The sequence below is a fragment of the Bombus bifarius genome, unplaced genomic scaffold, assembly GCF_011952205.1.
Source record: "Bombus bifarius isolate JDL3187 unplaced genomic scaffold, Bbif_JDL3187 scf7180000008225, whole genome shotgun sequence".
NCBI lineage: Eukaryota > Metazoa > Arthropoda > Insecta > Hymenoptera > Apidae > Bombus > Bombus bifarius.
In genome coordinates, this window is record NW_022884523.1 from 1 (window position 1) to 532,617 (window position 532,617).

A 532,617-nucleotide genomic window follows, 5' to 3' on the forward strand; every position below is an offset into this window, starting at 1 on the left:
GAATTTTGACTCATATTTTAAATTCTAACCGAAATGAAATAAACGAACGTGACTTGATATTGTCACGATTAATTCATTGCCTAAGGTCAAGCATATTCATGTCATACAGATATATTCGTGTAGATATTTGCCATTTGCAAATATTCATATGGAATATTAACTTGCATATTTATAAATAACACGAATATATTCTCAAGTGTATGTATTTAAACCAATTATTATAATCGCGCTGTGCAAGAAGACCTATCCTAAACTAATAAATTTAAAAAAGAATGTTACTACTCACGGGTATAAGAAATACCCGCGGTCACTATGCTCGCAACAAAATTCTACGTAATACAACCGGTCACCCGTGCCGATTCGGACCTTTCATCCTACGACATGATTGAGTGACCGGAGGAACAAAAATGCATGCGACTCACCGTTCGATGCGGAGAAACAGAGGACGTACCATGGATGCTGCGCCACTCCAGCGAATATTATCAGGGAGAGTAACATCAGGCAGGAACCGTGTAAAGTCCAGTGGTGGAAATGGCGGTTGGGGGGGGGGGGTTGAGGAAGAAGCGAAACGTCGTTTCGACAATTTTCTTCTTTTTCCTATCGAACGTTTATTTAGAAAATACTGCTATTTTTTTACGCATAAAAATTATTATTAAGAAATTGGAACAAGTTTGAAAAATATTATTTAGTCGAAAATTGTGAGATACTTTTCGATAGCAAACAAATGCTCATGAATAACGTGAATGCAATGCAATCGTTTGCAAGAATTATATTGTTCGCAATTAGAATATATACTGAGAATTTTCGTTATTAAAATACGAAATATACATTCCAATAATACACTGCAGTCGCGTGTTTTAAATAATGGAAAATATTTGCAAGAATACAAAAGTTCGCCACTAAATATATTTAAAGAATACTGTGGAAACGCGCGCGAAACCTTGTTTCGAGGTATTTGAATCTACCTGTTACTAATTTGCAAGTTTATGACGTTATAACTCAATTTGAAACAATAAGATAATTCGTTAAAAATTGGTTTGAAATAAGAGAATGATTTCATACATCGGGATCTTTCAGAAGAATCAATGGACTCACGCGACGCACTCCTGTGCACAAAATAACCGCAAGATTCAGTGGAAAAAAAGAATAGATTTTTATATCTCGTTCCAAGTCAGATAAGTATCATTGTACAGAATGAGCTCAGAATGGATTCGACATAGCCAAGACCTATCCCACGGTGTCCCATGGTGTCCTACGGTGTCCCACGGTGTCCTACGGTGTCCAACGTTGTCCCACGGCGTCCAACGTTGCGGTCCAGTGTAGATAATCCAAAATTCTTTTCGCGGCATTTGGTGACCCACACTGGACCGACGATGTCCCACGTTGCAGTCCAGTGTAGATCATCCAAAATTCTTTTCGCGGCATTTGGTGGCCCACACTGGACCGACGATGTCCCACGTTGCAGTCCAGTGTAGATCATCCAAAATTCTTTTCGCTGCATTTGGTGACCCACACTGGACCGACGATGTCCCACGTTGCAGTCCAGTGTAGATCATCCAAAATTCTTTTCGCGGCATTTGGTGACCCACACTGGACCGACGATGTCCCACGGTGCAGTCCAGTCTAGATCATCCAAAATTCTTTTGGCGGCATTTGGAGACCCAAACTGGACCGACGGTATCCCACGGTGTCCCACGGTGCAGTCCAGTCTAGATCATCCAAAATTCTTTTGGCGGCATTTGGAGACCCAAACTGGACCGACGGTATCCCACGGTGTCCCACGGTGCAGTCCAGTCTAGATCATCCAAAATTCTTTTGGCGGCATTTGGAGACCCAAACTGGACCGACGGTATCCCACGGTGTCCCACGTTGCAGTCCAGTGTAGATCATCCAAAATTCTTTTCGCGGCATTTGGTGACCCACACTGGACCGACGATGTCCCACGTTGCAGTCCAGTGTAGATCATCCAAAATTCTTTTCGCGGCATTTGGTGACCCACACTGGACCGACGACGTCCCACGGTGTCCAACGATGTCCCACGGTGCAGTCCAGTCTAGATCATCCAAAATTCTCTTAGAGGCTTTTGGTGATCCAAACTGGACTGTTGCGTAGTTCTTGGCTTGGCATCGTTTTCCAAAAATTAATCACTTGATTAATCTTTGAAAAAGGATGCCAATTACCAGGTCTCACCACGAGGAGGTGACTACGCACGAGACCCGCCCATGAGTTATTCAACATTATGCATCGGTCTCGACATTCAACCTATTGGCAAGAATGTCGAGTTCTGACTCTACTTCATGGGCCTGCGTAAAGAGATAGTTATTTCGTAGTCTAACCGCGAAATACCTATCTCCAACGCAGCGCTTACATGAATCTTCCCAAGCGTAAAACAACGCAATATCTATCTCCCACACAACGCAAAATTCATCTCCCATACAACGATTACATCGATCAGTACAAACATCGTACAATAATCCGCAACCCTATCCGCACATTCCGTATCAAAGACACATTTGTCTAACTTGGAACGAAAGAAAAAAAGTGGGGCTACTACGGAAAAGGAGCCCCAATAATCAGACGATGAAAGAAAAACCGCGGGGTGCCCGGAACGAACGAAATCACGATCTCTCGAAAGAACTAACAAACCTACATAACGTACCCCCGTGCACCTGATAACCCTAAGGTTCAGCGGAAAGCCCAAGCATTGACCTTCGCCCGATTCCTGTCACGTCGTCTGGATCTTATCACGGTCGATGGCACCAACCGATGATACTAGCGATCTAGCAAATAGGCCTGCGATTTAACACACTCCAACTGAGCAAGTGAGGGCCCGGGGAGGGACCGCTGAACAGGATTACAAAGGCAAGGCCCCAACTGAACAGTGGGGTCCACTCCCGCGGGTTCGCCACTTGAACAGAATTACGGAGGACGTGAAAAGCAGGTCTCTGCCCGAGTACCGAAGTACCAATCGGACAGTATTGCGGATCGCAGGCATCACCAGTGCGATGACAACTCCCGTGATTCGAGGCAAACGACGAGCAGTCGTCGAGTAGTCATCAAGACAGAGGTGTGCTTGGGGCGACTTACGAATCGAAAGAGTTAGCCAGTGCGCGTTGACCCGCACGTACCCGGAATACGCGCGAGCGAGTACATCACGCTACGGTTTGAAAGAACTGAGCGACCGTGAACCGATAAATCGTAGGAACAATTTTTCCAATGTGGTAAGCGAGGGCATCACGAGAGACGAGATTTTTATTTTTCGTTCCAAGATAGATAAGTATCTTTGTACAGAATGAGCTTACAATGCACATAACATAGGTATCTATCTTATGATTAATTAAGGCTAAAACGCTCGCATCCCACGGTATCCCGCGATATCCCACGATGTCCCACGATGTCCCACGGCGCCCCCGCGGGGGGATATTAGTCCGGTCTAGATCACCAAAACTATTTTGGATAATCAAGACCAGACTATATTCAAGTAGTTTTTAGCTTGATATCGTTTCTCAAATAATACTAATATTCTCAAATAATACTAATATTCAAAATAGTACTTGGTGCATTATTATTTGGGAAACGATACCAATTACCGGGACTCACCACGAGGAGGTAACTACGCTCGGGTCCCATTTACATAAACAGTTTTTAAGCATTGGAAGCAGAGATGCAAAATTATTTTATAATAAAGCGACATTGTAGCAGCGACATTGTTTTGCCCGGAGTTTATTTGTTCTTACATTACTTGTAATCTAACGGTCTCGATACTCCGAGGCAAAAAAACAACATGATTTGAAATGTCCTCTGACTGATGTCCAGCTACAGATAAGATGCGGTTGCCTTCGGTTAAATTGTACTCGCTTCCTTGATTCTATGTATATGGTGTGTTGTTTCCTTGGTTTTGAGCAGACATGGAAAATTACATCTTAAAATTACACTCTGTGTTACCACTGGTTTTATACGAAATAGTGAAATGAGAAATTAAATACTGTATTTAAAATTAAAAAATAATGCTATATAGAAATAAAATAGCACTTCGAAGACTTGATAGATTCTGTTAATAAAATAAAACAAAATAAATCATTAATGCACTCACTACGAATTGATGGTATTGATTTAAATCAATGAATGTAGAGTTACTTCCGATTAACGGTACAACTGTTATAAATTAAGAACATCATTACTTTGAATTAATGGGAGAATGTGGTTATAAATTATTGGTATAACTGTTAAGAATTAATGGAGTAATTGTTTTAGATTAATGGCTTAAATGTTACAAATTAATGGCTCAGATGATATAAATTATTAGTTTAAATGTTATAAATTAATAGCTTAAATTTTATAAATTAATGGCTTAAATGTTATAAATTAATAGTTTAAATGTTAGAAATTAATGGTGTAATTGTATAAAATAATAGCACAAATGTTAAAAATTAATGGTTTAAATGTTATAAATTAATGGCTTAAATGTATAAAATAACAGTTCAAATATTGTAAATTAGTGGCTTAAATGTTGTAAATTGATAGCTTAAATGCTATAAATTAATAGCTTAAATGTATAAAATAACAGTACAAATGTTGTAAATTAATGGTTTAGATGTTGTAAATTAATAGCTTAAATGTTATAAATTAATAGCATAAATGTTATAAATTAATAGTTTAGACGTTATAAATTAATTCCTTAAATGTTATAAATTAATAGTTTAAATGTTATAAATTAATGGCTTAAATGTTATAAATTAGTAGCTTAAGTGTTGTAAATTAATGGTTTAGACGTTATAAATTACTAGTTGCAATGTTGTTATTTGATATTTTTTTTTATTTACCTTATATTTAAATTCTTCTTCGATGTTCACTCTCCGGAATTTCAGGCACAAAAGAGCTCGCGCGCGACTTCCGTGTTCCTTATATACCTTGACAAGGTGTCGAGATGTCAATCAAACGGCAACAATTTTTTGACATAGCAGGAGACGGTTTTTCCATTATAATAAAGTCAAATTGAACGATTTCTTAATTTTTATCGTAAATTGGTGACTTCAACGATTTAATACGATATCCATTTTTATCATTTTAATAGTTTCTGCAAACTAAGACTAAATTCACACTTCTTTAATACTAGTTTTCGACTATCAATTAGTTTGGACAGAATTCTCTTAGAGACTTTTGGTGATCCAAACTGGACTGTTGCGTAGTTCTTGGCTTGGTATCGTTTTCCAGAGATTAATCAACTGATTAATTTTTGGAAAACGATGCCAATTACCAGGTCTCACCACAAGGAGGTAACTACGCTCGGGCCCCATTTATGTGAAGAGTTTTTAAGCATCGGAAGCAGGAGATGTAAAATTATTTTACAGCAAAGAAGTAGCGTGTATTGAATTTTATTAATCATTAGTTGCCGAATTGTTATGATTTGTTAATTGTTAAGTGTGAGTTGTGATTCCAATTTATAGTAATTCTGATGATTATATAATATTGTTATAAATTAAAATCATAATTGTTAAAAATTAATCGAGTAATAGTTTTAGGTTAATAATAAAATGCTATAAATAAATATCGCAATTACTATAAATTATTAGCTCAATTGTTACAAATTAATAATTTAATTGTGAAGAATTAATATATCAAATGTTGTTAACTAATAGTTTAAATCTTGTAGAGTAACAGTTTAAATATTATAAAGCAATAGTTTAAATATTATAAATTAAAAGCTTAAATGTTATAAAATAATAGTTTAAATGTTGTAGATTGTTGGTTTAAATGTTATAAATTAATGACTTAAATGTTATAAAGTAATAGTTTAAATGTTGTTGAGTAATGGTTTAAATGTCATAAATTAATGGCTTAAATGTTATGTTCTTGTTTCGCAATGATAACTTATTATTAATATTTATGAAGCAGAAAATTTTCAAAATCGAACGCAAAGGGTGCTTCATTATATCTGCAATATCAATTAACCTACCATTTAAAGAAAAAAAAGAAGAAATTCTGAAAATACCCGAAATTTGATACGCAACGCTAATAAATATAAATCTATGCACTCATATTTAAAAAATACGTAATGCCAATAGCAAGAGATCACAGTGCAACCATTTAGGAGGTTGCCGACAAACGATCACAATTGTACAGCTCTTGTAGCTGTATTGTGCGATCAAGGAACAATGTCCCACAAATGCAGTCGGAGGTTTGGGCGTTTTATAAACGCAACTCTATTTAATAAAACGCGATCATTCATTATCGCAACGCTAAAGGGAAAAATTAGTAGAAATTGCGATGGAATAATATCGCAACGCTAACTCTTAAAATGAATTTAATGAAAATTAATATTTACTATATGAAAAAGCTACTTCAAATATTCTGATATTGCAAATTGCAATACTATGAAATTAATTGAAAACTAACATATTTATAATTTAATTTTAAACAATAGAAAACAGGATATATTCTGATACATACAATTTTCTAGGAAGTTCTAAAAATTCATAATAAAAATTGCAAAAGACAATCGCGATAACGTAATTCGCAACTCTAAAGCAAACGCGATTATTTTATCGCAACTCTAGTTCAAACCGTAAATAATCTCTCTCGACACTAATAAGAAAAATCGCACTCCTGTGTACAAAATAACCGCAAGATTCAGTGGAAAAAAAGAATAGATTTTTATATTTTGTTCCAAGTCAGATACGTATCATTGTACAGAATGGGCTCAGAATGGATTTGAAAGTCAAGACATATCCAGCGATGTCCAACGGTGTCCAACGTTGTCCAACGATGTCCCACGTTGTAATCCAGTCTAGATCATCCAAAATTCTTTTCGCGGCTTTTGGTAACCCAAACTGAACTGGTGCGTAGTTCTTAGCTTGGTTACCAGATCTCACCACGAGGAGGTAACTACGCAGGAGACCCGCTCATGAGTTATTTATGGTTAACACACCTTCGCGACTTACCTCTGTACACGAGATGATCTCAAGATCCAGCGGAAAGCCCAAGGATTGACCGTAACTCGAATATCTGTTTGGCCGTTCGAAACTTTCACAAGGCAAAGCCCCAACGGAACGAGTGGGGTCCACCCCTACAGGGTCACTCGAACCGAATTACAGCTTAAATGTTGTATATTAATGGTTTAAATGTTATATTTAAATTCGTAATTAAGTTGCTAATAAGTAAACAAAGGTTTTTTGTCCATTTGCACGTTACGAAGGTTCAAACGAAAATGAGCTCACGCGCGAGTGGGATGTTCCTTATATGCATGACGATTAACCGTTGACAAGGTTACGAATGATTGGTCGAAAGGTGACAATGCAAAATATTCTGATGTCATGAAAATTGATTTTTCCATTATAACACAATCAAATTTAATTACTTCGAAATTTTTATTGTAAATTGACCCCTCCAACAATTTATTACAATAATCAGTTTTATAATTTTTATATTTTTTACCAGCTAAAACTAAAATTACACTTAAGGTACTATTTTTTCATTTAGAACTGTGTCAATCTATATTAAATGCCAGTTTATGAAAAGAATAATTTTATTATAATAACAAAACGTGAAAGTGACCAGTGGGCAAGAATGATCATTCATCCCAAAGGGAAAAGAATTTATACGATAGTTTATATTGCATAATAATTGCAAACTTTTCCGGATACTTTCACAAGATTTTAAATTATTATATTTTACAACAATTTATAAATATTCTTAACTTAATTCTAAGCATATACCATCATTCATTAGTTAATTATTAAATATATAAATTTAATATGATTTCACATCTACAACTGTATTTTACTTTTTACAACTACAGTATAATATAAGCACATATCCTCGTTTTCCAAAAAGGTATCTATCAGATTCTGTGTAGCGTGTTTTTTTGTGTCTATCTGATACTGATTTCATTCCTGTAATATCAAATTTTTCGAATTATGCAGCATCTAAAGACCTAAGACTTCATTATTATATAAATGCTACAGTAAATACATCGACGTATCAATACTTTTTCTAGCCACTGTCCATAATCTTATCGTGCAATCTTAACAATCTAGTTGAAATCATTGAAACGAACTTTTCTTAAAATTCATCTATGAATTAAAAAGACACAGTGGTAAATCTACGAAATTTCAAGAAAAGCTTACTTGCATCTATAATATTTTAATTATCACTAACGTTCGTTGACTGTTTTGCAGGATGATCGGTGCAATGCCTGCGGTGGCAGTTCGCCACGAACGTAAACGACAGGAAAAAAGATTAAAACGTCCTAGTCAGCTTTATCTAGGGGGCCAATGGATGCCACCGCCTCAAGGCTCACCGCCTACCCCCAGTCCTCATGGCCACAACAACCACCTGGAACCTTTACCCGAGTTGTATCTCTGTGGCAAGGTAATTTTTTTTGCTTAACGTACAAACATACAAACATATGTACGTACGTACATTACCGTGATGGATATCGTCGCGCTAACGTGACTATTTATTGATCTCAACTGACCATACGCTACGCATCATGGGTACGCTTTATTACAACACGAACGTTCGATTTCTGTGTTCTTGAATTATTCCGCTGTGTAGAATTTATGTGTGCCTGTGTGCCATTTATAGATTTGCATATCTTCTTATAACACATACTTCAACGACTTGGCAAAACACTCGAATCACTGAAACTCAAGAATCAAAGTGATCGATTCTATTTTCTGAAATTTTTATGTTGAAAGAAATTGTTTAGAAATCAAGATGATCGACTCTGTAATATTTACGACCAATCAAATATTTCTGAATATATTTAAAGAAATGGAATCTAAAGAGAAATTTGTATGATTCATAAAATGTTATAAAACGAATTTTTCTCTAGATATTACACGCGTATATTTTTATGCTTATAAATTTTCCATAAATGCCTGCAAATCGATAATTGGTATTTATTTTTTCGAAAATAAAAATACATTTAATCTCGATAGAACTGAACAGTTTACTCTCTACGTGGATTAAGTAATGTTCTAAATAGATTTTGTGGTTTAGAAGAGTTCTATGTTTTGTTAGAACTTAACTTTGTTAGAAATTAAGCATCGAACAGCGAAAATCGTTTTGAGATTAATATTATAGTATGCATTGACAATATAAGTATGATTAAGAGATTAATTAAAAGAGTCCTTGATAGAGATTATATATAGATTTTGATAGACTTACCAGATGCACGACGTCAGTTACATAATACAGTGGATTGAAAGCTCAAGAAACAACAGAGTTACTACTATCCATTAAAATCTTGCACAAAATTTACCGATTACGTTATACACCTAAATATTTACGACTAAAATATTGATATAATAAAACGTTGTAATAGAAAAAATAACATATAATAATATAAAAAAAAATATAAAAATATAATGTTTTAATATGTCCTTGAAATAATAATTATTGAAATTTTTGAAAATATTTAAAATTATTAAAGGATGTTGTTTTAATAGAATTAATTAAATGATTAGAAATAGAAGAATATTTTACACTTGTTGTCACGAAACGTTGCATACTTCACTCATCCGTTTAATTTTCCAATTTTTACATTAGTTTAACAATTCCTCATGCTTCTCTATATAAATTCATATTCGCATAGTCAAATACAAATGACCACAACTAAAATATTTAAAAAACACGAAACAAATATAAGAATTAAAATGTAAAATCATGATTGTGTTAGCAAAATGCATAATTAATTCGAAAATGTACACAGAGCTTACGACACACTTATTGCAAATGTACATTTAGTAAAACAATAATATGCAATATGATTAATGAATGGTCTTAGACATTGTTATAACGAATAATTGATTGCTCAAATACTTTGGTATTGGCCACGAATCGTACGTTTGCAGTAAACAATCGTAAAAAAGAAACAACTGCTACATGCATTTTCAGACTCGTTTCTGCTAACATAGTTCTCAAATAGTTTGTACTATACGTTATATGTACGTAACATGTTCATAAACAATTTCTATATACGTTCAAATACTTTCGCAAGCCACTGTACAAGGGGTAATGTATTTTAAAAACTGAATATATGTTATAACGTGTTTTGTATATTAATATATATGCGTAAGAAGTTTCTGTAAGTGTTCAAATGCTTTCGTGATCCGCTGTATGAGCCGTAACATATCTTAAAATATAACAGAAATTTCGTATAGAGCATTTTAATTGTGAAAAGCAACGCAGATCATCAGAATTATCCTATAACAGAGAATCATTCGAGAGAAACACTTGCAAGATGATGAATAATTTATACCTTGCGCGTGGAATCACCACCAGATCATTCCTATGACAGTTAGACGTGGCAAATGATTTAACAAGGACATTGTCGTTTACAGATATCGGGACTACACGCGGTGGTGGCGTGCCTGTTGTTAGGCGCAGTGGTGCTAGTCGTTGGTCTAGTCCAACTTGCCCCGGGTGCGACGACCACCGACCATAGACTCGCTTTACTCATAGCGGGCAGCATTCTGCTTCTCCTAGGTGAGCCATTTTTTCTCAGCCCATGAAAGCGTATCAAAGAAACTGAATTTCTGCCAGAACGATCCGGTGTGCTCGTGACGAATGTTCACCAGAGAATAATATAAGAGAATAATGGGTCAAGGAAATACATTCATCTCAACTGCAAGGCATATGTAAAGAGAAGAATAAATTCCCAAGCATGTTGTAACTTCAGCTGTAATCTTGTATAGTTAAAATGATTTTATGGAATTTAAGTATATTCCAGCGAAATTAATTACATCTGAAATTGGCGTTTTTTTTTCAAGCCTTCTGGAAGCGAAATTTTTTAGGCTGTGGAAACAAAGAATTTATTATTAATAATAGAAACACACTTTTTCTGATATTTTTATAAAGGAGATGCAAGTTCACTAATTGACCCAAGACTCATTAACATCAATTATATTTGTCGGTTAGTTGGTTAATAACGATTTACTACGGTGATACACCGAGCGTGAAAGAAACAAGTATAATAATACGGAGAATTTCAAATTTGTGTAATTTTCGTTTATTTTTAGTATAGGTACACGTAAAGGAATAATATGTTTTAGAGAAGAATTTTGGAAAACGAAATAAATTATTTTTATATAGTAGCGCTAACGGAAAGCAAAGCAAAATTATACACAAATCCCTGGTTTCATAGATCTAATACGTTAATTTCAAGTATTAACTGCTGTTATATGTGTATTTTATAACGATTTAATTTCATTGTACAAACAGACGTATAGTATTTTCAAAATAAAATATCATATTGGAAAATATAATTCCATTGAGTAATTAGGCCACATTTTTCCGCAGTTGAATACTCTCAAATAGGATCTATTATCTATCATGTAAGTTGATTTCAAGTAATTAGGCTACATATCTGTGGTAGAATGATGACGTTTTCAACACATAACATTTCGACTCATTATACTGCATAGTCAATTTCATCAAGTAATACATTAATAACGAGCGTAGGGATAATATTTTCAACAGAATATTTAATTATATATTTAATTATGTATTCTCAACAGGATATATAATTCCATTGACTAATTGGATTATATCTACAGTTAAAATGCGACATTTTCAAAAGAACATATCACGGTAACATGATTTCATCAAATAATTCGAATGTACATGTTTTTTAACAAAAATGTAATATTTGTAACAAAATATTGATTTAAGATTTTACCATTCACTTATTACGAATTTATTATACAATACTACAGTTTGTAATTAAAATATTAATGAATATTCGTAAGATGGTAAATCAAGGAAATATGTTTCGTGTTATTTCTTTATTTGAATATCTTTCATATTGGACACATCTAATTGAAAAATGATAATTTAATAAAATGAAATGAAAAGGAAATGATACGAAGAAAAACAATTTTTAATGCATTCTCCTTTTAAATTTTGCAAATTCGTACCTTGCATCTCGTCGTGCAGCTCGTTCTATTGCAGCTCTGAATTCTGTAACTTTTGAACTTTAGAACCACCAAGTTTATGCTTGGAAACTTGCGAACTGAATAGACTCAATCATACTAAATACTAACACGCCTTTGCAAAATTTCAAGCGTTTGTTAACCAGTATTTATGTTCGTTGCAAATGCTTAAATAACGATTCAAACTTGTATAATATACTAGACAGTTACAGTTACAGTATACCAAACACTGTTCTCAAATCTCACATAGGAAAATAAGGAACGAATGAAGTTATTTAAAATATCGTGATATTTTGTCTTTTTCATTTTATTGTTTCTGAGGTGAATAAGTCGTGATAGGTGCCGAAGAATCATTCGAGTATGGTTAACAATATATTTATTAACAAGCAGCTGTTTGCGTTTCGCGGTTATAAGTTAGACTTCTAGGCGATGCGTTACGATAGTGATTCAAATTCGGATGATGATTGCTCAACTATCGACTTTCGGCTAACAACTATGGACTATCGACTGCTGACTGAAGACTATCTACTGACAACTCGAGACTCGGCTGTCGGCTGCAGAGGAAAACTATGATGGGGCGTGTCTAAGGATACGAGATCATCGAATTCGTCGGAGAAAATCTTCGTTAGGAAAGTGAGGGAAATAGACGTTGCTGTTAATTGGTTGATCTCTAGATCGGCGGTTGAAGAAAGATGCTAACCGCTCTCGAGAGAAAGTTGCTAACGTTATAACGTTAATATTGCTAAGTTGAAGTATCGTAGCTGAGAAAAAACATATTTCTCGTATTTTTCCATAATAGGAAATCCTAAGGTTTATACCAGGTCCTTAAGCTAGATATAAAATGTGCTATAGAAATATTTCGACGTCTGGCAATCATCTTGTCCGAAGGATAGGGTCTTCGTGTAGCGGTCCACGGGACAGAAACCGTTAGAAAGTTTACTGCCGAGTGCCGCTACATTTCTTCTAACCATTTCATATCAATAGATATAGTATACTGATTAATAGAAGAATAAAAATGAGATATTCTAAAATTATGTCCCTCTATTTAACGCTCGTACTTGAAACAGATCCAACTTTTATTAAAAGTTCTATTAATATTTTGCTTTCAGAAAAAGTTTCCAACGATATTAAACGTTTATCATGATCGTCTTCTGAGATTATATTATTAAATCTCCTACACAAAAATGTAGGAAAAGCGAAATGCTTCTGATAAAATATTCACGTTCTTTTATTTATTGAAATTTTAATAAAATATTCCGAATGCTTCGTTACTGAAATAATGGAATTCGCATATAAACTCGTTTTATTTATTCTATAGTTAGTAATGAGATATTATACAAGACAATGCCGAGGTAATAAGAAGCAGTTTGGAAAGAACTTTCTCTTCTTCAGAGATTTTATGACAAAATCATATTACTGTGAGCTATTCATTCAGAGTAATCAAGTTAATGTCGTTTAACATTGTGGTGGGAATAGAAGTGATAGCTGTTCTTTGACTTAGCTAAAAGGAATACCTTCAAGGATGCAAATATCCTCCGTATAAAACGTTAAATACATTTATCGTCACGAATTTATACAATCTTGCAACGGAAATGTTTAACGAAGTTCTTTAAACAAAAAATTAATTTTATTATAAGTACGCTGAAAATGTTTACAAACACATCTGAGATTTAAATATGCTTGCATATATATAAAAATTGCGTGAGTTTTACGGACGAAATAGAATAATTTCATTAAAATTTCCTCAAAAAGTATAATTCGCAACAAAACAACAAATAACAAAAAAGGAATAAAAATTAGCTGAATTTTCTCTGAATAAGGTCCAAAATTGTCTTGTATCCTTTTGCACTTTTATTCGCTCGAAAAATTTTTACAAAATTAATTCGTGAACATTTTCAACAGCTTATTAAAAGTACTTACCGTATTTAGGTCGATTCAAACTTCTTTCAACAAACATTTTCAGTTTTCCATAGGATTGATCATCCTTTTCCCAACTGTTTTTAACGAGCTATTAGAAATCCATGTACGTATAAGTGAATAGGAAATTCTGGTAGAAGAAAGTCACTTTGAAAGAAATTTAAATGAAACATTGAGAGCGAAAGTGGACTATGCCACGTTTTTTCTGAATTGTGAGTTTATTAATTTGTTCCAAGAAAAGTAGGAAAATTTATTTTTTCCAAATCAAACCCAAATAATATAGCGAAATTAATTGTTGCGCTGAATATCTTGTACTTGTCTATCTATTTTTTAACATTTTTAAAAAGTATTTATAAAAGTAAAATTAAAATAGAAAAATTTTTTAAAGTAAAAGAATTAAAAGGAGAAATTAAAATGTCGAATATTATTACGAAAAAGAAGTATATAATTACATAACGAACATTATTCGATATTCTTGTACTCGAATATTTCTTGTCACATACGTTTAAGTGCAGATCGATTGAATGCAATAGCAAGAATCTCCATAACATTTGCATGAACGATAAAGTTGACCGATGAAATTCACATGCATCAATATTATCAACACGAGGCCATACTCGTAAACTTAGCAACAGATAAAGCGGTTGCTTCGGAATTAAATTGTCAAAGTACGCTGCATAGAGTATTAATTACACAGTATAAACGCGAGATATATTGACGTGTAGTCCAAAATTTATAGTACAAATTTTGATCGAATTTTCGTTACACTAAACTAATTACATTCCAGCCTATGAAAATTACCGCAACGTAAACCAGTAAAGCTCATTTTCATCGTCAAAGTTCCGTTAAATTAGCAAATCTAAATTTTATGTATATTATTGAAAATATATATATCAGATCAACATGTATAATCAAATAACGCATTTTAAAAATGAAATGGTTTATATTTGAAAATTTTGTTGGAAAGATTTATAGATTGTTATAGATATTTGAAATATAGAATATATACTTATGTATATAAAGATATAAGAAGAGTAATTTAAATTTATAATTTAAATTTAACTTATACATTATTTTCTCGAGTCACTTAAATACCAAAGAAGTTTCTTTACGTGTGTCGAGAACGAAAATGCGGCGGGAGATCATGCCGTCGTCGTTCGCCGCACTACGGACGGCCGGTCCCGTTTTCCCGATTTCCATGTACACGCTGAGGTGCAATTTCTCGCGCGTTCGCCATACGTCGCATGATAAAAGCATAAGCCGCCTTGCCGTGACGAGCTTCGGGATCGCGAACGGCGGCGGTATTTCGCGCAGGAGCATGGTCGCCGGCGATCCCCGATGGTCAACGCGTTTATTTGCGCCTGTATCTGCATCATCTGTTCCCTGAGCGCGTTGATGGCGGCAACCGTGGCATCGTTTACTCCGCCGCCGTATGTCGTTGGCTTACCTACTGCCGTGGTTCGGTCTATGCTGACCGCAACAACCTGTCCTAGTTCCGGGCGTATTTCATGGATGCTGTCGGCGATCGTGGTCAGAGTTTCGGGCCTCTTATCCTGGACGGAGGCTAGGACGCGCTGCACGTGCACCGGGAGTCAGCTTTCCCAGGGAGTCCGGATGAGTTCGTCCGATGTTGCAGGGGTGGCGAGGCTTCTCAGATCCCAGTAAAATTGAGAAGGCGTTCTGTCGCCTAGTTGTTCGCTTTCTATTATTTTACGTAGGCGTCGGGCGTCTGACTCGCCCAGCCTCTTAATGAGTTCCTTTTTGAGGAACTCGTACTGCCCACTCTCCGGTGGATTGGCTAAGATGTCGCGGATGAGTCGCACATACGGTTTATCGATGTTCGCGATGACGGCATTATATTTGGCCACCTCACTCGTAATCCGGGCGTGTTTGAACCGTGCCTCTAACACATTAAACCACAGCTCTACATCATCCGCCCAGAACGATGGTATGGGGAGATGAGCGTTTACAGCGTCCACGTTAAAGAGCTCGTTTTTGTCGGTACTCGTCATCTCGAAAGCTCTAATACTCGCGGAGTTCGAAATCTTATCGGCACTCTCCCGGTTATCTCTATCACTTTGATCACGTCGGAGTCACCAATTTGTAGGAGGTCAAATGATGAGATTAATGAGATGACTAATAGGTGAAATCATTAATGTATTTAAAATTGTCAGTACAATGTCCTAGTCGCGAAACGGTGTGTGTAACGTCGTTTGGTCGCAGGTTATAATAATCCGTTTGCGATCGCGTCTGTTTATTTATAGTAGTCGGGGTCAAGTCGGAAGATTCAAATTTGTCTTTGTTTTACGGTTACATGTAGCGGCGACGTTGTTTTGCTCGGAGTTTGTTTATTCTTACATTATATGTAACCTAACGAACTTCATACTCCGAAGCAAAACAATAACATGATTTCGAACGAATTCTAACTCTTGTGCCGCTACACGTGTATTATACGTGCAACGTATTCACAATGGACGATCTCAGTATTTATCAGGCGCTCAGTAACTTGTATTCTTTCGTATAAATATAAAATGTATTGAAATAACAAATAAAATCTCTGATTAACAAATACAACTTTTAAATGAAATCTCTATGAAATGAACAAATAAAATAGTTAAATTGATACTTTATCACCGTTATTTATGTAACGAGTATGTCATATTCTAATTCTTTCGAATTTTGTAATTTTTTGAATTAAATATTCATCGTTCACATTGTAAATTCAGTAATACTTGTCCCTAAGAAGCTATTTATATTAATAATAACATAAGATATGGAGTAAAACAGAAACTAGGAATATTATTTAGTATCAACTTTTATGATTAAAATCACGAGCAGCAGAAAATATGAGAAATAAATATCCACCATATAAAATAATTATATCACTATTATCACCATTACATCAATATCATTCGTACTTATTAAAGTTTAACGCTACAACTATCAGAGTAGTCGAACTGACCAATCCATAATTTTTTATAAAGATCGTATATATATATCGCGGTAGATTTTTAGAAATTGTTAATGATTATTCGTAAAGTAAATAGATAAAGACTTATCAGCTTATTTGTGTTTTCTTCATACTCCTGCTATTTTAATGTCCGTAATTCGTTGTAAAATGTTACAATTTAGTATAGAATTAGTCTAGTTCTAGTCCGATACTTTTAGTGCTGATATTTCTAACAAAAAATAATGATAAAACTTATTAATCTTTTTAACAAATCCTAAAGATTCCTTTAAAGATTTGTTTATGAAAATTGTATAGTGTAATTACCAAATTACGAATCGATCAACGTTCATCAAGAAGAGTTTCGTTCTGGTTGATATTTGTAACGATTCCCCTTTTAAATTCCAAAATTAAACACCTACATTTCTCGAAGATCGTAGTGAGTTACAAGCGAGTAGCTAATTTACAATTAGTTTAATAATCCTCAACGTTAAACGGTGAAACGATCCTATAAAATACCATCATATCGAAAACTCGATAATATCCAGGTATTATCCTCGCGTTATGTATAGCTTTCCTTTAACTGCATTTTGAGTCGCTTGTTACAAAGTTTACATTTTAATCGCCAGTAGTTCCAACGTTAAACAGTCAAATTACCTCGTAAAATATCATCGTAATAAATGTCCAACGATCATCTTTTGGATCCTAATGACCATTATGTACCCTTCCGTATTCCTCTCGTTCTTAATCCATTTCGTACAAGTTTCACATTTTAGTGATCAAAAAAAAAAAAAAAAAAAAAAAAATAGGAAAATACTAGTGTTAAATGGTAAAACGATCGCGTAAAGTATGGTAATGACTAACAAAACTCAATGTTTTTAGGTATCATACTAGCCGGTGTTAGATGCTACGTGTTGCACTGTGTGCCATTACCAAGCGAGTCGCCCGTAGCAACTCCACTTCCGCCTCCAGCTAACGATCAAGCTGGACTTCCACGAGGTACGCTGGACCTGCTGGTGGGCCATCAGAATCAACCAGAAACTGACGCGTTGATGCACACCGATCACCATCATGAACACCATTCCCATCATCATCACCACGGAAACCATAAGAAGAAGCGTAGCTCCCAAGGCTCTCACTCCGACGAAGCCTAATGATCGACGTCAGAGAAACCGGCTAATTAATTGGATCCGGTTAGTCGATGATGAAAGTACATCCGCTGATAGAGAGAAACTCCTCAGGCGTTCCAGACTTAAATTAGAAAGAGAAAGGAGAAAAGAATGGCGAAGATAAGGAGAGGGAGAATGAGGAGAGAAATTGGAAAACGTATAAATCGAAGCTTTTGAAAGGAAAGTAAAACGGAGAATAACCGTTGAAGACAGTCTATACATCGTGTACATTATACTCGATTCTTTTATCTTTTGTAACTTTCTATATATATATAATTATATATATATAATTATATAATATAAATATATATATATATTATCGACATATAATGCGTAACGTGTACTCAGCTTGAATCGTCGCTGAAGAAAGTGCACTTTTCTATCCTGTATGCTGGGTGTTCGAGCTTTATCCGATCCACGATATCACTTCATTGGCCGTTGATATTTTACCTTTACGTAAACGAAATACAAACTGTTTGGAATGTTATGCTGTGTTTCGTAGCGAACCATTCTTTCGGTTACTTCTGAATGCAAACTGCGAAACGTTGAAGAATTCCACGTAGAGATAAGGGAATAGGGCGGAGTAACTTTGTTATCGCACTTTCTCTGGTCAAAGTCAGTCGACACAAATCCTTGAGATATTGCGAACAAGTCTTTGTCTTTTTACGTGTACTTGAAGCCAGGAACATTTTGCTTAAAATTGCTATTTTGTTCATTCGAGCTCGAAATCGAAGAAAGAAGAACACTATGAATATCGATGTAAGATTCTTCTATATTACTTTATGGTTTACGTACGTTTCAGGAGGTTCTATTTGACTCTGTTGCGACAATCAAGTTGTTTCTTATCTTTTTTTCAATCTGTTTCTTATTAGTTAGTTATTACTTATTAAATTTATGGAAGATAAGAATCGTTGTACGTTAAAACGTTCTCGTTTCAATTTTGCGCTAAAACGCGTTCTAAAATTCTACGAGTCTCTTTATTTATTGAAACGAGATTGACATACAGAAATTCGAAAATCGTAGAGCAACTAAAATTTTATGGAGATATTTCTCTAAGTTGTTGTTATTACACAGTGGAAGATGCTTAACATCGTCTAAGTGGATTTAACGTGAACGTAAGTGGATTTGGAACCTTCTTCAGGTTTCTGACAAGTAACCAACAGTTATGGTTCTTCTACGACGGCAGGAATAAATTGAAATACAGAGCGAACAGAAGGAAAGAAATTGCCAAACCGAACACCCTGCATTCAATCAAAAACAGTTCGTTATTACTATGAAAGACTAATTCCTTCTTCTCGAAAACCAAAGAAAGCTCTGTACAAAAAAAGAAAAAAAATAATAACAAACGTGTATACATAGAATAGATGCATTATATATATATTAATATATATTTCTCATGCGACTAAATCGGAACGTTCTACGCACGAGCATAATGAGACAGAGGATAACAACTATGAATTATTGAAGACGCGCAAAGAAGAAGGAGAATCTCGAGAAATATTGGAATATCGTTAAAAGAGGAAGGACATTTCGTTCAAAGAAGAAAGAGGAAACGGGTAAAATTTGAATGAAAGAAATCTAATGAATTTAAGAAATCATCCGAGTAATGCTCTTAAATCTGATAGGAAGTATTAGGAAAAGTTGTTAAGTATAATTTTTACGTGCCAATCTAAAAGTGACAACTTCTATGTAGATGATTCAGTTGCATTTGTAGCAGCACGAAATGATTGTATCGTACCGTCTCGAGTATTCTCTTTTTGTAACGCTATGTTCCTCGGTAGCTTGGCATATGTGTTAATTATTATACATAACGCGCGCATGTGTGTGTGTGCAAATGAAAATTCTAGGATAAGTATCGATATTAAAAGGTGTTTTAGAAATCTAAAAGAATTGGCCTAGCGTCGGTAGTTTTACGGATATTTAGATATTTTACTGGCAGACATTTTTTGGATTTTAAAGATCATCGCCTTGAATTTTCATTGAATTTCAATTGTTTAAGGTATTTATATTATTTGACAAACATATCTAGTCTGTTGGATCTGTGCGTAATGTACTAAATGGCCCATAATATCTTGCACGAGTTATTAATATCATACACTTGAATATTTTAAAGTCAATATTTTAAAGTCTTGATAAATTATTATTGCACCCTAGGGAAAGCTAATAATTTACGGCGAAATATCAGTCGTTATCGAACAAATGAAATTCATTCGTATGATACAAGTAAAATTTGCCTGTTAAGAAGTCTATTCCAGACTTATTACTATGTTAGATATTTGTTGTTTTAAACCAAGAAAATTTTTGTATGATATTTTACACAGTTGTGATATATGGACCATTCTGTATATGGCAGAACTAGGGCACCTGTTTATTAGGAAATGCTATTATTCTACCACACCATAATTCATCTGACACTTATGGCGCATTTTATAGGGAAAGAAGTAAAGGAAGTGAAATTTAAAAGGGATTCTGGCCAAAAAGAATTCTGTTTGAGCTTATCTCGGTAATCATTCAACATTTTCTACTTTCCGATGTTGAATAATTTTGATACCACGAAGTCGAAGGAACTTCAGGGAAGAATTTATTATACAAATTAAATTATTAAAAGTAAAAGCTGTACACACGAAGTACGTAAGAGCTTCGAATAAAAATTTGAACACGTCTTTTCTTCTCAAAATATGATACGCTTGATTATTTTAAGAAATTATTGAAAAATGTACAAAACATACATTTCTAGAACCTTAGATTTCTTCATGCTTACTTATTAATTTACAAACTAACTGCTTGTAAATAAACTTGATTATTTTCTAATAACAATTTTCTTCTAAAAAATACAAAGATATTCGTTTCTAACAAATGAAGTTCCTTCGAACGCACACGGTCATTCGTGGTATCATTCACGATTTCAACTATGAGAATACAGTTTAAAGTTCACGATATGATTCTACCTCTGTCTTGAATTTCGTCTTTCGTGAGAAACTCCTGTCTCGACCAATCGAGTATGTGGTAGGTAGGCCTATTAAAACATACTGTGGTCGTTCCGTGAACAACAAAAATTTAAAGAATAAAGTGGTACTTAGAATGTTCGTAGCACGTTGGTATTTCATAGAAACTGTTAGATTGATTTTTATATGTATATCGTTACCTTTATCGATAAATTTCTGTCACGACCAATTAGACGTTTACAATAACTATTCTACATTCAGAGAAATTCGATCGTATGATTTCTATATTTCGATACACGACAGAAGTATAATTACGTGATATAAGGTAACGTGTATTGATACGATAATTGAGCGATTGAACATTTGATTTCCTCGGTGAACTTCACCTCAAAAGAACTTTTTTCATTGTTTCGCACCTTAAACAGGTGTTCGGATAATGTGTCAGGAATAGACTGCGGATGTTTATGCATTTATGGAAAATTTAAAGTGCACAAGTATACAAAAAATATATATATATATCTACTATCCGAAGATCTAATGTTTGAACGGTTACATTATCTGAATTGGTCAAAAAGTTTTTGACTATTTCAAACAATATAAAAATTTCTCTTCAGTTTTGGTACAGGCGGTGAAGGAATGATAAAATTTGTAGAACGTTGAATTTACAAGATTTTGATCTTAAAGAAGAAGAAGTTATTAAATCTTAAAGAAGTTATCTCGAAGAAGTTATTAAACAGAAAACGGGTACGGTGAGATTATCGCTATAATTGTATAATACAGTAATTTCAGTTTAACCAGACACAATGTCGGCTCTAACTGATAAAAATGTTGTCAGTGACGTTTCTAAACGAAGGTGTTAAAAGTATTTATATATTTATGACATTAAGACAAAGACTTACTGTTACATAATTTGAAGTAGAAACAGAATTCAATACAACTTTGTTGAACGTGTTAAAAACTTTATAGATACGATTTAGAAAGCAGACAAGACACGGTATTCGTAGATAAATAAAAGATATCACATTTGTTGTGAATTAATAGTACAAGTGTGACAAACTTTACAATGCGAGAAAAGATGTTTCTAAATATTAAAACATATTAGTATACATACTCATAAGAGAAACGAATGACAACAATCTTTAAACGAGTACTTGTTTACGCAAAAATTCGATTCTATCTCGTTTTTGGAAACATACGCTTGTACGACTTTCCCATTAAGTCCTTCGTTTGTGTTCATAAAATTTACATGAACATATAAATTTTCATAAATATCCACAGTTTAATCGTGAAACATAATCGAATAAAACTGGAAATCGCGTGCCTGTTCATAAACGAAAAGTGGCAACACATTGGTAAAAGAAGAAAAATAGAGCTAGAAATTGCAACCTTTTTAGACACTACGTGTACGTTAACGATTCATCCGCGTCATTCTCGAAGAGCCTTGTACGTGAACTGGCGTTGCGTACCGATTCGAGAACAAAAGAGGGATATAAAAAGGAAGGAACGACACGGGGATGAAGAAACGATGACAAAAATTACGGAACGTCGCTATGAGCTATTTACAACACCTTGTCGATAAATGTAACTCAGCACCTGCACCCGACTTCGATGTTATTTTTTCGAGGGAAAATTTTCTGTGCGGGAGAGGAAATCGTAGCGAGTAATTTTTCCGATGATCTTACGACGCAACGTAAAACATGCGATCTAGATGTGTCTTTCGAGTAACAAATATTTAAATTATCTATTTACACTGCAATATTTATACTTAAAAACCGTTATAAATTCTTCTGTGCCCGTGTGTCGAGAAGACTTTTTCGTAGGAATTCACTTTTTACGAATATTCTATGCGAAGAAAAAATGGATAGAAGCGAATCACCACGATCTTTTAAAGTCGACTTTTACGCAGAAGCTTCAACTTTTTAGAATTCTGTTGATTATAGCGTTGTATTTTAAACAGCTATCTAGATTTACACCTATGAAGCACGATGAAAACTGCGAACAGATATAAATAACGTTGACTATAACGATTTTTATTGTCATCTCCGTTTATAATTCTGTACATTGATTTCAAGTGCAGCGCAATGTACTCCACTTGATACAACCCTCTATTGTATATATTTACAGTGTTTAACTTGTCACGAAGCGGTATGCTTTATTTCAAATGGAGAGATATTTTATCAAATTTTAATTACCCCATCCAAGACGATGTAAAAATTGGAAAAAAAAAGAACGTTAAGAAATTGTTCCTCTAGATATTACAATATCGTACTATATCTAATTTTTCGCATACTCTCGTAGACAGCCAGTTTACTTGTTAATTGATGACACAGTCTTATATAATAAAATCTCTTCTCGAGGCACGGGCGTGCACGTTCGACTACCGTTCGGGTCCACTTAAAGTTATTACAAAAACGTTACACCGATATATGTATATGAGAACAGTTGTAAGTTATTTTACAAAGCGTTGGGCACTAGGTGAACGAGGAAGAAATTCCACAAGTATAATCTCCAAGTTTCAGTTCTCACTCACCTAGTGCTAGTGATATATAATAATATAATATAATATAAAATATAACATAATATAACATAACATAACATAACATAATATAATATAATATAATATAACGTAATATAACACAAAATAATATAATATATTACAACATAATGCATATGCATAAAGAAAACAAAAAAGTATATATACATACTCTTAATATAATAATAGCGGTACACGCACGAATCATCTCTGAACTAACTAAGGTATCTGTACGTAACTGTAAGCCGCTAAGCTTAAGTACAGCGACATACGAGCATGTATAACAAGCTCGACAACCTTCCGTTTAATGCGATCTGTGTAAATAGTTTCGTAAACTAATTTAAGCTCGCTGATAGACACACTGTACAACTGGGATTTTTCTATGCGCGCGCGCTATCTTTCAACTTTTTTACTGTGTTTTGCGCTCTTTTTAAGGTTTGATAATGCTCTGTCGAATCGTCGTTCGCGAATCGAGAGGCGAAGATATCGTTAAAACGCGTCTTTTTCACATTGTTTGTCGACGATTCTTCCAGTGAATCATCGTGTATGGGGTATTTCGCTTAATTTCTACACTTAAGATGATTCCAATTGCTATTAACGACGGCGTGAGAAAATAATCATAACGATAGTTGGTTCTATACGAAGAAGATTGTACAAGGATACATTATATATATTATATAATATACAGGAATACATTTTCGCCTTCGTTAATTTGATCGAATAAGAGAATATATTTTGGCGAAGGAAATACTGAGTTTAATTAGAAAATGAAATTATATGATTTTGCGAATGGATCAAGCGATCAAGCGATTAATTTTACAAGCTGAAAGTACAAGAAAGTAACAATGTTAGAAGTATTTGTCTTTTGAGAAATTGAACGTTACCACGTGCTCGAAGAATGAAACTAATAAATTTACAAAAGTCCAGCCGATATATTTTTACTTCTCGCATATAGAATAAAGAAAGGAAGTAGCAACTGAAGCAGAAATGATCCTTGCAAAATTACAATCATAAAATAAAATAAAAAAAGTATGTTTTTTGCATCGTCAGTAACAAACGAATTAACGCGTTCAATGCGACGCACAAAAGCGAATTGGGTCCCTGATGGTGGAAATCGATTTTTCTGTAACACGTGTCCATCTATCCAGACGTCTTCATCCGCAAGGTGATGGGAAGTTCCGACGACACGCACGTTCATGTCTTCCGCATTGAATGTGTTAGATGAAATACCCTATATACGAGTCCATTGCATTTGAATCGATCCTCGATCCCTACGATCGATCATGTACGAATTACGCTTACTTGCAGTTCGTTGCTTTCCTGCGCTGATTCTTGAATTTCGCCAATTAGTTACACAAACAAAGGGCAATTTTGATATTTTTAGTCGACAGTTGCGACAATTGCTGTCACTACGCCAAACTATTTTATAATCGTGAACATTGAACATTTTTAAGGTTTCTAAACGATATTACGCTTACGATTGATTGATTGCTTTGCTGTGATGCTTTGCGGAAGCTTGTTTGTTCCTCACACAGAATGTTTCATCGCTAGAAGGTTTCTGCCTTCTACGAAGCGTTTCTATTTTTTATTATGTATGTTATTATTGTGCGTCCAAGATTAATTAATCGATCGTTTTTGAATACGCTAGATGTTAGACGAGAATTCTGTGCTTTTAATTTTACGTTCTTTGTACATAAATCGCGATCTTGAAAATTGAGATATTTCCCACGACCGAAGTGTGCTTTGTTTTTTGACCATTTTGATTCACTGATTCTTCGGTTATTCGTTTGTTCTAACATTGGTTCTGAATTTTAAATCTCCTTTAAAGCATTTCTAATACTACTTACATACTGTACGTATTACCGCAGGGAACAAAAGAAATCCTTTGAACAACTTTTTCAGCATTTTTATTCAGTTACAACACAGAAACAATACAGTTAAACATGCGTATTATTGAATTATATCGTAATCAGAATACGTTATTTTAAAAAATCGTATATCGATGTTGCAGATAAGCCAAAAGACGATGCTATAGAAATATCAATTAAAAGCACAGAATTTTTGTTACGTGTAAGAGTTGACACTTCATAAGAGAAAATAATATAGAAGAAAAATGATTATGTGCAATTAAAGGATTTGCGTCTTGTTATCTATACAGCCTTGCGTGGTTAATTGATTTTGGACAAAGAATGTCGTCGATTTTTAACCCTTAACGACAGATGCTCGTATTTTTGCTATTATCACAAACTTGTTTTCTCGCAGATTAATGATTTTATTTTTAAAATCACCATGTTTTAAAAGCTTTGAATAATTGCATATATATATATATTTATTTATAAAAATCTTTTACAACTAAAGTATATAAATACTTGCAAGTATTTAAATAAATACAGCTTCTAAAATTCTCCACCAACTTGTGATAATGAAATAGACACTCAAATTCTCCTCGAGCATACGTTTGTAATTTAAGGGTTAATCGTCTGCCGTATCTTACTAACAAAGATTAATATCGTTATGCTCTGCGAATTCATTCATTTCGAATCTTTGCTATATTAAGTGATATCTAACACCACGATACTTATACAGAAGCTATTATAATATTTCGTTACTGTTACGTAACATTTTCATCCTTCGTGTTTTCGTTTTAGTTATATTAATAGCGCCGTTGGTCCGAGCTAGACCGAGCTAGAAGCTAAGAAGCTACGTTTAATTTACAGGTTATCGTAATCTCTAGGAATAACTGCGTTAACGTTCTTTCAGATAGTACGAAAAAAAGAATAAGAAAAAAACAAAAAAAAAGATGGATTTAGCGTAACACATTGCGACAAATATAACGAAGCCTACATACGGAATATCTTGGACACTGTTGAGCAACTTCCAACAGACTATAATTAAGCAAACGTGAAAGCAATAAGAATATCGTGTCGTAACATTTCTAACTGTGACTATCATCGGCTATCTTGATTTTTTAGTTTTCGAAACGTTAAATACAGTGAAACCCTCGTATTATAAAACTGTACATAGCAACGAGCACAATATATGCACATACGATTGAAATTAATTTATTAATCAGTCGCAGTCGTGCATAAAATAATCGATAACGAGACAAATCAAGCGAAATATATAAATAATAATTATACGAGCCTCTCACAAGCCAGACTAACGAAACAATTCTACTTTTTCACAATTTCATAATTTTATTACATACGTATACGATTAATATTCAATTGTCAAGAGATAAATAGATTTCAGTCATGTTCTTGAAAGTATAAATTTGCATAAAATGTAACAATCCTAATGATAACGATGAAACCAATGCGACGTAACGCTGTTAATAATGTATTGTTAAAATAATCATCTGCTTTGGATGATCCTCAAATACTATTCGGTGTTTCGCAATGGGTTTCTCTAATATTACGAATCCTTGATGATGGAATTTAGGAATTTTCTACCTAATATCATGAGATCTTGGTGAAACGCGAATACGGGAATTTTACTGTATTTGCGTGCAGAAGAAGAAATGCTGTTTCTTTCATAACGAATCGTCCAAGATACTCCAAGATCTTTATCATTGTACTCTAGTTGCCCTAAAAAGTCGACGACGGTAGGAAATCGGGAGTAAAACACGTTCGCCATGCAAAACGTTCAGAAAACTCCATTTCTCGTGAGATTATGTGATCTTCTAGCTTGTAAAAAAAAGTCTGTTATATTTTATGTATATACACATTCGCCTCGGGTCTCTGTCGGGTGATCATTCTCCGTGTCTTTTAAGAAAATGCGATGGGCAAAATGGCACACTCAACGAACTCGTGAGAGGTCTGGCTACGATTGCACGCGAATTTTGTTTAACTTCGTTCATTAAAACGGGACTTCAATAATGAAAAAGTACGAGTCCCCTCGAAGATCGATGATTAAACGAATCACGACCAATTGCAAGTTGAAAATCTTTCAGCTGAGAGAGTGTGAGAGAGAGAAAGAGAATGAGAGAAAGAGATAGATAAACGACGAGAGGTGAACTTTTCAAATTTACCTGAGATACACACATATACATATATCTATATATGTATGTATAATTTATTATCGCTAGGAAATATCCAAACGCTTTAATTAATCTGTAATAACGATTCATGACTGCTGTTGCATAATATAATAGTAATACGAATAATGATGAATTACCGGCTAAAAGCGATATTTATATCTTTTATTATATTTATTTTCCTACGCAGTCAGACAATTTTGATTATTCGTTCAAAAAGTTTACCATTATAACGTATTGAAATTATTCGTCGACATACGCCCCGGTTTTAATTACCATTGCTCGAATTAATCACGATAGTCTTTCTATGTGTATATATTTCATCTATATTCAATATACATTTTGCAAAGTAGAAGCTTTTTAATGATTACAAAAAATCTAAAAATACAGAACTCTCTATATAACGGAACTGTTCCATGTCGAATGACAAGTTCTTGTTCGCATATTAATTTTGAACGGTTAATTTTATCACGTAATGGTAATAATAAAAACACAAACTCATCTTTGCTCCCATCAATTATGATCTTGTAATTAAATTACATCCTGACGAAAGCAAACAAGTGTTCAGGATACTTCTTAGCGATGTTAACATATGCATATGTGTAATGCATATACATTAATATGCACATATATGAATATGTTAATATATATGCAACAATATATATATAAATATGTGTGTATATATACATATATATATATACAAGAATAATATATATATATACGCTACTTCTTCGGTATAATATTTATTGTACGTTTACACACAAAGCCATACGCACGTATCGCATGAAAGTTAGGTTCGTGCAGGTTAAGATTATCGTGGAACCTTCTTATCGCACATTCGGCTCGATAATTACCTGGTAACATAACGGGACTTCGCATGCATGAACGACATGATCATTTTTCTTGTCGCATCCGAGCTCGTCGTAACTTCGTGCGTGAAGTTTCGTGACAGTACTCAGAAGCCGCTAGGGCCTTTGATTCCTTTCCGATTGTACGATCATGCACGAAATAACGTGAACATAACGAGGCTGTAACGATGTTACGATAGCTATCGACTATAATTTCAAAATCTCTGGATAAGATTATTTCAAAGATGGTACATCGACGATTGACTTTTTAAACAATTTTTCACACTTCCCTGGAATCGATGTTTCTCGTTTCTTGTTTTCTAAGTAGAAGCAAAAAGTAAAGTTTTCCCAACTAAAATGAGAACTAATTGAATTACTTGATACTTTATTAACAACAAAGAGAATATTTTATTAATATAACGAAGGTAATTCGAAATTGTCACAAATCAAGAAGATGCTACAAGCATCGATTTCGGAAAACTTTTTAACTTTTCTTCGTCTTTGTGCTTTTACTTGATTCTGTAAAGAAGACGAAGAAATAAGAAAGAGGAGAACGATAGTTCGTATTATCGAATAGTTTAGACGAACAATGACTGTTTACATACAAATACGAGGAATTGAGAAAATTTTATAAATAAAGCGAAAAGATTAACTCACAGCGACAATATTAATATTGAAAGAGATTTTTCCACAGAGGTCTAGACTTCAGGTTGATCTAAAAATATTCCAATATCGTTCACGTTATTTCGCGCGATCCTTAGTTCGAAAGCAAGTGTCAGAGGGAACTGTTTATTTCAAAGATGCGGGCGTTGATAAATCAAAAGGACTGTACGGTTTTATGCAGATCATTACAGATTGTCATTCATTCGATAGTTTCGTTGAAAGCTCTAGCCAGGGAGACGAGCGTTTGTCTCCTAAGGTACGTGATAATGATTTTTGGAAAGACTGAATTATTTCTTAACTTTATGAGAACGTGAACACGGAATTACGACGAAACTTGAGGTTTGCACGGAAATGTGTCGCAATTATTACGCATGGAGGGCCTCAAGTACTGTAACCTTGTATGTGATTCTACAGTAAAGAAAAAAAATCGTAAATAACAGAAAAAAAAGAACTCTACTGCTATTGTAACTTTCAGAGTTTAATAAAACGTTTTCACTAACAGAGAGGAAATTCCAATTACGACAACCTATCTGTGAAATAAAATACGCTGAAAAATTATCCTTTCGCAGTTATACCATTTCCACAAATCGACTTTTCCACCAATTACATTTTTACCGATAATAGGTCATTTTAATTTCAAGGGAAAATCTTCCCCGTACTTTTGCTATTACATTCGTTGTTTCAATTAAAAGTATCTCTCAATTTCAGCTTATTACGATGTACCTACGGTGAAACTTTATTAAGAGATACTTGGCAACAGGTAAAAATAAATTAAAATCAGATCGATACAAATAAAAAATAATAATACTGAAAACGAATTTTATGTTTATAATAATAATTATCTACATTTATCGTTTTACTAAACCAAATTGATCGTGAACGATTGTTGCCAATATATACACTGAATCGTTTAATTTGCAAGTGTGCGGGTACACGTGTGCCGGGATTGAAACGGGTCGAAAGAAGTTCTCGGCGGGATCGGGCTGATCTCGGTATACCCATATCACTGAGGCTTTTGAAAGTTTTGGGATCCCGAAACTTGGTTCGGGTGTTGGCAATATAAACAGAACGAACGAGCGATCTAATTTCATATCAGCTCGACAAAAGTCAAACGAGATTGACCAGAGACACGAGAGCCATATTAAAAGAATATAAGAAGACACACGAATAAATATCATATCTATCTCAAGTAAACTCTTAAAATTTTAACTGAAAATAAATATTGTCGTAGGTTTTCGATGGAATGTAAAGGTTTCGTATTAAACCCATGCAACGTTCGAACTATCGTTTATATTTTTAGTTTGAGTGAAATTAAGCAACGAGAGAAATAAATCGTTGGAAAAGTTCAAATTCGTTTTCAGGGATGAGAAAATAAGGGAAACGATACGATTAAAACCGCGTTGTTCTTCTAATCAGGAAAAGCACGGATTCTTGTTCATACCTGGTTGCATGTGCATAGCCGTCCGAACTCTGTCCGCCAACGCATTTCCATGTCTGTGTCAGCGAACAAGACAGAAAATCTATAGACCTGCAATGCAAATTACAGTAATAAAATCTTCTGGAAGCGAATTGGAAGGACACAGCCAACAAAACGCGAATACCGTCGAGTTAAATATTAAATGGTCGCAATTACACGAGATACTAATGACGGAGTGAAACTTTTGTATTTTAAAAATACAAAAATGAGAAGTTCCAAATCATAGATAATTTAGTTTTAATGGGATGTCTCTGTTGATAACTGTAGAGTACCAAAAAATGTAAGTTACGGTCCTCGGTTAATTCTCAGTTACAGTTACGATTGAATTCCATTTACGTGAACTTCGTCGTAGGGCAACATACAACAAAGTTATATAATTGGAGTTTGCCAGTTCCCCTCGTTATCTATCATTTTTCCTTCACATAATAGAAGCTCGCGTTTAGATAAGTGAATCAGCAAAAGTTGAGTTAATCGGGCATTAAATCGATATTTCGTTCGAATAAGTGAGAGTCTTGCTGTATATTCAACCTGTTACTAATGTTGAAGCTAATCAAAAATTAATGCCGTAGGTATCGATAGTAATTTCTCTTGTCTGTATTTGAATGAATTTTTTAAAATGTATCTTCTTGATATGTAAGAGATATACATGTTTTTATTCGTTATAATCATTTATAGTAGTAGGGAGTAATGAAATAAATAATTCTTTTCTGCTTAGAATGTGTAAGAAATATTTTTTAAATAAACAAAATTAAACAACACGTATTTCTTATATTAATATCGCAAAATTCTATTGAAACTAAGGTACAAACTAAAAAGAAGATATCTGTTTAAAGGCAGGAGTATACTTTTGTATAAAAAGACAGTAACCTTTGATCCCACTAGACGCATAGTGTCAGCAAAAGCAATAATGCGATTGAAACAGCGCTACTATTTTCTTTCTTCTATTTCCTTGGCAAGACTAGTTCACAAAAATAAAACCACATAAAAGTTATCTTCTTTCAAACGAATACGATACCTTCGTCTCGGTGAGCCGGAAATTGAAACGTTACTGAAGACCAAAGAAAATGAGATACGATTTATTGTGAGGTACTGTGCTAACAGTAACAGTCATTATCTATGATTCTCGTATTTCAAAACATCATACACATTGACATCGTTAAAATTGAACAAACAGACAGGTCACGATCATAAAATCTGAGATTTTTATTCTTGCGATCGACTTTCGCCAAATTCTTCGACTATTTTAAATAATAACGTATTTTTTAAATAATTCTAGTAAACAAAAGTTGAGCACGCAACACGACAAAATTTATATTACGAAAAGTGATCTATACCTTGACGTGTCGTCGAATAAAAATTAATTTCATAAAAGCAGCTTCTGTTACGAGATCCAAAACTTGATGATTTAATCAAATATAATTCTTCTACGATATAACTACGAATAGATTTATAAGAATTTTACAATATATTGATTATTTTGTTTAAAAAGATCGAGATGTATTCAACAGGAATTTAAGAGAAATTCCTGTACTCCTTTCTCGTCGTCAAAGAAGATAAATACGGACAAATATTTTTCTTATGAATTCTTTTATCCAACCTTACCACGCGTATCGCTGCAAATGACGTTGAGAGTTAAAAATAAATTTTTTGACGCAAAGATGTGATTTAACGCGACCAACGATCTAATCATGTGAGTTACATTACAAGTTCTCGTATTTCAAAATATCATCATATTGACAGCACAGAAATTGAAGAAGCAAGTGTGTTGCGGTCATAAAATCTGCAATTTTTATTTTAATTATATTTTTCCACAAGACTTAGAAGGGTCGAAACAAATTGGAAAGGTCAAAATTAATATCTGACGCCATAATGCGATATAACATGATCAACTAGTAAATCGTGCGATTTACAGTACGAATTGCATCCGCATTACATAATCTACGACACCCACGGGCAAGTAACACCCACTATATGAACACCGATATTATAGTTTGGATGTCGTGAGATCAGTCAGAGTTATAATACTTATGACATCCGATACATGGGAGTTAACGTCGACAACTTTGATCGAAAATAGATCAGGCGAGTTAATATTAACTTTACAATTTCCGTATTGTCAGATAAAATTTAATTTATACTCGGCTGATTAATCAGGCAGGAATATCTCCAGGATTGTATCTGCTGGGAACGTAGGTTTCAATGTACATTTGAATTGACACAAGATGGATGGGACGAGTAGGTTGATTTTATTTTTTCTTCTGTCTTTATTTTTCTATCTTTATTTTTTCAGTGGTCATCCCCCTGATACACACATGCATATTGCAACAGTGAAGATTCCACCTACGTAATATTACATAGGATTATATGAGTTTAATTTTTTGCCATAGCAATAAAAATACTCTGTTTTCTGGGAAATGAGTTTCGATATAATTTTATGCGAATATCTATAAGGCACGAAATAACGGGATAAAAAATAAATATATACTTACACGTTTTCAAAAATTTGTTCGAGCTTTTAATTAAAAAATGAATTTGTTGATGAAAAATGAATTAAAAAATGGATTTGTTTAATTTGTTTGGAAAAGTAACATATATCGTATTGAAAAAGTGTTTGATTGATAGAAAATAGAAAAGCAGAAATTATATAAAATATCATCAAGTACTTTTATTCAAATTAGATTTTTATTATCTTATTATTCAATAAAGTATGTTCCGGTTATATATATACCTTAACAGCTACTTGCTAAACTTTCTCAGTGTTAATATTGTTGCTTACTCTTATAAATGCAATGCTATGCAGTTAAAGTTCGAAGAACGATTTACATGTAATTATAACTCCGGTAAAACTTTGACATTATTCACTTTTTTACTACATTATCAGTGCATTAAATACGTTGCTCTAGCACGATGTATATTTACGTTGAAAATATTTTATATCAAAATTAGATTTGTTAATTTCTTTCTACATCAAACTCGTATTTTCCTTAACGACAGTATTTCAATAATTGAATCTCTATTATTACATTATAAAATTTCTTGTTTGTCACGGTATCCAACACCACAATCTACAGATGTCATCTTCATTCAGTTTAAGCAATTAAACGCTACCTAATTTACTATTTCGAGTCAATTGTACTTTAATGTAACTTCATTGTAAAATTTCCATATTACTATTAATCTATAAATAAATATAAATCTATTAGTCTACAAGAAATATTTGTTAAAAGAATATGCTTACTTGAATGCAATATCAAGATTCATACTTCACTTCACTTTGCATATAAAATACGTCGTATTTTATTCATTATGCAAGGAAATGAGACATTTGTATAATGGAAACGAATCTCGAATGACGCTCAAAATTAGGTTTTAGACTTCAAATACAGTTGCTACGAAAAACATCTGTACGTACCATTATTTTTCAATGAAGCGTGTTTTTATCAAATTCCACGTTGCGTTTTCACAGTATCAAATCTTTCTAACTGTGTAAAATTTATATTTTTAACTATAATTATAATTAAATTTATATTTTAAATTTATATTTTCTAACCGTGTAATATTTATAATAAATACAATACTTTTCCTGCAAGTACTTTTTCTAGCTACTGTATATTTTGAAATTACTTTCCTCTGAGAAAAGAAGAAATGTGACTTGCCGTATTGCAATTTCAATCGCAATTTTTCTGCAGAAACGTGTACTCCGAAAACGATTTTACTACATCAGAAAAAATGACGCCACGATACCAGCAATGTCTTGAATAACCGTTTCGAAGAAACGGTTCTACTAGAATTCACCTCTGACGCAAGGAACAATCAATTCCCTGAATGAGAGGCATTCGAACTGATCCTCCATATTATCGATCCAATCCTAATTAGTTTGTACTCGGAAAATTTCTTCGTACCGCCACGTTTTCTATGAATATTCCATGCACAATCCAAACATCCTATAATTTGTGAACGTCTTGTACAAATAGACGGAAAAGTTGGTTTAGGTTTGGAGAAACGTCTACGTCGGATTGAAGTTTCACGACTGAACGTAAAGAAACACAATAGATCGTCACTGGAGGTTTTAACGAATGATACATTTATTGGTTGTTTTGAAGCGCGTCACTGTAGATTGCGATTCGATGATAAAAATAGGTCGTGAGCGAAGATAAATGTACGCGAAAGTTTCGAAGTTTTTTTTTATTTGATTATACGGTACAGTTGATGGAATGATTATGGTGATTACCTTAAAATATAGATTATCTGATTCTTTTGATACGTTCATTGTGTACGACGCACAATCGAGTCGACACGTACCTTCAGATTATGTATAACACTGTATAACGCATGGTATCGAACAGGATGATGATATTTGAGTTAAAAATCCCGAAATTGTGAAGAAGTATTTCATAACAATTCATATTAAACACATATATAAAGGCAGGTATTGTATGAAAACTTTTTGTTAGCGCATGCCACATTGTAGTACAGACAACATGCACTGCATTGTAGTACAAACAGCGTACACGGCATTGTACGAAAAGAAAGTTGGATCCGCGAACGTGATAAATGATATGTAAAATAATAATGCAACAATAGATTCTAAACCTAAAATATATGGAAATTTCTTTTTAGAATAATTTTCGAAATAATATTAGTTTCACATTATCTAGTGGTTTAAGTTGAATTGTAACAATTAAATTTTTATAGTAGAGTACCCTTTTTATCAATTATAAGGCTATTAGTGACATTGTGAGAAAATATACCAACTGCAGAACATTAGTATCGTACTAATTCGACGAGTAATTTGGTTTCTTTGACAAACCTTAATTCGTGGATTTTATTGATTTCTAAATCATCATAGAGGGTAATTGTCATTTACTATTCACTCATTGTTCCATTCAATCCATTAGAAATCGCAAAATAATGTTGCCTTACGATCAATATTTTTGGAAATATGGCAAACCTATTTGGATTAAGAGTAGAATTTAATATTAATTTGTTAAAGGTAAGTTGTCAATTTGTAGTTCTCGTTTTAATAGAGTATGCCTATTGTCACATTTATATTGTGTTTAAGTTTCGTGTAATTTAGTCAAGTATAATTCCTTTATAATACTATAATTTCCAGTATTAGAAAACGTTCACTTAGTTTCTTAATTATTAATTTATTAATTCACTTGCAATTAGAAATGTTTCATTCTTATTACCAGGAGAGTTAGATTTAATTTTAATTCTACTTAATTTTACTTATACTTTTAATTTAACATTGAATGTTTTTTTATATAAAAATTTCTGAATTCTCTCATTTTAATAGTGCTCTCGTTTTCATCCCTTGATATAATATTTTCGCGACACTGTTATAGTTATACTACACAACACTATTGTTTTGTACATTGATACCATTAAATAAAAATATAATACCATTATATTTCTTCTGAATGGTTATTTAAAGTGAGAACGTCTGACTTATCATATGCTTTATCACTGTATCTGGTGTACTCGCATCCAACGTACGATAATGAAATCTTTACCAAGTTCAATCTAATCATTTGATTATTTCCTTGCGATACAAATATTGTAGCATACAAATTTTATAATATTAACAATTATAAGAAAAGATCAAATTAACAGTTGGAAAGTAAAGTGACCGATGAAATGAGGGAAATCTAATTTGTGGAAACTATCTGTCGTACGATTGACAAATCAAATATCGGTATTATCGGACTAATGATGTTCGTTGGATGAAACCTTATTATTGGTTATTTTACAAGGTTAATTACGAAATTAATTATTGCCGTTTAACGCATCGCGTTAAGCTCCAATGAAGAGACTGCCAACCTTGTAGAGAAGGTCTTATCGATATTTTATCGATAGCGCAACACCTCTACGCTGAACGCTCTAAAAATAATCACTCTGAATACTACGGACTGTAAAATCTGCGTCTTGTGTTAGACGCGCATGGAAAGTGTCCGTTGGATGTTTCCATTTACAAATTCTAAACAAAAGTTTTACATCCTAATTAAGTGGAAGCAAAGATAATTTTTCTCTTCGTTGTTAATCATTGCTTGATATACACGTGCATCGAGAATTAACTATGAAGCATAAAATTACATTTTATATATATTACATATAATAAAGTTGACATACATATATTATACATATATTAAAATTGATCGTAACGAACCTTTAAAATTAAAAGATATAGAGTTCGTTTGGAATAAAGTTCTTAATTTTTGACTAATATTAACCAATTTTATTATATGGTTTGTTAAATTAACAAGCCGAGTATAAAGTAGGTAGATGAAAACGTGAAAAACTGAAAGACTTTTCTTATAACTGGATATAAGATGGGAAATATGTCTAAATGGATTTTAATATTTCATAAAATTAAAATAATAAGTCTATATTTCTATAGAAACGTAAATATTTTTCGTGCAAATTTTTGTAGTATTCACGTTCTTTAATCAAGATTTATACGAATAAAGTTATGTAATATTTAGGAAGGTGTAACTTGTTATTTCTCAATGTCAGTTTTTGGTCTGGTTCTAATTAATGGAATTTGAAATATGTTGTTGCATATTACACAATACTTTCGTATTATTTCAATTTCTTCTGAATTTTTCTCTATTCGTCATTGTTGTATTTCCTTTATTTAAACTTTCATATGATTTTCAACATATTTTGCTAATTGTTCAACAACTATTTTGTTATGTGAAATTTATTTAGCGAACTTAGTCACTTGATGGTGAATAATACAGCTATAACTTAAAACTGAATAGATTTTAAAATTACCAAACAATCACTGAACGATTACATTAAATCATTTTAATATTTGAATGAAAAATAGAAGGAATTGCAATGTAAAAATTATTGATAACGCTAACAAGTATCGATAATTATTGTGTAAGGCAAATAACAACATAGAGTATTAAAGACGAGGACGCATTTCTAGATACTTGAAAACATCATTAAGTGGTTCGCCTCCCGTTGCAAAAATGTCATCGGTAGAGAAGAAAGGTTAAAGGTATGTTAACGAGGAAAGCCGCGCAGTGCATAAATTGTAATACAACAGGTTAAAAATATTAAAGCTAGTTAAAGTAGGTATTTCCATTTGTTTCCACTTCCTCGTTAACTGTTTTATATTATATATGAATTGTTTCACAATATTTTACATAAAGATTATAGCCTTTTGTATTATAATGCTACAATTGTCTCCACATCCTATACTTTATACTTTAAACTTTATAATTTACATCATTTTACTTTACTTCGTGTTTTATTTTGCTAACGCCATTTATTAAAGTCGATGTTCATTTCAAGTAATAAAAAAATAGCACGTGTGACAATTTTTCAAACGCGATAGACACCTGTATGTTGTACATATTTCAAAAAAACTATAAAAATATTTCATTATAGTTTATGTAAAATTCTTTATCCTACAGTCAGATTAAAGAACGAGACAGTAATATTTGTTAATTCTTACATTTTATTTTGTTTCCAATATTAATAATCGTTCTAAACTATAAATTAACGAGCATATTATTTAGCATAAATTAATAAACATATTATTTATTATATATAATATATAATTTAGCATATCCGATTAATTTCTAGTCATCAATTAAATTTTATAGTCGATTAGAATTTTCAAGGTATTCTAAAAACAAAAGCGATATTTCACTTAGGAAAGTTAAAATCTCCTGTTTTTTGTAACCTTCTTTTAATTTTTATATTGTAACTGTCATACGTTGGTTTTACAGTTGTGAAATAGGAATAAGCTAGTCTTGTAGTGTTTTACTTTTTTCGGTGAATATAATCTATTCTTTTAGGGGACGAATCAATACAATATCAAATATCTTATAATTCGTTCCTTATCACGTTAACGTATAAAAATTTATATAATGCAACATATAAAAATTGAAAATTTTTCCTCGATTTTATAGTTATAAGCAGTGTTGCTTCGTAACAGAATATATTATTCTATACAGAAATATTCAAACATATAAGAAGAAAGATAGTATATTTATACAGTCAAAAGATCTATATTTATACATTAATTTTTAAATTGCAAAGAATTTAGAAATAATTTAAGAAATAATTATCCTTTCACGAGACTTCTTGCATTTCTAATATCAAATACAAAAAAACACATATTTCTAACTTTCTGTGCCAAATAAATATTGCTAATCGCTTTACGTATGATAAGATTTAAAATGTGAAATTTATAGTAGATACTTCTATTTGAAAGCTAATTAAAGTACTAAAGATTTACCTCTGAAACTTCCGAAACAATTAAAATTATTCGAATTCTGTGTCCTCGTAATTACCAAATAGGCATAGCACAAGACTAACGTTGATTTTTATTAACACCAAAACGTGACTACGTACATTTGTTCATTTTTATTGCGCCACTTTGCTCATAGTCTTCTGCATATAATATATTTAAGTACAGACTAGAAATCAGTACTTAGTTCCAGCGTTAACTAAGTAATCTACACCGACGCTATATCCTGTAAAAATAATACCTCAAACATTCCCTGATACCTGAAAAGCCCGATTTAAACTCCCAACAGCCAAACTAAAACACTCAAATCGCAGTGCGTACTTACTTGTTGCACCGCGGATTTGCGAAACGCATCAGCAGATAATAACGAGCATCAACGAGATTCCTTCAGGTGACGTGTAATAAACAGCGGGCAAACAGAGAGGAGCGAACAAAACCGAAGAGAATAGCAGAACCGAGCGAAGATCAAACAAACGCGAACAGACAAGTCATAAGGCAAACGGAAAGAATAGCATCCTGTCGTTCGAAATCTCGTTTCGAAAGTTCGGTGCACGCGCACGCACCATGCACCAGGATATAAGTACACGTTGGCAGCGTATCGGTCGGTAATCAACGTGAAAGGTTAAAGGTGCGTTTAGGGTAAGTGTGAATGCACGGGAGCCCACGTGAGCCAGCGCAGGTGTGATCGTACCTTTAGTGCGAGTGGGTGGCCCGGAGGGGTGTCTTATCGACCAGGATACGAAGCTCCGGAGGCTCAGTATTCGCGGGACCACCACCCCGTCGAAGCGTTCTCTCGCCAACCGGGATATATACACACATACACAGTGCTCTTCACGGTGCTCCTCGCGGTGCAGCTCCACTACGTTCGATTTCTCCGTCTGTCGGGCTCCAATGTACCGTGCGTCGTGAGAAAGAGCCTTCTCACCTGTGACCGGCGTTTTCCTCGCGAAACGACGCGCCGTTTCTTCACAGAAGCTCGTCGAACGCAAAATCATCAGAGTAAGTCTTACAGCCGATAGATATTTGTTTTCCTTTATTACTTGTTCGAGGGTAGGACTCGTGGAAAAATAAGTAAATTTCCGAAGATCCGATAGAAAATGGAATCGGGGACGAAGGTGACGCGTTGGTGATAGACAGTATACATACAGAGGCGGCTGGCGTTCTCGTCTGATAAATTTCGCGACATTTTCTTGCAGATCAAAAGATAGATCGTTGTTACTACGGATGTAGTTGTTGATGGTAGTTCACGTTGGTTGATAGTCTGGCTCGTTCGCTAATTGTCTTGTTGTGATCATTGGCGTAGGTGTAAATAGGTACGAAGCGTTTCCGTGCTTTGTTCGTCTTTGTGGAACGTGTTCGCTCACGCGGAAAGATAATAGGCGATTCGAATGTGGATTCCAGATAGTCTGTCACTTTTGCCGCCCATTTTCGCTACACTCGAATGACCCAGTTGACGATCGAGTACTCGTCGTGGATACATGAGATATTGCCCGACGACCTGCGGTGACCCATTTATCGATTCTCGAGATTTTAATGAACCATTTCCACGATTGTTTTCATCGCTTTCATGCATGTATGAGTACATCTTCAACGATGTTTCCATCAAAGCGTCTTTTGTTGCCATTATTACCAACTATATAGCTAGCTATTCATCGAAGCTTAATTTAACGAAATTAATAAAAATGCAGCTGATTTCAAATATGCCTTAGAAACGATCTATCGCGCAATCCTATTTGTCCTCATTTCGTTCATCAAAGTAGAAGTCCTAGAAATCACGTTCCATCGCCAAAGAGGTCTCGTTATTAGATTTTTCTCGGTTCTCGGTGTCCGGGGCCAAAGTTCGACGAAAGAGGTGCGCATTAAAATCACTCTACAAATACATACATCAAAGCAAGGAGTACACTGACCTCGATTACCGAATCTATCGAGGCAGCTTACAGTTATACGACGCTGGAACCGAGCCAGAGCCAAAGTTGCAACTGCATTTCGTGCGACTGGCAGCCGTGAGTCAACGTACGAGGAATCCCTCTCGCCGGGGACGTATCCGTAAATCAATGTTGTTCGACGCTCACGAGGATCCCGGCCTTTCACACGGTCGATAATTAGGTCTCGGTGAGATTCAAGTCGGATATTCGACTCCGTTTCCCGCTGGTCCCTCGCTAGACGAAGGCAAGTTATGCACGAGGCGCAGGGAAACCGAAGCAGCTTCGAGCTTTAAGGTAATCGCGTTTCCCCGTCGCACCAAGGACCAATGATCGAAGAGAAAATAGTTTCAAGGAGCGATAGGGAGAAGAGGAGAGGATTTATACGATGGAATATTTATGCTTCGACGCTTCGAACGCTGTACGAACGATACAAGAAGAAATGAAACTTGGGAAAATTCTATCGAGATTAGTTAAGAAAACACGAGAGCGATTAATCGTGAAATACAAAGGGAATATTATCAGTGAATTAATTCAGAATTCATAAAAGTATGGTAAGATTGTTAGTTGGTTCCATGATCGATGGGAAAGGAGAAAAAGCTAGAAGAATTTTATTAAAACCGATTCGTACTCTACTAAGCTGTTGTTTATTAAAAGTTCTATTCATAAAGTTGAGGAAATACGTAAGCGATTAATTACGAGTTACGAAAGAAATATGATTAGCGAGTTAGTTTAGAATTTGTAGAGATGTGACAAGATGTTTGATCTTACGATGAATGGGAAAGAAATGAAAACTAAGAAAGTTCTATTAAATCTGGTTTAAAAAATATGTAAGTGGTTAATGATAAAATGTGAAAGCATCGTGATCGACGAAAAAGAAATGAAAATTAGGAAAATTCTATTAAAATTGGTTTGAAAAACATGTATACGAGTAATAGTGAAATATACAAAGGAAATAACGTTGGTGGATTTGGAATTTTGAAATTTATGTTAACAGAAATTATTAAGGGATTATTCACGTGATTAATCGAGGTAGGTGGAGAAAAGGATCAAATGTCGGGGTAAATGTCGTTGAAATCAGTTTAGGGCCACTACTGGCGAGTCTGTTGGCGGTGACCGACGTGGAACGCTTATTTTCACGCAATGCACGGAACACCCCTGTAGATTGGTACCTTCCGCGAAAGGGTGAACCACCTTGATGTCGTGCCACCTTCGATAAAACTGACTTGCATGCACCATGCGAAGGCGCGTATTTGCATAAATACTTCCCAAGCTATTTTCTTTTATCGTTAGGACTACACCTATGGTCCGATCAATTAAACGTTCTGGGGGAAAAAATTGGCCGGTCGTCGGTTAATTTTCTCTGATGTAATCTCCGATGAATTCTCATCGTATTGTACTTGTCATATTTTTCTCGTGCGATCTTCGGATGATTTATGCCTAGATTTATCGTCGAATGAAAATCGACCAGTTCTATAAAAACTTTTATCGAAATACAATTCCTCCGCGATATAAATACAAATGTATTTACCGGAATCGTGTAATACGATAAATAGTTTATTAAAAAGATTCAAATATATTGAACAGAGATTAAGGTTGCTATTCTTTCACTTTCTTGGAGAAAGACGAACACGAACAAGGGTAGTTTTTTATTATTAATTCTTCGAGTAAAAGATCGTTACAATGAACGGTCCTACCGTACCAATCTCAGCGAATGAAAGCGAAACGATTCTATGTGCTTGATAGATTGACGTGTTGTTCGTATAATACTGTGACAAGGATTGACTTTAAAACGATCAGTATGAATAAAAAATGTGCAGGTACAACAAGTAGGTAATTGTTCAATGATAGTAAATTATTATAAGAATTTTATAGCTATTTAATAAGATGTGACAAAGACTAATCGTATATTTTCTATGAAACCGAATTCAATCGCGTGGCGTGGACGCACAAGGATCGTTTATCGCGGTCAACAATCTGTTTACTAATTTTTGCTCGAAACTCTCTGGCGTGTCCCGTTAATCCAATTTTGCGAATCGATAATTTTATCATGCATGAAATAGATTATCGATCGTTCCCCAATTGTTTACGTCCTACGGCCAGGAACTGGAAATCCTGTGAAAGTATATCAAATATGAAACGTTCCACTGCCAATATGAATCGTTCATCCGTTTACCAACAAACGATATTAATAGAATCCCACGAACCCTGCAGAATTCTCACAAATATTCATTCCTCCATCCTCCATCTCGCACTGTTCGTGAAATATCATTTAATATTTATCTAAAGGTGAAATTTTATACGGACGAAATGTCATTCTTCCCTCTCAACGCGAATCGTTCATCCGTTTACCAATAAAATCAATTCCACGAACTGTTCAGAATTTTAACAGAATTCCATTTCTCTGCACCTTCCCCTTCGCACATCGTAAAATACCATTTACCCTTTTGACAGCCTAATAAAGCAATAAGTTCGAAACGGATAATCTAGAAAATAGTTATCTGTTTTTCCTTAACATTTCCTGCATTTTCTGATATAAAATACAAGAAATATTGTGAAATTTTTGTAACGAATAACTTTAATGATTAATAATCGCATTCTTGAATTCTTTGCGTCTCAATTTCGCTTTCGTTTCAATGAAAAAGAAGAGCTTTCAATGCCTTAAGAAAATTTCTAGCATAAAATTGAAACGGAGTCCTTGAACATAAAGAATTTTCTAAGAGTAGAAACATATACGATTCAATTGAAAATGTCCCAAAGAACATAGAAAAATTGAGATGCGAAATTCATAATATTATACTTTGGTTATATTCTCGCCTATATTTCTGAATGCTCAATGATCAGAGTAAAAATTTTAAATCGAGGAATATTTATCTTTCTTGGTATAAAGTCTTCGTTCATTTACCAATGGAATGCTGTTATAATAGATTCCCACATTTACATTTTTCTTCATGCGTCATGAAATATTATTTAATATCCATTTAGAGATAATTTGGAAGCAATAACAAATCACTCCCTCTCAACGCAAGTCGTTCATCCAATTACTAACAAAATCATATTAACGAGATCTCCCGAAAAATCCAAATTTCATCTCTTTCCTCGCACATTGTCTGCAAAACATTATTTACTATCCATCTAGAGCCCAAATTTTAGACCAACGTAAAATCATCGATACGTAAACTTGTTTATTCATTTACCAATAAAACATTCCCGTTTCTCCATCTTCCACTTGTTATAATACTAAAATGTCGGAAATATTCAAATATTTTTTGTCTCAATAATTACGCTTTTGAAATTTCCATAAAACTTCCTTGCCTCGGTTATTATTAAAAGACTAACATCTTTGCATCGCAACAAATTGTTTTCATTATCATTATCTCGTATCAATCTCCGTGCTCGTCGCATTTCTCTCCTCTGATCTTCGATTGTTTCATTTAACAGAGAAATGTTCAAATAGATAAGAAGGTATCCATGTAAAGCGTTAATATCCATTTTCCAAGCGTTAATATCCATTTAAAGCGTTAGTATCCATTTAGAACGAAACTTTTAGCCAAGCAAGAAACTATGTGTACACGTGTTTGAAGAGATAGAAAGATATGTATTTACGGTGTTAATATCCATTAAGAAGCAAAATTTTGGCCGAAATGATCGTAGCTTGGTCAGCTCGTTGCTACCAAACGAACCGAAAAAAGTGGAACGAATCAGAGCGAGGAACGCGGAGGAACCAGACGAGTCCACTGTGCGCTCGCATAACGCGCGCATATTAATCCTACGTGTTTCCACGTTTCATTCCTTTTCTCCTTTTTTCTTTCTTCTTTTTTTTTCCTACGGCTCCTTTTACACAACCGACGAAAAGAAGAGAGACAGAACATGCCCGCGAGCTTTTGGCAAAGATCCAAGACAGACTCGAACAGTGGAGTACTGGTTGCACATTCGGTGTGTCTATAGCCGTTCCACTCTGGTCGGTGCACATGCAGCTGCAGCCATGACACCAGGAATCAGGCCACTGTCCTACTTTACGCCTTTCCGAGCAATAAAGGTTACCCCTTCGTTCTTCGTGCACGTAACCAACCCGTTGCGAAACTTGTACGATTCCTTGGCTGGAAATGCAAGACGCCGGACAGGCGCGCCGCGCCGTTTCGACCCATTCGCTTCGAGGAGAATCGAACCGCGCGAGTTTAGAAACGGGGACCTGGGCCTGGTTGACAATCCGGCCGGCCTTGCGATTTCGTTTACAGCCGCGCTTGTGAAAAGCCGCGACCATTGACGAGGTCCTCTTGAACGGGGCAGCCTTGAAAGTTCTGCGCCGACGAAAGTTCTCCGCACCGCGAATCTAGGTTCTATCGAATCGCCAGGTCTCTTACAGTTTCTTCCGTAGCCTCCTTTTTAATTGTTATATATCGTCGAACGAGAAATATCGGTGCTGCGGTGTTGAGAAGGTATGCTTGGTCGTTCTGTATTGGAAATGTATCGTGCCATGATACGTTTTTCTTTCCTTTTTTCTTCATTTTGAATAATATCATTATTTTCTTATTTTATTTATTTATCTTCTTGGAATTTTTATACAGAGTGTTGGGTTTGATATGGGTTTAAAATTGTAAAGGCTTACGGTGGCCATTGAGAGAAATAGAAAATGACTAACTGCAGTAAACGTTTTTTGGTAAGATGTGACTTAGTAATTTAATTACGATTCTTGGTAACATAGCAAATGCAAGATAGAAAGATATGCAAATACGTTAAGTAGAGAAATCTAGAGAAGCGTGTCATAACAAATAGTTGTGTCGAGGTGAAAGACTTTATCCTTTCTTTGGTCTGATTTCTTTTCGTTTGAATATGAAACTCGTATTTGTAATTCATTTTTCTAATTCGACTATGTATCGTGGATGAATAGAGTAAACTTATTAGTCTGTAATAACTAAAATTCTGTTTGCTTGTGAAGAAAAAAGAATTATATTTCAATCTAAAATTTAGAAAATAATTATTTTCATAAATAGATAATATTTGGTATTGTTATAATAGTATATTGAAAGAAAAATATAGTAATAGAGAAATAAAGTTAAATTAAGTAAAAATATCGACATACGAAAGTGCATCTTTTAAGTTACATGGCGTTATAAACAATGAATTATTCTTAATATGAAATATATCAAATTATGTTTTGCACGAAAAGTTACATCGACTAAACATTCTTTTATTTAGTCTGTTAAGTAGCCCTTTAAACCTTTAAAATCTCAGACCTCTTTTTAACACTCTTATGTTGAAGCACGGCTTGCAATCACGGATATTGTGTTTCTTTATGCAGAAGTTTTCAGCATGGCAATAGAAAGTTTCGATGGAGTAGTTAGATAATTTCGTGCTAAGTTTTTATTTATCGTGAATATGATTTCTAATATAATAAATGCAATTATTAAACTTTCAGCTGAATGTACATGTTTCATGGAGAAACCAGTGAATTTCATGAACGAAATACGACATTGTTGTTAGAAATTTTTATTAGATGCTCTAGACTAGATAATTTTGTCTCATTTGCAGTATTAAACAGTCTTATTCTTGGGAAATAATCTTTTCTTTTGCACTGTACTTAAATAAAAAATAAATTATTCTCAATTTTCATTCTTATTAGAAAATCATTCGAAGAAGCAGGTTTCTATCGAAACAGCTTTAACAATAAAACTGCAACACGCGTAAATAATTTCAATCTATAAAACTTAACGAATCGTAAAAAGTTGTACATACGCCTTCTCTATAAAAAATTTCGTTTTTATTAAATACTACGAAAAGCTTGCTTTTAAAAGCTTCGAGTAAATTCCTTACTTCATAACTTATAAACCCAAAGAAAGAGAAAGTAAAACGTTGATTATGTAGGTTATTCGGTAACAACAGCTGAAGCTTTCTTTACGTTCTAATTCAAACGAAGCCAGAACAATGAGAACAAATTCAATAATTGGAAATCCACGAGCATGGCGGCAACAGCTTTTCATCGAAACGTATGAGTAAACAGAACGGGAATTGTTGAACTACTCGGTTCTGTGATTTGTTTCTATCTGTCCAAGCCCTGGATGAAATTCGTGCACGTTGAATAACCGGGCTGTGCAACGCATGGTAACACAACACGTGCAGATTGGATCGCGTGTCGTTCATCTCCCGTCCTTCGTGAACGTAACCGTGGACACGCGAAATTGTGTTTATCATTAGCACGCGCAGAATTATTCTTTTATAAGATTAACGATGAAATACTGCGGGTCGTTCCCGCCAGCCGGCCTATCGCGAACATAAACTAACTCCATTTTCGAAAATTTGTTATCATTGCCTAGGAATGCACAATTTTCTAAGTTTTTTGTTCAGACAAAAGCGTAAATATTTGTGAGAATGGGATACTTAGTAATTGCAGTGGAGTTTATTGTGTTCTTGTTAAACATAGGTATCGTTCGTTATCAAAAACAAGGAAATTGTACGACGTATGATTTAGACAATTTCGAAAGATGGTACGATAGGTATGTATTGATTTACGTCTTTTGTAGTTTAGATTGTAGAAACATTGTCTACGTGGTTTCATTTGTGGGATACGTTTTTATATTGTAACAGATACTATCGTACTATTTTGCAATGTCAAAATTGTAGAGTATCGAACGAATATTGTACGTTCGCTGTTTTAAATTATCATAAAATAAAGTTATGCTTCTATAAGATCAAAGTATATATACTTCTTGTTAGATCATTTGGTCTTTCTTTCTAAGCAAAGCAATTCCGAACCACCAAAAGATTTCCTAAAAATTTAATAATATTAAATAATAAAATAAAATTAAATTAAAGCTCTAATAAAAAGTACCACGAACCATATAATGTGCGAAACAATTTTCTGGGAAGAATCGTGTATGTTGCCCTTTTCTTCCAGACCGTTATTTGCTCTTAGTCTTCAAATATAGAACATTATAAACTATTCACCATACGAAAAGATTCTCGAAATATTAGAAGAGAACAAAATATATTGTCAAATCACTGCAACTTTTAATCGAATTATTAATCCTTCGAGCTATTCGATCTTAATTCTAGATCAAAAAGTGCGAAAACTCGTTTATTAACTCGTTAAACTCGTAAAATGATTCCATAGAAATAAAAAGAGGAATTAAAAAAGATATCGTTAAATGGCTGTAACTTCGAAATTGTCCCCAGATCAAATAACCGAGTACGAACCGAGTTATATATTTCCACTTTCAGACTATTCTATTTTAATTTTTCACTCAAACCTACCAAAATCCTCTTATCGTACAAAAAAACCGATTTTCTAGAACTCAAAAAAAAATATATATATATATGTATGTGTGTTTTCTTATATATCTTACAAAAATGAAGAATTGCAGTGAAACAAATCTCTTTAAGGATGACCTTAAAAATAGAGGTTCCAAGCATACTGACATCGATTCAGACACAAAAATGGATCGGTTAAATCATCGGTGTAGATGGCAAGTCGGTGTTTACAAGTCGAAACGTTCTCTTGAGCGTGCTAATTTCAACGCAACCGGTCGATTCCAAAAGGAAATCAAGGAGGACGCCAAAAACGGGACTGCAATAGTTTTCTAGCCGTGCAGCTGCACCCGGTGCAAGCTCTGCTGTTCGATAACCGAGGTGCAACGGCCGTCGGCCCCAAGAACGTATCTAGGCCACCGGCACCAGCATTTCCACCACCACCACCGGCACCACCATCAATATCATTGCTACTGCTACAACCATCGCGAACCATCGTATATTAATACTACAACATTGTTGTTGTTGCTGTTCATTACATATACACGAGACGCTATTGAATTAAGGAATCGCGTTTCCCTGGATGATCAAGAGAAGCGAATTGAACACGAAGAAAAAGATAATCAAGAGGCTCGCTGAGAGAAGAGGTACAAGTGCATTTTTACAAGAGTAAGATAAGTATAAGGAAGGATATATAAGATTCATGCTTATCTCGAGAATTTTGCTATAAATTTTTCGAGTCTTCTTCGTGAGTCTTGTATACATAGGAATGAGATTTTTTGTACATCTGAAAACAAACGTATACTTTTTATTAAAGTCTGGTTAAATCAGAGATTTTTCCATTCGTATCACTTGTTTTCCGAACTCTCGGTTATCGTGTTCATATGTCGTTATGTTGCATTATGATCTCGACGATTTAATATTATTAGTAGATCGTTCATTGACTATCACGTGAAAGAGTACAGAACAAAAATTACGTGGTTTTATGCTGAGACTAAAATATCAAAATTTCAAAGGTTGCTTTGATATTTTTGTTTAATGGAACATGCTGTATTTCCTTGCGAGAAGTAAGGGGACATTTTTAAATCGAGATTTCGGAAATCATTGAACATTATTGAGGACGAAATTACGAGAATCTTTTCTACGTAAATGCCACGTAATTTCCTTAAAATTTCGAAAACAATTAAACCTATTCGTATTGTCTTAAAATTAATAGATTAATTACGAATTGCTTTTGGAACTCTCTGGTGTTTTTGGCACATGACGTGGCAAATGCATGGCGTTGAAAACATTGTCTGAGAACGAAGAAAGGATATTTTAAAGACTTTAAAACAAAAGAATTGGTATTTGTACCGATAAGAAATATTTCTCATTTAAGGCAAACGTAGATTTCCTCTGCGATATGAGAGAATTGAAAAAGATATCGTGGATGTCAAAATATTGAATATTTTGATTAAATGTAAAAAGATTTAAGTAGCAATTATCATATGGCGCATTGTAAATACGGCTACTACTATCCCTACCAGGGACTTGACTATGTTACCGCCGTTAATCGATGTGAAAGGTCACTACTATTTTTTATCAAACGTATGCACTTTGATAAATATTACGGGGCCAAAGTTACGGATGTTTTACAAAAATAATGTTGCATGAACTATATGAACCTATTTCAAATTTGTCAAATAAAACAACGTTCTCTAAAATTACGTCGTACCAATTTTGCTTTTAATTATATCCTAACATTAAAAATGAATATCGTTGCAATATGTAACTTTACATTAAAAAAGTTATATCCCATAATATCTAACTCAAAATATTTGCATCAATCTTTCAAAAAACATTCTATAGAAATCATGAAACGTTTCAATCTTGAAAATGATCACCAAGCAATGTCCTTTACCTCTTGGAATAAAGTTTTATATTATACCGACAAACGTTGGTTACAAAACGATACTTAAATCTTCTAAATTGAACAAAAAGAAAAATAAATAAATAAATAGAAACTATCCCAAAAGTAATACAACTTCGGCTTGCCCAAAAAGAGCAGTGCACTTCATCCAACGCCATAAAACCAAGTCACCGTGTTACAAAATCCAGTGAAACTCGAACAAATCCAATTTCCCTGCGTCAATCAGCAGCAAATGCATGATAAAAAGAAACTAAGCTTCGACTTGCACAGGAAGATTTCGAAAGGTGTGCCAAGGACGCGATCATTAGTTTTGCTGGAGACACAGGCTTCAAGACACCACCGCCTTGTCATTGATCGTGGCGGAAAGACACAGAAAAAAGGAGTTACAAGAGCAAGAAGAATACAAAGTCTGAGAAGATCTTGAGTTTCCGTGATACATAGAGTGGATGGACAAGAGATTGCCACATGTTGAGCGAACAATAGGCTCGTCGCTGTACCGTGGAAATACAACACGGTCGGCTCCTTTGTCGTGTAAACGTGCTAGAAAAAGGGATGTTCGCGGCGATCGGGGAATTAAAGCCAAGGACAGGCTGCAACCTATCTTTGAGATCGAACAACGAAAAGGGGAGGGTCGCGTTATTGCCGTTTTATCGACAAGCCATGGCGGACTCTCGGAGGCTTCCCTTGTTTTCCCGGATTCAGCCACATCATATACGACAGCTGGTAGTGCTGCTAGATATTGTGTGTTCGAGCAACGTAGAATAAGGCCGGGGAAAGTTTCTGCGAGGACACCGGCTCGGGACGATAACTCGAGGGACGAGACACTGCTACGAAGTCGATACGCAATTTCACGCCACGTACACTTGATCCTTTTTTCACGTATCGAGTGTTGCGAAAGTATATTTGGCATGTTTGCTCTGTTAACCACAGGATGGAGGATATGTTAACTCGTTACTTGGAATTCCAATTTGTTTCGTTTCTATCGGAAATGGTTCATATTATATTTATACTTGAAAGAATTGAAATCGATCTATCCTTATTAACTTATAATTTTATAATTATGGAATCTCTAGTTAAGGGGTGATTAACGAGATTTTTCTGTTTTGACCTTGCTTTAGTTCCAAGCCAAAAAGAGATTCGTTATGTTTTTGTGGATATTTTTCGTATAGAATTAGAATGAGAAATTACACGTATAAAAGATTAAGATTGCCAGGATATCCTCGTTTATTTAAGGGAAGGCTATCTTAATTCTATCCTACTACAGCATTTTTTTAATACATTGATCGTTGAGGTTGGTTGTTTTCTATAGAAAAGTATTAAATGCTTTATACCAGAAACTTAGTCTAGTCAACTTTGTACATACTGTCATATGTGTAAGCTACATATAGTTACATTTCCATAAAAGTATACAAATTTAAATAGAAGCTTATAATCTCAACGATATAATAAAACCACACTGCAGTTAAAAACTTCAGCACTTTAACAACTACCGTATATTTGTTTGTATATAAAACATCGGTATAGTATATTCGAATTAAGATATTTTTAACAAAAAAAGATATTTTTATGAAAATGCTTTAAACAACTGAACTGTCTTTGCGCGTATTTATATTCTGTCATATGTTTTTTACTAGATAAACATAGTACAGTAATATGTAGTAATACGTTATGCGTGTGGGTTTTGTGTTTGTGACTTTTAAAGGCTAAAGTTGAAGACTTCATTTACTGATTCATCTTGATGCATATCTTGCGATTTATAGTTATAAGATCAGTTCAAAATTTACAACTTTCATTATAAGACCCATATTATAAGAGTTCTCTTTTCTTTTTTATTATAAAATGACAGTTACAAGTTTTATACGTTACGGTGAAATGTAAGTGACAATAAGTTTACAACATATTTTTCCTTCTTTTGTGTATAAAGATGTTTCTTTTTAGAATAATGATTTAATAGAAAATTTTAGAATGGTTTAGATCAAACGCAATTAACTCAATGTATGAGTAATACTTATCTATATACGAAACATTACTTTTGAAACGCAACTTTTTAAAAACTCTGATCTTTATGCCAAGAATACTTAAACGCGAAAATTCTTTAAAATTTGCTATACTTTTATATGTATAACTTCTTCTTGTTAGTAAAACGATATATCTTCATATCCTACTTCTCAACTTTCAATGACTTCAAAGTAAACGATCTACTCACTCCTGCATTTATTATTCAAATTACATACAAAATAAATACGTACAAAAAAAAATATATCTGGAAAATGATTCGAAGCAAAGAGCTGAAATTATGTACAACGGTTTAAATTTAAATTTTAATGAGAATATACAAGTTTAAAATTTGAGTATACTTAACTAAATCATAGCATGAAGAAAGAAATCATGCATACATTTTTCTTTGTATCTTACTATGGCATACTTCGCTCTGCATAGTTTGAAGTAATGCCAGTATAAACCATGTAGTAAACTATTTTGGACAAACTTAAGCAAATTATAGTTATATAGTATGCGATCAATTAGTAGTCATAATACTAAAATATTATCAAAACGCATAAATTAATAGTAAGTAATTAAAATGAATGTGTATCTTGTTCTCGAAAATAAAAACTTAAAAAATACACCAATAATATACTAAAATTAAATATGCGATTCGTTGATTAAATATTATTGCTAGAATTAGTCATGATAATCTCTTTATGAGTTCAAAAGAATCTTCTCTATCTGAGTCATAGCTTAAAAATCAGAAAAGATGATACTAAATTATTTTTCAAATAAAATTATGCCATAACGTTTACCACTTTAGCATTCACATAAGTCAATATTATTATTACGCGTCTTCTAAAACTAGATTTTATCCTGTCATATTATAAATGTGGGTCTTTATGCACTTATGGAAAATTTAAAGGTGCAAAAATGTGCAGAATACATATAATATACAATAATACATGAAATTTCCAAAGTAGAGTATTCGTTATAATCTTCAACAGATAAAACGAATCTCTCCAGTTGCGATCATAGAAATGTAAATTTGCATAAAAATCCTCAGTCATCATAATATTTTACAAAATCTCCTCATTCGTCATTTACTAACTAAATTACGTTCCATGTATACGAAAACAAGTGTACAAATACTTAAATATCGACAGACAGATTTGATTAAAATAGCAAAGAAAGCTGCCGCTACAAAGTGATGTTCGATAAAGTTTATTTTCAAATTATCAAACAGTTAGTTCAGAGTTTTCGCCGCGCCCACCTTTCCCATCGACAGAAATTTAAATTGCAAAATTGTTCATTATTAATTGATTGCTTCTGCTTGGTACGATCTGCATTTGTATTTTCTTTTTTACCGCGTCAGCGTATTGTTTTTAAAAGAAGAATCGATATCCGGTTTATCGGATTTTTAATTAAATATCCAGATATTACAGGAATAATGAATATTTTATTTATGGTGTCCTTTCAAAGATGATCACGGCGTTGCCAGTACCCTCGGTGAAGGTCTTTCACAAAACTTACTATCAGGAAAAAGGATCCAGGATAGGGAACAGTCAACCTGGAAGTCCTTTGGCCGAGAATGAAGCAGTGCTAGCGCTAGTTGACAAAGAACCTCCGGAATATTACTTTTGCGGCAAGGTAAGAACCATTATATCGATAAACCATAAGTATTAGATATTTTTTTTAATAAAAACAAACGTGTTCACGTAGTATCGTAGCTTAGAATACCATGCTTTTAGATACAGTGGCTACTAAAAGTATTTGTATTGTATTTGTAAATCATAAACAAAAAATATGACAAGCAATTTTTAAATTCAATAATCAGTTTCATGTTACGAAAATTGTCCTTTTATTTGCTTTTGATATCACGTATATATTTTTGCAACCTATTGGACATTTCAATAATAATTCGTTACGTGATTGTTCGCAGAATTTCACAGATCAACTATTTTTAAGAAAGTTATATTTATAAAACGAACAAATTGATCGAATTCACAAAATTAACAAAAACGAACTTGAGTTCTTCTCGTGTGCTTTTCATTTGTCATAGCGTTTACGTGTTATTTAGGTATGTACAAGTATTTGTACATTAAATTTCGCACTGTTTAATAGTATTTTCATATGACCACAAAAATTTGATACTATGAAAATGAAATTGTATAGGAGAACTGGTAAGAAAACACTTTATCGAAGATTAAGACTATGCGCAAATACTTTTGTAGCCATTGTACTTTTGGAAATCTTTTTCCAGAGAAATTATAAAATTTTGTTGTATCGATCCTTTGCATGTATATTTATTAGTGCTTGAAGAACATTTATCACTTTGTCACTTTCTTCGGGTAAGAATAATCTAAATTACATGAGTTACCATTGCCATTATGTAGAACTCCTTTGGGAAAAAGTGTTCTCTCGGCTGACACGATTTCGGTCATTCTACTTACCTGAAAAGGGAAAATAAAAAACTCTTGATCACTGACAGCTAAAAATTAGACGAAGAAAGTTAATAATGTTCTGAAGTGACATTTATCAAGCGTCTAAACATAATTCATAATCTCCACAATTGCAAAAGGTTAATTTAGTACCTGCTGCATTTAATTGACAAAGATCGATTACTTTTAATCTTTTAAACGTACGAATCGTCAGAATTTTCTTCAGAAAAATGACTAATGGGCGAAAACTAACGCAAAGCTACTGTCAGTGATTATCTGAAAACAAAAGGTACTTGCTACTCGAAACAGTTCGACGCAAAGTTTAAGGAGATAATTTTACACGTGATTAGCGAAAAACTAAAAAGTCAGTGACTTTTTGAAAACAAGAGATATTTACGAAGTTATTGCATATAAAACTTAGTACATAAAGAGGAAAAGGTAATTTTTGTGACAGTTCGCTAAAAGAAGGCGGAAACAAAGTCTCTGAAAACAAAAGATATCGATCACGTTAGTTAAATATAGAAATTAGAAAGTTTCATAGTTAAAACTCAATCGATGGACAACCGCAAATGGTGTTTGCTACGTAGTAAAGATCACAAGCAAAATTTCGAAGAACATCGTACCAACCGATAAATCAACAGACCTCAATTACAATCTTAATTAACTCGAAGAAGTCTTATCTTAGTACATATGTATGTACATAGTTCTTCGTATAAATACAATCATTGTCTTCTTCCTTTGCTTTGCTCTTGGCTATTTTCAAGTGTAAATACAATTTACGTACGTGAAATTGATATCGATGAAAGACGCGATGAATTTCCACAAAATGCCTCGCACGCATCGCTTGTTCCAATTCAGGTTATTTATAATTTTTTAATCGATTTACGACGAACTACGGTACGGTTTCGAATTACGACGAATTTTAAACGAACTACGTAGCGTTCTTGGTATTGATGAAAACACGCATATACATAAGTAGTACGTAGTGACTCACGAAGGTAATTGAACACTTCCACAAACCTTTTATAAATATACTTGTTATGTATATTATGGAAAACATTTCAAGATTCCATTAATATTGTAACGAGATACGTCTATTATAATTACTAATTTCACGTGCATTTCGTAGAAGTCACAAAACCATTTACGCAGTTAATTATCCATTATTAATAAACCAGTCCATGATATATTTTAACGCACCCATTGTTATCGCTAGTTATATTTGAAGACAATAGGAAAAGAACGTAATTCTTCGTTAATTTTCTGATTTTAATGTTATTTGCTAGCTATTGTATAAAAGAATGTATTTTAAAATGAGACTATCAAAATGCGGATAATTAAGTGTACAATGAACATTTTTGTGAACGAGATGTACGTTTCCAATAAATATCTTGTAATTTTTATATACATTTGCGGACTGTTTTCGAATTCTATCGATGCAATGATTAATTATATCTCATTAAAAGTGTTGGAATATAATTTTCCAAACGTTGCGTATAACGCAAACAACGTATTCATAAAAATCTTCTATGATAATTATTCGCGTAATTTTTATAAAAAAAAAAAAAAACAGTGAAATTTCTAAAATTCGTAGAAAAATGAAGGATGCGGTCAAAGGTCGTTTCTGATCAAATATAAGATTACGAAGATAGACAAAGCACAAAATTAATGAGTTCTGAGATCGCGGAGGCGTTGTACACGATTTTCCTCGGAACGTTTAAAATATTATTGTTAATTAACTTAAATTATTCGCTTCTCTGTCAAACTTGATTTTCTAACTCTCGCATTCTACCACTGTCGGCAAAAACTTTTCAATCTAGTCAAGTGCTCTTACGATGGCCGAACGTGTTCAAGAAACGATCTCTAATACTCCTACTGTTGCTGACGCAACGTTTTATCTCCCTATCCAAATGTTCTGTACTTTTTCAACGTCGTCGCTCTGAGATGTTACGTACTGACGTAATATCATTTCCTCTTTTACTTTTTTGAGAAAAGTTAAGTGCCTTATGTATATAGATATATTAGCGGTAAAAGCAAATGAACGTGCTTCGGTTTATTTTAAATGAATAAATACGTCAAACGAAGATTATACACGAGTAGTATGACTTTTATCAACGAATAACATGTTGCGAAAAATATATGTATACACACGGTCTATCCCAAAAATAACGGAACTTCTTAAAAATAAGAAAGCAGAGAAATCCTTTCGACGAAAATCTTTTATTTTATTCAACTACTACCGAGACGTTGCGCGTCTTTTCGTGGTATCGCTTTGAGTATCGTAACGGCTCCTCTTCGTTGTTATTTGAAGCCGTGAGAAGAAAAAGTAGTTGCATCGCTGCATCTGATGAACAAAATGGGTGGTATGATATCTTAATTTGCTTGTTTTCAAGAAAAGCAATTACAGCCGCATTATCACGTAACAGAAGCAGATTTTTCGACGCGTCAGCGAACTCTACCCTGACGTTGATTGCTATAACTCTTTAGCTAATTCTTCAGCTAATTCTGTTATAACTCTAAGCTTTAAATGACATTAATCGCCATAAAAATTTAACTTGATGATAATAAAGGATGTATTTCTACGTGACAAAAGTTTCATTATTGTTGTCGCCATTGGTTTTTTCTAATCCTAAGAAATTCGATTATTTTTAGGCAGACCGTGTGTAATACATGAGAATCGAATGATTCGTGTAATTTAACACGTGGGTGTTTCTGTTAAACGTTTTGATTCTCAAATGTTGTGTTCGTATATTTCATCGAACGAATAGTACAAATATACTTTTTGGAAATTACTTCATAATTCACAGTTTAAGCAAGGGAAGTTGTAAAATAAAATTAAGTGAACTAATCCAAATTATGGGAGTCGCTTATTATCCGAAGATACCGTTTCAATGTTAATATGAATAAATAATTCGATCTGAAAATCATTGCTAACAAGTAGCACACCGGGACATTAATATATTCTCAATTATTAATTCAATAATAGCTGTACAAAATATTTGCAAAATTAAATAATTGTAATATTTAAAAAGTTTTTAAAGTTTCTTCCATATGTATAATCAAAATTTTACTATATAATATAGCATAAACCTTTGTCAAGAAGATTCCATTATATTTTTCCTGCAACAAATATCGATCATATTGATAATTAAGATGAGTGCAAGCATTTCTATAACTCTCATCCTCTCCGCAAATGATTATTTCAAATATATAAATGCAACCGCAATGATAAAAGCAGTTCTAAAACTTTTAATTAGAAGCAATCAGTCGCACAATCTGATTAAAAGTAAATGTAACGAAACATCGCACATCATTTCCAAATAATTTACATTAATTTAAAATTCTTCATTTAAATTCAGTTGCGGCGCACGAAACTGAACAACTTCGGAATAATTTCATAGCTGCGAAACGCGGTGTACTCTACGTTCGGAAAAAACCGATGTCAGGGAAAATTGTGCCGTATTCTTTATCAGATTCCATCGTCGCTCTTTATAAATAGAATTTCCGGGGCAAGTCCGGTTAAAAACGCGGCGGACGTGATCCTCGTGTAAACGCGTGAACCGAGCGGCGGCACGCGTACGAGAAGAAAATCCTCCGACACGGAGAAAAGAAAGAAGAAAGGAGGCTACGAGCTTCGCTTATGAATTTCAAATGATTTCTACTTGAGATTTCAAAGGCAAATTACCTGTGAATGCGAAACTTTCGGCCGTTCAGAGGAATCCACGTATTCGGTGGGATTAACATTTTTTATTGCTTGTGAGAATCTGGGTCGAGAGAGGAATCGTCAATAAAAATTGAGAAATGCAAGAATGCGAGACGCGTAGTAGAATTTTTCCTGTATTTAGAAATAAATCTAGTACAGTGTGAAATTAAGACAAACTGCCTGCAAACACGAAACGTCAGGATGTGAAATTAGCGTTTTTGGTGTTAAGCTTGAGGAACTTGAACTTTTGATAATTCGAGATATATTAAGGAAAGACGAAATGAAAAGGATAAACGATTAATTTGTTTGATATGTAGATTATTTAATATATGGGATAAGTATTAACGAAGAAAAATATCTTTTTAACAAATTGAGTAAATTATCATATAAAATTAGAATAATTACTAGTTGGGATATTTATTTAATTAATGAAAAAAAATAGAAATTTTTCTATAGTGTTCTACGATAGACAGAATCGGTTAGTTTACGCAGACAGAGGGTATACATCAAATTCATACAGATATTTTTTCGAGTACCTCTTTACATTGCTTCTCTTTAGAACATTCCAAATGCATTTCAACTGCATTCATTTAACTCGACGCATTTAGCGAATGTATTTAAAAAATATTACTTGAATCCAAAGATCCAAGCAATTTAAACTTCAAATACAGAGATTCCAATTAGTATCAAATTATGTACGTATTATATTGCACGATATATATCATTTCTTGCATACATTTTGTTGTGCAACGTGTTTAATTGCATTGTATAAGGAAGTTGGAATTTAATATGTCAATTAGAGAACTACGATTCACTGACATATGCTTGGAAAATAGTGAGAAAGTGTTACCTTCGACTTTGAAGCCTGAAACATTCGACACCTATTACTCAATAATGATAAAAACAACGATCGATATTACTTGTAGAAAGAAAGCAAGAAGAATCTAACATAATATAATATACGCTCACAACATCCGCTATTTTCTACCAGACTCCGAAAGGTGAAGGTTGAAATAAGGAGTTAGTGCAAACGCAATCTATGGATTAGCCATGTATATAGATGAAATTTTTATTTCAGCCTTATGACCCTTATTTTATTCTCAAATTTCCTCTCTAATACAGGCTTATTTAAATTGGGTAATAATAACGTGCATACGTAAGAGAAAATATCGTTTAACTTTTGCCTCTGTTTTCTCCTTCTTCTTGTTCGTATCTTATTGAATTTATTAGGTTGTCGGAAAAGTGTCTTTCTTTCGCAAACGTGTTTTTTACGACAGTGCACCTTCATACAAACGTGAAACCAAATCTGTGAAATGTCGCGGAGTTTATCTCAACAGAACAAAATGAATCGTACGTAATTCGGCAAAATAATATAAAATAAAAAACGTTGTGCGTCTATTATTTCCTCATAAAACGAAAGAAACTTTTCGGACAACCTGATAGTTTCGTGTAAATTCTACGATAATTATTCATTGATTTAAACAATCGGAAATTTTATGATTCGTAACACTTGACATTTCGCTAACTTTGATCTATTTTGGAATTTATATTGTGAAAGTTTTCTTCCTACAATTTTTTAACGTTTACATTTAAATGGCGCAAAATTTTATTTGTCAAACAAATATCGTCGTATCTGTAAAACACAGAAAAAGCTCGCCAACTTTTTTCTGAACCGCGATACAAGCACGCTGTCAAAATACAATTCCGATTAAAAAATTTTTATAGATCGTACCCGTGCAAATCTTCCAAACACCTGCAGGGTTCGTAGGACGACCACGTTTAGAGAGAGCTCTCTGAATCCCTTAAATTAGGCTTTAATTGCGAGTAATCTCATTTTATAAAATATCGATCAACAAATTCTCTGGCTGTTTCCTCAGGAACACCGTTTTCCCTATATTTCACGGGATAGCTGAAACTTCGTCCTACAAACGCGAGTTCTTTCCATCTGAATTTCATTATGAAACTTTACGGGACGCAGAACAAAGAGAAAAAGTAGCTCCGTGGAAATGTAGAATCTCCGTGAAAATTCTCATTCAGTCAAACGGTGTTGATTTTCTAGCAACAGCCAGAGGACGATAATTCGATTAGGGAACGACGAAAGTCTCTGGTCGACGGGGGGATGCGAACGGCTGCAAATTAATCACGATTTTTCCTTTGCATAATTTTTCCATGGAAAAATGGAAGCGCCACGTTTCTCCGTTGTAGCATAGCGAATTACCAGGACAGAAATTGAATATTTCCTGGACGCGGCGCGGCGTGCGGAAAATGACGTCATTGAAAACTCGTGGGCGTTCTGTTGAAGCGGCCCGTAACTACGCGATAAAGCACATAGAGTCCTGTTTGGAATTTATTTTCCCGCCTCTCACCGCGCACCTCCTCCGCAGGTAATTTTTATGAACATCCTTCCCCGATAATCGACGCTAAATTTAGCTGTTCTTTTTTTACATCTAAACGACCATCTTCTTCTTCGTCGTCGTCGTCGTTAATACAACTTTCGGGATAATAATAGGGCGATGAGATATGGAGTTGTTATCGTCGACACGATGCTTTACGATGTGGATCCTATGACGTGTAGACACAGTGTTTGTTATTTTCGTTATTCTGGACGAAGGAATTTGTTGTTGTTGTGAAATGATTAATGGACTTTTACGATAATAATTATACGTTTCCTGTCTTGAGATTCTTTTTCGCGTACATCGTGTGAATGGAGTGAAGCGAAAGTGAGAATATTAAGTTTAGATGATTGGAAGGTTGGAAAGAAACTTAATTTCGAACTGCTACGAATTATAACATTCTAAAACATTGCAAATGTGATTTTGTCGTAATTTTGTTTGAATCCCTCAGACTAATAGATAATACTCCTATATAGATTGTTATAATTTTTCTGACATTGGAATATACAATTTCGTGATGAATGCAACTGTATACATTTTCTACTTGAAAGATTATGATTAGTCTATTCATTTCTCCGAGTTTGAATGTATCATAGGCTATATTATTTTATTACTATGATTACTATTAGTAGGAAACGTCTCAACGGGGGACTCTTAACTTTTATTTCAGGCATAAGCTGCTTTCCTGTTGGGAAAACATTGAGAAAAATATGAAAGAAACGTTTTTAATATACGTTATTTCCTGTTTCAATTTTCCAAACAAATCCAACATCAAAAGCAAGATCAGCTGTAGTAGGATCAAAGGCGAAGTTTCAGTTAAGATCGAATATAAATGTATACGAGCTGTGAATTTATTAAATTTGATTTCAAAAATTATTTTTTGAGAGAAAAGACCAGGACTGCGTTGACGAAGGAAAATAAAATCAGTTAGATTTTCATGAATAACGAATAAGTTGAGAATAAATGAAATTAACAGATTTTTATTTGAAAAAATGATAGATTTGAATAAATAGTTGAATTTTATCCACCATATGAGGAAAATTATACAGTTTTTGGTGTTTCGCTGGTTAACGTCGCATGACGGTAACCTAAGTTGAAATCTGCTAGTTAGCAAAATGATGCAATTTGAGAAATTCATTAAAACCTTCAAGGTTCAGCCTTGAAACTCGATATTATCTATGGATAGTGAGAGGGGAAATGCGAAGCTCGAATTTTCACTATTTCAATGCTAGAAATTGCTTCCCTTGGATGTTCGTCCGCCTTGAAAATTTGAAAGTAATCTCAGAAATCCTTGAATATGAAACGAAAACGCCTTAAACGAACCATCTAAATTTTCTGCGAATTTATTAACGAACTTTCCAATAATTACAACTGTTGTAAATCATCATTGAAATGTTTTCAGGTAATATTTACAAATTTCATACGGATATTTTGAGAGCAGAATGATTAGCATATAATTAAAAAGAAAAGAAAACCCGGAAAGCATTTCCTTTTCGTTGCCCCTATAATCTATAAAAAATATATATAAAATATATAAAAAAGTGCTCAAAGCTCTTTCGTTTATCTCTTATTTCAAACCATCTTTTTTTTCATCGCTCAAACATAGCGTAAATGCGCTCGCATGCTTAATAGATTATTCTATGCCATTTTAACGCTTTTCTCTGTTTGTTACGATTTTCATAAAGAGAATGCTAAAAATTAATACGATACTATAGCTATCCGTTTAATTATTCCATCACAATTTAATTAATAATAGGTTTTTTTAAACATGACGTCGCGCGTCCAAGTTCTGGTGTTTCTTCTTCGTTTAACTTCTCAGTTGCAGGATATTTCAAGAATTCTATTTCTAATTAAGTCGATCCACTCCTGCGCAGCGTACTGGGAACAATGTTTGCTTTCGCGTAACTCTACATATAAAGGAAAATTCCTCACAAAGAGGAACCTTCAAAGTTAAAGCTCGCATTTAGCAAAGTAACTTGCTAACGGCAGCTGACACAACATTAAATAAACTATCTTTTAAACAATGAAACATTGTAGGAAAAGAACGAGCAACAAAGAACAAAAGAACAAGTACGCTTTCAAAGAACCGTACGAAATGTGGAAAAAATTCTTTTATAAATGGAAGGTATAGATTTTTATTCTTTGAAAAATTTTGAAGATTACGTCTAAACTTGAAATTTAAAATCGATGACATTTTGCTTAGATCACGATGAAAACAGATATCAAAGCAGCACTGAAAGTGAAAATAAATCGAAGAAATTACAGAACGTCTAGACGGAGAAAAATTATTATTTCGCAAGATAACAGTATCGTAATATAATTAAGGAAAAGAATTTAGTGTTCGAAGTAACTAGAATTCTAAAAATATTGAAAATGGTTACTTGATTTTCATTAAACTAAAAGAATTATGATAATATGTATAGAACATAAATTTTTATAAACAATACAAATTTTATTAAAGAACGTACAGATCCAATTTCTACGACGATGTTCCACTTTATTAATTTAATTATTTTGATTCATTTCATTCCAATTACATCATTTCAATCAATTTAAATTCCATCAAATATTAACTCGTATAATTATTCTATTATTCGTATTAATTTCTCAATCTCTATATGTATCAGTTATTTATTTAATTATTTATTAATTACTATCAATCTCACCTTTAAAAAGAAAGATTCTTGTTTCACAGTGTCATTTTTTTAATATACTCATACTACTCGTAGAATAATCTGATAAACTACGTAAAGTATAAACTATGAAGCTGATTATTGATTCAGACTTTTTCAATGTTTTCGAAGGTCAATTCTTTACACGTGGTAGTTGGATCATTGCTGTTGGGCGCAGTGGTATTGGTGGTCGGTCTGGTGCAACTTGCACCTGGTGCAGAAGCTGCACAAAACTCCACCGCCCTTATCGTCGTTGGATGCAGTTTGCTGGTGATTGGCGTGTTCCTCGCGCCCCTCAGAGCTTTGTGCATCAAGAAACAAAAGGCTGGTCAGAAGGATGGAACACATCAAAGAAGTGTTACCAGCATAGACATGCTTTTGGCTCAACACAGGTGAGTCCGGACGCAGTGCGGATTATGTTTTGCGACTGAAATAATACAAACGACGACACGAGCATCATAGACGACTTGTTTAATCGCTCGTGAAATTTTTATTGTTTCGTTGATTGAGAGAAAACATCGATACAATTTTCCTCTGTTACTTAATTTATGAATAAATGTGGGAAAATTTGAATATTTCATTCAATAAAATTTGATGTATATGTAAAATTAAAATTTATAAAATTTAATGTAAATATTTGATTCATTTGGTATATTTTAACATTGTTGTCGCGTCAAACGTAATGTAATCGGTTTGAAATCGTAAAGAGATAGTTCTTTTTTTTTTAAATTAGGGAAATCTTGCAATAAATCAAAGAAAATTATTAATATTAGATCTGTCGAAAAATTCTATTGTTTCTTATGTTCCTATTTGCTTACTCGTTTTAAAACTTATTCGCTAACTTGTGATACGATGACTATCATTGTATGAGATCGTATTCCATCTTTCTAGTGACTTCATTCGCATAAGAATCTTTTATTTTTTTTATTCAAATTACGTCATGTTCATTCTTTAAATATTTTTTATCCAGAAGATACTGTAACGATCGAAGCAAATGAGAATCAAAAAGGATCAGATCAAGTCATTCTTTTCAAAACCGATTTAGAAATTTTCTATCGCGACACACACGCGATAACATTACCTTCTGGTATTCGTACAAAGTAGTATCATTATCTAATAGCGTATTTATCGTTAAACTTTTAGTAACAAATTGATAATTGCCATCTGTATTCATCGTCTCTGTGCCTGAGATGAAAATAATAGAAATCAGATGTAAACGACGAAACTTTCCCGCAGAGTTACTAACTTTCGAAGCCAATTCCAGTTTCGAAATTAACCCTTGATATTCGAATAAGGATTAAATGACAAAGTTTGAAATTTATGAGAAACGAATAGAAAAGACTTTATAATAAGTGAATAAAACGCAGTAGTAACATTGCTGAATATTTTTTTACAAACAGAGACTTCACAGTGCTGACGCCTGATGAATTGGAAGATCTCGTCGGCCGACCAACCTCCGCCCTGGAGAATAAAATCCGCAAACAGGGACACAATACCTAGGTATTGTCGGCCTCGAAGAAGGCCCATTCATCGTCACCATCGTGCTCGAACACGCCATCGTCATCGACGTCGCCAGGAACTAGCTCATCCATTCTCTACACGCATCGTTACGACTCTCGAGAACATAGTCTGGTTTAAGCAAGAATAAAAAAGAAAAAGCAGAAAAATCGAAAAAGGCGAGAAAAAAGGAAACTGGCGTACGGTCAGCTTGACTTTTTAGATAAAATCAATTTTCGACTAGTGTGCACGTACCAAGAGCTGTTTCTTTCTACGAAGGTTGCACGTCTTGCCTTTAGCTTGGTGCAAGCGGTATCCCTAAGGCGATCGAGCGAAACATCATGAATATCATGAACGATTACGTTGCTTTCGTTTGATAAGCACATGCGATAGAATCGCCTACAAACACATAGTACATTCTTTACGATTGATTGACCGTTGTTGTTGCTTCGTGGACTCGGGTCCAATTGTTCCGAACACGAATAAAAGATCATGCAGCAGAAACTCGACATGTGAATCGAAGAAAAGTCGACGACACCGGCAAGGAAGATATTAACCGAAGACGCTGAAATCTTGACTACGAAAGGGGCATAACGTGATGACGATGAAGGTGATCAATTGGGCTAACGATCCCTTCTAACCGTGAACATTTTCTTCGTAAATCGATTGGACGAATCGGAGTATTTAAAAGGAGAAGTTGTAGAACGAGTGGCATTCAATTCGCATAAAATGATGCAAAAGATAAAGCAAAAAGGGACCTAATTACCGGCTGCCTTCCTTTCATCGTCGTCCAAAACTCTCTCGGTTCACTGTAGGATCTTATTTCCTTAAGCACGTGCGGACTTTACTATCGTTTCAAAGCAGCAGCACACTTGTTTCGAACGATCCTGTGTACGAATGTTTTGACTAGAGTAATCGTGTAATGTATTTCAAGTATAGTTAATCCCGTGATCGTTCGTTGGCTCGCAAAAGCGTCGAGAATTGCGAAAACAGACCCGATGCACGCGAATTACGTTTCAGCTGAGTCTTTGCACCACTTGTCGTTTGATAAGGGTAAGAGTAGAGTTTCAACATGACGAAATCGACTCGTACGCGCGAATCTCAAGAGGATCTGCCTTTTGGTTATACTCGTTGAAGACTATACCAATGACGAAACTAGTCTTCCCTCGAACGAACACAGCAGAATACATTCGTCGTCGAGGAGTCTAGCTTATTTGTTCGTGTAGAAATCTTCGAAGAATCTTCGACAAAGGAATGATCGGAGAAGATTTGTGTAGATGGCTGATCGAATTGTCACCAGGAACATCCAAAGGCTGCTTCACGGCTAACGATCACTGAAAGTTTTCGATTGTTCGGAACATCGTTTACCACAAGAGACCAAAAAAGCAATTTCGTTCGAGACTTCATTGTGTTCAAATCGCCAAGATACAAGTCTGACTCTCAAGTACGTTAACCGTTTAAACGTTATTAGAGAAAAAAACATTTAAATAAAAATATAGATCGATCGGTCGACGTGCCGCGGACAAAAAAATAAAGAAATCATGTATCGTAAAGTTTTTTGTATAAAAATTTAGATTAATTATAGCACTTGATTACTTCATTGCAACTGATCACTTCACGAAATGAAAGGATGGGACGAAGAGAAAGGGACAACAAGAGGGTAAAAGAAGATCGAGACGCGAAGGAAAAGAGCAGTAAATAAGTTTCATGCATTTGATGACGCGTGATGTTTAGAATTTAGCGATTTGGAAACGATCAAGCGAGCCAAGTAAGTAGCTTGGAGCGGCCTTGTTACAGTCAACAGACACCCTGCAGATACTCGGAAAATATTTTTAGTCGGGACCTGGTGCCCGTCCACTTGCCAGTAATACGTTTAAGTGAATAAACTTTCACACTATAAGTATCTATCACCGCATGATGTATTTGCACATATCTTCGACTATTAAGTAGTAGCTGTAAAAAGATTTGGAAGAATTTGGGTAAACGGAGAGGAATATGTATTTGTATGCACGAAACAGCGTGACGAGAGTCGATATCTCGAAAAAAGAACTTCTTAACTAATGAAAACGTCATATCTAATTAAGCGATTAATTCTCGAAACAAGGATTAACTTGCGAACGAACTAGAAATTATTTCATTCAACCATTATGTAGATAATAACGATATCATACCTAGAATTAATTTGCATAGTTTCTTTAAACATCCATCTGCTCCTCTAAGGCCACACAAAACTAAATAGCCGTACATATGTATACCGCGTAAACGGAGAACGACAGTTACTTTCGGATATCGAGTTCCTGCTAAATTATCGCTACAATATCTTGTCAATACTGTTTGCGTTCGATGAGATACGTTTCGAACAAGAAAAACGATAATTAAGGCGAGAAAACGAGTAACGAGAACGAAAATGAAAAGATCTACGGTCTCGTAAATATTTGAATAGTTTAAAATAACGAAAAAAGAAAATGATTACTGAGCCGACCTCGCTCGAGATACTTTGCGAACGTTCTAATAATCTAGTGAATTTTACGAGCGGCGATATATTTCATAAAATATTTTTATGGTCGACAAATACCATGAGAGAGTTTAAGGAACAAAACGAGAGCAAAGGTTTGCGATATACATACATATACATACGTATTACGTATACACGTGTCTTTTAAATTAGTAATTCATTTCGCGGACATTTGTGTACAGATAATTATGTACTGTACTTAAATCATATCAGGATTGTTAGGTGTTTCATTCGGACACCGTTTCGTTGATTCTCACCGCGCACGTTTCTATGATTTCGAGCATCGTTCTCCAGCGAAATTCTCCTCGCGGTTCACCAAGAACGGTTTCACGAGTGTTTTCAAGAGTTTTCATCGCGCAACAATATGAATGTCGTATCATAATAATCGTGGCATGATAGAAACGAATGTAACGCGGTTCATCTGCTTGACACCCGTTATACGAGATCGTGGAACACGGTAATATATTATTCCGTTCCATGAAATAACTATAGAGAAATTCGTGGTTTTCATCGATCGTCGAAAGACGATTCGAAGGAAATTCGATCATAAATTGAACGTGTCGTAGCCGAACAATGAGGCCGCGAATGCTGAAACATACCGGAAAACGAATATTAATAAATTATGTGCTTCATATTACGAAACATAAATCGATGTTTAGGCTTAGTCCATAGGCGTTAAGGCTGCTCGTTCGTTTGTTAAAGAAATGGTGGAGTGAACGAGACTCTCGAAGAGCGATTAAAAATATTGTCGAATTTAGGGATAATTACTCGAGAAAAAAACGATCGTATCGATCCCAGAAAGGCTGTTAGAATCATATTACATTTTCTATTTCATGCGTATAATTATAAATGATAATTCACATTCGAGGATTCGATTCTCTATACACGCCCAGACTATCGTAGACGATCGTTTCCTAATAAATAACTAAGAAATATTAGATTCATAAAATTTTTACAAATTTTAGTGCGATTTAATATTAGAATACGCATTACGAATAATAATCTTCCGATGTCGATCAATTCAATGGAATAATACTATTACGATACAAAATTAAGAAGTTATACATAATAATTTCAGATAGATAATACCAAAAAGTACTTTATATATACATATATGTAAAAAAGATCATACATTAGCGTTAAATTTTAGAAACCTTTACTGGACAAACAGATTTCTGTTTAAATCCTGTTTTTTTACACACCCTCTATATAGGTATGCATTTGTATAAATATCCGCAGTCTAATTATAACAGTTCTAAACAGCTTAAAATCCAATGTATTCAATAAATTTCAATTATAAAAGTAATCTATATGTGGCGGTCATGAGATTCATAATGGCGTAAATCAAGATTTCGGAAATCTACATTTAATATGCAAGCATCTCTTAAAAGTATCGTTTCTTTAGTTTCCGAATTAACGAAGTTATAACTTTCATCTCTCTTGCAATACAATTTCACCACTTGAAGAATTATAAATTTGTTATTATATAATAGTAAAACAGTGGATTGACTTACACCATTATGATTCGCGTTCAGCTCTCCGTACGATTCAAACGAATAAATATCATATCCATAGTATATGGTCTCCTTTAACAATAATTGTTTAATATTTTATTCGTGTAATGCCGATCGATAACTACCATTTTCTGGGCGTACAGAATGAATCCAGGCACACGAACATTGCGAAAAATCTATCGTTCGAAATTTTTACCGATTTTCTCATTGATGGCTAACGATAACGATGCGTACGGTGTTGTGAATTCCTGCGACAAGAAAGAAAGACAAACTCACGCTTAACAGCGTTAATGAACGTTTAAATAGCGTTACGTCATCTTTCATTGAGAATGGAAGTGAATGGAACAGCTTAATTAATCAGCATTTGTTTACGTGAAAATGTCATTAAATTATTACAGTCGATCTCGTTCTCAATCGTGTCGCTAATAATCGTGAACATAATGACGTAAGATTAAACGATAACACTACGTAACTAACGTAAGTTACTATAAGTAAGAAAACATAGAACGTGGATAGACGAGGTAGCATTCATTTCGAGTAATTCTCGAGCAACAAATTCGCGCCTGCAAATCTTTTCCTTTCGTTCACGGACAATGGTCGTGGTTTCGGAACCATATCTTTTTTGGTCCTCGATTAAGGAAACGAACGCTGAACAAGTTACGTCAATGCTCTGTCACAACACCTTAACAAAAGATTCAACAGCAACGTCCTCATTAATGTCAAATTTCGCAATTTAATAGAGAGTTAAGGGAAATTAATGCGTGTGTGATAACGAACCATTTAATTATGTAAGATATCGATTTTGTCTTATGATTTATACGATCGGCGTTCTGTCTTATTAATTAAGGATCAACAAAGGGTAGAGCGTACGTTTCTTCTTTTTTGCAACGAGCAATGAATTTCGAAGGAAACATATCTATCAAACAAGCGATACGTAGATAACTATTTTTTCATTGCCATTAGTATATACAGCAGAATGAAGTAAAAAAAGAGTAAGAGAAAAAAGAAAAAAGAAAAAAAAGGGGAAAGAGCGATTGAAACGACGCTAGATACGCCGCTACTGAACATTCGTTTATTATCGAACGACATCCCATTTTCGCTGAGATTTCCTTCTACAGTGAGAGACGTTTGCCTTAATTTGTAAAATGTCCGCTTCCTTTACATATATAAACATAAATCTTAGGAGGAGTTAGCAAAAACGAATAGTTTCGATGATGGATAAATATGAATACGTTTCTAGGCGAGCAAGCAGTTATTTTCGAACGTGAAGTAATTTGTAATAGATGAAAGGGGAAAAGGGCGATGGAAATATTTTTGGGAGAAACAAAGATTTGGATTCTCCTTTGTTCTTGGCGAATTCATTTCGTTTCGCGTATAGAACGCGACAGAACAGTAAGGATATTGTCATTGCTAAAGTTATAGTTTCTTATCATTTCGAAATGCAAAGTTAGTTTCCTCCTTATCTGACGCTTCATTAATCAGTATGATCAATGTCTCAAGACATTGTATTTCTCCCTAAAATATTGCTCCCATGGTAGTACTTAATGTGAAACGAATCTGGGTAAGGTGCAACAAGGAAAATATCATTCATATATTAATTAGAAATATTATTAAAATTGAAAATAAAACCAAAGATAGTTATCCTGATTTTGCAATAATTTAAACGTAAATACATCGTACATTTAAAATTGATTTTTTTTTTTCATTTCATAATTGACTAAACCACGTTTCTCAATAATTTTTAACTGCTTCAATTTATCATAAATTCATCGAAATTACAAATCTCACTCAAGATAATAAGAATTATAAAATTATGTATATGATTTATACGGTGGGAGTCTATCATACTTTATTTGCACAGAACAATTATAATTAATAAAGGAGAACAGATTTCTTGTTGCATATTGGTATCCAGTTTAATATTAAGTCATTCAACGCACACACTTAGCTGTAAGAATTTTTATAATGGTGCTCTATGAGATCGTCTCTGCCGTCGAATGCTGATATCATCACACGATTTGTCTCTTTTAAATATCAAAACTTTTCTTTTTGTCGCTTATTAAAGCTAGATGAACGAATCGAAAATATATTGCGTGTATTTACATCTTTGGCTTATTCCACAGAACACCACGGTACACGCTGAGTACTTTTTATTGTAAATATTAGGATACGTAAAGGAAGGATACAAAAAGGTGATAAAAAAAACAGGGGTAGGATGAGTTCAACGCGCAATGATAATTTTTTTGTTAGTCGTAGAGGACGTTCGACGACCGTAAAAAGATGATTATTATTGTTACTATCCTTATTATATATAAGTAGCCGTGTTTAATGACCAATTGGGATGTCATGACAAAATTGTTAGGACGAATTTTAATTGAAGTTACTAAAGGTGGACAGTTTTTAATCCGTGTCTGATAAAAAAAAAGAGAAGTTGCTACCGAGAATGATTTAAAAAAATTTCATACAAATGTTTACGATTGTCTTCTGTATTTCTAATTCCCACTCGATATTTCACACATATTTTAGTTGAAGTTAAAATTGATTCGACAATATTGTATTCTGATTTTATGGATTACGAGACTCTGTTAAAGTTATTTAATCGCGCATTCATATAATCCGTGGCCGATTTTTTAGCCACGGAATTCACTATCAGATACGAATTAACGAGGCGCTATATGTTAAACAGGAATTTAAGAAAAACGGCTTAATGCAAAGAAAATTTTGTAACGACACGAAATACACTATCGTATTGCCGATTAGTACACGTAATCGAGAAAGTTTTATCGATAAGCTTAAAACTAGAAATATCACAATAACGTTTACGGAATAATGATAAAACGTTCACGATGGCGTAACTTTTCATCGTTATGTCCGTGATAAGTTCATTCAGCGTTGTCTCCATAATTCAACATTGCTATATATCATTTTGCAATCACAAATTTCAAAGCACATGGTAAAAAGAATTCCAAAGTTACGTCAATTTTTCGTTACTATTAATGAGTTGCTCCTCCATTTAAATAATATAGTTGAACACTAATGATTAATAAAAATGGCTCTCAAGAACCAACTGGGATAAAGCAAACTTTTCGTATGAAAAGTTTAGTCTGTTTTATCACTGCCAGAGAGTATTTGAAAAATAACGTAGACTTCCTAAAGAAAAAGTATGATTAAGAATATAAACATAGATCGATCAGTTTCATCACTTTCGAATAAAGGAATCTTGATCGAGTTGATATACTAGTTTGTTTAATGTATGCATGATTGTAACGAGGTTCTGATTTCTTTTAAAGAAAATAAAAGAAAAAATGAATTTTTATTGCACAAATTATTCTGGCATAGTATATTAATAAAAAAAGCAGGAATAAGAGGAAGAAAGTAAAATTAACCAGATATCGATGTTCCCTTTCGCCATCGTAAACGTATTAAAACTTCTACTAATGGCTATTACACATTACAAATATTTTATCTGGAATATTATTACCTTGTCGCTTGAAAGTTGTGTTAATCTGTATATTTTGTAAGCAAAGATTATCGATAGCAATTAATAAAGATACTATTACGACAGAAAATATGGTTCTAATTGTCATAAAATGAAGAAACATTTAAAAATACATAATATGTTTAAAATTTAAACGAATAGTGGTCATTACTTAATTGTACGAAACATTGTCTATTGGAAACAGAAGAATTTATTATATATATATAAAACATTTCTTAATTAACTGTAGAAATATAATTAATAATAAATTTTACTGAAGATCAATCCCAATTAACGAACCCGTAAATAGTAAAAATATTAATAAATAACAAATTTTTGTTATTTACTATATCGTTTTTGGTAGTATAAATAGCATATAATTTACAGATTACATACAAAACGTAAAACAAAAGATATACTTTTCTAAATAGGCTTTATTTTCATGATTCTTAAATAAGTTTTTAATATAAAATATTCTTCATATACGTAAAAATTTATATGTAGTATATTATATATACTCGAATAAATATACTATTAAGAAAAATAGTAAGTTAATTACTAATTTATATTTTGACTTTAAAATACCCAAGTATTATCGATAATTCCCAATTATAATTTGTACTGTAATTATAAGCACTACAGAAATTTGAGATCGGAAATATGTAAATGAAAACTTACTTTATTTTTGCTCAATTAGTTTAGATTTCTAAATGCACTTATATACACACATATTTCAACGATGAATAATAAAAACATTTATGAACTTCACTCTTGTCATGTACGATTAAAATTATAAAATTGGGGAAAATACTGCCAAAATTTTTGAAAAATTACAAAATGAAAGCTGTACATGTGAATTTCGTGCAAATGTAATTCATGGAAACCAAGCTTTAAACTTGTGGCGCCTTCACGGTCGAATACACAGCACCTCCGATAGCATCGCAGAACCCAAGGGAAACGATTTAATGGCTACCGTTGTAATTGCAAATGGCTGACATAATGAAAGAGGATGGGTCTTGATTTCGCATGCTCAAAACTAACAGTTCTAAAAATGCCGTGTAATATTCACACGTGCTAATTTGAATAGTGTTTCTTGTTGAAATTATTGTCATAATTATACATGAATTAAACGTAAGTGGGATAAGTGTAACAAAGTACGCGGGAAAAAAATGACTCGTGGCCGGAGACACGCGCCCTCAGTTAAACTCATCCGGTAACCGTTTCGAGGCACGTAAGCGCGTGGAATTTCGAATTAATCGATAGCATTGTGATTCTACGTGGTCGTGGTCAGCAAATATCGTTTATAATGTAAAATGTGTTACAACACCGTTGATAAAAAATATTTGTATAAGATATAACGTATATAATCATCAGGAGAAGGTAAACAATGAATCTGTTGGCGCGGTATCTATTGCACACCGCGTGCTTTTAGTGTACTTTGTTAAAGGTTCGGTGTGATGTCGTGTAATTACATGAAACATTTCACGTAATTTCGCCTATTCTTTTATCGTATCGAGAAATTCATATATATCGTTGCTTCAATCCATCGTAAATAGTGCTTTCATAAATGAATTAATAGTGAAATTAACCCTTTTGACTCGGTATCTATGAAGCAGTGTATTTGTGGTAGATACATATCTTAAGTGAGAAAGAAGGAAATGTTTGATTGTTGTGTCGTAGAAAATTTTATTTGCTTTTAAAACGTTTCTCCAAGTGATCTATCTAATAATTATATTATTTTATTATGTGTTATAAAAAAATCTTGATTCTTTCTGCGTTTGATTACAAAATTTTGTAAATTATTTATTTTTTCCATAATATTCATTATCTGAATACCATATTGACTAGAAAAAATGTAAAAAATCTGAGTTTTTTAAATGTATTTATTAATGTTAAAGTTAATATGTAAATATGCATTCACTGGTATAATTTGCGTATTATATGCTATAAGATATTGCTTCTCGTTCATGTAAGAAGTATACGTTCTCAAACATTGCATGCATATTGCAAAAAATAATATTAAATATTAATATTATTTTTATCTTTTGATATCTTTAATTTTAATAATAGAATAGGTATATTATTTAATATAGTTATTTTATTCTTACATATTCTTTTGTATATAGGGAATCAAATAACAAAAACTTTTAATATAAAGTAAAATAAAGTGAAAATGCCTGCTGTAAGCATTTGTGACCCAGTTGCGGCCACTCTTCGTCGTACATTGGAAACTAATCAGTCCAAAACATCAGATGACTTAACAGCAAATTTAGTTACCAATGCATCAAGAATTCTTCAGTCAGAAATTCAATATAAAGAAGTTGATGATTATCAAACAACAATTCTAGATCAACTTAAAGCAAAATACATTGTATTAAGTTTACCAAATTCTGAAAACTCAGATGATAAAATGAAGGATGGTGCAAATTATATAAAGAAAAATGAAAAAGTATCGAAAGGACTCAGCTTGCCAGAGCCAACAGTTACTTTATATTCTCCAAAGAAAGTTAGCCTAGGGTGGAAGGGTACATTTCCTGTTGGGGCTGGCATGTATAATGTTGGAAATACATGCTATTTAAATAGTACTCTTCAAGCTCTGTTTCATGTACCAGCACTTGTAAATTGGTTATTGTCAGACTCTCATCATACATCAAAGTGTGAACAAAATGGTAGGTTATTAAAATTTATAATTTACTTTACCATATTCTACACATTTTTAAGATATGAAATTATAATCCCACAGTTTTGTATCGTATTGTGATAATAGGTTAATTTTAGATGGAGGTGGAGAATGCCTTACATGTGCAGTGGCTAAGACTTTACAATCTAGTCACCAAAAATCAGGATGTGCTATCAAGCCATTCTACATATATAACAAACTAAAACGTAAGTATTAAATAATTATAAAATAAGTATTATAAAATGTTAATTAATTATTATTAAATCTTATATGTTTGTTATATACATATATATATCTTATTTTTTCTATTAGTTATTTGTCGAACCATGGTGCCAGGGCAACAAGAAGATGCTCATGAGTTTTTACGTTATTTATTAGAAGGCATGGAAAAAGCCTACTTAGCAAGACACAAAGCTAGTAAACTAGACAGCTATTCTAAAGAAACAACACCTATCAACCAAATTTTTGGTGGTTACATTCGTACTGAAGTAAAGTGTCTACAATGTCGACATGTTTCCACTACTTTCCAACACTTTCAAGTATATATAATATACAGCTTTTCTAATAATCATGCTATTGATTAAGTATACAATAAACTAAATATGTTTTCAATTTTCTGCAGGACTTATTAGTTGATATACGTAAAGCAAGCACTTTGGATGAAGCATTAAGTAGCTATTTTAGCCGTGAACAACTAGATAACAATGATTACAAATGTGAAGCTTGCAAAAGAAGAGTTCCTGCTACGAAACAATTTAGCTTAGAACGACCCCCTAAAGTGCTTTGTGTGCAATTAAAAAGATTCAGCGTTCTAGGAGGAAAAATATCTAAACATATAGGTTTCAAGCAAACTATAGATATGGGCCCTTATCTTTGGAAAGAACCAGGGGAGCCTACGCAGTCACTTACATATAAGCTTATGTCGATAGTTACACATATGGGTCCATCAGTTAATTGCGGGCATTATACTGCAGTTGCGAAAGTCTCAACAGGCCAATATTATTCCTTTGATGATTCTTGTGTATGTATTAACGATATGTCTTTATTTGTAAAATATCGAACTATCTTGTTAATACCAAAAATTCGTTTGTATATAGGTTCGTCCACTTAGTTTGAGTAATGTATTCAGTACAAATGCTTACATAATGATCTTTGAGATGGAACAACAAACGCAATCTCAGGTTCAAGCTCAACAAACTGTCAAATTAAATGGTACAATAACTGTGAACAACACATTATCTTCATCAGGAAGCCCTATGAATAAAACTATAACTCCCAAGGCATCAACATCTGGATTACACTCATTAAATGGATTAATCAATGGCACATCGATTAGTAAAGATAACACAGATAATACAAAAACAAATTTACAGATATCAACAAATAAAAATGCGGGACTTCAATTTAATACCCAAAAAAACGCAAATTTTATCGGGCCACAGTTACCACAAAAATTACAAGATAAGTCTCAACCAAGATTAATTATGCATATTAAAAATGGAAAAATTTTGAATGGAAATAGCTTAGTTCCTTATGATGGATCTAGTGAAGAAGAAGATGTTAGTTCTAATGGAACATTAAAAAACCGCACAAATTTAAACACACTTACAAAAACAAACACTTCTGCTAATACTACTAATGGTACACAGAAATGTTCCCTAACAAAAAATGGTTCTCCTAAAATAAATCTTAATGTTTCAAAGACAAATGGTAGTAGTGTATCTCAGAATCAAAGTAATGTAATTCATTGTACAAAAACACAAAATGGTTCTAGCTGTAGTACCATTACAAGTACAATAAAGTATCAAAATGGTAAATCAGAAACAAATGGTAAGACAGAAAATAGTAATAATAATAGCAAAAGTAAGTGGCATCAATCTGTTAGAAAAACAGGACAGGACGATAAAGTAATTACAAAAGCTTCAAGCAGTAGTATGAAAGGTTGGCAAGTTTCAAAGGATACATCTTTTTCTGCTACATCAACTGCAACACCAAACGGATGGTCCGTGACTGATAAGTAGGTTATATTTTATTTTTGATATAATGTTATTTAAAAAGCAATATAAATTAAGCATTATAATTCTAGCAAATTTAATTCAACGATGTTTAATATACGTATTTAAACATTTTTTCATAGAGAAGATATCCATAAAATTAGTCAAAATAATGGCACGCCAAGTGCTGCGGCTTTAAGAGATTTCAATGGAACAAATCGTTCCGATACGGTTTCCCATTTATTAAAGATGTCTCATCGTGGTTATGGCAGTTCTTCGGGTCAGTACAACAAAAGAATTCTATTGAAGAACCAATTGAATCCAGCTGCTTTCCCTTCAAAATCCTCATCAACCTATTGTGCGCCCATGCGTCCTAAGTCCAAAAATTCTACATAAAGCAATATAATAAACATACAAGGAGCGAAAATTCTTATTCGCTCAAATGTTTTGAAACCAAAAATCCCGCCAATAACTTTAATAAAAATAATAATAAAATAATAATAGTAATAAAAAGAATACTAGAAAAAAAAAGAATCTTTTCAGTGATAAATTGTGGATATTATAAAACATTATGAGCAATATATAAAACATTATATTGTTAATCCCTAAATTAAAAATATTTGTTTTGTTACACCTCTGCTAAGTCGGTAATAATAAAAAGTATATTTTGTGATTTATTAAAAAAATTATGTTAAGTGTTAAAGTAACACTATTAAATGACAAAAATATTAAAAACTGTGTACAAATATTTTTATTCTAAAAATTTACTGATAAAATAATGTCATTTTCTTATCAAACGAAATAGTGAGTACTAAAGTATATGCTTGTTTGTTTACAGTTGCAAATTGGAATGGTAACAGAACACATTTAGATAGAGAAGTTGATAATGATAGAAGGGAAATACGTAAGCGACATTTTAATGCAGATGATGAAGAAATAGATCGTGGTCGAGTCAAGAAAGTAAAAGATCATCGAACGTATGAAGAAAGAAGTAACTCGGGGTATAATCCTTTCCAGGAATATCAAAATGGCAAAACGTGGAACCGATCTCTTAGTGGTTATTATCGGAGACATTACTATAATACTTCCAATAATGGACGACCACGGCATGGCAGAAATTATAGGCCTCCGCATTACAGATATCATAATCATTCTCGTGCACATTGGCAACGAGAATAAAATAAAAAAGATAAGTTGTTGAGAAAGAATTTCGGAAGCAATCCAACGTCGAAAGACTTCGTTAGGTTTCAATTACGAAAGCAAATTATAATTTTTCAATACGTTAAAATTAAAATAAAGATGTGACAGTGTTGATTTAGATAATTAATGTTGGACATAATAAATATTCAACATTCATTATAATGAATCGCTAAACTGCATCGTAACAACCATGCATGTTCCTGACAGAGTCTTCATGTACTCTATTGTTGTTTGTAGCTCACGTACGTATGTGGACATTGTACTACATAGTACACGGGGGATGAGTATCAATAGCTCTGCCAATCTTGTGTTCAGTATGAACGGAGTAAAATTTGTTATAAAATTGTACTATACTATATGTGCGTTATTAATTTAGAGTGCGTATTAAAGAAATATATGTATGGATGCAATGGTTAAGAGTTTAAACGGTATATCGCTAAGTGTTTAAAATTTTCTTGTTAACTTTTTTATACTTTAGTTATGGTCATAAAATGATGTTCTTATTTAATTTGAAGTAACTTTCATATTACATAACAATGTAAAAATCTTTAATAAGTATTTTATACTAATCTTATGTTACTTACATTGATACCATTGTTGAATTAAAATTATAAACACAATATTCGACATATATATATATATACTCGGTGTTTAATTGTTTATAGAACTTGATAAGTGTCCATACATTTTCAGACAAAAAAAGAATACATGTTAATTAACAGAAAATAAAGTTATGTGTAAAAATAAGTTAGTTTTAACGAGACGAAGATAAACTTAAGTTAAAAAAAATATTTTGAAAATTTTATGTCAATAACATCTTTCATTTATGATATAATAATCCGTCCTTTGTTTTAATTAACAAAGATACTCCTCCCTCATCGAGCTGTAACAAAAGCATTCAATTAAGCAGTCAATCTTGCTCGATCAAGAAATGTGGTCTTTGTCGTCGCTTACTGAAGAGAAATATATTCATAATAATTACAATGATTAATCAGTAAGTGAATGATTTCTCTTAACATGGTGAATGTGCATACTTGTGAATACATGTGACTTCAATTCTCTTTTTTTTAAACATAATATATATATATATATTATATACAGGTAATTCCAGAGTGTTTGTGGAACTTGTGAATAATCGAGTGAAGAGTGTTTAATGGTAATGGATTAATAGTATCAAGTTATTGAAATATTAGTTTAAAAAGGAAAGAAATTGTAAATTACATATATAAGTGTAGAATTTTAATATTATGGATTTTTCATAGAGCATTAAAAATTGCAAAGCCATAGATAATTTGTTAAGCCAAGGATAAAAAAAAAGCTGGCTTTTTCGCCTGCTCGTTATATATAATACCTCGTTATATTATTCTACAAATTAAATATTAGCCAAAAAAAAGAGATAAGCAACCATACGTTAAGATCTGATGATTGTTACAGATTTTATGGTACTCGATATTTTTCAGAAGATATATGACTTGGACGTACATGCTGGACCTGTATCTTTATCCAAGATATTAGTCGCAATTGAATAATCACATTAGCTTGATATTGCGGTGAATACAATATAATTACCGTAATATAGCCTTAAATTAAGCATCATGTTATTACATGCTCTAAAATATAATAACAATGGTTTCTGCATTGTATAAATTCATGTATCGTTTGAAGAATGAGATTTGAAGTTCTATAAAATCGGTACATCTGATACTGTAAACGTATGTGATATTGCTCTGTACAGAGGTGAACAACAACAAACACCAGATTTAATTTATGTATTAAGTATCACAAATAAAACGGAAATTGTCGTTTGTACAACATTCAAACTATCGATACAAACAGAGTGAGATGGACGTTAAATCCATAGAAACCAATTCATTTATACTATAAAGAAAAGAAAAAGACTATCGCGTTTTCGAGCGAAGATAATATAATCTGTAGACGCATGTAATGTATTTTTATTTTCATCTTGTATTCTTATAATTTGTTAAAAAGTAATTCTTCATATATATTTCTTCATTTACTCCGTCATCTTGAAATGGAGTGTCTGATGAAAAAGGAAGAGCCTTCGTCTAACGAACTCATAAAAACACTCGAAAAAAATGTGAGTAAGCAATTTGACCCTTTCATGCTTGAAATATATTCATATTAATTATTGCCATTAGATTTATTTAAATTAGTTTTTAAATTACCAATATAAAGGATTTTAAAAATTTCACGCGTATTATATACTGATTTCGAAGATGCATTTTTTTATTGTTTAGCATGAAAGAGTTAAATAATAAAAAAAATTAACAATGATTAGTGAATATTGGAAAAAAAAAGTGCATTAAAGTGAGAAAGTGCATTACTGTTTACTTGAAAAACTGATTTTAAAAAATGTAAATAAAGATGAGCAACACAACATAGCACTGTCAACATTTATTTAGGTAGCGATCTTAAAAATAGAAAATCACTATAATTCAAAGATCAGTTACGAATTGGATGTTAAACTTATGTACTTCCATAACGTATCACGTAGTCTCGCGGATAAACTTGAATCTTTATGGAAATTAGCTGAAGCACATCAACCAACGGAAAATGAAATAAAACAATTTGCTGATCAAATTGCAGGTATATGGACTTCTATAAATCGTCAGGTAATATTTATTTTACTATTAAAAAAACTTTTTTTCATACTCAAAACTATGTTTTTTCACTTTTTATATTTGTTTAATTTTAATCTCACTCTGTCATTGTGAAATAAAGTATTTTGTTGGAGAAATATAGGAATTCTAAAATAATTTAACTATATGTATAGATTTATGAAAAATATTCTAAAATACGAATGGGTAGTGGAACATTGCATGGAGTACCATTATCAATAATTCTTAATAAAATAAAAAAAGAAATTATTCTATTCAAAGTATCATTACAACGTCATGAGTCTATTTATGATCAAGAATATATATTAAAAGGATACAAGCTAATTACCAAAAGTGAAAAATTTATAAGCAGCTTACAAAAATGTGATAGCAAGGTAAAACTTGCTTAATATTTTACTAGTATAAATATTAATATTTAATATAAATTATTTTTTCAAATTACAGTTGCAACAACTCTTATGCATATCAAATATTATGCCACGTCTTATAAAATTACAATCTGCGATTGATAAATATGTTACCACTATTGAATTACTACCTACAAGGAGTTTTCCTGCATATGACTTAAGTGCCTTTTCATTAGTTGCAAAATTATTGACTGGTGAACTACTTGGTTATGAATCAATTAATCCTAGTTATGTTCTAATGGAAAATATGCCTAAAAAGCCTGTTTTTATTATCAAAAACGTTAAACGCAAATCAATTCATCCATATTATCCAACATAAAATATATTTATAATCTGTACAGTCTTAGATATGAAATATCTAAAATGTTTTCAAACTGAAAATTGTATCTAGGATAATGTACATAAATATTAATAGTAAATAATGACTTTATATAATTAATTAATTATTATCTTTATTTACTTAATGACTGATATTTGGCAACGTGCTGCACATTGGGCAAATGGAATTTACATCGATAAAAGTATACAAGTCCTTATCAATACTATACACAATATAGCTATATTAATTTACAATATACAAAGATACAATATTCGAATCCTGCTAAGCAGAAAGATATCTTAAATACCACAGTTCCAGAAATAGTGAAAAATATGGATGGCGTATTTTTATATATGTAAAAGGAAGCCTTGATAAAAACAATTATAATTTAATTTTGCATATAAAATATGATAACAGAACAATCTAATTGTTCATGGAATGAAAAATAAGAGATCCAATGTAATATATAATACATGTATAACACGCAGCAGTCATTTCTACTAACAGACTGTTACACACCAGGGGTAAGTGTGATATTAAATTGTGATATTCAAAGACTAGATTAAAAAATACCCTCAAGATCCGGTAAGGAAGTAGGTGGTGCAAGTCTTAGAGAAAGATCTTTATTACGCATAAATTCTGGTGGTAGAATTTGTTTATGTTCCTACAAAACAACAAATTTAAATTTTACTATAAAAATATCAACAATATCTTAATAATATACATGTATGATATATTTATTTAGAAACGAAATCAATATATTACTTACATGGAATGATTTAGTAGTATGTGTGATATTAGTAACAATAGGTGCCCATCCCTTAGACTTTAAACATTTATAACAAGATTTAGGTTCTCCTAAACATTCTGAATGAAAACCATGCCCACAACTGAAAACTATTATATATTCCGTACATTGTGATAACAAATGTCTACATATTGAGCAGATTACTGATACGCTTGCACAAGCTCTTCCTGCATCCCTAAAAAACATAAAAATGTTAGTATTAAATAACTATTACGTTAGTATTAAAAAATTACATATATGGACCTATACATACCTAAGCGACTTTTTCAGTGCCTTGTGAAGCTCCAAACTGACCAAACGTGCAGTAGTTTCAACTAAAGTTTGTTCATATCGGGAATGTGTAAGTACTCCAGATAATAATTTTCTTATGTCACCTATTGTTCCACTTGTCGCCAATGGATGTTTCAATATTTGCTCTAATACAGTTGATAATGCTGTTGTTCCACTAAGAAATTCTAGTGCAATTCTTAATAATTTTCCGCTTAATTTTTCAACTGTAATTTCGTTAGATAATTAGAAAGTATTATTTACGATTTGCCATTATGTCAAAATATACCATACCTTCTTTGTTAGTACTATTTGAATGTGTTTGAAGTATAGTTTCCACAAGTGGCATCCAATCTAAATTTCCTGCAGATCGCCTGCATATTCCTGCTAGTTGTATTGCACTGTGAATTGATGCATTTTCTGATACTTTGTTCTGACAATACTAAAAGTAAATATTGTTAAAATAGAAAGTAATAATTAATATTATTACATTATTTTCATACAATGTACCAATTCTAAATTATTTTGAAATTCTTTCAAAAGAATATCAAATGCATCCTGATAATTTCCCAATTTTTCTAACATTACTGCTTCAGCATCTTTGTGATTCGCTTTCTGAACTATTTGCAATGCTTCATTTAGTCTACAACCATGAAATCCTTGAATATGCTCAACAACCTAAATTTTAAAAAATAACTAAAGTTAATAATATATTTCAGTATCTATCTATAGTACAAAATTTTACTAACATGGTCTGGTTGTAATTTACACATTAATTCCAAATATTTTTCTAACATTTCAGTCGTAAGCTCTAATGTGATATCTTCTTCTTTGTATTGTACTATCTGATATAAAGCTTCTAGTAAAGTATATTGTAAGGTTGGAGTATTTTCTAGTATTTGTAAAATTTCAGAAACGTTGTTTTGCAAATGTGTTGCTATCAACATAGCAAATTGATTTGCATTAATTCCCACCAGAGCTACGGCATTTGCCATTATGACTAATTGCAACGAATTTGGAGAAAGATGTTTTAACCAGAGCCAAATATCATGATGTCTAGATGGATGCAGTATCATACATTTACAAACTGCAATCCAATTTTCTCTGGCGCTATACAGCAACTCCGCAACACGCATACTGTAACATTATATACTGCGATACAAGTTACTATGTATGATGCTATTAATATTAATAATGCTATATAATTTCTTGAAATGTAATATTGACAATCAAAATTAAATAATAGTATACATGTGTAAAGTTTTATATTTATATACATATACTTACAAATTGGCTCTTTCTGCTAAATTAAGTAAAGTATTATCCGATATATTACGCAATTTTTTTGAACGCAATAATCCCAGTATTGCACTTTCTTTATCAGTCTTAAGCTCGTTTGATGATCCCATACTTGAGTCAGTACATAATATTTCTATCATTTTATTTAACATACTAGGTTCTAAATTAACAGTATTTTCTGCAACTTCATTAGCTATAAATATAAGAACTAAATTTCTCTGTTCGTCAGTAATATAATCAGGATTCCTTGGACTTAAAGGTGTGCTAGGCATAACGATATTTAATAATATATCTATGAGTCTTTGCCGTTGTCTGAGACCCATCTCAGACGTAAATTCCGGCTCTTGGAAGGCAATTGCTATCACGTCGAGGAATCCTTTTGCGTCAAACTGTAGCAAAGTTCTTAGATACGGATATTGTCTTTCTGTATCATTAGCCAAACTCGAATGCTGTGAAAGCAATGCTCTTAATACATCTGTTTTTGCTCTTTGGGACATACCCTCGGGAAGTTCATCTCTGGGAAAACCACGACCGGCAAGACAGCAACTAGCATAGACCAAAAGTGCATTGCCAAGTTGTATACTATCTCGAGTTAACGAATCCTTTGAATTCGTTAACATATTTTGTAATATTGGTACTAATTGATGAATTGAAGCAGTAAAGTCACCTAATGCCGTCGTTTGAAGGTGTATTAAAGCTTCCCAGAGACCTCGTTGCCGACAAAGTGTTGTTACCTATAATATTTTTAGATACAAGTAAGTACTTTTAGATTGAATTTTCATAGATTACCTGTTTTTAATCAAATAAAAACATTAAAAAGATATAAATATGTTTACTTACTTGATGGATATCTAAACAATCAACATCTAATAACACTATAATTGCTTGAAGCGAATCTACTTTTTCTTCTTGATCGTAAAGGGTAACTAGCTGTTGAGCTATTAACGGTGGTAGTCGCGGTCGTAAGCTCCCATCCAATAAAGGATTTTCGAGGGCATGTAAATAACTCGCTTTTAATCCTTCGGACTCCGAAACTAAGTCCCATAATTTTCCAAATAATAAATCTGTATTTTCTAGTTGTATACAATAATCTACACAAGTTGTGACTATTTCAAATTCTGCATTTTCGTCTGCAAGACAGTGATTCAATTCTTCCATATATTGAATCAAAACTTGACATACTTTATCGCGAGCTATTTGTTTACGACGTTGTTTCGAACCACGTAGACCAACAACTGCTTTCCCTTTATCTTGATAAAAAGAAAGTCCTAAAGCTAATGCTTCTGGATATCTTCTCTGAAATGACAAAATATGTAATAAAGTAAAAAATTATATAATTCCAATATATGTACGAACCTGCATCGTTAAATGTCGCAATCGTTCAGTCCATGTCCGTATACAGACTACATGTAAACTTTTGGTACCCAATAGTAAAAGTTGAGTACCAAATGTTACAACAGTATTATAACATGCTCTTTCACCAGCCAATGCCATTGCCTGTAGTTTTATAAAACAAAACAATGTGATTATCAACCTAAATTTGATAGATTATTGATCTAAAATTGATAATTAAATAGTACAATGATTTGATTAATACCTTTGAAACATTTCCACCAGTGGACAGACCTTTGAAATGGCTAGATGAATATGAAATACCAACGCGACTCATATCTAAAGTTTCCAAGTTATCCTGTGCTCTTACATCTAATAAATGTAATCTTTCTTGTGTATCCAATACTGCTAATGATCTCGGATTTAACCATCGTAAGTTACTTATTGTATATGGAAGAGTCATTCTTCTTAAGGGAGATAATTTTACTCTTGAACCAGCTTCAGTACATACCTAATAAAAAAATTTTATCAATATATATTTATTAGCAATATAGTTGTTTAATAAATAGAATTATGTTATATAAACTGTATACTTGATAAAAATGAACCACATCATCTCTTGCAAGAGCCAGAACAGGATCAATTACACGAGAAGCATCTGCTGCTTGTATGACAACAAGCTGCCAAGATAGTTGTGGTGGTGCTATAGGTGCACCAGATAAAGGATGAGTTAACACAACACGCATTCGTGGTCTTATGCAAACTACTATTACCTACAAAATTCAAGTAATATAAGATTACATGTATACTACAAATATCAAAATCTTTTTTAGCAATAGATAAAAACCTTTGATAATGTTGCCATTGCCACTAAGGTATAATTTTTCAGGGCATGTGATGGCAGATGATTCAATAACAATGGTTCTAATGTACACACTTCACCTCTAGATCCACTAAATAAACACCTGCTATCACAGCCTCTTACACCCATAACCCTTGTAAAATTTAATTCAAAAACGGATCCACCACTATCACTACATAATGCTACCTTTGGTGAATCTGTGAACTATACAGAAATACATTGTTTTTTATTAATGAAAATTTCACACAATTATATGTCAAGTTATATGTCACAGTTATATGTGAAATGATATGAGATAATCTCACTTTAACATGTAACACAGCTGTATCAAGAGGATGTACATCAGTAAGTGTCCTTAATACTTTTCCATTAGAACTATCTATCATTAATATATGTCCTCTAGCAAATCCAGCTAATATCCTGCTTCCATCATGATTGAAACATAATGCAGATACAGATCCTTGGTGCCTTGCTTCCTGATCACACCATCTTAATGTCTGTGAAGAATCAAAACCTAATACCAGACCATGACTAGTTCCAACTACTAACATATTCCCTCCAGCAGCAACTGCACTTGCTAACCCAGCATTAACCTTCTCCTATACAGAAAAAGAAGAACAATTAAAGACAATATATTATAAACTCAACGTAATTACAGGCTTTTGGTAAAGAAAATATTTTCCCTCACACTAGCTGATATAATTTGTGACGATATCCCTTTTAATATAACATGTCTCAAAATAGCACCAGAGGACGTTGGTTGTGAAGCTTTGTTTGATTTATTTAAAGAGTTTAAGGATAAATGGCTCCCAACACTTGTTGTTTCACTACTCCCTAGCTTTTCACCTGATGTTAAACCAAAGTCATCATCTGTTCCAGATAATGATGTACAATCAGGTTCTGTCAATATACTTTCTAAGGAGGGTAATTCTTCCACAGCTGGTATAGCATACTCTGTGTTATCCAACTAAAATTATAAAATATATATAACTCCAATAGATTTGGCAATAAAATATGATAATTTAGATAATAATATAATTAAATTTAATAGAGTAAAGTGAGAACGTAAGTAAAGGTAAAATAATAAGAAGGAAGTATATAATAGATTTCAATATCAACAAAGTAAAATGAAATAAAATAATTGCAATTTCTACATGTTATACTAAGTTTATAAACATACTAAAACAGTAATAGAATAAGAGAGTTATGAGAACATAACCTGAAAATTAGAAATTTTATACTGTACTTAAACATTTCTACAGCGAATATAATTAATTACCTCTTCGATATCTAAATTAATAACCTCTGTTGCGAGGTATTCTTGAGACCCAGCATCCGACCCCAACCCATTTTCAGCCATTTTTTATCCCACCTGTCATTCCACAGCTGATACACGTAAATATAGCGGCCACTCATTAAGCTATAGGACATATACAATGATAGAATCTGCAGTATATATGTACATATGCATGTGCAATTTATGGTATTTTTTATATTCATATATTGATATTTTTTTTTTACATATATATACGTACATATACATTAATCGCTGACTTAATTAATTATCTTTATAGAAAATTTTATAATTTAGTTTTAAATTTATACATGAAGAAACATTAAAAGTCTTTTGATTTACAGAGTATTTAAATTTAAACATTTTAATTTTTAATCTTTAATCTTTTGAGAAAATATAAAAGAAGTAAACACATATTTAATTCGTAGGGCTTAATTTGATCAGTTTATGAAGCAGAATAACACTTCATATGTATTTTCGTTTATTTATTTACAAGAAAGTACGTAAATTTTTACGAATCTACGGATCATAAAATAGTGGAACCGGTTTCTTTTTTAAGAAAACATAAAATAGGAAACGAATCAAATATAACGTTTATTCATAAATCGTTTATTTTTATGTGTTCTGGAGTATAGTTTTTGGGTGTAACAACTTATCTTATTTGTATGATATAATAGTAAAGTAATAAAACCGCTATCACTATCACAGGTGTCATATTAAACTAAAGATAAGAATGTAGATTCACATGTTACATCTGGACTTAGTTATAAAACCGTATAATTATTAACTTACATTTTCTTAAACATGTAGCGCTTAATATTTTTTTATTTAACTACAATAACAATTATGGACATTTCGTTAATTATCTTTTATATTTTACTATATTATGTTCTAATAAAAATCTCGTTTAATAAAAATCTATTACGCAGCTTGGAAATTATTTCGTTTTTACGAGAATTTTATCTCATTAATTCATCAGTAGAACAATCTTGAAGTTCGTATAATGTCTTTTACAGAGTTAGTAGTTATTTTATTATTATTCTCAAAATTAATCTGTAATTATCAAATATGTAATCGTATGAAATCCGATTATGGTGTCACCATGCGGCTATAGTATAATCTCTAACATTGATATCACTGGTATAACTCTAATCCGTGATATCTATGACATACGTAGTAGGTTTTTGATACATGACGTCTGGGCATCTGTATGTCATACCTGATCATAGTTGCACATTGTATCTGCATTGCGAATATATATATATACATATGCGTGTGTATATACCAAGAAAAGGGTGAAAAATTACCATTACAGTGCACGAAATAAAAGTTCAGAAGTAATTAGAAGCATTGATCGAAAGTTGACACGTTAACAACGGAATAATATCACTTTGTGCGTTGTATTGGGTAATACCATTTTTTTACCCATCTCCTATCAATAGATTTAACTAAAAGTTTTACGCGTGATTATAAAGTGCCCATCCGTGGGCCGAGAAAATTGTAAAAATTGCGTATATTTCGCGAGAAGATATGCCAGATAGTGGTGCTGTTTATCAACCTACAACAGTAGGTTACACATATGATAGCGGAGGTGACGGTGCTGTAGGTGGTAGCAGTTTAAGAAGTGGTTTCTGGAGAGTTATATCAAGACATAAACTCAGCTCTAGGAAATGGTTCGAATGGGTATTACTCTCGGTTGCTTTATCTTTTTTCATTGCTGGTTTAACGATGATGCTGGTCAGTTTTGTATCCGATGACACATCACAAGAAAATAAAATAGAGATCATAAGAAAGGTACTTATAACCTTCTTACACTATGATGTTTCGTATTTATGAGTATTTTAATCTCTGATAGATGATAGCAGCATGACATATATTTAAATGAAATCATGATCTGTCTTTGTATTCAAAATATGTAAATGCATGATGTATACATAGTACATAGCCTTACTTTAATTAACAAGTGTCTTGTTACTTTGGTATTTAAAAGCTGACAGTAATTTTTATTTTATTCCAAAAAATTTCTATTGGTTTACATTCTAGGAAAATAATTTTTTTGCATTGGTTTCCATTATTAAAGAATATTTTATAATAATAGTAATAATAAATAAATATTCATTATAAAATTGACTTTTAATACTTCATATCTGCTCATTATTTTTATTATCTTCTTTATTATACATATATATTATAGATATATATTATACATATATATATATTTGATATAGTAATATACAGGGTAAACCACAATTTCAAGCACCAACCAAGCTCAGATTTCACTGAAGATAGAGAAAAATTATAGAGAGAACTCACTTTTGTTTTAGAATGCAATGCAGTGGGAAAGTGCAATTGCACTTCTTTCTCAAATTGAAGTCTATAATTTTTTATTAACCAGTTAATATTCTTTTCATTAATATTTATTTTTTAATACTCTACGAGAAAATGTCAAGGTACTTGGGTCAAAATATGCTTAGTTTAATAGATATCCCAAATTTAATCTTGTGAAACTTTGATTATGAGAAACAAGGAAACATACAGGGCAGAATGCTTGCGTTTATGTTTTCCTTATCTTTCTTAAACTAAATTTGATGAAATTAAAATTAAAGTATCTTCTAAACTAAGGATATTTTCAAATATCTTAATACCTTTATAGAGAATTGAATGATTATAAAAAATTATAGAATTCCATTTAGAAAAAGAATGTAATTGCAGTTTTCTAGTGCAACGTTGCATATTGAAAGGAAACAAATACCTGTGAACATAGATTTTATACATTCAATATTTCTCTCCACGATTTTTCTCTATCTTCAACAATATCAGAGCTACAGCCAGCCCCAGTTGAATGGTCAACTCTGTATAAGGCTAAATAAGAAGGACACTAAATACTATCATTATTGCTTATGCATTTTCATGCAAAATATATTTATAAAAATGTATAAAATCGACTTTTTCATGCTTCTAAAGTAAATTATTTTATCAATTATTTATGTGTTTTTGTTGCCTAATGTATGAAACTAAATTCAAAAATAATTATACATAAAGGTAAACGAGAATCCAACTACATCTGCAACAAGCGTTGAAGAACATATTGAAGATGCTGCAAAAAGTTCCATAGCATTAGGTGCTAGCATGATGTTAGTAGGGCTTCTATTGGGTTTCGGTTGGGCTTGGCTGCGTTTCTTCCATCGTGGTAAATCTCCAAGAGGTGGAATGGTTGGAAGTAGTGGTCAGGTAGGCACAATTTGTTTGGTAGATTTATATTTTATGTTTGGTTTTATTTACCGGAAGCCATCCATGTGTGTTTTGGCTCGTACGTTTCTTTATCTTATATACGCGTTGCTATGAGGAAAGATGTTGGGCGGTTTGAATCCATCAACTGACTTGCTGGTGGGTTCCACTTCGCAGTACGGGCCTGTACTAACGGAGTTGCCGAGTCAACTGAAGCTGAAGCAGACAAGTTCGCATGATACTCCAGCAATACCACTTTCTGATCAGGAAGAAGAAACGCGTACCTTAATGCAGGATTCTACAATTCCTTCGGTTGTCTCCACTGGTCCTAATACCATTGCTAATCAGATTCCCGGTTGAGTACAAAGGTTAAATGCGTCGATGTGTAGTAAGAACACACGATGCGAACATTCTTTTAATTTTATGTGAACTAACCTTAATCACAATTTTTGTCATTTTTGTGAATTATGTGGTTTATTTACACAGGCGAATTATTCTTTCTTTATCTTTTCTAGTAGTAATTTTATTTGATGACGATACATATAAATTTATTTGAACACTTTTGCCTGACTTTAAAATGTAAGAAATTTTATTTCCGTAAATTATCAGCACAAGTCATAGCGTAACATATCATTTACCATATTTTTCTTAAATTTTACCTTTTAGTTTGTATCTATGCATTCCTCCACTCCGTCCATTATCATTGGTAATATGTTAGATAAGCATTGAATCCAGATATTACATATAGTAAATTTTAGAAGAATTTATTTACAATGCAATATAAGCTATTTAAAAAAATATATTATTTTGATTATTATTTAAATACATAGCATGTTTAATAGTAATACTAATATCGGTTGTCTTGATATAATAGTAATTTATATTAGCACATTATTGGTCTGAATTGGCCAGTTATGAATGCATGTATAAACAAACAATATTTTGTATTATTCTGCCCAGTTTAATATGATGGCAGCATTAAGTGTGACTGACAATATTTGTAACAAACTATTTGCTCACCTTATATGTATGTATATGGGAAAAAATGAGCTCTAACACAAGGTGGTATTAGGAAAATAAAGGTATGTGTATATATTAGGATAAAGTACATAAAGTATAATACAAAGTAATCCCATCTTTTCAAAATAAATTGGTATGGTTGTGATATGGAGCAGTGAAGGGAAATACACTGCACAATTTTTGTTATATTACTTTATCGTTTTTATACTTATGTTATTTATAGTTAATACTTCTAATTACATACAATTTAATTAGTATATATATATAATATAATATATATATAATATAATATATATATATATACTAATATACATATAAATACTTTTTACAATATAAGTATTTTAACACTCTGATGAAATTTTGGACTCTGTTTTACTGACTTTTCGTATATCTATTGAGACTGGGTAATATTATGTATATATAAGATAATCTGTGGTTAAGCCATTCTGACTATCAGCTACAAATTTTAAATGATTATTGAAATTTCTAAATAATAATCTTTATTTATATATATAATTTTACTTAAATTTGAAATTGCATTTACAAAACAAAAGAACAATTTCCATTGTATAAAATAATATCATTAAATTTTTGTCTATCACGCATTTTTTATATATAAGTTTCATTTTTTCCTTTTTTTTTTAATTGATCTATTTTATTCGTTATAATGTAATATAATTCGTTAAAATAACACTTCACAAATATGAATATTTAAAACAAAGAAATTAAATAAGTATCTGTCTGGATTCAATGCTACCATAGAATGAATATGCATTAACAATAATATTATTTCAATGATTTATGTGAAATCCGTACTATATTAGTTAATGATTTATTCATTCATTTATGTAAGTATTTTTATTAAATAAGAAAAATAAATAATTAAAAAATGACATATAGTCTTATTAAATCTTTATTATTCCACTTTTTCTTCGCGTGTACGGATTTTTGAAAATATAACAATAGACTTCAATTTACAATATATTATATTTATTTTATTATATAAATACAACATATTTGATTTAATATAATCATTTAATATATATATTTAATTAGTAGCTATTAGTAGTATCTGGTAGTATGTATTTATATACGCATTTGATGAGTATAAATAGATCATCAATTTTTATATTGCTACGCATGCGCAGAAATTTAAATTATTAGTTCAAATCACGGAAGAAGCGCGGAAGGTTATGTTATCTTTGAATTATATTGCTGTTTGCCGACATGACATTCTTTTGTTTATCTCAAGTAGAGCTCTAACATATACTTCATCGCGTCGTAACCTTTATAAAATGAGTAAAAAGTTAAAGCTTGATGTCCTTACAAAGCCAAGGTCCTTACGATCTGAAAATAAAGGTGACAGTAAAAATATATCTACAACATCGGGCTATTTTGATGATAAAGATGCTTCACCAAAAAAAATTGTGAAGAAGAAGCATACACCAGTTAAGATAAAACATGAAGAAATGAAAGATGCAGCTAACTCGAAAAATAGTGAAATTAAAATTGAAGATTTACAACAAAATGAAACCGTGAAAAAAGACCGTGCACCAGTAAAAATAAAGTATGAAGAAATGAAAGATGTAACCGACTCGAAAAATACCGAAATTAAAGTTCAAGATTTACAAAATAAAACCGTGAAAAAAAAGCGTACACCGGTAAAGATAGAATATGAAGAAATGAAAAATGCAACTGAGTCAAAACCCAATGAAGTTAAAGTTGAAGATTTACAAAATGGAACTGTGAAAAATGAGACCGTAGAAGATAAATGGATGCCATTAAATTGGGAAACTATTTTAGAAAATGTTAAGGAAATGCGAAAACATAAAACAGCACCTGTAGATGAGATGGGTTGTCACAAATGCATAGATCCAAACGCTACTGCCAAAGTTGCTAGGTATCAATCATTAATAGCATTGATGCTCAGCAGTCAAACTAAGGATCAAGTTACTCATGCTGCCATGCAAAGATTGATTACTTATGGTTGTACTCCAGAATTAATATCAGGTACTCCTGATGGTACTCTTGGAAAACTTATATATCCAGTTGGATTTTGGAAGGTATAATTTATATCTTAGTAATTACTTGAACTTAATATTGTGGTTTGTTAATACTTAATTATTATGTAAGTAAGATATATTAAAATAGTATAAAATCATAAAAAAGATTTTATTAGATGTTAAAGAAGTAAAGAATTACTTAAATAGTATGTCAGACCAAAAGAAATTTTACTTTTCAGAGAAAAGTACAGTATATTAAGAAAACTTCAAAAATTTTAATTGAGAAATACAATGGTGATATTCCTAGGACTCTGAAAGAGTTATGTCAATTACCAGGTGTAGGACCAAAAATGGCACATATATGTATGCAAATAGCATGGGGTGAAGTTTCCGGTATTGGAGTGGACACACATGTACATCGTATTTGTAATAGATTAGGATGGGTAAAGAAATCAACTAAAACACCAGAAGATACTCGAATTGCAGTGGAAGAATGGCTTCCCAAAGATCTCTGGAGCGAGGTAAACTATTTACTTGTTGGATTTGGACAAGAAATTTGTTTACCACGATTTCCTAAATGTGATGAATGCCTAAATAAAGATATATGTCCATCTAGCACAAAAAGCAGTATGAAAAAAAAGACATAGTATTGTAAAAATGTTTATTATAAATTATATTTATTTACAATATCTAAAAAAGAACTTTGTGAGATGATTTAATGATTTAACTTTTTTTTTAATTTCCCACTACGTTTCTTAGCTTTTTCAACTCTTTTACGTTTCCTCATACTCTCTTTCTTATTCTTTTGACGTTCCATTTTCTGCTTTTGTTGGAATGCTTTACTCTTCTTCACTTGTTTCAATGCAGCTCTTTTTACTGCTTTCTTTAAATCTTTTCTATTGTCAATTTGCTTCTCTTTTACATTTTCTTTCAAACTTTTAGTTTGTTTCTTTTCATTTAAAGGCATCCCTACAATTTCTTCATCATTTTCAGAATCTTTATCACTCTCTTCTGTCTCATTACTTTCCACTTCATCAGTGCCTTTATTTTCACCAATTAATGCATTCTTCTCTGCTAGATCTGCAACATTTAATTCCAAAATACTGACAGTATGTCCTTCTGTTTCATATTCTTCTTGGGATAGTAGTTGTTGAATTTCAGGAACATCACGGCTTGATAATAGCTTTTTATAACGTTCTCGTGCCTGTAAAAGCAATACTTTATTATTGCATCACAATAAAATTCATATGAATACTTTCCTCATGTTTAATTCTTTTTCGTTCTTCTTTTAATTGTTGTTGCAATTCGTCTTTAGCTTTCTGTTGCCTTTGTAATTTCCTTTTACGAAACCCCTTCAGAAATTCTCTGCATTTGAAAGTATAAAATGTACATATAACTTATAATCTATATAATCCACAATTGATATTAATATAAGTACCGTCTCTTGTTCTCATCAAATACAAGAGTAATCTTGCGTTTCTTTGGCTGATTCCGCGTTCTATTCACATTGAGCAATTTCGGTTGCATTTTTATGTGTGGCGCCATGTGCACGTGTGAATATATATTAGTTCTAGGTTATATCGGTAAGAATTATATTTTACAGTTCTTTAGATTGTCTACATAACAAAAAATAATGTAAAATAATAATTGAACTAATATAAAAACAAGGCTATTTAAAATTTTGTTATTCAACATTTTATTAATTTAAGAAAATAATCAGATGAGCATTCGCAGATGACAGAATTTTGCAAAATACATTTCATAATTTACATAGGAGATACTACAAAATTAAAGACTAAATATGTATAAAATAGAAGTTCTTAAAGCTTACTGTATACGTCAATACTGCTCACTTAATACATAGAAATTTTGTTAGAGATATTGTTAAAATTTTGAAGACACATATATTACAAGTATAAGGTGTACTACAATATACTACTTAAGAAATTACTTCTAAAATAGTTATAATTCATGGAAGATTATGTATACTTTATTTCAGGAATATTTTCTTAATAAAGATTAAAAAGGATCGTTTATTTTTAAGTAAAGAAAAATGTATTGCACAAAATGAAAGTTAGTATCTTTTATTTGAAGTTTTTTTACACTTATTAATAGTTTTTAACATAATTATTCTATAAGATTACCGTTTCTTTTTATTTATTTAACACATTACTAAAATACAGTCTAGTAGTCTCGGTAGTCTGTTACAATACATATCAGTGTCTCTTTATAAAGCCACTTATGGTGGCAGCGATGGTTAGCTAACACAGTAAACTCCCTGGTCAGTAAACGCGACGTTACTGGTATTTAGGTTATAATTTAATTATATTAACACATTTTGTATTATTGAAATAACGTTTATAGATAGTACATCCTAAAGCATCTAATTATCTTAAAATACTCAAAATATTATCATTTAACGTGTTTTGGTTGTATCTTCCACAATTGTGTTAATTACATACGAATAATACTCGAGCAAACATAGCATGGAAGTGACTTTATGAAACCATCCTATAAAATATCTAATTGCGCATGCGTAAAAAGTCCTTTACATGAAAAGAATCCCCCAATCTAGTAGAACGTAACAGCATCGGAGAGAACAGAGGTGGAAGAAAGCATTGGTTATTTACGGCGAGAATGTATCTGGTGTAAATGATTGGTTCCTTTCACGAGGAGATCCGTCGGTAGGCGGGTAGTCATAGGGCGGGGGCTCTATTGATTTAAATTTGGTTTGCCGGTGCGCGTGTCAATAGTCAACACAGTGCCGCGAAGAGCGCGCACTCAAGCATCTACTCTTTACTGATCGTGTTCTGCGGACTAAAAGGTTAGGCCCTTCGCGGTGCGGTCAATAAAAGATATGTCGTCTAATACGAAAAACGATACGAACGAGGATGCGGAGAGTTTAAATGGACCCATCCGTTTCCAGAGTGTTGTGCCAAAAGAAAGGTCAGTTTTGTACCGGCAATTTCTGGTTCATATCAATTCGTAAAAACTTCGGTGCGGACACCAGGGACAATATCGCGATGAAGTATTGTACGAGAGCGTGGATACTGCTAAATTACTTGCAGCCACGCCTCGAACCCAGCACTAGCTGACTCATCGGCAGATGTTGCGAATCTAAAGCACCCCTAGTACTATTCGAGCGTGAAAGAGAAAAGAAATCGATCGATTTTTTTTCCATCCTGTGACAATTGTGACCTCTTTTGTGAATATCACGACCTGTTTGTGTGACAAACAACGAAAACATCGGAATGATTAATTTCTTTTATCATTTTTGATATTACTTAGTATTTTTGATGATGAAAATTTCGATTCATTTACCGGGTAGGAACTTACTATATGAGAGGCTAATACTGTTTCTGTTCCTACCGATTGGTTGCTTGACCAGTCACGTGGTGTGAGAAACGCGCGCGTCAAAGATGTACGAATCTCTATTCGATTTCTCTTTTATCTTTTTCCAAGACAAAATTCCAAATGGTGACAGTATCTGTCAAATAACCGTATCTTCTTGAATTTTTAAAGGCAAAAAGTTCTCAAGTGGAATGGTTGGGGATACAAAGACTCGGAATTTCGTATGAACCAAAAATATATCATCGAATTCACTGGTGATAGGTAAGTTTTATCAATATTTCAATCTTCATCTTTTATTAATATTTTAGAAAATAATAATGGTTACTATAAATATTTATATATCTAAAAGATGATTAAACTTTATACATAAATTGTTTTACTTGTTTTGTGAATAGATAAATAAAAAAAATTATTTACATATATTTTAATGTTTCAATATGTTTATTTGTTACATATTATATATAATATTTTTAATAATATTTTTTATCAGTATAACAAATAAAATGTTAGTTGCCTACATGTATGAAACTAGATTATTTCGACTCTTTAAATTCGAAAAAAGTAATCACTTAATTTTTGTTTTAATTTTGTTTGTTTCCTACAATCTTTTATCAAAAGCTTTAACGATAATCTATAGACTAATAAGAATTCTATAATGTTCATATTATACGTAGAAAAATATCAATGATATATTAAAGGGAAATGGTGTTATCATTTTTTGAAGATACAGATAATGTTATAGAAACGAAACGTCTATTAATTTTCATATTAATTTACATCATTGTATAGATACTTATTATTATCTTTTTTAAACATAATTTAATTTTAATTTGTTTACAAGAAACACACGTATAATTATGCTGTTAGATAACTATATTATTCCATAATTGAATAAGTGAAAAGTTGATTATGTTTTGAGAGTAGAATGACAAATAATTTAAGTTTATCATATAAGCGGATTAAGATATATGAAATTCAGTAATACTTGTTATTACGATACTAAATTTCTATATAGATCTAAATGAACCACTTTAATTTACTTAAGCACACATTTGGTTTTTTGTATTTAATTTTTGCTTAATTAATATTCTAACAAATATCCGTTGCAAACAATTTCAAAAACGGGTCGAATTTATCCCATAAAATCAATATATATCAACATTAATTTTATCGTACAATTGAGTTTTTTTATTTCCTATTGTATTCAACGGTTTTAACAGATTCGTATCATCAATTCGCTTAAATGCAAAACTATTATTTATTCGATATTCATTATGTTATTTATGTTAAAAGGAAGAAGCAAATAGTTAATCTGTGTAATATTTATCTTTCTACGTTTAATCTATAATCTGTAATGTTTAATCTATAGTAAGAAATCGAGTATTTTGAGAAGATCAAACACTTTACTTTAACTTATAGAAAAGATCCACAACCTGAATATTTAAAAAATTATGAAATTTTTTATTAATTTTTTTACCATCCAAATTGACTCTAAGAGTGTAAAATAACCGCTGAAAATTCAGCTATTTTTCGATTTTGTGTTATAACTCGCAAATTATAAAAGATAGAAAAATAGTTTTCAAACAGAAGTTGTTTCTTTTGATGAGGACTATCGTCTAGTAAAAGATTTATCAGTTATTTATATAATTAGAAAGAATTTATAAACAAAAAATTAATAATTTTTCTAAAAATTTCTGTTTTAGCGTAAAATCTTAATCGATAGTTTAAATAATTACGAAACAGCATAAAAGACAAATACTTTTTTTTAAATACAAATACAAGCTTTGTTGTATTGCACAATTACAAAAGTAAGGTAACTTATATTATATACTTCAGTCTCTTATTACACAATAAGTAAATATACCAGATGAAAATAAAAGAAAAGAATAGAACTGTAGGTATAACATATCTTCGTAAGAACTTGCCATTAGTAACATGATTATCAAACTTCTTTTTTATTCTTTCTCGTAGCAAATAATATAGATGTTTAATAAGCAATTAAAGAAGTAAGTATATAAGTAAGTAAGTTATTTATTGCACTATTTGTACATTTTCATATTTTCGGATGTAATATATAGTGACTAATAATACTCCAAGAGCCTGCAAAATATGTAGGAAGAAAACCATGATATTATTCACATAATCAAGCTGTCCTCGTTGTTTAGTTTCTCTTCCCTCCTCCTTTCCTGTCTCCTTACTCCCTCTTCTTATACATTTTCCTTTCGTATATTCTGCTGTATGCTCATGCTTTGACATTTAGTTTTCCCTTCAGCTTCTTCTCTACCTCCTCTGGTTTCCTCTCCACTTGCCTGTCCAGTTATTCTAACAATTCCTCATCCACTTTTACGTGTGTAAATAGACACTTAAAGAATAAATAAATAATTTCGAAAATGTAAATGTCATGTGAATTGTATTATGAATTATTCTTCATGATAATGAAATTCTGCAAAAGAATGTTTAAGACAATCTTGTTGTGGGAAAGCGAAATCTACTGGATTTTCAGCATTATTTGATTTCCTTTCTATCAATATAATATATTCACTTTTATACCACGAGTAAGCAAGTATGTACATACATCGTAATACTTTGATGATGAAAATAGAGATAAAATAAGAAACTGTAATTTAATGATATCAATCATCACAATTAAATAATACTACAAGATCGGAAAATATTCATATAAAGTTCTTCATTATGCGGAACTATATATATCAGTTACATTATTGCTGTATTCGACATTGTGAATATTTCAGTATGCTGATTACAACGTGATACTATTTTGTAATGTAGATTAACATTGTCCAGATCACGATGTCAACTTCCGAGATTCTGCATTTGGTAGATATACGTCCGTTAACTGTTCATTGAACAGTTTTTTTTCAAGACTGTTGTACACGTGAAACAAACTTACCATTCTGTTCTTTTAGGACAATATAAAGCGGTTAAATAAATTTCCCAGAAGTTGATATTATGGGGAGTATAGTATAACTGTGTGTTGTAGCTGATATAGACTTTATAACCGTTTTTGATCCTTGCCTAGATAGAGTACAGCCATAATGTAATTTTATCTAATCCGCTTTCATCACCATTGATTACTGTACAGCACGTATTTTCCGATATTTCTAATATGAGATTTTATATTATTAATAAAAGACGAAGCAATTTCATTTAACTGCGTGGTATCAGTGCCATATAATCGGGTAATAAATTTGTTTACTTTTTTTGACACTATTTTATATTATTAATTTTAAGTTTTCTTAAAATTGAAAATCCAGTTTGAAAAATTTTAGTTTTTAAATTTCTCGAACTTATTTCTTCAATAGCTTCTAGTGCCCATCTTCAAAAGCTCAAATCACGAATAATTTGTTATAAACATATTCGGAAATTTGTAACAATTTTTCCCGCCGTGTTCTCCGTCTGTTTACCGTCTCTTTCCATCTAATAATCTAAACAAGGTAATTATGCACAGATACAAAACGGATAGATTTAACAATTATATACTTACAAATACTATACAATTATATACTTATACAATTGTTAAAGAGATGAAACTTTTCAAAATTTATGCCTGGGAGTGTCTAGGGAAAGTCGCGTCCTCTTTCCACTTTTCCAAAATGCAACAACAATAATTTTGTATTCTAAAGTCACAATATCTTCTTGTTCTGGTATACACTCATCTTAGACCTCTATCGCTTCTGAAAGTTCTTTGCGTGCACCTCGTTATATATTATCCAAAAATTCTACAGAATGTGGTTTAAGCGGTTCCACAAATTAATACAATAAGCGTATCTTTTATTATATCTTGTAAGTCGATTTCTCTTCTCATTATAATATCTCATTATATTGTTATTATTCACAATTTTGAACGTAATCATAAGTAAACGAATTGTATTTGCAGGATTTATGTGAACCATTTTTATACGATCGTTACAGAGATATAGTTTAGATATACTTACTTATTGTTGACATCTATAGTACTGTAATATGGCACACTACAAAGAAAGCAGCATTTTTTTTATTGCTAATCTGTCTTCACTAGACAAATGCTAACCTTGAACGCTGTACTGAAATGAAAGTAACAAAGAGTGGAATCATTTATTACTTATTACTTTACTTACTGTTTATTACTATTTTACTTGTAGTGCTCATTTAAGCATACGTTGCTAACGCCAGTAATTCTTGGAAATGGGACTTTGACATGAGGTTTGAGCATGCCGAATGAGATAAAGTGTTAAACGAAACTTGACACCGATCCTTATCGATTATTTCGAGCAAATATCGATTGACGCTCGAGTTCTCGTTTGCACGTGCCCAATATCAGCATCTCTCTCATATCCATCCCTTCTCCTTTCTTTAGTTGAATTTGCAAATGTCAGTTCCTCAGATAAGCGTCCATATCTAGTCTTGACTGCGAACACTAAAATGGACATTGCACGTTAACTTATTATTTATTACTTTGTCATTAGATACGTTAGTCCGTATATTTTTCTTTGTTTCGCATAACTGAATTCATACCTGCGTTATATGATGCATCAGGTGCATAAATGTGCACCGAAAATTTTTTATTGCACGTCAGCATATCATAGTATGTGTACAATGAAATTGAGAAGTTCTTCGATTATCGAAGAACACAATTCAACAATGCAACAAAGATTGTATTTATACTAAAAAAAGTAACTAAATGTTTTTTATGTTTTTTCATAATTATTTAAATCATTGATTAAGATTTTACGCCAAAGAATGAGTTTTTTGAATAAGAATAAATAATATATTGAATAATATATATTGTGTATATATATATATATTGTATATTGTAATAATATATATAATATAAATAATATATATTGAATAAGAATAAATCTTTGGTAATTATGTGTTTAGGAAGCTACCGGCATTTTGCATTTCGACATATTTTTTATATATTGTCGAGGCATGATTCTGAACAACTTTTTCTACACACTTAATCGCCTTTCGACCATAGTTTCCGAGATAATTTCAAAAAAGTTGTCGGTAGCTCATAATAAATTCTGCTTATAATTGTGCGGCCATGATAGCGTATGCATTAGCATTGGTTGTCGGTCGTCTCACTGTGACTACGGTATTAAATAACACCTAACTCACTTATATAAACTGTAAACATTGGCGAATACGTTGCCACGGGTATACAATTATATCCGACAAGTTTTTTGCAGATATTTCGAAAATAGCCTGAGCAGCAGTGGTACATGCAAAAAAAAATGATTCAAAACTTTGATTTTTATAATATATTAAAAAATCACCGAAATCCAAGATAATTGCAGCTTTCTAAATAATTACCAAATCTTTTACCAAACGATAGCCTTCGTTGGAAAAAATAAACAATTTTTATCTAAAAGCTGTTATAGTTTAACTCGTATAGTTTGCGAATTATAACATAAAATCGGAAAATAGCTGAATTTTCAGGAGTCGATTTTACCTCCTTAGAGCGAATTTGGGCAAGAGAAGAAAATTGCTCAATACATGGCTACATATCTCCGAATTTTCATAATTTTTCGAATTTCTGGGTTAGAAATGTTCCCTTGTTAATCGTAGTTAATTGCTAAACTACTACTACTAACTACTGCTATTACTATATGCTATATTGTCTAATTACTAATAATCAACGATGAACGATACAATAAGCTTCTGAACTTAAAAAATGCAACAAGCTTGTTTAAAATCGTAAAAGCAGGATGGTAAATAGTACAAAATAGGTTTATTGAAAAATTATTTGATACAATTCCATGAAGAGTTCTTATAACGAAGGCGCTATATTATGCGTTTTTTATTATTTATTTTTAACAGCTGCTTACTGTTTACCAATACGAATTACGATATATTCTGTTGTATATCGATTCTTATATCGCTTTTAAATTATTTTTTGACTTTATATCGGTTTCGAAATAATTCTAGAACTGATTGTCTCGTACCACTTTTATAATAATTTAAATCTAATATCACATTAAAATATTAAAAACATTCAGTTACGCTTTTCAGTCTTTTATTATTCACTTTTATTCTATAGCTGCTTACTAATAACAAATTATGATATACCTAAATTTTACACTTGAAAATTACAGTTTACAAAAAATCGTGTTTTACAAGTTTTGTGCAATATTTTAAGAGAAAATGTGGTTTGTGTCAATTCTTTGATTTATCACTGTATATATTATTTGGTGTTAAATTGTAAACTGAAGAAGACGAATTAGCTCATCACCCAGAGTCTTAATCTTTTTAATATAATAATTTTTTTATTTATAGGCACTAATATTCTATTTTTTAATCACTTGTTTCATTCGTGTCGTAAATATATTATGTAATATTTATATTTGCACGAATTAAAGCCGATCCATCTGAAATTGATTTATCCTTATTAATGAGGACAATTTCATGGTCATAAAATTTCTGAATAAAGAATGATGCGGTTAACAATTTAAATATATCGTATTGTAAATATATGTATTATTGGACAATAAATGTTATTTTCGAAACTTGTATATTCCATGTAATCGTCGCAAGTTCGCGCAACTAAGAAACTGTTTCTTAGTTGGTCTTATTTACTTTGTTGGTCTTGAAGAACGCAGTTATACTTACCGTTTTCTACCCAGCAAATTGCTTCTAATAAGCGTAAACAAACGTATGTGATACAAGCGAGCAAAAATATAAATATAAAAATACATATTCTTTTTGTGTGTTTACTGATTTTTGTTTAAAACGTTTCACTAATTTTCATTTATTATTGAAAGTTAAGTGAATTTTAGTAAAAATTGATTATCATTGAACAACATATATATAAACATTTCATAATGAAATATTATAAAATATAACTGAAACCCTATTCTTTGTGATATTTCATTAAAAGAAAAAAGGAAACATTGTTTAAATGGGTTATGACCATCAGTAACGACGTTTAACTTCTGGGAAATATATGTAGTATCGTCGTATGTCTTATCCTCACACTCGGCTCACAACGTCTTATGTGCTTGAGGTGTAAATATTGCCCGTGATAGTTGTAACGTTTTTCTGCTGTTTTTCTTCCACGTTTGATGCGTAGAAAAAAATCCGGTCGCCGGAATTCGAACCCGGGTCCCGAACGTTCGAAACCTAAGGCGCTAACACGCCGTCGTCCGACACGAGTGGTGGTATTTGCTATCGAGTGCCGCCTCATGCCTTCTTGTCCACGATACTACACATATGATTCAATACGTATGCAATCGTCATGATAAGATACGCTGATTAAACAAATCTAAATGTAATTACTTATAGTATAATACAATACGAGACATTTCACTTTAATCTACTAACTTGCAAGTCATAACATTATATCATTATAATTATAACAGTTAAATAAAATTAATCATGATAAAACACATCCTTATAATAGTTAAGTGAAACCAAAATAAAATAGATATGTAGAAATATCTTATAATGTAATTTCTTAAAATTGAATGAATTATATAGGGTTTAATTTCATCCATCATCATACATCCTACATCATTTCGTGTTTTACATATACACAATTTAAATTCAAAACTTGAAAATGGAATTAATTACTTTTAGGATTTCAATATGACTATTAAATCAAATTTTTAATTAATTTTGATTAATATAAATTTTATTGCTAATATTTAGTATTTAACAAATAACTATTTTATATATTTTATTTAATGCCTTTGCCTATTAATTTAATTAAGAAGTTCACTGACACAAAAATCAAATTTTCATAATTAAATAATCTTATAAGTAATCCAAAATATTATATTTTTCTCCCAAAAAATTAACTTGTCTATACTTCTTGTTGGCCCATTTTTTAAGTATTGTTATTACTCTACAAATAAATATTGAATTAATTTAATATCAATATATTTTATTCTTTTTTGTAATGTTTTATTACCCATGCTAATAAATGAAATATTTTTGCAGATATCCGATTGGAAACCAGCAACTTCCGTATTTCACGCAATGGGTAAAAGACACATTTGGTATAGATCCAACCCAAAGGAATGTATCTCAATCGATACCGACAAATCTACCAGAACCGATCATTTCTTCGAAAGTGTTGGAAGCGATTCAAGAATTAAATATCGAATATTCCTTGAAGGGTATCGATCGCTTGGTTAGAGCACATGGACATACACTTCGGGAAATTTATCTCCTCAAACATGGATCGTTCGATCGAATACCGGACATAGTTCTCTGGCCAAGTGAGTAATTTCAAATTGTTATATTATATTTTTAGTGATCTAAAATATCCTATTAACGTGTTTAATTATCGTACCAGTGACACAATTCATTTACTTTCACCTGATAGTAATATGTATTAGTATACACTGTATGATGTAGTTCTTGATCTAAAAAACATGATCTATATAATAACTGCCTATTAGAAACTATCTATGTACTTACCATGTACATTTTGTGTATTACATTGCAGTTCATATCATATTCCTTGTGGCAATATATACAAACATCAACTCATTTTTATCTTTTCAGGTTCATTTGTTTTTCTCTTTTTATTTGTCAATTTCTTTTAGCTATTATTACGAAATGTAAAACCATTACTACTACGGTAATTCAATAAATTAATGTAGTTACTTTCAAAATCAGTGAGCAGTAAGATCAAAACACTTGTAAACAAAATAAATTTCATAATTTGCACAGCATGTCAATACAATGAAAAATAATTATCAACTGCTTGTTAGAAGTAAATATAGATATACATACGTGCACATTTATCTTAGTTCATATTCTTTTTAAATTCAAATGTTTCACTAAGTAGTTCATTTAAATGGAAATTTAATACATATTTACATTCGTTTGCTATTTGAGGTGAGATTTATTGTTTAAAGTTTCTTTCATTTATTTAAAGCATTTATTTAATAAACTAAAAGTTAGCTTCAACTAAACGTAATTACCTAAGTATAGTGTATGAAGTGAGTTGAATATCGAGTAGACAGACTACAAACTTCTCAACCTTGACTTAGTTATATGTAGATGTGTAGTCTATAATTTCCTGAATACGTTTCTATGTTATACCATGAATTGCGCGAATAAGTGATATTAAACGAATACCTTATATACATATAAATGTGAAACGACACAATGAATATTTGCTTCATCTTTTCATTTCGAATATCTTTTCAATTGTTATATACGTCAAAATTACTCTTTTACAAGATAGTGTAAGGAATTAGGAATTAGTATAATTAGAATTAGTATAGGAGACATAGTCAACGAAGAAGGAAAAGATAGGGTTGTAGACTGGGCGACGAAATCGGAAAAGAAGAAAAAGGGGAGTGCGAAGCGAAAAAGGGTATTTAGTTAAGTAGGTAAATTAGGCAATTAGATAAAGATTTATGCAATATGTAAAAGATAATAGACATATAGAATAGTTAATAGTTAGAGATAGATAGATGATAGACAGTAGATATATGATATATAAATGTAATAGAAAATTAAGGATTGAATGAATGAATGGATGTGTGTGTAAATTGTAGCTGAATCAATGAAAATGCAAGGCAATAGGGAAAATAATTGTGTACCGAGTTCCTTTCTCGGCCGGAAGGCTAAAAATAAACTATACTACTATAAAAATCGCAAAATTTTTGTGCTATCATTTTTATTTACTCTTCATTTCCATTTCCTTTGCTACTTAAAAAATAACCTATCGTTTAATGTCACTTTAATGTTTTCTACATATATCAGTGTTCGTATTATATTATGTCCTATGTATTATGTCCTGAAATGGATTGATATTTAACCTTTTGAATGCTTTGAGTGAGAATAGTACTTGCCTACAAGTGAATATATTCCCAGAGTATGACTAATTTAGCTCCTCTATACGGCGCAGCGGATAGACATACCTACATATACATATTTATTCATGACCCATTACGTAATAATCATATCATCATGCACTTATTAGTGTTATTGAACAGATTCGGAGAACAAAACATAAATGTTTTATTATTGCTTATTTTTTTAAATTCATAAATGTTTTATTATTGCATATTTCTTAAATTCATAAATGTTTTATTCTCGTCTATTCCTTTAAATTCATAAACCTGTTTTATTATTGTTTATTTGCCTAATTTTGTTTTATTGCCTATTATTGAGTAGAGCCGAACAAGGTTAAAAATCAAAATTTAAGTTTTCTCAAATTTTTCTTAGATTGCAAAATATGTCAAAAAGTTGACATAATTATTGGGCAAATCCTAACAAATCAGAAGCTAAAATGCTTTGTCTTATAACAATGACATCTATGTCTATGCATTTCCAGAGTGCCACGAGGACGTCGTAAAAATAATTAAATTGTGTGCTCGATATGGATCAGTCTGTATTCCATTCGGCGGTGGAACGAGCGTAAGCGGTGCTGCCTCGTGTCCGACGAACGAACGGCGAACGATAATATTGTTGGACACTTCGCAAATGAATAGAATACTGTGGATAGACAGGGAGAACCTAGTTGCTTGTTGCGAGGCTGGTATTATCGGCCAAGACCTCGAAAAGCAACTCCGACTGCAAGGTCTGACTTCTGGTCACGAACCCGATTCTTACGAATTTTCTAGGTACACCATATTATATTAAAACAAAAAGTCCGTTTTATTCGTTCGCAACAAATATTTGTTTAGGATATTAACTGTTTGAATACAAACACGTGTAATTTTACGACGTTTTACGCAATATTAGTATATCTATAATAAGAATCGTCATAGCTAGCAAGTTATAAAGTTCTTTTTTTGAAATTGTCTATTGCCTATTTGCGAAAGAAGGTATATGGAAGAAAATGGACATAGAAACGTTTTAATTAGCGTACTTTTCATAGAATGCCTTATTGCGAACTGCTATGCTGAATTTGACTTTCTTTTTCTTCTTCTTCCTGTTTTGTTTAATTGTAAATGTAATTTCTTTTATTTAAGATATAGATTAAAGTTTATAATACAGTAAACTATAAAATGCAAATCTTCCTAAGTAATATTAAATGGCAATTATCTTTTATATTCAATTGGACTATTCTCAACTTCTTTGAATTAAAATTAATTTTCACTGGAGTGATTTAATCACTTGGAGAAGATCATGATCATACTAAATGTCGTGAAAATTGCAGGTGCTTGTATTTTAGTATAATTAAAAGTGTACTTATATTCTTTGCATGAGTAAAGCTACACAATATTTTAGTTTCATTTAAAGAATTAAAAGTTACTTCATAAAATAAAAAGCACAAAGAGCCTATCACTTACGTTTCATCTCACATTTCTATGAACAATCTTTCGTGCAAACATCGTATGCACAGGTATACGATAAGAAAAGTATGTCAAATAGTTATTTACATCAAGTACAAGACTACTAGCCGCATGATCGATTTTATTTCTTGAAAGAACAGTTTAGGTGGATGGGTTGCAACGAGGGCGAGTGGCATGAAAAAAAATCGATATGGGAACATCGAAGACCTAGTTGTACGAGTGAGAATGGTTACCGGTAGAACGGATGATCCAGAAATAACACTCGAAAGAGGTATATTGGTACCAAGAGCTTCTTGTGGTCCTGACTTTGACCATATGATCCTTGGTAGCGAAGGAACATTGGGCGTCGTTACAGAAGTGGTGATCAAAGTTAGACCATTGCCAAAAGTAGTCAAATACGGTAGCATAGTTTTCCCAAATTTTCAAGCCGGTGTATTAGCGTTGCGTGAGGTAAAATTTTATTAATTTAATAGCGATATATATAAATTTAAATACTATTACTTACTAGAGAATATCTGTTATATATTGCAGTTTTATTATTATTCCTTTTTGGATAGTTCAAATTAAAAAAGGAATGATACAACTGCAGCTTTATTTAAATTTTCTTGTTCTTGAATTCCTTTTTAATGCTTGACAAACTTTCTTGGTTATTAAGATATTTGATTAAAATTAACATTGAATATATTGCAGTTGTTTCTTATAAAAAAAACTGTACCATTTTTATGAGCAGGTAGCTAAGGAACGATGTCAGCCGACTAGTATACGATTGATGGACAATGAACAGTTCCAGTTCGGTCAGATGTTGCGACCAGAATCTAGTTGGAGTGGTTTAATTTTGCAAGGATTAAAACAAGTTTACATTACTAGGATAAAACGTTTCAAAAAGGATCAAATATGTGTCGCTACCTTATTGTTCGAAGGTAGCTCAATTGCCGAGGTGGCAGCACAGGAACAAAAGATTTACAACATCGCGATGCAACACAATGGTATTGAAGCAGGAGAAACGAATGGTGAACGAGGTTACCTTTTAACATTCGTTATAGCTTATATCCGAGATCTGGGTCTCGAGTACTACGTTTTAGCTGAATCATTTGAGACGTCCGTCTCCTGGAATCGTGCGTTACCGTTGTGTAGGAATGTGAAATCTCGTGTGATCAGAGAGTGTTATTCACGTGGTGTCGAACAATACTTTATCTCTTGTCGTGTTACACAGACTTACGACGCCGGTTGTTGTGTGTACTTTTACATGGCATTTAATTACAAGAATCTTCCGAACCCGATAGAAACATATGAGACTATCGAGCACGTTGCACGCGAAGAAATTCTTGCAAACGGTGGTTCTCTGTCTCATCATCACGGTATAGGAAAATTACGTTCTTGTTTTTACGCGGATGCAGTAGGAGAAGTGGGAGTGTCCCTTTATAGAGCAGCCAAAGCACACTTGGATCCCCATAATATATTTGCGGCCGGGAACTTGGATCCGAAATGTGTATCGAAACTATGAGGTGAACATGAAATTGTGATAATTGTAACTTATCACATTGGAAATCATTTTAAACAGAAAGAAGAAGAGAAAAAGACAATTAGCATTGCCATTTTTATCAATTGATATGTTGTGGTGGTATACAGAAACGATGATAAAGGAAGAGACTAGTATAATATAAATAAACACATCACAATGTTGTTTGGTACAAATACGGAATTGTAATTGTATCAACATTTTTATAAGTTATTATAAATAAACAAGACTCACTTATTCATAGTACTTAATCAATATAATCCGTAACTTATCTAAGTTTTTTCTTCCTTATCTTTTCTTTTTTATAAGTAATTCGTATATTCCATTATAGATCCATTGATTATTTGTCATTCTCAGTCCATAAAATTAAGATTACTGTTTTTCTATCAGGTCCGATTCACGTATGTTTCACAAAGTGATCATCTTAAACACATGTAACTGTTAAATAAATGTACTCAGTGATACTGATGTGTAAAACCATAAGCTCACTTTAAAGTAGATAGAAATGACTGCATGTCATATTCATCGTCATACTGTTGTTGTTCCCATAGTTCAGGGAGAATTTCTAAAATGGAACGGCTAATGCCTGGAACCTCACTAATTTTAGAAGTGGCATCATCCTGTATTTCTGATTTTTTCTCTTTGCCACTGTCCAATGAAAACAAGTCAAGTAGCTATAAAAAATTGTTACAAATAAAATCTATTATAAATTGAAATTTCTTTCATAATTAATTATAGCATATTTCAAGAATTGTTTTGTATTATATGCGTGTGTATTTACATCTATTTAAAGCTTTATTGTAGAATTAAAATGAGGAATATGAAGTAACATAAAAAAAGTTAAAACACGAAAAAGATAAAAGTATCAGGATTATATGTAATATATTTTTGTAAAAAAATAAATTTATTTATTAGTTTATTACAAAACTTTTATTGTTGAAATAGCTATAACTATGCAAGTTAATAAATTTAGATTTATATATTTTACCTGATCAGTTGCCATTGTTTCCAGAGATGCATTTTCCGTTGAAATTACGGTATTTGCTGTGAGAAGTTTGAATTTCTGCAGTCCCATGATCTTTTCCTCTACCGTCGATCTTGTGATTAACCTGTATACGTTCACTACTTTCTTTTGACCAATACGATGTGCTCGATCCATCGCTTGAAGATCTTTCATAGGATTCCAGTCATGTTCCACGAATATAACAGTGTCAGCACCAGTTAGATTCAATCCAAGGCCACCGACTTGAGTCGTTAACAGAAGCACGTCTATCGACGGGTCTGCGTTAAAACGTGTTACTATGGAATGCCTTTGCGTGGTTTGTACACTTCCATCGAGACGAAGATATGTAACAGTAGGTAAATGGGCACAAAGAAGATCTTTTTCCACAATATCTAGCATTGCTTTCAATTGACAAAAAATTAAAGCTCGATGTTGGCTCACTAACTGTTGCTCCTGCGGTGGTTGATTATCTGATGTATCAGTAGTTACAGAATTGCGGTTTTGTTGTCGTTGTGGCTGTCCTATGCCACAATCTAATAATAATTGTTTTAATGCAGGTAACTTGGCTGCATATTCTATCTCAGATAATGTGCTCTTTCGTTGCTTCAATGTATTACACACCTAGAAATAAAATAATTGTCAATTTAAAGTTACAAGTAAAATATCTTAACGGATGTCATGTTGATACTAACAGTTGCGTATAACGGATGTCGTTGATTTAATACTAATTTGGGATGATTACAAACATTACGAAGATATCGTAATGCTTCAAAGACACTACAACCATTATTTCCAGTTGAAGTGCACGACGCAGCGGATAATAAAGTGGCAGAACGTCGAGTATGGAAATCTTCGTATAGCGTACGTTGTAATGACGATAAGTCGCAATAATAGTCTTGTGTAATTTTTGGTGGTAAATCTTTGAGGACATCTTCTTTATTTCGTCTAAGTAAGAATGGCAAAACCTGCACAATGCAAAATTACAAAAAGTTGTAGATAATTTAACAAATATATTCAATTATTAGTAAGATTAAAAAATAAGATACAATGCACATGAAAAAGAAAATTACTTGTCTATGAAGTGCTTCCATTGCTAAAGCTCCCGCCTCTTGTTCTTTTGGGCCAGCTTTTGGTTCCCTACAGGCTAGTATAGGACGTGAGTACTTTGCCGCAAATTGTTTCTCAGTACCCAGGAAACCTGGCATTAAAAAGTCAAACAAGGACCATAATTCAAGTACATCGTTTTGTATTGGTGTTCCCGAAAGTATAAGTCTGTGATTCGCATGCAATCGTTTAGTTGCCTTAGCACTTTTTGTCTTTCCATTTTTAATAATGTGACCTTCGTCGAGCACACAGTAGTTCCATTGACAAGTTTCGAAATAATCGATATCCTTACGGATTATTTCATAACTTGCAACGATGAGTTTGTGATAAGTAACCATTGGACGTAATTTTTCACGCTCAGGTGGGGTGCCAACATATTGTAACACTGAGAGATCTTTGGTTTTGAAGAACTTTTCTGCCTCATACACCCAATGACCAGTTAGAGTTGGTGGACACACCACCAAGCTTGGTGGAGCACAAGGATTACGATGATGATCTAAAGCTAGTATACAAAGAGTTTGTAAAGTTTTTCCAAGGCCCATGTCATCGCATAAAACACCATGAAGTCGATAACGATTCAAGAAATTTAACCAATTTAAGCCTTGTTGTTGATAGGAACGTAACTCTGCAGATACTGGAATCGGTAATACGGTATCTGGGATACTGCGTGGATTCAAAAGTTGTTCTAAGAACCGCCACTCTTGTGTTTTCTTTTCTCTAAAATATTTCAAAGATTTATGATGTATATGTTAAATTAACATTTGTTAGTAAAATTTAGACTTACATTAAATCTGGTGGATCCGTAATCGCACCAGGATCAAGGGGCAAAAGTTGCACGAGTGTTGCGAACGTAGCACTACAAGCTAATCTTACAGCCTGATTTTGATCACTCATACGCCCAAGCAATGGAACCATAAAGAGCACAGCATATGGAACGATATTAACACCTAAACTTTCGACAAGACACGCTAACGCTTCGGCTGCGCCTTGTTTTACTGAATCTACTTCGCTTGGTGCTGTTACAGTTCCTGAGTATATTTTCTCTCCACCAGTTGATTCTAGAAGTGGTATTACATGGTTTGTAATCTGTATTATTATCTGGAATACAATTTTTTGAGATTAAGATTTAATCGTCAAACTGAAATCGAATATTATATTAATTTAAAGCATTACCTTCTCTGTATCTAATGTACCTAATACAGCTATACATCTGGATGCCATGTGTCTGACAGCTTTGTAAGGATGAGCCAATAATTCACATAAGAATGAAAGGCATTCTAGGACAGGAGGTAGTAAGGCTTTATGAAGACTGGGAGCCATAACTTCTAAAACTTGTAAACCAAAAATTAACTGATTTACTTCTTCTTGAATATTTTCACGATTAGTGATTTTGTCTTTTTCTCGTAATACGTTTGGTAATATTAGTTCCCAAAGATGCGGCAAACGTGTAGGTAATTGTGCACCAAATAGAGTAGCTACAAAAAACAATGAATATTCTAAATTTATATAACGCGTTTATATCGTATTAGAATGTTGTATTGCAAACCTATAGCGGTAAGTGCTAAAGTAGCTCCGCGACGACGTGTTCTATCAGCTTTAGCTTCAGGTTCTTCATAAGCAAGTAGTTCTTCTAAAGGAATTTCAGTTGTTGGTGGCCGGCCAGGCCCTCTGCTTCCACTAAGTCCGCTGTTGGTTCCCCGATTATAAGCTATTCTTTCAGCATGTTTCTGTCTATTGCTTAAAGTAAGAATTCCGTCAAATAGATCTGCGTTTGTACTACAATTTACACGAGGTGTAAATTCAGTATCCGAGCATAGGAATGTACATAAATTGGTCGATATCTATGATATAAAGTTAAATTAAATTATTCAAAGAGAATACAATATCCGTTTATGTTAACGATATTATTTTCCATGCAAACCTTTGCATTAGGAGTAGGTTTTCTATCTACACAGAGATCAACTAAATACGACAAATGCTTTGCAGCCAGTTTTTGTAGTTCTTCATTTTCTTCACGTTTAATAGCTTCCATTAATGGTTTTATCAATGGATTAAGAGGTTGTGGGGATGGAGGAAGACAATGTAACATTGTTGCAGCACCAGCGAGTGCTGCCGTTGACATAACATTATATGAAAGTTGCTGTGCTGCTATATCGGCAGCACCTAGTTGCACTGCACTCCGCCTTTCTTCTAAACTTTCAATCAACTTTGGCTTTAATTTAATCGGATTAGAGCTGTTGCTAAAACTTCCACTAGGTCCTCCATAGTTTGTCGTATTACCCATGGCACAAAGTTTTGAAATTGGTTTCCCAGCAAGGATTGCAATTTGGTCGAGCGTCATCACTCCCGATGGTTCTACCTTGATAAGAACAGGCAGGTTATAATGTTTGAGAGTGGCAACGTAACCGCGACTGTCGTGTAACAGACGAGTAAAAGATGTGGCGATCTCATCGTAGTATACGTACTCGTTCAAACACTCCAATAGTCTCTTCCTTTTGAGAACAAATATATTATTATTGTATTGTATTAAATATAAGTAAGATAGGAAGATTTCATTTGATACCTTAAAATATCTGGTATTGTAGGTGGTTTCATGTTATTTACAGTCGCCCAATGAGACATCGTCAAACCTACAATGGTGCGTTGTAATGCTGAACGCGAATTCAGATGTGCTAGTAATACTTTAGCATAACAAAGTGAAGGACTAAGTATATCTGGTGTGTAAGTAACACCTGGTGCTGGTTGTACTACGTAATGCGATAACAATCCCAACATTCGTGCAGCTCTACAACGAGCATGAATTAAGTTTGATTTCCTTATGTTTGGAGCTACAGTTTCGATTCCACCAATATAAACTTTTAATTCGGATATGGATTTTACATTTCCACCAACAGTATTATTTCCTCCGTTATTACTAGCATCTGATTGTCCGTCGCAAGTACCAGAAACTTGATTATTCTTAGCTCCTTTATTAGGAGTGGTTATCATGAGTAAGTTCGGATTAAATGGCACGTGTTCCGGTTGCATTGCAAGGCAAAGCCATGTGCTGACAAGAGGACACGCTGCATGCAATAAAAGTTCGAGATCGCTTTGTACGACTAGATTTTCCCAAACACGTTCAGCTACATCTTGTATGGCAATTACGTGCTCTATTAACGCTCGTTGAAAAACATGACGGAGGGCCTCTTGCAATACAAGTCCACCTCCTTCGCCCCATCGTTCTTTTTTATTCTCATTATGAGCACCATCATCTTCAGTTAATGTTTGTAATGTTTGTAAGGTGGCTTTACGTACACTGGAACTAGAATGACTAAGAAATGGCCATAATCGTGGTAAGACCTAAAACAACGTCATATTAATATTAAGGTTAAATAACAAAAAGTAACGCTTCTATTAATATAGATCTTACCTGCGATAATGGCTGAGGAGTAATATAAGAGCGCGCCCAAGGTAATGAAAGTATAGCAGCAAGTAATTTCATAAAACTATTACATGCTGCTGCTAGATCATCTTGTTCACGTAAAAGTTCCCAAAGACGAATTACAATTGCTTCTAGTTCTGATGATTTTAACAAACGTGGTAGAGCAGATGCTACTGGTATAAGCGCACTTGCTGCTGCAGCACCTACATCATCGACTGGATCGGAAAGACCTTGCATAGTAGCTGGAAATACTCTCGGTAGTATGTCGTCTAACAGATCATCTCGTATAGCAAGCAAATATTTGAGTGCAAGTAGCGCACCATGTCTTGCTTCCCATTCATCATTCTCCAACAGTTTTAGCATGACTGAAAGTATTCCTGTAATTCCCCTATTTTTATTTTCATCATCTTTTTGATTTGGCACTAGTAATAAAAGAGAACCTAGTGCTTGAGCACATGTTTCTCGTACGGGCGCAACGACTTGATCAGAAACAAAATCTCCAAATCTATCTAATCCTAAAACACATAGTAGTCGTAGGGCGGCATCAATAAGCCACTGATAATGACTTTCTGCCATTTTCTCTGCAGTTTGATTCTTCGATTTACCTGCACCTATAATAAATTTCAATTAATATTGTATTTTATTACTTTTTAAATGCAACTTACAATCATTTTTCATACCTTTCCCATGAAGTTTTACGAGTTCACGTAAAGCAGTCGCTGCTCCGTGCCTTACTTCCCATTTTTGACTAAATAGATCTTGACAGAGACTTTCTGCAAATGATTCTAGAGGCCAATTTATTACAGAATCTGGCCAGCAGCCAGTGCTGTCTGGTACTCCATTGACTGATTCAGTCTGTGAATTATTATTAACGCCAATCTCTAACGAAATCAGTTCCTCTAATTTTATTCTTTTATTTAGTGGTTCCCCTTCATTATTGATGGGAGATTGAGCATTTGAATTGTGATAATCTTCGTTGTTACGATGGTCATCAGGTTCTCGTGAACGTTGTTTTGAAACCGACTGTCGTGCCTATCAAATAAATAATACTATATAAGAATATCTTATTACATTAAGCATATTAGTAATCAATTATGTATTACCTTACGTCTAGCTCTATTCATTTCGCGTCTACTAAGACCACTAGGTTGTTTTAGCGTTTCACTCACAGATACATTAGTTTGTATATTTGACGTAGGTGGTAATACTTCTGGTGTAAGATCTTCGTTGGTAAACAATTCTGATGTATCAACTCCCATTAATTGTGGATGAAGGCCCAATTTAGCAGCAATTTTTTCCTTTTGATTAGGAAGTAGCATTTGCTCCCCATCAGTAGCTGTTAAATCATATTCATTGCCTTCTGATCCAGTAAGATATGAACTACGTGCTAAAATCTTTTCCATATCAAAGTTTTCCAAGTTTAATTTATTGTTTGGTTTTTTTGTTTCTTCATCTTCTACGAATAAAAAATTTAATGTTAATAACAAAATTTAGTATATAAAAAATTAAAATTAGCTACCTGTACATGTTTCTTTCTTAATGGGTTGTGGATCCCAAGTAGGAACTTGAGCAAGTATAGCTTGTACAGCTTGTGCAGCACAAACTCTGGTATCCCATTGTGAAGACTTTAAAAGGATAGAAACTCTTGCCAATAAATGATGTAAATCATGAGGATGTAATCTCTGTGCTTCTCCTAATTGTTGTGCTGCAGCTCTTTTAGTTACTGCATTTGTCCCTGTTTCCAATAGTATGAATAGCCTGTCTAGCCTAATAGAACCCATACATTATGATGTATGCAATCATGTTATTAAATCAACTATAGATAGATACAATCATCTATTAATATATGTATTCACGTGCATTTATTATTTTCAATTTTTCTTTATTATTATATAAAGTAGCAATATGATAAATATACACGTTATAAAATTTTATTGAGATAATAGATATAAAATTTGAAAATATTAATTACATGAAGATTTACTATTTATTAAATATAGTTATTATAAATTATATTTTTATGTATAAAATATATGTAAAGTTTAATAATAATATATTACTAATGGTACATTAATGTTTGTTATTATATCATAGTATCATAAACTAGTCCATTTTTGCATAATTGTAAGTAGATTAGTGTAAATATTAATATTATTCCATACATCTCATTTTAACAACACAATTATAATTGACAGTGCTTTACCTTGATGTCATGTTTACAAACTATGTTGATCAATAAACAGCTGTGAATGCCTAAAATCAAAATAAGAGTGTACACATGTATATACAGTATCACAAACACTTGAAGAATGAACTATCATTAAAAAATGATTATATATTTGGAATAATATTTACAGTAAATAAATGAAAACATTTAATAAACATACATATCAGAAACATAGACAAAATGATCATGAAATGTATATTTATTATTGGATATTACAACAGTTCAACAGGAAATATACTGAATGCTCCAACTATACAAAATAAAATGGAGTACAGGGAATAATAAAACAAACAGCATATTATTTATCATTTATTTGATAAAGTAAAAGAAAATGATTCAAATAGGGAAAATCGATTGTCAACTTGAAGAACGAAAGTTTGTGCAGTTAGATTGATGAAGTGAAGATGGATAGATGACATCTGCGAGTATGCGTTTTTTAATCGGTATAGAAGTTCAGGGATTTAAATAATGCAAAATTTGAGGAAAACTGTACAAGTTTTAATTAAGGAAATGAAACGGAACATAATATTTTTCAAGATATTGTAAAGAAACACAATATGGACATATAAATAAATAGCGATGAACGAACGCTTAAACATACCTGATTTCAAAATATAATTTATTTTACTGCTACGCTTCAGCTAATCCGCATAGCCGTTTTCCACTGTATTGATTCCCCGAAAATCACATTACGCTCTATATTTCGAAAAAGATGATAGATAGACAGACTACTTGTCAAATTTTTCGGAGAGAAACGCATGTTCAAGCATCAAATTTATACTGACAGCCATATTGCAAGGGAACCTGAGTTTTGTCCCCCAATTTTGCTCTCATTGGTTGATTATACGGATCTTATAAATCGATGGACCAATCAACGTTTCCCTCGTGCAATGATCATGTTAAATTGCACACGTTTTATGCGTAGGATGAAATTATGCCGCGTACACATAATTTACTAGATGCATTAATTCTTCCTAATTCTTTCAAAATTATTTCATAATTCACACTTTAAGAACATTAAGTATATACATATTGCTTGTTGCTACTCATTTAATTATGTTTTTAATTAGTATGCAATCAAATCATTTGCATAATTCAATTTTTTAAAAATTTACTTTATATTCTCTTACGCATCGCAAAATTCTATATTTAGAACACATATATATTTTATTTATGAATATGATATTTTATTAACACATTATGATTCATTCAATGTTATATTCTTAAATATACAGGGTGTTTAAAATTTTCATGACGAAAGTTTGTTAGTATACATAATCTATAGATCTAAATAAGGAGAAAATATTATATAAACATTGGCGTTTAAGATCTTACAAAAAAATTGTAACAAAAAATGAAATATGAAGGAAACAGCAAACAGTTTGTGGTTATTGCGATATAATGTAGGAAGAAATCAGCAATATTTATTTTGCATATTTCATTTTTTTTCTTTTGTATTTCGTTTTCTTGTCATAACTTTTTTTATAAGATCTCAAAAGATTTATGTTTATATAACATTCTTTTCTTATTTAGTTTTATAGAATATGTATACTGACAAAGTTTTGCCATTAAAATCTGGATCACCCTGTATAATATGCAATTTTTCAAGCAAAGTATGTATGTTAGCACGAAATGCATTTGAGCATGAATCTGTTTATTTTGAAATACAACTAAAAAATCCTTTAATTAAACGCATGTAAAAACCTCCTATTATGTACCAACTATATATACACCAAATATTATATACTAAATTATTGAAATTCACGCCATGATTAAATTTTTTAGTGTTGTATACAACCGCAAAATATTGTTTCATATTTCGCGCCATTAAGATGACCTCGTGACTTTATTTAAATCTTTCCGAATTTTGACACGCTGTAATTTTAAATGTGACGTTTTATTAGTATCGAGTATAATTTGGACTGAAATAAGAAGACATCGCATAACAATTTCAGGTACATATTTATTATTTTTCATATTTTGGTAATGGTTCTTATATATAAGCTACGATTCGACTTAATATATTTTTCTCAAAATGTTGAAAATTTGTTCATAAAAAATCATCTTGTAAAATTTTAAAATTTATTTTATAAACGTAATGACAGATTATATTAAAAATAATAAATTTTTTATTTCGATTTTTTATTAATCAACTTGTAAATCTTATTTCAAAATTTATACAATATATTAAGATAACCTTTAATCATAAAAAACTATAACACTCAGCATATCTTTCCTAGTAGAATAATTTGTATTGTAATTAATACATAAAAGTTTTTAAAAATATTTGGCATTAAAACATGTTAATTTTTAAATAATGAAATGTGAATGATATTGGCAGTAATCTTAACCAGTAAACAAAGGTACTGTTATAAACAAATATTTATAAGAAAAATTCTGTTCTAGGATATTATATACATTACACATATCAAATGTTTAAGCCGCATTTATTTCATATTATAGATTTTACAGATTATTGATATTACTTTTGTTAACTAATACAATTTAATTGTACTCTATTTTAACTCAAGATGATTTTAATAATATTTTAATGATATTTATAATTTCTATGTGCCCCTGAAAATGAAGACATACATTATGACATTGTTTCTTCATTATTTTATAACTGTAAATTATGCAAATTTATTATATATAAACTTACTGATACGCAAGTAATTTGTAACATAGCCAAATATTGCTCCAGCAATAGCAAGCTGGAAAATTGGAGCCATAGTTGCTTTCCTAGGATGTATATACTTTAACTGCCATCGCCAGTGAGCTGTAAGTTATGACAATTAAATTATAATACTTCAAAGAAACTAAATGCAAATTATTATAAAGCAAAAAAATAATTGCAAAGGAATCAATTTTTGCTTTATATCAAGATATATTGAACTTTAAATATAAAAAATATTATTTCCATTTATTTAAAACTAATTTATTAAGTAATATTAACGTATATATCAATAATAAGCTAATTGTAACAAAAGTATTATATAATTTTTGAGCCATGGTAAGGCCACTTTTTTTGATAAAATATCTACCTCGTGAAATTAACGATGCAAATGGTTTGAATCCTTTCTCGCGTCGGCTAAACCATTCTGGCAAGTCACGAAGTTTTACTTCGCCAAATGGCGTATCAGCTGTAAAGGCGGATAATATTTTATTAAATCATTTGTAAATTAAATGAATGGCGAAAGATGGTAGACTTACGTTTTCCGTAATATCGAGAAGGATCATATGGACCGTGTTTGGCTGGATCATATCCTGCAGGATAATTACCCCATGTATCAAATTTAATCAATTTGGCAAATTGATTCGCCAATTGTTCCAGTGTACCCATTATGAAACAACTAACTTATTGAAAATGAATTTTTAGTTACTACGTTTCGATGAATACCTATAAGGTACTATATAAAGGTTATATCTAGTGCGAGATGTACAATCATGTAGAGACAAAATCCCTAGATATATGAATTAAATATGGGTATAGGAATATAGGCACCGAGCACAAACCTCTATTTTTAGAGTGAAGTTACCTCCCGGATGCGGGGACACAATCACGTGGTACTTTGGGGTCGCATTGGCTATTGGCTATTGGTTTGAATATAAACGCGCGAGATTTTAAGAAATTCAAAATTTACATCTCAAGTTAGTTTATTTACAGTCATGAGTTATAATTCAAAATCTCTAAGTATGAAAATTTTTATTGCTACTGTTTGGTATTTAGTGTTGCAATTATGTAATGAATTTAGTAAGTTCTACAATATTATTTTGGAAACTATTATTGTTAACTGCAATATTTATAATAATTTGCTATCTTTGTCATCTATCAAATACTCATTGGTATGATGGATAATAACGATAACATAATGAATACAAAACTAGTTATTAATCTCATTCAATTTGGAGAGAGAAGATCCATATAGTTCGGTGGTTCAGACTTGAAATTAAAGATGTGCATTTATTTTATTCAATACATAGAATTTAATGTAAACTGATTTTAAAAATTCGATTTACTTTACAAAATCTTTTATTTTGTAATGTACATTTATATTTACATTATCAATGCTTGATCATTAAAGATTTTAATTTAATGAGTAGGTATTAAATACACATATTTTAAGGTAATAATTATTTACTTCCAAAACTAAGGTGAGCAATAATTCTTCCACTAAAACAAATAATATGCAAATAACAGTATTATATGTAAAAATAACAGTATTCTTATACCTATCTTCAAGTTCTATCTAAGCGTATCGAATGTTTAATTTAAAGTACATAAGTAAGGCTACAATTACGTGTAAGGTAGTTGGTATTTGTGCTCGTTGTTGATAATATTATTTCTTTTCCTATTCTTATTACTATCACTAGCCTCTAGTGGTCGCTTATTTTATTATATTCTCCGAGTACAAAGATTATTTGTTAATTTTCGTTTCTCTGGATTCGTAGAAAGTTAGATATTTCCCGATTGTTCATTTCGATTCTCGCATATTTTATATTTTACATGGAGCTACGCTCATTTTTTTTTAGCTCTCCGAATGAATGTAAATCAATTTCCAGGCTGAGGTGACAATGAAGCTTAACGAACGACTACAAACGTCAGCCGTTTAGGGGTTTCTGTTTAATCAGTAAATGCGTGTCGAACATTCTATTAGCTTTTATTTAGCTAAAAGTTTCTTTCATTTTGTAAGGAAGTAGTAGATGTACAACATTTTTTGTTTCTATTGGAACAAAATGGATCATACATAATTCAATAAAATAATATAAAATAAAAAATGTCGTGCATATATCGTTTCCTTATAAAATGAAAGAAACTTTTCGGGAAACTTAATACTTATACCGTTATTCGAACGACAACGAGATTTAACTTCGTTCCATTAACTTCATAGTCATTCTAAAATCGTTAGTACCTTCATGCTTCAAAAGTTAATGTATTTGTTTAAAATCGCTTGTGTAAAATTTGGTTTATTTGAAATATTATTACGTATAAGAAGAATAAATAAACTCTACAATAAATATATGTTCATTGGTTGGTACCTTTAAGTACGTGTAGACATTCGAATAAATTTCATTAATCCTTCAAGAAGTATATTAAATCGAAAGGTTAAATTATGAAAATGTAGGGGTTGATAAATTCTAAAAATAGATTGAATCTATTCATTTTCAGATATCATACTCCCCGTAGTTCAACATGTTCAGCGAATTTCTTAAAAAATTGCAATAGTGTTAATTAAACCATTTTATCAAAACTTAAAAGTTTCAACGTTTCAAAATTTCTCTCGTTTTATTTACAAATTTTTCAAGAAATTCATCGAAAGTATCTTTCTCATGTTTATACCTTCGATCGCTAATATCTTCTTGTGTAATAAAATTCTTATAAATTTCAACAATTCGCTCTTCTAACAACAGCCTTTGATAATTCGATCGAATACGTTTGAAAATATACCTATATGTTCATGAACGAGGATCCTTTGCATTCTCGTGATTTTTCCGAACTAAAACGTTTCTATACGGAAGCAGCAACTTCTTGTTCCATTTCGTGCAGCATATTGTACAGTCGTGTCTTCAAATTATCCGAAACTGCAGCACGTGGTAAATGTTCAATGTCATTGGCAGGATTCGCGCATTGTCGTAAAAGAACTGCCAGTGTACTGGTGGTGTGCTCCGACATGAGTAATCCAGGAATTATGATAGTCCCCGAGAGAGTCCAACCGAGAAATATTTTCTCGCAGATGATCTGAAAAATGTCATGGTCGTTAGTTTTAATTTGCTTCCATAAAGTGCATTTTGATACATACTTTCATCGATACTCATTTTGATACTCTTTCATCGAACAATTTTTAAAATTAAGCTTCATAAGTTCTACAATTCATGTACATTCGTGTTCGATCTCAACTAAAACTTTAACCAATGTGTTATGTATTGGCTTGGCAACTAAGTGATTGCGGATTTTGTGAATACCACTTAATGACAAAATTCGCAATCACTTAGTTGCCAAGCCAATACATAGTAGTACGACTCGATTCAAAGGTCAATGCATATATTTATTATATTTTCAACGTTATGATAGTAGAATATTTGTCTAATGTGTATTCTCTACTTTGTGAGTAATCTGTGAGAATTTTTGAATAATCAAGAATCAACTTTTTTTGTCGAGTCAGCTTTGTTTCGTCGAGGTTGATTTAAGAAAAATTAAGATTCAAATTTTGATATTATCGACAATGATTGTCACGTTATGTTTCTATACATATGTACATAAAGAGTATTTTTAGTATATACTTTATGTTATACGAAAGTGTTATACATATATGTTTCATGGCACTAGTAGATATTGTGTAAAATTTTATTGAGGAACTAACTGTATCTAGAGATAAAGTTACTCAAAAATAGAGAATCTTCCAATTAGCGTGAATAGCACGTAGGAAACCTTATACATCATACATACTATCCAGCATATAATCTTCTCGATATACATATATAATCTTGTCTTTCTACCCTATTTTTAGTCAATGTCTAATCATATTTCATAAAATACGCTATTATCAAATAACAAAAGTACAGCGACGTTCAAAAGTCTGCAACTGGACAGACGTTTAATATTTTCCCTAAAATCTAAAGGTATCTCAACCGAAATTTATTTATTACTTACCTTTATTTAAGTGACGTATTAATTATTATTGTTTTAATTTTCGCTTATGGAAGGGAAACTAGAAAATTTATTCGGCTTAAAATTTGTCAAAATCGTGTACTTTAAGTTGCAATTGCGTACCACTTCGTATGCAAATTTCGAAAAAAGTATTAAACATTTGATTTAATCAATGGTTGACTTGGTTTCAGACTTTTGGAAAGCCTTAAACTATAGAAAAATTATGTTTTAACAGAAACGATCCGGTTCATCTATGGAACATCAAAAAATATGTTTGCTTACGGAGGGTTAATCTCTGGCAATGTTTTGCCGAAAAATTTAGAACAAACAATTTAGAAAACAATTGCTCCTTTACGGTTGAAATATCTTAGGCTGTCCTTAGGCTATCAATATTATCTATATTGTCGATATTTCAAGGTTCATAACTAAAAAGATCAATATATATTGTCGATACACTGTCAATATCTATCGATAAACCGTATTTTCGTTGTGAACTTTGAAATATTGACGATATTTTTGATCGTTTGACGACAGCCTTGCATCTGTAGCCTCTTTTAGGATGAAAAATACTTTCAATTTCTTATAGGAAATAAATATTAATATTAGTTTTATGAGTTGATCCTGCTACGATCTCCAAACATTTTATCAAAGATCAATGTTGCATTTAATTTGGATTTGCAATCAATTTTAACTGGGTAAAGATTTCCAATGTTTCAATATCTTAAATAGAAAAATACGAGGCAACTAACGTATGAAATGTATAACACCATATTTGACATGGTTTGCTGTAGTCTCTTTCGAACTATACCGTAAAAGGATTAGCCTAACTCGATCTCGTCATTTATCGAATTAATCTTATTATCTCTGGTAATTACTTGTAAATTGTTGTTGGCGACCGGTGACTCGCATCGTTTGTTCTTCGAGCAGAAGGACCTGCAGTCGAAGTAGTCGCAGTCGTCGTGTTTCTCGCAGTTCTTCCCGTCCGCGGTGATACGGCTGATAATCGTTTTAGGAAACACCGCGTCCAGGTCGAGGAACTTGAGCTTCTGTCCACCGAGAGGCAAACCGAAATGGTTTATCTTCACATCGCACAGATGGATCGGCTCAGGAAAGTTGGTGTCGAGTTCTTCGAGCAGGTCCAGGATCATCACGGCCAGCTTCAATCTTTTCGCCCATTCCGGTTTCGAATCGGACAGAGCAAGGATTGTCGTGGGTGTTTCTATGGGTCGTACGTATTCGACCGCGTAGAAGGTTCCGCATGTGCCAATCAGCTGTGGAAAAATGTCCCTGTCCTCGTACAGTATGCTCATCAGGTACTCGTTCTCCTGTAACAGCGGCCAGAGATTTTCCATCTCGAGCTGTCGCCTTCTGGGCTCGGTCTCGACACGATGCGTACGAAGTCGTGCAAGTCTCTCTAATTGATGCTGCGACAGCGTCACGTTCAGCTTGCTAACGACCAGATCTTTGATCATGGTGTTGAAGTCCGTCTCAGACGGGAAATGCTTTATGCCAGTCGCGTCCGTCCAGAATAACGTCTCGTACTGCTCCATCGGTGTCTTCGTTCTGAAATCAGAGCCCTTGTGTCAAATGACTTGGTTTTTGAACGAATATTTACGGTTGCATCGATCGCTACAACATTACAGTTTCTTCAAATTGCCTAGACTCTAAACAGTAATTTTTCAACTCCAAAGTAGACTTCTTTTTTTATTGCTTTTTAGAGAATAGAATACGTCTCTATCGGTTTCAACAAAATTTATAATTTACTTTTTACTTGATGTTTCACGAATTCTCTAAGTTTCTACAGTCTTACGAAATTGTAAATGATCGTTCCGTCGAATACCGTATTTCGAGAATACCGTAAAATCAGAGAATTCCTTGATCCTAGATGTAAGCATCGAATTTTTCTCTGTGACATATATACTTGCAAAGAAAGGGAATAAACCTTGAGGCTTTGAACACAAGTCGGGTCGTCTCCCAGTGGGCCGAGAAAACCGCTTCTTTGCCAGCGTGAAGAGTTTCGCATGCGAGCGAGTGAATCCCTCTTTCCGAGCATAGCGGGTCGCAGAGAATTCCTATTGCAGTTCCTTTTTTGTGCGTGCTGCACTGAAATGAAAATTATGATCAGGTACCGTAAGAATAACGTTCACATCGTAAAAATTCCCTTCAAGGGATACGATTAAATTATCCTCAATTTTTTTTTTACTCTTCTGAAATTCTGAAACATTTTTACAGTATGATCTTGTTACCAATTTGGTGTTCTCCTTCTCATATTTTTCTTTATTTTTCATTGATTTACAGTATTTTTACGAGCATCCTTTCGGCTGAAGGGTTACGTAAAACGTCAAACTGGGACAGGGAACTCTTAAAGCAGTTTTATGACACGGGGCGAAATTTCTCGTTAACCAGACTCGGCCACTTTCCAACATCCTTTAAGATACTAATTTATTTCTTTTAACAATGTATGGTTTATTTCAAGGGTGGCCTCAATAATATGTAAAATGTCTCCTTTAAATTGTACTTCTTCTTTAAGATATTTCAATATTTAGAAATTTCTATTTAAATATATTTTAACATATTGCCTCGCTACCTGCCATATGCAACATAGTTGTATTTTCATGCAACTGAATAATCCGATGAAAAATAATCTACTTCAAAAAGACACGTTCGTGTAATTGAGCTTAACAAATTAAATTTCCACTGATTATTTTAAGAAGACGATGCCAGGTTAAAATTGACCAGGTGAATATTCCAATATTTTTGCTGTTCTCTGTTCTTATTATTCTTACATTTTGATAATAGAAATTTCTAATTAGCCGGAAGTCGAAATTTACAGATTATTTCTTACAATTGTCCACCGAAAGTTACGTATAAATTCAAAATTATCGTTTCCTTCAAAGAATTGATCTGTCATACGATCGAGACCGGTAACTTTCACGAAATAAACATCAAACGCATTTTTCTCCCGTTGCTTCCGATTTTACTTCGAAATAAAATTTCCGTACAAATACCAAGGAACTAAAGAAGAGAATCTATTGCCTTGGAATTCCCGTTTATCTGAAGGAACATGTGAAATCGTAGTCACGTATCGTCTCGTCTGTCCCTCAATGAAATCGAACGACTTTCATTCAAGATATTTCCACGTTCGTCGCAACGTGACACCGATATTTGAATCGATCAAGTCGATCGGCGTGTAAAAGTCACGGTTTAAGGGATATCCCGTTGGCGAAAAGCGCCTCGGTTAGCTTTAAGTATCGTATAAGTTTCTTTTCTTACATTCAACGCGGATTCATGTAAAACGGATTCCTTCGTATCTGTATAATCTACACGTACAGGACGTGTTACGTTCTTCGTTATGTATTTTGCTTTAGAACCCATTTTAGAATGAAGTAAGGTTATTGTAAAAGCACGTTGCACACAGGGGGTTTCTTGAAACAGAATGAAGGAATATCGCGAGACTTTGGCCGAGTAATGGGTTAGTTTTCTCTTTGAGTCACGTATACGTGATATGTATACAGGGTGAGACATTGCAATTGTGCATTTAAAAGGATTTCTTTGTCTCTGGAAGTGTAAGAGGACGTAGTCAGGAGGATTCGTCTCATTTAACTGAGCGAAGAATATTAAGATGTAATTCCTGTATTACAAATATCTTGACACGAGGCTCAACATTTTGAAGCACGTAACAGTAATGTTACATTAAACGGATTATTTTCTATTAAAATTGTGTAAATTCTTACATCAAAGGATAGAATGATAAATCTTTCATTCTATGTTTCAAAAGCGATATCTACGTGTCTTTTTAACTATTATCGAGAACGAGGACATGGGAAGTAAAAGAAGACAACTGTATTGCGTATTATACACAAAGGTTTTTAAAATATCACTTTTGGAATATAAAGGGAAACATCTACTTTGTCGGGAAGCTTTGTATAGCGCTGAATATGAAATATTTCGAAATGGCAAGGCGTTACATTTTAGTACATTTAGTACTACATATAGTAGTTTTATCAAACATATTAAAATTGTTCGAATTGTTATATCTCTAAAATTATCTTGTATTCGTTTATACGTAATACATTTATTCTTCTATGTTCCTATAATATTCCATTTCTGTAAAGAAATGCGACATGATTTAAATATCAGTTGTCTCCTAAGAAGAATTAAAATCAGTAATATCCTTGAGCTTTGTAAAGTTAAGTTTATCTTGCAAAAAAAAAAAATTATCGACGAAACTTTCTTTATGAGCAACAAAGATTTTCATCTTGTGTAATTATCCAATAAAGTCTTGTTTACAGAAAATTTACCTTTTTAGTTACGTTTGAGTATACGATTTAGATAAATTACAATTAGATTGTAGGGGTAATAATTTTGAGCCATGTTAAGATCCTTACGGTTTTGATAGGAAGCATGTTTTGATTTATCATCCTGATAACCGAGCCTTTCTACGTTTAAACATCCTGTAGATGTATGTGCAACACAAAAAGGCACGATAAATTGTCCATTCACAAACAAAGTTTCAAGGTATTTGCAATATAGCTCTACACAAACGAAGGTTACTACAGGAACTCGTTTATGCGCGACAGCATGACCAATCTTTATATTACCGAATATTTGTTTTATCATACGATGATCAATTACACGTGTACTCGCGAATATTGACATCGCGTATTCATTAAAGATTTCATTACACTGATTTAATTGAACGTCCTGTACCTCTATCTTGTAATCCATTAAACATATTTGACAGCATCATCATTTAACCAGTTGTAGATTGATTCACCTGCGGTATTTTATGTTGTTTTTAAGAATAATACATATATACAAGATGCATATAAAAATTTCATTTTTGATGACCATTAATAACTAATATCTTATACTATAATAAAATAATAATAATATTATTATTATCGATCTATCGGAATCTATTGGAATTCATCAAAGGAAAAGAAAAAATTATATAAAAATCACGATTACGATGATAGTAAATATTTTTTAATCGATCGTAGGAGATAGTGTGTTTAATGTAAAATTACTATTACACCGATCAAAATGTTAAACCTTGTCACTTTGGAATATTTCATATAGGAATGAAATTTGATAAACTCGATTATTTTCCTAGTGCTATTATCACTGGTGTTTTATAAACGCTATAAAAAGACCGAAATTTGTCAAGACCTTCTTCTTCACAGTACATCTGTCCCCTTTCACGATGTCCCTGTATTTATGTATGTACTTTTTGCCTGCTACTCCAAGTTCACATGGAAAGAAACGCTAATCTTTATTGTCGGCCCAGAACCACAAGTACGAGAAACGCGCAACCAGAAGGAGGTTCTCGTTCACCGCGAGAGCTAAAACAAATTACAGTGCCACCACGAAGTGCTGATAAAACAAATAAAATAAGTAGAAATGAATCTTCAACGTGCAATAGCGCTGTCAACAATGAGAAATGTGTTAACAATACATTTCCCGCTGATCACGTACAAATGTATATTTAACTGCTGATCACATAAAAAGATACCGAATACTTTTTCGGTCGTAGAAAGTTTCTTCGATGAATAATTTCAAATTACGTATTATAACATAATCGTTAAATTTTTTACGTTAATACTTTTTCCGAGGCTCTGTATATTGCCATGATATCAGCCATAATTTATTATTACAGTACATCTATTGGCTATTGAAAAACTGCAACAAGTTTTACTTTGTTTAATATCGTATAGTATAAGGTGAATGAAAGAATAACTTACAACGAAACGATTAAAAAATAAAAACAGTGTAAAATATTTAATTTGTACGGTACACGAGAAGAACACGAGTCCTATTTTTGTTACTTTCTTGATTTCGAGCAACTTGTTGGATTCTCAACTATAGGTAACAAATCCAGGAAATTTCTCAAACAATCAAGTAAAGAATCATTTTCGAGATGTTTATCAGACACCAATTATTGTATCCTAAAATTGCTTATCACATCTTTTGCATTTATTCATTTGCATTAAATATCAGCAGGTGATCCAATATCGTGTAACATCATTTAACGTAATTGGCAAGCAAGTGAAAATATGCACAAACATGTACTTGCACGTGAAGTCCGTCAAACAGGATGAGGAAGAATATTTTAAATGTTTTAATCGCAAAAATAAGAATTTCGTGGGTGGACGGACGATTCATGTGGTCGAATTTTTACGTTCGATCCGTAGATGTTGGGGCATCGTTCGGAATGAGAGCAATAAAAGTGAATTATTCTCTTGCTGCGTGGGCGATACTTGCGTTACATACAGGCACGCTTGTATTCGCACACGTATAGCTAGTTTCACGTGCGTATAACCGGTACAACACACGTTTGGGTCTGTGCATACTGTAGACTATGCACAACGATATTTTTAGTCGTCGTGACCGCCATGATGAGAGAATTTCTCGAGTAGAGGCGGATCCCATAACATGCGTGTCACGCGCCTTTATGCACCGTAACGTCCATGTAACGTTTCGGATGAACTTTTTCGAAAGCCATCATCCTATCTGGGCCAAGTTTATACCAGCCGAGGTCCCATGTTTTTTCGCGCATATTCCTATGCATCCTGAGATAGAAAAACGGAGGAATGTTAGGATTATCTGGTTCCGGGGGTAATACAATTTCTGCGAATCACGAGCAATTTCACTGGCGTTTCATGGAATTCTGTTGACTTGCAAAGGTTTTGAATACAGGTGGCAAGTATCAGGAAGCGATTCTTCCGGGATTTGGTAAAATTCCTTTCACCTGTAGACGGGAAACACCCTTCATAAATACGTAGAAATTACGTCCTCGAATTCCAATTTCTCGAATTTTTATTTTCGTTAGAAAAGGTCGTTAATGTTTCACTTGACAAACGATTACATAATCTGGTAGAAAAACTATGAGATAAGTATTTTGGATCCTTTTCAGCCTCGTTGAAAGACTAGAACAGTAACAAAATCAGGTTCTGATAAACGATTCGATTTATCTATGGTAATTTGGCCAAATACAATTAATGGGGAAAAGGATATACTAAACAATATAAATATTAGTAAAATAGTTTCAGGAACAAAGGTCTTTGCATACTTCATGTTATGATATATTATGAGCAATGCAGCAATATTTTACAATTATCAAGGTTAAGGAATGAGTTTTATCTACATATGAAATAAATGGTTTAAAATTCATAAGCATGATATATCGTTCATATAGCGTCGGAATATCAAGATTACGGAATAAATTCGGTATAAGTAGTTCGTGCTGAATGTTTTGAAAGATGTTGAACGATCTATGAGTCACTATCAAGTTTAGGTATACATATAACGTTGTAGTATATCAGTGTTGTAAAATAAATATCGCCGATCGAACATAATATCTCGGCGCTTAAATTATTCAATAACGTACGATCAGCATTCATGATTTTATTTCTTATATTTGTACAATACTACGAGCGGAAAACCATTAAACGAGAGATAATTTAACACGAGGATCATCCGGAGACATTTTTTCGCGACCTCGCGTGCGTTGGATAATGCATTACGTAAACGTTTTCGTTCTTAATATTCCAGCATGATGATAGTGTGGCTTGAATGTAATGAGTAGTGACACTAAGCTGGCATTCGATGCTTTACCACATCGATGCAACCACTCTCTCGGCAAATTTAATTTATAGCCACGTTCAATTAATGTTTTTTCTACCGCCGGAGAATATTAATCCACTTATAATCAGCGTTTTATATGGTCATAGAAAGCTGTGAACGATCGCAACAAGTGCACGAGTCATCCTGAATTATAAATTTACATATACAGCGACTCACGAAAGTATTTGAACGCTTATAGAAAGCTTTGACGTATATGTACATATGTACGAAACTTTTCTCATTTTCATTAGCAGTGTGTTGAATAGACCGTGAACTTCTTTGCAATCTTTAAAAATATAACTGAATAAATGAAATCGAAACAGCGATTTGTTTATTAAATGTTATAATAAATATACTACTCTGGATATTTTATATACAGGGTGGTTGGTAACTGGTGGTACAAGCGGAAAGGGGGTGATTCTACGTGAAAAAAGAAGTCGAAAATGTAGAATAAAAATTTTTTTTTTAATTTTTCCATCGAGACAACGATCTACAGTGAGATCCGTTATAACGAGACGTGATAAAGTGCACGCGTACCGAGCGAAAATTCAAAGTCGATTTTCTCGAAAACAAAGCCTCAAACGAAAAATTTTTATTCTACATTTTCGACTTCTTTTTTCACGTAGAATCACCCCCTTTCCGCTTGTACCACCAGTTACCAACCACCCTGTATATAGTTTCGCATATTATGTTCAAAATTTCACACAAACGCGTAAAAATTGTAATGCAGTAGCTCAGTGGCTTGACTCTCGCGATTACATTGACAAAATTTGGAAAAGAAACCGAAGGTGTGCATAGAAAAATATTTAAGTAGTAGTTCATTGTTCGTTATATTAATATCGGTATATAATAATATTATTATTCATACCTTATATTACTTTTTCAACAAAATAGTAAGCAGTTTGTATCTTCGATACCCATTTTTAAATTGGTTCCAAATTTGACCAACGTCAGTATCATAGTCGTATCTCGTTACAATGCTTAGAAAATTTGAAAATGTTTTACACAATACACGCATAGTATATATGTATACATGTAAATGTTTCATATGGCAAGTATTCAAACAATTTTCGTGAGGAACTATCGGATTGGCAATTAATTTTGTCAGTAGGTGGTATTGACAAAATTCGTAATCACTTAATTGCCAACCCAATATTAGACTGTTTCGATAGGTATTAGGTAGTGTTCATTGGATGAGAAGAGTAAACACAAGCGATTAAAATCGTTGTTCATTTCATACGTCCTAGACTTATATCAACACACAATACTTTTGCCATATATATATGTGTGTATAATAGATATGATACTGCTCGTTGATACATGACTCCTTGTCATGTGTAATGGAAATTGTGCTGTTTAGAAGCTTCATCGATCAACTTTATAAATCGAGGAGCACAAAAAAATGATGACGTTAAAAGCACTGTTTTCTAATTATCAATTATTATTTACGTGATTTTCTTGCGACGAATGAACTTATAGAAGTAATCATAAATCATTTGTTTCTGAAGAATCGAGTATCGATCGTGTATACTCATATAATGAAATTCATTCTAGGAGGTTCGATTAAAGATCACGAAATTTTGAACAAGTTTCACAAATACAGAATGAATTTTGTACGAAAATTTGTTTTTATTAGTTTACATACGGCTCAGGTAATGGAAGTTTGACGAACAGCGAACGTGATATAAAATCGAATTCCATTGCAGCCACGTGCGTTGAACGTTAATCCACTTATAATGAGAACATAACACGGTGAAAATCTCTTAAACTGTGCTTAAATGAATATTTCTGACGACCATAACAGCTGCACGAAGGACGCGTTAAAGCGATTATAAATCGTAAAATAAATCACAGACGAGAGAAATCGAGCACCTTTTCTTAAAATTTTTTAAATCTCCTACAAAGACGTGAATATTATTATGAAGACGCGCAAATATATCATCAACAACGATTCTCAACTTCTATGAAACGTGGCGAAATTCCGCTGTATAACGAATATTATCTTCCTCAATCATATATACATATATACAATATACATATATACAATATAAATCATATATACGTATATGTGCATATATACAATCCTGCTATCATTTTTCACAAAAATCCTAAACAGCTGAGAAAGGAATATTTCATGCATTGTCCCATTCATCGTCGTCAATTTGATAGCTCGAAAGACTTCCCTTCGAAAGGCCTATTCATAGATGATTTTATTTTTCTAGGAAACCAGTCAAATTCTAAGGGCACATTCGAGAGAATGTAAATAGACGGTCTGTAGAGACGAGGATATTACCCCCTCTACCTCCTAATCCTCGCAAGATCTCGCAAGTTTGTTTCTATTTAGTAAGCACTACACAGAGGTCGACAACCAGAATGTTTGTAACGATGTAAACACACAGAGGTAAGGACGGGCAAATTTTCTTCCCTAGATTCGTAGGTACATACGTAAAATTGGTATCGTAACGTGCTATAGAATCAGTTCGTTCCGTGCACGTTGGGAGAGCGCGTGCGTGCCCGTTTGTTCGGTCCCTGTCCCTTTCTCTCTACCCTCTTACGGTTTTCACCCCTTCGCGAGCGTGACCCTAGCGCGACCTGCCTATACGATCTCTGCGTACGGTGCGTGTATGTCGTGTGTGATATAGTTGTGCACGGTAAAACGTGTCTCGAAAGGACTCACCACGTTGGATACGTGCCGCCAAGCTTCAAGGTTCGTGCACATAATACCCCAGTGAAGGAGAAGGTAGACAACGAGAACCATGGTCGTGAAGAGGAGCATCGTGATCACCTTGTAGTGGTACATGAAACCAGGCAATCGTCGGACGTTCATGATCCCGAGGTTTTCTTCTGTTCAGGGTAAGTCGAAGAATATTTATCACGTTTCTTCTGTCCTCTTTTTTCTCTCTTTCGTTTACTCGCTCCGGAATATTCGTCAATATCTGCGATGTCGTCGTTCGCGTTCGATGTATCCCTTTCTTTACCAGCTGTCTCGTCGACGACGTCCTCGACGGCGCATCGTGAGGACGTCTCGCGTTTAACCTGTTCGCGATTCGCTCATTCGCTTGACTCTTTTTCCGAGCGTTATCCCGACGACACGATCGTCGTCCGACCGGTGCCGTACGCTTGTGGCAATGCGGCATAATCTGCGGCACATGCTTGCGTCGCGACGCCGCGCCTCTCGCGGCGAATCTTCCGATAGCGTCTGTTGCGCAGGCTCGTATTCATTTAGACTAGTTCACGGAAAAATTCGAATTTCGCTCGATCACCGTTAACACACTGTGCCGTTCTTCCGCCAACGATTCCTTCGTACAGTCGGTGATTTAATATTTTGGGGACGGGGAGGGCGATGGGGTAAAGGTTAGAACCGTTGAGAGGTTATTTTCGAGGTGTTTTCATACGATGTTTGTGTAAATGACGCGAAATTGGCGATTTAATTTAGGATTTGCGTACACGGACAGATTCCCCGATGATACTCGTACGTTCTCGGATGTAGGTGAAGCTGGTTGGTTATTTTGATTGGAGAGCTTTCCTTTTTGTATCGATTATTTGTGTGGAAAAAGTCATACGAGTCTCGCTTTACGTTGTTTGATATAACCGGTCTCATATAACGTTTAACCTCCTTCAGGGTAAATTTATTTAAATTAGATAATATTTACTTGAATCATATTTACAGATATTTGATGAGTTGGATCGATATTGGAGGATATTTTTGATTATCTGAGAAAAATGTTGTAGGTTATTGTACATATTTGGCTATTATATATCTTTGGAATCATGCTTGAATAAAACAACATGTACATATACATGTACGCGTATCGTATGTATGGTTCCCTTCGGGGATTAATTGTCCACGAATGTGTTGATCAATTATAATATTAAGTATAGAAAAGAAAATAATAAATTAACGAATAATTTGTTTGAAGCAAAGTAAAAAAAATATACTAAATCATATTATATTTTATCGATGTTTTTTAATTGAAAATTTTACGAAAGTTTATTCGATTTTACCAACTATTACAAAATTGGCACGTTTCTCGCATTAATTTAATTTTCTTATTTTTATGACGTGTCCCATCGTGAATTCTACAAGCAATTGTCATAGATAGAACCTATTTCTTCTATAATTTATCACTTTCATTACACTTTCGCGATAGACAGTTAGGTGTAGTGATGTATTTACATTGAATGGAATCGAATTACACTAAAAAAACAGTCGCATTGTTTTCTTCAAATTGCGTTTGAAGATTAGCTCGGCGAAGATTTTACATGCACGTACGACGTTGTATCTCTAACTGTTCTACATTGCTTGCTACTGTAGAAATTTTTTGCTGGCTCATCATCGTCGTACATGTGCACACTCTAGTTTTACGATAGTGTGGATATGTTCGAAACGAACGAGGGGAGCTTTTAATTGGAGGTCCAGCTGGTGCTGCCTCCTTTATCGTGCTACGAGATAGACGTTACAAAAGTTAGAACGACCGTTGATGCAATCAGCGTGAACTTCCTGGATAATTTGAATATAAAGAAAAGTTTTTTTTTACGAATTTAATTTCTCGACTCTTTCTATATGTACTTATTACTTATTTATCACTTATTTTATGGATTATTCAAATTTTTTTATTCGATAAAAGTATACTCAAATTTTTCTTGCATCGAATACATTTTTAAGGAAATTAGGTTAGGAATTAGGTTAGGATAAGGAGGTTAGGATAAGGTTAGGATAAAAAATTGAATAGTATTCCAGAATTTGAACGTACAATTAAATCTGAGCCATTTATTGCAGAAGCAAAAATCGATCTTTGTTGTGCAGTTGATGTAATTGCTTGTGCTAGTTACAAAGTCAATTTTACGGTATTCAATGCGTATGAGTATTTCTTAATTATGAAATTGTTATTACATACTTAACATTTATGGATGCTATTACACTTATATTATTCTTAAACTCATAAAAAATGGGTTCAGAAATTCTTGCTTTTTATTTCGTAAGATGTTACATTTTTCGTGTCATAATAATATTCGGTAAAAATAAGATCTGTAATAGAGATATTTGATAAGATCATTAATAGAATTCTTCTAATTAAATAGCTCAACATTCTCTGTATTTGACATTTACAAACCTTTTAAATTTATAAATGTAATAATAATGAAAAATCACATGTCTAAGTAACCCATTCAGATGTAACATTTTATCTTTATTTCAGTTAATCGATTATCTATTATCTTTTAAATTATTCCATATATCCGAATACATTTTCTCAAATTAATTCGTACATCGGTCTTCTTCACCCCATCTACTCACCCCTATACACGAAATATTTTAACGTAATCGAATATAATAACGATATGATATTATGTTTCATCCCTGTAATTCAGTAAGATTCAGTACATCCACACCATTTAACATTTTTCCAAGCAAAGTTTTTACATCACTCTCATCCGCTCTTATACAATAATAATAAAAAGTCACATTTTTAACTAATTTAGGAAAATCTAACATACCTAAATCATCTAAGTAGCAAACTTGTCAAATTATTTCCAATATGCGAATACATCGTGTTGAACTTTTCCAATATATTAAATATCGAATATAACTATTCTCATCCGTACTCACAAAATACTTTAACGTTACTTTCTGCGCGTCAATTACATCAATTGACCGCTCGTGCACCACTAGCGTTGCGACAATACCGTTGATGATATGGTAATTGTTCCTTCTATCGTTTTCACTGATAAATAAACCTACATTCGTTGGATTTAGATTTCTCAAAAATTTGTTCAAAAGATACCAAATTCACCGTAGAGGTTCAAAATGAAATGATACTTCTTCCATATTTTCCCTTATTGCGCAACATCCTAGTTTCAACTTCGTCGCCCTATCTCAAACTTTATTAGAACTTTTACAATTTCGACAGAAACCTGGTACGGCCACTGGTGTGGCTTTCGTGGGTCGTTCTTAAACCGCGTTCGCGAGCCATCTTCCGTTTCCCCTCCCTTGGCGAAGCGTGCGTTGGCCGAATCTCGCAGAAACGATTCGTAGCAGTTTCCAAATCGCGCGCGGTCCCGCGTATCGCGAAAGAGGGACGCACCTGCATGCTGCTCGGCGCGCAGCTGCGACCTTCGACGCCCTTGTGCCGGCGGTCGTGCTACGCGACGCCCGTCCTCGTCATTTTTACGCCGGACGCACGCACGGCCACGCGCGCGGTTCGATCGTCCGCTCTGCTTGCTTCCCGTTAAGACGCAGATACCGGCCGTTCTCCGCGTTTCTCCACCGTCACGTTCTCCCGTAACGCGAGACAAACAGTGTGCTTTCACCCCCGTGAACGCTGCTACTTCCGCCGAAGCATACCGGTGCTGTCAGCCGTGCCCTCGCGAGTGCATTTCGCTAAACGGCCCTCTGGAAGGGGCACCAGTGAAAGGATCGCCTGGCGGAAAGTCGGTGAGTGCCGCGCGAACCAGCACGCGTTCGCTTCCACGCTTCTTCCTGTTCACTCACCCTCCGCGACATCGTGTACCTGCGCAATAGGTTTAAAGGGCCTCATAGGGAACGCTTCAGGAAATTATCTGGATTTTTTTTGTATGATTTAATAAACGATTTATAGAAAGTGATAGAGCATTAGTGAATTGACACAAGTGACGACGTTGCTGGTTATAGAGTTTTGTTATACAAGTTTTTTGCGATTATTGCAGCACAGTGCTGTTGAATAGAAATTGTAAGAAATCGTCAAACTCGTATGGAAATTTAGCGAATGATAATGTCAGCGAACTGACAAGTGATACGTTGCTACGTATGTTACACGATATTCTCTAAATCTGTAGAATACAAATTGTAGCTGATTCTCGACATTGTATAGTAACGTAAGAAATGAATAACATTTTAACGAACTGATAAGTGACGCGTTGTTGGTTATGGAGCTTTATTACGCGGTATTTTATAAGTACAGCGATACGATTTTTACCATACAAATTGTAGAAAATCGACAACTTTGTACAGCAAGTTATTAAACGATAATGTTAATAAATTGACAAATATCGTGTTATTGTTTGTAGACTTTTGTCGCACGAGTAATTCGTATAATTTTTACTATTTCAAACGAGATAATTAACTGGATCGTAAGTTTGTAAAATTTACTTGTTGAGCTTGACTTGGTTTAGTAACAAGCTCGCAACTATTGTGCAAAAATATTAAGCACATGCGATTTGTAAAGTTTTTTTGTATAATATTAATTTAATTAGGTGAATCAATTTTTTTTATTGCGTTAGAGAGGAATTCGTCGAGATGAAGCGGCGATAGTGACAAAGCAGGTGTTAATGTTTATGACATTGGTAACAGTTATATTTGCAATGTTGTTCAACATTTTAACTTTCAGTTATATTTTTGAATAAATTAAAAGTTATACGTTGTTATAGTTGTTAATATGAAATAAGCGAAAAGTCCGACTGTTTTACATCTATGTCTTACAATTGAATATGTATGCTCTATATTTGTATCTCCGTGATAACATACAATCGACGATTTTGTTTTCTCTTAACCGATGGTGTTAACTGTTTCTGTTTTGATTACTGCTAGGGTACTTGATAGAAGTAGGTGTCAGATTGTTTTCAAAGGGAAGCCTAACTGTAACGAAGATATACATGTATATACTTGTTTTGATGATTGTGCTTAATTTTGTCAAGGGGAATGTCAAGTGTCTGTGTTGATTGACATTGAAGCAGATAAGCAATCCTTCGTTTGCATTATACGAAGCAACTGTTAGGGCGTATAAAATTGTCTAATTTATTCTTCGATTATTTAAAAATGAAGTATCCAACATCTTATTTATAATGTTGTCTCTATGACGCGTAATACAAATATACCAACAATACAAATTGATCATCCATGATTGTTACGCGATATTTTTACATATTTAATAAATAATATTTTTACAAATTCTACGTGAATTTATATCTTAGTACAAATCTCGTTCTTCTATCTAATAGACGATTCTAAAAATATTATCGATCTATTTAAATATTTGTCTTCGTCCCACATGTGTCTCAAATATATGTCACGTCGTGTTTTTACAGGAGAACAATTATAAATAGTACTGTGAGAAGCACGCTCGTGATCAAATCTATGTATAAATTCGCGTGTATTATTATTTCGATATTACGCAATAATCATCCTCGTGGCTCATCGTCGGTGATTACCTTCGAATTTTAATATCATCGATGCCATATGTGCGGAAACATCGAACAAAATTTAATTACTGGATAAATATATACTTTTAAAGGGGATGAATCACGAATTGTTCATGTTTATCGCGAATATCGTAAATTACCCACATCTTTCCCCCTATCTGATCACCTTTGTATTCCAGTTCAAATTATTCTCCACATAATTATATTATTAACAATATATTTCTTGTAAAGAGTTGCATAAGAATGGACGAGTTTCAGTCGGTAGTCGGACAGACAACTTTCGATAACTTGTCTAATCGCTCGCCATTTGCGCTCAGATTTGCTGTCCTTTCCATCGTAAAAACTACTCGCTATTAAACTCCCTATTAAAATTCTCCTTAATATACGAGCGAAAAGTAAAAGTAATTGTCAGTTAATGTTAATTAGAAACAGAAATTTTCAAAAACTTTGAAACCAACAAATCTTTGAAACCTCAAACAAATATTTGTCACTATTATAAACGTTTACGTTTGATGAGTAACAAAATGAATAACTTTGTAGTACCACGTGATCTGTGGATCATTTTCGTGTTTTGAATTATTTATCGAATATTAGGTCATCCCATAAGCAATGCTACCGTTCGTTTTTATGCAACGAGGAATTTCTATTTTCACGATGTAATTCTATCTCTTGTAATCCTTTATTTTTATAATACTTTAATGTAGTAGCAAATTCCATTATTCTAAACTCGAATTTCGAGAAAACCGCATTCCTTGCAAGATGACCCGATATTTTTCGATGAAACGTAAATATCATATTTTTCACAGATGGATATTTCGTTTCTTACATGCGAGTAATTGAGAATCGGTTTAAGGCACAGATACACGCATGCCTGTGCTTCTGATCCACTTTCCAATGCAATTGAAAGAAATCTAATAGATTGCTGCAGATTCGTATCGTGTTACGCACTCTTACAAGTGTGAACGCACGTATTGCGTTTCGATACAGGAGCTTTCTCAGATATCGAACAAATTAATGCAACTGATAGCAGGAAATGTTACGTAGCGTTCTTGTTCCGCCACGATTCGAGCCTCTTATCATCCACGATAAGATCTATGCAACATTGATCGTCTTGACGTCAATTCACAAATACAACGAATTAAAGTGAATTAGAATATTCGACATTTTCAGTCGTTTCAATTGATCGATGTATTTATATATATGTAATTGAATCAATTTGAAGCCTGTATTTCGCAGCATTCGCTGGATTTTCATTAAGAACAGTTTCCAGTTATTTATTTCGTTTCTTTACTCGTGACAGATTTGATTTATTTATTTGTACATTTTCCTTTCGTAAATTTAATTAAGATCATTACAATCGCTGTTTTATTTTTAGTCGTATAATTTAATTAATTAATTTTCTTTGTCTCACGATGACTAATTCAATTTTCAATATTAATTCACGTATTTGTCTCAAATATTCGCTTCCGCGTATAAAATATTATATTGCTTTCAAATATTTCAATTTCCATTATTTTTCCAAATTTACACGTTCAATCGCACTTTCTCAATTTTCAGAATAAAATATTTCGTAATAATTCGATATTTCACGAACTCTCGACGTTATATCCCCCAGTGAAAGGTCAGTGAAAAAAAACCGAATGAAATTTCTACAGCGAAAGATAGAGAAATTTTCTACGAAATCTCAAGAAATTTAACAGCGGCAAACATACGTGGGTTAACGTAATGAAAATCCAGAGAAGTACTTTTAGATAGCCGGCGATCGATTTGTTTGCGATCCAAGCGGAAACGCGGAGAATCAATCAATGCGTTCGCAGTCCAAGAATCCTCCCTCTACCAACTCGCCACTAACGCGTGTTCGTTCGTTATTCTTTGATGATGGTGCGGCACGTACTTGCTGCGTGTCAGTTTCTCGCATGTACATGCACTCCGATTGTTTAAATAACAGAAGATAGCATTGTTACCGCTATTCTCGGCTGTTCCGATTAACCATCGGGATTTTCCTAACTTACGAGATTGCCCCGCCTGTTGCAGATGTTCATGCGTGCTGTTGGTAGATCGATTATTGATAGAAATATGTATACTGTCTTTTTGGTTTTCTGTTTATTCCGCGATACGTTTATTTGATATGCATAGCAGCAGTATCATAGAACGTTGTTGTGGAATACTTATCGTATCCTACACGCGCTAGAAGTTATATTAGTTAATCTTAATACACGTTTTTGTGTCATTTTTTATGAGCGATCACATTCGCTTGAAATAGATGTGTGGAAATCATGGCAAGTTGCGTGATTTTTATTTGTTGATAGTTCTAGTTATCGAGTTTAGTGTCATGTATCGTATATTACATATGAAATATTTATGACACGTGCACATAATTTCAGTGTCGTATGCAAATGCATATGCAGTTTCGCCAATCAGGTCCTCTGTCCTAGTGAAATTTCTTTTCAATAGGAATGTATTGAGCAGATTTACTAGTTTGGAAATTATCTTGTTTTCCTTTTCTAAAGGACGTGGATAGATTTTAAAATACAATTTTTTTACGCACGTTTGTAATATTTACAGTAGCGAGTATTATAGGAAGCTAGAAGGTAGTTTCGATAAAGTCACGATAAAGGGCAATTTTTATGTTAAAAATTATTTACAGTTTCGAATTTTCTGAAACTTATTTTCTATTATAAATCAGTGAATTATGTGGTTTGTATAAATTTAAGAGATTGAAAGTAAACTAATTAAATAATCGTAACAAAGTGATTGTGTAATACGTAAAATAATTTTGAGTAATTATTGATATATACTAAACGTATTAGTCTTAGTCTAAGTAATTTTAAAATATCTGTTATACCATTAATGTCCTTTATTTGTTCTTTATTTCGCACAGTAAATACAAATATTTGATGCTCTCAGTGGAAAAGTCATTGTTCTCTATTAGAAATATTTACAGTTAGTCAGGTTTATCCTAAAGTCTCAAGGTTCCCTTACAAATACGTGAACCCCACGTGAACCTCGCGTGAACCTCGCGTGAACCTCACTCGATAATCAGGAATTAACGAAGTTTTCTAGAGAATAACAGACTGGCTTCATGTTAAGACCCGTATAAGGTTCCTCGCGCGTGTTTTACAGAATGTTCGAAAAAGTGTAATTGATGTTCAGCCGCGAATGAGCGGCTAATTTACTTCAACGTCGGTGTGCATAATCTGACCATTCATTAAGTCTCTAACGAGAACCTCATAATAAAAGGGTTAACTTGATGAAGTTACGAACTTTCTCAAATACCGATTAAGCGTGAAAATGTTTCTTTTCACACTTATTTAAACGATCACTTGCTTTTCTCATTTAAGAATTTAAATTATGAAATAGAATTTTTCTAAACTTAAAATGAATTTAATAATAAGTTGCGCATCGTGTATAATCCTACAGTGAATATTAATAATAATTGCTCGGTGTAATTAATTAAATCCAAAAATGTAATGTAATAGGAAGAAAATTTACGAGCACGTTCGCATCTTCACATCGATTGAACATAAAATTACAAACATATATCAGTAATATTGGTTTCAACAGTAGTAATAGTATTAATAGCATCATTAGTGTCGTATAGCTTTAAGATTATTATGGTGGTCTTATCAATTATGGTATCGATCGAAGGAAAATTATGACGGTATATTATCTGGTATTGGGTTTAACAGCTTCGGTGTTATTCATCTACATATAATAAGGATATAAATATACTGCAATATATTTTATTTTACCTGGTATATTATCTGGTATTGGGTTTAACAGCTTCGGTGTTATTCACCTACATATAATAAAAATATAAATATACTGCAATATATTTTATTTTACATATATCGATACATATACTATACCGAATTAAAATGAATATTGCAATAATTGTATTCTGCTAATAATATGCTTCAAACGTGATAAGGGAAAATCTGTTATTCGTTTCGATTGACAATATTCTGTGGAACATTCTGGACATTATTGATTTTCGTTGATAGAAAGTGGAGTCTTTTGTCTTGCTATCTGTGTATATATTTTTATCGACTCACTGGCGAATCTAATTGCCTTCATACACGTGACTAACAAAACTTTCTTACGTAATCTCGATTTGAAACAACAAATTTTCTTGCAATGCTTATCAATTGTAAATGTGTTTACTTCATTATCATTGATCGACGTAATTATCAGACAGTTGAAAAATTTTGCGCGAAATGCAACAACAAATTTATTGAAAAATGAATACAGATAGGGGACACGATAGCGTTAGCAATAATAATAATGATAATTTCTATTTGAGAACATGTACCGACATCATGCTGTCGTCTTTAATCGTAATGGTTACCAATTTGCAAATGTTACATTAAATAATATGAAATCGTTCGTTTGAGCGATTCTTTGGTTGCAATATCTATGTACATATAACGAAACGATAAAAGAGTTGTGCGTGTACGTTGAATGAGAAAAAAAATAAAACGACCATTTAGGAACAGCTCATAGGCTCTGGAGTCCAAGAAACTAATTTTTGGAATTTTTGTCTGTTTGTACTCGCATCTCGTAAAAACTACTGAACGAATTTTGCTGCCATTTTCTCTATTGTATAGTTTAGTGTCTGGGATATGTTTCATCTCGATTTGTTCCGTAAAAGCTGAGAAATAGCTTGGTATCTGAGTTGAACACGCTCCCATGTCTGGTCAAGCAATGGTCATTGTTTACGCTGTGTTTGTTCTAAAATCGAGTCTTTTCATAATTTAATATCTTTTGCCACGGAGAATAACCTAACTGTCAGTATAAAAAATATGTAAATAGTTTATTCATAAAAATTTATTTATTTAAAAGTGGTTCTCTATATTAAATAGTCCAGGCGAACGAAATCATGGGCAAAAGATAGTTTTATATATAATATATAATCAAATTGCGGTATAATTTAGCATAAATTAAGGGTGAAACTATTAACAAACTAAATTATTTCGCGTGATTATCGCATAGTCGCATCGGAACTATATACACAATGTACAAAAATTGTAATTAATATGCGTATATTTATGCATTCATGGGAAACACGAATATATAAAAATACATAAAATATTCACAGTATAGTAGTCTATATAATATTTAACGAATGAATATCATCTCCTGTTAGACTCCATTCCTTTGATTGTATCGAAAAGAAGCATAAATTTGCATAAGTCTGCGCAGTGTAATTACGATCAATGTACTGAGAAGCACACTATATGATCGCTAAAAAAAATTTAATCGAAAATTACCCATAATTTAAAGTACAAAGTTATTAAATACGAGTAATGGAAAAAAAGATAATTAAATACTCATCTGTAGAAACTTACGATAATTGGAATCTGAGGGAGCGTTTCTCAACCAGCCAATTATCTCCGCGTAACAATCTTATTAAATCACACTACCGTCCCTCCAATAAAATATACACCTATGACTCTTGCACTTTTGCAATTTTACGTCGTCAATTTGCAAAATAGAAAAATCCGCTGCCGTACCTACAAATGACACAGTAGGTGTGACACGTATACGGATGACCGGTTGCAATTTATTTTCGCCAACAGGTATCCAATTTCTTGGCAGGTCTCCGTCCGAAGGCCAAGAGTTTAGCCGACATATAGCAGCAACGCGGTGTATCGCAATCAAGAATAAAATTTGCCCGTATCTCGCTAGTCTGGCCGGCCACGACCTACGACCAGGTGTATAAGGGTCGCCGGTGGAATCCCTCATAGGCGTCTAGGTTGTCGACGCGGTAAAAAGGAGCGAGCATAGTCTTTGATGTTAGCGGCCGAGTCGCCGAGGTTGGGCTCCATTTCGACCTTTGATCCCCTCCTGCGTGAGTTCACGCTCGTGTTCGCGGGGCTAAGCTTGGCGGAGGTGGCGCGAACGACGACCTCGATTCGACGTCACGTAGTTTCGATTGATCGTGTCAGCCTTTCGTCGACCTTTAAATCGTGATTCGTCACGTGGACGCGTCAGGTAGACCCTTGTGGAAGCAGGACGCAATTTGTCGGGTTCCCAGTCGCGGTTTTACTTCACGCGAATCAGAAAACAGGCCGACCGAGTCCTGTCGATTGCTTTGACCTTCAAAGACGGAGAGAGAACTGCATGACGGGAAGCGTCGAATCGTCGCAATCGATTTCATACCACTGTTATTCGTAAGATCGTCGGAGACCTTCCTTCTTCCTTCTCATTGGTAATGGGTGTCTTCCAAGTTGTCACGCGGAGATTCAGGTTAGCGAGAGGGGTATTTACGGATCATCAAGTTTGTAAAACGGCCGGCGATTTTCAAGTCGTAAGTGCTACGCGAGAAAGCGTAGCTGAAGTAAGTAAGAAATTACAGTCCTTGGTCACTGGATTAGAACTGAAAACTTTCAGTATTCTTTGCGGTTCTTTTCTTAGTAAGCTCGAGGAGCGTGAGCGAATTCTATTAAATCGTTACGGTATACGTTATACACGTACGTTAACGAAAGTATTTGGACACTTAGGAAAATTGGTGTAGGTACACGTAATATTATGTGTATTATACGAAACATTTTGAAATTTCACTGGCATTTGAAAGCAGTCTAAAAATATATATAAATTTCAAGATATTTTATGGAAGGTAACACATATAACGCACACGTAACAATACACATGATATATTTGCAAAAGGTTTCTATAAGTGTTCGAATACTTTCACGAGCTACTGTACATGTGTACGGTATGTGTTTTTTCTCGTTTGCTTTTATTACATTACAGTGTTTAATTATATTCCCTCCATTATGCACCGCATAATATTTTTTTGAATTCTTTATATCCTCGTTTTTTTGATAAGAATCCCGAATTTTTGTCTTCCAATCGGCTAATGTAGCGATCGAGAATGCATACGAAGATGATTGGACCAGATTCCGAACATTCCCAATGGCATTCACATCGAGTGAATTGTCTGACATGATATAGTATTATATGTATTTATATGCATAGTAATAAATCAAACAAATGAAATAATATATCATATATGGTCGTCTACGCATATAGCGATAGTTCAGACAATCAAGGACAATTTTCAGTTGATGTGTTGTAGTATGTATTTCTATAATGTATTGTAGTTAGAAAAGAGAATTTTCTGAGGAATCTCTTTGAATAAATTCTCGCTCCATTAGTAGATAGTTTTGTCGTTTGGAAGTATTTTGACATTTCCGTCAGGAATTTATTCAGCTGAGAGTTATAAGAGAGCATCAGAATGGATTGTGTTGAATGCATAAGGCGTATATGTATAGTTAGTTGATTAATAGCAGTCATATGTTTGGAAGTTTTCATCATCTGTCGTCAGTCTGTTGACGAACTTTGGAGATACGTACGAGATTGATGGAAGCTCGTTAATTATTTTATATGTTAATCTTGATGCAAATGATGAAGCACCGATGAGAATGTTATATCATTTTGAATGGTCGATATGGATTTTCATTCCTGTCTTTCACGAGCAACTACGTATTACTCTCTTTCTTATTCGTACAATTACAGACTTGTGCAGTGAGTATCAATCAAAATTTAACGAATGATTTGTGTTCAATAAAAATTGTACTTACCATAAATGATAACCCCAATCGATTTTTCCTGTAATCATATAATATATTAAAGGAATAATTTATCAAAATTTGCAACAATCAAATCCTTTGCTTGAACTTTGATTCACATTTTTAGAAATGTTTCTAAATAAAGAATTTTCCATCGAATCGTTTACTAAAATTTATAACAGACAACCTATTCAAAATTGTATCGATTGTGAAATCGTTAGAAATATTTTCAAATATTTTATCAAATATTTTCAAACGTTAGTATAGTCGATTCTGTAAATGCGAGAATTAAATGAATTCTCTTGTTTATCTCTCGTAATGCAGTTCGCCAAGTATACATCGCCTTTCCGTCGATTATTTCTGTTATTCTGTTTCATTCGATGGGTGTGATTACGTCAGCGAAAGTCACCTTGAACCAGAGGGTTGCGTTCGATCCAACTGCTCTGGGTGGATTTTAGTTCCTGAAAGTCACCACGAGGCGTAAGCTCCTCCCACGATTCTCCATGTGGTAGTTTCACTCGGTTTCCTGTGTACGATTTGGAAAGGTCATCGTGAAGAGGTCGTTCTCCTTCGTACGGATTAGTTCTTCACCAGAAAAGTAGTAGGAAAAGAACGGCTCAGGATTTAACGGCACCCAGATTTCGTTTATCGTACCTAGCTCGTATAACGTTGTGTAGCTTCTCTGATCGTAAAATCTCGTGAAATAGCGTTCCGTTGTCGATGCCTTCGTTCTTTTTATTTATTTTAAGAGAAATCTAAGCGTTCCTTAATTTTGTGGTTACAAGCATTTTTTTATGTTATCCGAGAGTAAACTGAATTTTGTGTTTATGCATCGGTTAAAATTTAGGTTGTGAAAATATTTAGATAATTACCGTGGAAATAATATTTAGATAAGATTGGTGAAAATATTTGAATAATTGTGGAAATTTCTGGAGATTTTTTGACATTGTTTGACAACGTTTGTGAATATTCGTATATGGTGTCAACTGTAAAATATTAAAACCTGAATGATAATCGAAATTTAAACGGTCAAAGAACGCAGTCTTTCGATATAACAACTACCTCAAATAAATTTAGGCCTGTAACTGACCTGCAATACTAGATTTCTAGCGGCTCGTTCACGCCAGAAAATTCTTAGGAAAGACTTCGTCATTGCCAAGATGCACTAGATTTACAGAATCTACAAAAACAGATGTTTCAAAGTTGAACCTTAAATTTTGAGATCCTCTAGATTTCCAAATTTTCAAACAGATTTCTACTAAATTCTAATATCAGAAAAACTTCATCGGTACCAGCCTTATAACAGCATAGAGAAAGACTGCGGCTATTTTTACAAGACACGTACCTATACACGTACTGAATCATAGCCTGTTAATATCTCTTCTTGCTGAAAATGTTTTTATCGTATTGCGGAGAATCGTTACGTGCTTTCTAACGCTCTCTAACAAATTGATAAGCGTGTCTACTGACCTAGAGGAGTAATAGTAATTACGCAGAAAGCTTTTAATTACCGCTATACTCATTCAGAGGCAGTACTTAATTAGCCCTTGAGCAGCCGAGCAAGCGGAAAAACAAGTGCATAACGCAAAGCATAAGTAAATAGACGACACGATGCATTGACCGCGTGCCAATTTCATCCGCGCGTCGTTTTATTTTAGCCGCATTTGTCTCTACGCTAGTCTTTTTCTTTCTTCTCAATTTTTCAGTCAAGACCCTGTTGTACGATAAATTATTAATTAATGATATTGGTAAATTGTCGAGTTGGAAGATTTAGCTTATAGATATTTTTATATTTTTACAACATTTTGTAATTTTCTGTTAAATAGGATAATGAAATAATATATAATTTACAAAATTTACTCGTGCAATTTCATTCGTTTCATTACTAAACCTGTCGTTGTCGTGAAAGGGTATTTATTAATATTGGTAACTTGTAACACGTGACATATAAAATTCCACTGATGATGTTAGTTGAACTGTGCAAGAAGCTAGCTTGCCTTTTTTCCCTCGGTCGAACTTTTGTTTTAGGACGCGTCGATGCTCGTAGCAATGTGACGATCGACCTTTTGCCGTCTCCAGAAATAGATATCGGCGTGAAAGCCAGGCAGAGAGGTGGTCAAAGACACTATGCTCCCGATCCGGCTCGGTTTTTCAGCGAGTTTCGATGAAAATCGAAGGTCAATAAGATGATTACGTTGATTAGATCGTGCACATTATAAAGTAATATGCGAGACACTCGTCTTTTTCCTTTTATTTGAAATTACGCTCGTATAGGTTATTATATAAATGTTATTCTCACGTGTGAGGGAGAAAGAGAGAGAGAGAGAGAGAGAGAGAGAGAGAGACGTTAAATTTTAATTTCTTATTGGATAAGTATTACGGCTTGTTAATGGATCATTCATAATTGTCAATTAATTACTACTTTACAATTAAAAATAAATTCATAGTTATTAAATAATTAACTGCGAATATTTATGCAAATGCCATACTCTTACGAATACAACTAAAAGAGTAGAACGTAGACGGAAGTAGTTCATCTGTTATAATTATTACGAGTACTGTAATAATTATAATTATAATAGATGTCTCATATATTTTTGCAAATGTATTTAAGCCTATTAATATTTGTTTAATGTATTTTACCATTATATATTGTGTATTGTTGATGCTATGATAGCGTTCAATGCATTTGTACAAAATTCTTAAAGTTCTCATATGTACATAAAAATGTATAGTTTATTTATTATTTAGATCATAATTCATTCAACAGTTATCAACAGTCATTAAATAGTTTACTGCTGACTATAGTAAAATAAATATTGTCGTAATGCTCAACTTCTGTTTTATTACTCTTACTCATTTCGTGATATACGTCAATTGAAATGATCGCAAGTGTACAAACTTTACAATGAGCCGTAAGTTTAAAAAGAAATTGTACAAATTTTATTTTTATTTTTAGAATAACTTTCCTAATATAAAATTTGCGAGGACTCTTGCAAATTTATGAAAATCTGGTACCTTGAGGTACTTTTCGTACTTTCAGTTGATGAGTAATAGTTTCACAAACAAAGTTAAAATTTCTGATGTATTATGTACGCGTACATGTATGTTCTAAGAGTTGAAAATATACAGTACATGATTAATGCAGTGATCTATTTATAAACTTTCTAGTGTGCACGCACTTTTAGCCTTTTTTTAGCGCGATGAATATTTAATTTTAAAACATTATAAAAATGTTACATTTTTCAGGAAAATTCAAACTTCCACTTTCAGAGATACTTATCTAATTATACTACATGATGTGAAACAAAATTAAAAAAGTATTGCAATTTTTAAAGTTGTTTAAAAATTTGCAATTTATTCCATTAGTCATAATATATAATCACAAATATAACGATATATATCGTGTATATATCATAATTTTCAGTGTAGCATTTTTTGCGTAAATGTAGATTTATGCGTGCAATAAATTTAACGGACAATGCGCATAGCTGCAATGTTATCTTAAAATTTATTTATAATTTATGATTCAGGTGCTTTACAGTAAATCGTTTATGACTGATGAGTGTATTATACTTCGTTTAACATATAATGCTTGGAAAACCATAAACTCAGCGTGTGAATGTTTTAACAATTATCGTTTTAACAATAGCAACCAGTTAAAAAAATATTCCTTATAGACAAATTAAGCGATTCGTTCTTTGAACAATGAATAAACATACGTATACGTAAAAGCATACTGGTTATCGTCGTATTATTACTTCCTTCATTGACAAAATTGAATTTACATATTCTTTCGCTCATAACTAGCTAAATATACCTACAAAATATTTGCCTAGAATTTTTAGAATTTATTTATCCTAATAATCTACTTAACGACGTATACGTACATAAATGAGATCAATTCATGGTAAAAATAGAATTCTAAATCAAGAAAACTATTTTCACAATGAAAGAGTGTTATTATACATTTTATTCACGAATAGAAGTAACTACAAAATACAATACAATATGTATTATAGAAATATGTGGTGCAAAAAAGCATGTAATACAATATGCAGTACAGTTCTCGATTTATTTATAAACTCGTATATATAGAATCGCATCGTATAATCATATAGAATCGTCCCATATTAAATTCTTTCTTAAATCTTAACATACGAAATTCTTGACAATTTATTTCATCCTAAAGTTTAATAAGAGTAACAGAAACCAGAACTCTTAAAATATACCATGCATTTCTCACGCGTGTTACAGAAAACTGAGGCAACAATTCACAAAGGAACAAAATCAAACAATCGATTATTCTTTTAACCATACTGTAAAAATCCAATTGTTAGCCAACGGTTGCTTTTTCACAGTAATTTATTTTCTTCGCGCCGAACCGGCCTCGAACGAAGGTTCCCTACTGTACTTGATACTTGCAGCCATGAAAAATCGTGACAAGTAGACTCAACATACAGGTTCAGGTATTTTATATCTTTCGCCATGAATCTCACCCCCATGGTCAATTATCGACGGTCGATGGTACTCGCAAGATGCCAGTAATTAATCGTTCCATCCAGTTGCGCCAATTAAGCCAAACGGCTTGGTATCTTTCACTTAAGTTTTCCTCGCGGCTCAGCGGATCGTCGACGAGTTAATTTTTTGTTATTTATGGTAGCTGGTAATCCTCATAAGTAATGCCAATTACAAGGGCGCTTTCTGTGTTTTCCCCTTGACATTCGCCTGATCAAGGGTTGAGAGTAATATCGCGTGCAAGCACGATGTTTCACTCACGCGCTTGCACACATGTGTACACATAGCATACGCGTTATACAGAGTGCAATGACTTCTGCTTACGCTCGGCCCTTTCGATGGTCACATGCGAAATTAACGTTCCTCTTCACGTGTCTACTTCGTCGAAATTTTCCCATTTCGTTTCGAGTAATTTTTGGTGAAATTATCAGTTAGTTAGTCGTTTGATGTTTGGCATCGAGGATTTTGCACGCGAACGCGATGTTTCTTTGACATGGTAAGAACTAAAGTTCGGAAGTGCTTGATTTAATTGGTGTAACAGTATTGAGTTTGCGTTGATATGATTAGGTCACGTTGTGTTATAAGTAATTGTTTAGCGAGTTGTTATCAAAATATTATATAGATTTTGTAATGTGTGACTGTTGGGGTGCAGATATAGATTATATTTTTCTCTGTGCATTTGTCTTTATTTTTAACAATCGAGGGCGTTTTACAAATTTTCATGAAGACTTCTACATGTAAAATAATTGGCGATTTATGTAAATTCAGACTCGTGTTACTTGTGATAAGCTTTTAAATTTATTTTAGAGCTGATTTTGTTTGCTTGCACGAGGTAATACCGGAAGCGATAAATTCCAAAGAGAAATATTAAAGCAAAACTTATTCTCAGATATTCCTAACATTATTATCTACAAAATTATACGTGCTTTTCACATTTCTCGTACAAATCACTTTTTTACGTTTTCACGTCGTTTGAAATATTTTTATATCGGATCGCAATCGTCCCGACGTTAGATTAACATTCCATGTCTTTGTTAGAATAACCGTAACAATTGGTTCTCATAGAATCATCCGATATACTTTGCTTTAACTTCGAATCGTGCGAGATGATCACGTTACGTGTGTATTCAGCTATTAATCGTTCAATCGATTGTTAACGGCTTCAGTCTGCCTGTGATACTATTAGGACTACAATTAAATCACTCACGCGTCAATCAGGCAATGACTATACGTGATCGATGCGCACGATATTCGTGATTTTACCGCAGATTAACCATCTATGTTCTACGATCCTTTGTTATCTTTCAAGTAAGAAACAGTTGAATCTCCAACACTTATCCTCTACAGCTTTTTAAGAGCATCTTACTATAATCCTATCGTTTCTTCTTTCAATCCTATCTATGGTTCACATGTTCATATCATCAATGAACATTTGCAACATCTACCAACGTCATTACGAATCACATTTCCAAAAGTTGAATTACCTTAAATTTATAAGTTTCTCTCAATGCTATTATTCAACACCTGTTGATACAACGAATAACCGACTCTTTAAATACTTTGGTAATCTCTGACCCTAGTTTCCTGGATCCTGATCTTAGCGATTTCGTATCTTCCATGTACATCTTTAGATTCGTTTCAAATACCAATATAATCACGATAGTCACACGGTACTAACGAAATTTCAAAATCTTTAGTATGACACGTAATAATGTATCGATAAATATTTTCACGCGCCACTGTATGTCACACAAGGTCAGAAAGTTTCGTCAGAAAAAGCTTCCTCTTGCTTCCGATTCGTTTGTTGCGACGTTTCGAACGTATTGTTAGAAGAAACGAAGGCGGTGAATACGGCCCTGATACACGCGTACGGAGCAAGTACATTACCGGACGTTTATTTTCACAGGAGATACAGAGGTCCCTCGAAGTCGGTGAGGTTGAAATACGATGCGTTACGCACGATAATGCGTCTTAAGAGAGCAACGAGATTTTTCTCCCTTTTCACCGCGGGACCACACCCTTAGCCAACTCGTATACCGGGTGTCCCCATGAGCGTAACAACATAATTGCAATACGATGGACGATTATCGGCGTGACATTAATAACGAGTAAAACGGGACCATTATTAATCATGCAAGTTGGACGCGACCACGGGGGAAAAATACGATTGGCCGATTGGCCATTGCACTCGATAATACGTCTCTGGACAGGATCGCTCTCGTTGCATTCTCTTTGCTTCTCTTTCTTTTTTCTTTCTTCTCTCTTTTTCTCCCTTGCGTCTCTATTTTCTCTTTTTTCGTTCTTCTTTCGCTCTCTGTAACCACTCCCTGCTCTCAATTATATCGAGCGTGTTCGTACAAGCCAAGAGGTTCTCTCTGTGTTTGTTAACGTTCTATCGCGAAGCAACGTCACGCACGGCATCGTACGACACACGCCAGACTTGTTGATTTTTCCCGCGAAAATCACCTCACATGGCTGCGTTCGACTGTTTCACGCGCGATCTTCCTCACTCTATGAAGTATCGGAAGGAAACGTGTCTGACAGTCGCGTGTATAGAATAGAATACATTGTGCCTCGTAACGCTGTTCCATAGTTTGGCTATTGTGCGCGAAATTCTGCATGTGATGTAAATAACTCTTCTTGCAGCAAGCTTGGTTTTTCTACTCGCAAGTTTTTTCTTCTGTAAAGAATTCTTCAAGTATGTATTAATATACCCTAACATGTTTAAGTGTCGTACGTGGAATCTTTCTTCTTCTGTAAATATCCTTCCTATAAAACGTGTCATTCTTGTACTCGGAATATTTTTTGTTTTTTAACATGTTCGACTGTTATACGTGCAATTCTTCTCGCTTTAGAATACTTTCCTGTCTTGCAGAGAATTATTCATGTATAATATTTGATCGTTGTACGTAGAATGTTTCGTATTCTGTAAAATATTTTTCTTATAACATGTCTCGTTGTTGTTGTTGTTAATATATCTCTCGGAATAGTTTCTATACTGCAACGTGTTCTTCCCTGTTTCGTGAGAATTTTACGAACAAATTTTCTTCCAATAACGCGAAATCCTGTCTATTCTGTAAAAAATCCTTCCTATAACATGTTTGCTTTCTATAAACAGAACTCTTTTTCTTCCACAAGAATTCTTTCCGCGTATCTTGTTTAACTGTTATATATAGAATCCTTCCTACCATATAAAGCAAAGATGCTGTACTGTAAAAAATCCTTCATGTAATGTGTTCAACCGTTGTACGTAGAATCTTTTCTGTTCTGCGAACAGCTCTGTCTACAACGTGTTCCACTATTATACACGAAACCTCCTCTACCTTATGCAAAATTTTTTCTCGCCTTCGAAGGCTGATCCTATAACAATGAGCGCTAGTGTACCCATAATTATTGCTTTATACAAAACTTTTTCTAATTTGTAAAAAATCATTCCTATCATGCACAGAATCTCTCCTACATAGCATAAAAGTTGTCCTATTCTGTACAAAACCATCTCTATACATTTGTACAATAACTATTGTTAATTATAATTGTACAATAACTATGCATTAAGCCGCTTATTTCTTCCTTGCTACTTTCCACAAAATTCCTCAAAATATCATACAACCCTGTTTCATGTAATCCTCGTACGAAAATTGTCGTGCTGTGTAAAATATTATTTTTATAACACGTTCGAATATTATACATAGAAGAGTCCTTTATATACATTTTTTCTAGCCCTTTAAAGAATCCATTCCTATAAAGCAATTTATACTATATATAACTTTCTGTTCCTCACAAAATTTTTCCCGCCAACGATCTACGCATTCGACTGTCCTTTGCTCGAAATCCTTTCTGCCCAACAAGGAATCCTTTTTCTCGTTGCGCGATTGATTGTTGCGCACAGAGTCATTTCTACCCTGCAAAGTATCTTTCCTATTACGTCGTTGACTTTGACTATCGTGCGTGGAATCTTCTCTATCGTGTAACACTGTCGTGCGAGGAATCTGTGTTAGCTTGTAACGAGAGTGAGTGATACAGATGAAACGCGACGGACCGCGCACGGCCTCGCTCGCGTCTCACCTTGAGGAATGCTTTTTTAGTGCGCCGTTTAAAGGAAGCGATTATTTTTAGCATGGCGCCCGTTGTTGCTCGTCTTCAGATGCGGTCGTAACCGGTGGTATTTCTGTGGTTGCTTTTTGCTTTCTTGCGGGCAGCTTCTGGGTGATTGGGAATGTTGACCCCTCGATCATCGCAGACGTGCGATGAAAATTGGATTAAAGAGACGGCGAAAGTGTAAATAATTGGATGATTCGAGGCACATTAAAACGATATGGAGAATATTGATCTATGTCTTCTTATCGCGTTCACCGCTGATTACCTTTTCGTTACTGATAAATAATTTTCGTCGATGTGTTTCAGTTGATTTTACCAAGCAAAACGTAGTACGCGTGATACGCAAAGCAATTGCATTCTGATTAACGAGATCGTGGAAGTTTAAGAGATAGAAAATTTGACGAAGAAATGTGAGAAGTTTGCTTCGTGATATGAGATATGAAATTTTACCAATGTATTGTGTGTTTCTGTTTTATATAGATGGACTGAATTTTGTTAAATTATCAAAGAAATACTGTGAAATATACGTATAATATAATATCGAAGTGCTCCGAATATTTAAATCTTGTACCTTTATATGTATAATCTTGAATAAATTCATATAACCAACTTTTAGTAACATTGTCGTTATAGTAATAATAAAATTGATATGGTATATTTAATGTTTCCTCTAAACAATATATATATATATATACGGAATAATTAAATCATTACACCGCAGTACGTGATGCTTTAGTTACATCAATTACGTTCAAGAATATAGTCAATGTTTAAGGTCGTATTAAATTAAGGAATGACGCATTCCGTAAATCTCAAAGCGCGAATATTAATAACCCAGATCTAAAACTGTTCCAAGCACTACGTCGATAGCGATATACACATATACCGTTTCCTTTCTATCCACTACAACAATTATCTGCAAATTTTCTCGATAAATGTGGCACTGTTTCCATAATTTATTTAGAGTCAGATGATTCATCGATTCCACGAAAAAAAAAGAAAAAAAGGAAAAAGAAGAATGAAAGCAGATAAAATCCAATTTGCTCTATTTCTAGTAATTTATAAGTGTTTTGTTTGTTTATCTCAAGTAGGTGATAAGACGGCTTATCAACGCGGGGCCATTGACATTTTGGTCATTCATACTAAAAATACGTAACGTTGTTCTAATTCCCGAGAGTCCATTTTCGTCGTTAGATCAATGATCGATCAATATTTCGCCGGAAACCGCGAAACGTCGCTGCCAGCCGAGATTTATTGCAGGAACACTTGTGGCTGTGAATTAATATTTATAGCTCGTAGAGCATGGTAATAATTTACGCGACTATCGACAACGGGTCTTTGTCCTAGACTGTTCATGCGTATTGAACTTTAGATACGTATATACACTCCCGTTCATAAACATTAGAGCATTTGTTAGGCCCTCTTGCGTAATTGATTTAATATTGTGTTATTAGTAAAATTGTACAAGCCATAAGTTACAAGTTATCGATACTAATAAATAGATTACGAATATCTACGGTTTCATGGGACTTTTAAAGATGCAAAAATACACAGAGTACGTAGAATATGTAAGATCATATGAAATATCCGATGCACGGTAACCAGTATGATATTTGATAGATGAGACAAATCTTTGCTTCTATTTCTTGGGAAATTGAATATTTCAAGGATTTGAAGGAATTCGAACGTACTTCGTGGAACTCATTGTTGAAAAGAATAAAAATGTCCGTGAGAAAGGACCATTGAAAAAACAATGAATATGTTGGTTAATACATCGTGTTAAATTTTTTGTATAAATATTAAATATTACATTTTTCTTGAATTTTCCTACGAACTTTACAGCCACTCTACTTGATACATTGGTATGTTATTCGTGTAATACTGTGTGATAAAGATTGATTGTAAGGCGATTATTAGAAAAAGAGAAAAGATATACAAAATATACAAAATATAGGTAGAAGAAGTAGATGGAAAAATCAAAGTGACCCCAAAAGCAATTCCCCAATTGTTTCGGACAGTGAAATAATCTGCATTTGTGATACGAACAGTCGGCGTTTTTTTTTCTTGAAATCGCTGCGACTTCGTTTCGCAGATGTGCGTTTGTACATACACATATGGACATACTCTTGCCTCTGGCCAGGAGTTGATGAAAGCGGAAGAATAAGCGATTGTCGGTGCATTTTAAGGGCCGTTCTAATTAAACGAGCCGGTTTGACGTTCGGCCCTTCGCTTCTGTAGATCGATCAGGGCTATTGGTAGTTGTTAAAGATCTTTCGTAAGTTCTCGTTTTCAATTAATGAGACGGAGCTTGAAGCCAAAAACGTAGCGAAGGAACAATAAGAATAAGAATTACGATTATTTAGACTTTAAATCGTAGAAGTTTATTTATAGGTGTTAGCTATTATTATTATTTTTATTATTTTTATTATTTAGTTATATGTATTATTATTGTCACGCTCTGAATAGTAAGCTATCGGAAGGATAATAATAGTAATATTATATTATTATATATAATTTTTATTTGTTACTCTTATTTATTATTATCATTGTTACAAGATAATTTTACAGATTTATTCGAGCAAAGCGTTGTACGTGAAAGTTTACGCGTACGAATTTTGGATGAATTGTAATTGAATAATGTGAAAGATTGACGATGAAACTATAATATTACTTTGTAATATTATATTTTAATAATAACAAAATTTAAGAAGCCTGTGATTTGACAACACGCTAGATATTTTATACGTCTGTTTTTCTGTAGATTAGTTTAACGGAGAAACAGTAAAATTCAGTTAGTTGTTTTGAAATATCATTTATATTTAAATACATGTTTCTGCAAAATCTCCTTAAAATCTTCTAGAAATTTTACACAATTTGGCATGAGTAGTACAACTACAGTCGATGTTTAGAATCTAAAGCTTTAACCGTACAATACACCAATCTGCCAAAAATTACATAACGTTGTACTTTTTGATCTGGGGATCGTAACAGTTATAACCCAAATTAAAAGAGTATACGAATTAATACCTTAGTTTAAGTAATTTTTGATCAGAAATAACAATTACAAAATGATAAAAATGTTAAAGGTAACCGGAACGTCTGAAAATTAATATCTTTCAATCATCTAGTCTTCTGACCAATTTCTTTTAAATTTAGCGATCGTTATCTTTCGCCTGAACAAAAATTAACTTTTTCTCAGTGATCTTTCCGTAAAACTTTTAAAAATAATTATTATTTTCGGCCCCCTGCTTAAGTGTGATTACTTTTGAATTCGTATCGATCTTATCGATGTTTTTCAACTATCATTTTAATTTTTATTTTCCATTATCTTTCTACAACCTCGTTTCGTTCGAAAAAGAAAAAGAAGGAAAGAGAATGCAAGGAAGAACATGGAGGCGTTAAAAATTGGAAGGGACAAGATGCTTAACACGTCTCGTGTCTATTGGTCGTAAACTTGGCAACTAGTAAAATTGACGACACCGCTGCTACTTTGGTAATGACATCGTTTGAAATCTCCTCTCGACTCTAAGGACCTAGATTCTTGTTCGTTTAGCATTTCCTGGTATAAGTTGCGTTTCTTTAAAAAAAAGCTTCTTCAGTGTCACTGCCACTCTTTACCTGTCTTTAACATCATCTATCCACTTTACCAGTGGAAAGTCCAGTAATTCCTGATTCTATGATTCTCTTGATTCTAATGGAATTGGTTACAATGCTAATCAGACACGAGAATCCTCTTTGGAGAAATCAGAAACAGTATTAGCAATCACGACGTTTATCTCCCTTGTTATGCTCGTCCATGGATTTTTCTTAGACGAATTTCTCTTTAGAAACTTTGTTGCTTGAATATCTTTGTAGCGCAAGTTTTAGTTTTAACTGAGAAAATGTCTTTCATTAACTTTTCACAAGTTTACGGTAGAGTAGATTCTTGACCCATTAAAGCCCAAACAATGCGCGTGTATGTGCGCGCGTGTGATGCATTCTAACGTTACAAGTACATCAATTTCTTTAAATTTCATAAAATTATGAAATAAAGAAAAAGATGTTAAGCGAACGTTTTGTCTTTCATCGTCACGATGTTAAGGATACAAAAATAGATTTCAAATGAAACGTGTTGCATTAACGGAAACGTCGGCTGTCAATGGACGAAAAAATTTTCCAACGATGGAAAAACACAATTCGGTCGAAAATGAGGCAAAGGGTGCAGCAGGATTAAACTACGCCCATAAAGGATCGTGGCATCGATGACACGTATTATAAGCACCAAGAGATAAATAACAGGACACGTAGTGGCAGGATTTTGTTGTCTGGGGCCAGTCTGTGCACGATATTTGCTTGTACTGTCTCTCTACGTTTCGCTGGCATGAATTATCTTTATTGCTCTTCTCGTTCTCCTTGCTCACCGGGCACCCACGACACGCACTGTTCATGTGACGATCAGAGTACGACGATATGCCCAAGTCTTACGGCGCAACGTTGATATCGTTTCTCCCTCTACTCAGCGTTACTTCCTTTTTCCTTCGAGTTTTCGAACGGTGTTAAGGATTCCAGTTTCATAGCTTTCCAAGTTGTAGAGACACTTGTATAATTTATTGTTTATCGAGCAGCTAGACACAAATTTTCGTCCGATATTTCCTGTACTAAGTTTAGGACAACGTAGTTTGAGGGGAAAAATTTGTTGCTTGACCCTTGCAGCATGGAATTTCCTTTTCAGCTTGTGAACAAATTTGTTTCTTCATTAATCGTCGATAATCGAAACGCATTTTTTGAAGAGGTTGCTTGAAGTAGATGTAATATATCGAAGTTTGAGACTGTTAAGAATTTTAGTAAACAACTTACTGAATTTGCATGCTGTGCAGATGCAACATCGAACATCAAAAGATTCGGATATATACAGATTATTTACGTTATTAGTTGGCAGTGTTTCTTTTCCGTATTTTATTAAGACAAGTTTAACTTTCGTGTAATTTAAGAAGTATTATAGTTATAAACGAACGTGAAAACATTCGTGGTTGTGGCGTCATTACGTGAAAACTGCAGAAAATTAAGAATACTATTTGTGCGTAAAAAGCACTTTGCGAACTTTGTCTTATTTATCTCTTTCATAAATTTGTGATTTACGAAAGGAGGAAGTTTTTGGAGTAAATAATGCGAATACCCTGTATAATATCGGCCTAGGAAATTTTCTTCTTAAAGTAGTTGCAACGAATATAAATTCTTTTCCTTGTAAAAGTTTGCGAAACTCGTTGAGAAACTTGCAATTGTATATTCTGTATATGTATGGATGTGCCAAGAAAACGACGTGTACTGAATAAAATTGCATGCAAATAGAATTTTTCGTTGCTTTTAGAGTAAACCAATAATACCAAATACATCGTACAAGTATTTTATAATAATATTTAGAAAGTGGGAAGACGAAGCAGACCTTCTTTTAATTTTACTTCTCTTCAGTTTCGTATCGATCCTCCTCGCTAAACCAAGAATCGTCCAAAAGTATTGATTATATCATAGAACAATCCATATGAATTCGTTTAAGTTCTGCTGTTTGCCAATCTCGAAGACATTTGGCATCCTCTCGTCTATTCAAGAATAGTTCCTCTTCAATTTTTATCTGGGTCATTGCGTCTATTCGTTTCCTAGGATCTTCTCCTTGCCGCTGTGAGACAACACTTCTGACAAATAGGTTTACAATCGATGAAGCCCCTGTTTCACTTCACAAAGAAAACGTCGTCGATCGATGATCGATACATACTTGGAGTTACGATTCTAATCTTTGTTTAATCAACCAGCGACTTGTCTATCTCCTTGTTCCTTTCTTCTCATCGTTAGAGGCTTGTCATCGTCTCACTCGACGCGGTGAATGGATTCAATGAAAACAAAGTGAGGGGAATGGACCAGAAAATCAAGCTTAATGAATATTAATGAGTCTATGCGTTTAGTAATTTAAGTACCAAGGAAGAAAAGTTCGATTAACCTCTCGAATACTTCAGCTCGATATTTTGTTTTTTAACAGACGTTTAATTCTCTTTTATTTAGATCTCCTTCATAAAGTTGTGTATCTTGTACCGCACGTACAGCAATATTTTGGAAGAGAACTTGTAACGAAAAGAAAATGTACAGAGTTATGTTTTCCATATTCTCCAGTTTGCTAAATCGTTTTTGTGCAAGACGATCGTTAAAGTAAGTGGAAAAGGTGAAAATCAGTTGGAAATAAATTACAAGAATATAGCAGATAGAGATCATTAGAGATACTCTATTGATACAATTTTTGTAAGAGTGTTCTTGGTTGATCAATAATATTGTTGATATTTCAAAGTTCTCGAGGAAATTCCGGTTTTTCGATAAATATTAAAGATACATATTGATCCTTTTAGCTGAGGATCTTGAAACATTGACAATACACATATATCGATCGATCGAAGTTTGCTATCCTTAAAGCTTGTTATCTTTATGGAACGAAAGTAAGATTTGTCTGGCCATTTTAGATATAAAGGGAATGAGTTGTTGCAAATAGAATGGTACACGATATATCCAACCATATTTTTCATAATATTATACTTGAAACATCTATGTGACGTTAAAGCGATACAATAAAAATTGCAGAAACATTTAGGATGATGCAATAGAAAAAACATCGTTTCTTTTAGGAAAGAGAGAACTTTTGATATTTACTTATTTTGATGATTGGTACTATACTTTGAGATTGTTGTTTAAAATTTTCTTCATTTGGAATTTAGAACGCGATTCTCTGTATTTGGAGCAGTTTTAAAGGAGAACGTGTTTAACGTAATTTTAGCAATTACAAATATCACGCGTTAGTAGGTCAGATTTAGAAACTAGATCTTTGGTAAATTTGTACATTTGGTATATGGAAAATTCCGAGTCTGTATGATATTCTTGCAATCCAGAAAAAAACGTTTAATGATATCCACGATCCTTTTCGTGCGATAATTGCGTGAAAAAAATCCGCGAATCGCTCTAATTAATACGCAACACGTATACGAATTGCCGACAAGTTAAAATTAGTCGTAGTCTGAATATCTTTAACGTTATCATCGTTGTGACTTGTATTTAGGTCATCTCTTATCGCGTACCTATTTCGATAAGGTGCAGAAATCAATGAATGATTTTTTGCTGAAGTTGTGATATCGCACTTGTTATAATCTAGGTTCCACGTTTATATTTGGTTTCGATATTTTTGTTTATAAACAATAAGTTTCTTTAAAATAATATCGTCTACAATTAACGAATCGTATGGATATTAAATTGTATCTTGTGACAACAGTGTGCGATTATTACCTTAAATTGTGACAATACGTCAAATTACTCTATGAAAGCTGTACTAGTTTATTTCATGGATCGAATATGAATTAGAGAATTTCTAGATATATGTAGAATAGAAAGTTTTTTAATAAATATTAATACGATATTTTAACAGTATTATATGAATGTAATAAAATGCTTAGAAAGTCCTAAAAGATCCTAAAATATCTTCTATATCAAAGGTACCATTTTTCCCGAAAGAAAGTGACACTTTTTCGCTTTAAAGTGCGCTCTAAAGAATGCAATACAGTTGTATACGTCGTATGATGTACAATCGCGTATAAACAATATGTCAAAATAACAAATACCTATATTGCAGGATATAAAACGAAACAACATCGATTATGTGGACCTAGTGACATAGTTACTCTTCAGATCCAATATTTATAGATACGAATAAGATGACAATACTTTCTTATCATCCGCCTATTGCTTCGAAGATAATAATATCGCTATAAAACAATACTTGCTGATGTTATTCACATTTCCAAACAATTCTCACGCATTTGGAAATATGAAAATGCGAATGTAAATCGCTTATCTGTCGCATGGTAAATAGAAAAATTCCACTCAAGTATTTATCGCTATCAAATACATCATTTTTTACTAAAACGATTAAATATCGTCTTTCATATAACGCTGTCTATAGAAACATTTCTCAAAAGTACCCTTAATCGTCGTATCTGATCATCGCAAGATCACCGACGTAGATGATTCGAGACTTTTGCACAGACGCACATATATCTCTATCTTCGATCAAGTTGACATCTTCTTCCCTATTAGAAGATTCAATCTGATCCGACAGTCTCGTAACACTCACGCGTCGCGCTCATCGTGTCTCGGAGACATCGATGAATCTCTCTCACGGTCCTTTAGGTGGATGTACGCGACGAACCCGGGAGGCAGTCATTCTGGAGGCCGCATTTACGCCTCATTTCATTATTTGCAGCTCGAGTCGAGCCTGATGCTTTCTCTCTTTATCCCGACTGAAAAACGAGATTGCCTAGGTACCGGAGTGACCGTGTTGGCGTAGGTCGCGTACAGTTAAGTCGCGATTACAAACGCGTAGGCGTTTCGTACTGTCGCGATAAGATCGATGAAATCGGCCGATAAGATCGATAGGAGTTCCATTCTTTAATAGCAGGAATTGAGTGCGCGCATAATTTAATAATATTGCATCCTTGGTTGATTTACGACTGGCCGACGACGCATCAAATGGCCGGGCTGATTTCCTTTCTTTTTCTTTATCCTCTTTTTTTTTTTGTTGCCAGCTGCACCATAACGTACCAGTTTACGAGGTGCACACACTTCGTTCGCCCTGATTTCGTTCGGGTTTATCCTCTCGGTGCCATTGAAAAATATTGCTCGGTTTCCTAACCGATAATAAATATACCCACGAAAGTATTTTGCACACTTCCTATAGAAAACTTTTGCGTCCACATTGCACGCGTTACATAAAACATTTCGAAATTTCATTAGCATAGTGACGAGACACCGTTGACATTACTATATTGGTCAAATTTAAAACCAATCTGAAAATGTTTGTGGAAATTATAAGATATCCATTGTAAATATATGTTTAATTAAAGTTTGGCGTACAGCGTGAATGATCATTTCAAGTGCATACAACAAGTGTTAAATGTATGATTACACCGAATACAGGTTGTTCGACAAACAAGCGTCCGATTACTTTCGCATATATTAAACGAAATTCTATTTCTTTTTGAACGTGTTTCTCTCACTCTGTAAATGTTTCAAAAACATCGATTGTCACGACATTAATTGCTTGTTTCTCATTTCAATAATAATCATATAATTATCATATCGTCTCGTGTGACTTCAATTACAGCGGTCGATGAAAGTATTTAAACAGTTACATAGGAAGCTTGTTATGTTATGTATTTTAAAATTTTGTAACAATTCTAACGAGACGCACGACTATCACGATTATATTGATAAAATTTGAAACCAATCTGAAAATGTATTCAAAAGTTGCGAGATACCAGGTACTCGTTATAAACATGTACTTAATGAACAATTAATATACAGCACGAATAGCCGTCTTAAACGTACGGATACAAATAAAAATGAAGAATATTTGAGCGATTTTACAACTATGAGAGGCAGCACGTCATTTCTTGAGTTTGATCTACTAAGAAAATCGGGAGCATGCTGAGCAGAGAGGTGTCTTTCTTTGAACATTACGTAGACGTACCTACCAATTAACTGACAGTCTCAGTGGAACAAATATGGAAGCGGTCACTAGAACAAGTGCATATTGAGGTTTAAGATCTGTTTAAGATCTGGATTAAGAATGTATAGATACAGATTATTCCATTAAAGTTTTTTTTTTTACAAAGGAGTTTATTGAGTCCAGAAAATACAGATTTTAAGTACATTATTCACAATAAACGTGAATTTTTGTAATGGTATGTTAGGCAAAGGTACCGATACGCGGCGGTACGACGTAGCCATGCTGTATTATGTGTCGGCGCTTTACATTTTTTGTTGTATGATGCGGTTTTTGGGTTTAAGCCTCTGGGGAGCGGAGCTTTTTTTTTATTTTTTTCTGTCCTGAAAAATTTGGTCTGTCCTAAAAAACTTGGTATTCCATTAAAGTTCATCTCTGTTCATGATTCTCTCGAATTAAACATCCTGTCATTTAAATCACTTTTAGGAAAATATTCATATATTCGTATCTGTTAAATACTAATTTCTTTTTATATATGACAATACATAACAAAATAAACGGAAGTAAAAGCTCGTAGTTCCAAATTAATAACAGGAATTTCTCAAATTCACAATCAGCGCTTTGATTCGATAATCTTGGAAGTTTCAATTCTATTTTTTTAGTAATAAAATATTTAATTTTGGTCGTTTAATATCTTCTTCCGTTTTACATGTATCTGATCGTGCCTGTATTTGGACATTATCCAATATAATCTCACTTTCAAGAATTTTAAGTCTCGTAACTTTAATTGCAACGTGTTGTATGACGCATTCTATATAATTATTCGCAATCCGATGAACATAACTTTCGGACATTGAGTATCTTCGATTCCAGATTAGCTATATTATCCTCTAGACGACAGAGCCAATACGACACGTTTCAATTTGCACATTAATTATTTTTATGTCTTGCAATTAGAATGATTCACGCATTAACATTCTCATATTAAAGTTCCATCGTTTACTCTCACATTGTTATAAATATAAATACGATATAAAACGCGTAAGTGGATAGCGGATTTTTATGTATTTATGGGAAGCGTATTTCGTAACATTCGATATTTGGCAAGTAAAACGAACTTCTGTCCACAGATTCCATTCTTTAAATTAATTCATAAAAGCACGAATTTGCGTAAATATTCGCACACCACACATAAGTAATTAGTAAAATTGTAGTACGATTTGCATATGGAAAATTTCTAGGTTGGGCATTTTAGTTGCTTCATTAGCGATTCAGACAATGCGACGAATAACAAACAATAGTCTGGTAACTGAGAACTACAACTCATGGTGAAAGTCACGTTTCAGCACGTATCGCCACTGTTGAGAATTTATCAGAAACTTATGGGAATGGTTAAATATAGAAACCTGCGCTCGAAGAGTATGAATGAACCTTACGGGAGTTCCCTCTTTGATGACGAACGTTTATTTTACTTCGCTTGGAATTGGTTTTCGCGAGCGCGGCAGCAAGTAGCACGAGAAACCAGGCGTTTTGTAACAAACTAGTATCGAGGGAGTTCATCATTTACATAATCATGTCGCATGAAAGATGATCGAAAAAATTGCTAACTCAATTTTAACGTCAGTAGAAAGTACGTAATTCGTGTAATCTGTGCTTTACATTGAATATTGACGTTATCAATAGCTTAAAACATTTTTCAATGCAATTATTTGTCAACATAACAGTTGTCAACAATTAAATCAATGCAATTTTCAATGCAAGTATTTATCAACATAACAACCGACATAAATTTTTTAACGAATTTGGTGGAAAGTGGAGTGCTACTATGTAAATTTTTTTTTACTTTCTGTTAATAATTGCTTGGTTGTGATATAGAGATAAGAGACTAATTCGCAATTAACGAACGAGTACTTCATTCAACGAACTGGTATTACGTTACTTACTCACGATAGTTATATCATATCTAAGGAAGCCATCGATCAAAGCAAAGACAATATTATTAATTTTTATTAATGTTTCAATGTTATTAATTTTGTCGAATGTTATGCAGATTAAATTTTATCCTATTTCTTTGCAGTAATTATTTAAAAAAAAACAAAAATTCTTCTTAAAGTAGGATCATCTTTTACTGATTTCGGAACTCAAAATCAAAATCAAAATATAATATTCAATGTACAAAATAGTCCAGTGGAAAGTGTACAAAACTAAAAGAATAAAAGAGGACGCGGAAAATAATATAAAACATATTACAATACTGAAACAAATATTGGAAATATCATCATTCACGATGTAATTAAGATATCACTTATAATTATCGTATATCGCATTATCGTACATGCAAATATTTACATTCTCGTTCACAAGTCGTCAGATAGCTTCGTGAGTAGTGTCTCTCTAGTTATTATTTATTTATCATTGAAACATGATATAACTTATTTTTCCTTATACGTAATTGACAAGTGTCAACTTAATTTTATAATTACAAGATCTGTTTATCTTTATCCTAGATACACAAATAAGAAGCGTCTCGTACATTATATGTACGTGTGTTTGTAGTATTCCATGTGATATACATCAGTTAATCATCGTCAATTAACAAATTCTTTACTAACACGATATGATTTACACTGAAATTTAAGTTCACGATCATCCCGTAATTTTTTAAACGTGAAATTTTTAATTAAAACGATTCTTTTACGAATCCAAACAGAGAAACAAATAAGTATACTGCGAATATTTATGCAAATTATGAACACAATTGTAAGGAAAAATTTGTTTCAACCACTACGTATTATACCAAGTACTCTGCTCTGGATATTACATACATTGTTGTATTATTACTATTATTATATATTTTCCTACAAATACATATAAATTCGCCGTCTATATGAAACCTATAGGAGAAGAACATTAGTCATAGTTTCTATTTTTCACAGAAGAGATCGTGTTTTCCATTTTCATAAATTTCAAACTATTGCCTACGACAATATTAGATATTAAAATTCAAGAATTATTTTCAATCTTACATCTTTGGATTTAACAGCTTCTCAGCTACATCGTATTAAAGTACCATTCTTCGCGCACAAAATTAGAAAATCAACAAAAATGTACCAATCGTGTCCTTCTTTTGTCATCATTCTATACAACGAATAAAGCAATTCGCCAAAGCAAGACCCATTGATCGTATCACATCGGAAAGTCGATGTTGGTTCGCACGAGCCCTTCTTTTTTCTTCGATCAACTTTCTACGGAAAGTCGTGGCGCCACGCGTCAAAAATCAGCTCGTTGACGTATCACTTCTGACGTTGAGTTTTCCTCGAAAAACAAATCGCATACTTCGCTACTATCGAGGAAATCCTGCGGATTGGATCGCGGCAGCCGTCAGGACGATCTGTCGATTCTAGCAGAATGCAAGAACTTATCAGTCGTCTTACGAGCAGTTGCTATGCGTTATGGAAGGGGTCCCTGGAGTCACCTACTAGCTCGACCAGTCAGAAGTCAGTGTGTGTAAGCCGGCCGGTCGTGCCGGCTCCTTTTCTGTCTTTGCTCTGCTGCACCTTCGTTTTCCGAAAAATCGTAACTCGACTGCACGTTCATTCAGCCGCATGCCATAGATCGATCGGGCCAAGTGTCTCGTTAACAGTCGAACAAATTGCACCGTCAAAACCTGCGATTTCCTAAAAACTACAAAGCCTTTTATCCGTCACGAGAAACGAATCATGGTGGTCCCGTTAAGGAGGGATACTCTTCGTGAACTTTTCTTCCACGCTGTGCCTTGAATTTAGCAGAAAATTCGTGATTTACAGTCGAACAGCATTTTAAAAAAGGAAGAGACAGTAGAGATTTTCTCGTCGACAGTGGAGCATTGCATCGAAATATCGTATTTTCAAGGAGAAATATCGAGAGACGTTCGGTCGTCGAGAATGCGAAGAGGAAGAGACGAGGTCGAGTGAAATTTTTATCGAGTTTTTGTTGTTGTTGCTTTTATCGGGACGGAGGGCACAGTTTGTGTGAATTAACGGACGGGAAATTAATAGGCCGAAGATGTTTAAAATTGTACGACGATTTTGCGTTTGATGGGATTTTATGTTTGCTCTTTTGTTATCTGTGGTGGTGAAGAAACTTTAAAAAGAGTTTGAAAAGTCATTTCCTCTCTGACCTAGGGAGAAGAACGCCGTAACGTAAAATCTTGTCGCTCTCTATTAATACTTGTGTTTCAAGGAAATACGTACGATATAACGTATGCAGAAAACAGGTGGAAAATAAAATAAAATCGTGCATCGAAGAAAGATATCGATTTTTTAGAATTTTTCTGAAGAGACGTTTATTGAAAAAAATTACAAAATTCGAAGCAGTCGAGGGGTTAAGGCTACACAAAAAAATTTCTCAACGTTAGAAAAGACAGTGTGCGACGTATAAGTCGCATGTTTTGATGGACTGTGAACGAAATGAATAGAATTGTGATTTTTACACGTTTCTGAAACTGAACTTTGTCGGCTGTATTGCCGAAGACGATAACCAATAGGCAACAAAAAGTACATTTTCTTGACGATACGAGAGTAATGTTATTTATTACGGATTGACTGTTTGCTGTTTTCTGATTAACTTGAGATATAGATCGATTCGACTCGAAAACAATTATTAATTGGCGCCGTACAAAGTAAATAATCCTACCTTTTTCGATAACATCGAATATATTTAAGAAACGAAACGTTGTTTTTTCGAAAATGTGAGGACAAAGATGCACGAAACCGACTGGAAAGTGCTGGAAGAATCTTCATTGAAGTATAACGAGGTGCCTTCGATCTGATTCAATACGATTTAAGCAAGGAGCATGATTATGACGCATACGGAAGAAGTATCGACGACTTTCGAGTCGAAAACACCGACAGAACAAATGAATGGCCACTCTATGGTGAATAGCTCTTTTGTTTTTTTCTTAATTAAATTAATCAATTTAATCTTTCGCCTTAAATACCAACGATTTATCCAAAGACACGTAAGTCGTGTTTTGATCCGGGATTTTAGTATCGCGATATTTTACGCTTAATAGACTGCAGGGTGTCTCTTTAAATGAAAATTGTAGAAGTGAAATACTCGTTATAATAATATTGGCGGATATTATCGTGAAGCGCCACGTTTCGCTCATTTACATTGGCATTCATCGATTTATCTCGGTATATCGAAAAAGATACGTAGTATAGTAGATAAATTTATTTGTTCTGAAATTAAACACCCATATCTAGTAACGAGCACATTTATATTTAGTTTGCTCCCCGTATCGTATCGCGTATGACTTTCAGCATTTTCTCTCCGCGTCGTGACGCGACGGTGATTTTAACATCGCGCACAGTTTAATTAGTATATTCGATCTTTGATATATGCAAAATACGAAGAACAAACGTCTGAAAATCAATTACGCATCGGCATTTAGAGATCAAATATGATTGCGTTATGATTAGTTAAAACAATCGATTAAATGCGCGAAGAGAGAAAAATTTAATGAGATTTTAAACTATCGTTTGTTCTATCGATAGCGCATTAATGCAATTTAATAAGTTAAACTAAACTAATTTACACACGGAGATCGGAGTAGAATGATAAATTACATTTCCCAGCATTTCATAGATATAATATATTAAAATTTGATATGATTTCGAAGAATTTTGTATTACTAAAACTGTTCTCTGTTTAGTTTTTGGATCAACTATGTATTTTGGACTGTCTGTTTCTCGAATATATCGAGAATATATTCATAGTCGTCGATATTCGAACTACCAAAGCAATTAAAACTACTAATATCAGTTTCTCTATCTTTGTACTTATTAAAAACATGTAAATGAATTCGGTAATTTAATGTGTACTTTTATTGAGCCATTAATTACATATTCTGATATAGATGATGTATTTTGGTCATATTGTTTCAATTCCAATTAACTATAACGTGCTTAGCTGCGTATTAAAGATCGTTAATTTGAAACGCTTTTGATTGTTTTTTTTACGCAGTTTCCTGAACTTAATGCTTGGTATTTTATAGTCTTTGCGTTCAACAGGTTGTTCTACTTCCCAACCTGCTGTCAATTAATAATAACGACATTAAAATCGGAAGATTAAAATAGGCTCATTACGCTGTTCTTACGAGCCTCGTATATATCTAATGTTTCCAGCTATAGCTTCGGAACGATGGAAATAAAACGATTGGAGAGGGATCTTATTAGATAAAATTAAATAGTCTTGTTTTATGTGTTCACTTCTAAAGTAGACACGTTCCAATGATTTTAAAGTCATCTCTCTTTCCTTAGATAGAACTATAAATTTCTTCCTATACTCTTCCTCTAATCTTCATTCTCTACAAAAGAAAAAGCTATAAAGATACCTACATTGGGAACTTATTAATTCAGAAAATATTATAATCCTAATTTTGTATGAAAGACAAAAAAACATATAACACAGTACCTACCCTTACGTATATGTTTCATACTCAGTTTTACTCGAAATACACTCCAAAATTTACAAATAAATCAAGAAAATTGCCTACTAATCCCATTTAAATTGCTCGTTTCTTTCCTGTTGATTTAATCAAACCGATCGAATCTGTTTGAACGACCCGCGTATTGTAACAAGCTATTTAAGCGTAACGATTGTGAGTAATCGATCGAGAACTGATTTTTCGATGGCAATTATGGTTGGCCAGGTTATTGCCCTTGCGGTGCGTGCTATGAATGAATTAACGTTTCACCGCAAAACGAAGGCCAGGTTGATGATAATAGCACGGCTTCTGGTACACCTTGACACCGAAAATATCGTGAACGAGAGTTGCTGTATTCGGTTGCAGTACCGATCGGCGGTCGACTGCATCGGACTGAACCTCATCATTTCGACGACGACGACGACGACGACGCAATAACGTATCTATGTATAGAGGATGTCCGCGAACAGAGTCTTACCGCGCAGTATCTGCTTCTCTGAACCGCGCGATTCGCACGGTCCCGCGTCGATCAGTTGAAATTTCGCTTCTTACCACGCTTCACTCTGGTACGTAATCAAATTCAGATCATTTCTATCGACGAGCTGACTTATTCCAGTTAGATTCGCGTTAGGTTCGGTTATTAGAGTACACTGATTTATCGATTCTGATAGAGGAATAGAGGATGTTGGATGGAATTTTATCGAGAACTACTTTTCGTTCTCTGGAAGGACACGACTTTCCAACTATCAAAGATTGAGAAATTATCTATGAATCTCTTTTAGAAGGGCGCTACGACGCTTATGCAGTTTGCATCTTGTCTATTTTAGGCTAGGTCCGAGTTAGATCTATTTATTGCAATGGTTCGTCTTGGCACGCAACGAAATTTTAGTAATTTATACACTGATTTATTCGAGATTTAATTTTGGTTGGGAATTCTATTGAGAAATACATTGGAATTATCGAAAATCGAGAAATTTTCTATGAACCTTTCTGGGAAAGCTTTGAATAATTTTTATTTTGACTATTTTAAACTATTTTACACTAGATTTGAATTAGAATGCTTGTTGCAATGCTTCGTCCTGGGACACATGGAAACTTGGATAATTTAGATTGACTTATTCTAGATTTAATTCGGAGAGGTAATACAGACGTTACAATTATGTCGAAATTTTAGAAATTCCAAATTTTGAATTTGGAAGGATAGTGAAAATTTTCTATGATTCTTTTTGGAAGCCATTAGATTCAGATTGCTTTCATTTATATGTAAAAATGTATAACAATAGGAAGTAGTTATAATAATATATTAAATGAATTTCGTGTAAATAACTATAATTGTTTATAATCTGTGGAATATATAGCAGAATCCATAAAAATACGATATCCACAGCAATGAAATATTCTATATTACAGAATACAATATTCTATTGCAAAGATAAGTTGTGTTGCGTATTGACACAAGTATACCATACGGTTATAGTCTGAACAATAAGATCAATCTGCTTTCAGAATATCATTCAACTTCATCAACAAAATTATCAATAAAAATATCCAAATATTTTTGAACGATAGCATTCATATATGTGTTTGATCCTCAATCAATAATTATTTATTACAATAACATGCCAGTTTAGGACTCTAGAAGCAGTTCCTTATCAAAATATACAATATTTAATTGTCAGTTTGTAAACACATTAATGTACAATTATTTTAAAACAATAACTAGTTATATAATCAGTGAATAAAATGCATCTCAGGATGAATAACATTTTGAGTAATTCCGCATTTCTCTGACAACAATGCATTGACGTATTCATAGAATTTTCCATGTGGCAGTTAGTCATCGTGTTCCTCGACAGCTGACAATGAATGAACGAATTCTTCTTTTCTTCCAGCGTAGCACTTTGTTCGAGATAGGGTGTAGCTTTATTGCCATGCAAATGCAAGTAATACCGATAACTCTGATAATTGACCCTTCTTCACTCGAAATAGCATTATTGAACACTTCGTATATATATGCATACGGTATACTAGCTTTTCTAATAATAGTTATGTTACTGGCATTCTTATACAAAATTTGGAATTTCTGAATTTTCTGTTAGAATGAAAAGGACAGAAATGATAAATTCGATTAATAAAATATGCAACGTAATTACGATGAAGCAAGTTTCCATCCTTATTTTCACAATTATATATGCTAATTAAGATTGAAGAATTATTATTATTAAAAATTATTGAAATAATACAGAAAATTGATAACTATTCAACAATTTTGAGATTGTCACGCATTTCTTCAATATAAAATAGAAATTATCTTTACTCCTTTAAATAATTCTACAGAAATTTGCATATACTAACAAAAACTATTGTGTGTATAATAATACAAAATAATAATACAAAAAACAAATAAGAAAAATTCTGAAACTATTGTAAATATCTCGAATAGGAAGTAGAAATTATTGTTATTCTCACAAATAATTTTATAAATAATTTATACACCTGTTTTTGCCTGAAGATAAATCTTTCATACCGTCATATAATGCACGTATTTTATTACAAATATATACGATGTGTGCTGTTGTACATTTTTACTTGCATCCGTCGTATATTATAATTTACAATGCAAGGACAGATTATTGACCCTTAGCGAATTGACACACGTGACATTCTCCTTCTTAAGGCAATTTAATATTGAAAAGCCGCGGCGATAACCTTGTCGGGTCGTTTGATTGGATATTAATGGATATTAATAATTTCATATGATTCGCGTAAAAAACAATGGTCTGTCGAGAAGACGGCAATGTCACACAAATAAATCGGACATCCCCTTGTCGCGTTGGTGCCTCACGAAACTTCTGGCCACGCGATTGCTTCATCGTCCTTGCATACTTATGAATACAAATTTTTTGAATAACCGTGCATTCTGATGCACCAGTCGTATTTTTTTCCTTTCATTCCTACCGGTCATCAAACGGGACGACTCGTTTCTTTTACGTAATGAAACGACGAGGAACGAACGAGGACTGTAGTTCTTTTACTTCCATGTTCGAATGTGGTTCACGATTTTTTCCTTTTTTCTTTTTTTTTTTCTTATATTATACGATTTAATTATTTCGTTCAGAGGTGCAATCGTGCATTTTTGGGCGGACTAAAGTTACCGGTTTCTTCTTTGAGAATTTTCTACCGACGTATTTCGTGCTTTTTCTGTGTTCGTTACACGTGTTTTTTCTTCTTATGAATTATCAGTAAGTTGTTAAGATGTCGCTTCAGGACGTGAAAAAGTGTTCAATATTTGCGGTCTTCTTCATTTGCATACTAGAAGTAATGTTTCATTTTGCGTACAGCCGACATTCTGATGCTTATCTAAGACAAATATCTCGTCGGTGGTTAATTTGTCATCGGTTGCTGTGATACGTCAAGGAAGTTAATATAGTTTTTACTTTTGACAAATTAACAGGTTTCATTTGTCTTGGATAACGTTCTATTTGTATTCTCATCCTTACGAAGTTTAACTACAATTAATAAGTTTGTTATCTTAAAACATAAAATTATGGTATCGAATCAAGTTAAAATTAGAATATGAATTTTGTAAACGTGCTTGTTTTTCAAATCGTTTAATTGAATGGAAATTGAAATTTTTATTTACCGATTCTATTATGATGGAAGAAAAATAGCATACACGCCATGCTATAAGCACGAGATTCCCAATCTATGGGTCGCGACCCCAAGGGGATCGCAAAGTGTTTCCTGGGGGATCGCCGAGGTTATTTTTACTTGCATTATACAATTATTTCTATAGAAATTTTGTACTCAATTATTATTATAGGAAATGTTATTGCATAGAATTTCAGTCCTTGTTTGTTTCAATATAGGTTCCGGTATGTAAATTTTTATCTATGCAAAATATCAAACAAATATTAAAATATTACATGAAATTCAATTTAATATTCAAATTTTATTTGATGTCTTAATACTTTTTAATATTTCGCATAAAGAAACATTTATACGTTCAGATCTATAGTAAAATTAAATAAAATTTAAAGTATTATTAAATATTGTGAAGTCTTGTTAGAAATGTCTTTTTACGCCAATATGTGTGACTAGAAGTTATAGATCATTTAGTAAATAATTACAATAGCATGTGCGACTCGAAAAAGGTTCATAATTTTTTTACTTAAATTCATAAAATAATTAAATTAAATTAAATTGACAATTAAATACATAAAATTTTTATTAAATTCTTATTAAAGAAATAAGTCGAAAGTGGAGAAACTGAGCTTGGTCTGACGCTGTGTAAACCGGAAGTATTGCGAAACTTTGTAGGTTCTACAAATGCGTCTGTGCGTTTTATTACAATTGCGAATAGTACCGTAAACTCGTAAACGTACGTATACGTAATATGCGTGTCGCAGATGTTTCACGACCAGACGCATTAGAATACGCACGTTTATGGTTGTGCGTAAACGCAAACGCCTTTGTCAAAACGTGTTTACACGAACTTACGGCGAGCTTGATGATAGTCAATCGTGCGGAATATAGCGAATGTTTCAGCAATAAATATTTTTATTTCTACACCCGATAATAATAAAATACGATGTGATATTGGAGGTCAATAAATGTCTGCAAAGTGTTTATTTTAATGTTCGTTGCGTAAAGTAATATTGCTTATTCATCAGTTATGCATTATGTTCATGTTATCAGTAGTTCGTCGAAACAATCTGAGACAGCTTTATCTTGGTTTTGGTACAATGACCCACGAAAGTTGCAATATGAAGATTGTTTATTATTCGTTGTAGTTTTTGGATGAAATTTCATTAATTCCAGTTAATATTGCTTTTAACGTGTAAACTATTAAATTATCAACTCTCAGGCTAACAGATGATACGATATTATTCAATGACAAGTGAATCGATATTGTACGTATTGCACACGATATGATATGATACGACGATTATTTTATTATGACGTACATTTTAATCAATCGGCACATTTATTTTTCATTTATGTAAAATTGTACGCATCAGTATTTGTAATCTGTGTATTTCATGTACGTATGGGTATTTGGAAATGAAAAATTTCTAAAGTTATAAATCTAAATTACAATGTTGATTTATATATATATAGATAAATAGTTAACGCAATTTTATTTATCAGAATAAGTCGTGATGAGAAACATTTTTCTCTGTCTATAGTAAAGTTATTTAAAAGTTTTATTAATTCCATATCTTTCAAGTTATTCTTTTATTTGATCTAGAGACAAAATATTTGTTTCTCTTATCTTCCTGTATATTTCAAAACTACCGGTTATCAAAGTATTAGTTATCTAATATTATACGTCATGTTCATCTATCAGGCACTAACGTGTTTTGTTTTACACGTTAAATAACGTGAAAATCAGAAAACCGATATAAATTAATTTATCTCCTTTTCATGCAATTTTCATGTATCGATTAGATCCTGTCGTAGAGAACTCAAGACACGAAAGGTATACTGGAAGTTGCTTAAAAATCACATTCTTCCCTGGTTCTTATGTAGTTCAATTTTTATCTTATCACGGGCTGGGATCTTTTTAAACTTGAAACTTATAATTATCATTAATGGTGCATTCATTACTTGCATGTACGTAGGTACTACATCGCATGATTACTATTATGCTATTTAACTTTCATAGCACTGATGACGACAACATTAAGCGTGTTACGAGATAAAGTGTCTAAGGATAGATAGCGGTGTAATTTATTAGTGTAAAATATTTAACATTAGGATGCTAAGAAGTGCAGGTATTTTATCATCTTTTTTTCTACATGATAGAAACCGCGCTGATACAGCACTTAGATATCTAAGGGAATATAAATTAAGTCCCGGGAAGCATTCAGGTCACAGTGGGATAAGATCGAAAAATTATAAGTTACGTTTATTAGAAGGGGACCCGGGGTAACTTTCTCACAGCTTTAGTCGCGCGGTGCATGAACTTTAACGTTAAGTTCAAGACACTCTTGTAACAAACTCAAAGCTGCACGCTCATTACGTGCATCTAGCAAGCACAAGCCTTTAAATTTCTAACTTTAGCATCGGCTTAGCTGTTTAAATGGCACGGGAAACAGCACGACCACTTTCGTCTGAACAGTGTGGTTTCTGTGGAATTGTAGAACAGATAGCAACTAACACATTCCTGTCATCGAGTATATTTCACCTAACACCAAAGTGCTAGATTAAGAACTTTCCATAACCGATCATTTTATTCTCCTGCTGCATCTTACGATAGCTTTGTTTAAAAAATAAAAAGGAAATTTTTATATATTTCATTTATTTATTTTATATATGTATTTCATATAATTGAAGAAAGAAATGAGAGTTCGAGAAAGCTGTGAAGCAAAGTCGAACCATCGTTATACATTTTCACAGGAAATTAGTTTTGTATACGATCGACATTAATTTTGCAATATAATCGACATTTGTTTTTATGATTTAACAATAAACGTGATCTCTGTACCTGTTATCGAGTTTCTTACTTAAAATGTTAAATATTTAAGCTGTCCAATTTTTACCCACGCTAATTTCATAAGGTTCAAAGCTGCCAATGTTTCCCAAAACTTTTACGTTTTTTCTTTGTAATGTAAATTACCTAACAAGAAACGAGCTGAGAATCTAATTAAAAATTCATGGTATTTCATAATAAGGTTCTATGATACAGTTATTCTTTATCTGATTTATTCCATAAATCAGCGATAGATTTGAAAGCTTTTTTGCTATGTGGCGAGCAGAGATGCCGTGGCTTTAAAGAACGTACTCCATCGTGGCAAATTTTCTTGCACGCTCAAACTCCACTCGCAACATGCACGCGGAGATCTACACGCGCGTCTATTCTGGACAAAGACACGATGTCCCCGTGTCTAGAGACGAAGTGACGCGTATCTTTGCCAACGCCACGAATATACACCCGAATCACGATAAAGGGATAGTTGTCATGAATATGGTTACGACTCTTGATCATAGTGATACACGAAGGACGTCAGTATTCGCTATTCACGACGTGCGACTAAGTCACGCCAAGATTCTCTTCTAATGTATCAAATAATAATCGTAGTACGTAGGATAAGTTTTAATTAATAAGTTACACAACTTTTAGTAAGAGATCGATACGTATTCAATCGATCGAAAAGCAACCGTTTAGAATCATCTCAGCTACATCTACATCCTTTTAAATATTTATTACTGAACGTAAAACCACATTCGATATATCGTATTTAATTACTTTAACTGTACATTTTGTAAAAACAGCTATAAATGATCATTTACCACTCGTTCGATCATTTTTCTCACAGCCGTGTTTAGACAATGGTATCTTGTAAATTACATTTAGTTTACAAACATACTGAAATTAAAAGAACACGCTCGACAGTATCCACTCAAAAACGTTGGATAATTTCAATTTTAGAGATTCAATAAGGCGCCATATAAAGCGATAGCTTGTAGCCAGGCGTCGGTAATTGGTGGAAAAACAGCGAAACACGTGGAGCGACGCTGGAATTAAGGCAAAAAGCCGATGACTCTGGTAGGCCGAACGGGAATGTGGCGATGAAAAGTGCGGTGAAAAGTGTCACAAGCAGAAAGACAAGACGCGGCGCTCGGATAGTAAAGAAGCGATGCACGCGCTCGACGCATCGGTCTAACGGTAACTGCTTCCTTTTACGAGATTAACGATCGCGATCCTGTCGTTTTATTATCGAAAATCCAGCGGTGTAGCGCATCGCATCGAGTCACGGCGGATATGGCGATCTAATCTGCACGAAGACGTACGGCAGCCGGATTTATTCGTGGTTCAGCGATCCTGTTGAGCGCGAACCTGCACGTTAAGGTCCCTTATAGTCGTCCGGGCTCGTTGCGCGAAACTCTCCCAAGCTTATCGCTATGGTCCAGCTACGAAACCGGGAAACAAAACGGGCCCCGTTGTGCCCGCCACTTTACTGAAGTTACTAACAAGCCTTCTCTTCTCCTAGTATATACACCACCCCCGTCACCCTCCGCGTACACTCCTTCCTTACGTTTTGCCGGCCGAGCCGGCTGAAAAAAGAGTACCGACACACCACGAGCGGAGAGAAAGAGATTTATCAGCGAACCACCGCGAGACTAGCAACCCGATAGACGTGCAGATAGGCCGTCGTTTAAATAAATTACCCTCCAAAGGCTTGGCTGCCCTGAACCTTCTTCTCTCTTCTCTTCTCTTCGTTTCGCGCTCGCGCGAGCTTCGTCTTAGACTCGTTTTAACCACTTGCCACATACCTGTTGCTACACACCCCCTCGTGTTTCTTCTCGTTTGATCTACTTTCAACCATTATTTCACGTTGCTGGATTATCTCGCTGCTCGTTCTCGGTAATTGATATTCTCTTCAAGCCTGTTTTGTGGGCGATGAACGCTGGTTTGTCGGATTAGCTGTTGATTCTTTGTCGCCTATCTCACGCACATATTTAATGGTTAGGTTCGTTGAGGAGATTTTAGGTAAAAGCAAGTATTTCTTGGGATGGTTTTTTTTTAAAGATTTCATACGAATAAGAATTTGAGGTGTTCAGGGTTTCCAAGGTTTTTAGGATTTGGTAGAATAGTGATATATGGAACGTGTATTGTTGGACCTCTGACGAAAGGAAAGAACAGGTTTTCGTATGACATTCGGAAAGATATTTTCATACGAAGAGCTAAGGATCGTAACGGCGTAAGCCAATTGTTACTTTTCGTGAAACGGTGTTCTGCGTTTGTTATTACGAACAATTCACGCTGTTTTTTCAAATTATGAAAACATATCGCGACAGAAGATGAAATTATAATTCGACTAATCACGAAACTAAAAGAACTTAAGAAAAGCAAGAATTGACCTACATATTATTATATAATATTCAATTCCAATTCTTAAAAAATGTCAAGTCTTGACTTTCATCGTTGATTTTCGATCCGACGCATGTTTCGCTGATTTCGAAATTTGGTTTTATGAAATAAAAAATCGAAGTAGCATATAGCTGTTAATCTCCTTGCGCGGATTTCTCGATTTCTTAAGGAATTATATTCGATGGAGTATTTCACCACTTCGCGTTACATGAATTTAATTTTAAGGGACTCAGTCTTTCCTCTGGATCTGCAGACATGTGGCGGAGAATATTTTTCGCTTTATCTGCTTATCAGCTTGCTCCCCTGTGTTTTTTTACCAATGTGTCGGCAGTCCCCAGCGCTGAAATTTTTGCATATTTCAACAAGTATTTCATTTTCGTGTTCTTTCGCGGTGGCTGTCGGATAAAAATCGAGATACGGTTTATCTATTTAGTACCACTGTTAAACGAACGCTACCGTAACATTTAATCTGCGTTATCATTACGCTCGTGTTATCATTGCGTGTATCTGGATGAAAAAACGTCGAGTATTATTATCAATTTTTCAACCTTAACGTGCATTGAACTGTATGACTAACTAATACGTAGACAAACACTGTTAAACTTACATACACGCGAACAATTATCTTTTCTATGTAAGTCGTATATGTTTATTTGTACATTGTTAAAATTTAACGTTTAATGAACTTTGTCTATGATGTACAGAATTAACAACATTCGTGATGGATGAGATAGAAAAATTACTATTGACATGATGTTATACGTTTTTTTATATGATTTTATTTCTCGTATAATTGACAAAGAACAATACACATATTATAACGGAAATTATGTTATAATTGAAACGTGCTATGTTAGACGTATAAAGAGCAAAATTTCGATACTTCATTTAACGAATCGAAATCTTTTTTTCGAAGCATGAACTCAAATTACAGCAATCGCGATAATTAAATGTATTGGGTTGGCAACTAAATGGTCATTAGGTGGTATTGACAAAATCCGCAATCATTTAGTTGCCAACCCAATATATTCAAACTCACCTAATTCGATTCGAAGCTGAATGACAATTACCACACCAAAAACTACAGGTAATGGGTAAAATCTATTGAACTTTTATTATCCGATACAATGATCTCTGACTGTTTTTATTTATAACGTCTTTGCGTAAAATTGGAGATAGATTGGTAAGATTTGTAAATGATTACATTTCCCCTATGTTTAAGCTTTATGAAACCATAAAGTTTAAAGTTTGAAAGCTGTGCTATTAAATAAGCGAAAGATTTTCTAACAATTAACTTAAACATTTCTCAGAAAGGGACGCATATAAATTTATTACTTCATCAAATTTATTTTATTTCGCGAATTAAGAAGCATAATTTCTCGAAGGGGCTAAAAAGGAAGTTGGGACGTTTTGCTTACGTTTCGTAAGAGTATTACAATCTGGAACTCGTAAGTCGTGCCTTCTGTATCTCTCACACGATTATAACAAGCGATACTCGAAATTTGTCTCTCTCTTACTACCTATCACGCGAGATTTAACCGCTGGTGTCATTGTGCCGAACATACACAATTTTTTTCCTCTTTTCTCCGCTTCATTTAGCGATGAAGCGTTTAAAGAGAGAAACGAGATTGCTTGCGCGAGGTTATCGCAGTGGGATTACCAATAAGCGCCTTTTTCATTGGTTACGTTTGACCGATCGCATCTATTTTCCAGTAATTAACGCGTTAATTAAGATTCGTTCTTCGAGGCTTCGCCGATATGTGGGGCGTGATAAATGCCAAGTACGTTCGACATGCACCGAATTTCGGACGTTGAGAGGATTCTCAAAGCTCTTGAGTAATATTGGTTTGGCAACTAAGTGATTGCGCATTTTGTCAATATCACCTAATGACAAAATCCGCAATCACTTAGTTACCAACCCAATAGATATTTAAATTATATGACCGTGAATGTTTATTTACATTCGTATTTTTACGTACACTGGTTCATCTAGTTTTAGGAATATTTCGCTTATTTCCGATAATATTAAAAAATGTTTCAGGTTCAAGTTGAATGGTTTTGGGAGAAACGTAATTTGACGTGATTAGCTTTTTCGTAGATGAACGCGTAGAAGATGTACGAACATCACCAATGTTCAATTAGTCGATTCAACTGGACGTTCTCCAGATAATGGACAATATCTGCTAGACTAATATAGTTCTGCGACATAAGTAGGTTAATACTTTTTCCTGGAGAAAGTCCAGCTGAATCGACCAACGTATTAAAAAATATGCGATTTCGTTTAAGAATGTCCTCTACGCATTCGTCTATGAAGATGGTAATTCGTTCTTGAAATATTCTTCGATATTATCAAAAACAAGCGAGATGTTCCAGATAATAAAATTAGGTGAACCAGCCATTGGTATAGAAAAAAATTTGTTTCAACCAAAGAAAGAGATATTTTGCGAAAGATTTGCACTGAAAATACTATTTGTATAATTCTAGCAATTTTTGATCGCGATAGATTATTGCTCGTTAATAACGAAATAGTGATAACGCTGTAATAATTTAACGACGCATTGAACCTTACTCAAAATGACTTTGGATTCCTTCAACTCTGACTCTGAACGGCTCTCTCATGATTCTTTCATGACTCTCGACAACTCCATAGCTTTTCCTCGAATCATATTGTACTTCTAAAACTTCGTAACCACAGTACACGTTCTTCTCCCAAACAATCAAACTTCCAAGCGGCACAGTGCATTTTAAAGCTCTACGTGACACCATCCCAAATCTTCACTTGCGTTCTTCAATTCACTCTTTACTCACAACCAATAATCTATTCCAGCACGAATATTCGTTTGGTTCTCAGTCACGATGGAAAACTTTTTTTAAAAAGTTCTTGACGATTGTTTCAAACATTAGGGTTTGGACTACCAGCGGTAAGTACAGTATTGAGAATTAATAAAAGATTATACGATTTGCATCTGAATAATACACTGTTCATATTTATTAGAAGATGTTTCACACATTTGATACGAATCTATCGAACCTAGAAGATTTTGTCGTTTCTGTTTGCGGTCTTTAACAATGAATAAAGAAGATTACACCGATTTGAATCGAATTTGTACTGAGAAAAATAAGGTTCAGTGTCGTTGTACGAAAGAACGTGAGAGAACTGTCAGTGTGCGCTACATTCGGTCGAAAGTTGTCTCGCCAATAGGAACTTGACATTGTATTTGTTCGTATGATACACAGACGCGAGCCAATTTTTATCTGTTGCGTAAGGTGCGAAACGATGAGCATTGCAAACACAAAGTATAACTCTTCCCGAGTTCTCAGCCTTGTGTTATTTTTAATTAACCAGAATAGGTCAAGGTGCGAGTCTAATAATCGAAACAGAGTTGTCAGAGTTTCGGTCTCGTTCGATTGGACAAATACCTCGTGACGAATAGTTGTTTTGTAAATACGTGCACGCGTCGAACAATTGGAGAATTTTTCCAGATTTTTCTTATATGAGTCATATCCAGCGCGAACATTTCTATCGCTCGAACGAGACGAATTCTATTTCAGATTCGCTTAGACGATCGGATTACCGTGCTATACGATATTTTAATAGTTACGTCGATAGTACAGCGCATCGATTATCTAACCCATATCCTTGTAAAAATTACCCGTGGCTTGGCAAACGCAATACAATCCCGGCGATCTCGGTCGCGACGGTGCGTTATTGCGTGATAACCTGCGCCAAAGAACGTATATGTTTTATTCACACCTGCCACTTCCTCGTTATTTGTCTCCATAGAGATGGGCATTTTTCTTTCAACAGCGAATGTAACGATACGATAATAGTACAGATTCTAACATATTCGCATATGCAAGAATAGATTGAGATTAATTTTTGAAACGTGCGGTAAGATATAGGTTGTTCCATTTATAGATTCTATATTCCAATAGATCTCGTTGATGCTCGATATGAGAAAAATGATCGCAAACATATTGGAACGTATTGTCTCGTTAAACTTGAGAGGTGGGATCGTGGTGATACCGGATATGTTAAAATCGTGTGAATATTATTTATGTAGTAATAATAATATCATAATATACGTGACGATATAATATGTAGGTGTATAATGTTATAATTGTAATAATAATAATAAATGTTGACGCAACTTTGACATATCCTGTATCGGAAATTATACGAGCAAGTTATTTATATTGTCGACTTAATTGAGCTATCGAGTTTTCAATTTCTTTATACGCGTATCTTTATGTATTATATTTTTATCTAGTTTCGATTCTTTGAAGAAATAAGGCGAATTTTAATACAAATTTTAAGGTCAGCTTTATATGTGATGTTTTGATATTAGTTAATGATTAAAATGACGAAAGTATCGCTATGGGAAACCGCATAGTCTTACGTGTGCCATCATTTATGTACCTTGAAATAACATTTCTTTTGTTTTCTTTTCGCATGCTTTCTACTTGCACGACGGATCGAAATCCGGTTTTGTGTAAACTTCAATGTTTTATGTCTCCTGTACTCATAAAATATCCTTATATTTCGTACGAAACATTTTGGTTTCACGTAATACTTGAAGGAAAATTTCAGGTATATTTAAATATAAATAATAAATATTGATTTATTTGTTAAACGTTATAATTTAACGAACAATATACAGTACAAATAATTTATTATAAATATTGTATTTAATCATTATTATATCGTGAACGTTTTATTGAAATAGTATGAAAAGTCAGCCGAAATTAAACTCAAGTAGAAAAGGATCGTCTGTCGCCAGACAAGGCGGTACACGTATGACTCACTCTATGCTCTATAAATCTTCGTACTTGCATTATTTACAAACCTTATACATCAAATATTATTTATATTGATAAGATCTTTATAATTACGTAATTAACGTTAATTAAAAATATTTATTAATCCATAAAAATGTAATAGCACGTGATTCAAGATTCATAATCCCTTAACATCTGCATCCATATAACGATACAGATAAAATATCTCACGTGTATATTTTCCAATATTTATGATCGTTATTTCGTGTAAAGTGTAAATTAAAGATATTTGGTTTTTACGTAGAAGAGCGACGCGATGTTACAATTTTGCGACGATGACGAATTCGGTAGTTTTATATTTTCAATTCAAACAGAATTATTATTATACGCTTACACGTATATGATGTAGGTGCATCAATAAAAATATAAAAAAGAAGATCGTCGAAACATCGCTGTGAAATTCTATATTTAACATGGTTAACGAGCAAACTGATTTTCACTCCGTTTTGAACGAGACGTTTTGACTTCTCATGAAAAGATAAACGAAATGTTTCATTAAAGCGACAAATCGCATGAAATACCGCGTGACGAAATATTTCGCCCATGTACGAGATTTTAATATACGTAAATTTGTACGACGATGACACGCATGCCATACACCACGTAGAATAAAGCTGCTGCTAGTTAAATATTTCGAATTAATTTTTCCTCTATAACGGATAATTTACAAAATTGTAATCAAACGTTATAGCTACCAAAATTTTTAGAACAAAAATTGTAAATCTCGACCTATAATTAAAAATTACCTAAAACCATAATAATTACAATAGCTGAAGCGATTGCGACTAACTTAAAAAAGAAAATATAGCATCGTACATCTTCCTGCTATCTATCGAGTTCGACAATTTTTTCAACGTCATTGTTCACCTTACACATTATTCAAACATATAGATACCCTTTTAAATACTAGGTTTTGGTATTCAATAAATTTTACTACTTTGCGGGTATTCCATTACTTTTATAAGTAAAGTACTTCCTCTCCTCCCCAAAAATCCGAAAAAAGAAGCGCCATAAAAAAACGAGGAGAAGAGCAGGTTTAAATTATATCTAAATTTTTTTTCTGCACGATACGACTCTTTTTATTCGTTGCAATTTTTAATCCGACCTTCGTTGTGTGTTAATCAACGATTATTAAATTAAGTACCACGAATGCAACCCGTATCGCAAATCATTAAGTTCTCAAAACGTGGGCTGTCCGAACGTCGTGCACGCTTCGTTATTCCAGCGTATCCGAACATAATAAATCGCGCACGAGTAATTGCAACGTTCGTAGAGGTGTTTTGTCCGAAAGCATTAATGACTCGTTGCAACCCTGATGCTGGCACGTCTCGCGTTCCTTTCGCTTCCATCAGTCTCCCCGTTCGTAATAAGACGCAGATGCTGGTTGACTCTTATTATTAACCCCTTCCGCGACCGGTTGCTCACCTCCGAGTGGACTTCATCTAGCCAGACTTGCAATTACGCGGCCGCGTATTGGCTTTAAGGCCACGATAATTGACTCGACTCACGATAAGGTTTGACAAAATTCTAAAGAAACGGCACCTATAATATAATCCTGGGTATTTTTTTAATTGGCTTTTCTTCAATGTTCTATTCAGTCATTTCGAACGCTTGAGGCGCTGCTTTCCGCTTGTTGCACTTAATCAATACTCCGCTTGAAATTGCTACCAGTTATCGATGGTATCCAACGTTATTTGCGAAAAAGATGAAACGAGGAAAATCATGGGGATATACATATACGTAGAAGTGAATATAGATGGTGGAGATTTTCGACAATTTTTACAAAAGTTCTTTTTACGTTGGTTCTATATACTCGCTGTTTTTAAGTATTTGGTAATAAAGTCGCTCGAAATGTATTTTCATAGAATTAGAATGTTATTAACTAAACGATCTGTGCATTATGTTTTCTTTGTTCATGGTAGATTTCATTTAAAGCTATCCATTCATTGGATAGCTTTGTCGAATAACGACGTCTTTTCTATTGCCCAGTTTCGCTAATCCGTCTTATTAATTTCTCGATTTAATATCCAGTTAGAAACATATTTGCCTGAATACAGCGTTCTATTTCTTCGCAAAAGTTTGTTATAGATGAATATCCTTCACGTTCGAAGACATTAACAAGCTTCCTTTTAAATTACGATTTAATATGATAATTACACGCGTTATTGCCGAGTTATTTTTAGCAACAATAAAATCTATAAACGCGAGAACGCAGTGAAAGATGAAGCTAGTTCATCGCGCGTTGAATTTCTCGCATTAAATACCTGTCACTAAGCGAGCGAACCGTTCGGAACAAGTGAGTAATTGAAATCCATGTAGCAAATTGAGTGCGCATATCTTAGCAAATAGTATCGTTTGCTCTTCGACAGACGGATATACCATTTTTCTACGTGGTTAATACGTTACGACGTCTTGCTATGCAAATTCGATCTGGACTTTAATTTAGAGCGTACGAGTAATTTTGTAGCACGATGAACTGGTTTTGATAATAAATTTTCGTTCGCGCGTAAATCGTTGCTGATCCTCGCGTTTCGCAGTAACTCGTGCACGTATCAAGTATGTATGTAAATTAGTTGTTTCGAATAAACGATAAGCGTTACAGCGCGCTTGCTTCTTTGCTGAATTGTAGTGCATACAGATCCATATCGTCCTTTCTTGTGTATGACTTTTACTATCTCGTTGTTCGTGTGCGGCTTGTCAGTGTATTTCGATACGTCGTCGAGTAATTTCTGTATGCAAATCGATTCCTGAAGAGAGGACTTTTACAGAGCTCTTATACATATGTTTTTTCTTTTCAGTGATAAAGTTGATCGATGATTAGACTTCTCAGAAGTCATTGCTTAACCAAACTTATAGAGAGATCTTTTCTGTTAAATTAATTATTGTTAACAGAATTCCTAGAAGCTCTCAGTACACTGATAAATCTTATTTTCTAGATATCATGCGGTTATTATCGATTAAATGTAACGAATTACTGTAACAAATGTTCGTTTCCTCTTAAATGAATATTTACTAACGAAATTGCTCAAAGTTGTAACATCGAAGCATAATACGATAGCAATTCAGAGGATTGTATGACGAAATTGAAGGAATTTTCTCCATAGTCATAGATCAATTTTCCAAACATCCACTGAAAGTCTCTTCAAAATATCAAATCTCCATCATTCGTAATTTTTCCCATTGCTCGAAATCTCTCTATCTTTCTAATAAAATTTCAATCAACGAAAGACCCACGAAACAGATGCACATATCAGTAAGCTATTCATCTAAATCGCAAGCAAAACGATTCGAGACTTCTGTATATTCCTACTCTATCGTTTTTTCTCGGCAGTCGACTCGCTGGATCCAGTGTCACAGGTCGCAGGATCATTTGCCATTAATCTAACGATATCTGCCGCGATTACTCCGTTAAGATTTGTTGGTGGCACGAAAGATTTATTTAATCGTCCGCACGAATAAATTTTCTCATCGCCGTTCTTTCTCCACCAGTCCAGGACGATTACATCTGCGACTCGTAAGTCTCCGGCTAAATAGAGAAGGATATTAATCCTCGTTATAGAGGATCTCGCGTGAGACGACTAGCAACTCGTGTAATCGTCTACGAACGCTCGGAAACCGATACCTGTTTATTATTGAAACGGTAATACGCGTAAGAATGCGTGCCACGGTAGAATTTTCTTCTCCTGCCTCCTTTTCAGTTCCTCTGGCAATTATTAGTGGACGGGTTCGGTGTTCGTTGGCGATATTTCCTCGGAATTTTTTCGTCAGTTTTACAATTTGCAGCGCGAAACAGGTTGCCTTGAATGAGATGCAAATGAAGGGGACGAGCTCGATTGCGTTTTATTAACTCAGCCGCAGGTTCTCATGAATGACAGACGCGGCACAGCGAAATTGTAGGATATGGCATATGTAAATGTTTCAATGATCTGGATATAGGTATATAGTTATAAAGTGGTAGTTAACGGAGAAGCGATGGGATGATTATTTATAATTCTGTGTACTCGTGTTTAGGTGACTTCTGTGACGATTAATTGTAGAAACGAGCATCGTAATTACAGTTTATTCGACTGCTCGGAAAGCTTGTTCGGAGAAGCAAGTTTTTCACTCAAATTCTCGTGGACATAAAGGTTCTTGATATTTTTTATATTTCTCTTTGTTTTACGATACAATGTATTACTTGACTGGACCTAAGCTTCCAGTATAGCGTGAATTATCGCGTTGGAATAAATCCTAAGTGTATATTTAAAATAGATTCGGCGGAATAAAATAACTATCTTTTACGATAAAGAACATACGATTATCATAAATATAGAGAAAACCAGCGCGATTTTTTCAAACGTTAAATGTTCGGTTTCATCTTGGTTAAATTTGGTTGCACCTTGGATCTCAGTTTGATCGAAAATTTAGCTTCTCTTCCCATCATCGAAATTTCGAACCTTAGAGAATATCGTTGATTGTCTGTAAAACGAATAATTGGCACTGTTACAGTCGCAGAAAGATCAAGATCAAGACTACTTAACGGATTTAACACCTCACTCTCGCTCCTCGGATTAAACAGTCCAATTTTATAAAGTACTTCCTTCTAACGTCTCAATAACTCGGCCACAAAGGCACGCTAATACTCGAACAATATTCTCCATTTATCGTGGGCATTGTTGTAGCTTGGCACATTCAAATCGTCTGAACTTTCTCTTCCCTTTTACGTCTAGCACTTATCGATCAGGTTCATACAGATAGACGTCTGCCAAGTCGTAAATTCGCCCAACAAGTTACCTGTTAACAAGTTTGAATCATAGTTCTACTTACTCGGTCGCAGATTCCATGGGGTGAACTTTGATATCGCGAATGGTTAACATCAGGCAGATAAGAAAGAAAACGTCAGTCGAACAACAAAGGATTAGCGCGAGGCGAACGTTGAACGTTTATTGAAAGGTAAAGGTAGAATTTCTTATACATGTCAGACGATACAGATTTATGTCGATACAACGGAGAAGCATAAGCTATCGCTTATAAATATCCGGACACTTTGGTCTATCTGAGATAACAATAAACATTAAGATATTGCATTAAAATATAGGAATAACAAACGTTGTATCAAAGTATAAAAATTAATGACAAATTGATAATTAGAAAAAGCAGTCACTACTTGTTTATAGAATCAGCAGATTATAATGCTAAAGTACTTATTGCAGTAAACGTAGCAATAATATATTTACTATTTAAATTCTTTAGTTTAAAATTAAATTATTTTATAGTTAAATTGTTTTATAATTCAGAAGTAAAAGAATAGAAATACTTCTAGTTTGACAATTACAAACGGCTTTGTTATCGCATACCGGCTGGCAAAAATCAATTTAACCGCATTGCAATATTCTGTCATACAGGGTGGTTGGTAACTGGTGGTACAAGCGGAAAGGAGGCGATTCTACGCGAAAAAAGAAGCCTAAAATATAGAATAAAAATTTTTCGTTTGAGGCTTTGCTTTCGAGAAAATCGACTTTGAATTTTCGCTCGGTACGCGTGCGGTACGTTATAACGGATCTCACTGTAGACCGTTGTCTCGATGGAAAAATTAAAAAAAAAAATTAAAAAAACAAAATTTTTCATCATTATTGAAAAATTAATCATCGAAAAACTTGACAAGTAGGAGAATCTCTGAAGAATACTTAAAAGAAAATTCCTAAAGTACCATTCTTAACCGTTCGAATAATATTCTTTCTTTGAATACATTGGAACAAACGAAAATAGAAGAATTATGAAACAACAGAGGGAATATATTAACAATTTTGAATAATATTGCCATTTAAACGAATAGCGGAAGTATATCCGGACAAGATTAGACGTAAAATCAATTAGATGTCAAAGATTAGAAAAAAATTATAATCAAAGATTAGACGTCAATTTCTGTAATATACGCTATGTTAGTATACGTATCGGTAATTTCATAATTAAAATATATTTTGCATCAAAATGTAGCAAGTGTCTGGATACTTTTGAACGACGATGTATCTACATTTAAACGTGCGAGTTTGATGTTTGCACGATATCATCTCACCTTAATGGAGGTTTGAACGAGTCAACGAAATGAACGACGAGCTTAGGTTAGGCTTGATTAATTCGTCGATCGGTACTCGGTGTTGCAACCATCTTATCCCGTGCGAAGGTTTAAAAATAACCAGTGGCAGAACTTGTCACCGACTTTCTCTGCTGTCTTAGAAACAGCACGCCCGGCATTCATTGGCGTGGCGGCGTGCAACGCCGATGGAACACGTTGCGCTTCCGCCTCTCGTCCCTGTTTGACATTCGTCGACTTGTACCACTCGGATCCGTAAAAATAATCATCGAGAGACTATTTGTCTTTACATTTGTTGAAATAATCGTGCAATATTTGTCTTCTCGGAAATGGCACGCTTACGCTTACATCGTGTATGGTCTGCGATTTTTTGATCGAACCTTTTGCTTAAGTTTGGAAAAAGTCGGTAAGTTGGAGAAATTTATAAAGCGAGCAGTACTTTGGAATAATTTCTTTTCTTTTTACGTTTATATTTTAATAGCGAAATAATCGTTAAACGTTCGCCTTCTTGGAAATGGCATGCTCATATTTATACTATATATGGTCTACGACTTATCTATTGATCCTTTGGCTAAGTTTGAAAAACTTGGTAAGTTGGAGAAAATTTGTGTTTAACTAGTGTTAACGTGTATCGTTATATATAGCAAAGATAGTCGTTGGCTGTGATTGTCCGTCTTCGTTTTAATAAAAATAATCGCGAACTGTTTGCTGTCTTGGAAATGGCGCGCTTGGCATTTAGTACTATGGTAATAGAACATGGCGACAGAATGTGTCCGTTTTCTTCAACAGAATTATGTACACGTTGAATTTAAACAGTATTGTCCCTGTAATTCTGGAAATATTCTAAAATTAGTTGTTCTCTTATCTCTCTGATTTAACGATACGTTTGCCGTTTATTCGCGTATAATACGAGACGTTCATAGAGAACTCGCGGCATCCTCGAATTCATTGGCACTGAATAGTCACGTTTGTGAAAGAGATTATTGGCTGTTTGCATTTACATTTGTAAAAATAATCGCCGACTGTTTGCTGTCTTAGAAACGGTATTCTTGGTATTCGCTGGTGTGATGCAGCATCCGCGTCGCACTTCTGTCCGTTTTATCTGTTCAGAGTTCGTCGATTTACGGTTATATCTGCATTTGCAAAAATCTATCACCGTATCTGTGAAAGTAATCCAAGACTTGTTATCTTCTCTAGTATTCGAAAGGTATTCCATGCTTATTCGTGTCACTGTGCTAGACTGATAGCATTTGCACTTCCGTATTCTCTTATTTCAAGTTTCCTAACAACGTCTAAATCAACATCTAAATTTTGCAGAAACGTTGCTTTCGTATTTATCTTTCTATTTATAGAAATAGTTTGAATTCCTTATCTCCTTTGATATCGGTATACACGTGCGGAGTTGATCGAATGCGTTGTATCTATCGACGAAAGCATTTCAATCTGTAAAAGTTATTGCCAACTATTTGTTTTTCTATTCATCCAGATAATTACAGCTCTGAGCGATCATCCACTGAGATAATCTATGCATTCGTAGCGGATTTCAGTGAACCTTCGCGTTTCCTTTGCTTGCAATTTATTGTACTACAACAATCGAGCTTTTCGCGAAAATAATCGCAGATTCGTTATCTTCTCCGTTATCTCAGAGACGGTATTCTTGATATTCACGGAAATAATCGTCGATTCGTCGTATTGATCTCTTAAATTCTCGATGTATTTAATATTGCTTATATATGACAATATAGAAATTTAAAATGCCATTATAATTGTTATATAGAATAAATATGGAATAATTGGAATTAGAATCGATAGAACTGTAATATTAATTCTCTATATAATTGTAATATAATTGTAAATGTTATAAAATATTTATATAGTATCGAATATTACAAAATTAACTTATAATTTCTACGGTAAATAAATGTCGCTACCTTTTGCTATGCAATATTTAAAATTTTATACAAAGGTAGAATAATAATTACGTGACAGAGAATTTTTCTCAACAGAAAAAGATCGGAAAATTACAAATTGCTTTAAGTATGTCTAGAAATAGTACATAGGCTATTAAACCTCCCATTTTTACATTCATGTGCAAGAAAAGATTTAAATATTTTTAACGAGAACTTAAAATAGGGAAATTACCATATCACATTCTGCTTCAGGAAGCAAGATCGATTGCTATGTGTTTTAAACAAGCATTTGTTACCACGTAGACGTAACCTACAAATAAGGCTGGTCTGTACTATTAAAAAAATTCAGGGTTTCTCAATGGTTGCATACAAATACCTTGCACGCTCGCTCTATGTTGAATCAAGTTTGTACCGGCGCGGTAGTGGAGCGCATTTTAGAATGCACGTGCCGGTGTATATACGTATCCGTTTCGCATTCATTGCCAAAGGAGATCCAGAGATATATTATGGCCGATAAAATGTCATCTCGCTTTTATCCTATGAAATTTTATCCGATGAAAGAGTTCTGCAAATTAAACGTCAGCTCAATTACGCTTCCTATTTTTTGTGTTTCGGCTATCCTTAACGCGATATCCTTAACGCGTTGAATAGAATTTCATGAAATTCTTCTGTTATCTCGACCTCTGTAGAAATTAAAGTTCACAGAAAGATGTATTCTTTTTTTTTGTAAATTGCTAAAAAAATAACGTAAATTATTCCTGTAATTTTGTAAATTATCTTTCTAAGAAATATGCGATATCGAGCGTCAAGATTAACTTTATTTTGTACATTTAAGAATAATTGTTCACTGTAGGATAAGACCTGAAATAATTTTCGAGTAGAGATATCCGTCAGCACAGACATGTAGTCCGTCAGATTATTTAATAATTTTATATACTAAATTGCCGTGTTGTAAAAATTAATCGAATGTAATCGCCTTTTTCGTAACATGTATTTGTGAAGGTTTCTTATCATTGAAAGTATTTAAATGTTGAACCTCCTACGATTCTTCATTAGATCGTGACGATGAAATAAAAATTTAGATTATTTAATGCGCACAAAAAGATTATTTAATACATAAAAGAATGTCATAAAAAAGCATCGAAGTTCAGATATTTAGATAAATCAAAGATAATTTACAATACAACTTTTACATCTGCGAAAGACGGAGAAGACCGAAGTTTATATTTAACTTTTGAAACGAAAGAGAACAACAACTTAATAATATTGATAACTCCTACAACTTAATAATATTGATGTAATTAAACAAAAGATCCGATTAAGTAGCGTTAAGATGGTGAAGCATAAACTTCATTAAAAAAAGAAACGCGAAGGGTGAAGTTGCTATCGTATTTTATAATATCATGAAATATCGAACGTAACTCGATGCTACCACCCAACCAGGTCTTTATTGGTGTTCTGTCGCGTCTTACCTAATTGATTTTTACGATCTCCATCCGTTCCTTGAATATAAAACGATCTTTCGAAACGCAGACAGCGTCACAATTTCCATCTTGGCTAAATATAAATCGCAACTTTATTTATTCTTGGCAACGAATCGACTCTTGCCACCATCGAGCCCTCTTATTATATTTTCAAGATGTGTCGATGAATATTCAAATGCACCGGTAAATTGTTATCTTCTTTCCTTCGATCTTGTTTTCACGGTAAAAAAAAAAAAAAAAAAAGAAAGAAAAGAAGAAAGAAAAAAGTATAAAAACGAGTTTAATAAGAGCAGAATGTGTCAGTTATTTATTGTCGATGAATTCCAAAGTAGGCTTCTTATACAGGAAAATGAAATATTCATAAGCATCACTTTTTCAACACGTAATAAATTGCCGAAGAAATCGTTTCTTGTTGGTGAATTGACTCATCATATTCCTTGCAGTGTGGCATACACAGTATAAGTCACGTAATTGAAACGAGCTGTATGTTTAGTTTGATCACAGAGAAAAACACAAAGTTTGTCTTCCTGTAATAAATAGCGATGTACCGACAGTTCAATAACACTTTATGTACGGAATTATTATACGCATGAAGCTCTATTGATGTAAGTAGATTCAACGAGAAACTGATTGATTTTTGCCAATGAAAGATACGAATTTTATAATTATTTTAAACTTTAATATCGTTAAATACCGTGAAGCGATACAGATATTCGACGATGTCGTTTAAGGGCGTAGAAATTGGTATAATTAGCGGTGGTTTAATCGTTTGCAGTTGTACGTTGCTTCAATGGAGATGCAGCTTTATATTCTAAGAAAAGTTATATTACACAGACTGTTACATGATAACGACTGAATATTTTAGATCGTATGCAGAAAAATAAAGGATAGTATAGGTTCTATGGCATTCTAATTATTTCAAACTTATAAAAAAAAAAATCTCTTAATATCAGTGATTAATCTCGTCTTGATAAAAATGCAAAATAAAAAGACACAATTTGTAAAAATTTGTGTATCCCATAATCATTAAACGAGATAGACGTCTCATTAAACATTTAATCTTTGAGCATGTTGCTGTAACGTTCCTGTATAAGAAACGTTGGAAAAACGAACCACGTTGTAGATACATTATAGCAAAGTCATGGGAAGATGAATGTCGCTACATCATTCAACTTTTTTCTTCGCCATTTCCTTCTCACCTCAATCAAATAAGAAATGCAACCCCGTGACTCATCTCATTCCAGGTAAAACATTCGGTAAAAATATTACTCTATCAGATACCTTATCTTGTATTCAATTATCTTAAGTTGTATCTGATGAAAAAGCGAATAAATATATTTATTATATTAGTGTTGGTCATTCCTTTCCTTTTTTTTTCTTAGTAGCATTTCTGTTTTACAATAATAATATGTTAGATACTATGTTCAATAGCATGTTATAAACCTTATTTTGTATTCAATTATTTTAAGTTGCATCTGATGAAAAACGAATAAATATATTTATTATATTAGTGTTGGTCATTCCTTTCCTTTTTTTTCTTAGTAGCATTTCTGTTTTACAATAATAATATGTTAGATACTATGTTCAATAGCATGTTATAAACCTTATTTTGTATTCAATTATATTAAGTTGCATCTGATGAAAAAGCGAATAAATATATTTATTATATTGGTGTTGGTCATTCCTTTCCTTTTTTTTTTCTTAGTAGCATTTCTGTTTTACAATAATAATATGTTAGATACTATGTTCAATAGCATGTTATATTCGATATTAATCATTTTCTCAATGTAATATAGAAATTAATTATATTTTTATGTGAAAGGAGTACTTTTACAGAAGTTTATGGGTAGAATAGAATATTCGTATAAACTTACGAGTTCCAATAGTTTAATTTTTACAATTAACCGTAGGGATAATTTGAAAAGCATCAATCGATCTTTCGATAGTTATTTTCAAATAAGACGCAACTTTCTTTACTACTTTTTTTCAATACCTTTTATGATTCTCGAAATATCTTACAAGACAGAAAATCCTTCTGACAGAAAATCTTCATTTTCTTTGAGGAACGACTTCATCCCTGTGACATCAAAGAATATGCAAATTTACGTTACAGATGGATTACTTGCACGCAAACATTCATAAATTCTTTTCTGTTTCTCTGAATTTTCGAGTTCCTTAACTTCCCGTGTAAGATGCCTCAATTTTATCAACTGCGCCTTTGACATTTAATATCGCGTTTAACAGCTTTCACAAACGCAGAAAGTTAGTGGAAAAGTGGAAACTTTGTGATCGTACATTATTTGGAGAAATTTAACGTTGCTGCGGTCCCCTGCCGATTTTTGATAATCCAATTTCTTTCTCGTTTCAGAGAGCTAAAAGATTTGTAACATAATACTTCCTAAAAAATGTTAACGCAAAATTAAAATATAAAATCATGCACATTAGAAACAATTCTTCCTCCAATACTAACAAATCTTCTAACAACAAAAGACGCTATTGAACGTCTAAGTGAAAATTGCCCAAAGTGACCGACAAAATGCGACAGTGTTAAATATTACGCATTTCGATAACATTTTTCTGTTTGTTTTGATCATCGAATGATAAAGTAATAGAACTTTTGTGAAAGTGTAGAAAATCCCGAATCATTCAATAATCTTAGAGATATGCTATAAGCTGTAATATCTTTAAAGTGATAGACGTTTTACGTCGTATGTAGAAACGTAGGACTTAACTCGTGACAACTCTTATCTGATATAACGCCAAGTAGAAATTATTGCCTTTTCAAGTAGGATATTCATCTACAATTTGCGCTTTTCTTCAATTCCATACGCATCGCTGCTTGCATATTGAATATACATCAAACGAAAGTCGTGTGCGATCGAAGGAGATTTCTCTATGCAATCGCGTTCTAAATTGATTATCAGATAATATGATCGTGAATAAGGATATCTTGACAAGCAATTAAAGATCGAAATTTTTCAAGAACAATAAATAAATATCCATTTGTACTCGTTGATTTATTCTTTTATGGATTTCAACGAAACGTTCAAAACGATTTCAAACGATTGATCAACATTTCTATATAATAACATCGAATGTGCAACTTTAGTTACCATTTAATGATCGTAATGAATGGTCACACATTCTAAAAATATAATGGAAAAATCAATCGCTTGTTAAACTCCAGATCTTCTATTTTCTACGATATCGAAATAGAAAATTGCGTATGAAAGTGCTTTTTACAGCAAATCGATTTGATGAAATAATTTTTACAAGAGCTATAAGTTCGAAGAACGAGCAAACGCGAACTCGTAGATTTTCGATTTTAAAAATATCACGCGACCGACCGAAACTCGGATCTTTCGTTTCTCATGACGTCGAAATAAAAAATAATTTTCGTCCAAGTAATAATTTCGTCGTGATAGGCGCAAAACAATCTCGTGAAATGACTTCTACAAGATCACGAAATACCCGTTTGAAGCGAACAGACGTGAATTAAGATTAGCAGAAGCGAAAAAAGAAAAATGAACGATTCTCTGTACTTGGTTTAGGCAGATAACTGGTGAACGACTAATGGCGAACAATCGGAACATAAGGAGATAAAAGAAAGGTTGTTGACTCGGTCGGATCGGTGATGCATCGTCGATGGAATGTTTCTCGAGGTGAAAAAATAATGGCGTGGTCGTGGTGCGATAACCTAAGTTGCAGTTTATCGGTGTGTCGTGCAATTAGTTTTCGATCAACGGCCGATTAAATAACTGCATGGACAGCACGATTCAACGAACAATACCAATATTTTCACCGTGAACTTTTTTTCTTTGCGCGTCTACTATTCACAAGGAAGGGGAAATTGATACTTCGATACGAGGTTGGGTTACTGAACGAATTAAATGTTAAATCGTATAACGTGATATGTGAAAGTTTACGATCTTTGTTAAGATTTGTTTATGGATAATCTATAGCTGAATGTATCTTACGACTATAATATGAAATTTTCGAAATAAAATTCATAACCATGGTAGAAAAATAATAATGGATCATTGAAAGTTTATGCCTTTATTTAAGTGAGCCTTTTTTTTTAGGGACAATCTATAGCTATAGCCTACAATTATACTTAAAATATGGCGTTTTGGGATTGTGAAACTGATAACTACAGCTGAAGAATAGAAATGGGTCGGTGACAATTTATTGTAATTTTTCCTGATATCTTTTGTGGACAATTTATAGTTGGATATATCTTATAATTATTAAATATTTAATAAATCTTGGGAAGAAAATTAATAACTGTGGAATGGAGCACTGAATCATTGAATAATTCATACGAATCCTACTTTTATTAAGCACGTTCCATTCATGCCATTCTTTTTTTAGTATTTCTCGCTATCACTTCGCAATTTCTTATGTGTTTTATCAGTTCCTTAATCCTTCAAGATTGTTAAGAGTGATAAGAGAGAGAGAGTATTAAGTGTTATATAAACATCGATAAGATCATAAGTATTACATTACTTTATGAACTTCATTTATCACGTTATAAAAATATAAATTCCTTGGGGTTAGTAATGATTCCAGTTATTATTGAGATAATAATCTGTCGAAAGTTGATATCTTGTATTGTGAGAGGCGAATATAAGGTTCATCAACTTATATAAAAATTGATCTTAATTAAAAGTTCCTAACGAAATCGTAGTAAAAGATCTAGATACGTTATCAAAAAATTCTGCGGAAATATTTAAGTTAGATTAACTAATCAGATTTATTTCTAAATTTTCTAACTTTTAAATTTTTACATCTCCAAATACAATTGGAAGTCTAGAGGTCAGAAAATCATATTTTTTGTAATACGTGAAAACTAAAGTTTGTAATAGTTTTTTATTTACAATTTGATAATTTTCATCACACAAAATAAAGATGTATCGCAAAAAGGAAAAAAATCCATCGGTTTCCTTTTAATATCTTTATATACATTTACAGCCGTATCAGTTTAATGGAATCTATAAGGCACAATCTATTTCTAGCGAAGTATTCCAACCTTTCATTGAAGATGTAATTGATTTATGTCTCATGAATTCTCTGTTGCTTCATCTATTCCCATCGAACCGTAAAAATAATGTTAGCATGCAACTTTCTAAAATATTTTCTAGACACGCTGTGCATTATATCTTTGCTAGTCGTGACTGTCAACAGTTGCAAAATTTAAACAATACCTTTACTTTAAAATCCTCGTAACAATCCCTTGAGGCGTCCCTCATAAATCTCCTCCACCTCCGCCGTTTTCAAGAATGCCCTATGCAAACTTGCGTTCAATAAAATCTCTACTCTCAAACCATATTTCACGATGTTCTTCCCCCTGCTAATTAATTTTATTTTTATTCTAACAAATTGCTGCCTTCGTGAAAAATTATATCCGAAAACCAATCATTAATTTCAACGTAAATCCAATCGATTTTACACGTACGAAATCAAATAATTGCGCTTTTGAAAGTTTCACCAAATATAAATCGGTGTCTGTTAAAAATTGCTACGATTTACTTAAAATCGAATCACCTTTCACTGATACTCCACATTTTTTTAGTCAAATATATCATTCAAATTTAATGTAACTTAAACCTAAGATCCGAATAAAAATTTCTTAAACGTGTGACATATTTCTAATAATATATAGTTGCATAAGAAATGAAAGAATTTAATTCTACAGAAAGATCGTAATTTAAAATATTAGTTTTTAAAATTACTAATTCAGCTAGGAATTTCTTTTATTTGAACCACAGAATTTCGCTTATAAAAATATCTCGTAAAATCTCCTTTACACGCAACGATCCCGTTTATTTGTCCTACCACGTAAAGGAGTATTCTACTGGAAACATGTCATCGTGAAAGATGAAAGAGGAAACGCCAAAGAAGTTTGCAGGCTTGCAGGGAAGCGTAGAACGGTGAAGTAAGAGTAGTAAATATTTTCTCGGCCGAGTAGCCCACGCGTAAATATATATCGTCGCCCCACACGTAATTTGTTGCTAATCAATTAGAGCCAGGATCTCGGCGTTGATTGGCCGGCCTTCTTGTAGCAGTGAAGGCGATAAATCTGTCACGATGAATTGCGAGGCTGCCCTAACTCGTGGGTCAAGTAGTCACGATTTAGACTGTGTCGGTGTATAATCGGACAAAAATAATAGGCCGCTTTTACAATAGGGGCACAATAGAATTCGTTCTCTGGATGACGACCGTAGTTGCGTGACGTTGAATCGCGTCCCGTCAACGCACGTGTGTCTAAATAGATACGAATTGATTCGATACAGGTAATCCACGATCCATTACTTCCTAGTTTCTGATTGATTTCAAAGCAAGAGATTGGAATTCATATGTTAATGCTTGTATGGTTTCAGCAGTTTACGTATCAGAATATTTGAAGCGAGGGTAAAAAATATCAACTTGCAGAAGCAAATTATCTGTTGCTTTGTTATTTATTAGTACATTATCGATAATAATTATCTGTTATTATTTTACAAATAATAATATCAGCAAGTAAATAAGTATTTATTTCATCATTCGTATATTTCAATTTTTTTTGGAATGTAATATATATAGTATAAGTCTAATAATACAACAATAGTCCATGGAATATGCAAGAAAAAAAACCGTAATACTATTTGGATAGTCGAATCATCCTCCTTAACATGCAAATAATAACATACTTTTTTTTTATCCCCTTTATTAAATGTTCTTAATTGTCGAGTACAATTAATTACATTTTTTTAACAGACTAAAAAGAATCATGCGGATTCCGATATAATTATCAGCAGTCGCTGGAATTTTCTATTGCTGTTGTATACGCGTATATTTGTAATTTGTTAGTGTGTGAGCATGAGTACACCGGAGGAGTGTAACAATAATACACAGGAAAAACAATTTTGTTTCGTGTTAAAGCTAAATTAATTGTTTTCAAAGAGTCTTCTATTTCAGATAACTATCTCAAATAAGATAACCAATTATTTGATTTCCTAATGTCGTATTTAATATATATTTCAGTCGTAAATAATACAGTTGCGTTCTATAACGTAATAGTATTTGCTCTGAGAATGGTTTTAAATTACCTCCGCATTACGTGTTTGACCTGATAGGCGTATTCACTGTGAGAAAATCTGTATTCCTGATGCAAGCAATGTTGATATACTACAATAGAATGAGAAACTATTCGAGAGACTATTTTAGGAAACATTTAATCGAATCTAAAATACCAAGTAAAACAAACAATCGTTTCACTTGATATTAGAGCAATGAAATAATTATCTGCTTATGACGGAGAATTATTTGCTTATTCAAATAATCCTAAAAGAATATTGATTAATTGAAGATAATAAATAATTTACAAGAATTTCCTTTTACTATCTCGACGGTAACATTTATTTGCAGAGGGCAGAAACCATTAACGACCAATACCGTGAAGCAAATATCTTAAATTAGCAAATATCGCTTCTCTTATAACAGCAATTCTTAAGGAGTATATATTTAGTCAGCATTATAAGCTCAGTAATACAGATGGTTTAAGATTTTACACAAGACTCTACATATGTTGAGAGTTTTATGATTGGTTTAATTGACTGTGAATTAACAAGAACGAACATAATGAATCCTTCTTCTTGTCTATCTTCTCGTTATCTATGTTGTAAAGGAAATTGATATCTGGAATCGTATCTTCTTGAATGAGTACGCTAACAAGAGATTTTATTTCCAAAATTCACCGTAATTTTCTCTCTTTCTTCTTGTAAGTAAATTTTTAGAAAAATGGAACAAGTGGCAAAGTATTTATTTCTAATAGAGAAATTTCTATAATTATAAATGCTTGAATACTAATACTAAAATATAAGGAATATATCTTAATATACAATATAAATATTATAACAACAGTGTTAAAATATCGAATTTGGAAAATCCGTAACAGAATCTTATCTTATAAATTAGAATTATATCTTATCTCATAAAAAAGAATTATATCTTATAAATATTATGTATCGTTTTGTTATATTTTATAAATTTTTTTTTAGGCGTACTTGTATTATTTTTTTATTCAGCGCCGCAAATAGAGGAAAGATTTATGAAAATTTTTCTATTGGATTAACGCACAACTTCAGATTTAAGATCTTTTAATCTATGGAATAGGAAGCAAAATGGAGGTAAACATAACGATCTCGTGTAAATATATCTCTTTCCGTAATTATCAAGACATTGCAGTTGAAACATTCCGTGTAAACTTTATTTATCGTTATACGTTCCATCATAGTTTTTCTTAAGATATCTCAAAGGTTGACAATGTAATGTATTAATGTCAGGGATTAACAACAGGAAGTTTCCACATTAATACCACACGAAACATGCGAAGTGATATCTATCTTGTTGAAAGGAATTCTATATTTTTGCCAGATAACGGATTAATTTTAGCATTAGGTATATTAAATAGATCAAATGTGAATCAAGTGTGATGATTAAAGACATGTTTATTTGAATAGAACGATTTTTGGATAACAGAATATTCATTTTATCTTGCACTATTTTATATTTTGTAAAGAATAATGTTATCAACAATAACGAAAAGTAGGATATAATATAAATATAATATCGTTTCAATTAGTTAGAAGTCTCATACTTTCTTTCATTGTAGATCGTATTAATTTTTCAATGTATTAAGTTACAGCGGATCGCACTTCTGTGTTTTAGATTTTCATGTAGAATATATACAGGGTGGTTGGTAACTGGTGGTACAAGCGGAAAGGGGATGATTCTACGCGAAAAAAGAAGTCGAAAATATAGTATAAAAATTTTTCGTTTGAGGCTTTGTTTTCGAGAAAATCGACTTTGAATTTTCGCTCGGTACGCGTGCACTTTATCACGTCTCGTTATAACGGATCTCACTGTAGATCGTTGTCTCGATGGAAAAATTAAAAAAAAAAAATAAAAAAGAAATTTTTATTCTATATTTTCGACTTCTTTTTTCGCGTAGAATCACCCCCTTTCCGTTTGTACCACTAGTTACCAACCACCCTGTATATTGCTTGAGCAATTCGTATCGTACCATCTTCTCTATGCTGTTTTTCGATATAAGGTGTTAACAGACGTGTCTATATGTCAATAGACACGATAATGCCAACTTCATATTCACGTAATGAAGGAAATGTGCTTAACACTAGAATATTTGAATAGTACAGTACACTCGACTAATACACTGTTCAAATAACAGAAGCTTTACTTTACTTGCTTCTTCCAATATTGTCTATATATGTCTTACTATCTTTACTTACAACACCAATCGATTTTTTTTTTGAAAAATGAAAAATCGACATTTACCTTAAAAAATACACGAATTATATTCTTTCCATTACATTAATTTTACTAAGAATCTGCACCATGAATCTTAATAGTACTCTCTTAAAGTATCCATAATCCTCTAAAATACGATCATTCGTATTTCAAGATTAGAATTTTCTATAACAATTTTTTATGATTTCTATTAACACGGTACGTTAATTGTATCATATTAACACAGTAGTTTACAAATTCTTATTAACGTAGCAAAGTTTCGTGACTTTATTACACTTCTCACATTTTATATACTATTTCTTATTATTTAGTAAATGATTTCTACGGATTTCGTCAGTAGAAAAAAAATGGATGGAGAAAAGTACCGGAATGACTGTGCTGCAACCTCGATCGACATCAAAGTAACAGTTCAAGTATGTTAGTTATTGATAATCATTCTTTACGACCTTGTCCTGCGCTCCTAGTAAAAATTGAAACTATTATTATTTAGTAGAATGATTGCGTTCCTATCAGTTTATGGTCTATTCGTTTGTAATGATGTAAAACTGATTAATAGCGTAACACACGTGTCAGACGATAAACCGGGATCAATAGAATGTTTTGTTTTAATAAGTTTAATGAGAATCATTCTGCGTTACTACCATGTTATGCAGTTTTCTTGAGGAACATGTAAGAAGCTACTCATTTCGTTCTTAATCTATTTGCCGTTCTTAAACCGTTTCTTGTTGCAATTGATATACTAGCAGATTATGGGTGCACGTTTTACAAAATGAATTTAACGTGAAAAAAGTAGAATATTTCTTATTATATGTATCTGTAATGTATTTTATAAATGGTAACATATTTTAGAAAATATATTTTATAAACTAAACATTGAAAAAACAATTTAGATTGTATTCATTGTCTGTTGATATTATTGTGATAAACAAATATATTTTTGGTTTTCCATTTGATAAATACAGAGATAATACGATCTTTGATTATAAAATTTAATTTTAATTGAAAAGTTACAGTTATGAAATAATAGAATTTTGTATATTCCATTAAAGATTGTAGAATTTACAATAGAAGTAAAAAATGTTCTAATGAATTTAGATATTAATGTAAATAAAAAGGAAGTTCAACTTTTTTTTGGAAGTTGAAACAGTTGGAATTAATTAATAAAATTTTCAACATTCCATTAAGAAACTTCAAACCTGAATTGGAAATAGGAACATAACGTATAAATTTAGAAATTTCTATTTCCAAAGACCGATAGCAATATAGAATTCACAATAGAATGTTAAATATTCATTTAATAGAGTTCGATTCTCCTAAGCATTAATCTAATAAAGCCGAAACATAAATTTAGACATTTCCGTCAAAGCGACAAAGACAAAACCCGCAATATTATTCAACAATCCAGAGTCGAAAATAGAATTGTAAATACTTTAACTCTAAAAATAAACGTAGACCCACGCAATCTGCAAATGGAACGTTGCTTTCTAACCACCTTGCGTGCACAGCCACGAGCGTATCTACTGCACAAGCGTCTCAGGAGATCAACGAAATTTTATACGAATCCGTTCGATCGAATCGAAGTTTTCCCTTCGACGCTCTGGGAATAGAAAACGACGAATAGATATCGAATTACAACATCGTTCGTCGTCTACCAATCTTAATTATTTGCTAATCACGCGGAGCTGTCGATAAATTCTACTACGAGGAATGTGTCCAACGTCTCGTTTTTACATCTCATCGTCTCCTTCCTCCCAGGTGCAATGTTCTCGGATCGCGTGGGCACGTACACGCGTGCAACGAATCCTACGCATGTTTAAATGAACGGTTGGCTGGGCTGTTCACAGGAAACCGACGATTACCAACGCGTGTTCCTGTAACGGATCGTTGAAAATCGCTTCCGAATCGATCACCGAAGATGCCGCCTTTGACCGTCGAATATTCATCAATCGTGACAGCGCACGGCTCCGACCAGTGTCGGTTCGTGATAGTGATTTAAGAACACGTTGTTGAGGAATATCTATCGTAGCAAAGGGCTGCTTCCTAGGAAAATAAGGTTCTATAACAGCGATGCTTCGTGATGATGATTTAAACGCACTGCGGTGAAAAATGTCGTTCAGAAAAGAGTTTGGTTTTAGAAAAATGATATTTGATATTAGGATTGATTAGTGGAAAGAAATTAAGAGCGAGTGATTGTTTTATATCAATGTAGATTTGTGGTAATGATTTTGAGAAGGAATATTGTTTAGGAGAGAAATTTGGTTTTAGAAACGTGATTTTTAATATGAATGTGGACTGCTCGTAATGATCCAGTGAAAAATATGGTTTAAAGAAAGAGATTTGTGTTTATAAAAATTGCTTGATTTCTCTTGTCGGTATGCGATAATGATTTCAGAAGAAATATCGTTTGCATAAAAAGTTTGGTCTTTGGAAGGATAATTGTTGATGTTGTGACGATAATTCAACGAAAAATATTTTGGAAAGAAGTTGTTAGGTTTTAGAAAAATGATATCTGATATTAACGTCAGTTTCTAATAATAGTTTAAGCAGAAAGAAGCTGTCTTTGAAGAAATAACTCTTTATAACAGCGACAGTTAGTGATAATTCTCGTTGAAGAATAGATCCACTTTCATCAAGTAGGTTGATTCTCTGGAGAAGTAACTCACGTAAGTGTCGTTTAGTCATAAGAAATAAGAACACCTAGTGTTAGAGAATAACATTTTTTAAAGGAAGTTGTTGTTCGGAAAAATATTTTATTATGTTAGTGGCGCCGTTTCAAGAACACCGTTATTGCAGAACATCTCATCTATAACAGAAGATCATTGATCAGAGATATCATTAATTCGAAATTGAAGCTGCAAATATCGCCAGAAAACCTGCTTCCCATGAAAATGAAATATGTAGTGAGTATAAATTTCTCTTTTAGTGTAAACGTAAATTTCGGAAGTAGCTTCAACGAGATAAAACAAATTTAAAGTCTTTTCACTTTTCACATGTACTTTAACCGAACGTGTAATTTAATTTTGGCATTAATGCTTTGCTATAAAATCATACTGGAAGCCTTTTGATTTCATGATTGACGCAAACGTAAAGCGTTTCAAACGGCACAGATGTGTTTTAAAGCTGAAAGTGACTATCATCGGCAACTAAAATAGATTTGCATCTTCCGTGCTTGTACGACTCAGTTCGGTATTGTAGTTGTTATATCACACAATGAGAAGAGGCGTCTTGGAACATCGCAGTGTTTCGAACGGTGCGAGTGTACTTTAAAGTTCAAAGGTACTAGAGCATACCGTTGTAGCTATTTCTTCTTTTTTTTTTGTACAAAGAAGCGACATTGTCATACCAATTGCGATTTTATTAGATACTATGTGGGACGTGAACGTAACTTGTTTCAATTTGCATTGCTATATTGTACGGAGGATTCAAGGATTTAATATACAAAGCTTTGAGTAAGAATGAATTGCAGAATATATCAATGTTATTTGATCAGCTACATATTTTTAAGACAAATATTAAAATTTTATTTTAAATCGAGAAAGATATTATTTTCATACGATCCTATGCTTTTTATACATCGCAAGTATTTTTTTTTATCGTAATATCCTTTTACTATAATCTATATAGAAATTCTCTCTTCTCTTTCTCTTTCTTCTAAATACTTTCTATCGATTATTTTCTCTAGCTTTTAAATTCGTTTCCTAGATTCCATAGAGAATTAAATATAGAAGCTTGAATTTCTTTACAAGCTATGCTCTATTCTTTCGATCTTTATAGCAGATCTAAAATCGCACAAGAAACGAGCGAATTTCTCTTGTTCTCGATTTCAAGTTCAAACAAATCTCAGAACACTTCATTGGGTACTGGTACGCTAATGCACCAAGTAGCAGTCGTTACTGGATTCTTCGGTTGAATTGGAGTCATTATCGTACTCGTACACAGAAACACAATTATTGCCGGCTATATTTGGTATAGAATAGCAAGCAACGCCGGTGGAATATTAAATTTTAAAAACAGAATCCCTAGTATCATGTATGGGGAAGTTATTGCGGGTAATTGATCGTACCGTTATTGAACATCACACGAGCAAAAATACGGGGAAAAAATTTGGCATTCGAATATTCAAATCGCCGTGCGAAGGCATTGCTTCTTCATCACTATAATTTACACCGTACCTTAACGCAAATTCAGGATCCCGCCGGTTCCGTTCATCTTTCGAATTGCTCAATTATTGCCAAGAACGCTCGACCTCGGTTACTTTATGATACTCTGAATTAATTTTAAAACCATAAATTTATGAATATAAATAATCAGGATCTTATAACGAAATTCAGTTCCAATAACGACACTTTATCTTTATAGAATCGTGCATAATTGTTCTCGTAGGTTAATTAATTCTTTTTTAAGAATTATAAATTCGTCTAGAAATCAAAATTAGAATGTTGTAGGAATTTCTAGAATTTATTCATTCTTAAGGATCGGTCGTAGTATTGATGCTACTAATTGTTAACTTGTTTTCAGTTTACTCATAAAATACGTATTATAATTTACTTTCGTCATAGCAAGACTTCCTACAAATCCTATTTTCTCATATTATTATATCATATATCATTATATCATAACGTAAATGCAAATAAAATAACTAAAATACACATATCGTTTCACGATCGCCACGAAAAGAATCATCATCGATTCTCTTTGTTCTATACAAATATACAATCGAATATTTTAATATCTTACCAAATTATCTTATTATACAAACAAAATTCAAATCACAGTCTCTACGCATCTCTCTCAATTCTCATTTTCCCCAAAACGTTCCTAACATCTTACTATATCGTTACATTATCCTGTTATACATCTCGTACCACACGAACAAACTTCATCCTTCCGCTCCGAATCGTACATTCAACTCACGATACCTCTTCCAACTCTCATTCCCTCGAAACGCTCTCAATACCAACAAAATTGAACTCCCACCATACTATCAAGAAACTATCGGTACACCTATCACGCGCAGTGTTCCTAGCTTTCCTCAGACCTATAACGTAACATAAAACAATCGAAAAGGACGGAACATCGTGCGATAAGAATCGTCGTAAGTGGCTCGGAAACAACCGTGGCAGATGCAAAAGGAGCTACAAACGACCTAAAACTCGGCAAGAGGCAGGCGCCCTTCGCATTCCACGCACTCGTGTCGTGCATTCGCGACTGAATCGCGCGTAATCATCTCTCGATCGCGGCGAGTCACCATCGCGGGTGAAGGAAAAATCGTCGTATCGGGAATACGTATGTTTTTTCTCTGCATGCACGACGCTCGCAGCCGGCTATGCAGCGCGCGTGTGTTCCACACAGCGGTGGGTCGTCGTCTATCGGAAGTCTAGGCGTGCGTGATAGATAATCGTTATGTAAGAAGAGGCTCGGAGGCTGTTGGCCTCCAGACTCTTTGACGTTGAACCACGTCGCTCGGGCACGGGGAACGCCCTGGCGTTGGACGCGGCCGCGGGCCACTCGGCGAACTTCTTTCTGTATTTATGGTCCAGATAAAGAAAGTTTACGATTCAGATAGGATCGAAGTTGTCGGCGGGGCGAGGTGGTAACCTGAACTACGAGAGAGATAGAAGACTTTGCATGCCGCAGGCGTAACGTGCCTTCTTGTTCCCTTTTCTACGCATAATAATAGAGCGAGTGCCTTCTTCCTAGTCGTGTAGCACATCCGACACGACCGTCCGGCTGCGTAATTATTTCGGAACGACACGCGATTTGCAAGGATTTTAGCGCGACTGCTTCCCTAGGTGGTCCTGACCGATCGACGCTTCATTTATTGGCCGTGCCTTTTCATTCTTATGCCTCTTAATCCTATTGGATAGAAAGTGTTCGCTTTTGGGCACCTTCAGATTGTGATTCTTCAGGCATCGATATATTTTTTCGATATATTTTCCGATCGTCAAATAGGAGGAAAGGAAGGGAGGCGAATAATCGTAACCTTTTCTTCTCTAAGAATAATAATAGGAGAGTTTTCTTTGGTTGTAATTACTAGCTAGCTAGCCTCGTGCCACGTCATAAACTCATTAAGTCAATTTAGCTTTTAAAGCGTGACGTACTTTATGGCTGTTGCCAAAATATATGTAATTTATGGTTGTTAGTTATAATTCCCGCATCTTTGTATATTTAGCGTTTGTATCTCTTGACTGGATTCCAAGAGTATTATTTTTAGTGCAAGAAAATTGTTTATTTTTAGCCGTTCATTGTAGGTTCACTCGCTGAAAAAGAAAAAGCAGAAACCGAGAACTATGAAATTAAGTCTACGGTGATAGACACGTAATGCAAGATAATTCATAGTGTTGATCGAAAATTATTCTGACGATCGTGCTGATAATAATCGTGTGTAGTACGGCACTCGCCAGATCTGGCCAAAACCAGATTTATTAATTATATAAATATGATCAAATGAACCACGTTACGTAAATATCAAACTACTTTGTCACAAAGTAACACTAAATACACGTGCGCCCACATAGGAGAAGGTTTAGCATCATTTTTTTTTAAACCCAGGCACTATATGTATAAATTATGTAAATTCAAATGGCGTTGTTACATAATCCTATGCCTGACCAAGACTGTAAATGGTGATTGTTGTATTCCTTGTTTAAAGTTTAAAACAAAATGACTGAATAATACAACATTCCTACTTTTCCGTATTAATCTGTATCTTCGAAAAATACTAGAAATTGTTATTTCTTTAAACTTGTTCTTGTAAATAGTTTCCACAGACACATTTCAAATATATGTGCAATATCGTTACAATCAGAAATATAATTATTAATTATATAAATTGCTATGACACGAATCGACCGAACGAAAGACTATAAGCGTCAGATCGTATTATTTATTGCTCGCATATATATTAACTTTTACAGGACATGTTTCATTGCTATTTTCTTGCCGTTATTACGTAGTATAATCTAGTTAATAACATCGTTAATTTCTAGTACACGATCTCTTCGAAGCAACTCGCAAACGCAACGAAAGTTGCAACGCAATCCATAGAATCGTATTACGAGTTATCTAATTCGTTTATCGTTGCCATAATTGGTTTTCTTCTTTTCCTCGTCTTGTTATTATTATTTCTTTTTCTTTGTAATGCGTAGCATCGCGTGTTTCTCATTCGACCATACACGTCAATCATTCTCCTCGGATTAGTGTTGTCGCCTTGTCGCTGTTGATTGGCGCCAGAACGTCAGAGGTCAATCGTCAAACTCGACAGCTTGTTCCGACTTCTATCAGTCGTGTTTTATTTTCATAACGAAGAAACATTTTTCTAGATAAGATTGTAGACATTAACCAAGATATACTTAACTCTTCGCATTATTTTTCCATATTTCTTGCAATACTCTTGTCTTGTAATATTTTTCCGACTATTTATTTTCTCTCTACTTGACGTCTGTCGATCGAGTAATTTTCAAAGAAGTGGTTACTCGTTTTCGAAGATCATTTGGTAACGTTATAAAAATCCTGGAATGTGAAATTAATTCGCGATCGTCCTTTCGGATCGTTGATAATGCAAACGTATCCGTACATCTATCTCTAAAAATATTGGAATTGTGGGGTACGTGATGTAATGGGCATGTACGTGACTTCTCGTATAAAAATAAATTGGAATCCTGCGAGAACTTTTTCAACGAAGTTTCTCCTTGTATTTTTTTTTTTTTTTTGTTTCTGGCTTTTTGCGTGAAAGATTTATGGGTTGAGGATCATTCGAGTGCGTACATACGCACTCGACTGAGAATTCATGCTCCGCAGTCTATAGGTTGCAAATGTTTGTAACCGTTACTTCTACTTGATCTCAATTTATAGCAAAGATCCTGGATAAGTAATATAATTATGGTTAGAATAGAATTGCACTTATAAAAGTACAAAAGATGTCAAAAATATAAAGAGAAGTATTCGATGGAAGCACATATCAAGGCCAAATGAAAGTTATTTTAATTCTTCTAAGTGACAAATAGTATGTATCCTTTACAGAATAATGGAGGAAAATTGGATAAATTATGAAAACCATTTTACTAGATTATTAGTTACAGATTTTACTAAAGAATTTATGAAATCCAACAACTTTAACCATTTTTTCACCGTTAATAAAATTTAACAATAGATTTACTTATAATCAATAAATAAATAATAATAACGTCCTTATATAAAGAATTAAATGACAAAATAATACATTATTTTCAACGTCTATGTCGTTTAATCTATTCATTCAAAAATAAAGTTGTTAAAATCTTTTCATTCCTCTCCGAGGACTTAACTTTCTAAGAAAACTTTTTAAGAAAACTTTTTAAGAAAACTTTTTAAGAAAAAATAGAGAAAATGAACGATCATTTGTTTCGCGAATTAGAAGAATCGATATCTTCAACGTCTCAAGCGTACTTGCACTTTCACATGCTGCAACAATATTCTGATATTTTAATAAAAAAAATCATCTCTATCGCGATTATATCGGCATCAGTAACTCGAAAGGTGTACTTATGAATTTCGCACGGTTTAAACACCGGATCACCGACCAGGCCAGATAGGCAGAACTGATCCCTTGCCAGCGATATATTTATCGCGTTCTAATTTTCACACGGCAAAGCTCGATATCTCAAATATTTTCTTTCCAACGATGCTAAAAACAAATTCTTATTTTCCTCGTTCGATATTCTTATGTATCTCCATAGCAGCTCGATTCGTTCTTTCCTAATGCTATCGAAACACATAAATCACTCTCGTTCTCTGGTCGTTCATTCGCCTGTTACAAAAAGGCAACGTTAGAGGAAGTTCAACCTTTACTTCGGTCAAATATCGATGAACCGGAGTATTGATGTATCGACGAGATTCGACCGGTGGACTCATGGTGGTCATCACGCTCCATTTCTTGACCAATTGCTTTCGATGATCGACTATGGCGAGCTCGGCGCCAAAAATAATTGCCAGACCTCTGCGATTGCAAGGCAGAAGGCGAAACGAGGGCGTTTCTTCCTCTTCATCTTCGTGTGTACGTTTCGCAGCTGCGTTGCTTTCCCGTGCACCATCTTCTTGTTTTTATTGTCTGGTTGTCGCGTACGAGTGCGTATGGAGCGGCGCAACAATAAGCTCGAGGGAAAGGTGAGACCGTAAAGATTATTTTCTTCACTTCGATATGGGTAAACCGTTTTCGAATATTCGTGTGTATATGTTCTTTCCCTTTTTCTTTTATCTCTTTTCTTTCTGTTCTTTTGCTAAATTGCAAACGACTAGGTTTCTTCACGCTATGTATGGTTAAATGGATAACTCACGTTTAGTCATCGAAATTTACATGTTTCTGATCTGATATTATCGACCTGATTGGCGTTGCAAATGAGATGCAAATATCCATATAAATTTATATGTTTTCATTTATATCTTTTCTAGCATTTTCTTCAGAGAGAATATTACGATTATTAATATTGCAAACGTGCAATTGTACGTTTGGATTAAGTAGAGTGAATCTTCTGTTCAATTTTTCTACTAACAATTACATCATTTCGTTATTCATTATATATGATCATCGGCTATATCGTTACTATCGGTTAATAAATTCTTAAATGATATTTACTTATTTCGTTCTGAACGTTTCTATTTTATCGCATTTATTGCTGAAATATCTTACATTGAAAGATTCATTGTTGAATTCTAATGTAATTGCAAGAGGATTTCTGTGTCGTAAGAGCGTTTTGCGCGTCAAAATTTCAACGAGTAAATCGGGATGACGATCGTTCGCATTTACTCTGTTCGCTCTTTCTATTCACATTTTGGCTAAGAGCCAACCTTGTGATCTGTGCTCAAATTTCTCCACGATGTCATTAACGCGGGTTCATTTTTGTCATCTTGTTTACAAACAATGATGGTTTACTGCGAATAATTAGTTTCACGAATATTTCTATGATATTTATATGATATTTCTTGAGAGGAAAAAATTTATTTGTTTATCTCATCTTTGTTATTACATTTTAAGGGCGTAGGATGAAACATATGGGACGTGTTTTATAAAACGCAGAGTAATTTTCTCCACTCGCTAATGACTCTTTGTTTTCATAACGTAAGCGATAAATATAGGCGGACAGCTGACTCGCATCGTCAATTCAAAAAAGTGTAACTTAATCACAGGGTTAACATCCACCGCGCCATTAACTGATTTCTTTTTAATAGTTAGCGCTCATCAAAGAATATTTCAAGTCTATAAATCACTTTATTCACACTGTCTTTTAATGCCGATCTTTTATTATTACCCTCTTTGCCGTATTATCAACCAATCGTTACTGTACGATAATAAAACATTATGAGGCATTATAAGTTTAGACTCGTTCAAAAGCCTCAATATTTTCCAATCGTCGTTTAAATCATTTAAATATCGAACGATCGGAATATAATACTTTGAGAGAACCGGATCCTAAATGTTCCATCGTAGAGAAACCGAATCGGCGAGTTACAATAGTTTTAGAAGAATTGAATTTTTATATCGCGTTTCAAGCATAGATTCAATCGAAATTCTTAATGCTTTTCATTATACGAACGATCGAAGGATAGAACAATTTCTTGAGGAGTAAGATCTTATACAGCATTCTATATAAAAAATTGGCAAATCCTTTAATAATTAATCATTCGAATGTCAAACGATTGAGGTCTTATAGCTGCAGTTATAGCAGCGAGTATAGCTATGTAAGCATAGACCTAAAACCCTACAATCCTTTTACGATTAATTAGAAGCTCGAACTTGCCGATTGAATTGCCTCTAAACGAATAAAAATATATACATGTATGTATGTACATACATTCTTTCAATTAAAGATCTCTTAAACATTCCCCGGATTTTCCATCGTTCCAAGTTCAGACGTTCGAACTGACATATACTTCTTGCAGAACAAAAGCTTATTTAGTATTCTAAACGCAGATCTATCTTCAAGGATTAAAATATCAAAGTTTCTCAAAGATGCTCCATAGACAGTTCATAGTAAGGAAACTTCATAGTAGAATTTTCATTGTCTATAAATCTAGGAATTTAGAATATGCAAAACTCTAAAACGGTCATTCGAACATCCAAAGGTCGAACCACTTTTGAAAGAACGAAAACACGTCCGTTAAAATTCTTCGAATTTTCCATCGTTCAATGATCGATCGATGGAGCCGATGGTATCTTCAAAATGATCTAAAGGAAGATCCATAAATCTGACTGATAGAATCTAACTGCGTATAAATAGAACAACGCGCTTTATTTTCATTCAAAGATGCTGCGACGCAGTATTACACGATGCACGATGCTCGATGGACGCAATTCGAAGCTATTACAATACAACAACGTTGTAATGGTAGTTGTAACTTTAACTGTAGCAGATCATACTATGATTATGCTCATAATACGCAACCTCAAGAACTGTCACAAGCGTCGAAGGAGCCCTACGACCCAACGTTGCTTCTCCCTTTGCGTCGCTGTACGCGACGAAGAATCAACTAACCGATGAATTTTTTCTCGTCGTCGTCAATGTTGGTGTGAACGTTAATATGGACGTTAATATCCACGATAAACGAGACAGCCGTTCCCGCGTTTATTTTCGTGGGTGGATTGAATTGACCTTGACCGATTTTTTTATCGCTCATATCGTTGTATTTGGAAAGTTTCCTATGTTTTAAATGCTCTGTTGCCTTTTTAGCGACGTAAAAAGGACGCCGAGCACCCTATGAAATATATTAAGAATGAAATTTAAGTAACATTCTTCGTGACATTTTACGATAAATGCAGTGATGGAACAGTTACGTACTTTGTCATTTTAGTTACGTCCGTTTCAATTGAGAAAACTAATTTCTCTCAGTTTTTAGTAATTACTCGTTATATCATCGCTTAAATGTTAATGAGAAAGAAAATTCCCAACGATGATAAAATAATTATTAGGTCGTTCGAAAAGTTTCTTTCGTTCTATAAGGAAACCATGGATGCACAACATTTTCTGTTTTATATCATTTTATCGAATTACGAATGATCCATTTTGTTCTATCAAAATAAAGATCACAAAAGAAGACGTGTCTGTAAAAGAAAGACACTTTTCGGACTACCTAATATATTCTCACAAGCTAAGTTACATTTTCATAACTAAGCTCTTAACAGATTTATCGTGTGGATGTTAATAGAACTGCGTCGACGCGATATTATACTATCTGTAACTTCTATAACTTTGAATTTCATAATTTTTATAAATTTGAAAATAGCGCACTAATTTTCACAATAATCCACGAGAAATGCGTGTTCATTATTCTTATAGCGAAATAAGATTCTATCATGAAGTTTCATAGAATCTATACTTACGTATGTTTCATAAAAAAGGAAAGAATTTTAGCACGTTAATTATTTATTAGCATATAACATTGACAATGAAAAGACAATGGAAATTCGATCAACAGTGTTTCAAATCTTTGCACATCGGCGTATATCGTTCATCTGCAGCATGACAGCTCGTATTTCTCTGTTCTAACTCTTTTATTCGTTATTTGTATTCGTTAAGTATTTGTTATTTTTAATAAATTCTTGTTTCAAGCATAAGACTTGGAATAATTTTTCTGAAATTTTCGTCACGAACGTAAGGCGCAAGGGATCATTAACACCATCGCGTAATTTTGTTTCTCAGGTTAGTCCGAAAGGGTTTTGTCGTGTATTATGCGGAAGACAAGATTTACGAGCCGATACGTGCAAATGCGAGATGAGAAAATTTATACACGGTGCTTAAGATTCGATCCGCCGACCGCGAATTGTATTCAAATGACGATCGTGAACCCACCGTGACCTCTCGCGTGATTACGAAACTACCTTTAAATTCACCTTTTCATAAGAACGCTGCTCCTCTAGTGCATAATTAATTTCTCTCTCGATCATGCCTCGCTTCATCACACAGGGAACTTGGGATAGTTCGTTTCGCCTGATAACTAACATGTATCGTGTCAATTAAGAAAAGCATTAAAGAGATAAATCTATTTACACGATGGGGAATTTTCTTTTCATGAAAAATCTGCATATTTATTTAACTTCCTACAACGCGACGTATGTGACTTGAGAGTTTCATAATATACTAACTACCGGCTATAAATATCAGGATACTTAGTGGGAAATTTTTAGAAATACATTCTATCTTGTTCAATGTTATACTGTTTATACTATGTCGCAGCATTTAGCATTTATGGTACAGTAGGTTTATATTATATGGCGTATGCGATGCAAACGAAATAATAAAACTTACACCAAGTTAGTAATTATTATACTTGCGGCGAATTTCCTGACAATTTTGTTATTACATAATTCGAAATCACTTGGATCGATATCAACGGCAACTTTCTTTAGTTGAATAGACGAACGTATTTTAGGATTTTCCTAACGTAACGCAGAAAATTCTAAACTGATAGCCTTTTTAAATTCTTGAATTTTATGAAACATCTGAGACAAAACTTTTGGTCGTAGTAATTCGTACATTCTTACAATGAAAATGTATATTTTCTTCGGTTAAGTCTCCTCTTCTATTTCGGATCTCCTCGTTGGATGACGATAGATGATGAAAAGAATCGACTGATATGTAAATGTCAGAACGAAAGACAATTGTCTTTAAAATATACGCGCTTGCTTGTACAGTAAAACTCCATTTACGAAATTTTAGTTAATGCTCAATTAACTTAACTTTGGCTGGTTGAATTCATTTATTTGAGCTTCTATTATGCGAACGAAACATAATAGGCTGTGGGTAAAATTGCCGAGCTCCCATTATATAATTAGGTAAGCTGTTTGTCTCTTCGACAAGTTTAGGTAAATGGAGCTCTACCGTATGATACAATTTTTGCGATAAAATTTCCTTTCTCTAAAATATTATCTTTTTCTGAATTTCCAGGCGAGCACCGAGAGTCGAGAGGCGGAAGAGCAGGGTAGCAGCACGACCTCGCCCTCGGAGGGCAGGCACGCCGACGAGACGTCCGGCTCGCCCGTCCTCGAGATGGGCAGCATGGATTCGGCGGGCAGCGCCCACAGTGGCGGCCCTTCCTGCGGCCTGGTCAGTTCCCTTTTCCCGAGCAATTGTCGTGGTCGAGCCGAGGCATTCGCCAGACGTCTTCATCGACGATTAACGTCTCTCGGTGGCGAAGACAATTCTCAACGGAACGATGATTCCTCGTTGCCGAAGGAAACATCCTGGCTACGTTCGCCGACAACAGGGAGAAAAATAATAACTAACAGCTCCAACAATCGCGTTCTTCAGCATCAACCTCGTCACAATCCTAACACGGATTTGTGCTACGATTACGATCTCGAGTATGAGGATGGTCTTAGTTCGCCGGCAGAAGAAGCCACAGCAGCGGAAGTCGCGGATTTAGTAGTGAATCCGGAAGTATTAAAATCGAATCATCATGGAATTCACAACAGTTCACCGATTGAATCGAAAACCAGTATAGATTCAGAATCTGGACACGTCTTCGCGTCTCCTCTGTTAGGAACGTCTCCAGATAGCGATTCCTCCGACATGTTTTTCGATCCAGAATCATCCGACGTTGAAAAACCGAAGAACGAAACGTTCTTCGATCCCGTGACAACCTCGGATAGCGAAGTGACTACGTCGAATCTCTCGAACGGTTGCAACATAATAAGGCCCAAAAGCTTGCCGTGTCGTAGAAGGCCAGAGATCAGCGTTGAACATTCCGAGGACACATCTGAATCGAGCGCTTCGTTCAAAAGGAATAATTTTTGCGATAAAGACCCGAGGAAGAAGGATTTGGCGTGCAGCTCGGAGGATTCGAACGATAGAAGCTCCCAAGAGACATCCACGTCGCCCAGTCATGAATCTCTTTGGAGCACGTTCGACGAGAGCACTATGTCCTTTCAGGACGAATGTCCCGCAAAAATAAATCCTACTGTAGTCATACACCAGATCCGGCTTCCCAAGTCGCATTCTGATTCAGAGATACCCGTCCACGGACCTAGTATAATGATTACTTCCGCGATTAAAGATCAAAAAGTCGATACCGATGAAGTGGATTTTATTAACTTTCTGTCGGAGAACAGCAAATTGGAGAATATCAAGAACGCGAGGAATCTCGTCAAAGAAGATACTTCGGATTCATCGGAAAATACATACGAGGAGGATCTTCCATATGACGTGGAGAAGCCCAAGGATACACTGGAGCAACAATCAAAGGTTCTATCTTTGAACCTCGAAGAGATTCCTGGCAATGAGACTGACGACCATTCGACGTACAGCAGTATGATCAACATCCCTGGTGCTCTATCCCTCGAGTGTCCTATAGCAGAGGGAGTGATAGAAACCACGATAAAGAACGAGATAAAAATACAAATAGAAAATGGAGCTATAATAGCTAGCAGCGACGAGGATAAGATGTGCCTTCTGTTGCAGAAGCTTGCCACAAGTCCAAGTATCAAAGAGGATGTTCATATAACCGAGGAGCCACAGGACGATAGTATCGAGGAAGAGGAAGAAGAAAGACCTCAGAAGATCAGACGGTGTTCTTCTTTGAAGACAGGAAAAACGCCACCAGGGACACCTGGAAGGAAGAAAATCGTTCGATTCGCAGACGTTTTAGGCCTAGATCTCGCCGACGTGCGAACGTTCTTAGACGAAATCCCCAAAGTGCCGAACTCAGCGTACAGCGACTTGATCTACGATGACATTTTCCAGAAAGACACCAGTCCTGTAAACAGCTCGCCAATCCCAGCTCAATGGGGAGCCAGATACGTAGGTAATCGACGCGCATCAGGCTGCGGGATGTCTTCGCATAAACTGGACAGAACTTTGGTGCCTCTGTTTCAACAACCTGGCGGTCTACCTAATTTCCTGGATCTGGTCCGCGAACGTCGAGTATGCTTAGAGAACGTGCTGGTCCAGGATCCCGTGTCTTTCTGTATCCAGGGTACGGTCCGGGTAATCAATCTGGACTTTCACAAGTCGGTGCACATCAGATACACGTTGAACTCGTGGCGAAACTTCAGCGATTTGCAAGCCATCTACGTACCTAACTCGTGCGACGGTTTCAGCGACAAATTTTCGTTCGTCCTGTACTGTCACACGCTGTCAATCGGTCAGAGGCTGGAGTTCGCGGTTCGATTTCAATGCAAGGGCGAGCAGTACTGGGACAACAACGCCGGACTCAATTACTGCTTCCAGTGTTTGCCTGTTTCTCCAGCCGTTGGTTACATGCCCATCACGGTTCAGGAGGGTCAGCATCACGAGTGGTCGCCTGTGTTCTACTGATGGACATCGTAGATCGAGCATTGGATGCCGTGATGGAGACACAGTGATGTTTCGCGTAGACAAGGAGTCTGAAGTGGATCCGAGTAAGGCTAACTAGCGACAGATAGAGAGACAGAGGGAGAGGGAAAGAGAGAAAGCCTACGGTTGTATAAACGTTCCTAGAGTATATACCTTACTGTACATAACTGTCCTATTCTCGAGTCGATCGAAGGAACGAGAAGGCAAGCCGGGGAGCAGGGACCGCACTAGCGTCAATTATTCTTTCCTGCCGTTTTCCGGACAGCCTTTCAATGGACTGGAGAAACTCGACGCACCTGTTAGACTGACATTTTTTACACGTTCGTTGTTCCTTGTTTACGAGCGAGAATATGTATTCGGTATAGACGTGATACCACTTCTATAAACGAACTGGGACTGTAGTTGAGAGAAGAAATATTAAGTACACATACCTCTTTGAAGATGACAGAGAAGAGGATTTAGTCTTTGCCAGAAGTTGGAAGTTGAAGAGGACGTTTAAAAGGCGGACGAACAATGAAACGTTCAAAGTATCTGGCAGAGCATGGAGGATTATTTTCACGTTCCTAGAAAGTACCTAAGTCTACAGAATTTGCGCCATAATCGAGCCTAACGTGTTTGAAAGACTCTCAAACTGATTATAATGCGAAATGACAGAGGTTAAAAGTTATGAGAGAAACTATTACTCGAAATGAGATGTTTGTTGAAGGATGGTATTGCTTCGAAGACGAAATCAAGGGCTCTTTTTTCTCGTTTCATTTTTTTTTTTTTTTTAGATATTAACGATATTTTACGTAGTTGCATGAATATTCTCAGATGAATTAAGGTTGAAACGACCTGTTGATGAACTTTTATCCACAAACATATCTGCTCAGCAACTTCTGAGCGACGACCAATCCGGTCTTGCTTACGAAAGTTTTATTTAGCACGTTCGCTGCTATTAACGCATATTGGGCGTTCATTCAATTGTTATACATAAATCCCCAATATGGTTGCAACGAGGAGATAACTGTTGTATTTTTGAGTTCGTGCGTCTCGATAGAAAGTTTTTAACAGGAGATACAAAACAGTGAGGAATGTAATAAAGTAAATTTGAAACGAAGATTTCCCTGATGAGAAGATAGACGGAAGGCGTTGATTTTAATAGCAGCGAATGCGTTAATGAATTATCTATATAGCGTATACTCTTAGCCCCATAGATGAAACGAAATTACGACGAACCAACTTTATAAACTTCGAAACGAAGCTTTTCTATTCGTTTAATCAAAACGTTCGACCAGTGCCAATTCTGACCTAGTGCCATTGGATCAATTATAACATCGGTAAATAACACGAATCGAATATACGTTATACCATATTCATAAATATTTTTTAAACGAAATGTGATAGTTTAATAGCAACGAATATCATAGTGGGTTGCTTTGTTCTCCTAATTCTAGATTTTATTCGCCAGATGATCGTCGAAAATCAGGGAAATCGGGACTTGATCGATCAATCATTAAATACCTGTATAAATCTCCAAGACGATGATAGTAACTGATCATTCATGATTTTATTTTTATTATGCATGTATATTTGTACAGTTGCTGGAGTGCTAGACATGCAACGAAATTACGAAAGAGGAGATCTCAACAGCTTTGGCAGTAGATTTATCGTTTAGTTCATTGTTAACTAATTTCAATGGTGAACTGCTTTCATTCTGTGATTCGAGGACTTGAATCGATCATCGTGTGGTACGCAAATGTATATGCAGTGACGAATGAGAGAAAGCGTAAGTTTACTGTTTAATTAATTTCTTCAATCGTTTTCGAATAGTTTCAATAAAAAGGAAAAAAGTAATTCTTTTCAATTCGATTTTCATACTGTGCTGTACTTCGCAGCGTGAAAATGAAACATTAAATGATACGAAAAATGTTAATAATCATTCAAAATGGAATTATATTTACGAGTACATCTAAATAGATATGAATAGATCAAATATATTTTTTCAGAAATAACTCAACTAATATTAACAATGAAATCTTATATAACAATTTGTACTAAAACAAATGAAATTTTGTAAACTACAAATCATTCGACTATCCAATTTCAAATTTTAAAATCATATAATCTATAATTTGTAACTTCCCAATTAGACAAGTATAGATGATTATTATCAATACGATCAAAAATATTTAATACAAATAACATTAGTAATTACGTACATAAGTATCAACGTTAAATTTTCTTTCGTTCATCACTGTACATCGTGCATATTATACTTTGCAGAATACACATAAAAACGATATCGCTTATATTTAATTTGCACTACAACGAAAATATTAAGATGAAACGATCAATTTCTTAATGAATTTCCTCGACAAGTTCTTTCGTTCATTTCTACGCTCCTGGCATTATGCGTGAACGATAAACGAACCATTTACGTTAGTCCTCACGTGGGATAACGATAATAGTCGTCAGTGCAATCCAAGTTATCGGTTAAAGAAAGCAGAGACATTTTCAGCGTTTTGGCAACGATTAGAATTTCGTGAGTCACAATAGCAGTGACAGCTGCCAAAAATAAGCAACATTGTCCTGTGTCGCGTGCACGAGATCGCATTGGGTAATGAGATCGACTTTGTTTATCGAATTCCAAACGATAAATGACATTTACCGACGATTCGTGACTAAACTTGGTACAGTATTGCCTGAACGACACAGACCACATTAACAATGAACCAATTGTAATTAACGACGTAAATACCCTCGTGAATTATTACGACTGAGAGAAAAGAATAATCATAGGTCGCACGATAGCGATCGAGATCACAACACGATATAGTATTTCACGATACCACGATATTTTTGCTAATGTTAAACGTTTCTTTTGTAATTCTGATCACCGTTGCCATTAACATGTTTTGCACGTGTTACATAAAGATACGTCTTTCGCGTTTTGCAATTAAAAGACTTCTTCTTCGCTGTACAGTATCATTTTTCGAAACGGTAATCTTAGAACGAAGTACAAGAATTTTATATGAAAAGAAAAGACACGGTACTTATATACATATGTGTATAAAACGGTAAGTTAAATGATAATCAGACTGTGGATTTTCACGTATTTCCTATAAATCTGTTACATGCAATTTAAAGTGAGAAAATCCGCAGAATGCACTCGATGCGCAAAAGTATATAAAACATTTAAAGTACAACACTTGTTATAATATTCAGTAGTTATTGAAACAAATATCTCCTTAGATTCCATTTTTTTTATATATATATATATATTCGCAAAAATGCAAAGCACAAACATCCACAATCTAGTGATAACACAGAAAATACGTATTTTCACGTAACGCACGCAAAATGTGTCAACTATTGCAAATGTCAATAGTCTTCGAGGTAGCATCAGCAATATAACATAAACAGAGAAACGAACAAATGATGTTAAGATTACACTATATATTGTTAAGATATTTTTTGTAACAATTTTCACTGTGAACAAGTGCTTTCTATATGCTATATATATAGAGAACATAAACACAATACAAATTGTACATATGCGGCGTCAGTATTGGTGGCAAGTGTGTCTGAGAATGAGGGTGTCGTTTTTTTTTTTCTTTTGTATAAATCGGTCGATTTTTAATCGTATACTACCATATACAGTCTGTTTGGGCAATGTTTGTTATACACATTTTATTGTACATATTCATCGATACATTTTACGTAATGATATATTTACATCACAGTTATAATCGAGTCTCTAGTTTTCGGTATTCTATTTCTTTCTGCTCTTTTCTCTTTTTTTTTATATATATATATATACATATATATTATGGTAAATATCGATCTTTTCTAATTTTATATTGAACGCATGACAGATATCGTTACATTGCTATTTTACTCGCTTTGTTTTATCATATTGTTAACTTGGGGACAGAATGCTGCTTATTAATCGATCCATTCTGTAAACACTTCGTCTTATCGTTATCCTTCTACGCATTGGTAAGAGGAAAATAACAGAAAAATGTTTATTACGTTTTGCAAGAGCGAAGAAACGCTTCTTCTTACCAGAGAAGTGAAATTACGTTTCTTTCTTAACGCGTTCGTTTCTTTTATCCGTATAGTATATATTTTAACGAGATGGTATTTTTGTTTTCTCTTTTTTAATCGTTTTAAATTTAAGCGCAACGTAACCACCATTATTGAGGCCCTCGATATTTACGCGCGTATCTCTGCCCGTAAACACACGAACAACATAAATCGAACGAAGCCTTTTCCTATACTTTGTCCTCTGTACATATGCCTCTTAAGAAACAAAGTTCGAATTCTATTCTGGTTAACGACAGAAACGATATTCTTCCACGTGTTAAGAATGACGGTTATTGAGATTTATGGAAACAGTTATATAAGTACCAGTCACGAGTTAGGATATTTTAATCATGTTATGAAAACTTCAACCTGATGTACAAGGTATTTTAGAAACCACTCTATTGTATCGCAAGGGAGGAAAATTTTCAATTTTTTTCGTTGCTATAACATTTTTATATTTTTTAGTAGTATAAAGAAATTAGACAATTCTGTATGAACATCGAAATAGATTCGTAACGTTTCTCAGTACTTTTTTCATAAATATTTTATGAAGAAATTCGATATTTTCATTTACGAAAGAAACGCACAGATTATATAGGGTGACGATAAAGGTACAGTAGAGGGATTGAAATAGGAAATGCACAGTGGTAGGACTTGAACGAAGATGAACGGCGGAGAGGAACGAAATACGAAGGGACCCGTCTACTGCCAGACACGTTCTGTGTTCAACCCGCTAGAAGTGACGACCTTTTAATTTTTATTTTACAAATGCATCATCCCAAAAGTGATCTCTATCCAAATTATCTCGAAAGTTCATCGACATTTCATTAAACATTTACACGAATTATTAGCCACACTACGATGATATAAAAAAAAAAAATACTTGGACTTAAAGAAGTCATCAATCATCGGGAATTTTTTGGAAACAGTTGCATTATTGTTCGCATTATCAACAATTTTAAACTAATCTCTGAAGAATACGAAAGACCATTTTAATCTTTTGTTTTCGATCTATCACAGAATTTCTCAAGTATCTTATACATCAGGTTGGAAAAATAAAGGATTCTGGGAATGAAAGCAATTTATACTAATAATAATTGTTATATCTTATGAGACATACGTGTTTTAAATTTTACAAGGTGTAGGGTGTCACCCGGTAATTTCAATCTCTATTGACACGCAAATCCTAAGTTGCACAAGGGAATTCTCATCATTGATGAGAGATTTCAAGAAATTTGAGGAAAATCAATTTCGCAGCCTCGAACAACATCGCGAGAAATGTCGAAAAACGACCGTGTGACACCCTGAATAAACCGGAGACGAACTATTTTTGTTAAATCTTTGTTCGCGTTTGCTAAGCTATTGCCTCACTCGTAAGATTCTTCCAACAGCGACGAGACAAAATCTGACATTTGTTTCGCGCTACGAAATCGATTTCCAATGACAGCTACGATTCTTACGAGAACCTTACGATACCGGGGGGCTGAAACTAACGCAGGAAACAACACTGTAACGTAAGTCTCGAACGTAGAAATATATTTTGATACGGTGTCATTTTTCGTTGGCTGATTTGTCACCGTCAAACATTGTAGTTATAAAGATTTTAAAAGTATCATTTTCTGTCTATTACAGAAATTTTAATCTCTAAGTTATCGTTTTAATCGTTATTTTAGATTTGCATGATTTTAAATAATTTATATATGTGTTGTTAAATATAAAAGATACGATTCCAAAGAAATCGAGAATTATGGGAAGCCTGAAAAATTTGTATGAATGTTAAAGTTTTTAATTAGATAAGAATTATCAGGTTCAGTTAGAGATTCGAGTAAATCTTTGCGGATGTATTACCAGTGATCAAGAAAACCTGAACGATTCTCACGAATTTGTAAGGTTGTTTTATTAGATAAGAATTAGTAGGACCAAGCAGAGATTTAAGCAAATTTCTGCATTAGTTATTGGTAAACGAGAAAATCCCAACAGTTTTCATGAATTTCTTAAATTCTTTAATTAAATAAGAATTGTCAGGATCAAACAAAGATTCGAGAAAAAAATATGTATATATTATATCGAAAGTCGATTATAGTTATATGTTTAGTTAGTCGAGAAGTTTGATGGAATGAAAATTCGTAGTGAAAAATTCTGGTTATCTGGTCGAGTTGAACCTCTGGTCTTCTTAATCAGAGTAGCCATTTGCAAGAAAGAAACGAAACAAGAATGGATTAATCGTAAGAGTGCTTCGAGGTTCCATTTGCAATTAGTACGAGATTCCTCGATGAATCGTTTAGAGATTTGTCTTTTGCTTTCTTTTCATCTTTTTTTTCTTTTTTTTCGTCGTTGAAATGGGGACGTTTCTACGTTCGAGACGAAACGAACGGGAGAAAAAAAAAACCATAGCTATAACGGTAGTATATTTTTATATTCTAATGTACACGTAAGCATACGTTGCACCTCTAGTCCGTAGAGCCGTGAGCTTTCGTCCAATTACCGAGCCTTTTGCAGTTTTTAACGAAAGAAAAAAGCAAGAAGAAGAAAGAAGGAATTAATTAACGAAGTTTAAGTGGACAACTATTATGGTGTTAAGGTGCGAGAGAGAAACGGAGAAAAAGGAGGAAAGACTACGTGTATATGTGCGGCGTGTATGCGTATGTGTGTGCGTGTCGGCGCATTTCAGATCGTATGATTGAGAAAAAATGAGAGAGAACGAACGGAAGAGCATGGAAATACCGAATAATCTCTCTGTCCATTTGTAATAGTTATTTTTACTTTATAATTTTAACTCGCTACTTTTAATCGTTTAATGTCTGTTCCTTTCCTCTCTTATTTTTACCCAATTTGGCACGGGAAGAGGATAAAACTCGTTCGTCCTTCCGATCGAATTTCGATTGCGAAATCAATAGATAAGAATTAGCGACGAACAGACTGTAGATAAATTCGCGAAACGAAGATAATTCTTGTCACCGTTGAAAAATTAGTCTAATTATAAATATTTGCTGCCGTTTATTTATTTTCTGTGTCGTGGATCCTTCTTGTTTCACATTAGATCCACTTTTCGTCGATCTGTTAAATAAGTTTGTAGATACTGTTCGTTGCAATTCACGTCGATCTTTCACATCTGAAAGATTCTTCGAATCGAACCTGCTGTTTCATTTGTATTGGATCGTCGTTCTTTGCACTTTACTGCCGTTTCTATTCTAAATATCATTTCAAAGGAGAAATCTATACACTCGGAAAGAGAAATTTTCGCTAAAATTGCTATCGAAAAATTGAGTTCGTGGTAAGATTTGTCGCGCTCTTTGTCCTCGGCAATTATTATTTTAACGAATATCTACCATTATTTATGAAGAAAGCACGATCTATGGATCACGGATAGGTGCTCGAATCAGAGCGAAGACTGAACGAGACAATTTCGATAAAGACTTTTATTGTAATTTATTCCTACGCACAAGTAACACGATCGTAAATAATAATGCGAATTTGTTAGGTTCATAAATGATGGAAGAGTCTGAGAGAAACCAAAGGGAAGACCGCAAAGAGCGATGATACTCGCGATCAATTTCGTCATCGATTTCATGAACGCTGTCTTTGTATAATTATTCGATTGTTGTTTAAGATATAGCGCGATTCGTGGGAAATCAAAATTTTTCTCAGAAGGATTTAGCATACGAGTTTTGAGGCTTTCACGGCCCGGATCGTCGCACCTGACACTGTTGTATACAATAATTATATTCCAAATTCATTATACAATTATGCTCGAGACGTTCGATTAGAAACTACGTTTGGAAGAAATTTCTTTCCGATGTTTCACCAGCATCGCAACTAGCTTTTCCGCTGTCTGAAATCCGATGTCCGTCATGGTGCGTTTTTAGACAGCGAAGAAGTTAGCTGCAACGCCGGCGAAACATTGGAAAGAAATTTCCTTTGAACGCAACTTCTACTCGGAAATATCGAACAGCGTTGTGTAGAATACCGCTCGGTGTGTCAGCTGAATTAGAGTTTTCTAGAAAAGTAATTAATTGTCATTGTCAATGAACAATCGTTTAGTTTTCTACGAAGATTGGAAAAGTTGGCCGATCACTCACATCGAACATTTTTCCCCATTGAATCGGCGTTGCTGATCGTAGTACATTCATTCAAGGGATTTAATATATTTCTATGTGTATATGAAAAGTTTGCTAGAACGATTAATCAATCTTGAAAAGTTATTATGACTGAAATCCTCTATCAAAAATTTTTGAGAAACGGAGGATAGAAAATATTTTAGATATCAATTTTCTCGAAAACAAGAAAGAGAAGATTAATTACGTGTCGAAATAGTTCTATAACGCATTCTCCCTTCTCTTTTACTTGTCTTTGATAGAGGAACAACTCGTTGTTTAATATTTAGAATTACGCTCCACTGAGAATTTTCAAAGAATGAAAGAAAATGTTCCGTTGGAAAGATTAATTATTTATCCAAATAATTAATTCTACAAAGAAATCGTTTATTATATGTTGTTTTAAGAAGGAATTACTTGTTATTTAATATCTAGAATTACGCTATATCTTGCATGTTGTACTCTAATACGAAACGATAATACTCACTGAAAATGTTCGAATATTCCGCGAATCCTACAACTACGATATTCTCTGCTTTATAATGTAATATTTCGTCTGTGAACGAGAACGCGTAGCTTTAAATTTTGAAGATAAGTTTAATCGGTGCCGCAAAGACGAAGCGTCATTGATACGAAATAATCATTCGATATTTTCGGTCAGTCGAAGGCCACGGTGCAATAATTTTCTTTTTTTTATATATATTTCTACAGGGCCTCCATGTATCTGTATTAGTAAAAAATGTAGCGTTTCTTACTGTACTTCCTTTATCTACATTATATACTTTGCTGTTAATCACATTTTGATTATTTGCGAAAGGTCAGTGAAGTTGTATATCAAATATACGATTTAGAAAAGCAAGAAAAAAAGGGTCATTGATTTATTTACTGCGTGTTATATTTATGTTTATGTTAATATTAATGTGTATTTTTTACAAAAGAAAAAGAAAGAAAAAAGAACGAAATACATTTAGAATTTTATCGATTCGTGTACCGTGGACTTCAACGACGAAACACGGCGATGCTAACCTTTTCGTTTCGTTCGATATTTTACGTTATTTACACGGAAATACGCAATGCAAACACGTTTCTACTTCTACAGTTCCTTCGTGACACACAACGCGTTACTTTATTGATCAATCCTTTTTGTCTTATGAATATCATTTAAGAAAATCATCGCGTCACTTCGACGAGACTTTAGTTTGTTAATTGGACTCTTCATTGGTCAACAACTACGATTAACTCTGGCTATTCTTAATACTAACAACGATAAATCTCTGTTAAGCCTCAGCTGACTATCTGATCAGGCTTAAGTTTAAAAAATATTTTTCTACAAACCTGAATTATCGTTATATTATCAATACTGTATTGAGAAATACCTACTTTTTCTTTGATATTGTATTAAAAGGTCATTTTATAGAAAGAGTTAAAATATTATAATATTCTATAAGCTAAAGATTCTGAGCAAAGAACAGTTAAATGTTCTATTTTTTATAGGAAAGTAGTTTTCAAGTTCGGCGTGCTTTGTCGATAAACGTCACGTTACTTGGATCCGAACATGCGTTTCTTCGTCCTCTTCAAAATTTTCATAATATCGAAATATTAAATTACATAATATCGAAATATTAAATTACATAATATCGTTGTCACCACGTTAAAATATTGCTCGTCTATTTTCAATTACGTTACATAGAAATTCCGAAAGAAAACGAACGAAATTTTGTTGTTCTGCAATATTTAATCATACACAAGCGACATTAAAGTCGGGAAATCTTTAAAATTATGTGATCTCGTGTGATTCTTCTCAATGATAAAGTAACGTTAGGGTCAGAAAATCAACAAAAGTTATATAATCCACTTATCTCGTTTTTCTTCTCCGATCCTCGTATACGTATACCATATCGTAAAAATCGATCGTCTGACCTCTTTACTTCTTTTTTTCTTTTTTCAAATCATTCTTTTTTTTTTTTTAACGGAGTTAAGTAAAAGTTGGTCTCTGGACAAGTTTCACCGTACGGAAAACAGAGCAACGTTGCTTCGTACTGATAACAACGATCAGTCGATTTGCGTACCTTTACAAAGAAGAAAATGGAAATAAAATAAAAAGGTAAAGAACAAAAAAAAATGTATCATGTATACGTACAGCAAGAAACAGATTGTAGCTGATACAAACAGTCAGTCCGATTTTAAAAATCCCTTTTCCTTTTTCTCCTTCCGCCATTGTACGTCGACGTAACTGTAATTTTTAATCTCATTTGTTTGTTTAGATGTTGTCTCTCGGTAGTTTGGTTTAAGGTTTCGCGTTTATTGTTATACAGCGCCGAGTATGGCGTGGGTGATAGCGTTTAAGGGTTCTAATGGAAGGAATAATTGCGGCGAAACGAGGAACGAATGTTGATGAAGGAATGAAGCAAGTATCTATACGTATAAATAGACGTATATTATATATCTGTAACACATGTTCTATATGTTATTAAGACAATAAATGGAAGACCGATCGACAGCCTCTTCTTCTATCCTTGTAAGATATTTCTGGAATGTTAACGTTGTTTTATATTAATTTAGATTTAGTTTAAGAGTTTCGATTTACTACAGTCTCGTTTACTATAATTCGTTCCGATTGGAAAATTTAATCATTACAAATGTATTATAGTAGATCGATCGTACGGGTTACATTTTATTTATCGTTGTTTATAATTATTTTATGCACGATTGAAAATACAAATTTGTCTTCTTTTCCTTTCTTTTGAAGTTTCTCACAGTCAATTGTAAAAATACAGATTGGAAATAGAAATCAGTTTGATTTTATCATTAGGTTTCTGTTACACCTCTGTATCGTTGTTATTAAAAATTTTATTTCGTTGCCTATAGATTTCGGCTGATGGTAATAATTCGAGCAAAGAGATCGTTAACTCTAAAGAATTTTCAATCATGAACAAGACAGACAAATCTGTTTCTGATATTGTTTAAAGTAATAGTAAACTGATGTCTAATGGCAATATTCTCCTTCGATATTTGTAATAATAAAAGACAATGAATATATTTCAACTGAGTAAATTTCGAACGAACTAATCATAATAAATAGAGATATCTCAGAGAAAATAGTTATATGTTTAGCTTGGAGGATATCGTTCAATCGATTGTAAAAACAATGTAAAGGCAAGTGTCAGATTCAGCTCACGCATGATCTTCTTTTATTAGAACCTTATATGCGAGATATTATATTTAAAACAATTGTCGAGTAAAAATGACGCAGAAGCACGAAACTTATTTTTATAAGTAAAGCTAATTGAAGATTTATTATCGGTAAGTGTGACCTGGCAATCTGGGGTTACTTTAAACCTTAAGTTTATCACTTGGGTTGCAGATAGAACGAGGTACGTTGCGATTCCACGAATTGCACGATGTCACTGTTTTCTTCGCGGCACAGTATTCTTTCATTTTTTACTTTATCTACGTCCAAAAAACGTTAAGCCCCTAAAGAAAGAAAAAATAGTCTATGGAAATGACATGTACAATCCAGCTTCGAAGAATCAATCGAACGCTCGACAAAAATAATTTTTTAGAAAAAATAATTTTCACAGAGAAAGAAATAACGATAAATGGCAATTGCTATGCAATGCTTTTAATTATAAAATTTATATTATTTAATAACGTCCATTATATTTTACTTTTAACAAATTATTAATTCATCAATTTTTGTTTTCCCATATTTTGAAGAAATTTGTAATCTTAATTTTGAGTTAGTGGCGCATTCATTTGGTAAATGAAAAAGAAACATACAAAATAACAATAAAAATTGATCCAATAACTTTTTATTCGATTTAACTTTCCATCAAAATGTCCAAATTGTTATGTCTCTGTATTTCCATTACAACGTGTATCCCTTGTACACTGAGCTTCTCGATTATGTATAACAACGACAAAGATCATTTTATTCATTTTTTTTTGTTTTTATACAAAGCAGCAAATCATAGTATAATTTTTCGTTGCAAGCTACAGAATAATCGAGCGGTTGAAAATAATTGAACTCTACCTTCCGGTTAGGCCAACATTCCACGTGTATTTTTAGAGTACTTTCAGCGGTGCCAAGTTTAGCTCGTGTATCGAGTTTGCATTGTTTTGCATTGCACAAGCGTTGTAGCTTTTGGAAACTTAATCTATATTCGTAATACACGGCACGAACGTTGTTGGTGGCGAATTCGATATGTTTTCCAGTGAATTTTAGTTACAGTCGTAATCTGGCCTGACACAATTATCGTCGATTGCGTTACGCTTATTAAAGCAATCAATTATTTGCTATAGACCCGTTGGTTTATAAATAAAATCCACAAATGTTTTGTCACGAAGTTATAGCTGGACACACGATATTGTTCGACAAACGATTAAATTAATTATATATTATTGTCGACTTTTGCAGACGATACCAATATCTTCTCTAATTTTTAAAGAACGTGCGATACAAAGACTACGTGCCAGAAGAAGATTTTGTGGAACTAGTAAAAATCGGTTTATTCTATTCTATGTTTGTTACTTGTTCGATCATTCACCTTTCACACAATCTTTTTTATCATCATTATGTTAATCTGAATTATATTAATCATAAGTACTGATATTAATTACCAACTTATCCAAACTAAGTGAGTAAACAAACTTCTACTACGATGTTCTATTTATTTCAAGCAATAACAGTCATACGATGAATGAATGATCTCTGTATTTTAAAAATAAAATATCCTTGGAACGACGATCAAGCAGCAGTGTTCCTGTTATGACAGATACTACGATAGCTATAAAAATGCTGTGATAGATAAAGGGAATACTAAGGTAACAAAGAAAAGGGTAAACAAATAATTAGAATAATTAAGAAATATTTCTTTTAACTTTGTAATCTCGCAACTGCTGAAAATCCAATTAGATTGTTAATCTTCTATTCTTTTGCGCTTATAATTATGTCGAAGTAAAAGTAACATTATAAGCAAGGACACGAGAATCAAGGGAGATTATACTTGGCTCGTCGTTAGAACTCGTTGATTTCTTCCTCCTTCATTCGTAGTGTTATTGTTTGCTTTATACGTATGGAAGCATACTGTTCAGTTCTATATACAGAAATACCGAAGTCTATAATTCCAAGAATTCAGACAATGCACGTAAACATGTTGTGTTCTCCGAGACAAAATTGTAAGATGATTGTTGTTTGCTAACGGGCTCAGAACGTAATACAAAGTGATTCGTGTGATTTTCACTGCGGTAATTGGTTTCATATTGTTGAACGTGCTATCTTATGGCGATTGTTATTTCTCGTATTAAGTACACTCTGATTGTAAAATGCCTCGTAGAAGCAAACTAATTGGTAACTCGTAAGAAAAAGAAAAAAAAAGGAAAAGAAAAGGATGGTTTCATCGGCAGAAGCAGCGCGCATATTAAAAAGGAGCCGCTGTGCTATACGTAACTATCTAAAAGAAATAAGAAACTGTATGTACTTGAAAAAACATTCTGCTGGGTGAGAAAACAAAATCTTATTGGACAGGAAAGACAAATTGATGGAGGAGGTATTATGGTGTGGATAGCTATAAGTTACACTGGTAAGAGCAATATCAAGTTTGTTTCTAATAAAATGAGCAGTAAAATATATTTCAAACAATCCAAGAACTGTTAATCGAATATGCCTGTCAAATGGCTGTAGAAAATTTTATTTTTCAAATCACGACGATTCAAGCAAAGTACGCTAAATTTGGAAACAGAAGATATTGAAGTATCATCATGGCTCGCTAGATCGCCGGATCTGAAGATTGTGAAAAGTTACGAGAAACAAAAATGGTACTACACGCTATTAATAAGTAAATATAAATTTCCATTTATTTTGCAAAAAAGTATTCCGTGTCTTATAGTTTCGTCGCACTGTTTTTCATTGAGAAATCTGCAATTGTAAATAATCTCTATTTAAATTGGAATTATTACAAATATTTTTATCGCAATATATCTATTTACTGAAGTAGTTCAATCGTTGTACTTTGGTGATTCTACAAAATTATGTATTTATATGATATTATCCATTAAAATCTCTTTTTCTAAATAAATAATAAATGCCTTGTAATTTTGTCGCAGAGTGTATATGTATAGTAAACGTTCATATAGAAGCAGACAGAAATTTCATTTGTATCACATTCTTTCGTTATAGTAAGAATAGATGGATATCGTTATAGATTGAGAAAAAAGAATTCTTATAGTAATTTTATGTTTCTCTTGTCGATAAGAATGATATAACAATATCTTTACACGAGAGGAAAACTTCTGATGTTCCACATTGTTCTTCATATCAACGAAAGACACCTAAAGTTAATTTTTAATCCTTTTTACACATTTAACACATTCGTCGCTACTGGCGCAATTACGTCAATTTAATTATCTAAATACTTAACTGTAATTTTCTTATTTAAAATTTAATTGTCAGACTTTAAGTAACGTTCATGACGTAACTGTTGCTCTTTCATTTTCACGCGTCCTAACAAAATAATTTACAGCCAGAAAGGCATACAAAACAATGATATTGAACTTGCTTAAACTAGAGATGTTTTTCATTTCAAAAAGCTATACATTTGTTGGAAAAGAGATCACTATATTTTAGCAGCAACCAATGTGTCGAGTAGAATTCAGGTGGAGAAGAAAGAAAAGAAATCACGTTGTTCGAAAATGGCAGCTGTTTATTACGAAAAAAAGGAAGGAAAACAGTGGACATTAAAAAACGGCTTAAGTCGACATTAAAAAACGGCTATGTCGTCTGGAAAGCAATACTCTAATGGTTACCCTGTGTGCTTCTGTCGTTGCAAATAATTAAGTATCCTTCGATAAAAAGCAATCTCTCTCCCTCTCTCTCTCTTCTTGTCTTCCTCATCAGTCTTTACAACATTCTTCCATGGATTATCAACGAAAGAAGCGATCTAAATAGCGCCATGATGTCGCGCGTTCAGAAACACTCGTTGCATCTTTTTCTTTACGCAATAACCGATAACATCCCATCAATTATTTAAATATTTAAATATTTAAATAAATATTTCTTAATGCCTCGTCTCGTAAGTACTTGCTCTCTCGTTCGTATAATTAAGTTCAGCGATTATATCACCGTTTATCTTAAGCTACGCGATTATACAGGGAAAACGATCACAAAATAAAAAACTAGGCACTCGATCGAAGCGTCCTGAATTGAAAGCACTCACTGCCGTGAATCACATAAGATATTGCTTACTGGAACAATCGTTCGTTACGATCCATCACGCTGACCGATTTATTAATATATTTAAAGATATTAAATCAAGAGAATCTGCCACGATCCTCTCCTAAAGGCAATGATTCTAATTTCTCTTTTTCCTTCGATTTCTCTTTTAACGTCGCTTCCATGCGCAAGTGGCTTCCCTGACAAACATCTACATCTGCGTCTAATCGTTAGCGCCTATTACTCGACATACGTTTGTCGCCAACATCACCAAAATTTCGAGGCCAACTCGAACATCTTTGAGATTCTTCCTGCATCGATGTCTATCAAACGATAATTCGACCAAATTATTTCTCGTTTTCAGTGTTCTCAATCTTTCTCGACAAGTTATTTATCATTTTGAACTTCCTAAACCATCTCGACGAATCGTTTATCATTCATAACGCTCTCAATCTTTTTCACGAATTATTTGTCATTTTCAACATTCTCCAACGAACATTCTTTTCGACGAATTACATACTTTCGACATCCGTAAGAATTCTTCGATTCTATTCCCCATTATCAAAAGAAAATTCGACAAATTATCAAACGTTCCTGATGTTCTCGATACTTCGCTCTTTATCGACTTCCTCGAAGGAAAATTCTCACGTAGTTAAAAGAAAATTCGACGAGTTACTCGATACTTTCACGGATCGAATAAACACATTGCAAATAGTTACAAGCTATTGCTTTCGTACAGAGGCGTGGTTTTGGTCAACTTCAATGCCCTCAGCTGTTTGTATAGTCGTTGCTTGCAGAACTGATAGAATTCGATTTCCCTGGTGAAATTGCTTCGCACTATGTCCTTTACTTCTTCGCTGACTGGTGGCTTGAAGAAGTTTCGATTGATCCTCGTGAACGCGTTCACCTCATCTGAAAGAGAAAATTTTCTCAGTCATCGTGTTTCATTGTAATACGAACATAAAATATTTTTCATAATTATACACACGCAGTTTAACCAGTTTTTGTTGACAACAGCACACGAATATTAGCAAAATATATAAATGAATGAGAAATGTCCAGAAGCAATACTCATCATCTTCTTATAAAATCATTAAATAATAAACTTTAATTGCTTCGCGTTACGTTCAAAATCAAGGAGGAATTCATCGATAAATCTACTGAGTTTCATCAAAATTTGTTAAATATCAGTACCTGAATTAACGTAGACGATTTTTTTTATCAGTTTGGAAGAAACTTCCTTTTCTGATCTGTATCTTAGAGATGTTAAAGAACAGTATGCGAAATTTTTTTAGCTGAACGCATCTTTTTGGAGGTATTTTAGTTCGATAGAGCCGAAAACGAGGAGCATTTTGAAAATTCGCTGTTACGAATATCTGGCCCACAAAAAACTGTAAAAATCCGCGTAAGACCATAATCGTGCAAAGCGGTAAGTGGCAAAACAAATGATGTAAGCGACGACAGTTGGTATAGCCAATGCCAATGCTCTAAATGCTAATTTTAACGCTTACCGTCTCACGGCAGCCAAAATATAGAAAATAACCCGAACCTAATCCAATACTCGGGATTCAAATGCATACACAGTAAGCCATAGAGCAACTTAGAAGCAGCAAATTTTTAAAAAATGTCATCAAAATCGTACGAGGACGTCGCATAACAACAAATTTTTTCACAACCGAAATTTTTCCCGTCTTATTTTTGGTTTCAGCGACCTGAGAAACCTCTAAAAAGCGTCATTCCAGCCAAATATTTTGCAATCCAAATACGTAGCTAATGGATGAGCAGCTACTGTTGCTTCCCATGAATAATTCATTATTAATTTTTACATTTTACATTTTGGTGAAATTCATGTATTATTACTACGAATCGATCAGCATCTGATACTTGAGAATCTATCAACATACTAAATTTGCGCAAATGGAAAGAAGTTCTCTGAAAGGAGTGCGGGCTTGATTGGTTGTTTTTGCCAAACTCGACACGACAGTAAAGTTAAGCTCATCTTTTGACCGAAAATGTCACGTATATTCAAGCAAAACAACGTTTTCATCTCCACGTTATACTTAATCCTATATAACTGTCGATCGTTAGCTAGAAAATAATCAGAACGAAATATTTTTTCAATACGAGATTGTTCTATCGCAACCATCGATTGTTAATTAAAAGTTAATTATAACGAGGTATTCTTCCCTGTATGATTGCTTTGTAGCGGTGTAAAATATTTGTTTCATAGTTATCGTTGGTTGGCGAAGGATTTACAGTTACATGCAAATAAGAGAACAAAAGAATTACCGTAGTAGACGTCAGTGGCGCCTCGGAAAAATCGGGGTATATAATTTTCCAATACCGTGAGAGTGGTATTTACGTCCTCGAGCACTCCGACGACCGCATAGTGTTTCTCCACTGCCATCTTCGCTCGTTCCAGTGCGCCCACTGTGTTGAACGGGCTTCGAACAAACGACAATTGATGAGTATGACAGGTGCTTGAAGTATGGTGTGACAAAAGGTAAAAACATAGAATCAAACGAATGGCGCGAACAAGGTGTGAATAATGCACAATGTATTCTAGGTTGGAAGAATCTTTTGAAAAACTCGCCGAAAGAATCTCTTGAAAAACTCGTTGGAAGAATCTCTTGAAAAACTCGTCGAAGGAATTTTTAGCTTGATTTCTTTGTTACAGTCTTAGAAGCAAACGAATACGCAACAATATTGTCGTCTTTGAGAATCACAGAATTTTGATAGCTATCAATTTGTATTCTACTTGTCTTTTCAATCAATTTTTAATTTATGCGATATGTATATATGATAATGTACATTCGCATATATGTATTAGGTCGTCCGAAAAGTTTCCTTCGTTTTATAAGGAAATAATGGATGTACAACATTTTTCATTTTATATTATTTTATCGAATTACGTATGATCCATTTTGTTCTATCAAAATAAAGATCACAACGTTCGACAGATTAGGTTTCATATTTGTATAAAGATACATTGTTGTAAAAGACGTGTCTGTAAAAGAAAGACACTTTTCGGGCAACCTAATATGTACGAATTTTTGAATAAATTTCGTATCCTCAAGATGTATACGCACTCTTGACCACTATACACTACAGTATACACTATATACTATATACGTGACAAATTTTTAAATTCTACAAGCTCTATAAACTCTACTATATATAACTTATAACTTAATTCACGATTCTTCGACCAACGATTTTTAACGCATGATATGTAGCTCAAGAAATCTTACTCATCTGCACCAACCTAATAATCGAATCTCTCATACGCCACAATTTGCTTCAGTCAAACAAATCAACGAGTACCTTCAAAGTTACTCGTTTCAGAGGAAAATCCATCGAGCAAAGCGTTTAAACGTAATTTCTTCCTTCTATTTATTCGCATAGCGAAGGAAGATATGCACAAAGGTAATCCCAAGGTACAATTTAAAGGGACCTACGTGCATTTCTCGCTGTGACCGCAGAAGAAAAGCGTTTGCCTGCGATGATCGCCGATTCCCTCGTGAATTTCACCCTCGAGGTATCTACATTCACGGTCCGCCTTAAGTACACAGGACTCGAAGTCCTTCTTCAGCCAGTTCGGATCCGGCAGTGGTAGGTCTGGAAATATTTGCTTTCTCTCGACGTAATACCAAGGTGCTCGCACGTAATAGTACCAGGATATCACTCTCTCAACAGGATCCCGGACTATGTTGATGTAAATTGGCTGTGGCAGGTTGAATCTAAACGGAAAAACGTTCCACGTTAGACATCTCGTGGGAATTTAGCTTACGTTACCTCCGGCTATCTGACTTTTACTCTTCCAGGAAATCCGTTTTTCATCTTTATTTCACGTTTATTTATGTATCATCATCTATCACGGGTTGTCGGTAAGAATGGCGGATAAAGGGATTTGTAGCGGAATTCGATTATTCTGGTTTATTCCTCTTTGGCTCTTTCACGGTTTCATACATTTTTACAACGATGATAGAAGTATAGTAGAATCTTGATCGATAGAACGTCGATAAATAGGAAAAATCTATACTAGCGTCGTGTATTTTCTTTTAGAATTTAATTCTCTAAAATTCAGTAAAATTTACACAGTTTTTATCTCAGGATGTATAGAGTAGTATAGGGAAGAACTGATAGAATTTTAAAGTAATTGGAGATTATTTAATGTTGAAATACTTACTCTGTGAAGTTTGTGAAACACACGTGTTTTATATAGACAGATGGTTCTGAATAGCTGCTGACCATCCTGGCGAGTTGTAGCTAAAACAAACAGGCAATTAATCGTATAAAAGTATAATTTTTTATTTTATTTTCTTGCTTAACACGATCTTGGTAAAAACCCTGAACTTTTACATTTTACAAAAATTAAAGATTATATATACTTATATACACATGTATACTTATGTATAATCTTTAATTTTTGTAAATTGTAAAGGTTCAGGATTTTCATCGTTTGCGCATCTCTATTTTTTAAAGAAATATTAATAAATGTAGAAATAAATATTAAAAATGTAACAGTATTTCATAAATTTTGTTAGGTACCTGTTCGATAGGCGCAAGACGAATTGTTTCGACTCTTTGCACACGATCTCTGTTGAAGGAAAAGCCATTCCTCATGGACAGCCTTCTCAAGAGTTCCATGAAGGTTTGAGAGCCCACTTTCGGTACACGATTGAAGAACAGGACGCTCCGGTCCGCTCTTTTTGTGTTGTTGAGTGCGTCAATGTCCAACACTTCAGTTTCTTTGTACTGAAACCAGGCAAAGTATCTTAAGATTTTCATTCCATTGTTCCCTTTCTAATTTCCTTATTTACGCTATTTATTTTGTCTTTCGCTTTTTCTCCGCTAGAAATAAAATTTTTCTTTCCATTTTCCCGACGTATTAATTTAAACTGTAGTTAATTATAATTACAAAGCTCCTAAGTATGTCATGCTTTTTATCAAATGTAATTCAGTCAAACGACGATAATAAAAAGCAATAATTATATTTGTTTGTTACGTTATGTTACCCAATACAACGAATTACAAGCCATAAATACAAATAAATTAATGTAGAAAACAAATTAATTATAAAATGATCAATGATAATAATATTCGAATATTTCAATCGTATCTAATTTTGTTACATTAAAAAGAAACGAAAGAAACGAACAAAAATCACAATTATATTTTCTATGATAAAAATTAATTTATTCTATACACAGAATGAAACGTAAAACATTTCGCTTCTTCTCAATTTATGTCAATTTTAGTTATGATCTTGTTGGTGCATGCAAGTATTAAGCAGAAGGTAGTTGTCACGACGTTAATCATAGGTTTCTCTCTTTCGTCTGGAATCTTCATTTTCTATCCAGTGGGAGAGTTATCCCATTCCCTTTCGTTGAACAACTATTTGTAATATCGGCAAGTCATTCTAGGATATACGTGCAACGAGTAATTACTGCCTTGTTTCACCTCGTCTTCTGGGTAGTTTCAGCGGTCAGTACAAACGATCAAAGAAAGATATTAGATAATTGAGCGCGCGAGGAACGTAGATGCTACTCAATTTTTTCCGAACCTTGAAAATACACGTTTAAAATCTGGTACTCGATGGGAAATGAAAGTACATAACAAGAGAAAAGGATTAAAGATAGTTTAAAAGTTTGCATGCCAAGAAGTGAATGAATCGCTATTAATTTTCATTGTCAACTTGCGTTATACGACTGATTCGAGTCTTTCCGATTCTTTTCTTCAAAATGCGTAATTTCGATTGCATTCGATCTCGACTTTTATGGAGCTTTCGTGGCTTTGAAATCTTTGCAAAACGAGCAGTTTTATGCACAGACTTATAATTATTACACAATATCGCGGAATTATTAGCGATAATCGTTAGTTAGAAATAAATATAATAAGTCGGAATTTTTTTTTTTTATAGGAAAAGTATAGAAAAAAATTAGACAAATAATCGGAAATTAAGGCAAAGCTTGATTCTTCAATTTTTAATTATTTCTCTTTTTACTATAAAACGTTGAATTATAAATACACTTGAACAAGACGGAGGAACACTGATTTCCATTTCCAACGTTCTATATCTGTTTTTTCGTTTTTGGCAGGATGATCACAATTGCAGGTAATTTCATTTGACACTGACGATAATAATCCTTAACGGAGGATATCGAGTTTACATTTTGATTTTCCTCATTTCAGTTTCATTTTTTCGTTATCAGAATGGCTATTTTTCCAACCTTTGTCTCTCGTATCCTCTTCCTTTTCTTCTGTTACGTTCGGTTGAGCATTCACTCGACATGATCAGGTCGATCAGAAAAACATCGGACCAGCGCTTCCGCAAATTTATCGTTAATGTAGAATTCAGCCTTGTGGAAACTACTCGACGAGCCTTCGATTGCTTATTGCTTCGAAATTTGCTCGAGCCTTTTAAGAGGATGCTTTCTTCGAACGATAACTGCAATTTCTCGTTTGCTCGCTAGTTATTTTATTTTATCTCACGGATGCAGTAACTCTACGTTTATTCAGGTATCGCATACAAACAGGATAAATCAAACGAATGCTAATAACTTCTACCGCTAATTGCACTTGTAATTGCTTGTATTAGGTTGTCCTGAAAGTGTCTTTCTTTTACAGGCACGTCTTTTACAACGATGCATCCTTATACAAACATGAAACCTAATCTATCAAATGTCGTGATATTTATCTTGATGGAACGAAATGGATCATACGTAATTCGATAAAATAATATACAACGAAAAATGTTGTGCATTCATTATTTCCTTATAAAATGAAAGAAACTTTTCGGACGACCTAACAGTATATGGTCACTTCTAGATGTTGTGATGTCACTCTAGACGTGACCTGTAATTGTAATGCACTGTGTTATAGCAAACATATTAATATTTCGACGTGACCATTTTTTAAAAGATGGGAAATATTGAAATATTCCATACCACAGAAGAAATATTGATACCTTAGATTTATTGTCTACTTTTAGTTCCGAAGGTTTATTATTTAGTTTAGTTTAGAAGGTTTTAGAAGGTTTAGGTCTTTTAGCCCAACAAGTTCGTCTTTTCATCTGTATCGTGTTAAAATATTTCGTCGATCCATCGAAAGACGACGTTAAAATCAGAAACTTAGCATGGTTTCTACTGTGGTGCCGTATGATTTTCTGTGACAATAGCGGGGAAGATTCGAATCACAGATTAATCGATTCCAATTATCGTGGAATAAATTTTTCTATTGTACCATGTTTCATTGCCTTTTCATTTCGTTTTCACGCGTACAACGCGGCTATAGTTTTCAATAGAAATTTTTAACGAACAAAATATTTAACATATAGCTTCTACGATCGTAATATATTTCAGTTACATATTTTCTGCTATGTCTATTTTGTATTTATTTCATTCTGAATACTTTTTATCATTTATTATGAATAAAGCTCGTAAACGTATAAAGTAAACTTGTACATAAATTTCAGAAAACTGATGCAGTTCATAAAATTATTTACGACTTGAATTCTCTTTTCTCCATAAGCTGCTCAAATATACAGGGTGGTTGGTAACTGGTGGTACAAGCGGAAACGGGGTGATTCTACGCGAAAAAAGAAGTCGAAAATATAGAATAAAAATTTTTCGTTTGAGGCTTTGTTTTCGAGAAAATCGACTTTGAATTTTCGCTCGGTACGCGTGCGGTACGTTATGCTCACTATATATCGTTGTCTCAATGGAAAAATTAAAAAAAAAGAAAAAATTAAAAAAAAATTTTTATTCTATATTTTCGACTTCTTTTTTCGCGTAGATTCACCCCCTTTCCACTTGTACCACCAGTTATCAACCATCCTGTATGTGCCAGGCTGCACACAGCAAGGCACTTGATCCTTCTTTTCATTCGAATCTCAAGAAAGTGGCAAACAAACTACCACTCAACGATTATGTACCTACACATAACTCCTGTCACACGTTGTATAGAAGACGTAATAGCATCGGGCTCGTCTTTCTTTTCCTGTCCTCGTGACTTGGCATTATGCCACGAATACATTACATCATTACATTATTAGTAGATACATGCGTTTGCATGCTTCTTCCTCGTTTACGGATTCCCTGATCCTTTTCTTCCTGACGTTTTTCCTCCTCCGAGTCTTCCTGAACTTTACATTTTAAACTTTCACGATGATTATTACACGACATATTTTTGGATTTTAAGTTGGAAAAATTTACCAAATGTCTAGCCGGACAAATTGTAAAGTACAAATTAAATAATAATAAAAAAGAATATTGTTGGATCCTCGGGATTCTCATTTTAATAGCACGTTGCGCTCTCTTCCGACGTTTCGTGAACATTGTCCGCTTCTTCAGAGCAGATCTAAAACAGAAACTGTTTGGATATCGATAAAGTTGAACGAATACTATTCTTAAAAATTTTTTCCCGCTAAATTTCATCCCAAATTATTATTCAATATCGAATAAGAAGTAGAAAAGTCACGGGAGAGTTAGGGTTTCGTTATTAAAATAAAATTCGCACGAGGTGAAGTTTCACCCACGATAGATCTTCAGGATTAATATAATATCGAAGCTAAAATTGTTTCGCCTCTACTACACGAAGATACGAACAATGTTCACGAAACGTTGGAACAAAGGACAATGCGCTATTAAAAACACAATCGAAACTCGAGGACCCACACATACATACGTCAATTCTTTACGAATTATGCTTCCCACTATCGACCATATTTGCATAATTTATGATGATTACATAATTTGTCTCGTGATTATCTTTCTAACGACCAACATTGAGAATCTCGTATTTACCTCCACTACTTTCTTTTAATAATTGCAACCTTGTATATAATAATATAACCATGTTTCTCTTGTCCTTTCTAGTCTTTTTTTTTTTCTTTCTTTTATTTTTATTTCAAGCGCAGAGCGGAAGAGCGAGTTACTATAATAATGTCGAGTCATGAGTATTTAGTCACTTGACACTGGGTGTTGGGGTCTTCGACTGGATTCTATTGGTTCTTTTTATCGGGGCTCGTGTGTTTGCTTTTCTTTAGCTTCCGCTTGGTAATTGTTTGATACGAACATGTGGGCCCTTTGTTTGGTTTAATGATGTAATGATGTTATTTATTTTTGTTTTATTAGAAAGAAACGATATACAATAGCAGTGGAAAATTAAACGTAAAGTGAAAAATAAAAAGAAAGGACAACTTGAACGCACATTGATTTTTGTTAAATCAATGTGTTTAAATATTCCGATAAACGACGATATTATTTTCACCTTTTTAGATTCGAGTCTAATATAGATATAATGCAAATTGCTATTTTTTTTTAAAGATCGAGCCAAATAAAATCTTTATCCAGGAAAGTTTCTACGTTACTGTAAGCGAATATGTAGAAAGTATAGATGGAACGTTATCTAAAATTTATTGAGAGATTAGAGTTGAAATTTGTTTTAAATTAGATTATCAATATAGATTTTATTTACTAAAATAGAAATTTGAGTGCAGGAAAAGCATAGGATGAAAGCTTAAAAAATTCAAGGTGAAATTTTCATGAACGCGGATCCTCTTTCTTTTGTTCTTAAATTATTAATGCAAGGTTTCTTGTTAAAGATAATTAACTTTCCGATGAATCGATCTATATAATCGTACGATATATAGTCATGGCGGAAACAGTCGGTGGAATGTAAAGTTTTTCACTGGGACATACATATTTTGCAATCTCTTTTATAAAATAATTATCGGAGTTTCACGTTTCTTTGATTCGCTATTTATAAGAATAACAGAATTGAGAAACTGCCGTTTGAAAACATTCGATGCTTTTTCCTTCACACTCTATATCTTAAATGAATTTTGCTTTGATGAATATTTTCTTCATTTTACATGAATATTGCAACCTGATTGAAATTCCGATAGACCGAGTTTGCAGTTTTATCGATCCTTATCTTCTCTCTTAATATCCTCTTCATGTTATATCTTCCAATGCCAGATGAGAAAACAACGAACATGATCTTACAATAACACAGTGGCGAATGAAATACAAATTCCGATCAATTCTAAAAATATCTAATAAACAAACAACAATATCTGTCCAGTAAATAAGCAAATTAATATAGTCAGTGAAATCATTTTTGCAGATTTAATAAAACTATAGTCAGGAAGAAAGTTTCCAGATAAGATATTAAAACTAAGGATTAAAATATGAATGTGAAATAATTTTAATGCTGCTGTTCCTCTTGAATTTGCCTGACTCGAAACTAACATCACGTTTCCATAGATTTCGCTAAATATTTAGTTCTAGTATTCGATACATTAAAACTCTACTATTGAGTTGACAACTAAATTATTTTTTTTTATTTATTTATTTATTAACATTTACAATCAATTCTCGCATTAAGAAGACAACTAAATGAATGCGGATTTTGTCAATACCACCTAATGACAAAATCCGTAATCACTTAGTTGCCAACCCAATAGATTCTCGTATATTCCATGCTTTTCATAAATGAAGCGTCGTAAGTATCGAAAAATGTGAAAAGAAGATAATCGAGCGAATACGAACGGGAAGACGAAACAAAGAAAAGACCGCAGTTAAGGAAAAATGTTCTGTTATAATTTAATTACGTGCCTCTTTTGTAATCGGAAATTCGTAATTTAACTACTTGAGATATCAGTAATTAGCATTCTACGTGTTGCTAATTTGCATTCTACATATCGGTAATTTGCATCATACGTATCTTATAATTAGTAACGTAAAACATTAAATTGCATGGAATGGTTAATTTTTCTATTAATACGTTTAGTTCACATTACAATTAAAAATTCATCGAAATCCAGCAACGTCGCATCATAAACTTGGATATCCAACAGTTATGCCATGAATTCAGAGTATCGTTCACGGTCGACGTATTTAAGCGATTAACGATTAGGCTGAAAAGCAGCAATGTATTTCGCGGTTTCACGCATCCTGACCACTGTAATGCCCGCGCGTGTTATTTTTCGCTTCTTGTAAGCCTACTTTGTACAGACTACTTCGTCTATTCTGTACAATGTTAAATCTCTGTGTATTTTTTTTTTAAATAACCGTACGATCGTGAATCGTGTGTCGAGCAACAGCCATTGAAATATTTCTAAACGGATCTTCCATTTACACATATACAGTCAGTCACGAAAGTCTACGTACACACGTTGTATATTTTGCATACAGACTTGCCAAATATAATTAACATTATAATATTTCTAATTATTGTGCTTCTTAATTATTATTCGATATCTAAAGAAATATTTTCATTTACGATATACAAATTCTGTCTCTGACAATTCTCATGATTTATCCTTTCGTCTTATAAAAACTACGTCTGTCTCCAGTTCCATTTCTCACTTTTCGTATTTCGTATTTATTATACGCTCTTTCATAACGCGATTACAAAACCAAAAAAGAAGACAACGACGAAGAAAGATATTTTCAATAATAATATCTGTAATAATTATACATTCTGAGAATTTTATCTCGGACAATTTTCATGATTAATTCCTGCACAATCTAAAACTATCTGCATGCTCAATTTTATTTTATCGTATTTCACGTTATTACGTTAGCATTTGGGAAAAACACACAGAGTATAAAATCAAATCTAGTTTACTGCCAGAAACACTCGACGTACTTCGCCTAAGTGTCCTTCCTTTGGTGTCCAATTGATCAGGAGCCAATTGGCCGGTTAAAATTCAATCAACTGGCCTAGGAGACATTGACACTCGATGGAATTCATTGGCTGAGTTTTCGCCATTGTTCCAGTTCCTTCGTTCGACGGACAATGCGGGTCTGTGTCGAGCCAGATCGAGCGTTTTACCGTTTCTCAGGTGTGCGTGTGTTACATATGTAACGGGTGGACCGGCAACAAGGTCAACTGCTAACGGACAACGACACGAATCACTTGGTTTTCACTGTTTTTCCATCGACCACCATCGTGACTTCGTTTCTTGCTCATTTTGTCGCCCGCATCCTGCAAAGCCACCGCATTCTGGTCCGATTCTCATCATTGGCGATGCTAGACGCCGATGGAACTGGTCGCCTTGATACCGTTCGATTATTTTTACGTTACTTATTTGTCCATCTCTCTCGTCTACTGTGATAATGTGCTTGTTACAATATTTGTTATTAAGACTATTCGCATAATTGTTCTTTTTCAACAGTAATTTAAGTTTTTATGGTACAAATAAAACATTTGAAGCTTTTCCTTCGAGTAAATAGAATATGAGAAGTTTTCGGCTCTGGATAGAAAAATTTGTAAAAAGAGAGATATATTGTATGTGTATTTTAAAATAACGTTGCTAAGTTTGGTTTGTAAAACGGGAAACGGAAATACAAAAATAGAGGTGAGATAATAAATAGCAAAATAATATGTTTTTAATAATTCTGAGAGAAAAGAAAATCGCGAAAGATGATTCAGTTTTAAAATTTTCTGTTCGTTTGACTATCTGTATATCTTGTAAGTATAACAGAAGATTAGTGTAATATATTAGGTCGACCGAAAAGTTTCTTTCGTTTTATAAGGAAATAATGGATGCATAACATCTTTCGTTTTATATTATTTTATCGTATGAACCATTTTGTTCTATCAAAATAAAGACTACAACGTTCGATAAATTCGGTTTCATGTTTGTATAAAGATGAAAGATGTAAAAAGATGAAAAGAAAGACACTTTTCGGACAACCTAATAGTAATATGACAGTACTGTACGATGAAAGAGATTCCATTAGAACAGAATTGTAGAGAAATTGAAGGATTTTCAACGTTAATTCCTTTTTGTAATCTATGGAAAAACTTTTTAAATAAACAAGAGTAAATATACGTATATATATAATATTTGCAAAGTGAACCGTATTTTTTTTCTTTTCTTTATTTATTTCTTTTCCGAATTTATTTTCTTCGAAAAAGAAATTTCACCAGTGATATTGCTATCATTATTCTACCGAGTGAGAAGAATAAAAACAAGAATCTGAAATAACATTCTCAATTCCTGGAATTCGATTACGTTAGAAATATCCTGGTTATCCTTAAACGATTTTCAAAAGTTGTAGATAGCCGTGATCCGGAGAATTTGATTAAATATCGCGAGTCACGATTAGATGCGGATAATTGAATTCGCGCATGGGAATGCCGAGGATCAGATATTCTGTGGAATCCAAGATCGAAAGATTCCATCGATCGAAGTCAAGGCGGAACCGCATGATTTGTAAACCCATAAACGATTCTATTGTATTTCAAAGCTGTTCTGATATCGTACAATGAATTATCTCAACGATTACGTGTATTCCTGAATGGCAGCGAAAAGCTCTTAGGTAGTTTTAAGACTGAAAGATGAACATTGAATGTTTTCAAATGGAAACTTAGAAAAAGTTTATATAAATAATGAGAATTTATATTTTTTTATATTTTATATTTTAATTTGAAACTTAGAAATAATTATCGTGAAAAATTAGTGGTTTAGTATTTGTTAGTGATGTTAGTTTAGGATGGCACAAATAATAGCGCTAATGCAACATTTTATGAATGAGATGAAATGAGTAAATAAAAATGACGATAAAATAGTAGGTCGCGAAATTTTTGTCGCCAGAGCTGTCGTCAAATTTATTCGATATTAAGTTAATAATGATAGTCATTTAATTAGATTTCTGATAGTTTATTGCAAATCATAATTTCAATCTGCTAAAAAAGAATATTATTTCAGGCATTCTATAAATTATTCAATTGTTATTTTACATTTTTATAATTTTACTATAAAAAAAATTACCACTAATTAAACAAGTACGAAATAATTACGAATCAATTAAATTCATTTAATATAATCTCCAATTAAAATTATTATATACATTTATATATTAAATAATATCAACTATTCTCTTAAAAAGGAAAAATCTTGACAAATATTAGGTAAAATCATCGACCTCGTCAATCTTCGAAACTCATCGAAGAAAGTATGTTCCAATTTTCTAGTATGTGCAATACTAGCAGTCAACGTTCTCACCTGAATGTAACAAGAGCTCGAGACTATCATAATCGTATTTATATGGACGTTTCTTACCTGGACGAATCATCTGCTCTACTTGTTTCGCTCGACCGCGAACGATCGTTGCGTTTTTACGATTGAGAAATGTTCGAAGAACCGTGACAGGTGGTTCGTAATTCCCACGCGTTTTGCGTTAATGCGATTAAACATTCTTCGAATGTTCTCGTTAACTTGAACTCTCGATCCGAGATCTTGCTGACGTCGTGCACACGATTATCGTGAGCTCAGATAGACAATAAATTCGAAGATAAAAATGAAGAAAAGGGAGAACGTCCGGTCACGGTTTAATCACGATCGAGGATCTTCCGGTATCAGTTCTTTTTCAACCGACTCTTGCTACGTATATAGGGTGTGGATAAAGTTATGGTAGAATTTATAAGGTGGTTTGTCACATGAGCCTCGCAGAAGGCAAACTGATCGACCGTACTCCTTGTCCGTTTAATAAATTTCTTCCATAAGTAAGAATAATCATTCACAAATGTTGCATATAATAAATGTTGATGCTGTTTATTATATTTTCTTCAGAATTCGGTGTTTACATGATCTTCCGATAGACTGAGGTTGTTGATCTGGTTTAATGAACTAGATATGAGACGTATCGCTACAAGTTGTAAGGTAAATTAAAAAAAAAAATATTCGTAACGTTTGTTTTTAATTCTAAAATTCCTTCTAATTTTTCTACGTAGACGTGGGGTAAAGTTTTATATTACTTATTAAATGGAATATCATGTAGACGATTTCTCCATTGAGAAAGCCTCCATAGCGGTGATCTCTATCGGTCTAACAGATCTGGTGGATGAGTTGTTCAGAGTTTTCTCTGGATATGCTGGTTATACAAATTGTTAGCCAGTTGCTTGCCATGGACTTCTATTCTGCTTTTATAATTTGTGATCGTTTTAGTTATTTCTCCGTAAACTGTAGCAACGTCGAGCTTCGTTTTTGTAACATTATCGTGTACTTCTCAATTTCTGAAGTTGATCAGTGTAGCTCTGCGAACGTCAAGAATATTATCGAACTTGTTGGAAATTTTTAATCGGTTCAAGTTTTATAGAAATTAAGTTTAATACGGGCTGTATATACGACGCGGATAGTACGATAATTAGAGTGAAGTGAAATAAAGTGAAACGTGTTTCGCGAAGAATAAAAATCAAGAAAATGATCGATATTTGTTTAGATTATTGTATTGAAAACTACTTAACATTAGAAGTTTAACTAATATTAGCATTTATAAAATATATCTGATTTTTCGTGATACTAATTAGGAAGATATATTATAATATTTATTTATCTTATTAACAAAATTGATTCATACAGAAGTAGTAAAACATATTATAAACATTATATGAAATTTTGTTATCCCCATGTATCTATCAGATTATAAATTTTATTTAAGGGCACGCGAATTAAAGGGCACATTTTCAATCCTACTTTTCTGAGGATTAAAGTTTCAAGGAAATAATAATTCCACGTTTCTTCTTCCACATTAGCTGTGCACAAAAATATTCCTTACGAAACTTTCACTATCTGATTCTTTAAAACCCCAAACTTCAAAGAAATAAGAAATCTGTTCTGTGTCTTTCGATTTTGCACTGCATCTGCATAGAAATATTCTTTGAACAAACTCCACCATCTGATCTTCTCAAAATTAGACTTCAAAGAAGCAAATTTTATTCCATGAGTCGTTTACTTATTTCTTGATGGACATATATCTTTTTATTTCTTTTACTCGGTTCTTTCTTTACGGCGAAAATAATTTTTATCTTAACAAGCTTAACAATTAGACTACGAATATTTATGCAATTTTTTATTTTCATAAACACAACCAAGCGAATGAAATCTAAACGGTTTACTTTATTCCCTAAATATTGAAAAAACATTTTCGCACATTATATGCGCTTTGTGCGTTTCTATACCTTCGAATTTTTACAAATACAAAATCGCCTGATCATTCTATTCTTTCAAAAAAATGGCAAAACTTACGTTTGCGATGCGACATTATAATTTATGTTTTACAAGTAAATTTAAGAAATTTCGAACCAGCCGATCATCCTGTTTTTCGAAAATTCTAAAATTCTAAAAAATATGTTTGCAATAGAAGACTACAACCTGTAGCTTGCTAATAATTGATTAATATTATTCATTGCTAAATTATCGTTGCAGAAGCAACGCGCGATCCTTGTGATACCAAACTTTCCAAGAAATAACATTTATTCCACGTCTTCCGCGTACTTCTGCGTAAAAATATTCCTTGCTCGACTTCTACCACAATTTCTCCCCTTCCCCTTTCAGCTTATAGAACGATCTTGATACGAAACGCATACGGAAACCGTTCCCAAGAAAATCCAGCCCGTTCCTATTAGATGGAGCGCTGCTAACGCGGAATAAACTTGCCGAGAAGAGCTTCAGCCATCTGTCTGCTCGGTTGATCGGTCAACGTACTCTTCGACAATACTTGCTGCTTATTCGATAGACGCTGCGTACACAGTGCACACGTACCAGATAGAATCTGATCCTAACGACGCCGCCGATTCCCGTCTGTTCTGTTCTAAGAATTGTTTCACAGACACGTGAATAACGTTTCCAGCCGTCGAATCAGCCGCTGCTTCGGATAAAACGTTACTCGAGGAACGTTGCGCCGATTCTTTCGTTCAGGAGGAAATCGTTCGATGCTTCTCTACTTGGAGATCGATGGCGCGAAGGTGGACTTGCGGTTAGGTTTCAAGTTAAATCTTGGAATAGGTTGGGTTTGGAAGAGCAAGCGAGAGATTAAGTGGCAGATGTGTTTATATCCGTTTTATTACAGTTGTGGTATCTATTCTGGTTTTATTAGAATCCTGCCACTTATTTTAATTTTCTTATGGAGAATTGCGCAATCAGGATGTTTTTATTATTGTTTGCCTTTGTAGCTTCAATTTGCGGTTATCGTATCTTGTAAGCAACTTTTAGGACAGCGGAGGATCGTATCGCTGCTCGGTATCGATAGTGGCGCGACTCGAAAACTTTCAAATTTGCTTGTATTAAATACGAGGTCTACACAACTTGAAAGGTGTGTAGATTTTACAAAAGCTTCTTAGATGTGATACGTATTTCAATTGTATCAAAATTGTGGTTTTATTCCGGTTTTATTAAACTTGTGATATTTATTTAAATTCGATTCAGATTCGAGGAGGGTTGGGGTAGTTTAATTTACTGATATTCAAAATTAACGATGAATTGTTGCATTCTGGTGTATGTATGCTTTCCTAACTGCGATTAGTGAATCACGATCATTATCGATAACGGAATAATCCACGTGATAATCTATTTCCTATTGTTCTTGCAATGTAGATTCTTACACACGTCATAACGCACGTTACACCTTATAACCCCGTGTCGTGTACTTCTTTATTTGATTAATCGATTCTGCAACAGCTGTCGTGATAAACATCGGAGTATTTCAAATTATATACAATGTGCACGTGCATGATATATCTCACCTTGCTGTAGGCTGATAGTTTGCTTCGGAAACCACTTCATTTTAACTGCTTTTCCACTTAAATTCTTGATTTCCTATTACTATTTCGTATTCTACATACTCATTGTATCTATTACTTTTTCATATTGTAGTCTTCTCAGTTTTTGTATGTTTTATATTCCAAATTTTATAATTTATAGTACAATTCACTCATTTTGGAATCTAATTATTTAACAAATTTTTTGTATCTTCATTTTACCTTGTAGTTTCATATATTGATACATGAAAGTATTTTAAGCGTAGAAAAAGATTTTGTGTTCCTAGATTCTCGTTCTGTGTGTCTTTGTGAGCCAGATTCAATGTCTCGACATTTTTCATTATATCAACAGAATCGTTAAAGATAGTTAACTCTTTCTTAAATTCTTAAGTTCTATGCAACACGCAGTGATTACAGACGTCTGACCATGTCAGTGTATGTCCATTTCTACTTATTTAGTCGACGCAGCACTGGCCGTACATGTACAGGCCATACTACTGCAAGCCTGGAGAATAACTTTCCAATATTTTCAGTGACAAATTTGTGTAAATTCTGAGAAAATTGTTCTCCTTATTAATTGTTAATAATAGAAACGCATTTTTTAAAATGGTTCCACGAAGGAAACACGATATATTAAAATTTGGAAACAATATTATGCACATGCGTTTACCAATACCATTTTTATTATTATTATTAGTACAGCAGAGAACAAATACATTTGTCATCTAACTAATTAATTATTTGTAAAAGTTGGGATTACATGACACTAGCCTAGACGCGTTACAACATAATACAGCATACTCAATAACGTATTTGAAATAAAGCAATAGAGTATTGAATTTAAAGCAGAGAATATTTTTCTACATTTGATATTTTCATTCATTGCAGAACCATTCTTTTCCTACTTAACATCGTCAATTGTAACAACATTCCTCAATGACAAGAAAATAATGAATCCATTGAAATAAATTAGTCCGCGTGCAGCAGATAAAAACTTCTGTGTGAGCAGATAATTAGAAGCATAATTGTCAGCGGGGAAGAAACACGCGGTGCATTAAGCTGCAGTTAGTATGCTTCTCGACAACAGTGCCCTCGTTTTAGTATCACTTGCTTCATTATGCAGCAGTTCGTTAATTAAAATCCAACTCGACGTTGAAAATCTTTTTCGAGCACTTCTTCAATTTCCTTCCGTTTCTAAAGCGAGACTGCTATCCTCCTTTGCATCGTTTCTTTTTCTCTTCACGTCCTTAGCCGTGAAAATGATTCTTTGCACGGTTGACGAGATACATACATGCATCGAGGTCTGTGCATCGGTATTGCACGGTAATTGATTACGTTGCGTTTCTAAATCCGGGTTAACGATAGCTTTATCGTCGAATAATGTTAAAACCGGAGGAAAATTGGCACAACTTCTGTTTAGAAACGGTGTCTTGATTTTACAAGATTTATAAACATGATTAACAGCTTCTTTTATTCTTGTATAAGTAATTTTTTAAGCAATAGAGTTTCTAATTTACAATTCCTATCGTTGACTGAATAGAGTAGTTTGCATTAGATTTAAGTTGGATTACTTAAGCTTGCTTCGTTTTAATTGCAACTATTTCTTGTTTTACGCGACAAAATTTGCCAGTAAGATTTATGGATATTCTACAATTAAAATGGAGTATTCTAAAAGTAAATAACTTCAAATTAGAAAATTTCACGTATAACTTTCAGTATATATATACAGTGTCTCGTAGCATCGGGGAACTACGTCTGCAGCAGATCCTGCGCATGAGACCAATCAAATAGTTCATACGAAACCCTATTTGATCTTGCTTTCGAGTTATAGTAAGTTTGTTTCTTTAACTTTAAAACTGTATCTCTATACGTTCACAAGATGTGTTCAAAATGACCTGCTCCTATACGAACAAAAGACTGGAGACGTCTTGTCGTTGACCGAAAGCGTTTACACAGCTAAAATGCAAGGTTCGACGTGAAATATTGAATTTTGTTTATTATAGGTGCGTGAAATTAGTTCAATTACTACCATCTTTCGGTAGAATTATTCCAACATAAAACTCGTAAGAACTCGGGAACAAGCTTAAACAGGGAACATATTCGTACGAGCTTTTTTATTGTTCTCACGTCATGTACTGTATTTTTGTCTTTTCTTTTTATTAATATACACGCATTCTATGCAATTTGTCTTTTGGTACACTCAGGATATTCTGCATATTAAATTTTTTTATGGGAGCTCGCCGTTGATAACTCAACTAATTAACGTTGACTTTATTAAAGCGCAAATTATCGTAAGGGTCAGGAGGTCAACACATTCAGATGACAGGCAAAAGTAAGTAAATTTTAATAAGTGACACAAATCTCTATCTAAATTCTATTTCTTTAATTATTTTCGCACAGAAACATGTACAGTCCCGTTTATAATGTCGTAGTCTGACACCTACGAGTTGATCAAACTTGGAAAAATCCAAACCCTAACTTTCTCCAATTCAAAGCTTTCGTTCATTATCACCAACACAAATATTGTTCATATGTATCACTTTCATCTTAAACTAACAACTAGAAACATTTTATAACTTTTTCACGTAAAATCCTCTTCGTATAGTCCATCTCGATCTCTGACCTTAAATGTTATACTTGCAGAAAGAGAAATCGGTATTTATAGTATATGTAGCGTTTTGGAATTGAGTTTGAAAAATTATACGTGTGGAAGAATTTTCGAGATAATTTACTGGACGTTGACGAGTTCTGAGGAACTTTTACTCCTCGCGTTTTTTCTCATTTTCTTACTTGCAGATGATCTTCGAAATAATTTACCTACATAGTTACATTGTTTGTTCGCGATTAGTTGTAGAACAAGTAGAAAGTAAAGAGTCGTTTATAAGACAGGCAAGAGACCGGATGTATTCCTTGTACAATGGAATGAATTATCAATGTCCTTTAAAAGTTTTAAGTCCTCGTGAAAGTTTGCATGTACTTGTGTTACGTGTACAAATCAGCAGCATGATTTAGTAATAGCGTTAATGGAGGGCACTGTTTCTGCTTTTAAAAGTTGATAATCTCGAAAAGAGAATATAGAAATATTGTTTATAAAAAATGTATAAGAAGATTAACTTCTCTACGTGCGTATGCATATGTATAATGTAGACTAATATTAATAATATTTTAGAACATTATGTTATAAAAGGGATTTTGAAATCTGAAGAAAAATATTTACGAACTCAATGAAAGTTAATATAAAATATTGCAAAATATGCAGGTAAAAAGAATAGAAAAGAAAAGAATCTGTACCTTTATTGCGAAGATACGATGTCTGTTTGGGTAATGGACGATTCCACTTGGACTAGAATCAGTTTGCACTCCTTCTGAAACAAGAGATAGAAGTTACGTTAGTGTGATAAGATAATTGAATAAATATTTCTATATTACTGTATGCAATAAAAGAGAGAAAAATTATATAGTATAAATAATATTCTACGAAGTACTACGTAAGCAAAGTACGTATTATAATCGTTGTACTCTTAGGATGAGATTTTTAATCATCAATATTCTCCTCCTCGTTTAATATTTAATTTCTTCTTAATAAAATACAATGATTGCCAGCGAAATAATTAATAGCATATGATCATCGTGAGAAGCAATATTAAATATTTTTCGACGATAATTGAAATTTTCGTTATTTTTTACCCAAAGAAACGATAAAACTTCTAAAAATGCTTCATGAAGGAAATTTCTTTTGCAGCATTATAATTGAGAACTATTCGTGAGTCTTCGTTCTAGAATCAATTAATATTTTCATCATTTCTATGGATAATAAAATTTCATATGTTTGAAAAATATATCATGTCGATTTATAGCTCAGTGGATGGCTAGAAATTTTTGAAAACCATTCGTTATTATCATATCGTAAAGCGTAGAGAATCAATATTACCCTTTCTAACACAAATCCCGATTTCTATGCAGATAATTCATAATTCTTCCTATGGTTACCGTTTCCCTTCGCAAGAATAGAAGTTACGACTACTTTTATGACTCGTTCAGAAATCTCGCGGTTAGTTGACGATCGAGTCATACTTTATAGCTCAGGTTAAACGAGAACAAAGTGTGAGCCTCGTAAGAAATTATTTTTAACTTAAGCACGTAATCATGATGTTTTAAAAAAAATTCGCTATGATTTCATAATTTGCATATTCAATCAGACTATTGGTATAGGATCATTGGTACATAACATTTACGGTTTTCCGTTATTCGTGCCCATAATATGTCTATATTAAAACGTCGAAATTTCTTGGAACCTACGTTGCGACTTGAATTACGAATTTATTTATTAATATTATTATGGTAAAATTATTATAATTTTGTAATATAGTATTAATGACATTAAGATATATTTAAATGGAAATAATCACCGAATAGCATGTGGAGGAAAATTTTATTAAATGAAATTTGTAGGATATACTTGAAGATTTCTATCAAGAAAAATAAGAAATAAAAAATTTGTTAAGATAAGAAATTTTGAAATAATTTACACATATATGTAGCAAATTTGTTAAGTAGAATTTAGCTATATTTTAAGATTTTTATTAAGGAAAGAAGAAATAACAATTTTTGGAAGAAAATATTCCATATAAAATACGGAATTATAAATATTCGAATTAAGTAGAATTTACCAGAATTGATCAATCATCGTAAACGTAGAAAAGCAATGCAAATTTTTTCACAATTACTAATAATAATAAATTTACAGTGCTGCATTTTTGGGGGTCTAAAAGTTACAAAATGAATAAAGTAGATATATGAAATAGTTGTTTACCTATTCGTATTACATCTCAGATATTGGTATAATCCTAATGTTAAGTTTTCCCTGAAGAATAAGATGAAATGAAAATTCGTAAAGAAACGACACTTATAAACAATGATAAAGGAAAGCAGAACGATACATTCTATCGCATAGAAGAGATATATGTAAATTGTGAATAAATCAAATTTTAAAGTAACTATTATTAAAGATTCATGTAAGGAAGTTATATAAGGCATCTATCAAATTTTAAATCAATCGACATTCACCAGGAAGCATCTCGATCTGGTTGATATTTGTAACGACTCCTTTCTCCGCCTCATAAGATTGCAGATGATCCAATGGCTCATTGGATTCCATGTTATTAAAAATCGTGAACCTCGTTTGATACTTTTATTGCCGGGAAAGGTGTTCCGAAAGTAGTATGTTCGAACTCATCTAGTCACGTGCGGAAGCTGTTTCAAATATCACATGTCAAAAGAGTGAAAAATATAGATATCAAAAGTACCTTCCACGATCATCTTTATATAACCGCAAATATCAGACTGTCGATAGAGTTATATTTCTTACAGAGAATTTTTCATCTAATAAAGATGCGAATTCTTGAATCTTTACAGCAAGGAAGAAGAAAACATATAATATGTTTTAGGAATGTAATATGTATTAGCTTGTGTAAATTTCATTCGCACAAGTGTTAAAACAAGCGTCAAAAATCCTTTATATAATATCTACAATAGCTACAACAACTAAATATTTGTTCATATCATTAATTTTCAATGAACCGTGTTATTACCAGGTTCTACGAATTTGATTCTTTTTCGGATGGATTGAGTAAATTTTTATTCTGACAGTTCCAAAATTTCTTTTTTAAGTTCCAAAATTTTTATTTCTATAACATTCGTTACGATGTAGCATTAAGGGACGAGCGAACTTATTACACGATCCAATAAATGAAATAATGCTCTTATTTTTATGATGTAATAAAATGAATTATCTTAATAAGATTGTTAATGCTAAAAGACTTTTTGGCGCGAATCGATTAAAAATTAAGAAATCGTATAACGAGATGTAAATTTCTCCATATGTGGAAAAGACAAATGATTTACTATATTGGTTCGGAAGTTAGTCTTAACTCCTTTCATCATATATATGTATATATTCATAAATTCTTATCTCATTGGAATTTACATTGCTGTTACCGCATATAGACATTTGCAACATCCGCTTTCTCCAACATGAAACAGTAAACAATAATCTTGTCAACTTCATTACGTCGTTCGTATAATAAGTAAAACTGTGTATTTACACAAGAAAAACGTGTAAAATATATCACTTCATAATATTAGGTATGACACACATGAATTTTCGTTTTTCTTCGTAACATCGTGCATTTAATTTAAGTAATTTCTACGTTATTCAATGGACTTTCTCACCGACTATTTACATTTATTCAAGATTTATAAAAATGATCGTTCTTTAAATTAAAATATTCTTAGAATACAATAGAATAGAAAAGTAGAAACTGAGGATAGAATCTTTCCCTATGTTCTTCATTTCCAATTCCTGTTCAAATAATTTACACGTTAAAATGTACATGTACATAGGCGGAATAGAATGAATTTTAATAAATTCATCTCGACAAGATTGAAATCTAAATTGCTTGAAACCTGACATATCTTCCATAGAACGATCCATTTCTCGTAGCTTCGATTTCTCAGGCTCGTTTAATAGTAATTCGAAATAAAACACGTCGAAAGCAAGTCCAATTAATATTGCATCGAATCGTCATTGTCGTGTCGAACAGGCTCGCAGAGACACGCTCTATGTTGCTCTGTTACGCTAGTATGCCTTATTATGTCTTTATCACGACTCGATCCTCCATGTTGCATTACTTCAGCCTGATTGCTTACTATCTGTAATCCGATTGCTTCGAGAGAACTTGCCCGTAAATCGAAACTCTTCGCATCGCTGCAACTGCTTCGTGGTAATCACATACGACGAACACGAGTCATAGATAAGCGTACGTAAGGTCTGAAGTAGATCAATGGAACACGAGCATGGTATTAACATAGTAGAAGCAGATTAAATCGATTGATCAAGACTAGAATCTCTAGATTGTTCAGAGTTTAGTAATACACGAGCCGATGGAGCGGAGCAGTTGAACGAAATTAATATTTCCTTTCTAACCTTTTTTCTATTTTTATTAATCCTCCAATTTCCAAGAGCATTTATAAGCGTCATATTCTACTTGCTCTACAACGTACATTAATGATTACAAATATCTGTAAAGTTTGGTAGATGCGCGGCAATAGTCGATGCATTTCAGAGTTTGGTAACTCGCGAGCTGATAGATTGCTACATTTGGACGAGATTGATATTTTCTTTTCAACTTCCTTATTAACTCTCTAATATCTATGGCTATTTATAAATGTCATCTTTTTCTTATTCCGTGATATGCACCGCCGCTTCTAAATGCCGGCAAACTTTCGTAGATTTGTGGCAATAGAAACGTATGAATTTCGCAGTTTCGATATAGAATGCATGAATTTCACAGCTTGGTAACTTGTGAGCTAACAGATTGCTACATTTGCAAGAGATTAATATTTGCTTTTTAACTTGTTTATTAACTCTCTAATTTCCACAAGCATTTATAAACGTCATCTTTCACTTATTCTGTAACATGTTCTACCGCTTATACAATGTATCTGGACATTTTGATAGATTCGTGATAATAGTATGTGGTAATCGTATGAGAACTAATTGCGAATTAATGGCCGAAAGTAACGCATAGTTCGGAAAATTAAACAATTCGACGAACTATTTAAACAATAAAATAGTACCTACCACAAGCTTCGTCCATTATGAATATCAATTTCCTTACTGTATATTAAATTCCATATATATTCTATTATATCGTACATCAGTTACGATTGTTACGATAACGAAGAACAAAATAATAGTAAAGTTGTGACTGAATTACGCTGTGTTGAAACGATTTTTTGCGCACTGGTATAAGCAAATTAATAGTTTATAATATTTCTGGTAATTAATATGCAGCTACATGTTTTGTAAACACTGTTTAGTGAAATAAGAATATTCCGCGGGTATTTATACAAATTCGTATTTCAGAGAAGAGTCAGACATTTTTTCTACTACCACATATTATAACGAGCACGGTACTTTGAATTTTTCATATATTTTTACATATTATGTGCATTCTACGCATTTCTGCATTGACCCTGCTGTGACCTTTCGGTCACATCTTTTATTCAATCCTACTACTTTGACATTGAAATATATCTCCAGTTTGAGCAATATGTGAAAAAAACGTGCCCTTAAAAGATTAAAAATATTTTGCTTGCTAAAACGAGAACAAATTTAAATAACAGTCCAAGGATCGCGTCAAAGTGAAAATTTCCCATAAATGCGTAAACACCTGCAGTCTATTGATAACAATGATCGGAGCTCTATATGTCGAAGTACAAATCTAATATACTGTAGAAAAATATATTTGTTTTCCTGGTGAAATCAATTAAAATAGCAAATATCAAAATAATTTTTTTCCAGCGATATTGTTATTCAGCGAGGCAAACAATGCTTAAAATCAAATTCTGAATAATTATTCGAATAACGTCCAGTCCTGGATCTTAATAAATTCAAGACACGATCGTATTAAAAGAGGCAAGCCAACGTTCATGACGAAGAAAGCGAAGAAACTGCTTCTTGCGATTCTCCTTCCGTTTCTTTCTTCTTGCGACAACGATGGGAGCGGCAACTTTCTAGATGACCGACGGTAACCTCGAAGGCCTTCGATTCCGCCAAGAAGATCGTTGATCTTGGCCGAGAAGCCTGTCGACCTCTTAATCAACGTGATCGTTAATTCGAACCTCGACGTCTCATTAGCAGAAGTGCTAGTCAAGTGTCGCCATGCTGACGTCCTTTGTTCCCTTCCTGGTTCACTTAATTCTCGAATCTTTTTATTCCAGATAATTCACGTGATCATTTTGTTATTATTAATTACATATCGTTGTTCATAATATCGAGCGAGAACATAGATAGTCATAACATCATCAGGGTGCGGTCGAATACAATTTAAAAGCGAATATGATATGATAATTTATGAAGAAATACGAAGAAAATATAGAAGAAAATCTTTTCACACGATGATAATGTTTTCGAGAGAATCCACTTTGAAAATTTGTCAAGTAAACTAAACTCGTCTAGTTACCGATTGACCGCGAATAATCAGAGGGAGATTATTCTATACGTGAAAATAAGTGAAAAATGTGGAGTAAAATTTTCGTTCAAATTATCCTTACTAAAGAGTTGTATATAAATTTGAAAAATATAATTCTATCAGTACCAAGTCATCGAAACCATATTTACCGTTATAATAGTCGTAATATATTCTACGCGATAATTAAATCATCTCATTTTATTACTTGCACGATGTTACATCGCCTTGTAATCTAATTATGTGTATGCTTCTTTCTCAAGTTACGATAACGATACGTTTCCTGAAAGATGGCAAGCAGTGATTTCGATTTATCACTTCGACCTCGGATTTCAGCACGATCAAAATGTTCATATTCTATCATATATTCAACAAAAACTTTGCACCACGTGTATGAATGAAATTACACACTTTATTATTTCAATTTCGCATTAACTCGAATCCGAATCTAGAATAGTTCCTTCTTAAGGAATACGGTACACTTCCTGTAAAATATGAAGGAACAATTGCAATCAAATGTCTCAATCTTTTCTAAGATTTCATTAGTCTTTATTATGTTTTTATAACAAGTATAATAGAATACATTATCTGTAACCGTTAACACATGTATTTCCTCGTTTCAACTGCCCCTTATTATTCAATTAAATCTCAGTCCTTAATTCTCAATTATTCTTTCTTCTTAATCCTCGATTGGTAAGACGTTATTCTTCCTGCTAAAATAGGAAGCAATTATCGACATCGAACGTTTTAATCTTTCTCAAGATTTCATTGAGATCGATGTGTACGCTTCTTTTACTGTATTTCTTTTAAAGATATTAATATAATGAAGATATCGTACTATGTACTTACTATGTTTTATGTACTATTTTTATCTTATTATTTATTGCAATCGCCACCACCATATTTACTAGCTTTTTATCTTACTATCATCTTATTTTATTCTGTATAATTTTAATACATTCGAAAGTTGCAAAATATTCAGAACATCCTACACTATGTTCGATTAAAATATATCTTTGAGTAATAAAATTGCAAGGAAATTATTCACGCGAAAATTCTTCGACGTAATAGATAAAATTTAATGAAATATTTAGACTGTTCCTAAATTGTAATTTATAGCGATTTTAATATCAACGTATTATTATCAATTTCAAGGGGCATTGAATTACGTATTTATGAAGTTTATATCAAAGCAATCATTTATCGGATATACCGATGAATATCGGTAGCAAAACATTGGGTGGTCATGTAAATCATTATAATCTCAGGCATCCGGTTCACACATTCTTTTTTCACACTTCTAACGTTCCAAGCGAAGTAGTCTAAGCGTTCGTTACGTGTATTCCGTGTTATTTAGCTGAAAGACAATTTCCTCGACAAAATATAAGAACAATTTGCCAATTTGTCAAGATTAAAATTGAAATTTATTTAAAGTTAAATACAATTTACTATACCATTTAATCAAAGTCGTTACACATCATACGCGTAGAAAATTTACATTTAACATGAAATTTACATATTAAAGACGAGTTTGCCCTTTCCCATAAAAAACTGCTAATACTTGCTCCATGTATTTAATATATGCAATAACTTACGTATGTTACGAGGCATTAAAGACGAAGTTGCTCTTTACCGTAAAAGATTTGTAATCTCGTTCTGTACATTTTACATATGCAATAACTAATATATTCGTACATCGTCATAATTCCATAAATGTCAGTAATAATTTCCTTCATCGATAATACGTATTACGATTACGTATAACAGTTTAATATTTATATTTAATTCTCATCGATTTCGAATTTTTCGCCAATTAATACATCCTATTAATATTAAAACTATGAAGAATTGAAATATAAAACCTGTTTCAGAGAGAACAGAATGAAGGATAGATGAAGAAATACATAATGTGAGAGAGAAGGAAACCTTCTTCTTCCATAATATTTTACCAAAAATTATTCAATTCCAGAAGCGTGTCTGTCAACCAAATTCTTCTAAAAAATGCAAATCTATCAACCAAATTCCTTATTCGACTTCTTATTCGAATTCCTAAAAATCGATGTACGTAAATCTCTAAAATTATTTTCGAAAATTAAATTCAGAAATTATGAATTGCATGATTTCCTCCGTTCTAATGATAATTCTGGCATTAAATTCACAAATCTGAAGCAACTCTCTCTTGGGTTACAGGCAGGCTGCACTTCCTGTAAAAATAGGAAGTAGCGCTTTCAAACGTTCCGACCTTCCTCGATGATCCATCAAGATGAACGCGATCATTTCACAAGCTCCATTACAATTGTCCATTGTGAATTATCCTTAGTTCCACCTTAGATGCCACATAACACGGGCACCTATATGCACCTTTGTCATACTTATTGCGTTCTCGCCACAAGCATTTTCATCGAACGGTTAATTCGATTCCGTTAATTATTAGGATAGAGTTACAACGTTGCTCTAAGGTGACCAGTGTAAGATTCCACGAGGATTACACGTATCTTGCGCCACAAATTGCTTCGAGATCGTGTCGACCGGTTATCCGATCGAATCGATCACGACGAAGACTCGTTACGTCCCCCTCGATCATTGTCAAAAGGTAATTAGACGGGTTTAATCGCACGAAACGCGAAATCTCGGCGATCGACGTGATTAGAGGAAGCTCGAGTAAGCTTTATGATTTAATTAAAGGTGGTAATGCCGTTTTGCCTACGGAGAATCCTTTCGATCTGCTTTCTCCTTCATTAAGTCAACATTCAACGATCATTGAAAATTAACACTTTCTCTTGGCCATCTGAAATTGTCGCCATCATAAGATTCAGAATTAATGACCCATTCACTATGTTTGAAGGCGTTATTATTTAATTCTTTCATCTCTCTTTGCTTCGACTGGGTTTGTTTGATTATGCTTATTTGATTTGATGTTTTGTTAGTTTTATTGGCGGAAGTAGGATGTTTATGGAAACTCGTATTTTTTTTTTTTTTTAATATAATTAGAGAAATGGAATCGGAATAAAAAGTCTGGCCAGCTAGAATGCGTTATCACGTTCGCTTACTTAATTTGATGTTTTTCTAATTTGATGCTTGTAAGTAAATGGTGAACGTTTATACGATTGTCTTTATGGACATAATTAAGGAAATGGAACTTAAATAGACATTTCTATCGTCCGCTGTATATCGTAGCGCGCACTTTATTTTCAATATTCAATTACGTAGATTCTGCAAATTTTTCTATTTTTGGTATTTGTAAATGCATAAATATTTGCAACGTACTGTTCATGTTTATGGATTTTATATTTTGGCAATTATTTTTTATACCTTATTTATGATAAATTTTGATGACGATGTGAATAATATATTATTATAAACAGTCTTATCGATGTGAGATTGTTATTAAAGTATACTGAAATACTATTATCTGTGTATATTATATTCATTATTAGAATATACGTATATAGGTAATTTTGAAGATATTTATTAGAAAGTTGATTCAATTTCAGGTAAACAATTGAAATAATCAAATTGTACTTCGTCAAGACCTATAATTAGACAAATAAAATACGATCAATGATGATCGTTTGATGTTTGTTAGTTTACTCACATATGAAGTTTTGTGAAACTATAGTAAAACCTAAGGAAGCCTAGGAGGTTCAATTATAAATATCAAACTTATTCCCAGAAAGTGTGATAAAATAGGATCAGAATTAAAAATATCTTTGGAGAAAGTTATTGTTATTTCTGTTTCTGGAAATAAATCAAAGATTCGTAATGGCATCTTCGAAGCCTCCGTGTATTTCGTAATTCCAAACTTCGTTTACGAGTTAAAATTTCTTACGTTCTATAATTTTTAGGCTTAAACGCGAGGATACACGCATCAACGATTATCTTCCTAAATTTAATGCTTTTCGAATAATACGATTTACGAGCGATTACCCAGAATAATTGCACCATACGACGCACTATTGAACTGCGATCGCAGGACGCGAAGAGCTCATTAACAACTTCCTGTTTAACCTTCCTGCAAATCTGGATACAATCTATTAACCTCTCTGCTGCACCTAATTTACGTAATACGATTGCAGAAAAAGAAGAGGATGAAAAGGCTGTTATGACATTTTTAATAGCTTTTTAGATGAAATATTACCCCTTCATTGGATATTAAAGCTAAATATCACTTGTTATGCCTTAACCTGTTATCGTTTTAATTAACATTTTACAATCTCTTACGGTTTAATTATAATTTTTAATCGCAACTCTTTTATCGCGTGGCCATAAGCGTTAAAGGTATGACATCATATTAATTTCGAAGAAATTTTAATCATTCGGGAAAATTATTCATGATACGAGGAAAATTGTAAATTGTATATTTAGAACACGTATTCGTATATCAATCATTAAAAGAAAGAAATAACGAATGATTTGATAAATTGATAAATTTATTTTCTGCGATTCTAACTGTTCTCTGGTCTTATTGACTTTGTCATTTGTATTGTTTATTCGTTACGCCAATCATATTGATTGATTAAAAAAGGATCATCTAACGTTTATTTGAAAGACAATTTTCATATTACAACATTTGGATATAACATTTATTTAAAACGGACACTGAATTGTCGAAGAATTTATTTCACAAATTTACTTCTTCTTCTTGTTTTCTTATTCTTGTTTTGATCTGTACTGTTTACTTGCTGTTACAATTTTATCAATTCGTATAGAGCAGATATAACATTAAAACATGTTTTGTCACGTTTTGTTTTGATCGACACAAACGAACTCTTGCTATGCCATTTCGTAAACGCAATAATGATTAATTACTTAATTATAATCATTTAATAACATCATAAGACCTGATACGATAATACGATACGAGAGAGCTTATAAGCAGACAACATATAAGTTCATAGATCGCTATATTATTATAAAAATATTTATGAAACAATATAAGAAACCGTTTCATTTTAATGGGATAAAAATATCAAAAATTATTGTCAACATATACATTTGTTTGGCTGTCATTATTGTACGTGCCATCAAATCAATCTTTTTGTCTTTCAGTTGTCGTATCATCGTAACTATAATCGACACGTCAATTTGCATTCGCTCATTTATCACCTCTACATACTGCTCATTTACCATTAATGATCAATAACGAAATATGCAAATAAATTACGTACATTATGCAAACAAAAAACAATAATGACCATTATGATTATACGATGATATATTACGACGATTATAACAGTAACAGAATTTCTCCTATGTTACAACAACATGTAACGGTATTTCATGCAATTGAGTCAGCCAATCGGTTCAAAACCGTGTAACTTATTATATAAAATTAAGTAAGTACGAATAATGCATCATGTAATACACGTATTTTCTTTAGAAATAGTGGTATTTTCGTAAGTATTTAATATGTTACGTGTAATAATAATTGCAAGTAGATTTGCAAATAAAAAGATTAAATTCAATTAAATATTTCATTCATGCTGATGATATTAATCTTATTTCTATATCACAACAAAATAAACGAAGAAATAAAATTAGAGTCAACTCATGTTCTTCTAGGTAGTTCCATGTAGATGAAATCTATTTACAATCAGTCAATGTTTGCAATATTATCGTCTTCGATATTACTTAGTCAAGACAATTTGCATTTTACATTTTTTGTACTTGTAATTACTAAAAATATGCAAGTGCTGCTCTGATAAAAATAATGCTGACTTTTATCAAAATGGAAACATAATTATACTCTATATATCCACTTAATTGCATCACATCGCTTTAATAATATACCATCTCCCTGCGAATGAAACATTGAAGTATACATTACAGGACGACACTCGTATACACTCCTGTTCAAAAGTTAAAGAAAGGGAGAAGTAAGAATATCATAATTATAACTTCCATTTTTAAATATAATCAATTACAGTTTCAACGTTGTTATAAGAGAATAATGCCACGACTAAAATGTTTATCTACTTCAGAAAATCATTGTTCCTCTCGAGACTCTAATTGTCAGAAGCAAGACAATCCCATCATATTCCGATCCGATCATATTCGATGAATGAAATAAAAACGATTTACTTCAGAAAATCATCGTTTCTTCCGGAATTCTCGCGTGCTCCAAACTTGTTAACGAAAACGTGGCTGATTTATGATTTATCAATTCCAGATTCGATTGATAACCGAAGGGAGCATTGGGTAAAATGGAAGACAAATTTCCTCTGTTATTCCAACAACAGAATCTTTCACGAAATGATAGATTCGACGATTTACGTCATTGCCGAGACATGGAAATATTTTCTAACATTGGCAGCACTGGCAGTACAGAAACGAAGACCTGGTTTACGGTTTCACCCACGGTGAACTCGTAAATTAGGCAAAAAGTGCTAATATCGGTTTCGAGGAGAGACCGATATCAGAGAAGCTTCAACGATTACAGTAGATTAGATCGGTTCGTGACCAAGACTAGCGTGCACGACCGTGAGATGTAGCATCGTCCTTCCGTGATGCAACGATGTTGAGATCAGAACAGATCGATTAACAACAGATCCTTGGAAATCCTTTGATCCAATTGGTCACGGGCCGTGCGTGTGAAAGCCATTGCATGAAATTCCACGGTCGTTCGTCACGTCTGGGAATCGTGTAAAACATAACGCATTTTGCACGCACCTTCTTGTTAGTTCTCACTCGATTTCATATACTCTGGTACTACCGTGTTTTACTAGTTTCCTCGCCGTTAATTGAAGAATCTCTTCGATCGTACTGCCGAAGGATAAGAGAAAGAACGAGGAAGAAAACGAATAACTTGAATCGCGATGCTTGTACAGATAGTATTTCGTGTAATTAAAAGCTGTAATGAAGATTTCTTAATACTTCTATTAAATATCTGGAAATATTTTCAGTCTACTTTATGAATCGGTTTCTTACAGTTTCTTTTTACGAACAGGTAATAGAATTTGATACAGTTTAACAGGATATTTTTGAAAATTTTTCACGTTCGTAATCGGGATTGAATGATAGTTTACTAGATTTTTGAAATAGACGATTACAATTTAAGATACGTGCAGTTATAATATTGGATAACACAGCTATTTCAAAATATCTCGTCTGAAATATAATTCTTCGATTTATTTCGCACATTTCTTGTGACATTTTTCACACATAACTACAAATATAATGTATTGACTGAAACTATATGTACATCGTAGCTTAACTATTTAGTGTTCATTTTCTGCCTGAATCAAAGCATTGAAATATCATGAAATTTATATTTAATAACATGCAGTGCTACCTGTTTAGTAATTTGCCCCACGATATCTGAAGAGGAGTTAAATTTGATACAAGTTAAAACTAGGTACTTGATACAAGTACAGTTTGCCTTTATTAATATTCGATCGCGAATCTTTCTAATCCCACGCGCTGATTTGGGCCAATTCATTAAACTGTATTAGTGTATTATTTCGTCCCTGAGAAGTATTCCATAGCTGGAGTGCTTGCGGGACATTGAGATACTTCTTCCGAAAGAACAGAATTTACATACACGAGTCTCAAGCCTCACTATGAAAACTGCAAATCTCTAGTCGTCTTTAGAATTCTATAGCTATATTCTATCTATAGCTCACGTGATATCTCTAACATCAAATACATCAAACTTCAAATTACTTTATGTTTGAAGCGAAGAGATTAACTCACACCGTGATGTACCGTAATTCTATATTATAAATAAACTACGATTAGTTTGTGCAAATTTAAATGAAAAAAAAGAAAAGAAAAGAAACAGAACTAAGACAAAGATTCGTATCATCTTCTACATAGTACAACGAGTACTTCGCTTCGAATATTACGAATATTTCCGAGTATTATATGCAATCTCTATAATTCTACACGTTTAATTTCCCCGTAAATGCACAAACTTCCGCGATCTACTTACAAAGCAACGAGTTAAACGGTCCGTTAGAAGCTTGTTCGTTTTGAAACATATCTTACATCCTGTAAACTCGATCGTTCGGAGGATGTAGGTCTAGTACACTTCATCGACGAGATTCTTCCTTTAGCGATGATTAGCATAATCGTGCAACACAATAACTATCCTTGATACGTATCGAGATCGATATTTTTCTCATAGATTTCTTCCCACAAGGAGTAGATCTTCTTGGAATACCTTGATGATCTCGATTAAGACGGTCCAGGGAACAGATTACGAGAACGTTATTCCGATCGTGATGACGAATAATCAGCGACTGGTACTTGTACTGCAGATTTTTACAGCCTCGAAACTTCTCTGCTCGCAGCTATGAATGACGCGACGAACAAACGCTCGACGCCCACGCTGTGTTCCAAGCATGCCACGAACGTATCTCGCGACTGAATCCGTATCTGTATCGGTCACGAAACTTCCTGTCACGATTAAGGTCGAACCACGGCACCGGTCGATGCCAGAGGTCAGCCACCGTGTGTAAACGAAGAGCAACGAACTTTAATTAAATACAGAATTTTTGCCGGAGACGATGCATTATACAATACATTATCGCTGTTGAGATCGTCTCTTGGTTTTATCGATTCTCGATTGGAAGGTAGATCTGATTGGTCTGAGTCGATCGCTCTTGGATTTCGAAGGAGACTAACACAGATTTCTGATTTAAAATTATTGGTAACTTGACCATTTCGTAACGAAAGAATTTCTTTTCTTTTAGGATTCAAGTAACGGCCTTTTGGAAAAACATCGATGAAATTCTTCATTAAAATTTATGCGTGTCGCTGGCTATCAAAAAGAGCATTGGAACAATGTACGAATTATGACGTTCTTCTTGGCAAATAGAACTATTTTATTAATTAAATTAATGACGTTAAAACATTTATTTTAAAAAATTTATTTTGTAATTTATAAACTTATTCTAAAAGATTCATTTTTCGAATTAATTTTTACAAACGTGTAAAAATTGGCAATTTTTTGAACATGTCACGATTCCAAGAAACCGACGATAGTGAGTGTCCGAAAATATATTGGGTATATTTATAGAGTCGATTCTAGACACGAGAAATGTTGTCCGAAACTTACTTTCGGGTAAGTTCTTACAAACAATTTTATTTCGTGCTATATTTATAATTTTATTTGAAAATACAGCGATGAACGTTACATTCGCACCGATCTAAAAAAGTTGCTATTAGGTTGTCCGATAAGTTTCTTTCGTTTCATAAGGAAATAATAGACGCACAATGTTTTTTGTTTTATATTAGTTTATCGAATTATGCACGAACATAATAATAGAAATATAACAAAATGGATCATACTTAATTCGCTAAAATAATATAAAACAGAAATTGTTGTTCATCTATTATCACCTTATGAAACGAAAGAAACTTTTCGGACAACCTAATACAACAAATCCTTGTATCAGAAACAATGTCTACAATTACAAGAAACATAGACCAGAAGCCTTGTGATCGCAACGAAAGAAATTAAATAATTTAACGCAGGGAGAGACTCGTCAATTGAGAGGAACGAAGTACAAACAACGAAACGCCAAAGTGTCCTCTATCATTCGTATTGTTCTCGTTCAATGCTAATCAGGCGTGGCTGGAGACATGCAAAGTACACAGGAATTTCCATAAGGCCGACGGAAGTCCCTTTACGAGGGCGTACGCGAACGTCGGCGAATTGAAAGCGACAGAAATCGAAAAAGAGGAAACGCTCATTGTTCCAAACGGGTGAAAGAGGGAGAAAGGAAGAACAGTAATCGTTCGAGCGAATAGCGAAGAGAAAATCGTCAGGGCGTTAACAATACCCGGCCACGCAGCCGGCAATTACATTTTACGACGCGTTTCCTCTTCTTCGTGTCGGCAACGACTGACCGGAAGCCTCTTCGTGCGCGGGAAAATCAACTATTAATTCGTCAAATTTTGCTCGAGATTGTCTTATGATTAGGAACTTTTTTTGGAAGATTTTGTATTTGTTATTTCGCGTAACTCGATTACATATTTTGTATTTTTGGGATATTTTCAGAATTATAATGAAAGAATATCTCTGTTTGGTGGTAATTAATTATGGTACATGTTGCTGCAAGTGTTAGTAAACTAAAACTAAGACAAGGAATATATCTATTGCTGTATCTTCGTGTTCGTATGTAATGATGGCTGATGACTCCATAAAATCTATAAAGTCTGATTAAAAATACATATTTCCATCTATCTAGGATCATAACGTTCAACGGATGCACTTACATGTCATAGGTATCTACTTATTTACATTTAATGAAAACCTCTGATAAATTTTACTTGTACGTACCATTTTAAAGCAAATGAGATGACAGATGATAAAATAATTATAATTTTTGCTAAAGTGCCTTAGTGCTTAAAGTCGTTGTGTTTAGGTAGGTCTGCAAGTTCGATTTTATCTGATGTCAGTCGTTGCTTTCTTCTTTACGCTATTAGTGTTAACCACTTGTTTCGTCGGTATTGATTAAACGAAAGTTGTTAACAAAGAATATTATTTCAAGTATATTTTATATACCATATAGATTGGAAAGTATTTTAAAACTTTAATCAATTTGGAATTACAAAATTATGGATTAAATTTATATATTATTAATAGAATAAAAAATTATAAAGGATTAAAAGTGATTTTAGCAAAACTTCAAAAGTTTGATTATTACAAGGAAAACAAAACTTTTTCGAGCCTCGTTCTTTGCCTCTAATTAGATCAAGGAATTTCTTAAATCTAATCATCATTTGGAAATTTGTCTGATAATCTTATTTCGTATTGGATTTAAAATTAAACTATGGAAATCCCTTGTTCTCCTCTCTCGTTCTTTTAATAATTAACAGTAATTGTCAGCGAAATACTACTTTACAAAAACAAAGAGGATTAAAATTGTATTTTTAATTAAACTCTTAATTCGCTCGTTTCCATTTTCACATCAAATTTGTAAAGCAAAGAAATTCCCGCTAAAACTCATTGTAAACAGAGTTCAGGAAATAGTTTTGCTCAGTTTAGAGAAATTCCAAACAAAATGCGAGGGAGTCCATGGACGCAAACACATTTTCGCAGTATGCTGTTTAAACTTTTATATCGACTACGTGTTACTTTTACCAGGAAATTGGATTTTTCCGGAGCATGTTTACAAATGCATTTATTTCCTTCATACCTTCCTCAATTTTGCCGCAGTCCTCTCTTTACGACAGTTTAGCTTTCTAAATTCCACGCGAAGACGTTCAGAATTTCCGGAAATTCGAATCAGATATTGAAAATATTCACATTATAAACATACGTATTCTTCTTAGAACGATATAGAAAATTAGAAATAATGATTTATGATTTGTTTCGTTTTTGATCGTTGTATCCTATCGCCATCGCATGATCTCGTATGAAAATTAATGAGAAAGTAATATCCCTTCAAGCAATATAACTTCAGGCATATTTCTTGCATTCATCGAGAAGTATAAATCATCTTACCAAATAAAGTCGGCTGGATTTATAGTTTGATGAGAGATGACTTCATGCGACCGTAATGAAAATCAAACCAGCAAGGGTTAATATTACTAAAAGTAATCAACATACCAATTATAAAATTTATTAATTGTAGAAAAATATCTATTTTTAAACTCCTTTATATCCATTTAAAACGCGAGTCTAATAATACGTGTGCTGAAAGAAAAATATTACGGAACAGTAGTATTTTATAAAATGAAATAGAAGTGAATAACGAAACGATATTCTTAATTTCTTCGACTTTACATGAATTGTTTCGTTCATACTTATTCGTCGCGATATATTTACTCCTTTTGACTGCGCACAGGCATGTATCTTTGATCTAATCAAGTCAAGTACAGGGTGTCCGGAAAATCGTAGTAAAACTGGGCCGAACGTTGACTCTGCAAAAATAAATCGAAAGAAAGAATAATATTTTTTTCACGTAGGGCTTCGTTTTGAGAAACGATGAGTTTGAAAATCGATTAGATGCTCGCGTATTAACTGCAAGTTTCTTGTATGAAAATTCCTTTTTCCGTCTGTATCTTCATTAACGAACATGGGTAATATAAACATTCGAGGACACCGTGTATATCCGAACATTCTTCTCTCGCTGCGAATTTTCAACAATATCGATAGTTTCTAAATATAGCAATCTGTAGTCGAACAACGCCAACTGAATGTTAATTAAATAATTACGAGTTGAAATACAAGACCAAATGCAAATTAATACCTTGAAGTATTAAAATACATAACGAAAGACAAATATCCAATATTTTCATTTACGCCACTATGCCTTTCAGTCTGCCATAAATCGCATTCTCTACAGTTAACTTTTCTTCGGAAACAGAAAATGCATTTGTACCACTCTGTTCTCTTTCCCCATATAATCCTTATCCGATCAAACACAACGTATTAAATCTTCCCGACGAAAAGGTCAAGAGAACGATGTCAATCGGTGAAAAGGTGGCAGTGGCGAACTGGGGAAAAAAGAAGCATCTTTCAGTAGATGCAATCGATTCGATGGACACGGTTTCGAACTTATAAGACCGGCCAGACGGCCTCTTACCTGAGTCTTACTTCTGTTTTGGCCTGAGTCGACGAACAGGAGACCCGGTGACCCAGAACTTGGGAAAGCGAGCTGCCGCTCGAGGAACGCGGTTGCTGCAACCAGTGCTTCTCTCGAGACGATCTTGCGCTCTAATTGTTCGCGACGGCTGGCAGAACTGCAGAAACTTTCATCTGCGCCGGAGGTGGACGCCTCTCGAAGGTCTCGCTGCTGTCTTTGCGGATGACCACTATTTCCGGCTTTCCATCCAGAACGGCCGTACGCACGCGAAAACGTCCATTAGGATCGTATCGATGGATGGAGATTCATGGAAAGTAACAGTGACCGGAAGCATCGCCTGGTAAACGTAACCTTTTCACTCGTTTTTCCTTTTTTTCCCCTTCTCCCGTTTCTTTTATCGTCCGATGGGAAACCTTCCAAAGTTCGCATGCAATGAAATATTATGACTTACCGGTGAGAACGTACGGCTGGGAAAGTAAAGGAGATCGTACGATGCGAGATCCATTTGCTTCGTATTTTTATTATCAAACTAGTGCTTAGTACTCGTATTTTATTATCAAAAATTGTAACATTTTCATGAACAGGATTTGTATATTAAGCGGTTAGTAGGAAACTCTTCTGATATAAAAATCAACTTTTCCTACCAACTAAAAGCTACTACTAAGTATTATAACTTTGGATATCTCACAATTTATATTTCATATGTTTCTATGTATTACGCGCACCGTATTCGTTTTCCCGTCTTTGAATCTCTCACAAACGTGTAAATGCCCGCTGTCTAGTAACCGTGAAACAATTAGATTTCGCCAAAGTTCGCGCTGTAGCATTTTGAAATAAAATGTTGTCTGAATTTTATAGAACGATTTTATTCAAAGGAAGATTTTCCATGCGACTTGCCTGACGCAGCGAGAAACTGTTTGATTTATGTATCACACACGAGGAGGAAGTTCCAGCGTAAAAAAGAAATTCGGAAGAGTTGTTCAACAACTTTCGCGAGCTGAACATTATAAACACGGAATATGTAGGTCGTGATCGAGAGGCTTCGAGATCCTCTCGAGAGTCTCGGACGTATTCCGGTGAACGCTTCGAGACACGCGATCGATTCTTGGCAATGTGTGTCAGGAATGTAGAGAGGATTCGTGGTAATTTCATGGCAAAATTTTACACAGTCACGATGCGTATGATCGTTCCGTTTTGTTGCTCACCGAATGGAACCATTTTTGTTCCTTGAGCGCAGTTCACTGTACAGTTTACTGTACGTTCGAAACAATTACGAATCCCGTTTCTTTCACAGTTTAAAGAATACGTAAGCGTACGATTGAATCAAGGAAACAGTTTCAGTTTAAGCATATAATTTATCCACTTAGATCGACTGACTGACGGTTCTATTTTTCAGCGTTCAAGGACGATAATTTTTTATATTTAATATACAATAGCAACAGTTTTATGAATTGGATATATGGTGCGTGATAATGCTGACTTTCTACTTCATTTAAACGAACAGAAATATAGTAATAGTATTTTAGAATTGAAGAAGCGAGTATTAATCAATTTTTAATGTCGCTAGGTAAGTATTAATAAATATTATTAAAAGCATATAACAGATATAAGATATGCCGTATTGTTGTTATATATTTTTCTTAATATTTCTGTTTGCTGTGTTAAGTATATTATATTTTTTTCGTTAGTCGCACTATTACATTGTAAATAAATATCACTTAATTTCTCGTATTACCAAGTAACTGTTTCTGACGTCTTATTTTTGTCTGCATAGTTCCAAAACATTAGAGAAAGAAGTTCTTTCACTGTGCAAAAATTTCAAATATTTCCATTATATTTAATCAATTAAGCGAACTCAGCGAATTATTTCGTAAAATGTATCGCAGTAAAAATATCTTATCTTTCTTTTTACAATATTTTGCGTTCAACCCTGCAAGAGAAGATTCTCTTCAATCGAAACATCGATTGTTCGCTTAGACGTTGCTACAGAACTCTGTTATGACAATTGCTTGATTTCCTTGCAGCCACATGTCCGTAATTAACGCTAAGCACTAATTTAGTAATTTCCTGTTCGCATTTCAACTTCGTATTGCGTAATAAATTTTCTCCTCGATTTCTCGTCGTCTGCTTCGAAATGTAACGCTATTTTCTTCGATGTTCGTATTGTAACAGCTTTCGTTATGTATTGTACTATACAATACTGTGCAATATACGATAACTTGTAGTGTATGCAAAAATATTTTGCATGGATTCATATTTTTATGAATTAAAAGAAAGGCCTAAAGAAATAGAACCCAACAAATATCACAACGAGTATTAACGATATACTTGGAATTTTTTTCAATTTGCTTGATGTTTGAAATCCCGTAAATGTTTGTTGGTTAGTCTGGCAATTATGAAGCAATTAAATTTTATCATTGTAGATTAATATGATCGATTAATCTTTGACTTAAAATTTTGTACAAATTTCCCGTAATCATGACCGCTTCATATTTGTTTCGTGACACGTGAGAAATTCCTTATAATTTTTTGAACTCTGTAATTACAAACCAGATATTCATTTTCTCCTTTTGATATTAAGAATCCTTTGTAAACTACTCTTTTAACATTTGCTGTTACTATTTACAACGAATAATTTTTAATACTAATAGTATTAATTTCACGATATTACATTTGTTAAAAATAATAAAGTAAATACGCTAACTTCTTTCCAGTCAATTGCATGTTTTACTCAACCATCGTATTTGCCATAATTTTCTCATTTGATAATTAATATTTAATCTCCTCTTGTTTTTTCATAAACATTTTTCTTTTAAGCAAGTGTAATATATATTTATTTATTTATTTGTTTATCTATCTATTTTTTAAATGAGAATTGAAAGAAAGGACGAGGAAAATGAAGATGTGGGACAGAATGACAAAGCACTCTTTGTCGAGTACTTAAAAAGAGCACAAAAAGGAAGAGAAACCTTTCGAACTCTATATAGAAGGTTCTTTCAACCTTCTTCAACCGCAGTAGATTAATCCAGTGAATCACAGACATCCAGTTCCACAGTGTTTCTGTAGACGTCGCCTTTTTACTTGTGTAACACGCCGTTCGTTTTATCGCGATTCCATTTCAGGCCGTGACAATTTTTTCGAATAATTTTTCTTGCCACTTCTGACGTTTTACTCTCATACACGTCCTGGTTGTATTAATTATACGCACAAACTCGCGTTCATCCGCGGCAATCATGATACTACGATGTGATGTTTCATTTATTTCAAAAAGCATTATAAGTGCAAGAAAAATGAAACGTGACGTTGATACGCATAATGAAGCGTTGTCGACTGTTCGCCACTTGAGTAATTGTTGGCGACCTCGTTTGTTCGACGGAATAAAAAATTATTTAAAATGTATCTCTGTACGTAGCAAGTCCAATACGTACCTACTATTTAATGGCTCGTTTCGAAATTTAAAAAGCAGAACGCAGTCTTTAGCATTGTACGAGTAAGTCAATGAAAAGAAATTGTATAATCGTTAAGCGTATTGCAAACATACGATATTTCTTAAACACAGGCGATTTACATCTTCAATACATCTACAATATCTTTGTTCCTTGTTAATTGGCCAAATGGATTTTTTAGCTATTTTTCTGCTCGCTCTCTGTTAAATCTTTGAAAAAATATATAACGCAAGAAGAGAAACCATATATTTCACCAAAGAATTCTGAAATCTTCGAAGCTACGTCGTCGTAAATCTACAAAATTTGTATTAAAACTTATGATTCGATTTTCACCGCTCAAGTAAGTTCCAGCGATTACAAGTCAGATTAAGAAAGTTCTTCTAAACTGATGGAAAGATTTCCGACTTTGGTACAAGTACTAAATATTTCAACAACATGCTGTAGTACGTATAATAGATAATAAAATAAATTAATTTAAATTTATAACACGTATATTGATTCCATGAAAATGTAGAAAGTGTTATATAAATTGAAAAGTGCAGGAATGTAATGATGTTACAAATATCCGTCGTATTTTATTTAAATCTATTAAACAGAATATTTCTATTTTCCGATTCACTTAAAAATTTATTATCAATTATCCTTGCCATGAATGAATTTATACGTGTCATTTCTTTTTCGAGAAGTCAATGTTCAATAATGTACCTATACAATGAAATTAAGAAATTAGTCAAAAATACAGCTAACCATTTTAGCTTCTATGAAGCTCAACTATTAATTTAGCACTAACCCGCATACTTTTATTATTAAATTTTAATATTGTCATGACAAATCGATTAATTTGTCCGCATACTTACGACCGGTACTCCAGTTACGCTTAACAGCGCATTTATATCTCGTTCTGCAATACAAAACCAACAAAGAAGCGAGCGGAACTGTCCACGCCTCAAGTCGGGAAATGTTGCACATCGCAATTATCAGAATTTACGCGCGATCCTGCAATCAACGGAACAAGGACTCGCTGCGTACGTAAATGGATATGGTCGATATTAGGCAGCCGATCGTGAATTCCCTCCGAGGCTCGTTAACCGCGCGGACCTTAATCACTATAATTTACATGTGACGAGAGTACAGACACGAGTAATAAGTCTGCATGTTTCGTTTCGTTTCATTTCGTTTCCTTGTTTCACGTTAGATCCATCGTTCAACGCGGCTCGTTAGCGGCTCGAAGGCTAATTGTATCGAACGCTATAGTCCGAGAGTCCCTAACGAATTCTTCCAACATGACGTTGCGTTAATCCGTCGTTCACGACGAGGAATTATAGAATAAGGAAAAAAGGAGGAGTCCTGGGAACGGGGAAATGAAGTTGATTTTGTCGAGAGACGAAGATAGAGCTGATACGGTTGACGATGAACCGAGGATCTCGATGGAGTTTGACGTTGTTGAAGATATAGAAAAATTTAGATGGTTAACGTATTAGTGGTTGGGTCTGAAGTTGGAAAGTTGGAAAGTTTGCACGAGTTGGCTTCTAACAATGTTTGCAAATGTTTGAACATCCGAGGTTTAGAATCGAAAGAGCAAACAGATGGCTTTCAATAGCTTTGTAATGTTATTAGACTTTCAGAGTATCTAATAGTTGGATGAGTGGATCTTGAGTTTATTGGAAAGTTTGAACGCGTTTGTTTGTAACAGTAATTGCAAATGTTCGAATACGCGAAGTTTAGAATTAAAAGAGAAAATAAATAGTTTTCAATAGCTTTATAATAGTATTAGTTTTTCGGAGTAATACTTGGACGAGCTGGTCTTAAATTTATTGCAATGTTTGAGCGTGTTTGTTTGTAGTAATAATCGTAAATTCTCGAATATACGAGATTTAGAATCAAAAGAAGAGCGATTTTTAATGACTTTAGAATGGTATTTGACACTTATTTAATGCCTTGGTAATGGAATCTTAAATTTATTGGAAAGTTTGAATACGTTTGTTGCTACTAATATAAATGCAAATGTTTCAATACGTGAGACCTAGAATCGAGAAAGAAATAGATAACCGTTTACGGTTTCAAAATGGCATTAGACTTTTAGTAATCGATGTCTTAATAAATGAATTTCATGTTTAATGGAAAGTTTGAACACGTTTGTCGGTAATAATAACTGTAAGCCTTTGAATATATGAGATTTAGAATTAGAAGAAAATAATATCAAACAGCTTTAGAATAGCAAATCTTTTGATTAATTTTCCATCTTAATATCCTAAGGCTAATATCCTAAGGTTGCAATGTTATATGAAACTCTTGTCATTTGTAACGAACGCACTTCACGTAATTTGACAAATAGAAGAAATCAATGAGGTGTATTTAAATACAAGATTACATGGTTTCGATTGTGAAGAACCTCCTGGCTTCACCGTGCCTCACCGTACGTGTGAAGTTGAATAGTTAATGGAAGTCAAGGAAAGATAGATCCTCCCCCATCATACTCTTTATTACAACGATGATGGCAATAGCCTTTACCCTCGCACAGAAGAAGTGGCATGTACTCTTCGTTTTATATCATATCCTTGATAATCACGTACTTTCCACCTTCTTAACTTACAACGCTTTACAAGATAATAAATTACAACTATCTTCAAGCAATAAGTTTTCTCTTTCTTTTGTAGGCGAAGAAAAATTCTCGCATCTCGTCCGGCGCAAAAATGACTTAATTAAGAGATTCGTTGCGTTAGAACTCGTTGAATCACCAACGATCTTTCCGCGAAAAGATTAATGAAGCGAACCGACCGGTAAACCGATGTTCCGAGGTCGAGGTATCGGTAAGTGGTGCATTTCTTTCGAATTACAGTGAATTATCGCGTGTTCGATACTTGTTACTAAAGTGTCCGACGTGCAACGATGCGACACTCGTTGCGACAGTGGTGGAACTTCTTCAGGGAAGCTGTTCGAACATTTACAAGATTCCATGATAATGGCGATGCCATAAAAGGTACGAAGGGTTCGTCCGACCAAACTCCTGGGAAAAACTGTAAAGCGACTTTTACGAGCACCGAGTACTGTGAAAAACGACAGATTCTAGCAGTTTCGTAGAACGGTTCGAACAACACCTTGAAAATGGCCACGATTCCATAGAGCTTGCTTTTACGAGGTGCATCCGAGCTATCCTCGTTGTATTATTCAATAAATTTATGTCTGACTCGCGTATTAACTTTGTAAATTGCTGTTGCGTTTGTTGCGCTAATATGTTTGCTGTATTATGTCGAACACATATATGTGTAGGATGTTGAAAAAGAAGTTCAAAGCTTATACGAGCGTATAGTATAAAGTAAAGGCATAGTAAAATATTTTATGGGACTAATGAAAGGTATTAATAATAAAATGGAATAAAAATAGTAGCAAGTAAAATGACGAAATAATTTGAGCATAAAAAGACTCTAAGATTTAAGTTCACTGAGAGTAATAAGAAGTTTTCAATCAATATGATTTCTAGAATTAATAGATTTGGTATTTATATCATAATACATTGGATTTTAACGTGGAAAATCTTCCAAGCGGACAAGTAATATTACTCGATGCTCTGCCGTTCGAAAGTATCCGCACATTTGCTGATGTTTGACAAGACATATTTTAATTACAAAACTACTTCGGTTTTTCATAATGTGGGATGGTGTGACGTTAGCGAAAGACGTGGCTGATTGTTTATAAATGTTGTTAAGATATGTTAATGTTGTCAAGGAGTGTTGTGAGAGTTACCAAGGTTTGTTAAAGGAAAAGTGAGCGTGGTAATGCTGTCAGAGTTGAATTAATCGTGGTCGAGGGAAGTTCATCGTGTTGCTGTGACGTAGAAATAGTGTTAAGCGAATTCGTGAAGTGCGATATTATATTCAATTTTGTGAGAGTGTTACAATATTGTGTTTATCATACTGTCTTTTCTGTTAATTTATAATAAACATTCCTACAATAATTACTGTAATCCTGCAGTAGTATATTATAACATTTGTAACCTGATTAAATCGATTTTCGAAAGTCAACGTGTAATGACAAAACGTTAAAATTCCCACATCTTATAAAGCTAATTTGTTAATTGACAAATTCTGCATCTCCAGATTCTTTAATTTTTCAATTATAAGGCAGATTAAAAAGAATCTTCTAAATAGATAGAAACATCTTAAGATCGAAATCGATCAGTGATTATTTCGATCTTTGTTCGTTGCATGTCGTACCGCGGTCAACTCGATTCGCAGCGAGCGTGTAACATGTAATATCCATGTAACAGTATCCGAAGCTGATGATCGTCGTCGTTTAGAAGAAAAAACGAGCGTATATATTTCATGGACGATGAATTTAAGTAATTGAACAGGTTGTGCGTGTAGCTACGAGCCGAGCGCAGAAACGAGGACGACGTGTGTGCATTAAGAAATATCGTAGTCGCAATGAAATAACAGTGCTAACATCGTGAAAATATTTAGGTCTATGATGTGATTTAAATGTGATATAATATGTGCATCAACATGAGCGAGTTTATTTCTTTATTAGAAATATGTAGTGTGCTAAATAAGACATTTAGAAAGACTGGAAATATTTTCATCTTTCATCGTCTTTGTCATTTTATTTGCTTGTTTGTCCGTTATTTTATACTTTCAATGATTAGGATTTAAAGAGATTGTGAACCGTCTCTTAGAATATTTACTCGAAAGTCTGGAAAATTATATAAGGACGTTATATTTACTTTGAAATTGAAAACATCTAAGCACTGCAAAGTTAAAAAATACAACGAATAAAACGTGAATATTTGTACAAATACACGTTTATATAAATTCGGAGATATTAAGCAACTCGTTAGGAAGATTAAAGTTAAACACAAATTTCCTTTTACTTTGCTTTACTTTGAATACGTTGCACGGTTCTTTATATTATACAGAATCCACATATTCTTGGATTTTTAAATTTCAATTATACATCCACGGTTCAACGGTAAATTATTACTTAACTTGATTAACAGTTTTATTAAAAAATTCTATGTAATCTAAATTGCATAATCCACTGTATCAAATACCGAGGTTTTATAAAAAACTACAAGATATCCGAGATCTTTCGAATGGAAATCCAATACAATTTTTCCTTTTCCATACCACTTCTTAGTAGCAGATAAAATCACAATGAAACGTTCATAAACGCCGTTCAGAATTCACGTTATCCATCGTTGTTTCACATCCATCTATTAAATCTTCCCAACAAAATTTATTCTTCCTTCTTCCGATCCACGATAGATACACAGCACTTCCTGGGCAAGTTCTCGCCATTGCTCGGCTTACTTCCTCTTCGAGTAATCCCATCTGGAGGTCAGAGAAACGTGGCAAGCAGGACACCATAAATCGAGAGGGGGATTGGAACGAGTAGCCTGGACGGAAGCGCAAGGATGAAAACGATACGAACGGTTCTGTGGTTCCCGGGGAAGCCGTATCGGAATTAATGGCCGATCGGCCTCGTTTCACGATATGTTCACGCAAATGGCCGGAAACGAACGAAACCGGGCTCGACCGCCAGGCAACACACCACTACTTCGTTTTCAGTCGAGTCAGCCGGTGTTTCGTGTCGAAGAAGCGCGCCTTTGGATCTTCCTGGCCACGATCTGCCCTCTGGGCTATCACGAGTTGCGTTTCTTTTAGTCGACCTTTGTCGTTGCCACGTACCGCGAGAGAATCGTGTTGCTTTAATGGCAGGAGCCGCTTTGACGAAGCTGGCGGCGATCTGCTTCCAATTGCCGGCGTTACGCGAACGTTCACCCTTTGCAGAGACGTGCACGGGGTGGTTCTTGACCCTTTACGATCGCAATTTGTTCTGCCAAGTATGGATCGTTTGATAGTAATTAATTTTCATTGCTTTCCGGACTGTATATACAGGGTGAATCAATGAGAATCGCCACTCGATTTTATCAGATGATAAATTAAGAAATTCAAATTAAAGTTATTAAAATAAAAAGGAAAATTTCTTTTGTTAGACATTTTTGAAACAAGATTTATCGTGTTCCAGTGGCCTGGTCGGATGAATATAACTTGATTTTTTCATGTTTTATATTTTTCGAGAAATTAAGGCGAACTTGAGTTTTTTTAAAGACACCATATATTTTTGATAATAATTTATCCAAGCTGGACATTTTTCACGAAATAGTATCAAACTACTCGTATCGAAAACACGTTAGTTTAGCACATATTCTAACTTTAATTATTCATTATTAAATACTCAGGTCACATGATCGCCTGCCAAACTTGAATTCAGAATTGAACGAGATTTAAATCGCCAATTTTACGTTATACGCTTCCTTCAAATGTAACAAGGTAACAAATTTCTGCGTCTCGTCACGTTTTTCATAACTCGATAAATCAAAATCAATGGACACTAACACTGGCAGCTAACGAGAATTAAGCTCATCATGATCGAAGTACACGATAAAAACGAACGTAAAGTTAGCAGAACGTTTACACGAGAGAACTATGTACACATGCATTCTCGTAAAATTATCGCTTGATAGATTTCCGCGCGATTAACCGGCACAATGAAAGTGTAAAGAAAATAATTTCCAGTGGTTTAATCACAGCGTAACAAGTTAAAAAAACCGTGACTCGTACGTTCGAATGGCTCTTACGAAACATATCGTTATTAACTTTTTGCGGTATACACGATAATAAAGTGATAAACGTTTCATTATAGCCGATCTTCCCGTGCAACGATCGTCCTGTAATTCTAATCGCCGGTCAGAAGCTTAGATCGTTCGGAAGCCACGTCGCGAGTCGAGCTTCTTCCTCAATTAACGAATCAAACTCATTTCCATAATAACAACCGCATCTGGGCAACTTTGTATCATTCGCTTCCCGGTGTACATCGGAACAGATAGGATCTGGTGCGCATTAATAGCGATTATCAGATTTCTCCTCTGGCGAAGAATGGAAACTCTATCGGTGTTTCTCGATGCGATCTACGATTCGATACGCTTTTCCTCGAACGATGACTGAGAATGAGAATCGTACGAGAACAGGTGTTTGAAGATGCAGGTTATCGATAATAGGTTTTTAGTTCAGAGTATCGGTTTGACGAATGAGGCGAATTAATATTTTAGTTTCGAGGTATTAACCCTTTGCGCTCCTATGTCGAGTGTGACTCGACATCAGTTTTTATCTCAGGAGCTCCTTTTTTTGTGTAAAGCGCGAAAGAAGACCAGGGTTGCATCCTGGAAATTGTTTCAAGATATATCATACAGTTAAAAATTAGAAAATACAACAATAGTGTGAATAAAACTGGTATTTAAGTGAATTTGTTTCTTCCTTTATTTATTTAAATTGTCTTACTCTTTAGTTAAAGTAAATTTCAAATAAAACACTTAAAAATGTTGACAGCTGCTGGCAACGAAATTGAAATAAAATTCAGAGTGCAAAGGATTAATATTATAGTTTCTTTGTATTCTTGTGTGATCAGTTCTTAATGGAAGTTATATTCTCTGTTAATAGTAATTAACGAGTTGTTTCGTAAGTACTTAGGTTTTAGCTAAATTCCTGAATTTGTGTGATTTATAGTTTTATAATTATAGAAATTCAAAATTATAAATTTTATTTTATAATCATAGGCCTGTAGGTTTAAATTGTAATTTCTAACTTTACATGCTTGGAATTTAGGAATCTTGCAAAAGTATAATAATTGATTTATGGTATATTACAATTTATAATAACGACACAAATAAAGATTGTTTTATAGTGTTAGGAGCGTACAATATTTTCCCTCGCGTAACATAAATGAAATATTTCTGTAATTTCAATATTCCGCTTGAAATTACGCATTGAACAAGTATTTCCTCGGCGAATGATGTTCCATCTCGAAACGTTTCGGTTGATGGCACTCGCAACCGTAACGAGAACGATTTGTCACAATTCATTGCACCCGACAATTAAAAGAAGTAATTTACAAAAGAAGAAGCTTGTCGTCCAGTGCTACGGCTAATTATAGTCTTCTTAACCTTTCCCAGTCTTACGATATTTTAAACTATTATTCAAAACAGCTTATAGTATCTTAGAGTATTCTTCGAGATCTTATATATAATTTAAAACAAATGAACATAAATCGCTCGTTAGGTAAATTGTACAAAAAGTATCATCGCCGTTAGCTGTTGTACCAATTGATTTTATTTTCCACCACATTTAACCGCATGCTCAGTTTTTAAACATTTGAATAAAAAGCCTGTTATAAACTCGTTATTTATTAAAATAAATCTGTATACTAATTTAATACTTCTCACCACTGCGTGCATTATTTTACAACTTTATCCATTACTCCGTTTCGCCACTTTCCATTTGTCAAAACTTCGATTCAAAACTTTCTTTCACCCCTTGATAATCCAAGTTCCATGGAATAAACGAACAATCTGAGAAATCCGATTATTAACGATCCCACGTTACGTAGCGTCAGCAACAAGAACTAACCATATTTTTCACGTCCTGAAACACCTCCCGAGGAAGCTATTAGCCAAGAACCATTAGCACCGAGTAATTCGAGGTCTTATTTCCAGCTTACTAGGACGAACCACGAGGTCTTGCTTTCGCCCTGCCGTTGGAATTACGAGCTTGGAATTAGGTTTTGATCAGATCATCCTGGCAACTTCCTACATCGACACGATCTTCCAGCAAAACGCAACAACAGATGTTTCCTCGTTTCGCCAACTGAGACAAGAATCGTTCTGTTCTTCTAATTAATCCACACACGTTCTCGCGTTTCCCGTTAGAATGCTATCGGTTAACGACAGGGAGGAACCTTTATATAACGAACCATTGAGGCGTCGAGAGGAACGTCCATGAACTCTCAACAGCTCGTAAAACAAACATGGGTAACATTGAACGTGGAGCAATTTCGCTGGCGATCCAGCGAAGATCGTGAGAAGCGCGAAACGTGGTGAACGAGTATAGCTACACAAATCTCGGCGTTGCTGTAATAGACGAATAATTGTCGAGGTATAAGCAAACGATGGAAATTTTCCTTTTGAGAATATGAGCAAGGTAATTAACGAGCAACTAGCGAGCAACTAACAGAATCAATCGGCAACGATGTAAAATATTTGATTAGTAGGAAAAGACAAGCATATTCACGTTTAAGCTTCACTTGGAAATCTGTCGCTGAATGAGGTGGATCGTTGAGTTCGAAAGCGGATGAACGTTGCCGAGAGGCGAGTTAAACTTTGCGATTTACTGCTGCTTATTCGAATCATCGTGAAAATGAATTTTCGATTTCATACGTAAAATATTTCCGTTGTTTCATATCGAATGAAATAAACGGATTGCCAGATAGATAATATATAGATAGATATAGCATTAATTAAAGATTAATTAGCAAAACCTTGCTATAGAAAGTACATTTCTTTCCTCGTTGAAAGCGACAGAATTTTCTGCTGAGCCTAGTAAGTTCTTAAACGTTATGTTTGACTTTAATTCACCACTGCGAATGGTAAATCCTTAAAGACATGCTGGATAAAAGGAAATTCTTTTAGTAGATTACAGAGAATGAGGTTCGTTTACATTGATCGATTCATCTCGATCTTCCCTGTAAAAGACGAAGCAGATATTTTAATTTCAATATTATACACCGATATTAGTAAACCTATTTACACTGAAAGATACAAAATTACACGAAGATGTCCTTTTGTGTATGTTAAAAGATGCGTAAAAATGTATAAACATACATAGATATAAATATTTGTTTCTGTACATTTATACGAACAGAAAGCTATGGCTAGCTAATTAGGCCATTTGTTAGCAACGAGCGTGACGATAAAAATACAATCGACTAATACAACGTTATCACAAAGTCAGATCACAGAAGTAGCGATCAAACGCGTTAAACAAATACAACCATTTAATCGTTGCGATAAATGAACTAAAATAATGTCACTAAATGAATCAAAAGATTTAATGGACGAAGGAGCAAGGTACAATGTACGAGATGTTGATCGTTCTAGATTAATCTAGGCGGTACACGCCTCTATGAGCAATGAAACGAGCTTTTTTGCTGCGATACATAAAACAAACAGCAGAGCAGTCAGACGCCACCCTATAGGAGGGAAAGTTTGTCGGGGAGAATAACCCGAGGGAAATGTGTTTCCCCGAGTTAACATTTATTTACCGAGCTACGCTGGTGGCTAATAGGTTGCTTGCGTGCTAATTAAAAGGGAAATGAATTCTATCTGAGCGAAATGCCATCAGTTCTTATTACGTACATTAATGCGAAAATTTCGCGTGCGATTTAAACACGCGACAGCATCGTGGATGTAATAAATATAGATAGTAATCCTAGGCTAATGAGTCGACGTATCTTTGCTTAATTGGCTAAATACACTAAGCAAAATAGCGAAGCTTAGGGTAATTAATATCACACGCCTTCGTCCTTTTTTTTTTTATTTCTCATTTTGCCATTTACTTCAAAAGAAGTGCGTTTTACAAATTCACGGAAAATTCTCCTAAAAGTAAAATATGATTTTGTTGGAAATTATAGTTTCCAGTTCAAATCGCGTACAACAGATAGTAGAAAAATACGTACAGTATTTATCCAAATTAGATTTCAATCAAAATGCAACAGAAATATATATGTATGAAAAGTTTTATTTTTTTTTTAAATTAGAAATTCCCGTGTGATAATCTTTCGAATCTTAGCGCACGTATCCTTTCGAAAAAAAAGGTATTCTACGGAAGCTCGTCGATTGATTCGCTTGACAGAAGCGTTCTTTTGCGATAATTAAGCTGAGAACTAAAGCTTTCTGACAGGCCTTTGTAATAACCCTGCATTAGATCCTATTATATTAACGATAATTACGAACTTGATATTCACCGTTGCACACAGACGCCTGATTAACAGAGTATCGCACGATTAATTTAATGCGATTTCTTCGTCTTTTGCTATTTATCGTCTCCTATAATTAAAATCATTAAAAATGGTGAATCGAAAAGCGCGTAAAACGATGGAAGCAGCGAGTTGGAAGCGAGCAGAAACTCGTTTTATTTGCACGCTCGAGCTGCCATTTTTATAATTATTGTGGTCTACTTAGGCGAAAGTGAATCAATTCTATTTGTAGGCGAATTATTATTCCAAATATATGGTAATTAAAATATATAGATCTAATAAATAAAGGTATATAAAATATAGATATTTAAATAATGATAGCGTGCGTCATTTTTAGTAAAATATTATTGAAGAGGAACGGTTAAAATTTAAATACAAATGAATATTAATATTATAAAATTAATATTATCACTTAATGCGATTAAAGTACATATTTTGAATCAGAAGCAATTATACCAATTACGTACTTTTAAAAAAGTTAATTTCCTGGAAGAATGTATTTAAAAATGTAAATTAAAACGTGACACATTTTTTCTTCAACAGCTTTTCCTCCTTCAATTTTCTTTTGTAAGGGGTAATTGGAACATGAATTAACAAAGGACCATTCGGAATATATGCATTTAACGTTCTTCCGCAAGAGGGTGGAGTTTCACTTTGCGAGAATGCGTTGAATCAAGATAGCCATACATGCTCCTTTGTCTTTTGCTATTGAGAACCGTATTCATGTTTATTCCGTAAATTTTCAGGATAATACAGAAACGTATCGTAGAAAATATGATAAGAAATGTATGTGATAACCGGTTTTTATTTTGTTATTAAAGGTTTTACGAGTTTGTACGCTGTGAAGCAAGTCTACTGTGCACAGTAGAATAACTGCACTATGGTCAGACACATGAGTCATCGCTGAAGCTATTTCGTAACTAAAGAAATCAAACGTTTCGAAAAATTTGTATTGAAATATCTATGCAAAGATATATTTTTCAATTTGGTGTAACATTTTTATAAAATTATACTCAAAAATTAATTAGATATAAGATTTATTTGTTAAACCATCTATTCTTGAGGCATCAATTAAGCCTAGTCAATTATTAAAAATTCTGAAATTGAGCTCTGACAGGTATGAACAATTATACATATTTAAAAGATGTTGTATTTTCTCTACAATTAAACATTACTATGTGAAAAATTTGTTTACTATGAAAAGATTGCCATTCGTGATATATAAAGATGGTATGACGTATTGCCAATTGATTTACTCTTCCTGCTTATTTCCTCACTGCAATTTATTTTTCTTCGAATCATCAACTACCGCTGTATTACAAGCAAAAACTAGATCTGCAGATAATCTGAAGCATCCGTAACTGTAGAAGAAACTCTCAACACTTTTATAAAAACGTTGACACAATAGGATACAGTAAATATCAAGGAATGAAATATCTACTTTCGTCCCACGGTTTTAAACTAGCATTATAAGCGATACCGATGTAAACTATATATTCGAAAAACATTCTAATAGATATAAAATTTCCGATTTTTTTATTCTACAATGCAAATAGTCTTTATTTCAGTGGAAATACAAAACGTATCATTTTTATGCAAATTATTTCCATAGTGGTCGGTATACTTTTTAATACGTTTAAATATGTCTGAAATATATCTTGTGCGTCTGTATTCCGATTAATATTTCTTACATATTACACATTTTTATTTCAAAATGTACCAGGGAGTTAAAAATCTATTCGTTCTACAAAAATATTCTATTTTGGCACGACATAAATTGTTTCCTTTACGCCTTTTGAGATTCGAGGGAAATTGAAAATAACGTTTTTATATGGAACTAATATAAATATACCATATAATATGTCGTAATGAATATAAAACAATCATAGGAAGATTTATTGCAAGTGAAAGACTTATTTCAATATGACTGTACGTTAACGTAATTAAGGCGTTAGTTTATGATTGTTATTGTTTGGTATAATTTAATTTATTATATTAATTCCTGAACCAATGCATTACTAAACATTTAGAGAGATATTTGTACTCAAAGAAATGCATAACTAAATAAGGTAATAAAGTAATTAAGATAAAAGCAATAATCTCTGTTTAATAATATTTGAATCAAATTTGGAACAAGTATTTCTATCCCAATATTTTATATACCTATCTCATTGATAAAAAAAAAAAGAAAAAAAATAGAATAGTTATCCAGGTACAGCTCATAAATTAATTTTTGGAATTTTTATCTCTCTGCTTGCACTCACATCGCGTAAAAACTATCGAACCAATTTTGACAGCGTTTTCTCTGTTCTATATGTTAGTGTCCGAAAAGGAAAATACGCTACGTTTCATCTCGATCCGTTTTGTAGAAGCCGAGGAACAGCCTGGCACCTGAGTCGTATGCTTTGTAGAAGTCAAGCAACGACAGTCACCGTTTATCATTTGCGTTGTTTTTTTCCGAAATCGAACTTTTTTATAATCTAATAATATTTTTTATCACGCAGACAAACCTAACTGTCAGTATAAAAAATATGTAGGTGTCTCATTCGTAAAAATTCATCTGCATGAAAATCGTTCCGTGTACATCAGCAGCCCACGCGAACGAAGTCGCGGACAAACGCTAGCAATTCTTAGAAAAATATCGCGATGTCGGAGCACCGCGTCGATTTCAAAAATGTAAAACCTTCGTGCCTACGTTTGTTCAGACGTATTTGAAAAATTCAACGCGTGGAACGTGCTCATAAATTTTACGACACGCCGGCTCAGAATCATTCTATACATCGAGCACGATCTCGGTCGTGACCGTGAAAGCTTCCCACATGGCGTAGCTACGAACTGGGCCGACGATAACGCACAATAGAAAGCACTTGGAATTGCAAAGTAATCGGCGCACGATCATTTCCGCGAGGTTATGTCGTTTGTCAGATCGTGCTCTTACGGCCCGTCATCCGGTGATCTTGATTCGTCCCAAGAAATTCCTGACCTGGACAGTTTCGGAATTGCAAAGCTGCGATTGTCGTCTACCGCGTGCATGATATACCAGAGGTTGCTCTGTAAAAACGGAACAATGAGATTCCCAGCGGTACTTTGTCTTCCCGTTTCTTTGATTCTTAAATGATCATCGTCGTATTTTTATCCTGCTTGGTAATAATTAGTAAATTAATGCTTGGTAATATCGCAGCACGTCCCAGATAAGAAAGAGTTTGTTGAGAAAACGTAGATTTAAATAATAAGAATATGCGCATTCGAATCTTCTTCTCTCCAATTGAACGATCATCTTCCTTATTATTTCTTATTATTTTTTTCCTTCTTTCTTTTCTTATAAATTAATTCTTGTTATTTATAAAAAGTCGTAATCGATAATTGGATAGTAATTGATGGAATAAATGGTACGTTGAAAAAATGTAAATTTTATGAGAATAGGTACACCGGTCTTTCTTCGAATTCGTAATATCGTTGATATTGATAGAGGATTTTTACATCGAGAGAATAAACGGCTCGTTACGTATTGGGTATTTTCGGTGCGAAATTCAAAACTTCATAGAAAAAATGTGTAATTTTACATTTTCAATTGAAAGTTTGGAGTTTTGGATTTGAAAATATTTTAATCAGAGTAATTCCACTGCAAACGTTTTTTTATTAATTTTCGGTATAAAATGTGTGTAATAAGTTTGTAGAAATGTCTGCAGAAAAGCTAAACCGCTTCTACTTCACTTTTCACTATGGTATTTAAATATTGTAATATTTCTGCAATTAACGTGCCAACTTGAATTCACTAGATGCGAGCTAAATTTGTTCGATGTAATAGCAACAATTTGTTAGTAACGTAATAGTTTAGAGAAATGATTAAATACGCAAATAAATTAATTTCTAATAAGATAACATCAAGAAATTTTCAAATTTGTAAAATATTCATAATTAATTTTGTAATAACTATTGATTAATAGAATCAACGCTCTCCTTATGGTAGATTTAATAATTACGTTATTCTATTGTGCATAATTTCCACGTGTATTTACCGTTAAAATATCGCTATTCTACTTCACCATAAACCATGACTAATTATCACTTAACATTTGAGAAACGTAATAAAATACCGTGTAGATAGTACTACGACTTTCATTCCAAAAAAGAATGGAAAGTAAAAACGAGAATAATTGCTGCAACTACCCTTTAAGATAAAGAAAATGTTTCTTTATTCCTTGCGATGGAAATAATAATAAACAATGGCAACCAAGGCGATATTTAATTTGTATCACATTTTCTGCCATCATCAAGAATATTATTTTTCTCAAAACGTAAAATAATTATGATCCAAAAATGCTGCTATTCTAATGCTGAAGCATTTCCTAATTAATTCAAATATTAAGGGTTGTAGTATGATTTATCTACATTCTAAAACATATCTACATTTTGAAGCACAACGTCTCTTGATTACTTTGAATACTCTTATTTACCCAACAACCTATCGATTATAATTTGTCACGTTCGATTCGAATCACAAGGAATCGCGAGCCTCAAAATTTTATGCGAAGACTAGAATGAAATTTGTGTTAAACCGTGGGAACAACAAGCTAACTTATTAACATTAATTTCTCAATTCGATAGAAAGTAAAACCGCAAATCTGCAACAAAGTAACGAATAAACTTTTAAATATCGATCTCTTTGCTTGGATAACAACGAAGATTAAGAGAAAGAACTTTCCCCTTTCCTAATCGAAAATGCAACAAAGTATACACAGTTTTACCAATGATTACATATTTCTTGGACAATCAAATGCAACAAGTGAAAGAAACTCTTTAATTATACTCGAAGATTAATTGCAATTTCAATCTTCCTTATTTTTAAGAACGTTGAATTCTTCTATCTAATTTTCAATCATAGATATCATTGGAAGATTGTTTAGAATTTTTTCAAGACGATATTACAGAGGTTTCGATTTGATTAGTTTCTGAAATTATAGTTCAGAGGTTACGGTATAATTTCCATGATAAAGATAATATAGTATGTCTAGTAAGAGTTGGAAAGTGTCTGTAAAAGACGTTAATACGATAATTACCAACGTTCCGGTACTTTCCGTGGTTAAGGAATATTTACGAGCATTCCTTTATGAAAGGGACACCATAAACTATCTCTCAGATATTGAACTTGACTACGAGGAAGTCACGTTGTGCGTTCCATGTAGACACGTTAAGAATTATGTTTGCCAACAAATAATAGCGAAGGGAAACGTGCACCCTTATTTTTTCTAATCTTTATCGTAAATTTTCGATCAAATTTTAGTAAAGAACGATACCTTTCGCGACAAACATAAACACGTAAAGTAATGCTTTTATCGTTTCACGAACAATTTTTTAACAATCAGTGCATCTTCTCGATTTTTCATCCCCCCTTTGTACTTGTATATTCTTTTTGCATCGTTATTTTACGATCAATCTTTAACGTGTTATCATACAAACAGCACGTTCATTTATCAATTCTGTTCTCTTGATGGATGCAACAAGACCATTGGAAGCAGCGATCTTCGAACGTTTTGCAGCAACGTGCAACAAATTCGGAAAGAATAATAAACCTATACGAAGGATACTACGCGATAAAAGATAATCAAATATCAAGTAACAGGAATTAGAATAAAAATAAATACGTATTATTGTATTGGGTTGGCAACTAAGTATACAAACGCGTTTCGATCGAACATTACGACTAAGAATAAGCTAAATAATGTGTGGAGGTTGACTGATAGAGGAACGAGTGGTTGAATTTGTAATAGAAAAATATATTGAAATAAGTATAGGTATAAGTACAGGTATAGTGTATGCTGATCCAGATCCTCACTCTTCAGTGTTACAATACAATAGAAAGAAGGTGTGATAGAGAACACGTTCATATGTTTATAGCAAAGGACATTAGCAAAAAGTTAACCTTGGTGTGTAGCTCTAGCTGAAGGCTGCAAGAAACAGTAATAGAAATCTACTTATAGCTCTTTTGTTTCTAGATCTTGTAACCCAAAACAAAATTTATATTCAAGTACACAATAATATGAACCTCTGGTTATTTTCAACTTTTTTTCACTAAATTCTATTCTCTTCGTAACAGCGGTCTCCAGCTCACGGATATACAAAAGAAAAGGTCTTGAAATTTAATTACTTCAACATAATGGTTAAGATTTTTTAAATAAGTCAATCTTTCTGAAAACTTGTAGAAACTCGATCTGTGATATTAACCGCTAACCAAATTGATAGTAAACAATCAGTAAAAAGAAATATATTAGAACGAAACCATAATTAACTTGTCACTGTATCCGCAATTATACATTTTAAGATATTATATTAAACACGAAAAATGTAAAGCGCCGACACATATTATAACATGACTACGTCGTACCGTTGCGTATCGGTACTTTTGCCTAAAACATCATTACAAAAATTCACCGTTTATTGTGAATACCAAAATGTATTTAAAATTCTTGTGTATTTAATTAAATAAATTAAATGTATTTAAAATCTTGGGTTTAATAAACATCTCTAAAAAAAAAAATACATTTTAAGATGTGAAGATCAAACATCAATGAAAACCAAATTTTCCATGAATTAAAAAATAACAGATCCGTTATGAGAACGAGATAGATTTTACCGATCGTATAATAATCAATATCGAAACGTTGGTAAACAGAACCGTATAGTGTTCGAGATACGTTTCGAGAACAGGGACGAGAAAAAGAAGAGCGCGAGAGCAAGAAAAAAACGATGGTTGCTGTAAACGGAGCATCGTTTCCGCATTCGACCAGTATCCACGATCGCAGAACGAGTCGCCATAGCTCATTCTCGATCTTGATCCTGACCATGAAAAGGGCACGGCGCACACGGAGCACATACCGCTCGGACGTATTACGAGTTGTGGCCGCACGATATTATCGCGAACGAGAGGTGCGAACGTAACTTCGCCAAGAAGTGAAAATCACCTCGTTAATCTGCTCCTCGACTTATCTCGCAAGATCGTCCATTGCTTTCTTCATTCGGTCGCTTCCTCTATCGTTCTCTTATCTACTTCACTTTCCTTCCTAATTATAATTATCGATCAAAACTGCTGAACCATTTTAACGAGGATGATTTCGCGCTGCTTGTTCTTCAAGCGAGAAAGAAAGAAGATCGTGCTCTGATATTACGTGTAATCTTCGATGCAGGATTCTTTCGTGAACATTAATGGTTCTATATATGGTAGCCGGGTTTGAGAATTTCAGAAAAAGTAGAGTAGAGGAAGTGTACAGTCGGTCACAAAAGTGTATTACGCGCGCCTATAGAATTTTCTGCATTTGATCTGTCAAAAGACATAACGTTTGTCACAGAGTCATTTGTATCCGCGTAGAATGCAATTGCCTCTAATGTGTTTTCGAAGGGAAGTGAAGAAATTAGAACGTTTAACTGAGAAGAATCTCGGGATACGAATATATCAGAGATTAGAAAACCTTTAATATTTGTCATCACTGAAGAAATAGTAGGATATTATTTATAGGATATTGCATTATATTATTACAAATAAAAAGAAAGAAATATATAAAGAAGATAATAATATAGCATTAAGCCTATTATTTCTATGATCTCATGTAGATATACCAAGTAATTTTTGTAACACTGTATTTTATACCTCTTTATTTGTTTTATTTTCAGAAAGGTGAAAGTGAATAAATTGTATTACATTGTGAAAATATGTCTTAATGTCCAAGAATATTAGTAGAGAACGTGTAATAACGTTCTTGCTGTAATATTTTATGTTTAAGGGATATGTGTTGAAGATATAGAGAAACATTACGTAACTTGAACATTAAGTTAGATGATTTTCAGTTTTCTTTTTGCCTCTTCTATCGTTTCGATAATTCACTTTCGAAAACTTTATGTGTTTATTAAAAGAAATGAATTATCTTAACATCGGATCTCAACGGGAAGATCAGATTTTAACACGAAGATTATCTTCAGCTATTGATTTTCATATGAGAAAGAAAGCATTTCAAGATATCGTAGTATGATATTACGTGTAACGAAAATCGATATAGATACCTTTACGAGCATCTTAGACATCATGGCTTTTCGTAGTGACCATCTAAATTTGACAGAAAGTGAAAGAGATAAGATAAATATACAAATAAAATCGAATGACTTTCAGCCCCCTGTTCCCATTTTATTAGGGCATGTCAGATAAGAGAAAGATATAAGAAAATTGCAGTTAACATGAAATGATTTCGAACCGTGGAAATCAACTTTCTAAGAAGATTTTGTTAGCAATGCTCTTTCACTTGCTAGTCACTTGCGTTAGAAATGATGAGCGTATTTTTCTTTCTATTACAGCATAAGAATTTTTATCACTTTCTATTTATTTTTATACACTCTCTCTAGTAGTTTATGTTCTTAAAAGCATACGAACGCTTACATTTTCTCATAGATGTACATGAAGGACATGACAAACTGTAATGTAATTTCGCTGATAAAACATACTACGAACACAAGAGATATTTTAGTCGAAAGAAATACTCTAATTCAACATATATATTACTTTGTATCTTCTTTCACGTTTTCATAATTTCATCTATCTTTGTTGTTTCTCGTCTGAGTCGCTTCTTCAGTAATTTCTTAATTCTTCTCCCTTTTCAAATGTTAACTTCGCGAAGAAACAAGTGGATCGACATTGTGAATTTACTCCGAAGGTCGACTCGATCTTCCGGATCTTAATTGTGACTAGAGAGTAAGAAAATACAAAGATTTGACAGGAATTTTTTCGGATCGTTATCTGAATCTGCCTAATCTCAAAAATATATCTAAAAATCTAAATGTTCATTTAAATCATTCTAAAAATGTTCATTTCTCTTCCTCTGGATTAGCAACATAACGGATTGGACGTTATCTCTTTCATCAAAGAAAAAATTAGTGGGATTAATTTATATTTGATTGGCGAGAAACACCATAATCATTAATTTTACCTATGAGACTTTATAGTTCGAAGATTAACTTCGTAAAGGTGAAAGATATGACTTTCTGCGATGACAGAAAAATATTTTATTCGATGAAAAATGTCAGAACATTTCGGTAGAGAAGAAATTTATTGGAAAGTGTTATTCCTTAAAAATTTCTTAAAAAATATAAAATCAACGTCCATTTTAGTTCCGATGTTTTCTAATTTCAATAGATCGCATTATTTCCATGATACGTTACGTTATTTTCTGGAAAATTTTACCAAGTATGTGAATAAAAAAGTTTTACAAGAAAACTAACTATTGTTGTTAGAAAGATACCGATAAGGCAATATAACTTAGTATTTTCTTAAATTTCGACTTGCAAGTCTTGGGATTTCATTTTAATTAAATTTAGTTTCATCTGAAAACACGATAGTATGAAATCTCATTCATATCCATGATTAATTTAACATATATTTTAGATGCAGCCTTAATGTCGTTTATTGTAATTCTGAGCGGAGACGACTGGCTATGAAATACTATTAAAGATTATCTCAAATATGATTATCATGGAAGCTTAATCAACTCGATCGTACGCAATTAAAGCAATATCTATTCTGTCTTCTTCCGCTTACAGTCTTAATTGCAACCGAGATAGATTCGTTTGCTGTTTCTTCACTCGCTTCGAAACATTTGTCTCTGTTAAAGTAATCGCAGTGTAATCATTTTTATGTCATACTTGCGTAAAATATAACCAATATGAAAAATCAATTTTCTATAACGATATCACTAACGAATATATAAATATTTTCAAATTTCTAAAATCTTCGATACATTTCAATCTTCCATTAATTTTTTATTTTACAGTTCACAAAGAATATCTTTACGAGTATTCAATTTCTTCAATTCCGATTAACAACTAATTAATCAAATTTATACAAGCAAAATTTCATACATAATTTGCTTCTCTCCCTTTAATACTTTTCATATTTCCTACATAATCTACCACTCTTTTAGAGCTCTGTTCTTAACACAAACGAAATATCGACGACCGTCGTCAAATCGCTAGCAAAAGCAAGCATCGACGTTAATAGAGAAATCCATTGGAAATTAACCGAAGTTTCCTACAGGCTCGCCATCCTGGATCAAAAGTTAACGACTATAGGCTGCTCTTCCGCGCCAAAATAACACCCTTTCGACCACCAAAGGCTACCACTCTACTCACATGACTTCCTTTCATACAACACCCTCCCCACCATCACGCACGATACGCCTCAGGAGCCTTCATCCTCTTCAGCAGCTCGCAAGAGAACCGCGATTGAACTTTCATTTCAGACGGGTATTCGCCAAGAACCGCTATTAATCCATTTCTCCGTCTCGAAGAGATATTTCATTCCGTTTATTCTGCATTCTGCCCCTTTCTTCCACTCGAACGTCATTCCCTTTCACTTCTCTCGGCCACCTGCGAGACGGTTTATTTCGCCGGAGCCTCTTCTGCATTTTCTACGGGCTAGAGAGCGACCGTGATTTCCGTTTTCTCCTTGGTGAACGACCCATCGCTCGATTATCCCCTGGATTTCACGCGCTTTTCCTCTTTTCGAAGCATTTTTTTTTTTTTTTGTCTCCTTCCCCTTTCTTCGGGTTACGTTCGCTTCTTTACGGTTCCGACTCATTTTCCGGCTCGAGGGAGATAAAGCTGGAATTTCCTTTCTGAGTGATGGATAACGAGAACGGGGTTGAAGGATCCTTTTTGTTCGTTTTTTACACGGTTGCTGGATAATTAATCCTTTTGGCTGTGATACAAAGTTTGAAGAATACGACTGTCGAAAATAGCTTATAAATGTTACCATAGGTATAGGATTAGTCAATAATATTAATTTTGAGCGAGGAAATTAAATATTCGCAGAGTATAAAATATCGTTTGAAAAGTTACGAAGTGAGGATTTTAATACGAGATCGATGTAAAAAATGTTCAAGGAGTTGGGTGAAAAAGTTCGTGGATAGGTCGTCGTGTGACGATTAATGTCTTTATTTCGAGCTAAATGTATTCATGCTATAAAAGGGTATTTCTTGCAACTGGGCCAAGCCATAACTCCAACGTGACAGAGGGAACATGAAAATTTCACTAGGCAAACATAAACTATTTCAAGCGACGTATTTTCTGTGACAGTGGAACTGTTTCAAAGATCGAGTAAATGTTCTCATATTTATTTATATCGCAGCCTTCGCACATTTTCCATGTTTCATCAGTGGAAACGATATAGGAAATAATGTTCACGATATGAAAACCACTATAGACCAAGTGGCCTCAATAGACCATAAAGTTAACCCTACGATTAAACCTTAACTCTACCACGATCTTCGAGTATTTATGTTTCAATCTCGTTCCAACGAGCAAGAATATCCTTAACATTTAAAAAAAAAAGGTTAAAACGTAGATATATCAATACCAATTCTTTCATATTTTCTTGAAACTTGACGATATTTTTTAACGATAGAAGAGCTCGATCGTATCGAACACGAGCCAAAAACGTAGCGGTATTTAAAATATGGAAATATGTTTTAAATATTCACTCAGCGAAAATCATATTTCATCTAACCGAGGAAATGTCGCTCTTTCTGTCAATTGATTTATTTTCGTCCATTAAAGTATGCAAGACAAAGGAGACATAAATCAATCGATTTCATTGATGTCGATTATAATTAGAACTGAGCTAATGTTTAATAGAATTACTGATTGTAATTAGCACGAGTCGTACAAAATTATCTTCATAGTTATATTTTACAATATCTGCTCGATTGATCATACTATAGGAATAACGTCAAATTTCAGGATGTGATCAGCGAACGGAAGCGATTAGTGAGTTCTTTAATAGGTTCTTTTACTTTTTTTTTTCTCTAAAATTGTATATATTATTCCGTATCTTATCCCTCGAAGCTCGGAAGATATTCTAGTTACAACGAAATATTACTCCTAGCTCATTTTAATACCATTAGATCACGCGGAGTCAACTGATGAAAGATTAACAAGAACCTCTGTTCCTTATTCCTGTTTATTGGCCTTGCCTACAGGACGTGACGTGGTTCGATGCATCTTAGTCTTATCTCATTAATGCTTCTCTTATTCGTGAACCTGACATATTACGTCTTGATTTTGCTGTGACATCCAACCTGTTCTATAAATGGACTTCTTATTCAATTTAAATAACTCGTATACGTGTAAATGTGACAATATCGATTCTAATAATTTTCTTTTGAACCAGTAACATCGTAGTATGTATTAGCAGTGTACTTTTCAATGATTTTAATTTACGATAAATAGCAACGTACTTTTGTCGGACATGTTATCCTGAATCGTTCAGTTATTTTAAATTTCACTTATAGAAATATATATATCTGTATAAGTCGGATAATAGTCTTATTATTAAAATTTCAAAAGAATCAAGTGGAAATAGAAAATCGATTTTATCTTTCTAATTTAGATCGCTAAAAAGCTGCATCGTTGAACTGCTCGATAATATTCGAGTACCTTTTGCACAGTTTGAATTATTCATAGTTACGATAGCAGCTGGAAAAAAGTTGTTAAAAACCGGTGGTCATAGAAACTTCATAAATTTAGATTTTTATTCGTCAAATGTATACTATTATATCCTTTTTATAAGTATAATAATATAATACCAGGCAACGGGTACAATAACTAACGTTAAATCGAACTCGTTCGCATATCACAACACGATCTGGAAAGCGTACTCCGTAAAATGCTCCTGTTCTTCCATAAAATTCATGTTACAAGTTATAACCATAATTCGTAGTTGGTGCCAGACTCTGTATCATATTTATAAATCATCGATCTTTATCTTTCGCCAAAGATAACCGATTCGCTTCATTTTCCTTATCTCAGATTAGTATCAGCCGCGTCCAATTTTATTTGTGAATGAAATTATGCCATCGATTATCTGTAATTTTCAACATGTAAAAAGTTTACTTGAAACGATATCCTGTTCCAGAATCCAAGATATGGAAATTGAGTTCTATACGTACGACTTGTTGATCCAAATACGATTTAAAACGTCGAGCATATTTGACACTGAATAATATTAAATTATGGAATAATCTCCGAATTACCTTGATATTATTGTTTTTAGACTCGAAGAAAATGGAAAATAGCTTCGAGTTTTTGTCACATTGTACAAGTATTGCGCATATTAATTGACAGGTGCATGGATCATTAAAGAGAAACTCCATAATTATGTTTTATTAAGACCTTTTTTGCCGTGTATTCTTTGTTTGTTCTCAGTTTCATGAACGAAACCGATTGTTCCGTATGGAAACGAAAGTGAAACCAATACTACGTCAGGTTAATTGTTACGTCGAAAGATATTTGTAAAATTTGTTACTTTGTACGATTGCTACCGTAGGATTTGTCATTTTAGCGAACAGTTTCGTTATGTTTGTTATGGTTATCAATACACAAAAAATTATTCCTTTTATAATTTACTATTCTCGCAAATGTTTGTGAATGGAAATTTTTTACATCTAATAAATAATAGCGTAGGTAGATTTAAGAAGAGAACACAAAGATTTACATATATGAAAAGAATGATAATTGCAGTTCGTTATTTTGATCCAAACTCCAACGACCAACAGTTGCCAGAAATAAATTAGTTAAGTATGTACGAATCATAAGAAAAATTATTTTCTTTTCAAAGTTTGCCACGAATTATTCAATGCTTTCGATTGAAATATCTTTCTTCGTCGTAAATGACTTCGTTAACGAAAAATACTTCGTTAACGATGATCTTGTTTCATTGAAAAGAGTTCTATTTTAACCCCCTCTCCCAAAGATTACGTTTACCAATCGTTCATATATACCGTGATTCACTTTTTGAAATTATCTTTAATGAGAGTGGCGCACAGTGGAGCCGCGGCAGAAAGGAATTCTTTTCTCATTGACAATAAGTAGAACGCTGGAAACGAGGTCAAGAGATATGAACTCTCCGAGCGAGGCGATGCATCCATTCCCTTCAAGCAACAGTCTAAACTATGATAAAAGGTTTTTGCATAGCATCGCCGTATATTCTGTGTATATTTCTGTAAACTCCACTTTCCCACTTAAATAATTCGTTGCACATTTATTATATCGTACGTATTTACATTATATCGTTGCACGCAAAATTAGAGCAACATTTTCGTAAAATTTATTTTACGACCATCGTGAAATTTTTTACAGTTTGAAACTTTTCCCATATTTATTTCATATACTTACGGACGAATTATTTTGAAATTATTGCGAAATTTCCACATAATTTACTGTACCGTTAAATTTTTTATAATTCCAAACTTGTAAATTATTGCAAATTTTTGTTATCTTCCCTCATTAAATTATAAATTAAACTTCCATTTGTCACGTGTGTTTCACAACGCACGTATCGATTATTTTACAGTTATCGCAATCTTTCGTATAATTCTAAACTCGTGAATTATCGTAACTTGGAAAACTGCAATCACTTTTCGAATTTTAATTTCAATTTTCTATCTATCGTCGTACTTTCCCACGCGGATTAATTATTTCACAAATATTAAATTTATCATCAGAGATCCATCGAATAAGCGAATCCAATTTCTCGATCAATCATGCGTGCTTCAAGAAGCAATTACAGGTGCAAACGATTAACCTTCTATGCTTCGTAACGAGCAGTATAGATCGATGGTTCGACAGCATTGGAAATCGTAAACGCTGGTATTTCGAACGATAGCACGATTCTTCGAACATCTACCAGTTCTCATGAGAAGTTCGATGACCTACAACTCAAGTATGCAGCGGACGATGCGAGATCGAGGGAGGAAAACCGATTCATCAACATCTTCCTGCCCTGCACTTTCGATTTCCGATATACCTTATGAACTACGCATACTTCTGTACGCGTACTTGGAACATTTCTAATTATACGAATTGTACGACCGTTGTTATCTTAGGGGAAGATCGTCGGAAACGTTTCGTCCCATTTCACGCCAGCCACTCGATTATGAATATTTATAACCCGAAGCTATTTCGAGAACTCTGTTCGGCCACTTCTTTCCTCTCCCTTTATCGCTGCCGTCATAACAATAAATCTCTTCGAACAAAGACGTTTCTTTGCGAAAAGAAAAACCTTCGTCTCAGCGAATTTATGCGATAAAAACGGAAAGACGGCTGTTTCTGTACAAGATACTTTCATCTTATAAGAACGACAAATAGCGGATAGCGAACAGCGAATTAGCGGTAGCTACAGGTCAACTCTGAAGGCTTACGTCTGAGTTGATTATATTTTAGTCGAATGTAATCGTATTTTAAACGCTCTGAATATCTAAATATCAAGTGTACAAACGAATGAGTCAAATTTTTCGCTGGAACTGGAAGTTTAGTTAAGAAAGAAAATAGCTATAGAAAAGGAAAAGGATGTAGCAAGCTGTTCGATAGGAATATTTGTCGTTGCTGTCTATAAATTTGGCTACCTATGAAGCAGGTGACGAGATCCATCGTGGAAAATTATTTTGTCTCTAAACAAGATGAAATCGTCAGGACCAAGAGACGAAAGACATCGTAATGAGCCTGGTTTGGGACGTCTTGCAGCAGCGAACTTTGGAGTGCTACTTGTTCCAGTCGATGTAACACGTCTTATCCTACATCCACTTCCAATTAGTGGATCGGATACAAAAGTGACTTGACGATTAGATCTCGTCTAAAGACATAGCATTTTATCGCGATGGAATTCATCTATTGCCTGATAGATCGCTTAAAAGTTGTAGAAAGCAACGGCGAATATCTCGATTGAGCAAGTTGCTATACTTTCTTAAAAATAGACTTCGAATTTCAGATTAAGAAATTTGTACACCTGATACAACGTTCAACGAATCTTGCAATCATTCTCCTAGAGAAAAATGTGCGTCGTAATGGAATATTCTTGGCAATTGGAAATTTGAATCGCTTTTTACGATTTCTGTTGCAATTAGTGGCTGAATTCCACAATCCAAAAGCAATATGTACCCAAGTGGACAATGTACTATTTCGAAATAAAAGTTGCATACGTTGAAATAGGAAAAATAGCCTATACACATATACATATCGAATAGAGACGAACATGAAATTCAACACGCAGATACACAGACCTGTCGAATTTAAAGCTACCATTTCAAAAATTCACGCATTGTCATATTTATCACATCGTTGTAATATAGAGGATGGTTGGTAACTGGTGGTACAAGCGGGAAGGGGGTGATTCTACGCGAAAAACGAAGTCGAAAATATAGAATAAAAATTTGTTTTTAATTTTTTTTTTTAATTTTTCCATCGAGACAACGATCTACAGTGAAATCCGTTATAACGTACCGCACGCGTACCGAGCGAAAATTCAAAGTCGATTTTCTCGAAAACAAAGCCTCAAAGGAAAAATTGTTATTCTATATTTTCGACTTCTTTTTTCGCATAGAATCAGCCCCTTTCCGCTTGTATCACCAGTTACCAACCACCCTGTATTTGTTCGTACAACCCAGGTACAAAATCGCGCAACAAACTACCTGTTAAGTTGACGTGTAAAAGTTCCAGATTCGTTTCAACGCGAAACTAATTAACGACGATACACTCGTTTCTTGAACAATTTAACAAACTCGCAGAAATTTAACAGAACTTGATAAGCAACTTTTATTGTACAAATATGTGTTTCTAGATACGTGTACACGTATTTCATAGCCAGAGAATGAAATCGGCGTGGAAGACATATTTGAAATTCAGATACGTTAGCGAAGATACGTAACTACAGGAAGAAGGCGGCGATTGATCGATGCGATCGTAAAACGACGGCGCAACAAATTGGGAACAGCAGCTGCATTAAAGAGGGAATCAGAACGACGCGACGCGACGCGGCAGATCCGGAGCGGTTAATTAGCGTGTTACGGGCAAACGAGGACCCTGATACCGTTACGTATCTCGCGAATGCGAAATCCTACGAGCTGGAACGATAATGATCTAACGATACATACACACACGCTCCACGCTTTTCCCCTGACTGTTGGCTCTTTGTGCGTTCGCTCTCACACCTTGACCTTCTTCAACCGGGAAGTCTAGCCTCCCTTGAAGGATATTCGCATCCGAAGGACGCCATAATGCGTACGTACGCGTGTACGCGCATTGTGTTTCTACAGTCTGCCAACCAATTTAGGAATTTACGCGATTTATACGATTATGGTTAAATATTTTTTTTCTTTCTGATTTTAATTACACCGGGAAGATAGTTGGGGCGCGAGAATGTACATTTCACATCTCTCAAGACTATGACCCGAGCACGTGTTGTTAACGACAAGTACGCACGTTGGTTTCTACACGTTTAACATTGTTACCTTTGTATCCTTAAAGCAGAGAATTTTCTCAGCTAATTAGGATCGCTGTTTCTTCGTCGCCTGTTTTTTATCACGAATGGATTAAGGATTTTTATCGTTTCTTCGTTTGCAAATATAGCAAATGTTCGGTAATTGTTAGCGGCGTTTTGTGATGAGATTTATATTCATTCATTTATTCAGTCGACTTCGAAAGTCTGTTACTTACAAGATATTCTGCATTTTAAATATTCAGGAAAATATTTTTGAAACTCATCGATTTGGAATATTCAATGTTGGAATGTAATAATCAATCTCGTATCACCAAAAGTGCCCTCTTATTTGATTCTAACTCTAAATATGTATTTTCTCGCGCTATTGAACATTTCAAAAAAGATTCTTTACTCGATTTTCTAGAAAATTTCATGGGTTTACCAACCATATTCAAGAAACTTATATTTGTGAACCGAACAGGTGGTTCGAAACGAAGAAATGAACGAAGATGAAGTCGTGACGAAAAGAGAAAAAAATTGAAACGGACGTTCTTCTCTAACCATAACAACACAGGATAGCGTGAACTTCCGCGTAAAACAGTTTTGTTTATAAAAAGGCAGAGAGTGTTATTTTAACTTGTAAACTTCGAACATGTTACGGTAAACCTTGTAATTTCTAGCTTTAATTTTCCCAGGAACAATTTATAAGGAAAAAAAATGTTAATGGGTCTACTTGCACTCTAACCTGAATTATTAGTTTCTTCCATGGGAAATTAATATTCCACGATGAAAGTGATCAGGATGGCACGTAAGCAACACGTAAAGCGACTTTCTATTCAATTTGGAACATCACTTTCTTGATAAAATATCGCGCGAGTTATTCATCTATCGAATATCTATCGAATCGAACGACAGTTTCAAGTTACACACCAAGTTTCCAACTATGCGTTGGTGCAAATATACAAGTTATGTGACCACGAGAAAGTTCAAAGGAGATGTAACGGAGTGAAAAACTCACCGGATGAGAGTTGATTTGCCGACAGGATCTCGTCTTCTCCAGGTTGAAGGCGAACTTCCATTTTTCGCAGACGCGAATGCAGCTCTCTTGTGTGCAAAAAGAGGAAAAGGGTGCTGGAAATCGCGATAAGAGCGATCAGCTCGATGGTCCTGTAAAAGAATAATCGAATCAAGCAGCTGCTCCTACATAACAAAAAACAACGATCTAATGTTATTTTGCACGTTTGCGATTACATGTTTCATGAACGTTCTGGTTCGCTTCTTCGAGCCAGACTTGACAAGAATATATTTGTTCCCAAATAATTACAAATACATCGTCTGATCGTCGTGAATGCGTAAAATCACAAAAATTGGCTACTGGTACGTTTCTCGCGTGGCTATTAAAAATTCGTTACACGTTCATTTAACATTCACAAACATTTTCTAACGCAAATGAGCTACTTTACTTAGGCAAGAAACTTTCAATTCCGAACGCATCCTTCTAAACGGATTAATTGGTAGAATTGGATTCGGCAAATATTGACACCCGGTAGCCTTAGATCCGTTAACTTGGTCGATTCCTAATCTCTTTGCAAGAGAAGACTTTCCATCGTGCAAATAAAGGTAGAACGAGAAAACATTCGAGAAACTGTGGATGTCCGTTTTCCCAAAGCAACGTGTCACGAGCGGACCGTCATGTGGGTTGTCGTCGCCGGAGGAAACAGGGCATGGCGAGCAAAGTTATCTGTCCCGTAATTGATCATTCTGTTCGCGGAGATGGTTCACGTGCGACCTGGTTTCAAGCGATCCCACGTCGACCGTGAAAGGACGACCGTCACCGGGGAGATACAAAATTGCGCTCCGATGTTACAGAGAACCCGAACATTTCTTCGTTGCACGCCGTGTGCGGTTTGTAACTTCACGGAACGGCCGTAATTACGGCAAAGGATGACAAAGTAAGGAATCCGGGGGAATTTCCCCCGGGAATGACGACACGTCAAAGCGTCTGTGTGAACAGGTTTCCAGGTGGAAAATTTTAGTATTATTGAAACTCGAATGGCTTGAATTACGTTAAAATGCGTATAAAGAAAATTCAATTTTATATTGTAGGTGTAATCATACTGCCGACCATAAGCAATAGAGCCACTCTATATATAGTTATATTTGGAAAAGACTTCATTTAATATTTTATTTAGTACAATAGGACATTTATTACATTTATTGGAAAAATGTCCGTTCAATTTTATTTTATTTAGTATTTTCTCTGACATTTTATTCAATACCTTTTTGTTAGAAGATACGAAAATCGAAGGAAAATGTAAATTATTCGTTCTTCCCGCTAAAAGTCAAACAAAATAATTAAAAATTCGAACAACGTACTTAAATACACCGAATCTGTTTAACGTATCCGTCAGTTTAGTCAATTCTCGTTGACCTTCGATTATTTCCACGTATCGTAGTCGTTTTTAATAAAATCCAAAGTTTCTAAAAATTAATACCATTTACTTGAACTATTTTCACGCGCCCAAGCAATTTTTAATCAAAGCGAAAATTTCTACGAATTAACACTACTTTACATTAAAACCATCAAACAGGATTTGAAATTTTTCTTGTATTTCGAAAAATTCTAGACAAGACGGTACATCGTAAGGAAGACCATGCTACATCTTTCTTCAAATACAGTTATATCTAGTACAACGTATATTTCCACGTTTCAGATGCATCCATATCTTCATCGCGTCACCATACATTTTAAATATGCATAAAGCAGAAACAGCATCGCTTTCCGCTTCATTAAATTAATTCAACAAGTTTATTATAATCTGCAACTGGGGATAAACGACGCAGCTAAAACGTACAAACCGTGCAACAAGTAGTATCATATCGACATCGAGCCGCGCTATAAAATTCTCCGTAATTACCATCGACTACACGCTATCGTGATGATCATACTCGATGAAAGAATAATCTATTTATCACCTTACCAGTTTTTCCCCCATGCAGGAAGTAATCACATCAAACGTCGGTTGTTTCGATTCCGCGATCGACACGCGTTTCGCATCTCATTGAAACGTTTCTTTAGAAGCGATCCCTCGTCTATTTCTCACGTCGTACGGTAAAACGTCATCCTCGATGACGTTCTTTTCAACCCGTTCGGACGTTGACACACGCGGAACGCCATGTGTCGCATAACTTTATAATGGTTTACGATCTTTGAACGAGCAAAATCGTGACCGCGAGAACCGGAAATTCCGATAAAAGATTTCTTGTATCGCTTACACGATTTAGAACCGGGTTCTGCAGAAGAAAAAGAAAAGAAAAGGCATCTTTTCATAGAACAAACGAAGTGGGAGTTCGCGTAACGTTATCTCGCGAGCTTTGCATAATTCCTAGGAATTACGTGATTCAATTTTATCGATTTCTCCATTGAAATTCTCGAGATTATCGGGTTCGAAACGAGATGATCAACGACGATATCGGTAAACGAGTTTCGATAAAGATACGAAGTGTGAATATTTTTTTTTTTTTTTTCGAAGAAGACTTGTTACCAATTTTTCTAATTACTTGAAAAGTAAAGAGTAAAATTTGTTATTACGGTTGGTGATAAATACAGTTATTGATTTGGGAATTAGTCAATTTATTTAGAGATATGTATTGTTTCGTAATACGTTTCGTAATACCAGACACCGGTGATTGTAAGCTTTTCGAAGGTTTAAATTATCGTTTTTGTTGCTCTTATTTGATAATATTATCAACTGTTGCTTGTTTGTAATTCTTCTGCGAAAGCAATCCATGTAAAAGTTTTCATACACTTTTTCTGTGATCTTCAAATATTATATTTTCAACTACAATTATGTAAATACTATAATTTGTTTGATAATATGCAATTATTACAAAACGATTTGTCTATCAAAATTTCAATTCCTTCGACAGTAAATATGAATACATATTTATTTATTATCTTCTTCATAGAAATTATACAGCATTAAATAAATTCTAACAACCAATGGTATAAAAATATCTACTCGAATATCTTCTTCTATGTAGACAGTTGAAAATCATAGTGGCGTAGGTTAGTATAAGTCAGTCTACCACCTTCCTTATAATTCATTATAGTTTTTCAAGCCGTAAAAACATACCACGACAGAGAATAAAGTCATAACTGAATTAACTAAACGACGCTTTTAAGAATCAAAGTACGCGATGAAGTTCAAATTCTCGAGATCTTCACTCACATCATTGTACGATTCTTTTCTCTTTTCTTAAGCACTTCCAAGCTTATCTGTCACTTGTCAATCACCAACAATAAGCAAGTACCTTTCTCGCACTAAAAGTACAAATTCTTTCTACCTGTCGTCAAACGATCTTATTAAAGTTAAATATCAAACTTTCCAGCGACGATTCAAGTTCCTACATTTTTTCCCATAAAAGTACAAAATCTTTTCCTCCCATCGTCGAACGATTGATACGAAACTTTCGAACGATTGTTCGAGTTCTTACTTTCTAAAGCGTGGAACGTTTGTCACGGTGAAATTCGAACGTTCGATTCGGATTAATTTTAAGAGAATGCAGGCTGACCACGCGTGGAATAGTCGAGTTTCCAGATATCCTCATTATGCACGATGGCCCTTCCCGCGTCCCATGTTCTTTCACTAACGCGTTCCTAGGAGCTTACGGTTCCTTCGTGTTCGTGTGTCGTTGACACCGCGTCCCGCGACCGATACCGTTCGTTTCTTGTTTTCTTTTATCTGGACACGCGTTCGTTTCTTCCGACGCGATTGTCTGGACCGCTTGGACATCGAAGCGGTTTCCACGGCGAACAAGATGCGCTTCTTTGCAACCGAGGACGTGTAAAGGGAAACCTATGGTTGGTCACCGGTTAGGACGTCCATGCGAGAATCGATCCTTCTAAACGATCCTTTTAAACGATCCTGATGGTGATGCATGAGAATGACGGTAGATTTTTAGTAGATACAGGTTCTCTGTTCGTGAGAGATTTGAAATGAAGCTCTTGCTGCGAAGAATGTCCGCTATTGCTCAGAAGTACCTCGCGTGTTTGTCCGTGTTTGATAAGACGTAATTCAGCCGTTTCATGATCGATGTTGCACGCAGCGTTGTACTTTTTCAGCGGAATAAATGCAAATTGCATTTCCGACAACACCATCCTTCGGTAACAACTGCAGTGATCTTGTAAATCGAAGGAGAACGATAAAGCGAAGAGTTGTATTTTAACAAGTTATCAAACTGTATATATGACAAATGTCTTTGCTATTGGTAATGCTGTTGCTCATTTTTTGCGTATAAAATATTAAATATTATATAAAAATATTAAAAATGTAATATTAATTTAATGAAACGTATGGATAATAGATTTTAATTAATGGAATATGTTGAATGATCCACGGGTTACCTGTCGTTTAGCGAAAAATACAAAATAATTTTTCTTTTTTATGAAAAAATGATACTTTTAAAATTTCTTTTACTTTTTAATTGCTTTGTTCGATACTGCTGAACTTTTACTCGAAACATTCTCTTATGAAAATTTAGTCAAACTATCGATACAAATATGATAGCGATCGATCGCTCAGTAAATGAGTAATAATATAATCGATAAAGAGAAAATTTGTCTTGCAATCCAAAATGGATCTAGGATGATTTTCTTCTATATCATTGTAAATATCCTAATATTTATGAAAAGGATTATACATTCTCCACGATAAAATCATTTACAAAATTATTTATTATATATTTTAGAATAATTTCATTTTAAGTAATTATTTATCTATATCGACATAATTCTCCAGATATTCTGCTGATAAATCAATTGAAGTTTGAGACCAGCAAATCCGATGTACCATAAGATCATTGTTGGCTATTGTTCTGTGATAGCAACAATCTGTTGATAATTCGATTTCAAGCTTCAATTGACTCACCGACAGAATATCTGAAGAATTACGTCGATATAGATGAATAATTATCCTGTAGCTGGAGAATTTGATGAAAACGAAGATTAAGTGTAACGCATGGGTAAATTTGAATAGTCGTCTTTTACAACTTTCCCATCCCAGTTTGATTGAATGCTAATAAGATTTTTGTTCCTTCAGAAATATCCTGCGTCCTAAATGTTCTGCAAGAATTTTTCGTTCGCGGGAAGATCCAATAATAGCCATTTCTCAACATCCTCCTTTACCTAATAGAATTATGATAGTCGTGTTCCATTACTTAAATAAGCAACTTTAATTGAAATACTTTGGCAAATCATTTTTGCTTGATCAAACATTACCTCGACAGTCTTAACAGCCTGCAACACTATGTATATAACTACACGCATAATGTGGCACATGCCACATTCTCCTCCAGCTTTGTTAGAGCAATCAATCATGCAAATCTAATTTAACAAAATAGACATTTTTTGATACTCGTACAGAGTTCAAATTCAATTACGCAAAATTATCTTCGTGTTCTGCGTCTTCTGTACATTTTTAGTTTTCCTTTGTACAGGTAACCGTTGACGCAACAGTTAGTTGCTCTAACGAGCCTGGGAACATTTTGCCAAATGATCGAGATAAGCGTACTTGATTATAACTAGGTTGCACAATAGCTTGTGAATTTAGGAGAACAAATTGTAATGAGTTATTCCTTATATTTATAGCGAATGGACTATGATTGGAGCTTCAATGAAACACAATTTCAGGAATTTGGCACGAAGAGAATTTCACTTTTTAAGAGACGATTTAATAACCATCGAAGAGTTATTTCGACTTATAAGAAATGTGTTCTACTGAAAGAAATTTTGTTGACGATAAACTATTTGGATGGTAACAAATTATCCTACGATCCTGTTAGCGAGACAAGTTATAGCTTGTACAAGAAAGCTTTTCAAGCCATAAGTAACGAATAGCAGTAATAGCTTCTGAAAACTAGAAAAACAAAGAATTTTATCCTTTTTAGTAATAGTAATAGAATATTAACTTCGACAATTTCTAATTTATTCTTAATTTCTTATTTAATCAAGCTCGACAATTTCTTATTATCACATTCATACAATCTCGCTTCTCTATTCTACTAATCGCGAGATATCAAACACTAAAAACGTTCTTTTAAAAGCGACAAGACAAAATTCATCGTTGGTGCATCAACTTTTGAATTAAACCATCGAAATAAGGATGTCCTATAGCGCTTCTCTTCCACATGGTAAATAATTGAACAAACCTTAAAAGGTACGCGAGCAAAGAATTTCATTTTTCACCGAAACAAGCGAAATAACGAAATAAAAAATAAAATAACAAAATAAGAATATCAAATTCAAGCGATATAGTCGACAATTTAAAAATCACATTATATGGAATAATAAATATTGCAATTACAACAAATAAAATCAAACATTCGTGGTGAGAAGAACAGATCCCAGTGCAATCTACTTTCCGTTTAATTTCCTCGATTTTCCAAAACCCTATCCTTAAACTTTCCACGAACTTCGCCATTATCGCTCCTTCCCCCCGTGAATTGTTTGCAAATGACTGCAGGGCACAACGAAGCGTGTCCGCAGAATTCCCTCGCACCCTTCGTTTCAATTTTTTTCTTTTCTTTTTTCTTTCATTTCTACTGCCTCGTAAGATGATCGCAGATAGCGACAGGCTTCGTTTTCCTCGCTCGTGAAAATTGTCCATGACCAGCGCAGGTGCGAACCACGTGATGACGACGTATTTTCAACGAACGAACGAGCGCCTAGCTCGCGTGTTTCCGATGGAATTGAGCTGTTGGAACACCGTGAAAACTCGAGGGGCGTATCATCACGCGAGCTGTTTTAACGCGAGCACGATAAGTCGAATCTCGCGCGACGACGTAAAAAGTAACGCCAATTATACCCGTTTGAAACACACTGATTCTACTTTTCCACGACTGAAACACGGTTCGATATAATTTCTTCTTATTTTCGAGCCGCGCGGTATCGTTAAATCTTTAACATGCCATTTCTTATTTCATCGTGCGTTAAGAACGGTGTTGCTTAAGCAACGTAGTACACGAAGAGGATTCATCGTCAGCATCTTATTAGGGTTCGTTTGGATTGATTCGCAACTTGCAGCAAACGTAAGAAGTCGAAGAAGTTTAAAAAACTGGTGAACGCTGAGAAGGTGAGAGCAATTTATTGCGAAAAATTTATTTCAGCAACATATTGCGATATTTTTATATAATTCTATAACACTTTGTTTGAGGTAGCCACCCACATGATAATCAAACAGCTAAAAAATTCTACCAAATGTCCAAATTGGACAAATTGTGGATGTGAAATATTAAATAAAAAAAAACACTTTGTTTGATTATGCTGTCTTAAACGTTATTTAAGGATATCGTATAATTTGACGTAAGGTACATGCATACGTGCTGTTTTAGTAAGCGTAAGGTACATGGATCGATTTGTATTTCGCGTAGCTACGATAGGATAAGTTAAAATAAGACACGATAAGGTAAAGGAATAGTACCTTGCTATTTGCATCTTTCTTTTTAATTTTATTTTATTGCTTCGCTATTTTTGAAATTTTTACGATTTCACCGTTTACTATTCACGTGGAATAATAGAATAAAAAGTGAATAAATTCAAAGATCGTTTCACCGCAATCCTGAATATAATTCTAAATTATACCACATAATTTTTAATTGCATCTCATTTTTTAAAAAAACGTTCCTTACAAACCATATATAAATTTTCATGTGTTAACTCGTAACTATTACTACACTTTGACGTTTTAAACGAACATTTCGATGATTTGTAATTTTATTCAACTCGATATTTTTTCATGCTCGAGTCCCGTAACAAGCGAAAGCCTCTTTTAAACGTTCTCTGATCTTCGATTAGAAGGTGTTTGCATTTTAAAAATTAGCACATCGACATAAAAATTAATAACAGCTCGGAACAAGTTTCAAAGCGCATAGAATAAAATATTAATCGTTACAAGCTTCGTCACGCGTGTGTCCAGATGTTACAGTACAAAGAATTATTGATAACTAGCAGTCGGCACGCGATCAAAGATTGATAGGTAATAACAAGGCATGGAAATTCCTGCCTTCTAAAAGAGCTAGATATTGCGGAAGGTCGAACTGCTGAGTTCAAGGCAGATGTTCCTTCTAATTTTTATTTCACAGCAACTGTTATTAGTGGAGCTAATGATTATATTCTAATGTATCTTCGATTGGACGTTGCTATTATAACACCGTTATAACTAATGATGGTTGAACAGGAATAAAGAAGCGTGAAGTATTAAGTGAAATCATTGCACAGTTACAACGATTATAGTGTATAGATATAAAGGTTAAAAAATAATTAATTATCAAAAATAAAAAATAGCTGATGTTCATCGTTATATCGATCGGTGATATGATCTTCGTGGTTGTTTATGATTCATTGCAATTTTTCTACCAGTTTCTCTGTATCGTATAAAATTGTTCGCTCTCTCTTCGTAATAAATTTATTTATATTATTCCAGCGCGAGGTTCAGATTTGGATCTTCTTTAAATTCCTGGATCCTCATTTGTACAGACGTCGCCAATTATAAGCTACGATCACGTTACACGTTCCCTTGTTGGGATTTTTAAAATGTACAACGCTGTAAGCGCACTTTTCCCACGCGCGTAGTTTATGCTTTTTCGTTGTTGACAGACTAATTAACAAATTTCTAAAATTACCATTTTATATCGTAGTGTATACCGCATAGAAAAAGGTGGAATAATTTTACAGTTATCTAATGCTACGTGTTAATTGCAAATCTCGTGCGTGAAAAAATAAACAAAATCTTTCGCTAGATCTAATAAAATTTACATTAAAAATACATGAAAAGAACATGGAATCTCTATCATTGCTTACAATCTAAATGTTAAAAGAAAATGAATTGCGTCGAAGCTGATAACTGATAGCTGAACTTGATACGAATATAACAACTATTACAAATAAGTAACCCTAGGCCTGTGATTGCGGTCGTCATTACGTAACGAATGACATAGATAATGAATTAATACGTTATTTAATAATATATTACTCAATCATTGTAATTAGTAAACTTGTGATCCATGTTTCCTATTCCTTTCGAAAAAATACTTTCTATCGAAATTAATTTATTCTTTAACCTTTTCTACGAATTCCACAAACGTAAATCATCGTTTTTAGAGAATATTCTTGTCAGTTATAATCGAGGTTCGCGGCGATCATCCGACAAAAATTATACTCGGATCGATCCTGCGGTTTTAGGCTTCCTGGAGTACCATTCCGTCTGTGACGCAATCTTATTGTCGATTTATTTCAGCAAACGTTTTCAGGCTGCGAGACTGATTCAGCGAAATTCTAATTGTTGGATTTTTTTAATGTCGTGATAATGTCAAGGATTCTACGTAAAATTTCTTGTTTCGCTATCACGTGTGTACGATAAAAATTCAGATTTTATTTTGAAGTATAAAATGTGTCTGTATAATCGTGAATACAGTCAGAAGGCGAGTAATTGTTCAAGAACACAGAAGTCGAAACTGCAGGATAAAATTTGTGTCTGTGATTCATTAAAAAAGAAGAAGATTCTCATTAGATACGTGCGTATTAACTGTGAGTGTAGATTTGATCAAATTCTATTTCTATTCTCATTTGTACTTTGAAAATGCGAACCGACTTCCTGATTTGTTTTCTCCAATTTTTTCTTCCTATCCGAATTTTAAAAATATGAACAATGCTCTGATCTGGTTCTTTCAATAAATATTATTTTACTATACATATTCTTTTATTTAATTTATAAACGGTGATGAAATAGGATATTATTATCCTATTTTAATTCATTAAAGGTTTCCTCTTTACCCAAGATTTCTAGACGACCTGAGAATTATGAATTATTCATTCTCCCGAAATTTTCGTCGAAAATATTACGCTTACATCTTCAAAAATTTATACGCTCGCTACTTCCATTCCACACAAACATCTTAACATTTTGATTCATTTGTAGTAAAAGTACGCGAATAATGTGCAAAGTGTAAAAACCAATGACAAACTATAACAGCTGGAATCGATCATCTAATCTAATCTAATATAATCATCTTCTAATTATTATATTATATTATATATTTTTTTAAATATATAATATATATAATTATATATATTTAATATATAATATATATTTATATTATACATTTATTATATGTATATTATATAAATGTATTTGTATATCATATATTTAATCTATTTATTAAAAATCTTAGTAATCGCATGTGATAGTTAAGCACACAGTCCTTCGATATATCTATTTTTAGGTATCATTATGTAAACGAATCATAGTAGTCCCTCTATTAGTTTAGAAAAATCATTTTCAGCCGTGATTTATGAATGAATAATTAAATAATCAAAAAAAAAAACTTCTAAAATAACTAAACGTAGAATTTGATATCTACTGACACCAATTCGATTATTACACGTTAGTTATTCAAATTACTGGATTTAGAAATTCGCATATTCTTTGAGAAATTAATTTGCCCCTTTTTCACCCCTACAAGACAAGCATATGAAATAAGACTCAAACACGCGTTTGTTTATTTTTAATGAGGAGTTTGTATGTCAAATTTCACGCCTCTAACTTTGACGACTCGTGGGACATGGGTATCGTTTTAAATGAAATCAGCTTTCTTATCCCCTTAGAATTCGTATTTCCAAAAATCCTTTATCCCTCGTCTATGTTATAAAAGAGGTATACTATGGAAATTCCACATTTCTAGGTAGTATGGTTAGTCGATGAATAAATCAGTTATCTTTACCTTTTACATAATATACAGATTAATTTTCAAAAATCAATATTATCGTGTTATAATATTCGAAGAAACGAATGCAGACAGACAGGACAGATTATTAGAATAATATTGGACATCACACACTATACAAATAATACGTAATAACTGATAATATTCTAATATCTACTGTATCAGTCTAATGTCTAATATTTAACGATTAATACATAATACCAAAACATTGTCGATAGAATATTATTACAGCCATTTTGACGCATAACATTATAGTTATTATAAATTAACGTCCTGAAAAAAAGAAAACAAATGTCACTATCTCCGAACGTTAGTATACGTCTTTTCATACCGTAGGTATCTAATTACGAGTGCAATAGCCGGCTAAAATAATCGATCCTGACATGCAAAGAGTACGAGCGATTCTCTTTTCTATCGTTCCAAGGAAACATCCCGGAACGTTAATGATTTAACGTAGAGCCACTTAGCCAACGAGTTATCGTGACAGCTTGGAAAATCGTATCCGGTGAAAAACACGCGAACAGCCAATGTCGTTGGAACGAATCGGTCGCGATCGAAAGTGCAGACTGTAGACACAGTGGCGTCACGTTCGCCGAGTCAGTGAGAGTTCATGGTAATAATGGCCCCTCCGTAACATTGCTTGCCTTTGGAAACCATTACTCCGCGCGATACCTATACACCACACATGACTTTCGTTTCTTGTAAATAGCCAGGTTATAAGAAACATGCGATCGAAGAAGATACGGAAACGTAGAGAAGCTATCGGATACACGTATTCCGTTAGTTTTATTACGGCTCCATTTTTCTTCATTCGTAATCTCAGTCTTATTTTTATTCTGGTCTTGCAACGTGTTTTGCAGATATACAGCTACGTGTTGTTCGGTTTGGGTAAATTTAGGGCAATTTCCTCCTATAGCAGCTTTCGTTCGGAACGTGTCTCTTTCTTCCCTCTTGTCAATTTTCGGGCAATTTAGTTTGGGATCTATTCTTGTACACGTGTAGAGACAATTTTCTTTTGGAAGAGATTTCTTTGAGAGCTTAGATCCGTTCTTCTTTCCTGTCAATTTCGAGGCAATTCTTTTCTATACATGCTAAGATCAGGAATCTAAAACAATTGCGTTTTAGAATGGTTATCGGCGAGAACAATTCCGCTCCTCTTGTCAATTTTCCGACACTCGTTTTATTTGTTGTTTTATCGTGCCTGTCGAAAATTGGCGACGCGTCATTATACACTCACGTGCAATTCGATAAAGTGAAACTAAAATCAGAAGGAAAGCTATCGTATCTCGCACTTTTAATAAACTGAGTACCATTTTTATCGTGGATGTAATTCGATGTTGTAAGCGTTAAATAATTAATTTATCAGAATATCGTCACTATAATACGATCATTTTATCAGTACAACGTATTATATTTATTATGGAGTAGAATTTCGATTATTAAAAACAGCTTTCTGTTATTGAAAACAATGCGAATGTTTCTAGGAAATGCTATCTGTTGGCAGATTGAAATGTAAATGCTAGGACAAATTTCAAAATGTTGCGACCAATTTTGAAGGTTCTAATTTACTCATATGACAATAGAAATAAGACAACAGAAAATTTGTAATTGCCACACTTTTCCTACACAAGCTATCGACATCCATTGATCAAACTTCTGCATCTTTCTAGTTAAAATGTCCTATTTACTATCCTTTTTTTACTTCAAACATGTAATACGTAGAATGTAGATGCGACTGAAGTTTCTTAGATCTTTTATCTTCTAAATTAAATAACATTATACAGACCGTTGCGAAGAAAATGAGAAAAGAAAATGATAAAACATCAGTTTTCTACGACGTCCAAATGACACGTAAGACGCACCTAGCTACGTAGAATATCCTGAATTTCCTACATAAAATGTTCTAGAGATCGTCAAAAATGATAGTTATCCAAGAAATATGTACTTATATCAGCAGAACATGTTTCAAAACAGAAAGGTTGCAATTAACCTAATTTCTCGCAAGAATGTACAATGTGTTCTAATACTTGTTCCAAAAGTCACTGCACTGATCTACTTTACTTTACCTTACTTATACTTTACCTTGAATCAATGGAAGATTCAATGTATATAAAAAGAAATAAAGACGAACCGGTAGACGTTCAATGTGATAAATCGCAACGGTGATCGAGGCTTAATAGTAGTGTTTTGAAAGCAATTAACTCAATCCGTCTAATTGAAAGCGGCTAGAAGTGGACGTTCGAAAGAAAATTACGGGAAACGTTAGTCCTTTCGTGAGATTCAGTCAGACAGACTGAACGTTTTAAACGAGACCGACAATCCCAACGACAAGCAAAATGACTTTAGCGAAATTCCACTCCTGTCTCGAGTATTCCAGGCAAGTTTTTATAAATTCTTCGTAAACTATTCTTTGATAGACGTTCAATCGGTATACAGAAACATTTCAATACACTGTTAATTATTGAGATAACTTTTACACAGAGTTCGTGGAATTTTCATTTTTTCATTGTCCATATAGAGTTGTGAAGTTACATTATAAGACTCGATCGAATATGTATTTTAATACAATTGAAATTATTATAAAATTTATTGAATTGTACGTCCGAATTATAAATACAATAAATTTTATAGACATGACATAATTTTACAGATTATAACGATAATTTATTTTCATCGTTCATTTTGGAGAATTTTATTTTGTGATAGTACCGTTAGATAGATGCGCTGAACTTTGTCCCTAAATTTTTCACTATCGTTGTTTGCAATACAGTTTTGCGAATCTAAAAAAGAACTGTAATTCTTAAGAAAATTACGAAGCAATGTAATTAGTTTTAATCCTGTAAAGATGATTATTTGGCTTTCAGTTTCGAAGAATGATCAAGGCCTGTTATTTTGCTGGAAGTGACTTGCATGAATTACCGTGAAGATCGGTAAAAAAAGGACGTTAAAAGTAGAATGTCGAGGCCCCTGATGTAATACTTTTCTATAAGGAAAACTATAGGAGCTGTCTTGCATTTTATTTATGAGGCTGTTTATGAATTTGAAACGTGGTATCTTTTTCGTGTTCATCGGATTTTGCAATTTATTTCCGAGGTCTCATCTCTCTATCAAATAAATTACAATATCATACGAAATCAAATATTTACCATACGATATGTAAAAATATTTTTTAACTTCACTTTACGATCAGAATTTTACAATTATAGATAAAATCGCACAAGTCAATTTAATAATCATTAAAAATTCATTTTCATTTACTTTCAATCCATATTCTACATTTACGTACGTAATTTACTTGCTAAATACTACGCAACATAACAAATTTATTTAATGAGCAAAGAACAACAGACCAAACTTTTAAAGCCTCATCAACTAACTCAAATTTCAACTAAAATAATTATTCTCGCAAAATCTTTCTCAACTAACCAACGCTAAAAACTCTTCTAATTAATCTTCGCAGCTTTTACTTTCATATTTTCGTAACATAGAAATTTGTAGTTAACGCGTTAACTCTAAACAATGCGTTAATCTCTGTTGCAAGCAACGTTAAAAGATTCTTCCGATTGTAATACATACGGTGTCTAATCAGCGCAATTTGTACTTTCGTATCTTCATATTCCAACTCCAACTTTAAACTTTTTATTGTATCGTTACGTTCCTATTAACACTAAAAATACTAAAATGACTGGTTCTACAATTTTATAAATGTGTTAATCCTCGTTTAGGAATCATGAACCCAGATGGATTAATAATACCAAAAATGTACTACATAACATGGGATTGCTTCTGTAAGAAAGTAATAAATCAATAAATATAAAAATATTCTATTATTACGTATTTTTTAAAGACCAGTCATTTTGACTGGTTTTGATAAAAATAGCTTCGTGTTAACTATCAGCGATTCTAGTGTTAAAAACGAATTATACCGTATCTATACAAGCGAGAAGTAAAAATCCAATACAATTAAAGTTATTGTAATTTTTCATTCGACGAATAAAAATGTCCAATTAAAGGGACAGCGCAGTTGAAGAGCTAAAGTTAATATTTTCTTTCACTCGATTCTTATCTCAACAGAGCAAAGCGATTCAAATATTCTTCGTTACGATTCATAAAAGTTAAACGCCGACGAGAAGAATCGTCGTGAAGTAAGTTGTCATCGTGTGGCTCGTGTCCGTAGTCGCGCGTACACGAAAAGAAAAAAGGAAAAAGAAAAAGGAAATAATGGCAAATCTACAAAAGACGAAAATGCACAAACGAATCGGCCGTTCACGATTCTCCTACAATTCGCATTATTCCAACGTCCAATCAACGTGATGGATCGATTTGTTCGGTACAGTTGCAGCAGACCTTGTTGGATAACCTTTAATCCATTACACCGTCGTGCTCGTCGAAGTGATGTATCTAAACGTCATTTAGGAATGCTTCGATCAGTCTCTCCCCGTTCAATGAAACTTTGTGAACGCGGTTCGAGTAATTATTCTGCGCGAATCCGTTGAGTAATGGATGAAGGTTTAAGCCATAGACGCTCGTGGGAACAATGTTCGTTTCGAATGCTTCCGGTTGCATCGTCGACCAATTATTCCCATTAATTTTGGAAACTCGGAAGAGTCGAATGCATAAATTCTTCTGCTTCCTCTTTTTTCTTCTTTTGTCCTTTGTTGTCTTTCATTATTTGCGCAGTAGAACACCGTTTATGCGAACATTTCGCGAGACAAATTGGTTCGTATAACCAGGTCGTTAGTATAATAGGGGTCCACGTATTTTTGTCCAACACCTATGAGTTCTCGTTCAGTTAATTGGAGTTCGCGTATATACGTACAGTATGTTAAACGTACGCATTTGTTTCTGTAAATATGAGAAATGCGAAGAGATATTTTGAACGAAAGTTGACTTCGTAGGGAAAAACTTAATAAGATATTTCGATTTTGCTTAAAGAGATCTCAATGCCAATGTAACTTTCTTAAATGGAACTGTAACATTTTTTTATATACCATTCGACGCATTTTCTAATTCTGTACGAAAGAAAGTATGAAGGTACTTTGGTGGAACAATGATTAATCTAAAAGATACTTTAACTTTAATGTTGTAAAATTTATCGTACGAAAGACAAGGGAAATGTGAACATGAAGATTGCACTTTTATGGCACAAGCTATATTTCTTTCGTTTGGTTGAAATTGGAGGATAACATTGGTGACAAGAGATGAATGATTCAAGGAGGACTACACGTTTTCACGACTGTATCTTTTTCGCGAGTGCAATGATACATGTGTATTTTGCAGTGGCGCTATTTCTTTAAACGGAGCATATATTCCTTTCTGCACAGAGCAAAATCGTTTCTTCGTTCCACGTAAAATGGTATTATGGTAATATGATTGAAGATCCAGTGGTTTAGAAGAAATTCCAAGTTTAATTTTCTACAAATTATCATATTAAGGACAAGAAAAGACGTAAAATAGTATAACATTTGGAGCAAAATAATTTTTGTATCGATTTCCTTTCGAATCTATGGATTTGTATCAATTTTGATGTTTCGCGTTGTTCTCGCACTTCGTACCGGGTTTCATATTGAAGAAAAATCCAAATCGAATCTGCTGTTTAAAAAAATCCAAATTAAATTTGTTATTAAAAAAATCCAAACCTAACGGAAGACGAGCGTCGATCCCCTGACAATAATCGACTTCTTGCTACTACTGAAACGAACACGTACGCAATCACAGACACACGAAATGAAGAATCTCGTCAGACTTTAACGTACGATGGCAAAAATCGGAGAATCGAATGAAACTCAATCAACCTTTCGATAACAACCAATATACTACTTGAACGTGTTTCTCTCCCTCTCTCTCTCTCCCTCTCTATTTCTCTCTGTATCAAATCTTTGAGCCAGAGATCACGACGGAGGTCTATTCGAGAGTTGTTAATAATTCATAAGCTAGTTGAAAAAAATAGAGAAAACCTTGATCTTCGACTATAAATCTAGCTCGGCCGGCCGATGTGATAGCAAAAGGCACAGGTATCTATTAACAGAAGTTTCGTATTCGTTTGTTGAACCCGCCGGGTATTCCGGGGTTAAGTATTTTAACGCGTCGAATGCCGGCTGATAAATCGATTCGAGACACGAGATCTCGACTCTCGCGCCTTGTGCCCGGACCAACGACGATTCATCAACCGCTTTCTCGCTTCGCCCCTGATAGAGTTCAATCGAAACGCGTACTAACGCACCGGGATATCACTATGATGAATATTCAATGGTTTACTGCATGATTACATCACCTAATAACGATTTGTCATAATTGTAAGGCTATTACCATTCGGAGTGTTTTATTGCCACGACAATTAGGGATGGAAATTACCTTTGAAATGCAAAAGTAAAGTAGCTTATCGCTTTTAGACGAGGAACGATAACGTTCGATTATTGTTTGTCATAGTCATCGAGCTTCTAGGTTTTTTCGCAGACTGTTACAGTGACAATTGAAGGATCAAAGTAGTAAACGATGTAATTGGCCATGCAAAGTATCTTCTAATTGAATCGTTCGAGGTTTGTATCATTTTTGATAATTGTGCCTTCTAACAAGTTTTAATAGCATCGAATGAGAATTACGTTAATGCGAATATTATCAGGTAATGGAATTATCATGAAACGCGAATTCTACGAAAATATTTCGATAGGAGGAAAGCTATCTTGTTTCTGGGTGCAAAAATGGAAACAAATTTTTATGGAATGAGAGAGTTGCGGTACGATCGATGCCGACTGTGTTCTTTTTAGAATCGACGAAATTTCATTAGATCATCGACCAAGAATAGAAATACTTTTCTGAAAGTGAATATTGATTATTTTAATTAATAAGTATAGCTATCTTTCACGTGTAAAAATGAAGAATTATATTATAGAATTGTTGGAAGTTTACTGGTTTAATATTTGAGAATAAAAGCTATTCCTTGCGGATTGACAATCGATTATTTCGATTAACCGAAGTGAAAGTTACTTCTTGGATACAAAGATAAAGAAATCTCTTGGGAAATATAAGAATTGTTCTACTAAACTTTGTACAACAATTACGGTACTAAAAATTGTTGTTGAAAAAAGGATACTTTGAGAAATAAGGAATCAAAAACTTATTTCACAGTTATCAGCGACTTGGCAATTTAGGATGGAAACCACAGTTTGAGTATAAAAATAATGAAATCCTCTATGAAATTAATAAATTATTATATTACTTGGTTATCATTTATCACGATTATCGATTTATCAGAATTATTTTGGTAAATTCTGGAATTTTATTTTTCCTCTAAATAAATATTTAAAACGTTTCCTCTAATCTTTAGATTTAGACTGATTGCTTTTCTCGTAAATAATGAGAAAGAACATTTACTAAATAAACTTATTATCACATAAAGAACCACAGCCAGTCTACTGGTAAATGTTCAGTGACATAGTAGTCGCCTGGAGCGACAAACAGTTAAACAGAATTACTTGGGAGCAATCATAGTTACCGTTTCAACAATAAAACACGGAAAATTGTACGACTGAGACTATATATCGGTAAACCGAGGAAGCTTATGTTCTTTGAACAAATTTAACCGTCCGACAGTGATTTATATAAAAATAGAATTATTTGAATTTTAACTCAAACAAGTTGTAAAAATTCGATATCGTCTTATATATATAATTTATTTATTTTATTTTTATAATACGCATTTTAATATTATACATGCGCCGAATAATCGGTAGAAATAAATCGAAAGTAAAATAAATAAACAATTTTTACAATGTCAATGTCTCTGCAGGGTTTTTAGTGAAACGTAAAGGGTTAACTCAACAGTGCAACAGTACAACAAAGAAAAGAAAAGATTCCTTAAAAAATTAGGAATATGCATGCTGGTAAAAATGAAATTGAAAGTTCGTACGATGATACATAGACGACCTAGTGGGTAATTTTTGCAACAGATCGATATACGAGATGATATCGTATTTTAGTCAATCTACTTTCGGCACAAAAAACAAATTATCGCTGCAACGACGTTCCTCGAAATGTCATGCTCCAGTTGCTCTTTTGTCTCAATGAATAAGAGGACTTTTAATATTTTAAGAATTGTAGCATAAAGTTGAAATAATATGCGCGTTAACGTTGTTATGTACGTAGATTATGTTTAGGTTATGCTAAAACACATACGCGATAGAGTCAAATGGCAGGTAACATATACTACGACAAAATCAAAGAAATTGATGCACAGACTACCTAGTGTGTTCTGATAAAATATAGAAAATCCGAAAATACGAAAGAACGAGGTTATCACTGCGACACCTGTACCACAAACCATCACTTCGTATTGAGAATTATTTTCAATAACATCGTATTAAGAAGAAACGTTATTCATTACAAATGTACTGTCACAATTGAACTATAGAAATTTACACATTTGTAAAAAATTTACACATTTGTAAAAAACACCTATCGTACGTCAAAATATCGAAAATATGCAACGCAAAGTATCTCTTACAGTATATACAGTACATAGTAAGTCTTTTTAAAATCTAATGAAACAAATCTCTATTTAGGTTAGGTACTTCCTCGATCCGTTAAAACATGAATTTCCATAAACGTCCACTTAATTCAACGACAATGTACTACGTGATATAATCTCTTATTGAAACAAATACTTAGATAAAGTACATTACAGGTATCGTAGATAAAGATCTGTTATATTTTGTCGAAGAAATACCAGAACGAAATACAACAAGGGGGTTAGAATGAACCGAATGAAACTAACCTCTTTGGGACAGGCACCCGCCTGTGCTTCCACGCGTTGTCGTTCAGCATCATGTACGCCCGTTTCTTCTCTCCACCCTGTCGAAGTTCAATCGAGGGTACAATGCGGGGCCCTTCGACGTCGATCGGATCCTCAGATCCGAGACGGTCGAACGCGACTCATCAAGAAGCAACGAACGTCGATCGAGCTCATGTACGTTCCTCCCTTCGACCGGTTAGCCGGATCCACGCCGCGTTATCGTTCCAATCGATCACTGAAACTTCCAACGCCACCCTACGAGCCGATTCGATCGATCGTTCGCACACGCGTTCCTCGTCCTCGTTAACCGTTCATAATCGATCAACTAGACCATTCAGACATGTACTTCACTTCAAATATACCTGTACGGATTGTCGTCTTTCTAATCGTAAGTCAATTTCTTAATAAAGCGTATATATAATTTTTACGTTGTGTTATAATGTCAAGGATTATACTATACGTTAGATTACGATCGTATGCTAAATTCTCGATTTCTATCGTATAGATTCGACACGTGGATGAGATCGAGAATCGTTGTATCAATTATCGCGAAGAGTTTCTGTGATGAATTTGAAATTGGGACACGAGACAGCTGACTCGGTGACGGAAAAGCGAGAAGACTTTCGAGCGGTACGCACGGTAAGCTGGCTGGTCAGCACGCGACTGACGAGCACTAGGAATATTCCGCGCGAGAACACCGCTCGTCAACGAGGAGACGACACGCGATACGCTCTGCTCCGCGCCCGCTCCGTTACTCAGCCTGCTCGTAATGCGATTCTACTCCACATTCGCTGTGCCGCCGCCGCCGCCGCCGCCGTGGCCCTCTCCACCGACCTCTTTCGCCGCGAGAAAGGCGCCACTTTCCTGGAAGATAGCCGGTGCAAAAAGGTGCTCGACCCCGAACTTGCCTTCGACCACGGAAAGATCCGGCAGCTAGACGCTATTCCCGATGATTTTTTCATTTTCTATTACAATAGATGTAGAAAGCATTCGTACGTATCCTTATTTTCTAACGAGAGGATTTCTTCTTTTTCTGTTTCATAGTACGTTTCATTTTAGTAACATCGAATTTTTGTAGTCGTACGAAGGCATTAGTAACTGGTATGAAATTTAACGAACTTGGACTTAGTTAGTTAGTTATACAAATGCTATAGGAAATAAATACAGTGGTGTACGAATAATTTTTCTAGCCACTGTATTTTATTTTATTAGGTAAATACCTAATTATGCAATGTAATATAACGTTATATTATGTTCATTTAAATATTAATATTAGTACTTCGTTTATATCATCACTATTGAATTTTTCAATTTTATTATCACATTATTCGTATCATTTACTGGTATTGTCACAAGTTTATAAACATTTTTATGCTATTCTATATGTCCTATACTGTTTGATGCACCATTTATACAAAGTTCAATTAAGACAACTGGTTTCTTTGTTTTCTAAGAACAAAAAAGGCAAAAGCTTCCCGATCGATCTAATAATTCGACCGTAATGGGTGCGTGTAGCTTGCAATGGTTTATCTGAATTTGTTAAAATGCTTATTGAATGGAAATTTAATGGTTTACTTCGAAATGGCCCGTGGAAATTTTGGGGAGTTTTGTTGTTGTTCGAAAGAGGATGATATTTAGAGCTGGACGATAATAACGCGTCCGGAGGGTATTGTTTCAGAACGCTCCAAAGTTAGGTGGAATTTGACGTTCTGTTGAAACACACTTGGTAATTACAAGTAGCGTTCGAAATGAGATGGATGCTGATTAGGTGAGTTTCGCGTTTGCCAGGTTTCTAAGTACCTGAACTTTAATTGAACTTTAATTTTGATAATGGTCTGATAAGAACAAAATTTTCTAATCAGAGTGTTTAGAATTCCTAGACAGACGTGCATCTGTTCCTGTATTTGTTGTTTTATGTTAAAGTTTCTCATTTATATTGCATTATTTATATCGCTAGTCAATTTGAAAATTCTACGAAAGTTTAATTTACAAATTTTAATTTCAATTTCAATTAAGAAAAGAACAATTAATTTCCTAAAATACGTCGATAAGTTTAGAAAATTCTGTTATAAGGTATTCGAGTCATGTTCATAAAACGTAAAGTAGGGAGAAGTTTGTATTAAAGGAATTATAAATAAATCGTCAAATAATAATCCAATTGAAACTTTCGAGAACTTTAAAAGAATTTTCGTTATAGCATAACTATACGTCATTAAGAAAACATTTGACACTTAAATATTAGTCTTTGAAAGTATAAAATCATATCGTCTAGCGATTAAAAAATGTATGACATCTTGCGCACTTGTCTTTCTCTAGAAGCAAACATCTTTTCATCCTTCTGGAAATATCCTTAATCAGTGTTGAATGTGTCTTCTCGGAGAAAGTACACAAAATGTATATATCTATTATCATAAATCTAATATTGTTTGGAAAAAGGTATCTCGAGGTAACTAACCACGAAGTGCTGATAATACGATCGATTTCAGATAAGCTATGCTTTAAAAGTGTCGTAACCATCGAAGAGTTGGTCATTCTATTGTGTTATTAGTTGTACAATCCTTTCGCACGTTAATCATTATACCAAAGAAAAAGATCTCGACTGCATAAACCAAACTTCAAAAGAAGAGAAAAGTGCTGCGTTTCGTCCTTACCGAGTCGTAAGACACTTATACTTTAATTATCCAATTTTTCCTTTATCGAAAAGTACTGATGAAAGAGCGAAATATAATTTTAAGCAATGTGATGCAACGTTATACAATTTCGTAATTAAAGATTTTCATAGAAGCAAGAAAAAAAGAGTTACGTAAAGAATAAGTCCTGCTGTATGATACAATTTTTACGATATCGAAACTTCGTGTTTATTTATTAGATGTTCTTATTATTAGAAAGTAAAGTATCGTATATAACAACGAAAGCAAAGTTTGACTTTAAATAATTTCATAACCAGAAAACCTTGTAGAGACAAGTACAGAATTTTAATGATAATTATGTTTAATTCATAAATGTTCGTTATTCACATCATTAAAATTTAATTAAGAATTACAACAGGATATCTTATGTAGAAAGAGGGTAAAAATCTCCAACTTATCCCGTAGGAAGTAATTGAATAAAGTCAACGATAATTAATCTACAAACAGCCAATTAGTAGACAGATAGCTTAAAGAACGTTTATTAGCAAATTAAAAATGGAAAGATCTAATCGCCTGTACATTGACGACACGATGGAAAATCGTGTTGACCCTTGTCAAGATGTTACATAGATATTGACGTGTCTCGTCGTGACCAAGTATGTAATCTTCTCCGATGCTGATAGTTTCATACAAATTTATAATAAAATATAATAATCAGAGAAAAATTTTGAAGCTGGGAAATTTTCTCTATTAGCCATTCTTTTTCGAACTAATTAATAAGTATTTTAACGCGACTATACAATATGATTAAGGACTATATGGTGCATATTAAAAATGTAACACAAATGAACTTGGGAATCTGCGAAGAGAAATATTCCGAACATAAATCTTATTTAATAAATCTAGATATCGAATATAAAAGATTTGCTAAATTTTACCATAAACATAAAATGATTGTGAATATTATTTTACTAAAAGTAATTTATTTGGTTACTTACATAATTGTCATTATTTTTAACAACTTTTTCATTATGTTTGTGAAATTCAGATAACCCTATTGATTAAATGTATTTAATTTTTGTTTACAAAGTGGAAATATAATTGACTTTTCTTCAAACGTCTGGAATTTCTCTCCATCTCAATTGTTTTGTGATGCACGAAGTAAATAAAAATCGGAGAAAGCTACAGCCGGACTATATGACGGATACGTTACAATGATTCAATTCAGCTCGTGGAGCTTATTTTCTCTCTGCACTAAGGCGTGCAGTTTGCCGTTGCAGTGATAAAGCATAATCTCCTTGCGATTAGATAAAATTGAATTCCTTCCTTCAACCACTTTCTTTAATTTCTTTAATCTTTAGAAGTATTTTAGAGGATTAACACATTAATTGGCGTAATATTACGTATGCCAGAAGCAACCTAGTCAATTATTAATGACAGAAGAGAAAATAGACATGGAGAAAGCAAGAATCCTTTATATTTATTCGAATTAATAGTAGCGAGTGATGCAAAGCAAGATATTCCATAGAAAACTCTAAAAATTCTTATTTTTGCCTTAACCCAGATATGCTCGTTATTCTTCTACAAGGATGATAGCGATATAATTTTATTATATCTCGTAATTTTTGCAGCACTGTCCACATAACGCGATATTCTTTGAAATGATTGGACATTAATAAACGTTTAATTAGTACGTTCCATTTTGCACCCAAGTAAAAGAAAACATGAAGAAATTATTTTAAAATATGACACAACGTTAAAAATTCAGGCATATCTGGATTAATTACAAAAAGCTTGTAACATCCTATTTTATTGTAAAATTTCTGTAAAATTATCGAACGTGAACGTGTTAATTTTCGCTACTTCGAATTGTAGATTATAATATAAAGTCCTTCAGAATTGTAGCAATCGATTAATTGCAAAAATATTTGCCCAATTTTTCAATGTTCTCCTATTTCTTTTTCTCTTTTTCTGTCTTTCTGTTCTTCACGATTTTTTTTATACAAAACATTACCATCATTCGCAGAAGCTCGCACGAGCAGCGTACTATAGAACGAGCAGCAACAAGTAATAATTTTCGCGCATCCATATCTGTCACGAACAAACGTGATTAAAATTAATTCCACCAGCGATGATTCCACGCTACGTTAAAATTTTTAATAAGACGTTCGTCGAACCAAGAACCAAATTGATTCACCGTGTATTTCGGCGTTCCTACAAATTTCCACAGCCAGTTTTTAATCGAAAATAATGAACACTTTTTAGTTACCCAACTCACGCGAATGGCGTTTCTCGTCAGCTGTGTCGACCTCACATTCTCGGTCACGATTATTGATCTGGTCTGATTAAAAAATACCTAATAAACGACCTGTGAAATTATCGGTCGTATAAATTATGCAAACGCCATCGAATCGAATTGGTAAACCAGTATATCGAACAATATTGATGTAAGTGTAATAAACGATGACTAATGAAAGTATTTGAACATTTATCGTGGAAAACTGCTACGGACATAAATGCACGACTTCACGAAAATATTCAAACACTTGGCGTAGAAAATTTTTATGTCCATATTTTATGCGTTATACAAAACATTTTGAAATCTCATTAGCACTGCGATGAGACACAATTGTCATGGTTACATCGATACAATTTGAAACAAATCTGAAAATGTATAGAGAAATTGCAAGATATTTATTGCATATTGTATATCGAATAAAAAAATTAGTATACACTAGAATATATACAGGGTGGTTGGTAGCTGGTGGTACAAGCGGAAAGGGGGTGATCCTACGCGAAAAAAGAAGTCGAAAATATAGAATAAAAATTTTTTTTTTAATCTTTTTTTTAATTTTTTTAAAAATCTACAGTGAGATCCGTTATAACGAGACGCGATGAAGTGCACGCGTACCGAGCGAAAATTCAAAGTCGATTTTCTCGAAAACAAAGCCTCAAACGAAAAATTCTTATTCTATATTTTCGACTTCTTTTTTCGCCTAGAATCACCCCTTTTCCGCTTGTACCACCAGTTACCAACCACCCTGTATATAATAAATGTTCAATATGGTCCTACTGAATATTGAAGTTTATTAATATAATGGGTAATTGATTGTTTAAGTACTTTTGTAACTCTGCGAAACGTATACTTGCTCCAAACATATTGTAATTTCTACGTATATTTCAATATTTGTTTCAAACTTTACCAATATAGTCATAACAGTGTCGATAAAGTTTCAAAATGTTTCCTATAATACACACAATATATTTATAAAAGTTACCTACGAAAGTTCTAATATTTACATGATCCTGTATACGTGTGTTATCAACTCGTAAAACTACGAAAGATACAACTACCGTGATAACGTTAGAACTTACAATTTACTGCGAACATGTTTGCAACAAATATTTAATGCAACTTGAATAATTCCATATCCTCGTCCCTTTAACGATGTAATAAAATAACGAAAAACGAAGAACTAATGATCCTCAAAATATATTATCTCCTAATGAAAGGCGTTTCTAGTAAATTTTCAAGTATTTCTACGAGCATACCATACATCTGGAATCCGACTTCATTTTTCGATATGAACGTGATGCCGATTTAGATGCTTCCAAAGAGGAACTTTTCATTCCACGATCGTACACATTTGTAGATAACAGATCCGATTAGCAAATTAAAATTCTCTTATCGTTCTGACACGCTGACCGACACGAGAAAAGTGTATCCACCAAACTACCAACTACATTCAACAACGTCGAACGACCATCAGCATAAAACCCGGGGAAACCTGTGTAATTCTCGCGTAAATCTGTTTCTCCGACTGTTTCGAAACGTTTGCGATTCATTCATTCCGCTCTGCGATTATAAAGCGATTCTCACGAGCGTGCCGCGCAAGAAAAACGAGAAACGATCGTTGGCGGAAGATAATTCACAGACCCTTTCGGTATTCGAAGCCCTTCGGCTATGTTTCGATGCGCCGCATCCGATCTCGAGCGCGGCGTACGCGCAAACTTAATTAACTCGACGCCGTCCAAACGTATCGGACATAAGCTTTTTTCTCCCTTTTACGTACAACGTATACACGCGGTATATATACAACCACCGTGAGAGAGCAACGAGGTTTACTCGAAACTTTTCGCCTACCCTTGTAACAGCGTAATAACCGCGATCCGCTGCAATCCAGTGGTTCTCACCTCCGCGACGTGGCATTTTTTCCACTTGCGGAAGTACGTCGACCCCGAGGATAGGACTCTACCGTCCCTCCTGGCTGGTCACGAACATTTCAAATTGGTCGTAGAAATACCGCCTGCCGACCAAGAATTTATTTCTAGACAGACGAGTACCTTCGAGGATGCTTGTCGAACCGAGTCAAATCACTGGATGTACGTACTTGTAGGTTTCGCTATTTTCACTATGGGTTGCTATGTCTTATTTGGTTTTAGTTTTAGGTGAGTTTATTAGGTTTAGTTTTGGTCGTGGAACTTTTTAATTGGCTGAATATACGGCGATCTTCGATTATCTCCATATTTAAATGCGCGGTGTCGTCGAAGCGATACGTGGCTTGAGAATTGGTCGGTTTAACGTTTAATTGAATAGAGAAATTAAGTCAATATGTAGATTTGTATTAGTCGAATGTATAGCTTCATCATTTGGCAATATTTATATCTTTCGACGCAACAGAGATATACGTGTTGGTGTATGGTCGAGGCGTTGGTTCTTCTTCGATTTATATTTCCTAATATTGACATTTTATAATCATGTCTGGCTGGTATATAGTATTCACTGTATGGTATGCTTGAATATATTCATACAAGGTAAGAAATATCAGCGTAAATAAGTATATGCGGAGTTTGATTACGAATGAACTATTCCATTTTTTAATTCTCTCTATATTCCCATAAGAGAAGCAATAATTTATGCTTGTATACAATTTTTGGAATACACGATCGATAAATTTAGCCAAATCCACTTATTTGTAATACCTGTGTATTACATTATGTGTGGTCTACTTGTGCGACACTGGGAAAAAATAAACGAGTCTAAATCGAAATAATAATAAATAATTTTCCATTGTTTTTTTGAAGCCTGTTTGTCAAACTGATCAGTTTCATCAAGTGACACCTGTATGGCTTTTAAACGCTAATTATATATTCTGATATGAAAATTAAAAATAGCGACAGATATATTTGGTGATGAAAATCGTGAAAGTGTAGTCACTTAATTTCGATAATATTGCTTCATACGGTTGAAACTGGCTGAATTTTACATTTCTATTACAATTTCTCTGAGACACGAAAGTAGTACAAGCTATAAAGTCCAAAAGTTTGATATTTACTTATATATTTACAGATCCCATTTATTAATCGTTTTAAATGCGCTATAAAAGTTTGTTAAAATGACTCCTACTCGTTAAATTAATTACGACATTTTTAACTGATCTATCACGAATATACTCGTAAAATTGTATAAAAACTCTGTCTAGTTCACTGGATAGTGCATTGTTGCAACATATTTGTTGCCAGTTAGGTTGCCATAAAAATTGCCAGGCAATTTCATTAAAACCATATGAAACTTGAAATATAGCGAATTCGTTGATATGTTCTGCTTCTTTCTTTGTTCGTCTTCTGTTCTTATATGTTTCTTTCGTCATTTACTACAATTATCTAAAGCATATTATCTTAACACATCGACCACAACGAGGATTTTATAGTTTTTGCTCTGAAAACCACAAATAATGTCCTGATACTTAATTTTATGCTGTAACACAAATATTCTACTGTTGAATAACACGCTTTTTATTTTGCAATGTTACATAATCATTTATGCTGCGATATTTTTTAGCCAATGACATTCGTCTTTCTTTAATGATTCTATAAAATCGTGAAGTAACGTGCATCATCGATGACCATCCGTATAATTAACTAGTTAACGCCCACCAGTGTACTTAAAATAATGACATATAATTTCCTAGTAAAATTATCCAACAGTTTATCGTATAATATCTTTGTTAAAAATATAGAATAAATTTTTCTTAAAAGTCTCGTCTAGGAAGAAGCAGAAAAGAGACTGTCAATTCTATTGACTGGGAGTATTTAATCGAGTAATCGCTTGGACAATTGTTTACTTTTGACAATGTGTGTTTCAGTTACAAGATTATGAATGAATGAATTTGGAAAGCCATTATTTTATTATTTATCTAATTTCTGAATTATGAGTCAGATTAACAAGCTTCTTCCAAATCGATATCAATTAAACTGCCAACGGTAATAAAAGCAATGATATTCAAACAGTAAATGCACATGAGTGGTACACGTATATAACGTTAATAGATACTTTCGATATGTAATTTAAATGTATAATGTGCCGATTCCACAAAAATACAGTAACTGCCTCTTCTGGTAATTACTAACTCGTCGTTCATTTGTATACCCTGGATCAAATTCGAACAAATCAGCCACGAGTCAACTAAAGTATCCAAATAGCTATAAAATTTGATAGTTTCTAGAATACATTAAACCAGTTAATCGTTTATTTTCTACGTATTAATTTCATATGTAAATTATCTTCTCTTCCAAATAGAAGACACGATATCTTCCAAATAAAGTATCACGATAACGGTTCGGATATTTGTTTATCATACCTGGCATTTACGCGGAACAATTTTTCACATCGAAATGACTCGTTTATGAAATCACTTCACGTAACGACTACAGACAAACGTTGATAAAATAGTAGAAGATCGGAACGCATGGTATCTTCCTGTGCACGTATTTCTTTACAAACTTTAAGCGCATCTGTATTCTAAGCGTTTCCAGGGGTACTTTAAATATTTATGATCTTCACTTTCTGTTCGAACTATTTTCTTACGAAACTGGAGGCTACGGGTTCGATTACAAAGACGTGTACTTTGAACTGTGGACAGTATTTATCGTGGAAAATTATCGTTCAAGATGCACGTTCCGTACCACTCGTTCTTCTTTTTCTTTTTTCGCTTTCGTCAAATTTTTCTATATTCTCGTAGAGAATATCGAGCGAGACGTCGTACGAAATACGACTCCTACGACTTTAAGAATTTACAGTACACACCGTAATAAGTGCTCGACCGCACGTGGAATTTGAAATGAATCTTCTCGCGACATGGAAAAGAAGATAAGCCGAAATAATAAAAACATATCAAAAGATTATTGTTAATATAAAAAGAAGATCTTCTTTCGCTTATCGATAAAAGAAGCGTGTTCTTCCTATTTTTACGCGACGTTTCCATGTGTGGAACGTAAATCATGGTATTCGTCAACGACTCCATTTCTTTCTTTATATATATATTTTTCACTCACTGTCAGCGTAATAATCGAACTACACTACTTACTATGTATGTATAAACGCGTAAATTACATTCTTTAAGTATTCCTGCGTGGCAACATAAAATTCGTTTTATAATGCGTTTTACTTTCTCTTGGCGAATAAGATGAAGAGTCTTTAAGAACTTGGATTCTTGTTTCAACACTGTAATTCACTGGCCTCGTTCTTTAATTATTACTCACATTTTATCAATTTATTTTTCACGTTTACTACTTCTATTTTAAAACCTTTCTACCTTAAAACCTTTGATACATTTCCTTTTTTTTTTTTTTTTTTTAATATATCGACAACATTTTTCAAATTCCACGTATCACATACGAATGAAACTCTTCATAAAAATAACGTGGAATTTTTAACTGAACTCCCTACTTCTTTCCCATATGAAATTAATTCCATGGAAGTTGCACGAGGCCAACGCCAAATTCACAACGACAGCACTGTGAAACACTACTTTCAAAGTCATTCCCCTATTCTCGTTAAAACTACACTCGCGTAACAGTGTAAAAATATAAAAGGGAAGGAAAGGAAATCTATTGCAAGATTCAAGCAAGCTCGTAACCCCGAACCAACGGCGATGCTGCAATCTACCTGCGTCTTTCTCGATTCAATTTAGAGAACCCAAGTAGAAAATCTGCAGGAAACAACGAACAGCCCAACAGAAGCCATTGTTTCGAATAGATTGGGAAAATCTATAGAGTCTGGTTGCTCGAATGGATTAGAATTAATAATACACTCGGTTCGATTCAAGGAAGGTCGCGTAGCGTAACTTCGGTCCACTCTTCTTCCTGCTCCCTGACAGTCGATACGTGACGAGATTTCGTCTCTAATAGCTACCAGTTTTAACGAAGTTCCATGAACGTTCGTTCCTCTTTTTGTCCTCTTTAACATCACCTCCCACTCAGACTGTTCAATCCTGATGCTTACATACATGGCGACGCGTGCGTGCACAGATCTATGGAACCCTCGAACACACGCAAAATCCACGGGGTATAAAAGCTTGCAAGACCTGTTTTCACGATTGCCGTGTCCCAAGGAATCCTGTTGCGAGAGAACTACGTCCCAGGAGTAGACGAACGCTACAGTCCTTTTCGGTCTACGGTTCTAAGTACACGGTTTTTAGAATTTCCATAGCTCGCGGATCTCATTCAGGTAAGCAACTATATCGTCACGCAGCTTCTTTTTACTATATGATGGCGAAACATTTACTTCAGGGCAAATTATACTGTAATACGCGGTTTCTAGAATACCGATAGATCGTGGATCGTAGGACTGGTAAGAAGGACAATGCACGTCGTTAGGTCCTTTCTTGCGCGATTATGCGATCACGTTTATTCGAGAATCCATCGTATTCCAGAGTATATAGACGATTGCACGCGCTATGTATTAGCTTGTCCGAAAAGTTTCTTTCGTTTTATGAGGAAATAATAGACGCACAACGTTTTATATTATTTTGCCGAATTACGTACGATCCATGTTGTTCTGTCGAGATAAACACCGCGACCTTTCACACACTTGGTTTCACGTTTGTATGGAGGTGCACTGTTATAAAAAACACGTTTGCGAAAGAAACATACTTTTCGCACAACCTAATATTTGTATTTCCTTTTTGACGTGGTTCCTGGAATTTCAATAATTCCCGGATATTGTAAAGTTTGTTCGTTGCCAATGCGAGACATTTATTTGAAAATTTATCGTATACTGGATTATATACTAAAATAAACGGAGTTTATAAATTGAGTAGGCGATATTTATATGGTCTAGAAGTTGCGTGAATCGCGAAGGTAAGAACGTATATTCCGGCGGTTCAAAAATTAGATCCACTTTGTCGATCGTAGTTGCGATAAATCTGTCGCTAATTTTGTTATTATTAATTCGAAATTAGTCACTTTCTTTAGTTCAAGAGTAGTTATAAGGAAAGTATCTTAGCATTTTTCAAAGATTAAACGGAAGATCAACTCGACTTTCTTTTAAATCCTTGGATTTTATGGAACATGTGTGCGATCTCGAACTTTTGGCCGGTATCTTATGTAGGTATCTTTGTATACACTTTGTTAAGATTACGAAGACATTTTATTCAAAAATGTATTATACTCTGTAAATACCTGCTTACTTTTACCAATTAATTACGAGAAGGAAACACCCGAAGTCCGACGTTTTTGTACTTCCAAAGGTCAACATATTTTTTGTCGATTTCTCTTGCTTTTCGAACGAGACCGAATTTCCACCAGAATATGTTTGTAATAGCATCCAAAGTAAGCTACGTAAAAGAATGTTGACAACAAATGTAAAGTGATTAAAAAATCATTTTCTTTTTACGTCAATTTGTCGTTCTTTTCTTTCCTACTTTTGTTGCTTTGGATACTGTTACATAAGACTTTTCAAATTTTCTTCAAGATAAAACTGTGTTTCTCGTAAGGAAATCTACACTCGGAATAATTCCATAATTATAGTTACTTAGAAAATTAAGTATAACAATTATTTTTATCTAAATGCAGAGAATTTACGGTAGGAATTTTAAGCGAAATCTTGAGCACAGTAATAGTGACTATCGGAATGAAGCGAAGTATTTGATTAAAAATATTTAAAATGTAATTAATTGGTGCGATTCACGCTCAGTTACAAATGGTAGTCTTTTAGAAAACGAATTTTAAAAGTGACTTTTATGATTACATAAACGCACAGACTTCACAGTAAAGTGAAATTTCAGACAAAATTTTAAATATTACAGTAATTACGATGGCAATAGTGAGCTTTCGAAAAACACTATTATACTATAAAATGTTACAATAATATAATAGAAGAAGAATTTTATACGAAGAAATTTAATTCCCTAGTAAGTGTATTAGTAGTATATGGCTAAGGATTAAGAATTTTTAGTGTATATCATGCTTTAAATTTTATATATCCTAACGATTTTTCCCATTTTATAAATATACAATATACGTATGTTGTAGGAGAAACGTATAAATTTTTACAACGTAAGACGCATAAAACCGATAAGGAAAGAAGGAGAAAACAGCAAAAAAAGGCGGGATAGTCATAAAAAAATCAGACGGACGAGAAAGCTGTTGAAAGTTTATCAAAAAAAATGTTTTAATTATATTTTATCAAGATAAATACATAACATAAAAACTTGCATTATTATTCATTCATAATACGAAAACGCGACATTCATCTATAAAATATCAATCTTAATAAAAAGGAAATTATTATTGCAAAAGTTTGAAAGTTCGTAATAAAATTTTACAGCCTTATTCGCGCAGCTTTCAGCTTTATATCACCCTGCGACTTTACTTTGCTCGTCGCGTCGCAATTACTTACCAGGGACTAGCATCTCGTCTTACTAACACAAAGCTGTTCAAACTTAAAAAGAAAAGTTGTTGAAAACAAATAAACGGAGCTTCGTAACTTTGATTTCAAGAAGTGGTAGAACCGGTTATTCCATACGTAATGCAAGTTTCCTTCAAGATGTAAAAGAAGGGCTATGGTAATTTCAACAATCCCGGAGTTACCAGGGGGATTCATAAAACAGTCGAAAAAATACCATTTTACAAATTTCAGAACGTGTTAAACGTCATTCCTCTTCCACGTCTTTCGCTAAAAGCAACGTCGGTATATTCTACTGACGCGATAATATTACTGGTATGTTCGTGCAAACATAACACGGAGCTGTGAAATAAATTATCTCATTTCCATAAAAAGAGAGGGAAATGAAGAAAAACAAAATCTGGTCGCGTAGACTTCCCATGTATGTTTCTTTGTTTTTACTCGCTTCGCTCTGGTAATTTCTTAAACGCTTAATTCGCAGTTATAAATACGAAGTTCTTTTTTTTTTTGTATCTTTGTTCTACTTTCTTTCGGTTTTATCCGTTAAAAATTCCTAATAAAATTTATCCAAGAAGATAAAATTTCTTTTTCCCCTATCCCCTATATCTCAAAATTTGCAAAAAATACAATTCCACGAATCGTCCCATAACACATCTACACGTTATATCATCCACTCATTGTTACACATTAGATACTGTACGTTTAATACGCTCAAATTTTATATCGATATATTAAATTTATTATATATTAAATTTCTATAAGCAATAATAATAAGCAAATATTATTAATGGAATTTTACGAGTCATAAATTATAAATTATCCATGTTGATAAATTTTCTTACAGATATAACGATGACAGATCAAATGAAATTTAACGAACAATTTTTATGTATTATAAATCGCCCGATTATCCTATTCAACGCGAAACTATAAAATTATAAAAACTAAGTACGTAACTTACAACCTGTAACTCATCAATTTACTAATATCGTTAATTGGTAAAATTATCGTGCAAGACGGCACCTGGTATAAAGCTAATTATATTTTACATTTAAAGTAAAATAACTAATAAGCTCGATCAGATAGTCTGTTTTCTGATAATTATAGAATCATAGAAAGTCGACAACAAGATTATCAATCGTAACGAAGCAACATTTTTTAAACGATAAAATCCTTGTCTCCCCTAGGTACTAAGGATGTTTCTTCTTCTGTGCTTGCCATTGGTGCTAGCGGCGCCACTGAATCCAACGCTAGAGGGGTACAACTTGGAACTGGTGGATGGAATCCTGAAAGACGTACAATTCCATGACAAACTCATCGACGAGCTGGATTTATCCGGCTTAGGAATTCTTCGCTTAGAAAAGAACGCTTTCGACAACGTACCGTCTCTAAAATCCTTGAACTTGGCCAATAATTCGCTCGAATCGCTCCCAGAATTCATGTTCTCCAATCTGACAAACTTAGAATACTTATCCTTAGCGCAGAACAACTTAACCAGCCTCGAAAACTTGTTCATCCGCTTGGAGAAGCTTCAGGTGTTGAACATTTCCTGCAACCCCATAATTCACCTTCGTAGAGGACATTTGTTCGGTCTAACGAAATCCACCAGCATATTAACAGAAGGGAACGTTCTTTGGAGCATAAGCACGGGAACATTCACGAATTCATTCCTGAAAGACGACGAGGAGTTGAAATATTTGGAGAAGGTGAAGGCTGAAGAATATATCGAACAACCCAACGATGGAATAGATAAAGAGATAGAAAAGGCGACAGAGAGTAACGTGTTGAAGGATTTCGCGCCATACACGAAATCGTCGATAAAGAAAGGCCAGAAGTTAAAATTGTGCATATCAAATAACATACTGCTATCTATAGAACCGCTCGAAGACAATAAACAGGTGGCGAATGGATGTCTGGAGATACCAGTGAACGAGAAGGAGAGATCTGTCAGCCTGCGAGGATTAGGAATCAAAGGATTCCACGAAAAATGGTACCAATTACAATACCTTCCGTTAGTTTCTTTGGACCTTGCGAACAACGAGATCACAGAAATCACCAAGGAACTACTGAACGATCTTCCCGAGGATCTGATTTATGTGAATCTGATGGGCAATAGGATCAGAGGTATCTGGAGCCAGGTGATCGAAAACAAGTACCTAAAAATACTGAATCTTCGAAACAATCTCATAGACAAAGTGGAGGATGATGCTTTCGCGAAAACCAATTTGACTACCCTGTTTCTTAATGGAAATCAGCTGGAGAACCTTTCGTTCGCTTCTAGTTTGCCCGATACTCTGACAGAGCTGATATTAGCGGCAAATCAGATCTCTGCCATTCCTGACGCGGCTTTCTCGAATCTGCCTCGCCTGGTCTACCTGAACCTGGCTAACAACAAGATTCAGAAACTGCAGAACAACGTATTTAAGGGGTTGGATTCGTTGCAGGTGTTGATTATTACTAAAAACAGCCTGACAGATATCGAACGTCAGGCGTTCTCCGATTTGAAACAGTTGACTACTCTTTATCTTCATCGAAATAGTCTGGCAGAGCTTCAAAAGGGTACGTTCTCGGAATTGGAGAGTCTGAAAGACTTGAACCTGGCTTGGAATAAACTGGGTAAGATCAGTGCCGACACTTTTTCGGATCTACCTCAGACTTTGGACTTCCTTCACATCGATTTCAACGAAATAAACAGCCTAGAAAAGGCTAGCTTCGTCAATGTTCCCAGATTTACGTTGTCTCTCACTGGAAATAAAATCTCGACTATCCCAAAAGGAACCTTCGATCTACCTACTCTTAGAGATTTGCATCTGAGTAACAATACCTTGACGACTATCGATGGCGACAGTTACGAAGGTCTGCCTCAATTGAAACGCCTTTGGTTAAATGAGAATCAAATCAACGAAATACCGAAAGGTTCCTGCAAGAATTTAGGAAGTTTGAGTATTCTGGATATTTCGAAGAATCCGCTGCAAACGCTACAAAACGGCGCTCTTTATGGGCTGAGTCTGGTTAGAGGGAACTTCTTGTATATCTACAATAACCAACTGAAGGAACTGCAGGGTGGAGTTTTCGAAGACATTTAAGCGGACAGATACAACGACTCGTGCACTCACTTACGTTCGTTTTTATCATTTATATAGATTTAACATATACGGAGATATTAGGTTTGGGATATTATTTTTATTCGTTCAGACGAAAGAATTCTTTGCTTCGAATCGTTTCTTTTTTTCTGATAGTCGGTAGTTTTGAGTATTTCTATCGAGTTTCTGATATCTATGTTATCGATGGTTCACAAATCGAAAATAGCTTTGTGTATTTGTAACTATCGAAATGTGATATGAATGTTTCCTTAGAACACCTTCCTTAGAATCCTTAGAACAGGAAAGTTTGTAAAAGAAATAAACGAATAGAAGAATACGAAGGTCGTATTATTTTTAAATAAATTTCCCTCCACGTGTTCTAGGAACCTTCTGTAATCTAAATTCTTTCAATTTTGTGATTCGAAAGTAAGCAAAATGATAATCAAAACCTTGAAAATTTAGGAAAAGAAACGTAAAACAAATTAAGAAATAAGATAATTCGGAGAAACATTGAAATAGGAAAATGAAGCAGAAATTACTATCAATAATAGCGATCTCAAATCGGCAATAAGATTTATATACTGGAAGAATTCAATATTCGAAGAATTCGCAGAAAATTCAATATTCACAAAAAAATATACAATACAAAAAAAATATTCGACTGGAAGATTCGACATTTTTAACCATTTACAATTTTCTATTAGTAATGCACAATAATAAGTCGCAAGTATTAAATAGATACTCGATACTTATTAAATTCAGTTAATTGTACTACATAGTCTAATTTCTTCCTTTTCTATAATACACGATTTAAAAATACGTATTTGTACTTCGAAGCACCGCAAGCATAAAACAATTACAAAAATTGTATTTCGAACGACAATTAAGTACTATACTACGACAAAGAGGATTTATCATCGTACGATCACGAAAGAATGAATTCTCTTATAGCGTCCACGTTCGCAGAAAGCCAAATCAGATCATGATTAAAACATCTTTCGGTATCATTAGAGACACTCGCGAGATACACAGGCGTTCCGATTCTGGCGGGACGCCCATTTCAATGGGAAAACCTAATTCAATGATACAGGAACGAAAGAAAGCTCCATACGCAGTGTGGTGTAACATCGCATCGTAGCAACACGCTGGCGATTAGATTTACAAACAATAGAGCTTATAACCGTTGAAAAGCGAACGATAGAAACCGCTATGTACAATAATAAATTCCACCTAATTGCGTGTAAGAAAATTCCATTAAAGGCGGAGCGGTCTGATTGTCGCACCTTCTTCGTCTAATGGCGATTAAAGGTTTTCAAGTTCGGTGTACGTGTTTGCCCGTGAAAGGCGACCATCCAATATGGTCGCGGTAATTTTCATAAACTGGTTGCTCGGTGCAGTTCGCTTTCTCCTGAACGGCTATGCGCTATATAAGTACGCGGATAGACGTATAATGCACGCGGTATAAAATGATGCCTGTGGTTTACGACCGGCTGGCCTTGACTTTTACGAGAACCTTGGAAAGCTCAGGTGCGACCGGATTTTGAGGAAAATCGACACGCTTCAAGATCGTTTTCATCCTACCGCTAAACGATCCTCTGGGAATAGGGACAGCACGTTGCAAATTTATGTAATTCTTTGGAATCGAATGGAAACCTCGAACAACGATCTAACGCGCATTTAACACGTTTTGGGAAAAAACAGTTTTTAAGTCACACCGCGCGACGTACGTTTCGAACACCTAACGCGATTCTTGCTTTTCATATTCGTCTTCTGACGAGATATCCGCAACGTGTGTGTACTTGATCGATCGACAGGAATTCTGGAAGTACTTTGGCTTTACTTTGGTATTAATTCGACTTTAACTAAGACGAGGTATAAGACCTTCGTTTGGTGTTTCCATGCGATCAATACGGTCGTGATTAGTGTTAGCCTACAGGAGTTGTGGAAATATGATTCTTGCTGGAAACCAAACAAATGTACGAGATCTGTCGATTTCTTTTTTCTTTTTTGGCTTGCTGAAAATCTAACAATCTAACGAAGGTAGCGAAACCGGTTAAAGCATCTGCTATGAGATTGTCTACTTTTACCGAGATAAAAATATAATTACATATTCATATTACCGTAATTCTAATCAACTATGTATAATATATTCAAATTCAAATTGAAAATTGGGAACTCTAGAGTTAACTTATGTTAGTAAAGGTTTATGCTAATTGTGTATCCTTTCCACACGTGTACTTTTCAGAAGATTCGTTCGCGTGCCTCAAAGTGAAAAATCCCATTCCATTAAAAGTTAATAAAAGATGTTCGTATCAATCTAGAATTGAGATTACATCATGTAGAATGTAAACGCAGTAAAATGATCAAAACCATTCTATAATTGAATTACAGCGTTGGAGCATAGAAGTCATCTGAACAGAACACCCAAACGTAATAGGGTAATCAACCAACATTTGATTTATAAAATCCATTTGCAAGAAATTCGCTTCTTCTATTATTATAATATTATATTATTGTAATTTGTGACTTGTAAAGCACCGGTTCAATCGCAGCAGAAACTGTCGCAGGAAGTACCGCGGTATCATTCTAATTATTATTACGATTCCTGATGAATCAGCAACAATACCATAGAAACTTCGCTTCAAAGACTTACCATAAACTTCTACGCGGAAGACAATAGACTCAGACAATACGACGCGTAATAAGTCTGAGTCACGACAGCCTGGAAATCCTTGATCTTTCATCCGTCATTTCGATAGTTACTCGCGAAGAAAGAGAAGCAAGAAAAAAAAGAAGGCGAGGAAAGAAACGACTTTCGTGAAACCATCGAGGTCGTTTGCGAGGGTGTCGCTCCCATCGTGATTTTTTGAACACCGACAAAGAAGGAACGCATTCTCACATACCAGCTGGTTCTCGTTCCGTGGCGAAGGTCCCGAGCAATTTCGTCGCACCGTATACCCGTGTTCTCCACTTCCGGTTTAGCCAACGGTACCTTGTAGGGTTATCGAACGTGCGTCTGCCAGGACTACCGTCTGACATCTCTGTGAACAGGTACATTATAACGTTACGTGTGTGTACAGAAATCGACGAGAATGTTGTGAATAGTCGGCGGTATAGTTCGTCGAACAAACGTAAAAATCGTAGGAAATATAGAGATAAATTCATTACGAGTCCAGTTTCACAGACTCTTTCGATTTTAACGTCCTTTAAAATAGAGTACTTAGCATCTGTTAAGAAACAAGCAACGAGGTAATGTGCGCAGTTTACGCCTGAACAGAATCTTATTACGAATCGAATAGAGTAAGTTAAGTTACAAAACGAGTTTCGAAGCCAAGTTCTAAAAATCAAGTTACAGCATCTTAAAGTATTGGAATAATAGATACATCGGAGAAACCTATTGCACACGTCGCAGACACGAGGAGAATTTTTATAATTTGAAAAGAATTGTTTATTACAGTAGGATCTGAATGGAGGAAGGAATAGTAGGGAAGAATGCATCGAGGAAATTCTTGCAACTCCTTTTCGCAAGTACAATGTGCATCGAATAGAGTTCAATAATGCAAATTGACTGAAAGGAAATTGTAAGCGAAATGTTGCATTGTAACGTAACTTTGGGTATCGATAGCTTCGTATAACATGGGGAATAGTATGACAAATTCCAAAAAGCACGCGATTTACGAACGATTGATAAGTTGACGAGATTTCTTACTAAATCGAGAATACTCCTAACGTTTCGATCGATATTTTTATGATATTGGGTAAGACAGAAAAAGTACAAAGACGAGAGACGAAAGTCAGATATAAAATGTCTCTCCTGCTTAAACATCTTTTTGTTTATTTTAAATCTACGAATAAGATTGTTTTACTATTTTAGAATTGTATTTCTACGAGATTAAAAAACAATGTGGTCTATATATATATATCATGTTCTTCCTCCATAATCTTCACGTCTTAACGAGAGTTACGCAATCGAAAGATATCGTCTACACGTTAAAATTGCTACATCAACGTCATTGGATTTGATGGATGGTTTCGAATATTCTCATGTCATTGAGTAATATAATTTTGGTCATTTCCGATTGCTTCCCCAATGGGTTTCTGTGTGATTCAACAGGTGTCGAAAACGACTGGTTTAATGGCTATACCGTGGAAGGATATAATTGTACAATACGGTGTGGTTAAGTAGTTACGTAATTTAGAAAAAATTTAGGTTTATTGAATTAATTGATCGAAGAGCTTCGACGAGATTTTGGAAATATCATTGAGCCTCTCTGTGGAAAGTTTCGAAACGTTTTACAAGTAAAAAATGTTTAATTTGTGCTAAAAAATTCACGCGTGTTTTCCATGTATTTTCGTACAGTAATAAAAGTAGAAAAGAAAAAAGAAATTAATAACGTAGAAATCGATCTTTGTGCTACATGAAAAGTTGTCATTCTTTTCAAACATTGCTATGTCGAGAAGAAAAATTATATTGTCAGTACTTGATCAATGAATCACTCGCATCTCCAAAAAAATCGGTGGACAGTAAAATTTATAGCTGGCATTGCGAATGATGAATTTCATGCAGTAATAACAATAAAAAACAGACAAAACATCCAATGTATGAACAGATAGAAGTAAAAAGAAGAGAAAGAAACTAGGCTTTGATGGACTTTCTAGTCTCCAGCTGAGATCCATCGAATGCCGATCGTCACGATCGTTCTGATTATTACCTAAGGTGTTTAACACTCTAAAACATCGATGTAACTTCACTTTTGCATACAATATATACTTTGTGTAGGATGTCATATGTTTTTAACGCTTTAATAGCAACTATTAAGCGCCGTAAGAGTTTCTGAAATACAAACTGTTTTAATATGCAAATGTAGTCTTTGAGCGCTCGATGACATAACTTCAACGAAAGGACATAAAATACAAGTGAATGGTATAGAACCTACGAGATGCGAAGATAAAGTTAATATACGCACATGAATAAAATATATACAAAATTTTTGTAACTGAATTCTGTAACAATAAATTTAATTACGTAAAGAAAAATTAATTAAAATGTATTTAAAATCCCTTGGCATCTTTTATGTTCTATGAAACTAATCTGTAACGCGTGGATAAAGTTAATTACGTGTAAATAATCTAATAAATCAAGTAAACCAGATTAATTACGTACAAATAAAATTAATTTCAATCCATTTAAACTTAAGAATTTTTCTATTCTGCTATGAAGATAGGTAACGCGTGACACGTTTTTAGATAAAATCAGTTAATAAGCTAATAACTCAAATTTAATTGCTACCTAAATAAATTCATTACTGGTGAATATCTTTATATTCTACCATAAATAAGAAAAAACTGGTGACATATCGCTACTGGCTAGTTTTTAGATAAAACAGCCGATTGATAATATGTTAATGCGTTTACATGTAAATCAATTTTATAACCAGCATACCTCGCATGTGTAGATAACGTTGCAAGAAATTGGGCGGAAGTATAACATCGGAATTAAGTAGGTTACCGAACTCGACCAGAGCGGGAAAGAAAAAAAAAGAAAAAAGAAAAGGATGCCATCGAATCTCGAACGAACGTTAACCGGAGAAAATGTATAACTTCAGAGGAGAAAGGTCCAAAAGCCGAGTTCATTGGCCTTCCTCTTCTTCCGAAGGTGAGCATGTGATGTTCATAAAACGCCTTTTTAGTGCGCGTAACGCTCCAGTCCATTTAATGCGATCACGTGAAATGAACAGAAAAAAATGATAAATATTTCACGAAGACATATCGAGGATGGAGAATCGAATTTTGATTTACAGCCAGAAAGTGGTTCTATGTCGGTGATCTCAGCTATAGTGATCGATGAATCGAGAAAGCTGACATAATCTTCAAGGTTTTCACATAACTTGACAGTATTTTGATATTAAGCCTTGAAATGCTTGGTATATACGCTTTAATATGTATAACTTTTATATTTCTGTAAAATCAAATTGAAATTATTAATTCATTATTGAATTATAATGTATATAAACTTTCTTAATGTATATAAAATTGTTATGCATTGATAAGGAACTTTAAACAAAAACATGTAGAATGTAGGTAATATGCAGAAATATTTAAAATAAAGTACTCGTCATAATACTTAGTGTGTGAAAAAGTTTCCATTTATGCTCTGTTGCTTTAATTGTATTCATAAGAATATGAATTGATTAATATAATTCTTTGCGTAGCTAGCAGTAATAATAATTTCTTGAATAGATCAGGTATCAATAGTAATAAATAAACTATTAAATACCGTCTCTCTAAACTAAATTTCGTAATTCATTCGCAATAAATTAACACCTTGATGTCACAAGCATAAAGTTACAATGTTGCAAAATACATAAAAAAAAACTTTAGTAAAATGTTTAGGTATTCCATTGATTACCTTTCGCATCTGTAAGTATAGCGTAGGTATTATACTAGCTTACGATTACAAAACGTTCCACAAAGCATTTTACGAGGCTAGTTTAAAAAATTAAATTCTTAAAAAATCATCCAGGTCAAATAGAACCGGTTTCGGTTTAGATTGGTCTTTTGAAAACGTCCAATTCCGAACATTTAGCTATCTTTTGCTCATATTTTTTACCCCACTATGCGTATGCTCGATGTTACAAACGTTGAATAGATGATTCTTCGGTGAATAAACAACGCTCACATGATTTCATCTTCTCGCGTGGGCGAGGTAAAAGTTCTTCCGCTGTTTCGTGAATGAAAAACGTTCGGTGTCGCTGTGGGGAAGCACAATGTGAAATTTGCATAAGATGGGAAATGCGATTAGGAATAGGTCGACTGAAACAAGTCTGGAACAAATCCAGAACGAAGTTAGTGTGGTAATAATAGAGTATAAGATAATTAAGCATGGTCAGAGATACATACGAAGATTGCAAATTTTTATACGCTTACGGATAATTGGAAGGTGTTTACATAAATGGACATAATGTTACAATATTTAAGAAGTAAAACGATTCTCTATCTAAGTTACACTTTCTTCAATTATATTCATAAAAATACAAATTTCCATAAACATATAACAGTTTAATAATAATAGTTAACACTAAATTCACCTGTGAAGTGTGATTTTTGTAATTTTCACTTAATGCATCCTTGACAAATTATTACACTATCCAAATTCAAAATTAAATCAAAATTTAATTAAAATTTAGAGCAAACATTCGAAAGACATATAATCTTTTGATCAAAGGAAAATTGTTCTTCTTACGCTTTATCATTGAACATAAATTTAAAATTGGCATTAAATGCCTAAATTTGAAGTGATAGTGATAATGCACCGTTTTACGTTGACTCTTCATTCATTTAATTATTACTACATAACTGAAGGTAATTAAAATTTGGAATCATCAGTAGGATACCAAAAATAGACTATAAAAGGTGCAACCACCTTACTTGTTTCAAGTGTAATGTAATAGTAATATAGAATGATAGTAATTAGTATGATCCAGAGTGTGCAGTATAATATTCTTCTAAAATCGCAAATGAAAAGTTGTCGTCCTTACTTGTAACGCGAAACTGCTTGCAAAACTGTCGCCCGGTATTTCTGTACCAGCAAAACTGGACTCTGGTTTGAATTACACCCGACATCGTGCTGTACGATTTCCGAGATCGAAATGCACGATGGACACCGACCTGATAAACTAGACTTCCTACATTTATTTCCAATGATACCATTATGAAACCTCAGATAGGTTTCATTTGTGAATGTCGTTACATCTTTTTTAAACTTTCATCCCTTTAAACATCACAATTGAGTTACAGATTTGCTACATCGATTAACTGTAGAAAAGAAAAAGTAGAGAAAATTGATGAAATCTAACCCCAACCTAACCCCAATCAAACCTACGGGCAAGTGTTCTAGAACTAAGATTTTAAAAATTTCAAAAGGTGGAGATAACAAATTTGGCTTTTGAACAGTTCAATCAATAAATCAATCACACGATAACTTTCAAAATATGTTGATTTCAAGATTTGAACGTAATGCACATCAATATTTATAAATTACACGAAATTATTCAGTAATCGGATATTTTATTCATAAGTCCTCAAGAATTCGAAGATTTTCGAAAGTTCTTAAAATCCATGATTCTTGTGCCCGATTGAGTGACTTACGATTTAAATGGCTAGCTTATTTCGGTCAAGATTATTTCTCTGATAACATCATTCTTGTTATTACTTAATATTAATATTTAATCGAACGATGTTCTATTTAAATAAATTTAACTATTAATAGCTAATTAAAATATACTTACAAAAAGCGTTTCTAATAATAAATATTGTTCTGATTGAAAAAGTTACTTGAGAAAGATTCTCCACGATCGCTAAAAATCTGATAACAATTAAACAGCGAAACTTGCATAAAACGCAGAAAGATGCAGAGACAGCTCCTCATGTTTTGGCATGGTATTAACATGAAATTTTGCAATCACTTCCGCATTCTTTGATCATGTACCAAGGTGTAGGATTACGGCGAACGAAAAATTTGAATTTTATGATAATTAATCGAAAACAATGAGAGCTTAGGTACGATCAATCATACATCGCTATAACTGTATCGCAACAAAGCGTAAAGATTAATAATACATATGCCGTAAATCTTACATGCATATTCGTATATTATGCGTGCAAGCGATTTAAATATGTATATGTATGTTAAAATATTAGAATAGTTACCCTCAAATAAGTTCACGTATGAATTAATTTCTTCTTATGTTGTCACACCATTGACAGAAATTTTATGATAGCCTCTATACTATATGTACATAGACTGCAGAATCAACCTATAATTAGAAAAATAATAAGTATTTACATTATGTGTAAAATGTATATTATAGGTTAAGGTTATAATATCACAAATTAAAAATTATAATAACATAATAACATTAATAATAAACATTAATATATTATATAAACTTTAACTTTCTCTAAAAATGGATTGATAAGGCAAAATGGTAAATTGTGTAAATTATGTTGGAAATTTCAATTTTAGCTTTTTAATGTTAGCTTCGCTTGAGTTATTATAATGACACTTAGAGAACTTTGTTCCTTTTATATTCATACAATAAATAAATATTTCATAATAATTCAACTATTTGATTAGAACAATAACATCCTTAATATGTATATAACTTTCTTTTTAGTCCTTTTTTGGATCGAAATTCGCATGAGAATACTACATGTTGCTGCATTTCTTTGATATAAAATTTACGATCATGATTCTCGCATTTCCGTAAATTATTGCCATGCACGCAAACTCACAGAGAGAAAAACTAACGATTTCGTTACGGTTGTCGATTCTGCGGAAGCTCTTCGAAATTCGATTCGATATGATTCGATTTCACCTTCTAACACGAGTTCGAAAGTAATTCTAGCGTGGGACATTGTGTAGGCTGGATCGCGTGTTGGGTGACAGAAAAAGCTGCTTTTGATGAAACGCAACACCGAATACTATCTATGAACTATTTATTCAAGTTCGACAGCAAGATTGTTAATACATAATTTATAGGTTACATACATAATATAAGATTATCTCCGATAGCTTGCAATTATTTAATGATAAATTATATTATGTATTTACATTTTCTTTTATTGACCCAGTTATTAAATCGTGCGTTGGTTTCATGCACGATTACCGTAATTCAATAAATTACTATAATTTATAGAAATCACGATTATGAAGTTATTTGCTTTTATGAGTGAGTGAACGTACCTGACCCTTTTCCTTATATCTTTCTCGTGTTGTTGTAAGAAAATTGAACAGAGAATAGCTAGTAAACAATATTAAATTACTAATTTAAGAATTTAAGAGAATCGTAAAATATTAATATTCTTTAACATTTCAATTTAACAAATTAATATTCATATTACCTAATTCTTCGAATATAAATAGAAGAATATTGTTTTATTCATAGAGATGATTCTTCCATCTAGAAGTTGAGTAATAACTTAACATATGTAACTAGTAAAGCATAAATATTCCAGTGACTTTATGTCCTGAATAGCAAGAATACTGAATTGAATTAACCCACTCAATATGACTGTGTTCCTAGTGATGATGTGATTGAACTTAATAAATAGAAAATAAAATAAAAAGGATATCGAAAATTAAAAACATTGAAATTATATCAATCAATGATCTTGTATAAAAATTTCGTATTAAGAAAAAATATCTTTTGTAAAGAAATAGTATTTCTATTCTATGAGAAAATAATATTCAATTTGACTGTTTAGGCCAGTGATCAATTGTTTATACTAATTTCTGAAATACTAATAAATATGATATAAAGGAGAAAACATACACCCTTGATCAACTTATGATGGATGGTTTCTCATATTTTATTATTTTATCTTTTATTACATATGTAATTAATTAGAGTATATCATTTAAGAGTGTATACAATAATTACGTTTTTAATGATAATATACATTTAAATATTATATTCAAAATATGTTCATCATAGTAAAAATAAGATATTTCCAATATATATAATTTCCAGTTAAAATCATTTCGCTATTATTTTTTCTAAGTGTATTTTAGAATATGTTTAAATAAATTCATATCTCATATATAATATTAATAGAAACATTTGTATGGTGCAACAGTAGAATGTTATTGGTATTAATTTAACCAAATATTTTATTACTGAATATTGACGAGTCTAGTGATGTCACATCACTTTATAAAAATGGATTTATTTATGTAATCTATACTAAAAGTAATTCCATCTTTCATCAACTTTTTCTTTTAAACAATGACGATAATCAAGCGACGATAATCGTCCTCAAAGTACACTTAAATAATACTTTACTTAACTGAAGAATTGTATTATATATCTTTCTCTCTATCATATAATTCCATTTGTATAATAAAATGTTAACTAAAATTTATATCAATATGAAACAAATGTTGTAAATCATAAATCATCATTATATGTAAATAAAGTAGAAACTTACATCACAATGTCTACGAATTAAAAAGCCACTTGGAATGTTTTATTTTAATATAAAACAGCAATCAATGTTCTAATGTTACTACCACAACACTTTTTACACATTCTGTGATTTTTGCTGATGGATGGAAAACTGAATAACATTAGATATTGGTAGCAAATTAGCACAAAGTGCTACTCTACAAACATGTCAACTACAGTCAAGTAGATATTCACGGAGGTTGTGAGTTGTATCTGTTATTGTCATCTGGCAATACTAAATTAGATACTGGTTCATCTTCAAATATGCCTTCATCTACCTCATCATCAGAAATGGTAAGTTCATCAGGATATTTATAACTATTACTTAGTTGACTGGATGGTACCACTTGCTCCTATAAATGAACGTAGTTGAAGTTAATATAGCACTAACATATTATACATATAATATAAATATATATGCAGGAAAGCAATTCAAAGCACGTAACTAATTGAAAAAAATATTTGTATGATATTTATTAATTTACCTCAGATTCTGTATTCATATCTTGATACAAAGTATCAATTTCATAGTCAAATAAATCTTCTTCTGGTTCTTCCCATGGATGAAATGATAATTGAGCTGAGCCCTCATTCAAATTCATTGTTACTTCCGGCTCACCTATAAATTTACATAAATATATGTTTTTTATTATTTACTAGGTATATACAACTTATTTTCTTTTTTGTCTTTGCTTACGGAGTGGATCATCTATGCGATTATCCAAATTAAAATATTCCGTTAACCTGTTGTTATTATTATTATTACTATTATTATTATTATTACTATTATTGTATCTACAGTGGATCAGTTGGTGACTATTCTGATTCTGTAATTTGTCCATATCATCTGTCTACATCAGTTGATAGTACACTCAGGTTGGATCGTCTACGTAATATCTATATACACTAAAAAGTGAATATGGTTAATGTGCATCTACAAAAGTCCTACCATGGCATTGAATGTTGAGTGAGAAATCATGATCATGTAAGAATCATTTAAACACGAATTAGGAAATTTACTTTGAACTGTTATATCTAGCTGTTGTGAGACAGCAACAAATATTTCGTGATGACGAGGATCTTGTAGATCCTTTTTCTCCTTCAAAATTCATCATTTTGAGCGGATGACTCCGATTAGATTGACGATATCAGAACTCTTCGCCCTTTGTTCTGTTATTGTTAAAACTCATTAATCTATCACACAGTTTGTTTCTAAATAGAATTGTGAAATCTAAAAATGTGCTACGTCATGACGATTATCGACACAATGTATACTCCTGAACGTGCTCACCTTCAATAACGCCCGACGTAATCCTTTTTTCGAAATACGTGGAACGATATACAAACTTTTATTCAAAAATAATTAGTTACTATCATAACAAACTCGAACCATAACGCAACAGTGTTGTGTGTAAGATCACACGCTAAACAACCGCTCGTACGTCGCGAGCTGACATGTTATACGCATGCTCAGTTCGGTTTTGCGAACCTACGCCATCGAATGATGTCATATTCAGTAACGTAGGTATAAAATTGACGCTTCAATAAAAATTTGTTTTTCGAAACTTACGTTAATATATTTAATCGTATTTTATTAAGTAGGTTCATTGTAAGAAATCTAGTTAATTAGGAAAGCTAGTCAATTATATTCAAAGAAATGATAATAATAATAATATTGTTACTTTAATGATTTATTAAGGACGTAAATTTAAGCATGGTCCAAGTTTTTAATTCGTCGAATTGTATCTTTAAGACTTTGTCTTCTACATAATATCTTTGTTAAAAGAATTTTAGGATAAACTATCATATAAAAATCCTGCACAAGGAATAACGTGTACTTTGTGAAAGTTGATTGTTTATATCTGATACAATATAAAAGTATTAAACTATCTATTAATATTATTAATTCAGGCGCAATATTACAATGAAACGCTACATTCTACCAATCTACGTTAAAAGCTTCTTATCAAAAATATCTCTTTTTTGCGTATACTTCTTTTAAGATGTCTTAAAACCATGTACTTGTTGATGATTAATAAGCTATCTTGAAAAAAGAAAAATAATAAAATGAGACGTTCGCAGGGTATCGAGTCTAAACCAATAATCTTTTCGCTTTATTAATTGTCATGAAAAAAAGAAATATATATGTGTGTGTATGTAATACAGAAAATACAGATTAATAAAATATCCATACCTTAAAAACAATTTAGGATAGATGCAAAAATGATGTAATGATGTTTTGGAAGAAACGACGCTGTAAGTACAGAAAAAAGTAATAACATACACGCCGAAATCGGAAATTGGATTTTACGGAAGGATCTTCACACTTTATTTTCGCTTCTTCTAAGCACACAACCGATTAAAAGTAACCAAACGAAAATGTCAATGTTGATTACGACGCTGGTTAATGAATAACGCTTCTCTTAAGCCACATCTACATAATATACAGCGATCGCCGTAAAAGGTTACAAACTTATCTCCGATTATTTAAAAAAAAATTATTAGTTTCTTCTTCTGTTTTGTTTCTGTGTAGTTTTCTTATCTCTTTTCGACGCGAATAAAAGAAACGATCACAGATTTCCTCATATCTTCAATTCTCTCCCTGTACGCGATTGTCATATCACTAGAAGAAGAAACTGTAATGATTTTCTTCATTGAAAACGTGTTAGTTAAAAAAAGAATATCATTCCAAATCAATAGATCTTCCTCTCTCTTTAACTGTAGGTGTACCTCTGTTGATATAGATGTCTACTCTCTACGGTATCTTCTGAGCCACGAACTTCTCTTTCTTTTTTATCATTTTATTTTCTTCGATCGTACTATGAACAGCCTAAATAAAAATACGCTCGTGACTTTGCTGTTTTATAGCGGTATAATACTACAAACTTAACGGCGTTTTTAATCTCTGCGACATTCGTCCCATATATTGTCTTCTACAAAAGTAATGTACCAGGTCCAGTTTACTTTCGTAAGATCTACAAAAATGTGAAATCCGAGGAGGGTAACGTTCGTGTGTTAGGGATCGCCTTAAAAATGTTCTTTCGGTTTACGAGAACTCGTCAAACATGTTTCGAGATGCTTTTCTTCTTTTTTGGGACACTCTCTTTGACCGGGTAAGATGGGACATTCGATCCGATTCGCTGCAACTGAAATTAACAGGCGCAATCACAAGCGCAACGACGTACACGCTTCTCACGGCGGTGTGTGAATGCCTCTGGGATTGAACGCACCGAACGTGGCTGCACGTCTGTGAACAAATTAGAACAGTGAAAATATTAGAAAATTTTATAGTTTCTATATTTAAAATTTTATGGCATCTACATATAATATAAAAACGGGATTAAGTTTTTTGATAAATACTAATGGAGATTAAATAAAAGTCCATGAATTACGAATACTCTTAAATGTAGCAGAAGTTAAGAATAAAAAATCTGTAAAAATTAAGTTATCTACTCACAGTGTGGGCGGCTTTCCTCTTCTTGTTCTTGTTGTTGCTGTTGCACTTGCTGTTGCTGTTGCTGTTGTTGTTGCATCATCATGTGAGTCGTTTGTTGTTGTTCCTGCTGTCTTTGCTCTGATTCTTGTTCGGAGCTTTGATTATCAGAAACTTCAGCACGAGCCTCAACAGGTATTTCCAAGGATTCTACAGGTCTCAATGGCAGAGTAAATCTTGAAACTGGGAATGCATTACCTTCTACAACCTAAAAATTAACATATTATTGATGTACTAATTGCATACGATAAAATGGAAAATTTAAATAATCGTAATACTTGGAAAAAAAGAGATGAAGTAAAAATAACTATGGTAGCAAAAATATGGCAGCGGTGGGATTCGAACCCACGCCTCCGAAGAGACTGGTGCCTTAAACCAGCGCCTTAGACCGCTCGGCCACGCTACCAGATATGAAATTAGTGGAAAATTGCTGATCCAGCGGTTCTCATTTATTCTTAGATAATATTTGTTATTATAAACAAGTAAACAAAGACGATGATATTTTATAATGCACGAGTTGGTTGAAATCCGAAATATGACACTCTACAAAAATGTAGGATATTTGTGTAACATTAATAAAATTACTGTAAGATTAATCAAATGATTATATGTAAAAGAATATTTATACAGAATAATTGTCCTCACATGATAAGTTTTAATATAATTTCAAATAAAATTTTTCTTTGAAACGTTAAAATTGATATTTAAAATTAAAATAAAATTAAAATTTGAAATTATGTCTGAAATTGATTAGTTTGTTTTTTACCTGATGAATTATGTTACGAATTTCCGCTGGTACAGGGAAGTTCCTTTCTTCCTCGCTATCATCTTCCGGTCCAGGGAAAGGTTTAGCTTCCTGTTGCTCGTTGGAACCATCCGGTCGCTGGCGACCCTCGATATTTCCATGCTCCAATAGATTTCGAACCTCTAACGGAAGTGGAAGTCCCAGAGGAATGGGCTGAGCTCCTTCCGGGAACGGTTTGAATTCTTGAACGTTCTGAAAAATGTAAATAAAATTATTTCAATAAATAAAAAATTACATTCGATATTATCGTCTAATAATAGTAGAAATAATAGGACAATCTCGCATGTACAATTATACAGATGTTAAATTATTATTATTACATATGTAATATGTGTATGTTTAATTAAAATTATGAACATTAAAATTATTTATTGAAATTAAAATGAATCAAGATTGATCGTTAAAAAATCATATTTTTCTATTAATTTTCATTTCCAAGATCAATTAATTTTTAATGCCAATTATATTTTCAGTCAATGTAATATAAATATCTCAAATAAATGAATTACCTCGCGGCGAGCACCTTCAGGTATTTGTACGGGTATAGGTCTTGCTTCACCAGTGATATGTTGAATGATATTCTTAATCTCTAGAGGTACTTGTTGAATGATCCTTCGAATTTCGAATGGAATTCCTTGGAAAGGTGAACGTTGTCTTTCAGTAATCTGAGGCTGTGGTTGTGGTTGTGGTTGAGGCTGAGCTTGAGGCTGAGGTTGCATCTGGGGTTGTATTTGAGGTTGCACTTGCGGTGGCATCTGAGATGGATGTTGTTCGGTCTGCGGGATCAATACGTGAGGAATAATCCTTTGTTCGTGAACCTGAGCTTCTGGCTGTGGTGCTGGCGGAGGCATCATGGCTGGTCCCTGTTCTTGACCATACGTTCCCGTTTGCTCAACTTGTTGATACATCACGGGTACTTGTTGCGGTTCTTGGGGCATTGGTGGTCGCATACCTCTCATAGGATTCGCCGAGAAATGACGCAATTCGATGGGAATTCGGCGCACTTCAACCTGAATGAAGTTATTAAATTTTAATTATCATAGTGGTAAATGATTTTTTTATATATTCAGAATAGCACGAGTATAATAGTGGTGTATTCAATAGTATTCATTACACCAATAAAGATTGATACATGTGTTAACGGTGGTAAAGAAGCCTTATTTACCTTTCTATAGCGAAAATGAAACAAAATGTAAGAGATACGTCGTTTGATTAATTATGAGAGGATATAGTATGTAATTATTTAGAATAAAAACAATTATCTGATTTAGTTTAACAAACGTTGAATTTTAGGTAAATATTGCAAACTTAGTTCTGAATAATAATATGACAAAATCTCTAATTTGGAAAATGGATCTATTCTCGATTTCTATTTAATTTTAAGACGAAAACTATTTTAATAAAAAGGGGGCAGTATTAATTTTTCTGTTATTGCATATTAATATAAGATATACTAACTTGTGGTCCCATTGCAGGATTTTGCGGTCCCATCATGGGCGTCTGTGGTCCCATACGTGGAGGCCTCATTTCCATGGTTACCTGAGGGATATTTCGCAATTCAGGGGGAACAATACCAGGTGGGATGTGATTAAGTCCGCGTGGATCGCTAAGTGGTAACTGCTGCATGTCAGGAACTTGATATTGAGTGTGTACTTGATACTGATGATAACCTGGATTCGGTTCCTGAGATTGAAGTGGTACTTGGACGGTTCCCAATGGGATGATGATTGGCGTAAGCATCTCTTGATCTTGTTGCCTGAAAATTAAGCACATTTTGAAAATTAAATATATATCATTCGTGTGTAAAAATTCAATTAAATTTCAAATTTTCAATTATTTTAAATCTTTAAAAATTGTTAGTATTTTTATATCAAGACTGCATTAAAAGTCTTTTATTTTTAATTTTAATTGATCTTCCTTGCTTTTTCTGTAAACTAAGAAGCTTCACCAGTAACGTCACCAAATAAAATGAAATTACTTTGTATTTCTATTTAATTTCCATACAGTTGATAAATTTGATAATGTTCTATCTATAATTTAATCTAATAAATTACACTAAAACTTCTTTCATGGAGAAGGCATAACACTTCAAATCATACATACTCTTGATGAGGATTGCCAGATTCGCACAAAATGGCGACACGTTCTCCACTCAGTCTTTGGTAGCGAGAATCAGTACTGTTATCGACATTATTGTTGTTAGCACCGTCCATCACTTGATCAGCTCTTCGTCTCTCAACCACGCAAGAAACTCTGCTGCGTGCCTCCTGGATCAAAGTCTAAAGAACAAAACAAAGAGACAAATATAGAAAATTATTAATTTCGTGCATCGATCCATTTATACTTTCGATAATCTTTCAATTTTTCAATTTTTAGACATTGTAGTAAAATTAGTGAACTTACGCCCGCAATTTCGTCAAAATCGAATTGAAGAGGCAGCTTGATGTGCACGGGAGGAAACTCGTCATCATCATAGTCATCGTCATCGTCGTCATGGTCACCGCTTTCGTTGTCTGACTTTGAATTATTCTCATCCTCCTTGTGGACTTTGACGTCCTTGGTGTCTGGCTCTACCTCCTTCTTCGATGGTGTTTGCTCAGCGAGAGACTGCTGAACCTCCTTCATGTCACTGGTATCCTGCACAACGAGAAAATATTCCTTAACATCTCTCGTTCCATAATTTTTCCAAAAGTCTATAAAATCGTTAATAATAAATATTAATACGAAGACATAACGTAGAACCGATGGTTAATCCCATGTAAAAATAAAAGATATAACAATTTGAAATTTTATTAACAATACTGGTAAAGTATAAAAATAGTGCAAGTATATACATATTTCGCAAAGATTACAGAAGTATTTAAAAAGTTTAATATTCCGTTAATGAACCTTGATATTCAATGGAATCATCTGTAATGTTTCATATCTTAAAGATTATTCATGTTACATCGTAATTTTGTATTATGTATATGTTTACACCAAACGTCTTGTGACTTTTATACCTATATATATCTTTAAAATGGTTTCAAAGTTTTCCAATATAATCGTCACAATAATATCTCACTGCTTCATTAATAAAATTTACAAAAATGTTTTGATAAGTGTACAAATAATACTTTCGAGAGCCGTATAGCGTGCACTTCCTCGTTTCTCCTCGTGACAAATCGCGTACTAAAATTGAAACCATCGTTAAAGTCTTCCAGTCTGAGAACAACGTAGATCTGGTTCACAGAGTATTAACGTTCTCTATGAAAATAACCCGATCGAGTCACGAATATCGTGCTCTTCGCGAAACATCAGAATCCCGTTTCAAATGACGTACCAAGTACCAGTCTGGTCAGCTTAGATAAGATAAAAAGAACCGTAAGGGTCATCGTGTCGAGCGCAAAGTGTTTCTTCCGCTTAGAAAAATTGTTTGCGTTGAAGGATCGTGCCAGCTAATCGAGCGTCTCATCCTCGTTTGATTTCCATCGTTCTGATCGAGGTTGTACCGCGATAACACGAAGAGAGTTCACTTTCACTCGCGACCCGATGTCGCGACCAGGAAGAAAACGTGTTGCATCAACGAATGATTACTATGGCGATATTTATTCAACTTTCGAAGCCTTCAGGAACGATTTGTCTTCGTTTCGCGGTCTCCAACTCGCAGATACTCTTTCAATTTCTCTTATCAGGAAGAGAAGCTTACACGAAACGACACGACCCAATTATTTCACCTGCTGTCTATGTGATTATTGTCCGGATTTTAATTATATTTAATCGCTGATAATAATAACGATGGTCGTATAGAAGCAATAAACTATCGCGACACGCTCTAATTAGCGTTGGCTGCAAATGAAACTGACCGAGGTTTCGTGGACTCTAATAAAGTATCCCGTTAACAATGCGACGTATTGCAGCAACGATTCGTCCTGTTACGATCTTCGGATCTTTACGATCCACTTCTGATTTCGTTTCGATAAATATAATACGATATAAATATAGATACAATATAACCATTTCAACGTTTCGAACGTTTCGGGGAAATGTTTGAAAGTTTCGAGAATTTTTAACGGTGATGCGATCGAATATATCTTATAGAATGTAGCAGACTTATGGAAAATTTTAGCATAAAAATCACCTATTTCAACAACAACAAGAAATCACCTATATTATATAATGACGATTCTTGCGTGTTTATTTTAAAGTTAAGAAACTTCTTCAACGAAAGAAAATTCCGATTGAGTTGAAGATATCTCGGACTATGTAGCAGAGTTGAGAAACATAAAATTGAAACGAACAATCACCATCGATATAAGAACAATGATTCTCTCGTACTTTCTTCGAAACCATGGTACGAGAAACTTTCTGACAAGATGAAAAGCACGATTGGATTGAAAATGGTTCAAAACACGTGACATAGTTAAACTACCTCCACATACTTTTTATAACATAATGACTGGCAAATTCCCGAATGAAAAGATGCAAAAGAAGAGAATAGAAACGGTTAAGTTACTGAAATCAAACCTAAAATACTCAAAAATCGTTTCGTGTTAAGTTAGTCGTAATCAAGTCAGTGTTCAAGCGATGACCGCTAGAAAATTAGATTATCGTTGAGTTATAGACCAGGAAACGACGTGAAATACGTATTTGGTTAACGGTGATAGGAAGGAAGTTGCTGCTGAGTACTTTCGAGAGCCTAATTTGTGATCGGCCAGCAGGAAACCATTATCGTGCAAGAAACGTTAAGTTGCATCAGGTTCTGACGAGCTTGGACGGTTCCACAGTTTCTGTTTGTTGGTTGGCAAAAGCGGGGCCCTCTCGCTTTACTCGTCCAAGTGACAACTTTCTAGAATATCGGTGAACGTAATGAAAGGTAGCCGGAATGGCTCAGCTACCGACCAGCTTCTGGTTTTCGCAATTCTAGACTCGCAGAAATAAACTTCGATCTTCCCACTACCCATTCACAGTCCACAGCTATACGTATCGCTACGTTTGATCATACATTCAAGTATACGAGAAAGTTCTACCATTCCAAAACGAAATACGATGTTTTTGCCTGCGAATACCAAGTATGAGAAACTGAATTGATACTTTGTTGCATTCAGGTCGATATCTCGCGTTTAGTATTACTCGTTTAGTATTGGAGCTATATGTAGAAGCGATAGCTGGTTTTTATTGGGTACATGCATGTATAGATATAGTCGAGCCAAAAATAATTTGAATTTTATAAAAACGCGATTATATTATATCTGTTCATTTTTTAATGACCGCGTTAATTATGTAATGTATATGGATAAAATATCATATAGATAAAAAATATATTTCCTTTTTTTACTGATAATTTCCACCATTCGATTAAAGTTTAATATGTTTCTCCGAATAAATGAATAACTTAGCGTAATATTTCAATTATAAAAACAATATATTTTATTAAAAATTTGATACGTTTTTTATTTCCTGTCTTTTCATTTTGTTTCAATGTAAAGCGAAAAGTATTCTCCTATTTGCAACGAAGAATAATATTTTAATTATGTAGAAAATATCGTATTTTTCACACGTTATCATTTCAGAGGGACGTGAGAAATAATAATTACACAATATGTAAATATCGTTTATTTTTTGCCTAAGGAATCCTAAAACAGCTGAACGCAGCTGCAACAATATACGCTCTATTTATTGCACATTCATAGAATATGTATATAGCGCGTAACACTATTTATTCAAGGATTATTAACATTACATTCATTCCAAACTAAAACACCATCGTTGCATCGTACAAAGGAAACACTGATTCCAACATTGATATGAAACAATAACGAGGTCTGTTTTAAAATGCATAGCACAACGCTTTTAATTGATAATTAATTTCAACAGTAGGAACAAAATTATTAACAGCGTTATCTTCGCAGAGAATAAAATTCGAATTAAATGCAAGAAAGAGGAAAGAGCGATCCGTAATTTCGATTGTATCATAATAAAAAAGAAAACATTGATTCCAACATCGCTATGAAACTATGTATCACGATGTTTACCTTAAAGCGAACACTGTTCCATGATGTTTCAATTGCTAATTAATTAACAATTTCAATAAAATTAGAATTTCCAGTAGAAACCGAAATTTACAAACTGTTACGTTTTGTAAATTGAAAGAATGAAATTGATTGCGATTGCGAGTAGATGCAGACGGTACCGTAACAGACCGACCACTTTCCACTTGGGAAATTGCTCAGGATGTAGAAACGATTTTGCGGTGCACGAGCGACAACCTGTATAATCGTCAAGCTAGAACGAGAAGAAATAAGTGAAATTTCTTAACCCTTCGAGCACACAGGTGGTTGGAGTGTTTTAGCATCGTCGTTTACTCGCTCATAAAATTTTTCTTCTTATTTTATCAAATGGTATTCGTGACTCATGTTAGAAAACAACAGTAGAATACTTATAGAAATCAACCGTGAAGTTCCTGTTTCGTATAAAATCACTGCCTAAGAACGGACAATATATTGTACGTGATGGTTATGCGATAACCAACGGTTTTGCAACGTCAATCAATAATACGACACTGATTTCTAATTCCGCAACACGATTCTTGCGTATACGAACGTAAAACGATATTCAATCATCGAATTTTAATTTTATTATTGTATATCATGTATATTAATATCCAAAAATCACAGTTCCTTCGCTTAGATTCGACATAATTTAGTTAATGAATTTTAGTTTCTCCGTAGCTATAAAATACAAATTCGTCTAAAATATTTTCTTCCCAGATATAATAGTTCCGTTAATAAATAATCTTACTTTATTCGAAGTCGCTGCATGCTCCGGTTTCTGTTTAAATTAAATTAACCTACCCAGTCGGATACTCGTTCTAAATTATATTTTCTATTTGACTTTTTCATAAAGTCCGAAAGAATTCACCGGGAAGAAAATAAAAATGTTTAATACCTTAAATATTCTCTGAAATAAAAAAGAAAATCCGAGTTCCTTAACCGCTTTGCATTGCACGCTGTTTCACAAACGCTTCGTCAACACGTTTCGTGCAACATATTTAAATTTTACTTTCGAGTCGGTCGAAGAAGTGGGCCGACTTGGAACTGTTGGAAGGATTTCACGAGGAAAAGGAAATCGATGGACTTGGCGTCGCATGCAATATACAAAAGAAGAAGAGTAGAAAGGAGTAGGACAAAGAAATCGGTATCGCGACTAACAGAGTGCGCGAAAGAGAGAGAAGCTCGCGACCACGCGATCCTACAGGCTTTCTTTAGAAATCCTGCAAGCCCCTTTTGCGAGCTGCCTATCAATTAGCGAGCTATTATGGCGGGTAATCATCGTAGTTAAGCGACCTGCACACTGTCAGTCTTACATTATAGGATACTACGCGTTCTCAATGATGTAGATTTGCACTCGCGTGCCTTCATCGCTTGGGAGATGGAAATCGACGGCACACTTTTGCATCAACCGCATAGTATCGCTAACAAGTCGAATCAGCTGCTTTTTTATTTTAACACTTTTAGCGCGGTCATGTGCAAAACAAGGTATTTTTCATGCTAATGCGATAACAACGGCTTTTTAATCACGGAAATCTTCCAGTATGAATAATAGTTATCCCGATAGAGTATAGAGAATCATACGGTGTAGCGCAGGAGTATGTTGACTGTTGTTAACTACCAAATATGGTAGGATAAATTACTTTTCCCGGAATCACGATTTGTTGCACTTTAAGTTGGAAGAGTGAAATTTAATGATTGATAATTACCTTTGGTATCGAGAACGCGAAGCTAATGATGGTCTTATGTTAGGGATGTATGTACTCTTTGATTTGAGGTAGCAGTTTCTGTGGATATAAGTGATTTATCGAATAAATTAAAATACTTTAAATGAAATTTAAATGTTTATTTTTTAAATGGGCAAATAGTTATTTCGAAATATATATATATATATATATATAGGTTTAAACTTTTGAATACGAATTAAATATATTGTATTTTGATCTGCCTGTTCCATGTATGTAATTAACTTCAGATGATCGGTGTGTTAAAAAGAAGGAATCGTTTCATTCGACTGTAATTAAATTTATTGCACAAGTGGACCGATTAAATACGTAGTATTTCTTAATAATTTTTAAATGTTGTTTAAAATTATCATATGTTCTAATAGTGGGGGGAAGATTTAAAATAATAATGCAGCAGTTACGAGAGTTTGATTCAAATTTCTCAAATGATATATAGAAACTTTTTCACAGAACCTTACATCATCCTGTTTCTCTCGTAGCAAAGGTGCTACAATATATTCGTATCTTACGTAAAAAAACAAATAATTAATGTACATATATAATCGTAAAGAAACAGTAAAATCGAAAGAATATTTATATTTTTTATTCCTTTTCATACTTTCTTCCTCAAAAAATTTAGCAGATGAACGATCAATAAATATTGATTAATATTCGAAAATGTTCTTTGCAAATATTTCTGAATTATACTTTATCTTACGCTATAAATATTATCCTACATTCTGCTTATAATAAACGGCGAGCCGAGTGATTTAAAATCTAGCTACGTCGAGGAAAAGTGAAATTTAGAAGATTCCCGTGAGAGCGAGGGAATTTTCTAATCTATGCTAACATCATCGTCGCTGTACAACACACAGCAACGCGAGCATACGTGTGTATATGCGTAGACAGATAGAGCATAATGTTGGACGAGTGAAAATTATTCTTGATAATTGATAAGGAACAGTTTCTATCATCAAGGTGATGCAGCGTGTGAACACAACGCCTCAGACACGGACAGGTAACAATACAGTTAGTTTGCAGAGAGAAAATCTTTTTAGAGAACGTTCACCTTGCTGCCGGTGCGTGCAACGGGCAACCCACTTTCCGTTGTGCTACGTACCTTTCCATCGAGAGTCGCAAAAATACGCCACAGCATCCTCTCAGGATGCTTTCATATCGATGTACTTTAAACCGAATTGTTCTCTGTGAAATACTCGGCGATCTATCTTGCTAGGCATAAGTAACGTACTACAGGTTGATATTTACAAAAGAAATTCGGAAAAAGACTAATTAAGAAAACAGTTATGAAAATAATAGAAAGATAATTATATGAAATGATTGTGAACAAGCAATTACGATAGCTACTAGGGGAGCTTATAAGAAAAATATTGCGTGTCGATGCTATGCATCTGCTGTTAATCGTTTTAGAATACACACATTACTATTTTTATGTGTGATTAGTATGTTTCGATTACGAATGTCTATACATTTAAAAAGAATTGATATGTGCAAAGTATACATAACGTAACATAGGATAAATATATAGGCTGTCTCATTTTAATTAATGCACGCAAATATCCTGTAAACTATGCATGTATCGAAATACAAGTAGAACTTGTTCCGTTTCAACGTGGCCTTACGACGACCGTCGGTCATTTATCTAGATGAAGGCGCTTTAGAGATCTCAAGGTGACCTCTGTTTCTTTAAATAGAACTGTACATTTTTTTATACACCGTTCAATGCAGATTTTAATTCCCTACAGGCGGGTATTAAGATAATAATACTAATTTCGTCAAATTGAGCGTATAAAAGTCAAGGAATACATAAACATAAAAATACTGCGTTATCTTCCCTTGTTTCTCATGCGATAGGTTCCACAAGATTAAAGTTAAAATATCTTTTAAATTAATCACTTTTCGAACCAGATACGTTAATACTTTTTGTAGAGAATTACAAAACGCATCCAACGGAGTATAAAGAATATACGTAGAAATAGATTTCAATTTAAGAAAAGACAAAAGTCAACTTGAAATCTCGATAAGATTTGTGAACATCACAAGATGTATCTCTCGAAACAAAGTAGGTTTTATTTGAAACGATCTTTCGAATAACGTACAGTTTCAGAGATATTTACGTGAGTTGGTTAAAACGAGACACCTTGTATAGTATTTGAATGAAATAGTCATAGTATCTAAAGGACGATACAAATCTTTATTTGTATTCCATTTCTCTGATTATGCTCGAAAGAAATACGAACGTGCATAAATATTCTCAGTCTAATAGTTAGTATTATACAATTTTCTGGAGACAGAATTTATTCAAGAAAAATGTGTAACTTGATAAAATTACATTGTTACAGACCAGAAGATAGCCTTATAGTTGTGCTTCAACTTTGAATTTACATTAACTATTTTTAATTAATTTCTTGTTTGTCCGACTGGTTTTGACTAAACAAGGAAATGTAAAATGACGAAATATTTGCATCAAGCTGGAACTAACAAAAAAGAAATTTCATGCGCGCATCAAACTACGTTGGAATTGAATTTTCTGCACTGCTGAGAATAAAAAAAGAAAAACAGGGCGATAGCAGGTCGCAGGAACAAAAAGTGAAAAAAGAAAGAAAACGAATAAAGTCAAGGAAATAGTAGAAAGTAGTGGAATCTCTTCGGCGATTTTCTCCGGCAAAAGACTACGTAAACACTGAATAATTTTCTTTCCTCCGTTACGCAAAAATTAGTTCCAATCGAACGACTCGCATATACCGGAACGTTTCGTAATGCATTCCCCTCGAACGCAGCGAAAAAAAAAGCACAATGTTGCGTTCGAATTACTTAAAACTCTCTTGCCAGCGACATTCCCGAACACGAACCAATGAAAAAGAAACGATGAAACATATTCGTAAATAAGGCGACGTATAAATGTCATTTGTTATTAAACTTTGGAAATTAAGAAAACACAGCAACAAATATGACCCGTACGAGTACTTCTTCGTTCTGGAGACTTCGATTCTTCGTCGTAAATCGCGAAACGGTGACTAATGCCAAGGCGATTAAAACTACAAAATGACTTCCTTGAAGATTCCTTCAAGAGGAATACGAATAATATAAATGATTCTAAAGGATTTATATCTCCAAGTCTATAATAACTGTACATTATTAAGGATTATATTATAAAACAGCTTTAATAGTTCCATGCCCTGCAGGCTATTGCTGATTCATGATACTTGATAGACGTGAGGTTTTCATTAGGGAAGCGAAAATATTCTCTGTTGTGCTATTCAGTTAATTGGCCAGCAGACTCGAAGGAAGGCTGAAGAAGACTCGTCATAGGAGGTATCATCATCACGAGATTTAAGAGTGGCAGTTCTTCAAGATACCGCATTGGCTCATACAGTACACTATATTCTGATTGCTAATAAAATATGATATATAAGAGAAATATGTATATATCATTGAATTAAAATGTAAAAATAGAAATTCAAAATGAAAAGGTGTTATTTCTTTACAATTAGAGACTGTAATTATTTTATTATAAGTACCGTGTTAAATATAATATTGTACTCTAAGTATTCCAAGTACTTTAATAATTGTTTTACTATACTAACTATGATGCTATAGATATTCTCTGTTATTCTAAACATTTTAATGCATATAAACATATACTTACATACTTTTGCCTTAAATTCAAAGTTCTAAAGCGAAAAAGCTTGTTTCTTTTACACAGAGGGTAAAAGATCTGAAGTTTGGAATTTCAAATGATTCTAAGCAGATATCCTTCAAATTACTATTTTAACGATATCTATTTTCCACTTGTGATATTGTATCGATGAATATCGTAAATTATAAAAATTAATTATTAAATTGCCGATGTCAAATTTCACGAAAATATTACCGTCTCAGGTTCTATTTATATGAACGTATGTATATGTATGAGTTAGGTTACCAAGGAACCATAATACCAAAATTAACATCGATTGTTGAGCAGAGAGTCGAGTGCGTGGCCTCCTCCAACGCGAACTTTCACTTGTTAGCAGGAAAAGAGAATAGGCGCTAATGCTCATCCTGAGGTATTTAACTTTCAACGCGTGATTGATTAATTAGTAAGTGTGAATTGTCTCTCACCCTTTCTCTCTCTCTCTCTCTCTCTCTCTATCTCTCTCTCGAATTACATCTCGGGCAATGTGATGCAAAGAGAAAAGAAATTCTTTTCTTTTCTTATGATTTTCTCGACATTTTACAAACGTCTCTGTGCACTGTTGGATACTCAAATAACGTGGATATAGCGTGGTTTCCGGTTCGTTTAAGGCAGTTGATAGAAAGTAAGATCAGTTTACGTGACTGAAATGCCGATCTAACAACGTATTTCTGTTGTTGTGTATGATTCTAATGCAACTAATCGTAAAGTGAAAATCGGCCACTGTGTGATAAATTAAAGGAAATATAACTGGATTGAAAAAGGGTTTCTTCGTTACATGTGGGTTTTTATGTCGCCTGCAATGTTTCGAAATATAAATTTATTTAAAGTAAGACAAAATTGACCCAGTTTTCGTCAGAGATTCGTTGATGCATATATTGCAAAATATAAAAACCGATATTAGAAATATTTCAAAGTTTCTAAGATACAAGAAGACTCGAAGATATTAATTTCCGTGTCAAATAGAGGGATTATATTGATTTAAGTTATGTTAATTATATTTTAAAAAGAAATATGCCAAGATTATATTTAAAATTTCTCGAATAACCATCGAAGCATAAATATATTGCAGAAACGATAGCGCGTTGCTTTGAATGCGCATATTATTCAACAGTGTAACAAAATATAAAACATATTTCTCAACAAAAAGATTACCATTCATCAAAATATGTTACTTAATGGCCAATAATTTATCAAACGATACCGAAGCTCCTTAATCTTTTATTTCACAAACAATCTTTATCTTTCTTTATTATCTTTAGTATCTTTAATTTTTGCCGAATAAATCTTCTTTTTATATTTCAATGTCATTGAAAGGTCGAAATTATTATTCCCACAGATTCTTGTTTACTGAGAATCAATTCATCATCCTTGATTACTTTTAGGTTTCCGTGACTGAGAGCACCGTCACACGTATTTTTTTTTTTTTGTAAATTCTTCTGAACGTATACGAGCAAACAAAAGCCACGTTCGACCAGTCGTTACAAATCTTAGATGGAAATTTTCTGCAAAGCCTTATTTCAAGTGGACGATCGTCGTCCTTGTCCCACAAGAACGCAAAGAATCTTTACACGCTCCGATTGGTCCAAGAACGTCCTCGTTTTAATACCGTAACACATGTACTTTTTATCACACGTTAATAACAATCACCTCCTTCGCGTTGTTTAACCTTGACAAATTACAACGAGCATTCAAAACGGTGGAGAATAGTGTCAAACTCAAGTTATTAATTAGATTGAAATTAAAAACGAAGTACTAATGAGATTTTATGTACGTCAGTCCTCCTTGGAATATCAGAGTATTTTAATACCTAATATTTTATTGATAAAGTAAAATGATTTCTATAACTAACTATACAACGTTATGGAGGCTTTCATGATAGAAAATATCACCAATGAATTAGATACAAAACGTATGACTGTACCATTAAATGAATAACGATAAATAACAATTGACAAATATTTCTATTAAGTGCGATAACAACGATATTATTTACAAATTGAATGATATGAATGAGTACACCTTCGAAGCTGAAAGTCGTACGATTTTGTCTAAAAAGTAATTTACGAATTAAGATTAAAACCTGATTGAAATTCTTCTTATTAAATGAACGTCAACTAATTCGTATTTTAATCTCAACATAAATAATCTGCCGCAAATTTTCACGAGTAAGAAAAAATACTAAAATCGTGTAGGCAAAAAATTAGCAATTTAAAATCAGAACTTGATTTACGTTCGCCTGATTAAATAAATTGCAAGGAGACATCAACATTTTAATTACAAGTTAAATAATCTTCTAGAAACCTCGAAACCAAAAATAGCAAAGTCCTGTGCAAAAGAAAAATTGCAATTTAGCATCAGAAAGAAATTCAATCCCTTTTTATTAAACGAATTTAAACGAAACGAATAGAATGGCCTGTCATAAACCATCGAAACGGAAGAGTGGCAAGATTTGTGAGTGGAAAGAAGCAAAAAGGTGATTTCCTGTTTCGCGTTAAAATCACTCGTACATCAAGGAACGTAACCCGAATTACGTAATTCGCTGTTGCGGTTCTCCTTGAACGCAGCTCCTAGCACCGGTCAACACCGTTTCAGCGCGTTTCGTTCTCCGCGTTCTAACTCTTTTCTTCTTTGCTTCTCTACACCACTCGATGCCAGAATTGATTGTCCTTTTCTTCCTACTGATGAATCCTCCGCGTCGTCTATCCTTTGCATACAAAAGGTTTCTCGAGAGAAGACGATTTACGAGCGGGAGAAACGCGCAGTTCGAACGTGAGCTGGCAGACTCGTCCTGAGGATTAATCGGTACCAGGCATTGAAATCTCCGACGGACAATCGAAACGCGCGATGCTGAATAATCGAATCCCGTCCCGCTCCATCGATTCTCGCGTTGCTCCTACTTGTCTGCCGATTAATTGCATGAAAAACAAATTAGATCGAGCACTTTTTTAACCAATGTACATTAAATCACTGCCCATTGAAACGTAATGCGTGGGAAATCGTTTGCACGTTGAAGTACGAGAAACGTTGCTGGGATTAATTAATTTCTTTATGACGTTTGAATTTCCGACCTATAGAAGATCTAACGAGTTTATAAGTACGCCATTATTGGATCTTTCAATCTTCCAAGGATTATTAAAAGGATTGTATATATATGGGAAGCGCGTTCGCGTTCCTTTAAATAGTAATTTATCATAAATTATAAATAGAGTATGCAGATTTATATCGCAATTAGGCAAGTAAAGGAAAATGGCATATCTTAATGCAGATTTGTTTCGCACCATAAGTGTCGTAACGAGTATTTCACTTTGTATATTTGTACATTTTTGCCTACTACGAATATATACATATACAAATTTCCCATAATTTCCCAGAAATGCATAATTATCCGCAGTGTAATAATACGATGATACAATACGATATGAAATTTTCTGCAGAAGATTACAGTCTCGAAGTTGATGGCATTTTGAATCTTTACTTTATTTGTCATTGTTTATTTTTATTTTCCTCTTGAAACACATTAGCACAGATTCTTCTAAATAGGTGTGAGGTGACTCAAACACTGTTCTTGTCCCCATTTTAATAGCAATTAAGCGTCGATTAAGGATGATTATAGAAAGCTGTAATGCTCCAGAGGAAATAACGAGATTCAAAGAGTGTCGTTCGACACTGACGATGAAAAAATCCTGATGGCGATTCGTATCTCCTGTTGCAATAACTCATTAACAGTCATAGACGTGATATGGCAAAATTAAAATCCATTGAGGTTATATACAATGCACACGAGATAAGAGACTGGAATTTGCATGGCTGTTTCTGATCTCTGCCTGCTTCTCCTTTTCCTCTTTGCCAATAAAAGTGCGCAAGAGTGTACGTCCTGTCCCGATCGTAAATAATTCCACGCTTTCTAGGTTCCTGACTTTTTATGACTAATTTACTCATTAACATACTCCTTCAACTATTATTTTCATGGACATTAAAAGAGCATGGGGCGGATTAAGAGCACGGAGATTAAATACGGTCTGGCAAAAGCTTTCTTCGCTGAACCTTATAATTATCTTTCTTCTGCCATTAAGAACGAATAACGATAATTTCGATATAATTTTACGTACGCAATAACTTGAGTACAATCGTTAAATGTTCGATTCTTTAATGATTTTTAAAGTATAACATAATATTAGACCAATTTTCAGTGAGAGTATTCGATATCGTTAACTCTAATTATTGGAGTATTTCTAACAAATAATCGAAGATGAGGAAAAATTGAACATTCAACGTAATAAAATCCTCCATCCTCTCCATTATTCCTACAACTTCCTTTCACTTTGCCATTCTATAAAATCCCGTTATTATAATATTAAAATATTTATAAAATAAGAAATTGACAATGAAGCATTTTTCGTATTGAAGTAAAAGATACGTCAATTTATAAGATTTCCTGTATTTAGATACGGGAACAAATATGTACTTGTATAAAGTTCTTAGCAATATAAATGGTAAGCAATTCGTGTAAAATCGAATAGCCGATCGAGTAACAAGAGTCGTTCTTTAAATCTGGTTTTGTGGCTTTACGGATGAAAAAGTTAGCGATAAATCATGATAAATCACGGTAGTTCGTTATTGCCAGCAATATCGAAGTGAATACCACAAAGAAGGGCGTGACCATAGATCAGGCACGATCCTTTCTTTCTATCGAGTGCCGTGAGAAGCGATTCTTCTTTGCTGTCTCATCATAAAAGGCGTGTTTTCATCGTTGCATTAAAATTCATATCGAACAACCTACGAACTTCTCGATCATATTAATACGAATGCTTACGAGTGACAAATAATTTCAACTAATATTATTGACAATTCATGCCACGTTTCCTTTATTTTCTTTAAAATTAACTACTGGAATTACATATTAGTATCGTTTGTTAAAAATTAATACGATGCTTGTTTGTAAGAAAAATAAAACAATTAGGAAAGGATATTAAAGAAAATAAAATAAAATGCTGAATAAATGGATAAAGTATCGTACCAATAATTAATCTTTTTACTGTAATCGATGTAACTTATATTTTATATAGATAATTTTAGTTTTAACTTTCAGTCGGATATCTATCCTCGGCTGATTTCTTTTTATAGCTTTATCGTCGAAAAACTTCTTCGCTGTAAAGCAACAACTATACCACTTTCTCATTTAACTTTCACTTTCATTTTTAAACACACTTCTACTTGGCTTTTGCATCTCTTGCAGATGCACGATTATTCAAGCGTAATGCTAATACTCATTGAAGGGGTAGCTGTTATTAAATTCAGAAATCTATTGCTTTGAAAAGATATTTTTGAAATTATGGAACTAGAACAGCGAGTTACATTAAATTTATATAAAAGTAACATATATACGAAGCAAATTAGATAATCATTAAAGAATCCATTTGAATTTCTAACATTATAATAATACGCAAGAAAGTAAAGTTACGCAACACTTGCACGAAGTGATATTTTTTCGTGTTTTATAGGAAAGCAATTTTTATTCTAACTTATTTTATTATTATTAAACAATCCCATATTTTTATTTAATCTCGGGATCGAATACGTACTTTTACCAACCTCTTGAACGTTTCAAACACTGATCGTCACATTAATCGTTGAACATTGACTGTCTCTTGACATTTTACGAAACTTCGTACATGTATTGCACACAACTGTGAATATTTATGCAGATTCATATTTTTACGAACGTGACTAAAATTATTCATAGGACCTAAATACACGATTACCTCGTTCTCTACAATATTTTAGTTTGGATAACCTGTATATTTGTTCAAATTATGTGCATTTTGTAGATTTTGGCATATTCAAATTTGCCAGAGACGTATAGACAGTCAAAGTCCATAAATTTTTTAAAGCCTCATATCCTTAATCAACACGTTGTTCCTATTTAAAAAAGTATGTTTTGAATGTTTTAAATGAAAAATTTGATTAATTCGTTTTAAGCATCGAATTCTCAACAAAAATGGATTTCTTGATTTCTTTTCCTTCTTATACTCAATAATCCATTGATAATATTAATAACTTAACAAGTCGCAAGATACACGGATTTCTCTTTCTTTTATAATTTTATAATAATTTTATAACCTTTCGTCAAATCTGATAATCAGACGACACGTAATTTGCAAACATCTCTTGCAAAAATCCAGTTTTTTATTACCAAACTTGTGATTGTTATATGGATTGTATTTATTAACATTGACAACTTGCAACTTGTGATTCCAAAAATTTCCATCGCCAATATTAATTTAATCGTGCAAGACAGCGCTGAGCTTCGATATTTAGCTATTGTTTGATCGGAAATTTAAAACTTGTTCGAGTTCCCAGCGTTCGTATATTTCAATCTTTTTGCTGTGCGAAGCAAATTGAATTCTTTGTTCAGCATGTCAGCGTTAATCATATTATCGCCGTTCTCCTTCGTTTCCCTTCCTCACTTTCCATCATAAACTCAAACAGCTCCATTCGACTGGAAAGGATCGTTGAGAACTGATCGATCAGCCGGTTGATCTTTTACAATCGGTTAAAATCGAGGTGAAAATTTAGAAATCTCGAAAGTTGGCACAGCGTTGAACGAATGAAATAAGATACATTGGTAGCAGGCTCTTTGTATAGAAATTTTACACGGGACAAGCCTTCTTAAACTCGTGCATGTATTATAAACGAGCAAAACAACTACTTTGCCTACTTGAAAGTACAAATCGAAGTCTTTCAGTAATGCATCCATGTTGCTAGAACTGCATTTAGTGACTAGCTTTCTTTCTCCCTTTTCTTCTGCATGCTTTCCATTCTATTTATTTAATCTCATACTTTTGTAAAGATCATACTATCTTATATCGGATACAATTTTCATATACCTACGTATAATGGTATGTTGCTTTCTCCTGAAATCCAAACCTGTTAACTCACACGTTTCTTCGTCATAAGGCAAAACATCTTCAAGAAAATTGGTTTTGATTCATACGAACACGAGCATAATATAATATATTTCTATCACAAACATGAGAAAAGTGATGTCTTAAAAAATAAGGAACTCGTTGATAAACGAGTTATCGTATCGGATTTATTGACAATTTGTATAACGAATTACCTGGTATCTTTCCAAAGAACGAGTTAGAATAACATTTCTTATTGGAACAAAAGCATAATGCGCAATAAATTCATTCGAATGAAATATTTTTTAGATATGAAACAGTTGTGTATACAAGAATTGTAGAATATCGCGCAATATAACTCCTTCAAAATATAAATAAACTATGGTTATTCTTATAAATGGAGGTCGATATTTTACAAGAAAATTAAATGAAATAAAATCTTTAATTCGAAATTTTATATGCATGTAAATTCCTGCAGAATTTTTATTTCATTATGATCACTTACCTGGACGAGAGCCTCTGGTTGCAGATGTTTCAAGAATTCACCTTGTTGGTATGTAATGGATGATGGTTGTTGTTGCTGTTGCTGCAACCTAAGTTCAGCTTGCATCGCAGCAATCGATTCAGGAGTGCAGGATGCTCGAGCTTGGACCCAGGATGCTGCGAGGATGAAGCTTCCAAGGATCACGGACATCGTCACCAAGGTGACAGCCGCGATTCTTGTAATTTGAACCGCTGTACTCTTTGGCCTCATGTATGCCTGTGAATAAGTGAATCAAAATGTTAACGAAACCAAAAATATAAACTATTTTATAACATTATTATACAGAGAATAGCAAGACACGAGCAAGATGTTAGTCTACATTTGGAAACAACTTAGGTATAAGAGGTAAAATTTTGTTCTTCGAGGCTTCATTTTTCAGAAAATCGAGTTTAGATGTGTTTAGTCAAAAATTAATTGCACGCTTCTTCGAGGAAGTTTCTGTTAAAAACAAAGCTTCAAATGAAAAATCATATCCTAAACTTTCGACTATATTTTCTCTATATCGTTAATTGTTTCTGTATTCATTTTCATGAAGTATTATTGTATATAAAACGATCTGAAGAAAAATAACATTAAAATAACATTTATTAATCCGTGAAATGTAAACAGTCTACACAAATGTAAAGTATTAAGAATACAAAACTCTGTACAACACGCATAAACAAAATTCGTGCTTTTTTAAATATTAAAACGCGAAATCTCCTTCTCATATTATCAAATTAAGAATTAATACAATAACGTAACTTTTACAGAAATAAAAATTTATCAGTGTGAAATATAGCGTCACAGAATAATATCATATGAATTTATAAAATAATACTTCGTCGTTAGCTTGCATTTATTATTGTTACTCCGGGTTTAATTACGAAATAGAGACAAATGTATCCGGGTAACAGGTTCGGCGCGAAGTAGTTTGATTCAATAAGCACCGGAACAAGTGTACCTCTTGCAATCAGAATCTAATTACTCGAGATTTTCCATCGCTATTCTCGCCGTTTCTATTTTATGTTAATCAAACATGCTTATACACTTCTGTGATTATATCGCGCGTATTACGTTCGATCGCCGTAGACGAAGAAAGGAATATGTAGCTAAACTTGACTTCCGTGATGATCTCACTACATTGAAATAAGCCGGTACCATAAATCTAATTACAATCTCATCAAGGTTTTTTTAATCGCTCCATACCTATCCATTTTTAATCCTTCGAACATTCTCTAACGTACTTTTATCAATTTTTTATTTCGAAATTATTTCCTACATTATTTCCTATTTGTACTTATTTGAAACAACTTGTAACATATTTTTCTATAAAAATATAATGTATGTTATTTACGTGATAGTTCGAATTGTATATATTTATCTATCTTTTTTACTCTTTCAAACATTTTAAATTTCATTAGAAATTAAATCAATCTTCGAAGATCGAGCGTATCAATAATTTATAGAATTGTCCAAATAAATAGATGAAATGATTTCTATTATGAAGCTCAGTTTACGTTTGACATCGTTACTCGTTTTATCGCTCTGTTTTTGAATAACCAGTACAATAACGAAGACGTAGCAAATGATGTAAATGAGATAATTTACATCCAAACACTGTTACCGAGTGTAAACATAGGTATGTTGCTCGCTTTTCATTTCGCTGATTATTTGCGTGTCTGGTTGACGTAATAAATTACATCAGAGGCAACGGGATTGCGATTAGAAATTAATTTTAACGACCGACAATCCTTCGTTACTCGATTAAACGAAACGTTTTGTTTTCAATTGCAAATCGTCGAGTTAAATTTATCTCTTTTAAGCATCGAACTCTAACACGATTTACCTATAGCGATTTTATTTTTTCACTTTTGTTTAACCGTCTTCGCGTTAAGATTGATTATCGCTTCAAAAACGAATCGAATCTTTTGTTTAGTCAAACCTCCTTCCTTTCCCCTCGTAGCATTATATTCTGCTAAATGAACGATTCAAATTCCATTCTTAAGAGACAATCGCGAAAAAGTAGAGTTTAAATTAACAACTTTTGAAATGGAGATTCTAAGTAACGCTTATTGATCTTTCCGTTCGAAGAGTAACGTGAATTCGCAGCAAACGCCGCGCGTTTCAGCAAACACGACAGATGCATGCAGTTGCTAAACATGTGCAAGGTTCATTACAGGATAATGTAGTCAATGCAAAATGTGTACACGCAGAGTGCAATCGCATGAATGTGTGTATGTAACTTCATGCTGGCTAGCCAACCGAGTCGAGGTCTTTTGTCGTTTCACGCTCTCCTTTCCCGTGGTTTAGCAGCATTCCCACTTCATAGAACGAAGCTAATCGCGGGAAAAAGTGAAAAATGGAATTGGAGAATCACATCGTTTTCCTAACACGCGTCCCTCCATCATGGTAAAACATACATCGCCATTCATACAATCCTTTCAGAACTCTACAAACTTTACGCTGATAAATTTTGCAATAATTTACAATTTGCATGTTGCAAAATTTATGATAATTATAATAATTATTAACGCCACAAGTTGGTTCATTTTCATCTATTAGACAATGGACTCGAATTATAATCTTCATTAACAACGCTATATAATTTAGGCAAATTTTTAACCATCGACCACGTTAACTGTTTTGTTTTGTATTTTGTTTAAAATAATAGTAAATTTTCAGCGATTGTTTGTAAGGTATAGAAAGTGTATATCTATGACGAATCCCGAAAAAAAAGGAAACTTCGATGTATTCAATGTTAGTCAACAATTAATGCGTCGTCGTGAATTTTAAAATAATAAACTTGATTATTACTTATCGCCAAAAATTTCCAACGAACTATGAAATTCAAACGAGCGTGGAATTTACATTTCCCATTAGATTATTCCATATGTAGTACTAAGTTTAGCACAATGGAGCTCTTCATAATTGGAGTTTCGTAAAAGGAGAATAGGAAACTTAGCACTGAAAGATGGCAAACGATTATAACGAATGATGGACACGAGGTTTTTATCCTACCACTGATTACATTCTCTTATAAGTAATGCGGAATTAAAAACAATGGAGCTGTTCGCAATTGGAGTTTTATAAGAGGGGAACTATTGTAAAAACTTATTGTTTATAAGAGCGATGAACTATTGTGAAAAATGAGATAAAACATATAACTGACTAATCACAAATAATTATTTATACCTAACGTAATATACAATATATCAATTATATAAAGTACTGAGAAAATCATGTTCCTCATAGAATTCTAATAAATTCCACTTTTCACCCTGTGATCAAATAATACACTTCGATTAGCATCTGTTAACGATGAATCTAGGAAAGATTCTTAGATTTCCCGTTTTATTCAGCAGCCGAGCATGAAAATTATGCCAACAATACCGTAATTGACTCCATATCAACTATCCGTATAAAATCGTTTAAACCAATGTGAAGATGAGTGGATAGCACGAGATGCCCAGACAGTCGCTAGTCACAAGAAGGAAATACGTCCGATAAAGTAAGGCTTGCTGTTCAATAACTGTATCGTGACACTATTATTTTACGCCTTGGACTCGTTCAGCTGCTTGAGAACCTTGAAAATTAGAAAAATCTGTCACTCTATACGAATACGTCTCTGATCTCCTTTCAGATCCTCTCGTCTCAGATCCTTTGTCGTTCCATGTATTATACAGATAGTCTAATTGATAGTCTTACATGTTATTCGTACTGTTTTGACGATAATTATAGCAAGTAACATTGACTTCGATAATTAATTGATAGTAATTTCATATACTTAGAGATTAGTTCAATGTCGCGCTCTGTGCTTATTATCCTGACAAGTAAAACAAGCATGTAATCTGGCAGGGTAATCGCGTGATTGGTGAAGGAAGATACGGTTCCGGTAGACTGCATGAATAATCGACAAACTGAGGATATAAATTCCTCCAGTGAATATAAATTGAAAATATTATTGTACAACTTATTTTTCCAACAAAATTAAACGTGCTTTTCCTTAGATTACGGAAATATATTCTTACGAGAAACGAAGTTATAACTGAGCCATATTCGTGCATTCTATGTACTAGACAGAATTAGATAGAAATTAATTAAATTAGATAGAAAGTTTAAAACAAAAATTGAATAATTTGCAAATACATGTAAAATATCCAGAGTACGCTACTTAAAAAGTTTAATGGAGGAAACGAATTTCTAACTTTCTAACTTCGAATCGTTTCATTGTGTTGGTAAAAATATAAATTTGCATAAATATCTACGATCTATCCTATAACTTGTGTTAATTATGAAACTAAAAGAATAAGGAATAAAGTCTTGTAAGAACTGAAAAGAACATTCAATTAAGTCACATTCTCAACATTTTGCTTTACGCCACTATTATCGTCAATCCTCCAATTAACAAAATATGTATTTAGCTCTCAAGTATCCGTACATTGAAAAATATAGCATAACGTTCAACAGGTTCGAAAGATACTTTTACCTGTACGCCGGTTCTCATCATCATTTCGACATCAGCTGTACTACATGAATAATAATCAGGAAGAATCTCGTGCGGTTAACGATCAAACGACGTACCAGTTACCGTAAAGATAAATCGCTGTGCACATCGTACATCAACACGCAAAGAAATTTACACAGTATACCGATTAACCACGAACTATCGCGTTTCAGTGCCTTCATTTATGTTACTTCTAGTCCAATCGAGTGATGGAACTCGGTGCAGATCCATGCGATATTAAAAAAAAAGAAGAAATTGACAAAAAAGTTGCTAAGAGCAAAAGTCCAATATGGTAATCGACTATACAGGGTGGGACGGTAATCGTAACACAACCACAGGCAAGGGATGATTCTACGTGCAAAAATAAGTCGAAAACACGTTTAATTGAAAACGAAATAGTGTGTACGCGTGTGCGTATGATACATTTTCGAATTTATTTTCCTTGAAAATGAAATGCGTCTTACGAAACAACGTTATGACAAAATTTTGTCTTATTTTTTCACGTAGAATCAGTCCCTATCCACTTGTTCTACGATTACAGTCTCACCCTGTATAACGCTGGAAACAACTTCTTTCAGGATTAACTTTCCATCCGCGGGCAACTTCGATTTTTAGCGAGCGTTTCGCGTGTCCTGTTAACTTTACCAGGCCACGCAGTTTGTAAGTTCCAAGTCACTAAACGAAAACATTTCCTCGCTCTCCATTTATTTTGTTATTTTCTCCTAATAACAAACCCATACAGGATACAAATTTCGTTCGCGAGTATATGCAGAAAAATATGAAAATCGTCGGCGGATAGTCTGGAAGAACGACATAGTATGCAGTTGGATTCACGTCGAACACAACTTCTCACGTGATCAAGAGGTAAATGTTTAAAAAAAGTAAGGAAACTAGCTTATGGGTCGGATTTATGAGAAACGGATTTAACATTTTCCCATGGAAAGAAAAGTCGGTTTCAGGCACCTAGCCCGCGATTGCGTCTTACCGCTTTAATTGGTAAATTAATTGAAAAGGGCAAACGCTTGTGACACAGACTGTACTTGTACGTATTCGTAATGACCTCGATGTGGATGGACGACTCTAAGGTGAGAGGCCTCGAGGAGATAGTAGGCCATCCGAGGCTGCCTTTATGCTGCTCGATCTGCCAGACAAAAGTAAACAGGCACTGTTGCCAGGCACTCGAGAAACTAAAGGATTATTATATGTATGTATGTATGGATGGATGTATATGTCGCATGACAAAATTTTTAAACGTGTCCTCCTCGACGTGTGCTCTGACTCATTCTTCCCTTTACCGGTATACACTATTGATCAAAAGTCTTGGATCACTCGCATCTACTAGCAACATCATCGAACTTATCCATCTATCCATCGAATATACACAAATAGAAAGCATATTCAATGATTTACAGAATCAGCAAACGTTATTGTTTTCACTAACAGGTATAATTATTCGTTTTATTTAATTGATTAAAGTACTATTAAAAATTATTATTTTCATCGACAGGTAAAATTATTGACAAATTTTGGATTTTTCGCGCATGATGAATATTTTTCTATGTTTTCTTGGAAACAGTACATTCGCTTGTTTTATTTATTCGTTTTATGAAAAGGGTATTTTTACATCTACGTGAAATGTAAAAATTAATCGGACAATTCTTTCTTTATTTAACGCTATTTCGTGAAGCATGAAAGAGCAGAGGATGGCAGATTTTTGGTCCATAGTGTACATACGCCTACCAAATGCTTTTAAACGGCATGATAATGACGCACCATACTTGGAAAAACGAAAAACAAATTAGCTTTTTAACATATCTCTTTATTCGTCTACTTGAATATCTAAGAGTCTTTTATATGTAAATGTAGCATTGCAATTTTCCACTAAATAATTAATCTACGATATTAATAAACTGACATTCAATAATAAATATTTATACACAAGTATATTTTTAAGCTTCAAACGATTCGATTCTAAGATTTGCTGTACTGTTTGATTTGCAAGGCTGTCACGTATATTCGCGATTATTCGTTAAAATTAAAAGGTATAAAAAACAGGTAAAACGTTTTGTAGAAATGAACGCGAGTAAATTAAAGGATTAAAGTTCAAAAAGCCATGTCGAGTGACTCAGTTACGCCTAGATGTACGGGACTTCATTTTTAGCACGTAAAGATAGCTGTTGTGTCTAATTAAAATGTAGGAAGAGTATTAGAAACGCCTGTCCCTCTTCCGCCATCCAAACATTTCATGTCTCGATATGGACAAACCTGATGTACGCTTGGAAATTCTGTGACAATTAGTGTAATTATTTTCAGCATCGTTAAATATGATAAAAATCTATTAATCTATTTTTTCTTATAAAACTTTAAAGTAGATTTAATAAATAGATTATTAGAGAAATAATCAACGCACAATTTAAAACGTTACGAAAATATAAATATATGTTGACAAATAAAGAGATATATGTATATGTATGTATAATCCTGTTTCAAGAAACTTCCAAAGCTAATTAACGATCACGGAAGAATGTTGGAAATAACTTCGGTTCTTCCGCGAACACGGTATTGAAATATGTACGTATATATTTTAACTTATGTAAGAGACATATTGCTCGTGCTAAGTCGTGTAAACGCGCGAAGCTAAAAGCAAACGGGCTAAGCCATCGTTTTAGAATATTTTACAAACGATTCCTTTTTCGTCGGGATAAAAATTTCCATTCCACATATTTGAATAGAAAATATATTTTAGAAAGTATAACGTAATGAGAATTCTAAATTATAGAACTCGTGTAAAGCAACGTGAAATTATTAAATTGAAAACTCTACAGTGTAGCCTATTTCGTATGTAAGAAATGTTGCAAATGGATATTCGTTGAGTAATAGCGCACAATTTCTAGAAAAAAACCGCTGCTGAAGGAGAAGGTATACGCATATCGTAAAGGATCATGTTACGTAATATCGCAGGAAATTCAAGTTTCAATTACTTGCTACTCAAATAATAGCAGGATGGTCATATTATGAAATGATTACTATCTACGCGTCGTGTGCTCCCAACTTTATCCCGCAGGTGACTCCAAACCAAGCATTAAAGTCTCCAAGCTCACTCGATATGCGTATTGCACCGTCGTTCAAGATTGAATTCTTTACAAACTGAAAACCGAATCTCTTTGGTATTTGAATCAAATAATATTCAAGACGCATATATCTAAATATATGAATATAAATAATTATAAATTATATAAATTCGTAATATCCATAATCGCGTATCACGAATATAAATCTAGTTTAATTCTATTAATTATTGGTATCTATGTTATCTTATTTTAGCTATATTATCAAAATTAATGAAATTATATATTCAGCTATTCTATTACAAATACAAACTTCGATTTAAATTACAAAGAGGAAGAGATAGAAGAGACGAACGTAAGCAAATCTTGAACCACTTTGTCGAAGTTGAATAAATCGTATTTATGAGGAAATCTACAATTTAAGCGATTTAACGTCTACGAAAATTCTGTTCGATAAATTTGCAAGTAAACCACGGAGCATACAATTTTCATCGATTCTATAATCGTAGTAATTTCTTGGAAAACATAATTGTCGCGATGCCAACGGTGCTTGCCTCCATAGGCGATATGTAAATTCGATACTTGTGAATTCCGTACAACCCGAATAGTACGATTCTAGTCACGCTTCGATTGAAAAAGAAACGCAGTTTAAATCGCTGCAGGTGAAATCTGTCAGTCTTACAAATGTTTTCAATGGCCGGTATTTGCCTCGCGATGAGGACGGTGCAGTTGGTACTGGTTGGTACGTCGTTGTCGATCAAATACCGTTTTCAAATTTTGTAATTATATGAATTACTGATAGAGGCACGAAGAAACGTTACTTTAAAGCATTAAAGCAAGAGATTATAGAGGAGTTAACCACGAAAGTTTACGATGATTATTTCAACTATTTCTTTTCTTTTCAATATATTTTATGTCTCAGTCATTTTATCTTTTTGTAGCTTTTTGACACATAAAAATATTTTTTGACATATAAAAGATATACGTAGAATTTTATCAAGAATAAAAAAGATAGATAAAATAAACTACGCGAAACTTTCCTCGAAGACGAAGAAGTTTTATGTAAGAGTCATTGTATTTTGTAACAAGATAATAAGAATATGCGTAATAAAAAGATGTGTAAAATAAACTACGTAAAAGTGTCTTGCAGATAAGAATGTGAAATATTACTTTTGGTCGTGGACAAGTGAAATCGTGTTTTTGTTTTAACGTTTCAAGGACAAAAATTCTTTATGTAACCAAATTGAAACAAACATTGACGTCATGGCGAATACGTGTTTCCCGCAATGGAAAATTTGGACTCTGCATTAAAGCTTTGAGAATCTAGAAACAAAAGGCAATTCAACAGTAGCCATGGAAGTTTCTAATAGTGGCGAATGGTTGCGTTCACCGGTGGTAGAAAGTTTCCGGTTTTAACGAAATAAACGAATGAAAAAAAAGCGTGGCCGACGTTGAAAATGAAACCACGTCGTGCATGATTTTTCAAAACGTATCGCGTCACGCGAATGAAACATGAAAGTTCAATTAGCCAGAGATAGAATTTCCATGTTTCGAAAAAATCGAAAAACCAATCCAGATGATTTGTTGCATTAAAGATTATGGCATTTTTTTAAACTAAGGCAAACGATGTTTAACTGCGGGAGATGTAACTGAATAGAAAATACAGTTGTAATTCTATTCTATGATTATCAAATCAAATATTTTATTTCTAATTCATAGACTGAATTTAAAGAAGGTTCTCACGGTAGTTTCCATTCTTCTTTTCTGCAATGTGAGCTAACTGTTTTCTCGAACTCTCATTGAGAAATTACTCGCCTATGACAGTGCATTTATTTACTTCGAACGGATGCACACACGAACATACTGTCACATACTGCCACGGTAAACATGAATTATGAGCACTGTCATTTACGTCCCCTAAGTATCATCCATTTCTCTGGGATTTCCTACTGCAACTGTATTTTCAAGCACATAATTAAACGACAAATTGCCTTTCCTTCATTATCTTTAATCCCATATTATTTCCTAGCCTTTATTTAATTTCTCAACTACGTTAAACATACTCGAAATTAGAGCTTGGAAACAGAGAAATATTTTAGCATTTGCATAAACTAAATTTCTTTCAAATTGCAGCAACAACGTTAAAAGATGAAAAACGAAATTTTGTTAAATTTTCTAATTAATCTCTTGGCGAATAGAAGAAAATTTCCAAACAATTAACACCGAATACGATACAGTACAAAGCTGCACAGCGTAATAAGCAATCAATCTTGAAAGGATCTACATTCAACGTTTCATGGAGACTTTCATTTTACACCGACACTTTTAACAATTGCAACGGTTATTGACAGAGAAAGTTGGCAATTAATTAAACGACAAATTCTTTCACCCGTACCGGTGCTTTTCATTTCGTGGAAAAATAAATCATTGAAACACGTTTCGAGTCTACTATTCCTTATCTAATTATAGAATATCATGTTCGCGGAAATTACCAGGTATAAAACGCGACAAGATCGCTTTGCCCGTGGGTTGCGCCGTCGCTTCTTCCGTTCACGTAGGCGACTTTTGATCGATCAAGCAAATAAATAAACGTACATATATGGTAGCGTGGTTCGCGCAATTAAGCTTGTCCAGAAACTTTCACGGAAGTGCCTTACTGTACGGATTTCCGCGCTCTTTCATAAAATACCAGCCAAACAACGTCCTCGATACAAAATGTATCAAAGCCAGAACGAATTTTAGTCGCGGTATAATTCAGCGTTTCCGTTGCATGACGAAACATCTGTCTCGATCTATCTCCTCTACCCTGTAATTTATAAAGGCAGATAAGCAGAATTAATTCTGATAATCAGCCACTTACGCACTGTAAATTGTTTTACCTTAACTGAAACTTGGTTCTTACGTTACATAACTCCCTTCGTAATTTCCAAACGAATATCTACAGATTCTATTTTAGCAAACGCGAAAGGATTTCTTTTCTACTTGAAGGAAAATAAATCATATAATTGTAAAAAGATAACGATACCTACGTAGATGCTTATAACAAAAGTGGAGATAAGTAATTTTATACGTTAAAATTATAAGGTACTCGTTTTACGTCCCATTTTATGTCTGTAGAGAAATTGTAATCGATATTAATGAAAATTTGTTATAACGAAGAAAATTGTTCATTCAAAGGGAATAATGTAATCTGATTATTGCGCTCCTGAAGAAAATTCATTTGCGTTTGTGGATTAACCCATTGGCAATTTATCATGCGGTCGCGTTGAGTCTGTATACATATTTTACTTATGTACCATAGATATCTACCTAATTTTGTTATTGTGACGCATCAATTTCCTGAGACTCCAACGACTAAAGGAAAAAAGCTACAGGAAATTTTCGAGCCACTATACACATATATAATTTTTAAATTTCTTACTGTGTGTATAGCAGAAATTTCAAACATAAAAATATATACATCCTTTTTACAGCAATTCAAAATTTGATCGCGTTATTGAACTCTCAATGGGTTAATAATAAATAGGCATTTATTTTCGACAGAGACGTATCAGATGTATCCACCATTATGTATTTGTAAATTATTTTGAATATAACCATCAAGAGATTTTTATTCAAAATAAAATATTGAAATAAAACAGCACTAATTGTAACGTAGTTTTAGTTACCAAAGATTATTACCGAACTACCAGAAAAATTAGCACCTTCGTATTTATGTCGGTAGGCGGAAATAATATTATGATCTTATTCTAAGATTTACGTTGGTCACGTCCTTGCGCATATTTTTACAGCTCCGTCGTGACAATTTTCCTGTACTGGCCTCGCTGTGCAAAACACATGCATTCATAAATCTAATCTGCTCGTTGGAATTTTGTTATCAGAAATTACTACATTTATGCTTCCTGTTTAATCGATCGAGAACAAATAGCGTACAAACATCATTGCATCGAAATTCTATTTCTATCTTTACGTAAGCTCGCTTTATTTCATTAATTGTGGCTAGCATAACGGTAAACGTATCGAGTCTTGTCCAAGAATATAATCTATAAAGCAGCACTAACGAAATATACATTGCATAACACAGTTACACATATTGTGGTAAAAAAAATGATAAACAAACGAGAAGAGAAATGAAAATTGCTAGTTACACGCGATTATATTATACGATCAGTTGGATAATTTATTTGTTAAAATTTTTTTGCATCTTATTCATCATATTTTTACAAATTAAAATTACTCGAAATGTCTTCTCTTTATAAATTTCTAGTAAAAAACACTAATTTTTAAATATTTATTTAAAGATATGAATCGTAAAAAGGAATTTTCTTCCTATTTGAATAAATGTAAATTAGTAATCATTTTTATCGCATGTGTATAATATTGCTGCCAACGTGATCACTATCGATGCTCAAACAATCCCATGTTCCGGAGTCACGTACCATGTCGAATTGTTTTTAAACTGTAAATTCAACCTGGTACACCCGTTCCAAAGTAGAAGGCTCTATTATTAACAATAGTCGTTTGAAGTTATGATACAATATTTAAATAAAACAAACTCGATCTCTGCATCGGATGAATGCAAATGAAAAATCAAAAGTCACTGTTCATAATCGACAGAAGATTCTATTACTATAATAATCGCAGTCATATTGAAATACATGGTAGGACATTTAATTAAAACAAAACCAAGCCCTGCGTTACGACTAAAAGATCAGAGTTCGATACTTTTAATCAACGGAAGACTGTGTCTTTTATGCTGCGAGATTGAGTGCGATTAGAAAATCGCAGCTCAAAGCTACTTTATGAAACCATTGACAACAGAATCCTGCGTTCCAAATAATTCTGAATCTCGACCAGTCATGGAATACATTGACCAGACAACCTCGATTCACCGTCTTACTACTCATATTCCAAAAACGAAAGAAGCTGTCTCGCTCGGCGAGCTGCCACGAAAATAGAGGAATTCTCTTAATTCCCTTGATCCAAAGAAAGCTGAAGGCTTACCGGTGGCGGTTCGGTAGTGGAGTACACCTCGCTGGGTGCGTAATTGCTATGAGGCGGATGAGGCATCTTCTCCGAGACGACGGCAACAGTTGCCAAGGAATCCGGCTGTTCCTTTTCCATCTTCCCTGGTACCTTTATCTTCTTCTTCCAAAGGCACTGATTGACTAAATGACTCTGACTACGACCGATACCTTTCTTGCTGTACGTGGTATCTCGAAAAATCCTCTCTCTTCTCCTCGATCGACGAGAACACTTCGATGTCGATCGCTCGGCGAATCGACGAGCAGTGAGCGGCCAGCACCGTCTGACACCGCTAGCTTAGGGTTACCCCCACCAGCTGTTGAAGCTGCTGAACCTTCTGGTACACCTTTCCGATGGGTATGTCTTCTGGTACCAAGGTGTACCTCAGCGTGTTCTCGTTGTCGGACTTTCTAAACAGCTCCAGCGTGTACCTGTACGTTCGTGGGCGAGACCGAAATATCAATACGTGTGCATATGCGAGTGTGAGCAAGCGTGCATATGCGTGAATATTTCGCATATATGTGCGTAAACATCAGGTGTGTATGTGCGTGAATGTAACGTACGTGTCCGAAGCTATCCCACCATGGATCATGCTAGGTTGGTATCCCCGTGTGGGGATCAACGTTCGAACGCCAAGTTTTGCAATGTTTTTCTCGTCCCCTGCCCTCCACCTGCTGCTGCACTCCTCCGCCCCCACCTTCAACTGGCTGGCTCGTGTTCCGTTTTTCCCCAGCTTTGGCCAAATTGCATCAACCTGACGGACGAGCCCTGGAACGGAGACGGGACTGTTTTTGAATGTGGAACTCTCACTGGTTGGACTTTTAAAGGACATATGGTTATTTAGCGCGCGTGCGTGTGCGAGCTGCATGCGAGGTAGCTTGTTTCGCCGGGCAGGAGAAGCGTAATTGGAAAGGCGCCGCCGGTTTTCGGGAAAGGCGATTAAACATTTTCTCTTTGCCGAGATGTAAATCGCGGTCGCGTGATAGCGGCGCATAGAGCAGATGTTGCGAATGTCTAGTAGACTACATCAGATACATTACATTTGTTAGAAATAATATCGTCTTACCGTTATACTTATTGTTACTTGAACGCCTCAGAAGCGAAATTGGCCAACTCGACTTTTTGCTGATTTCCTAATTTCGCTGTACCAGTGGACGATTAACGTCGAATTCACGAGAAACAAATTTCATAGATTCGCTTATCGCAAGAAGGTAGCATAAATCAGGAATAGTAAACCCTAATGTAAATGTATAAAACAATGCTTGTGGCATCGTCACTTTCTTGTACCTTTTGATTTATGCAGTTATTATTATAGACGCAAGGTGAAAAGAAGGAATATATCCTGTTTATTTAATAATTTATAAAATAAAAAGCCCTTATTTTATAAATAATATATGTATCATATAAGAAAAAACGTATTACTTGGTAAGATATAGAATAATAAGCTCTGTGGCTGATTGCGATTAAACTAAGTGTATAATATGGCTTGTTCATGAAATATGAATGGCTAAAACAGAGTGTAAGAGAACATACGAACATCTGTGTTACGTGTTACATCAATCCTCACAATGTGTACTGCTTGATGATATTTAACGAAACTTTGTTATCTTAACGCAGTTGTAATAGCAATTATACAACTATTTTCTTTCTCTTACCACAGCAAAAATAATATTTTAATACTAATATATAATAAAATATAATAATAAATAATATATAATAATTTAATAATAATATAATAATAAGATGAAACATATCTTTTATATTGTTAACTTAAAACAATGTGAAGTTTATCATCGTACATTGTCAAAAATAAAGTGAAAGGTTCTGTTCCTATTGTAAAATAATTTCTATCTTACTTTTATATTTCTGCACATCTAAGTTTAATTATCGCGTTCAGCAGCTGTTGAATCGTTATTTAACGTAAAGGAGAGAGAGAGAAATTATGTAAAGAATCACGTTCGAATCAACGCTGTTCATTCACTGACTCGCAAATCGTAACGCATCGCGTGCACCTTGCAGTAGCTCACATTTTCTTCCCTGGCAATCACGAACAAGGTATCCTTGCTGACGCGGCAGAGTTTAAAGAAACGCTAAATTCATGAATAACAATTTTCCATCACTCTCGAAAAAGAAATATGTTAACAAGCAACTCACACAGTTTACGCGGCTCGTCAGCTGTAAGTGATTTGACTTTCTTGTACCAGTTCCCACTTATTTTTCCATTATAGAACCAATTAATTAATCTTGAATAACGAAGCGATTAATTGTCCTCTACAATTATATCGAATCATTCTTTTCCCTCGAGTCTCTTTGAAACTGAAAAGAATCCGAAGTATATCGATTGGATCGTCCTCTACTCAAAAGCTACTGTAATCGTAAAATTGAAAATTATTAAAAGTTCTTAAATACGAATACCTCGAATTCCAAATTAATGAATTTTGACAATGTAACCATCGTAAAATATTCGAAATCGAACTTTGTAAACGTAACTATGATAAGCTTCAAAATTGATAAATTTTACAGATACGAACAAGATATAATTTCTTTTGAAAAGAAAAGAACGTAACGAGTGAAGGCAAAAAAGTAGGAAAACGACAATATAAAAGCGGGAAATCTCTGAATAAATAAATTCCCAGAATCAAGATATTGGCGATTTCTGTGACGAGTCGACTCGTCTTTCCCGATTAAGATCTTCGTGATCCAAATCTCAAATGATCAAAAGAAAGAAGAAAATCGATAAACAAGTGATTTTTTCGGGTTAAGCTTGGCACGACAAACGTGAATACATCGTAGAAGCGACGTAACCCGTATACAGGAAGTGACCGGCCAGAAGAACCGAGGAAGTTCATATTACAGTGTTCGTTAAATGTCGGATGGGTACGTATGCGTGACAGTGAACAGAATGGAGAGCCATCGGGAGAGATGATAGGAGGAAGCGTTGAAAGTCTTTTGTTTATCGACATTCATTTAATAAACGAGCAACAGCCGAGTGCTTTCGAAATTTCACGTCATTGACTCATTCAGAATTTGTAATTTAACTGTGCCGTATCTAGGCGCGGAGAAGCATCTTTTACAGCTCCGATACTTTCTGACGAATGCTAAGCTCATTCCTGACAACTCTCTGTGTTTACGATACTTGATTTACGATCGGTTTATGTATGAACGTTTCGGTTCTTAAAGAACTAAAGTTAGTTGGTTTGCAACTCTTGCAAACTTGGTAAATTTTTATACTAATTTTTGTTCTATTATTAGTATAGAACAGTGGAATATAGTATTAGGTTGTTCAAAAAGTGTCTTTCTTTTACAGATACGTCTTTTACAACGATGCATCTTTATACAAACGTGAAACCTAATCTGTCGAACGTTGTGATCCTTATTTTGATAGAACAAAATGGATCATACGTTATTCGATAACATAATATAAAACGGAAATTATTGTGCATCCATTATTTCCTTATAAAACGAAAGAAACTTTTCCGACGATCTAATACAAGATTTAATTGTTTGGATTATATCAGATATGGAGTGATATTTACATTATCCCTTTTATAATAAAATGTCGAAGAATTCGTAATAGATCTCTAGCCTCCAAGATTTTCTGCATTTCCAATACCAGATACATATTTTCAACGTTTTATAGAAAATGAGTATTAATAATTGCCTTATGTACTATAACATTTGAAATGTGAAATTTATAGTTCTGTTGAAGAGTTAATATTTCTATAAAAGTTTAGTGTCTCTATAATATGTTATATACACAAACGATGATAACGAAAACAATGGTAATACAAAACATTTACAATGAGTAAATACTATTCTGAGGCTGGTGATGTTTTTATTTACTTTGACTCTTAACTTCTAACTCGTTTTACATTACTGGAATATTATCAATTGCTTGCAAGTACAAATATTTTCCTTTGTTATGTACCTGTCAATTTGATGTTACTTCCTACTTTCAACAGAAAAAATTCACGCCAAAATTCAATGTTAATGTTTTAACAATTTTACTCTGTTAGACTCACTAATGTGTAAAGAATATCTAAGTACTTGAGTCAAGGTACACATAGACCAGACTGATACCCGCGTAATATGAATTTGAAACGCAAACGCGGTTATATCTGTTACACGACCATTTTGCTATGGTCTGTGTGTCGAGTTAGAGATAAACGCCAACGACGTGCAATATTAAATTACATTATCGTCTAACGTTAAAATTATCTGTACATGTCAAGACAATACACAGGAAAATAGACGTAGTTAATATAATTAACATGAAAAATTACGTCTTTGGTGTTTTAAAACCTAATAATACAATATTCTTAATATTTTCATATAAAGACCACCAATGAAACATATAGAAGATAAATTTCAACGAAGGTATCAGGAGTGAAATTTCAGCCTGAACGAATTATCTTCATATGTATTATCATTCACATTACTTGTAACTACGATAATTTCTCTATTTTTCATCCAATATTAGATAACGATAAATAATTGAATTATGTTTCTTTGACTTTATCGATTTATCGAAATTTCATCTATAACGTAAACGTAATTTTAATCTTAGAGATTAAAATTCTAAGTTGAAAATCATCTTTTCGCTCGATGTTGCCATTAAATACGTGTTTCTGTTATTCTCTTGAACAACTAAAAGATATTAATAACATCGATATTCACTGAATTCAATATAGATTAATATTAAACAAGTTGCATTGATACAACAACAAAATCGATATTATTCGTTTTTACAAAACATTTGTAAATTTATCATCTACTTATCGCTTGAATTCTTCGAATCTACCATCTCATATTAACATACTTAATACTGACGTAAAGATAAAAAAATCAGTAAAGATGAACTGTCTGGTGATTTTTATATCATTTCAATTACCACTACTTTAAATAATAAGCTTCTAACAGATCACTTGACAATCTGTTTAACAATCTCTTTCAGCAGCATATTCCTTGAAACTTTACACGCATGTATGTACGTACATGCATATGTATTATGTGTTTCGGGCAACATTCATGGACATATTTATTGTGCAATTGCGTACGACACGACGCGATCATCAGAACAAAGAATAACTTTTTCTTCGCTCTTTCACGACTTTGGTCATCGTTAATCATCCAACACACGAAAATTTACGTGCTCCTTGTTAGCATCGTTTTCACGTAAATGGTACCTGATGGTACTTATGCAGATCATCTGCGCTCTATGGATGACAAATGAAATGCATCGTCCTTTGGATTTCTTTTGTTTTTACTGACTCGTTTACCTTGTTCCAAGTGAAAATATTGTTGAACATTTTGCACAATCACCGACACGTATACATTTTTAACGTGAAAAATAAGCTACAAATGTTTATGTATTTAGATATGGAAAATTCAGATATGCAAAAACGCACAGAATGCACATAATACACTAAAGTATATAAAATATTCTGAAAATAAATTTCCTTTTAGGCTCCATTTCTTTAATTTTCTTCGCAAAAATGTGAATTTGCATAATAGATACATATATCAAAATACTCAAAATATAAATTTTCATAATATATAGAATATTCTAACATAAGTATAGTAAATCCTCATAATATTTATGTAAAATAAATTTCTATTTGGAGTCTATTCTTTTCTTAGTTATCCTTAAAAAATATAAATATCCGCAATACGTTGCTCATGATAAAGAAAGTTTATCTTCTTTATTTGCTTCAATTGTGTCAACGAGAGAAATTCTCAAACTACGGAAATAGAGGGTTCCCCTTCTCTCTTCATTTTCTGTTACGCAATTGTCAATAAAAAGATGCTCAACTATACTTTCGTTTTCTCGTTAGTAACAGCCACGGATTTCATATTGTGTTCCTTTTCGTTTGCAGATATATGCAGTACAATATGGATTTCAACAATATCTATTTAATCGCACAGTTGCTGAATAACTCGAAGCAATTCGTTTGCATTTTCTATGAAAGTTTCTTAATGCAAATATAGAAAGCGAAACGGATAATTGAGTGTTTTATCTGTTCATTAACATAACAAACTTTTATGTAGAGATCAAGATCAAACTTACAAGAGTCTTAGATAAGTTCGGCGTGCACGTGAATACGTTTTATTGTTGATAAAAGATATATGAAAGCTAAATAGACAGTAATTTTTAGATAATATTTAACCAGCATTTCTTGTATACAGGGAGTACAAAAGTGTCCGACCACATAGATTTATTCTCTTAATATTCGAAAAGCGACGTGCAAAAGTATTTTAAATAACATTAGGTATATAAATGTTACAAGTAAAACGAATGATACATTAAATAAATAGTATTAAATATCCGAATGCCACAGCCAGAGCGTATTAAGTCATACTTTTTAAACTTTAGAGCAGAGCAAATCAAAATTACAAAGATCTTGTACATATATAATATGCACTTAACATCATTTTTACGCTATTATATTAAAAACTAAATGATTTAAAACGAAAATGTTTTTACCATCGGGAAAAGTGAAAAATTTGGTACGGGAAGCACGTAAAATGTAATTTTAAAAGAAAGGTTGACTTAACACACTTTGCTTTTGGAGTCCAGGTATTTAATTAGTATGTAGTTACATACGTAGTTTAAATTTTGTAAAATATCGCGTTTGGATTATTGCACACCATGGAATATTGTATATATTTCCTAAAGAAGAAATAAAGTAATTGGATAAATATAGCTCGTGTACATTGTAACCATGAAAATGCAAATTAAGCTGCTGGAAAATAGCTATTAATCGTACTACGTTGTGTCACTGAGTGAACAATAAACCAACTGGCACTACGTTGAGTCAATTATACGAAAATTTTCCGTGTAACGCAATTGATAATTACATTGGTAATTATTTACTATTTCAAAGAGAACACAAAAGGCGCACAAACGTGAAAACATCGATCACACGGTTTATCAAGAGAAAAGTAAATAACGAGGAAATGGTCGCTGCACGACGCAACTGCTTGAAAGCAACCGGTAAATTACGATGATTTATTTCCACACCTATCCCTCATAGAAACGAAATTACACTACCACTGATAAATGTCCAGCTATTTTGATCGATTTTTCGAAAAAGAGAATTTTTGTACCAAAGTACAAATTAGTAGTAAATCAATAACTAGAAACATCATTCTGTATTTTTTAAAAAAATAATAATAATAAATAGTGTACAAATTAGTGTACCGGTAATAAATCTAAATTACAGATTTTGGATCTAAAGAAGCCTTTAATCCAGTAACAGGTTGCCAAATAAATTACCAAATAAATTATTTACTAAATTACCTTCGCTTAATAAATGGTTCATATTACAAATTACGTGATTCGTTGATATGCTAAGCGATTTTAAGTATCGCCGTATAAATTAATCTGAACAGTTTTTCTATCCATTTGTAATTACGAAATTAAATAACCTGAAGATGAGAACTTGTCGAAGAAAAAACAATTTCATAAGGTTTGCCCATTATGAACGCCAATTCCTTAGTGGCCATTAACTTTCAAAGATTACTTTTGTTGCGTAATGATACTTTACAATATAATAGTAAGATACAAGATTACTCGTACAAAAACAAAGACTATCCTGCATCGATTCGAAATATTTCAAAATAATAAAATTAATATGAAAATACGCCGAGGTTTCAACAAAGATACAACGAGATTACAAAATAGCCTGAGAAATTGGAGATGATTGTTTAAAAACAAAAATAGGATAAATACGTCGAAAAGATTCGCTGAAGTGACATATAAAACACAGAAAACTATGTAAAATCTTATCACCCAATTTGTTTCTCCATAGCTGTCATAATTTTCCAACCGTTTCTCAGGATTTTGTCGATTATTGCTCGGAGTTCAAGTCATATATACGTATATTCCTAAATAAAATATATTAAAAAATCTTTCGTTGCGTTATTCCCTTATACATTTTTCTTTCACTCAACCATAGATACAATAATAATAAATAAAATTATTTCATAGTAAGTTCAGATCCTTTCGCTCTTTATAAAATAATTTAAAAAGAAAAAATTACTTCTTGTCAAAAAAGAACAAACATCCGGATATTTCTACATAATGCGCCTGTGTATAGGACAATTATTTGAATTCACCGAATTGATGAAAAATCGCAATAGAAAAGCGTTTTACTTATTAACGTATACGGTTTATGCATGGACAAAAAAACGAAAAAAAAAATATATATATATATGCATATACAATTATATAAATATATATGCATATAGTATAAATAATAATAAAAATAAATAAAATAATAAATAATAAAACTGTATGCATATGTAATTCCTGCATTCTACGGTTTCACGGGAACATTACGTAAGAAAACTCTACGGTAAGACGCGTCTTTGATTATAATGCACAATGTTATTGGCCTTTTTGGATTGAACTTATCAAAGATATCGAAGATAATCGTTCGCAACAACGAAACGTATCGAACCACGACAATCTTTACACTTTCTTCTTTCTTTCACTTGGAACTTTGGATAATCGACGATACTGGGTTTCGTGAAATACTTTATAATGTTAATCAATTTACTATGTTGTCCTATCGACTGGATTCATCAAGCCATTTATCAAAAACCAGTCGAGACTAGCTTATCTAACCATTATAACGGATACGTGGGTTTTGCATCTCATTTTAGAAATGGATAGTACGTGTTCGGAGTGCTTGAATTAAAAGACCGAGAAGTTAATTGACTTTATGTATTCACTACTTTCATGATATTTTAATTAGAATTCAAGGATTTAATGGAACGCATGTTCCTCTGTTTAATTCATATCTTAATCTCTTCAGGAATGAATTTATTAAGACCAGAAGGATATAATTATTTCTTATCTTTCGATCGTATTTATTCCGAATATAATTATGAATATTAAACGAAGCAGATAATGCCCCATCCGAAGGAACAAAACGCGAGGATTTTATGAATCAATGGAACGACGACCTTGCGTGAAGTTTCGTACGAGAATAGTCCAGAGCAGAGATTTTGTTTACTTACTTTCGTTTCTTAAAAGTCGTAACCTAATAGTAATATAAGAAACCGATATATTCTAACTTTAATTTGTTTGACAATGTATACTGTACAACGTGCTGTAAAATATAGTAGAATGTAATCTATATGGAGATTACAATCGTCTCAATGAACAAAATTCCATTCACAGTTTCTGTAACAATACTGTTTATCGTTACAAGAACACCTACTCATGCTCACTTTCCAATTTTCTTCATCCTTCCTGAAGATTGGCACCATTTTTCTTGCCAAATTAAATTTTCCGGGCAAATTGAATTAATCAAATTATATACCATTATAAAAACAGAGCCTGGATAGAAAATTGTTTGACCTGCTAAATATTATAGCGAATACTATATTTCGAATATTGCGCATATTTATGTTTATCTCCACTGGTTGATTTCACCGCTGACACGTACAAATTTCGAATATCATTTTATATCAAACAACAGTCAAGGGAATATTTTTTGTACAAGACATTGTACTTTCACTGCATTTCCCAACGTATTGTCTGCGCTCATTTCGTCCAATCAGAGCCGATCAAATTGCTCAGGAACGAGAAGATGAGCAAGAGTCGCGTAAATGTTCGTACGAACTGCGAAATACGTTTCGTGGAGAAAGTGGGAAACGTACCTACACCCGCAAGCAATCGCACGATCATCGTAACTCCTGGACTAGTCGTGTTCTGTAATTTCTAGCAATTCTAGGATACATATATGTGTTTACAAAATATTGCTGCAACGTATGTTTTTTTCAAAAACACGAAGATCACTGAAAATGCAACGATTCATTGCAATAATTGAGAAGGAAGCATAAACAGCGTGTATTCCTTCTGTTTGACCTGATTTCAACTCATTCGAATACGTGAATGAGACTTTCTCTGGTTAAATTGTCGCGTGAAGATACAAGGATATCATATACATATCACATTTTACGAACATCGGCTTGCTTAAAAAATACTAAGGATTATTTTTGAAACGAATGAAAAATCGAATTAATCGTTCGTTCATTTTATTGCACAGTTGTAATCATATAATTATAAGTAAAAATGAATAGAACATTTTTACGTGTAGAAATTTACCTACACAGGATAGCCATATGTAAAAATACGTAAAATATCAAAAGTAGAGTGCCTATGTTTAATGAATGGAAGAACTTTCTATTTAAATTCCATTTGTTTAGTCACATTCATAAAAATACGAAATTGCATAAACGTCCGTAGTATAATTATCAATATTCGACAAAAATAATAATTATAAAACAATGTTAAGATATAGTAATACATTATTGATTTATAATTGATAATTATTTTCCTAATAAGTTCATGATTTTGTATGATGTATAATTTTGTATTACGACCATATGTATTATGAATCAATTATTTACTAGAATGTTGTAGCATCGTTGATTTTTTGCTTTTCTTTATGATACTTTGCCTTCCGGTATCTTAACGTTTTTCTTGTGGTGTATTAAAAAAATTGAAATATTATAAAGAAAGAAGGAAAATCAATGATGTTATAACGTATTGGGACAACATGTTAAAGCTAGAAGAAGATATTAAAGTAATTTTTGTGTGCACAGTCAAAGTAAAATAATATAGAAACATAATTAATAAATTGGGATACAATTTCAATTATTATAGATTACTCTAATCACTCACCGATTAAAGATTGTTCCACTCCTTCTTCAATTTTGCATATAAAACGATATAAAATTCGTTCAATAGTCGCATTTATTCTTCATTTATTAACTACAACATAAAATTATACACAAATCATTAACTTAAATAATGTGTAAAAAAACATATAAAATATCTTAACATTTATTGTATTAATATCATTTTTAAAAAAGTACACAATACTGTACCTTTTGAAACAATAATAATATATTCCAAGTATTGTTTCTGTGTAAGCTAAACCATTTTTTGGTACTAATCTTTCAAATACGTATGTATGCAAGTTCTATTATAATTCAACTAAAAATTAAATTTAAAAATTAAATTGAAAAAACATTCGTCTTCTACACAAAACAGACAGTTGTCATCATACTCGTTTTCGTCGTCATCTTCGTTCTAATTTCACCGTACTGTATCCCGTTTAGCAATTAACTCGATGAATGGCAGATAAGAAGAAATACGTGACTCTTGTGTTAATGATGATATGATCTATTGTGAATTTATAGCTACAGTTATACCATTGCTTCATTAACATAATAACGAATGAAAATGAGCAACGGCTGATTATTATTAAAAACTTAGTCATAAAATAATTACGAAAAAAAAGTTTTATGTCCTATCAGAACAAGAAGTATGATCTTATTTTTGACTAACTTCACGTTTAAGATATCTTCGAAAATTCTAAAAACAATTCTTTAAAAACTGTTATAAAATTAAAAAATTTTAAGGTAATTAAAGACTCGATATTTAATATTACAATGTAACAAATGAACTTTGGAATAATCAAATTTTGTATTAAAAGGAGAAGGTTATGATACGACAAATTCAGCCTAGAAAATTCTAGCCCTTAAACAAATTGAGCAAATTGATTTTTCATAAAAATGCTAATTCAGCAAAACTAATTTTTACTTAGAAAATTCTAATATTTTAAATAAACTGATCATGCTGTGTTCTTTGGTTGGCAGTTACAAAATTTTGTTACACGAAAGCTACTGGAACATATCATTGCCAGCCAATCGACACTATCTCAGAACAGATGTATTCTTAACCTTTCAAAACGAAAAAACAGGTTCATACAAATCCACATAAAAGAGCAGTTCACCTCAATTTCTACCACTAATGTTAATTACTACATTATAATGAGTACATGAACTGACGGTTTTAATCGCAAACTACTTTTGCAATTATACAGACGTATGTAACAGTTGACATCGGTACTAATTATAAGTACGTATACAAATTGTTATTTAAAAACCGATTAATCGGACTGCGATCTCGAAACAGAAATTCGAGATCTTAATTTTTCGAAAGAAAATATCGTATGCTTTTTTATAACATGCATATTACGTTTATATTAAATGAGACTTATAGAGACAACATTGATAATACATTGTTATTCAGTTCGATTCATTAGAAATCAAAGAGTTGGTATGCTCTATTAAACTCAGCTATCAACTACTTTTCTTTAATGTAAAAACACCGTAACAGTTTTAAGCAACATTTTATTACTTAAAATTATGGCTAATAATTTTCTAGCAATATTTGCGCCTTTATAATAATTCACAAATTTCACTATTTAATGAATTTAATACAGAAATAGACATAATAGAGTCATTAAATGTCGATAATTTGAAGCGATATCGATATATTCGATATATCCGATTGCTTCGGTAATTATTATCATCGATTAAAGCTAATCATCAATAAAATGGTCTTAAATCTGCTCTATTTATTTGAACCATTTGAATAAATAAGATGAATAAATTAAGGTAATTATTAATTAATTAATATATATTTAAAAATATTTGAACTAAGTTACGGGTAAACTGAGCTGCCATGATTTACTAGGAAAAATATCAGACACCCAGTATAGAAAAGCATTTTACACTAATGCACCGCGAGCTACTTCGTGAAGAAAGAAATAGATTCAAAGGAAAAATATGTTTTCACCGTGCGGGTGGGGACTGCACACCGATGCATAAAGCGCATAATCGTACACGCTTAGAATCTTTTGATCTTCTCTGTATATACACATAATGTATCTTAAGTGGATGTTTGTGTCACTGTCGTGAATACTCGCTTTCTCTGACAGTAGCGTACCTATGATCTTTCTCGACATCGATGCATCGATCTGTATTAGATCTACGATTAAAATCGATTTGTTAAATTTTATTTATCAAATAAAATATATGCAATGTGTTAAAATTAAGTTTAATTATATGGTTCAGAATTTTCTAATAAAATATTTGCAAATTTTAATGATAGATGAGATGTTTTTTATTTATTTAGCATTTATGATTTTATATTATTTTATTAATTGCGTCATTTTTAATAATTCTATATTTTTTATTGAATTTATTTACATACTTTCATATTTATTGATATTTATTGATATTCTTAAATTTTTCACATACATTGAAAAATTAGATTGGTCATTTAATATAGTATAATAAAAAGTATTCGTATTGTAATTTACATAATATTAAATAAAAATTAGACCGCAACGAGAAACAGAAGTAAAAATTCAGTATAATTTTTATATACGTACTATGCTTACTATTACGTTCCTGATTGGAGAAAGGGACACTTGTTTCTTATGCACGATTCAAAGCATATAATTTAGCACATGAACTAGAAATATATTTTTCAAACAAAAAACAAGGTCAAGAATAAAAAGTTTCAAAATTATTATCGTTTGTATACAAAATTTTATCCAATCATATTACAATATAAAAAATATTATTTTTGTAACAGAGAACATTCTTAAGTTAATAAGTTTTCCATACAAATATTAGTATAGCACTTTATAATAACCTTTTTACTATATATTTCTTATTTTAAAAAATAGAAATTTTTATAAAATCACCAATAGTATCACGGAAAATGAAAACAAAATAAAACTTACTCGTATTCCTTAAAAGCAAATGGCTTTTTTTAAAAAAGTATTTTATTTTAAGATTATCAAAATTTTTAAGAATATATTAAATTTATATACATAATATTTCTCAATTCATCCAATTCATTCAATTCATTAATACCAGACTCCATTAATAAATATAATTTTGCTGTAGTTATTGCATGCTGACCTCTAGCGATGATATGTTACACAATAGAAGAGTAACATGTATTCTTTAATGTTTCCACATTTATGGTTGATGAAACATCAAACTTTCTAAGTTATATTCATTTTCGAATTAATCAAGAATATCAAACTATAAGTTGTGTGTGTACTATATGGATTATATGTGTTAATATTGTCACCTTTCTGAGAAGCAAAGACAGTGAAGACATAACCTTACTCATAACCAGTCATGGTATTATTTCTTTTTATTCGTTATAACCAATATTAATTAAATGTAAACAAAACGTGAATTACTTGCTATAGATTTTATAATAATAATTTTTGCCTTTGTTCAAAAGTTCATTCTACTAATTTGTTTTTTTATCACGTAAACGATTTGAAAAAATTGCATGATATAAATAAACAATTATGCAGACCATCAAAGTTTATGTTTGTATTTCCTCATTTAAATACATCTATCGTTCTGTGTCATTAAAATAAATCAAGCAGTTTTGTACTTACTACTTAATGTATATTTTATATACTTCTATAAAACATATGCTGTGCCATTTATCAAGTGGCAATTTTAGTATTTAACAATGGATGGTAACCAAGTAATGGGGAGGAAAACGATAAAACTTATTATAGATACATTCTTATAGTGAATATCAAATTGAAAGATTATTGTGTAAACCTTTTCACATGAAATTCAAGAACTCTGTTTCTGAATTTTTATATGAACAAATGTATTTATTTGTCAAGGGTTATATCCAGCCCTCATATCTACATTTCTTGTATAGAAATGTACAACATTTCTTTAACATTGTATAACAGACAAATATTTTTCCCTTTAATTCAATTTTCAGGTAATTCTAATTGACAATTCATTTTTAATATCCAATTTTAATATCAAAGCTAAGTTTCACATATAACCTCATGTATACATTTACTTTGTCAAAAAAATGTATACTATGAAATACAGTTTTAAGTCCATCATTTATTATATCTTATGTATAGACTTCTATTATAATTTATAAGTTTTATTTAAAAATATGTGTGCCACTAAATTTATATTCGTATTATTTTTTCCTTATTAAATTTGAAACTATTTTATATGAACCATGAAAATTTCTTTTATTAATATCTAAAATGTGGGAAAATAAACTGACAGTCTATTTGAATTATAAATTTACATCAAAGTTTTTGTTACTTGTCTTTTTAAGGTACTTAACTTTAATCTTTTTCAAAAAATACAACAAAAAGAAATATTATGAAGAATTTAACAACAAAACAATTACAAAGAATAGAAAAAAAGAAAAAGAAGATGGTTGCACTTCTGGAAATAACTAAATTAAATGATAAAGATAGAGAAGCTAAAATGCTTGCTCTTAAGAAAGCTGTTAGTATACTTGACTGAGTTATAATATTTTTGTTGTGAAGTTCATATGATAAATATTATTTTAGTCTATAGAAGCAGATCAGTCAAATGCAAATGATACAGACAGCAGTGAAGTCTCCATGGAAGATAATGTCACACGTAAACGTCCATGTAATGAAGATTTAAAAGAAACTCTTTTGGAAGATTCTACTAAAAAAGAAAATGTAGGAGGTATAGAAGAATCAAATACACTTGCTAACAAAAAGCCTAGGTTTGTATACTGTAAAATGTTTGTATATATATATATATATATTTAGTGTGATATATAATAATATAAATTATTTTTATTTGGCAATACAGATTAAGTGGAGATGAGTATCTAAAATTGAAACAGGAATTAAGAGAACGTAAAAAGAGACTTAAAATAATACCTCGATTTCATTTAAAAGTAGCTGGTGAAAGTGCTAGCTTAACTATTAATGTTAAAAGTGAAAACAGGATTCCTATTTTTCTTAGTGATATACAACATTTATTATTGTATTCATTACATGGTCATCACTCACCCTATGTGCCAGCAAGATGGTGTCACCTTGAAAAATATAATAGGGTAATATAAATATTGAACATATATAATATTAAAAATTTCTGAAATATCATTAAACATTAAACATTTTTTAAAAAGGTCACACACACTGTGGTTCTTGTTGTTGAAGGGCTTTCCCTGTATCATTTTATGGCTTATGAAAGTATGTTTCCACATATAACATCAAAGTTGGAACATAGAGTAGAAGTTGTAACACCTACAGCATATGGAGGGTCTGTAATAGAGGATCTTGCAGCTGTTCCCATAACCGGGATGCAAAGCGATAAATTACTTAAACGTATGTACATTTTAAAATACTATTTGTTATAATATGTAACAAGCATACATGATGTATAATTTTTTAGAATATGGATCATTAGAGGCTGCATTACAAAATAACAGCGATGTAATAAAATTATTACTGACTGTTTTCCCAATGCATAGAGATCCATCAACAAATGCGGAAAAGTTTAAAACAGAATATGGCCTCCCAAAGACTGATAAATTCCCCCGTACACTATTACTTCTATCTTTATGTCAAATGGTAGAAGAAAATTATCCTGTCCCATTAAAGGGTGAACTAGCAAAAAAGTTAGTACCAATAATAAAAATATTCCGAATTAAATTTATACATTAAATAAATAAATATTTTATGCTTAGATACGGAAATTACATAATGACAAAGGATGTTTATGTAGAAGCTAATGAAAAATCTCCAATGTTTGGTCTAGACTGTGAAATGTGTAAAACAACTATTGGAGAATTGGAATTAACGAGAATATCTCTCGTGGATGAAAGTATGAATGTAAGTTCAATTTCAAAATTATTATGAGGAGGGTATCCAAATTCTATTAAATTCTTGTCACAGGTTATTTATGATAGTCTGGTAAAACCAGATAATCGTATCATTGATTATCTTACTCAATTCAGTGGTATAACAAAAGAAATGTTGGAAGGTGTCACAACTACGTTGTCTGATGTTCAACAAACGTTACGAAAGTTACTTCCCGCAGATGCAATTCTAGTAGGACAAAGTTTAAATTCTGATCTTCATACATTAAAAATGATGCATCCATACATTATTGATACATCTGTTATTTTCAATATTACTGGTGACAGGTGCACGACTTATTTTCTTTATATTACAGTTATATTCTCACAAAAATTTTCCTATGCAAATATTTAATTACAGATATCGAAAGACAAAGTTACAAATTTTAGCAAGGGAATTTCTTGGTGAAAGAATACAAGAAAGTAGTTCTGGTCATTGTTCAACTCAAGATTCACAGGCTTCTATGAAATTAGTGCAATTAAAATTAGCAAATAGTGTGGATTATGGAGATGCTGTGTTACTTGGTCGTTGCAACATGGAAATATTGAAAATGAAACCAGAGAAAAGGACAGATAATCAGCAATCATTAAAAATGGAAATACGGAAGTATGCTACATCAATTTTCAAACATGTAACGAAGGATCAAAAAACTGCTGCCATTGTGGGTAATGGAGAAGTTATGAACGAATATTCTAGATATTTAACTTCTTCTATCAACATTATGGATGATGAAAATTTCGACAAAAACGATCAAGTGTGTGCCTCAACCATAAATTGAATTATTAAGGAATCGATTATTCGAATTATTAATGTCTACTATTCGTATTATCACAATTTTATTGTTATTACAGGTACGTCTTGTAGTGGCAGACAATAATAAACAAGCCATCCTGCGAGCTACACAAATAGTCATGGAACATGCCTTTACTTTATGTCATGTTAGGATAGGACAAGAAAAATTAAAAAGTGATAAAATAGAAAAGACGTTCCGCACTGTAAATAAATGGGTACATAAATTATGGCAGCATATGGCAGTGAATGGTTTAGCATGTGTTATATTTGCGGGAGAAAATAATGCAGCAAATGGTGCTTGTTTTTTGAATCTGAAGAGAGAAATACCTGAAGATTATACAATACGCACTTAAAAATAAAAAAATTTATCATTTGTATACTAATTTAAAAGGAAATTATTAAAGAACTATCTTTCTAGTAATATGAATTGTAAAGAAATGTATGACAAACTGGAAAAGTCTCGTACCGACTAATTTCCATTTGATAATTATTTTATAAAAATGTACAAATATTGTATTATTAATAAACTTTTTTATTCCTTGTAAATTTAATAAAAGTCTTTATAATATATATAAGTTCTATTGGATATAGCACATACATTTACGAAATGGACAAGAAATTAAAGAGAATATCGAATTTAATTAGATTGATTTTCGTTATTTTCATCTTAAATATTAAAAATTTGTTTCTATAAAGACGATATATTATCATACAGAATAGGGGTTATTTGAAAAATGTAACACTAATAAACATGATAAAATTAGGAGTTACGAACAAAAACGAATATCTATATTGTTTTATTTTTATACTACATCTTAATTTACCATATAGAGCGAATTAGCTATAATGAAGCAAGCAAAGTTTAATACAGATGCTTTATACTTGGACATTTTACCAATAAAAATATGATTTTGACTAAAATATAATCGCACTTTATATTAAAAAATATATGGTACATTATTTTATACTAACAATAAATTACAAGATGAAAAATAACCATAATTATTAAAACCAAAAGTAAAACGACTTTTAGTTTAGTATCTTTCAATTTTTCGAAATTACAATAAAAAAGCGAATATGTAAGCATTAGAATAATCAGTATTATTAAGATAATTCTGGAAATAGTAAGCAATGTATTAATCATTTTTATCCGAATTGCATTGTAAACAAAAAAGATCGCTTTAATAACTAATACTTGAAACTATTCTATAATGCCTACAGATCATATAACGTGGAATATCAATTAAAAGTTTAGTATGGCTTATTATAAAACTTTCCTTTATCCGATGACTTTTGCTTTTGCAAATATGTTAAATAAGCAGAAATAGGTTGTCGTGGATTCCTAGCAAGCATTCTTTCTCGGAATAAACCCGCTATTGGAGCTTTTTTCTTCTTCTTAATTGTTTCAATATCGACGACACTAAATTCAGTTGTATTTCCAGCACAACTTGGTAGAGTAATATCATCTTCTATGTACATATTCTTCATCTTTTTAGGTTTGAAACTGCACATTGGAGATAGGGAAGATTTTTCTTCTGATAATTTTCTCTTTTTTGATGATTTTAATGGAACATCCGATAAATTTTTAACAACGTAATCCGGAAGCTTTTTAATACCTTTTTTTTGTATGTCCGTTTTACTAAATTCTGTTACCTGATTTTTGGATTTCGATTGTTTAATCTTAATTTCTTTTTGTTTTTGCATCTTTTCATTGTGTTCTCTTTGTTTCTTTTTTTTCGCTTCTTTGTTGGCTTTAATATTATCAGCAGTACGTTTTAAATCTTTTAACGCTTCATCTCGAGCTTTAGAGAATGTAATCGTTTCTGGTCCCTCATCAGAATCTGATACTGCATCGTAAAACTGTTGTGTTTTATTAGATGCTACAGTATATTTTATATTATCTGTCTTCACACCTTCTAATAATTGCTTTTGCTTTTTCTTTGATGATTTTTGAACTGAAGTGTTTTCCTCCTGATCTGAAACATCACTTGATAATTTCTGCTTTTTCTTAGGAACCTTTTTAGGTGGAACTTCTTCATATTGCAAAGCATCATCTTCTGACAATAATTCCCTTTTTTTCTTAGGCAACTTTTCAAGCAATGCTTTTTTCTCTTGCAAAACAGTATCTTTTGCTAATAATTTCTGCTTGTTCTTAAGCAGTTGCTCGTTTGGAATATCGTCACCTGATAAAACGACTGAAACCTTTTTCTTCTTTTTCTTTATCATTTTAGTCTTTTCATTTGTCGAATCTTGAACGTCTTGAACATCTCGAACTTTTTTCTCTTTTTTCTTCTTCTTCTTTATTTCGTTATGTGTTTTTTCATCTTGACTTTCTGATTTTATTTCAGTAACTTGTTCATCTGATTCTTCTTGCATTTGCACATCGGTATTATTTCTTTTCTTCTTCTTCTTCCTTTTTTTCTTATTTTCCTTTTCTGTTTCATCATTGTTGTCAAAATTGCTAGTGGGAACAAATTGTTTAGTTGTCTTTAGTAATTTTGAATCATTATTTTCTGGGAAATCAGTTTCAGATAAAGTAGACTTAGTAACTTTTTCAACTATTGGTTGCTTTCGTTTTTTACGTTTCTTTTGACGATCACTTTCTAATATGTTCTCTGCTACTTTAAGCAGCTTTTTCTTTAATGAATCATTTGGACCTGGTGCTGCTTTTGTGTTTTGTTCATCATTGTTTTCATTTTCTTCTTCACCTTGGTCATTCTGTTCATTACTGTTACTAGTATTTGTTAATTTTTTAAAATTAGCCTTTAATATTGGTGCACTTTCATTTAATTTCATTTGTCTTAAGTACTTTGTTGTAGGTGTTTCACTCCCTAAAACTATTGTTGATTTGTTTAATTCTGGTACTTTAGATGACATTGGTCTTGAAAGATTTGTTTTTGTTGTTAAGTCAGTTAATTCAGATGGAAGACTTCTATGCATGAGAGTTTCATTGTTTTTTATGCTTCTTAATTTCTTTACATTTTGTTCTTCCTTTAATGTCAAGTCTTTGTCATTTTCCTCATCAAGGGAGTCATTTTCTTCAGCACCACAGGTTTTGACATTAAGTTTCTCTTGTTTAGATATACTTATTTTGGGAGTACTACATTCCATTGATTTACGAAGTTTTAATACTTTTGTATCAAATATTAATTGGGAGTCATTTAATGACTGTTCTACACTTTTAACTGTAAATTCTGTAGAGTTTCGCTTTTGTTTCTTTCTTTTTGTTTCAAAAGATAAATCAGGGTAATTATCTCCCTTTTCATTTTCTTCTATCTGGGATCTATCTGTTTTAAGATTCTTCTTCTTTTTCTTGTCACTTCTAATGGTTTGAGACATACTTAAATCACCAGATTTTCTTGATGTATTTTTTTCTTCATTAGAAGCATCTGTCTCCTTACTTACATTTTTTTCAGCGATATTTTCTTTATCATTTTCATGTTGTTCTTTCTGAATTGTTTCTTGTCCTATCCCTTCTTCATCATCTCTCTGATCTTCTTTAGTCTGCTCCTCATTATCATTTTCAATACTCTCATCTTTATTCTCCTCACTTTCATCTTCTTCTTCATCTTCAATTTCATCATCATCAACTACAAAATCTGCAAGATCTGACCCATTATCATCTGGGTCTGATGATTCTGTTTCTGATGCTCTACATTCATCTCCTGGTACATCATCATCAGAAAACTTTGCAACATCTTTACCATAAAAATTATATTCTTTTTGGACATCAGAATCTATAGTGCTATTAGATTCATTATCATTGTCGCTGTTACTATCGCTTGTCCCGCAAAATAAAAACTTAGGTATTTCCAATTTATTTTGTGAATCATCGGAATTTTGAGTTTCATTAGAATCGGATCCCATGTTTGCTATTGTCGAAAAATTTCTATTCAATTTTTTCTTTGTTGCACTGTTTTGCTTTTCGCGAACTTTTTTTAAATCATAGTCAGACTCTTCCGAATTTTCATCTAACTGTTGTGGTTTCATCTTTTCCTTTGAAGTATTTAACGACTGATTTGTCCCATTTTTCTTAGCAGATGTAACTGTATTTTCATTACAATTAGATTTATTTAAAGATTTCAGTTTATTTACAGTTTCAGCTGCATTAGATTCTTCAAGTCTATTTGCCCCTTGCACTGACTTATTAAGAGATTTTCGTCCTTTTGGGACATCTTCAGACAATTTACTTTTATTTAATGATACATTTTCTTCCCCTTCAATTGTCTCATATGATTCAGATAAACTGTTATTTTTTAACGATTTCCGGAGGGACATATTACTGTTAGAAGTAGAGTATTTATTACTATCTTTCGTCGTAGACGTATTCTCACCAACATTAATTGATATTTCTACATCTTTTGTAATATTTTTTGTATCTTCTACTGCATTTCTATTTTCTTCTTCATCGTTATTTTCGTTTTGTTTCGTGTTCTTCCGTTTTTTTCCTTTGGGAGATTTATCCTTACTATCATTTAATTTACATTCATCTTGTGATATATCCATTAAATTATTTTCATTTTTTGCTTTCATAGAATCTGAATGTACTTTTAATATAACGGTATCATCTGAATCATAATCAAAAGATATTTTCTCCTTGTTTGTTTTTAAATTTTCCGCGGCTAACCATGCCTCTTTATCGACTAAAACAAGATCACATTCGGCTTCACTTTCATTTTCAGTTGTCTTTGAATGTATAGAATTTTTGTCCATATCATTATTCTTTTCTTTCCATTCACTGGCTGAGATATCTTGAAATGTATGTGACACACTAGTATCAGAATCGTTATCATCAGCTTTTATATTTTCTTGACATTCTTCAGAGGTCACTTGAATAGTGTTTGTATGTTTTTCATTTGATTCTAATTTGTTTTGATATTGTTTCTTCAATTTTAAAGGATCAGTAGAATCATCCAGTACAGAAACTTTCTTTGACTGTTCTCCTCTTTCTGGTGCTTCTTCAACAAATTCAGCAGCAGTCTCTGTAACAATGGAAGAGTCACTACTTTTAATCACATTAGTTACATTAGCTTCATTCATATTAATTAATGTAGAATCCTCTATGCTCATATGAGCATCCGAGGATTTTAACAAATTGCTCGTATTAGGAGATAAATTATTTGTTTCACTTATGTTTTTTAAACAAGGTACATCCTCATGCTTTGAAATAGTTAAATGTTGAGTATCTGAAACTGATTTCACATCGACTAAATTTGACGAATCTATATTACTTAATTTAGGAGATGAAATCAACTTTATACAACTTATATCATCATTTTCATGCACATTTTCTGACGTATTTAAGTTATCACTTTTACTTTTCGTGTCATACTGATCATCAGTTATACATTGATTTATATCATTTTGTTCAGATTCTTCATTTTCATTTATATTTTCCTTTGTATTTGAAACATCTATTTCGATGCTTACATTTGCATTACTTGCATGAACGTAAGCTTTCTTTGATTCTACATTCAATTCAATACCAATTTCTGTAGATTTATTATCATCTACTGTATTTATATCTTCTGCAAGCTCCATACTTTCAACATTATCGTTTGAACTTGCATTTGTAGATACTACTTGTGTAGGACCATTTTTATCTACACTTTCACTATGTGGACTTCCAATGACTGATTCTGTTTTTGTACCTACTACTAAGTTGTGCATATTATTAGAATTGTCTTCTTCATTCATTGAAATATCCAGACCTTCAGTTGGTAAATTACTAATTACACCAGCATTAACTTCTTTCATAGAAACATTTTCATTTGCCATTTCTAATGATTGTTTAGAATGACGACGTTTTGGCGATACACTTGTTTCAACGCAAGGATATTTGCATTTTTCTTCGGTTGACACATTTGCATTCAAATTATTTATAGATACGTGTTTCGGACTTTGTTGTGTATTAGAAATTGCATTCTTTATATCCTGTAAGTCAGTAACAATATTTTTTGTAAGATTCTCTTTATTATTATGACCATCATGTTTTTCCATTGGACTATTTAAATCTTCAATAAATGTGTTTTCATCTTTATTTTGTGGAAGTATTTTAGATTCACTATCTATTAAGGATTCTGCTTCATTTGTATTATCTACAGGCAGTGTTTTGCTACTTTCTAGTATATTTTTATCTGATATTTTCTTATCAGTAAATACATCCTTTTCAATATCTTCAAATTTATTTGAAGAAACATTTTCTGGAGGGTCGTTGTGTGGTCCCTTAACTGTTGTAAATGTAAATATCAGTTAGTTCTTATATTAATTTTTATTAAGAAATGTTATTCTAGAACTTTTTAGTTATATAATTTTGTCGAATTTTATACAGATAAAGAACTATTTTTGTAATAGATTGCAATCTGATTGCAATTAATATAGAATACTGAAGTATAACAATAAATTAAACTTACCATCATCTTCTGAATGTTTTTCATTTATACTGTTACGACTTGTATTGAGTTTGTTTTTCGAAGTTGACAATGATTCGTTTTTCGACGATGTCTTAGGGGAATTTTCTGCACCTACAATTCCATATGGAATTACAGAATTAAAATTTTTTTAATTTAAATATATTTTCAAAATATAATATACCTGATTCTCTAATTTCAATAAGATCAGGTAATGTGCGATCTAATGTCACCACTGGATACTTCATATATTCTCCTTTTTCTTCTACTACTGGTTCTGACAGTAGTACCGAAGTTCGTCTTCTTGTCTTAATAGGTGTATTGGCTAATTCACTGTACTGTTGTTTATTTGGCATATTAGCTTCGGGCCCCACGGAACTAGCTCTTACATTACGTTTAACAAGTCTCGATGCTGGTTGTGGAGATTTTGCTTCTGAACCGGCTCTTGTAAAGCGTTTACTAAACAATAGGTATATACAAAACAAACATAAAACAAAAATTCATACATATAAATCAATCATTAATCATTACAGATACCTTTTTCGAGTATTTGTTTTATTACTATCATTGGAAGTGTTATTTCTAGCTTTCTTTGTCGGTGTGCCAACATCTGATTCTGGGATTTCGTTAACATCTGAGGATATAGAACTTATTCTAGAACGTAAAGTTCGTCGAGTTTCATTGATAGCAGAATTGTCCATAGCACTGGCTCGTTGCCTTGTGATTCTAGAAGTTTGTGTAATGCTAACGATGCTCGAGTCGCTTAAAGGCGATTCGGGCGAAGATTCATTTTGTTTAACGTTTGGCTTAATTCGGGAGCTGCGACGAAGTGGAGAATCAGCCGATATTACCTCGATATTGGCACGGGTTTTGCGACCTTATATTTTAAAGGGAAGATAAAGAAAAATATAGTAATACAATCAAATTTCGTGAAATATCAATTATTTACTCCAAGATGACTTGAAATAACGTTTACACAGACTGTATATTACGTTGTTAAATTGATAAAAGTACAACATACAACTTCGAATCGACCGTTAGATTCAGCAACTGAGTGAACCGCGTGCGCATAGAAACCAAAAAATGAAAAATACAAACCAGGTTTCACATCTATTTCTTCATCTGATTCCTTTATAAGACGCGACATTTTTTTTACTGTTTACACTATATACCAACAATAAATCGTATAAAAAAGATAGTAATCAATAAGGGGTTACGTATTAACACGTGTTTATTCTCTGAATTTAAACTGACGACACACTCAACCTTCACCACATTGCGCGCGGATCGTCCGTTGTAGAAAATGCACTCAGAGCCACCAAGTGACAAAATTCAGCGATATTTCAATTTCTTCAATAAATCCGTTAAAAGAAATCTCTTTTAGGTAATTTAAACAATCAAAAGATAATATTGTTTATATAAAAAAGTGCACATTTTTATTATTTCTTTATTATTTGTATTGTTCTACTCAAAGTAATAAAACTTATAGTTTTTTAACATAAAAATTAATTCGTAACCATTGTGAAAAGTGCGGGAAATTAATAAAGGAAATATGTAAATCAGTGCATCACCGATAATGCAACCAGAGAGTAGGAAATATTCTTCTGTAAGTTTAGTTTTAATACTATCTAGATTTACATAAAATAATGATTTGCTTGAAATCAATATTTATCAGTAATAACAAATAATTTTACAGTAGAAATGCATGTTTTAGCGAAAGGAATCACATGTGTTCGTAATATTGCTATTCGTTTCGTATTAATTCGTTTATATTAATGCATAAATTATTAATCTTTATATATTTATTTAATAGATTTATTTGTATAAGTTATATTTTAAACCATTCAAATACATGTTTCTTTAAATTATGTAGTACCAAGCCCGGCTAGCTCAGTCGGTAGAGCATGAGACTCTTAATCTCAGGGTCGTGGGTTCGAGCCCCACGTTGGGCGGATATTTTTTCTTCTCTTTATCTTTTTTAAAATTATTTTCAATATTATCACGTTGCAATTTATACACATTCTATAACCCATATATAGTATTATATATAAAATGTGCACCTATTTTCTAGTGTCTCAACATTTCTTTATTTTCTCAACTTCGTTTTTACGTTTCTTAGTGTTACTTTCTGTGATTATAACCTGTTCTCATCATTTATTTTCAAGCAAACACATATCCTTGATGAAAGGCGAACTGTACATTAGTATGCATGACAAATCATCTGAAATATATAATGCCTACAAGGACGTTGCTGCAAAAAAGAACACGTTTCTACAGCAATTTATTTAGTCCTTTTTTGCGTGGTTGATCACCATCAATAATAGCTGGATCGTCAACTTCGAGCTAAAAAAATGCATTATCGAAAAGTGCGTATATCATGAAGAAATCGGACTTGTAACAATAGTGATTCACATGATTTATCTTCTTCAATAATTTACATGGGGTATCAACATATAAATATTTACAAGTTGATTTGATTCGGGATATTTTGAAAAAGAAAAATCATTTCAGTTGAAATACTTTGGTGAATGTAGAACAAAATAGTGTCCAAAATTGTGCGTTGCGTGATTGTCGTATGCGTAGAACTGAATTTTTTACCTGTGAACTTTGAAGAGCTGAGTTCAAGTAAAAACGTGATAGAGATATAAATAAAAAAATATATGTAGTTTCTTTTTAATAGCATTTAGATCATATTTTAGCAATATAGGTAAATGCACATAAGCGAATTTACTTGAGAGATTGGAAAATGCATTTTATCGTGGAACTTACAGGTAAATCGATATTATAAGCAATTTAATGTAATTAGTAAGTATTCGTGGATTTATGGCAAATTTAAATGTGGAAACGTGTATAGGAAGCATATAATATAGAGAAACGTATAAAATATCGAAGATAAACCATATTATAATATTTAGTGGGACATGTGGGTATATTATTTTATAACTTATAATATTCATTATAATATATACAGGCGAATAAATTTAGGTTCCATTGCATTAATTGCGTTTATAAAAATGTGAGTCTGCATAAAATATTTATTGTTGGTACCAGACATATTACAACGCAATCTAGTAATTAATTCTTAGCGAAGGAATATTAATCAAATGAATGTTTTTCGAGTTATCAATACTACAATACTTCGAGTTATCAATTACTACAGCAGTTTTCTAAATGTACTTATATTAATATTAAAAAGCGATCGATTATAGAATTCAAAGAGCCACTGTTCTTATTACACGTTATGAACATTTTTCGGTTATTCTATTTGTTAATTAATAATTCCAATATATATATGAAAAAATACGTCTTAATTCTTACGATTCTGAAGTAATAATTTCAATAGGATAACGTAAATCAAGAATATTATACCTATATAAAAATAATATTATACATATATATCACTTAATTTAAATTAAACTCTAAATCATGCAATACGAGACAAATTGACCAATACTTATTTTTATTTCCAGTAATTTCATTTTATTTTATTATATCAGTGTTATAATTCCTAAAAAAATATAAGAAAGTTTGAAAAATGTTCGCCAATAATATTGATAATATATCTATGGAACAGCATAATTTAAAATATTATTTACGAAATACTAGTTACAAAAACATTAATATTGTACTTCTAACGTCCAAATAGGCCATTGATTATTATGCTGTGTTTTGTGTTTACGATCGTGTCTGCGCGTCTGACTCTTCTCAATGCTTCACTACTTAGGGAGCGTGAGACCTCTTTATCTTTGGCTCTTTATCGCCAAATATAAATACGAATCATCTTACGTTGCGAAATATCAGGTTTTTAAACCTGTAAGTTTATATTGACAAAATATTGGGATTTACAATATATTAAGACACGTGTAACACGTGAAAAGACACGTGAAAAAATTGTGTAGCAAAATATTGGAATAATATAATACATTGAAAAATATGATATAATAAAATAAAAAATAGATCGGAAAAATAGACTTATTTTCGTTTCTTCGACGCATGATATTTCTTTCGTGAGAAAATTTATAAATCTTAAATGAAATGTTAATATAAAAATAATACATTAAATAACTGTAAGAGACACGTTTTAAAAATATCTATATCTCGATTACGCAACAAAACATCGGCTGTATTGACGTTATTTTAAAACGTTCAGCCAACCTTAGAATTCAACGATACAGCGTGTTCGCCGTCACGAAAAGGAATGACTCTGCTACAGAAATGCAAGGGGCTCGTTGCCTCGTCCATGAGGTATATGAGGTAATGTCATTCTTTGTCGGTTATCCTATGTTTTTTGTATAGTATACTTGGTATATATAGTATACTTGGCATATACAGTATACTATATAAGATACTTCGGCATAGCGTACAGTCCAGTCAAATTAGCCTTGAATGCAACAAAAAAAAAAAAAAAAAAAGAAAAAAGGGAAGGAAGGTGCCTGAAATCCTATTGCGCGAACTTACAAAAATTATGTTTAGGAACAAATTTAATACGCCCGTCAGTCAAGATTTCTTGCAGAGAATTGATAAATAATCTCGAGATTTACCGAAAACAATTTTTTTTGTTGTGTTTTGAAAACACAAACGACGGAGTCAGCCTAAGAAATATTTTACGCTTACATAATAAATTAAATATCAACATAAAAGTTAGCAGAAAATTTACAGATTATAGAATAAATTAAAAAAATATATATGTTGTCTTTTTAAGAAATTTTTATCAATACAATTTCTTCCATGAAGATATTTAATGTTCGAAGCTTATGAAAATATTTAATACGTTATTAAATCAGTTTCAGATTTATTTTAATAATATCAATTTTTCTCATTTCTCTCATGCTGAGGTATAAATTCACTTATTCAGGAAAACAAGCGTATGCTTCCTTTGTAAATGACCTAATATTAAAAAGTATATTTTCTTCTTCGTTTATCTTCCATTGCATCTCTTTGGCCATATAATGCCATAAAAACGGAGAAGTCAATAAAAGTATAAATATAGTTAACGACAGACTTCTGCTAATAGCTTTCCTATATGTTTCTTATGCCTCTCTTCTTTCTTATGATTTTAATCCTCAAACGAGGATGAAAGCACAATCAATAACAAACTTTCGACGAACTAGCTTTTCTATATATTTTTTACATTTTCTTATACTTACCTTCATGTTTCTTCTTCATATCGTAATCTCATGAAAAAATGAGGAAGCGACAGCAAATTTTCTTCGTATCTTTTACAATTTAATTCTTCAGAGTTTGGAAAGTAATGGGACAATACATCCTAAATTAACTGCTATAATTTTTATAATTTTTCTCAGATATATTGAAACTTACGATACCGTTGTAGGTGGAACCGCACGATTTATATTAAAAATTTAATTATAATTCTTCAGAGTTTAAAGAGTAATGGGGCAATACATCCTAAATTAACTGCTATAATTTTTATAATTTTTCTCAGATCTATTGAAACTTACGATACCGTTGTAGGTGGAACCGCACGATTTATATTGAAAATTTAATTTTAATTCTTCAGAGTTTAGAGAGTAATGAGACAATACATCCTAAATTAACTGCTATAATTTTTATAATTTTTCTCAGATCTATTGAAACTTACGATACCGTTGTTGATGGAACTACGCGATTTATATTGAAAATTTAATTTTAATTCTTCAGAGTTTAGAGAGTAATGAGACAATACATCCTAAATTAACTGCTATAATTTTTATAATTTTTCTCAGATATATTGAAACTTACGATACCGTTGTAGGTGGAACCGCACGATTTATATTAAAAATTTAATTTTAATTCTTCAGAGTTTAGAGAGTAATGGGACAATACATCCTAAATTAACTGCTATAATTTTTATAATTTTTCTCAGATCTATTGAAACTTACGATACCGTTGTAAGTGGAACCGCACGATTTATATTAAAAATTACGTTTAATTTATTTTCTAAAATTGAAGCGCATCATTGTCCGTATTGTTACATTATCGCGTTCATTCTAAAAAAAAATCTCTCTCAAGAGGCTTCATTCTTTCCTTTAATTTCGAACAACCATATATATCCTGCTACAATTACAGATAAATTGCTGTTTATTTATTTTACTCTATTTTGTATCGCTTTCATCCGATATAATTTAGAATAGGCTGCTGCACTCTTGATCCCTCGAATTCACCCAGAACGTCGTATTAAGGTTAAAGGCTTAGGGGGATCCCTACGTGACGTTCTGGTCAACTATTTCTGCCTTCCGTTTCGCTGCGGATGCTATCGACCCTGGACAACTTTTAAACCCCGGATCTTGTACCTTGACCTAATTCTGTCAGACACGTCCCCATATTCTTCGATCAATAGTTCTTTCCCATTTTTACGATACACGTTCGCAAAAAAACAAACAATTTTTATAGGACAACTCTTCATTTGCATATCTTAATATCTAGAATATAAAAAAAGATTTAGAAATATTAGACAAGTTAAAGTTAATTCGATAAGACTTTTAATAAACCTCTTGTATCACTGTTGCGAGAGTTGGAACATGGACCAGTCACTGTAACGTTGTTTCAGTTAACTCTTTCGGAACAGAGATTTTTTAACAATAAATGTAATAATATTTGTATATAATATTTGAATATTCTTCGATTTGGCAAAATAGAAATTTTCAAGATAAAATATACGTATGTACAACTCAATTTATAGGATTCTAGTCTCATTTATCGTAATCATACTGATAATATCGAATTATTGCCAGTGTAAGGGGAAGTAATTGTAATTAAGCAAATAGGCAATTGCGCTGTGAGTTGTGTTCAAACGATTACATCAAAGAGGCTGCTATTGACTAAGGGAGCGTTCTCCACGTTCCTGGATTAGCGGTAATTTTAATTCTATATTTAGGACCTAACACACATAATTGTTTATTTATCTAAAACACATAAATTAACGAAAACTCATATAATTATAGAATATTGCAATATTGTTATTCTATATATTATCTTGATTATTAATGTATACAAACTCATTTTTTAACTATAAAAATTGTAATGTACGAATGACACTACAAATGCAATCTTTTGTCGATAGAATTGAACGAGTAATTTTTCAATCTCTCGCAAATTGTTACTTATTCGTAATATATTTTGAGCAGATCACTAAACCGTAGGAGAACAGGAAGCAAGATTCCAAAGTAAACTTCCGTGGGAGACTGTTAGGTTTCTAAATTATATACGTAATGCACAGAATGAATCATAAGGAAGTCCAAGAAGTTGCTGTCCTTATCAATCAATTTCCTTACACGCATGTATTCGTATCTCGATTTCCTTCTCCTCTTTCACTGTTCTCCACTCGTATTTTGTTCACAGTTTCGAACCATCTGTTTCTACTGATGTCACATGGTGCATCAATTCTATACATATTATACGATAAGAAATACGACTACTAAACGAAAAAGGAAAACAGAAAGAAAACACGGAAGATACAGCAGTTAAATGAAATATATGTGGAAAGTAAACAATCGTTGGGAATTTTTCACGTACATATTATAAACATCGATAACGAGTAGATTGGATGTTTAAACATTTATGGGAAATCTAAAGATGCAAAATACAAAAAATAATGAGATGATTAAAGTATGGTACTCTTTAGGGTTCTTAACGAGGGCAACGAATCTTTGCTCGAGGTTCTTGCTTCTTTCTTTACTTGTGTTTCTAAAAAATAAGAATTTGCACAGACATCCGTGATCTGACAGTTTTTAATTTTTTAATTTAATAATTTTCATTTCGTTTCTTTAAAATCAAATAAACCGTAGGCGAAGCAATTATTTAGAATTTATGAATATTTATCGATATAAAGATCGACTAATAATTTTAATTCTAAAATTAATTCAAGTCTACTTTCGCAAACAATATGATTTCGATACAATATGATGTGGCGGAAAGAAAAAGATTTATAAGAATTGAACTTAACTTAACTTGCGTTACGCAATTCTCAAAATGAAAGTATCACCCAAACAAATCCGGGAATTTGAACACACGATAAATATGAAATTGCGAAACTTTTTCAACGAAACTGAAAGTAACTATATTGATATACACACAAGTATGTATGTACCTTTTTACGATAAGCGTTCTACGTCCCATTGACAAAGGTGCATTGACTCTAATCGTAGATGCATTGGCGCAAGGTTGAAGGCCAGCAACTCGAAGAGTCGATTCAACGCAAATTTTAGCCCCATTTTTGGCAGAACAATTGATTTATACCGATGAGAACACTAATCTAATCGTTGCTGTCGACCTATCGTTTGCTCAATGGAATTCGAAAGAATTTGCTGTACGTCAGGTTCCCTTGTTCCTCGCGTTGTTTGAAAAATATTAGGCCAACAACATTGAGCCAACGCTAGGAATTCTATTTCCACGAGCTCTACATCTTCGAAGTCACTGGCACTTATCTGGGTCATTAACACCTCGAAAAAGAAAAGGGGAACTTCTTTTCCCATTGATTTCACTCGTTAGCACTAATATTTATTTATTTAAAATCGATCATTGATTTCTTAAAAAATTAATATCCTATGTGATAGCTTGATTTGTTAATCGGTTAACACACATTTATTTCCAACTTGTTATATAGACAAATTTATAACAACTTCAACAGTAGAATTAATTCAAATTTATTCTTCGAAACGGTATAACTTACTTTTAGGAAAAAAAATTGTTTTTAGACAGACAAATGTCATTAGTTTAATGTCAGTTACTTGAACTTTTTTTGTAAAATTCGTATTACAATTGTTCTTTAAGTTTTTGTAGGAAACGAATTCTCTACGAAATATCTTACTTGGAGTTAACAGGTATAATTATATTGCTTGAAATAATCGTGTATAATTGTTCTTTGTTTATTCTTGTCCTTTGTTCTAGTTTCCTTGAGCGTTTTGTACATATTCTGTTATTAGTACGTTACCTAATCGAAATAGTAAACGAAAATAAAATTCATTTTCTTACTTCATATTGAGAAGCCTTAAACCGTTTTCAATTAATTTCTCGCGAAGCAATTCATTGTGAATTGAGTTGTTTGAAAGACTTGGATCAAAGAAAGAATAATAATTTTTATATTCTAAATAACGAATACATGTTAAATATACGTACCATATATATCTTTATAAAACAAAAAGAAACAAGGGGAAAAAACTTTTTGCATTTTTAACAACAAGTAAAAGAAAACTTCACTGTAGGTTCGTACGTATAATAAATTTGTATTTGTTTAATAAATGTATAACTAACAATTATGTATTCTATGTAACAACATTCAGCAAATTTTTCAACATGTCCAATTCGTATTTTCCTTAATTATATTTATTTGCTTTAAAAAAGAAAAATCCAAACTCATTCCTATGCAATAATATAATGCTTATAAACAAAATTAGATCGAGTATCGTTAGTTTTCACAAAATAACATTCACTGTTATATTACTAGATTGTTAATAAGAAAAATTCATAACGATCTAGCAGTCTGTAGAAACAAGTTACCTTAGATTACATTATTTTTGTCAAAATGAGAAGTTGACATACGTCGTCCAATGAATCTCGAAAGGGTTAAATAAGAAGAAGAAGATCTGTTCACTGACGCAGAGGCAAATCTCTGTCGATTAAACTCATTCATCGCTTCCTAATCGTACAGCGAGTCATCCCCTCGTATTAATACTTCCTTTTTGCATTTTTCCATCGGCAAGTCGGCGAATACGAAACAGTGAAATTGTTTATCGAACTATAGCAAAAGGGCAGAGATGCCCGGCGTCTGCGCGTCGCGACGCGTGCTATGTATAGCCAATGATACGTCTGGTGGCCGGGGTATCGGTTCCTCAGTGCGAATTATATGTTCATTGCAGGCTTGGTCATCGGCCAAGACGTACGGTATTATGTTCGCATCACGAAAAAACGAGCTTGCAGCACATTGAACGATTCATCGGCCTGAAAACTCGAAGGTGCGCATCCAGCTTTTAGTCCTTGTTTCTCGTCTCGTCTCGTCTCGTCGAATCGGTCGCCATGAGCAAACGAACCCTTTAAAATCCGCGACGGTGTTCACAGTTTCATTCTTCCTTTTTCCCGAGGAACATTTTCTCCCGTAAAACGGAAACGTACGAGGGAACGTTTTCAATGTAGACAACTCGGTTGATATCGTTTAGAGTGAGTGGATCAGAGACAGATGTATTAGAAACGCGGCAGAAAGAATGCGAATTTGAAGCGCGTGATCTTGAAGACGCAATCGAAGGTGCATGTTCTTCGTCTGTGCTTGCAAGGAATATTCTTCCCGCTGGAATTTGTACCGATAGGAGCGTGTGCGTATCGCAGTTGCTGTTTACACAAGAAGGTAATTAAATGTGAAATGTGCTCAGTGTTGTCCTTTTCTTTGTTAAACAAACTTTCAGGTGGCCATTGTCCTTTTTCATTGAAACATATTCTTCTTGAGAAACGGCCGTTTAATGCGAACGAAGAAGCGAATGTTTTCGTAAAAATGAATCTCTAGTGCGTCACGTGCGATTGTTACGATAGATTAATGATGTCGCGCAGTCATTGTGCATAGGGTGGAACGTTAATCGCGAAAGTGAACCGATTCCAATGTCCTTTCGAATGGCACGTGATCGGCAGATAAATATCGATACGCTTGTTTAAATAAACTGAATTTACTTTAGACAACAACTTTTACAGAGTTCGTAGAATATTGATGCAACGTGCCTGCGACAGTCGTGATCCGTGATAAAAATTCTAGATAGGTCTGTGATAGCGAGTGAAGTAGCATGAAGTTAAATTACGCGGGAAATAAATTAGGAGCATCTGTATCAATTTCTTTTCTTTCTTATTCCATAGAAATTATCGGTCTATCCGTGATCGTTTTATTATCGAACGTATCTATTAGTCATTTTTCATAAACTGTTCCATATAAAACAGATTTTTGGGATGTAATATCTGGTGAAATTCTGGTGAAATCAACGTTAAAATGTTAACTTCTATTTATGCACGTAATTTTACTTACGATATGAAACGAATAGAGCTTTCTAATATATCCATAAACACTGAACCGAGCTAACCGCTTCTTTCAACTTTAATCTCGTTATACTCTAGTTACCGTTTTAAGCTTGTTATAGTTCTTAAAAGGGCTGTTAAACACCGTGCTTTTTGGTTTTCAATCAACGATGCAACTCCTCTTCGACGGTTTAATTAAAATTTCAAGATAGTAGGAATTATATTTTTAATTACTTTTGAAGAATAATGTCGTTGCTAGTACTTAAAATAATACCAATATAAATTTCAATTTTTTACACGTTCCATGAACCACTACAACGAAAATATTTGGTCGCGAGAATAAACATTCGATTTCCGCGAAATTATCGTCTAAACTCGTTTAGCAATTATTATCAAGCACGATTTAATTGTCAATAATTATTCTTTCGATTATTTTAATCGCATCCACAATGTTTTCTTTTGGACTAGACGTTACTTCCGAAGATTAGCACAGCAAATTGCCGCGCTTCCACAGGTTTACTTTCTGTATTTGGGACGCTCGTTAAACAAGTTCTTTGTTAGGCGGTACGAAGGCTATAAATTCACTAGTAAATACGTACAAATGTTAAACGAACTTAATTAACAATGTGAGATACGATCGAATTGTCGTTGAAAAATTCTAGCATTTTTTACTCTTTTTCTTTCTTTCTTTCTTAATTTTTTTTTTTCTTGATAAATTTCTATAAATCGAAATTATACGAATATCCAGGTGAATTAATAAATAGAATTATTTTCGTTAAGAATCTTTCATGTAATTTTGAATAATAATATACTACTCTGAATATAATATCAGGATTTTCTAATATTTTTGATAGATTAGCGATTGTAAATAATTCCTAGAGAGCAAAACATAACGTGTTTTTACGGTTCTGTAAGCACGCATGAAAGCACACATTATTATTTCAGCTTGAATTCCTCGTTTGCGGGTTAAGTCACGGATTCGTAAGATTGATGACGTGAAAGAAACAAGATATATCGAATGCGAATACTTAGAATCACGGGAATAATCGATACATGTTTTCAAATACCGAGGAAATATCATGGAAACACAGTGGCTTCTTGTGTCTAAAATTCCATTCACAGAACAACTGTATCGAACTGGAATTCCTTACGTAGGAAAAGATTTGAGAATCTGAAGAGTTTTTCTCATATGTTATTGCTTTCAAAGAATTAATATTTAATGTTAGAAATATTTGAAAAAAAGCTAATATTTAATATTACGATACTTTTTGGGAATTAAATTAATCGACGAAATTTTATAACGTAAAATTATGACAGATTTCCAGAAAAATTTTACACAGATTCGACTTTATTGTTTTACAAACTATATATTATATACATTTAAAATTATACTATATTATATAATAATTAAAATTATATACATTTATATTATACATTTAAAAGGTACTTCGTATTTTTTCGTATCTTAAAATTTTACAAGTTAAAAATTGTTCTATTTGTTGCCATCGATTTCTATCTGTGGTAATTGATAGTCTATCGCAAAATGTAACCCGGCCGTTCCCCTACGATGACGGTATAATTACGAGGTATAATTTTTACCAACAGTTGTCTGATCACCGTAGGCGTGTACCACTTAAACTACTCAATGTTTTCCTACCTACTCGAATAGATTGCAAGAACCAGAAATGACAGGTTTATAAATACTTAGATATCAATATGTTTTATTTCATATCTTTTAAACGATTAGAGTTTGTATTTCTGGAACACGAAAAAAAAAGATTAAAATTCGTTAAATAACAGTTACGTTATAAAATGTAATATTATAAATAAAATAAAATATATATATATTATTCTTTCTTCTACTTTTTAATATTCTCTCTGAAGCAACTTAGCATTTAAATAACACGTAGATCATTTATTTATAATTCGATTACGGATATTTGTGCGTGTACTTTAAGGTACGAAAATACATGGATTACATATAGTACACGAAAGTACTCAAATATTTCATATTGGAGAAAATATATTTTTGTTTTCCTTTCATTCCTATAATTACGTTTATGAAATCATAAATTTTCACGAACATCCGTAATCTGCTTGTAACGCATGGATCGAAACGAATTTATCTTTCATGTAATCATACGATTGGTTACGAATGCTACAACAAACGTTAATATCGAAATAACTATAAATATTGAATTAACGATCAATTTTATCGTAGTCGCCAACGAACGTACATCGAGGAAATCTGTTTCTGTTCGCCGATCATAGGGAGGAATTGATCAGGTTCTTGGAAAATGACGAAGAGACATATCTCGAAAGCGATAAAATCGTTACTGTGGTGTATCAGTGGCGGATTTTGCGCACCGGAGCGTACACCCTCTTTTCCTCCTTCTCCGGCTGAGGGTGAGGGATTGGCAGAGAATGTAGACCTCCGTAGCAAACTGTACACCAAGCAGAGAGTATTGATCACGCGATGGTAGCAACGGTAAACTTTAAAGAGGTTGCCTCAGAGATTTCAAATGAAAATTCAATATTCCTCCAACTTTTATTCCGATGGAAAAAATTCTCCTCCCTGAGATCTTTCGAAACGTAATTGAGAATGAATGGAGAATGAATGAATGGTTCGTTAAACCATTAAGAGTCCTGATTTTTGTAGTTCCGAAAAGGAAGTATACACATGCAACGTCGAGTCCAAGAACGAGTCCAAGACTTTTAAAGATAAACGTTTGAAACATGATTGTCAATAAATCAACATTTGTTTCTGTATTAAGAAATCTGACTTGTGTAGATTATAAAATGAAATATACGTATAGAATGTTGAAAAAAGAAATGAGTCTAAGACTTCGAGGGCTTCTAATTTTCACGAAAAAGGGTAAAAAATATTTAATCAGTAGAGTTTAGAAGATCAATACTTTCAATGTAAAACGTAATGTGGAACTGTTTATGAACCCTCGTTGCGTAGATTGTTTATCCTTCAATGGATTGAAATAAACGGAGTTTTATCGTAATTTACTTTAACTCGAACTAATAATTGTCGTAGTAACCTGTAACTCAATGATTCCAATTCAGAGTTAATATCAAACCACCCCAAGTGCCGAATAAAGCACCATTGCCAACAACAGCAATCAATCACAAGCAAAGGGTTCGCATGAATCATGTAGATTTAAATCTACGCGTGACAAGTAAAGCTATCGTGTGAATAAAATTGAGGCAATTTTAATAGCAAAGCTTATTAATTGCTACGAAGTTCTACAAATAGCTGCATATCAATAATTTGTGTTCTTTCCTGTGCCTCTGTTACATATTCCGTATGCAATACTTTTGTGTCCTCGTTACTTTGTTAAACATCCTAAATTTTCGTTGTTAAATCGAATAATACAGTGATCAAAAATAAATACGCAGATAATGCGATCAGGCTTCTAGCATTTTCAATGATATTCTAATCGGGTGATTTGTTTCACCATTGGGATTACAGGGACATTTCACCATATGGTGTAGTAATACGTTAAATACATGAAATGATGGCCATACGTATATGATCGTATACGATGATTATATATAGTGTAGTAATACATTAACAGAATTAAACAGCTACACATGTATACATGATCGTATACGTATTTAGCAACAATTTAGTAGACAAGCAAAGAAAATTTGTCCGACGTAGTGCATGTATATATGACACATTCTACTTAGAGAAGCGAAATTTCTGCACATGATCCTAAATACAATTAATAATAAATATTTTTATTCGTGTCTGAAATTTAAAACACTATGTAGCAGCTGGAATTTGGTAAATAGTAGCTGGAAACCCATGACGGGATCAACGTGATTTCCTTCGATACTAGTTGTTTCGAGGATTAAAACGACAACGGATAAGCGAGCGATGAAACGCAAGCGCGAAATGGCGAAAAGTAAACGAGAGTTCTCGTTACGTTTGAATTCCATCGATCGAGACTCGCTTTCCTCGAAGCAAAGCGGCTTTCACACGCGATGCGTGTGCGACTCGACAGGTGTAGCGAGAATGACAACAACGATCGCGCCGCTTCGCGGTTTACGCATGTTAGGCGCGCTGTTCTCAGGTAAAAACGTGAAATTACCAGGCGTGTGTCACATGTGAAAAAGTCGATCATTTGCAAGATATGTTCGAGCAATAGGCCAACACGCACGTTTGCAAACGAGGTGTATTTTCCCGCCGTATCACGTGCAATTTTGTCTTATGACTCATTGACGTGAAATTGCGAAAATGTTAGACAGCAACGTGCCCGACGTCGAGATCCAAACGAATCTGCTTAGGTGCGATTATATCGATCGCGTTAAACACATTTGCATTCCCTGTCTCGCTATATCCTTACCGTGTCTCCCTTTTTTCTTTTATCGAATATTCGAAACTCTTGCGAGATAAACGTTAATTATAGTCTCTAGCTACTTCAAATCATTGTTATCAGTATATCTTATCAACCAAATGTATATACAGTGGAACTTCGTTTATATAAACGAAATTGCAATAGTGCCTGATTATCTGAATTTCAACTTGAGCTCTTATTATTATCTGAACTACCATCGAGCCTCGATTCACTTAAAGTCTAACAACAAGATATAAACAGTAGGGTACGCGTTACGTGACACGCTCTCGTGCTCTGTAATTGATACAAGTTTGCAATATTATTATGTATTTGACAGCGAATGTTTCATGGAATCCTTCTATGTGAACATGAACTTCCATTTACTCAACGAAACATTATCAGATAGTGGAGAGAAATAGATGAACTCGTGTTACACTTGCCCCTCGACAGGTTCATACATATCAACAGAGTTCTACCGTACATAGAAATAACTAAACACCTTTGTACAACAATAAACATCTAATTTACTTTTCTAAATTATTAACCCAGGTTATTATTATCGATATAGATATTTTAATTAAAACAATCGAAACATTAATAATACGTTTTACCAGTTTACGATCAACCGATCGTCATTGGAAATTATTCGTCTGTCGTACAACCTTCTGCGTTCGTATTGGTGAAATAGGATATTTTAAACGAATTGCATATTAGTATCAAGGTCGTTTCAAATGTATCATAATAGACGGAACAGTTGTGTAATCCTACTCCTTGTCATCTTACTGGAAACACTGTTTCATCGAGCGAGAATATAACTAATGTTGCAAGTTCGTGCTTGATGCGACGATTTAATTTACATCAGTTCGTTGCCACGTAATCTGGTTTTCAGCAATGTTGCGTTACTCATCAATACGTGTGCGTTTCTGCGGCACGTTTAATGTCGATATATTGCAAACTGTTTATGTTCTCGCATCATTGAGGTTTCATAGTGATATAAGCTAGGGATGTCGTGTCTACTAACGTTCAAACAATGCGAATGTATTAATTAGGTTGTATTACAAAATCTGCTTCGAATGTAAATTCGAAATATCAAATATGGTAAGATGAGACGATAATAATCGTCACTTTCATATTACATCCAGATACCTTGATAAGCAATTTATATTAAAAGTACAACGTGTTTCTATAAACAATTATCTTTTTATCTCTTCGTTTTCTTCTTCTTCCTTTTAGTCATCAGATCTTGACTACTTTTTTCTTCTATTATTGTTGTTGCTATTGTCGTTATTTAAAATAGCATGTGATTTATACATATCAATAAAAAAGTTGGAAAATATCCAATTATGTTAATTGATAGCATTTCTGTAGGTTGACCGAAATTGCATTTAATGAAATTTGAGAAACCGGACAATACCCAAGGAGTAGAGATTTGAATTTATTTACGAGTTTATAAAAAAACGTTTATTCTCAATTTTTTTTTTATCAGTATAGAAACCATCCCCTTCTAAGTAAAAGATATTTTTATGATCTTTCGATCGAACATAAATGGTATTTAAAAAATTTTAAGACATTTAAATGTGAGTATCATTAGGCATATCATCATTTTCTATGTCACTAGAAACTTTTTAACCATTGCTTTATAAATAGATAATGAGGACACGCCAGCCATCAAATATATAGGTAATTGCAGCTGTCATATGACACTTTGCAAATGTTTGAACAGTAATATTTATTAGTTTTCCATGGAAACAGATGCAATTGTTCGTGACCTCATCGCTTTATCGTTATAGATAGATAATACGGTGCATTTTTAACACTAAAATAATACAATGTATCAGTTATCAGATTTATTGCTCTCTATCAATATTTCCTTCCTTAAAGATTACCTAACTTTATTATTAACTTTATCCATGAAAGAAAAATTGAAAGAACATTGAATTTTTCTTTCAAACGATTGATATTCCTAACGAATTGATTAATTATGCTGTAATTTCTGTAACTATATTATGCATAGATTATTATATAATATAACATAATACTTGCATGACGAATTAAAGGAGTACAAGCTCAGTATAACACAAGCAATTAAGTGATTACAAAAAACTCTAGCAGATTTTACTTTATTTAACATTTTATATTATAAAATACATATGACACAAATGAAATGATAAATTTGTAGTAAAATAGATTAGAAAATAAAAGGTGCGAGGAATATTTCATTTATACCGAGTGCCCTAATATTTATAAGCTGCAGTGTACATTATATATGTATAACAAATCGTTTAAAAAAAAGACATACAGTATTTTTCTGCGTAATATAGAATATCTTCTATTTTCAATTATCAAACAATTATCAAAGTGACAAGTTTCATATTCCTTGTGTTTTTGCAAATTAACCAAAGAGACTCGACGAAATACGACAATTATGAATTATATTTAGATTATACCCCCATTTTCTTTGCTATAAAAAGACTCTTCTATATTGACTTATATTTAGAGGGAAACATAATCATATATCCATTTCTTTTCATTTATTACTTTAATTATAATCGCTTACATGTAATATATTTTACGTTGTACGTTATAGGTCGATTGTTCTAATCGATTAAAAGTCGGGAGTTTATAACAAAGAAATTAATATCTTCGACTATAGAGTCCCAAATGCATAAGGAAATCCGTTTCTCCTAGAATTAAATCCAGTAAAATATTTCCACTAGAATGAAACTTCCCCTACTTTCCAACCACTTTTATGAATAATAGTACAAGAACTTCCCTTCGGAACTGGGTTTCTACCACTTTCTGTCTCTCTTCAGCTTCTCCTTAACTTCCTTCTCCGTCTCTCTCTTTCCTATTACGTGGCGCGATTTTTTCCAGGATTCCCATTAACGATGCTTCGTCTTTTAATGATCGAACAGCAGGAAAAAAGAATATCGGTCAGTGAGGTTTATTCCATTCTAACCTCTTGCGATGGGACGTCACACGTATATGACACATTATACCCATACCACCACGTGTGCGTGTACAAAAGATTAATCACGTGATTCCTTGTAGACAGGATGCTGGTGGTCGCTTTTGAAACCACAAAAGCGCATAGACTTACTGCCAGTCGGTTCATTCTTCGAGTGTATTTCGCGCGGCACGTGTTTTAACAGCGACGCTAGTATCGCTTCTATTAATCGTATGATCCTTGACAATTACAGAGTTCAATATTTCTCCTATTTTCGAAAAAAGTCTGAGTTTTATTATTGTGAAGGGAAAGTCTGATACATTTGTTGTTCTACAAAGAAATCAGTGGGCTGTAGTCGTTTCGTATGTAATTCTTTGATTGAAGTTGGAACTTGTGCTTGATAAACTGTGAGATATCGTTGCTATTGTCACAAGATAGCAGTGTTACGGTACGCTATGTTGTCGATCTTTAATTGTCAGTTATGTATTTATCAATCGTAAACGTTCTATGGCGGGAATTTAGTAAAATTACCTGATATTTTGTTAAGTGTGTTGTTAAATTTATAACCTTCTTTGATATGTAAATCTGTTTTGTGTTTCGAAGTTTGCGATGAAGAATCTTTAACCCCAGTTTCGATAATTACACGTAACATTGTACATAAGTAAGGAAGAATATACACGGAAATGAAATAAATGAATTTAACGAAGAATTTGACAAAGAAGGGTAACTAAGAGTTAAAGTAGACTATCTCCATTTTTTGTTTTTCCACGCCTGTCTTATGTTTAAGAGTTTTTAGTGCACAAAGAAACGTCAATTACAAATTTTGTGCAATTATGTATGAATAAAGAAGAAACGTTTACACGTATAAACTAAATAACCGAAGTTAATAATAAATTTAACAAAAACTGATAATTAAGGTTAAATATAGTGTCCTATATTTGCTACGCTACATAAATATTTTTCATATTCGAGATTTCTTGGTACATAAAGAACCACTAATGCGAATTTTGGGCAATCATACACGAACAAAATAATTGTTTCTGTATGCAAATTAAATAAATGAGTTTAGTAAAGACTTCGACAGAAGTTGACTATTAATAATTGAACCTTGTCTTTGAAAAACATAAAACAAAAGACTTTTTTCGACCTCCATTTTGAGATATATGTATGATTAATTTTAGCTGCAGCCGAAGGCTTGAAAAATCCCTTATTTCTAAGACATTTTCTCGTTGGGATCAAATTTAAACTACGTTCGCGAGTTATTAACGACATATGGACCGTTATCGTGTCGCGACTTGATGATATCGGAACTTCTCGACTGTTTCGCGTGTAGTGTGCTGTGGTTTGTCAGCGAATGGATCGTTTCCCTTACGTTCGCGTTCTACAGGAATCACGTAAAAAGAATCGATGCTGATCCGATAAACATGCGATTATTTGGATTTGGGAGTAAACAATCGGACGAAGAAGCGAATGGAGAAGGTGAGGATGGAGTCCAAGAAATTATAGAAATTAAGAATCAGGGTTGAAGAAAGTTCGTTTGGTTTTCAGATAATTATATAATAATTATGTAATAAATTTATATATGCTACATCTAAATAAAGATTATGGAGATGTTACACGGTATAGAAAATATGTTTTGCACTTTGTAATACCGTGTGTTGTATATTTATGACGATAATAGTTACGGCAACAAATTTTGTATAGACAAAGTATAAGGAAACTAAGGAAAAAATATTCTAATTTTCTTTAAATTTTGTTCAAACGTTGATAAATGTATACTGTTTATTTAATTTTCTATCATTTCATTAGAGATATTTAATTCTAATTTATGTTAGCAATTTATGCCTGATTTATAAATTAATTTCTGAATAATTTAGAGCCTGTAAAGTAACTTGTGGAGAAAAATTTAATGTTTGAATATTTGATATACATGTTCTTGAATAACAATTTGAATACTTGATATAATTTATAAATTACAGCTTAAAGTTCTATATCATATTTTGGAAATTCCAATATAAAATGAATATTGAAGACAATGATATATGATCTAACGTTCTCTAAAAATGCTAGAGTACTTAATTTTTACCATCATTACTGTCACTAATTTCTTCCTATATATACAAATCTAATATAATTAACTTTTAATACACTTTTATTATAAATCGACTTTCTTAATCATAGCTGTGAAACGTTAACCGTAAAACATATTAAAGAGATGATAATAACGCGACACGTAGGTACGATCTTTTCGAAACAGCACCATGTTAACAGTTCGTAACAATTTTACGATAGCGGAATATATAAATTGAATAATAACTCTGTCCTTTTGTGAAAATATAATTATACACCTAACTGTAACAAGCATATAAGTCTTCCGCAAGTCAGAGAACAAAAAAGATATTGTTCCATCAGGTACTGAATATCCTGGTTCGTTTAATCCGATATTAGGGACCTTGGAAAAAGACATGGTTTCTTCAAGGATTTACCGATACACTGCAATCCTATTAACAAGTAGTTCTCGTACGTTTTGCCATTGTAAACCCTCAGTCTTCTCATACGACGATTCAATTCACGATGCGTTTTCAACGATGTTATGAATGTACAGCTTTTATCGTTTCTTGAATGTACCACTTTATGGTAGTTATCAAAGTACGCTACTTATCGTCGTTGGATGAATTCTTCGTTTAATTACTAGAACACATTTTCTGCGTGAATGTCTAATTCATACGTTTCTTTAGTTCATTTGTATCTGTCCAGAACGATAATTTCCAACTTTATATATTCTGTACCTTAATGTCTGAATCAAATATCTGTTCTATGTTTATAGTTCATCTGTATTTAATCCAAGATTGTATAATTAGATGGAATACAGAGGACGAATGTTTGCTGTATATTTGATATTTATTTGCGACATTGACAACGTGGAAATTTTTATTTGATTTCGTTTTTGCGTTATTCTTGTGTTATATTTTATATTTACATTCTAATTATCCAAAGATATTTAATATCCAAATAAAGATATGTATAATCTCTGTAATTATAAAACTTATCTTATGTACAGTGTGTTCCAATCTTTTTCCGGTCAAGCATTGTCAGTATATTCTGTGGGTAAAGATAGAAAAGAGTATCGTACGAACATATGTCACCGAATATGTCTATATACGTCTACATTTATACGTCTATACGTCTATATTTATTATAGAAGTAGAAAACAGAGTGTACGACAGTTATCACTCAGAAAAATAAAAAAGGAAACTTGAAATCTAAAATTATCAAAGAATTCTAACAGAGGGACGATATATGAAATTCACGATAAGGAACACGCGTTCCTTATTATGTGTATTACACACATATTATTATAAGAATGAAGTATGAATAAATCAGAAATATTTACGTCTAGTAGTAATCATCGAAGGTATCGTAACACTTTTATGACTTTAGCTTCAACGAGTAATGGACGAGGACTTAATGTAACGTGGAGAACTTAATGTTACAAAGAGTAATAAATTCAATTTTTTGCCGCTGCCAATCTCGTATTGACAGGAATAGAAAACATTTTTAAATGGAATTGTAGCTGGAAGTACAGAAGTATCATGCAAAGGTATTGTGTTAATTATACCTCTGATTAGATATAAATATTCCTGATCTATTTATACTTTGTACTGTAGTAACGCACGTTCGTTTCCGCTCATTTCGTCGCTTTTTGTTATAACTTTTTAACAATGCTTTCAATGACATACATTTATACGACTTTTTTCCTTATCTCGGTCTATAGATTATAATGACAACGTTTGGTCGAAAAATCTGGGATACCCTACGTATAAAAAGATTAGCCAAAGTCTGCAATGTTTTTATGCAACGTTTTCCTTTTTTCTTTTTTCTTCAACGCGTGTTAATTTAATTTCACAAAATTTCATCTCAAAAGTGCGTTGAAATTGCTGTATTGAATATTTCGATTGAATAATATTTATTCGCTTTATACAGCGCTTTTGAAGATATATTATACAAAGGATAATATAATTTATTAATTTGTTTTATTTATATTATCTTTCTTGCTCCAAGATGTCTCGAACGTTGTTATCCAATTGTCTTATTTCGTTAAATTTAGAATTCTCTTAGGCACGCGAGATTTTCTTCGCGTTGCTCCTAAAGGACCAAACAAAGTCTCTATGTCATTGACTTTCTCTCGTTATCGACGATCTTCGACTAGTTTAGGCTTTGGTCATCGTCAATACGGTCGAGGAAATACGAAACAGATAATTCCGCTTCACCCTGTCGTAAGTTATGCTCTCGTTACATGTTCCAGCTCTTACCCTCTTCACATTCTTCTTTGACAGCTAATGCTCGTCCATTGTTTCGAAAGAATCCAATAATATGTTACATATTCTTCTCCGAGCAGTATGACGCGACTTGGGTACAAGAAAATAACTATTACATGTATACTATGTATAATAAATAATACAATGCAATCAAAGAGTTTCTCTTGCGTTGTTTTCTGTAACGTATAATTAAAATTATAGTTTTTCATGTATGTAATTACATTTAACTTAGTCCATACGGTGTAAATAAAGTTGTATCGATTACTTAATCATGTTGTTTTAACCGATGAAGTACATATATACAGGGTGGTTGGTAACTGGTGGTACAAGCGGAAAGGGGGTGAAAAAAGAAGTCGAAAATATAGAATAAAATTTTTTTTTTAATTTTTTTTTTTAATTTTTCCATCGAGACAGCGATCTACAGTGAGATCCGTTATAACGTACCACACGCGTACCGAGCGAAAATTCAAAGTCGATTTTCTCGAAAACAAAGCCTCAAACGAAAAATTTTTATTCTATATTTTCGACTTCTTTTTTCGCGTAGAATCACCCCGTTTCCGCTTGTACCACCAGTTACCAACCACCCTGTATATAGTATTAAGAAAGAAATTAATTTCTTTCAAATTGCATTAGAATAAATTAAATTAGATTCGAAAATTTGTTGAGCACAATTTGCTCATAAAACGATGGTGTTATAAATGGTATCTTTTATAAACAAACTCGTGGCAGTTTATATGGTCATTTGTCGTTTGAGAAATTTTATTAGGATAATCGGATGATTTGTAATTTGTAAAATTCACTTGTAAAATTTCTTTCGTTAATCTTGCCTTTTTTTTGTTCTTCTGTCGATTATATGAAACAATCTATTCGCAAAAACTTACCAGATATGAAATTAATCAACTCAGCTTCTAAAAAAAAGACTCATATAGGAATATAAATAAAAATTGTTAAAATTTGAATACTTTTCCAGCAGAGAAACAAAGTAATCTAAACATCTAAAGTATTACGTTTCCCAGAAAGAGTGTACAAAATGATATTTCTACTAAACTGAAGTAACTAAAGAAAACAACAACGGTGCACATATAACTATTACAATATCACGTGAAAACATATCATTATCCTTTACGTTTATTATCAATTGCACCAAAAGATTAATTCATTCTTAATTAATTCTCGAAACACTTACAATTTTCTTACTTCACTATCTGTATCCTATCGTGTTTTACATTACCGCCTAATGACAAAATCCGTAATCACTTAATTGCCAACCCAATAAGTTACGATATCATGAAACTCATCATTTATAATTATGGCTGTGGATTTTTATACGTTTACGGACAATTTAAACGAACGAACACAATATGCAAAAATATTCAAAGCTGAATCAAAATATTTGAATCTAATCAAAGGTCCCGTTTAAATCTTTTTAGAAAAGTATATTAATTTGCATACATACGCCGAAGCTGTCCGTAACAAATAAATTCGTATGTGCATGAGTGACGGATACCACGTATAAACTTCCGTCTCTTTTTTCACGTTAAAAAAAGGAAGTGACGCGTGTACAACTAAAGCGCGATCCCCAAGTCTTGACGAAAACCATTCTGCGTACGAGACGTTGATTATGGTTTCAAGGCTCTACGAGTCGACCACTCGCACGTTCTTATTTCGATCCGCCGCGCCGTTTTTTTCCATTCATCCTTTTCTTCGTTTCTTACCTACATTTTTCGCTTTCATGCGATACTGTCATCGCGTTCGGCTTTTACCATCGACGCTAGTAGAGCATGACGAATGAGCACAGACAAAAAGCTGATACCGAAAGCTGCGTGACACTCGAGATCATAGTATAATTCATCGTTAGGTCCCACTTTTTCGCGTCGATATACTGGAATGTCCGGAACCAATGAACAGCTTGGAATTTTTATTATTTCTTCCCACTCTTCGGCGAGAATTATGTTTCTAGAACTAAATACCTGTCGTTAGGTTTCCTTCCCTTCAAGTTCTTTTTAACCTTCTGTAAGCACACCTTTCGAGTTAAAGATACGTCGTTTTTCTTTCGTTAAGCGTAACAGGAAAATGTTGACCCCTAACTGTACAATTTTTTTTTTTTTTTTAGTGATTACTTAATCCTGCTACGATCTTGAAATTTTTATATCTAAATCGCGTTCTTGTTTTAACAAACAAAAGGACGTATAATATTCTCACAGGATGCGTAGTAGAAAATTAAATAGCAGTATGAATCATTTCATCTTTCCCGGAAACTTCAGTTTATTAAAGGTAGAAGATACGATTGGGTCGAGTGCGACTCAAAGAACGTTGGAGGGTTAAATAAAGCTTAGTTTTTCACTGTCGTAACACTCTGTCAGATGCAAAAGTATAGGAACATTATACTTATAGAAGTTTGTATTTATTGATTCTTACCGAAAAATCGAAGTTAAGCTTGAAGTTGAAATTAAGCTTTGTTATAAACACGACGCGTCTTTGTCGTGTAATAATTATCGATATTAGGATTGAATAGTAATAGGAGTTGACGACGATTAGACAAAATTAGAATGTATTTGCGATCGTTAATTTCTGCAGTGTTATGTGGGTCATAGATTGCCTCTGGACGTAAGGAAAGGGAATTATATGCGGGCGAAAATCAATTAAAGCCCTTCGAGTACTTTTCATCTAATTGATTCAATTGTGAATAACAAAGTCGACGTATTCTCCTCCTTAAGAAGATTATATATCGAAAATTCCCACGTTTCAATTCATTATCCTTCTTTTAGTACAAACCTTTTAATAAAAGATTCATTTCTGGAAGTTTTGTTTTTTTTTCTTTTTTTTTTTTTAGTAAAGGTGCAGTCCAAATTTAAGTTTTATTACTTTATACCTCGAACTTACCCGATATTCAGTGTAACTGTTTTAACGAAAATATAAAATTAATTTAGAAATATAATATAAATAATAGGATCTTAACGAAAGCAAAACATTTTGTTGTAATATTTTTCGTTCCTAATATTGCTATTAATATCAACATCTATTATTAACATCATTACTATTTCATTACAATTTTTCTTTCTTTAAGCTCAAAAAATATCTCATTATAAATATTGTATTACTCTTTTTTGTATTTCTTATTTTCTGTCTCTTCTAAACATCGATAATGTTTAGATCGAAATTGTTTTTCAACTATGATGACATTAAACTAAAATAACACGTTAATTTCAATGGATACAAGAAATTCTTCAATAACATTACATCACTAAAAGATTATTTCATCTCATTCTACTCCTTATTACGATAAATTTCAAGATAATATCGAAGATTCACCTCTTGTTGTTCCACATGATGTTACATAAGTAAATAGACTATTACTCTAACTACTCTTCGTCGGATTTATCGTTTGTTGTCGCTAATTTTCTCTGTAAACTTGTAAATATGTGCCGCGACCATGATTGACATTGGCATTTTGTTTTAAAGCTATGTACCTGCGTAGTGTCATCGTTATTTTTCTATTTTTACCTTTCGCCAAACATTAGAAAGATAACAGAACGAGAAACTATGTTGTAACGCACGATTACCGATGATGTTGTTCGATGAAAATAAGTAAAAGATATTATAAACAAATAATAAGAAAATTATTATGTAAGATTAAATGTAAGAATATTAATATGTAAATTTTGACGAAGGTAAAATCGAATTGCATTTTAAAAATGAAGTTTTTACAAAACGTTTGATATCCTGATTAGCGTAAATACGAAAAAAACTTATTGAACGATCTTTTGATCTGAAAACCAGGCCAGAATTCAAGGAAACTGTGGCAATTGTAGCTATAAAAATTGCGACATGCTTCTTTTTCTCTTTGTAACTGAACGGTCATTGACAGAACGAGATAGCAGAGGAAGAGTAAATAGGCGACAAAAATTTGAAATAAAAATCCAACATGAAGTTCATTTCCCTCTTTTTATTATCTCCATTCGCTGAATCTACTTGCAATAAAATATGCAATATACAATATTTATAAATATTATAGCATTCGTTTCTAATGTTTAATGCTACCAGAAATATTCTTTTTGTAAGTTTTACATACTTTATACAGCAAGAAATAATTCGTCAGAAATATTAAAAGCTCATGGATATTCTGTTCGAAATTATATTTTATTGCATTATAAAGAAGAAAATATGTTAATTTTTCTAACATAGCGTATGGCTCTTATTCGTTTGATACATGAATCGTGTAATATACCTTTCTATATACAAGAAATTTGATAGATGAAAAATGTTAATTTTATTAATTATTCTTAAATATTCTATATTATCATGCCTATCGCGTATTTCTTTTTATCAGAGATACGTAGATATAAATTTTCGATTTCATATGACTAAACATCATATGACATTTCTTTTGTTAGCTCATGATGCTTCTAAAACATTTCTGAAGTAAGAAACAAGCCTTTTTTCGAGTCATAAAATCGGGAACTGTTACCTCCGAATAACAATCGTCAGCATTCGCACGTTTCAAGTTATTTTCTTCTTTCAGAGTCCAATTATTCCATCTACTTTTTACCATTTTTTCTGCCATTCTATTCACCATACGAGATGTTGCAACGTAACGTTTTTATCGTACAAATTCACGCACCACTTTTTGTCATTTACTGTGATAGGTTGCTCGACGAGAGTATAGGACACGTAATAACGAGAGACAATATGTATATTGTATACCACAGACTTCGAGGTCACATTCGTTGCATACACCTACGAAGAGGAATGTCGAAATATTTCTTGTAAAACACCACATTAATTATATTTACGGTTCTGCGTTTTCTCTTCAGATTCATAATTAGCCAGCATGAATTTCAGCTTTGATTATTTTTCCTTTTTTCGTTGGTATCTAGGGGAAAAAAGAAGGTATACAAAAGAAAATAAATACAAATAATAATAATAAGAAAAATTGTTTCCTTATGCTGACATAAAGATTTATTAAACGAGCAAACCTTTCAAAATATTTTTCTATACTTAAGAAATTTATTATTTAGAATTATCTCATTAAATTAATTCTATTATCAAATAACTGTCAAGTATTTTAGAAGTTGCTTCCTTCTATATTTTCAACTTAAGTAGTTCAATTATTCTTTTCGTTATGAGAAGCGATAAGTTTACATTTGTTCTTAATTGAGCAAATACTATCAGTGGAGTCTCAATCGCTATTATTGACAGTTATATCTATTATTGACTGATCATTCGAGTGACGATACTACAACGGTAGATGTATGAACGATATTATCAAAATAAATTTCATGATTATTGAAACTATATACGTTCATTTCGGGCAGTCTCTTTCTAATAGAAAATGTTGAATACCATATTTAAAAGCTTTTAATTCCAAATAAATTTTATCTTCTTTTTCATGTTTTGTATATTACTAGATAAAATAAATGGAAAAGTTATGAAATACATATAAATCATAACAGGAAAAATTCGATATCGCTTTGGATATAAAATATACAATTATTTAATCTAATGAAATATATTAAGCAGATATATTGGAATAAATGAAATGTAATTTTTAAATAGTTCGCAACTTCTTCTCTAAAATTTAATTCGTTTATTCTTTGGATAAAACTAACACGAATTAAATGATACGCATAATATCGACGAGTCAACATCAATGAAGTGCTGGAATCGATAGTCGCAGAAGGTGATACATACGACCGGTATAAAAATGAATTACGTCTTTGAAAACACAGACAGTACTCATTATTATTCACAATATATGCTGATCGACATGCGTGAATCTAGTTAATGCAACCGTGAGAAATTAATACGTGCATCGGATTAGAAACATGAACTGAGATTTTTTCTTTTTACACCCGTCTCCAACACTTACTCGATACTATATCGTCTGACGCATAGTTTGAAACGATTAGAAAATAGTGAATTTATCATTTATAAAAATTATAATTTATCAGATATATTACATATACATTCATAGAGGTACAATTATAAGAAAGTATAACTATAGAAAACGAATGTTTTATATTTGGAAAGTTTTTCAACTTTCTTATTATATTACTTATTTCGTATATTAATTATAACTATTATAATTATATCATTTGCTCAGTATATCAAATCATACACGAGCTTATAACTTATAAGAATTATAATTATAAAATACTGTAGCTTTTTTTTTAATATTTCATATAGATACCATTATGTGAATAATGTAAGTGAGAATCGAAAAAGAAAATTCATTTTCAATGTTCATTTTATATAATTTTGCCACGTTATTTTCAACACGATTAATTTTCCACTACATTCGTGTATCTTATGGTAATATAGACGCGTACGAAACAAAGAAATTAATCTCAATTGAATTAAAAGGTCGCGTTGGAGCTCGTTTAGCTTAATTATCCGTTTACACATGGATCGTGTTAAATTCAACAGCGTTGTTGCGCAAATTTTTAGTCAACAAATTTACGTGTACATCGGTTGCGGCGGAACGTGTATACATAATCTGATACAAGTAGTTTCTATCCAATCCGTATACATACTTATTTCTTCTTCCATTGTTTAAAATCTTTTTAGAATCATATTTTTTAATCGATAAACACGTCTAAAATTATTCATAAATATATCATTCTATGTGATTTATATCAAATAAACGAATAAATAAATTATTTCTTCGGATATATTTTGAAATTACGAAAAGAAAAGAAAATAATAATAAAATTTTTAGTAACATAATTTCTTTATCTTAGAAAAAAGTAACATAATTTTGTTTTAATTCAGAAAGAAACACGCTATCGTAGCTGTGTGTTTATACTCTCGAATTAAGATTAGCCTGAATAATTTAAGGGTTCATTGGCGCCCGGATTCTCAAGGTTAGGCTTACCGCCATGTGAATGATATTTTTGGGGCAAGACAGATTTTTACTAAAATTATTTGACCCCGGTGGCCAACGTCCCTCTGGGTTCTTGCCTCTGCTAGCTCTAATTTTAACGAAACCGTGATTCACAAGCAACGAAGAATTTTAGTAGCGTTCGCACACTATCCGAATTCTTCGTGAATCTCTCGTGTCTCAAGCTTCTTTATCTTTCATCATTATGATTATTACGAAGAAAAATTTACATGACGATGACATTGAAATGATCAAAGATCTTTTCCAAGACACGGAGAATGGTAATTTTCTTTAATACATAACAAATCTAACTATCTTTTAATTGCAATCAAAATGTGAATTCCTATATTTTGTTTTTGATAAGTTTCTTTCCTTTATCAATTAAGAAGAAAAATAAATACTAATATCAATATCACTCTGATTTATCCATTGTATCTAATAATTCTGATTATAATTAATCAAAATAGTATTTTATTCAAATAAAAATTAAAATCGTAAAAAGACATTTCGTAGATAAATTAGTATCGTCCTGCAAGTTTCATTCTACTTGTATAACTATGGTGTAACCTTGGTCCCGACCTTCAAAATGAAATTACTCGTGCACGTCTCGGGAATTGCAATCAATTAACGCGTGCTAATTATCCGTTTCAAATGCAAAACTATATTAACACAGCCTCAAGATTTCTGTCAATCATGTTTTGTTCGACATACAACAAAGGAAAGAGAAAAAAGAGAGAAGGAAAAATGGAACAGGATGGAACATAAAAGTATAGTTGTGAGACCTCTGATGTGTCATGTCAAAATTGAACAATCCGATTGTATTTTTCTTCTGTGTATTTTTTATTCTTTCCTTTTTAACGAAATATGTAAAAAGAAACCGATAAAAAATGGCATGGAAATATTTCCTACTGAAAATACTATAATACTGAAATAATATGAACGCGTTATTTTTTAAACCGAACGTTTCACTGTTAAATCATAAATATTTCGTCCAGCACTTTTGCTAGTTGCAAATTCTATTACATAAAAATTGACATTGCTGACGGAATCACTTTTTTACGTTTTAATTGATAATTGTAAATAGACGAGTACGATGTTAAATATCGAACAATGTAAAACTTACATAGTAAATAATTTTTAACTATAATTTGTAAGTAAATTTGTAAATTTATAACTTGTGAGTTCTATGGCGATATAAGTATAGTATAAAACGTATGCATCAAATTGCTGACCAAAGCAGTTTTCAATGCTTCGAAGTATCGATAAAGTGTTTCTTTAAGACACAATAAAAATGCATTCCACGAGTCTGCTCACGAGATACTTTCTATCAGTGATAGTATCTTAGCTAATGGCAACTACTTATTCACGAAAAAGAACTCACGAGAAATTTATATAATGCAATCAACCCAAAATAATGTTACACAAGTATATAATACTTATGAAATCATATGAAAAAAAAAAATAGGATATATTTGTATTTGGTAAAGATATAAAAATGATTTTTTATTTCAAACGTCCCAATTTTTGGGAATGGCGATCAGTTATCGAAAAGTAACAGAAGGTATTCCAGATATATTAAGTAACTTCACCATTTTGCAACTTTTTTGCTTTTAAAAATATTGAAAAGTGAAACTAGAAATTACATCAACATCATCCGGAAAACCCCAAACTTTTCATTTTCTAATTACTTATAAAAAGATTTCTCAAACTTCATTTCCTTCAAGATCGTGAGAGCATCTGTTTATACGGCCACAAATATCGGTCAAAATTATTTGCTAAAAACGTAGTAGATTCGTTTTATGTAATACAATAATCATAAAAGTAGTTATCACAATATATGAATAATTATAAAAAATATTTACATATCTATATATAAAAACTATCCTCATCTGCAGCTTTCAAAATTACCTTCGGTGTCGTATATTCGATGCCATAGAGAAAGAATTAAAAGTCCGAGTCTACTTAGCTTGTTACCAGTTACCTTTTATGCAAATTCGTATTTCGACAAGCTTAATCCTTTGCACTCCTATGTCGAGTGTGACTCGACGTCAATTTTTATCTCAGGAGCTCCTTTGTCGAGTCCCACCTTATTTGTGAAAGAAAGCCAGGATTGCATCCTGGAAATTGTTTCAAGATATATCACACAATTAAAAATTACAAAATACAACAATAGTGTGAATAATACTAGTATTTAAGTGAATTTGTTTCTTCCTTTATTCACTTAAATTGTCTTATTTTTGAGTTAAAGTAAATTTCAAATAAAACACTTAAAAGCGTTGGCAGCTGCTGCTAACGAAATTGAAATAAAATTCGAAGTGCAAACGGTTGATCGAACAAACGGAATCCGAATAGAAATTTATTTCATCCATTGAATATTATAAGCGCTATACTCTGAATATCTCGTATAGTTTTTGCATATGATGTGCATATCTATGTCTTTCTGCACTTCCAGATTTCTTCTAAAAGCATGAAAATCCATAATCCAGTTATCTCGCAAGCCAAATAAAATTCCCATAGCAGTAGCATCCTTTTCCACCGTACGAAGCAAACCAATCGGCTTTCTTTTCCCCATCGATGTTCGACGTATCGATAAGACGGTGTCACGGACTCGAGACATTCCACGGTGCCTGAGACCTTTATCCGTTGTTTATAAGTAATTGTCGTTGCAGTCGATAAAACGTAACCGCATACATTTGCATTTTAAAACGAATCCCCCCCGTAGACTGACTCATTCATTGCAGCCGCACGAGTCTGATCGATCTGTCAGTCGAGCGAGGTTGTTCGCTCTGAGAGGGTTGCCGTGTCCACTCTGTTTCGATCGAATCGATTTGTCGGCAGAACAAGAAAACAGATCTTAACTTAAAAGATAAAAGTATGACAGTGAAGTTTCTTCGAAGAAAGTTTGTTTGGTAGATCCTTGCGCGAAGATGCGTGAAAATATGAATCGTAATCGAATATTGTTTTTATCGTGAAGATATAGGATTTTTGGAATTTCAGGGACTCGTTGCGCTAATTGAGAAATTTCTTTCGTTTGGATGACATAACACGCGGATAATAGACGATTAGTGTATCGAAGAGTAAAAATAGTGAAAAGTAAGAATTTCATACAGCGTGTGTTTTTCCGCAGTATCGTTTAAATATAAAAGCAATATAAAGTAAATAGATAAATAGTGTGGTGAAAGTAATATTTTTTATCGAACGATCTCATTATTTGAACACTTTGACGATATTTTTCCTCTTATTGTTACTTCAGACGATAAATTCCATTGTTAAAATTATAAGACAAACAGTAAAGGATAACATAATTTCAGAAAGTAAACGGTGAACAATATGTTGAGTGTTGATATTTTTTAAGAAAACTTTTTTAACAAAATTTTTGACAAAAGAAAACAACTTTGTGAACCGCGCCATCAACATGACAGTCGTATGCAACGATGGTAAGATGCACATTTTTCTGACGCTCATTTAACGAATGTAACGTAGAATTTTTATCTTTGCGTTAGTCGGCCATCAAAATTCTATGCTTGTTACATCGATAAATAGGCACCAATTGTTCCTAAGCAACGCTTCTTTTCACGAAGAACTAAAATATAAGAATTGCGGTCAACAGATATGTAGAAAGTTAACATCGTATCTTCACTATCGTAAAGAGTTGCTTAACTTAGTTTTCACGTTTCTTTCGAACAATATTAAATCGTAATGAATTGATATTAAGAAATCCTGTCGCTAAGCCAATTGGTATAATTATAACGTCTGTTACAGAGAAATTTAACGACACAAATCTCGTACAGTAGAAATTTCATGTAAGAACATTACAGGTTCATGAATTTGTTTGCCATTGCACTTTTATGATAAGAACAGGATGCTCTTCTGGCTTTGAGACAAAATATTTCGTCTAACGTATGAAGAACACACATAAAAGAAATGTTTTGTCAGCTTTCGACATAACAGGCTACTAAACTCACAGGATACTGTAACTTCTCTTTACTTAAAATGTAACAAATTTTACATATCCTTCTTTTTATGCTTTGACAATTCTCATTTTTAAGCGTGTAATATAAAAATCACTTAAGCATTGTTGAGAACTTGATTTTTCTCAGTCGATTTTTTCTTTCTTGATTTTTCTTCATTTTTATAAGTCACAGGATATAATTTTCTTCCTCGCTATTTCAATCAGGAATATAAGTACTGTTCATTATCTCAATGAAAAAGAATCAAGAGGTAATCAAACATAAAATGCTATCTACGATGAACGTTGCCAAACTCTTGTATGGTTCAGATACTGCTAGATTTCTTCGTGTCTACATAGCAAAACATCATCGAGCCGCTTAATAGAAGCGTGAAAAAATAAAAATAGCACTCATTGATTCTTGGTCTAGTTGGCGAAATATGTGATATTCGAATAAACGATTCATCGAAGATATAAAAATAAATATAACTATTATCTGTTTCTGTTTACGCATCGTCGCGACATAAGCCTATCGCATATTATCGTTTTATTGAAATTCGCACCTTGAAAAGATTGTAGCTTTTGCATTCCGAATTGTATAAAATTAAGAAGGAAAAACTTGAAAACTCGTAATATTTCGAAATTTCTATGCCAAGGTTTGCTGTCGTAAAATGTTACGTCTATGAATTTATGTTGGAATTGTACTCTAATTGTTATTGTTTAAATACACACTTCGTACTCACGCGTCTTCAAACGTGTAAATAATAGGCAGTAATAATAGAAATACGTAACATCATTAAAAAAAAAATACACCGATGTTGAAATTTCTATAAATATCAATACTAAAGAAAATTGTTCGTATTAATAATAGCGTGTATAAAACTAAACTGTTTGATATCTAGTTTTATAATATTTAACTGCACGACACAATATTACAATTATTACAATTATTATTATTACAATTATTATAAATACAATTATAGTATTTATAATATACTACATAGTATATATTACATTATTATTATTTTATAATGTTGCATAAAAAAATGTTGATCCAAACCGGTAAAGAATAAATAATAAATTTAACGATAAAATTTAATTAGAGTCTTGAACGAAATATCTATAAAATAAATACTAAAATCACACAATAATTAATGTACATAAATTCTACGAGACATTTTTTATTTTCGAAAAACAATTGAAAGATTACTACTTTAGAAAACAATGCTGTACGAGTTTAAAAAAATGTTACGTAACATTTTCCTAACAAAGAATAAACATTAGTCGAACAAATTCATAGCTTCCTTTGTATTAAAAGAACATCTAAAGACCAATTGTACTTTACTACCGATATAATCTTCGCAACGTAATTCCCTGCTATACTTTCAAATATTTCAAAACAAGGAAATTAGAAATTTTAATTCAGGTTTTGCAACCTGACCCCTGGAGCATCGAGTTTCTTGTGTGTTTTGTTGCAGACGACAGCTCACGATGCGCTCGCACCGAGTCTGAAAGGACACGACAAAAGATTCAGGAGGGTGTTAGGATTCGAATCTACTCCAGGATCATAATCTTACCAGTAATCGCGTGGGATTCGTTGAAAGAACTTACGATCCTTCGAAACTCGACGGAAGACATGGCTCAAGTTCCTCTTATCAGGACCGAGGGAAATGGATCGACGGAATCTTCGATTCGTAACATGGTGATTCTTGAGGTAAAAAAAAATAAAAAAAATAAAAAAAGAATAAAACGAAAAAGTTCTCCATACCTTTCATGATTTCATGAATTGTGTGTATTGAATGATGTATGAATAGCGCGTATTCACATTTTCTATGCCTATGTATCCTTTTATCAACATCTTATCGATCTACTTTTTTAATCGTCTATCAAATGGCGTTTTGATTTGAATTGCATAAACTGCGTTAACCTCAGTGTAATACCTTTTGGCTTATATCGGGTTTAAACAGAAAAGAAGGCATTTTGTTTGCGCGTGTACGATACTATTCGTTGATGTTTGTTAATCAATAGAAAAAAGGGTATCGAAGAAGTCGATTCGATAACTATTGCACTAAATGATTTCTATAACGTTATAGCTTGTTTAAGATTCTATTTTCTATTCCTTTTAGAAATTACGTTACATTCGAGAAACAGATTACGCGTGGCGTAAGTATTATACTTTTATCTAAAGGATTTTATCTATATTAAAATTGTACAGAATTTCTTATCTAAAAATTTTCTGGGTGTTTAATGTGTATATGCGCGTATAATAACCTGTTTTAATCTTTCAAAACATCTAAAGCCTCATATCGTAAAATTTCATTCGTTTTTCTCGTATTACAGAATTTTATCATTTGCACCACACTTCCATCGAATTATACGTTACACAATAATTTAAAAGATCTACAAAGTCGCTCAATCTTCTCGTTCTCTAATTTGAATAGAGAACCGAATATAAGACGTCAACATAGAAATTTCGTATCTGAAAGATAAAGAACGCTGTTAAGAAAACTATAACAAGCGGCAGAAATCATTACGAAAGAAACGGAACCGGTCAGAAAAATCGAACGCTTATCACTATGTAATAAACCTTATGAAATATTATGAAATATTATGATATTTAGTAGGTAAAACAAATTTCTCTCCAGGTTTCATCTTTTACATTCTGTTCGTAAAAATATGAATTCGCGTAAATATACGCATCCTGCTTACCACGCATCTCCTAAATTCATTTCTCTCACTTACGAAACCTGTATTGGTTCGTGTGATCCTGAAACACAATGAGAAAAATTTCTTCTCTCCTTTTAAATGTCTGGTACTGTATGTGCATATTGCATTTAGGTTGGTCGACCCGGAGACACGTGGACCTACTGCGTAGGAAGGCAACGACTCGCCGAGAAATCGGAATGTTTCCGTGCTATGCTCCTCGGTCCTTTAGCGCCTGCACCAAGCGATCCTCCACCTGTGTTGAGATTACAACACGTGGACAAAAGGGCTTTCGATCATTTACTCAGGTAAACACAGTGTCGATAGTTATATTAAAGTTGGAAGTTTGTGGAGATACGATTAGTTCGACTATGGTAGAGCTCGTCTAAATTACAATAAATCGGGAATTTGCATTGTAATTCTAGCGGAAAGGAGGCTGCCACGAGAATATTTTCTAGCTGCTCGATGAGGAAAAAGAATAGATCTAGCGCATAAAGGACAAGCGCGTCTGAATTTAGGCGAAATAATATTACGTAACATACACTGGAGTTTAAACAAGCGTTAGCTGTATTTGATACATTTGGAAATTCAATTTTTTATTTTGTATTGCTTGAAATTCTTCGTGACTTTATAAACAATAGTAGATAACAAAACTATATCATTTCTTTCATAGCATAGTTATTTTATGTAACTTACAATGGGAGAGGGGGAGGGCTAAAGACAAAAGTGGTGATCTTCCACAGAAATCAATCATTATAAGAACATGGTTTAGAGAAGGATAACCTTTACGACGTTTTAATCAAAATCATAGAAACGTAGTAAGAAGAATTTGATAAATAATATCTCTCGTCGTTCAACATCTTAACCCTCTTTTATAAGTAAAAATAAGAATTCCTTTTATTAGAGAATCGAGTATTTTTAGAAAGAATCGCGATGCGATTATGGCAACGTCTCTGTACACATTGACGATACTTGGTACCATCGCTTACTTTTGGATTCTTATTTTAATTACATTCCCGTTGATAGTCCGTTGCAAACGAAGAATGATCACAGCTCGACGTCCGAGGAAAAGATGTAGTAGATGTAAATTTCGAAGAAAATTCTCCTAGAACTTGTCACATCCAAATTAGCCCAAATCTAAGCGAAAGGTATTTGATAAAATAATTTCTCACCTAACAGTGCCTACGATTAACTAAAGATTAGGGCAGTTTTGGAGACTTTAATATTTTAAAAATTCTTATTGGGTAAAAGAGGAGGAGTTGGTATAAATCTGAACAAACATGGCTGAAAAATATGGTTAAAATCTGTAATTCAACGATACAAATCTTCAGGCAACTGTTTTCTTTCATACCAACTCGAAGTACGTTCATCTTTGTGCAGATACCTTCTCGACGAGACGATCAATTTCCATACCGTGACTATGGCTAAATCAACACTTCATGCGGCTCATCAGTATCTTTGTCCAGGATTAGTACGATTGATCGTTGAGTTTCTGGAAAAGAGCCTAACTCCGATTTCCGCGCTTGAGATCTACGAAGGCCTGACTCTTTACGCGAACCACATAAGCTGGCATCCCAACTGGTCACCTACAGCTCCTCCTGCTCCCGGTGATGACGCTGCTGAAATAGGTATTGTCACTAAATTGGCTTTTTTGGAATTTGGACAATTCTTAATTAATATTCCTCGAATAACGCTCTTGAATCGCACGAGAAAAATTAGAACGGAAATTCCATGGTGAAAGTAACAATTGGCATAACACGATAAAAATTCAAGCTATCTTTAAATTTTTAATTTCGAATCGTATGGAAATTTCTACGATCGTTAAATAATGCTTTAGTCAATATTTTATTATTCTATTCATTATTCTACGTTAATAATTGTTTAAATAACTAGAGCAACCAATTAAACCATCAATGTTTAACGCTGAAATTTGTCATATTTTTTAATAATTTGGTAACTGAGAATTTGGTAATTGAGAATTTGTAAAAAGGCGACAAATCTTTCAAACAATGGTTCCACGAATAAAACTTTCAATGCCATCAAGTATATCGCTAAACGAGTGACATTACTGCCACTAATTGAATTAACCATGAAGCCACATTACTAAAACACAACCGACCTATCACACCCACAAAGTAAACACTACCGCTATTGCCACTCCTTGTAATCAACTTATCTTAAAAAAATCCACAAACGCCAATTCATCCTAAAAAATATTGCGCACAACGCTAATTCACCAGAAAACATAATTCCAAAAAACATTAGTAAATTCTCAAGTTGTTCAGCAAGATGAGAAAAGTTAGACCATAGAGAGCATACTATATAACCAATTCTAATATCTACTAATTTCTCCTACCATTTCTCCTTCCTCCAGGATTAGAACCTCGATAACTAAAACCTCGTTGAAATCTTAGCCGCAGTCTGTACGCGACTTCTTCTCGCTTGTTTGGACGTGATCGACTCGGATCCGGAGACGGTTTTCTGCCAGGAATACTTCCAACAATTGAGTTCTTCCGAAGTGAAAGAATTGGTGTCTCGAGACACCCTGAGGTTGACCAAAGAATCGATACTGTTCGAAGCATTAGACAGATGGGCCATGTTCGAGTGTAAAAGAAACGGAGTCAAACCAACCGCTAGCAATAAGAGAGCCGCGCTCTCGGACGATGTTTGGTATAGCGTCCGATATCTTCTTATGACTGACAGAGAGTTCATCGAAGGTCCTATGGCGAGCGGAATCTTTTTTAGCGAAGAGTCGGCTTATATCGTCGCCAGAATTTTGGGACATACGGTAAAACACGAGGAAGAGAAGGTACGTTCACACTTTTTCGCACTGAACTAGTATATATCATTGGATCAAACGATATATAATTGTTTGGGTAACATTAGCATTCATTTTCACGTGATGACAATTTTTGATCAAAGTGGTTTTGGGAAAGGATGTTTTGATTTTTTGAAGGATAGGAATAAGATCATACATATGTAATTGATATTTATTTTCACCATATTTAGATACTTAGAAATGAGTTATTCTAGTCCAAACTGTTTTTGACTATTTGGGATTCGATAATATCTCTTAAGAAGATTAATTATTTTTTCTCCCCCTTCTTTTTCTAAATTTCAAAAATTAACACTTTACTTTTTAATTGTCTGTCTATAGCATGTTTAAGTAAATATTACACATATAAAACAAGATTACACATTTGAACATTATATACTCTGATCTAGACTGTTTTTGATTATTCATGATCTAACAGTACCTGTTGAGAAGATTAAAATTCTTCTTTCCTTCTTTTCTGTTTTAGATCTCCAAAGTTTCATTTTTGGTGATATATTAAACAATAACTGATTGTACATATTATATGTGGTACTAGAAAGAAATTTTATTGTTATAATATGGAATATGATATTTAGACAGAGTAGTGAGTAAAATATAATAGTTAGGAAATGTCTGATTCAAGTAAAATTAATTAGAATTTAAAAAATTGTCAATATTTATACATGTATAACATATTACTGTGTTACTGAAGTTTTATATAATAGAATTGTTTACTAACACAATTATATATTACGATTATCTCAATATCACTTTTATTTTCGAGCATATCTTAATTTTATAAAATACTCCCTTTTCCTACACCACCAGTGATACATATCTTATTTCAATTGTAAGTTTTTTTCTTTACAATCATTAAAGATGTAATCTATGTAATAATCATGTTTGATAAGAAGTAATTAATATTTCTTGTCCAAACTTGATACAACTATTTCTGCTCGTTTTTCCACGTTATACGTGTATATTGTTAATTTTCCGCGATTCGATAAGAACTATATCGCTCGAGGTGAAAGTGAAACACACCTTCTTTATCAGACGTTAGTACTTATCTTGTTGCTGAAAACGATGTCCACGATCATTATCAGACAGTACTCTTTTATCTGACCATGGTTTATTGATTTAGCAGTGCCCAAATCCCATTTATACCATATTCATTTATCAAATCACCCATTTTAGTTCTCGACTATCTTTTGTGTAATATACTGACATCTAAGTGTGGTTTTATGTGAATATTTTCTTATCTCTTTGTGCGATGTTCAACTAAAAGTCGAAGAAGATAAAATAAAGATCTTCGTATATCGCAAAATTTAATAAATACGAAATATTCGATAATACGTTTCATTTTTGTGGTGTATTAACGTATCTATTCGCAAAGTGTAAAATGACGATTAGAAAATATAGGATAAATAATAAACTTGAAGATGCGAAACATAATAGCAGATATGAGAGACGTAGAAGAACGGTAAATAGATTTATATTTTCTACGTAAATTTTTTGAACAGTTTGGATAATAATAATTAGTGCTAGTGATACCCAAATATGATATCCAATAATTTCTAGTAATTTTATCTACAAACATGTGAATTTCAGAATTTATTTAGGTTATATTTATATCACTTCCTATCATCGGATAAAATGATAAACAAACGTAGCGATCATAAAGGAGCGTTCAGACGACCAACATTACATATCGTTAATATGTTTAAGATTCTCAATATCATCATATGTAAGAGACTCTCCAGGCGATCAATATATATTGTCAATACAACATTGAAAACTTTAAATATTGGAAAAAGTATCGATAATAATATTGATCATCTGAACGCTACTTTACACGATACTTCACATCATAAAAAGTCACGTTTACTTTGAAGCATGTTGGTACATATAATATTCCATCTCAATCAATTTATATTTAGATAAATGGACAGAAAGAGTTTTATTTTTTCTAAAAATACATGTAACTTTACTTTCAATAATAAAAGTAAAATAAAAGTTTCATTAATAAAATCTAAAACGAAGATTCGACTAACTTTCTGTTAAACATGTTGTGTAATTTTAATCTATTCTTTGGAATTGGAATTCAATTGAAAAATATATAACAAGTATAGAATTAATTTATAATTAATTATAAATATAATGTTTATGATAGTTATAAAAGGTTTATTATATTCTTTGTCCATAGCTCCGAAATTCCGTAACTGGAACATTACCTAAGCTGATCAGTACTCCAAGGATGGGTACGAGAATCTGCGAGGACCAAAGCTACAAAATATCGAAACCAGGGAAAAAAGAATGCCAAGACAATCGGAAGAACAGGAGAAAGGAATGTGCAAATCAGGGACAGAAGACCTGTGCGAGAATCGGTAATTGTCTCGTACGAGTTCTCGCCTGTATTTTCGACTGAACGACATTGAATACGGGGCCAAGACGAAGAGGAATCGATGACATTGACAGATTCTTGAATCTCTCACCGAAAGCTAATTTCTTTCCTACCGTTTTTCGTATCTTTGCAGCATTACGTGAAACTTTTGCGATAAAATTTTTCGAAGTTTCAATAGTATTATGATATGACACTGAGTTATGATACTGATTTAGGTACTAAGGATAACAATGTTTTGCGTTTAATCGATATTAACATTCGTCCGCTACATACTGCTGAAAAATATAGTTTATTTTACAGATTTCCTCTCGTTTTCGTGAAGTATCTTTTATTTTACTTTAGTTTCGCAAACAATGGATGCTATACGATGGCAAGAAAGCTGAAAGAGGCTGAAATCTAATTATTATACGTTTGTTAATGTCCCTTTCCGCTAGTTTATAGATACTTTCGGATATAACGTTCCTCCTCGCGAAGTGATATTCTCTGAGGATAGAAAACTGGATTTTAAACGATTCAAATATTTTTCAATTTTAAATAATCGTTTTGAAGTTTACATATTTTATTGTCTTCGCATTTTTTATAGAGATATTTACTTGTTGTCTAATCACAGTAAATTTTAATTTTGAGAAAATATTGTAATGAATTTTGTACATTGGAACATTTTTATTGATTATTTGTATCTATTCTTTCTTATAAAATAATAACAATTATATTATTATTTTTTTAACCAAGTATTTATAAACCTTTTGGCAAAATTGTAAAAGTAATTGACGTAAAGCAAAGCAAAGAAAGAAACTAACTTAAAACTCCTAGCAATGGCTTTGGCAAGTACCATTTTAAAATCAATCAATTTAAAGAACATTGAAAGGAGATTGATCTTACATATTTTTAAACATCCTTTGTGTTATCTTTGATACAAAATTTTACGCGTCCTTTACAAATAAGTTCTCTAAAAATGTTTAAACAGTATTTGTAATTTTATCATAACGGAGACTAAAAATTTTATACAGGCTGAGCTACTATTTCTGCCATAATTTCTCATTTCTCTTCTACATTAATTCATATCCTGGTATCTTCTAGAATAATAAAGATAGAGGGTACCAGATATTTTTCGTACAAATGGTAGTCAACCTGTTTAGTATTTTTAGTTTTCCATCGTCGCTATTATCTGTATCCTGTTATACGTTAACGGCTACGTTCGTTGTGTTCATAATTGCTGTTCAGAGTATATAGCGTTCAAATTGTGAGTTAGAGCGTGGAACCATGGCTGGTCCGTGTAAATACGACGTTCAATTACGCAAGCTTCGTTTTTGCAACAATTTTTCTATGCTTTATACCAAATTTTTATAAACAATAACAGCGATGCATTTTTCATGATCGTCATTACCTTTGAAATTACTGACTTCGAGTGAATCATTACGTGGTTCGAAATCAACAATTCTGAATTGTCCCTTTAACAACGAAGAATTTTGGAGCTCAATTAAAGGGGGAAATCAATTTGGAGTTGGTGCATTTAACATCCGGTTCAAATCTAGACAGTTGGTTAATTTCTTAAAATTCATTCTAAATATCTTAACTATTTATAAAAAGATTTAGAGGACTATTATACACTAATAGATAAGTTACAGAGAGCGTTAAATATGTTATGAAGAATGGAGAAGAAATGATACTTTATTGAAAAACACGATACAATGAAGATGTTCAGAAATATCTAGAGATACTGTTTTTATCTTTCTTTATATATACATATACATATCTTACGTTCACATACCTGAACGCTTAAATAATTTCTTTGTTAATTCACTAAATTAATGTTACATACCATACTTTAACAAGTGACCATTCAACGTATATTTGTCTATTGGTAATTAAGTCAATTAATTTCTTATTACTATAGTAATACCAAGTGTCTAGATTTAAATTGTATATAATATACCATTGTTAACATCGAATTTTATTAATAAAGGCAATGTCGTGTCGTTATAAAAAACACGAGAAAGATGACATTATTGAAACGATGTTCGTCGTTTTCATAGTAATTGTCATATTCGTTTAACAATTACTACTAGCTAATACCTTTCGCGAGCTAATGTCATAAATGGCCGCTTAGGTGTGTTCTATCGTTACCATTATACATTAGTCATTAAATTTCGTGTTGCTATTTGATCGGTTAAATTTTATTCACCGCGACTCGTTGTACTCAAATTATGGTAAGATCAAATGTTACTCTAACGAGTGTCGCTGAGTCTATTGTGTGTTATTGATTATTTAGAAATCGATGGAATATTGCAACCTGATTACTTGTTCGGATTGATTGCATCAAATTGGTTGTAGAAACGACTAAATTCATTTTGAACCACTATTCGTAGTTGCTTCTTCGAGTATACACATGGTAAATCTTTCAATTTATTTTGTGCGTTTCCCATATAAAGTCTCTGTGAATGCCAAACAAGAAGTATCGAAGGCTGCAAATAAAGCTTGCAAGTGTAATGATAAATTTAGTAAAATAAAATAAACATAAGAACTTTACTACCACTATATTAGTCCTTTTCTTGTAACAAGTTGAAAAATTGTAGAAAGATAAGTTTCAAATTGGTTAAAAATATGGAACAATTTGAGAAGATAAAGTTTATGAATTATATACAGATAAATTAGAATAAATATGTAAAGGAAATCGTTAAGAAAATCTAAATATTGAATGAAAAAGACACAATATTTTTTAATATTATAGTATGTGTAAAATTTAATAAATCGTACTTTTTCTTGATAATGGATACTGAACAACAGCTTAAGTACAGCTTGGTATATGTATAAAATTGCTTATTGTAGTAGCGAATTAATGTTAACTTTACTTCTTTCACAAAAAAGACATATACTTTCTTATTTTTTCAATTTTCGATGCTTTACTTTTTTCTCTAAATGTAAGAAGTACAAAAGTGTAAAATATAGTACTTGTTAAAGATCATGTTCTATAGCAGTTGCATATAGAGTATAAAAAGTAACATTTATTACAAAGTTGTTAATATTAAAAAATGAATTTAGCAAATATTTTATTATTAAATAATTATATCATAATCTCTGCCTCCATTCATAATATATCTTGAATTTTTTAAATAAATATTACTTTGTTTATTGTTCTAAAAGTTTATATATTCAGTATACGATTTTAAATTCGATACCCATTTTCGAGATATAATGGCGTCGTACGTACAACGCAGTTTAACTACTTAACGTCAATATTGTTATTGTTATTATTAAATATTAGAAATTAATAAAGGGACGGTAAACCTATAAGCAATTTGTCGAAGACATATAAAGATCTTATCGATTTTAAATATTTAAGCAAATAACTGTTGAGTGTTCTAACCTATCTCAGTGTGTTAGTGCATCATACATATATCTCATATTCGTGATATTCATGTTTGACGTTTCTATTCAGACAATATAAATCTGTACAAAAAAAATGCATACAACTGGAGATTTTGTTTTGCACGGTGGTAGTGCAGAATTTGCAAACAGACAAAAATTATTGTTTGATAAATTGTCAGACGCAGAACAAGAATGTAGTAAAAATAAAATGGTCACTGAATCTATGGAATCTACACAGGATATTGACAGCGAATCAAACTATTCTCAAATCCTGAGAGCTGGCCGTAAAAGTCAAACAAGAAGGTTTCGTGGTAAAGAGAGTATCTTTAAAAGGCCAGAAGGCCCAGCACCACGTGCTATCAGTAGAAACATACCAGACTTTCACAAAAATCCTCATAAGTGGAAGAAATACAGTCTGGATGATGTGTCCAATGATGATATGACTGAGGAAAGTAATACAAGGGCTGCATTATCGTTTTTAAAAGAATTAAAGGCAAGAAGATCAGTGGGAAAAATAGAAGAATCCGAGGGAAAGGATGCAGATGAATCTGATTTAGTTAAGAGGAGTCAATCCAAAATAATGTTTAAATGCAAGAAACAAAAAATATCAATGGCTGAAGTTGAATTTAAGAAACCTGAAAGTAACACAAATGAAACAGACAATACACCAGTTATCATTGAAAGTGACGATAAGCCAGTCTTTAGGAGCAGTAAAATTATTATGCCAGAATACGTTGTTGGCCAGAAAAAGAAGAAAAAGAATAATAGAGAAATACATCTTATGAAAATAGATAGAACAAAACAACTTAAATTAGATCATTTACAAGAACCTGATGAAGAGGAAAATTGAATATATATGTATATCTGATATTAATATTGTAAATTTAATTATAGTTTTCAAGTTCTCTGTATAATGTGACCATTTCATATATTTTATCAGTTAATGTATTTTGAATATAGGAGTAATAAACATACTGCACATCTTCTTAGGTACAGAACATTCCATATTTTATAAGGTTTTAATTCTTTTCCTATGTTGACATGTTATAGTAATCAGAACAGGCTCCTATTTTTGAAAAGTGGGAACGAAACCGCTTTGATAGGTTCTTCCGGGAACGATGCGATTGCGCACTAACCATCGCGGGTTTCGACTGTTTCCTGTCGGCTTTAGTCGTAGGCTATTCAAAAGTCGCTAGTCAGTTGTGACTATTTACGATTTTCACGCGTGTGATGCCGACTAATGCACAAAATACAATTTATTGGACTTTGGTAAGTGATGTAATATATCCTTGAAAGATTACACGTTTCGCTAAATAACGGTGAATAATTTATGTATACAATTGGAGGGGGAAGAATTCATAACCTGTACATATACTATTCCGTCATCGATTCAAAATGGCGTATTACCATTGAACGAAAAAACGTAGATAAAATTTTTATTTCATGGTGCTAAATCCGTCGTTCGTGTTTTTATATTTGGTGAATTTAATATTCTTGCTAAGAGAGCAAGAAAGGAAGAGGTTATGACACAGTTCCCGTGTGTGTCGTTCTAGGAAGTCCGTTAGTATATTCATAATCGGGGTACGGAATTAATAATGCAGGAAATCGTTCTAGCAGCTTTCTCCGTAATATCGAGTCTACTCATAGTATTTGGCCTGGTGCTGCTGGGTAAGAACGATAGATAGTAACTTTTCGCTATTGCTGCGCTACAGAGTGTTTCGAAACATTGTTATCCGGCCTGTCGAATAGTCGTATAGTTCCAAAGTCGAAAATATAGTAGGAGAGTTTGACTATATACATAACTTTTATCGTCACGTGTATGTGCAATTTCGACGGCTATTCTAGGTTTCGAACAGTTAAAATTTCTTTTGTTTTGTATCTTTCCCCTATAATGTATACTATCGACAAGGTATTTACTGTAGTTATGTCGTACATCGTTTGTTGTGTGAATTATATTTTCATCATACTATGTATTTATGTAGTGTATCCAAATTCGATTTGTGATTTTTATAGGATCTCTTCTTTACATGCATCTTTTGTCTGTCTTTTTTAGGTTGGTATTTAGTTTGGAAGTTTTTCCTTTCAAGGTTCAGGTTTGTCCGGGAATTATTGGGTGGAATGAGTGAATCCTCTCCTGTAAATGACTTAAAGAATGGTAGATCTCGCATGAAAAAAATTCGCAAAGATTAAGGACACGTTTTTATATTTGAGACAAGAAGATTATTAGAAAGAGAAAGATCATCAAAAGAAGAAAATTGACCAAAGCAAAATTGTTTTTTATTTATATATCTATAATATTTTAATTTATCAAAATGTCTATAAATATACGTTGTGCTACGACAGATGATTTATTAAATATACAGCATTGCAATTTACAATGCTTGCCAGAAAATTATCAAATGAAATATTATTTATACCACGCTCTTTCGTGGCCACAGTTGAGTTATGTGGCAGAAGATGAAAAAGGCAGAATAGTAGGCTATGTCCTTGCTAAAATGGAAGAAGATTGCGAAGATAATCCACATGGACACATTACTAGTTTGGCAGTAAAAAGGTCACATAGAAGACTTGGTATTGCACAGAAGCTTATGAATCAAGCTTCCAGGGCAATGGTTGAATGTTTTGGTGCAAAATATGTTTCTCTACATGTTCGTAGAAGTAATCGTGCAGCTTTGAATTTATACACAAGCAGTTTGCAATTTGAAGTATCAGAAGTTGAACCAAAATATTATGCTGACGGAGAAGATGCTTATGCTATGAAACGCGATCTTAGTAGCTTTTATTTGGAAAAGAATGCAGCAAAAGAAAAAACAAACAAAGATGGTAATACGCACATACATACTGGCAGATGCTGTGATCGTTCATAGTCAAATTGGGATGTTTACCTATAAGTCATAACTGATTCCACGCGTCATTAATTCAATACTGTTTGAATTCAAATCAGTATCATATGTATGAATACATATAATATTTTTCATAAATAGATTTCCATGAAAAGTGCACGAAATAATCACGAGTCAAGCATCATGGCTTGAATGTTTGACATATTATCATTATGAAAATTTTGCAAATACTTAGAATATTAGTGTTCATTCGAGCCTTACCTGAGACATATGAAATGTTTTATATACCGCTAAAAAAGGGGTGTACTTGTTAATAATTATACAGCGGATAGGAGAGAGACGAAACTAATGTATGTAACGTATGTTCAATGCGGATTGAGTTAAAAAGTTTCTAACAAATGTATCATTGCGTGTAGTTAATCAATATATTGTGTTATTTAAGACCTACGACTCTTAATATAATAATAAAGACTATAAGCAGAGATGACAATGAAGGTTTTATCACTTTCTACCTGTGTATTCAATTAATCTTTATTGAACCATTGAAACTATAATATACAAGTAACGCGCCAGTATACAAAATTATCACCCAGATTTCACCAAGCAAATTAAGTGCAAGATGATACCAACTTTTTAAAGGAGAACACTTTTTAAATATTTATGCTCGTCATTCCATCTTTATATCTGCGTTACGTGAAACGATTTTAATTATCCCTGCTGTTTGTAAATACTTGATGCACTTCCACGAGTATGATTTTATGCTTAAAAATTAATGTTTGACGATTGCACGATTTTTAAATATTTCGTTCCTTTCTTTGTCACTGCTGCGTTGGTACATTATTGTATTTGTGTATACATTGTAATAGGAATAATTATAATATACATATATATGTATATATATATAAATATACTTATGTACACAGTAAATGTCCTTAAAGTAACATAATTGATTCAGTTCGAAGGACATGCTAATCCGATACGTCGATTAATTTTCCATTTTCATAATCGATCGATTATATATATATATATAATTTATGCAAGATTAAATTTAACGTAACGGTAATCAATGAATCATCGATATTTAATGTTTAACCGAAAGTCTTCGCTGACAAAGACTCCATTGATAAAACCTTCCATAATCTTAAGAACAGTTTCCGATTGTAATATTGTTTCGGTGTAAAGAAAATTCCAGGTACGATGTACGATCAAACGAAATGACGCGAAACGATAAAGGCAATTGTGTAATCTGTGCGTTTCACATTCTTTTTTTCTGTTCGATGTAAAGAGAAAAAAAAAATTCATTTCACTTAATAGTACGTCACGATCAATCGGAATACGATTTTCAATGAGAATGTGACAAGCACCTATTGATATATCGCCTATGTATAAATTCTAAATATACAGTAAACTCTAACTGCCTGAAAAATGCGTTTTATCTTACAAAAACGTTCCACCAATAAATTATAATACAAGTCTCGTAAACGAGGTTCATGTTCACGCGATATGCTCCGATTATATAATCTCTAAAAAATAAACTATAAGCTATATCGTGGTGAATACTCCCTAATCGTAAGTGCCGGATGATCGCCTTAATTTCTTTTCTCTTTTTTGACATTTCGATTTCTCGCTCGAACGATCTTCCGTTTTCTTTTTCCCCTGTACAAAAGGAGAAAGACAAAAAGGCTGCGTCTCGAAAGGCGGAAAGTAAATACATGTTTTGAATGATACAATCGATCTTAAAGCTGCGACACAAATGTGCGGTTGTCGATTACCTTTCGTAATACCTAAGAATGTAGTTTTTCACGGTTAATCGGAGAAAATAATTAGTACAATTTATTCAATTTAAAAACAAATTCAGCAAAATCAGATATAGACGTTGCTCATATTTTTCATAAATCTATATTATCTTTTAACAAAAGAAGCAGTCCTGCCGATTATAAAAATTATTTAATCCCTACGCCCTATGCCTCTAAAACTAATTTCTACGATAAGGGAACGATTCGATTGCTATGAAAGTTTTATAATCGGTAGGAGCGTCGTCGGCCGATGATAATCGATAAAATGACCGTGTATAAGGCGTATCGTTTCATACTGTTTCCAAGTTATTGTTTCTGCATCGTTCCTGTAAAGGGAACACGCTTTGTAATCGAATTAGGTTATTGGAATGATTATAAACAGTCTGCAAATCCGATGCAATTTCTTTTTGTTATCATCAGTGTGTGTTTACGATTGATCGAATAATGCTGCTGGAAGAGCCCGTAAAAAGGCCTGACACGAAAAAGTCGTGACATGGCGGTAAAATGGTATAAAATTCGTTCAAAATTGGCCTCTAAAAAGATAGCGTTCCTTGCGTTCTTCGAATTTGATGTATAAACGTTAATGCCATAAATGTAGCTGTTATAAAGTATTCTCGATTAGAGAAAATTCCTTTCTTGCATCAGTGGCTCTTTCTCGCAGTATATATTAGGCTGTTGCGTTTGTTCCATTTTCTCAATGTTTTTAGTCTCCTTTCATTTAAATCCAATTAATATTTTCATCGCAGTATAATCTATTGTAAATATGCGTCCAAATGAAAATGTTTCATATTTTAATAGAGTTTTCTCTTCACATGATACACACCTAGGACGATGATTAATACGCTGGCAACGACAACTGCGTATCAAGTTCGAAATGATCCTCGTTTTCAAGCAAACAATACACCGACGTCTCGAGAATTATTTCGAACACGTTCTACACGTCGCTTAATTGATTCCACACCTCTAGCTAATGAACGACACGGTTACATGGTTTCCTAGAAAAGTCTACGTTCTCTATATTCTCGAGTACATTACAAATATACGCTCGTCTCGAAGGAGCTTTTCCCTTACGTTCTATATACCTGTGGCTTTGGCAGTTGCGTATCTCTAAGTAACGATAGGCCTCGAGAATTCTTTATTGCGTTCAAGAGGGAAGGATGTCGTTTCTAGTCGGGCGAAAAAGCAAGTTGGCGTTTCCTCTCTGGTCCAAATTCATTTTCTCGTCGATTAAACAATCAGAAATTCGTGTATCTACGATCTACTTTGCTATCATCCGAGCCAAAAGACGGATTTCTTTTGTTTATAGCTGTTCGTTAAAACAAATCTATCAATCAATAATCATATAATTTTTACCATCATTTATTTAATTTACTTCGAATTTCTCTTCGTCGTTAAAATCTCTACGTTTGACTGGACGATTAAGCATCGCGATATTCTAACAGGTGAGCCGCTCTTTTCTATTAAATCGGCAGTGAATACACGCTACGACATATATTTTTATTTTCCTTCTTCCAATCGATCCTACTGTCGCATTACGTTTCTAGCGAACAGAAACTTAGGATTGTAGAAAACAATCCAAGGAACTTGATGGAGGCGTCGTGAATTTCACGTAACGTGACTTCTTCCTCGAAAGAAAAATAACAAATAGTTCTCAGCTCGCGTGTATCCAAGATATCTCTTCTTTTTCTCCTTTACCCTCTTTCGTGTCAGAGATTAGGATCTGATCTTTGGATGCTCAAGGCTGTTGCGCAGCGTGAATCATGGCGACCTTCAAGTCCTTGGCCAAGTGAGAGACGTCCACCACGCTGTCGACCATTTCCTGAACAGCGGATACGCTTGGGAAGAATTGTGCCGCCTGTTTTGTCTTCGACACGGTCTGACCCAGAGCCTCGTTTAGAGCGTTCGCGCACTGTAGAACGCGTGTTCTCACGTCGTTCCTCGTCACGTTTCTGTGCACCGTGTCACCGATGTGCACCAGTCTATGAGCACTCAGCACCACGAACTTTCCATGCGCTAGGAACACCTGCTTTTAAAAGATAGAAAACGTTTCTGTTAATTTAATTCTATCACTTGACCTCTTTTCTCGGTCACAACGTTTCTTGATTTTTTAAATCATAGGTTTTCTTTTCCCTTGTCTCGTTTAATATCAATGAAGCAATACTATCCAAAGAATTAGCGAATAGCGTATGTTGGTAAAATATTTATCCTCTTTAAAATATGTAATTATTAAAGAACTCTACTGTATTGTATTCTTTCTACATATAAATAGTAATCAATTAATAGTTAAAAGATAAGACAAGGTGATGAACTAGGTGGAATCGAAATTTCTAAAAGATATGTATGTATGTAAGACCCAACCGGAGCCTAAATACCTGTAAACAAACGTATAACATATTTTTATCCGCTGTTTCATCGCTATTTATTTCCTCGTACTCTCTTGAACCTAATTTCCTATTTTATCGTTCATCGATTTCAAATTGAAATATACCCTCAGTTAAAACTACAATACTTTATAGTAGAAAGAAATTCTACTTTCCCTACTACAAAGATTCTTCGAATTAAAAATCCTTTTATTTTATCATACTCTTAAATTTGACTGTTCATTTTGTTATCCCTTATTACCAATTAATCCCGTTTTATCCCGTAAAATGGAACTTTTCAACGCTTCTATCGCACCACAATCTCTGTCTTCGAATCTTAAATTCTAACTCGAGATCAAACCCTTAATCAAAATACTCCGAATACTGTAAAGTTATCTCAGTAATAATACTCCACGAGGCCTTATTTTTCCATGGCATATTTTCTTGGCTCATGGTTCATCCGAAGGACAATGGCCATTTAGATTTCCAGGTTTACGGTACTCGCCTTTGGTGGTTGGTTATGCTCGACTGTCTGCATGAAGGCGTCAATGGCGTGAGTCAGGTGATTGCCATGTGTGATCACCTGGGCGGCATAGAAAGCCAGCAATTGTTTGTCGTTGGGATCCATGGGTGTCGGTGTCGTGGGTGGCATTTGAATCGTGGCATTGTCCGACTCGGACACCAGGAGATCGTAATTACTACGTAGTTCCTGTGGCAGCGTTGCCCTCACTTCCTCGCGTTGCTTCGCGACTACCTCCCTCGAGTCAAGATTTACGTAATCGTAATCCTCGCCGGCGCCGCTGTTGTTGCTGCTACCGGTTGAAATGATCGACGACCGTTTGAAGAGCAGGGTCGAGTTGCCCTGTTTTAGACAAATTTTACAGGTTCGATTATTTTAAGGAATTCGATTACGAGCTCGGTTTGTTTAGGGATGAGAAACGATGATAAGACTGTACGTGTGATTTAAAAGTAGTTGGAATTATCTTGTGCGATGAAACGTAGGATTCTAGATTGGAACATGATGGGAAAAATAATTGTCGTTGCAATGAAATTGAAATCGGAGAAGGGGCTGTTAGAAGAAAAGGGGGAGGAATTTGGTTACTGGACATTTCTGTGGAATGTCAATTAGTAAATTTTTAGCGTATGTGTTTGTGGAAAGCAATATTTGATGATGATATGTTTTCTACCAAGTAAATTAGTAAGTTTATTATAAAAATAGAATAACAAATTGATAAGAAGTGGGAAGAGTGATCTCATAATTGACAATTAGCGTAGCGTGAGAAAATGATTAAAATTTTTGCAGCTACCAGATAGAACACGTGAGATTTGAAAAATTTGTCCAAATTTTTTATCAGCGCGCAAATAATGCGTTTCTATGTTTAGAAAAATACAGACTTTCTAGGGGCCCGAGAAAGTGTAAGTCAAAATTTTGAGAATTTAGATATAACGTAGTTCCACTCTTAAAAATGTTATTCCTTCAGATTTATAATCAAGTTACAAGCGTTACTTTCTCCGCGATATTTTTCATGACTTAGCAAAATATAATAAATATTGTAATAATAATAGACGCTATATTATGAAAAATATCAATGGACCGTCATACACCACTATGATCCTCAGTTTTCACCATATTTTCCTCGATGGTACTAAAGTTCCTGAATTTTCATACGCGTCTATGAAAAGATGAGAACGGTGTCGGCGTACCGTACGATTAAAAACAAGAGAAAGATGTTACATAAACAAAGTTCGTAAATGCCTTGCAAGAAAGACACGCAAATCATAAACGACTGGTTCCTCTTTTGATTCTACGTGGAAACGATGTGAATTTTGTATTCACGAGAACGTACGGCACTTCGAACAAGAACCTCGGTAAACATGACCAATCGATCGAACGATGATCCAGTCGCTTAAAGTTTCACTATTCTTGTTAGAAGTTTGTAATAAAACATTTACAACCCTCTCTTTATACAACATCATTTTCTTATTTTCAATCATACAATATACGCCGATATCGTTTGGCGAGACAAAACTGAAACACCCTGTGTACGACGTATCGAACCAATTATACCAGTTAACCAATTAGACGCTCAAATGGCTAATCCTGCGTGCTTTTTCGCGTCTTCTTTTTTCCCGATTCCACCAACTAGAGAGATCGTAATTTCGTTTCTATTCGATGCTCACCTGAATGAAACTGGCGACCTGACGAACGTCTTCCGTGAGTGCCTGAGCGCACGCGATCAGCTGATCGAGTGGATCCGGTTGCACCGGCGGCAACAGCGAGGAAGGTGGCCCGTTTGTAGGTGTCGGGGTATCGCCACCCCCGCGACACAGTTTACCCGCGTCCCATTCCATCGCGTCCAGTTCGGACGCGGCTTCCTGCACGAGCTTGTCAGAGTCGCGGAGAGCCTTGACCAGGGGTCGTAGCTTCGAAGCCAACCCTTTGTCCGGTGCTTTGCCCGCATTCCCCAGCGTGCCTGCGCAAGAATACAAAAATTATGTGTGTAGAGAAATCACGGCAAGTCTCTTGGGAGAATCCTTTCCGGCGTGGCTTCGTTGATTCGACGCGGACCAATTGTTCCACGTCGACAGCCACTCCGCCTCGAGATTCGCTCCGCTCTTCGTGAAACTAATTCGAGCATGGGGAGAGGAATTTTCTGTCGTCGTCAATGCGTGCATCGTGGATTTGCGGCGGTCGATGGGTTTGCAAGCGTAATTAGAAATGGGGAGCGTTTTCTTTTTGATGGACGTTGATCGTAATTGCGATTGTTGCGTGGGCGATGATGATGTTGGGACGACGTTAAGATTGCAGACTGGTACTACAATAGTTGTATATAATGTGATTTCTTTACTTAAAAATAGACTACTACTACTACTATTTCAGAACTGAAGGCTATCGAAGTGTTATCACTTCCTACGCGTCGTCCGTGTTTGTTTTCAGTCGATTAAAAATATCCTGTTAACTTGCGCAGTCTCAAACCTTTAAACATACCTTGAACAATTGACAAACTCTAGGTAGAATGTTTCAACTACTCGCTTCGTGTGTTTCATATATTTTGTATACTTTGTATATTTCTTCAAAGGTACATGCATGTTTCATATTCGTATCTTATGTCCATTATACAGGGGACTGTATTCTTCGAACCATTTGTTAATCTAATTTACTGAACCATTTGGTTAAAAAAAAAAATTAATAGAAAGTTGAAATTAATAGAAGTACAATTCTTCTATTCTTCCTTAGATTCTGATAATAATATGAAAATTCAAAATTGATACGTATATATACAATGGAATGCACGTAATGAAAAGAAACTCCCGTGAGAGACCAAACCAATGAATGGATCTGATTAAAAATTACGACAACGACTAGATATTTCTCTTCTCCAATCATCAGATTTTCAATTCACGTCGAAGGAGAACCGGATATATCTTCCTCGTATCAAACAAATAATAACGAATTTACGAAAATTCCGTACAGTATGTCTATATTTCAGCAAAGTGAGAATTACCTTCGGCAAATTCAGCCAGATCGTGCAAAGACGTTCTCAGCCTGAGCGCAGCAAGCCTAAGATCCATTAGGGTGGCGTCTAATCGTTGAGGCGTTCTCCATGTGGGGCTCACGAAACCGAGTAACCTGGCTATCGCTGCGGATGCCTCGCTCTGCAGCCTTTGTAGACCTTCCAAAGCGGAGTCCAACTCCAGGGGAAGCTCCTTGCTAACTGGAACGTCGTAGATCTGCTGCGTTTGCGGCGGAGGTGGAGGTGTCGGCGTTTTCGGCACGGGCGTGTTGTGTCGGGACGGTAAAGAGGATGCTGGAAGACGCGATCGAGGTACATCGTAATCCTGTGCAGCCAGGCTGGATCTGAAACGAGGCAAACGTTTTGTCAGTATAATCCGTGTATACAGTCTTCGCTCGTAAATACGATTTAGCAGTATGAATTATGATTCGTTGAGTTCTAATTAGAACTTGGACATTACGATTATTGTGATATGTATAATTTTGTGTGCTAGACTAGAAGATTGGCCGCGTAGTAGTGACACACTTATGTGAATATGAGTGTGTGGAAGTATATGTGTGCGCGACGTCTCGAAAAACAGACGAATGTAACTGTTCCGTTGGCAGTGTGGTGTGGAAGATGGCGAGACAAAGAAATTGCTGAGACGCGTGCAAATGTATATCGACGAAGATCCTGTACATCGTTTATTAAATAAATCTAAAATTATTTTAATATGAATTCTAAGCGTAACCTTAGTGTTCATTTACTTTTATTTCGGCAATTAAGATGCACAATTCTCCACAACGATAGATCTTCTATAGATCTTGGACAAAACGTGATACACTGGAGTCTCGATTAACAGGATGTGAATTAACGAAACGATCGATCAATGGACCGGTCCTCTTCTTTAGAAAATATCGTAAAGCGGCAAAAAAGAAATTGTCACATTGTGACCGAGGATTTTCTGTTCTGTTTAATATTAATACAATAAATCCGTTTATGATATCGATATTTATAAAATAACTCGCAATAAATGAAAACAGAGTTATTCGATTATCGGAATAGCGAGTGTCATAATTGGTTCGGATAATCGAAGTTCCAGCGTAATTAACCTAACTATGGGAGAAATTAAAGTTCTTAATAGGTTTCTAACGATTTTTCAAGAGCATATCCAATCTTTGCTGTAAATATACACATTACGTTCATGAATGTGAGATTTGCGAACATATCTAGACGCAAGTGTTTGAAGATTCGAATTGAAACGTCGAAGGAAACAAGCTTGCTATTAGTTTCGTTTCGCTGTAATTAACTTTAATTCGTTATTAAAAGTTTATCGAATCAAATTTCAGCAAAGTTTCCCGAGTTTTAACTTGACGCGCAGATTTTCCATTAGCGTAGCGAGTTTCTACAACTTTTCATTCAGCGTAATTTCTATCATTTGCGGAGACAAAGCAAAACGTTTTTAAAATCGTTATATTTAATACGTTAGCGTGGAAAGAATTGATACCTACGATAAAATTTCAGATTTTAGGATCGTTTTCAATTCTTAACCAACCGTTGTACGATAAATTCCTCGTAAAACATTTTACGCTAATGCAACACCGTGTGTATTCATTCGAGCGTAAAATTTCTTGTCTCTGGTTTGTCTGCCGCTGTTCTAATTTCTCACAGAAACCAAGAAAAAGAACTAACCTGAATTTTATCGCTGAAAACCTAGCCATTTCAAGAGCCATCTAAAGCGTATTTCCATTTGGATTCAACTCGTTTCAGTTTCCTATTCATTTAGCCATTAGGGGCCACACTCCCATCGAGTACTATTAATCAGTGGCAACGAAAGGGATGTAGAATAGAAATAATAGTTCCAAAGGAATAGTTCCAGAAGTAAGAAGCCTGTTATCCTAAGTACTTTGTGCTATTAAGTGATTAAATACGATTGATGTTATCAGTAAAGTCGAACGATTACGAAAGTTGGAAGACATTGAAAAGTACAACTTTTTCATGGAATAATGACAGAATCACAGTTATGTGAAAACAAAAAAAAAAAAAAAGAAGAAGAGAAGAAGGTAACGAGAAAGTTATTTCTGCTCGAATATTAATTTTAGGTCATAGAGTTTTATTTTTCTCACTTCTTTTATTACTAGATGCTATTAATTAAGAGTAATATTTATTGTTAACAGTTTACAGCCAGAAATTACAATTATATCTGTTTAAACAATCTGACATTGCTTTTAACAAAGGGAAATTTGTAAAATTTGGTTCTATATTTCTATAATCCAAGGGTGGATAAAAAAGGATTAATCGTCTTAAATTTGAACTTTTTAGTAAGACAAATCTCAGTATTGGCAAAGTAGTTCCTTAAAGATATGGTTTATTTGTTATACGATCTATTACGAAAGAAATAATTTTCATAATAGAATCCTAGACCAGTTAAAGCTCGCTGAATTTATTAAAAAGATAATTTTCTACTGATAAAAATCGATTTAAGCTATCTAAAAACCAACGATCACTGATTTGGCAGAAAAGTTTGAAATCAGCGAAAAAATTGAGAAACAGTACGTGAGTCTTAAAAAAATATTGCGTATTGGATCCAATATCAAAAACGATATTAGTGCAAACCATTTATGTACATAAAAAGTTGTTACTACACAAAGAACGCGTAATACACGCGTGTCTCGCAATATTTATTTAAATATTTTCAACATACTGATAAATTTTTATAAGTCACTAGCATATTATGTAATATGTATATCATTCTATACTGAACGATTAACAAAATTTTATTTTTATTTCTATTTCCTCTAAATATCACGTCTAGGTCTTTTACTTCGAATATTTCACATATTTCTTCGCACGCTATATACGTTCTGTATATTTTTCCACATTTCAGTTTCCCATAAATGCATAAACATACACAGTACGTATTATGTCGCTTGAAAATGATCGATGTCCTTTTTTTTCTCCATTCTGTACAGGTGTACAAAGCGTGTAAAGTAAAACTTTTTCGACTAAAAGAAAAAAAAGAAAGAAAAAAGAATAAGTAAATTCTAACGGAAAATCGTAAAGGAGACTATGACGAGCGTCATTCTATTTTTTTTTTTTTTTTTTTCTAAACCGTAAATGGAACCGATTTCTCCGAAACTGCAGTAGGAATGACCGCTGTTGGCACCGGTCCGGTATTTAAGCTCGAGCTTCTCGAAATAAATCACTTCCTAGCAGCTGTATGTCTCGTTACGCTAGCGAACGTATAAAGTTCAACGTACTCGATGTTGATGCCTCGGCATAGTCATCAGATAGCTGCCGTAACGAAAAGGAAATGCTAAAACCTGGTTTAACGAAATACTAAAACTTCAAAAGCTCGAAAGGGATACGGTTTAATTTAAGGTGCACGTTCCATTAGAATGGATTAGCTACGAGTAAAGAATTTTAGGGTTTCTGGACGTTGTTCACGGTTATGCGAAGAAGTAAAATGCTAAATATAAAGATAATGGCTCGTGTCTGCTACTCACTGTTGAAACCTGTACAATGTACATAAGTTTTCTTTATTTAGACTCGTAGCGAATGTTTATGTTAGCATAATTTCTGATGATATTTGTGATCTAACGATGATTCTCCGTTATTTGTAAATTATAATTAACGATTATATTTCATATTCTCGTCATTTTGATATTTTTAAATTTATAACGAAGGAAAATTGTGTTTTTATTAGAAGATAGACGATTCTGCTCGGATTATTTATTTTTGATATATCGATAAGTTTTTGTGCCATATAAATTATATTGTTAATTTTATATATTATTATCATATACGTTGAAGGAACACGAAACTTGATTTTTATTTTGCATTCAGTTTGCGAAAAAACGTTATTTTTATCTAGAACCAGTGAAAGAATTGCAAGTAGAGTGAGATTTTTGAAATATTTCAGTGAATTCTTTTCATTCGAGTTCGTATATCGAATAACACACGCTAGGAAAACTAAACAGAACTTTAATCGACAGAGTATACAAATTAAAATTCACGGTTATTAAGCAACGACATTTTTTCCAAGCGAAGGGAACGTATTGGAAATTTGATTTCTTTTCTGAGCAAGAGGTTTTTTTCCTGACAATTTCTTTTTCACTCTGCGATATAGAAACAAGCGCATTTAGAGTTCAAAGAAATCTTTGTATTCTAAAAAATGGTAGAAATTTATGCAGAGATGAATCTCAAGTTCGTTAAAACATTATGTTTTAATTAAAAATTATTTTAACCGTTGTAACTTCGTATTTTCCAACGTTAGCGCGTTATAATTATTCTCCTCCGTTGAAATACACAATTATGCGTTCAATTCGTTTTAAACAACGAAGCAGATAATCCCCATTGATTTCAGTTTTATTTAAATGCAAATTTTCCTGCAATTATTGGCTGAAACAGTGATTTTAATGATAAATAACAGTGAAAAGAGAGGAAATAGGGTCAATTTCCGATTAAAGAACACTTTTCCGAGGGATTTTCTAATAATAAATATCACGTTAATTTACTGTTATATTAAGCTAGACTACGTTGATTAAATGTTTTTTCACTTTCTCGCGGAGAATTAATAGCAGCAGAATTTAATTAGACATCTTTTAATCTTCTACGAGCTCAAAAAGGCGTATTATTCTCTTTTATAAAAGAGATAGGAAAAGAATAAAAAGAAGAATATTAAAATAACCAGTTTCTAACATTTTATATATATGTCACCATGTAGTAAAACGCTCCTTGTCTTTCAAATATGCAAGCCATTGTAATCTAATAACTTATCAACCGACTAATCTGCAAATGTGTATTTATTTTTAATAAAACTAACCTTAAGCTTTAGTGCATTATGTTTCCCTTGTAAATACATAGAAATACACGTATTACTATTACTCAGAATTGATAAAAAAGAAAAGGGAAAAAATGAAAAGTAACATATCCATATTCTTCTCAATTTAGCTGATTATTTTATCCAATGAAGAAACTTCATGGATTCCAGTTACGATTACGATATCATGTACGACATTATCTTACAAAAGATATTATTATGCATCTATTTTCGTTTTCAAGAAAAAATTCAATTATTTTTTCCTATCCACAAATAGATGCAAAATTTACGTGTCAACGGATTAACCGAAACGTCGCCTTAACAAACGATCCCTCTAAATCTCCAATGAGACGTACATCCCATCGAACAACAACGAAAAAGAAAAAGAAAAAAAAAGACATCTTGCAAAAGATATCGTGCGTCTACTTTCACTACTATCGCTAAGCTTTTACTATAAAAAAAAAAAAATTAAAATGATCACACCTCCATGGAGTGATCCTCACTGATAACTAGAAGAGAAATTTCTTCCTGAGGAGTGAATCGAATCATCATTTACCAAACGATCGCCCTGTACTATCTATCAGACGCTAATCCTGTTAGACAACGATAAAATAAAAGATCCGCTTGTCTAGCCATCGTATATCCTCTAGAGATCACGTACCGATTCGATCCGCTGAGGGATCCATCGTTGGTGAGGCTGGAGGCCGAGCTGCTAGGGGTAAGGGGTTGCAATGGTCTGGGCACGTCGTAGCAATCGAGAGGCGTCACGCCGGATCCTCCAGAGCAGTTGGAATTCGGTGTGCAGGAGGTAGGTGGCCTGGGGATGTCGTAGCACGAGGGTGCCGGACTTGGACTGCTCGCTGGCGATGGAATCACGGGGACAGCTCGTGGTGGCACGTCGTAACATTCGCTCGCGTCGCCACCGTTGTCCACGGAACTTCTGCTACCAGTTGTGTATCGTCCTGCACACGCATATTCGCCAGAAAATTAATTTCAAGGCAAAATAAATAGTAAAACGTTGAGAATTTGGTTTTGTGATTGTAACGCATTTTATGTCTAAGCCTGAACGATTTTGGTTCGATATAACGTTCAGGCGTTTCCCATACTCGTTTCAGTTTCAGATTTTCGTATTACAGCGCCAAGATGCTTCTAAACGAGATTTCCATCTGTCAGTAGAAATTCGTATTTCAAGTCTGACGTTTATAGGACGTCTTCCCTTCAGATCAGATGTTTGCGACGAAAGATCGCGAAGCAGTGTTGCTCCATACTCGTCGGTCTATTCTTATTATTGTACATTTGTAACTTTTGTATACAGCGGTGTGTTTATAAATAGGGAAAGTTCTTACAGCAAATTTATAAATTTTGGAATTCATTTTTCTCGAAAACGTGGCTTCAAAAGTGAAAGAAATGTTATTCTATATTTACAATTTCTTACTGCGTGTACAGCGATCTTTGGCTAATTGTTCGTTTCTGTGCAAGAAATTAGCCAAGTTCGCGTATACTTGACGATCTTTCAAACTTGACGAGACTGGAGAAAAGAAAGGATTTTCAGTTTTCAGAGAATAATGCACGTTTTCACTCACAGACGTGTATATCCTCTCTACAATCGACTTATTTCCTTACACAAACGGTACCAGGAAATTTATTTTCTTACGCGTCGCTATATTATCTGTAGTTTTTTTATACTTCGCACGTCGAAATTACCTCCAATAGCGAATATACACCTGCATAATTAACACTGACCTGAGACGATCGATGTGCGTACTTCCAAACCTCTTGCAAGAGGAAAGAAAAACTCAAAAAACGTCACAGATATCCAAACTTCCGATTATCTGATCTAAACTGCAATAAATAACTAATACTAATACCAATAACGATAAAAATAATACTAAATAACTGATACTATAGCACGACTAATAACGTATAATAATTATTACTTTCTGAATGCAACATGATCTATTCGCTGCCAAATTTATTGCCTATTAGAAACAGATACGATATCGTCAATTTATTTACTGAAAATCCGAACAATCGAGATACCATTGTTCTCGGTAGGCAAATTTTTCAAACGACTCGTTGCGGACGAACGAGGTTAGTCGGTCGATAGGAGAACCGTGACAGGATCAGCGATCTTTCACTCCACAGATTGGTTAAGGTCCCGCGAGATAGCTTTGTAATTTCCTACGTTAATGGCCCACGATCGCGGAATGTCCCGGATACGTTGATTCGTGAAAGGAACCAGCAGGCTATTTTTCTTCGATCATCCGAGATAAATAGCCCCGGTACCGGACACGCGAATACGCACAAATAAGATAGCACACGGTACATCTTCTTCTTCATCGTCCGTAACAAATGGAATACAATAGCTGCGATTCCTTTCAGCGATTGTAGCAATTTTCTTGTATCGTTCGAATACAATTACGCGACAGTTTTTGATCTTGTCTCGACAGAACTGACTTGGTTGTTGACTTCGTTTTGCTCGTAACATGAAAATTATTTGAAGATCGAAATAGTTTTTCGCGTAAGAAACGCAATTTTCTTTTAGTTTATTTTCTTTTCCTCAAACTTTATTTCAACAACTTTATTTCTCAAAAACTACTTCTCTCAACGTAACGTAGAGAATTTTTATGATTTTGTAAAATGTCTGTTAAATATTGATAACGTAAAGTGGACTCGTATGGATTTATCGATTTATTGAAAAATTCGAAAGTCATATTTTCTGTTTTTTTATGAGGCAGAAGTTTTAAAATTCAGTAGGCTACGAACCAATCGCGTATCGCGTCAAAACATTTTTCTACCTTTTTTTTTTTTGCTTCTATCATTTTCGTGTAACTTCGATTTTTACGATACTTCCTGGATTCATTATCTGTTCTTAAAACATCCTCGTTTTCGAAGTTGACAGACTAACAAATAATAGAAAAGTTCGCGATCTGTAATTTATCTCAGCTTTGAATAATATTCTAATAAGCGATTGTTGATCGTTTTATTTATTATTGCTACGTGACAACTACGTGAGAAAATGACGATTATATTTACGAATATCCTGTGACATCCTTCGGTAAATATTAGAAAATGCAACGTAACAATCAAACATTTAGTACGAACAGAGAATTTCTGGCAAAAAGTATACGATACATGAAAACGTCCATCTACGAACAATAAATAAATAAACTTCTACAGGTTTCTACAACTTCATAAACTCGTTTCGTATGTCTAAGGAAGTAAACGTATCGAAACATGAATTTCCTGGAGTTCCTGTAACGTTTTCCTCTTTTTAGCTACAATTTCCATACAATAAATAAATTAAAATAATTACACCCTTCGGTAAATATTAGAAAATGCAACGTAACAATCAATCATTTAGTACGAACAGAGAATTTCTGGCAAAAAGTATACGATACATGAAAACGTCCATCTACGAACAATAAATAAATAAACTTCTACACGTTTCTACAACTTCATAAACTCGTTTCGTATGTCTAAGGAAGTAAACGTATCGAAACATGAATTTCCTAGAGTTTCTGTAACGTTTTCCTCTTTTTAACTACAATTTCCGTACAATCTCTTCAAAGCTCTTTTGCTTTGTAACCGAGTGTATGCTGTCTGTGTGTGTGTGTATGTTCCGTATCGGTGCAGTAAAAATTTTTCCAAGTATTTCTACATTATTGATCTCTCGATATAACACCGATGATACAAGCTGAAAGTTTTTATCGTAAATATTGCAACATTGCGTATACGTACATTCACGAGTCGATATGTGGTTTTTCGAATGGAGATGGAAATCGTGTTCGCAATAGCGCCGTTTAATGAAAGAAATCGGCGAATAACATCGACGTGCTATCGATTCTCAATAAACGCTCTCTATGGAAATATCTTGTTTTCAACCGAATACCCAGCAACAAAGGTATAATGGCCGATTAAACGGATTAAAAAGATCGCTTTGTCGTGATATCTGTACATATCTAAATCTTCTCGATATACAGGATGAGCCAGCTGAAGAAAACCACTTAAATATCTCCTTTGTTGCTAATGTCATGAAAAATGTAAGACGATTTGAACGATTTTCAATTCCCAGGTGAGAAAAAGTTTTCGATTGGCTCCTTTTTGTTCCAATTTTTTTTTTTTCAAGGTCATTGTCATATTTTAATATAGGAAACGCGTGTCCGTTCCTGTTGCATCGTGTCACGGACGAGAAAGTACATTTGAATATGCCTGAACCATGAGCTTCGAATGACCTTAGACACCAAGAGGATGATGACATTGTACGACGATGTTAGGATCTGAACTTACGATATGCCACTCTATTTGTTCGATGCAAATTACAAGGCGTCCGCTTCTTTATCAAATACTTGGATCGCTTTCCAGCATTTTAGACCAAATACTTTGTGTTTCTTTTTTATTCTTTTTTGTCTCTTTCTTGAAATTTGCAATTTCATAGTTACACGGAAGATTATTTTCCAATTTCGAGGTCGTGAAACTTCGTTGACCCGGCAAAGAAGCAAATAAGAGTCGAGAGTTAAATAGACAACTGACGGAAAGAAATTTCAATTGTCGCGAAATTGTAAATACATTTTTATTTTATTGTTACGTACGAAGGGCCGAAAGAAAGCGCGATAAAGTGAAAACTACGATGAACGTTGAACTTCAATGGAGAAACGCGTATATGCTTCTACAATAAACGTTAAATAATAGGAAAGAAACATTCGCTTTTATATCTATATCGTTTTCGAAGAAAAATGCATTTCAAACAATTTTTCACCACTTTTCCACTCCTTTGTACAGTTACTCTCTAACGCAGTATCGGAATATAAGTATAATATTCCAGAATAAATGTAATAATTCTGATTGTTCTGTTAATGACAAAAACATGCGATAAACTGCTCTATTTTTTTATAATTTTTTCCATCGGAGATGAAGCGAGAAAAGTTACCAATTTCAAAGATACTAATTGAAAAACAGATCTTCTATATTTGGCATAATTTTATATTCTCTTTGTATTTTCTGTGTTCTATTTAGCATATTTCTAAGTATGAAATGAGATTCGTACGAAAAGCATAATAGATAGATGAACAATTATTCCATTCGTTGAAATCGTTCGATACTTCCTGTTGCACACGCGTGCCAAAACAACATCCGGTGCGCAATTTTAATAAAACGCACGCGACCGTAAACGAGATTCTGTATGAAACAAGAAGAATACAAATATATGTAAATCTATTACGAAAATTATGAATAATGTTTATTCGAAACGAAATAATTAACATTATTCTCTAATATGAATTCTTTATGCAACTTTAATCATTTCATGATACTAAAATCAATATTTGTCCGTACATTTACTCGCGAAGTGATGTTAATTGAAAAGTATGCAATCGCGCTGTATCTCCAGTTTAGTTCTGTTTAACTAAAACGTTTCAATTGGAATTCACGTTAACAGAACGATCAGAATATAAAATAACAGAGTAATCTCTGTATGAATAAAATGACGAGTACACTAAAATATTATAAAAATATTATAAAATATTACAAAATGTTACAAAATATTATATTATTAAATATTACAAAATATTATAAAAATACTATAAAAGAAATAATTTTATTCGAATACAAAGTACCGTTCGCTGGAAATTTTGCAATGCCTCGTTAAAGTATCAATTTATATTTTGTACAAATTTCTCACACACGAATAAAGTTAATTCTTATATTCTTATTTTTATATCAACTTTTATACTAATCATAAACAATATATATACGTATACATTACGTATACGTATACAAACGTATACATTATTCGAATGAAAAATTAAGCAATATAATTTGAATAATTTAAATCAAAGTTACTCTTCAGCAAGTGAAATTATCTGTTTCTATCCAGCTTTTTATTTATTCATATTACATTTATTAAAAAGCCACGTCATGAATTAAAGATTAAATAGCGTGACTACATGCAAATGTATACGTAAGGACGTTTCATTTGAGAAACACATTTCCACGCAATTTTCAGCGTACACTCTATGAAACTATTGAAGTTGCTACGTCGCGATCGAATCGTTGGAGAATAAAACGAAGGGTTGCTACGCACCTGAGTTGTGTAAATGCTCGTTATTCGAATTCAAGGGTGAATCGTGCCTGGAGGGTGGAGCAGGACTTCCTCGGCTAGCTGGAAGATCGTAAAGGTACACGTCGCCGCATTTCTGTGGCGTTACCACCTGCGCAAAAAATCATCAAACGCTCGTTAATAATCGTTCAAAGATCAAAAGATTATCGACATGTACGTTGGGTTTTTCCTTGACACGTCGATACCTTTGTTTAAATCTATGCAAATTTTCTCATTACGAATAATTAAGCGCTCGTTTGCCATTTTCTCTTATTTTCCGAATACTTTGCAAACCTATATTTAAAATATAATATTTCTATAAAATATCTAATGTGCATAATTTAATATCTAGTAATATAGGCTTTTATCTTAGTCTTAAGAAAATAGAAGGTCAAAAAGCACCGAGGAAATGAAGATTTTGTATCGAAATTCTGGTTAATATATTCAGATATTTATATTTATGGAAGCTATTCTCGTTATAATTACGCGCTGAATGCAAAACACGTTTCAATCGACTGCTCCTTTATTTCTCTTCGGTTTAATATTTGCGACGTTGTGAATAATAATTTGCGAAGATGTTGTTTAACGAAACGTTTATTATAGAATTAGTGTTACATATTTCGCGAATTCAACTGGTATAGATAAAAGCGGAACGTAAATCCGCTCTAATAATCCTAAATGGAAATGTAACCTCGGGTAGCACATACATGTATTCTGATTATCAGAATGAAAATGTTTTGCTGAACGTTACGAAAATGTTGTATATCTTCCAAATCGATTAGTTACTAGTCCATTAAACCATTCGCTTAATTAAGCAATGAACTATGCACGACAGATTGATAAATGATGTCTAAATTATATGAATTCATACTGACGATTTATTTCAGAATGCATATCTTTCATCAATATCTGGAAAACATAGTAAACTGAATTGTATAATTATATTATCAACGGTAAAATGGAAAAACTACATGTGCATACATTACAGCGATAAAAAGATATACATTTTTCATCAACGGCAATGATTTATTAAGCTTTTTTTAATAGATTGCTTGAGTGGTCATTTTTACGAAAAGCCTAAAATTAGAAGAATACAGAAAATTAGAAGATTTTTGGAATGAAGAAAAAATTAGAATTTGGAAAAATTCCTTTCAATCTGCTCATTATTATTAATTTACAGGAATACAAGAAACTCTCCTTGCGCTCAGTTTCATCGATAATTATGCTATTTTATGTATTATTCGTTACGAAATACACCACTATGTCGCTGATTGTTATTATACGTTAATTAATAACATCGAAAATATATCTATTCGCTAAAAAAATAAAAATCCCGCTAATTTTTACAGGTTTCACGTGTTTACCATAAATAAGATGAAAAATTGCTGTTCAAGATTAAATTTCACTTCTCATTTTCTTTGTCACGCTGAACGAAGAAAAGATTCAATATTTATGCAATCTCGTAAAATCACATAAAATCCAAAATGAATCAAGGTGAGGGAGATTTGCTTCAAAAATTGAAGACGATATTATTCCAAGAAAATGTAAAGTCGTTCGAGAGAAAATTGTTGGACGGGATCAGAGCGCAGCAAGGAAGAGGAAAGTCTGGCAGGGAAAGTATCTTCGAGAAGTTTAAATCGAGATCTGTCGCGAGAACACGCGGATTATCTTCGTCAATTTAAACGGTAGACGTCTGCAGCGCGTTGTTAATGAATTTATCAAGGCTAGTGCCAATCAGCCGCTGCTCCGTTTCTCGATTTCGCAAAGTAGGCCCCGAGGAACTTCTTCAACTTTTTATCCCCGTCGAAAGCTTAATTGCAATACCCTGTTAATTGAGTTTTCTCGCAGCAATGAACGGACCCCTTCGACACTTCGATCTCCTTCGAGATACAACAATCCTCCATCAGGTTTCTATGAAACGTTGCGGAAAATTAAGCGAAGAAATTGGAAATGTAGACAATAAGGTAAAACAGGAAACAGAAAGCAAGGAAATAATTTATATGACTTGCACATTACTTTAATTAAATGTACCGTGACAGACGAAAGAAGGTTTATAAAATGAGAAGTATAAGACACCATAATTTTGCAAAATCGATTTATATCGAATAGAAGACTGCACTAGACATTTTTTATCATATTGGTTAACGAAGGTTACTAAAATTTATAGTGTGTCAATTTTGAACTTTATTTCATCCTGTATGATATATTGACGAAACTAAGTCCGGTTACAGACTTATTTAAAGAAATATTTCACACGTAACGATCTAATGAAATTCGTAAGAAATAGAACTTTGCCATTGTGTCTATATATGTATGTATGTATAGTTGTAACGAATCGGTGTATTAGGAACAGATTCTTTTTTCTCTTGATTGTCCAGATACAGATCTTGATTGTCTAGACATTAGGTTGTTCGAAAAGTTTCTTTCTTCTACGAGGAAATAATAAACGCACGACATTTTTTGTTTCATGTTATTTTATTAAATTACGATCCATTCTGTTGCAACAGAACATACATATTAATTCGATGAAATAATATAAAACAAAAAAACGTTGTGCATTTATTATTTGCCTATAAAACGAAAGAAACTTTTCGGACAATCCAACGCATAAAAATAATGGTAAAATTTGAAAAATTATCGTTGCAAAAATATTTAACAAGTGGATTGATGGGATTATCCAAGTAAAAGAACGAAATATTTACTGTTAGAAAAATTTACTCTTAGTAAAATGAAGGGAACTGAATATCTAACAGATTTATGTCGTAGTATTTTTTTTTTACGATGTATTTATATACGATTTTTATAGATCGTTGGAAGCATCGATAAAACCTAATAAATTAAAGAGCTGTGGGTGGAATATATTCGTAAGCCTAAATTTTTACGGGCTGTCGATCCATAAAGCTGCATTTGTAAAGTTGTCGACATTAATCTGCGCAACCTATAAACCCGTGCACCGTGAAATCCTTTTAAATGTACAGAGGCCGAATGAAACGTTAATTGAAACGACCGGTAGTGTACGATTAAAATCTAGTTCGATCTGGAGAGAACAAAATTCGATTTACGCCTTGCGATTCGCGTCATGATTTCACTTCCGATAAAAATCACCACTTTGTGTCGCGTTGTCTTTCGTAAGTCAGTTAATTGCGAGAAGAAAAAAAGTAACGCGAAACCTTGCAGAAATTAAAAAACGTTTCCTCCTTCTTTCCTTATTTTCATTTCTGTTTTTAAGAAAAGAAAGAGATGATTAAACAATCGCAGAAATTCCAATTTTATCTACGATAAATATAATAATCAAATAAGAAGATATTTTAACCAATAAATGCAATTATTCATGCCACATGTAAAAACGTAAGAGACGCTTAAAACGGTAGATCCAAATATTCCACAATTAAACTTAAGATACAACTATATTCCGATGTAAAATCAAGCACAATTATGATAATTCTAATCAAAACTCAAGCACACACACCATAATGCTACCATATAAACGATGAAAGTTTACAGTTGACTCGCAGTATCAACAAAAATCTTCAATTCCCTTGAAGAAGAAAAAAGAAAAAAAAACAAATCCTCGAAACTACTTAAATAAACTACTTAATTCCTTAAATAAAAACCCCTATGACGTATCAAAACATTTTGATTCAGCCTCAACGTATTTAGTATCCTCCTCGGAATAATTTAAAGGCGTAGCCTGTCCCAATTACTCACAGTATCAACAAAAATCTTCAATTTCCTTAAATAAGAAAAAAAGAAGAAGAAAAAAGAAAGAAACCCTCGAAACTACTTAAATAAACTACTTAATTCCTTAAATAAAAATCCCTATGACGTATCAAAACATTTTGATTCAGCCTCAACGTATTTAGTATCCTCCCTCGGAATAATTTAAAGGCGTAGCCTGTCCCAATTACTCACAGTATCAACAAAAATCTTCAATTTCCTTAAATAAGAAAAAAAGAAGAAGAAAAAAGAAAGAAACCCTCGAAACTACTTAAATAAACTACTTAATTCCTTAAATAAAAATCCCTATGACGTATCAAAACATTTTGATTCAGCCTCAACGTATTTAGTATCCTCCCTCGGAATAATTTAAAGGCGTAGCCTGTCCCAATTACGTCAAACGTTCTGTATGACAGTTGCGTTAGTTTGTATCTGTGTGCTACGTGTGTACGAGTGGATACGCGGACACACGCCTGCGTTCGTTTCGACCAGTGAACCGCGATGCTGAACCAAGAGAAAATGCAATTTCGTCGGCAAAACGCGAGCGGAAAAGGGGATGAAACGAGAGGAGAGAGTATGTTGTAGAGAGACACAGAGGGTAGGGGGTGAGATAGTAGAGGGATGCATCTCTCTGGAGCGCAATCTCCGAGCTCATCGTTCGCTGCTTTACAATAATAGAGGCTCTTCAATTCTTGCGTTATACATAAGCGTGCTACAATTTTTATTCTTTCTTCTATCGTGGCTCATGGCCCACGCGACGACTAAGACTTGTCCTCGTTGAAATACGTATATACCATGGATTATTAAACTTATGAAGGTATATTAGACACAATATATTGTACGAAAGAAGAACGATGCCTTTTCTTACTGTTTCTGGTTCGCAGTGTGTTCGATCGAAGATAGTCGATAAGACAGCGCGCGAAAGCAAAATGGTAGTAGCGTTCTTTGTCGTAGATGCGATAGAAAGTGGAACAAAAGACGGTACGGTTGGCGGTTAATGCTGTGGAAACTTTGCGGACAAAAGAGAGGTGCTACTTTATACATCAAAGCTGTAGTTTTTGCAAGTTGCTAAAAAGACTCGGTTTCTTACACTTTTATATCCTCAGTTTTATATTATATTATGATAATCCCGTAATTAATAGTAAGTTTCTATATTTTTAATAGCTTCAATTTTCTACAATTCTACAATTATTTGCAGAGGTAGATTGTTGAAAATTCTTCGTTCGATTTTTCGAGTGTCGAAGCTTTGTTTCTGTTTGTTACTTGTTAACTTGGAATTTTATTGGATTTCATAAATGAAATTCCCGATCAAATGAAATGATATTATTGAGAATATTTATCCTGTCAATTTAGGACTCTGCAGTTAGAAGTAGTAATAGATTCAGTTGATAAGAATCACAGCGAATATCGTAATAGCGAAAGAAAGTCAGCAATATTTTTAGCTGACCTCGGACATGCTTGCGAGTCTTTTTATCGTTCTAGCATCGATTGGCAAGGCTGCACAAAAACTCAAAGGTACAACATCTAACGAAAGCTGTAATGAACGTGGCATTACGGGCACAAAATTACAGTAGCTTTAACACGAGCGTGTCTATATCTATTTTTCTTCCTTCTACCTCTTCCAACTTTTCATTTAGCAGTTACAGATAGGATCTTGCGAAACGGATTTAGTCCTTGTATATTCACCTTACGTTTAAAAAATGAGCCATAAAATTGCTCTAGAATGTCTGAGAAAACATTTATTTAGATATAATCAACGATACGTTCCAGTTTCTACAATGTTAAATTATTTACAAGAAAAATCAATATTACGTAATATGCAATATAAAAATCACCGTTCAACTACTCGTAAGTCACACCTTCTCCTATTTGTTCGATTGATTGGAAAATGATACCTGCGATCAACTGCTTTATTTTCCAGCCAATTAAATAATTATCAACAGCAGAGCATAATTTCTGTCCAGGAACTTTACACAAAAGCCTTTGCTAAAATTCACAAAATGCTTTCTAATTGTAAATTCTAAAAGAAAACAAGTCCCAATACAAGTACGAATCAAGCAAATCCCATAGAATATTCGGAACGTTAGCTCCAACCTTTATTCCCATTTTATTCCTCTAAAAGTGAACATCAGCAAACAGAATAACATTTCAATTGCGATCCTATATTTCATAAATCGAACGGTATCACTCTGAAGAACAGGAGAGAGATTGCCGATATTCTTTTTTTATTCAAGCTTATAAATAATCTCGTCGATTGCCCCTCGGTTTCTTCAGCTTATAACGTATGTTCGTGTTCTTTGCGTGATACTACAGTTTCCAGCATTGTATTCTTCCCGAGCGATATTAGAAACAGCGACCTGATTACCATAGTATGCAATACTCTGGTCTAGTTGATGTCTTTTCTATATCCTTTCACGACATTCGACGTCCCGTGTTTCCCATATTTAACGCTTAACGTAATATCTTTTTGTATCAGTTTATGCATTCCTGTTCTCTTCTAACTTACGTAACTTAGCTTTTACTATCGTGCAATGAGGTTAACGTCCATTAATAAATAAATAAATAAATAAATACTACTTCGTTCTCGTTCGATCGAATTATTCCAGCGGCTGTCTCAACGAGGTATCAAAATCTATCGAAGCTCGTAGACGCGACGAACTGGCAATTAGCGATTTTCCAGCCGCCCGACCCCATTGTTTCAAGTAAACCAACCTCTCTTCCATCAAGAGGTAGCCCGAGAGTCTTCGATCAGTCGAAAAGGAGGACAACAACAGGCGAGAGTCGGTTGCAGGAGACCTAATATCCTGCCAGAAGTATCCACGAGAATGTGGGTCAGTCCTTATCGTTGCGTCGGCGTGCCAACCCTCGAAATAACAGACTGCCACACCCCTTTCGCCCGGAACGTAGCTCGGTTAACTCTCCCTAGGGAGGACTCGTCATCGATAAACCGTGATCGAACCTCGACCGCAAATCATTTCGGCCCCATTTCATTCACCGATCATGCCTGATCGGTTGCTATGGCGATACGTTCCGACGTTTCTCCAAAACGACTGAAAAGAGACTGACAAAAAAACGTCTGCAGAGTTTGCGTTTCGAATTCATTTCATACATGCGTTTTTTCTCTGTTCCTCTCCTTTTTCTTTTTTTTTTTTTTTATCATTGTTTCATACGCCAACAGCTTTGTATTTTGATCTTTTCAGCGGATATTTCGGTTGAAAGGCAAAGTGTAAGAGGATATGTGTTTCGTGCGCTATGTTGAGTGCAGCGGGTGGCTTTTTCACGAAGTTTAAAATTGTTTGATGCACGTTTGGCTCTAGAATTTTTTTGGCGAGGAGATTAAAATCCGTTCTCTTTTTCGGATATTGGTTTCGTACGAAAGAGATCGTAGTTTGGATTTAGCATGGATTTTCTATTTATAACGAGTCGGCTTTGTGACACAGAAACTAATTTAGAAGTGAAAAATTATACAAATGAGATAGAGTACGAGGACCGTATTCAGTTCTAATGACTGTTCTAACGTTTCACATGAATTTGCTATGTTATGTGTCGATGGTTTTCTTCTTTGAGGAATTTTTTCCACGATTATCACATGTACGTATGTACGGAACATAATGTAAGACTATTAGTGAATAACTTAACATTGAAATGCCACAAAAAATATTACCTTAAATTATCTTTAAGAAGTAAAATATGTCAGTGATAGTAGTATATTTATTAATTTCAGCCGGTCGGCCTTCGAACGAACTTGGTTACATTGCTCTTTGTCCCGTTCGTGTTACATTCTTCCAACCTGCAATCCCTTCAAGAATCTTTCGTTTCGTTGCTCCTATCGCTAATTACTGCTATTCTTATCGCTAATTCTCATTACGCTGAATTTGTTGATCGTTTTGTTTCTCTTGGTTTTAAAATATACTTGTTAGTATGTAGTTTGTACGAATGTTATAAATTTTCCATATTCTTTGAGATATATTCTCTCATTATCTTTTCCATTGTTGGTTTCAACAAATTCTTGAGATAAGCAAAATTTGTTCGATGTATTATGCGCCTCGTTATTTTACATATAAATGCTTCGTAAAAAGTCTGTAAATATCTCTATCGTTTCTGATATTTCATTCACTGCCTAGTATTTAATATTCGATTGGCGTTTTACGTAGCATTTAATTACTTTCACGAGTGTATTTTTCAAATACACAGCTGCTTGGTTACGTGTGATGGCGAATTACTAATGATATTCGACTCGACGGTTTCGTTAAGTGGAAATGCTGCTGACATTAAATAAAACAGGAAACGCATGAAACTCTCGGAAACAAGTTTAATCAAATATTAATGGCTATTTGATTGTATTTTCTCCCGATAAATTTAATATTAAATTCTACCATGGCTTGATATTTATATGTCCGTAATATCATCGATGAATTTATCTTCTTGCATTTTGTTCTTCATGAAAACTACCTGAATTCAATTCTCTCTATCGGTCTTTCATCTTTCGAATTATTACTTTTGTGTTAAAATAGCGTCGAGGTCATCAACGAACTAAATCAATAAACGTTTCACCATCAAATTATCTGCCACATTCTTTCGAAAATCTAACAACGCAAAACAATTCCATTCTGTGTTAAAAGAACATCAAATTCTTGGGCTAACAGTAAGAAAGTAAAATAATAAAAATAATATTCTTCGGCTCTTATATGTTTAATAAACAACTTCTTTGTAAGTTTGCAAATAACTTCTTGCTTTTCCCGAACAACGTGTTTGAACTGTATCATAGTAACTACGACAAATATTCGCACGTACTCTTTTTTCTTCAACGAATCTTTTTCCAGCTTCTATGCATGTCATTTCCACGGTGTCCAATCGAATATTTATGTTCATATGAAAGTACAACTAAACAATACGAAATGTAATATTCCAAGACTCGAGTAAACCGCGTGTAAACGTTACAATAAATACAATTAGCGTGCCAGTACTTTTCGCAACCGCTGTACTTTCGAAACACAACTGCGAGATGATCAAAGAGTTGCGCGCTTGACTCATCTTCGCCGAAACATCAGCACTAAAATACTAATTGAAATTTGTTCCTAAGTACCAAGGAGGATTTGTTCGGATTTAACGTTCAAAAAATATAAACTAAAAGATATTTCTCGGAACATAGAGGATACGTTCGTGTGCGTAAGCGCATCAAGAGGAACGAATATTCGAGCGTATACAGAGTGGAATAGACTCATCCGACGTACGTACGATTTTCCTGGCCGATTGCAAATTCGATCATGCCTCGTGGCTCGATACACCGTGACTCAGAGCCTTAGCCAATCTGATTACAACCGGTTTACACGAGAATCTCCAGACGAAAATGGAGCGCAGCTTTCCGAGAGGGTGCGTGCGAACAAAGCGAACGAAACCAGATTATCTCTGATTTTCGACTGCGTCCGCGGGCGGATCCATGCGACGAGCTAATTTACGACGCGGAATTAGGTGACAGGATGCATCGTAGGGGAAGATCAATGTCCGGGAGATGCAATGTCAAGTGGAAAAGCGGAAGAGATGCGTCGGATGCGAGGGTAGATTGGATCGTTGTTGTTCGTTTGCGTCTTGTTTAGAAACGATTATAGATGTGATCGAGGATGTCGATGATAATTGACGAATTGAGGTGTGTAGCAAACGATGCTAGTAGCAAAAAGAGGACAAATTTATTATTATGGAATATGAAGGAAATTCTGCAATGAAACATGGCGAAGAAAATTACAACGGTTACACGGTATTGGTACGCACTCTTATTTTCCAACGAAGAGCTTTTTCTACCACGCTCGACATTTCATTTTCGCAGTATCAAAGTTTCGTAGCCACGTGGGAGTGCTATTAAACGATTCGACATTTTTCATATATTTGGATTTAATTAGCGTGTGAGTACTGTAATGACTGTAACAGTGCGCGAATGTACACTATAACGAATATAATGACGTGGCTTTTTGTAGCCACTGTATAGATACTTAGAAACATAAAGTGGTAATGACAAGCGTCCATTGGTACATTTAATTTAATTTCATCAACCAAGAATGTAATGTACGTCTCATGTATACTGGCAATGCTAGAAATTAAATAAATTACCACGAACCTTTTAGTTTCTAAATAATTAATAATTCAATGAACGACGACGAATGGAAATTGTCTCCGAAAAGGAAGACTTGTAATCCTCGATAAAGAACAATTAGCATCAGCATGAATCAAATGAACCGTGTTTCAGTCGGAATCGCTAGCTAAGTCGGATGCGCTCATTCGTTACAATACACGTTCCGGATATTTATTCGTCTTGATGCGTTTACGTACACACGCGTACGCGCGTGCATAAGCGTCGTAAATCTTGGTTAGGGTAGGGCCGTGGTCTCATGGGCGTTGCTCGTCATTTATCGAGCAGGATCAACGACATCGTTGGATTAGTAACTCCCCGGTGACGTAGAAGAGAGGCGGCAGCCGCGAAAGGCTTTTCAGCTTCCATTGTACGCCGAGCTTCTGACGAGCCAAGCAAACCGGGGGCCCTCGAGTGCCACTTTATCTATTTGCATGTTCAATTTCGTTCTTTGACGCGGCGACGCGAACGACAGACGCGACAGAATGCCCATTGTTCCGCCGAATGCGACGATGCGATCGTGTTCGTACGATGATCGGAAGTAGCCTGTTTTCGGAGATCGTTTCGAAAGCTTCTTCTGGGAAACGAAGTGATTTCATAGGGTTGGCACGATGATAGACAGGATGCGCGAATTCTACGGTTAATTTTAAGCGTTTCACGCTACATGTTGCTTTACGAGACGTTGCAGCTTGATAAATTATCAGCTTGTCGGAAAAGTTTCTTTCGTTTTATTAGAAAATCATGGACGCACAATATTAATTATATAATAATAGAAATATTACGAAATAGATCACACCTAATTCAATAAAATAATATAAAACAGCAAGTGCTGTTCATCTATTATCACCTTATGAAACGAAAGAAACTTTTCGGACGACCTAATAGTTGGCCTCTTACTTTAAATCGATACTTTGCCAAATAACTAAACGATAAATGTGTTTTGTCTGATCTCGCGTTTTAGTACATTGCATCTTCTTTGCCAAACCATCCGAAAAACGTGCTTCTATTATTCATAATTAATGAAAAAAAAATCTTTTTCGCAGGATAAAAAATTCGGCTCCGACAGACATAATACAGCGTGTTTTTTTTTTATTTCATATGACAGATAGCTTTTGGGGAAATTGGGTACGTTTTAATTGGAACGATACTGAGTTTTTTTTTACAGCAAAAAGGGAGCGTTTTCGGCGGGGAATATTTTTTAATTGTAACGGCGGGCACTTTTTTTAATCGTCGACCTTTTCAGGGTTGAATTGCATTCGATCGCACTGAAGGGCAATTATTCTTATTAATCGTTGATAATAGAGGCACGTTTCTGCTGCTGTTTTTCTCGAAAGATAATACAGCGTTCTAAAATTTGACAAGGTTGGAAATAAAAACATTTGTCGTTTAGTTAATCGATAGCTGGTTAAGGCGTCAAGGTACAGGCTTCTTATTGCGAAGACAGAAAGTTCTAGGATAAAATATCTTGTAATTACAACGAAGAGATAGATGTTTTCAATAAGGAAAGCCATTTCTCAGGGTTAATGTATCGTAATACAGTTAGAAAAAAGTAAAATAAGAATGAAATGGCTGCGTAAATTTCTAGACGTATAATGTTATCGTCAATTGCATTCTTCAATGATCTTATGCGATTCGTTTTGCTCAATTGAAATTATACGATATCAATAAGATAAATTAATAGAAAATAAATAAACCGAACGTTTCTATAGATATCAGAATATTAGATATTAAAATAAATTTGGAGAAAAGAAAAGAAGACATTTTATGTGATAGGTGTAAAATATTATGGAGATGTCTGGAAGAGCGAAAAATTATATTTCAAGTATTTAAAGATTTGACATGGAAAAATTTCAAACCATCGATAGTCGAACGCTTTTCTAAGAGCAAAACTTTTCACGAATTACTAAATCTATTGCTCATTTTAATATTACAGTGAAAGTGCTTGGCGAATAACTCATAGCTGAGCAATGAGATGAAACCGTGAAGAATTTATCGCAACAACGCGGCGCCTGTCGGTTTCGTTATAATTGAATGCCATAATATAGAACTTCTTGACCCAGTTACGAAGTTCTATCGGAAATTCCAAAGTTTGCTCTCTGTACATATTAATATTAGATACATCGTTTCACGTGAAGTGCTTTTTCCAAGCAGCTATCTAAAAACTTTTATCCTGCCTTCCGAATTAATTACAACGAATTAAGGCACGTAAATAAATGCTTCTTTCATCGACATTTCACTTTCATCATTTTTAAACGTGTCTTTATTAAGTTAACGTTTATCGCTAAAAACTTTCGAGACTTTATGGCGGATCGATAATTTAACCTATCAGATACTCTGAATACTAGAATATGCTTTAATTAATACTTATTAATCATACACATAATTACAATATATATAATAAACGAATTTCACTGTGAATATACAAACTAACGACTACGATACGTGAATTTTATCGAAATACTATAGCTATAAAGCCATACTTACTACCTTCTTATAAAAGTAACAAATTATACATTTAGATGATCCATTAAAAAGCTCAACGATAGCTCATCTTCTTTTTTTCCAATAAAATACACGATCATGTTAACGTACTTGTCGTATGTCAGATATCACGATTTGAAATAATGTTGGTAATCTTTCCGCCAGTTTAGGACAACTTTCTTCATCCGACTCGTAGCTTAGAAATTAGATTTCTATAATCTTTTACAATTGCCAGGTACTAATATCGTAATTGTATATCAGTACCTAGGAATTAATTCTATCGTCATAACGTTTTATTATGTATAACTTCAATTTACGAAGTATAAAATTACTGCAGATCCCTTCATTTATAATTTTGTCATTGAATTATATCCTGTCAAAGATAAATAAGTATCAGGACACTTTTGAAGGATAGTGTACGTCCAATTAATTTCCCCCTATCATTCTTGCGTATTCTGTTAATGTAGTTGCTATATCGATAACAATTTGTTTCATTTCCATCTACTCCGATGTAAAAATATCCTTTAAATTACCTTGAAATATTTAATGATTATTTACAAAATCCTCACACACGCTTCTTCACACATACAGCGATCGGAAACTTTCAGTCAATATTATATGTATACCGATTTACGTCGAATTAAATCTCGCGTAATAGTTTGAATACGAAAGATTCAAGTCGAATAATTCATAACCACAGTGCCTGCAGCAATTAAAAAATTATCTACGTTTACATACTTGATCAACTTGTCCCAGTGACAACCGATTAATACAACTGTCCCCATAATTATCTCAGCTCACTTTTCATATTTTTTGACACGCCACTTTTCTCCATCCGCTATTTGCTGAATCTTACGGATCGTGACTCGACATCGATGTCATCGTTCGAGTTTTCGCCTGTTAATTAATCGAGCCCAACCTTTAATTATCGCGTGTTTCCGCGGCGACTCGTTGGATACGATTTCGAAACACTGTCTCCGCTCGATCGTCACGAGAAACAGTGCGAATCGAACGAAAGACCAAGGACGAGACCCGTATCGAGTTATTTCTCGACGAGAAACTCGTTTCCTGGCGACTAAACCGCCGTTTCATCCCTGAAACTCGCGAACGCTCAGCCAAACGTAAACGAATTTTAATTTAGATGTTGTAACTTAAAAAATAGCAGTGCAAGAGTGGACACACAACAACATAGCTGCGATCCGGTGGAACAATGAAACGACTGAAAACTTGCAGATTTTGAATCAAATATACCAATATACGAAATATACCAAATATATGAAAAATACAAAGTACCGGATCGCTCCACTATAAGAAATTTATAATTTTTCGTACGATGATGTAAAAGTCAGTTGTGTGGCTAATTCGGAGATTTATTTTACTTTGTCGATGCAACAGCGACGTAAACGTCAAATTCATGTGCTGTCGTGCTGAAATTTTATTAATATTTCGTCGAACGTTTAATTACTCTTTAAACGTTTAATTACAAAAAAATTGTTATTTGAATATAAAATTCGACAATATGATTTTCGACTAATTCAGTTTTAAAGGTAAGTCGAGAATGTTAACAATTGTTTCGATCCTAACGTTCTAAAATCTTTCATACAATTATTCAATTTTAACAAGTTTTATTAAATGAGATTAGTTTTCTTCGTTCGCTGAGAAATCCCTTTTCTGCAGTTATGTGAATATTCCGCAGGACCGGCGATAACGTAACACTCTACTCGAAAACTATTTTCCAAGAAATTTTAATGATTTAAGTGACAATATAACGTAACGATAGAACTTTAAAATTGGACATTTCACAGTTTAGTTACTTTTGTACTATTTTCTAAAAAAAAAAAAGAAAAATATTACTTGCCATGTTACTAAAATTTATTGCAATAACTTTCCATTTTCCAACTTATTTTGAACACATTCAGATTCATTAACGCGAATCTTTCAATTATATTTCAACCGATGGAAATCACGAGCTACTAAATTTAGATCTTGGCCGAGTGCGAAGCTTTTTCAAGGAAACACAGTAAATGCTAAAGAAAAGTCTTTCCCCGTGTTTCATTCGGAAGAAAATACCTAAGCTGAAAGTTTATGGAAGACTGTTTGCATTTGCTGAAACTGATAACAGCCGATAGATCGATAGACCAAAGGAAACTTCTCTGTGCAACATCCTCTCTTCTTTTTAAGAAGATAATACTTTCGCGATCCGTTTTATGGAATCGGTTGAATAGGTCCGATAGGTTCGAACTGGATTACGAACGATAAAACCAAGGATAGAAAGAAGTTTCGGATGGCAAACGGAGTGGGAAGTAGACTGGAAAAGGCGACGAAGGTTTCATTTGTCTTGCTATCGGAAGAAAATGATTGGAAGTGTTTGACGAGTGAAAAGAAGTTATTGTATTGCGTTGATTTTGTGAATATAGAAGAGAATCAACTTACTACGATATTACTGTTTTATTTAAGTAATTAACGTTCGTTGCTTCGATGCGCATAATCGTACACTCCAACGTTTTCAAGATTGACATTTTTTTAATTAAAGAAAGTTCCCTTTTGTGGTAGCTTGTCCGAAAAGTTTCTTTCGTTTTATAAGGAAATAATAGACGCATAATGCTTTTTGTTTTATATTAATTTATTGAACACATGCGCGAATATAATAATAGAAATATAACGAAACGGATCATACGTAATTCAATAAATTAATATAAAACAGAAATTGTTGTTCATCCATTATCACCTTGTGAAACGAAAGAAACTTTTCGGACAACATAATAATATTCGATTTCAGGCGATGCGTTCGTGTTGTCTATTACATTTATTTCATTTATTTATAATAACTGTATAGTGGTCGAAAAATGCGATATTTCTTTTCACGATGTTACGTTTGACGAGTAGGGAGAGCGAAAGAAATTTCAAGTAATTGCATTTACACCCTTTTAATAATAATAAATTCTAATAATAATGATCTAGTTGTCCAGAAACAAATTCTATCGTGTTCCATATTCAACTGGTAAAACTGTTGGGTCTGTTGACCAACTTGGAAATTCGGACGAGAGTTATATAAATAGCGAGCGTCACTTTGATAAAATGATTTTATTATAAACCGTGGTGTACCTGAATTATTTCGATACGCGTACAATAATTTTAAGTTGATACGATCTTTCACCTTAAAATACGAATAGCAATTTTATCTTCTTCCGAGATTAATCAGCACCAACCTTATAAAAGTGGCTGACGCGAATAACAGTGTTTCCCAATTACAAGTTTCTCATTGGGAATTCCAATGTGTTATTTGTGACGAGGTGTTGAAATTCCCACTTTTTCAATCCCAAGAACATCCAGATATATTTTTCTAAATTTCTTAAAGTAAAATGTATTCTCTGCCTTTTAAGACGATGCGTCAAATGTCGTGACTTTTTAACAACAATTCTTATGCGTGAACGTTGTGAAACCTCCTTTGTCTACTTGCGAAATGCAGTGAGAAGTAAATGTAAAGGCAGACAAGAGGAATCCATTTGCAGAAATTATAAGGAGAGAAAACGAGGAAAAATTGTTTTCACGTGAATCAGGATTTATTGGCTTAAAGTTTTCAAAATAGGATTTTTATTTGTCAAATAAATCCCGTTGAACAATTGAAGTCGACGGTAGATCACTTTTTTTTCAAAACATAGTTGTCATTTACTGTTTCGATAGCTTGATAAACGTTCGGGGCCATGCCAGAAACGTCAAACTCCGAAATAACAGGGAAAATCAAATTTAAAGAGAAGAGAAAAAGTGTCGGAAAGAATCCACCCGTCGAATCTTCAACGATGAACCCGAACTTCCAATAACGTTCTTTCGCTTTCTAACCAAGTCTCTGGCTCTTTATCACATCATACTCGTAGTTCTATATGAACCAATCAAATATTCGTTCAACTACCTGCAGAAACATAATTTTTATAATATCACATTTAGTGACGTATTTCTAATAATAATAATAATAGTAATATTTTAGTATTTTTCCTAAATTAGGTTTTCAAATTGTGTCTAACTAAGTTATATTTTATTAGGAATTGGAAGAAATGTAATTTGAAAGTTATTCAAATCTAATAGAAAAGAGCTGAGTAATTTTTTGAATTTGCGCAGCTTCCAAAATATACAAAATCAACACAGAGTACATATGTTCGCACAGAGCATAGAGCGATAGATAAAATTAAAAGCGAAAGAACTCATCTCATCGTATACGTATACCGATGCATTAAGAAAAATTGCACAACTTTCATCGTGTGGTAAATATGCCAAATCATAACTTTCCACGATGACAGAATTACTTTCTTTACGTTTGACGTTGCCTAGAAACAACACTGTGTACTTTGAAATATTATTACCGTAAATTCATCTCCTCGTACGTATAATCAAAGAAAATGAAACTTCAGTACAAATCTGTTTTTAATTAAACGATAAACATACAAACATTTTGACTGAAAATAGTCCTATTCTCAATGGATTACGCGTGTCTTGCAAAAGGAAGAACGTATTTCTACTAAGGATAATTGAAAACAAAAAAACATGTTTTCACCACAATGCAAAACACACTCGACCATGAAAGGGTTAAAGAACCTAAGAAACATACACGAGCCATAACACACAGTGCAACGTATAAATTTATACGTATTCGCTAAAGTCGATCCTAATTTTGACCTATTCTATCATCTTTCAAAAATATAAAAAAAGTCGTCCTACTATCGACAATCGTGAAAGAAAGAACGCTTTCTATACGGTCCAAGAAACGTTCGACCGTGAAATGGTTAAAAAAAGGAGGACCAAGAAACGACGAAACCGAATATCCGACGCAACACGACCCAGACCACAAACAATTAGCCTCTTCTAGCCCCAAAACCTGTCGTTTGATATCCAACTTTCGCGTGATCCCCTCGCCCACGCCCCTCTGGTTACAAAATCGCAGCACACGCGACCTCTAACAGGTTGATTCGTCGATTTGCAGGGCCGCGAGTAGCGTGAAAGAGCGTGGTTCACCGACGAATATGCGCTGCTGTAGGCGTAGCAGAGAGGCCGAGAGTGACATTGACACGGGGTGATCCGATGTCCAAAAGATGGAAGTGTGGTCTATGGTCATGATACGGTTTCTGCTTTGCTGAATTAAAGCAGCACGCGATTCCGCTATTACTCTGCTTGCCGGCATGAATCGAATAGTACTATGGTAGTGGACTCGTAGTAGGGAGGACGAAGGGCGATAGTCGAGGTGGTGCAAAGGGAAGGGGGTTGGTCTCCAAGTGAAAAAGAGGGTGGACGGTTGGCCTGGCACGAGTGTACATGGAGGGAGGGATGCGTCGGTCGATACCAGCGTCGCGGCGCTAACTGTGAAAGCTCGTATTACCCCATGCACGCGAGAGAAAGAGAGAGAGAGAGCGCTGGGGGCGGGGAGGAGGGAGGGAAAAATGAGGGTTGGATAGAGGAGAAGGGAAGGTTGGAAGGATAGAGGTGAAAGAGGGAGAGGAATGGAACAGATGGATGGAGAAAGGAGAGGGCCAGAGAGGTGAAGGAGAAGAGAAATACAGAGGGGTTTGTGTAGGTGGAGAGAGAGAGAGAGAGAGAGAGAGAGAGAGAGAGAGAGAGAGAGAGAAACGGGTATGAGAAGCAGAGGAGATAGAAAGACGGTCTCCATGGAAACGCGAAAGGAGCCTCTCTAACTTCCTGCACGAACAGGACCTTCAGGCCTGTCTCAGCTAGTGATAAGGATTTTTCTATTCCGCCCTATGTGCGGTTAGAGGGTTCTGCAGCCTGTATGGAGTGAATGAAACGCGAATTTAACACTACGTATTGTTTAGGGCATGAGTGCCACTTGCTTCTCTTCGTTAGGAGGCGGTGATACGCTTTGCTGGACGGCGGGGATGTTTGGGTGTGGAATTGGGTTTTAGGAGGAAACTGCACGAGTCTTTGTTTGGAGACGATATCGTATGTAAATGTATGATAGAGGTATGCAGATTACGGTGAAGCAGATTTGGCTTGGAATAGAATTGTTTTCGTATGGTACCGTGTGGAGGATAAGGCTAGGATAGTAAGTGTTAGACGTAACTTTGTTTGTGATAGATTTGCAATTAGATTAGTAGGTGTTCGTGCATTCGTGGCAAACATCAATATATAAAAATGTATGAAACATAATGTGTAATGTAGAAAAATATGTGAAATATTTACAGAAAAGCAGTCGCCTTATTCAGGTTCTATCTCTTTAGCTACGTCCATAAAGATATTGAAACTACACGAACATCCACATCTACGTATTTAAAAGGATTACAGTTTTGTGAAATTAAACGAGGATTAATATCGTTTGGCGGAAATCTTTTATTAAAGCTGAATAGGAGCTTAAAAATGTCTAACGAAGATCTAGAGCGATTTAAAAATATTCTAGTAGGAATAAGTACATTTTTAACGCCAATATTGAGGTAGATATCGAGAACTGATAATTTGATACCCGGATGCTCGATTATTAAAACGAAGGCTAAAAGTATCAGTATATATAACGATACTAATCAAAATATATATTACCCATAAAATGTTGATACAATTCGTTATGTGCAATAATATTCATAAATATTTCCCACTACTTCATATACCTGTATTTCTAATAATATTCGTCGAAATTTATTAAACTACGTTGAACGAACAGGCACATTTTTCTGAAATATTTTTGTGAAATTACAGAAGCGACAATGATACGTTCTTCAATTATTTAAAAAGTTACTTTATACGAAACAAAGGCTCTATTCTTCGCGATGTGATAAAGATTTCGCAAACAACTATTATTTCACCCACATTTCCGAAGCGTATATCGATAATGACAGGTTTCACGTTACTCAACAAGTTCATAGCATCTAATCGCATCCAAGTTGCACGTTTTTCTGCGAAATCTAAATGCTAGGCAAATCGTGGGCACGTTAAATCGGCTGCTCGCTAAACTCCACTTGCGCGGGACTCGAAAGTCGAAAAGTTTTGGAACCGCTTCTCCCCTGCAAAAAGACACTTTCCTCTGGCTCGCTAATTTAGTTCTCGTAAAATGTAAATTAACCAAGATTTTACACGACCAACGACAAAGGAATTACCAAGACTGCCGAGCGTTAATTCCTATCTTAAAAACTTGTCGCGAGGCGCGATAAGGATACATCTAACAAAGGAAGAAAGAGAAGCTACTTTTGCGAAGTAGCTGTCGCGAGAAAGAACGTTGAAGAATTATGCAGAAGGAACGTTTAAGTTCAGTTTACCGTAAATGAGAAACTTGAGATACCGTAGTACCCTTTGAAAATAGAACAATTTAAACGACACTTTTCCTAGTCCGCCAGTCGAAGCATACTTATTGTTCTTCGGGACGCACTTCAAACGTTTAAAGGTATTCGTGAGGCATTTTTACGTATTAAATTTGAAGACAATGTCCGGCTACGCAAGTAGTAGAAAGGAGTTAATAATATAAGGAAGTGGATGAGTCGCAGAAAGCTTCGATTCTTACCAAGATATTTCTTCAATTTTTAAAGCAGATATTGAAAATTTCAAAGATATCGAAAACTCGCAAGTGAAAGAGGATATCGAAGAGGAAATCCTACTATGAAATGTAAAATACATTTTGGATTATCAGAGTACCATTCAATACGTTCCACGAATCTTAGAATCTTATTAAAATATAAAATTCCTTTCGATCGAGAAAGATATTTTTCAATTAATCATACAATATTACTTTCCATTATTTTCATTCTCTGCAGCAACTCGTCGCTACGACTTCACACAAAATCTAACGCGTTATACGTTAGTCCTATTTCCATCGTTTATCGTTCAAACGAAACTATAACCTACGAGCCACGTACATAATGTCACAAGCGTCGCAAACGTTTTATCATCCGTCAATTTACGAAATGACCCGCTCGCCTCCTAAATCCTATCCAATCTAAGCTTCTCCCTGAAATATTTTCAGCCCTCGAAGCAGTTCATTGTCGTTGTAATTTGGTACGAAATCTAACATCGTACCCATTGATTCTATTTCCACGTATTTATCATTGAAACGGAGAAGAACCTTCGGACCATACGATATCGCAAACGTCCAGATAATTCCATCAACCGTCAAATTACAAAATCTCATTTTCACTTTCTAATTTTACGCATTAATTTCCTTTCCATTGTTTATCGTTCGAGCGAAGCTAAACCTGCAAACCATACGCAACTCTAAGGGACATTACAAATGTCCAGTTAATTCCAGCAACCGTCAAATCGCAAAATTAACTTCAGCCCCTAACTAAACCCTAGTCCATTTAAATTCGCTGCTGGAATATTTTCGTATTGCGGCAGTTCTACACGTTAATATCCATCTGCATTATGTATCATTGAAACGGAGATAAACCTTCAGACTATACGATATCACAAACATCCGGTTAATTCCATCAACCGTCAAATTACGAAATGCCCGCTCTCAGCCCTAAACCCTATCCCACCAAAATTCCCTCCTCAAATATTTTCACCCCTGGAAGCAATTTGTTGCGCCATTATCACGTCCATCGGCGGGCCGTCTCGCGGAACATTTTCCATCCCCGGCCGCAGTTTAATCATTTTCCTGGCCGATCGATAGGAAGGAAGCACGGTTCATCATAAACTGGGAACGCCATATTTTCGCGGTGCCGTAATTATCGCGCGGTCGGCGGCCATGAATGCAACAGCAAAAATCTCCTCGGCTACGAAGCACCAGCTCTTCTCTTCATCCCGTGAACATCTATCTCGAACGAGAATCTCGATCGTTCGCCATCCATCGTGATGTTATACGAGTCGAGGACATCCGTGAGTCTGGTTCGTTGATCTTCGTCGATTATCTCAGCCGTTTAATTATTACTTTTCCAACCGGTGAGCAATTTATGCGCCTCGACGAGTCGATCTCTCGAGTCTTTGTGCAAGAAAAAAAGACGAAAAGGAAGGAAAAGGAAGAACACAGGGAGAAAGAAAGAGAGAGAGAGAGAGAGAGATCTCGCGATGGATTCGAATGGGAATGCGTCGATAAGAGCGCCGACCACCGGCCTCAGATAAGAAAATTCGATTCTCCATGTAAATTGCCTCGCTGGATAATAAGATTTTCAACGCGGGTCACCGAATCCCTGCCACCTTCCTTTCCACGGATAATATCGTTTGTTATCGCTTTAATAACCGGCCCAGGCTATTTCGTAAACTCGCGTTCGATGTTTTCGTAAAGTCGATTCCGAGGAGCGATTTCGGTGCAATGAACTTGAGGATGCTTGTGCTTCTTGGTTATGGGGAATACGAGATGGTGGGTAATGTCGTTTCAGATAGAATTTACTTGTTTCGAAAGAAGAAAAAGCTTTCGTATCGTTCATCTTTTGGAAGAAAGTGAATTTAACCAAGATATCGTAAATTTTTGCTTTTCAGCATTTTACGAAATAACGTCGTTCTTTATTGAGACTTTACATTGAACATAGTAATTGAAATTTGTATAAAAAATTTTATATCGTTTGTAAATATATTATTTATTTATTATTCTGACTAGGCAAGAGATAATCAGGTAATTAGATGAAAGGATAATGCTGCTAGAAATTGCAAAATAAATACAAGTATTTCTCCTATCTCAGGAAGGATAATAGAAATATCTAGATTAATTAACAGTTTTTTATTCTCGGAAATTTCAGATACTTTTATTGCTTTCAATTTAACTTTGTTTCTTGATGCTTCTTCGTAGTTTGTATGTCTTTAGATAAGGCGACAACGATGAACTGACTTTTCATTTAAGCACTGTCGCACGATAGTCGATATGATAAGAGTTGTCAATCACGCAAACATCTTTGAAACAGCACGAAAAGTAATCGTAAAAACGTGAAACACTGTACCCATTATACTCTCGTTAGCTATTAGACTGAAAGTGGAAATAGCTTTAAATTTGGTTCACTCGAATGCAATGAATTAGACTAGTTATGTTTCTTTCTTCAGACAGAAAATTGGTCGGGCAGCTAATGGAAAGGTGCGAATGAATATTTAAGTATCCAACCTTTTTAAAATTAATACATACAAATGCAGCAAAATGACTATTTCAAATATTTATATTACTATTATTATAATTATTATTATATTAAATATGTATTAATAAGGTTGGATAAATAAAGTCTCTTGGACCAATCGTGTTTCCGTTGTTAACAAATTTTCTATTAGATTTTAAGTCAATATTAAAGAATCGTTATACGACACGTGTCATTTTTCCTTTCAATATCGTACTAACCATTCTTCCAATTCAAAATTATTTCATTCTTGGAAACGAGAGCCAAAGTGGAATACACGTATGAATTCGAATACTATAACAGAATCTTATAATTCGTGAAATCATCGTTCAAGTACAAATTAGATAAGATAGTAACGAAACGTGTTTTCAACTATGAAAAACGTACATGGCGATGTAATGGGAAAAGCCTGTAAGAAATCTACTACAGGAAACAGATAATCAACTGTATAATTAGTCTATATTCTATTTTACTTCCTCTTACGCATATCAACCACAACTATTAAAATTTTATAATTCATCTTAATATCCTAAACTTTTGAGCAATCACATATACATACATATTGCGTTGGCAACTAAATGATTGCGGACTTTGTCATTAGGTGGTTGTTGAGAATCGTGAATCTTAATTGGCGAAATAAAATTAAAGGAACACTAAGGTTACACTCAGAATTCATATTAAAATAGTTTTAGATTTATTTAATGAAAAAGATTTCCAGGGTCTTCGTCGATATACATTAACACGAGTCTCAACACTTTCTTCGTCTCACCATCTTCCATACCAGACTGCCAATGGAACAGTTATAATCGTCTGCTTTTCGAGACGCCACGCACACATATACTTCCACACATTATATTCACATAAGTGTGTCACTACTACGCGGCCAATCTACCCTGTCACACAAAATTGTACATATCTCAATATATGGTAATGAGAAAATCCGCAATCACTTAGTTGCCAACCCAATATACAGGGTGGTTGGTAACTGGTGGTACAAGCGGAAAGGGGGTGATCCTACGCGAAAAAAGAAGTCGAAAATATAGAACAAAATTTTTTCTAATTTTTTTTTAATTTTTCCATCGAGACAACGATCTACAGTGAGATCCGTTATAACGAGATGTGATAAAGTGCACGCGTACCGAGCGAAAATTCAAAGTCGATTTTCTCGAAAACAAAGCCTCAAACGAAAAATTGTTATTCTATATTTTCGACTTCTTTTTTCGCGTAGAATCACCCCCTTTCCGCTTGTACCACCAGTTACCAACCACCCTGTATATATATAGTAGAAACTGCATTCAAATAAGAATTATACATGGGGGAGAAGATAATACATCTTTCTTGAAGCGAGCTATAGTTATCAGAGACATTACGTAAACGTTGTACGAGCTGTCACGCTTCTTAACTGCTTTATGGAATTATCGCTTACAACGAAACGTATATGGATAGGATATATTATACCGTCTCGGCGACGAGGGACTTTTATCCTCTACAGCGTGCTCCTCTGTCGGTTTTCCTTGCCAGCAGCCGGAAAACATGGAATATCGATTTTGAATCGTCACGTGTCAGCGTGCAATCGCATCGAAAGATTCAGGAAATTAGAATGGAGAAAAGCTAGGGTGGAGAAAGTGTCTGACTAATGCGGTTGACTTGCTCCAGTCGTGAGAAAAATGTTAAACGGAACAACCATACAATTTTTTGACAAGAGAATTGTCGATACAAGTTATCTGATATTAGGAAATTTGTCATACGTGAATGATTTTCTTTCAATTTATCAAACGAAAAGAAAAAGAATATCTCAGCATTGTTCATTGTAATGTAAAATATTACGTGTGTTTTGTTCTTGTTTTATAATCACAGGCTATTTGTTAAATACGTTACTTTATCAATTCAATTATTCAGATAAAAGAGGCATTAAACATATTATTCTACGATTGTTTTTATATATCGTTTCTGTGTCTGATTTTATTTTTATATCTACGTATGTGCGAACAAATCGAGTTACAGAACAAAAGGAACAAAATTTGTGTATATTTTGTAATGTGCAATATTAAATAATTGCAATAAGTGATTAAAGGAGTAATAAATGTATTGATTTCGATGTCGTTTTTTAATAAATAATTATTTAAATTTCAGATATTTTCAAATTTTCCAACACTTTGAAAGAAACGCCATTTGGTGGATAATAAAATTACTTTCATCCATAAGTATGATTTGAATTTTATTTAAAGAGCCGGCAAATTAATTTACACACCTGGTAACAAGGACACAAAATCATAAAACTTATAAATGTTTTCGTACGAAAACTTCAATACTTCGGTGCGTCATTTATATTATTTCCAGTTATCAGCGCCGTTACTGTGTAACAGCAATAACTTGCGCAAGTCGCGTTTGCACAGATGACCGTTTCGATATTTCGTTAGCATTGCAAATAACTTCATTAACATTCTCCAATTTACATGTACATGTATCAATGCCCCTGAACGCTCTTCTATTCTAGTCTTTTTAAAAGTCAAGACAATAAAAATCCTAATAGAAAACATCCACTTTCAATATTCTATTTAAACCATTAACCCATATAATAATTTTCCAATTTCTCAATTACAAGAAAATCATTTCTATCGTATAGAAACCTTTGACTATCAACCAACTTTCACTAAAGTAACTATTAAATGATTTCTTAATCTTGTTATCTTTGTCCTCCGCTATTAAACCAACATACGCAATGAATCCATCAATGAAATTTCAAGATGTTTTGCACGGCGCACGCGATATATTCGTAAAATGTAGCGTTACAATATCATCGTATAAACCTGTGTAAATTAAAAAAAAAAAAAAAAGCCTACCCGATCAGAAACTTTTGCACAGCGCTGTAATATAAATTTAGATAACGATTCTCGATTGTAAATGCAAAATGTTACTACCGACAAGATTCCGTTTGCTTCTAAATTACGAAATTCAATAAGATCATATTGTAAGCGAAAGCAACTACTCCAGATCGGAAGATAGTGGCTGTCCAATAATTTCCTAGGCAAAATGACGCAAGGAACGTGTCTAGAGAGAGAATTTATTTCAAATTTTGTTCGGATGTATCATTACAGCGAAGGGGAAAGTCGTGTTGTTCATGAAAGCTACCTGTTACGTTACAATCGTTCTTGTTGATCTGACCGACGATTTTAATACGCCGAATGACGTAATGACTCGAGATAGCTCGACAGGGATCGGTACGCGATCGCTACGCGTTCGATGAACCTCACCTGCGATCGATCCTACGCATTTCCGGAATCAACTCACCTACGTATGAAAGTCTTAGAATTTTTGCGAATAGGCATGTGCACGGTGTGTGTGTAAGCGATCGAAGAAAATGCAAAGTATGTTTCAAGATTTTACACTATCCTCGCTTCAAGCGTATAGGACAGGTCTAGTTTGATTTAGATTGGTTCGTAAAATAGTTAGAATAATCTTAATCCATAATAGATCGAATTAGATTCGCATTAGATCATTTAATTTTAATCTAGGTATAATATTTATCGATGACAAATTGAAATGAATATTGTACAACTAAGTAAGATAATTTACTAAAATTACGTAACTGACCTCAAACTCTTATAGATCACCCAAGATCCAACGATATTGAGTGGTTTAGAAAATCTACTTTCTAAGCTACATATTTCATTATTTTCAATTGCTCTAACGTATGCTCTAAAATGTATCTACTGAGATTATGTGATATTGTAATAGGATAATTTCAATAGAAGTTTAATTGTTTCAAAGTTTTAAGGCTTCTAATATTCCTCTAGAGTAATATTCTTCGATACCAATATTCTTCGATAATAGGAGAATCGAAGTTAAGACTCAGTTCGTAAGTATAACGGAAAATATCTCTTGCAACAATAATCAGAGCCACGATAGTTTCGTTGCACGATCATTAAAAATTTCAGACAAGTTTTCCCTTCGAAGAGATACACTTCGTCGTAATTATGAAATATAAGATCATTCGGAAAATTCTTCGAAATGAAAGAAACTTGATCCACGAGCAACAAATCTGACCAAACACGAATAAAACACGTGTTCTTTTTAATTTACTGCAGAAGTATGAACAGACATATTATTCGTCAACAGAATGAAATATAAAATCACTCAGAAAGCTGTTCCAAATACAAGAAACTTGTCGCACAAGCATCGATCCTCGCCAAACACGAATAGCATCGTGTTCCTACTAAATTACGTGAAAACTACGAACAGATGAATTCACCAAAAAGAACGAGGCATAAAATCGTTCCAGATATAAGAAACTTATCCCACAAGCATCAACCTCGACCAAACGCGAGAATACCGCGTACTTTCTAAATTATGGCAAAAATATAACAGATACATTCACCAAGAAGAACGAAGTATAAAATCATTCAACAAATGCTTCTAAATGCAAGGAGCTAATCCCACAAGCATCAACCCTAACCAAACACGAGAACACCGTGTACTTTCTAAATTACGGCAAAAGTAGGGAATATCGAGCAGCGTCGATCTAATCACCGGTCCCAGTCGCCTCTGCAGCACCGTTTCTCTCCCGGCATCGGTCTTACAGCACCACCAGCCAATTCATTCCGATCTATCCTCCGCGTCGAACATCGTGCTACTACCGAGCGAGTAGATAATCCCACGCGAACAAGTTTCGCAGTTCATTGATACTGCCCCGTTAAAGACCTCGGCCCACGCCCAGACAGCTCCTCTATCCCCTTGCTCTCTGCTCTTTCTTCCTCTTTCTTCCTCCCTAACACCTCTCCTCCTTTCCATCCGTCCACGGATTTTCCCCTTTCTGTTCCTTTTTCCATGCCATTTTCAGCCGGTGCAACGACAGTTTGCACGCTCGCTCGGCGACGGCAGTGACGGTTTTAAGATCTTGTCACCCCGGGCGACGAATCGGTTTCTGCACGCAGCATCCTTCGTTAAATCTCGGCCGAACGTCGCGACTGGAATCGTGAAACGTGTCTCATCCGGCACACGCTCCCACTTCCGGCGATCGAGACACAGTTGTCGCTCTCTTTTTCCTTCCTATTCTTCCTCCCTTTTTTTTTCTTTTTCCTTTAGTTCTGTCGGATCTTAGCTTCGGGAAAAGGCAGAATTTTCTCGACGAATCCGCTTTCCTCGTCTCTTTCGTTTCTTTCTTCTGGATTTTTCGCTGAATATTCTCGAGAGGAGGGACGGAATAATTACGAGGATAAGGGCGAGGGTTTCGAGGGTGGATGCTACGGTGAGACGCGTCTCACGCACGTTTAGGAGCTGAATGTTTGTTGGAAGAGATTGTAGAGAAATGGTTCATGGAGATAAAGTTCCGCGGAGAAGATGGATGATTTATGGCGGGGTTTCGTGGAATATTTGGAAAATTCATGGGCGAATAAGGTATAAGATGTATGGCAGAGGATTCGCGGATGTTTTACTTATTTTGATTTTGCTGCAGATATGTGTACGAATGTTTCCCTTTAGAAGATTTTCTAAGATTTTTGCTTTGGAAAGAGACATGCTTTTAGTAAGATGGAGCTTTTGCTAATTGCCAAACTAGTTTCTTTGCTATAGTTCTACTAGCTGCAAAGCTTAAACAAATTTTTACGTTTACAGACATGTAGCGATCTGTGAGAGAAGCGTGAAACGTCTAATTCGTAATATAATATCTAGAATCAATCTTTTTACTACTTATTTGTAGATAACATAATATGGATTTTGTGACAATAGGAAAAAATGGAAATAAGAAAGTCGGTTTGAAAGTGCACGAATCACGACCATTACAGGTAAACAATTTTACTTTATACAAATATGTATTTCTGCTTTGCTTTACAATGTCTCGCATAATCACACTTTCTACTCATTGTTGTAATATAAATGTATTGTTTATTACCGTTGATTTGATTAAACCCATAAAGAATTTTTACAATGACACATAAATATTTCGTTATAAATTTTCAAGCTTCAGTGGCTAGTACAAATTTTTCTATTAAAATTTACCACAAATATATTTGTAACATTTCCTCTATGTTCTCCAACCATTTCCGAAAAAAAGCATCACCTTCTCCACCTTCCATTTACAGTTATCCTCGAAAAATTACACGCTAAGAACAACGATTACGATCTCCGTCAAATTACCGAAGGTCTTTGCATTCTTGTAATATCCTCATTAGCAATTTATTTTACCCGTCGTTTCCATGCAGCAACGTGATTCTCATGGTTAATCGTTGGACATCGTAATTTCACGAATAAATGTTAGAAGGCACACAGACTTTTCTATTAAAATTTCATTTTGTTCACAATTCCGTCACGTTATAAAATTCTGTCACGCGTACTAATTTCCCTTCTCCGAAGCTCCTCTAACGAATTATTACTGAAAAAGATCTTGGTACTTTCGTGAATAAATACTACGAAGCATATCAATTTTTCTAACAAAGATTAACACAGTTTTCCTATATTAAACATTTATACATTTTCTCTAACAACGAGTCCTTTAATTATTCGCAAAAAGTAGCCCGGTAATATCCACCTCCCATTGAGGAATCCCAGAAATTACACACTAAAAGCCATAGCCATCGTTTCGGGCTAGAGTCAACGATAACGAAGAATATTTGCATTCGTTCGATGTTCTCATTAGCAATTCAGTTTCCTCGTCCCTTCCACGCAGTAACATAATTTTTATAATACAAATCTTCCTATTAAAAGTTGAACTCTGTGCTCATTATTTCCTGGTATCAAACATTTTCTCACGTGTACCACAATTTTTTCCCCTAATTATCTCTGAAGAAGAAATTCCCCCAAAATTACGCATGTAAAAAAAAGAAAAAAACTGTAACCATCATTTCGGATAATGACGGATTTTTGCATTCGTTTAATATTCTCATTAGCAATTTATTTCCCTGGTGATTTCCACGGAGCAACGTGATACCGGTTGTTAACCGTCGAGCGATGTAATTTCGCGAGGCTTTTGGCCCCGGTAACGCTTGTGTGTTCGTTTGCAACAGAAGCTGCAGCTCGCGATGGAAACCGCCCAACGGAGGAACGTCAACGGCCGCGTTGTTGTTCGAAAGTGAATTTAATGCGCGAAGTTAGCGTACGTTACTGGTCGTTACTGACCGAGGGAGCCGAACCAGCCACGATCTGGTTATTCTATTTAACGTCGCCGGAGCACGAAGCCACTTTCGCCTACGTCGTGAATACTCCTGTTTCTCCTCTTGCTTCCCCATGGTTACACTCAACCAGCCACGATATCTGTCCGACACAACGAGATCTCTGCTTGATTATTTCTCTTCTTGTTTCTACCCGATTCTTATCGTACAAACCATATTCATTTTTTAATTTTGCTGTTTCAATTCATCCGTTTTAATTGGGACGAGACTTTAATTCGAACGTACAGTTAGTACTTTTTCCTTGATGTTTTTATTTTATTGCAGCTTTATGGCTACGATGAACGTTTTAGTATAAAACGTTCAAGAATGAAAAGAGTCTGTTAACCTCGAAGACATAGTTAACGAAGTTGATGTAGAAATTAAAGCAACGATATTTGTCAGGGCAAACGATTCCTTTAAAGATGATTCATAAACTTTGTGAAAGATAAGAAATCACATACTTCTACCGTAATTTTCAAATAATAATACCATTTTACGTTGTCTTCTTTTCCTGCCCAGGATATTTGTTTAAAGGAACAATTAAATATTTTGTTTAAAGTTAAAAACACAAATATTTTGTTTAAAGGAACAATTTCTATCGCATTTGTATATGTATATATAATAGATGTATATCTGAAATTGTTATATACGTGTCTCGTTCGTGGATTATCGTACACACGATTAACAATTTGGTCCTTTGGCTACACGTCACACGAGTTACAAGCCCTGTAATTGTGCAATTAATGCACCCTTTAATTCCATCTAATTGAAGCACTTTAAGCTCTAAATATTGTCCTTTCGTTTTACCTCGTGATACGAGAAGAGAAAGGGGACGAAGCATAGGGGACACGTAGGAGAATCAACAGGCAAAATGGAGAGGGAAAAAGCTGGAGAGGAAAATAGAGGGGAAGGAAAAGATCGAGCGAAAGTGAAAAGGAAAGTGTTGGGATAAAAGAAATAAGAGACCGTGAAACAGGAGGAAAAGAATAAAGAAGACGGCCAGACGGATACGCGCGCAAGTTTTGCATCTATTTTTATCAGAATACGAAGAAATGAATAGAAAAGAAACCCAAGTAGCAAGAAAAATGCAGAAAACAAGACCCTATACGCAAGTGGAAGGTTGAAAGAGAAGAATTATTTTTCTTTCGAGAAAAATAATTTCCATGCGCAGGTGCATCAAAATAATTTCACGCTTTTTCAGTTTTCCAAATATTTCGAATAATCTTGTTTATCAAAAATCCTTTGGAATTTGTTCTTTGAAAAAAAAATTACTTTTAAAGAATAATTGGATCAAACAGAATTTACCGACCTTAAATCACGTATTATGTGTTTACAATGTGGAAATTTCTCATTGAAAATTATTGGGGTATTTATAAAAATGTTCATTAAGGGTTCATTGGAGGAGGTAATTGAGGTTTATCCAATATCAGAATTAAAGTAGAATCGAAGAAGTTGTATAAAATTGAAGTAATAGTTTGAAGAAAAAAGAATAAGCGAGCGGATCGAACGAAATTCGGACAAATCGACTTTCTTTCGAAATCTGATCATATACAAATGAGTAATCTGAGAAATACCAAGAAAATCTCTTTCAATCTTATTACTTTGTATAAGCATCCAAGTGTTATAAAACCTCTTTCCAAATTTAGCAGAAACTTTATCACTGAATTATTCGCTTATCTTCGCTGAGTAATTTCCGGTTCAGTAAAATCTCATAAAATCCACTTCCTTCGAACGATTTAAAATAGAGTTACACAGAGTAAATATCACTTTAAAAGCAATCGCATACTGGTACCCGCTTAACACGCTGCTCCGAATTGCCTTCGCAAAGTTTATTCACCCAAGACGAAAAAAACGAGGAGACAAAATCCTACTCTCAAACCAGATAAGCAAGTTTCGAATGATTCATTACGATCTTCCGCGTTTCATGCGAAGAAAATCAGGAAGAAGAAGAAGAAGAAGAAGAAGAAGAAGAAGAAGAAGAAGAAGATAACGAAGAAAAAGAAGAAGACTAACAAAGGAAAAAAAAAGAAGATTCGAAGAAGAAGCAAAGGAAGGTTGTTTGAAGATACCTAATAGAAAACGCGAGAGACGAACCAGTGAAAGAAATAAAGCTGTGCCGGATGAACGCGCAAGAAATGGAAAAGAGGAGAAGACGGCAACATTTTGAGACAGTGATAAAAGAAGAGACATCAAGATTTTCCAAGAAGGAAGGAAGTCAATAAAGACAGATACACAGGGGGAACGAAGAGAAAAAGCGTGAGACGGAGACAGAGGCCGAGTCTGACCATGGATATGTACACGTGATGAAACGCGTCCGCCCTTCTTTGAGCTAAACCGCCCTGCGCATTCCATCGAGATGACTCCAGGGACCCCACTTTGTGTTCCCCGCACGATGGAACGTGTGCGGGTGTTTCTCCGCGCGATTATCAACCAACACCAAAAGTGACTCTGCAGAGTGGTTGGCACAGTATAGGTCGTAGGTAATAAACGAACTTCGAACAGGTACTTTGGATCGTTGGTACTTTGGTACTTTGGATCGTTGGTACTTTGGTACTTTGGTACAGTAACTGCGAGTTTCTTTTTCTTTTTTTTTTTAACGAGTGACCACTTACGCGGGAACTTCACGAGCGACATTTTGCCGTGCGATATCGCTGCGATCGTATGTCTGTCTTTGTTGTTCTTAAATAGGAAAAGAAAGAAAGGCGTACACGGTCGCGGGCGAATCGCACGATAAAATGTCGCTCGTGTGCATTCAGCCTTAGATGGGGTTATATGTATCGAGATTGGTTGCAGCAGGAGATCGTGGAGATTTTTAGATCGATAGGACGCGATGAATTGACGTAATGTACGCGAGATTTGGTACAAGCGACGCGTGCAATAATTAATCGCGATATCATACTGGCAATTATCTTAAAACTTTCCAGCTTTGAAATTTAGAGCGAGACCTTCGTAATTTATGAACTCGAACGTTTTTTAGAACTTAGATTACGCGACTTGAAATTGTGAAATCGTAGAATTTGAAGTTTCTTCAGCGTCAGAATCGGAATTAGAAGCTTTACAATTTCATGGATGTTCAAATTTGCGATTTTACTCGTAATTTATACTTTCGCGATTTTGGATTTGGAAATCTCGTAATTCTGTTGTTTCGAAATTTCAGAGTCCGCGATTCTCTAAATTCTGGAATTTCAAAGTTCGCCACTCTGTCTGTTTCAGAATTGGAAATTTTACTCAAATCTCAGAATTGGTAATTTTGCGAAAATTTGGAATTGGACGTCTCACGATTGCGCTATGTTTTAATTTGGAATGCTGCGATTGAAAAATTAAGAAACTTGAAATTCTGATAATTTAGAACTTGAACTGTTGCAATTTTTAGCATTTCGAAGTTTGCAATACCGCTATTTTAGAATTTCTAGTTTTATCGCCTTAAAATTGGAAATCGTGTTATCTTGAAATCTCAGAATATGAAATTAAAGATCTGCGATTTGCGAAATGTCAAACGTTCAAGTTTCAAACTCGAATAGACTTTAAACACGTTATAAAACACGGAATTAAATAGCACGTAAAACATAAAACGAAGGTTTACTTTCATTCCTTCAAATTGTAGCTTCGATAGGTTTTCCCTTAACATTATCGATCCCTAGCCGTGGTTTCAATGGTCTGCGATGAACTAAAAGGCCGATGTTCGAGCCTGAATCGACGTTCAAATTAGAATTGGCTACGTTGAATAGTTTATTTCTAATCGAGCGTCGGATCGAACACAGAACCGCTCTTTTCCAATGGAATAAGAACGAGATGGAAATAGAAATGAAAGAAAGAGGAGGTATACAAGTGGCGTCGGAGACTGGATATTGTCTGGACTTACGGACATATAAGGATACTGGTGGTCTTTGCACGCTGAGCGAGACAAGGGAAGCTCCATGTAGGGTATCCTGTAGGATCGACTTCTCGTAAATCGTTCCAGAGTGCAACGGTATGCTACCGTGAAAAAACCAACTACTGGAAAAATGTTCGGGCTCTATTTTTACCTGGACATTTTCAAACGTGTCCCTCAGGTATACGATGTACAAAAAGAATTAAGTGTACTGCCGTTCATAAATATACAGACACTTTAGTCAACTTGTGTCAATGTCACTTGGATGTTAGTAAAATATGACAAGAACAATATTTATTGTTTTCTTACAAAATCACCAAATAATAAACTTTAATTATTTGTTTCAATATCGACCGACGTTGTATTAAATTTTTTTTTAAGAAGTTTTTCTTAAAATTGTGTAAACACCGCTGTTCAAACTACCGACGATGAGTTTAGGAGAATGTTATTATGTGATCTGTATTTTAGAAATTTAGACAGTCTTTTTCAAAATAGTTTGATGTGAATGCGGCATAACTTGTGTCATTCTTGGATATACCAATATTTCATAGCACCATCTACCAGTCTTTTAAAGATTTTATCATATTGTAATAATAAAATAACAATAATAAAAAACCATTATTTATTAACATATATTTTAGTATAGCATGTGCATGCTCATATTTCAAAGGTTGGATCTATCCATTGGAAACAAGTAGAAAAATGTTGTGCAAATGTAGATTACATATGTTGGTGTTCAAGTTAAACAAAATTGAAAAACGTTCGGTGTGTATGTTTTTCCTAGTTCCAGTGCAAGTTATTGAAACGTTTCTTCCCATTTCGTTGCTTGGAACACGGCGTTAAACTTTGAAATTACGTTATCCATAATGTGCAGCGCCGTTTACTTCCTTTAACGAATACATTCGTGCTTCGAAGTAATAACGTGTATTTATGACATCGTTTGTACAAAGTAACTTATTTGCTTCGTTATTCCTCAGATAGAATGCAGGAGCGGTAAATTCCACGATAGTCTTTAAAAACTAATATTTCTAACATTATCGCTAGATTACGTTTATACAAACTCACGCTTTTACGAACACGACTAATACAGCAGAAATAGAACCTGAGTAGAAATTTGTTACATGCGTCACATATTGCAACGAATGTTTTTTTTTTTTTTTAACAAAGGAGTTTATTGAGCCCAGAAAATACAGATTTTAAGTACATTATTCACAATAAACATGAATTTATCGCAACGAATGTAAAACAACGCTAATGACCGACCAATGAATGCATAAATAACATATAATCTTATACAGAATAATACTAAATAAATAGAAAACTGTCCTCTCGATATTTGACAATATTTCATATACTCTGTGTATCCTTGAATTTCCCACAAATACACACAAACAGCCACAATCTCGTTCAATCATCTATCCTTTCGATATTTGACAATATTTCATATACTCTGTGTATCCTTGAATTTCTCAGAAATACACACAAACAGCCACAGTCTCTTTCAATCATCGCCACTCCGTGTCTCAATTTAGTCTCGATCCAACTTCTCAACGACTCATTTATGCGCGATACTATACCCCCGTACAAACAACAATCCCGAAACGACTCGTGGAACGTCTTAATCTCGAGGAGTGAGGTTTCAAGAGAAGGAGAGAGAGAGAGAGAGAGAACGGTGGTCCTCAGGAGTAGATTTCGCGCGCGATACCAAAAGAGCGGCGCACACGCGCGCGGAGTGGTCACGCGGCCTGCTGAATAATAAAACTAAAAAATAGAAAATAAAAAAAAAGAAAAGATACCGCTAGAAGCGTTTCACGCGGTACGACCCTGAGCACCTGCGCCTCACCGGTACCTGACTGGTAATTCCGTCGTGACAGGGCAATTTCGAGGAAGCTGGACCGCGTAACGTTGACCCTTAGCTGACGCGCCGCTCGTATTTCTGTCGACGCACATGCGGGCTCGGGCCGGACGCGTCCGTCCGGATCTTTGCCGGCAAAAAGCCCAACCAAACGCAGAAAGAAGAAGAAGAAGGAGAAGGACAAGGAGAGGAGGCAAAGGAAGAGTCGAGGAAACGCCAACTCCGGCAAGAAACTCGGAATCGCGAATCTATATCTCTGTTCTGCGGTTTTTGCGCCTCAGAGAGGCAATGGGGATGAGAAGAAAGAAAGTTTCTTCCTGTCTTACTCACCCTTTTCTCTTTAGTTACGCTTTTGAGAAACTGAGAATGCAACCGCGGATCGAATGTTGCAGTAATTTTTGGCCAGAGAATGGATTTTCTGTTAGCTGGCTTTGATGTTGATTTGTGTATGGTGTTTTTTGATCGTTTGTGTTCGATGGTTGATATTAGCAATCTGTTTGGTTTATTATTAATCTTGTTAAGGTCTTGCAAGGGCTTATTATTCATTTTAAGTATTAGTTTTATTTACTATTAATTTGACATTTGTTTTTATTTATTTTTAATTTGATAATTGATACGTAATCGAAGGATATGAACAATTTCAATGTTCTTCGTTTGTTCAACGTTATTATTAGTCCTCGCTAGTCTTTAGTATTTATGTTAACATCTACTTTAATATTTCATCATCTTTATTACAATTGCTTAAATCTGAAATAAACACTAAGTTTCGAATTATTATTTCCACGATTATCTATCATTTCTATTTAACCATGATCAAACTTAATACACCACTGTAGATATTAATAATTCCATAATTCGTGTAAATTAACTATCAGTGTTACTCTTAAAAATTGCTACGATATTTATTTTATATTTACTTACTTGAAATTTAATCGATATTTATATTGTATTGTATATAAAATTAGATAAAAATTTCTACGAGACATTAGCAATAATTATATTCTTAAATCTTATTAATTTACCAAACGAGGAATGAATTATCATATCAAATAAAATACAACCGATAAGAATAAAGGAATTGGACGTTTCGTGTTTATGTTACGCGAACCTTTTTACTTTATCAAACGTGTATCACCTAAATTGAGTCCAGACACAACAAGCTACGTAAATCCTTTTGCCCTTCAGCGATTCCAAACGTCGATGTTGCATACAGCTTTTGACATTCGCTGTGTAGCTATTTGTATCGGTATTTGAATAACAAATGTTTGTCGGTGGAGGCGTCCCTTTTGTTTCATTCTTCAGTCCTTCCACTCCCTTTCCTACCGAAATATACGCCGCATAAAAGAACAAGGCTGAGTTATGGCTGTCGGTCCCGCGGATAGAGCCTTCAGGGATTACAATCGAAAATTCAGCTGGTCGAAAAACGCGAATAAACGTTAAAGGATGACGTAACCGCGATAAAAAGGACAACTATACTTCGTTGAATGAAACGTTAAGGATACTTTATTCGGAATTGTTTTGGAATCAGGAGAAGGAAATTTCTGTTGATTCGGCAAACCGTGACATAAATTGTTTCATGTTGTGAAACACCGTGATACGGCTTCAGTCAGTAACGTTTTACGCTGAAATATCATTTTAATTTTTAAACTGGTATGGTGAGATTCTATAGTCTACGCTCTAGACGGTGTAAACGTTGTGATAAATTTCCTCTTTTAACTCAGCCACATGCTCTTGAATTCTTGAATCTCTATTTCTATGTTTCGTTTTTACTCTTGTTTCGACGATGAAGAGGAATTTTAATGTTTCAAGGACAACTTTGGTATAAAAGTAAAACGAGGCGTGTCAATAAGGATTTCTTTATATTTTCTTCGAAGTTTTAGAAATTGTTTAACGAGAGTAGCAGAATTAAATAACACACTGAATTAAATATCCCGATAGTACTGAATTTAGTCGCTGAATTTTATTTAAAATTTTAAATCACCAATATTTTCCAGTTACGATTTAAGATTTTTAATTACAAATATCTTCCAATTAGCTAGGTATGTTAATAACGGTTTCTGATTGGAAAATAAGGAGAAAAATCTTTAGATTAATCCTTAAAGTATTCGAATAAATTTCTTTTCTATAACAGTACAAAATAAATATTTTTCACGTAAACTGTTTGTCTAATCCGACGAGGAGAAAATGTCACCATGTTATTTACAATTCATACTATGTACGCTGTTATGTTCTATGAGTCTAATCAAAACTAAAAATCCCTTTGACGTTTTTTCAGTAGCAGCTCGCTGCAGAGTTAGTTGAAATATTTGCATTTCACAAGGATTAATAATGTCCTGTGCGAGATGCTCGAAAAAAAGACGAAACCGAATGATTCTCGCGTTCAAAAGCGCGAAATATGGGAAAAAATGTTTTCATTTTTCACAGAAAAAGCCTTCCAGAAGAATTATATGTAACAGAAAAGGTGAATTAATTGAGAAATAAATTATCGAAATTTTGGAAGTTGATAGGTATCGTTTAAAAAATTCCTGGATTATTAATGCTACGAAGTAAGTAATTATACTGATATAAAATTGCATTTAATGTGTTATTTGTGTGTTATTCTCCGTGGAACGAAACTTTACTGATAATAACTTCATTTTTGATTTACTAAAATCAGGCTTGTTCCATTCAAAACGATGAAATGAGTACTTACACGCGTTCGAAGAAATAATTTTTCCAATTATCCGGTGTGATAAAAAAGATCGCAATGAAACTAGTTTTTGCAAATTACGAAACGTACGAGCTATAATAATGAATGATTAAGAAAGTTAAGAGTAGCGAAATATTAAGAGTCGCGACCCTCCCTCGTGTCTAAATGCGTCTGGTATGAGAGGATAAAGTGAATTATGGCTAATGGTATGATGGATACTCGACCGGAAATTCAATAGCCAGAAAAACAACACCGACAATGGTATAACTGTAAACAGTTCGTCCATCGTATGCTGTAGGTATTAATAACCTGGAATGCAAGAGGTAAAATGTGCAGATAAAACGGATAACATACGTCGTTGTAAATTGAAAATAAAAGAAATATTTGGCGGATTATGTAAACAATGATGTATGAAATTCTAGGAATGAGAAATAAATGAAAATAAAAATCCAGTTGAATATTTCGAATATCTTTAATAAATCGAAAACACTGCAGTATTTATAAATGTTTGAAACAACTGGTAAAAAGTTAATTAGTTTCAACACTTTATGTTATAAAATTGGAACTATTCGAATCATTTGTACACGTTGATAACTGTATAATAGAAAATAATTTTTTAAGCGCTTCTCTATTTTGTATTCGTAAAAAATTTCTTTTAACATTTCTAAAAGTTTTCGATTAATTAAAATATTCAAAACGATGACGGTTGAGCAATAAAATACATTTGTACGCTTTAAACTTAGTCTTCCATGTAAACCTTTAAAGTAATCTTTTATCTCTCATTTTACTATGTATATATTTATTGTTACAATACATATCATTGTCTTGTGTATATTATTATCGACATATTTATTCTTTTTTGCATCAGGTTCTCGGGTTTTCATTTCATTCTAATAAAACTTGATACGTGAGTTTCTTTCTTAAAAAATTAATCAATGAAATAAGTTAGAAGCAATAAGAAAGATAGATGGATGACCAAAATTTGAAAAAAGGAAATGATCGTCAACTTTAAAAATATGACAATTCCTTAAAGAAATAGGAACCTGCTTAACGTGGATGGATAAAAGCGAATTGAACTGAAAACCACTAGATGCTATTAACTCGTAATCTAAGCACGTCCAGTGTAAACCAACATTTGCTTTCAGCGCACATTTCAAAGATTTTTATTACGTAACAAACGACGGATGTTAACCAACAAGTAGAATGAAAATATGGACCGTTAATCGCGACAATTGTTGCATATTTAACGCGTCCTGCTTTACATTCGTTTCAACAAATTACACTAAATTGTGAATTTATGTTCCGCGATGAAAATTCCCAATTAAGATTTTCATGCGTTACGTATGAAAAGTGAACACTAACAAACGTAATTTACGTACAATTGACTTGCCAATTGACCGTCAGTTGACGTACAACTTAGTTAATTTAATATATCGATAGTTTAATATATTTTATTCTAGTACTACACTTTAGTTGACTTAATACAACAAATATATTAAGACAGAAATTGCTAAATGTTACATGTATGAACCACAATAAAGTGAATATTGAATTTATATTAGCATTGATTTATAGAATATTTACTTATATAGAATATTTATAGAATATCTACTTTATAGAATATTAAATTTGACGTACATTTTTCATAAGAAAGGAAAGGGAGAATAAATGTTCGATTATTATTTTAGAATAATTTACATCACTAAAACGAAGATACACTTCAAAATACAAAAAAAAAAAAAAAAAAAAAAAAAACAGAAAGAAAGAATAGCAAATAGAACAAAAGAGGAAATAAGCTAGTAAATTACCAATTACCATACTCAATTATTTTTCTTAATGACTACAATCATATATATTCTACAAATATATAAATATTTAAATAGCATCAATGTACGTATTTAATCTCGTACTGTTACCTTACCAAGTTAATTGGCAAATAATTAGACAATTATTAAAAGTCCGTTGCCATCGGGAAACTTAGATCCTCTTGACATCGTGTTTTATTAATAAACCAAACCAAAAAAAGATGCACGTCGGAGAACGAAGACGTCAGAAATGGTGACAAATAAACTCTTTGCCCCTGAAATCGAAACATGTTTCTGCCAAAGCATCATATGCCGACGCGGACAATGGGAGCTTTCTTTCTGTTCTCATTTCATTTGCCTATCAACCCTTGCGACTGCACTTCCACCGTTCTATAACCGTCCCAACCATCGACCGAGTCAATCGAGATCAAACCTCGAACCTGTACGCGCCACCCACTTACGCGTACCTATACCCACTTGAAACCACACCCTCCACACGGTGTATCGAAAAAACCATGGAAAACAAAGAATTCATTTTCTATAACGTCGCGACGAGGTTTCGCCCGACAAGGCAAATCGAAGCAGATTCGACGAGGCCGATCGATCGGCTATATTCATTTCGCTAAATTGGCGCCGGTTGACAGATGCTAAACGATGCCAATGGCAGACACCGGAGCAAACGAATTGGTAGTCAGCTGATTCTGACAGATCCCCGTCTCTGGCGCGTACCAGAGACGACATAAGGGGGCACGATGGGGGTCTGCGGCGAAACACAATGGAACCGCCGCCATTGTGTGCTACGTGAAACGTAGAAGGTCGATCGATGGGACTGGGGCGCAGTGTAGGGGTGGACTTTATAAATTTCTACGTCTTTTCAGATCCACAGCAAATTAATGCAAGATGGCAGCTGCGCGACGATAAAGCACGCGGTCGAGGGGAACAACGGGTCGAACCGTTGCGCCGATCGAGGCTCAACGAGTTGGCTCGATCAAGTATTTAAATGAACAATCGAAGAAATCGCGTGGACAGATATCTAGATGACTTTCAGAACGTATTTCTAGTGCTTCGATGAGCTTTTTACGACTTGATCGCTGATTGGTTCGAAGGACGAACTTTTACTTTTGAATGAACCAAGTTGATCGACTTTGGATAATAATATCGAAGTGATTAGATTCCTGATTTCTTGAAAGGGAAGTAATTCGTGGAAAGAAATGAACGAAGATACTTTTTGTATGAGTTATCGTTACGCTATGTGACTGTCTTTTGTGTTAAATGATTATTCAGCTGACTGTATTTCCATAACGAGCAATGAGGCTTTATACAGTTAAGCGTTAATTTCCTCTATAAGAAAACGACTTGTTTTTCGATTGAGTTTGATTAATATTATTCATAGAATAATTAATAATGTAGTCTCCGAGCAGAAAATTCTAGCTATATTCTATCACATAAAATTTAATAAAAAAAAAAATTCGTACGTCGATAGTGAAACCTACGAACGTAAGTGCAATATTAAGTATCAAACGAAATAGTTATTATTATTAACGTGTATGTATAATACGGAATAACAATTATCACAAAATTAAATATCATGCATTTCTATTGTTCAATCGAACTTCTAAACGTCACAAATCACTATTTATTAAAAAATTCATACTCATTCGATCAGATCCGATCTCGAGCGTTAATCTCCAATTAATTCTACACCCTGTGAACTCGAATTTCTACCGTTTGATTTGTTATACGACGCTGGCGATTTCACAGAGGAGAATTTTCATAAAATCTCCAGTGCTCGCGCATAAATATACGCACACGCGCATACTACAGAAATTTTCTGTGCTCCATGAATTTAATAATGGTATCGTATAGCAAGTAACTTACCCTGTTCGGTTGAACGTGCCAGCTACGCCGTTTTCCATGCCTCTGTATGCCGTCTTCAGAAATGGTTAGGTCAGGTCTGCTGCCAACCAAACAGCCCCCTGTATCATATTGGCCGACTAGCAGTCTCAATCGATTTCCTGGACAGATGCCCTGAGCAGCAAAAGGAAAAAAGAGACGTATAGCAATAACATCGTACAACCGGCGGGAGTAACAACGGTTTAAAGTAATATCGTCGGACTCGCCAAACTTTGTTGCGGCGTACATCCTCGTTTCAAGAAGATACATTGCTCCATACAACTGAAACATCAGTTGTTAGAGGGAATTTATCGTTCTATGAAACGTTCAGTGTACGCGGTGAATTAAATTTTTATCTCTGACAGTCGGTGTGTTATTTTAAATCGCCCGACTATTTAGGTGACAGGTCTATTCAGGGCTATTTTCTTTGCAATTCTTTGTAAGGAATTGCTTTCTCTTAGCAGAGTGACTATTTCATCGCCGTTCCGTCGTACGTACTTATCGTTAGTTGCTTTCTCTTTATATTTGATCTGCGTTGGAACTAACTCGATCTTCTTTTTAACGTTACTTTGATCCATTCTTTAATCGATAATTCTCTTTCACTAACTTTAACCCTTCACCTGCCAATGATCGTGGAAGATATTTACACGATAGGTTATTGAAACAGTGCCGAGGCACGTAAAATGAAAATAATAATCACAGAATAAGACTCGTGCAATTTATGACATCCGACGTCTAGAAGTATCTACCAAGAAAATAACAATTTGAGATTAACAATCCTATTATTCGGGATATAATAAACGTTCGAATATCACTTGCGTAATGTCTGACTAATTCCTGACTCTATTACACCCTGAAATTCTATACAATCCTTTCGTTAATTCGCTCTAACGAACAACTCTAAACATCCCAATTTGTTGGGCCAACGAGTCAACTTATCAAGCCCAGTAAATTACATTTTCTTCCATTTGACGAACCCATTATCTTTTGAAAAGCGCATTCGCGTGATAAAGCGACGGTCCGTGAAATCGATTTCGTGTATTTGCCAACGATGTTCCACGAGCCCTGCTTAAACACGAAGCAAGAGGAAACGTAGACAGGAACATTGCCTCGTTGTTGACGATTTCACCACTTTACTCAACGTTCAAAGCGTACAAGAAATACTTGTCGAATCGTCGCCAGGAAACGAAAGGAGATTTCAATTAGCAGCGTGTACGGGCGGTGACGATTCCGTGAAATCGAAACGAAAATAAACGTGTTAGCCTTGCAGCTTTCCATCGTATTACGGAAGGATCTTGCCTTCGTCACGGCGAACTGGTAGATTTTAGCCCCCTGAGGTCGTATTCAGCTTAGATAAGGGTTCTATATTGGTCCAAGTTTGTTTATTGTTGTAGCGTCATTGTGTATATGTTAGTATAGTTAGTACTTGTTCGGTGTTATTGGACGAATAGTAACGATTACATTGGTTTGCAACTAAGTGATTGCGGATTTTGTCATTAGGTGGTATTGACAGAAGCCGCAATCAGTTGCCAATCTCAGTTGCCAACTCGATAATATGCATATTTATATTTATGCAAATTTATATCTCTATGAACGCAATTGAACAGGCTTAGACAAATTGATCAAGACTATTTTTTATTAATTATTCAATCTCGTTGATACGACGAAGATATCTCCTTGATGAAAATACATTTAAAAAAGAGTATTTGTAAAATTACCATTTTACTTTGCTTTTCAATTTATGAAGTTGATCGATGTCTCTGAACATGCAGTTAAAGAAATTAAATGCAGAAAAGAACAGGATGCAATTAAAGAAGTACAAAGTAAACAGACTCGTTTCATCTAGTAGGTTTAATTTTACGGTATACATCTTCCACTAACCTTCTTTCTGTTACTTTAAAACACTGAAATCCATCTCTTTGTATCCTTGAAAAATATTTTAAGTCGAGGTCACAAAGATTTTCATCCAGATCTCTCAACTGCTTCTCATAAAAATTTCATGTTTTTCATAAAAACTTTTAGCGATCGTTCGTAAAGATTAAATCGAGTATCTAGAAGAGTGGGACGAGCATTTTTGCGGCATTTTTGAAATTCCTTTAGACCGTTCGGACGTTCGATCTGCAATTCGACGAGCAATCGCCAAACGACCAACGAATGCTCGTTCACGATTTCGATTTGCTAAATTCTACTAAAACGTGGAAAGAGCATTCGTTCGCTTGTTCTGAACGTACCTTTAGCGTACTTCAACCTGAATCGCTGATATTTCTCTCCCGTATTTCTCTCCCGAGCAAACGACGCGTTTTCGAGGTCTCGTGACAGCGGCGGCTGTCGAATGTCTACCTATCTGAGAGTTTCATATTCGAATATGTACGGGAAAGGTGAAACGTAACGTAATCGTAGCCCGGCGACAGTGGAAAATGGGATCGTGAAATCTGAGGGCTGTTGGGGGATTTGGTGGGTAACGGGAAATATGGTCGGAAGTGGATGGAGGTGTTTACTGAAAATGGAAATATACTGGGTTCAGTGAGTAGGGGATTAGCTGAGTAAATGAATGCTGTTGACTGGTAAAGTTTATGCTAATGGATTGGTTTGATAATTTAGCGGTGTGACTATGTTAAGTCGTGGATTTGCTTAATTGTCATAAAGATATTTGCTCGTTTAGACCGGCTATGTTTTCTTGCCCTATATTCGAGCAGGTAAAACAGGTTTTAGTCGTATAAATATGATTTCATGCGTTGAGAATGATGTCTGGTGGGTTCACAGGAAATGGGTTAGGTTTGTTTGAAAAAGGAAACAGTAATTACCGTCTTTCAGAGGCGATATTTATTAGGATTCTTTTATCTCTTTCATAATAGTTAATTGTAAAGTTGCAAGCTTCTATTTGGTAAATCTGACTTAATTCGATTAAATATGTGTTCGCACAGAGAAACTTTTCACTTGGATGATTGCCATAGACAGAGATTATAATGATTAAATGAAAAGACTTCCTTATGAGAAGATGTAAATTCCCTGTGGAATACGATGAAAAAGTTACAACCGCTTTTAGAACTTTTTTTTTTAACATATAATGCAAAGTCAATTTTAATTAATCCGATATATCTTTTATTCTTTCTCTAAACCTATAAAGATCCTAAACTCCGAAAATCCAGATCGTTCAAGTGATAGACGATACAAATACCAATATTTTTTTTTTATTTATTAAAATTTACAATCAATTCTCGCATTGAGAATTTTCAGTAATTTTTTCTGCCGTGGCTAATTATTTATAATAAGTTAATATATATTATAGATAAGTATAATTTATAAGTAAGTATTATAAATAAGTAAATATTACTTAATTTAGATAACTAATTGAATCTAGCGCTTAGGTCTAGCGGGTACTGTCTCTTCAGCCTGCGGATCTGGTCCGATGTATCCAGTAGTCCAGTAATTAGGGGGTTTCGATGTTTGTTGACTCTTTTGCTATATCTGTCGCTATATTTTTCCTCTTTGACTGTTGGTATCTTGAGGTCGCGATGTATTAGTTCGTTGGTGACATACCAGAGTGTATTTATAATGGATTTTAGCGTTTTAGATTGGAAGCGTTCAAGTATTCCAATGTTGGAATACCAATAATTAATTAAAAGTACCAACTATTAATTTTAAATTAATAATTTATTAATAAATTAATAAAAAGTATGATACAATGTGTTTTTAATTTTTTTATGTTGTATAACTATACTAACTATATATAATATTGTATATTTAATTAACTCGAACAAGAAGAGCGTCACCATACGTTGGTGACGGGGCCCCCACGGAAGTATACCAGTCGCACGAATATGTGCGACGTGGCGACGAACGCGTTAACAAAGATATTTCTTTTGGAAATCCTCGCCTGTAGCACATATATCACCAAAAATACGCCCCTAAAGTATTTGTCATTTAAAGAAAACACGCGTCTCTTTTCGTATGCGAAACGCTCGGAAATCACGTTGGTTGAAACTGAAATAAATTGAAACGTGAAGAAAAATGAGAAACACAAACATTGTTTACGCGCACTATCTGCCTGTAATAAATACAATCGTGAAAAGTCCTTTGTTTTTCGAAACGTTGAATATTAATTGTATACCTGACTACTGAAATTCAGTATTTCATGCAAAATGCAGTTGACCAATTTCACGACCTAATACGTGAAATATTCGCTTGTTCCAAACAAACGGTTTAAACGGTTCAGGGCAGAAACAGGAGCAAGCGAACGTATATGCGGCAAGTTCGCGTGTACCGGTGACGAACAACAGCGCGTTCATTTTCGAAACATCAAGTCAGTCTGTGTACCTAACTCTACAAAACTGTTCATTTGCCGTAGCATAGGAGTAGGAGGCCAAAAACGACAATATGCAGGGACAGAGGTTTGCTCCATTACGGATTCTATTGACTCTCTATCAACGGATAGAATAGAAAACAGCCTATTCCGAGCAGAAACTGTTCGTACACCCGTTATGTCGCAGGGGCGCATCTGTCGTTAATTTTCGTGCGGACGTGCGAGACAAATCGACTTCGAAGTGAATGACGTGTCCGATGTTAAGAAGACCGAAACCACTTTTGTAGGCAACTTTCGGTGCGAATGATCGTGGCCTGGTTTCGACTCATTAAATGAAACTCGAGGACTCGTAAATCGTATCGTATATCAGCGGAAACCAAGTAAATCCAATTGTTCCAATGGCTTGAAGTTTAACAGACGTGATATATATTGAGATTTAAGTAATATCAGGTTGTCCGAAAAGTTTCTTTCGTTTCATAAAGTGATAATAGATGAACAACAATTTCTGTTTTATATTATTTTATTGAATTATTATGAATTATTATTGAATTTCTATTATTATGATCGTGCATAATTCAATAAACTAATATAAAACAAAAAACACGAACACAAAACGAAAGAAACTTTTCGGACAACCTAATACATTGTCTAACGATAATTTGCTACTTTGCGATGATTTTGTCATTTTGTGCATATGTATATTTTGAGGCTTAAGGTATATGTTAAGGTAATTCAAGCAATACCGATGATCAATTGATATTGGAAAAGCAATAAAATAAAACGGTGATTGTTTATAGTAAATATTTTGGAAGTATCTTCAATCATCTTATCTGTTAGATTTCAGATAATTCGAAAAAGATGTTGAAGCAATATTATTGTGTTTCTGACAGGAAAATTTAACAGAAGATGCAGTTTGTTGAAGATTCCAGCGTAATTCAGATCATCTTTACTACAGTGTTATATTTATTTTTGAACGAGTTCCACGTAATTTATCCTTATTTTCGCTCTTTAATCGCTATTTAGTCGGCTCTTATTAAGACATCGTTAAACTTAATAGTTTCAGTTCTTTATGTTAAAGACAACGGTCTTAATTGGCTCTCAGTTTCCCGTGCTAATTACTACACGAAGTTTGCAGGCCACAACAACCTTTTATAAAATTCTCAAACAGAAAAAGGAGAAGTAACGCCAAAAACGATTTCGTGTCTCATTGTTTAAGATGGATACAATGTTTAAACAAAAGAAATATTGGTAAAAAAAAATCAGTATCTTCGACAAGATCTTCTTTAAAATCTTCGTTAAAATCTTTAAATCTTCGTTTAAAAGTTAATCATAGAAAAAGGCTTCGTTATTGTTAAATATAAAAGTTGCGACAGGGTAAAACACAACGAACGAGATTAACGTACAACTTCGAAACTAAACGTACGAATTACGCTTTACGCAGAAAGTTGATAATTCAGGCAAGTGAAAGTTGAAATTTTATAACTGCTCCACGTTGATGCATTTATCGTGTAACGCAGTGGCTTGTAAATAAAGGATGAGGCAGTCGTGCATCGGGTCGCAGCTGCAGTTACCCGTAACGCGAACGCGAGTAATTTCCTCGTAAACTTGTAGTACATCGGCGTACCCCTGTTTTCCAATTTCCAATTCGAACCACCCCCAACAGTTCCTTTTCAACGAGCACCATATGCGTTATACCGTGCCTTCTGTCTACGTTGAAGGGACTGATATGGCGAATGATAGATTCCACGTGCAAGAAGTTGCGAAACAGAATCTCCGTTAGAAGAAATACGACTGGATACAGAGATGCGTATTAATAAGTAGACTATTACGAATTTTTATGTATTTAGAGTTAATTTGGAAGGTGGAAAATAGCACAGAATGCACACATTATGAGAGAAATATATGAAATATCCAAAGTATAGTATAAGCTTTGTATACTATTGTATAGTATTTGATATGCAAAACAATTTTTTACCGTGTCTGTACTTTGTTAATTATATTTCCAAAAGTACGAATCTTCGTAAAAATCAGTGATCTACTAATACGTTTTGGAGAAAACCTTGTCTTTCGTGAATAGAGTTAGATGAGATAAATTTTAGAAATAATGTGTATCTGACAAATTGTAAAGTACAAATTAAATAATAATAATAAAACAAAAAAGAAATTTAGCGAATGATATGCGATAATTAAATATATTATAAAAAATATAAAAGTGAAGAATATGAAGTATAACGAATCAATTTCTAAGTTTGAAAACATCACAGCTGTCAATCAGGAAATAAAAAAATATATAAATATACAATTTTTCAATAAAAAATTTATAGAGTAAAATGTATATTCGATTCATTTTTTTATTTAATCGTAGAATACAAAAGTTCATAACCTTTATGCTGTATCTTTGAATGGTGAATTCTTATGACTAATTAAGCTTTTATTTGAATTAAATATGTTTGATCTATTTAGTCGATATAGACTATTGACAAAATAACACGCGACAATATTAGCCGAAAATAAAATATGCAATATTGTGTCATAAAAAGAAAAATCAGAAAACGCTCATCGCTCGTATAAAGCGTTATTATTCAAAAACAAATATGATTCCAATAATCAGAAAGCCATGCTAAGAATGCGTCGTCGTCAAACAAGCTGAACGTCAGCAAGAAATGTACTTACTATACCTGCGTTTATGTGCAGTGAAACGTAAGAGCACTTCCAAGGATGACCAATGCGTTTTAAAAGCGAAGAATGTGAGTATAACGAATCGACAAGCTTTTAAAGTCAATGTTTGAAAACACCATAGCTGTCAGTCGAACATAAATTGTACCGCAATATACCAATATATCAATCGTTTTACTCATAGTTATACTGCTGTTATTAATCACATTACGCTTGCAATAAAATATTCGTATTATCAATAATAGATACTAACGATACTCGATTTTCTTTTTTCAAAAATAATACAATTAATAAATTTGTAAATCTATCTATCTATCTATCTATCTACCTACTTACAAAATAAACGAATTTATCTCCAAATTTAAAACAGTTCATATAGCAACACATAGAGACAATAACGCAAGACAGGGTTCGTATAACACAAATTATCGATACATTACACTGTACTACTTATTCTTATGAACGAAATGAATCGCAAAGCCTTGAAAAGCGATCGAACGAATTTCCCTGAAAAATTAACTTAAAAAGCTTCCACGAAAAAAATCACCCTCGAACCTGATCTAACTCTTTCACGAAAAAGAATACGGCGCACAAGAGAATTTAACTCGGCGCACAAAAAATTCCAGTCGAACTTCCTTCCTTCTAACAATGTTCCGATAAATCCATCTTGTGACAAGTTACGACCGGTAAGAACCGACCTCGCTTAACCATCATCGTTTCTCCGCATTCCAAGAGCATCCAGCGTGTTGTCCGAACAGACATGACGTGTACTGCTGCTACGATGTAGGGATAGGTTTCAGAATATCATAGATAAGCATGGCAAGAAGATTGCCGTAGGTCGTGGAACCGCCAGACATCGCATCGTTTCGAAATTTTTCGAACAGATGTCGAACGCGGAAACGATTCTAGTTGGATCGCACTTTCGAGCTCGTTCCTACGGCTCTCCTCTCTCTCTCTCTCTGTCTCTCTTTCTATCTCTTCTCCTAAAGTTGTAGATGAAGATCTTAGATCAGAGGCTGTAACGGTGCGGCCTAACGTCCCATTTCCGCGATAATAATGCCGTGTCATGTGCTAAGAGAAGAGGAGAGAAAGAAAGGAACAACGTCTTTGTCCAGATAAACGAGTCTAGTCGCATCGAGCGGCATAGCTCTTTCATTTGAGTTGCGACGTCGTTCATGCGACACTTGCATTGTCAATACATTGACTGCTAGGCTAATGTTATATGCATTTTGTCCTGACATGGGGAGAGGGGGGGCGGAGGATAATAAATTGGAGTATGTTACACCATAGTATTTAACTATTAAATTATTACAACGTATTTGCACACCTTTTTCTGCCAATGTTATCCGTCATTTACGTTCTTGAGCAGTTTTTGATCCGTGAAATTTATCTTATTTTAATCGTTTTGGAGAATTTACTAAGAAAAACGTGAGTCACCGATGACCATCGTGGTAGTCAAGTTATTAATCTGCTCGTTTAACCTGTTAATCTTCGACTGTTAAGGGGAGGACGAGTTGACTCGTCAATTGAATTGTCCATCTCTTGAATAAACTTCTTTATTTAGGAATCTCTCGTTCTTTACGTGCTATGTCGTTCGTTTTGAAAATAAATTGTACTATATGCAAGTTTGTAGAGACTGAAACGGATCTAATCGAGGTATGTCTTTATTCATATTTAACTCTGTTGAGTGAAAGCTTCCGATAGGATACAAGTCGCAAGCCGAAGTGAACGATACTAAATGAAATATATAACATACTTTTAATGGATTTATTTGCTATTACGAATTGTATATGTCTTAATTATAAGCGCCTTGGAATTATAAAACATCATGATCGATCTAGATCTGAGAAAATATTGAAAGGAACAGTATATTGGGTTTGTTCAGGATATCGATCTAGTACAAGTACAAGATAAAAATGAGCAATAGCTGTTTGTAAAGTTATAGAAAAGTAATCAATTAATAATTACGCGTTGCTATAAAATCCTGATCAGAATTGAAAAAATGTAATATCAAACTTAATACGAGAAGTCAGAATCCAAAAAGTCTGTTCACTATCTGTATTTGACTTACAATTCGTTGAAACATTTAATAACTAAATAGATAAAACGGAAATTCAATTTACATATACGTAATCAACCAGGTCACTATTATTGAATATACAATTCCTTCGTAGCGAAACATTTGAAATCAGATGCAAAAGATCATTCTCAAAGATTTTAATAATTTCCTAACAGCCTATTCCCTATTAACACTCACCTAACTTCTGTTAAGTGTTCTAAAGATTATACAATTTTTCCTTTTTTTTTATTATTTAATTTGTACTTTAGAATTTGTCCAGCTTTGCATTTGGCAAAGCTTATAAATTATACATATCCTTCATAAACGATATATATATTCTATTATCGTGGAGTGTATACATTTAAAATTAGATATCGCCTGGAAATTAAGTATCCACAACGTATCGTGAATGACGTTGCGTCGCCTGATATATCATCGGTGAATGCAAAGAGAATAAATAATATTCTGATGGCGCCCATACTCTGGCTTGTGTGTTTCTTGTCTAGAACAGCTGATAATGTCTGTCGGACATTGATAGAGCCACCGAGAGGCTTTCACGAGCGAACACATGTGATCTCGATGAACGCGGACGTTTACGTAAGTGGCTGTTCGATCGTCAACTAGGGCAATTGCGAAATCTTTTAAGGATCAGAGTGGGAAGTTGGTTAAAGAGAGCTTCGATGATGGACGATGGTTGAAGCTTTCTATTTAGCTATATGAGAATGTATGCTGGCTATTGTATGCAGATAGAGACTTAGGCAAATGTGGAACTTTGATGCTGTATCGATTGACAAAGAGTTGTTTTACCGAATAGCTTGCTGGGAAGCTCGTAGGCAAAATGATAATCGAAGATTAATTAAAGATGAAATGATAATTAACTTGAAGATTTCAAGAGACGCGTGGGAATTGTTTACAAGTGAAACGTTCGCTTCTGAAGATCGATGTGTAAAAGACTGTTTTATAGATTGCAATTTCTTTCCCGAGAAAGATTATATATCTTTCGAATTAGTTTTGATACCTTTATTTGTATTAGGTTGTCTGAAAAGTTCCTTTCGTTTTATGAGGAAATAATAGACGCACAACATTTTTTGTTTTATATTATTTTGTCGAATTACGTACGATCCATTTTATTCTGTTGAGATAAACATTTCACAGACTTGGTTTCACGTTTGCATGAAGGTGCATTGTTATAAAAAAACACGTTTGAGAAAGAAAAACACTTTCCGGACAACTTAATAGTTTCGTAACAACTTAATTTCTTTTGACACACAATATTCATAAAAAAAGCAATTTCGTATAGCATCAAAGATCCAACACACCCTCGCAAGAATTCTTCTTTTATAATCAAACCGTAACGTCAACGTATAATATTTAAACATTTATCCAAAATCTTAATGAACTTCCATTTCTCTAAGGAATTTCACGTTATACGAGGTAATTACACGGTTAATTAATTAATAACACTAAGTTATTTACGCAACGAGACTCGACTGTAAGACTAGTCCCGCCGTATTTTTTTACGTAAAATACTGTAGCCGAGTAAAATATAATC

General features: G+C 33.5%; 23 protein-coding genes, 1 long non-coding RNA gene and 2 other non-coding genes across 56 annotated transcripts; 14 read left to right on the forward strand and 12 right to left on the reverse strand.

Annotated features, from left to right (window-relative positions):
* Positions 1–8,175: 8,175 nt before the first annotated feature.
* LOC117211255 lies at positions 8,176–18,064 on the forward strand. Its single transcript, XM_033454938.1, has 3 exons — positions 8,176–8,370; positions 10,347–10,491; positions 17,683–18,064. The coding sequence occupies exons 1-3, from the start codon at positions 8,179–8,181 to the stop codon at positions 17,952–17,954; spliced, it is 609 nt and encodes a 202-aa protein (XP_033310829.1). The 5' UTR covers positions 8,176–8,178; the 3' UTR covers positions 17,955–18,064.
* Positions 18,065–39,483: 21,419 nt separating this feature from the next.
* LOC117211253 lies at positions 39,484–68,140 on the forward strand. The gene is made up of 4 exons (XM_033454936.1): positions 39,484–39,739; positions 53,285–53,452; positions 63,144–63,403; positions 64,412–68,140. Exons 2-4 carry the CDS (start codon positions 53,285–53,287, stop codon positions 64,509–64,511), a joined length of 528 nt encoding a protein of 175 aa, XP_033310827.1. The 5' UTR covers positions 39,484–39,739; the 3' UTR covers positions 64,512–68,140.
* Positions 68,141–72,972: 4,832 nt separating this feature from the next.
* On the forward strand, positions 72,973–77,944 carry LOC117211244 (ubiquitin carboxyl-terminal hydrolase 36). Of its 2 annotated transcripts, XM_033454924.1 has the most exons (8): positions 72,973–73,395; positions 74,142–74,684; positions 74,794–74,901; positions 75,008–75,234; positions 75,318–75,716; positions 75,793–76,712; positions 76,833–76,969; positions 77,528–77,868. In XM_033454924.1, exons 2-8 carry the CDS (start codon positions 74,189–74,191, stop codon positions 77,866–77,868), a joined length of 2,628 nt encoding a protein of 875 aa, XP_033310815.1. In that variant the 5' UTR covers positions 72,973–73,395; positions 74,142–74,188. The 2 variants fall into 2 exon arrangements, with proteins under 2 accessions (XP_033310815.1, XP_033310816.1); XM_033454925.1 differs by lacking the exon at positions 72,973–73,395 and having other exon boundaries at positions 74,189–74,684; positions 77,528–77,944.
* Positions 77,945–80,220: 2,276 nt separating this feature from the next.
* On the forward strand, positions 80,221–81,811 carry LOC117211251. Its single transcript, XM_033454935.1, has 3 exons — positions 80,221–80,522; positions 80,684–80,902; positions 80,973–81,811. Exons 1-3 carry the CDS (start codon positions 80,379–80,381, stop codon positions 81,252–81,254), a joined length of 645 nt encoding a protein of 214 aa, XP_033310826.1. The 5' UTR covers positions 80,221–80,378; the 3' UTR covers positions 81,255–81,811.
* LOC117211243 (vacuolar protein sorting-associated protein 8 homolog) lies at positions 81,371–87,262 on the reverse strand. The gene is made up of 15 exons (XM_033454923.1): positions 87,102–87,262; positions 86,511–86,789; positions 86,128–86,421; positions 85,808–86,026; positions 85,554–85,733; positions 85,226–85,471; positions 84,985–85,125; positions 84,469–84,924; positions 83,617–84,362; positions 83,079–83,466; positions 82,840–83,007; positions 82,624–82,771; positions 82,316–82,556; positions 82,024–82,237; positions 81,371–81,918 (listed from the first exon to the last, which is right to left on the reverse strand). Exons 1-15 carry the CDS (start codon positions 87,180–87,182, stop codon positions 81,817–81,819), a joined length of 3,903 nt encoding a protein of 1,300 aa, XP_033310814.1. The 5' UTR covers positions 87,183–87,262; the 3' UTR covers positions 81,371–81,816.
* Positions 87,263–88,334: 1,072 nt separating this feature from the next.
* Positions 88,335–91,374, forward strand: LOC117211250. 2 transcript variants are annotated; one of them, XM_033454933.1, is made up of 3 exons: positions 88,335–88,910; positions 90,159–90,347; positions 90,468–91,374. In XM_033454933.1, exons 1-3 carry the CDS (start codon positions 88,647–88,649, stop codon positions 90,702–90,704), a joined length of 690 nt encoding a protein of 229 aa, XP_033310824.1. In that variant the 5' UTR covers positions 88,335–88,646; the 3' UTR covers positions 90,705–91,374. The 2 variants fall into 2 exon arrangements, with proteins under 2 accessions (XP_033310824.1, XP_033310825.1); XM_033454934.1 differs by having other exon boundaries at positions 88,337–88,910; positions 90,522–91,374.
* A 1,134-nt stretch (positions 91,375–92,508) lies between these two features.
* LOC117211246 (endonuclease III-like protein 1) lies at positions 92,509–94,086 on the forward strand. The gene is made up of 2 exons (XM_033454928.1): positions 92,509–93,427; positions 93,607–94,086. The coding sequence occupies exons 1-2, from the start codon at positions 92,558–92,560 to the stop codon at positions 94,012–94,014; spliced, it is 1,278 nt and encodes a 425-aa protein (XP_033310819.1). The 5' UTR covers positions 92,509–92,557; the 3' UTR covers positions 94,015–94,086.
* LOC117211249 (nucleolar protein 12) lies at positions 94,015–95,871 on the reverse strand. Of its 3 annotated transcripts, none has more exons than XM_033454932.1 (4): positions 95,512–95,871; positions 94,806–94,937; positions 94,627–94,732; positions 94,015–94,571 (listed from the first exon to the last, which is right to left on the reverse strand). In XM_033454932.1, the coding sequence occupies exons 2-4, from the start codon at positions 94,910–94,912 to the stop codon at positions 94,083–94,085; spliced, it is 702 nt and encodes a 233-aa protein (XP_033310823.1). In that variant the 5' UTR covers positions 94,913–94,937; positions 95,512–95,871; the 3' UTR covers positions 94,015–94,082. The 3 variants fall into 3 exon arrangements, with proteins under 3 accessions (XP_033310823.1, XP_033310822.1, XP_033310821.1); XM_033454931.1 differs by having other exon boundaries at positions 94,806–94,983; XM_033454930.1 differs by lacking the exon at positions 95,512–95,871 and adding an exon at positions 95,199–95,314 and having other exon boundaries at positions 94,806–94,983.
* Positions 95,872–95,879: 8 nt separating this feature from the next.
* LOC117211245 (alkyldihydroxyacetonephosphate synthase) lies at positions 95,880–109,737 on the forward strand. Of its 2 annotated transcripts, none has more exons than XM_033454926.1 (6): positions 95,880–96,313; positions 96,890–96,979; positions 104,660–104,940; positions 107,016–107,304; positions 108,120–108,429; positions 108,710–109,737. In XM_033454926.1, the coding sequence occupies exons 1-6, from the start codon at positions 96,225–96,227 to the stop codon at positions 109,481–109,483; spliced, it is 1,833 nt and encodes a 610-aa protein (XP_033310817.1). In that variant the 5' UTR covers positions 95,880–96,224; the 3' UTR covers positions 109,484–109,737. The 2 variants fall into 2 exon arrangements, with proteins under 2 accessions (XP_033310817.1, XP_033310818.1); XM_033454927.1 differs by lacking the exon at positions 95,880–96,313 and adding an exon at positions 96,404–96,788.
* LOC117211242 (TATA-binding protein-associated factor 172) lies at positions 98,537–118,053 on the reverse strand. 4 transcript variants are annotated; one of them, XM_033454922.1, is made up of 15 exons: positions 117,855–118,053; positions 117,230–117,279; positions 116,546–116,793; positions 116,130–116,479; positions 115,707–116,058; positions 115,015–115,637; positions 114,169–114,944; positions 113,527–114,097; positions 113,152–113,446; positions 112,779–113,080; positions 112,390–112,703; positions 111,572–112,322; positions 111,194–111,466; positions 110,487–111,122; positions 109,661–110,172 (listed from the first exon to the last, which is right to left on the reverse strand). In XM_033454922.1, exons 2-15 carry the CDS (start codon positions 117,238–117,240, stop codon positions 109,984–109,986), a joined length of 5,691 nt encoding a protein of 1,896 aa, XP_033310813.1. In that variant the 5' UTR covers positions 117,241–117,279; positions 117,855–118,053; the 3' UTR covers positions 109,661–109,983. The 4 variants fall into 4 exon arrangements, 3 of the variants coding, with proteins under 3 accessions (XP_033310813.1, XP_033310812.1, XP_033310810.1); XM_033454921.1 differs by having other exon boundaries at positions 116,130–116,482; XR_004488236.1 differs by lacking the exons at positions 117,230–117,279; positions 117,855–118,053 and adding an exon at positions 98,537–98,548 and having other exon boundaries at positions 109,911–110,172; positions 116,130–116,482; positions 116,546–116,822.
* A 1,628-nt stretch (positions 118,054–119,681) lies between these two features.
* Positions 119,682–120,699, reverse strand: LOC117211254 (putative ATP synthase subunit f, mitochondrial). Its single transcript, XM_033454937.1, has 4 exons — positions 120,467–120,699; positions 120,298–120,396; positions 119,916–120,032; positions 119,682–119,830 (listed from the first exon to the last, which is right to left on the reverse strand). Exons 1-4 carry the CDS (start codon positions 120,594–120,596, stop codon positions 119,802–119,804), a joined length of 375 nt encoding a protein of 124 aa, XP_033310828.1. The 5' UTR covers positions 120,597–120,699; the 3' UTR covers positions 119,682–119,801.
* A 2,048-nt stretch (positions 120,700–122,747) lies between these two features.
* On the reverse strand, positions 122,748–134,355 carry LOC117211248 (divergent protein kinase domain 1C). The gene is made up of 4 exons (XM_033454929.1): positions 134,206–134,355; positions 125,845–126,005; positions 124,778–125,465; positions 122,748–122,993 (listed from the first exon to the last, which is right to left on the reverse strand). The coding sequence occupies exons 1-4, from the start codon at positions 134,353–134,355 to the stop codon at positions 122,763–122,765; spliced, it is 1,230 nt and encodes a 409-aa protein (XP_033310820.1). The 3' UTR covers positions 122,748–122,762.
* A 3,327-nt stretch (positions 134,356–137,682) lies between these two features.
* LOC117211256 (glycogen-binding subunit 76A) lies at positions 137,683–231,332 on the forward strand. 5 transcript variants are annotated; one of them, XM_033454941.1, is made up of 3 exons: positions 191,825–192,069; positions 192,145–192,252; positions 218,286–231,332. In XM_033454941.1, exons 2-3 carry the CDS (start codon positions 192,178–192,180, stop codon positions 220,650–220,652), a joined length of 2,442 nt encoding a protein of 813 aa, XP_033310832.1. In that variant the 5' UTR covers positions 191,825–192,069; positions 192,145–192,177; the 3' UTR covers positions 220,653–231,332. The 5 variants fall into 5 exon arrangements, 3 of the variants coding, with proteins under 3 accessions (XP_033310833.1, XP_033310831.1, XP_033310832.1); XM_033454942.1 differs by lacking the exons at positions 191,825–192,069; positions 192,145–192,252 and adding an exon at positions 137,683–137,961 and having other exon boundaries at positions 218,286–231,328; XM_033454940.1 differs by lacking the exons at positions 191,825–192,069; positions 192,145–192,252 and adding an exon at positions 168,922–170,319.
* On the reverse strand, positions 171,249–172,290 carry LOC117211259. The gene is made up of 2 exons (XR_004488241.1): positions 171,865–172,290; positions 171,249–171,753 (listed from the first exon to the last, which is right to left on the reverse strand). It is a non-coding gene; the product is annotated as an uncharacterized LOC117211259 (long non-coding RNA).
* Positions 231,333–235,512: 4,180 nt separating the features above from the next.
* On the reverse strand, positions 235,513–352,555 carry LOC117211258 (heparan sulfate 2-O-sulfotransferase pipe). Of its 4 annotated transcripts, XM_033454950.1 has the most exons (9): positions 352,450–352,555; positions 346,644–346,781; positions 307,787–307,935; positions 256,890–256,963; positions 240,594–240,800; positions 240,232–240,311; positions 239,501–239,782; positions 238,332–238,486; positions 235,513–236,954 (listed from the first exon to the last, which is right to left on the reverse strand). In XM_033454950.1, exons 3-9 carry the CDS (start codon positions 307,845–307,847, stop codon positions 236,758–236,760), a joined length of 1,056 nt encoding a protein of 351 aa, XP_033310841.1. In that variant the 5' UTR covers positions 307,848–307,935; positions 346,644–346,781; positions 352,450–352,555; the 3' UTR covers positions 235,513–236,757. The 4 variants fall into 4 exon arrangements, with proteins under 4 accessions (XP_033310841.1, XP_033310840.1, XP_033310838.1 ...); XM_033454949.1 differs by lacking the exon at positions 352,450–352,555 and having other exon boundaries at positions 346,644–346,849; XM_033454947.1 differs by lacking the exons at positions 346,644–346,781; positions 352,450–352,555 and adding an exon at positions 327,323–328,091 and having other exon boundaries at positions 256,890–256,960.
* LOC117211257 (leucine-rich repeat-containing protein 15-like) lies at positions 314,546–344,077 on the forward strand. 3 transcript variants are annotated; one of them, XM_033454943.1, is made up of 2 exons: positions 314,546–314,900; positions 341,845–344,077. In XM_033454943.1, exon 2 carries the CDS (start codon positions 341,854–341,856, stop codon positions 343,741–343,743), a length of 1,890 nt encoding a protein of 629 aa, XP_033310834.1. In that variant the 5' UTR covers positions 314,546–314,900; positions 341,845–341,853; the 3' UTR covers positions 343,744–344,077. The 3 variants fall into 3 exon arrangements, with proteins under 3 accessions (XP_033310834.1, XP_033310836.1, XP_033310835.1); XM_033454945.1 differs by lacking the exon at positions 314,546–314,900 and adding an exon at positions 329,883–329,997; XM_033454944.1 differs by lacking the exon at positions 314,546–314,900 and adding an exon at positions 338,328–338,479.
* A 2,183-nt stretch (positions 352,556–354,738) lies between the features above and the next one.
* Positions 354,739–356,209, reverse strand: LOC117211237 (putative uncharacterized protein DDB_G0287457). Of its 4 annotated transcripts, XM_033454909.1 has the most exons (5): positions 356,038–356,209; positions 355,767–355,958; positions 355,444–355,652; positions 355,232–355,365; positions 354,739–355,099 (listed from the first exon to the last, which is right to left on the reverse strand). In XM_033454909.1, the coding sequence occupies exons 3-5, from the start codon at positions 355,586–355,588 to the stop codon at positions 354,938–354,940; spliced, it is 441 nt and encodes a 146-aa protein (XP_033310800.1). In that variant the 5' UTR covers positions 355,589–355,652; positions 355,767–355,958; positions 356,038–356,209; the 3' UTR covers positions 354,739–354,937. The 4 variants fall into 4 exon arrangements, with proteins under 4 accessions (XP_033310800.1, XP_033310801.1, XP_033310799.1 ...); XM_033454910.1 differs by lacking the exon at positions 355,767–355,958; XM_033454908.1 differs by lacking the exon at positions 356,038–356,209 and having other exon boundaries at positions 355,767–356,031.
* Positions 356,210–356,832: 623 nt separating this feature from the next.
* Positions 356,833–390,824, reverse strand: LOC117211236 (putative uncharacterized protein DDB_G0271606). Its single transcript, XM_033454905.1, has 9 exons — positions 390,502–390,824; positions 377,905–378,159; positions 361,448–361,681; positions 361,148–361,323; positions 360,503–360,800; positions 359,554–360,054; positions 359,006–359,236; positions 358,204–358,447; positions 356,833–357,993 (listed from the first exon to the last, which is right to left on the reverse strand). Exons 1-9 carry the CDS (start codon positions 390,619–390,621, stop codon positions 357,899–357,901), a joined length of 2,154 nt encoding a protein of 717 aa, XP_033310796.1. The 5' UTR covers positions 390,622–390,824; the 3' UTR covers positions 356,833–357,898.
* Positions 358,564–358,645, reverse strand: Trnal-aag. The gene has a single exon. It is a non-coding gene; the product is annotated as a tRNA-Leu (tRNA).
* Positions 390,825–404,318: 13,494 nt separating the features above from the next.
* Positions 404,319–408,380, forward strand: LOC117211239 (RNA exonuclease 5). 5 transcript variants are annotated; one of them, XM_033454913.1, is made up of 10 exons: positions 404,319–404,547; positions 405,518–405,693; positions 405,759–405,943; positions 406,033–406,279; positions 406,355–406,553; positions 406,621–406,846; positions 406,916–407,060; positions 407,124–407,374; positions 407,448–407,841; positions 407,939–408,232. In XM_033454913.1, exons 2-10 carry the CDS (start codon positions 405,565–405,567, stop codon positions 408,230–408,232), a joined length of 2,070 nt encoding a protein of 689 aa, XP_033310804.1. In that variant the 5' UTR covers positions 404,319–404,547; positions 405,518–405,564. The 5 variants fall into 5 exon arrangements, with proteins under 5 accessions (XP_033310804.1, XP_033310805.1, XP_033310807.1 ...); XM_033454914.1 differs by having other exon boundaries at positions 405,558–405,693; XM_033454916.1 differs by lacking the exon at positions 405,518–405,693 and having other exon boundaries at positions 407,939–408,378.
* A 253-nt stretch (positions 408,381–408,633) lies between these two features.
* Positions 408,634–415,593, reverse strand: LOC117211238 (dentin sialophosphoprotein-like). Of its 2 annotated transcripts, none has more exons than XM_033454911.1 (5): positions 415,388–415,593; positions 414,827–415,166; positions 414,474–414,748; positions 414,293–414,403; positions 408,634–414,109 (listed from the first exon to the last, which is right to left on the reverse strand). In XM_033454911.1, exons 1-5 carry the CDS (start codon positions 415,434–415,436, stop codon positions 409,131–409,133), a joined length of 5,754 nt encoding a protein of 1,917 aa, XP_033310802.1. In that variant the 5' UTR covers positions 415,437–415,593; the 3' UTR covers positions 408,634–409,130. The 2 variants fall into 2 exon arrangements, with proteins under 2 accessions (XP_033310802.1, XP_033310803.1); XM_033454912.1 differs by having other exon boundaries at positions 408,634–412,861; positions 415,388–415,592.
* A 575-nt stretch (positions 415,594–416,168) lies between these two features.
* Trnak-cuu lies at positions 416,169–416,241 on the forward strand. Its single transcript has one exon. It is a non-coding gene; the product is annotated as a tRNA-Lys (tRNA).
* Positions 416,242–424,069: 7,828 nt separating this feature from the next.
* Positions 424,070–458,176, forward strand: LOC117211260 (BTB/POZ domain-containing protein 6-B). Of its 3 annotated transcripts, XM_033454951.1 has the most exons (7): positions 424,070–424,239; positions 424,441–424,625; positions 449,201–449,436; positions 450,561–450,733; positions 451,806–452,053; positions 452,840–453,234; positions 455,444–458,176. In XM_033454951.1, the coding sequence occupies exons 1-7, from the start codon at positions 424,085–424,087 to the stop codon at positions 455,663–455,665; spliced, it is 1,614 nt and encodes a 537-aa protein (XP_033310842.1). In that variant the 5' UTR covers positions 424,070–424,084; the 3' UTR covers positions 455,666–458,176. The 3 variants fall into 3 exon arrangements, with proteins under 3 accessions (XP_033310842.1, XP_033310844.1, XP_033310843.1); XM_033454953.1 differs by lacking the exon at positions 424,441–424,625 and having other exon boundaries at positions 424,111–424,239; XM_033454952.1 differs by lacking the exons at positions 424,070–424,239; positions 424,441–424,625 and adding an exon at positions 447,128–447,210.
* Positions 458,177–458,802: 626 nt separating this feature from the next.
* On the forward strand, positions 458,803–460,003 carry LOC117211261 (protein TSSC4). Its single transcript, XM_033454954.1, has one exon. It carries the CDS (start codon positions 459,105–459,107, stop codon positions 459,858–459,860), a length of 756 nt encoding a protein of 251 aa, XP_033310845.1. The 5' UTR covers positions 458,803–459,104; the 3' UTR covers positions 459,861–460,003.
* Positions 460,004–460,142: 139 nt separating this feature from the next.
* Positions 460,143–462,343, forward strand: LOC117211262 (N-alpha-acetyltransferase 11). Of its 4 annotated transcripts, none has more exons than XM_033454956.1 (2): positions 460,143–460,279; positions 461,064–462,343. In XM_033454956.1, exon 2 carries the CDS (start codon positions 461,323–461,325, stop codon positions 461,875–461,877), a length of 555 nt encoding a protein of 184 aa, XP_033310847.1. In that variant the 5' UTR covers positions 460,143–460,279; positions 461,064–461,322; the 3' UTR covers positions 461,878–462,343. The 4 variants fall into 4 exon arrangements, with proteins under 4 accessions (XP_033310847.1, XP_033310849.1, XP_033310846.1 ...); XM_033454958.1 differs by lacking the exon at positions 460,143–460,279 and adding an exon at positions 460,353–460,570; XM_033454955.1 differs by lacking the exon at positions 460,143–460,279 and adding an exon at positions 460,357–460,678.
* Positions 462,344–462,368: 25 nt separating this feature from the next.
* On the reverse strand, positions 462,369–522,297 carry LOC117211241 (breast cancer anti-estrogen resistance protein 1). Its single transcript, XM_033454918.1, has 7 exons — positions 522,013–522,297; positions 480,408–480,534; positions 474,987–475,287; positions 469,516–469,868; positions 468,191–468,483; positions 466,515–466,871; positions 462,369–465,672 (listed from the first exon to the last, which is right to left on the reverse strand). Exons 1-7 carry the CDS (start codon positions 522,295–522,297, stop codon positions 465,385–465,387), a joined length of 2,004 nt encoding a protein of 667 aa, XP_033310809.1. The 3' UTR covers positions 462,369–465,384.
* Positions 522,298–532,617: the final 10,320 nt, after the last annotated feature.

Bases quoted from the DNA above. Each gene is read 5' to 3' on its own strand.
- LOC117211255 (XM_033454938.1), top strand. From the start codon at position 8,179: ATGATCGGTGCAATGCCTGCGGTGGCAGTTCGCCACGAACGTAAACGA. The intron at 8,371-10,346 runs GTAATTTTTTTT...TGTCGTTTACAG, and splicing joins AGTTGTATCTCTGTGGCAAG to ATATCGGGACTACACGCGGT. The intron at 10,492-17,682 runs GTGAGCCATTTT...CAATGTTTTTAG, and splicing joins CAGCATTCTGCTTCTCCTAG to GTATCATACTAGCCGGTGTT.
- LOC117211253 (XM_033454936.1), top strand. From the start codon at position 53,285: ATGATCACGGCGTTGCCAGTACCCTCGGTGAAGGTCTTTCACAAAACT. The intron at 53,453-63,143 runs GTAAGAACCATT...ATGTTTTCGAAG, and splicing joins AATATTACTTTTGCGGCAAG to GTCAATTCTTTACACGTGGT. The intron at 63,404-64,411 runs GTGAGTCCGGAC...TTTTACAAACAG, and splicing joins ATGCTTTTGGCTCAACACAG to AGACTTCACAGTGCTGACGC.
- LOC117211244 (XM_033454924.1), top strand. From the start codon at position 74,189: ATGCCTGCTGTAAGCATTTGTGACCCAGTTGCGGCCACTCTTCGTCGT. The intron at 74,685-74,793 runs GTAGGTTATTAA...GGTTAATTTTAG, and splicing joins ATCAAAGTGTGAACAAAATG to ATGGAGGTGGAGAATGCCTT. The intron at 76,713-76,832 runs GTAGGTTATATT...ATTTTTTCATAG, and splicing joins GGATGGTCCGTGACTGATAA to AGAAGATATCCATAAAATTA.
- LOC117211251 (XM_033454935.1), top strand. From the start codon at position 80,379: ATGTACTTCCATAACGTATCACGTAGTCTCGCGGATAAACTTGAATCT. The intron at 80,523-80,683 runs GTAATATTTATT...CTATATGTATAG, and splicing joins GGACTTCTATAAATCGTCAG to ATTTATGAAAAATATTCTAA. The intron at 80,903-80,972 runs GTAAAACTTGCT...TTCAAATTACAG, and splicing joins TACAAAAATGTGATAGCAAG to TTGCAACAACTCTTATGCAT.
- LOC117211243 (XM_033454923.1), bottom strand. From the start codon at position 87,182: ATGGCTGAAAATGGGTTGGGGTCGGATGCTGGGTCTCAAGAATACCTC. The intron at 86,790-87,101 runs GTAATTAATTAT...TTATAATTTTAG, and splicing joins TTAATTTAGATATCGAAGAG to TTGGATAACACAGAGTATGC. The intron at 84,363-84,468 runs GTAAGTAAACAT...AAAATATTATAG, and splicing joins ATTGTTTAGATATCCATCAA to GTAACAACACTTTGTCGGCA.
- LOC117211250 (XM_033454933.1), top strand. From the start codon at position 88,647: ATGCCAGATAGTGGTGCTGTTTATCAACCTACAACAGTAGGTTACACA. The intron at 88,911-90,158 runs GTACTTATAACC...TTATACATAAAG, and splicing joins AAATAGAGATCATAAGAAAG to GTAAACGAGAATCCAACTAC. The intron at 90,348-90,467 runs GTAGGCACAATT...CTATGAGGAAAG, and splicing joins TGGTTGGAAGTAGTGGTCAG to ATGTTGGGCGGTTTGAATCC.
- LOC117211246 (XM_033454928.1), top strand. From the start codon at position 92,558: ATGTTATCTTTGAATTATATTGCTGTTTGCCGACATGACATTCTTTTG. The intron at 93,428-93,606 runs GTATAATTTATA...TTTACTTTTCAG, and splicing joins ATCCAGTTGGATTTTGGAAG to AGAAAAGTACAGTATATTAA.
- LOC117211249 (XM_033454932.1), bottom strand. From the start codon at position 94,912: ATGGCGCCACACATAAAAATGCAACCGAAATTGCTCAATGTGAATAGA. The intron at 94,733-94,805 runs GTACTTATATTA...TTTCAAATGCAG, and splicing joins TTTGATGAGAACAAGAGACG to AGAATTTCTGAAGGGGTTTC. The intron at 94,572-94,626 runs GAAAGTATTCAT...TTGCTTTTACAG, and splicing joins GAAAAAGAATTAAACATGAG to GCACGAGAACGTTATAAAAA.
- LOC117211245 (XM_033454926.1), top strand. From the start codon at position 96,225: ATGTCGTCTAATACGAAAAACGATACGAACGAGGATGCGGAGAGTTTA. The intron at 104,941-107,015 runs GTGAGTAATTTC...ATGCATTTCCAG, and splicing joins GGACATAGTTCTCTGGCCAA to AGTGCCACGAGGACGTCGTA. The intron at 108,430-108,709 runs GTAAAATTTTAT...TTTTATGAGCAG, and splicing joins GTGTATTAGCGTTGCGTGAG to GTAGCTAAGGAACGATGTCA.
- LOC117211242 (XM_033454919.1), bottom strand. From the start codon at position 116,807: ATGGGTTCTATTAGGCTAGACAGGCTATTCATACTATTGGAAACAGGG. The intron at 116,059-116,129 runs GTAATACATAAT...TTTATTTGATAG, and splicing joins TGAATAGAGCTAGACGTAAG to GCACGACAGTCGGTTTCAAA. The intron at 114,098-114,168 runs GTATCAAATGAA...TGTTCTCAAAAG, and splicing joins ACAATACCAGATATTTTAAG to GAAGAGACTATTGGAGTGTT.
- LOC117211254 (XM_033454937.1), bottom strand. From the start codon at position 120,596: ATGGGTACACTGGAACAATTGGCGAATCAATTTGCCAAATTGATTAAA. The intron at 120,397-120,466 runs GTAAGTCTACCA...CCGCCTTTACAG, and splicing joins TTCTCGATATTACGGAAAAC to CTGATACGCCATTTGGCGAA. The intron at 120,033-120,297 runs GTAGATATTTTA...CATAACTTACAG, and splicing joins TGCATCGTTAATTTCACGAG to CTCACTGGCGATGGCAGTTA.
- LOC117211248 (XM_033454929.1), bottom strand. From the start codon at position 134,355: ATGAACGTCCGACGATTGCCTGGTTTCATGTACCACTACAAGGTGATC. The intron at 126,006-134,205 runs GTGAGTCCTTTC...TTTTCATTTCAG, and splicing joins GGCGGCACGTATCCAACGTG to TGCAGCACGCACAAAAAAGG. The intron at 125,466-125,844 runs GTTTATTCCCTT...CTCTGATTTCAG, and splicing joins CTTGTGTTCAAAGCCTCAAG to AACGAAGACACCGATGGAGC.
- LOC117211256 (XM_033454940.1), top strand. From the start codon at position 170,239: ATGATTATGACGCATACGGAAGAAGTATCGACGACTTTCGAGTCGAAA. The intron at 170,320-218,285 runs GTGAATAGCTCT...CTGAATTTCCAG, and splicing joins AAATGAATGGCCACTCTATG to GCGAGCACCGAGAGTCGAGA.
- LOC117211258 (XM_033454946.1), bottom strand. From the start codon at position 327,375: ATGATGCTGAACGACAACGCGTGGAAGCACAGGCGGGTGCCTGTCCCA. The intron at 256,964-307,786 runs GTGAGTTTTTCA...CTCTTGTTTCAG, and splicing joins GGCAAATCAACTCTCATCCG to AAGGAGTGCAAACTGATTCT. The intron at 240,312-240,593 runs GTACCTAACAAA...TGTTTGTTTTAG, and splicing joins GTCTTGCGCCTATCGAACAG to CTACAACTCGCCAGGATGGT.
- LOC117211257 (XM_033454943.1), top strand. From the start codon at position 341,854: ATGTTTCTTCTTCTGTGCTTGCCATTGGTGCTAGCGGCGCCACTGAAT.
- LOC117211237 (XM_033454910.1), bottom strand. From the start codon at position 355,588: ATGGACAAATTACAGAATCAGAATAGTCACCAACTGATCCACTGTAGA. The intron at 355,366-355,443 runs GTAAGCAAAGAC...GTAAATTTATAG, and splicing joins TCGCATAGATGATCCACTCC to GTGAGCCGGAAGTAACAATG. The intron at 355,100-355,231 runs GTAAATTAATAA...GTTCATTTATAG, and splicing joins ATATGAATACAGAATCTGAG to GAGCAAGTGGTACCATCCAG.
- LOC117211236 (XM_033454905.1), bottom strand. From the start codon at position 390,621: ATGGAAAAGGAACAGCCGGATTCCTTGGCAACTGTTGCCGTCGTCTCG. The intron at 359,237-359,553 runs GTAATTCATTTA...TACATTTTTCAG, and splicing joins CTGAAGGTGCTCGCCGCGAG to AACGTTCAAGAATTCAAACC. The intron at 358,448-359,005 runs GTAAAAAACAAA...GTTAATTTTTAG, and splicing joins TTCGTAACATAATTCATCAG to GTTGTAGAAGGTAATGCATT.
- LOC117211239 (XM_033454913.1), top strand. From the start codon at position 405,565: ATGAAGAATTTAACAACAAAACAATTACAAAGAATAGAAAAAAAGAAA. The intron at 405,944-406,032 runs GTTTGTATACTG...TTGGCAATACAG, and splicing joins CTTGCTAACAAAAAGCCTAG to ATTAAGTGGAGATGAGTATC. The intron at 406,554-406,620 runs GTATGTACATTT...ATAATTTTTTAG, and splicing joins AAGCGATAAATTACTTAAAC to AATATGGATCATTAGAGGCT.
- LOC117211238 (XM_033454911.1), bottom strand. From the start codon at position 415,436: ATGTCGCGTCTTATAAAGGAATCAGATGAAGAAATAGATGTGAAACCT. The intron at 415,167-415,387 runs GTTTGTATTTTT...TTAAAATATAAG, and splicing joins AGAAATAGATGTGAAACCTG to GTCGCAAAACCCGTGCCAAT. The intron at 414,110-414,292 runs GTAAGTTTAATT...CATTTACAACAG, and splicing joins AAAACATTCAGAAGATGATG to TTAAGGGACCACACAACGAC.
- LOC117211260 (XM_033454951.1), top strand. From the start codon at position 424,085: ATGATACGTCTGGTGGCCGGGGTATCGGTTCCTCAGTGCGAATTATAT. The intron at 424,626-449,200 runs GTAATTAAATGT...GTTTTGTTGCAG, and splicing joins GTTGCTGTTTACACAAGAAG to ACGACAGCTCACGATGCGCT. The intron at 452,054-452,839 runs GTATTGTCACTA...TTGAAATCTTAG, and splicing joins TGATGACGCTGCTGAAATAG to CCGCAGTCTGTACGCGACTT.
- LOC117211261 (XM_033454954.1), top strand. From the start codon at position 459,105: ATGCATACAACTGGAGATTTTGTTTTGCACGGTGGTAGTGCAGAATTT.
- LOC117211262 (XM_033454956.1), top strand. From the start codon at position 461,323: ATGTCTATAAATATACGTTGTGCTACGACAGATGATTTATTAAATATA.
- LOC117211241 (XM_033454918.1), bottom strand. From the start codon at position 522,297: ATGTATCTTCTTGAAACGAGGATGTACGCCGCAACAAAGTTTGGCGAG. The intron at 480,535-522,012 runs GTAAGTTACTTG...TTTTTTGCGCAG, and splicing joins GGCACGTTCAACCGAACAGG to GTGGTAACGCCACAGAAATG. The intron at 468,484-469,515 runs GTAATTCTCACT...ATTCTTGCGCAG, and splicing joins TCTGGCTGAATTTGCCGAAG to GCACGCTGGGGAATGCGGGC.